Below are 576,716 nucleotides of genomic sequence, written 5' to 3' on the forward strand. Positions count from 1 at the left end.
CCTCTTGGGGCTCTTCCTCAGCACTGGTGAGAAAAATGTCACTTAGGTAATTGTTTTCATTTTCAATGGGCTACTTGATTAAACCATGACTTCCTCTTACAGGATAGGGGGTACATTGCAAGCTGCTTCCTTTTCCTTTCCCCTCCCCACTCATAGTCTTCTTTCCATTTTTATCACATCACCTTTCTTCATAGCACTCAGCACAGTGTTCACTTTTATTTATCTATCTGTGTGTTTATCCCTTTATCTCCTCCCTTTCTATAAGGATGCGAAGTGTAATCTGCTTCATCCATGCTGAGTCATCAGCAGGATCTGGCTGTGGTGAGCCATCCAAAATATGTTTCACATGAATAAATGAGCAAAGAAATGAATGAATAAACTTCTTATTTGGATTTCTCTTTTAGGGAAAGGAAAGTCTAAAAATAGAGGTGAAGGGAGTTTGGGATTCACATGTATACACTGCTATATTTATTTATATTTTTTAATGTATACACTGCTATATTTAAAATGGATAACCAACGAGGAGAAGATTCTTTCTTGAGACGTCCTTGAACTGCAAGGAGATCAAACCAGTCAATCCTAAAGGAAATCAACACTGAATATTCATTGGAAGGACTGATGCTGAAGTTCCAATACTTTGGCCACCAGATGTGAATAGTGGACTCATTGGAAAAGACCCTGAAACTGGGAAAGATAGAAGGCAGGAGAAGCGGATGACAGAGGATGAGATGGTTGGATGGCATCAGCGATTCAATGGACATGAGTTTGAGCAGACTCCGGGAGATAGTAAAGGACAGGGAAACCTGATGTGATGCAGTCCATGGGCTCGCAAAGAGTTGGACACGACTGAGTGACTGAACAACAACAAAGCAACAAGGACCTCCGGTATAGTACAGGGAACTCTGCTCAATGTTATATGGCAGCCAGGATGGGAAGGGAGTTTGGGGAAGAAGGCATAATGTATATATGTATGACTGAGTCCCTTTGCTGTCTGCCTGAAGCTATCACAGCATTGTTAGTCAGTTATATGCCAAAATTAAGTAAAAATTTTTAAATGCCAAAAAATAAACAATAATTAAAACATAAATAAAAATAGAGGTGAAAGGGTGAATTCCTTAAGAATGAAACAGTGATTTAGAAAAAGAAAATGACCATTTAGAGTATGGCATGAGTGTGGCAGGGCAAACCAAGCTCGATCTTATCTTTGGTTAATATTGCAAAAGATAGATGCTCTTAGACAAGGTGATCATATGTTCCTGTTCATTTGGGGCAGTCCTGGTTTACCCTTTGACCTGGCATCCTGTCTGATTTAGCATTTGTTTAGGGTAATGTGATTATATGTAAAATGCAATCTTTGGTGACCTCTCTCTCTTTCCCTGACTCCTTCCAGGCATAAGGATATTTACTCCTCCCTTTCAAGGAAAGCTTGCCCGGCGCTTGCTGATGACACCATGTGTGCTCAGACAGCCCCAGACCCCCTGATTCCCAGTGTCAGGAGGTGGTGGGAGAAGCACACTGTGTGACTGCCCATGATGACCACTTGGTGTGCGGCCAAATGTGCCATAGAGCCCAGCAGTCGCTTCAACATGCATCAAGCAGCAGCTGCAGTTGGGGGATCAGAGGGGGAAAAGGGGACAATTATAGATTAAGTGGGTGTGCAGTATCAATAAGAGATATATTCTTTTTCCCCAAAAATGGTACAGAGGAACCTATTTTCAGAAATAGAGACACAGACGTAGAGAACAAATATGTGGACACTAAGGGAGGAAAGAAAGATGGGATACATTGGGAGACTGGGATTGACATATATATATATGTATATTACTATAGATCTGACATATAGATATATATATATTACTATAGATAGCTAATGAGAACCTACTATATACAGCAGAGGTGGGAAAAAAAGAAAGAAGATACCTGTTTGTAGGACATATATTCAGTTCAGTTCAGTCGCTCAGTCATGTCCGACTCTTTGTGACCCCATGAATCACAGCACGCCAGGCCTCCCTGTCCATCACCAACTCCCGGAGTTCACTCAGACTCACATCCATCGAGTTGGTGATGCCATCCAGCCATCTCATCCTCTGTCGTCCCCTTCTCCTCCTGCCCCCAATCCCTCCCAGCATCAGAGTCTTTTCCAATGAGTCAACTCTTTGCATGAAGTGGCCAAAGTATTGGAGTTTCAGCTTTAGCATCATTCCTTCCAAAGAAATCCCAGGGTTGATCTCCTTCAGAATGGACTGTTTGGATCTCCTTGCAGTCCAAGGGACTCTCAACAGTCTTCTCCAACACTACAGTTCAAAAGCATCAATTCTTCAGTGCTCAGCCTTCTTCACAGTCCAACTCTCACATCCATACATGACCACTGGAAAAACCATAGCCTTGACTAGATGGACCTTTGTTGGAAAAGTAATGTCTCTGCTTTTCAATATGCTATCTAGGTTGGTCATAACTTTTCTTCCAAGGAGTAAGCGTCTTTTAATTTCATGGCTGCAGTCACCATCTGCAGTGATTTTGGAGCCCACAAAAATAAAGTCTGACACTGTTTCCACTGTTTCCTCATCTATTTGCCATGAAGTGATGGGACCAGATGCCATGATCTTAGTTTTCTGAATGTTGAGCTTGAACCTAAAAATGCATTCCAGGGCCTTTCCTGTGGCTCAGTGGTAAAGAATACACCTGGCATTGCAGAGGACACAGGTTCTATCCCTGATCCAGGAAGATCCCACTTGCCTCAGAGCAGCTAAGTTTACACACCACAGCTATTGAGCCTGTGCTCTAGAGGCCAGGAGCTGCAACTAATGAGTCCATGTGCCCTAACTAGAACCCATGCCCCACAACAGGAGAAGCCACCACATTGAGAAGCCTGGGTACTACACTTAGAGAATAGCTCCTGCTCTCTGCACCTAGAGAAAAGCCTGTGCAGCAATGGAGACCCAGCACAGTCATAAATAAATAAAATTATTAAAAAGTTCATCTCAGTATATTAATATACTCAGTTCAGTCACTCAGTCGTGTCCGACTCTTTGCGACCCCATGAACTGCAGCATGCCAGGCCTCCCTGTCCATCACCAAATCCTGGAGTTCACTCAGACTCACATCCATCGAGTTGGTGATGCCATCCAGCCATCTCATCCTCTGTCGTCCCCTTCTCCTCCTGCCCCCAATCCCTCCCAGCATCAGAGTCTTTTCCAATGAGTCAACTCTTTGCATGAAGTGGCCAAAATATTGGAGTTTCAGCTTTAGCACCATTCCTTCCAAAGAAATCCCAGGGCTGATCTCCTTCAGAATGGACTGGTTGGATCTCCTTGCAGTCCAAGGGATTCTCAAGAGTCTTCTCCAACACCACAGTCAAAAGCATCAATTCTTCGGTGCTCAGCTTTCTTCACAGTCCAACTCTCACATTCATACATGACCACTGGAAAAACCATAGCCTTGACTAGATGGACCTTTGTTGGAAAAGTAATGTCTCTGCTTTTCAATATGCTATCTAGGTTGGTCATAACTTTCCTTCCAAGGAGTAAGCGTTTTAATTTCATGGCTGCAATCACCATCTGCAGTGTTTTTGGAAAATAAAGTCTGACACTTTTTCCACTGTTTCCCCACCTATTTACCATGAAGTGATGGGACTAGATGCCATGATCTTAGTTTTCTGAATGTTGAGCTTTAAGCCAACTTTTTACTCTCCTCTTTCACTTTTATCAAGAGGCTTTTTAATTCCTCTTCACTTTCTGCCATAAGGGTGGTGTCATCTGCATATCTGAAGTTATTGATATTTCTCCCGGCAATCTTGATTCCAGCTTTTGCTTCTTCCAGCCCAGCATTTCTCATGATATACTCTGCATATAAGTTAAATAAGCAGGGTGACAATATACACCCTTGATGTACTCCTTTTCCTATTTGGAACCAGTCTGTTGTTCCATGTCCAGTTCTAACTGTTGCTTCCTGACCTGCATACAGGTTTCTCAAGAGCCAGGTCAGGTGTTCTGGTATTCCCATCTCTTTCAGAGATGTCATTTGCATATCTGAGGTTATTGATATTTACACAGTCAAAGGATTTGGCATAGTCAATAAAGCAGAAATAGAAGTTTTTCTGGAACTCTCTTCCTTTTTCCATGATTCAGTGGATGTTGGCAATTTGATCTCTGGTTTTTCTGCCTTTTCTAAAACCAGCTTTAACATCAGGAAGTTCACAGTTCACATACTGCTGAAGCCTGGCTTGGAGAATTTTGAGCATTACTTTACTAGCATGTGAGATGAGTGCAATTGTGCGGTAGTTTGAGCATTCTTTGGCATTGCCTTTCTTTGGGATTGGAATGAATGGTGCAGACAAATACTGTTTGCTTCCATTGCCATGAGGTACCTAGAATAGTCAAATTCATAGAGTAAGAAAGTACTCTTGTCAGTGCCAGGGGCCATAAAGGGGGTGGGCTGGGGAGTGGGGATGGGGAATTAGTGTTTAACAGGGACAGAGTTTCAGTTTAGAATGGTGAAAAACCCAGGAGATGGATGATGGTGAAAGCTGCACAACAATGTGAATGTACTTAGTGCCACTGAGCTGTGCAGTTAAACATGGTTTCCCTGCCTTGAAGATTGAGGGCAGGAGGAGAACATGATGACAGAGGATGAGATGGTTGGATGGCATCACTGCCTCAATGGATGTGAGTTTGAGCAAGCTCCAGGAGATGGTGAAGGACAGGGAAGCCTGGTATGCTACAGTCCATGCGGTCACAAAGACTCGGACAGGATCGAGCGACTGAACAACCACAGAATCTTTTCTATTTTTAATCTCATTTTCCCCTTATATGTTTTGTGCATATTTATGATTCTAAAAGTTTTGCTTGTAAATGAAACATCCAGATACCAGGACTCCCCTATAGGTACTGAAATTCGATAAACTCCAGGGGGAGCCCAGAAACCTGCATTTCAACAGGTTTGCTCCAAGATTCTGAGGCTATTGGCCTACAGAACAGCCTTGGGGAAAAGCACGTGTGTCCACAGAGGGGCAGTACTTCTCCAATGGCAAACTGTGGTGGTAACAAGAATCCTGGACCTGAGTGTGGATCCAGGGCCCTGGGAGAGAGAAAGGATGTGAATTTAGGAAGGAGGGAGCCAGAACCAGCTGCTCAAAGTCCTGCTTAAGCTACGTGAGTTTTACAGGATCTTTGAACAGAATTTTTTTAAATTAATGAATTCAGCTGCACTGGGTCTGTTTCTGCACTCAGGCTTTCTCTGGTTGTAGTAAGCAGGGGCTACTCTCTAGTTTGCAATGCGAGGGCTTCTCATTGTGGTGGCTTCTCTTGTTGCAGATCATGGGCTACAGGTTGCCAGGATTTCAGTACTTGTGGCAGATGGGCTCAGTAGTTGCAGTTCCCAGGCTCTAGAGCACACGCTCAGTAGTTGCAGTGCACAGGCTTAGTTCCCCAAGGCATGTGGGATCTTCCTGGACCAGGGATCAAACTAGTGTCCCCTGCACTGGCAGGAGGATTCTTAACCACTGGGCCACCAGGGAAGGAAGTCTCTGAGCAGGATATTGATATCATGTATCTAATGTGTACCATATATGGGACTTTACTTATATAACTATATATATGTGCCAAACACCAAGTACACACAGTGATTTTTTTCACTGGATGATTTGAGGACCTGATGTTTAGTCAGCTACCACTCATATTCCTTACCAACAGTGGACAGGGTTGGGTTGTTCGACTTGTGTGTGTGGTTCCTATGTGCAGGCACACAGGTGATGGCAGTTGAAGAGAATAATGTTGCCCTCAAACCCCAGGGATGATCCTGACACAGACTCCTTGCTTGACTAAACTTAAATCAAGCTCCATCACCTTTTCCTAGGGCCATCTGTGCACCTCTTTGTAAAAATATCGTTTTAGCAAGAGCCATGTTAACTCAATTTAGTGTGAGTTTGCCATCCTTCTTCCTCTTATGTCCCTTCAATATCTAATTGATTTCCTTATTCTCCATCATCCCTCAGGTCTGTCTTCAGCAAAGGTCCTGTTAGCCAGGTTCAGCCAGAACCCTTTCTACCCTTGATGCTTCTTCTTAGTAATTCTTCATCCACTGACCCCCAGGCTGCTTCTTGTCTGTAAATCCCTTCTTACTCTGCTGTATTCGGAGTTGAGCCCGGTTCTATACTGAGGTCTCTGTCCCTCTTTTGCAATAGTCTTGAATAAAATCTACTTTCCCTGCTTAACTTCCATCCAGCTCTGGTTTTCCTTTGCTCTGTTTTTTCTTTACTGGTACTGATATTTATATAGAAAATGGCCAGGATGGATGCATTTAATCTCAACAGGTTGGAAGTTAAAAATTTGACTGTATTTAATTACATAAATACATATTATAGTTTTTCTTTTAGAAGGCACAATTTTTTCTGAGATCTGAGAACATCCTGTTTTTTAAAAAAGTCAATCCATCTGCTGAATTTGCCATGCACAAAAGAAAACATTCCCAGTTGGGTTGATTTTTTGCTAGTTTCAAGCCATTGTATGTACTGAATTGGTTTTCAATAATAAAAGTTACAAAGATCTACTTTGTTCCTTTCCAAAAGCCTTGTTAATATTCTTCCTTGAATGCAGTGGTGCCCAGATGGTGCAAAAGTGAGGTGAGACACATGGTTCCTGGAGCTGGAACCACCTCTCCACGAGCTCATGGGTGTGCTGTCAGCATGGCCGGCCATGGGGCAGCAAGATAGGCACACGCCACCAGTGTCTGAGAACTCTGCAACACATTTCTGTATGAACAGAAAAGCAAAGCAAACCAACCAGTAGTATTTGTTAAATGTCATCACTTTAAAAGAACAACAAAGACTTCAGCAAATCTCAAAGTTCTGGCAGTAGCAGTAAGATTTGGCAGAAAGAGCCCTTTACTCAAAAGAAGAATATGGAGGTTGGAGTCCTGTCTCCTCCATGCACTGGGTGTGTGAAAATGTCAAATCTTTAAGGGGAAAAGATGAAGAATAAAATGATGTATTCTGCTTTGTTGTCTAATATTTCAGAGTTTTGTCACCAGTTGAGAATGATAATTTGAGGAGGGCATGGCAACCCACTCCACTATTCTTGCCCCAAAACTGCCATGGACAGAGGAGCCTGGCAGGCTACAGTCCATGGGGTTGCAAAGAGTCAGACACAACTGAAGCGACTTAGCATGAGGATGACAATAGCTATCGTATATTGTCATCCCAAGGGACAAATTAGACCCCATGGCAGACTGATCTGGGGTCCCTGAGTCCCTCCAAGATAGAAGAAAGTACAATGAGAAGAGAAGTAATTTGTATCTTGAAGATGCCTATGAACTCCTCCTGGGTGTCAGTCCTGGGGTCTGAATTCTTGCGTTTGTCTTTCTGGCTCTAGTAGGTTCTAGCTGGGTGACCTTAGGCAACAAATACAAAATCTCTGACCTGCTAAACCTCGGTACCTATGAAATGGAGAGGAACTGTAGTGTCTATTTCTGGTTACTGTTAGGATCTAGAAATAACATCCAAACATAGATGAATGCTGGGTGGACATAGCACTCAGCATGTACTAAATGCCACTATTATGATTCCCTTCAGTAAACACGATAATCAACAGCTTTGCATGAAGTTCATTAACTAGGAACTCTTTTGACTTGGCATATTCTGGAATTTTCTCTTTTGGTTTCAAAAGCTTTTAGATTTATGATTGAAATGCACACCAGTGACACCCTTAAAATCTTTTCTTTTTAATCCTTTGTTAAGAAAGTGGATTCAATGAACTTCTCTCTGCAGTAGATTTTCTTTTTCTAAAAAAAAATGAAATGAGAAGCATGGTTTTCCTAGATAAAGTTGTTGTGGAGGGCATAAAAAGGAGTGTGATGGAGTTAGGTGGGGCAGGGGTTTCCTTGGTCAAAGTTTGGGAAACTCCAGATTAACTTTTTTCCTGAAGAAACTTTCAGAGACCTTTGTTGTTCAATAAATGCACATATGCAAAATATGCACATATTCAGTGCATATTATGTGCCAGACATTTTTAAGTGCTTCATAAATATTAACATATTAATCACATGAAGTAGAAGGTATCTTCACTTCACCTCTAAGAAAACAGAAGTTAAGTATGTAAGTCTTACAGCAAAGGAATGAAGAGTGGATAGTGGTCCTTAGACTCTACTTTGAACCCCTTGCACAAGCTAATAAGCAGTTTTAAGATCCAAGAGGGAGTCTGGACCTTGGACTCTGATTCCCTATACTTATTTGACTGAAGGACCCACTTTTTGACAGAACAGATGGAAACAGAACTAAGGGACTAGTTTTCTCCATAATTCACAAATTCATTGATCTCAGTGGGGAAGGAAATTTACATTTATTGAACAGCTGCTCTATGCCAGGTATAGGGCTGGTGTTTCTCTTCCCAACGGTGATAGGTAGTCAGTACATACGCAAAGCTTTAACCTGAGAATGATGGATTGTCTTTGGATTTGATTAATAAAGCCGATATGCTATGCTATAGCTGGGTAGTTCATCCAGCTGCTGGATTTTCCTATCTACCAGACACAACTATTTATGCTATCAGCCAGGATGAAATAAACTAGGTGTTAGGATCATAAACAACAATCTCAAATTAGATCACAAATCATTTCCAAAACAGCCAAGCCCACCGTTAAGCTGAAGGTGTTTGCATTAATATACAGCCTGGGTTCCAACCTTCTCTAGGGAGCATCCATCTGGCTGCTCAGTTCCACTCAATCACTTCGGGGCTTTTTCCTCTGAAGCCCTCCTACCACTTGACAAAGCAATGCTGATTGTTCTGGAAGCCCCCTCTGTCTTTGCGAAGATACCTTTTTTTTTTTTTTTTAAGTCTTTAATGAATTTGTTACAATATTGCTTCTGTTTTATGTCTTGGTTTTTTAGCTGCAAGGCATATGGGATCTTAGTCCCCCAACCAGGGATCAAACCCAAACTCCCTGCATTGGAAGGCAATGTCTAAACCACCAGACTGCCAGGGAAGTTCGGTAAAGAGACCTTTTTAATCCGTTAGTTGGAAATTTTAATCGGAAGCCTAAGACAGAGTAAAATCACACTTTGGAAATAAACATGCTCTACTCACTAAATTTTTCAGAAAGTTAAAGGAAAAGGCACATACAGTTTAAATTTAATGAAATGTTCTTTTAGAGCTGCCTTGGCAACTGTAAAATATGACGGCATCTCTGAACTACAGGCTTGCTTGATTTAAGATATCCTAGGCTGAACACAGAGGCAGAAAAATGGAAAAATGATCAGTGCCTCTAGCTTTCATTATGCCTCCAAACCTTGATGACAAAAAGCCAACCTTCTTCTCTAAGCAAACACATTATCTTTATAACTAATTTGTGTTGTTCATCTTTGGTTTCATTCAAATGTGGTTGTTAATGACAACGCCCAGGTATATTTCCAACTCTTCCTAAATATATGAGCTAAATATATGTTTTTCTGTGTGTACTTTATTTATCTCTTTAAAAGTAATTCAGAGAGAACTTTTGCTTGTTTTATTGTTATATAAAATGAAGCAGGATAACTTTAAATGTGGTTGGATTGAACTGCTATCTTTCTCCAACAGTAGCTGGTGTTATCATATCAGCTTTTAAGGTAGTCCCAAGAAAATGAAGAAAACAAAACAAAACAAAGAAACAATAAATCAACAACAGCAGCAAGAAATCCTGGAGATTAAAAAAGAGAGAAAAGTTAAAGTGTGCTAGAAGGTTCAGTTTCTTGGAAAATTTTTCCCTTAAAAAAGTACTTTGGAATGTTTATATGTCAAGAATGAGTAAAGGCAAATTTTCCATAAAATTGTATAACTCCAGTAAAATGTTTTTATTAGAAAAATATAGTTATACAGAACCATGAGGGCTTTGATATTTGATACTAAATTTGATATTTACACTTATTTAGTTGAAAGAGTCCCATTCTTCCCTTTCTTTGAAAGCTCAGGGCCACTCACCAGGTAACTTTTTTTTTCTGGCTGTACCTCATTAGGAAAGAGGTGATCATCGTCTCCTGCTGCTGCTGCTAAGTCGCTTCAGTCGTGTCTGACTCTGTGCGACCCCATAGACAACAGCCCACCAAGCTCCCCCGTCCTTGGGATTCTTCAGGCAAGAACACTGGAGTGGGTTGCCATTTCCTTCTCCAGTGATCATCTGACCAAGCTAATAATAATGTATGTATATTTTATGAATTTGTCTGTTTTTTTCTTCTTGCTGTTCTGCCTTTTCGCTTTCCCTTCATTCACCAAATGTTCTGCTTCATGCTGATACCTCATGACCATGACGTGGCAGAGCAGAAAACCAAGTTAAGAGGTAAAATACTTTCCTCTCCAACTTTATTCTTGCAGAAGCCTAAGGACTTAGGGGCGTTTAGATGATTTCACACTGAGATGAAAAGCATAGAATTTCTGAATAGCCGAAGTATCTTGGCCAGAAACACTAGGAAAGCTTTTCACCAACCTTGACTGGGCATCAAGAGATGCCCTTGACTGAGTGGTGGGTAAGGTGGGAGATTCAGAGCTCGCCAGAGTCAGGAAGGCCAGGGTCAGGGACTGTACATCACATCCAGGACAAAGCCGACCATCCCCAAGTGCATCAGTGTGGGGACTGTTAGCAGCCTGCCAAATCATCTCCAGCAGTCCCTGACTTTTTGGCATCAGGAACCAGTTTCTTGGAAGGCAATTTTGTCCATGGAAAGGGTTGGGGGAGGGGAGGAGGTGTGTAGGAGGCAGGGGCGTGGTTTCAGGATGATTCAAGAGGGTTACCTTTATTGTGCACGTTATTTCTATTATTACTATTACATCAGCTCCAATTCAGATCATCAGGCATTTGATCCTGGAGGATGGGGACCCCTGAATTCTAGACCTTAGTATGTCAAGGGAAAGAGTCCTTCAAAAAGGACACCAGGAGTGCCCAGGACTGTGAGACTGTGGTCCACAGAATTGCTCCGTCCCCCACCCCTGGCCTTGCTTGAGCCGCTCTACCCCAGCCTCTCCCAGGGGCCCCGAAAATTCCTTCTTATCTCCATCAGTGATGATGATGATGACTCAACAGTAGACAGTTGCTCACCCAGTAAAAGCCGAACACTAGCTTCATTCATTCGTTAATCCATTTTAATTAATTCAACACATATTTATTGAACACTTCCTATTGCTGGGCCCCATGTAGGCAATGGACAGAGAGAGAAATGAGTCTCTCCCCTCACATGTCTTCCATTCCCTTGGGGAGCCCAGCCATCTAAAACACATCAGGTAGCCCCATGAAGAAAAATAGGGTTGAGGAGGAGAGAGAGAAAGTTCTAAATATTCTAGAGAAATGGGTCCGTCAGGGAAGGTGGCTGAGAGGATAGAACATCTGAGCAGAAACCTGCCTGCAGGGAAAGACGGTGGACTTAAAGACTGGAGGGGAAAGAACGAGAGGGGTCCTCGGTTCCTGAGAATGGGACGTCAGCGCTGCCTAAAGACGCTGAGCCTGAGTGGCTCATGGGGAGTCGGGGATGGGAAGCGGGGAGGAGGCTAGGGCAGCGGCTGGATGGTGAAGAGGAGCTGTCAGAGAGTTGGGATCAAAGAGATGACACTTAATGGATCAGTGCAGACTGCGACACAGACCCTCCTGGACAGGCATGTCACAGGCAACGTACACGACACATTCAGGTGACCGGGGCCGCGACGTAAAGTGGACCTTGAGTCCTACCAGGGTTGGGTTGAAGTCACATGGCCAGCAGGACTTGGACCCAGGCTCTCTGGGCCCCTGACCACTAGTCACCTGCTCTACTGTGCTACCTGCTTCTATACTAATGCCTGCAGGCACTCAAAATGGGACGTTGGTGGCTTCTCCCCATAGGAAAGGGAAACTAGTTTCCTGATTGTCAGGCATAAAACAGGTTTACTCAGCTTTAACCATCCTTCTCACCCAGTTATTTTAGCCCCATTTCATAGATAGCTCCATTCCGGCCCCCGCTGAACTGTTTTCTGTCCACTCGGGGGCTTTCGTGATTCTACTTTGGCTTATGTTGTGTTGTTCTCCACTTGGGCTGCTTTTTCCTTCTCTCTAACCCCCAGGACACAGTCAACGCCACCTTCTCTGTGAAGTTATTCTTCCTCACCTCTTTTTCAAACGTCACTCTTACAGTTCTTGTTACACACTCCTCTATTTCTGCCTTTGCGTGCCTGCTTGGTCACTTAGTTGTGTCTGACTCTGTGATCCCGTGGACTGCAGCCCACTAGGCTCCTCTGCCCATGGAATTTTGCAGAAAGAATACTGGAGTGGGCTGTCATTTCCTTCTCCAGAGGGATCTTCCTGACCCAGGGATTGAACCCATGTCTCTTGCAACTTCTGCAAGTGGCAGGCAGATTCTTCACACTGTTCCATTTCGCATGAGTGTGATATGCTTGCTTTCTCCTCCAGACAAACAGTTTCTCTGGAATAGGAGCTATAACGAGGCTGTGCATCTGCTCTTCCCAAGGGTCTCCTCTGACCATTCCAGGAACCAGAAGAGTGCCTGGGGTGTAGTAGTCGTATCATTGACTGCATTATTGAATATGCTAGGATGTGAATAAACTGATTTTTATCACAGGGAGAGCTCAAAAAGGGGGTAAAGCACTTAAAGAATTGGTTTGAAAAATAGGGGTTATAGAATAAAAGGAGAAAAGACTGTGTTCATAAATTAACCCTTGTCCTCAATAAAATAAAATTTCTAAAAATGTTTAACTCCTTCAGCCTTTTATATCACAGTGAATCAACTCAGCCACCAAAGGAGTAACAAAGGATCTGGCAGGGTTAGGGATGGTTTCTAAAGTTATCTTAATCTTTATAAGTGAGTAGTTAGACTTATGAAATTATAAGAAAATGACTTTTATATAAATGGGTAAACTAGTGCTTGCTTCTTCACTCCGTTTTCATTCTTATAATCTTTCTTTGGGAGAAACTCATGAACTCAAAGTTGCTCTGGATTCCATAGTAGGTGGCTGAAGCTGCTGCTTCTTCAACAATTTAAGATAATTAATTAATAAAGTTTTTGTCCATGGTGTGTGGCATATGGGATCTTAGTTCCCCAGCTAGGAATCGAGCCTGTGCCCCCTGCATTAGAAGTGTGGAATCTTAGCTGCTGGACCTCCAGGGAAGTCCCTGAAGGAGAATAGGAACTTATAGGAGATGCCATCAGATTTTCCTTGTGTGTGAGAGAGATCGCCATTAATATAATACATTAATATAATCAAGTAAACTATGACATAATCAGTTAACTTTTTGAGCCACTACTTTCTCATGATGCCTACTTGTTAGAATTAAAAGAACAAGGTATATGAATGACTAGCACAGTGCTTTTCACACAGTAGGTTTCCAATAAATGGTAAGTATCAGTTTTATTATTACTAAATGAAAGGACATTATCTTATTTTCCTCAATTAGTGCAGTAGCACGAGGGTTTCCTGTGTCATTAAATATACTTTCCAATCATCATTTTCCTGGACTACATTATGCATTTTATTTGGGACTTACACATTTTTGAATAATTTTCCTTGTCCAAAATGTAATTCCCCCCTACCTGTTCACTAATATAAATAACCCTGCAGAGAACATCTGTGAATATAAAACTTTAAGTTTCTGCTTATTTCTTCAGGGTGGATTCCAAGAAGAGGAAATGCTGAATTTTAGTATGTAGACTTTGCAATGAAATTGCTCTTATGTCATGTTAAATTGCTTTCCAGAAAGTTCAACCCAGTTATTTTCCCAATTAGGGTGTAAAATGGTGCAACCACTTCACAGTTCTCTTGACAACATAAAGTGCCCGTTTTTAAACTACCTCCTAATCTAGGGGCCAAAGTGGTATCATGTTGTTGTTTTAACACGTCTATCTGATGGCTGGCGATTTTGAATATCTCTGTGTCCATGCAATGCTCTGTTCCTGGGGCTCCCTAGAGGCCAGTTCACTGTTCTTCCTTCTGCTCCTCTATTTCTTCCCAGTTTTCTTTGCCCCTTTTCCTCAGTTCTTCATCTACATTCACTTCTTAGATGATCTCATGGGTCCCGTGGCCTTAAATACCATATTCACGTCAAGTGCGCTTGAATTTATATCTTCAGTTCAGACGTGTCTCTTGAACTTCAGACCCATAAATCCATTTTCTGTTCAACATCTTCACCGCGATGTCATCAAAATAAAATAAAAAGACATATCAAACACAAAATGTTCTACACTGAGCTTCTAATGTTTTCTTACAAACTTGTTCATTTTTCAGTCTTGCTTATCTTCATCAAGGGCAGTTCCAGTCCTCCAGACTCAGGCTCCCAACCCCAGAAATACTGTGGATGGATGCCGCTTTCTCTCACATCCCATATCTGACCCAATAAAGTAAAGTAAAGTAAATTAAAGTCACTCAGTTGTGTCCAACTTTTTGTGACCCCATGGACTGTAGCCTACCAGGCTCCTCTATCCACGGAATTTTCCAGGCGAGAGTACTGGAGTGGGTTGCCATTTCCTTCTCCAGGGGATCTTCCCGACCCAGGGATCAAACCTGGGTCTCCAGCATTGCAGACAGATATTTTACCATCTGAGCCACATAGCAAACCCTATTGCTTCTTCTGTCAAATAGAACCATGACCTGACCAATCCTGAACATCTTCATTGCTTCATTGTCATATAGTGTTTTTCTTTATAATGCTCTCATGACCCAGGTGTTTTTTTTTTTTTTTTGAGATTTTTTTTGATGTGGACCATGTTTAAAGTTTTTACTGAATGTGTCGCAGTATTGTTTCTGTTTTAAGTTCTTGTTCTTTTGGCCCTGAAACACCTGGGATCTTTGTTCCCCAACCAGGGATTAAACCTGCCCTCCCTGCATTGGAAGGCGAGGTCTTAACCATTGGACCACTAGGGAAGACCCATGACCTAGTTTTGAAGTCCTGGCTGATGGCTGGTCTGTTTCCTTCTCAAAGCAGATGATTAATCCACACCCCAACCCCTTGCCATACACTTGGGTTCACCATCCACTTGCCCTAATCACTTCAGGGCCAGGTGCCCAAAAACTAGCAACACTTCTTATGTTCTGGAGCCCCTCAAATTCTTCAAACTAGCCAATCCTCTAAGGCCCCCATGGAAACCTAGCTAACCCCACCCTGGGTGTCATACCTGGGCTGTCCCCCACAGCTCCAGCTTGCTGTTGCCTTGTCCCAAGATGCAAAGTCTGTGTGATTCTGCCTAGCAGAATCATGCATGCTGAAAGGATGAAAAACCCATTGTAGCGACTCTGAGTGTGCCTGCCCACCAGACACCTGATCGTGCAAGACCATCATTAAAGCCTCGCATCTTGCTGCACCTCAACCTCGTGTCTCCAAGTCCATTCCTTGGGTTTGGGCTGATGGCTTTATTTTCCACAGACCACACCAGCCTTCTGACATGCTCTTTCTGTTTCCACCCTGCCGCAGTCCCACCCAGAAGCCAGAGTCATCATTCCCAGTCGGAAGTCAGGTCGTGTCATCAGACAGCTCAGGACTCTCCGTTGGTTTCCATCTCACTTGGGATCACACCTGGCCTTGCCTTCTCTCTGACCTCCTTCTGTTTCTCTCCCTTGAATCATTCTGCATCAGACGCTCTGATGTCCTTGCTGTTCTTGAACCTGCCAGGAATGTTTCCTCTTCTGTGTGGCTTTGGACTTGCATTTTCCCTGGAAACGCTCAGGTCAATACTCCAAGGTTACCTTCTCTGATTGCCCTCTTAAAATTAGAAGCCCTCTTCTCCAAGTCTCCTGATTTCTCTTTTCTGTTTTATTTTTCTACATAGTGCCTATTTTATAACTTATTTTAATGGATATTATTTAGATAACTGTTTCATTTGTCTTTTTCACCTCGTTAGAATATGTATACAGAGGGCAAGGGATTTCTGTTATTTTGGTCACTGTTTTGTTTGAAAAGCAGCCCAGAGCAGTGACCACGAGCACAGCCCCAAGGCGTGCACCTGGTCTCTGCCTCTCACTGTCTAGGGGCCTGTGGACCAGTTGCTCAAGCACTGATTTCCTCCACTTCCTCTCCTGTGACCTGGGGTTTTCATTCAGGTTGCTATGGCAAAATACCATAGACTGGGTGGCTTTATAAGCCACAGAGCTTTATTTCTTATATTCTGGAGGCTGGGAAGTTCAAGGTGAAGGTTCTAGCAGATGTATGGTGAAAATCCATTCCTCCATAGATATCTTCTCACTGTGACCTAACTTAGAAAAAAGGGTCAGAGAGCTCTCTGGGTCTTTTTTTTTTTTTTTTTGGCCATGCCATGTGGTTTGTGAGATCTTAATTCCCCACCAGGAATTGAACCTGAGGCCATGGCAGGGAATTAGACTCCAGGGAATACTCACTGGGGTCTCTTATGTTGTTGTGTTTTTGTTTAGTCAATATGTTGTGTCCAGCTCTTTTGCCACCCCATGGACTGTAGCCCACCAGGCTCCTCTGTCCATGGGATTTCCCAGGTAAGAATACTGGAGTAAATTGCATTTCCTTCTCCAGGGTTTCTTCCCCTCCCAGGGATCAAACCTGCATCTCCTGCATTGACAGGTGGTTTCTTTACCACTGAGCCACCAGGGAAGTGCTGGGGTCTCTTTTATAACGGCACTGGTCACACTCAGAAGGCTTCATGCTCCAAAATAGTCCCTTCCACAAGGCCCCACCTCCTAATACCATCATAGTAGTGATTAAATTTCAACCTTAATTTTGGGGGGACACGAATTTTAGGGGGACATGAATTTTGGGGGGACATGAACATTCAGTCTATGGCACATGGAGATAGATAGAGCAGCTGTTAGGAGGGGGTAATAACAGAATTCAATAATTTCATATCAAATGTTAACATTAAAATTTAATATGTTTATTTCAGTGTCTGGCATAAGAAAAACAGTATTTATGAAAAAAATAAAGTGTTAAATTTCCAGCACATAAAACACTATTTGGCTCCTGGAAGATGATCAGCAAACATTCATAGAATGAATCCTCAAAAGAAAAAATGTACAGCAAAAGGAAAACCGGGACTTGAGTTGGGGGGTATGCTGATGATTTGTTTGCTGGATCCGGAGGAGCCTCCTGTTTCCTGGTGGCTCAGATGGCAAAGAATCTGCCTGCAAAGCAGGAGACTCAGGTTCAATCCCTGGGTCGGGAAGGTCCCTTGGAGAAGGTAATGGCAACCCACTCCAGTATTCTGGTCTGGAGAATCCCATGGACAGAGGAGCCTGGCAGACTATAGTCCATGAGGTCGCAAAGAGTTGGACATGACTGAGTGACTCACGTACACTCATATTTCAGAGGTGTCTCCTATGAGTTGCCTCCTCAGCAGTGGTGCTATTTGTACAGGTGAACTGCATTAAAATAACACTCAGAAGCCTTACTTGATTTTTCTGTGAATTCATAAACAAATGAACAAAGTCAAAAAAGAGTGGGGAGCTCTTTACATTCTATAACCAAACATTAATAACATATAGTGCTATCATTGTGTGTGTTTTTTTAATGTTATTTATTTATTTGGCTGTGCTGGGTCTTAATTGTGGCATATGGGACTAGTTCCCTGACCAGGGATCAAACCTGGGCCCCCTTCTTTGAGAGCATAGAGTCTTAGCCACTGGACTACCAAGGAAGGGCTTGTGTTTAATTTTTTATTTAATTAAATTATTTAAACTTTTTAAAATTTGATTTTTAAATTTTTCATCACTTAGGTTTAAAGCTCCCTCCTTTTCACTCTGATAAATCTCTCAGAAAGAGGAGAGGGTAAGACCAAGATATACAGTGGGGAGGAAAAGGAGACTTGCAGCGAGAATGAAAAACAGTTTCCAATTTGAGCTGCTTGTTTTCCTATCTGCTCTTGCAGATAATTGCTGCCGCCTGCTACTTTGCCTTACCTTTGTCTTCTTAAGGACTAAGAAAACACATTGATTTGTAGCCAAATCAATGCATCCTTCATAGGCAACACAATAACATAACTTTTATTGGACATTGTAAATTTAACACAATATTTTAGTTTATTTGTCATAATCATCCTAGGAAGGAGGTACTATTTGACGAGTGGGATTATAGATGATGAAATCGAGCTTTGAAAGGTCAGTTGGGCAATGTCACAGAGTTTGTACCCTTCAGTGCTACGTACATAGGGTATGTAGGTGTCAGATGGCCTAATAGCTCAAAGTATTGGGGGAGAGAGAAAACTGAGCTCAGGAAACTGATATATGTGAACTTGAGAGCCCATGCCTGCCCATAAGCCTTCGGCTTCTGGGGGATCCTGGTCTGACATTTATCAGAAGGGCAAAAAGCAATCACCAGTGGACCTTCCTTCCTGTTTTAGCATGAACTGTTGTTTTCAGTGCCTCTGAGCCATGACTGCCAGGTCAGTTATCAGTTGTCGTTTTCTATCAAGGAAATCAAACTGACTGCAGCAATCTGGCTGAAGTCAATGAACTCCCACCTCGATGCCTCAAATAAAACCTCATATCAGGGCATAAAGAAAAACAACAGGGAATCCACATGACTTCCCCTCTTCCTCATGCACTGCCCCTCTTCCAGCCTGGCTGCTGGGGACCCTCGTGTGATATTCATGCTCTGGTTTTCACTTCTTCTCTAACCATGTGCTCCTTTCCTATTGGCTTTGCTACTTTAACCCATTGAGATCTGGTCTTGTTCAAACATTCATTTCCTTGCTAAAATGACATCTAATTAAATCCCAAAGGACACCATTTTACAAAAGGGATTTTTTTATTTTTTAGCAAAGCACCTATCTCTTTCTGGCCATGCTTGATCTGTGTCTCACTTTGGGGAACCCTGAGGACAATTTGAAATGTTATACAAGGAAATAAGATGCAAGGTTCTATGGCATTTAGAGTAATTTATGCGTGCCATCCTCCAGGCTTAGAGCCAAACTGCAGCAAGAGAAATTCGCTTCACACTCTATCAAGGCTCACATCACAATGAATCCTTTTGGAAGGAAATCTAAATTGCAACTGTACAAAGAAATCTGGGAGAAAAATAGCCCAGTGTTACCCTGCAACCCCAAAATGTTTGTTAAAGTTCACCAAAAAAAAAAAAAAATGTCAGGAGACTGTCTGGGAGAAGTTCAAAGACACTGAGTAAAGTTTATTGCAGCCAATAAGAGGAATGCACATTAAAAAGGGGTCAATTAACATTTATCAAGAGGTGCTGGCATTTGTGAAGTGTATTTACTCGGGGAGGCCAAGTGCATTTCAGTGTGTCTTTAAAATGATAACAACTCACAGAAAATAATAAGTCCATCAATAGGTGGAGGCTGGGGTTACTGCATGACCTAGAGTTGCAAATGTGATGGGAGTCTCATTGATTTTCTCTCTTTGACACATTTTTGAAATTTCCAAAAACTATAATTGCCCTATGTTTAGACTTGGAGAAGCAGACGTGTGGATGACATTTCTTGCCACGCCATCTACTCGGATCAGGGAAAGAGGCAGTAATGTCCTGTCTGCAGTCATCTCTTTTCTCTATTTCCACACTCCCGTTGGCTCTGCCTAGAGACACGCTATACCCCAGAGGAGATGGAGGTGTAAGGAATGTCACAAAACTGTAGGTTTCCGTGCTTCTATTGGCTCCTTAGATCCTCAAGGCACAAGCTTTACTTCCTCATGAGAAAAGGCGGGGGGGAATAGGGAGATGAATTGGGAGATTGGGATTGACATAAATACACTGTAGATATGTATATCCCTGGTGGCTCAGTGGTAAAGAATCCGCCTGGAAATGCAGGAGACACAGGTTCGATCCTTGGGTTGGGAAGATCTCCTAGAAAGGGAAATAGCAACCCACTCCAGTATTCTTGCCTGGAAAATCCCATGGACAGAGGAGCCTGGTGGGCCAGAGTCCATGGGGTCGCAAAAGAGTCGGACTTGACTTAGCAACTAAACGACAACAACAACATAAATTAGATAATTAATGAGAACCTACTGTATAGCATAGGAAACTCTACTCAGTGCTCTGTGGTGACCTAAATGGGAAGGAAATCCAAAAGAGATGGGATATATGTATACATATAGCTGATTCACTATGCTGTAGAGTAGAAACTAACACAGCATTTTAAAGCAACTCTACACCAATGGGAAAAAAAGAACACACTTGACCTGCAAGGACATGCATGATCTTTAAAATCTTTAAACACAGAATCAGGTTCAGGGAGCCAACTGGCCTCACAACTGGCATCTCCTTGATTTCCCTGATGACTAACTCAGGAGTTTATCTGCTTCCTTGGAGAGCTCTGAAATACATCAATATACCCACAAACAATCCAGAGGTGGTTTGCATTGAAATCCTCTCACAACTGAGACCTGACACAGTCAAATAAATGAATAAAAATAAATGTTAAAAAAAGTCACGTCTATATTGACAGGGAAGAAATTGATGATATGTCTCATTTTCCTATTTTGTCCCCATCATGGAGGCAAGTCAGGAGGTCTTGATTGTCTGGGTTGTCCTGGGATTTTTAGGAGATGAATAAAGAGCTCTTGTAGAAGAAGTAGAAGAGATGGATAAACCTGGCCTGGTCTACCTGATTTCACTACACTCTGTCAGACTGTGTTGTGCTCTTACTTTGGGAAAAGGGAATGTATAATTTGCTGTAAGGGGTGCTTACAGAGGAGGAGGAATTTCTCCCATGCCATGGGGCTGTTACCCTAGAATCATGCCCCAACCTCTCCTTCAAGTGGACACTAACTGCCCTTATCTGAGTATCAGATTCAACTACAAAAGGAGGTAGCTGCCAGATGAAAAAGAAGAACTGCTTGGAAACAGTTGGGCCAAGATAGTGGAGGACCTGACCTCCCGTAGACCTTGAGACTCATTCTACACTCATTGTAATACGTTAACATGCTAAGTGACACACCCACCAGTGCCAAGATAGTTGATGGTTGCTACGACAACAACTGGAAGAACCCATTCTCTCTGCAAGTCTTATTTTCTCTCCATCATCTAAGTGGGTCTTATTCTCTTCCCATTGTGAGATATTTCTTAGTCCTGAAATGGAGCGTTGCCTCAATTTCTCATCCAAACCACACCCCTATCCTCGGATATGTCACAAACATTCATTCTTCCCTCTCTTTACTTAATTCTTTCTTTTTTACCTTGACTCTCCTATATATATTGCATCTCAGCCCCAATCTGGTTGAGAAGTTGGTTTGCAAACTGAGTTCCTACTTGTCTATTCGTTGACCACTGAATAAAGTTTGGGATGTTCCAGCGTCAGCTTCAGTTTCATTATTGAATGCGAGAATCCAAGCAGAAAAAGAACCTTCCTGGTGGAGACAAAGGGTCTCACTTGGCTAGGACCTTGGCATGCGTCCAGACAAGCAATTGATTGACATCAGATTTTATTAAAGGGACTGACCACATAGAGGCCAGATCTGAGAACTAAGAAGGAAGAGTAGTCATGGAACAGCAGCCAGACTAGAACAGTTATCTCCAGGTGGTCTCCAGATTTCTCCCCTGTGACTCATCCATTACTTGGCCTACCGGGTCATCTTTCTGAAATGGTCTTGTTTTTATGGCTCCTCTGCTTAACTTTCTAGTGTATCTACTGCTTTCAAGTTATACTCTGAAGGCCTGTCTGTGGATGTCATCAAGGCCTTTACCCTCCAGCCATCCTCTTGTTGTTTCTCCTCTTTGGCCAGTCCATTTGCTCCTAGCCACCTCATCCTGAAGTATTGGAGCTGAAGCTCCAGTTCTTTAGCCACCTGATGTGAAGAGCCGACTCACTGCAAAAGACCCTGATGCTGGGAAAGATTGAAGGCAGGAAGAGAAGGGGACGACGGAGGAGGAGATGGTTGGATGGCATCACTGACTCAATGGACATGAGTTTGAACAAGCTTCAGGAGATGGTGAAGATTAGTGAAGCCTGGTGTGCTGCAGTCCATGGGGTCGCAAAGAGCTGGACATGACTGAGCAACTGAACAACAACAACAACGATCCCATCCTTGGGCTGCCTCTGTTGTCCCCTGCTGAAGGCCTACTTGCCTGCCAAGATTACATTCAAATATCACTTTTTCCATGAAAGCTCTCCTGATGTCTTCTATATAGAATTGACTTTCCCCTCCTCTGCAACTTAACTGTATAACCGTGTTAATATTTCTATCCTGTGCCTGTTATCCTTGATCTGCTGTGTTTGTTTAAAGGTGTCTCTCATCTATTACACTACAGGCTAGTTGAAAACAAGGTTTCATCTTTCTTTGTGTAGCCCTGTAGTCAAGCACCCTGCATAGCACGGGGTATGTATGTATATAAAGGTGCTCAGTCATGTCTGACTCTTTGCAACCTCATGGATTATAGCCCGCCAGGCTCCTCTGTCTGTGGAATTCTCCAGGTCAGAATACTGGAGTGGGTAGTCATTCCTGTTTCCAGGGAATCTTCCCAACGTAGGGATCAAACCTGAGTTTCCTGCATTGTAAATAGATTTGTTACCATCCAAGCCACCAGTGTTAGCAGAGGTTAGACATTCAATAAATTTTAGTTAAAATAAACTGAGTGGGAAAAAAAAAAATTCCTGACTGCATGTCATAAAGCTCTGATTCTGAAAACAGTGGTTTGGAATAGAGGACCTGTGAGAAGACTTGAGTTTATAGGAGACAGATCTACAGCTAATTTAAAAGTTTTATGATTGTCATTACCATCTTTTCTTTAATATTTCCACTGCGTTATTAAAGAGATGGCACACATTAAATGATTTTTCAAAGCACTGGCCTTAATGTTTTTTACTGTTAGGGAAAGTTGCATGATTTACATTAATACATTTTCCCTTTAGGCATCAGGAAGCAATTTACACCATTTAAAATGGTAGTTCCAAATTTACTACGTGATTTCGAAGTTTAATCAACACTGTCCAAAAGATCCATACAGAGGTAAAGATTTAAAAAGAAAATCACTATTGAGTTGCACAGAATAATTTTTCAACCAGCGCCACTGACTGGAATTCTAGCTTCTGGCACTTGCTTCCTGGCCCAAGTTCAGGCTTGGGCATACTTGGTGTTGATATAAGAATAGCCTGAGAGTGATAGATCAAAAAAGAGAAAGGATATTTGGAACTCAAAGCATCTCACTTCAGACATTCTACTTTAATTAGCTAACAAAGGGGTAAGAACATTTCCAGTTAGGGAAAAGGGGATGGAATCAGGGAGAACCTTCAGTAATTTCTTTGGAAGGTCATGGGAGTTTGTGAACCAAACTAGTGTCAGAGGCAGGAGCTGAACTGCAGCCCCATGATTTATTCCAGTTTGAGGGTATTTTTATTTCATACTGGCTGCTCAGATCCTCCCACCCATCTGGTCCAGGAGGACTCAACCAAGTCTCCACCTAGACATTCCAGGTCCTCTGTTTTCTACAGTTCACTCTAGTTGGTATGAGTCCTACACTAGGGCTTGTTTAGAAACAAAAACTGGTCCAAAAGGACATACACACTCCAGTGTTCATTACAGCACTATTCACAATAGCTAAGACATGGAAGCAACCTAAATATCCATCGACAGAGGAATGGATAAATAAGATGTGGTCCATATATACACTGGAACATTACTCAGCCATTAAAAAGAATGATGTGAAGCCATTTGCAGCAATATGGATGGACCCAGAGATTGTCATACTGAGTGAAGTCAGATAAAGAAGGAGAAATGTTGTATGACATCTTTTATATATGGAATCTAAAAAAAAATGATACAAATGAACTTATGTACAAAACATAAGCAGACTCACAGACTTAGAGAATGAACTTATGGCTGCTGGTGGTGGGGGAAGGATGGGGGAAAGGGATAGTTAGGGAGTGGGGAATCCACATGTACACACTGCTATATCTAAAATGGATAACCAAGAAGCACCTACTGTATAGCACAGGGAACTCTACTCAATGTTGAGTTCAATGGCAGCCTGGATGGGAGGGCAGTCTGGGGGAGAATGGATGCATGTATATGAATGGCTGAATCCCCTTGCTGTCCACTGGAAGCTATCACAACAGTGTTAATGGGCTATACTCCAATATAAAATAAAATGTTAAAAAAAAAAGAAACAAAAGGATTTTCTATCCTTTCACTAGCCTACAGCTCTGGACACTGCACTCAGATTTTCTTCCACAATAGGGAAAATGTTTCAAAAGCTAATGGTGGAAAGGAACAAAAATACCTTGAAAGACAAGGGTAAACACATTTAAGAAATTAAAACAGGGCTTCCCTGGTGGCTCCACGGTAAAGAATCTGCCTGCCAATGTAAGATACACAGGTTTGATCCCTGGTGTGAGAAGATCCCATATGCCACGGAGCAACAAAGCCCGTGTACTGCAACTATTGAACCTGTGCTCTGCAACAACAGAAGCCACGGCACTAGGCCTGTGCACCCCACCTGGAGAGTGACCCCCACTCTGTGCAACTAGAGAAACGCCCTCACGGCAATGTAGAACCAGCGCAGTCAATAAATAAGTAAAACTATTTTAAGAAATTAAAACAAAATGATCATTTATTGTTTTTAATATGTAGTCAAATATGACAGCAGTATTACACAAATTGCTCCCTTCTCCCCCTTCTAAAAATTCCCAAATATGTTGACTCCAACTGAAAGTGAAAAATAAAAAATAAACGATTTAATTCCGACAATAGCAATTGACAGAGAGAAGACATATGGCGATTTGGTCACAACCAGCTTCCAGACCTTAAAAGATGAATTGGGTCACCATGGCAGTTGATACACTGCGCTTTCTTACAAAATGATTACTAGGAAAAACAAACAAATCAGATTTTCCACATACTGTAAGCAAAAGAAATGCAGAAAAATTGGTTTAAGAAGCTGAGGAAAACTTCAATGAATTATTGCAATCATAATGATCCCCAGGTAAGAGATAGATGGCAAATGAATAGACTGTAAGGAAATACATTCAAACTTAGGTAATTAATCTTACAGTGAAAATAATCAAGATTGCAGAAGTATGTAGCATCCAAATTACTGAATTTAAACAGGGGATTCCAGTAAGGTCTTCCGCTATCATATACCATCAGTGCAAATTCAGATACAATCATTTTTACATTTGCAGGTTCAGGTATGTCAAGCACGAGGTCATCGAGGAAGTATTTGAATATGATTTGACTATGAAAAAATGCGATCTCCAGTGTCTCATTGACATGGCAAAAGAAGTAGGAATGTTGCCTGGAGGATTGGAATAAATTCAAAATGCTCACTTTTCCAAGGATTAAATGAAGTTTTGGAAAAAACCTCAGCAAAATTAACCTTCACCTGACAGACATGTCCTTGATTTGAAGTCCAGGGCTGTGGAAAAGAGAAACAAACTCAAAAACTGTGACAGCCTTACCCATCACCTTTCCTTTTGTTGGGGCTTGACTGGGTGGTGGTATTTAATCACTAAGCTGTGTCTGACTCTTGGCGACCCCATAGACTATAGCCTGCCAGGCTTCTCTGTCCATGGGATTTCCCAGGCAAGAATACTGGAGTCGGTTGCCATTTCCTTCTCCAGGGATCTTCCCAACTCAGGGGTCGAACCTGTGTCTTCTGCATTGCCAGGCAGATTCTTTACCACTGAGCCACCAGGGCAACCCTGTGTGTAGAGGATCAGAATTTCTCCTCAGTGTTCTCAGCAGCTCCATAGTGAGCTTTGTGATTCTGACAAAGGCTACAATGATATCCACTTTGAAATGCATTTACAAATATCCTGTGTGCTGGTGCAACTGGCATGAAACACAGACAGTCCTCCTCTCCCGGGGTGCCCAGTTTCTCCTCCTTTCACGCTTCAACATTTCAGATGACTACAAGCCGAATTACCAGAAACAGTAGTAAATTCCTGGCATTGGAAGTTACCATGATCCCAGCTGGCATGCAAAAAAAAAAAAAAGCCTGTTTCTTTTTTCCCCTGAAAATAATGTTCTTCCCAGGCACTGTTCAAATGCCTCAAATGAGGCAAATGAGAGATTTGTTTTGACCGACCAATGAAAAGACTTCCCTCATCTCAGCTACAGCCCTGAGATTTAGTTCCAATAAACACAAAATGTTTGTGTCTCAAGAAACTTATTTCCCTAAAATGATCTTAACATTTTTTAGCAAAGGGAGCTCTGATTTCACTTGATGGTATTTTCAGAGTAGCCACTTACAGAGTAGCCAAAGAAGACACTTTGAATTTTTATTTCCCTCTAAAAATATGACACGGAGTATATTTTTGTTCAGACTAGTTTTACAATGGTTGCTTAGGCATGACCACAATGTCTAGACATGAGTATGGAGACTGGGTCCCAAGATGCTCAAACTTCACAGAGATCTAGATCTGGGTCTGTAGAATATTGTACCCTTTCCTCAGGAAAAGTATTTTTATTGTCTATGTGTGGTTGGATGTTGCATGTTCTTTGGTATAAGGGAATCAAAGTACATGGTTATGTCTTGTAAGTCAGAGGGCAATAAGTGAAAAGTGTCTTTTTGGTCATTACTTACTCAAGTAATCCCATTCCCTAGGGAAAAAGCCTTATGAATTTAGCATTGGTGCCATAGAAGAGGTACAGATGAGTTTTAGCTAAAATGGGGCCACCTCTGCCTTCTGGATGTCACGTGTTTCTTGGCATAACTGGCGGGATCTGTGACCCAGTGTCTCAAAGTCTGGATGCCTTAAATTTGAGCTGATCTTTACTGAATATGTATTTGCACATTGCTCTAAAGAAGTTGAAAATTACACTTGAAGGCATATTTTGATCTTTATTTTTCCATGAATCATCCCCCATCCACCCATTTCTAGACTTCTTCTCGTATAGGAAATGTCTAAAATTAGCTTCATGCTATGTATCTATTTGATAGGCACCAAAGGTTTACGATTGTATGAAAGTAAGTGATATTTGGTCATGAATAGTAATGCTAGGGATGGGAGAGACCACTTTTATAAAAAAAAAAAAGAAAACAACACTCCAGTGGCATTGACAGAAGTCACTGAGGTTTTTCAACTGAAATAAAAATGAATATATTACTATCTGCCAAGTTAAATCTTTTTACCTTATCTCCTTAGGAGAGGCTTTTTTAAAAAAGCAATTTTCAAATGTTAATAAATCTTAGAAATTAGAAAAAGATGAGCAAAAGCACATGTTTTGCATTAGTGAATCTTTTATCCTGGATTTAAAGTAACATAGACTCTTTCAGTGTGGACAGTGATCTGGAAATTAATAAGAATGAACACTGAGAAGCCAATGATGATGTGTTCTAAAAATCTGTTATGGAGAATTGATTCAAGAATTTAGGTAATTTTACTTGAGCAATTATCATCTTACTGCTTTGCAATAATCATTGTGAGAGCAATGGGCATTGGATGATTTAAAATACATGTCAGGCAGGCAATAATTAGGCACATGCACTGAAATTTAAGTTGAAACTGGAAAATCTTTGTCAAAACCTTAAGTATCACCATAGCGTCTGATATGACAGTGGTAAAGAAGGAATTCATACACACACTTGAGGATCTCCTAGGTTGGAGTTTTCTGATTTCTGTGATGGTCTTGGTTGGGAAAGGTCTCTCTGGGTGTTCTTGTCAATAGTCCATAGCCTTGGATATTATAATCAAAGCTTTCAATTATGAATGTAAATTAGCAACTTGTAGTAAACAATGAAGAATGCTTCCAAAGTCTGGGTTGGTCTTTTAGCAAAGGAGTAGAGGAAGACCTGATACTCCAGTTGGAGGTTTGTTGTTATTTGTAAGATATTCTTAAGGGGTTGTCTCATAACGCCACCAACTTTTCCAATCGGTGCAGCACAGATGCAAGTACGAACACAGGGTTGTTTACAGGAAATCACTGATCCTACAGGAAAACTGACATAAGGCACACTGAATCAGCAGGAACTTTGGCTTGATAGGTTTAGATAGTACAACTCAGACATCTCCAACTTGCAATTATTTGGGACAGTCCAATATTTTTTTTCCCCAAAGAGGGACAATAAAAAGAAATCAATATCAGAAATAGAAAACTTAAGACAAAAATAGTTCATGTAGATATACTTAAAATTGGACATACCAAACATCAACTTCTATGCACATTTTGAAAGCAAAGATGATGGAGCAAGATTTGCAGGTGTGTGAAATACCCAGAAGAAAACTCCTTGAAGTCTCTGAGATACTGAAGCTGTGTGACACCAACTCCCCCACTGAGGCAAACACCCCTGTGGCAGCTATTTCAGGGCAAAGCAAAACCACCAAACAGCCTTATCTCTTGCTATGAGAAAGTAAATCCCCAAGTTCCACAGATAAACAAAAAATCTTCGGATCTCTCAATATATCTGTAAAACTAGGAGATGATGAAATAGAAAAAGATGATGTTCGGTTGTGATTGAACTAGTGACTTTTACCTAGAGACTTTTACGGTCCCTTCTCATGCAAAGAGTTTACAATGCCAAGTCTTATTATTAATTGAAAAAAACCTATTTATAATGAAGATTAAGTGCCAAGAAAAAGAGAAACATTTCTTTTTTTCTCCTGATATATTTTGTTCATTAGATAATTCAGTAGTTTGCCCAATCTCATCCCAGGGGATACTTGGCAATGTCTGGAGACATCTTTCATTGTCACAGCTGAGATATGTGTGTGTGTGTGTATGTATGTGTGTGTGTGTGTGTGTGTGTGTGTGTGTGTGTGTGAGCTACCAGCATGTAGTCAATGGGAACTTGGTAAGCTGGCAAACACTCTGCAAGGCAAGTGCATCCCCAGCTGTGAATTATGGGACCCCAAATGTCAATAGGGCTGAGGTTGAGAAAACCTGAGACAACCTAATGAATGACAACCACCCACATATACCTAAAGTGCAAATGCTTCGTTGATCTACGGATACTTCTGGAAGCCCTTGAAAAGATGGCATTGATAAATCACAAAGCCACAGTAGAAATAGGAGAATAAGATAGTGAACTATTATTACATCTAATCAGGAAGAATTCAAATGAGCTAAAAAGACTTTTCTTCTCATAAGTGAAATTAACACATCTTTTGAAATTGAGCAAACAGCAGAGATGGGCAATGATGTATCATATTTCAGAAATGTTCCTCAGACAAGTACTTGAGAATTCCCTATCTTAGTAGAATAGAAATTAGAACTGGAAATTGGATAGAGTAATAGTGAGCCGATCAATTTGCAAAGCTGTGTTTGAAGATTTTACCCTATTACAATGATCAGTGGACATGTCTGATCTCTTATTGTTTGTATCTATCACTGTATATCACAAGACCTAGCACAGGAACTTGGTTCCAGTAGGTGCTCAATAACTATTTAAGTGAACTGGATGGTTGAATGAATGAACAAATGAAGAAATAAATCAAAGTGCCCTGTAAAATGTAAAGTGCTTTACGAACAAAACGAAATAGGAGTATGTAGTATGTAATGCCACTGCCCTCATAACATTTGCTCCAAAGAGCTTCTTAGGCTCCACTAGTTTAAAAGCAAATAAAAATTGTGATAATTCAGTAAGAAAATCTGCTATGAAAAACTAGATGACTAGTTTTCAGGTACCTCTGGGAAGAAATGAAGCAAAGGCAGAGCAATTTTAAGTGACACAAGATAGTATTGCCAACTTAGATGGCCATAGGTAGAGGCATGTAAAACCAGATAAGACCTCACAATAACCAGAACTGGAACTACTGGTACCATTCTTAGGACAACCACTTGATGGAGGAAGGTTGGTCCAATGTTCTCTATTCTAGGACAGAGGAGAGAGTCAGGATAGCAAATAAAAGTTGCTTTTAGGCAGACAGTGCCTTCTAAGGGCTTTCCTAATGGCTCAGAAGGTTAAGAATCTGCCTGCAATGCAGGGGACCTGGGTTCAATCTCTGGGTCGGGAAGATTCCCTGGAGAAGGGAATGGCAACCCACTCCAGTATTCTTGAAGCTGCATGACTGGCTTTAAATACTGCTGGAGAGGGTGTAGGCAAAGAGAATTGGAACAAAAATCAGTAGTCAGGAGTTTTAAGTTCAAGGCCCACTTCTGATGCTGGGCACATGACTATATCTCTCTGGGCCTCAATTTTCTGATCTGTAAATGAAGAGGTTGGATTAGATGACCTTCCATGATTCGGGCATATAGATGATAATGCCGAAAACTGGAGGCTGGGAAAGTAAAAGCAAGAGCAATCTCTGGAAATTAATAAAATACATCTTAATAAAATATCTAAAAAATGCCTGAAGAAATACAAAGCAAAATAACAATTCACAGGAGGAAAGAGCCTTAACCGCAGCATCTATTTTTCAGATAATCTTAAATATTAATTTCTTATCATGGAAGTGTCTTGAATCAAGGCATGAGTTCCAGAAAAACTTTTTCTTATTGCCCTGGGCAATAGACACTAGGGCATTGCCAAACTTGTACTCCCTCAGAATGAGGAAATAACATAAGAATTTTCCTTCTTGCCAAAACTAAGAAATCACACTAATCTGAGAATATGTATTACCTGACTATGACAAAATTTAATTTTATTCTTTTCATGTAGTTTGCATTTGCAAATTTTTACATTTAAAATTAAGTTCCACCTACTGTTATATTTTAATGTGTCAGGCCCTTACATTTGTGTTACAGGGAGAAAATGCATATTTGAAATTATTTGTTTGAGGTACTCTCTTCTAAAGAGAAGCCTGCTGGTCAGCTCCTGGGTTTCTCTTTGTTGTGAAGAGTTAACTGGGAAATCAGAAAAAACTGGAGAAGCTCAGGGACATTACACAATAAAGAACTGAGCCAGATGAAGGATGCGCCCAAGGACTTTGAGAGAAAGGATGGTTGTGGCTGATGTCATTCAGGGGGAACATAAGAGAGATTATTAATATGGGGAAAAGGAAGTGAAGCAATTCTTGAGTGTATGTTCCTTTGGCATTTCCTCAAGAACTGTACTGATTTGATTGTCTTTGAATGCTTTTAGGATGGATGGACTTTTTTCCCTCAGAATACAAGTTCGTGCTGGTACTGGGCCAAGAGATGTGCTTTATATGGGTTGTACATGAGTGCTTAGTTGTTCTGTTGTGTCCAACTCTGCAATCCCGTGGACTGTAGACCACCAGGCTCCTCTGTCCAAGGGATTTCCAAGGCAAGAGTACTGGAGTGTGTTGCCATTTCCTCCTCCACTGGATCTTCCTGACCCAGGGATCAAACCTAGGTCTTCTGCATTGCGGGTGGATTCTTTACTGTCTAGGCCACCAGGGAAGCCCCTTCTTTGGGCTCAGTTGACATAAGGTTTTAAAAGTCTGTATTTGGTCAATCTACATAATAATAATCTTGCAAGGAAGACAGGACAGAAATATTTTTATTTTCCCAACTTGCAAATGGAAACTTCTAGTGGTAAAAGTGATTTTCCTGAGGACATAGTGGAAACTCAAAACTGTGTCAGCGGGGATTCTTTTCATTATTTTAAGCTGCCTCTCTGAGAGAAAAACAGGCCCAGGAACTATCAAGTCTCTTTATTTCTCCTCCTCCTTTTCTCCAGGAAGAAAGTGAAAGTGTTAGTCATTCAATCGTGTCTGACTCTTTGTGATCCAATGGACTGTAGCCTGCCAGGCTCCTCTGTCCATGGAATTCTCCAGGCAAGAATATTGGAGTGGTGGGCAGCCATTCCCTTCTCCAGGGGCTCTTCCCAACCCAGGGATTGAACCTGGGTCTCCTGCATTGCAGGCAGATTCTTTACTGTTTGAGCCACCGAAAAGGAAAGACTTCTACAGCAGAGTTAATAGAATTTTCTGCAAAGACAGGAGTGTTCTGTACTGTCTAGTATGGAAGCCACAATCCCCACATGACTTTTGGGGCCTTGAAATATGGCTAGAGTGACTGAAGAACTGAATTTTTACTTAATTTTAGTTAATTTAAATCATTCAATTTGGCTAGTGTATATATTGGACAGCACATCCTAGAAGCTTCCTGTGAGACTGCCCCATCTGTATGTTCTCAGTTACTAAGTTGCTTCTGAATCTTTGGGACCACACAGACTATAGCCCACCAGGCTTCTCTGTCCGTGGAATTTCCCAGGCAAGCATACGGGAGTGAGTTGCCACTTCCTTCTTCAGGGAGTCTTTCTGACCCAAGGATTGAACCCTGTCTCCTGCACTGGCAGGTGGGTTCTTCACCAATGAGTTAGACATCCCAAATTAAAATAATAATTGGAGGTAAATTGCATTTTATTATTTAACTTTCTATTTGTTAGTACATGTTGAATTTCAAACTTTTCATAAACAAATCAACGCTATGGCCAGTTTCACCTCATTGGCTTAAGATATTTTTCTTGACTTTTAATACCTTTGACAAGCAAAAGTGTGCCCATCTCTGCAACCCCATGGACTGTAGCCTGCCAGGCTTCTCTGTCCATGGGATTCTCCAGGCAAGAATTCTGGAGTGGGTAGTCATTCTACTCCCAACCCAGGGATTGAACCTGGGTCTCCTGCACCACAGGCCACTTCTTACTGTCTGAGCCATCTGGGAATCCTTTATCTATTCACTAAATGTTTTCACAAATAATTAAGATGAAATAACTAACTTCCTCTATAGCACCATTTATCTGATTTCTTTAGAACTTTGTATACGTTCCTTTGCTTTTATTCTCCTTTTACCGAGTTCATAGTATATGAAATAACATGCAGATGCATCCTTTCTAATACATAACATATGAAAAGTTCAAAGCACCAGAGTACATTCTGAATTTCCAGAAACTCTGTGAATGTCTGCTCTTCCTTTGCAGTAAATGGGCACCAAGAACAAACCAGAGGTACAGAGTTGAATGAAAGTTTCATGAAAAAAAAAAAAAAAAGGATTCAGTCAGCCTTTTCCCTTACCTCTAAAAGATTCATCAACAACAGAAACATCTCACTACCTTTAACTCCTGATTTGGCTGGGAAGTTTTCCCATTCTTCAGCAGCCTTTTCACTTTCACTTACTGGGTGCTCTTGTACACTGGACAATTCAGAGAGTTTTAGGTTATTTTACAAAATTGGCATTTTTTTAAAAAATCAAAAGTGGAAGATGAACTTTGAAAGGGATAGAAATTACACCACTACTTCAAAGAATTGAGAAAGGTATTGGATATATGTTTGTATATATATGCAGGATTTATATAACTGTCAATCAGTGGTATTGGCAGCCACGCCTAACACAAAAGCAAGTGAAAGAAGCATCAACTTATCCTAGAAGGAATCGTCTATGTGTTCCTTATGCCTTTGTAGAATACCCGTTGCACCAGTTATATTGGCAAGTCATTTGGTAATTGCTAACCGACCAAACCTACTCCACAAGAAATAAATTGGTTTATTTCATAGCAACTGAACGTAGCTATAGCAGAGAGCTATAGCAGTCATCACACCCTTCAATCACCTTGCTTGTCAATTTTTTTGTTTTTGCAATTATTGTCTAAGCAGGTTAGGGGAAAAATTAATACCCTCATCCGGTACTTTAAAATGTAAAGCAAAATATACTTGATGGAAAATGGCACGAGTTTACATCAGACGGTTGTGAGGATAATATGTGATACGCTCTTAGTGGACTGATGTCATTTGATGTAGACACTGTGTACAGATGCTGAGTTGGTAGTAAAGTGCTACTTATGAGACAGCTCTGCTTCTTGATACCTGAATCTGCAAATGTTGGACATGGGTACCTTATGAGAACCAACAACTTCTTGGCACAAGATGTAAGTTTCATGGGTCGAGATGTTCATGAAATTGTACACATAGTACCTGAATTCAAACTTTAGGAGCTCAGTATATATATTAACCACTTTCCTCCTCTGGGGGTGGAGGGTGCCTTTCCTGTCTTCACTCACAGGGATGGTTCAAAATCTGGACTGTGATTTCAGGGCAAACAACAGATCCATCTAAGGAGCTTTTTGTATCTGCTTTATTTTGCCAGGAAGGGAAGGGGTTGATATGAATGGGAGAGCGGCTCCAACAGGCAGGAAAAACGATCGGTGCTGCAACCAGTTGAACCACTTCCGCTAAGTGACATAAAAATATTCTAATATTAAGGATTATTTTACAACTCTATGGAAGTATGCAGTAATGCATCTCGCATTTGTTTTGTCTCGATGACAAAATGCACTCTGAGTCACAAGAGCCTGCCTTGTGTTAGTTATAAACAAAAATATATTTATATATATATATTTATGTAACTACTATGTGCTTTAAAGAAAATTACTGTATGATTCAGCAGGGTTCTTTCGCTCTTTTTCTCACCAGGGATATGCTGACTCGAATGGCTTCTTAGATAGGAATCGACAATGAAATGGGCCTCTCAGACTGAAACAGCAAAAAGTTAAAAAAAAAACCAAAACACCAAAAAGCTCATATGCTTAGAATCCCTTAACATTTTTGCTTCAAAAACAATTAAGGAACTCATGGTACTGTGTCCTTCTGTTTCCTTCAGCCAAGAACAACTGTGGCTTCACAGGACTTCACAGTTGGGAGGTGGAGGCGATGCTTCTGAAAACCAATCAGATGTTTTACTCTGAGGTGGGGGGAACCAGAAGCCTCGTTTGTCCCTCCCTCTGTCCTCATGCTTAGCCAAAAGGCTACGATCCTGTCACTGCTTACACAGAAGGCATCCAGGAAGAGGGAGGCAAAGTCGGAACTGGAAAGATAAAAGATTCATCCTGTAAAGTAGCCAACTGGTTGGAACGGGTGGGTCTAGAGCAGCAAAACAAAATCCTTCAGCCATGTGTCTGGTGGGAAGACACAAAATCTCTTCTTTTGTGTTTGTTTGGGCCCCTGCATCAGCTACTTTTCTCAGCAAACTGGAAATATTTGTCACTGTTCTTTTGAGTGAATGGGTTCAGGCTTTGCAACACAGTTATCAGAGAAGAATATTTGAACCAAAGGTATAGATCCCTTGTGAACTAAAGCTTTATTATTATTATTTTTTTCTCGATCCCTTTGCACCCTGCACCTTAAGCCAACAGCATTGTAATCTTGTCATATTTCTGATAAGTCCACAGGAGATGTGCTGAGTGAACTATAGAGGTCATTCCACTAGGGAATTCTATGTTCAGTGGTAACTGGTATCCTCTATAAGTTTAAAAAAATTGTTTTAACCCTTTCTGGGCTGGGCTTGTCCAGAAATCTCCTTCTGGCTAGAGCAGCTTAGGGCTCCTGTGTGTGTGTGTGTGTGTGTGTGTGTGTGGGTGTGGGTGTGGGTGTGGGTGTGTGTTTGTCTTAAAGGTATAGGCAAATTTTTAGTCTTAACACCTGTAAGCCAGCACTGGTGCTGTTCTGTCCTAGAAATTTTAGCACTGCTCTGATACGATAAAACCTTCTTTCTCTCCAACTGGTTCAACTTCAGCATAGGCAGGATGGCCAGAACCTCTTCGGAACTTCATTGCTGGCCATCTGCTTGGGCGTCTCTGAAACAGAAAAAAGCAAAAGGAGTGAACAGCGTGATGATGGTCACATCATGAGAAAAGTATATTTGCCAACTATTTCAGATGAACTTCTGAATTAAACGTAGCAACATATTAAATGATCTCATTACCACCACAGTTGAAACTATACATGCCCAGAGCACCCTGTTTGCCTCTCTATTATAGCACTACTAGCACCTCCCAGGTAACAACAGTCCCTTGGCCAAAGCTACCCCCCAAAGGATTGAGAGTTTCTCAAAGACATGGTTTATGCTTTATGCATATTTATGTCTAAAAGACTCCATTAAGTGTCCAGATATAACTAAGCAAAAATGAACAGTCATGAAAAACAAATTTTCTTAATATATAACCATGGACACCTTCTCTTCTTTAGAAGTCAATAATGATATTACTTCATTTATTAATTCTCTCAAAAAACCTAAGACCATAAAATTCTACACAGTTATTAGAAGTGTGCTTCAAATTTGGTGCTTAGACTTCCTAGCAAAAACCAAACTAAAAGATCAATCACCTTAATATCTTAAGAATTAATTTAATTCTTAGATGGCTTTTTGTGTTTTAAAATGAACAGATGTCATGCCCTGAAAACTGAACCCAACATCAGAGGTTGTGAATAATCTCAAACCCATGTAAATAACTGCACATAAAGACAATGGTCTTAAAATACAGGTTACTTGTATTGACACTTCTCCCTAACCCTTTGTTCATCAAACAAACCTTTTGTGATTTACAAACAGAAGTGATGAAATGAATTATTAAGTTACAGCAGCAGAAGACACTAAAAGGCATTTCTCAGCCACAGTGTTACCAGAAACTACTATTCCATTTATCAGAGTACCTGTTATTTTGGAGTAAATAAACCAATAAATATTAAAGGAAGTTTATTTCTACCTAAGAATTTTAATGAGAAAAATGTTAAATATCAGTGTAGGTATATTGGCATTTGGCAGCTTTCTAGATTGGCCAATTACATTCTACTGTCATGATTAATGGCTGTAAGAGTTTTTCCATCAGGTAGGAATGAGTATTAGCTCTACCTTCTGGAAAAATACCAATCATGGTAATTGCATCTTGCCTGTTAATAATATTAGTACTGTCTCTATAACATTATGTGGTCAGAATGCTTTATATTTATTAGCTGGTTAAGTCCCATTATGTAAGTGAAACTGAATTATCTTTATTTTCCTAAAAAAGAAGGTAAAACTAAGAGGGCTAAATAGTAATTTAGTGTCTTTGTTGGAACTAAAAATCATCATCAATGGAAATATACTAAATGTTTCTAGAGAGATGGACACTGTAATTTATGGTCACTCCTGTTGTGGGAAAATGCCAATATTCTCATTCATTCTTTAAAAAAAAATCCCTGGTTGCACCTTTAAAAAAAAATTCCCAGAATGTGGGATCTTAGTTTCCTGACAAGAGATCAAACCCGAGCCCTCTGCACTAGAGGTGCAGAGTCTTAACCGCTGACCACCAGGGAAGTCCTCAGTGTGCTCAGCCTTTATAGCCCCCACTCTGGTTTCAGTTACTTCGCAGCTGGGCTCCTTAGCGCACAGCTGCCCTTGTGTTTCTTGGAGTCAAGCGGCACCACTAAGTCTGTTCTGAAGCTCTACCTTACAAGGCCCACTTGGCCCATGGGTCCAGCAGGCAAGTAGAGCCCTATGGCCTGAGTGATTTACCACTCAGGCCATAAAGACATTGTGTTACAGGTGACCATTAGAAAGGAGTGCTGATTATCATCAAGAAGACAAGAAATGGCAGGTATTGGTGAGAACGTGATGGAAAGGGAAACTTAGACACTATAGGTGGGAATGTAGATTGGTTCAAAGACTATGCAGAACAATCAGGAAATTCCTCAAAAACTTAAAAATGAATCTACTACATGATCCAGCAATTCCACTTCTGGTATATACCTAAAAGAAATGAAAACAGAAGTCTGATGAGATATCCATCTTCCTATGTTTATGGCAGCATTATTCACAATAGCCAAGATATGGAAGCATCCCAGGTGCACATCCATGGAGGAATGGATAAAAAAAGATGCAGTATGGATACACAATGGAATATTATTCTGTCATGAGAAAAGAGGATATCCTGCCATTTGTGACAGCATGGATGGACCTTGAACATATGATGCTAAGTGAGGTAAGTCAGACAGAGAGAGACCAGAACTGTGTGATATCACTTATCTGTGGAATCTAAAGAAGTCAGACCTAAGAAAAAAGCAAGCAGTGGTTACCAGGTAATAGAGGATGGGGAGATAAGATTGATGGTACTTAAGGGTATACACTTGTGATGAGTATTAAATAATATTGTACTATAAGCATGCAATGTAATAAAGATCATTACAACAGCAACCATATTACAATATATAAATGTATCAAAGTAACACGTTGTATGCCTTAAACCTACACAATGCCAAACTTATGTAATTAAAGAAATAAAAAGGAACACCACTGATGAAAATGTTGATGATGACGCCTGGGAAAGTTACATTTTATTAAACATAATTAATCATATTTCATGCTTTTAGAAGGTGATTTATATACATGATCTTATTTAATGTGTACAATTTACCTTGCACCCAAACCTAAAAAGCTGGTAAATGGCAGATCCAAGATTTAAAATGAGAGCTACCAACTTTCAAAGTTATTTCCCCTACTATAGAAATTAGCTCTTAAAATTCATTACTTTGTGTACAACCTATCTGAAATTTGTAAACATAGTTCTATTTTTATTTCAATCTTAAACTATGACATTACCAACAACTTCAGTATTCTAAGCATTACTAAGAATTCTAAGAATAACTAAGTTAATAATTAATTCTCTGTCTTAGGTGAAAAGGTTGCAGGATTATTAATAATGTTTATCATGTTCTTTGTGAGCTCATCACAGAGGTTCTCAAAATAGAAAGTACACTGAAGCTACCACTGTTAACACAGTACAAACTTATTTTCTGAATTAATTTCACGTCCTTAAAAAAATTTCTTTCACCTTACCACTACTCATTAGAGAAAAAAACACCCTAACAAGATTTAAAATCACTAGAGATTCCACCGCCCACACATAATTTGGTTCAAGTATCTGTGTATATTACTCATTTCTAGAAACACTAAATCACAGCAGATACTGTTTTATGAACTCCTTTATTTCCAATTAAGAACACAAAAAAATTTTATGAACTCTTCCTCTACAAAATTACTTTTAGTGAGTGCAAAAGCATACTACATATAACTCAATATGAGTTATACAGTCAATTTGATTTTGAGATTTTTTTCCAGATTGTTTGATAATATAAATAATGCTCCAGTGAATATTTTTGCTGCTAACCTCAAAGTAATATTTCTGATTAGTTCCTTTTATAAACTTACAGAAGTGAAATTATTGATCCAAAGAGAATGTGCAGATTATTTACTAAAAATGTCTGAAATGTCTAACATGGTGCTAGATGCTATTTTGAAGGGCATATGACCAAAGAAAAGTGTAAAACATGGTTTCCATATGGAAGATAAAAACTTCAGGGAAATAGGGGTAAGACTTAATTTAGGTTTTAAATAAGCATTCTAAAGATGAACAAGATAGAATAGGTGTTGCTTCTGCTGCCGCTGCCAAGTCACCCCAGTCATGTCCAACTCTGTGCGACCCCAGAGATGGCAGCCCACCAGGCTTCTCTGACCCTGAGATTCTCCAGGCAAGAACACTGGAGTGGGTTGCCATTTCCTTCTCCAATGCATGAAAGTGAAAAGTTAAAGTGAAGTCGCTCAGTCGTGCCCGGCTCTTAGCGACCCCATGGATTGCAGCCCACCAGGCTCCTCCGTCCATGGGATTTTCCAGGCAAGAGTACTGGAGTGGGTTACCATTGCCTTCTCTGGAATAGGTGTTATCTAACTACAAAATTATTCGCGACTCCTATTTTATATGTACAAAACTGAAAGATTTATACTTACTTCTACAGTTTTTGACTAGATGCAAAGAGAGGGCATTTCCCATAATATTATGTCAAAATTTACAATGAAATCTAGTAATTGTCATGCAACTGGTCTGATTTTACATTCTTTTACCAGTTCTTGATATCTTAATTTTAACCCTAAAAAAGCCACAGAGTAATAAGCTTATCAAAATCCTGCTTCCTTTCTAGAATGCTTCCATACATCACAAATCAATTAAATGATCCTAAATAAAACACTTGATTTCTCTGGGCTTTTGTTTCCTTATCTGTAAAATGATATTTGGGGATCTGTCCTCTAAAATTATAGGGTCCTTATACCTGCTTGCCTGAGATAACTGAACACTGGGGAGAAGTTACTTAAAGACTTCTCTGGGTCATGGTTCTTCTGATCGTTGTCCCTCCTACCTTCCCCCACTAGCTTTTAGGATCCCTAAACTGAAATCTATATAAATTAGTCCTAACTGAAGTTGTTTTCCTATCTGCAGTTGCTCAGAGAATTTCCTTACAAATGAAAACAAGGGGTCAGTTCTCTGACTTTCACGATTCAATGTTTAGTTCTCATAGAACAATCGTAAGGTTGGTGACTACCAACCTTATCTTTAAGCTTGGTAGATACCATGAGGCATCTATCCAGTAGACAAATGGGATCTAGAAACCTGGGCATCATGTCTGGCTCTGACATGAAATATGATGGATGGGTCACAATCCAGCATTTAATACTTCTTTCTTGAGGCTTAAACATGTCCCAGTCTGTGTTCTTTTAGAATGGCTAATTCAAATTGTTACAGAAACTGATGGGGGCCACAGGGTCACTTGTTAACAGAGCAGGATGTATGCTGAAAATTGAAAAATTCAAACCAGACTGTACTGTTAATTCATTACAGAGATGCAGGATGTCATGGCTTACAACATGACTGTGTGTAATGCGTGGGTGCTCTCTAATTTCATTTCTGAGAATTATTTATGCGATCCATCACATTCAGAAGTAAATGTTCATGCTGATATGTCTGCAACAGGGCGGGCCATGCAGGCAGGTATTCTCCCTAATTACTCCTTCAGAACTATTAACTGAACAGTCATTCAGATCTGTCTCAATGGTCTGTGGCGAGATAATTAGCTGAAATATCCACAAACAAACCTGCAGGGCACCCTCCGTTAGCAGTGTACACAAAACTGCAGCTGGAGACCTGTCTTCAAGCTCAGAGAGCAAAGCAGAGAGTGCTTTTTACGTGTTAGATGAACCCTTGAAAGGCAGTTACTAGATGTGAGTGTGAAAGACAAGGGGCTAATTCTGAACTTCCAGGCCCAGCTAGAAGACACCTGTGGTGTTTGATGGTGCTTGACAAGCAGTTGTTCTGAGATTTCTAGTATTTTGTGCTTTTTTCAGTAAACAGGAAGAAGTGGAAGGAGGCTGAGATTCTGAGGCATGGACGGCATCTTGGTCCTGTCACTTCCCAGCACAGGATTCAGGCACAGTCGAGTGTTTTGTTTCTTAGTTTCCCCATTTGGAAAATGAAATGAACTAGATGATCTTTTTTCAAAGAATTTTTTTCTTTTTTAATTAAAAAAAAAAAATTAAACCATGGACCCTTTGTTCCAATGAAATTTTACCTGAAGCCCAGACAGGATCGCAGAGTAAAGGTCTCTTTTCATTAGGATGGACCAAGCCCTGCTTACACACTTCCTGAGCTCTGGGGGATCTTGTGAGTTTTGGAAACTATCGAACCGGATCTGCATTCCTCACCTTGCAGACAATCGCCAGGCATCCTGTTAAAATGCAGATTCTGGTTCGGCAGACCCGGGAGAGGTCTGGGACTGCATTTCTAACAAGGTCCCAGATGATGCTGATGTTGCTGGTCCACAGCACGTTGGGAATTGCAAGGACAATGATTCGCTATGCTCTCTGCAATCAGCATTCTTTAAAGGTGAGTGGAAGAAAAAATATTGAACTCTGACTTTGCCCGGATCTCTGCAGACCTTCACGAGAACTCCAGTATGACTGGGTCAGCCTTTTCACATTTGGCTTTGATTACGTTTGACTGTCCAGAGGAAGGGAATCATTTCTCTCATCTCCTTATTTTGTGTTGCATATTAATTCAACACAGGTTATATTCACTTATAAATCTGGGCTGCCAGTTTTAGCAAATGGATCTATAGGCCATCGGTTAAATTTGAATGGCAGATAAACAATGAGTAATATTTTTAAATTATACTTCATGGGACATATACTAAAAATTACTCATTGTTTATTTGAAATTTAAATTTATCTAAGTGTCATGTATATGATTTGGCAACCCTAAATTCACAGGAAAACACAATATAATCTGTGGGCCCTGGACAGTCAAACTTGCAATCTAATTAAAATAAATGACTCCTATTTGTGGTTGTGTCTCTTTGCTTCAAAAATTGTAGGTTACTTTTTTCTTAAAAAGAGAACTCAAATGGATTTGTCTGCCTTCTGGTGTGACCAAGAATTCTAAGCAATAACTCTTGTGTGATACAAAACCTGGGTGTTTTGCTTTTTTTTTTTTTTTTTTGCAGTTTCTACTCATCCTATTTTAGTTGCTTTTCCTCATGTGAAAGTTGTTTTACTATCCTGCAGTTGTCTCTTTTCCAACCTAAAATTATGAATTGCCAGTGGTCTGTTCCCTTCATTTTAGAACTGTGTTATGGATGAATCCTGAAGAATTACTTACTATAACAATAGTTAACATATACCCCAAATGAAAATTGCCCCAAAGCATATGAAGAACAGCTATTTACTGGGAACAACAAAACCATCATAATACATGATTTTCTAAAAGATAAAGTACTCTTCAAGGGGTGATAGATAGTTAGGGAGTTTGGGATTGATAAGTACACACTGCTATATTTAAAATGGATAACCAATGAGGACTTACTATATAGCACAGGGAACTCTGCTCAATGTTATGTGGCAGCCTGGATGGGAGGGGAATTTGGGGGAGAATGGATACATATCCATGTATGGCTGAGTCCCTTTGCTGTCCACCTGAAACTATCACAATACTGTTAATTGGCTACATTCCAATATAAAATAAAAAGTTTTAAAAAGGAGGGAATAGATTGGGAGTTTGAGACTGACATGTACACACTAATATGTTTACAATAGGTTAGGACTTCCCTGGTGATCCAGTGGTTAAGAATCCACCTACCAATGCAGGAACACAGTTTTGATCCCCGGTCTGGGAAGATTCCACATGCCTAAGGGCATCTAAACCCATGCACCATAACTGCTGAGCCCATGCACTGCAACTAGAGGGGAGCCCCTGCTTGCCACAGCTAGAGAAAGCCTACGTGCAGCAATGAACACCCATCACAGCCAAAAATAAAATAAATAAAATAATAATAATAAAAATAAAAAGATAACTGGTAAGGACCTACTGTATAGCACAGGAAACTTTGCTCAATATTCCCTAATAAGCTAAATGGGAAAAGAATTTGAGAAAGAACAGATACATGCATAACTGAATCACTTTGTTGTGTACATAAAACTAATACAACATCGTTAATCAACTATACTCCAATAGAGAATAAAAATTTAAGAAACAAAGTAAAATGAAAATTAAGTGATTACTGGCTGCTAAATTAGGGGAAGAAATTTTTTAATATGGGAACAACAATCTTGCAAACATATATTTCAAACAATGTCCTTTTTTTTTTTTTTTTAATATAGCCCACTGGATCTCAGAAGGAACTAAAAATATCACTTGGGGAAATTAAAAAAAATTATTGAAGTCAAAGCCCACCTTGGCCAACTGATTTAGAATCTATTGCTGGGGCTCAGGCAGTGGATTTTTTTTTTTTTTTTTAAATTCTCCAGGTCAGTCAGATGCACAGTAAGGGTTGAGAACCACTTTCTATGTCTATATCCCATGCTCTCCTACTTCTGAGCCCTTGCCTGTGGTTTTCCTGACCTGGAATGCCACTCACTTCATCATTTTTACTTATGTAAACACTATCCATTTCATATTATTTCCCAGAAAGCTTTCTGGATTCCCACCTACAGATTAGAAGTTACTTTTCATCTTCCTGTGTTGTCACAGACATTTCCTGATTTTAGTTACATGTCTTATCATGGTTTAGCCCACATGGTTATTGCTTATGTGGTTGCCTACATGCACTGTATGTATCTGTCCTTCAGGTCAACGTCATATCTGTTCAACCCTGAACTAGCCATGGCAGTGGGTACTGAAAATACCTGACATCTGGAGTAGATCCCTTTCGTACGAAATATCTGTCTCTTCAGCAAGATGTTACTTTCAGTCATAATTGGAAAAGGAAATGAATAATAATAATGACCGGAAAAGAAGACAGTGAAAACCTTCCTGTTTTGAACTTCATAGATGTAATCATATCAGCAAAAAACAAATAAATAAACAAAACAAATATTACTGCACAAATGGTAAAATAGAATGACAATGTATTTTTGAAAAAAGGTGGAAAAGACACATGAGGGAATATTGCCAAATGGGTGAGTACCAGGTTCAGAGAATGATTTGCACTTTGTAAAAATAGAACTGATGTGACTCAAGTTCTTTTTCTTTGTCTTCACAAACACAATGCTGTCATTCTTTATTTTGAATCTATTGTTTTAACACAGATGCTTGAAGTACTGGTGGGTTGGAGACCTCTTGATCCCGAACACATAAAAAGACTAGATTTTTATGGAGTCATGATTCATAAGAATTCATTCATCCTCTAAATGAAACATACAACTGAATCTGTTGTTAGGTGCCAAGCATGCAACTGGGGGTTCTCTGAATTAACTTTCATGTAGAAGACAATATTTATTAAGGGAAAGTAAAAAAAAAAAAAAGTGCTAAGTTGAACTTTAAATATAAACTATGAGCCAGCCCTAAAGGATTAAGGCAGGAGATAGATGGGCCCCAGACTAAGCAGATAAAGTTCATTTCCTATGGATAGAAACGCCATAAAACAGGATAACTGGAGAGGCTGAGCCCTGCCCAGATAAAAGATAAGAGACCACATATTTCTCATTCTCAAAGTCAAGGAGACCTTCCCCATTAGAAAGCTCCTTGGAGGTCAAAAGGGTAGTGATGTCAATCTACCCATAGGCCTCTTTGTTGGAATCCATCTTGCTAAGAGATGTGCACATGGGAGAATCCTGAGATAAATGAAATACTGACTCAGAATCAGGCAAATAGACTGGCCAAAGGAAACCTGGAAGAAATGCCCCCATAAGTGATACAAACTGCCACCGGGGTGTGACTCCATTTCTGAGTCAGCCTGTGTGTCTCTCCACATTACTCTTTTCCTCCTAATAAACACTTTACTTGTTTCACTACTCTTTGTGGGAATTCTTTTCTGCAACAACGAAAGGCCAGGGCCTTGTCACTGACTACTGGTCTAGTGGCTACGATTCAACGCTCTTACTGCTGTAGCCCGACCTCACTCTCTGGCCAGGATCCGAAACCCTGCTTCAAGCTGCTACAGGCTGAGGCCAGCTGAGATCAGAATCACACTCTTTCAATTGTGAACTCAGTGATAAGTTCATTCTGCTCTTGTTAAATCCGTATGATGCACCCAAACTCCATCCAATTCCAATTCTCTCTCAATCATGTATTTTATCACCATTTTTATTGAGAAGATTAAGCCACTAACATGCTAACCCTTCCCCTTTTACACTAAAGACTTCATATCCACTGATCCTTTCTTCTTGTCTGAAATAAAAAGATAGTCTCTCTCCATGGCATTTCCTACTCAATGCTGTCTCTACGTCATCCTTCCCAAGCACCTTAAAAAAAAAAACAAAAAACAACACTTTTTTTTTCTTTACCTTATGCCTACACTCAACATCATAAAAACAAAGAACCACCTTTACTTGATTTATTTTTTTTTGGGGGGGCGCCTAAATCTCTCTTAAATATCTGACTGAATCCTCTGCCTTCACATTATACAACCATTTTCACCCCTTAAATCTGAGGTCCCCACCTTCCCTTGAAACTGCATCCTCACAGGTGACAAATAATCTCTTTGTCAAGTTAATACCTTTTATTGCTTCAAATTCTTTGGTGTCTCTAGAGCCCTTTATAATGATGGGTACTCTTCATTTCTGATATTCTCCATGTTGCTGGTTCTCTAAGATGGCATATATTCTTGCATCTTGGGTTTTTCCTTTTGTTTTCTTTTTTTTTTTTAATGCTTTTTACACTTGTCTCCTTTGCTGGTTTCTAAATGCTAAATACTAAGATGTCCTAAGAGAGCCACGAACTCTCTGATTCCTCTTCCCAGTGGCATTCTTTATTCTCTTGGAGTTCAATTCTCACTGTTGTAACTTTCATATTTTCTCACCAGACTGCTTTATCTTAATCCATTCCTTCCCTTCAGTTGCCTTTTTGAAGAGGCCCAACTGTGATTTGACCATCAGCTCAAAACAAACATGCTTAAAATCCACCCCTCTCACTTTCTTTCCTAAACTAACTTTGTCTTCTGATGTTTCTAATTCTAATAACCAGAAAATTTTATGTCCCTGTTTCTCAGATTTTGTACTTTGGAATTATCTTTGATTCTTTTTTTCTTCATCCCACACTTTCAATGCAAAGAATCAGGACACCCTCTACCATTACCATGAATTAGCTCTAGGAGTTTTGGAAATTGCTTAACTTCTTCAAGTTACCTTCTCTGTATAACAATGACTACATTTACGGACCTCACTGAGAACCAAAGAAAATTAACTGAAGGCACTTTCAGATATAAAGTATTAAGCAGGTGAAAATGGCTGAATTCTGTCTTCTGCCTTCACATGGCTCTTGAATTAGCTTCATTCCATTCCTTCTATTAATACCCTACTTCAGCTCCCAGTTCTCATGTCACACATGAACTACAAATAAAGCCTTCCAGCTCTCCTGTGTGGGTCCTTCCTTTCTTCTCCAGCTGTCTCCAGCCCATTTCCCTAATGCCTTTTCAATTTCTACTTCTTTATCCCATCACTGATTCTGACTGCCTGTAGAGCGAAGCCCAGATTTTGTAGTTAGTTCTTCAAAATCTGTCACATGTAATCTCCATCTGCATTAAAGCTACTCCCATACTTGCAATAGATACCAATATGTAGTTGAATAAACCAACCAATCTGAACCTTCCTTGATTTAACACTTTTGTAAAATCATAACAGACTCTACTTGCATGTGAATGCCATCTCCTTTTCCACAGCCTGGCACTCATTTGAGACTCTGCTCAAACACTATCTCTTTAATGAAACTCCCCCTGATTAAATTAATCTCTCTCTCTCTTTCCTAAGAATTTTTCAGTCCTTGACCACACTATTTTGCCAAAGAATGCTCAAACCATCGCACAATTGCACTCATCTCACATGCTGGCAAGGTAATGCTTAAAATTCTCCAAGCCAGGCTTCACGAGTATGTGAACTGTGAACTTCCAGATGTTCAAGGTGGTTTTATAAAAGGCAGAGGAACCAGAGATCAAATTGCCAACATCCACTGGATCACTGAAAAAGCAAGAGAGTTCCAGAAAAATATCTATTTCTGCTTTATTGACTATGCCAAAGCCTTTGACTGTGTGGATCACCACAAACTGTGGAAAATTCTTAAAGAGATGGAAACACCAGACCACTTGACCTGCCTCTTGGGAAACCTGTATGCAGGTCAGGAAGCAACAGTTAGAACTGGACATGGAACAACAGGCTGGTTCCAAATAGGAAAAGGGGTACGTCAAGGCTGTATGTTGTCACCCTGCTTATTTAACTTATATGCAGAGTACATCATAAGAAATGCTGGGCTGGAAGAAGCACAAGCTGGAATCAAGATTGCTGGGAGAAATATCAATAATCTCAGATATGCAGATAACAGCACCCTTATGGCAGAAAGTGAAGAAGAACTAAAGAGCCTCTTGATGAGAGTGAAAGACAAGAGTGAAAAGCTTGGCTTGAAGCTCAACATTCAGAAAACTAAGATTATGGCATCTGGTCCCATCACTTCAGGCAGATAGATGGGGAAACAGTGGAAACAGTGACAGACTTTATTTTTGAGGGCTCCAAAATCACTGCAGATGGTGATTGCAGCCATGAAATTAAAAGATGCTTGCTCCTTGGAAGAAAGGCTATGACCAACCTAGACAGCATATTAAAAAGGAGAGACATTATTTTGCCAACAAAGGTCTGTCTAGTCAAAGCTACAGTTTTTCCAGTAGTCATGTATGGATGTGAGAGTTGGACTATAAAGAAGGCTGAGTGCTGAAGAATTGATGCTTTTGAACTGTGGTGTTGGACAAGACTGTTGAGAGTCCCTTGGTCTGCAAGGAGATCCAACCAGCCCATCCTAAAGGAAATCAGTCCTGAATATTCTTTGGAAGGACTGATGTTAAGCTGAAACTCCAATACTTTGGCCACCTGATGGGAAGAACTGACTCAGTGGAATAGACCCTGATACACGTAAAGATTGAAGGCAGAAGGAGAAGGGGACAACAGGGGATGAGATGGTTGGATGGCATCACCGATTCAATGGACTTGAGTCTGAGCAAACTCCGGGAGTTGGTGATGGACAGAGAGGCCTGGCAAGCTGCAGTCTGTGTGGGGTTGCAAAGAGTCGGACATGACTGAGTGACTGATCTAAACTGAACTGAACTGACTGCACTATTCAGCATTGAATATACCTTTAATGTTCCTTGTATTATTATTAAATTCCTATGTGGCTATTTGGTCATTCAAGTTTTTATGTTCTACAATTTCACGTATATAATAAGCTGGCAAATGTGATTATACAGAGGATGACCATATGATATTGTCCAAATCTGGACACTTTGAGAGTGAGTGGGAGAACTATTAACAACTATATCAGACAATAGATATAAACTAGGAGTTACACCTCTGTGATATTAACAGCATCTACCAGATTGCATTTCACAAGAAGGAGCTTCAGTTTTGATTGATTTTCCATGATATAAGTTGTGAAGATTCCAGTCCTCCTTAGTCTTAGCTCATAATACCATATTGATAATGTAGCTGGCAGTATCTCTTAATTTTTTGAACCAAACAGCCACGAGTAGTTTTTGGCTACTAAAATAGAGTAATAATTTGCTGTTAGACAGGCAATTTACTCTGAGGAAAAGCAATTTGCACTGAGTGTGAAAACAAGCCAGCTCACTGGCACCTAGTGACTTGGTTAAAAGACGAGATAAAGCTTTGGTCATAAATGTTCTAATAAAAGTTGAATGTGAGTTAGTGCTGCTCTGAACAACAACAGGACTGGCTGCGGTCCCCAAGAGGCTGTTCTCATAAAGTAACTTGTATCTGGAGCATCACTGGGCTTCTCAGTGAGGTCAAAGAAAATCAGCAAGTTAAACTCTAATTAGCCATGACCTTAGAGATGGTAAATGGTGAACTATCTTCTGTCCTAAAGAGACTGCATGTTTTAATCCACATTCAATCAGGAAACAACCCAACTGACTGGTTTGTGGGCCAGTGGACCCCAGCCATTTTGGCACCAGAGGCTAGTTTCATGGAAGACAGTTTTTCCACAGACTGGGGTGGAGGAGTGGCTTCGGGATGATTCAATCACATTACATTTACTGTGTCTTTTATTTCTGTTATGATTGCATCAGCTCCAGTTCAGATCACCAGGCATTAGATCCTGGAGGTTGGGGACCCCTGCTTATGCCAGCAAATCCAAGGGTGAACCCTATTTACAATGACAATTTAGAATAATGCTTATCAATCAAGCCAGGACAAAAAGAGATCTATAGTATTTGACTGGTACTCATGACGTGCTTAATTTGTATATGTTTACATAAGATGAAAAGGTTTAGAAAAACTCTAAATGGCAGATGGCAAACTTTTTATCTTTTTAAGGTACTACAGAAAAAAAAAAAAAAATATATATATATATAGTATGCTGCTGCTGCTGCTGCTGCTAAGTCGCTTCAGTCGTGGCCGACTCTGTGCAACCCCATAGGTGGCAGTCCACCAGGCTCCTCTGTCCCAGGGATTCTCCAGGCAAGAACACTGGAGTGGGTTGCCATTTCCTCCAGGCAAGAACACTGGAGTGGGTTGCCATTTCCTTCTCCAATGCATGAAAGTGAAAAGTGAAAGGGAAGTCGCTCAGTCGTGTCTGACTCTTTGCGACCCCATGGACTGCAGCCTACCAGGCTCCTCCGTCCATGGGATTTTCCAATCAAGAGTACTGGAGTGGGTTGCAATTGCCTTCTCCAATATATATATATTTTTTTAAATTTGAGAAACTTGTCCTATTTATTTTGGAATTTTGGACACATCCTATCTCTTTTCAAGTCAATTCAGAGATTGAAATAAAAAATAATTATGATCCTATCCATAAAAAAGTGAATCACTATGTTGTACCACTGAAATTAATACAATGCTGTACATTAACTTTGTTGTTGTTTAGTCACTAAGATGTATCCAACTCTTTTGCGACTCTATGAATTATAGTCCACCAGTTTCCTCTGTCCATGGGATTCTCCAGGCAAGAATATTGGAGTGGGTTTCCATTTCCTTCTCCAGTGGATCTTTCTGACCCAGAGATCGAACTCAACTCTGCTACATTGGCAGGCATATTCTTTACCACTGAGTCACCTGAGAAGCCTGTCCTTCAACTGTACTTCAATTTTAAAAAATAAAAAAAGTAATTAAAATCCTAAGAAGGGGAACAATATAGCATTAGGATGGAAGGAAAATAAATGTTAAGCATATCTGCTATACAAGATCATTGGAAGGGGTATTAGAGATGCATTTATAGCTATTTTCATACAGTGTTGTAACTGACTAATATCAGTGTTTAATCATTCCCTACTTAGAGCCTCCAGTGATGTTCATTTCCATCTTTTACAAAGACTCATGTAATTTCTACAAAAGCTTAGTCGAAAGTGCAAGACATTCATCCTGTGATAAAGAAGTAATGATAGCCACTCTAATGATATTATATGAGCCAGGTTACAGTCCTGGAAGTAACTCCAAGATTCACAATGTTTTTAAAATGAAAGAAAGAAATAAAAAAAATCAAGATGTCTGAGACAGACCAATTAGAACCTATAAAAATGACTTTTATTGCATAATCAGTGGTATTAAATCCAGGGGTTGAGAACTTGGTTTGTGAATTATTTAGATCATTCTAAATCACTTTTTTCCTGCCTCTTCTCATTTGGATAACTCACTAGTGTTCACTTAAGAAAGGAGGGTGAGTATGGGAAACAAATGAAGCCCTCCAATAAATACAAGAAGGAAGCAATGGGAAAAAGATGAATGAGGTGAAGGGAAAGTTGCTCAGTCATGTCTGACTTTGCGACTCCATGACTGTAGCCTGCCAGGCTCCTCTGTCCATGGAATTCTCCAGGCAAGAATATTGGAGTGGGTAGCCGTTCCCTTCTCCAGGGGATCTTCCCAACCCAGGAATTGAACCGGGGTCTCCTTGAACCAGAATTGAACTGGTGGATTCTTTACCAGTTGAACTACCAGAGAAGCCCAAAAGGAAAAAAGATAAATACCTCCAATGAATTTTGGCATTTTTGGCTAAATACCAATTTTTGGCTAAAACTAATGATTATCTTTTTAAAAATAGTGCTTTTAACACAATGCTGATGAAGGCAACTTAGGAGGCAGCAAATGTGCTTTTAATTCCTGGTTGCATTACACAGAGAAGTTAAGGAATTGACCAAAAGTCACAAAGTTAGTAAATTAAAAGCTAGAATTTTTGCAAGGTCTGTCCTCTTTGCACTGATCTCTTTCTACTTACAGCACTTAGCTTGTTCCTGCTTCCATAACTGTCAAACACTAAGGTCTCAGGCAAATCACTTCCCATCTCTTATTATTCACGTTCTCATCTAAAAAGTGAGAAAATGGACAAACACTGGTTCTCTACTTACTATGAGCCTATACCCTCCAATTAGCCTTATAACTGTTACATATGTGCCAATGATTTTTTAAAAGGGCAATATTTTTATTTATTTTTAAAAGTTAAAAAAATATTTTGTCTGCATCAGATCTTAGTTATGGCAAGTGGGATCTAGTTTCCTGATCAGAGATCAAACCTGGACCCCCTGCATTGGGAGCTCAGAGTCTTAGCCACTGGCCAACAGGGAAGTCCTGAAAGGGCAATATTTTAAATCAACATTAATTTTATGCATTTAAAACTTACAGTGAAAGATTCAACTAAAATATTCTGATAAGATTTTCATTGAAAATGTCCGAATGCATCAAGTCTTATAACATCAATGTTGCAATTTCAAGAGTTATTTATAGTTCCAAGCACACAAAAGTTAATTCAGGGAAATGAAGTTTTAATTTCTCTTCAGGTGAGACATGTAATGCAAGAGTTGGGAACCACTGCATTTGATTCTTCCTTAAATTTCCTGTTGTCTCCAACTTTCTATCGTTTTATGATTCTGTTATTGACATTCTACTTGGATTATTTTAGATGAGACTACTTATTTAGCCAGGGAGTGCAGTGGTAAAGAATCCACCTGTCAGTGCAGGAGACACAGGAGATGTAGCTTTGATCCCTGGACCAGGAAGCTCCCCTAGTAAGAAATGGAACTTGGAATGGTCCATTTTCAGGATGAGGTAGCTGGCCTTGTGTGGAAAATTATCAACCAATGGTTTTCCAGAGTTAGCCATTTTTTGCTGGAAAATTATTGGCAAGTTAGTGTTGTCTAACAGCTTATACCTGGAGAGTCCCTAAGCTAACAGCATGTTTGGGAAGGGATAAACTAAAGTCCTTGTTGAGCAATGTGGACTTAGGATGGGAAGGGAGTAGAAAGAATACCCTATGAGACCTAGACGATGAAGTCCGGGAAGATTGTAACCCCATAGTACGAAGCCAGTGAGGAACTGGGAGGGGTCTGTGTGATAGGGAATAAAAGTGCTTGCTGAAACTGTCAGGGGTGTGCTTGCCCATGAGACACCTGATCTTTCAAGACCATCACTGAAAGTCTAGCTTTTGCTGTGCTTTGGGCCTCTGATTCCATTCCTGCATTGGTTTGAAGCTGGTGAGTGTATTTCTTACACCCTGGAGAAGGAAATGACAATCCACTCCAGTATTCTTGTCTGGGAAATTCCATGGACAGAGGAATCTGGTGGACTATAGCCCACGGGGTCTCAAAGAGTTGTACACGACTGAGCACATATGTGCTCATTTAGTCAGCAAATATTTACTAAGCATTGTGCTTGTCCTGGGGATACAAACAATGATGAGACAAATGTTCTGTCCCCTGGAGCTACCATATATTTATTAAAGTTCACTAAACAGCAAAATAAAATAATACAATGAGGGAAGTCATTCTGATTTTGTTTTAAACACAGTACCCTGAAAGGTCTGATCAGTTAATTCCACCTATTAACCAGAGTTAATAGAAAATAATTTCAAATCTCATAACCTCTGGTTATTCTTCCACTGAAATACCATAAATCATTTCATTTAAAAAATACATATAGTTTCCCCATTACACTAAATATATTCTGCTAAATAGCTTTTATAGTTGGTAAATAAAATTTTAAATCCCAAAACAAGATAATTACTTCGTTTTTAAAAAATATATTCTACTTTTCCTCTTCTGTACTCCTGAAATTTTTATAGTAATATATCTTCTTGCATTTTAATGTTATTTAGTTGTGTTCAACTCTTTGCCACCCCATGAACTGCAGCATGCCAGGCTTCCCTGTCCTTTACTATCTCCCAGAGTTTGCTCAAACTCATGTGCATTGAGTTGATGATGCCATCCAATCATCTCATTCTCTGTTGCCCCTTTCTCTTCCTGCCCTCAGTCTTTCCCAGCATCAGGGTCTCTTCCAATAAGTTGGCTGTTCACATCAAGTAGCCAAACTATTGGAGCTTCAGCTTCAGCATCATTCCTTTCAACAAATATTCAGGATTGATCTCCTTTAGGATTGACTGGTTTGATCTCATTCCTGTCTGAAGGACTCTCAACAGTCTTCTCCAGCACCACAATTCAAAAGCATCATTTCTTGAGCACTCAACCTTCTTTATGGTCCAACTCTCACATCTGTACATGACTACTGGAAAAACCACAGCTTTGTCTATGACTTTCTGTTACTATAGCTTTCTCCCCAATAATTCCATTTCTTTTACATTTGGATTTGTTGCTATCAATATATTTATCAGTTTGGTTTTCTTTTGACTTTGCTCGACATGTTCAGTGGTTTTTAGTTCATCTGGCCCATTTTTTATATACCTCTCTTTCTAAACAAATTCTAATCCAATTATGTTGTTTGTTAAGACATACCCAGTCCAATATTTCTCCTGATATGTCATTATCCTAGTGAATTTATTGGGCTTCCCTGGTAGGTCAGTGGTAAAGAATTGAACATGATTTAGTGACTAAACAACAACAGGAATGAATTTATTATGTCTTTCCATCCAAAGCATTGTTGTTTTTGTTCAGTCGCTCAGTTGTGTCCAACTATTTGTGACCCCCTGGACTGCAGCATGCCAGGCTTCCCTGTCCTTCACCATCTCCTGGAGTTTTCTCAAACTCATGTCCATTGAGTCAGTGATGCCATCCAACCATCTCGTCCTCTGTCGTCCCCTTTTCCTTCTGCCTTCAATCTTTCTCAGCATCAAGGTCTCTTCCAATGAGTTGGCTCTTCACAGCAGGGAGCCAAAGTATTGAAACTTCAGCCTCAGCAACAGTTCTTTCATTGAATATTCAGGGTTGATTTCCTTTAGGATGGACTGGTTTGATCTCCTTGTAGTCCAAGGGACTCTCAAGAGTCTTCTCCAACACCACAGTTCAAAAGCATCAATTCATGATAAATTATTTACTTTAGTTGTTTTATAATGCTGTCCTAAAAATCACACTATTTTGAATTGGTGGAAAAATAATCTATAGTTCAATTTATTATGATTGCAATGCAGTTATCATTGCTAAATTAAAGTTTATAGCCTCTGTCTCTACAAATAGACTTAAGTGTTTATTTTAACAAAAGTCAGCTACTAAAGTCAAAAAGAAGAAATTATTCAACTGTTGGTATTATAAGTAGAGCAACTTTCTTTTAAAGAGCTAACAGAAAGACTTGGAATACCTAAAACATATATTGTGTTCTTAAAGCAACATAATTCAGGTTTACAGACACCCAAGTAGACTGTAGTTCTGCGGGGTTTTATTTATTTATTCACTTGGGTCTTTCATCTTTTAAGGGTTTCCCTGTGGAATTTTATACACAAGTGTAAATTATATCTGTGTATGCGCTCGGTCCTTCAGCTGTGTCCAACTCTTTGTGACCCCTTAGCCTGTCAAGCTCCTTTGTCCATGGAATTTTCTCCATTTCCTCCTCCAGGTGATCTTCCCGACCCAGGGATCAAACTCACACCTCTTGCTTCTCCTGCATTGGCAGACAGATTCTTTACCACTGTACAACCTGAGAAGCCCCATAAAAAAAATATATATATATATATATACACATATAAATATGTATGATAAAAATACAATATGAATATATATAACATTTATTTCATGGCTTTACGTACCATTAAAAATAATGAGTTATGGTATGGTAATGAAGGGGCTTCCCTGGTGGCTCAGATGATAAAGAATCTGCCTGCAATGTGGGAGACCTGGGTTTGATCCCTGGGTTGGGAAGATGCCCTGGAAGAGGGCATGGCAACCCAATCCAATATTCTTGCCTGGAGAATCCCCATGGCTAGAGGAGCCTGGGGGGCTATAGTCCCTGGGGTCGCAGAGTTTGACATGACTGAGTGACTAAGCATAGCACATAGTAATTAAGAAGCAATTAGAGCAGAGAACTCAGTGAGATATTAAATATTTTACTCACTATATTTAATAATTTTTCCTGATGAAGTGAAGAAAATATTTTATTAATTTAAAAACACTATAGTCTTGCCTGGAGAATTTCATGGACAGAGGATCCTGGTGAGCTACAGTCCATAGGGTCGCAAAGAGTTTGACATGACTGAAGCAACTTAGCATACACACACACACACATGTTATCCAGAAGAGTAAATGAAAGATTATACTTATAAAGAGATCTTATTTTGGTAACTGCATAAATAAAAGAATCACCATAAACTTAAACTGATGTCACAGAAACATTCAGTGATGGACATGAATAAAATTCCAGCATTTTAGACAGATACACAAAAAGTTTTTTTTTAAAAAATGTAAACGATTTTCGCCTTTTTTCATATGGCTATATTTCTGGAAAGTTGCCATCTAATAAAACAACTTCTTTAAGGAGTGTCAAACCATTTCAGCTGGATTTTGCCTCATCTTTTCTTCTTCACAGTAGTTCATCAAAAGTGAATGCCCCCTTTTTGCCTCCTCTAAGAAATAAAAATAAATATTTTCTTTCAAGAACCTACTTTTTCCTGGAGTTTCCTTTAAGCCTGGAATAAGACTAAAGAATGCCTTAAGGGCAACACTCAGTTATGAAAAAAAAAGAAATGTGACTTCAAGATAAAAAAAGATCCATGGGTCTATGATGTGAATTCTCTGTTTACTACACAGGTTAGTCAATGTATCATGTCTTCTTGTCTTCCAAGTGCTATACATTAGGCAGCTGTAAAGCAAGATGCCAAACTTTTAGTAAACACTTTTTTTTCTCCCCAGCAGCAGCCTTTTGAATCCTTGCCTAGCTCCTTTTCTCAGTTTCTTTCCTGGCAGCACTCCTGATTGCCAGGAAAAGGTGAGGGCCACAGCTGCCCGTCTTTCTTTCATCTCACTCTCCATGGGTCCTTGTTATTCACAAATATTTCTTGGGGTGAGGAATTCCTTGAATGACAAACTGCTCAGGAGCCTGTGGTTATGTGGGTGCTGTAGCAGCACAGCCCACAGGCCAGATGAGTCCCGCGTTCAAGTCTTGGCTCTGAAACTGGCTGTCACATGCTCCAGATGAACTGTTTCACCATGCTGTGTTTCTGTCTCCACACTGGAGTTGCCTCCAAAAATGGTGGAGGGGAGAAAGGACACTTGCCACTTAGCTTTCAGGAATAGCGTGCATGTGCATGCTCAGGACTGCCTAACTCTTTGACCCCATGGACTGCAGCCTGCCATGCTCCTCTGTCCATGGAGTTTTCCAGGCAAGAATACTGGAGTAGGTTAAAATATTTAGGAACAGAGGGGCATTTTCAATAGTGATATATGATAGTATTTAACAGTGGGCAAACATTTATGTCTGAGAGTCGGACATGACTGAGCCACTTCCCTTTCACTTTTCACTTTCATGCATTGGAGAAGGAAATGGCAACCCATTCCAGTTCTTGCCTGGAGAATCCCAGGGACGGGGGAGCCTGGTGGGCTGCCGTCTATAGGGTCACATAGAGTCAGACATGACTGAAGTGACTTAGCAGCAGCAGCAAACATTTATGTCTACAACCCATATTCATTCTGTATTATAAATCACAGAATCTATGCCTAGAAATGTTCAGCAAACATTAAATTTCATGTAGAACCCAAGGTATTTTAATTCTTCCAAAGAAATAGTAGCTTCATGAAAATCTATTAAAAATTAAGGAATATGTACTTATCTGAACATTTGTTCTTTGCTATTTTATTTCAATATAATGATCCTGATTTCAAAAAAGGATTTTTAAGCATGTTATTCATTCATGTATAATGAGATAGGTTTTAGTCAAACTCAAGTATCTTTTTTGAAAATTACTGAGAGAAGCCAGATAGGCCAATGCAAACGAAAGCCATCTAGTAAAAAATCAAAAGAAAATGCTCAGTTTAAGACCTGAAGAGGATGATAGAGAAATATAACAGATAAGTTTATGAAAAATAGACTATTCTGCCAAATGAGTAAAGAGTGACTGTCTCAGGACAATGGAACTCTTAGCCCCGATCCTCTAAGACATGAGGTGTAAATAGTCAGCTCAATTATTATTTAATTACACAATATATGAAGTCATGATTTGGTTGATCATCAAGACTTTGTCATTCTCAACTACTTTTCTCTTGATTTCAATCACTTGAGCCATATTCACTGAGCATTCCATAGAACAATGAATTTCTAGAATTTAATCCTTGTTTTATCCCATTCTTTTTCTATAAGAAAAAGTTTAAAAGCTAAAGTCCAGGTAACATATGAAGAAGAGTGTTTTCATCCACAAAACGTATGTATAATAATTAGTGCATCTTTTCTGCAAGAACATAATACAAAGATAACAGCTACTGCCATTATTATCTTCACTAAAAAAAGACAATAGCAAGGACAGCTACATAAAGTGGTGTACACCTTTGGGCGATGATTTTGGCAATATTTGTTAAGTGCCTTTAAGATGTTTCTTTGTTTCATGAGATCACACTTTGGGGAATCTGTTCTAGGAACATAATGTATATCCTTAGACACACATCTTCCTGGGCTTCTCTACTGGTGGTAATGGTAAAGAGCCTGCCTGTCAAGGCAGGAGACGTAAGAGACATGGGTTTGAACTCTAAATTGGGAAGATCCCCTGGAGGAGGTCATGTCAACCCATTTCAGTAATCTAACTTAGAGAATCCCATGGACAGAGGAGCCTGGTGGGCTACAGTCCATAGGGTTGCAAGGAGTCAGACATGACTAAGCAACTTAGCACGCATGCACACATCTTCCTACATGGCTACCTACAGCGTGTAAAGCAAGCCCCTTTACACAGAGAGGCAGCACAGCCTAGAGGTTAAGGGCATGATTCTGGAGATCCTGGGCTGAAACTCTGACTCCACCACTGACTAAATACCTGATACTGAGCAAGCTGCTTAAGTTCTGTGCCTTATCACCCTCATCTGTGACATGGAGATCATTTTAGTGCCTCACAGTTCTCTGTGAGGACTAAATGAGGTACTAAATACAAGTCACTTTCACCAGTGAATTTAATAAGTGTTCACTGTTATCATTATCATGTTCATGTTCATTATCATGTTCATGGGGCCAATGATAGGAGCAAACAATGGTAAGAACCCCAAATGCACCAGAATACAATATGGCTGCATAAACTGTGGCCTATCCACTTAAGGGCCAAGTTATTAAATTGTCATATGGAGTGAAGTAAGTCAGACAGGGAAACAGAAATATCATATGACATCCTTTATATGTGGAATCTACAAAGAAATGATACAAATGAACTTATTAAAAAACAGAAAGAGACTCACAGACTTAGAAAACAAACTCATGGCTGCCAGTGGGGAATGGATAGTTAAGGACTTTGGGAAGGTTATGTACGTACTGCTGTGTTTAAAATGGATAACGAACAGAAAGCTATTGTATAGCACATGGAACCCTGCTCAATGTTATGTGCCAGCCTGGATGGGAAGGGGGTTTGATGGAGAATGGATACACGTGCATGTATGGCTGAGTCCCTTCACTGTTCATTTGAAACTATCACAAAATTGTTAATTGGCTATATCCCAATATAAACTGCTTCTGGTGTTAAAAAATAAATAAATAAAATAAATAAAATTTAAAAAAATTCATCACAGTATACACTTTTTTTTTTTAGCATGGAAACTAATTTCTATAAATGTTTAACGCAGTCTGGATTTCGTGGTGAAATACACAGTAAACATAGTGGGTCATATTTTAACATCATGGACATTGGGATGTGTCTTAAAGTCAAGGGCATGTCCCAGTTTAATGGGGAGTGTGTGATGCAGCTCACATTTGATTCAATCTGTGGTAGGCAGAATAATGGCCTCCCAATTATGTCCATGTCCTAACTGCAAAAACCAGTCAACTACAAGATAGGCAAAACAGACTTTGTAGGTGTGATTAAACTAATGCCTGTGACCTGGGGAGGTTATCTGGGATCACAAGGGGCCTTACGAGAAGGTGGTAGGGGTTGGAGTTAGTAATAGAAGATGTGATGACAGAAGCAGAGATGGAATGATGAGAAGAAGGGGCCAGGAGCCAAGAAATGCATGCAGCCTCTAACAATTGAAAATGGTAAGGAAATGATTCTTCCTGAAGCCTCTAGAAGGAGTCAGTTCTGCCAACACCTTGACTTTAGCCCAATGAGACTGAGTTTGGATTTCTGACCTTCAGAACTGTAAGAGACTGTGTGTTGTTTTAAGCTACCAGGTTCATGGTAATTTGTTACAGCAGCAATAGAAAACTAACGCACAGTCAAATTGGTTGGAATAAGGTTCTTTTTACTTCAAGGCATCATAAACAATGTTAGGCCCTTGGTGTTTCTGAACACCTCTTCAGAGCATATGGGGCAATCAACGTAAAGCTGTTGAATGAATGTTGAATGGAATAGCATACAGCCATCAGAACGATGTTTCAAAAATAAAAAGTATAAATTTGCATGTCAGTTAAATCACAAGTATACTAAATGGGCAGACACCAAGTTATGCATGTAAAAATTACAGAAAAACACAGAGTTACAGTGATTAGTTCTGTACATTAGGACTCTAAATGACTTCACTTTTTGCTTTTATGTTTCCACAGATTTTTTTTTTTTAATAATAAAGAGGTACAACTTTCTTAATGGGAAAAAGCACATCAAATTCACCTAAAAAGCAGACAGTAGTATAATATAGAAGATGAAAAGCAACTTAGACAATATTGATAAACACAATCTCTTCATGCACCAATAGCTCTAATTTAGTTAGTAATTCAAATCTTTGAATTCATAGGTCTGGCACGTCAGTAAAACTGGGCAGTCATCATGCATTTGTGTTTTGATTTTGCAGACATGGATCAGCTTTAATAATAGTACAGTTATGATGATTATCTTAAAAATCATCTGCCGACCAGCCGCTGTGAGCTGCATGAGGACGTTAGGGTGTCAAAGAGCCAGTGATGGAGGCAGAATTATTGGCAATTGACTCAATAGCAAGAAAAAAGGCAAAGAGAAGAGAAGCTGGGAACCTGAGGAATAGGTGTGGAAAGACGAGGATTCTTCCTAGAACTGTAGCTCTTTGATCTTGGGGAAGGCAATCCACCACTCTGGACCTCAGTCTCTTCCTTTGTGTTATGAGGGTGTAGGACACAGTATGTTAAAAGGCTTAAACACGTGAGGGTTACAGCAGCAGCTTGGTGTCTGGTTAGTCACTGAAGATTTACAGCTTATCACCTGTCAGCCCTTGGAGCAATGCAGTCATAACCTTGGGAAATGACCTTTCTTCCATCAGAATTAAGATGGAAGCACATTAACAAGACTTAATATGAATTTTCCAACTAAACACAATCTCTCATCATTACACAATTATTATGACTTTGGGCTTCCCTGGTGGCTCAGACGGTTAAGAATCTGCTCGCAATAAGGGAGACCTGGGTTTGATCCCTGGGTCAGGAAGATCGCCTGGAGAAGGCAATGGCTTTCCCACTTCAGTAAGTCATTAAATTATCACTTTAAATGAGACTATCAGTTTTGGAAGACATTGTGTGTGAAAATTTAGTGGAAGTTTGAAATGTCCTAGGATATTTATATTTTTTTCTAGAAAGTACTTATAGAATACCCTTATTTGAAAGAGATTTCAGTTATTTAATTGAAATCTCGAGGAAGTTAGAAGTCTTCAGGGTGGAATAAATCACCTATATATTTAACTCTAATGCAAAACAGAAAGGTAAATACCAGAGAAATATATATATGTATTACCATGGATAGAATTTCAGAGGAAAGAGAGAATATGTGCGGCTGTCCTGGCAGAGTGATGGTAAGGAATGCTTACAGGGTACACGGTGTTGAAGGCTACTGGGATCGAGAATTCAAAGACTGAGGTGAAAGAGGGGACTTTCTTGGTGGAAGGAACAGAAGGAGCAATGTCTTGGTGGCACAGAGAATTTGGGGTGTGTGTGGAGAAGAACATGGAGTGAACTGGATGGTACTGAACTCCATATTGAAGGTGGCTTAGACAGTAAAGAATCTGCCTGTGATGCAGGAGACCCAGGTGATCCCTGGGTCTGGAAGATCCCCTAGAGAATGGAATGGCAGGCCACTCCAGTAGTCTTGCCTGGAGAGTTCTATGGACAGAGGAGCCTGGTGGGTTACAGTCCATGGGTGGCAAAGAGTCAGACACGACTGAGCGACTAACACAGATTCCAAGTTGAGGAGCTATGGGATTAAAAATTGAACTGACAGACAAGATCTTGAAGGAGGTCTAAGAAGACTGCACTTCACTCCACAGACAGCTGAGAGCCATAGAGGACTTCTGAACAATTATTTAATTGATCTGCATTCACTTTCCACTGTTACAGAGGCCAAAGGTAAATTTGTAGTTTAAAGGTCATCACAATTTCTCACTTAACACGTGAATAAAATTCTAAGTAACTGTCTGTATATCACCTGGTGAACTGAAGAAGATTTAAACTTTTCAAGTTGGAAGCTCTGAGGGAGGTTTCCTTCACTCCTCTAGTATTTATGTTGTGTTGTGGAAAATTCTGAGAGAGATGGGAATACGAGACCACCTGACCTGCCTCTTGAGAAATCTGTATGCAGGTCAGGAAGCAACAGTTAGAACTGGACATGGAACAACAGACTGGTTCCAAATAGGAAAAGGAGTCCGTCAAGGCTGTATATTGTCACCTTGCTTATTTCACTTCTATGCAGAGTACATCATGAGAAACGCTGGACTGGAAGAAACACAAGCTGGAATCAAGATTGCCGGGAGAAATATCAATAACCTTAGATATGCAGATGACACTACCCTTATGGCAGAAAGTGAAGAGGAACTAAAAAGCCTCTTGATGAAAGTGAAAGAGGAGAGTGAAAAAGTTGGCCTTAAGCTCAACATTCAGAAAAGAAGATCATGGCATCTGGTCCCATCACTTCATGGGAAATAGATGGGGAAACAGGGGAAACAGTGGATACAGTGTCAGACTTTATCTTTTTGGGCTCCAAAATCACTGCAGATGGTGACTGCAGCCATGAAATTAAAAGGTGCTTACTCCTTGGAAGAAAAGTTATGACCAACCTAGATAGCATATTCAAAAGCAGAGACATTACTTTGCCGACTAAGGTCCGTCTAGTCAAGGCTATGGTTTTTCCAGTAGTCATGTATGGATGTGAGAGTTGGACTGTGAAGAAAGCTGAGCACCGAAGAATTGTTGCTTTTGAACTGTGGCGTTGGAGAAGACTGTTGAGAGTCCCTTGGACTGCAAGGAGATCCAACCAGTCCATTCTGAAGGAGATCAACCCTGGGATTTCTTTGGAAGGAATGATGCTAAAGCTGAAACTCCAATACGTTGGCCACCTCATGCGAAGAGTTGACTCATTGGAAAAGACTCTGATGCTGGGAGGGATTGGGGGCAGGAGGGGAAGGGACGACAGAGGATGAGATGGCTGGATGGCATCACTGACTCAATGGATGTTAATCTGAGTGAACTCCAGGAGTTGGTGATGGACAGGGAGGCCTGGCGTGCTGTGATTCATGGGGTTGCAAAGAGTCGGACACGACTGAGTGACTGAACTGAACTGAAGAGCAATGGCTCCGTGATGTTGGGATGAAAGCCATGCACACAGAGGGACCAGGAAGTCCAGTTGTCTGAGAGATAGAAGGTGACTTGGTCACATTGACCTTATCCTGTGACCCCCAGGCTTCGCAGTCTCAGGCCTTCTGGACACCAGGGCTTGGCTCTGGCCCTTCGTACACCGCCACTGTTCCTCGTACCTACTGCTCTTGGGCACTGGCATGTTGTACATGCAAACACAACACTCATTTGGCTCGGTGCTCTCATTGTGTTTGAATGAGTGTGTGTGCATGCATGTGCATTTATATGTATTGATAAACGTATAAAAACACACACGTTCACACAAAATGGCAATGGCACATACCATTATCTTATTGTGATAACTGTGATTTTGTAGCGAAATCTATATTTTTCCTAAATGTTTTGTGAGCATTTTAAGAGCAGGCCCACCACACTGTATTATGAACCCAGCTAATACTCAATTAATATTTATTGATTAGTTGATTTAAGCTAAGTCCTTCAGCCTGTGGCACATGGTGCATTCCTTTCAGGATCAGAAGAACAGCTGGTTCACATACTTGCTATAATGAGACAAAAAATATGGTTCCTATTTTCTTTTAGGTCTGGAAAAGGCAAGATGGCTTATTTCTTTAAAAGCTCCTGAGATAAGGTAACTGAACTCAGCACATGAAAGCCATCCATCAATACATGCGTGCGTGCGTGCGTGCGTGCGTGTGTATGTGAAACCAGCCAGCTCCCGAGTGCAAAGTGGAGAAAATGTGCTAAATATTAAATGCAGGTGGTGTTAGCAAATGGCTACAGTTCATCAGCTGGCGAGGTTTTCATGTACTCTACTTGACACTTACCTCGATAAAGAAGATGCTGGCTGCTGATGTCGGGTGGTGATACATATAGACTGTCACAAGGATGGCTGCGGCTATAATGAGGACCAGGATGAGAATCCCGACGATGAGACCGGCATGAAGGGCTCCTCCTTTCTTCTCAGCTGCACTGTCATCTGTAGAGGCTGGAAGAGCAGCACAGCTGTCAGACATTCATATGCATGAATGCATCTATGGGTGCACTCATAGATCTGCATTTTCATTGAGGGGGTTTTCATATTCTTAATTAAGCCATGGGGCAGTGAATTTTTTTTTTTTTTTTTTACTTTCTGAATGACTTTTCTTTTCCGCAACACCAATTTTAGAAGTTAGATGCTCTTTCCTTGGCAAATGAAAAACCCATACTCTTAATGATTAAAAGCACATTTATAACTGTGTTTTAATTTATGGTTCAATAGTCTTTATTCTGTTAAATAAGGCAAAATTAATAGCCTGTATTCTAAAAGTACTGGGGAAAAATCTAAAACTCTAATTAACTGTATAATAAATTTAACTTTGATCTTTTTCATTAAACCACTGGCACTCTTACCTATGGAAAAATTGATTACTTTTTGAAATCTCCTCTCTCATTTTCTTTTGGAAAATTTGAACTGAAGAGTACCAAACATCTTTTGGTGGGCTACACAGGCATTTTGAGAAAGTCTGTGCATGAGTTCAAAGGATAATTTTCAAAATCTGTTTTAAACTGAAATGCCCTATAAAAGTGTAACAGATGTATGCTAAATGACCCACAAATAGTTTATCACTATCTAAAGGGAACACACAGCATATGAAAATATTCTACTACGCCACAGACTAATATCATTTTTTGTAACTTTTACTAAGATGCTGTCCATTGTAATATCCATTTCAGAGAGTAATGAAAAAGGAGAAATTAAATTTTGAAAGCAATAATTAGCCAAGCCAAGCCAACCAACCAAATAAAGCCAATCTCTAAAGTCTTCTCTTGTTCTAAGATTCTATAATATTTGACGTCTACTCAGGCAAGTAGAGGAGATATTCTTAAATTATGTGCACCAGGAAATTGTACCTTATTACATAATATGATGGGTATTTTTGAATCATTAGAAAATTCTCTAAGACTCATAGAAGTTCTAGAACAGTGATTCCTAATCCTTTCATTAGCAATTTACATCTTTGTTATTTCCAACTTTTGCATCTGTGTTTTAAAAATTTTTAAACATTTAAACATTTATTAAACACTTAATAAGCACTGATTTATTTCTTCTATCATAATTTTCATTAGTAGAAAAAAACAGACATGACTACCTATCAGAATGTGTGGTAAATACAAGATAACAAAATTCCAAATAGAGAAGAGAAATATGAACTCCCAATTCTTCCCATCCATGCTTCCAAGTTTCGTTGCTATTATTTGTTTATTCTTTGCGTGAGACCCATAGTTGGTATTCAGTAACCCTTCTCCACGTCTGACGGGCTTCCCTGGTGGCTCAGATGGTCAAGAATCTACCTGCCATGTGGGAGACCTGGGTTCGATCCCTGGGTTGGGAAGATCCCCAGGAGAGCATGGCAACCCACCCCAGAATTCTTGCCTGGAGAACCCCCGTGGAGAGAGGAGACTGGCGGGCTACAGTCCACAGGGTCGCAAACAGTCGGACATGACTGAGCAACTAAGCACAGCACAGCACAGCACTCCACATCTAATAAAACTTAAATTCCTAAAGCTTTCCCTTAACATAACAGAAGTTCATTAGTCACATGTATAATTTAGAGTAATTCATTATGTAAAAGTTCATTTTCAGAGGATTCTGGGAAGATGGTAGGGGAAGAAGTATCAGGAATATGTCTTCTCACATTGACAACAATTCCACTGGCAGAATCTGACGACTCTGGACTCTATTGAAGGCTTGTAACTTCCAGGAAGAAGGCTCACACTGCACGTCGTGGTTAGTTCAAGCCAATTTCAGCACTTAGGACAGTAGTAGCTACCCATCCTTGGCTGCTCAGCCACGGGGCAGGCAGCTACACACCTGCTCCTGATGTAGCCTGTCTAGTCTTTGGTTAGGCCCTCCCTCCATGTCAATAACAGTAACTGTGTCATAGGGTTGCTGTGAAAATCAAACATTTCATACATATTAAATACATAAGAAAGCACCTGGCATACAATAAGTACTTAGCTAATGTGGTTATTATATTATTATACCTTATATGAGGCAGATTGAGGCAAATTACACTGTCAGATTCAGGACATTATGTTTTTGCCCTTAACATTTGTTACTTTTAAGAGTCTGGCTTCATTCTTAAGTATGCTTGTATTATTGCATTTTGTACACTTGGCTTTTTTTCTTATTTTTAAAAGAGGGTGACAGATTCCTTTCATGGAAAAGTAGGATTAATTTAAAATGTTGCTTTGGAGACTATGTGGCAAAAATAGCTGCTAGAGTTACGAAAGAAAGCCTTGAATGTTTATTCAAATCTCATTTATAATTCCATCCAACTACCCTTCCTTCCATCTATCCATCCATCCATTTATCCATCCACCCTTCCATCCATCCATCTATCCCTCTTTCCATCCATCTATTTCTTCTTCCATTCATGCATCCATGCATGCATTCATCCATCTAGCCCTCTTTTCATTCATGCATCCATCTATCCAAACAGCATCTGGTTCTATTTCTGGGATTAGTAATCTTTCAGAAGCATCATAAAGTCTAGTTTAATTTTGTGTGTGTGTGTGTGTGTGTGTGTATGTGAAGATGGGGAAGGGAAGGAAAAGACACCTGTGACTTGACCCTGGACTGTGATTTCTCAAATGGGCCGGAGACCCAGAGCCTGTTGAGAAGGCAGCAGGCAAGGGACAGTTGTCTCAGGAAGGAAGAGGAGAGCTAGGGACATGTTTCACTCAAGAACTCAGCAGTTCTTGTCAATAAAACTATCTATGACTTGCAGGTCATATGTTGCCAGTCTTTAGAATAAAAAATCATAATCATAACTGCATTTATTCCTTGAAATCCTCTCACTCTTTTTATTTAGGCATAAATGCTTACACTCACAATAATTATTAATCTATATTTCTAATAATGGCTACTTATAATATCCTCCTTTACAAATTCTTTGCAGTGCTGGTATGGATGTTAAGACACCATTTCATATCTAATGAAACCTGTACAGAATGTAGTTACAAGCCAATAAGCATTTTATAACATTTTTGGATGATGATGATTTTTAACAAAATAACTATTTTCATGGATTTTCAAAATATTACTAACCAGTAGACGGAAGAAATACTTAGGAATCCATGAATGTGCACATGACTTTAAGATGTGTCATAATCAGAACAAATCATTTCAGGAGAAATGTAGCAAATTTCAAAATATTACAGGGGTATCTTGGTGTCCCAAGCCCATGCTATTTCTAAATACTTCAGAAATAATCAAAATGAAGTGGCAAAAACTGTACTCATATTTCTGGAGAACTTACTCTTCTGCTCTTACTATTTAGCCAAGCTTTCTGCATCTCTATTCTACCTGCTTTCTTTATTAACAGATATCATGGTGGCACATTAAGGAACATTAAATCTGGAGATAAAGTGAATACATCATTGACGTGCTTTGATTTCAAATTATTTCACTATTTGGTTTTCAGTTTGATACCACTTTTCAATTAAAGGGAATAGGGTTTACACACTTATGGGAAACTTCAAACAACACAGAGAACCCTCTGTGATAAAAATCATGATCACCTCAAACCCAAGTTGAAATTTAAAATGCTTAAGCAGGTGCTAGTAATTTCCATAATTGAAATTTAGTTCATTCACCTCGAGGGCAGACTGCTCAAATAAATTGATTTCATTCCTCAGAAAAGACAATGAACAAAGATGTCATCTCTGACATTATTCATTCCTGAGGTACAACTGATTATTCTTGGAAATAGGCAGAAAGAAGTAGGTCGAAGAAGACTCTGAACCTGTTTCAGGTACAAAATTCTAAAGTTCGTCAGAGTCTATATGAGTTGGGGGAATATTCAAAGACGTCAGGAGGAATCTAGCCTGAAAAACCAAGTTCTTATTCTATTCTTAGAAATGGCTTATGCTATTTCATTTACATCCCAAAGTGAACAAAAGTTGAAGAATTACTCTTTCACACACACACACACACAGTAGCACACAGAGGACAATTCAAGTCTTTCGTTTGTTTACCTTTATACTGTATATTTAAATATGATGAGTTAATGATAAGAGACAATAAGACCCCCCAAAGGGAGCCTCAGAGCCAAAAATAAAAGAGGAAATATATAAATATATTTGAAAAGCCTGCCAAATCAAAGCCTTTTTTCTGTTCTCTTTTAGACATACTTTAAAACATAAATGAAGCACAGAAAATCAATAGTATCAAAGATAATATACTCCCATCTGATCCGCAGAGTGACCTACCAGTTCTTATGAGTTTCTAACTTTTAGTACTTTATAAAACACAGATCAATATTTAGACACAGAGAGGACTTTGAGAACTGTCAAATCAATCAAAGCATTATACTATCTTTTGGTAAGTTTTATAGCTACCATGATAGCAAAGATGATGGATTTTTAAAAGGCATTAAGCACATTCTGAAAAATATCCAGGACCTCATGTAAGCATGTTTAATTTTCTGCGCTCCAAGAAAAGTTCATAAATTATTGATAAAAGATAAGATGAAAAAAGTAGAAGAAAGATGATAGGAGGAAAGAAGGAAAAAAAATTGACCTTTTGTTTCCTTAAGGTGTAGCATTTAATTTTAGAACTCTATGTCTCCTCAGTCTTTCTATGTCTGTTATTATTTTTTCAGCATTATATGTATGTAGTATTGATAATGATATTTAGAAGTATAATTCTTGAATACATTAGAGGTTTTAATACACTGCTGAAATGATCACACCCATTTTTAAATCTTGTCAGTAACTAAAGTCCAGCAATAAAGTAAAACTAAAATAGAAACATTCCTTGTCCGAAATTTTATTCACTTTAAAGAGTTAGTACTAAATCTAACTATTCTCTTGGCTTTTAAAAAAACCTACAAATTCCACAACATATAATCTCTTTTGGGGGACCAAGAGGCTTTGGGCAAAGTCTTGCATGAATTTGTTCAAAAATCCATAAATCTTATACAGATGATGTCAAGTGTTCCTTTTTAACACTTCAGAATGAAGTTGAACTACAAAATGCTTAAAATGTTAGTGCTTGCATTTTTGGATTGAAAACACACAAGTTTCCCTGTGGAATATTATTGAATCCATTTATGAGCTACCAAATGTAACAGCAGAAAATCAAGTAAAAGTAAAAATTTTCACTAAATTGACTTTTCCTTTGGAAGTTTCCCTTGCAACTGATCTCATTTCATAGCTCACATAATTTCCTTCATGGCTCTTTTAATTGTCTACAAACATGATCATGACCTTGACTTCATTTAGAGTTTCTCTGGGTATTTTACATATCTTCTTATTTCTCATTATTCTCTTTGTTCTTTCATTTTCTTAATCATGGAGTCCCTATTTTTTCTTTTGGATGCTTACCAATCTGTCAATATTATTTGAGTATTAGGGTTCCTTGAAACCATTATACAAGCCGTACTTAATCCACAATACGAATCACTGTGACCCTGCATTCGTTCATAATTCACATGATGACATCTCCTTAGGAGGGATTTGAGTAAGTACTGTGAAAAGATATTAAAACAGTGCACAAAACACAGCTAAGTGCATTATGTGTGGTGAGAATAATATTCTGGCAGGGGCAGCTGGCCCAGCTTCTCGTCTGCAGCCTGTGCTACTACAGAGCAGCTGTGAAATTTCATTCAGGGAAACATATAAAATGTTCTGGCTTAAAAGAGCTTAGGGTATGACAATCCTTTTTAAATAATAATCCTCTACCTTTTATCTCAGGAAAATAAAGCTAAATAAAATTTCCGTGAAATCATATTAAAAGAAATGCTTGATTCCATCAAAATGAGGGAATTTGGAGAGTAGTCACCACCCATTCTGCTACTAGCCTTGTTATGTGATTAGTGCTTTTGTGCATGTGTGTGTGTGAGCATCAAGAACAGGGGATTCGCCACATTTATAGCTACCATAACACCAAAAGAAAATCCTTGTAATGATCCATCCTGGTTTTCATTTCTTATTTGTATGTGCTATGTTTTGTAATAATTGACCCGTGTCTCTAATATTTTCAGCAACCAAGCTCTTTATAAGATCTAACTTTTAAAGTTTCCCTAACATCAGCTTTCTATATCAAGTTGTCTTGCTTCTTCATCTAAAAGTATATTTAGAAATTGTTCTCTAAAAATGTCTCTACTTCTATAAAATAACTCACAGAAATCTTAGTACTTAAGTTTCCCATCTAAATAGTAAACATATATTAAATATATATGACAAATATATTCACAATTACAATGGAATACCAAAGAAGAGGTTGACAATGTACTTTCAAGATGTGGGGGTACAGAAGACAGTGACTCTTCATGCCATTTAATCCTGTCCATTTGAATTAAATCACTTATGAAACCAGTTCATTTATATACAAACATATGAATGAATATACAAATGCAATAAATGTTTGCTTCCCTATCAAATCCATCATGTTTTCTGATTATAGAGAAGGAACCTTTCCACCTCGCTCCCATCAGTGTGAAAAGATAGATGTGTGTCCAAACCACTTAGCTAATGTGAACCCTTGCTATTGCCATTTCTTTTAATCATGGCTGTCTTACCAAGTCAATATGAGGCTTTCTTGAAATTATTCATGGAAATGGGAAGCTTAAGTGCATGCTGGATAAAGCAAGGATGTCTCAGTGAATAGCTTTTCCAGTGGAAAGATCAAGATCAATCTCCATGTACCTTCACTGTCTACCCCTTTGAAGGAAAACAAACCACCAAGCTCCTTAAGAGTGAACCCGTCTCTCCCCAGACTCCAGCAGTAACTGGGACATGGCCACATCACATAGAATCTGCAGCCCAGCTGCTGTGGTTTGGTAGGCTGTCTAAACAAAATCAACCTTATGGAGAGCTTCTTTTGAAAACTGCTAAATATTAAGCCAGTCTCAAGTTCTTTGGCACCTGAGTTTATATTTACAATTAATGAGAATCTATGCGCTTCCTATGAAAGCATGGGTTAATTTAGTTACTGGAGATGTCAATTTGGCCCTTGTGGGTACCTCAGGATTGAACATTAGCCCTTGATGTTAACAACCATACAACTTTTTGCTATTTGTTGTGGTTGATGTATGAAATCTCCCAGGAGGGTAAATGGGCAGGACTATATGAATGTATCTCAAAAGACAGAATCGGAAATTGGAAAAAAATAAACTTGGGTAGAGCTTTGAACTGTATTTTGATTTGTGTTACCAGAGCTAATAAAACAGGCACATATATCAAGGGTGGAAAGAAAAAACTGAAACCACTTGAGGACCAGTTTCGAAGGGTATGTTTCACATCAGAACTGCCAAAACACGGCTCAGATAATGCCTTTAATGGGGGCAGATTCAGCTGGCCTGCTTGGGAAGAAGGATGCTAAAAAAGTGTGTTTGTCATGACTGTCTTCCCTTAGGTCCTGGAACATCAAGTTTCCTGGAATATAGAGCTCCACACGTTGAATGTGGGATAGAATATGATTAGTCCTGGAGGTGAGCACTAGTCTCAGTCTTACCTTTCCCACCAAATCAGCTTTGTGAACTGGCCCCACATGTGAGTATAAAGCACTACAATGAATCTTACAGTCACCTGGGCACTTAACCTGTCGAGGGATGGGCTCAGAGGACCCCCGGGGCTCACTCTGATCATGAACTGGCACCTGGTGCTGTCCTTGTTTGCTGAGATCCTGGATGGCTTTAGTAGAGGCGGAGTGGCAGGCAAATGACTACACAGTGTCCATGCTTTCATTCCACATGCATTCAAGCTTCAATGAGAAAAAGGATCCCATTTCCATGAACAATTTCAAGAAGGCTTCATACTGACCTGGTAGTACAGCTGTGACTGAGTGGCGTGCAGGTGCTAAGGCTCTAGATTAGCTTAGTGGTTTGGACACACATCTGTCTTCACTCTGATAGGTACAGGGTGAAGAGGCTTCTCCCCCGACATACAGTGCCACAGCTGGAGAAGCCCTCCCAGGCTGCAGGCCAGGATGGCTATGGGGAGCATAGCGTATGCTCCGACAGCAGAGTGTTTGGCATTGTAGCCAGTCTACATCCCTTACAGATGAGGGCCCCCAGACAGAATACTTAAATCCCTGTCCTTCTGATATTTCATGTGTAAAATAGGATTATAGTATGACTTTCTTCATGGGGTACTCTAAGGATTAAATGAGATCAACATGCAAAACCCTTAGATGAATGCCTGGTGTACAGTAACAGTCCAATAATTGCAAGATAATTTTATCACTATTAGCAACTACATGGGAGGATTCTAAGAATAATTTAAAGTAAACCACGAATCAAGTAATCAGAGGTGTTAAATTTTATGCTTATTAATTAGAAAAGCTTCTTTGCTAAGGATAAATCTATTTGCTCTCTTTTGTTGAGAATTTTAAGAAGCTTGAAAAAATTTACTCATGAGAGTTAAGAAAAAACTACCTAGTTCATGAGAAGCACATCAACATTTCTGTTTTCTTACTTTTTTTTTCCCCACTAAGGTAAAATTTGCATCCTTAAAATGCACAGATCTTATATACCAAAGGAATCATCAGCCAAACCAACATACAGACTATTTCCATGCCTTCGGAAAATTTTCAATCAATCAGTCGATTAATTTCATTCCCAACAATCCTGACCTTACCCTGCCATGGAAACCACTGTGCTGATTCCTCTTACTGTAGATTAGTTTCATCTATCCCAAATTTCACATAAATCAAATCATACTATATATACTCTTTCATACCTGGCTTCTTTTACCTAAACGAATGATTTAAAGTTTTATTTATATTATTGCATGTATCCGCAGTTTGTTATTTTTTTCTGCTGAGTGGTAGTCCATCTTATGAAATATTTAATTTGTTTATTCTATTGACAAACATCTGGATTGTTTCAGTTATTGGCAATTATGAATACAGTTGCTATGAATATTCTTGTACAATATTTTTATGGCTATTCTTTCTTTTGAATACATATAAGTAGAATTTCTGACTCATTTAGTAAAATTATTGGTATGCCTGAATTTGGTCTTTCATTTTGCTATTTGTTTCCTTTGTGTCCATCCATTATGTGGTCCATTTTTTCTTCTTCTCCTGCCTTTTTTAAGTTAAACAGATATTTCTTAGAATTCCATTTCAATTTAACTCTACATTAAAATTTTTTTTTCTTTAGTAGTTGCTGAGCATAATGTTAACACATGTTAAAATCACTTATTGAAATTTGATCCAATTAGTTGCTAATTCACTACTGTAACTGAAATAATAACATTTGGTCACAGTACTTACTGTTATAAAATAGTGTTAAATAATTAATGCTTGTCCTTGCTACCCAAGATACATTTTAAATCTTGCATGGTATTATTTGACCATGCAGAATAAAATTCAAGCAAAAATTAGTCTTAATGGAACAGTAAGTGAGTGAAAACCTAGCTGTTAAAAATATTAAACTAAATTTACCATCTAACAGGTTAAAATACTGTCTTTAAAGCTTTATGTCTTTTAAAAAATAACATTTTTTCTCTCAAAGAAAAAATTTTTTTTGCTTGCTTAAGCTGGATCAGCATATTTCATATTCCTTATGGATTCAGGGAATCCATATTCCATATTCCATGATTCCTTGATCAATAAACATTGATTCAAGCACACATGAAAACATTTAGTGTTGATGTCACCAAAGCACAAGGATGGTTACCATGGTCAGCAGGCTCCACATGCACATTGGCACACCCTTCATACATACATAAAGGCTCCTTTTTCCATTTCCTTCAGAAATGTTCTATGGGTTATTTCAACTCCTGGTCCCCCTACTCTGACCTCTCCCACTCACTCTTGCCATATGGCTGTCTCCTATTACATTGAGAAAACAACAAGCTCAAGAGGAATTCCCTAAACTTCTCCCTCTTACCCATCTCCTCTCATCCACGTGGACTGACCCCTCCCTGCTTGCACATATATCACTTCATTCTCAGTCATCTCTCAACTCCTTTCTTCATGTCTTTTTCTTCTTCTCAACACCTCTAACATATAAATACACTTCTAAAACAAAACAACAGAAATCCTACTTCCCTTCTCACCAAGCTTCTTTAAATAGCAGCGTGTCCCATTTGAGTTCAATTTTCTTATTGCTCATCAACGTCTCAGATTCTCTCTGGGGACTGTGCATCTGTGGACTATAGAACTATCAGGTCAAGATCAACAAATGTCAACTCACTATTTAATTCAATGGTTACTTTTCTATTTGTTTTTCATTTGTCTTTGGCATTGTTCACTACTTGCTTCCTGAAATTTTCTTCTTGTTTTCTGTGATTCCAAATTCTTCTGATTGTCTTGCTGTGTTTGAGTTTTCCTTCCCCGCCCCCACCCTGCCGACAAAATCTCAACTGCTGTGTTCCCTTATGGGCTTCCCAGGTGGTGCTAGTGGTAAAGAACCTGCCTGTCAATGCAGGTTAGCCATAAGAGATGTGAACTTGATCTCTGGGTCAGGACGATACCCACAGCAACCCACTCCAGTATTCTTGCCTGGAGAATCCCATGGACAGAGGAGTCCGGTGGACTGCAGTCCCTGGGGTCACACAGAGTTGGACACGACTAAAGTGACTTAGCATGCATGTACATTTTCCCTCATTAGTCCTTTGCCCTTTTCATTTTTACATTATTCTTCTGTGATCTCATTCACTCTGATAATTTCAACTATCATTATATGCTGATGATGCCTAAATTTATAGTTTGCTTGTATTTCTTAAGTGAATTTCAGATTTGCATAGATTCTATCTTTCCCTGATGACTCCAATGCTTCTTAATATTTATGAAGCATTGCCTCAGACCACCTGTTCTTGATGGAACTATATGTGGGAATTGCCTGAGGGCTTAAAAAGTATTGATGCCTGGATCCCAGATCCCGAGGCTCAGATTTAAGTGTTATGGAGAGCAGTCTGAGCCCTGGCGTTCTTAGGAGCTAGAATAATCAAACGAGAATAACCAGATGATTCTTATGTACATGAAAAGTTGAAAAATACTACTCTAAACACAATTTTAGAAGAGAATTTCTTAATCCATACGGGACATTCAAAATAATATTCTGAAGTGTAAGAAATGTTCATTATTATGGCACTTGTACACTTTCTTATACAGTTAGTGCTATCATGAAAAGTAGTCAAACAGAGCAAAAGATAAAACCAAATGCTGTTATTTTTACAGTTTTAGAAACAATAAGTGATAGATACTCAATAGTCTGTCAAAAGGTAATAACGGTTTCCCTTTGCTTACAAGACTGTGATCGCTGCTAAAGAAAAAGATGAAAAAAAATAGCAAGGGAAGGTAGAAGAAAAAAGTGAAAGATAGGTGACTTTGATGATTTATGTATTAAAGTCAAAAAATAATTTGACTGAATGATAAATGAAACACTAGATACTTGATCTGTCACTACACACTAGGTAATAAAAATATAACCTTAGAAGTAGTCTAGTGAAAAAGTCAGAATAATGTTCTAACATTTTATCTTTGGATAAAAAGCCTTATATGTTCAGAAGTAGGAGATTAAACACAACAGATTCAGAATTTAGACGGACCACTCCATAATTCATTCAAAGGAATATTTCTGTATTAACTCTTTAAAATTAATCATTTTGCAGATCTGTACTCCAGAATTAACTTGATCACATTCTGCAAACTGCTTAATGTAGTTACTTCAGCATCCTTTTGATGAAGACTCCACCTTCCAACTCAAGAACACAGCCTTTCAGAATCCAGGTTTAGCAGACTTCCTACCAATGAAAAGAAATGACGAACACAGTGCCACCTGCATGACACACCAGTGGTGTCTCTAGTGCTCATACTTTAAATATCACTAGTAATTAAGAACTTACATGCAAATATGTTTTTTAAAAAGAAATGTGACTTTATCAGAAGAAAGAATCTTTAGAGGAACCAAGAGAGAATGCAGCTTTTGGTATTATTATCATAGTACCAAATCTCAGTCAACAAATTTTAAATAATAAAATCAGTCATAGGATTTTAGAGCTTGATATAATTTTAACATCTGCATTGTAGCAGAATGGCACAACTCTGTTTGCTAAATTGAGCTGAATCTGGTTGAAGATTTCACTTCTCAGTTAAGAGACTTTGCCATTGATTCAACTCGCAGACCTGTTTCAGCCCTAAATATAATTTTTTCCAGTTTGCATCTTGAAAGCATTTACATTTCTATTTAGGTGGTGAGTGTTGAGAGTCATTTGGAAGCAACTAATTAAATGCCAAATAAGGCAGTCAATAGTTGCACCAGCTAAAAACATACAGCTAGGTAATTCCTGAAAAATGTGACTCTTCTAACAAGCTTTTGCCAGAATTCAAAAACCCAAGGGAGATGTAGTTTTAAATGCTTATAACCATTATCCACAGAAATGCATATTATTTAAAGAATACATCCTGGGAACCCCTTAAGAGAGAATTAAACGTGAATTTCTTGAGAAACCTAGAAGGCTGAAAGAATTTAGTCTTTGAACATTAACAAAGAATAGCCCTGCAGTTTGCAGAACACATGCCAGTGTTCCAGAAAGGACTCAGTTACACAGGGTGATCAAGGCATTGTGATTTCCAAAGAAAGGATAAAATGAAAAGTCAGGCATAATTACATGGCAAAAGGCAATTTCATTTCTAAATACTCATACGTATAATCAGTTGTTATAAAGAGGAAAAAGAATACTGGAGGTGTGAGCGAAACTCCTTAGGTTGGTGCCTCCCATGTGAAGTTTCTAAGAGGACTGCGCTACTCGGGAGCAGCCATACTGTGAGGCTGCCAGGGTCCTGGAATCCACATTAAGACTAAATAGACTCACATGGCAGCCCTGCCACGTACTAGCCAGGTAACCTCACCTTTCTGTACCTCCATTTCCTCAGCTAAAAAATGGAAATATGGGCAGGACCAGTCACAGGGATGTTGTGTGAATTAAATGAGTTAATACATGTACAGCCCTTAGAAGAGTGCTTGGAGCGTAGGAAACAGTAAGTGCCTTTCCTCTTGTTTTTCTTTGATTCTCCCCCTCCTCCTCCTCTTACCTCCTCCTCCTCTTACCTCCTCCTTCTTACCTGCCTTTCACATGGATAAGGAGCAGAAATGCTACTTAATTAGACATATATATTACTTGCAACTTAATACCATAAACACGCAAGTAGGAACATTTCAGTTGACAAAATAGTATCTGTATAATGGTTCCTCTGAGTTTTTGTATTCAGCCATTTATAATGGCCAATCAGTGCTAACTCACTAATGGGACCTGCATTCATTAGGAATCATTCTCTTTGTCTAGATATTTTTTCAGTCTCTTTTCTCCAACTTATTTAGAAAACTGAGGATTTTCACTCAATGCCGAAGACTAATAAAACGTCTCCAATCAAACAACTAACTGGAAATATGCAGAGGCTCTTCCTAGACCTGATCTAATTGTAGCAGGAAACACAATGCACAAGTGACGATTTATCAAGAGTGATTTTTGCAGACTGGAACTCAGTCTGGGTCCTGTGAATGAGAAGCCCTGTTGTGTGCCTCTGGTGTCCAGCTGCTCAGAAGTATTTTATGTTTTCATATCAAAGATGAAGGAAAATCTCCTGGAAAGTGAATATATAATCAGGTCAGCTGTGGATACCACTGAGAAAATCAACTACTTTAAGTCATAGAAATATTCCAGGAAGATTCAGAGCCAAGGTAATCCAATATCTAAAGAAGGTGATGTATGTATGTAAAGGGCAGAGTATAGCAACACATTGAGTACTTTGATAAACGTCATCCTCTTTTAGAAAAGTACAGATCTCTAAATTAAAATGGTTTTAAGAACAGCCAAGTAAATTAAAAGAAAATGTGCCGAATTTCTCTGCAATACACAGCAATTTATACAAATGTCTTAGCTTGCATTTAAAAAAATTCTCACTAAATGTGAGAAAGCATTTAAATTAGCATCCTTTTCCATTATTAAATCAATCTCAAAAAAAGAAAAAAATGTTAAGCTGGAGGAGAAGAACGATTCTGAATTCTGTTTTCAACATGTTTAATTAACTAATGAAGTTGGATTTAAATTGGCAATCCTTCCTACATTTCCATATTCCATAAAATAAAAAGCAGTGGTAGCATCTAACATAATAAAGTTGCTATAAAAAGGAATGTGCAATCTCAAGTACTCTTTGAAAGGAACATTTATCTTAGCACTGGTCAAGTTGGTCTGCTCTAACTGCACATTTAGGAAAAGTGCTTCATTAGCAAACCTAGCCATGAAGAGTTCCAGTGTGTAGACATATTAAGTCTTATTCTGATATTTTGGAACTCTGACGTGTACCTGATGTATGTTTGTGCTGAGTAGCTCAGTCATGTCTGACTCTTTGCAACCACATGGACTGTAGCCCGCCAGGCTTCTCTATCCTTGGAATTTTCCAGGCAAGAATATTGGAGTGGGTTGCCATTGCTTACTCCAGGGGATCTTCCTGCTCCAGGGATTGAACCCTCATCTCTGGTGTCTCTCTGCATTGGCAAGTGTATTCCTTATCATTGTGCCACCTGATGCATATCAGTGATCTAAAATAATCTGAAAATCCGATAGTCAATTTTTCTAGTATGATTGAAAAAGAAAAGACGCCCTCCATTTCAATCTTGGAATTTACTTAACTTGATTTCTCAGGGTCATAAGATAGTTTTAATGCACTGCATTAAAAAATTCTTCAGAGTTTTACTATTCCTTGCTGCATTAAACAAAACTAAGGATTTTCCTTGGGATAACTGGTAACATTCTAGAAAACTATTTCCCAAAGTGTATTCAAAACATTAAGTCAGTGAAAGCTATTTGTAAAAAGATTTTAAGACCAAATAGTGGAGAAATGCCAGATGCTAAATCTTTATCACCATCTTGAAGTTTCTTTAGAGTCTATGCTTTCTGAAAGCCAGGAACTTGTCTAAACCATTTTCACTACCATAGCTGCAAGCATATACAATCCCTGGCAATTATCAGGCACTTGGCAGGAATAAGCAAATGAATGAATGAACGGTAAAAGCTTTAAACAGTTTTCCAGAAAGTAAATTTCCTACATTTTTTTTCAACCAGAATATCTCATAGCTATTTGATAACAGGAATCGTTTGTTTTTTCTATTGTTGTTGGTTAGTTGCTAAGTCATGTCTGACTCTTGTGACCCCATGGACTGTAGCCCACCAGGCGCCTCTGTCCATGAGATTTCCTAGGCAAGAATACTGAAGTGGGTTGCCATTTCCTTCTCTAGTTTTTTTCTGTCAGCATTATAGAATATTTTAGTCATATTAAAGAAAAAAGAAGAGACAGAATCTAGAACAATATAACAAACACATATAACTACTACCTGTGTTAATAATTAAATATAGCAAATACAACAGAAGCTTCTGGGGACCCCTTCTCCATTCCCTTTATCTCTTTTTAACACCCTCCATCCAAAGAAGGTAACCCCAACATTAGGACTTAGGTTCACTAACAACCTGCTCTGAGAAATTTTGAATGGGGGAATTGCTATAGTCCTTTCAACACTAAGATTTTATTTCTAGCTAGTATATATGTGGTAAATGGCCACTTGTGAAGCTATCCACTTATTGCATTAATACAACAATAAGTAAATAAATGAAATAAAACATTGTGATACAGAAGCAAGACAATGGAAAACTGATGTGATAATGATATATATGAAGAAGCTAAGCAACTTTTCAAGTGGACTGATCTAAATATATAGATATATAGTAACCTAAGAAAAAACAGAAATATATTTTCTTGACTTAGACTGAGTAATTTAGAAACTATTCTCTACAAATACAGAGAGAAATATACCTAACACCATATATGTTGGATACTGACTTACTCAGGTTATCACCTGAGGCTGCAAAAGTGAGACTGTGTTGAGATCAATAATACAGTGAACCCACATTTACATAAAGGATGCTAAGAGGAAAGCCCCTTCCTGAGCTGAATAAACAGTTACTAATACAGTTACATCTCTTTTATGAAATCCAGCATTCTAGGATAGAGTTGCACATATGACCTAACATAATTTAAAAGGAAAAGAACTATTTGAAAAATTTTGGTCAATATCTTTTACAGACTCGTTTTGGTAAAGCCTTTCTTCCTCAAATTTTCAAGTACTATTGCATACATTCCTAAATTGTCTTAGAAAAACTCTAGTTATCTACTTATTAACTATTCTTCCTCAAGTTTCTTTTTGTCCTTTTCTTTGCATAAAAGGTAAAAACGCCTAGTAAAAGTATATTTCCATATTGCTCTATTTCTTAATTTTAATTATAAATGACGTTGAATAGCCAATGTAGTACAAAACAAGGTTGAACCCAATACCTGTAGATAGCCACATATGCAACCAATAAACCAAGGACTACAGCAACAAGAAACAGCAAGGAATGTGGATAAATTTTCACTTTACAATTGGTCAGTGACGTCCTGAAGTTTTATAGGCAAACACCGAGACACGACTGAGTGACTGAACTGAACTGAACTGAGATTAGAATTTCACTCTGCTATTGAAACAATTTTATATTTCAAGTCAACCATTGAATCCTTCCTGTGTTAAATACCATCAGGGAATAAAATATGACCTCACCCTACATTTAGAAGCCCATAAGTTCTTTCTCATGCTTAAATGAATGAAATAGATTAGTATCTAAGAATATTTATAAAAGAAAAATGTCAGTTCCTACCTCCATTATCTTTTAGATGTAGAGCTATCTTGGTATCATCTGGAAGAGAAAGTCAAAGTTACAACAAAAAAAATTTTAAGGTGCATAAATCAATTGTCTACTAATGCGTCAACTGTTTAACAGGAATGGATTTTGATACTTTACTGAGTAAATTTCTAGGTCAATGAGAGTTAGTCTTACCTTATAGGATGCAGTACTAAACTTCCTGAGTTTGTAAGATCAAGACTGTAAAACTTTAGTAAAGTTTTATACGACTCTTAAGAGCTATGAGAAAAGTACACTGTTATAACTTTGACTTAAAATACATTTATTTTAATTTTCTAGAATGATTTACTGTAATTAGACTCTAGAGTTCTTATTTATTTTAAAAGCTAAGATCAAGGAAATTCCAAGTTAATTGGAATAGTAAATATTTGTCAGTATTTACAAACTTAACTTCAAAAGTTAAATGCTTATTCATTGCTAATAAATATGACCAAAATAATATACAAAATATCTTGTCCTACAAAATGTAGAATGTGCTTTTAATTTCAATGGTATATTTCATTCTAAAGGGGAGGATTTGAATTACAGAAATATTTTTTTCTCCGGCTACATAACAGGATTTGAATTACAGAAATATTTTTTTCTCCGGCTACATCCCCAAATAAGATGGATTAAAATATAATATTGGTTTTAAAAGCAATAAAATGTACTTAGCAGCTGTTCTTCACCTCATTTTAACACTTTATTCCAGTTAACTTTAAATATCCAATTAAATTTCAATTAAGAGCAAAAGATTCAAGTTTAATATCCTATTCAAATTAAAGCAAGGCTTATGAAAATAAATAAGACCATGTTTTCCCTTTCAGGCTTACTCTTGGCTAACTGGTCTCACATTTCTCCCTAGTGGCACCATTCAGAGTAAATGACTAACAGATTTGGGCTAGTATACCATCTTTCCCCAATGAGCTGTGGGCATGCCTTCATGCTCTCTAGTACTTTTGCCTTTCCAGGCAAAGGAAATGCTTCTCTAGTACAATTTCTGTGTCATACACAGTGCTTCTCTATAAGGTTACAGACCAGCATATTTTATTGACTGTATTCAGGCAAATATAAGAATTGTGTATTAGTAGAATTACCTATTATTCAGAATACAAAATAAATGGACATTTTCTATGCATTTTGCCTTCTTATCCTGTGGTTAAAATGTTAAACACAGTTATTATAAAGTTTAGCAAGAAAGGAAGGAAGGAAAGGACATGAGAGGAAGTTTTTTCTTTCTTTTCTAGGGGCTCTAGTAGCCAAGATCACCATTAAAGACTAAATCTTAATAAAAGGCATCCATACATTCAAAAAAAAAAGCACATAGTTTTACTCCACCATAATTTTGTATTTTCCCTTTTAGACATTCCTAAGAAATCCAGTTTGCTGAAGAAACATTTTTCCCCTGGAGAACCTCTCCTGTACTTGTCAACAGTGAATTTTCCCTCCTTCAGTAGCAGAGAAAAAGTGTCTCCAGGGCACCTTCTGTGGGCAGGCTGGTGGGCAGCTGGGAAGTGGCTGCTCTTCTGGTGGTCGTCAAGACCCTGAATTGTGTGGTGGTGGCACGTATGGTGGTGCTCGTTCGAGTAGAACTTTCCACTGGCTCCGTGGGGTCACACATCTTCTCTTTTGACTAACAAGAGAAACAGAGGGGAAGACAATGGAAGAGTTACATTTTAAAATTGTATCAAGAAGAAAAATAATAAAAGAAACAAACAAACAAACAAATAAATAAAAAGAAGCTGGGCTGTAAAGCACAAAGGCCTCTCAAATCAAGATGAGAATACTTTTTGTACAGGACTACAGTTACAGATTTTACTGACTTATATATATATATATAAAAAATATATATATATTATATATATATATATTTAAAATTGGATGTTAGAAAGCATTTCCATGTTTAGATATTTGGATTCTGTCATTTCTGCATTTAACTTTTCATATTACTGTTGATCTTAACCTAAACTTTATATCAATATATTTTTAAAAGACATGATGTGAAACAGACTAGAAGAAAAATGTATATAAAGAGAAGGTTTAAGACATGGTTAAGTGTGTGAAGAAAGAATATATTCCATTCACGTCAAATTGCTAACGCTAAATTTGAAAAATGTAACTGCTCTATACTACTTCATTGTTTCAAAAATAATTTCCCACAGGTTGAATGGATATTTAAGATTAAAATTTTGCCTTCCTTTATGAAATATTCAGAGCCACCCACACAAAGGATTGAACAGCACTCAGGCAATCACTTAGAATATTTTCTCCCTAGCAGAGCTATACGAGGACAAGGTACATATTGTAGTTTTCCTTTATAGCCCTCAAGAATAAACAATATGACATTTACCAGTAACGATTTCCAACATGCAAACTTTTATGGTTTAGAAGTTGGTATTTCTCCCTACCTCTTTGTGCTTCACCCCTCTGGTGGGCCTTGACTATTAATAGAAGATAACTACATACATATGGATGGTACTTATCCCACGACTGAAAAGTTTTATTAGATAAACACCTTTTTGAAAGTTCTCTTGTCATTAGGAGCATCCAGTGCACTGTATTGCTGGTTCAGGAAGAACATCCAATACGGTTTCCTTGTCTCTAGTTAGATAAGATCCAGCTTCCTCTCTCCAACATCCTGGCAGCCCATTCAATCCCGCAGCCTTTTCTTCCTGCATCTTCTCAGCCCCAGTAATCAATCTCATGATCTCCTCCTTGACTCCACTTTAGTTATCATCCCCACATCCTGGACCTTCTCTGCGGCTGGGGATGCTTTAGTTCTGAAATCACACCTTCAGTTATCCTTTTTCCTGTCTATTCATGCAGCTGTTCATGAATGTAGCTACTCACATTCTTCTCCTCCTGTGATTCTGTAGAAAACCCAAGCACAATGATGCTCTCCCTTTAGTCTTGTTTTTTCCCCATCAGTTCAACCTCTCTATTCAATATCTTTAAGCCTCTAGCCCTGTTTTTTTTTTGTGTGTTTTGTTTTCCACATCACCTTTTTAGAAAATCTGCAGTACCAAATACAGTAAACACTGCCTTTCCTTGCCTGTGCCAAAGCTCAGAGAGAGAGAAAGAGAGAGAGAGAGCACGCGAGCTGGAGAACAACCACACATCCTCCCACTGCGTGCTCCACAAACTCACCTCCAGCATCCCCAGCAAGGGCTCCTATGCTGCCTGGCAATACTGCCCAGCTTTGCTGACCTCCTCTCTCATTACCCTCAGCATCAATTTCAAACCCTCTCCACTCTGCTTAGAACTGCCATTCCATAATGTGTCTCCCAATTTTACCCTTCATCTCACTTTTTATATCTTTGATAAGTGAGTCATTAGCAAAAATTTTAAAAACTTATTTACAGATCAGCACCCCTACTTGAATCTGTACTGATCTGTCCTTCTTCCTCCTGTTGGGATGGACAGGTCCACTGTTTACAGCTCTTCCCTCAGTGTCTGCTCTGGCCTAGCCCAGGCTACCTTCTCAGCTATTGTGAACCTGCTCACGTGACCCCCTCCCTTCTCTTCAGTATTTAATCTTAATTCCCTCTTGCCTTGTTATCATCAGCACTTAACCATACCCAAGCACATCCCAGCTTATTTTAAAACCTCCATCTTCCCTCTCCACATGCATCCTGTAATCATCCTGCTTTCCTTCCATTCAGAGCTGGAATTCAAGAGAGATGGACCAGCCTTGGGCTTTGCAGATGCCCAGAAGTTTGTTTTTGTTCAGCACAACTTAACTGAAACTTCTTATACCAAGGTTTCTAAATATCTCCTTATTTACCACACCTTCCATGCACACTCAATATTTCATTAGCATTTGGCACTGTGTGTCCATTTCCCAACCTTAGAGTCTGTGACACACACTCATCAATTTTCTGACACCCCTCTAACAACTGCTTCTCCATTTCTTTCTTTGCTTTAAGGGTTGGTAGTTCTTATGAATCTTTCCTGACCTGTCTTTTCTCTATAGTCATGGTCACTAATAATCTCCTCCATACCTATGACTTCAATTAACATCTTTATGTTAATTATGCATAAAGGTCTATCTCCAGTCCACATTTTCTCTTGAATTTTAGGCCCAAGTATTCATCTATTGAATTATATGCATGTGGATGTCACAGGCTTCTCAAGCTCAGTAAGTCTAAGATGGAATTTGTCACACATTTTTCTTCCCCTGTGGTTCTATTTACACACACACACACGCACATATCTGTATATCAGTATTCTTAATCACCCTAATGGTTAAGCTAAAATCCTGACATTTGTTTTGCTCATAGCAGTAAAGGCAGACTACAGCTCCTGAATGGTCCTCCTGCCATAATACAAGTGGATTCTGGATAAAACAAGAATTTTGAAGCATTATGAGGATTTTCAAGAAGTTGAGAAAAATCTCTGAAGGGGCTTTTCTTTTGTCTCTACCACCAAAACAAAATAAAGCAAAACCTGTGTGCTATAAAGACAGCAGGAGCAATAAGCATTAGGTAAAATAAAAGTGCAGGGTTTGCACTGAAGGTAAAAATGCCAAAAACTAATTATGTTCCAAGGAGATCAGCTTGGTACCAGCAGTAGATGGGGGAAATTAATCCAAACCTTTCCTCCCCATAGTAATGCAGGAACAGATGGCACCCCCTGAAGCCCTCAGGTTTCCATCATCAAAACCTCTTTAGTGGAAAACATCACCTATCTACATCCTAGAAATTCCCATGGAATAAGATCAAACAAATGCACTGCTAATTAAAGGACACAAAAAGAAACACAAAGAGAAAAAGAGTAGTCTGACAAAAACCCAGCAAAAACAGAGAACAACATAATTAGACAAGGGAAAAACTTTTCAATCCCAGATTGGGATCATCCAGTGTGAAACATATAAAAATTATACATGAAATATTTAAATAAACAAATAGGAAAATTTAAAAATAAACTAGTAGACAGGCTATAAAAATGACATGGCAGATTGAATAAAGATTGACACTAAAAAATGAAAAATACCATTGTTGAAATTACTACCTCAATGGATAGGTTAAAGAGCAGATTGAACAAGAGGAAGAGAGAATTAATAAACTGGCAAACAGATCTGAAAAAAATCCCCTGGGATTCAGCACAGAGAAATAAGAAAATAGATGATATAAAAGAGAGGTTATGCAAGGAAGTGATGAGCAGGTCCAGCCTACCTCCAAAGAGCCCAGAAGGTAAAGATGAAGAGAATGGAGAGAGTCTGACTGAATTTATCACATGCCCAGAATTTTTATCATAATCTTTTCTGCTGTAAATATCTTTGTCACATGCATTTTTGCTGAAAATACTCTTGCCATATAACTAACTGGCTGTAAGGCAATTTTGCTGTAAAAGATAAAATATCTGGCTGGTTGTTTGGTTGGATATACACAGTACAGAAATCATGACAGATGATGATGATTTGCCCAAGTTGGTTTCTTCTTCTGAAACACAAGACATGGCAGGAAAGAGGCCAAGGACCTTGAAGGCACAGAGGTGGATCTGCGTTTCCCATAAAACTTTGTAATGTCTATCAAAGGCATGTGACAAAATGCCAAGAACAAACAGCAGTGCAGAGGCTTTTATGACACAATAGAAAGCTCAGTCACAAACACGCCTCCTAGCATTTGGAATTGATACCTCTCTTCAAGAAGGAGGAAATTTTGCTGAAAATAACATTAGGATGTTGAACAAGCAGACAAATTAGTAGCAAAAAAAATGTATAATACTATGAACAAAAGACTTGGAAGGCAAGTGCTTAGGTTCAACCCACAGAATAAAGTTGCTTACTTGCAAAGTATTATTGTGGGTCTCCAAACACATTAAATGTATTCAGATACTTTGTATTTCTCAATAAAATCTTTTTAATTTTGTTATTCACTTTCATGTTTCATTATATCCTTTCTAATGTCCCTCTTTTATTTTCCTTATTGTATCTTTAGTGGCAAAATTATGACCTCATGGCCATTTACTTGGCAAAAATGTTTGTGGCCAAAATGTTTATGGTAAAGAAGCTTATGGTGAAAATACCTAGAACCCATTTATCCAACTTGATAACCAATCAATTAGAAAACAGACATCCTTCTCGAGCACATGTATATCTTTGCTACAAATGACTCATTGACTATTCCATTAAAAGCTCCAACTAATTTTAAAGCATCAGTGTCATATAGAATGTGCTGTCTGGCAATTCAATTAGGTAAGAAGTCAATACTGAAAAGATGAAATTGAAAATTTCCATAATTTGGAAATGCAGTATAATTCATAGTTCAATGTAACTTCAGTAAAAATGAGGGCCTTCCCTGGTGGCTCAGTGGTAAAGAATCTACCTGCTGAGCAGGAGATGTGGATTCAATCCCTGGGTTGGAAAGATCCCCTGGAGAAGGAGATGGCCTTCCTGCCTTGGAAATCCCATGGACAGAGGAGCCTGGTGGGTTATAGTCCGTGGGGTCACAAAGAGTTGGACACGACTGAGAAACAGAGTTTCAGTAAAAATACTGACAAGATTGACTGATTTTAAAATTTATATGAAGAACAAAAGTTCAAAAGTTGTCAAAACACCTGAGAAGATGAAAAAGGAAAGTTTGTTCTATAGCTAGTGATATTTCTTATAAAACTACAGTAATTAAGACAGGGTAATATACAATGTATTCATTCTTCCAAAAAGTCATTTGGATCATATCGTCCCCTTAATTAAAACCCTCCAGATAGCTTTGTCCTATCTTTAACATGAGGCTCAAACTGCTTCAGTGTTACTGGGCCCTGTTCTACTCAGCAGTGTTACCTCTCACCACTCTTATCTTCAGTTACCCCTCAGAAGTCATTAAATATCACCTCCTCAAACAAACGCTCCCTTATCCTACTGAACAAGACCATGCACCTCTTTGCCGGGGTCATTCTCTAAGTGTGGTTCTTTGTTCAGTGTGTGTTTCCCCTGCTACACACATTTCTCACACTTAAATTAGCAGTACTTAGAACAGTGAATAGTATGTTCTTATATTAGGATCTGCACTTATTGAATAAATTCATCTCACAAGATCAGAAGGAAAATTTAACCCTAGTTTTAGGTACAGAAAACAGACTGGAGTTGGTGACCCTGTTCACTTACCTGTAACAGAAGTCTAGGATTGCTCACAATAGAGCTAGTAATGTTGAAAATTTAGTTATGGAATAAAAAGAAAACACTGGATGTTATAGAATGTGCTAGAGTCTGAGCTTCTTGGGAAGAGGGAATAATTAAAAAAAAAATTAGTGCTTAGCACAGACCATAGGACATGGTGAATTCCCCACAAATATATTTAGGAGGGCTTAGAATGTGGTGGATTCTTCTCAATAGCTTCTGTTTCATGCTGGGCCCACACTGAAGCAAGAAAATTACGATGTCTCAATTATACTTTTGATATCCAATTTCAACATATTTAATTGAGGTAACTGTGGTTACCTGAAAGAAATATCAACCTTAAAACACAACAATGACTCTCATTAATAGATTTTCTTTTTCAAGTATCATTGTTAAATAAGTGAAATGAAATACTGTTGATAAATCAGTATACATTATTGTAATTCACCACCCCCTCAACCAAGTGTCAAAAAGTTGACTAAAGGTACATTGGCAGTAAGTTCAAGAATATCCTGAAAAATGCATTTCTCAAGATATTTATGAGACATCATAAATAAAAACTTAATTAAAAAAGGCTTTAGTAATCAGGATTCCCTAATAGTTTTTAAAACAGCTCTTTGACATGATATCACTGAATGAGAAAACTTGTAGAACTGTTAATGGTTTTTGTTAGAAATATATACCCGAAAACTTAACAAAGGGAGAAGGAACAAATACTACTTTTCTCTGTGAACTTTATGGGATATTTTTATGTGACTCTGAACTCACAGTGCAAATATAATTCACTAAAAAACTTTTAAACACATTAGAATCCCTTCTGCAATTTTATTTACTTGCTTAAATCACTTCTTTGCATCACTGTATCCATGATATTTGCCTGAGACTTACTGTTTCCATGTTAGACCACATCTACCTTCTTCTATTATGCTGATTTACTGCAATCAATCTTTTCCTCCATACCACTGATTTCATTATTTGAGTGAAGAAGATGAAAAAAAAAAAAGATCTCAAAAAAGCAGCAAATATTTAAGAGAGCTTCCCTTTGATCAAAGAGATTGAAATCCTGGTTCTACGATTCCTGAGTCACATATCTAACTCCAGTTTCTTTCTTTCCACCACTACCTCAATATCACCCTTCATCCTTTCCTCTTCCCCTCTTGGTACCATGGAGGCAATAACAGCTCTGATCTCATAGGATGGGTATGAGAATAAATTGAGATAATACATGTAGAGTTAAACCCAACATCTGGTACATATTAGGGCTCAATGACTGCTGGCTCTTTTTATTAAATTAGACTCCATTTTCATTAAGTTGCAGCAATGATATAGGTCAGCTTGGTCTTAGCAATCTCATCGTAATAAAGCACACCTGTACCTCTTCAGGGCATCCACTGTCCACCCAGTCCTGCCGATGGCGATCAAATCCACTGGAACATCTTCAGAGACAGCCATGTTGTAGATCAGAAAAGAAAGTATGGGGTACAGAGTGGAGGTAGAAATGAAAAAAGAAACACTGGTAAGTAGTTAATTTTCAAATGTGCACAACAAAAACTTTCTTCTATAGAACTGTTAGCTGGAGCAGTGGCTGAGCATTTATAGAATTCTGTGTAACCACCCATGCACACCTTAGGTAATGATGCCATTATGTTTGCACGTGACAACAGATCACTCTACTGAGGTTCACACACAAGACAGAGATCCCCATACAAAAGCGAGACAGTAGCCATTCTATGGAGCTGGTTTGTCTTTTCCTCATACGTATATAGTTTTTCACCATTACTACAAACAGATACAAATTTTTTTGCAGGCATTTTTCAGGATTTCAGATCTTGTCATTTGTTTTACTTACATTTTAAAACTTAAGATCCACAGTCACAAAAACTCTTTCCCTGTGGTATAGTAAAAGGTTAGTAAGTCAGGTTTGGGATGTTCAAACCCACACATTCCAAAGAGAGAACTGGCCCTTGTCCAGGGAGATCATGTCTAAGGCTTTGGAATATCCTGCCTGATAAAAGTGTCTTTGTATATCTTGGGTCTCGGGCTATGCTAGATATTTCACACCAACAACATGATTTACAGTGCATGTCTGTGTTTATTTCCTTGGAGCCCTGGGCCACGCTGTATCAGTTTGACCCTTGGGGAGCTGGAGAATAGAGATAAAGTTGGTCATGGAAAATTTCATATCTATATGATGGCCCTCAGTAAAAACCCTGGACACCAAGACTTGGATGAGTTTCCTTGAGTGGCAATACTTGGTGTGTGTTTTCACAAACAGTTGCTGGAAGAATTAAGTGTCGACTCCACTGAGGGAGAAAGACTGGAAGCTGTGCCTTGTCACTCTTGGATTCCCCATGTTCCTTCCCTTTGCTGATTTTAATCTGTGTCCTTTTGTTGTAATAAACAGCAACCTGGAGCACAGCTTTTTCTCCTTTCTGTCAGTTCTTCCAGTGAATCAGTGAAGCTGAGTGTGTTCCTGTGGATTCCTGCCTACATAATTCCTATGATTAAGTCACGTCTAAGAGGTCAGATTCACAAGGAACTCTACTTCATGCTCTGTGGTGACCTAAATGGGAAGGAAATCCAAAGAAGAGAGGATATATGTATATGCATAGCTGATTCACTTTGCTGTATAGCAGAAACTAACAGAACATTGTAAAGAAACTGTACTCCAATAAAAGTTAAGTAAAATAATAAAAATAAAAGGTCAAATTAAGCAAGCACTGGGTTGATGAGATTTTGCTCACTCCCACTTTCTTTCTTCTTTTTTAAAAGTTTTTGACTGGGCTGTGTGGATGTGGGATCTTAGTTCTCCAACCAGGGATTGAACTCACAACCCTTGCATTGGAAGCATGGAGTCTTAACCACTGGACCACCAGGGAAGTCCTCCACTCTCTTTCTTGGTTGAAATAATTTCTGCTCTCCTTACAGAAAATCCAACTACAGTTCGTTCACTTTTCAAGACTCAGAAATTACTACCCAGAGCCCATTCAGATAAAGCTTCATCATTGGTGTGCTCACATGTTACTTTACTATTTAACAATTCTCATTTATATAAAATTTCATGGCCTTATGTCTTATTTGGGCTTCCCTTGTGGCTCAGCTGGTAAAGAATCTGCCTGTAATGTGGGAGACCTGGGTTCAATCCCTGGTTGGGAGATCCCCTGGAGAAGGGAAAGGCTACCCACTCCAGTATATTGGCCTGGAGAATTCCATGGACTATACAGTCCACGGGGATGCAAAGAGTCAGATACTACTTATTTACCAAACTTGATTGTGAATACTTTAAAGTTAGGACCAGTGTTATATTTGAGCATTCCTAGTATATCTGAAACATGATTTTTTTTCCATATATTTACCTATGAAAAGTAAAGTGTCTGCTGTTACCCCGTTTGTTTATTCTATATGCTGAGCACATCATACGAAATGCCAGGCTAGATGAGTTATAAGCTGGAATCAAAATAGGTGGGAGAAACATCTACAAACTCAGATAATGCAGATGACACCACTCTAATGGCAGAAAGCAAAGAGGAACTAAAGAGCCTCTTGATGAGGGTGAAAGAGGAGAGTGAAAGAGCTGGCTTAAAACTAAATATTAAAAATCTAAGATCATAGCATGTGGCCCATTATTTCATGGCAAAAAGAAGGGGAAAAGGTGGAAGTAGTGACAGATTTCCTTTTCTTGGGCTCTAAAATCACTGCGAATGGTGACTGCAGCCACAAAATCAGAAGATGACTATTTCTTGGCAGGAAAGCTAAGACAAACCTAGACAGTGTATTGAAAAGCAGAGATATTACTCTACCAACAAAGGTCCCTATAGTCAAGGCTATGGTCTTTCCAGGGGTCACATACTGTTGTGAGAGCTGAACCACAAAGAAGGCAGAGCACCAAAGAATTGATGCCTTCGAACTGTGGTGCAAAAGAAGACTCCTGAAAGTCCCTTGGATAGCACGGAGATCAAACCAGTCAATCTTAAAGAAAACCAACCCTGAATACTCGTTGGAAGGAACGATGCTGAAGCTCCAGTGTTTTGGTTATCTGATGAGAACAGCTGACTCATTGGAAGAGTCCTTGATGCTAGGAAAGATTGAGGGCAGATGAAGAAGAGGCTGTCAGAGGATGAGATGGCTGGATGGCATTACCGATGCAATGGACGTGAACTTCGGGAGACAGTGAGGGACAGGGAGGTCTGGCATGCTGCAGTCCATGGGGCTGCAGAGTCAGACACAACTGGGTGACTGAACAAGTATATCTGACACATGAGTTATTTTTCAAATACTTATGAGTCTATGAAAAGCAAAGATTTACATTGATCCTGAATTTTAATATATAAATATATATACTTAATACATTATAAATATAAATCCATAATAATCTAAATAGATATTTATGTATTTTTCAAAATAAATGGAGGCTTTTTGTCTTCTATTCTTACAGGCTGTTCAATTTTAGTCTCATGTTTTCTTACACTGTTACTTCACAACTTCTTTTTTCACTTGTTTTGCAATGAGTCCACATGATTTTTTCCTAAGAATCCTTGCCAGAGATCATGTACCATAGCATGAATGAGCACAATTTAATTCAAGTGGAATGTGAAAACAGCTCGACTGTCAACAGAAAAGATCATATCTATCATTCTGCTTGGACATGATCCATTAGAGCTCAGCTATTTTATACCTACCATCTGTGCTGAACAAGCTCAAGTGTGAAATAAACATCAGTGTGTGATCTAGCATCCTGAGTTCAGAATCCCCAGTTGATCAAGGCCATCTCTGGTTACCCAAAGAGATTCTGACGTTTAGAGTCCAATTCCAGATGAATCAGATGGTTGTTGCCTGTTCTTTTCCTCCCCTTTCAAGTTTGCTTAAATATTGAAAAGTATACTGATATTCTCTTTTGCAAGATGGGAATCTATCAATTTTCTACAGAGAATTTATTCTGGGAATCCTCTGACAAGTAATTAAATGCAACAGATAATTTTAAAATGCAGTTTGTCTTTACTTACTCCATTCTAGACCTACTCAAAGCCAGTGGGAAATAGCAACTTTTACCTTACATTGTAAAAAGACAGTGCCAAATCTTAAATTTATGAGTCAATTTTATCTTAAGTAATTGGTCCCTTAAAATATTACATTAATCCCAGGGAAAAGTATAGAAACACTGCAATTTGCCTGAGTTATTAAATACTCTCTCAATTATTGTGTGTGAAATTAGGTTCTACTGAAAATATGTAATTCAATTAAGTAATTCATTCATTTATTTATTCACAATTGATTACCTATTAGTTGATCCACAGCTTACTATCTGCCAGGGTGGGAAGGATTGACAATGGAAAAACACAAAGTTTGGCTTGAAAAATTCATACATTTTTGTACCTTATGATGCCTTTACAAATTAACAAAACAGGACTTTGCCTTTTCATAATTTAATTTTAAAACCTAGTCATTTAAACAGCATCAAAACCCAATTATAAACAAGAAGATGTGTCTGTGTGTGTCTCTGTGTGTGTGTTGTACCAATCATCAAGAAAAGCTATCTTTCTATTATTTCAAAATTCTAAATAATGACCCTTATTCTGGGAAAGATTGAAGGCAGGAGAAGGGGCGACGATGATGAGATGGTCGGATGGCATCATCCACTCAGTGGACATGAGTTTGAGCAAACCCCGGGAGATGGTGAAGGACAAGGAAGCCTGGCGTGCTGCAGTCCATGGGGTCTGACATGAGCAAACAACAACAAATGAGTAAAAAAATCACTTCTGAAAACACCTTCCTCCTCCACTGAGCTGCTGTGTAGTTTCTCTAAAGCATGACGACATTAACCACGTTGTGCTTTAGCAGGCTGTTTTCCAGAGTTCTCAGAGAGGCTCTCCTGACCTGGAATCACCTGGTGTTCCTGCTGAAATGCAGATTCCTGGATCTGAGTAAGATTCTCCTACAACTTAGGTCCAGCAATTTCATTGGAAACAGGCATCCCTGGTGACTCTCACCACACTGAAGTGGGAAACCCACTGACTTCCCGTATGATGTCTACACAACAGGCCTCTTTCCACTCCACCAGCCCATCTCCTGTGCTTATTACCCCTCTCTGATTGTGTTTCTCTCTTTTTTGAGTCTCTGCCTTTGAACATGCCATTACATTTGTCTGGAGTACCTTCCTCATCTCTAATTAGTAAACCAAATATAATGCAAGCCTTATCTCCTCCCAGAAGCACCTCCTTTTCCTCTTACCCAGGAGATAGCACCCTGTTTTCAGTGTCCCTCAACACCAGTGCTAAGGTCTGTTATTCCACTACAATTGGTTGTTTTCAAGCTTCTCATACGCATAAGACTTTGCAGGGGAACATAATTCACATGAAAAGTTTAGGGTCAAACTGCTTGAGTTAGAAGTCTGGTTTGGCCACCAAATAGGTATGTGATCTTAGGCAAGCTATTTTTCCTATTTAAATTGGTTTCCTCATCTGTAAAATGATGGAGGGGGATTAGGTAAGAACTAAAAGTAGAGTGTTTGGTACACAGTCAACATTTAGTAAATGCCAGCTGTCTTTAACACCTAAGTAATGTCTTTGTAGTATGTACGTAACAAGGTCAAGAACTCTTGAAAATGAGTAAGTGAGATTTTCACTATATAGATAGAAGTTAGAAAATGTATAGAAATTAATGCTGTATACCATGGTAATATGAAATGTGTTTTATACTTAAAAGTTCTTTATCACCATATTTGGAAACTAATATTAAAGAATCTTATGAGAGAAAAATCTGAATTGCTCTCAAATATAGAGCACATATTTATTCAATATTTATAAATAGAAATTATGTGGTTTTGTAAATATTCCTTAAAAAATGATTTCAACAGTCTGAGTTCCTAACTGCAAAAGATTTCTAATGGTTTTATTTTCAAGCTATTACCTTCTTCTCACTATTCCCTAATACCGAAGCAGATTGTTGGAGAGTGACACTTCAAATTAAATGTACTGTTTTCCACTCAGCTTCAATGGGATGTTGATTTCAAAGCCCCCAGGAACCGTGTTAAGCGAACCCCATTTAATAAGGCAGCCGAGAAAGGAAACAATATTCTCCTAGTTTGCAGCATCTATTCAATCGTGAGATTAAAGAGTAAATCTCATCACATCTTTAACTGATCTCAGTTTGTGGAAAGGGCTTCACAAATACCACTTATTTTGCAAAGGTAGTATGTTCAGATAAAGAACACAGAGTAAATGTTAAAACACATACATAAGGATTAAAAATGAAGTCCATATCTTTCTACACAATTGAACATGTGTCATTTCACCCGGAGGATGAAACCAGTACAAAAGAAAATTCTGGAGAAAACCTTCACAGATCCCTGAGACCCAGTTAGGAATTAGTTTGGAGATTAGGAGTCAGATTAAGAGATTAGGAAAAAAAAAAAAGAAACAAAAACCAGGGTACTAAATATTTTAGGCTTTGCAGACTACACAGTTTCTGTCCTAATTATTAATACTTACCTCTGTGATAATTGAAAAAGCAAGAGAGTTTCAGAAAAGCATCTATTTCTGCTTTACGACTACGCCAAAGCCTTTGACTGTGTGGATCACAACAAACTAGAAAATTCTTCAAGAGATGGGAATACCAACCACCTGACCTGCCTCTTGAGAAATCTGTATGCAGGTCAGGAAGAAACAGTTAAAACTGGACATGGAACAACAGACTGGTTCCAAATAGGGAAGGAGTATGTCAAGGCTGTATACTGTCACCTTGCTTATTTAACTTATATGCAGAGTACATAATGAGAAATGCTGGGGTGGATGAAGCATAAACTGGAATCAAGATTGCCAGGAGAAATATCTATAACCTCAGATATGAAGATGTTACCACCCTTATGGCAGAAAGTGAAGAGGAACTAAAAAGCCTCTTGATGAAAGTGAAAGAGGAGAGTGAAAAGTTGGCTTAAAGCTCAACATTCAGAAAACGAAGATCATGGCATCTGGTCCCATCACTTCATGGCAAATAGATGGGGAAACAGTGGAAACAGTGTCAGACTTTATTTTGTTGGGCTCCAAAATCACTGCAGATAGTGACTGCAGTCAAAAGATGCTTGCTCCTTGGAAGAAAAGTTATGACCAACCTAGACAGCATATTAAAAGCAGAGACATTACTTTGCCAACAAAAGTCTGTCTAGTCAAGGCTATAGTTTTTCCAGTAATCATGTATGGATGTGAGAGTTGGACTATAAAGAAAGCTGAGTATGGAACAATTGATGATTTTGAACTGTGGTGTTGGAGAAGACTCTTGAGAGTCCCTTGGACTGCAAGGAGATCCAATCAGTCCATCCTAAAGGAAATCAGTCCTGAATATTCACTGGAAGGACTGATGTTGAAGCTGAAACTCTAATACTTTGGCCACCTGATGGGAAGAACTGATTCATTTGAAAAGACCTAATGCTGGGAAAGGTTCAAGGCAGGAGGGGAAGGGGATGACAGAGGAAGAGATGGTTGGATGGCATCACCAACTCAATGGACATGAGTTTGAGTGAGCTCTGGGTGTTGGTGATGGACAGGGTGGCCTGGTGTGCTGTGGACCATGGGGTCGCAAAGAGTCGGACACGATTGAGCAACTGAACTGAACTGAACCTCTGTGATTGTAGCTCAAAAACAGCCACGGACAAATGCATAACGAAATGGGTGTGGCTGTGTTTCAATAAAACTTTATTTACAAAGCCAGGAAGTGGGTCCAATTTGGTCCACTTGCTGCAGTTTCCTGATCTGTTATGTAAAAATAAAGATCTTTCAAAATTCTGAAGACTAGAATACCTCATCAAAGTGTCTGATTATTTAAATGGTCCTCGAGGCTCAGGTATATTTATTGGCATAGTATATTAATGGGAAAATCAATTGTACATTTGTTATGTTTTCTTACCGTAGTCTGCAAAAGTGTGATAAATGATCCTCTGGCATTAAAGAGATGGAAAATACTTTTTAAAAAAGTGTTTTAGATGAGAAACAAGTACAATGATAAACAGCTGTGACAAAAACTAACTCATATTTTGTTATGAGTATGGAGCTGTAAAATATGGGAAAATGATTTTGTTTTGAAATACTGAAAAAATTTCACTGGAAAGGTAGGTCATAAAATTTAAAATGTTGAGTACAATAATCATTATTGTCAATAAAAAGTTAGTAAAAAAATCATATCTCATTTCCCATATGGGGTATGTTTGTTCCTAACTGGCTTCAGGCATGAGATGGATGATATAATTTCTAAAAGCATTTCTCCTAAAATCAAGAAACTTGAGCTTAAAGTTTTTCAGAATCTTCATACCTGAACTCCTCATTACATAGAGCTCTGGGAATGATAGACGAATTTGAGTACACAGTAATCTATTATGGAGACAACACTATAGGACAAATTATGAAATTTTACATCATTATAATATCCAAGGATATGGAGCATGTTGCCTTCTAACAAAAGCTCTTGATATTAGTTGTAGCCCAGGATTGTAAGCCAGTGCCATTAAGAATAGTTATCTGCAGAACACGGGAACTTTGCAAGTGAAGATGAGTTTCAGATGGAAAATTGGGGTGAAATCATCTGGATATGATAAGCAGAACCTTGTCATATCAGATGTGGCATCATGCAGAGCTGCAGGCTTTATAAAATAAAGACTATTTCTTTAGTTTTCTAGAAGCTAGAGCACCCAAATATGTGTTTAAAAGCATAATATCAGGGCCTTTTACCCTTCCAATTCTTATATCTCATTAAAAATATTCACATCTTATTTCTTTTTCCTTCCAAACTATTGGTTATATATATATATATCCTAGGAAATATGTGATGCATAAAAAGTCAGTTATACCCTGGACAATCCAATAAACCCATTTTAGTGCAAAATAATTAGTGATAGTACAGAGCTTTCATCATGTTTTAATCAGGGAGATGGCAACTGTACCCAGACTATTAGATATCTGAGTATTTATTTTATATCTACATCAAAAAGTCTCCTAAGATACTACTTAGAAAGGGCAAGGGAATGAAGTATTCACCCATATGGAAACAGTTAAAAAGTATATGATTCAAAAGACTTGGACTTACTTGTTTGCAGTAAAATTCAATTTTTATCTTTGCTCTTCCTAACTTTTAAGTGCTTCTAGTGAACGCTGAAATATGCTGGCTCAGGGAATTTTAAATTATGCAAGTTTGGCTGTGTATTGACTTAAATTATCCTTCATTACAGAGCATCATATAATCTCTGTATTATTCACAAATTTAAGCCATATGTTTAGACATTATTATTATTATTATTTTAAACCAATAGTAGCTTAAATAGTTAAATCTGGATTCCCACCAGAAGTAGTTGAAATAATTAAATCTGAATTCCTCAGTGACTTCCAGCTTTGTCCTTATTCACCTGCACGAAGTAGATGTGGCTGCATTAGTAAATGAAGAATGCAATTTCAGAAATCTACAATCTATCAAAAACCAGATTACTCCAAGGTAGTCTTTGAAACTTTTTGAAATAAACCATACTAAGAAATAGTTAACATTGTTAAATCATTTATATATCTGGGTATGTGTTATGGTTGTATGTTTGTGTGTGCTGAAGCTACATATTTATTGTGATGTTTCTTTTTTCAAAACATCCAAATAAAGCACAGAGATAGTTTGTATTCTATTCTATTTCATTAACAAAAGTGCTGATTACAACCCACTGAGTAAATGATAGCATGACCCTCCTGAATTGCAACCCTCAGTTTGAATAATTCTATCCTTGTGGTTCAAAATTTTAATCATATTTATACTTTAAATAGCATTGCCTGGTTTATAAAATAATCATTTTAATAGAAAATTATAGAAAAGTATAGAAACAGAAATTAAAGTATATAATATCCCAGTGCTAAGATATTGCTAGTTTTATTTCCCAACCATTCTTTATTTAACATATAATTACATATACTTATGTATTAATCAAGGACTTCCTGGGTGGCTCAGATGGTAAAGCGTCTGTCTACAATGCGGGAGACCTGGGTTTGATTCCTGGGTCAGGAAGATCTGCTGGAGAAGGAAATGGCCATCCATTCCAGTACTATTGCCTGGAAAATCCCATGGACAGAGGAGCCTGGTAGGCTACAGTCCATGGGGTCGAAAGAGTTGGACATGACTGAGCGACTTTGCTTAACCTACGTATTAATCAAATTGGAATCATATCATGTAATAACTTGCTTTTTTACAATTAATATGATAATCTTGGCATTTTCTAAGTCTATAAATACCCCTCGAGAGTTAATTTTTAATGATAGCATATACTCCATTATATGGCTTTATAAACATTTTATTGTATGATACATAGGAAAGTTTTAAAAGAGTAAATTCTATGTGTTACTATGAAAGAAATTTTTTTTTCTTTTTCTTTTTTGCATCTATATGAGAAGATGGATTAGCTTAACCTATTTTGGTAATCATTTCACCATATATATTAATCAAACTATCATGATGAAAGCTTTAAAATTATACAGTGAAGTATGTCAATTATCTCTCAATAAAACTGGAAATAATTATTCAACCTATATATCAGCATATGGGCTTCCCTGGTGACAGAGTAGTAAAGAATCTGCATGCCAAAACAGGAGATGAGGGTTAGATCCTTGGTTCAGGAAGATCCATTGGAGGAGATGGTAAACCCACCTCAGTATACCTGCCTGGGGATTCCCATGGACAGAGGAGCCTAGTGGCTACAATCCAGGAAGTTGCAAAAGAGATAAGACTTAGCAACTAAACAACAATATTGTAAGCATGCATATGTCATTTTAACCCTTCTAAAAATACATACCATTATTCTTTTTGCAACTTGATGGATTAAAAGTGATAGTTATGTTTTATTTAGCATTTCTCTATTACAGGTGAGGTGGAACTTCACACCATATTTATCAACATTTCATGCACCTTTGAGTGTATATTCATTCATTTTCCTCATTCTATTCAATTGGGCTATTTTTTGCTTACAATTTTTCTATCATCTGTCTGTAATTTGCCATTTAATTCTAAATATGATTTTTTTTTACCATACAGTGGCGTGTATTTTCACACTGTGACATTTTTCAACCTTTTGTTCAAGATTTATTTTTTGCTTTTTTGCTCAGAAAGGCCTCCACTATGTTGGCATTATGTAAAACTTGCCATAGGCTCTACTAGTTAGCTCATTATTTCATTCTTTACTTTCAGTTCTCTAATCTGCTTTAAATTTATTGTAGTATGTGGCATGAAGTTAGAACCAAATCTAAAGAGACAAATTTTATTCAGATTGATAGCTAAGAGTCCTCAGCTACTTTGTTGAGTAAGATCATTTGTCCATTGTTTGGAACTGCAGGTTTTTATCACATATTACACGCATATGCTAAGGTCTAGTTCTGAAACTGTATAATCTTCCATTGATTGCCCTGTTCCATCTCAGTCAATTCCTATATGACTTCATTACTACAGTTTAATCTAATGATTTATTAAGACTTAGTATAGTCTGCTTTCATTGATCTTATTTTTAAATTTTTTCTCAAGTTGTCTCACTCTTTATGCTTCTCTGTGATTTTTCTTATTACATTCTGATGCCTCAAATAATAATGTTATTGATGGAACTGATGTGGAAATAATGCTATCTTAATCTATTCTGGCTTTCCATCCATTAACATGTTTATTCAGGTGTTCTTTTAAATGTCTCATCAAACTTTCATTACTTTCCTTATATGGAACCTACACATGATTAAGCTTGTTAGTAAGTATTTTATCTATTTTTGCAATTATTAAGGAACTTTAATCTTGCATTTTCTAAATGGTTATTTCTGACATGGAAAGCTGTGAACTTCTGTGTGTTTTGTATCTGGTTCCTTTATTTACAAAAAAACAGCTTCTGCTTTCCAATAGTTTTATCTCATTTGTTTCTTTTCTCTGTGTGTTACACAGAGTTATAGAGTTTTGGTACATAATAGTAGTAATCACACCCATGTCTTCTTCCTTGTTTTAGTGGGAATGTCTCTGGGGCATTAAAGTTTGGTATACTTTTCCATTGTTTGAAATAATATTTACTGTCATGTTAATATGTATCTATTTCAGCCTGTTAACATTTTTTTTTTTTTAACTTAGGGCTTCCCTGATGGCTCAGATGTAAAGAATCTGCCTGCAACGCAGGAGACTTGAGGTTTGATCCTTGGGTTGGGAAGATCCCCTGGAGAAGGGAATGGCTACCCATTCTAGTATTCTTGCCTGGAGAATACCATAGACAGAGAGGCCTGACAGACTCTGAACATTCTTACATAGAAAAAAGTTGAATTTTATTAAATATATTCCTATCTATTAATATGACTAAATTATTTTCATTACTAGTGCTATAAATGGCATGAATAGATTTCTTTAAACCAAACCATGTTTGTTTTCATGGGGTAAATTCATTATTTGGCAATATTTTAATTATTTTGACTTTGTTAACTATAATGCAAGAGCTCTATGAATAGTCTATAGCTAACATCGTACCTAATGATGAAAGACTGAATGTTTTTCTCCTAAAATTAGAAATGAGATAAAATGGCCACTCTGACTACTTCTAATCAAGATTGTACTGTTCAGTTTGAAGAGGCAAAGTTAGAACCCAAGAAAGTGAAGTTTCAGCAAAATAGTCAAATCATTAACTGCTTCCTGCTTTGCATCTTCCTTCTATGCTTCACATCTTCCTTCTACGAATGCAAAGTAAAATAAGAAGTCAATGCACAGCTTGATTAAGTGGCCAAAACAAGGTAGCCATAGTAGACTTCAGAAGAAGTACTGAACTGCTGAGATTCAGAACAACCCTTGATAGAGATATAAAGTAATATTTGTTATGATGTTGGAAAGCTGAAAAGCTAACAACTTCAATACTACAACGACTAAAATCAGCCAGAATCCGAAGTATATCTTAGGGTTAAATGTTCAGAGAAAAGTGGGTAAAGTTTTTGAGCAGGGTGGAAATTGTACACTACTGAGATGACAAAAATTGCACATACTCCTCTTTTTGAAACACTGGGATTTGTATGCATCACCAAACTAAACCAGACATTTCTGTTCACTGAGTCATATAGTCTGCTTAAGAAATGATCTACTCTAAGATTTTCAGAAGAGGGTAGCTGGTGGGGCATAGAGAAAACAGAGACTCAAATAACAACAGACTCAGCATTTTCATTTGCTTTCTACCAGCTCTTTTCCAAATCATTTCCCTCTAATCTCTAACATCTTTAGTTTGTTTGCCTTCTGTTTCATTGCAGTCCCTTTTCTCCTTCCATCTGACCCATCTCTTCTATGGATTGAACCCAGGCTGTGATCTGGGAAGGGTCCTTTGGTGAAGGATTTTCCTTCTCCCAGATGCAATCTGAATCAAGATTCAGTTCAGTTCATTTCAGTGCTCAGTCATGTCCGACTCTTTGCAACCCCATGAATTGCAGCTCTCCAGGCCTCCCTGTCCATCACCAACTCCCGGAGTTCACTCAAACTAATGTGCATCGAGTTGGTGATGCCATCCATCCATCTCATCCTCTGCCGTCCCCTTCTCCTCCTGCCCCCAATCCCTCCCAGCATCAGTCTTTTCCAACGCTTCACATGAGGTAGTCAAAGTATTGGAGTTTCAGCCTCAGCATCAGTCCTTCCAATGAACACCCAGGACTGATCTCCTTCAGAATGGACTGGTTGGATCTCCTTGCAGTCCAAGGGACTCTCAACAGTCTTCTCCAACACCACAGTTCAAAAGCATCAATTCTTCGGAGCTCAGCTTTCTTCACAGTCCAACTCTCACATCCACCACTGGAAAAACCATAGCCTTGACTAGATGGACCTTTGTTGGCAAAGTAATGTCTCTGCTTTTGAATATGCTGGTTAGATTACATGGCACCTATTTTTAGGACAGGAATAGTGATGCACATGTAGAGAACAGCCTTGTGGACACAGTGTGGAAAGAGAGGGTGGGGTGGATTGAGAGTATCACGGAAACATATACATACCATATGCAAAACAGATAGCTAGTGGAAGTTGCTGTATAATACAGGGAGCTCAGTGAGGTGCTCTGTGACAGCCTGGAGCGGGGAGATGGGGTTGGAGGTGGGGAGGAGTTCAACAGGGAGGGGACACGTGTATATATATGGCTGATTCACACTGTTGTATGGAAAAAGCCAACACAATATTATAAAAAAAATTATCTTCCAGTTAAAAATAAATTTAAAAAATTACAGCACCCAGCTTGAGAACAGGACATGTACTATCTGATAAAAGTTACCCAATTAGAGATGAATCCAAAATCTTCAGTTTACCAAAGGCTCAGTCATGTCTGACTCTTTGAGACCCCACAGACTGCAGCACACCAGGCTTCCCTGTCCTTCACCATCTCCCAGAGCTTGCCCAAACTCATGTCCATTGAGTTGGTGCTGCCATCCAACCATCTCATCCTCTGTCATGCCCTTCTCTTCCTGCCTTCAATATTTCCCAGCAGCAGGGTTTCCAGTGAGTCAGCTCTTCACATCAGGTGGCCAAAGTATTGGAGCTTCAGCTTCAGCACCAGTCCTTCCAATAAATATTCAGGGTTGATTTTCTTTAGGATTGACTGGTTTGGTCTCCATGCACCCAAGGGACACTCAAGAGTCTTCTCCAACACCACGGTCTGAAAGCATCTATTCTTCAGGACTCATCAGTTCTTCAGTGCTCACCCTTCTTTGTGGTCTAACTCTCACATCCATACATGACTACTGGAAAAACCACAGCTTTGACTATATGGATGTTTGTTGGCAAAGTAATGTCTCTGCTTTTTAACACTCTGTCTAGGTTTGTCATAGCTTTTCTTCCAAGGAGCAAGCGTCTTTTAATTTCATGGATGTAGTCATCATCTACAGTGATTTTGGAGCCCAAGAAAATAAAATCTGTCACTGTTTCCACTTTTTCTCCTTCTATTTTCCATGAAGTGATAAGACTGTATACCATGATCTTCGTTTTTTGAATGTTGAATTTTAAGCCAGTTTTTTTCTCTCTCCTCTTTCACCTCCAAGAGGCTCTTTAGTTTCTCTTCGTTTTCTGCCATTAGCCTTTCTACTAAAGGCTATTAACATTTAAAAACAAACTTGTTATCTCAACTTCAAGTATAATATTTCTTCCTTAACTGACCTTAAATATGGCTTTTGCAATTTGCCAAAATCTGACTGAAAACACATTTTAACAGTTTGGCTTTTTCATTATGAAAGATTGCAACTCCTTTAGTAACACTGCAACTCTTCAAAGAAGACATGGGCTAATCTGAGGCTGAGATATGGTATCTGAAGGTAGACTATTACAGTTACATAAGCAGACAGTTAATTTTGTTTTTTTAAATTCTAAATACATGAATAAGATGTTAGGTAGCTTTTGTTTTCGAAAAATGAAGACTATTTATTAATAATTATTTCTAACAACAAAATTAATCATTTTTGCAGCTTTTAGAATATGTGTATAAAGTGAGTATTCCATTTTAAAAACAATGTTCTTTTTCCACCTAACTAAATGTGCAACTTTTGGAGTCTTTAATATGGGCAGCATTCTAGCACATTCTCAAGAAGCTGGGGAGCACAGCACATTGTGTCACATTACAAAAGAGAATTCCCCTTAAACACTCAACTCTCCTTCTGAATTCAGGCACTAAGAGCAATGGAGTCTCTAAACTTAAAGTAATAACTAACCTGATTAATAACTTCAACATGCTACTGGGGCACTGACAGGAAAAAAACAACATTGCCTAATATATTATGGGTACAATGGGGAAAAGGAAAGGAAGGAAGTAGAGGTTATTGACGTCATCTGAGCATGTAGTAGTTGACATGTGTTTAATAACTGTCAGTTATGTAATTCTCATGCAAATCTGGCAGTATTCCTTACATTTATCCCCATTTGACTCTTGCAAAAACTTGTGACTGACTTATTTAGTGGGAAGAGCACGAGCTTCAGAACTGTATACATAAAATTAGGTGCAGGTCTCGACTCTGCCATTGATTGATTACGATCCATCTCCAAGTTATTATGGAGATTATTGGGTGGGATCTATGGTGAGCTATTACTGGAGATTCAGTTTCTGTAAACTGGAGACTGTAAAATATACATTCACTGGGTGAGGATAAATGAGATAATATAGATGAAGCACTCTTCTGGCATTTGACACAGTGAGTGCTCAATAAATATAAGTTATTTTATGCTTTCTTACCACCCATAGCACTTAGAACAGGTTGAAAAGTACTTGTTGGAAAAAAAAAAAAAAGACACTGCAACCTAACTGAAAATCTATAAAATAACCTTCAAGTACTGATCCAGTGTCTTCAGCCATAAAAGTTAGGGATATAAAACAAAGAACAGAAGAAATCTTATCTTTCTGATGAATTCTTCAAGAATCTAAAAATTCTTTGCCAGCATTCAGCTTTGCTGTGTTGATAGAACAGAAATGAGAATTGAATTCTCAGGGACATTAAAAAAAAAAGAAGATTCCTCCTTGTGGCTGTTAGCCATTGAAGCAAACACCATGCAATAAACAAAATTTCTGGACATTTCAGGATTCTGACTTTTGACACCCTTTCTTAGAATTTCTTGACTTCTTACCAAATATTATACTTGAAGGGCACTTTCAAATTCACAGAGGTGGACAGAAAGAGCAGTGACTTTTACTTTGATGTTGGCTCAGGAAAAGGAGCCTACAGTTTTGTTTATATAGGTGTGCCATACCTCTGGAAGATACTATCCATTTGCCAATAAATTTTTATTCCATGTTGCTCAAATGAATGACTCCTCGTCTTTCAGAGCTGTCTATCTTCCTCAGGAACATCAATGATGCATGCATCAACTCACCTCTGTTCTGCCAAGATAGCAGTTCTGGGCTTGGGTAAGGAACCAGAAATTCCTTTGAGGAGATGATTATCTCATCAAGGAAAGGTCTGTATTCTAATTTATTTATTTATTTTTTACTATGAAAAGTTTCAGAATTTTATTTGGAATGCTGAGATTTATAGAGAAACAGATAAAGATGGTACTTCTAGTTTCTCAGAGAACCCATAGGATGAAATTTTCTTTACCCACCTTCACTTACCATTTAGGAAAGGGCTATAAGGAATAAAAGAGACATTTATCATCATCTCTCCAGGAAGGGAGAGGACATGGTAACCTACTCCAGTGTTCTTGCCTGGAGAATCTCGTGGACATAGGAGCCTGGTGGGGTCGCAAAGAGTCGGACATGACTGAAGCGACTTAGCAGCAGCGGCTCCAGGAAGAGCTACCATTAAACAACCCCAGACAAGTCAGTCTCTTTCTCCTCCTCCCCACCCCTTCCTTAAGAGGTGTGTGTGTGTGTGTGTCTGTGTGTGTGTGTGTGTGTGTGCGTGCGTGTGTGCGCTTAGTCGTGTCTGACTCTTTGCCATCCTATGGACTGTAGCCTGCCAGGCTCATCTGTCCATGGGGATTCTCCAGGCAAGAATACTGGAGTGGGTTGCCATGTCCTCTCCCTTCCTGGAGAGATGATGATAAATGTCTCAAGGGGATCTACCCAACCCAGGGATCGAACCCAAGTTTCCCACACCACAGATGGTATCTTTATGAAAGTGTTTCTAATAACAGTACATTTGGGTCCCGGCAAATCATCTGCAGAAAGAACCAGTGAACTAGTAAAGTTAGTATTTTTAACTAGGACAACTTGCATTCATCATGGATTTTCAAGTTCTAATTTTAACTGATTTTTATTTGAGGTTTCATTTTTCAAAATGTTTTTCCTGCTTAAGATGAAGAATTTTGAAAACCATTTATTAAATCATTTGAATATCTCATTAATTAATTTAGGCTTGATATCATTATATTTTACAATGTAATTAAATCTTTTAGACAAGTACTATGAGCTTATTTAAATTATGATAATATAAACATTGACAGGGAACTCTAAGAAGAGAAGCAACTTTTTCTCTTTTTCTCTCTGTATATCTGTAGAGAAGCAACTTATGGCATTTTAATGCCAGAAAAAATGCATGAGTGAATCTTACAATGATGAGCAGAACCATGTCTTTTAAAAAATATTTGCTTAATGATTTTTGATAGTGCACTTCTATATCCTTCAAGAGATACTACATTGTGAGATAACTTTGCTAAGATCCTGAGTAACTGTAACTTTCAGTTGCTCAGCTGGATCGACTCTTCATGAATGCATTGACTGGAGCCTGCCAAGTTCCTCTCTCCATGGGATTCTCCAGGCAAGAATACTGGAGTGGCTTGCCATTTCCTTCTTCAGAAAAATTAGAACATCTCTTACATACATGTGGTCAGTCAGTCAGTTCAATTGCTCAGTTGTGTCTGACTCTTTGAGACTCCATGGACTGCAGCAAGCCAGGCCTCCCTGAGTCCATCACCAACTCCCGGAGTCTACTCAAACTCATGTCCATTGAGTCAGTGATGCCATCCAACCATCTCATCCTCTGTCATCCCCTTCTCCTACTGCCTTCAATCTTTCCCAGCATTAGGGTCTTCTCCAATGAGTCAGTTCTTTGCATCAGGTGGCTAAAGTATTAGAGCTTCAGCTTCAGCATCAGTCTTTCCAATGAATATTCAGGACTGACTTCCTTTAGGATGGACTGGTTGGATCTCCTTGCAGTCCAAGGGACTCTCAAGAGTCTTCTCCAACACCACAGTTCAGAAGCATCAATTCTTTGGTGCTCAGCTCTCTTTATAGTCCAACTCTCACATCCATACATGACTACTGGAAAAACCATAGCTTTGAGTAGATGGAACTTTGTTGGCAAAGGAATGTCTCTGCTTTTTAATATGCTGTCTAGGTCAGTTAACTTTTCTTTCAAGGAGAAGCATCTTTTAATTTCATGGCTGCAGTCACTTGCTGCAGTGATTTTGGAGCCACCCAAAATAAAGTCTGTCACTGTTTCCACTATTTCTCCATCGTTTTACCATGAAATGATGGGACCAGATGCCATGATCTTAGTTTTCTGAATGTTGAGCTTTAAGCCAACTTTTTCACTCTCCTCTTTCACTTTCATCCAGAGGCCCTTTAGTTCTTCGCTTTCTGCCATAAGGGTGGTGTTACTGGCGTATCTGAGGTTGTTGATATTTCTCCCGGCAATCTTGATTCCAGTTTGTGCTTCTTCCAGTCCAGCATTTCTCATGATGTACTCTGCGTATAAGTTAAATAAGCAGGGTGACAATATACAGCCTTGATGTATTCCTTTCCTCATTTGGAACCAGTCTGTTGCTCTATGTCCAGTTCTAACTGTTGCTTCCTGACCTGCATACAGATTTCTCAAGAGGCAGGTCAGGTGGTCTGGTATTCCCATCTCTTTCAGAATTTTCCACAATTTGTTCTGATCCACACAGTCAAAGGCTTTGGCATAATCAATAAAGCAGAAGTGTTATCTGGAACTCTCTTGCTTTTTCGATGATCCAACGGATGTTGGCAATTTGATCTCTGGTCCCTCTGCCTTTCTAAATCCAGCTTGAACATATGGAAGTTCACAGCTCATGTACTGTTGAAGCCTGGCTTGGAGAATTTTGAGTATTACTTAACTAGCATGTGAGATGAGTGCAATTGTGTGGTAGTTTGAACTTTCCTGGCATTACCTTTCTTTGGGATTGGAATGAAAACTGACATTTTCCAGTCATGTAGAAACTGCTGAATTTTCCAAATTTGCTGGCATTTGAGTGCAACACTTTCACAGCATCAAAATCTTTTAGGATTTGAAAGAGCTCAACTGGAATTCCAGCACCTCCACTAGCTTTGTTCGTAGTCATGCTTCCAAAGGCCCACTTGACTTCACATTCCAGAATGTCTGGCTCTAGGTGAATGATTACACCACTGTGATTATCTGGGTCTTGAAGATCTTTTTTGTATAGTTCTTCTGTGTATTTTTGCCACCTCTTCTTAAGATCTTCTGCTTCTGTTAGGTCCATACCGTTTCTGTCCTTTATTGTGCCCATCTTTGCATGAAATGTTCCCTTGGTATCTCTAATATTCTTGAAGAGATCTTTAGTCTTTCCCATTCTATTGCTTTCCTTTATGTCTTTGCACTGATCACTGAGGAAGGCTTTCTTATCTCTCCTTGCTATTCTTTGGATCTCTGCATTAAAATGGGTATATCTTTCCTTTTCTCCTTTGCCTTTCACTTCTCTTCTTTTCACAGTTATTTGTAAGGCCTCCTCAGCCAACCATTTTGCCTTTTTGCATTTCTTTTTCTTGGGGATGGTCTTGATCCCTGCCTCCTGTACAATGTCATGAACCTCCATCCATAGTTCATCAGGCACTCTATCAGATTGAATCCCTTGAATCTATTTTTCACTTCCACTGTATAATCATAAGGGATTTGATTTAGGTCATACCTAAATGAACTAGTGGCTTTCTCTGCTGCTGCTGCTGCTACTGCTAAGTCACTTGAGTCGTGTCCAACTCTGTGCAACCCCATAGAGGGCAGCCCACCAGGCTCCCCCATCCCTGGGATTCTCCAGGCAAGAACACTGGAGTGGGTTGCCATTTCCTTCTCCAATGCATGAAAGTGAAAAGTGAAAGTGAAGTTGCTCAGTCATGCCCGACCCTCAGTGACCCCATGGGCTGCAGCCTTCCAGGCTGCTCTGTCCATGGGATTTTCCAGGCAAGAGTACTGGAGTGGGGTAGTGGCTTTCTCTACTTTATTCAATTTAAGTCTGAATTTGGCAATAAAGATTTCATGATCTGAGCCACAGTCAGCTCCTGGTCTTATTTTTGTTGACTGTACAGAGCTTCTCCATCTTCCGCTGCAAAGAATATAATCTATCTGATTTTGGTTTTTACCATCTGGTGATGTCTGTAGAGTCTTCTCTTGTGTTGTTGGAAAAGGATGTTTGCTATGACAGTGAATTCTCTTGGCAAAGCTCTTTTAGCCTTTGCCCTGCTTCATTCTGTACTCCAAGGCCAAATCTGCCTGTTACTCCAGGTATTTCTTGACTTTCTACTTTTGCATTCCAGTCCCCTATTTGAAAAGCACATCTTTTTTGGGTGTGAAGAACTAGAAGGTCTTCTAGGTCTTCATAGAAATGTTAAACTTCAGCTTCTTTAGAATTACTAGTTGGGGCATACACTTGGATTACTGTGATATTGAATGGTTTGCCTTGGAAACGAACGGAGATCATTCTGTTGTTTTTGAGATTGCATCCAGGTACTGCATTTCAGGTATCCATATTTATTTACATTAATCATTCAAACTTGAAAACAGTCATTGCTCCATTTCATCAACTTATTTTGCTCAAGGAACCTATTTCTCCAGGCATGTCTTTAGCTCATGCTAAACTCAGCTTTTTCTTCTAAAGTCTTAAGAGTGAGTAAGAGGCAAATTTGGCCTTGGAGTACAGAATGAAGCAGGGCAAAGGCTAACAGAGTTTTGACAAGAGAACGCACTGGTCATAGCAAACACCCTCTTCCAACAACACAAGAGAAGACTCTACACATGGACTCATACACAGAAGAACTGTACAAAAAAGATCTTCATGACCAAGATAATCATGATGGTGTGATCACTCACCTAGAGCCAGACATCCTGGAATATGAAGTCAAGTGGCCTTAGAAAGCATCACTATGAACAAAGCTAGTAGAGGTGATGGAATTCTAGTGGAGCTATTTCAAATCCTGAAAGATGATGCTGTGAAAGTGCTGCACTCAATATGCCAGCAAATTTGGAAAACTCAGCAATGGCCACAGGACTGCAAAAGGTCAGTTTTCATTCCAGTCCCAAAGAAAGACAATGCCAATAGGATTATTCTAAGGATAAGTAAATTGATTTTGACTGAAAAACTTCTAAGATTTCTAGAGTTTGCTGCAATGTTAAACAAGAGTTCCTCATTACTTATAAACTGCATGTTTAAATATTTTGAAATATATCTCTGTCTATCTATCTACCTTCCTACCTACCTATCTACATTTGAGTTCAGTTTGCCTCTTGAAGTCTAGATTGTAATACCAATGCTTAAAAAAATAATATGTATAATTTTGTAGTGATTTTTCATACACATAAAGCTTTGTTTTCTTTTTAAATTTTTATTATTCTCTCTTCATATGAATCTGTGGACTCACCTGGAATGGTCTGTTTCTAAGACTATAGCAAGTCCAGGTCCTTATGTAGATTATAAACAATGTATTAGTAAATTCATTCCACTTTAACAAATGATTCTGGTTATAAAAGAGTGTTCTGCCTCCTTATTGCCTTGCTTTATTGTATATCAGATTTGTCAGGCATATAAAATATCAAATTACTAAATGCTAATTGTATTAGAGTTTTATGCAGCTCATGTGTACAAATGTTCTATGTCTTGTTAAAGACAGCAACAAGAAGGATTTTAAGAATTTGGATGTAAAGCAATTTTCTGCTTCATAAAATACAGTTAGTGTCATCTTATGTTAACAGAAGCATTTTTGGATATGTAGCTTTTTTTCTTCAACTTTTCTTTTAATGAAACTGACTTGGTATTCCAGAGCACTCCTTCAACACAGATTGAAAAATTATTTATAGTAAAAGCTATAGAAGCATATGGAGAATATCTATCTAGACCTGAATCTTCATGCTAATAGTTCAGAAGACCCATCAATTCAACATTCTCAAAATGAATTCTTTATTATTCATTTTCAAACACTAAGATATTAATTTGACCTTGTCCTTCATTTACTGTCTGCTGTTTCCTTAGGCGATAATTCTTAAAACCACCTCGTTTATCCCAGTGTCACTGTTTTCTTCAATAAACTTCGCAAAACCAGTCAAAATCTTCTTTCAAAATAACGTATTTGGAATACATGTTTTGCTTTTCTTCTTCTTAATCAACATATCTGTTACAGGGCCTCCATTTTTCTGGCAAAGTTTCCTATAAAGGGTCAGTTAGTATTTCAGGCCAGCTGGCCTTGTGGTCTCTGTCACAGGAATTCCTTTATGGAGAATAATTGAACTTAACCTAGGAATTCTACTCCTTGCCTTAGATCCTGAACACACAAATGTAGTTAAAACTTAGACAAGAGCAAAGATTTCCATAATGGTGTTAGGTAGGGTGATCATATAATTAATGTATAGTGGGAACATCTATTTCTGCTTTATTGACTATGCCAAATCTTTGACTGTGTGGATCACAATAAACTAGAAAATTCTGAAAGAGATGGGAATATCAGACCACCTGACCTGCCTCTTAAGAAACCTATATGCAGGTCAGGAAGCAACAGTTAGAACTGGACATGGAACAACAGACTGGTTCCAGATAGGAAAAGGAGTACGTCAAGGCTGTATATTGTCACCCTACTTATTTAACTTCTATGCAGAGTACCTCATGAGAAACGCTGGCCTGGAAGAAGCACAAGCTGGAATCAAGATTGCCGGGAGAAATATCAATAACCTCAGATATGCAGATGACACCACCGTTATGGCAGAAAGTGAAGAGGAACTCAAAAGCCTCTTGATGAAAGTCAAAGAGGAGAATGAAAAAGTTGGCTTAAAGCTCAACATTCAGAAAACGAAGATCATGGCATCTGGTCCCATCACTTCATGGGAAATAGATGGGGAAACAGAGGAAACAGTGTCAGACTTTATTTTGGGGGGCTCCAAAATCACTGCAGATGGTGATTGCAGCCATGAAATTAAAAGACGCTTACTCCTTAGAAGGAAAGTTATAACCAACCTAGATAGCATATTGAAAAGCAGGGACATTACTTTGCCAACAAAGGTCCGTCTAGTCAAGGTTATGGTTTTTCCAGTGGATATGTATGGATGTGAGAGTTGGACTGTGAAGAAAGCTGAGCACCGAAGAATTGATGCTTTTGAACTGTGGTGTTGGAGAAGACTCTTGAGAGTCCCTTGGACTGCAAGGAGATCCAACCAGTCCATTCTAAAGGAGATCAGTCCTGGGTGTTCTTTGGAAGGACTGATGCTAAAGCTGAAACTCCAGTACTCTGGCCACCTCGTGTGAAGAGTTGACTCATTGGAAAAGACTCTGATGCTGGGAGGGATTAGGGGCAGGAGGAAGAGGGGACAACAGAGGATGAGATGGCTGGATGGCATCATTGACTCGATGGACGTGAGTTTGAGTGAACTCTGGGAGATGGTGATGGACAGGGAGGCCTGGCATGCTGGGATTCATGGAGTTGCAAAGAGCTGGACATGACTGAGCGACTGAACTAAACTGGGAACCACTACACTTTGGAGAGATAAAGAAATGGTATATTGAGATAATAGGGTTAATGCAGGCTTGTACTGAGAAAACTGGGCACATGGCATTTAGAGCATGAATCTAATCCTCACACTTCACAGACATTTCTAGTAGACGAATTCTGTGCTCAATTTTGGTAAATCTTTTTAGTCAGGTTTTCTAGTATATTTATCTCCTACCACATTCACTTTATCTTAGACAATCTAGGTTTATGCTTGCATAAAAAATTTAAATCTGTGAAATATTTTATGCCACTTCCTCTGAAATATGGATGGCATCAAGGGTTATTCTCTATTTGCATAGACAATGCATGGACCCATTTTAACTCCATCTTCTGATATGAGTAGAAAATGTGACATACACAAGAAATGATACAGGACTAACTCTCCTATATGAAATAAACTGTCCATATGCCATTTTTACTGCATGCAATCTTAACAGATTATTTACAAATAATTTCCCTCATCTATGTGATGTTTTTACTTTCTGCAATTCCCAATTTTAATTTTTTTCTTAATGAGGACTCTAGCTTGCCATTTACTCACTTTGCATAGATATAACTTCAATTATTAAAGGAAACTTTACATGTATCTTTTATAACAAATCATTCAGATACATTTTGAATAGAGGTTAGTGTAAATATGCTATTAATAATAAACTCCTTTAAGTGGGCAAGAGGAGGCCTTCTTCTTTTTTGGGTTGCTCATCCAGTTTGTGAATGTTCTTAGCAAAGTCACATATACTAAGAGTAGGCATAGAAGGCTAATGGAGATACTTATTTATTTTCCCCTTCATCTCTCCAACCACCCATCTTTCAAAAATTTTTATTTTAGATCCTGGCTCCACTGGTTACTAATGTCAGGACCTTGGCTAAGCTTCTCAACCTTCCTAATTCTCATGTACTTAATCTATGAAACAGGGATCTTAAAAACCTCTTAATGTGATTGTAAAGACTGAATAAAATAATGAATTTAGAATTAAAAGATTAGTGAAAGTAAAGGCTTTCCTGTGATGCCTAGCCATGGTAATAAAGAATAAAAGGTAGGTACTATAATTATGTTAAGCATCTCCAAGGTAAGGCATTCTTCCCCTTAAAATAACCCCTTTGTCTTTCCTTTTCAAGCTCATGCAATTTAGTGGCAGCAGGAAATCTGGGCAAAGATGAAATAAACCTGTGTGCTAACAGAGTGCAGAGGAGAAAGAGATGAATTCTGATCAGGGCACAGTTCAATACAGAGGTCTTCTCTGGTGACTGAAAGACATTATTTTAGGAATATAATATCTGTGTATTTTTAGGAGAGCCTGTCATTAGAAACTGCTGCAGACAAGGTCATGATACATGGACAGAACAGTCCCCCCTTAAAATATGAATTGTCACTGAAGGGAAAATTTGAGATCTCGGATGAAGGAGAAAGTGGTTCTCTGGAAAGGAGAAAAAAAAAATGAGTGTCACTAATCCAGAATTTGCTGATCTATTTTATAATAATCCAGAAATGGAAAATTGGAATGCTAGTGTTTGTTCAGGCTTCCCTGGTAGCTCAGGTGGTAAAGGATCTGCCTGCAGTGCAGGAGATCCCGGTTCGATCCCTGGGTCGGGAAAATCCCCTGGAGAAGGGGTAGGCTACCCATGTCAATATTCTTGAGCTTCCCTGGTGGCTCAGTGAGTAAAGAATCTCCCTGTAATACAGGACACTTGGGTTTTATCCCTTGGTTGGGAAGATCCCCTAGAGGAGGGCAAGGCAACCCACTCTAGTATTGTTGCCTGGAGAATCCCCATGGACACAGGAACCTGGCTGGCTGCAGTCCAAGGGGTGGCAAGGAGTCGGACACGACTGAGTGACTAACTTAGCACAGTCTTTGTTCAACCAATAGATCACTTTTATCCTGAAATATCTTCTTTGTTTTTCCCTAATAAAGTGTTATCAGCTTGGTCAGAATGCCTTACAGTCATGTAGAAAGATACCTCTCTGGAAGAACACTATTTAGATGTTCGTAGAGCTAAAGAAATAACAGCATTGTTACATGCATTGTATCTCTGACTCAAGACTTGAGAGAAAATAAACTCCTTAGCATTTAGAAAATTTCCTAAAAGTCTTAAGTAGCATGTTCATATCAAGAAGTATAAAATAATATTTCAGCTTTTCTCGGAGAAAGATTTTCAGTTCAGTTCAGTCATTCAGTCATGTCCAACTCTTTGCAACACCATGAACTGCACAATGCCAGGCCTCCCTGTCCATCACCAACTCCTGGAGTTTACCCAAACTCATGTCCATTGAGTCAGTGATGCCATCCAACCATCTCATCCTCTGTCATCCACTTCTCCTCTTGCCCTCAATCCTTCCCAGCATCAGGGTCTTTTCAAATGAGTCAGCTCTTTGCATCAGCTGGCCAAAGTATTGGAGTTTCTGCTTCAACATCAATCCTTTCAATGAATACCCAGGACTGATCTCCTTTAGGATGGACTGGTTGGGTCTCCTTGCAGTCCATGGGACTCTCAAGAGTCTTCTCCAGCACCACAGTTCAAAAGTATCAATTCTTCTGCACTCAGGTTTCTTTATAGTCCAACTCTCACATCCCTACATGACTACTGGAAATACCATAGCCTTGACTAGACAGACTTTTGTTGACAAAGTAATGTCTCTGCTTTTTAATATGCTGTCTAGGTTGGTCATAGCTTTCATTCCAAGGAGTAAGGGTCTTTTAATTTCATGAGAAAGATTTTAGCAGAAAGCAAAATTTCAGAAACTATCTAATGATACTTTTATCATTTTCTTATGTAAGTGTTGAAAGAGCTGACTTGAATATGAATATATTGTATTTTGAACATTTTTCTACATCTTGACATAAGATTTCCAGCAAAACAAATACTTAAACCAACAGACTATTTTTTTACTAAATGTTCTCTTCTTACCACAATATATCTTTTCATTATAAGACTGTTAATCTAAGGTTCACCTAATATCAATAGTTATTTCTATTTTTTTAACATGGAAGCCAACTGTGAACTTTGGTTTTTACTTTTAAATGTTGGTTTCCTTGTAATTTAAGGAACTTTTTTCCTCAGAATAATTTAGAACCTACTGTTTTTAAATTGAAAAATTCAATTTCATTCTTGGACAATTAAATTTTAACTATTTCCAGGGGAACTCATTATTGCATTAGTACAAAACAGCTAAGGGAATGGAATATGTAATTTAGCACTAGAATGATCCCTTTTTAGCTACTCCATATATGTTTGTTAGATTGCATTTGTTGAAGTTTAGTTTTCTAAATTATAACCAAATAAAATGCAGCCACCACAGTTGGCTAACACATAAGCAAAACTTGAAAATCACTTGGATAATCTTGAAAAAGCAAGTATAAACAGATGTGATGCTAAATAATTCTACAGATTTTATCTCCAGTTTGCCAAATGGTGCTCAGATGAAATGCAAACACAGCATCATTACTGACTGGAAAATCAAAGACAACTTTAAAGATGCCTTGATATTTCAGGTGGGACTTCGTTACCAGGAGATTTGGCTCAAGCACCTGTTGCTTTAGATTTTGGAAAAAAGAAAGCTGGTTTCCAATCTGTATTCACAGTTATCCATCCAGAGAGATTGGCAGATGTCCAGTGGCAAAAAGGAGACAGAGACCAAAATGCAAAATATACGATAGATGAAAAATAAAGAGCTTTAGATTATAGGTAGATAAAATACATAGTTCAGTACATTTGTTTTTTTTCAAAAAGAATTAAATGCATTTTATATCCAAAAGGCTAATAAATCCAATGCATCTCTTCTGGAGAAAGAGATATTGCCCATACATTCAGCATTGATAATTTTCTGTTCCTGAAAGTCTCTTTAACTTTAGAATTTTCTGAAAGAGTATCCAAATTTTCTTAATACACTTTAACATATATTTCCTTTCTTTTAATATTTATTGATTGATTTGGTGTAGGTATTATGTACATATGTAAGTTCAAACTCTATGAAAGGGATTCTGATGAAATGATATTCTCTTTTTATGTCAATTTCCAATTCATGGCAGTTTTCCCAAAGGTGAACTCTGTTACTAGTATCTCACGTACCTTTTCAAAAGTACTCTCTATATCAGAATACACTGACATCACACCTCATTATACTATTAGAATTAATTCACACACAAAAATCTGTACACTATTTAAGCTGACCACGGAATCCTTAGAAGGAAATAAAAATAAAAAAGACAACTTTGTTTATGCTATATTTCAAGATAACCTAATTAATAGATGTACTAAGATTCTTTATTTAAATTTGAATGATTATAAAGGGCCTTACACTAAAATAAATTCAAAATTCAATTCACTGCTTATAAGCCCTGCATGTCAAAAACAATTATCTTGGATGTATAGTATTTCTAGAAGTATCTTTGCTCTTTCAGAACAGTGAATTTCTACTTTGGAAGCAGTAATTTAAAATTTAATTTAAAAATTCAGAAAGCAAACATGTTCCAACAGTTCTAACTAGCCAACAATGTTCGAAAATAATCTTATTTATTTATTATATATGCTATACTTGGCCAAAATTTTCTTGTTTTCTATTATTATCATCTATTTTGTTAACTCTTGATAGATTTTAACAACAAATATTTTTGCCTTCAGAACTGTTTTTCCGCAGCATTTCTCTATTCCAAGTGAAGAACAAGTATCTCCACGCTGTAGGATTACAGGATTCTCAGCCTACGTGTGAAAGAGCAGCATTCTCACTGTACCAGTCTCCCATTACCCAGGACCCCCTCAGGAGGGCTGTTAAAAAGCTAAATCCTTGGGCTTCACTCTGGACTTACTGAATATGAATCCCTTGGAGGGTTTCAGAGATATTTGCATATTAACAAGCTTTGGTAGCAATTCTTATCTTTTTTTAATTGGAAGATAATTGCTTTACAATATTGTGTTGGTTTCTGCTATACAACAACATGAATCAGTCATAAGTATATATATGTCCCCTCCCTGTTGAACCGCCCTACCATCTCCCACCCCTCTGGCTTGTCACAGAACACTGGGTTGAGTTCCCTGTGTCATACAGCAACTTCCCACTAGTTGTCTATTTTACATATGGTAATGTATATGTTTCAATGCTTTATTAGCAGTTCTTCACTGTACTTGTGTGTGAGAACTACTGAACTTACAGTTATTCAGATGCAAAGAACATAAGAAGCAAATATATCTAGATGAAATATTGATTTCACATTTTAGCATATACAGTCAAAGAGCTTTATTGATTTGTCCAAGATTAGTCAGTTAACTCTTGTCTGTGGCTCTAGGTGTTCAGACATCCATTCTGAATTTACTTTAGACAACAAAACGTGGCTTCCTCTCTAGTTTCAATTTTGGGAATTTTGATTCCTTTTGAATAACTCAGGAACACTTCCTCCATTTAGGGCTCCTCTTGAAGTTTGGCTGGTTAGTACTCCCTGACACAGAAAGTCCAATACACTTAATAAGTATACACTAAAGAGAAGGAATTTCATTTAGTTTAGATTTGTGCTACTGTGGTCACCAGTTTCAGATTTATGGGCAATTTACCCACTGTTGCTGAGTGTATATAATTAAAGCCTAATGTTTCCTTGATGCATTCAATTAGAAGTGACAGCAATTGTTTTCTTCTTGTCTATCAGGAAGAACAGTTAGAACTGCACATGGAACAACAGACTTTCCAAATAGGGAAAGGAGTACGTCAAGGCTGTATACTGTCACCATGCTTATCTAACTTATATGCAAAGTACTTCATGAGAAATACTGGACTGGATGAAGCACAAGCTGGAATCAAGATTGCCAGGAGAAATATCAATAACATCAAGTATGCAGATGACACCACCCTTATGGCAGAAAGTGAAGAGGAACTAAAAAGCCTCATGATGAAAGTGAAAGAGTAGAGTGAAAAAGTTGTCTTAAAGCTCAATATTCAGAAAACTAAGATCATGGCATCTGGTCCCATCACTTCATGGCAAAATGCTGCGTAAACAGTGGAAACAGTGACTGACTTTATTTTGCGGGGTTCCAAAATCACTACAGATGGTGACTGCAGTCATGAAATTATAAGATGCTTGCTCCTTAGAAGAAAAGTTATGACTGACCTAGACAGCATATTAAAAAGTAGAGACATTATTTTGCTGACAAAGGTCCGTCTAGTCAAAGCTATGATTTTTCCAGTAGTCATGTATGGATGTGAGAATTAGACTATAAAGAAAGCTGAGTGCCGAAGAATTGATGCTTTTGAACTGTGGTGTTGGAGAAGACTCTTGAGAGTCCCTTGGACTGCAAAGAGATCAAACAAGTCCATCCTAAAGGGAATTAGTCCTGAATATTCATTGGAAGGACTGATGCTGAAGTTGAAACTTCAATACTTTGGTCACCTGATGTGAAGAACTGACTCATTTGAAAAGACCCTGATGCTGGGAAAGATTGAAGGCAGGAGGAGAAAGGAATGACAGAGGATGAGGTGGTTGGATGGCATCACTGACTCAATGGACATGAGTTTGAGTAAACTCCAGGAGTTGGTTATGGACAGGGAGGCCTGGTATGCTGCAGTCCATGGGGTCACAAAAAGTCAGATAAGACTGAGCTACTGAACTGAACTGATCATAAGTAGGCAAAGTGACACAGCACTCCAATTAATTTTTTATCAATGAAAGAATTTTTTTGTATCTGATATAAGTGTATAAGTAAGGAGATACCTTCTATCAAAGTAGATTTTGCTATAGTTATGAATAATTTTCACATTTTGTATTTAAATCTGACATTCAATTTATATACTGAAAAGAATAACATTTTTGGCAATCAAGATATTACTAATCAGTAATTCTTTCAAGCAGATTGAAGAGATTTCAACTTGAAAGTCAGTTTATTGGAACACACATCAATAAAAGTTTATTTAAAAAATTTAAAACTCAGTGAGTTCTAAATCTCCACCTGAAACTAGGTGTATTTTCAAACAGAACTTTATTCTACCCCAATCCACTGAAATAAGTCTAATTATAATTAATTTTGGATCAGGGCTTCTAGATTTCTTAATGGCTTCTATTTGATTATTAGGTCTGGACTTCACATCGTATCACGAAAGTTAATAGGTTTCCTTCCTTATGTGAAAAAATCATATAAATGAATAATTTACAAGTAGCTTCCAATGTGAATTTATTAGACCATAATGTCAAAAGTGTTATAGACTAGAGCTTTGTCCAAGATATAAAAGGTGCATTTAAATAGGTAAAATTACACTCACTCTATCTACTGACCTATCTTAATTTTATAAATTTCAGACTTGACCATAATTTCAGAGTATATGGCTTGTCACTCAAGAATCATAGGTTCCTGATCCTCTCCTTCAATCTTAAAACCTTGGATTAAATTAAGCCTTACTATTAAATCATACCAACTTTACATGGCTTGGTATGGCCCTCTAGGGCTTCCCTTGTGGCTCAGCTGGTAAAGAATCCATCTGCAATGTGGAAGACCTAGGCTCGATCCCTGGGTTGGGAAGATCCCTTGGAGAAGGAAAAGGCTACCCACTCTGGTATTCTGGCCTGGAGAATTCCATGGACTCTATAGTCCATGGGGTCGCAAAGAGTTGGACACTACTGAGCGACTTTCATTCATTCATTCATTCATTCATTCATGGCCCTCTAAGGATTATAGTGGAGTTGCATGTTACTTCAGGGCTAGATATTGAGAGGGGTAAGTAAGTAAAAATCATACTCAGTCAAAATATGCTTGGAATTCCCTTAGTTACAGGCCTCTCAGGAGCCTGACATTCTGTTCTTCCTTCAATATCAGAGTGGGCTATGGAGTGTGAGGTTCTTGGTGATGAAGTTGTTAGCTTGCATCTTTGAACCATATGATAATTAAAAATACCCACTGTGTCTTTAAACACTAGAGTCCCACTCAATGCAGCAAAGGTGCCTGCGTTAAGGGGTACAAAGGACCAAGATCAAGGGACAAAGATATATTCAAATCACCCTGGTGCTGTTTTTTAGAAGCATAAGATTACTGACTGGTGAAAGGTGAGATCAGCTGCACAATTAAAATTTGTTCTCTCCAATTCCCTTTTTTCTCCCAAATGTAGGCAATTTAATTTCTGTAAGCTCAATGAAAATATGAGAAGAATTCTCTTTTAAAAAATTAGATGTGCTTTTATTTGTTGTTGCTGTTGTTGTTGAGTCGCTCAGCCATATCTGACTCTTTTGGGACTTCATGACTATAGCCCACGAGGCTCAGGTGTCCATGGGATTTCCCAGGCAAGAATACTGGAGTGGGTTACATTTCCTACTCCAGCGGATGTGCATTTATATCCTTAATTAATTTAGGTTGATAACATATTTCATATTGTTAATGAATTACTAGCCAATATTTCTGACATTATGCATTTTCAAAAGTTTTGAAATGTATTACATGTGATTCTTCCTATTTCTCTTTTTGTTACTGCAAAGAAATCCAGTTCATTTAGTGGAAAATAACAGGCAGTGCCAGAAGATGCTCAGGGAGATGCAGTAGAAATAACAGGTTAAAAAAAAATAGAGACGCGTTATTCAGAAACATCTCTCCCTCATCTCTATTTTTCCTTAAGTAAATATGTTATAGTTTTCTTCTGTAGATCCATGTCTCTACCATTAGGAGAGGTTTGCCTATTTTATTTATTCTTTTGATGGGTGGAATCATAGAATATATTTCTTACCAAATTTTTACCAGTACCAGTCTTATGACTTTGACTGGAACTAAGTAATTGTAAGTTGGAAAATTCTTTTAAAATGAGGCACCAATAGACTAACTCCTCAGTGTTCAGAATGCTTGATGATAAATGTTGGCATTTTATGCCGGGCATCCCCACAATTCTTTCTATAGCCATGTGGTTGACACTGATAAAGCCAATGGGGAGAAAGGGCCAAAGAGAGCAATTAGAATTCCCAGTAAAGTGGACATTTCTGGCCTCAGTTATCTCACAGTTCAGTCCAGCGTGTATGCATTGGAATCCTTTATTAGGTCCAGTGCTGTGTTGGGTGCTGTGGGAGACCTGAAAAGGAGTAAGAACAGATTACATTTCTACCCTTTAAAGAATTTATGTTCTTTTATGTCCCCTTTGTTGGTTCCTCCTTTTGTCATCAACTTCATGTGGCAAAATTCAAATCACAGGAAAGAGTATATAATGAAAAGCAATACTCATTCTCCTCCTGTCCCTGTTGATTATCTTTTCCCTAGAGACAAATGTGTTTATCAGTCTTTTAGATATTTTCTCTGAGATATTCTCTGTCTCAACAAACATACATGCATACAAATACTTTAAATAATTTTATGTAATGGAAAATCAGCATCATACCTCATTATGCCAAGCCATAGGCTGGTTCCTGGGATGTCTTCTATTTTCAGTTTATATTCTCTACACAGCTGATCTCATTCAGTCCACTGAATTTAAATGCTATCTATATGATAATAGCTCTCCAATCTAAGCTTCTAGCCATAACCTTTTCCTGGAATTTTTGGCTCATATATCCCTACCGAGCCAGTATTTCTACCTGGAAGTCTGACAGGCACCTTAAAGTCTTTATTTATTAAAGAGTTTACCTCAACCAAACTCTTTATTTCTCCCTACCCTAGCCTCTATCTCATATGCCATCTTGCCTATCTCAAAAAGTGAGCACCAGCATCCATCAAACTGGTCGAACAAGAATTTAGGAAGTATCCTGGGTTCATGTCATTTTCCTTGCCTTCATTTTTAGTCCATTACAAAGTAATCTGTCTCCCTAGGAAAGGCTCTTTGGTCTCACTTTGGTGTACCTCGTTCCCAATTACTTTGTTTTTGCTGTCCAGTCACTAAGTCGTGTCCGACTCTTTGTGACTCCATGGTCTGCAGCCTGCCAGGCTCCTCTGTCCTTCACTATTCCCTGGAGTTGGCTCAAATTCATGCCCATTGAGTCTGTGATCTGTCTAACCATCTCATCCTCTGCTGTGCCCTCCTCCTCCTGCCCTCAATCTTTCGCAGTTGTTTAGAGTTAAGTTTAACTATCACTTTTCCCAAGAAGCCTTACCTGGCCACTCAGTCCAGAACAAGTACCAGCTCTCTCAACTTGACAGACCACTCATCATCAACTGACTTTTTAATTTAATTATCAATTCATTTATTTTCTAGCTTAATACACTAAACTCTAAGGTGCATGAGAACTTTGCTTTGATTGATGCCTCACTAGTTTTCTAACTTCTTCAGTGCTTAGACTAACAGTTGCTGTTTAGATCAATGTGAAAAGAAGTCAATACATTTTTAAGGAAATGAATGAGTAAATAAGTACTTTAAGAGCCAAAATATATTGGCTTTGTCAAAATGTTTGTAATATCCATAACAGTGTATGGAAAACTTATAACAAACTTTTTGACCAACCAAATATTTTCAGTTAAAAATTAAACATTTGGAAGGTGATGGCTGATGAAACCAAGGTCTGTTCACAAAGACAATGGTTTGTACACTCCTGTTATTATTATCAGTTTTGCTATATTTTACCTTCTCATATCCTATTTATTTCTTTTGGCCTAGTACTCACACTACTAACTTTATTTCCTGCATATCTCTTTGCTTAAACTCTATCTTGCTTACTAAATATGTAAGCTCTATGAGAGAAGTAATTTTCTCTCATTTACTATTGACTTCACAATCTAGGATAGTAACTTAAACATGAGATACTAAATTTTTTTTGTTGAATAAGTGAAGATAAAAGGTATGGGTGAAAGTGGTTGATTCAGGTCCTCTCAGCTTTCAGTGAAGAAATAAAAACAGTCTTGTCTAGAAGTAATGACTACCTATTTCAAGAAAATTTTTTCAGTGGGCCATACTGAGTGGCTTACAGAATCTTAGTTGCCAGACCAGAGATTGAACCCAGGCCCAAGGCAGAGAAAGGATTGAGTTTTAACCACTGGGGGATTCTTCTGAGAAAACATTTTTGATCATCGATCTCATTAAATGTTCCTATAACTCAAATTCCTTTAGACCTTGGATGAGCCATTATAAACATTTTGGCTTGGTTTTGGTTTGTTGAAAAATGGGAGTTAAAGGAAATAAACAAACCAATTAAAATTATCTTATCTTTTTAGAGGAAGGCCAACTTGAGAATTCAGTAATTGCTACCAACTGATTATCATTCAGGGATAAGAAAGCACAAAGGGAAAGGTAAGAAGCATGGAAAAAAAGAGCTTGAGAGGCAATTTTCATGCTCCTTAGGATAAGATGTCTCTTGTTTTATTGAATTTGTTAACAAAAGCTCTAAAGTCTAGGGAAATGCTACTGGGCAGCAAAAGTGAAGTTTTGATGCTCACAGGCCTAAGGAGAAATTAATAAAATGCAGTGGGGAAATTAAGTTGAACAAAAGTGCAATGAGCCATAGTTAAACCAATTAATTAAGCAGGTCTTGATATGTATATAACCGAGTTGCTGATGAATTAAAAATAAATCCAAGATTTTAAGCCGGTGTTTGGTATGCAACCAAACACCAAATTGTAACATGCAGAAAACTTGAAGTTTTCTTTAATACTCTTCTTTGACAAATTCCTTCCTCATTCATATGCATTATCACCTTTCTTTTTCCGTTAATCTTAAAAAAAAAAAACCTATGTTTTCAGTAATATATAAAAGTCATGCTTTACTTGATTCTCTTCTACATTCTTTTCATGTCAACTTCAAAACCATGTATTTTTCTTGTACCCTCAGTAACTGAAATATTCATTTTCCCATAGTACGTCAATTGTTTATCAGGAAGTGTTTAACATTAAGAAGCTTAGTGCACCTGTGGCCTGATCTGTGTGAGGCAGAAGAGGTGAGACATCAAAATGGCAGGCTGGCGCCAATGCAACACTGTAAAACAATTATCCTTCAATTAAACAAACAAACAAAAAATCCCCAGAAGGCCAGAAGTCACAGAAATTGAGTTTCAATTCCAAACTCATCACTGAAGAGCTCTGAGATCATATACAAGTGACTTAGCTCCTGGAAGCCTCAGTTTCCTCAGCTATAAAAATGTTGTATGAATTAAATATCTTTGGAAATTCTTTGGAATGATATATGTCAGAGAAACTTCTCAATAAAATGGGAGCATTAATAGTATAAAGAAGTTTGTCATTTGTGGATGCATTTTGATTGTCAAAATTGCTTGCTTGGAACCCTAAACATATATTTGCATCAAAAATGTTTTTTAAAAATAATGAAATGGTTAGTGGAAGGTAGATTTCTAGACTAGTGTCCCAAACCTTCATTTATAATACCATTATTTCAGTCGAGAATTGTCCTAATAGTTCTCTAGGTGGCTAGTTCGTCCTGGTTTTCTGTCAATGTTCCTGGTTTTAGCACTAAACGTCCCTCATCCTGTGAGAGGTTTAATTCCCAGACACACTGACTCATGATTTCTTCATTTGGAACCTAACCATCAGTCATTCACTCATTCATGTTTCTGTAGTAGCAGGTACATCTTTGGCTGTGGAGATACGGAGACAATTCACTTTTAATAAACACAGAGCCTAGCAGAGGAGACCAATAAGAGACAAACATCCATAAGCCCTGAGCAAGATGCTAAACACAGAGGTTGGAGCAGAATGCCAGGAACCACAGGCTTCCCGGGTGGCTCAATGGTGAAGAATCCTCCTGCCACTGCAGAAGACTCAGGAGATAAAGGTTTGATCCTTGGGTTGGGAAGCTCCCCTTGGAGAAGGAAATGTCAACCCACTCCAGTATTCTTGCCTGGGAAATCCCATGGACAGAGGAGTCTGGTGGGGGGGGTCCGGCTACAGTCCATGGGATTGCAAAGAGTAGGACATGATTGAACGACTGAGCACACATGTACCCATGCCAGGAACCACAGCGTTTGGGCAACTCACACAGACTCAGATGAAGGAAGGTTGGTGAACACTAAACTGGAACTTGAATTAAGTTTGCACCCCAAATCAAAACCTTCTACTTCATTCTTCTGGGCATTTTTCATGTTTTAGTTCAGTATTACTTAAATATACATATTAAAATGCCATCTCTTTAGATTCATTTTGGTCATCATCTAAATGGATTTTGACTAAATTCTGATCTGCATGTAATTTGTATGCATTGTCAGCAATATCTGAATCTAAAGGATTATAAATCCTTCATTTTATAGCAGTTCTTCCCACTCTGGAGAGACAGCCAAGAATCTATTTTTAAGAACATAAATCGCCTGCTTGCTTTTGCATTATTTGCAATACATTGCACAAAAGAAATTATTGGAACAACATGTTATGTTGAAAATAAAGCAACAGTTACAGTAAATACTACTACTCTTTCTATCATATTATAGTGGTTGTCCTAAAGTCAGCAAGCTACACATGTTTCCAAAAGCTTGTTCTCAAGGAATTGGAATTCTATTCTTTAAGCTTCAGTAACTTCTAAAGTCTTCCTGAACATGCCTCTATCATCACAGCAAAGGCTGCAGTAAGATGATAAGACACCGGCTTCTTATAAAACGGAAAGCTCTGGTGGAGCATGTAGGAACCTGAAGACTCAGTTCTCCTTCTGGAGCAAGAAGCAGACTTCATGAACTCTGAAGGTGAGAGGGGCCTTATTTTCAGACACACTGGAATTTCCATGGTGGGCACTGAAGTGAAAGTCACTCAGTAGTGTCTGACCCTTGTGGCCTCATAGACTGTAGCCCACCTGACTCCTCTTCCTCTGTCCATGGAATTTTCCAGGCAAGAATACTGGAGTGGGTTGATCTATATGACCCACTTCTGCTCTCCCAGCACTTGGGATGTAACTGATGCACAAAATGGTTGAGCATATAAAACACATTTAAATGTCTTCACTCTGTATTTCCAACAAATGATCATCCAGTCTCTGAAAAACCCTACAGACTGAAAAATCCTCTTTGCATTCATGAAAATCAGTAAACCTCTTTGACACCAGCAAGTGATACAGCTTAAGTTTCAAAGTCAGTTAGTTACAACCCAGGCCCAAACCACACATTCTATTTATGTTGCACAGATCAGTTAGTATCATCACATTCCTCAGCCTCCGACTATACCTCTAATCCTGGTTGGTAACCTCTGAGATATTTATAGGAATTTGCTAAGAATGTTCATGTGATTAAGCATAAAACATCCTTGTTGCTGTGAAGATATATCATATCATGATTTCTGAAGACTATGAACCAATAGCATCAATTTATAGATTCATCCATCACCATCATCTATTTTAAGCCCCATCGTGATTAGAAGTAGGTCAGATAATTATCATATGGACTATAAAGATTTCTAGTCATTTTGGGCAAACATAGAAAAATATGACAATTCCATCATCTGAGCATTTTGGTGGTTTTGTTTTTTTTTAACACGTGTATATTTGTTCATGTATACCCAGTTAACACACCTTACACATTCAAAACTCAATGGAAGAGTACAAGCAACAAGTCTTCACAAAGTTTTTAAATGTTTTGCATTATTCTTTTACCTTTGAAGTTTGCTACACCAACTGCAGTTGAATCCAATCTGAGAGGATACACAGGGGCCGCAACCATTGAACTGGAGACACGCTAGGAAACAGGAGAGAATGGATGCATCAAGACTAATTGGCAGCATGAAGAGGAGAGGGAAAAAAAAGATACCGCCACTAAAATTGAAATCACCCATGCATCCCCATATGTATGCAGGATCCAGAGACCCACGCATAAATAGACCAGATTATCAAACTTGCAATTGTTTTCCCACTCAGTTTTGTTTACATGTTAACTTACTAGGCAATGGGGTCATCTCCACAGCTGAAATATTGGTGATTTTTGACATCTGTAGTTCCACTCGGTGGTATTCATAAATTGTTCTTCTTCGAACATCTGGAAAAACAAAAAATAGAAAAAAAAATCCCCTTTCAACATATTTTCACTTATAAAAAAACTGCACTTTAATAGTGAATGTAGTTACATGCTTTTCACCAGGTGGACCTTTAAAATAAAAAATTTAAATAATCAAAGCCTGTAAAACAATTGAGTATCAAAATCTGAAACTCAGTGCCCATGTACTAGGAGTCTTTTCATCAGGAAATTGAAAATGTTGATTAGAGTCTCAGATTTCTCACTTATTTAACAGGGTTCAAATATATTTTCAAACCCAGTGTATACTTAAGATAATTTCTTGATAGATTTATACATTTTGAAAGAACTTGACATATGAACTCAAGAAGGTAAGATAATCCCACTTCTCTGAAGCTAAAGTGAGTCCTTTAGGAATAGGTAGTAATCAAAAATTTTTCATAGCCTAAATACACCTGGTTTAGCTAGAATAAGAGTCTGTTTTAAAGGTTTAGGATAAGTTTCTTTAATAAAATTGAAGACAGAACTTAAATCATTAAAAAATTAATATTGCTATTTACTAAATATACAGTGTCATATCCAAGAAGGTTAATAATTAGCACTTATATTGCATGTAGGAATTTATAATAATTCATCAGCAAACCCAGCCATGTTCCTAAAGAATAGGTTAGATGAAAACTTTGAGAAGAACTTTAATAAGTAAAAGTCAGATAAATATAAGCAAGTGTATTTTATACCAAAACAAGACACTGATGATACATATTCAAAATCTACTTTAAAAAAAGACCTGAGCCTTATACTTATTAGCTTGCCTGACTTTGGTAAGTATAAATAGAAATGTAATATCATCAGCATTTTACCTAGCTCTTGGAATGCTTAGAATAACAGGAATGCATTTCTTGATACTATGATACCTATCAGGAATTATTTGACAAGCTATAAATTATATTTAAAACATTGATTTTAGGAAGTCATATGTCATAGTGTTAATTAAAAAATTCATGCATTTGAACAGTCTGGTTCAAATCCCAGTTTTGCTACTAGGTATGTCATGACCTTGGGCTCTTGTTATGCTTTCTGTCCTTCATTTTTCTCATCTATAAAATAGAGATAATAGTACCTATATCACAGAGTTGTTTTGAAGATTAAGATGATATAGTAAATGAAAGTTGCTTAGAATAATCCCTTTCACACAGTATGTGTTCAGAAAATGTCAGACATAAATTTGTCTAATTTCAATATAGCAAGCATAGATCATACTGCATGTAATGACCTAATTCCTATAGATTTAGGCCCTCAAATTAGGCTTGTAGGATTTTGTCTCCCATTTTATATTCGGAGAAGGCAATGGCACCCTATTCCAGTACTCTTGCCTGGAAAATCCCATGGGCGGAGGAGCCTGGTGGGCTGCAGTCCATGGGGTGATGAAGAGTCTGACACAACTGAGCGACTTCACTTTCATTTTTCACTTTCATGCATTGGAGAAGGAAATGGCAACCCATTAGAGAAGGTTAAATTTTGATTGAAGTCAACAGACCCAACAATGATGTCCTCTAGGACATGAAGGAGAAGTGTGGTAACTCAGAAGATAGAAAGCTGTCTGTTAGTAACCATGATCAGGAAATGTAGGTATCCACAGATCTGGGAGGGAAGTCAAATACTTACTCACAACCTACACGTACTTCCTTTTCTCTCCATGCATATTCTTTCACCCACTTCTGATTATTCTCCATGAAGGTCTACAGCAGAAGAGGAAGGGGGAGGGAGTGGCCCAAAATGAACTCTGTGGGGGCTGGGGATGCATCTAGAGCCCTTCACCAAATACATCTTCATCTTTCTCAGATTAGGAAACACTGCTTATCAATCCAGTTCACAATTTTTTGGCATAAACGAAAGACATACATATAATTTTCAAGTGAAATTTTATCCCACATTAGAGAAAATGCTAATTTCATGGTATTTAGTAAGGTGTCTTGGTGTACATGAATCATGTCTTCTCTCTCTCTTTTTAACTTTTAAGGCATATGAAACCATCACTCAGCTTCTGCCTAAATGGTATACATTCCTATATACTGGTTTCCTATACATTTTGCTAAACAATTTAGTTCTCAGAAATAAATAAATAACATGGACTTGCCCTGGGATCACTGTGATGGGGCTTTTTGAGCCTTCTTCATCCTAAAATTTGCATAGCATCTATCATATTAGTAGGTGCTTAAAACTAGTTTTCTTTTAATTTCATCCTATACTTTGAAAGGCTCAAACAATGGGCATGACAGTGAAGCCTCTGGGAGTTTATTATTGATGAAGCAGATGGGGTAAGGGGAAGGAGTGACCTTTTTTGCCATGCTAGTTCTATCACCTGCTCAGACACCTCCAACAATTGGGAGGAGATGAATTTAACAAAACCAAAATCAATAAGAATGAGTTTTGTTTGATGACCTGCCAATTAATGACAGCTTCCAAATGGTCATTTCTGTTGTATTTCAGACATCTCCCTGTCAAAAACAAGTAATTAGGAATGTATTTACTGGTGGCTCCTGCCAATGCTAGAAGCTTTCATTTGATTCCAGAAATGTATTTTACTCATGTGTCTTCTTAGGGAGCTAGCCAAAATAATGATGAACCAAACATTCCATCTTGTTGTGATGCAGCTTCAACCGTTTTATTATATCTTTACAAAACTAAGATCAACTATAATACCCATGAAGGGCTTTAAATTTTTTTTTAATGAAATGAAATAAATCTCTGAGCAGCTAACACACAGAGAATAAAATTCAATAATCAAAATCTTAAGGCAATATGATTCAAAGCATAACCGTTGAATTGCACTTTTTTAGATATTTTAAACAATATCAGCAGAAGGGACTGAGTGATCATATGGAAGCACCAGGAATTCTTTCCAATCAATATCCATTCTAGTTCAAATGGAAACAGTTTAATGAGTACCCTGTGGCATGATTAGTGATAATCTAGTTTATTTGTCTGCTTGAAAACTAACATTAACGGAGAGAATGTAGGAGTTATTTCCTAAATTGTCTGATTCTTATATTTATATAAATATTTTAATATCTTGTCTGAATGATAAAGTAAATGATTAGCTAACATGTGCTTATCTATGTGTTGCAATGCTTAATGACTGGTGCCTAATGATTAATTCTTATTTTCTTTTCTAGTTCTAACTGAACCTGGCAGATAGCACCATTTAGTGAGAGTACTCTTTAATGTAAATAGCATGTATTGCAAAACTCAATAACAAGTTCATTCCCAGCATAAAGACTCAGGAACAAAAGAGACTCTTGAGTAAAATAGTGCGCTGTTACAGAAGTCATAAGCTTCCCCCACAAAAATCCAAAGCATGAAAAGAATTAGCCAGTTGGAGCTGTGAAATAAAGCATCTACAATAGAAGATACTTCTGCCTCAAACATTTAAAAATATTCATTTATTCCTGTTTATTTAGCTGCACTAGGTCTTAGTTGTGGCATGTGCATACTTAGTTGCACCACTTGGATCTAGTTCCCTGACCAGAGATCGAACTCAGGCCCCTGGCACTGCGAGCACAGACTCCTAGTCGCTGGACCACCAGGGAAATCCCTGCCTCAAATGGTTTAAAATTCTCTCTATAGTTCTAATTCTATTAAACAATAATATAAGTTAGCACTGCAGAAGGCAACATAAAATTTAGGTGACCATGAGGTGCTAATCTGACCCTCTCAGATTTTCCTCTCATTATTCTTTTGTGTTCATAAAAATTCTAAAAAAAAAATTTCAATTATGTCAAAATTAATCAGTGATTTCTAATATCCAAAAATTCTTGTTTTTTGCTTCTTTTGAAAAATCAAGACCAATCAAATAGGGTATGTGAGAACCATATGTATTAAAGCAATAAAATATCACTTTGCGTAATGCTTTTTATCTTTGAAGAGTTTTATGAGCGGTGACTTGATGGGGAAAACGTCATGATTTCTATTTCTGCTTCCTTTTGTTGAGCCTGAAGTGAGCTAGTGTGTACTTGACAACAGAGTGCCTAATGAAGCTGTGCAGTAAAGAGAAGCAATTTTATCTTCTGTAGAATAATTTTGAAGTGTTTTTCATTTTAAGGAGAGACAAGGTAAGATAACACAATTTACTGAAGGGTTTGTAGATCGATCCGTCATTAAATGAATGAAAAAGTCCTGATAACTTTGAAAATAATAGATGAGGCTCAGTTCTTCTGAAAAAGCTTTAACGGGACTGTATAAAAATTAGGGAAAATATTGCCAACATGTTCTTTCATTTTAGTTACTAAGTAATTATAATAGATGTGTCCTACTACCAAGTCCAAAATTATACACATTTTTTTAATGGGCAAAATCAGTTAAAGTGGAATGCTTAAATTTGAAAATGTATCACTAAATCATTTCTAAAATCCTAAAGCCTTTCAAAAGGCAAAGAAGAAGTAAAAAGTAGGTTAATATAAATATTATACTTGAAATTTAATGTTTTATTTCAACATTTATGTATGGTTCATTGTCACTCTATTCAATATGGTGACCATGAGTCATACATAACTCTTACAATTGAAATTAATTTAATCCAATTAAAAATTCAGTTCCCCAGTCCCACGAGTCACATTTCAAGTGCATGGTAGTCATGAATGGCTAGCAAGTCCAAATTGGACAATTCAGGTGTAAAACATTTCAACAGCACAGAAAGTTCTATTGAACTGTATAGGTCTATGATACTTTTTTTTTTTTTTAAGAATTAAAGCTTAAGGTATTTTGTATAATAAAAGTGCATCTCTGTTTCTGTTTAAGTTACATTTTTTTTTAGTCTGTGCACATAATTTTAATCAAATTCTTTGAAAAGTTGCTGCTTATTCTGTAAGTTCATAAGGAAACCATGTATGGTAAACTATATACAATGTTCATTAAAGAGTTCCCTAAATCTCTAAGTATTTTTAAAATATATTTGCTTCCCAAATTATTTTTGAAAATGCTGTTTCTTATTGAGCTGTGAATAATAATAACCAACAAAGTGAAGGCACAAACAGTGTCGGTATATTTAAAATAGTAGATGATGATGAGAAAGGGACTTGTGTTAAGAAAGAGCCAGTTAATGTATGTTGGTGGGAAGAAAAAAGTGGAGTATTCTAAGGGATTGAGAAATTGTCATTATTTTAACTTGTAGTAGAACAATTTCAAGTTAGGTCAGCTGCTTTCCAGATTAATTTCTAGTACAGGAATTCTACAGGTGTAACTTTGACATTACTGAAATGACATAGCTTTGAATTTCTAAATAAGCCAACCATGGAGACATGAGTGGATTTTCCGCATTTCTTGCTGGAAATATTATGCTCATTAAGCTCAGAAGGTGAAGGAAAAGGTGAGGGATGATGGGGAAAGTCAGCACTCTGGAGACTGACAAATTCAAAATGTTAAATGGGAGGAGAGAAACAAACAAGTATGAAAGGTATCAGTGAGCACTGTCCATTTATCCGAGAAGACCTCTACACACTGTGTAAAAGAACCTGGAGGGACATAAGCTGAGATTGAGAAACAGTTATTCAGCAGAGCTACTTAGCAAGAACGTATGGCAATTATATATGATCTATGAATAGATAACAATGTTAGAACTTTCTGGTAATCACAAGAATATTAGAGCAACAATGAAATACCATATTCTGCATATCAAATCTGTGAAGTTCAAAAAATGATAATAGTGTCTGAGAGCATTTAGGGGAAAAGGGTATGTAATATGATGCTGCCAGAGGAGTAAATTGTTACAGCCTTTATAGAAAACAATTTGTCAATGTACATAAAAATCCATTAACATTTAAGGGTTGCATATTCACTTTTTATGAATTAGATATATGTAAACATTTAAAAAGAGGATGTTCAGTACTGTTGTTTTACTGATAATTAACATGAAAAGCAATCTACATGACAAACCAGTACAGAAACAAATTATATAAATTATGAAACAAAGGAATTTGTTGCAGCTATTGATGACCACATTTAGACAAGTATTTAGCAGTGTAGAAAAAAAAATGTATATAAGAAAAACAGGTGCTAAACATATTTACAGGATAATACCAATTTTCTGCCTGTGTGTGTTTGTATACACTATGAACAAAATACTGGATGAAGATACAAGGAAACATTGATTGTTATCTCTCTGTAGTAGATTTATGGGCACTTTAATTTCCTTCTTTGGGTTTTCTATATTTTAAGAATTCCCTTGAATTAATATAGACTGTGCTCATAATCCCAAGTATGTTTTTACCTCATATTTCTATAATTTATAAACAAGTTCATTACATGTAGACCTATTTTTCACATCTGTTCCTTTGGAGACTGAACTGACTTATCTCAGTGGTTTTTATTCTGTTTCTAGGTTCTATAAAATATTTTATGAAAAACAGAAGGTAATGCAGACATATACAACTGACAGACACAACAACAGGTTAACAAACAAATGATGTCATATTCAGAAAGAATGAGTTTCAGAGAGAGTATCAAAGTGTCCTTGAATGGAAATTTCCTGTGGCCTCACTCTCCAGGGCACTGTGTCTGGGTATGGACACCTCAGTAAGCACTATTGTCTTTTTAAAGTAACAACGTTGATTCTGATGAATAAACAATACATGCAAATATAAATACAGTGTTCCTTTGTGCCAGGTACCACATGCTATACACACACTGTATCTTTAGATACCAAGATGGTCATTTTGCATATAAAGAAAGATAGAAATTAAATAAAATGTTCAAGGTCTCATGACCAGTATTCACATGACAATATCCCTTAAACTTTCTGGACTTTTAATTAGATTTTATCTTTTACTTTTTTCAAATGTAAGGATTAATTTCATCATAGACATTTTTCTTTTCTTTTTTTGAAGGAGGAAAGGAATTTCTCTTGTAACCTCAGAGCTAACTTACTAACAATGCCTGAATTCCCTTTGATATTTTAAACTATCAGACCACCTAATCTTTTTTGAAAGGTAAATATTTTAATAAGCCATGCTGAAAGTAATAAGGAAAACATTTATTTGGAAGACTTTAAAAACTGAAAAAAAAAAAACTGTTTTGTTGTCGACTTTATGATGAAAGGGAGGTGAATCTTCATAAACAAATTCCATTTGCCTTATAGCTTTTTGAATGCTCTACCAAACCTTTACCAAATCAGATGAGAATGGTATACTAATTGTGGGTCCACTGGGAAGAATTATTCTCATGGTTGTCATACTTTCCCATGTTGTCATGGCTAGATTAAGCCAAGGATCTAGATTCTATAACCCATGTAACCAAAATGATTGTGTGTGAGTTAGTTGCTCAGTCGTGTCCGACTCTTTGCGACCCCATGGACTGTAGCCTACCAGGCTCTTCCATCCATGGTATTTTCCAGGCAGGAGTACTGGAGTGGGTTGCCATTTACTTCTCCAACCAAAATGATTAAAAGAACAGAAAATCGATCTTATGAGAATGAGGTCCTGTGTAATAATGCACCTTGGAATACAGAAGAAATAAAACCACTCATTACTGAAGATCATGATCAGTTTTCCCTAAATTCACTCAGGAGAAGAAAAAGGGGTAACAGAGATAAAAGATTTAAATTCCCTATAAGGATGACTCCTAATAAGGAAGGTTGCTAAGTAAGGGAACAGAATCTTGAAAAGGACTTGAATGTTTATCTAAATTCTGATTGTGCAAGTAAGTAGCACATTGATCTCCAGGAATCATCTAGTTCTTCAAAAAAATATTACTTGTGTAACTTGTATTATGGTATTCTTGGGTTAGCCTAATCTCTGGCATAAATAAGTAAGCTGGTTTTTTTTTTCCCCTGGCTGAGAATACAATGCAACCATGCAACCATGTCTTTTACACTGAACCTCCTAACAGATACTTTCACACTTTATAAACATGGGAACAGATTTTCAAGGACATTAAAATTTCTCTGTTTCCCCAAAGACTGTTAAGTAGAACACATCAATTCCAATGTTCTTGCTAAAATATGGTCCCATCTAATGGCAGGGATGAGTGGACTGGAAACTCAGGCCTTCTGTTCCTTCTTGGCAAAGTTTCTCAAGATGACACCGAGGTCAACAGGAAATGTGAACATCACTCTGGTGCAAAGTCTGCCTCAGAGAAGCTTCTCCCTGAACTCAAAGCTTGAGTTCTTCCTTTAGATGAATGCTGAGTCCCAAACTTCAGATGTAATCTGGTCTCAAAATTCAGATTAACTTTGCCAATTTATTCAATGAAATTTATACTTGAGAAGGATGTTTTCCCCTCCAAACATACGGGTCACCCTATTACAATGTCACAAGGGAGCAAAAATTGCATTTAGGGATGCTGCTGTCTGAGGACAATTTTGTCATGCGTCAGTTCTGACAGTTTTGTTTTCAATTTGTTACTTTTCCCATATATTTTTTAAGTTGATATGTCATATTTTCACTTTTATTCAATTCAATAAATTTTCTATTCCTTCTTTTTTTTTTTTGGCCTCATCTTATGCGGGATCTTAGTTTCCTAACCAGGGACTGAACTCGTGCTCCCTGCAGTAGAAGTGGGGAGTTGTAACCACTGGACTGCCAGGGAAGTCCCCTCTGACACAATAATTGAATATTAAAATACATTTGCAAAAAAAAAATTCTTTTACTTTGGTGGATCTTCTTGAAACAATAACATATCAGAATATCAATGTGTACCAGGATGTCTTTTGAGGAAGCTGCAAATAAAATTCTTTCTGGGATGAAAGAAGCCACAAATAAATTAAAACTAGCAATCCTTTTACTTGAGTGATAATTGACTCACGTCATGCTTGACTGAAAACCTCTGAAAGGAAAAATGTGAGAACATTCCTCCTTACACAGGAATCAACTTGGCCTCTCCCAGGGCTCAGCCTCTTGTCTAAGAATTCTGTCAGGATGTCTTTATGTTGCCTGCACATAAGGATATGTCGCCTGCACATAAGGATATGTCTCTGCTCTGTTCACAGTAAAGGTTTGTCTCTGGAAAATCTGCCTTGATTTAACAGTTGGCTGGAATATTACCTCCCGCAAATTCTCAGTGAACAAGGAGAAACAGCCGTGGAAGATTCACTGTCTTCACCAAACAGAACTGCCACAAATGAATGTCATTCTAAACTGTAATTATAAGATACCCCCTATAATGTTTCCAGCCACTCCACTGCTCTGAAAAGTCTAATGTGCACTGCATTTACTTTCTATATTCAAGAGATGACATAATTAAACAGATGTAGCACAAGTCAAGAACAAACAGCATACACATGTGATTAAATTAAGTCTACCACTATAAGGAAATAAAAGAGGAACAAGACCTTTGAACAAAAGGGAAAAGAATGATCTAATCTTGAGATGTATTATATTGTAACCTCTTGCTTTACATGAACACATCCAGGACACAAATAATAATCACCTTTGTTACTACCATACCCAAGCAACATTTAGGGCTATTCTTGAAATAGAGGGAGGTTTCTAAAAAACAGAAGCTTTCAAGAAATGGCTATTTACATGATCAGAACTATTACAAATGGCACTTACATTTTTGATTTTTAATATGATGACCAGCTGCCCAAGTAACATATATGTTTTTATTCTAAAAATATAAACTGTACTAGAAAGGCAAAAGTGATTTAAACCAAAAAATAAACTATATTATGTGGTAGGTATGGCTCCATCAATATTTTTTTAACCTCAATTTCTATACTTTTTAAAATAAATCTTCCTTTAGACTCTCAAAAAATTTTATAAGAACTTGCTAAATATAGAATGGCACAAAGCTGTTCTTTTGCTGAGAAACTTATGTAAACTAAACAAAGTCACACAGCTATCAATCATATAACTTGTCACTCTTTGGAGTTCTTCTTCCTATTAATAAAAGAAATATTTATTTCTGCACAACCAAACTATTCCAAAGAATCCAAGCTCTCTTGGCTTGGCTATTTAATTTCACTCCTCCTAAATTATTAGTTCAACACTACCAGAGAGATAGCAAATGCCAATTAGACTTATAAGCCAACCAATATAATTAAGAAGCAGCAATTAGCCTAAATCAACCTCCTTTCAATTTACCCCTACAGCAGTCAGACTCTGATTACCCTTCTTCTACATACTGGGAATTTGTTGGATCCTGTGGACAACAACAAATGCATCTGACAGGCCCACTTTCACTGGGTGATTGGTCGAACTTATCTGTGTGACCAAGACAGGAATCTGGAAAAGAAAAAGCATATTGTTATGAGTTAGATTTGCATTTCATTCAGGGGTAGGGGTGGGGAATGTGATCATCCTGTTTAATGGATAAAATTAGATGATGGAGATGAAGGGACAGAGAGAGCAGGAAATAGTAAAGAAAAAAGACATAAATATCTGAAAATAACATCTGGTTAGAGCTATTTGATGGGTTAAAGTGACAAGAGGGTTCCTAGTCCTACAGATGGGGTTATTTGATGATGAAAATAACAGATTCTCAGGGAATCAAATGAATGTTGAATGCTGAAAATTTATCACACATACAGGCACACCATGAATGCATGCTATCATTTCAGAAATACAGATTTTTTTTGGTATCATTTGTTTTTCCTAAAGACTCTATTATATATTCATTTTCATAGTTTAAAAAAATCCTTGTTTTCAAGTGGCCTTGTAGATATAAAATGTAGAGAAAGATAATAGTGTGCTCTTAACTATATATTATTAACATACATTTGATTATTACATGGATTAAAATTAATATTAATTAAAAATATTAATATAGTTTATTAATATACAGTGAAATCTGGCAATTGTTTGTTAATGGATGTCAAACTTCACTATCCTAGGTAAAACTCATATGGAAAACAATTTATTATGGGTCAGTTTAAGGTAATATCTCCTAAATTTAAATCTCAATAGAACCAAAATCTGAATATTATAGACATCTATAATGCATTCATTTTTAAAAATTAGGACACACTGAGAATATACTAAACATGATACAACAGTAGTAAGACAAATTCTTACTACTAGTCATTTTTTCTAGATGAAGAAAAGAATCATTAGAGGTAGGATTACTATTTTTACTACCAGTTTTATAGAGAAAAAAAGGGGAATGAAAAATTCCATTCACCATTACAACGGAAAGAATAAAATACTTAGGAATATATCTACCTAAAGAAACAAAAGACCTATATATAGAAAACTATAAAACACTGGTGAAAGAAATCAAAGAGAACACTAATAGATGGAGAAATATACCATGTTCATGGATCAGAAGAATCAATATAGTGAAAATGAGGATATTACTCAAAGCAATCTATAGATTTAATGCAATCCCTATCAAGCTACCAATGATATTTTTCAGAGAACTAGAACAAATAACTTCACAATTTGTATGGAAATACAAAAAACCTGAAATAGCCAAAGCAATTTTAGAAAGAAGAATGGAACTGGAGGAATCAACTTGCCTGACTTCAGTCTCTACTACAAAGCCACAGTCATCAAGACAGTATGGTACTGGCACAAAGACAGAAATATAGATCAATCGAACAAAATAGAAAGCCCAGAGATAAATCCATGCACCCATGGACACCTTATCTTTGACAAAGGAGGCAAGAATATACAATGGATTAAAGACAGTCTCTTTAACAAGTGGTGCTGGGAAAACTGGTCAACCACTTGTAAAAGAATGAAACTAGAACACTTTCTAAAACCATACACAAAAATAAACTCAAAATGGATTAAAGATCTAAATGTAAGACCAGAAACTATTAAACTCCTAGAGGAGAACATAGGCAAAACACTCTCTGACATAAACCACAGCAGGATCCTCTATGACCCACTTCCCAGAATATTGGAAATAAAAGCAAAAATAAACAAATGGTACCTAATTAAAATTAAAAGCTTCTGCACAACAAAGGAAACTATAAGCAAGGTGAAAAGAAAGCCTTCAGAATGTGAGAAAATAATAGCAAATGAAGCAACTGACAAAGAATTAATCTCAAAAATATACAAGCAACTCATGCAGCTCAATTCCAGAAAAATAAACGACCCAATCAAAAATGGGCCAAAGAACTGAACAGATATTTCTCCAAAGAAGACATACAGATGGCTAACAAACACATGAAAAGATGCTCAACATCACTCATTATCAGAGAAATGTAAATCAAAACCACAATGAGGTACCATTTCACATCAGTCAGAATGGCTGTGATCCAAAAGTCTACAAGCAATAAATGCTGGAAAAGGTGTGGAGAAAAGGGAACCCTCTTACGCTGTTGGTGGGAATGCAAACTAGTACAGCCACTATGGAGAACAGTGTGGAGATTCCTTAAAAAACTGGAAATAGAACTGCCTTATGACCCAGCAATTCCACTGCTGGGCATACACACTGAGGAAACCAGAATTGAAAGAGACACGTGTACCCCAATGTCCATTGCAGCACTGTTTATAATAGCCAGGACATGGAAGCAACCTAGAAGTCCATCAGCAGACAAATGGATAAGAAAGCAGTGGTACATATACACAATGGAATATTACTCAGCCATTAAAAAGAATACATTTGAATCAGTTCTAATGAGGTGGATGAAACTGGAGCCTATTATAGAGTGAAGTAAGCTAGAAAGAAAAACACTAATACAGTATACTAACACATATATATGGAATTTAGAAAGATGGTAACGATAACCCTGTATGCGAGACAGCAAAAGAGACACAGATGTATAGAACAGTTTTTTGGACTATGGGAGAGGGCAAGGGCAGGATGATATGGGAGAATGGCATTGAAACATGTAAACTATCACATGTGAAATGAATCGCCAGTCCAGGTTTGATGCATGATACAGGGTGCTTGGGGCTGTTGCACTGGGATGACCCAGAGGGATGGGATGGGGAGGGGTGTGGGAGGGGGGGTTCAGGATGGAGAACACATGTACACCCATGGCTGATTAATGTCAATGTATGGCAAAACCAATACAATATTGTAAAGTTAAAAAAAATTAATTAAAAACACAAAAAAGAAAAAATCTTCAATAAATAAAGGGATAAGAAACGAAAAGGAAGGGTAATGCATGAATAAATCTTTAAGTAGAAAAAGCAGCTTGTGGACCATCTATGGGAAAGTCATTAAAGAACATATTAGATCAGATATGGTTGTATAAACCATAATAAATAGCATACCAATAAAAAGGAAGGAAAATAACTTGGAGAGAAGATATAATAAGGGCTATAATGCTTATTTTTGCCTCAACATCATGAAATTATAAAAAGGCTTATTTCATTGAAACTGACCAACTAAGAGGATATTTTAATGTTTCTGAAATTTGTGGAATTATATCAAAACAAGTAAATGAAAGATGACTTTTTCTGTTTATGTACTAATCGGTATTCTCCTGAACAATGTTGTGGTATTGCCAATTTTATATCAGGGTGCCCAGTTCTTAATTAGCATTAAGAAGTATTCTGATATGTGGACAACAGAAACAAACAAAATCAAACCAAGATTTTTGTCCTTAAAAGTTTATTTACTAAATGAAACTCTGAGATAATTTACTTAGTAATTTCCAAGTCATACTTGGGCTTCCCAGGTTACTCAGTGGTAAAGAATCAGCCTGCCACTGAAGGAGACATAGGTTCAGTCCTCAGATCAAGAAGATTTCCTGGAGAAGGAAATGGCAACTCACTCTAGTATTCTTGCCTGGAAATCCCCTGAGCAGAAGAACCTGGTGGGCTACAGTCCACGGGGTTGCAAGAATCAGACATGTCATGGCAACTAAACAAGAACAAGTCATACTTAGTATCAATATATATGGCTTGAAGTATACTAGATTAGTGGTAACTATAGGAGCTGGAGTGGCAGGAAGATGATTCTCAGTGAACATGTCAAGGACTTAAGGAGAGGGAGAAGAAGAGAGTCACAGTCAACAGCATCATCAAGAATTTTGGTCTTCAGTTCAGTCAGTTCAGTCACTCAGTCGTGTCCGACTCTTTGCAACCCCACGAATCACAGTACACCAGGCCTCCCTGTCCATCACCATCTCCTGGAGTTCACTAAGACTTGCGTCCATCGAGTCCGTGATGCCATCCAGCAAACTCATCCTTGGTCGTCCCCTTCTCCTCCTGCCCCCAATCCCTCCCAGCATCAAAGTCTTTTCCAATGAGTCAACTCTTCGCATGAGGTGGCCAAAGTATTGGAGTTTCAGCTTTAGCATCATTCCTTCCAAAGAACACCCAGGACTGATCTCCTTCAGAATGGACTGGTTGGGTCTCTTTGCAGTCCAAGGGACTCTCAACAGTCTTCTCCAACACCACAGTTCAAAAGCATCAATTCTTCGGCGCTCAGCCTTCTTCACAGTCCAACTCTCACATCCATACATGACCAGAGGAAAAACCATAGCCTTGACTAGACGGACCTTAGTGGGCAAAGTAATGTCTCTGCTTTTGAATATGCTATCTAGGTTGGTCATAACTTTTCTTCCAAGGAGTAAGCGTCTTTTAATTTCATGGCTGCAGTCACCATCTGCAGTGATTTTGGAGCCCCCCAAAATAAAGTCTGACACTGTTTCCACTGTTTCTCCATCTATTTCCCATGGAGTGATGGGACCAGATGCCATGATCTTCATTTTCTGAATGTTGAGCTTTAAGCCAACTTTTTCACTCTCCTCTTTTACTTTCATCAAGAGGCTTTTGAGTTCCTCTTCACTTTCTGCCATAAGGGTGGTGTCATCTGCATATCTGAGGTGATTGATATTTCTCCCGGCAATCTTGATTCCAGCTTGTGTTTCTTCCAGTCCAGCGTTTCTCATGATGTACTTTGCAAAGAAGTGAAATAAGCTGGGTGACAATATACAGCCTTGAAGTACTCCTTTTCCTATTTGGAAACAGTCTGTTGTTCCATGTCCAGTTCTAACTGTTGCTTCCTGGCCTGCATACAGATTTCTCAAGAGACAGGTTAGGTGGCCTGTTATTCCCATCTCTTTCAGAATTTCCCACAGTTTATTGTGATCCACACAGTCAAAGGCTTTGGCATAGTCAATAAAGCAGAAATCGATGTTTTTCTGGAACTTTCTTGCTTTTTCCATGATATAGCAGATGTTGGCAATTTGATCTCTGGTTCCTCTGCCTTTTCGAAAACCAGCTTGAACATCAGGAAGTTCATGGTTCACGTATTGCTGAAGCCTAGCTTGGAGAATTTTGAGCATTACTTTTACTAGCATGTGAGATGAGTGCAATTATGCGGTAGTTTGAGCATTCTTTGGCATTGCCTTTCTTTGGGATTGCAATGAAAACTGACCTTTTCCAGTCCTGTGGCCACGGCTGAGTTTTCCAAATTTGCTGGCATATTGAGTGCAGCACTTTCACAGCATCAGGATTTGAAATAGCTCAAATGGAATGCCATCACCTCCACTAGCTTTGTTCATAATGATGCTTTCTAAGGCCCACTTGACTTCACATTCCAAGATGTCTGGTTCTAGATGAGTGATCACACCATTGTGATTATCTGGGTCATGAAGATCCTTTTTGTACAGTTCTTCTGTGTATTCTTGCCATCTCTTCTTAATATCTTCTGCTTCTGTTAGGTCCATACCATTTCTGTCCTTTATTGAGCACATTTTTGCATGAAATGTTCCCTTGATATCTCTAATTTTCTTGAAGAGATCTCTAGTCTTTCCCATTCTGTTGTTTTCCTCTATTTCTTTGCACTGATCACTGAAGAAGGCTTTCTTATCTCTTCTTGCTATTCTTTGGAACTCTGCATTCAGATGCTTACATCTTTCTTTTTCTCCTTGGCTTTTCACTTCTCTTATTTTCACAGCTATTTGTAAGGCTTCCCGAGACAGCCATTTTGCTTTTTTGCATTTCTTTTCCATGGGGATGGTCTTGATCCCTGTCTCCTGTACAATGTCAGGAACCTCCGTCCATAATTCATCAGGCACTCTATCTATCAGATCTAGGCCTTTAAATCTATTTCTCACTTCCACTGTATAATCATAAGGGATTTGAATTAGGTCATACCTGAATGGTCTAGCGGTTTTCCCTGCTTTCTTCAATTTAAGTCTGAATTTGGTAATAAGGAGTTCATGATCTGAGCCACAGTCAGCTCCTGGTCTTGTTTTTGTTGACTGTATAGAGCTTCTCCATCTTTTGCTGCAGAGAATATAATCAATCTGATTTCGGTGTTGACCATCTGGTGATGTCCATGTGTAGAGTCTTCTCTTGTGTTGTTGGAAGAGGGTGTTTGCTATGACCAGTGCATTATCTTGGCAAAACTCTATTAGTCCCTGCCCTGCTTCATTAGTAGCAAGAAAAATGGCATCATGCTTTTCATTGGAGCCAGTGTACTGCACACCTTCAGAGTTCATTCCCATTGCTGGCTATGAGCACAGTGTCCTCTGCTTGTGCAGAGAGGACAGCTGTGAGGAGCAGCATAGAAAAGTCCAGAGAAGGAGGAGACTAGGGGCAGTAAGCAATGGAAAAGGAAGAGGACTGCAATACCACTGGCCTTGAACGTTCTTCTTTCACATTTTATAGAGTGCATGAATAAAAGCATAGAATTTCTAAAACTCTGCTATTGTATCCTGATTAAATATTAACATGAAAATGTACAAGAAGCTTTTGACTCTCCACATTTTCCTAGAAGCCAGCCAAGTCTTTTAGGAAACGATTACATATCATGTTTAGAATAAAACCACTTTTATCAATTGAATGAAATGCTTAATTTGGGAAAAGATTAATGAGGCCAAGTGTAGGCTTTCTCTTAGATTTCTTTCAGGAACACGTCTGCCTCTCTTCACCGGATACCACCTTATCTTTTCCACTTTGCCTTCTTGGGCTGTTATCTTTTCACTTCAAAACCTCAAAGGCGTGGAGTTGTTCAGCATAAAGATGGTTCATCTACTCACTTACTGCAGCAAGTAATTGGGCCATGTGAGCTCCCTGTGAGCGAGTCAGGCCAGGCTTCACAGCTTATAATGAGAGGCCATTTGTTAAGCTAAATCAGGAGCACGGCTAAAACTACATTTAAAATGAACAATTTTTTTTTATTAACATCAACAAAGCAACTGTGTGTGTGCATATGTATACAAATAAGCTGTCTAGAATTAGAACTGAGAGTGCAAAAAATTAGCACAAGAAAGGACCTGTCATAGTGTCACAGTCCCCTACTCTATAGCAGACTAGGTATCGGATACAAAGTACGCAAGTCAGAGAAGCCATAGCCAAGGGTCATGTCCAAGAACAAAAACTCTGAAACTATACTTATGGAAGCTATCCTTTCTCCCAATTTATATTCATTCTTAAAATGTCTCCTAAGTTAGTTACTGGGGATATCAGTCAGGAAGCCAATCTACATACAATCTCTGAACCAGCTTTTTAAAAATGTGGCTTCATTATTTCAAGAGCCTGTAATACTCATCTTTTTATGATTAAAGCTAAGCTTAATTTTCACTTGACCTCTGTATGATTTGTAATGAATCATAAATTTCTAAGAACAGGTTTTACAATGATATTCATTCCACAGGACAGATACAGAAAAGGAGTGTTAACACCAGTTAAAATATGCTCCCATTTCGGCTTACACAAACATTTCTCAAGTCTTTTCTTTTAAGGTGTTTTAATTTTCCTTCCATTTCATAAGACACAGATAAGTTTGTTATTTAAGTAAGTATAATTTTTTTTTCTAGAAATGATACTGAAGCAAATGAAGTATGGAGGCAGAAAAGAGTTGGAATAACTAGGTGAAATTAAGGCAGGAAATGGTATCAGGCGTCAGCTTAGGGCAGAGCATGTGGGGCTTTGGCGGAAGATTCAAAGACAGAAGTTGTTCCCTTTTCTGTCTGTGGTATCATTCTCCAGGACACGAGGGCCAGACACAGTACTGAAAACGTGAACTTTTATGTCTGTCTCTATAACAGTTAGGTGGGTAACAGCATGCAAGGGAATAGAATTTTATTTTTCTCTGTGTTCTGCCCTGCAAACCTTGCCAAAACATTCATTTGTTTCCATTATGGCCCAGCTATCTATCTAATAGGCAGCACAGCATCTCAGCAAGGGTCTGATTGCAGAGCATGTGCTCCCAAGTATGAATCATATGCCTAGCAGAATGCAACTGGAGAAGAATTACTTTAAACTCCTTTTTGTTCGCTTGCTCATCAGCAATGTGATATCTAATAGCTTACACATGTACCTTAAGAAAACCCGAAAGCTTACAATTTTAATTACTCTTACCTTCGCTTAACCCTTAATTTCCTACCTCATCTTCCTTAAAAATCTAACTGGTTTTAAACCAATACAGAATTGTAAAGTAAAAATTAAAAATAAATAAATTAAAAAAAAAAATCTAACTGGGCTTCTCCTTATGCAGTAGGGCATCCAATTTTTAAAAGTCATGCTCTCTTTTATTACTATCAAAGCAACACATAAAGTCCTGAGTATTAGGGCTTAGTTGTCTGAAAACTACATTTGAACAGCAGGGCTTTCAGTTAAATTTGACAATACAAACATCCATTTGCTTTCCTGAATATCACTGCCAGTTCTCACAATTGTTTTAATCTGCTTCTGGCTTTCAGTTTCTGAATGCTTTTCATATGCCAGCTATTAAGCAATGCACTTAATGCCCTGAAAGCAAAGATGAGCCATAAGTTAAAGATATATTATTTTTAATATTATTATTAAAAATTATTAATTTACTTATTTGGCTACATCAAGCCTTAGTTGTGGCACTTGGGCTAGGTTGCCCTGCAGCATGTGGGATCTTAGTTCCTCAACACATCACCTGCATTGGAAGGCAGATTCTTAACCACTGGACCACAAGGAAGTCCCTAAAGCTATATTCTTAAAATGCTTCCTACTCTCATTTTCATGATTGTACCCCATAGAAAATCTGGAAGCAGACAACAGGATGAAATTGACAAGAACAGCTCTATATTAAAAGAGGGGCTTCCAACTTCATTTCTACATAAGTTAGAAATGGTCTAGGGTAGGAAAGAAGAAATTGATGAGGGAGACACTGGAGAGAGCACACCAAGAGTAAATTTTCTAGCCAATCGCCACTGAGTGGAAATGTAGGATGAGTGTTCCAGGGCTTCTGATTTCTCAAGAAAGGAGGCAAATCTATATTTTTATGTGAAATCTTCAAATATTTAGATGTGGGCAACATATCCATTGGATCAGGTGGTTGGATGGCATCACTGACTCAATGGACATGAATTTGAACAAGCTCCAGGAGCTGGTGATAGACAGGGAAGCCTGGTGTGCTTCAGTCCATGGGGTCTCAAAGAGTCAGACACGACAGAGTGAATGAACTGAACTTAACATATCCATGTTTTAAATACACATCACTGAGCCCTCTGACATAAAGACAACCCATTACTGAACTGACAAACTAGAGTTGGAACATCTTTTAAAAGAAGAGAGTGAGGCAGGTGCTCCTTGAAGAAGCCTGTACGGCTTGGCTCAGGATAATCAAAACCATAATGGGGAGTTTTTCTGATATGATAGCTGAATAAGGGAATTTGCCTAAACAGTTGGGAATAAAACACCAAGGGAAAGGAAATGGGATTAGGAAGCATACCCTGGATTTGGGGAGACCTGGGGAAGGTACAAGACCTTTTGCCTCAAGGACAAATTAGCTCTTAGGTTCTGGAATCCTCAGAGCAGAGAAATGGGATATGGCCTGATATGGACAGGAGCCCTGTGTGAAACAAACCTCTCCATGTCATCTCAAAGATTAAAGGGAAGTGGGGCTTGGAAGGAGAAAATGCACCTAGGAAGATCAAATATCTTGTCCAAGGACAACATAACCCACTAGTTGCAGGGCGGCATTAGAATAAACTTTCTATTCTAAATATAATTATTTCTTGTAGGTCATTGATTCTTACTTCCTTGCTACTTTATTTATTTTCACTCCTAATATTATAAAGGAAGAATGGTTCAATCTGTCATTTTTTTGTACTATGGGAAGTTTGAGAAAATGAAGACATTGGGGAGCTTTAGTATGTGAGATAACAAAAATGTATGCATGCAAATGATTAGATCCTAAATAAAGCCATGCAGATATAATTTTGCACTTTATGTATTTTAAAATAGAGGGAAGTGATATGATATGATATAAAAACATCAGTATCTACATTTTTTTGGAGTTATTTCTTCATAGTTTATAATTAGCATTTTATGGCATCTGGGTTTTCTGAACCCTGTATGATACATTTATCAAATAAATTTTATTTAAATATATATATATACACATCAGTTCAGTTCAGTTCAGTTGCTCAGTCGTGTCCAACTCTTTGCGACCCCATGAATCACAGCACGCCAGGCATCCCTGTCCATCACCAACTCCCGGAGTTCACTCAGACTCACGTCCATTGAGTCAGTGATGCCATCCAGCCATCTCATCCTCTGTTGTCCCCTCTTCCTCCTGCCCCCAATCCCTCCCATCATCAGAGCCTTTTCCAACGAGTCAACTCTTCTCATGAGGTGGCCAAATACTGGAGTTTCAGCTTTAGCATCATTCCTTCCAAAGAAATCCCAGGGCTGATCTCCTTCAGAATGGACTGGTTGGATCTCCTTGCAGTCCAAGGGACTCTCAAGAGTCTTCTCCAACACCACAGTTCAAAAGCATTAATTCTTCTGCACTCAGCTTTCTTCACAGTCCATCTCTCACATCCATACATGACCACCGGAAAAACCATAGCCTTGACTAGACGGACCTTTGTTGGCAAGGTAATGTCTCTGCTTTTGAATATGCTATCTAGGTTGGTCATAACTTTTCTTCCAAGGAGTAAGCGTCTTTTAATTTCATGGCTGCAGTCCATCATGGTCAACAAAAGAGTCTGAAATGCAGTACTTGGAGGCAATCTCAAAAATGACAGAATGATCTCTGTTCGTTTCCAAGGCAAACCATTCAATATCACAGTAATCCAAGTCTACGCCCCAACCAGTAATACTGAAGAAGCTGAAGTTGAATGATTCTATGAAGACCTACAAGACCTTTTAGAACTAACACCCAAAAAAGATGTCCTTTTCATTATAGGGGACTGGAATGCAAAAGTAGGAAGTCATAAAACACCTGGAGTAACAGGCAAATTTGGCCTTGGAATACAGAATGAAGCAGGGCAAAAACTAATAGAGTTTTGCCAAGAAAATGAACTGGTTATAGCAAACACCCCCTTCCAACAACACTAGAGAAGACTCTACACATGGACATCACCAGATGGTAAATACCAAAATCAGATTGATTATATTCTTTGCAGCCAAAGATGGAGAAGCTCTATACAGTCAACAAAAGCAAGACCAGGAGCTGACTGTGGCTCAGATCATGAACTCCTTATTGCCAAATTCAGACTTAAACTAAAGAAAGTGGGGAAAACCACTAGACCATTCAGGTATGACCTAAATCAAATCCCTTATGATTATATATATACACACACACACACATATATATATAGTTTCTGGGATGCATATACATTATATTAACACATGTTAAGCATTCTTGCATATACAGGAATAGCCATAACAGCAAATCACTTCATACCTAAATGGCAATTGTTTCACTGTTCGGTTCTTTTTGGCTTTCTCCTTTTCCCTTGAATTATTTATTTATTTTTCCTATAAATTTTACAAGCTCACTAAGTGTTCATCTTTTAATACTTTCAGCATGATTACCATGAATGAAGGATCATTACAGTTTAAGTAAGAGAAATAGTCCTCAAAGAAATTTTAAAAATGCATTTAGGTTGCCAGTTAAACCTACAACTAATTGGCAATGATTTATCAATTATGCATTCTGCCACAGAAACAGTAAATGTTACACTAAGGAACATTAGGATGAAATACTTATATGGTAGAAGAGATTAAAAAGTAATTTTACCTAATAAACAGTAAAGTTCCTCTATATATACTTCCACTAAAATTTGCTGCAGGATGAGATAATAAGTATTGGTATTCAACCATGAAAATGGATAAAGTAGACTGACTCTAAGGTGGGACATGTATTCCTCTATGGCCATGTAAAAAGACTGCATGACTTTTCTTTTTAATCGTATTGTCTGAAACTTCCCATGAACTGGTGAAAAAAAAATAATCAAATTTACAATAGTCACAAAATGGATCACTTCCTTTCCGAGTCTGTATCTGAAGTAACAATAAATTCAAAATATAATAGGAGAAGAAAGATGAAACAAGTTAGAGAAGTGCAACTTCTAAAATATGATAGTATACTAGGACAGGCAGCATAAAGAACTGTAAGAACTCTGGTTTCAAATCTGTAGTGTTTTTGGAAAATTTTTTTTGTGTGTGTGTGAACAGGCAGTTTCCTTGTTACATTATCAATAGACCAAGAATTTCAGGTCTGTACTACAATCAAGAGCTCTCCTGGTGGCTCAGTGGTAAAGAATCCACCTGCCAATGCAGAAGACCTGGCTTTCATCCCAGGGTTGGGAAGATCCCCTGGAAAAGGAAATGACAACCCACTCCAGTATCCTCACCTGGGAAATCCCGTCACTCAGAAGCCTGATGGGCTACAGTCCATGGGGTTGCAAATGAGCTGGACACAACTTAGTGACTAACAGGGCTTCGCTGGTGGCTCAGACGGTAAAGCGTCTGCCCTCAATGTGGGAGACCCGGGTTCGATCCCTGGGTTGGGAAGCTCCCCTGGAGAAGGAAATGGCAACCCACTCCAGTATTCTTGCCTGGAAAATCCCACGGATGGAGCCTGGTAGGCTACAGTCCATGGGGTCACAAAGAGTCGGACACAACTGAGCGACTTCACTTCACTTCTTAGCGACTAACAACAATAACTGTAATGCAAACAAATATCACTATTCAGTGATAACTTAAAAAAATATACTGAATCTGGGTTCTATTATGACAGCTAGTTATTCCTATTAACAGAACAGAAAATGGTAATTTGATTTTTCCAAATTCCATTTATCTGAGAAAGGATTTATGTTTTTATCATGATTTTCACGTATGTACAACTTCCTTTTCATTTTTAAAAAAATTAACAAAATAGGATCTTTCCTGGTGGCTCAGTGGTGAAGAATGCCTGCCAATGCAGGAGACACTGGTTCCATCCCTAATCCTGGAAGAGCCACTAATCTTGGGTGCCGCAACCATTGAGTCTGTGCTCTGGAGCCTGGGAGCCACAATTACTAGGTCCACGTGACAACTGCTGGAGCCTGCATGCCCCAGAGCAGGTCCTTGGCCACAAGAGAAGCTACCACAATCAGAAACCTGCACACCACAAGTAGAGAGTAGCCCCTGCTCTCCCCAGCTAGAGGAAAGCCCTCACAGCAACAAAGTCCTGGCACAGCAATAAATAAACTAACTAAATAAAATTATTTTAAAAGTTAGAAAAGAATTTTAGTTCTGGATATTTAATCAGAACAGGATTACAAAATTATACTCCTTTATATTCTTCCAATTTCATTAGCTCTGTAGCTTAACTCCTGACTTTATGGGACTATAATTGTGTAATATATTGGAGTCCGATGGAAAGATTATTAAAAAGCAAACATTAAAACATGTTTATTGAAATGAAAGAAATGAGAAATAGATTTGTGACTTGTTGTACATAATCTTCTTGGGAAAGAAAAAAATGTTGAGGTGTCCTAGGGTCACCACATTAAAGAATATTGTTCTGGATTGTCCATATGTAGCTCTGTAACCTCAGGCATATCAATTAACCTTTCTGTCTGCATAGCTATAAAATCAAGGTAATTGTGTATGACCTAACTCCATAATCAAGCCACACACATCTACTAAACACCTTCTATGTGCCAGTGCCTTTGTGAAAGGATAAGAATATAAGATATTGTTGAAGAATTGAAAACTATCATGTGTGTGAAAGCACTTTTCAAGGATAGTACATTAGGCAAACAACTATGTTACACTACCAAAATTATAAATGCTTTTCTAGAAAGGCCAGGAGCACCTAGCTGTCACCTCAAATGGGCAGGAGGATCTTTATTGTGGTAAATTTTACAAGCAGAACCTTGCCTTAGAAAAATAAAATACAAGACAGTTATCAGGAAGAAAAAAGTAGAATAGAAAATAAGTAACTGGTTTTTAATCAGGAAGGAGAAAGGACAGCAAGGCAAATGATAAAGCAATGACTACTTTTAGAACTCCAAATTCACAAGGACTGATAGTCTGGGAATATCAAGAAAGTGTTAAAATTGCCTCTCAGCTTAATATTCCCATGACACAATAGGAAAATCATAATGGAAAATTTCTCTTCAGTTAAATAAAGAAAAGAAAAGGACATTAAAAAAATATCAACCTCACTACAAAGAGAGAATAGGAAAAATAAACTGTTACTATGCAATGTGAGACACCCATCGAGAACAGTATAAATAAAGATGACAATTTTGATAATAAGGTTTAGAGAGAGAGAGAGACCACAATAAGAACACAAACCTCTGTTTTGACAAAGCCCACAGTTAGTGAGATTTCAGATTCTAGACTTTCTGACTCTTCATCGTTCCAGAAATTTTACCACTGTTAGTTACAATGTTGAAAATAACATTGCATTACTTGGCAGTTCCAGCAATACACTGGATTACAATGAAAGCTAGAAATGCATAAGTCCCTTTAAGCAATATTCTCTCAGATTCCAAGGAGCGTGATGTAAGCAGCAGGTAGGCTATGATATCAAAACAGCTTTGGGTGAGGATGCAACAAGCAGAGTAGATCTTCTCTTCTATTCTATGTTCACTATTGCCCCAAGTAAGTGATTAATGGGAGAATTCTTCAAAGGAATGGAAACATTTAACATGGTTATGAGCTTTCCAAAAGTTGGCCTATTTAACTGAAACATAACCATCCCTCACTTTATAGAAAAGATAGATTTCAGAAGACATGACCAAAGTGAATCCTTTTAAAATCATTGGCATCCTTTTTAGAGTCAGGGATTCATTTCCCAAGGGAAAAATAACCCTTCAGTTGGAAGTAATATGGTGAGTCCGTATTGCAGTATTATAAATACTCATTAAGACATGGTCAATAATGCCCATTATCAATTCACATTGTCAGAATTTCTCTCATGACTAGTGACTGCCTAAAACATCATTTCTGATACTTCTGAAACTTTATTCTTAAATTCTTTGCTGCCTTCTCCCAAAGTTTAGGTTGTCTAATAGATCTTAATTACATTGTCAACAGAGTTTTAAATCAAACATGCTATTATTCTAATTTAGACATTCTGTAAATTTAAGGTTACAATCTAGTCAATTTCTATTCTCTGTCAACTTGGGGAAATGAAACAAAGTTTAAATTTCCTTATTCATTCTTTCACTTAGATCTCTAATTAATCTTTCTTGCATGCATACTTAGTGCCTTCAGTTATATCCGACTCATCGGGACTTTATGCACTGTAGCCGACTAGGCTGCTCTGTCCATGGGATTCTCAGGCAAGAACGCTGGAATGGGTGGCCATGCCGTCTTCCAGGGGATCTTCCTGACCCAGGGATCGAACCTGTGTCTCCTGTGTCTCCTGCATTGCCAGCGGATTCTTTACCACTGTCACTGGGGAAGCCCTAATCTTTCCTATCAGGTAGCAGTAAACACTAGCCAAAGGACCTGTGGCCTCAGCTGTTCTGGAACGCTCTCAGTATTGGGTCATTGAGCCACACTAATCTTCATGTCTATTAACACTTTGAAATTAGAGTCAAAAGATGTCACAGAAGTTGATGAGGCAAAAACAAATAATATAAACATAAACAATCAGATTTAGATGAAAATCCTTCCAATTGGTAATATTTTATTTTCTCAGAGATATTTCATTATACTATCACAAGAATATAATTATTTAATAATTTTAATGAAATTCAATGGTCATAATGCCAAAGATATCAGAATACAAAAATAAAACCCCAAAATAACTAGTGTTATCCAGCAGATTTTTAAAATTGTATTTTTTTAATAAAGCAAAAGAAATCAAGTGGTGAGAAAATGACTTGAGGTTCATGAATGTTAAATGCCCTTTTTTGACACTTGGAGAAAATGATAGAGAGGTCAAAGGGGAAAGAACACATCAATATATTACTTACTTCTTTATATCCAAAGATGATGCGTCCATCCATGAGGAGGGTTGCTTGGAATGTGAAGCTTCCCAGGTTGTAATTATCCTGGAGATGTACATGGTCCCATTGGACAACAAGTGCTGTGCCTATAAACCCCATTGGAACAGAGAAATGCGATGAGAAAAATAATCAGTTCTGGTGGGAATCTTCACAAAAGCATGGATCTAACTTTCTCATCTAGTAGTTGTGCTACTTGAATTGTAGATAGTTAATTGGAATTCTGTTACTGAAATAGCATTTGGGATATTTATAAAGAATTGAGTATTCTCTAAATCTAACCTCATACTGAGGTTAATATTGAGCCCAGTATGGGGGAATTTTGCCTTAGGAAGTCCATTAATGTTAATGGGTTTACTGTCTGCTTAAATTTCCATGAGCCACTTTCAAAATGCAACCCAAGTGACTTGAATGAACTTCAAATACATTTGACAAATGCTGAGAGAGAAAGGAACACATTCAGGGAAGCTAGCATCACTTATAACAGACTTGAAGATGTCTCTTCCATATTTACAATTATACTCTTCCATGCTGAAGAAATTTCTTTAACACCAATCGGAATTTTCTTCTTTTATTCACAGTGCCTGCATTTCTGTCTTTGTAGTATTGCTTCTAGAAGGTTGCAAGGTAGCTTTAAGTGCCCCAGGCTAAGATTTCTGAAGCCCTCTTGAAGTACACTGGGATGAATCTTTAGTGCTATATACCACAGTCTGGTAAGTTAATCTGCCAATGTTTACTATAAAATTATTAACATGAAATATTAATTGAAACACAGCTTAATAGCCACCAATGAGACAACAAGGATGAATCTGGAGGGGCATTAAGCTAAGTGAAATAAGCCAAAAAGAGAAAGAGAAAAACTTCATGGTATCACGTTCATGTGAAATCTTAAAACAAAGCAGGGACTAGAGTCTGGGGCAAACAGAAACGCTAACAAAAAGATACCAACTTTCACTGATATAACAAATAAGGTCTGAGGATCTGATGTATAACACAGTGACTGCAGTGTCTGGCACTGGAGGTATGTGTGCTTGCTCAGTCGCTCCAGTCATGTCCAATGCTGCAACTCCATGGGCTGTAGCCTGCCAGGCTCCTCCATCCATGAGATTCAATTCTGGACAAGAATCCTGGAGTAGATAGCCATTCCCTTCTCCAGGGGAATCTTCCTGACCCATAGATCTAACCCATGTCTCCTGCATTGCAGGTGGATTTTTTACTGTTGAGCCACAGGGGAAGCCCAACACTGTATATATAATATAATCAAAATTTACTGAGAATAAAACCTAAAGAGTTCACATCAGAAAAACAAAAGGTACATATGTGAGGGGATGAATATGTTAGTTAATTTGATGGTAGAAATTCTTTTCCAGTGTATACATATATCAAATTATCACATTGTACACTTTAAATACAGAAAAATATTTGTTTCTTTGAGGTAAAACTTTATAAGTAAAAACATTATTTTTGACTTCTACCTTGGTATGTTTAAGCAGCACCTAAGACATAGCCCTGTTTTAAGTGAAAACCCATGTCTCTTCCTTTCATGGGCATCTCTGTATCTCTAGAGTTATTATTATTTTTTTTTTAAACTGGAAAAGGCAAGAGGACAATAATAGCCAGGAAATTTTCCATAACTGTAGAAGTAAAAGGGTCTTCTGATCATAAAATGCCTCTTAAAAACTGCTTCTTTTCCTTCACATGTGTCCACACCTTTCAACATCTGGTCTCCTCCTAATTCCTATCCTTGCTAATTTCTATCTACACTAATTTTAATCAGCACTTTGATGGTGCAGAGAAAACACCGAATTGGCAGGCAGATGATCTAGACTGGGGTCCTGCCTCTCAAACTTTTTGTGTGACCTTGGACACAATCTGCTTGAACCTGTATCTTCTGCAACATGGGAAGACTAATTTTCACTTTCTAGAGATTTCTGCATTCAGCTCCCAAATACATAGTTTCTGCAAATTCTCGTGCATAAAAGAGGTCTACCTCTTTTTGAGTAATTAAATGTTTTTAATGCAAATTCTGATGATGATATTCTCCATGTATTATTATAGCAGGCTTTTTAAAATAACACTAAAGTGTGGGAATAAGTTTCATATTGTGTCCTATCACAGCTCCTCCAACATTTGTTAATTTAAGTGGTTCTACTGGTAAGATTGCTGTTGTTTAGTTGCTAAATAGTGTCTGACTCTGTGACTCGATGGAACGTAGCCCACCAGGCTCCTCTGTCCATGGAATTCTCCAGGCAAGAATACTGGAGTGGCTTGCCATCTCCTCCTCCAGGCTATCTTTACAGCCTAGGAATCGAACCCCTGTCTGTTGCCTCCCCTGCATTGGTAGGTGGATTCTTTACTACTTAGCTACAAAAGAAGCCCACTAGTAAGATTAGTTGAGTGTAAATGTTATCCTTAAATTTTAAAATTACCTACATATCTCTATTTTGTTTTATGAAATAATCACTATTTCAAGTTTCACCTGTTATTAAATCTAATAGTCCACAGGTTAGGGAGAGCAACTTCTAGAGCTACAATCTTATATTTCTCTTAGCAGATAATGATCACATATTGCACTCTAGGTAGCACCTAACACAGGAAGCAACTAGATAAGTGAATCAAAAAACATTTTCTTTGGTCAGCTATGATGTAGGAGAATAATCTGTCAAGAGCAAACCTTGGACTCAAGCATGGAATTTACCAAAGAGCTGGGTTAGAGTGGTGCGTCTCTTGGCTTATGACTGACAATCATATGTTGTTTCTCTGATGATGGACACAAAATCTAATGGCACAGTTCCTCCTGGTGGAGCTGAAGTTGTTACTTAAGTTCATGTTACAGACTATATGAGCTGCTGCACCATCCTATGTGCTTAATGGAACTGAGCAGCTGGAACTTAGTATTGCTAGGGTGATCATACTTTCTGATCAGTAGTGGATGCCAATTTTTTAACCTCCAAAACTAAACAAGGCAAGTAGGCTGATCTAGGGGCATTTAAGGTCACTGTTAACTCTAAATTTTCTGATTCTATGTTTGATTAGGTTTATGATTTCAGTAAGAATTATGCTTCTAGTCTGCTATTTATGAGCCATCAAATTATTTTTCTAATAAAAGATTTAGTTTTATAACTTTTCTAGTTCTTGTGCATTAATATTCTGTGACTTCCTTACGCTCCAGTAGTTATCTAGGCTGGCTATCATATCTGGAAGCATCGTCTGATTTTTAAAACCTAGTGCTTTTATGGGAGAAGGCAATGGCACCCCACTCCAGTACTCTTGCCTGGAAAATCCCATGGACGGAGGAGCCTGGTAGGCTGCAGTCCATGGGGTCACTAAGAGTTGGACACGACTGAGTGACTTCACTTTCCCTTTTCACTTTCATGCATTGGAGAAGGAAATGGCAACCCACTCCAGCATTCTTGCCTGGAGAATCCCCGGGACGGGGGAGCCTGACGGGCTGCTGTCTATGGGGTCGCACAGAGTCAGACACGACTGAAGTGACTTAGCAGCAGCAGCAGCAGTGCTTTAATACTTGCAGAAATGTTATCTTAGAAGAAATGTTCTAAACTGCTGCTGTCTCCTTTAGAGAAGTTTTGCTTTCCTAAAATGTTGAGTTTCCCATCCTTAAGCACTCCTTCAATGATCCTAACCAATCAGAATTGGAAATATTTCAGTAAGTTGCTCTGGTATGAAAGGACTTTGTGAAGATCCTTACAATATTGAAAAGTGCTTCTATCATTTAATAAAACACAGAAATTACTAGCTTTTATTATTATATTATAAGAACTCAGTATTCCCATTGATTACTACACAGAAGATATTTCAATAAAGTAAAAATGCAATAGTTCTTGAGTATTTGTACTTTCACAAGTCTCAGAATTAAAAATCATTTTACATACTTAATTTTTTTCATTTATTCATTCATTGTATAATTACTGAGGACCTACTGTGTATTGAGTTCTTGTGCCAGGTATGCAAGAGAAAATCATTTCTTATAAATAGCCACTGCCCTTTAGAATCCAGTTGAAGTGGCATGTATCAATTTTTCAAAATCATTTTAATAAAGGTAAAATTTAACTATGGAGCTACTTAGGCACAAGATATGTGAGAGAGTGTATGAGGAAGGAGACAATATGTTTTATGATTTTTATGTTAATGATATAAAAACTTGATCATCAGAAGCTTGTCTCCATGACTAAAAGTCCCCAACATCATCTAGTAAGTGACAAAGCTTGGAAAATACTCAACTTTCTTAACTACATAAAATAGATTCCTTAGGTGATTCAGGAGATAAGCTTCAGATAAGTTGTTCACTGTAGCTCTGTCTAAAATATACTCAAAATCTTCTTATATATTTTTGACCCTTTGCACCTCAGTTACCTTTAAGTGGGAGGACAGAATATAATAGTTCTTAACATAAAATAAGGAAATAATTATTATGGTTAACATTTAGAGTTACCTTCATTTATTGGAGCACACTTTGGTATTATTCAAATTGTTTGAAATCTATTTCTCAAAGTGCACATCTGAATGTGTTTAGTTGTCTTTTTTGCTATTTTGACCTGTAAAATGACTTTATCACACTGGTCAGATCTCTTTCAGCAAAGTGATGTCATTTTCCCAAAGCTAAGGTCACCAGTAAGTCTATGCTACCCTACGGTTAATAGGGAGACCTTGGTCATTAAGGCAAGACAAGAGGAGAAATAACTCTGTTCAGGCCACATGCTTCTATTTTTTAAAAGATGATTCTCATCTGGGGAAATAAATAATATTTTTGTATTTTAAAGAGTACAGAAATTTCTATTTTTAAGTTTCCAAAACAAACTCTCTTTTCCTATAATTTCTTTTTCTATCATAGTTACAGCTTTCACTAAGATGTAGACATGAATATTCATTTATGTTTTCAGGAACATAAATTTCTTACTTAGGTTTGGGGACATTTAGTGACAACTGAACAGAACTGAAGTGACATAGTCTACATCTTCCTTGACTGTTTTATGTGTTCCCCTAAAGAAGTAGTAGGGTAGACTGTTGTCAGTATATATGATAAAAATAGCTCTATTTCCTATTTCAAAGTCAGGAAAACTTTTTCTTAAATGAATTTTGTTGTTTAATTGCTGAGTTGTATCTGACTCTTTTGCAATCCCAAGGACTGTAGCCACTAGGCTGCTCTGTCCATGGGATTTCTGTACTGGACTGGGTTGCCATTTCCTTCTCTAGAGGATCGTCCCTACCCAGGGATCAAACTCATACCAACTTGGCAGGTGGATTCTTTACCACTGAGCCATCTGGGAAGGCCAAGTGAATTTTAATTACTCACTATCCTATATTTTCTGGAGAAGGAAATGGCAACCCATTCCAGTACTCTTGGCTGTAAAATCCCAAGGACAGAGCAGCCTGATAGGCTACAGTCCATGGCATTGCAAAGAGTTGGACATGACTGAGTGACTTCACTACTACACTATACTATATTTTCAAAACATACAAACAGTTTATAAGTTTTAGAAATTTATTATCAATATATGATGCCACTTGTCTCTACCTAAAAATCAGAACTAAAAACTTTTCCTTATTTACTTCTGTTCAGTAGGAAGGACTTACTTCAAATAGCATCAAATAAATGTGTTTGCTTTGTTCAAAACAATGTTTGCTGCAACTCATTTATTATATTCCCTAATACACGTTAATAAATGTTTGTTAAATGAGCAAATGAATGAATGAATACATGAGTGACATTTAAGCTTATACTTTATCCACTTATTATAGTATTAATTGGTGCAGTATAACATTTGTTACCTCAGGCTATTTGCATCAAACAGTTAACAAATCCAGTCTAAACCCAAGATTACAAAAATATTAATATGAATCTGATGATCAGTGTTTATAAGTATACATTCAGTAAAATATAGGCTAACCAACACATACCATTATCAAAATATCTGACAGTTGAATTTCTGGATACACTGGGATCAAAATTTGCCATTAAAGGTGCTATGTACTGTGTGGCTGTTAGCATTCGGTGCACAACTTCACCAGTGTATATGAAACCTGTAATTAGAAAAATAGGAACTTGTTAAGAAAAAAACAGAATATTTTAATTAAAATATCCTGACTCAACTTCAGTTACATTTTGAAAAAAAAAATCACAGTAGCTAAAAAAAGAAACATAATTAATATCGTAATATCTGATCAGCAATAGTTGAGTCTGGATTAATATGGTAGCAGAATAGTATACAATATGGTAGCAGAATAGTAATCAGAAACCTATTATATGTACAATTTTAACTGTGGGAAAGTGACTACTATCCAGAGAGGTTATTAGGGTGAAAAGGCTAGTATAGTACTGTAAGTAATCCAAACGTTAAATCTGCCTTTAGTAACCCCTTGTTATTTTTATACTAGTCAAACAGGTAAGTTCAGTTTACAAATGAATGTATTCTCACGATGTTCAGTTACACATTCTTAACCTCAGTTTAGGGCATTTTAGAATTCACACATACATATATTTAATACTAAAATGCAGAAAGTATTTTGAACCATCTTTTCAAAGTTGAAAGGAGGCTAAGCACTCATGGATAAACTTCACATTTCTCAGATTGCTCAAGTAACACTGTATCGAGGAGTTAGTCTATATGTTTGCAGATAAGATGGTAAACCATTGATAATGCACAAATACCTCTCTATTTAGAGTTATCAAGGTCAGCCTATTCCAGCTATTGGATAATGAGAGGGAATTTACTATGGAGAACTTAATCTTGAATTAAATTTCAATAGCTCCCATGTTACAACTCTACCCACTTTCAATTATTCACACTGAGTTTATTTACTTTGTGGATTATCCATGACAAATTGTTAATCCTATACTGGCTTCTGGCCTCCAAGGTCTTTAGCTGCCTAAAAGGAGAGTCAGCTCAGGGAATACTAATTTCTAATATTAAACTAGGAAGTGCACAATTAAGAACATATAAAAACATACATATACACACATTATCACAAAATAAAATTCAAAGCAAGTTATTTGGGACAATGCAATTGTAATGTTTAGGTAATCATAAGTTAACTACATATCTGGGGTTACTATAGATCATTTTTCTATTAATATTTTCATAAGAATTAATTTTAGAAAAAGCAAAATTTAAAAAAACCCACAAAATTATGTTGAATTTAAACCCCTAAAAGTGTAAAACTTTTATCTCACTTCATGGTCTGAATAAAGCTTTCATTAGCATATCATGGCCCTCATTGTTTCTAATTCTCTATTGCAATTTCTAGCAAGTTATTGGAGAATTAAATCTGTAGTTTGTTATTGTTGTTTAGTTGCTAGGTCGTGTCCAACTCTTGTGAGACGCCATGGCCTGTAGCCCCCTGGGCTCCTCTGCCCATGGAATTTTGCAGGCAAGAATGCCACAGTGGGTTGCCATTTCCTTCTCCAGAGAATATTCCTGACCCAGTCTCCTGCATTGGCAGGCAGATTCTTTATCACTGAGCCACCAGGGAAGCCCTGAATCTGTAGTTATTTAGTTTGAAATCAATTTCCGTCTTTCCAGCAGTGTCTTCTTTCCTTTGACTTCCTTTTTATTTTTCACCAAAGGCATAATTTAATCATACCATTCAGCTTTTAAAAAGATACTTAAACTGGTAAAATCTTTAGCATGTTATAGTCATCAATTACTCTTTGTTCCTCACTTACCCCCCCCCCCCAAAAAAAAAATCTTTCAAAATAAATTCTCAGTGTCTTGAGCAGAACTTTGTAATTTGCAATGTCACATAGCTCAAGAGTACTAAAAGATGACAGTAGGGTGAAACAGTCATTGCTTTTATGTGATTTCCCTGTAGATTCTCAGAGTCACGCTCTCAGTGTTCAAAGTCCAACATCCTTAAAATTATAAAGATGAAGAGTGACTATTTTTCAGGGTCTGTGATTTTCTTCTCTTATCCTCACCAGTGTGCCTTTTACAATTTCACCATTAAAAGGAATACAACAATTCTATAAATGTAATCTTTTAAGGAAAATATTGATTTCCACTCTGAAAGTGTTCTTTCAGGGTCAATATCTCTGGATAGTTATTCCTTTACTTTAAATTTTCCATGTACTAATAAGAAAAACTGATTGATTTAAAGAATAAGGAGAGCAGTAATTCAAGGCAGTAAGATAATTTTAAATCAATACAATATTTATTCACTGAAACAACTGCAGTAAGAAATTACAGCAGCAATTCCTAAAAACAGAATTGAAAAATGCAGTCATAAAAGATTTCAGATACATAATTCTCACTACTAGTTTTTAAAATAAGTAAGATTACATTTATTTTATAGATTTTCCAAAATGTTATTCTCCATTCTATATAACCCAGTTTTCAGATCACAAGAATCGCTATCTCTTGCTTCCTCTCATCAGGAAAAAGTTTTCCAGGACTAGAATTTCTCAGATTTCAAAGGTGAAGTCTCAAACCATTCCCAAATAACTAAGTGAAAAGATGAAAGAATTTGCTAGTGTGTAAAAGCTATATTTACAATAACATTAAACTATAGGCGTATTACAATTGCTACAACTTCTACTAACAAGTAGAGAAGTGAAATTGCTCAGTCATGTGGGACTCTTTGCGATTCCAAGGACTTTAGCTTAGCAGGCTCCTCCATCCGTGGCATTTTCTAGGCAAGAGTACTGGAGTGGGTTGTCATTTCCTTCTCCAGGAGATCTTCTTGACCCAGGGATCAAACCAAGGTCTCCTGCATCGCAGGCAGACACTTCACCCTCTAAGCCACCAGGGTAGACCCACTAACAAGAAGCTGCTGCTATAATCACTAGCATATCTGCCACTATGATTAATCTGCTGCCACTATTACCGTTAATACCACTACCACCAAGAGTAATGTGAAAAACAATCCAAGAAAACAAAGATTCCACTACTCCACACGATGAGTTTAATTTTGCTAATTCAGAGAATATTTGTTTTCTTTAGCCATATGAAACCCAATTCCTCCATTATCTTAGGTTAGTTCTTAATGACAATAAAGTAAAATGCTTGAATGTAGCCATGGGCCCTACTGAGTTCTCCTTACACTCCTAAGTTTTAAAAATATCATTTCAGAAATGATTAATAACTAAGTGGAGAGAAACCTTCCAGGCCTGCTGAGAGCAGGGAGGAAAGTGTAATCAGGTGTTGAATAAGAACCAGCTATGCAAAGTAAAGCATCTTTATTTGAATAAATTTTTTCCAAATCTTCAAAAGCACTCATAGCTACCTATAATCCATTTAGACATTTGTCTCTTGTCTTTAGTTGTCTAGAGCATGTCCAGTTGTATGAAAAAATATTTCATTTTTCTGGTCCTTCACATTTTAAGGTAATTTAGGTAACATATATCTACTGTTTTTTAATTTTTTTTATTTTCAAGCTTGGTTGTAGCCACTTGAAAAGCTGATCACAAAATGTCTCTTTTACTCATTACATGCTTCTAGTTTAAATAGAATTTATCTACCTGGTCATAAGATTTGTAGAAAAGTGGTTATTACTGAGCAAATGTGTAACTCAGTGATACTTCCACTTAAAAAGTCCAAATAAGAGAAGCAAATGTGTTTTGATTTTTGAATTTCAACAGTTACACACTTCTCTTGCTTTCATTACTAACCCTAAAGTCAAGTTCTGAGCTCAGCTATAACTGACAGATTTTCTCTTGCAATTGAAGGATCTACTCGGCTATTTCTGTAGATGGTCTCTAGTCACTTGAATAATCTGTAGTTTTAAATTTGTACACCTCCTCAAGCCTTTGAGAATTCCTGTAAGTCCTGATATGAATAACCCCTACACAATAATTATATATTTACTAACCATGATTAAATATTTATTAACCACAAATATTATCGTGATAATTGTGAGATTAACCAATACCTATACGGTGCTAGTTTGCTTTAATCGTGTTCTACTCTTCGTGACCCCACAGACTGTAGCCTGTCCAGCTCCTCTGTCCACGGGATTTTCCAGGCCAGAATACTGGAGTAGGTTGCCATTTCCTTCTCCAAGGGATCTCTCTGACCCAGGGATTGAACCCACATCTCTTACATCTCCTGCATTGACAGGAGGGTTCTTTAGCACTAGCGCCACCCAGGTACCCCTTTCCAATAAAGTCTTGTGGTTTGTCAGTACATGTGTCTTCCTGGACAATTCATTTTAGAATGTTAAACAAGAGCTTGCTCTTGGGTCCTGGAAGGGGTCCCCTATCAGGTAACAGTTTCACTCAGAGGGTGGCACACACAGAAAGGGCCGGGAAGCTGCACACATACACCCTTCCCCTTCCCTTTGCCTTATGCATCTCTTCCATTCAGGTGTTCCTGAGTTGTATCCTTTAAAATAAACCAGTGTGAGTTTGAGTGAAAGTTGCTTACTTGTGTCTGACTTGGCAACCCCATGGACTGTAGCATGCCGGGCTCCTCTGTCCATGGAATTCTCCAGACAAGAATAGTGGAATGGGTAGCTGTTCCCTTCTCCTGGAGATCTTCCCAACCCAGGGATCGAAACCAGGTCTCCCGCATCACAGGCAGATTCTTTACATCTGAGCCACCAGGGAAGTCCAAGCATACTACAGTGGGTAGCCTATTCCTTCTCCGGGGATCTTCCCAACCCAGGAATCAACCTGGGGTTTTCTGCATTTCAGGTGAATTCTTTACCAGCTGAGCTACTAGGGCAGCTCTAACACCTATATGTATGCGTGCTAAGTTGCTTCAGTTGTGTTCGACTCTTTGCATCCCTATGGACTATAGCCTGCCAGGCTCCTCTGCCCATGGAGATGCTCCAGGCAAGAATACTGGAGTGGGTTGCCATGCCCTCTTCCAGGGGATCTTTCCAACCCAGGGATTGAACCCATGTATCCTACGTCTCCTGCAGTGAAGGCGGATTCTTTATCACTGAGCTACCAGGGAAGACCCCAATACCTATATGGGCCTTACCAATTACATCATTTTTATATATTCTCTTCACTGTATCCTTGTAATAACTTTCAATGGAATTACATTATTGATTTTGTTGTTGTTTGATCACTACATCATGTCTGACTCTTTGCGACCCCATAGAATGTAGACCACCAGTCCCCTCTGTCCATGGGATTCTCTAGGTAGGAGTGGGTTGCATTTCCTTCTCCAGGGGATCTCCCCCACCTGGGGATTGAACCTGCATTGCAGGTGGGTTCTCTACCTCTGAGACTCCAGGGATGTCCACATTATTAATATTAGTATTATTATTATTAGGCTTCCCAGGTGGCACTAGTGGTAATGTATCTACCTGCCAATGCAGGAGAAGCAAGTTTCCACTTATTAAACGAGGCATGTAATGAAGCTGGGTAATTTGCTTAAAGCCACATGGCTAGAACTGGTCTCCAAATTTTATGACCTCTTCACAACATACTTTAGAATTCATTATGTGTCTGTAATAGACACTCTCCCTCACTGGATTTCATTCTTAAACAAAGTTTGAGGAAGAAAAGACCTGTTGTCTCTGTGAAAGTTTCAACACCTCCACCTTAGAGCAGAGGGGCAGTCTTCTTAAGTCCTGCTACTTTTGCTGTACTGCTTCAGCCTCTATTCTTTTAACTGCAAATTGTATGAATAGATTTAAATTAGATTCCTCTAGTGAAAGTCAAAGTCGATCAGTCATATCCAACTCTTTGTGACCCCATGGACTATATAGTTCATGTGGACTCTACCAACTGAGCTAGGAGCAATGCCCTTTATTACAGTCCCCCAAATGACTCTTAAATTGGTAGGTGAATGACATATGAGTAGAGAATTTATTTAATGGTGAAATCAAATTATTTCTAATAATTTTACTTAAGTTCTTTGACTTTATTGTCTTAAGTTCCTCAGCCTTTCTGTGCCTCAGTTCTCTAATCCATTAAATGGAGGAAAAATCATATCAATATCATTGGATTGTTATGATGGTTGAATGAGTTAATAAATAAAAAACACCCAAAGACAGTGTTTAAAACAAAAATGTGCAAGAAAAAACAAATCAATTAAATTCTCTCTAGAGGGGATGGGAAAGAGACCCAAGAGTGAAGGGATATATGTATACTTATAGCTGATTCACATACTATATGGCAGAAACCAACATAATATTGTAAAGCAATCATCCTTCAATTAAAAAATAAATTTAAAGAAAATAAAATAAATTCTCTGTAATCTTCACCCCTTTGAAGACTTTTCTGCCTAACACCTACTAGTTGATATACCTACAGTAGGACACTTATGTAAATTCAAAGCTGTGCTTCAGACTCAAATGGTATGATATGTGTTTCCTTGCATTATTCTAGTTTGGGTTACGGTGTACCACTGGACCTAAGTCCAAGACAACAGGTAATGAAAAATCTTTAATGTCAAAAGTTCTGCATTTGTGTAGTTCTATATTTCCCTACATTCTAATGGAATAAGTACATTGTAAAAATATCAACTTCCTATTGGTTGCCAATTGTTGTTTCATTTAATAGGAAGTGTCACAGTAATGAAGGAAGCCTGAAGAGGCAGTCATCACCTGTGAAACATTCTATAAAGCTTTAGTGTGTAAAGGGCTACCTAAAATAATTCACTTCATCATTCAATTGACATTTTTGACCCCAGAGGAAAAGCTGAAGCTGATGGGTATGCCTGTAGGGGCATTGAACATTTACAGTTAAATGCTGCCTTTAGGGTACAAATGACAGTGGGATATGCCACTGTTGCTACCTTTATGAGATGTATACTATGACTGCTACACATTCTTCATCTGAAATTTATGACCTTTTATCCATGAAGACTTACAGAGTAGATTCCTCATACTGATCTTTCCTTAACCTTATACATGACCTGTCCCATTTCTATTCATGAAGAACTGAGTTGTTTAATAGGGTATTGTTTGTGGTTGTAGTTTTATCAGTTATGCCAAAGAACACTCAAACTACTGCACAATTGCACTCATCTCACACGCTAGTAAAGTAATGCTCAAAATCCTCCAAGCCAGGCTTCAGCAATATGTGAACAGTGAACTTCCAGATGTTCAAGCTGGTTTTAGAAAAGGCAGAGGAACCAGAGATCAAAATGCCAACATCCAGTGGATCATCAAAAAAGCAAGAGAGTTCCAGAAAACCATCTATTTCTGCTTTATTGACTATGCCAAAGCCTTTGACCGTGCAGATTGCCACAAACTGTGGAAAATTCTGAAAGAGATGGGAATACCAGATCACCTCACCTGCCTCTTGAGAAATCTGTATGCAGGTCAGGAAGCAACAGTTAGAACTGGACATGGAAAAACAGACTGGTTCTAAATAGGAAAAGGAGTACGTCAAGGCTGTATATTGTCATCCTACTTATTTAACTTATACGCAGAGTACACCATGAGAAACACTGAGCTGGATGAAGCACAAGCTGGAATCAAGATTGCTGGGAGAAATAGCCTCAAATATGCATTTGATACCACCCTTACAGCAGAAAGTGAAAAAGAACCAAAGAGCCTCTTGATGAAAGTGAAAGAGGAGAGTGAAAAAGTTGGCTTAAAGCTCAACATTCAGAAAACTAAGATCATGGCATCTGTTCCCATCACTTCATGGCAAATAGATGGGGAAACAGTGACAGACTTTATTTTTTGGGGCTCCAAGATCAATGCAGATGGTGACTGCAGCCATGAAATTAAAAGACGCTTACTCCTTGAGAAGAAAGTTATGACCGACCTAGACAGCATATTAAAAAGCAGAGACATTCCTTTGCCAAAAAAGGTCTGTCTAGTCAAGGCTATGGTTTTTCCAGTAGTCATGTATGGATGTGAGAGTTGGACTATAAAGAAAGCTGACCACTGAAGAACTGATCCTTTTGAACTGTGGTGCTGGAGAATACTCTTAAGAGTCCCTTGGACTGCAAGTCCATCCAACCAGTCCATCCTAAAGGAAATCAGTCCTGAATATTCATTGGAAGGACTGATGTTGAAGCTGAAACTCTAATACTTTGGCCACCTGATGCAAAGAACTGATTCATCTGAAAAGACCCTGATGCTGGGAAAGACTGAAGGCAGGAGGAGAAAAGGATGACAGAGGATGAGGTGGTTGGATGGCATTACTGACTCAATGGACATGAATTTGGGTAAACTCTGGGAGTTAGTGATGGACAGGGAGGCCTGGTGTGCTGCAGTCCATGGGGTCACAAAGAGTAGGACACGACTGAGCAACTGAATTGAACTGGTGTTTGTGGTAGACAGCTTGCTTGAAGCAAACAAATGAAGTTTGTGCATAATTCAACTTGCATTTTGCACAAATGCCATTTTATGAATCATAATACGTTATCCCATGCTATATAAGCCAACCTCTTTCAGACAAATACTTTCTTATAATTCAGTCAGCATTTTAAACAAAATCACATGTAGCAGCAACTGCTAATATGAAAATTAAGAGTTGTGGTAAGTTATCTGGTAAATGTCTGCCAGATGCAACTGTACAATGATGGGCTTCATGTGACTGGCTTCCTTGGGACAAAATTGTTGCTAGTAGACCATGCAGTTCACTCTGAGGATACTGGTGTGTACATGCAACTTCATTAAAGGAAAAAAGAAAGAACATTTCTGAAACTCATGTGAACTTACTAACCACAGGCACCTAGGAAGCAAATTATAGTCTTCTCAATTATCAAATACATTTCCTCTACAATTCCAACCACCTGTTAAGGTAAAATATGTCAATCATACTTTATTTAATGAAAACATATGCGTCAAACGGAGAAGGCAATGGCACCCCACTCAAGTACTGTTGCCTGGAAAATCCCATGGATGGAGGAGGCTGGTGGGCTGCAGTCCATGGGGTCACTAAGAGTCGGACATGACTGAGCGACTTCACTTTCACGCATTGGAGAAGGAAATGGCAACCCACTCCAGTGTTCTTGCCTGGAGAATCCCAGGGTCAGGGGAGCCCGGTGGGCTGCCGTCTATGGGGTCACACAGTTGGACATGACTGAAGTGACTTAGTAGCAGTAGCAGCATATATGTCAAAGTACATCAACTCTCATAGAGTCCTTTATTCTATTGGCTTAAAGCCACATTGGGGATTACAAATTATAAGTTATCCTCTGGGGAAGAAAAACAACCAGTGACAACTTGGTTATTGGCTGCAAATTATATACGTGAAATTACCAATATAAACATTTATGTTGAGGATATGAAGTGCCTCTCTCCAACCCCAGAAGGAAAGAACAGGAGCTAGAATTGTGTAGGTGAGTAAAGGAAGATAAACAAAAACTCAACTTCTTTTGTTTTTTTCATGTTTTCCAAGCTTTCTGAACCCAACTCATGTCAATACTTACTCTCATTGAGTTGCAATTTCTTCTGTAAATCAGGCTAAAATTAACCCCCTTTTAAACACACTGCTGTGTGCATTAGCTGGTGAAAAGGGACTCTACAAATGTGGGTGCAATTTTCCCACACAGAACATGTACATCGAGCATTTCATTGCTCTGACATATTTTTAAAGTCAGAGCCCTGGGAGGCCCATCTGCCACTGCCTTATTGATTCCTCTCCTCGTGAGCTCCTGATCACTGTGGTCCTGGTCAGGCTCGAACTTCTGTGATATTTCCACCCTCTTGGGACATGTGCCCTGTTTACAATCTCAGACTTGTGATCTTAATTCTGTTTTCTCAGATGTTTGGGTAGTTTGGTCCCTTAAGGTGACAAGTGTTCAATGAGAGGGACAAAATAGCTACAAAAGAGCACTGACCCAATTGTATATTCATACTACACATTTTGTGCTTTGTACTTTCAGTGTGCCCTCCAATTTGACCACTCTAAATGGTAAATGCTGAAAGAAAAACTCTATTTGGGAAAAGAAAGACATTTATAGCATATTTGGCTTTGTTTTTATACACATATGTGTGTGTTTTGTGTGCATACACAGCCCTGCTGCTGCTGCTGCTGCTAAGTCACTTCAGTCATGTCCGACTCTGTGCGACGCTATAGATGGCAGCCTACCAGGCTCCCCCGTCCCTGGGATTCTCCAGGCAAGAACACTGGAGTGGGTTGCCATTTCCTTCTCCAATGCATGAAACTGAAAAGTGAAAGGGAAGTCGCTCAGTTGTGTCCGACTCTGCGTGACCCCATGGACTGCAGCCTACCAGGCTCCTCCGTCCATGGGATTTTCCAGGCAAGAGTACTAGAGTGGGGTGCCATTGCCTTCTCCGATACACACCCCTATATACACACTTATGTATATGCATACATAGGTAGATACACACACGTGTATAGAGAGCACGTACATGCACATCTTACAGTACAGAGATTTTATAAATCAAGTCAAAACACATATTGAGTATCTCAAAATCTGAAGCACAATAAAATCCAATCAGCTTACTTCTTCTAAAAGCATTTTAAACATGATTTTACCCATTTTGCTGATTCCCTTTGCACAGCCCTTCAATATCTTGATTAATACCAACTAGATTGGGCTTTTAAAAAGAGCATTTATTTTAACGGATATAATGTATTCTTACATAAAATTTATCAACTCTATTTTGGGAAATACTGTAGTTACTGAGAGCAGTGAGATACTAAAAGAAGCCCTAAGACATTTTCGCATTTATAATAATTCTAAGAATTATCTCCCAACTCTTTCCCTCATACTACATGAAAAAATAAACAACCAAAAAAAATATCAAGTTTGTTTACTCAAGGTCATCTCTTCCTAGTGTTGCCTCAGGGGAGAGTTTATGAGGATGTATATTCTTCCACCAGAGAGTTACTACACAGAGCTACTCATATTCATTCAGGATATGGTCAAGAGGCAGAAGAAAATAGAATTTGGTTAGAATTACTATATATCTCACAAACTAGATCCTAATTCAAATGTTAGAGATTCTACTTCTTATAATCACTATGAAGAAATTGGATTGAATATATTTATTTTGATCAAAATGCCAATAAAGCATTTTTCCTTGACCTTGGGAGTCATTACAAAGATTGCTTAGATTCTAAAATGCTTAAGTACATATTCAAGCATTCATACACGTTCAACTAGGGATATTTTGTGATGTTCAATGAATTTCTGTTTGCTTTTATATGTGACCATGTATTTTATTTCTTTTTACTTTATACATACCTTAGACAGAAAGAGAATCTAAACCATGAATCCTTAGATATCTGAAAATGTTACTTTCTTTCCTACTCCATTAGGGATCTTATTTTTCCATTTCCTTCTCAACATTTTTACTTTAATTATACCTTAACATCTCGTTATCCAACTGAAGGAAAGCAGTAGCAAATGTTATTCACAAAAATGGCTCATTTACCTCTCCTTTTACTGAACCTTTGACCAGAATAATACTGGAATCAGGCAGAAATGGATACAGGTATGTGGCAAACAAAAGGCAGTATATAGAACCACAACTCTGGGACCACCCAGAGTGAATGAATAATGCTCCACCTGCTCTTAGGTTAACTGGTAAGACAAGTAGAAAAAGACCTTCCATGTGCAGTGGCAACACTTTATTGCCTCCCAGGGGAAATGAAAGAGATTTGTATATATATTTTTTCAACACCTTTACATTTACATCTGCCACAAAGGCTGGGGGAGCAAAGCTATCATCTTCTTGGGTTGAAAGAGGCACTTCTCAACAGGGACCTCAGGAAGGCACGGCCACTATTCTGTAATTGATAATCTGGTTCTCTAATATGTAGCTTTTGAGGCAGACCAGCAAAAACCCAAATCTTAAAAATGTGCTTTTGTGTAACTGATTCAGACTGATCAGAACTGAAGGGATGGCTTTTCTTTTATTTCACTTTGATGTTTGCTAAGGCAGAGCATGAAAATGCTCTCCATGCTGGGAAGAATTCTTTCCTGGACATCCACCTGCAGATCCTGATCAATGTGTGGATGGAGCAGTCAAGGTGGCTGCTGGTGAATTTGGCCTTGATGACATAACCCAGTCATGAGAGGGTTATGTGCCCAAAGCTCAACAAAGCCAGGGAAAGCCTATATTCAATCAGACCCCAGTGCCCAAGTTATACCCTTTAAATTCTTTAAAATAAAAATGAATGATGTTTTAACCTTTCTACAAATCTGGGGTACAGGAGGCCTGGGGAAAAATAGGCAAGATTTATTAGAGTTCACTGTTCAGGCTTCAACATTGCTATTGTCAGAAACCCTGCCGGGGTACAAAATGACTATCAGCTGTCTCCTTATTTAAATCTCTCAGGAAGAATCTGGTGAATTATTGTGTACTACAGTGTGAATGGCATATGATCTTTACCATGGTATCCTCTCTCAGGAGTATTTAAATGTTATTTCAGGAAGAGGACTCTCCTTAAGCTAAAAAAAAAAAAAAAAAAGATTCTCTCCTGTTTTACTAACAAGGGGTTGAAATTACCCCAGTAGGCGTCTACTCATTGCTGACCTTGGGTAGGAGGGTCAGCACAGATCTCCAACTAAACCCATACCATCCTGCAAAATGTGGAAGGCAAAGTCACGTGAATGTGGGTCACTACCCCCTTGAGGTGACCATTGCCATCGTCTGTAGGCTCTGCAATGCTGGAGATTTTTAAAGACTTGATACCACAACACAGTTCATCTCAAGTGTTAGAGTGACATGCCGGTCCCTCTGGCTTATGGCTGCTACCCAATGACTTTGAAAGTATACAAGACCTCAATTTCATTAGATATAGCCATTTCAGAGAGCCTTATATTGGAAGAGAAAGAGGTTTAAATGATTGAATTGTGGATTTATCTCCCTCTTGTGCTGTTCAGTCTCTCAGTTGTGTCTGACTCTTTATGACCCCAGGGACTGTGGCCCACCAGGCTCCTCTGTCCATGGAATTCTCCAGGCAAGAATACTGGAGTGGGTAGTTATTCCCTTCACAGGGGGATCTTCCTGACCCAGGGATCAAATCAGGGTCTCCCGCACTGCAAGCAGATTCTTTATGGTCTGAATCTCCTGGGAAGCCCATGGGCTACAGTCCATGGGGTTGAAAAGAGTCGAACATGACTAAGAGACTAACACTTTCACTTCCTCCTCCATATGTAACCTGGGCTTTGATACTCACAGCTCTCTGCGGGTGCCATGGATTTTATGCATTTTCACATGCTGCTTTTTCTGCTTGAAATACGCTTTCCTCCTTTTGTGTCCTAGAAAGTCCTATTCATTTTTCAAGCTTCAATTTAAATGTCTCCTTTTGTGCGAAGCCTTCTTTTATCCTCTCCAACCCCATAAGATCTGATTACACCCTTTGGAGTTCCAGCCCTATGCTCACCTGACTTCTATTATAGGTCTTACCACACTGAGTTACAATTGTTTATTTTCATATCCATCCCCTTGCCTCTCCTCTCATTTATCACCTGTTATAGACTCTAGAGGACGGAGACCATGACTTGTTCATATTTGTGTCTCAACACAAGTTCTGACAGTCATTGATGTCCACATCCATTTGCAGGTAATAGTTGAGTGCTTGGTATGTTGGAGAGATTACACTAGGCACTGAGGTTATGGTAGGGAGAGGACATTTTTTGGACTTTGCAGAGAATGGTGTGTGTGTGTGGTGAGGTTGGAGAACAACAGCCAGGGGTCAGTTCTGGGAGGTTGTGCCAACTATGGCAAAGGTGTGGGGACTTTTTTTTTTAAGCCACATGGTGTGGCTTGCAGGATGTTAGTTCCACAACTAGGGATCAAACCTGGGCCCTCTACAGTGGAAGTACAGAGTCCTAACCACTGAATCACCAGGCAATTCCTTGACCTTTTTTCAAAGGCTGCAGGAGCACACTGAAGGGCTGAATCCAAGACTTAACACAACCAGATCTACTTTACTGGAAAAGCACTTTGATAAACACCACATTCAGAAGAGTGTTTATTTCCAGTGAAGAACACATGGAGAAGGGTACATAGCAAAATTTCACTGTGCCCGTTTTACCCCCTTCAGTCAGTATTGGGTACACACATGTGTTCTGTATTATTCATATTTTTTATATGGCTGAAAGTTTTCTGTATGGAAATTTTTGATTACTGATTCAACTTTCTTACAATTTACAGATGTGCTCAAGATTCTCTGTTTCTTAAGGATTCAGTCTTGGTAGGGTTTATGTTTCTAGAAGTTTACCTATTTCTTCTAGCTTATCCATTTGTTGGTGGATAATTTTTCACAGTAATCTCTTATGATCCTTTACATTTCTCTGATATAACGTGTATCCTCTTTCATTTCTGATTTGAGTCAGTTCTCATTTTTCTTAGTCTAATGGTTTGTTATTTTTGCTAATCTTTTCAAAAACCGAGTCTTAGCGTTAATGATTTTTCTGTTGTTTTGCTGTTCTCTTTTTCATTCATTTCTTCTCTAATCTTTATTATTTCCTCCCTTCTGTTAACTTTGAGCTTAGTTTGTCCTTCTTCCTGTTTCTCGAGATGTAAAGTTCGGTTACTTGAAAACTTTCTTCTTTTTTTGTAGCTATAAACTTCTCTCTCAGTACTTCTGCTAATCCCATAAACTTTGGTATGCTATGGTTTTGTTTTGATTTGCTTAAATATATCATCTGGTTTCCTTTTGATCTCTTGTTTGACCCATTGGTTGTTCAAGGGTATGTTGTTTAATTTCCACATATTTGTGCATTTTCCAGTTTTCCTTCTGCTATTAACTTCTAATTTCATACCACTGTGGTTGGAAAATATGCTTGATAGGATTTCAGTCTTTTAAAATATGTTAAGATTGTCTTGTGGCCTAATATATGATCTATCCTGGAGAATGTTCCATGACTTGAGAAGAATGTGTGTTTTGCTACAGATGAGTGGAATGTTATGTATGAAATGTGAGGTTCATTTGGCCTACAGTGTTATTTTGGCCTAAGCCTGCCATTTCCTAATTGATTTCTGTTTGGATGTTGTTTCCATTATTGAAAGCAGAGTATTTAAGTCTCAAACTATTACTGATAACTTCTCGTTGCAGTCTGCCAATGTTTGCTTTATATTTATTTAGGTGCTCTGATGCTGGGTGCACATATATTTGTAACTGTTATAGCTTCCTGATGAATTAACTCTTTTATCATAATACAATATATTTTGTCTTTTGTAACAGTTTTTGACATAATGTCTATTTTATGTGATATAAGTATAGTTACCCTGTTCTCTTTTGGTGCCCATTTGCAAGAAATATGTTTTTCCAATCCACTCGAAATCTGTATATGTTCTTAAATCTAAAGTGATGGCAGATAGTTGGAGAGATATTTATACACACACACACACACACAGACACATCCATTCGGCTACTCGAAGTTTAATTGAGGAGTTTAATACAATTATATTTAAAACAATTATTATAAAGAAGGACTTACTATTGTCATTTTGTCAATTGCTTTCTGTCTTGTAGTAGTTCTTTTGTCCATCTTTTATTCTCTTGCTATTTTACCTTGCATTTCATTGATAATTTAGTAATGGCATGCTTTGTTTCCTCTCTCATGTAGCTTTTACGTGTTTTATTTTTCTGGTTACCATGGAGCTTACCTAAAACAGCTTATAATATTAACAATCTACTTTAAGCTGAGAACACCAATATTTGGTTATTCTTAACCAATTTTAAAATGGAGTAAATATGCTGCAATGACTACAGCATAATTTTTTATAATGTTTATTGACAAAGCAAACATTCCACTTTGACATTTTTGGTTTAAGCTTTTGAACTAAACAAAACCAAATGTTAGTTTATAAATATGTATATTTTGCTTGGAGAACATCTACAGTCCAAGTAAAATATATTTTTCCGAATCTCAAGACAAATGTTTTCAAAAAGTCTACCTCTGGATTAAAAGAATTACTTCTCTTTCAAATAATAAAATATCATCACCAGAGCTGTTGGTGTAGATTAAAAAAATATATATATATAAAACAATTCAGTTTTTAAAGTAAAAACCAATTCGGTTATTTTAAGGAATTCAGTTTTTTTTAAGTGTTTAAGTAACCGTAGCTGCTGGTGTAGATTTAAAAGACAATTCAGGAATTATTTTAAAAAGGTATGAAGAGTTTACCGTCAAGGTTAAAGTAAACAAGGTTATGTCAAAGTAATAGAAAATGATAGAAGAAATTTTAAGACATTGTATTACTTAATTTATTGAGTAACTAAGGTTTACCAGTCTGTGACCCACACTAAACTGAATGTCCCTACGGAGCAAGGAATGCATCTGTTACTGTAACCCCTTCTGCCTACTGCTCTGTGGAGCACGTAATGGGTTCTCAGTAAATGTTGGCTGATTTCTGTTGTGAAACTAAGCAGAGAAGGGAGAGTACTAAAGATATATTTTAGTTTAGTTTGGTAGAATTATATTTCTTTTTGAGGGAGTAGTGGTAGACGAGAAGCCCAGATTAGAAATAATTCAGGTGTGAGGTGACCTAACTGTTGGCAGTGAGAATGGAAAGGAAGAGATGGTCAAACAGAGTCTATGAGGGGGAAAAACAGAGAAAAGAGGATCAGAAGGGAAAAAAAAAAACAAACCACTTTAACTTTAGGATGTAGAAAAAAAGTGGAGAGATGGAGGAAATAGGGAGCAAGGTTTAGGAGGGGAGGTGATGATTATCCAAACCTGAAGTCCTCAGGGGTTGGCCACCTGGAAAAGCAGAGTGGAGGTGGGACAAGAGGCTGCACATCACAGTGGTCAGTCTACAGAGGCCGGCCAGAGGACAGGGATGCTGGAGCCAGCCTTCCTGATGGAGGAGAGTGAGCATGGAAGGAGACAGAGGAGGCCAGGAAAAGAGGGAATGAGCTAGGAAAGAGCATCACAGAAATCCAAAGGGGTGATTGATTTCAAAAGAAGGTGCGTCTACAACATAAATGCATTCAGTAAAAAAAATACAATAGAAATTTTCTGATCAGGGCATTCCTTGTTACTACTTACGATAAGAGAAAAAGGAAAGAGAACCCATTTACTATAAAAGGTGATAATAAAACAGCTCTAAGTGGCATGGTCTACCTTTTAATGCCCTCCTTGAGCAGCAATAAATGATCTATTCAGTTTTCTCCCCTGGACAGGCGATGGCAGGTCTTTTCCTTTCACTGTTTTTTCCATTCCTTTCTTCACACTCTCTTCTCTATTTTCCCCTTCCCAAAAGCCTTTCTTCCCAGCGAACTACTCCTGACAAAATCGCACCTTTTTCTTCAGCTTTATCTTTTTCCTGAGCCATTTTCCATCCCTACCAGGCAGATGTTCTTGTACTCCTTTGAACTTTCCCATCATCTTTCAACTTTCCCATGACATGGAGAATATTTTTGGAACTTCTACATATTTTGTGTATTTCTTGATTCTTTTGCTAGTCATATTAATTTCCCTTCGAAGATGGAAATGATCAGACTAAGCATTTACTACATCTCCATGAATGTTTGGAAAACTGTGCTTTACATATTTCATTTTTTCTTCCATTTATCAATCCGAGGGCTGACGCAGGCCAGATGTTATTTTGGGGGCTGAATATAGCACTGAAAGATAAAGAGGGTCTTACCTTCTGGGAGCTTACTTTCTATGCTTTGGATGTACATTGACTAGTTATATGTCTTTTTAATTCTAAAGATGTATTACTTTAAGAATCACTTCTTAATTATGGTGGTATTTTTAAAACATATCTATTCTCCACTGAGATAATCTTATAATTCTTTTCCATCTGAAAGGAGATATTAGAAAGACCATTTTAAAATAGATAATTACTGATTACAATCATCATTAAGAAGAGAAACATTTAGACAAGGAGATGTTTTCTCAGACAAAATAATCAAACTGATCTAATTCTTTACAGCTAAGCTTACAAACACTGGGGCAGAATATCCTAGAAGAAGAAAGATTTTGCTATAATTAGTTTTTAATGTTTTTAGTGCATCACTGGAAATACAATTTAATATATCAAGCTAAGAGAGAAGCTGCTTTTCCAATCAAGGAATAATAATATCTAATATGCTCAAGTTGCCAATTTGTATGGAAACATTTAAAACCACTACAAGCCAGTAATTCCCACTGGAGGCAGCAACATGGTATCTTAAAAAATAATGCATTATAAAAAATGATGACATATTTTATCATTTCAACAATACCCCAAACTCACAGCTGTTGCTAAATACATCTTGGAAACAGGGTGATGAAAACATATCATAATATGACGGTTAATTGGTATAAGCAGATATTTGGGAAAATATGATATTTTATTTCAAAAAATTAAAAAAATGTAAATATAAAACCTCCCTGAGTTATAGGTCAGCATTTCAAATCACAATAGTTGGAGTGCTTTCTCATTTTTTAAACCAGGCAATGTATTGTTCCACAATTAGAAAAAGTTCAAGTTTCTCATTTTCTCTTTCAGAAAAATGATCAAGATATTTGTTGATCTGATTTTTTTCATCCTTTATTTTATACATAAACAAATGGAACCTCCAATCAATATAACTTTTTCTTAATTGCATTCAGTTCAGTTCAGTTCAGTTCAGTTCAGTCATTTCTGACTCTTTGTGACCCCATGGATTGCAGCACGCCAGGCCTCCCTGTCCATCACCAACTCCCGGAGTTCACTCAAACTCACGTCCATTGAGTTGGTGATGCCATCCGGCCATCTCATCCTCTGTCGTCCCCTTCTCCTCCTACCCCCAATCCCTCCCAGCATCAGAGTCTTTTCCAATGAGTCAACTCTTCACATGAGGTGGCCGAAGTACTGGAGTTTCAGCTTTAGCATCATTCCTTCCAAAGAAATCCCAGGGCTGATCTCCTTTAGAATGGACTGGTTGGATCTCCCTGCAGTCCAAGGGACTCTCAAGAGTCTTCTCCAATACCACAGTTCAAAAGCATCAATTCTTCAGTGCTCAGCTTTCTTCACAGTCCAACTCTCACATCCATACATGACCACAGGAAAAACCATGGCCTTGACTAGATGGACATTTGTTGGCAAAGTAATGTCTCTGCTTTTGAATATGCTATCTAGGTTGGTTATAACTTTCCTTCCAAGGAGTAAGCGTCTTTTAATTTCATGGCTGCAATCACCATCTTCAGTGATTTTGGAGCCCCCCAAAATAAAGTCTGACACTGTTTCCACTGTTTCCCCATCTATCTCCCGTGAAGTGATGGGACCAGATCTTCATTTTCTGAATGTTGAGCTTTAAGCCAACTTTTTCACTCTCCTCTTTCATTTTCATCAAGAGGCATTACAAAATCTTTTTAAAAAATAAATTTTTTCTTATATTTAAATCCACTTTTGATCTAAACTTTGCATCTATTGCAAACTTGCTATTCACTGAATAATTCTAAAAAATAAAATATGCTCTGATGTGTATGCCCAGCAGTGGGATTGCTGGGTCATAAGGCAGCTCTATGTTCATCGCAGCACTGTTTATAATAGCCAGGACATGGAAACAACCTAGATGTCCATCAGCAGATGAATGGATAAGAAAGCTGTGGTACATATACACAATGGAGTATTACTCAGCCAATATAAAAGAATACATTTGAATCAGTTCTAATGAGATGGATGAAACTGGAGCCGATTATACAGAGTGAAGTAAGCCAGAAAGAAAAACACCAATACAGTATACTGACACATATATATGGAATTTAGAAAGATGGTAATGATGACCCTTTATGCAAGACAGCAAAAGAGACACAAATGTATAGAATGGATTTTTGACTCTGAGGGAGAGGGAGAGGGTAGGATGATTTGGGAGAATGGCTTTGAAACATGTATACTATCATGTAAGAAACGAAGTGCCAGTCTATGTTCGATACAGGATACAGGATGCTTGGGGCTGGTGCAGGGGGATGATCCAGAGAGATGATGTGGGGTGGGAGGTGGGAGGGGGATTCAGGATTGGGAGCTTGTATACAGCCGTGGGGGATTCATGTCAATGTATGGCAAAACCAATACAGTATTGTAAAGTAAAATAAAGTAAAAATAAAAATAAAAATAAAATAAAATAAAATATGCTCTGGAGATCTCCTCTATAACATAGGTCTTATAGTTTAAAATATACTTCAAATTTTATTAGGAGGGTAATGTCTTATCACAAAAGAAAAATCAATATAAAAATCAATCAATCAGTCATATGAGAGGAAACTGTGGGAGGTAATGGATTTATTTATGGGCTTCTCAGGTGGTGCTAGTGGTAAAGAACCCATCTGCCAATGCAAGATGTGGGTTCAACCCCTGGTTCGGGAAAATCCCCTGGAGGAGGGCATGGCAACCCACTCCAGTATTCTTGCCTGGAGAATCCCACAGACAGAGGAACCTAGCAGGCTACAGTCCATAGGGTCGCAATGAAGAGTACACGACTAAAGCGACTTGACATAAACACACGAACTTATTTATAGATTTGATTGTGGTGATGGTTACATGGGTAAATATTTATCTCCAAACTCATAAAGTTGTATACATTAAATATTTACAGGCTTTTGTATGTCCATAGTACCGCAATAAGGTGACTTTAAAATAACAATATAAAATAAGAAATTTTTAAAAACTAAGGCAAATCATATATTGGGTTGGCCAGAAACGGGCTAATGCAATACTTGGAAAATTCAAAAGACAAAAAAGTTAGAAGATTGGGGATGAATGGGGATTTGGAACAATAGCAAATGACATAACCTCTATCAGAAAGAGTTGATGATGAGATCTCCTTCAATTTAAATATTCATAATAGCCCCTGTCAATCCTTTTCAAATACTGGTGAATTGGCATCAGTCCATTTTTGCATCCGTATGATTTTACCTAACCTACAATGCACGGAACTTCTAATTGCCACTAACATCTTTCTCTTTTCTCTCACATAACATGTATTTATATCTACTGTGTACAAGACATTGGAGAGACAATAGGAGAAACTTAAGACTGCTATTGTATCTGTTCTCTGTGCCTTGATTTTTTTTTTCCTTAATGCTTTATTTGATCAGCGTAGAATATTATTTTTGAAAAATTTTAGAATACCTTAGAGTTTTCAACCTAATGTACATTTCCGAGAGGGATTTTTGGTATGTGGTAATCTACATTTATTTGAGCAGGATATACTGTTTTTTAAATATCTGCCAGCACTCAGCCCTACAGATACAACTTGAGAAACGTCACAGTAGAGTGAAAAGGGCAGAGCAGGAAGGTCCAGGAAGAGTCACTGCTAATGTTGACCTGCTGACCTGCGGTACTGACTCATTTTCCATTCAGGGGTTACTGGTAACAAGACATCATCTGTCTTTTTTGAGAAAGATCGACTAGAGCTTCTTGTTTAACAATCAGCCTTTGTCCTCAGAGATTTGTCTGTTCCCTGAATTATGCCCTCCCCTTGATTACGATACAAGATTCTGAATTAAATTTCTTGAGCAAATAGATGAAGAAAATGAAAGATGAAACTTTTCTTCAGGGAATTGCTAAAAATGTATTGAAGATTTATTTGAAATATTTCAAAGTCTGAGTAAGATACATAAGTGGAGAATAGGAATCCAGGAAGTCTGAGAGAGAGCTGCAATGTATTTAACTTTTACCTGGAACCATTTATAAAACCTAGGAAAAAGATTAATCTAAAAGAATTATTAAAGATAACTTCCTTAGGAGTAATATTCTAGATTAATTTGTTGACTTTTCCTCCTTTTGTTTATATTGCCTCTTGAAGTTGTTTTCTTTTAGATAAATATGCACATCCTTACCGCTAAGAGGTACATACTTTGAAATAATTTTCATTCTAAGGATATGAATCCAAACACTGAAGCTAAAATACCATAAACTGAATAAACTCTAACGTTCAAAACACCCAAAACTGAATAAATCTTTCTCTGCCTTAGCATCTGTTCATCAGGAAGACTTTTGAAAGTCACCTTTGCATAATAACTCTCCCAGAACAGTTTCAGAACCTTGACTGTGACAGTGAAGAAAGACCACTGCAAATCACTGTGCTGAGGACAGTGTCTTATAAAGGTAGGTTTAATCTTATAATTCATTAGAATAAAAAAAACCCAGAAGTTTACTTGTCACATGTTAGAAGCTTATTTCTGCTTTTATGTTTGCCCAAGCTCTTCCATTCTTCAGTCTTCCATCCATCCATACACTTTCCCTTCAGAAATTTCAAAATTAATCTCTTCTGGAAGAACATAATTCATTATCCAACCTTCAAAAAGCATTTATGGAGGCACTAAGTATACAATGGTAAACAGCAAAGGCATGGCTTCTAGCCTGGTAAATCTACTTATTGGAAAAAATATCTCAACAAATAGCCAGAAACATTAATATATACGATGGGATGGTGACAAATGCTATGCTAGGAAGAAAATATACTGTATGCAGCATAAAGTTATACATTATGTAGTGTATAGAAGATAGCATGTAGCACGCAGTGTGCAGTATATAGAATTTACCATGTACTAATAGTATTTAGCATAATATAGAGTGGACAGTTAGGTGAGTGCCCTGAAAGGCTGAACTGAAGGATGCTTAGGAATTAATAAGCATGCATTGGTGAGGGAGAGTTCCAGAAGAGGAAAAAGGCATGAACGGCCTTGACATGGTAAGGAGCATGGTTCCTTTGAAGACTGAAAGGAGGTCAGCATTGCTGGGCCACAGTCAACGTGAAGGAAAGAATACCTCCAAATTAAACTCCCAAGTTGTCATTCTACCTCTATCGAAACACTACCCACTCCTTGCTCCCTCCCCACCCTCCACACACACACACACACACACACACACACACACACACACACACACAGAGTCCACCTCCACGTGACCCAGCAAGGAGCTTGGTTGGGTCATGTGGAGAGAAGAGTCATTCATCTCAAAGGATCATCTGGAAGGACATCACTGAGCAAATTCTAGCACTGTGGCCACAGATAAGGGATGCTAGCATAGGTATTCTCTTTGCTACCATCCACAGATACTGGAATACATTAGGGAGTGCTGTGGGGGAGGAGGTGAGGAATGGAGGTGAGAATTTGAGCCAGTAGAGGAGCAGAGTCCTCTCTCACCTCCTTGCTCCCCACCCCTTCCCTGCCTGCCACACACCCCCCAACCCCCAACCACAAGTCTGTTCTGCAGTTAGCAAGCTCATGGTCTTAACAAAACCAGAGATGTATTTGGAAGGATGGGGGGAGAACGAGATGCGTCTAGTTCAGAGCGGGGATTACACGGCCTACAAGGAGACAGCAAGCTCTGCCACAGAAGGCAAGAGAAAACCCATGTGTTAACAAAGGAGACTGGCATCTAAGACCTTTGTGTCCACTGATCCACTGATGCATTCAAACCAAGAACAGTCGATATGGGACCTAGTTGCTGGCAGTGAAGATTTGGTAATTTCATTATGAAAACAATATATTCACACCGAAAACAGTTAAAATGACATAACAACATATAAAAAAGAGTACCATCACACACTGGAGATTGTCTCAGTGGAATTTCAACATGTAGCTGGATCTGATCCAGGAAAAATTCATATAGAAAATAAGAATCAAGGCAAGATACAAAGAATAGGAAGGCTGTTGGAGTTTTTAAAAATTTTTTTTAACAGTTTTATAAAGCATCAAAGGACTGCTGCTGAAGCTGACGCTCCAGTACTTTGGCCCCTGATGTGAAGCGCCGACTCATTCATAAAGACTCTGATGCTGGGAAAGATTGAAGTCAAAAGGAGAAGGGAGCGGCAGAATATGAGATGGTTAGATAGCATTAATGACTCAATGGACATAATTGGAGCAAACTCCAGAAGATAGTGAAAGACAGAGGAGCCTGCTGTGAAGTCTGTGGGTTCACAAAGAGTTGGACACAACTTAGTGACTGAACAACAAAGCGTCATGTTAAAACGTTGAAATGTAGTTCCATATAAAAAACGTTGAAAACCAAAATTATACAGAGTAAAACAAAAATCAAATTTGCTTCTGCTACCCAGAGATAACTACTGTTGTTAACCTTTTCAGTTATTTTACCTTCTTTCTCCCTCAACAATCTTCTTACATTTCCCTAGACAATCCATTCTCTCAATATAAAAGTGACTACTGAATATTTTGTCTTCTCCTCAAATCTCCCACACACTTCTGAGATGGCCTCACTCCCAGCTTATGATTTTATCTTTTATTTCACAGAGGAAGCAGGAGCCATGGGAAAAACTGTCTCCCATACAAGACTGACTCATCCCACTGGTCGTCTTTCCAACACCCTTCTACCCTGAAGGACTCTGCTCCTCCAAGTGTATCTTCTAAAACATACGGCTTCCTAGTTTCTCAAACACACACCCACATACCCACACATACACATCTCCTCTGGCTTCACCCTGAAGCCACACCTATCAGGTTTCTCTTCCCAGGACTCCTTCTACACTATTCTTATCAAGGTGAGCAGTGGCCCCCACTGCCCATCCAGTGCTCAGCAGAGCCACATTAAGACCTTCAAGGGGACTTTTTTCCATAAAAAGTACCTAAAAAGTATATAAGAAGTATTAAAATTATAATTTATGTGTATTGTTATAAAGAAATATAATATAGGCTGGATTCATTATTATATTTATTGTTATTATATCTTCTTTTTGAGGTTTCCCAGGTGGCACCCGTGGTAAAGAACCCGCCTGCCAATGTAGGAGACATAAGAGATGCGGGTTTGATTCCTGGGTCGGGAACCCACTCCAGTATTCTTGTCTGGAGAGTCCCATGGACAGAGGAGCCTGGTACACTGTGGTCCCTAAGACAGCAAAGAGCTGGACACAACTGAAGTGACTTAGCACGCGTGCAGCTGGTGGAAAACTTGGCTGTGACAGTCCTCATCTTACTCAGACTTTCAGGAGAATTCCACACAATTGATTATCCTCTTCTTGAAAGCTATTTAAGAATCCACCAGCAATGGATTCTTTACCATCTGAGCCACCAGGGAAGCCCTCTCATTCCTTATTACCTTGTAAATATTAATGTGCTCCAGGGCCGAGTCTAGGACCCTTTGCTGTCTGCTGCTGCTGCTGCTAAGTAGCTTCAGTCATGTCCAACTCTGTGTGACCCCCGTAGACGGCACCCCACCAGGCTTCCCCTTTCCTGGAATTCTCTAGGCAACTACCTACAGTCAATCCCTAGGTACTCTCAACTTGTCCTGTGGCTTTAAAAATTGATTACTCCTAAACTTAAATCTCCAATCTCCACTTCTTCCCTGAATTCCAGACTCAGAAACTGTAAAAGTTATTTTTTTAAAAAAATATCTTTATTTGAATATTTTATAGGAATCTCAAACTTAGCAGGCTGAAAATGGACTTCCTACTTCAATCCTGTTCTTCCCCTGTTCTGTACCACAATAAATAACACTGTCATTCATTCAGCTGTTCAAGACAAAATCCTTAAAGTGACACTAAACTTTCTCATGTTCTCACATGCCTTACCCAATTCATCAGCAAGTACTATCAGTAATACCTTTAAAATATATCCAAAAGACTTCCATTAATGGTGATGGAACAGGACCAGATATATAATCCATTTAATAAATATTAAAGAGCAGTTCAATTTATGGGTCAAAGAAGAGTAGGAATAAGTAACGACTATACCTTGGGATGAGGGCTGTATTACAGAGAGAAATAGGAAAGTTAGGGAAGAGTGTTTAGTTACTCTCAAAGAGGTGATGGTATTTATGTACTGTGTTGGAAGAAACACTGAGTTATCTGCCTGCAACGCAGGAGACCTGGGTTCAATCCTTGGGTTGGGAAGATCCCCTGGAGGAGGACATGGCAACCCACTCCAATATTCTTGCCTGGAGAATCCCCATGGACAGAGAAGCCTGGCAGGCTACAGTCCATGGAGTCACAAAGAGTCAAACACGACTGTGCTAATAAGCACAGCACACAGGGTTGTCTAAATCAAAGAAGAAATAGGACCCCACGTCCTGCAGCCAGTCAAATAAATTAATAAATAAAATATTTTTTAAAAAGAAAAGAAATAGTTATAGAATGATGCTTAAATATAATAACAATGTAGAATGTAGACTGTAGATTTGCATATATGGGAACATCTGAAATACAAAAATAAAGATGAGAAGCTGAGTGACATCTTGGAGCATGCTTGTATACACGAAATGGCAGAAGGAACAGTCAAGATCTCTTAGAGTTTGGTTAAAAAGGAAAATAAATATATACATACATATATATATATATATATATATGAATGACTTTGTTGTACTCCTGAAACTAACACAACATTGTAAATCAACCATACTCCAATAAAACAAAAATCACCAAAATACTGTTCTATTAGAATCTAAGGGGAGACAATATTTCATCAGGAACTGATGCCCAGCAGAGCCTAATGCCACAAAGAGGGCAAGGAGAATGAAGATCTGTCATCTGCCCTCAGATTGGTTATGGTGCTGGGCACTACTAAAGCAGGCCAGTGTTGTAATGACAAGCCTAAGGAAACCAAAGGAAGAGAATTAAGAACTTTTCAATGAAGGCAACAATCCAAGATATTTTTAGTAGAAGGAAAACATGGTAACAAAGGAGAAAATGGAGTGAAACAAAACTTTATCACAATTTGTAAGATAGGAAGTGTATAAAAGCTCAAGAGCTGCCTTATGACCCAGCAATCCCACTGCTGGGTATACACACTGAGGAAACCAGAATTAAAAGAGACACGTGTACCGCAATGTTCATCACTTCACTGTTTATAATAGCCAGGACATGGAAGCAACCTAGATGTCCATCAGATGAATGGATAAGAAAGCGGTGGTACATATACACAGTGGAGTATTACTCAGCCATTAAAAAGAATACATTTGAATCAGTTCTAATGAGGTGGATGAAACTGGAGCCGATTATACAGAGTGAAGTAAGCCAGAAAGAAAAACACCAATACAGTATACTAACGCATATGTATGGAATTTAGAAAGATGGTAACAATAACCCTGTATGTGAGATAGCAAAAGAGACACATATGTATAGAACAGTCTTTTGGACTCTGTGGGAGAGGGAGAGGGTGGGATGATTTGGGAGAATGGCATTGAAACATGTATAATACCACATAAGAAACGAATCGCCAGTCCAGGTTCAATGCAGGATACAGGATGCTTGGGGCTGGTGCACTGGGATGACCCAGAGAGATGGTACGGGGAGGGAGGTGGGAGGGGGGTTCAGGATGGGGAACACGTGTACACCCGTGGAGGATTCATGTTGATGTATGGCAAAACCAATACAATATTGTAAAGTAAAAAATAAATTAATAAATAAATCTGTTAAAAATAAATAAATAAATAAAAACATAGTAATCGATAAAAAAAAAGCCAAAGAGAAGGAAGTAGGAAGTATCAAGACACCAGGACAGAAAGGACTGATGCTGAGTGTAGCTTCCTCCGGAATCTAAAGAATAACATGATTGACGATGGTTGGCAAGAGTGTATTTTATTTAGGCTTATAATTAAATTTTCCTGTCTTGACTCAGAATTCACACAAACCTTCACTGAACTGAAATGAGAGCCATCCCGTTGTCCACTATGCCTTGGAAGAGTGTGGTGAGTAGATCGACATTATCCCACCCTCTGAGATCTTTAAACATAGTATATTATCTGCATACTCCATTTTCAGAAGTCATGGTGTCCCCAAGCCAGATGCCATTAATTATTTTATCTTTAATCATACGTTTTCTTCATCACTTATTTTCATCACTACATGGAGAAAATTTTTTGAAATAGATGAATGGCAGCCACTGGCCAATGAAAGCCTTGACATCTTAACAAATTCAAACTGAATTACTAACCTAGAAAGAGAGGACAACATAATATGATATGGTGATTATCTTGTAACTGCCAATACTGCTCACAATTAATTTCTTAGACTTTTTTCTTTTAACCTGTATGGATATCGTTTAAACTGCTGCTGCTGCTAAGTCGCTTCAGTCGTTTCCGACTCTGTGCAACCCCATAGACGGCAGCCTACCAGGCTCCCCTGTCCCTGAGATTCTCCAGGCAAGAACACTGGAGTGGGTTGCCATTTCCTTCTCCAATGCATGAAAGTGAAAAGTGAAAGTAAAGTTGCTCAGTTGTGTCCGACTCTTCGCGACCCTATGGACTACAGCCTACCAGACTCCTCCGTCCATGACTTAAACTGCTAATACCTAATAAGCAATTTTTATCTCAGTTTAGATGAGTGCCCAGCAAAAACTGTTTTAGTGAATATTTTTAAAATCAACTGATTGAACCACAAACCAAAATGTAAAATGCACCTAAAAAATTGGCAAAATTATTTAAATGACCAAAAGACTGCCCTTTCTTTCCTGTCACTTTTGTATCTCAAAGGAGATCAAGCCAGTCAATCCTAAAGGAAATCAGTTCTGAATATTCACTGGAAGGACTGATGCTGAAGCTGAAGCTCCAATACTTTGGCCACCTGATGCGAAGAACTGACTCATTGGAAAAGACCCTGATGCTGGGCAAAATTAAAAATTGAAGGCAGGAGGAGAAAGGGACGACAGAGGATGAGATGGATGGATGGCATCACCGACTCAATGGACATGAGTTTGAGCAAGCTCCGGGAGTTGGTGATGGACAGGGAAGCCTGGTGTGCTGCTGTCCATGGGATCACAAACAGTTGGACATGACTGTCTGACTGAGTTTCACGCACTCATTTACTCAAGGGGAGGAGAGAATAGCAACAGGTATGACACGACCTGATCGACTGAGTTACAGTCAATTCTCGATTACGTTGAATGCCTTCTGAACTACACAACATGTCTGCACTTGGGTGATAAATCCATCATGTTTATTGTACTTCCACCCTTCCCCTTGGGGGAAGAAGTTATTTATATCACATCACCTCCATGTTATGGATTTTCTGTTTTGCTGCTATGGAAACCTATTTTCTTTTTCTTTTCCTATCACACCTCTGCCCATATCTATATGGAATTACAAATGGAAACACAAGATGCATTACAAATTTATGAAAATATCATCACAAACTCCTACATGCAGACTAAGCAATTGGTAACTTGGTCTCAGTGAGAAAGAACAGGATTAGAGTTTCTCTATATGAATCATTGTTTTAACCAAAAACTCTTTAACACTTTCCCTCACTACTTCTCATGGTTTTCCACAGCTAGGAATACTTCCATGGAGAGTCAGCATTTGCTAGAATGACATTTTCTTACTCACTGTGCCCTTACTGTGTGTTTATCGCCAGCAACAAGATAGAGACGTGTATTTATCACCAGCAACAAGATAGAGACAAAGTTTGTTTTTTAGAAGCTAGTCTCTCAGTTTCCTCCTATAAATTCTGAGGCAGAATAAGTTGTTAGACTCATACTTTCCATGAATTTCTTTTCTGCATATGAGAAATGTTTTGTGTTCCTTGGGCACCAATATTATATATTGATTTTATATTTTAAGTCTCGTTAAATCACAATTATGCTGTATTTCCTCTTACATAAAGCTATTTTACATAAAAGTTGTTTAGAGAATGTATTACTAAAAGAAAATAGCAAAACAAATAAGATTTCTATCAAATATAATTAAGAGAAGCTCCTTAGCAACAAAATCATTTACTCAGTCAACTCAAACTACATTTTATCCTCCTGCAACTTTCTGTTAGATTTCGCAATGGGGAGAGGGAATACTGTGAAAACAAGGAAAATTTTCTTATGGCTCAGAGGTCCTCATTTAACCTAGTGCTTTTTCCTTTTTGCTGTTCATGTTCATTTCACATTTTATTGCTAAACCAAGAAACGCTTAAACAACAATGAAAAGCAACTCTTGAAACATTTGTTTGAAAGTCTGTGGGAAATAGACTGGAAAAGGAAGTACTTAAAATATTCAATTCTTAATTTTTAAATAAAAGTTCAGTAAAGATTATTTAATTATGGTTTATCAAAATGATGGATCACCATGGAGATATTAATTTTTTTTTCAAATTAGTATTTACTGACATGAGAACATAGTCCTAACATAATTAGATCAAAAAGAATGCTCTGAAAGATCCCTTTTGTATGGCTGGAAGAATATACTACAAAATGTTAACAGCGATAATTCCTGCGTGCTGATGTTAATAGTGATTTCTTTTTCTATTTTTGTGTTCCTCAGTATTTTTGAAATATTTCAGTATACATCAGTTAGGAATGCTTTTGGCTGCAGCAACTGAAAATCTGACTAAGTGCCTTCAACAAATATCAGTTTAATTAATTAATTATTCTTATATATCAAGAAGTTTGGAACAGGAAGTTGTTGACATTGCTTCAGCTGTTTAATAATGACCTTCTTTCAATTCTCCCATCTTTGGCTTTGTAACTTTTTTCCCCGCTTAAGGGCTTTTTTGCCTCATGATCACAAATTGTTACCTTAGTAACAGGTAATCATATTTGATTTCAAGGTAGAAAATGAGACCAGAAATAGCAGTAGTCACGCCTGTTCCATTTAGGTTCTTTACTGAAGCCTCTTTCTGAAAACTAACACCCAGACTCATTTTCTTTTCTTTCCTTTTTTTTTTTTTTTTCACATCTCACTTGCTGGAACTGGATTACAGGAGCATCCCCAGCTGCACAGCATGGAGAGACTGACTGCCAGAAGAGGTTTAGATTCACTGTGAGTCAATGACAATGTCTTACAGGAATACTGAACCTTGAACAAAATCAGGATTCCATTAGGAAGGAAGAAGGTGGGAATGTGTAATTAACAGTGTCTTAGAGTAAAACATCCACCACCTGCAAAGATATTCACATCCTAACCCCTGGAACATTTGAATGTTATATAATTCGGCAAAAAAAAAAAAAAAAAATCTCTGCCCATCCTTGGGTGTTAAGGATCATCCTGGATTGTCTGGATGGACAATGCAATCACATGTATCCTTGAAACAAGGAGGCACCAGGAGATTAGACATGAGTGTGGATGTGCACACGCACACTAACAAATACACAGGAGAATACGATGTGAGGATAGAGCGAGGAGAAATTGGAAGACATTGGCCTTGAAGAGATTCAGACTGGAAGAGGCAAGTGACACATTCCCCTCCAGAGCCTACAGAGGCAGTGCGACCCTGCTGACCCTGATGTCAGCCTGATACTTGCTTCAGACTTCTGGCCTCCAGAATTGAATACATTCTGGTTGTTAAGCCATCTAGTTTATGGAAATTTGTTACAGCCATCAAAAGTAACTAATACAGATGAAAAATTGACATGTTATGTCTGCCACATAGATTATATATATCTCACCTGGAAAATCCCATGGACGGAGGAGCCTGGTCGGCTGTAGTCCATGGGGTCGTGAAGAGTCAGACACGACTGAGCGACTTCACTTTCACTTTTCACTTTCATGCATTAAAGGAAATGGCAACCCACTCCAGTGCTCTTGCCTGGAGAATCCCAGGGACGGCGGAGCCTGGTGGGCTGCCGTCTATGGGGTCACACAGAGTCGGACACGACTGAAGCGACTTAGCAGCAGCAGGAGCATATATATATATGTGTATATATATGTGTGTATATATATATATATAGAGAGAGACCAAGTAATATAATACACTATTACTTTCCAAATCATGTATTTACTACTTTAGAAGAGTATTATTTTAAAAATGAAATAATTTGTAAAACAGAGAATTAATTCTTCCCATATTTCCATTGCAAGGAAATAATGTCTTTTCATCAAGGTGCTGCCCCCCAATTTAAACAAATCTTTATATGATCCACGGGCATCTATAACCAATTTCATTGACTTCTGTAGAAATTGCATGGCCATTTTCAAAACTGGATTTGGCTACAAAGGCTAAATTTTTTTCCATTCAATTATAACTTTAAGTTCAGAAAAAGAAATTTAGGAGTAAAAACAAATAGATTCATGGTAAATCTAAAAGTTATAACTGGAACAAGTTTCTAAGGAAGAAATTAAGGAAATGGGGAAAGAGCACTGCCTCACACTTTTCCTACAGAAACAAAGTGAAAATAGTAAGAGTATCTGTAATCTGCCATGGAAAATAAGTGAAGGATGACAGAATATTGGTATTCACTTCAAAGCTAGTTATTAAATTTTTCCCTTTTCCTCTCCAGAACTCAACATGACTCGGGCTATTTTCAGACTGTGATCTCTCTTTCATCAAAGTCAGCACTAGCTGTGAAGACCACCTGCTCCACATAATTACCTTAAACACACTCTCAGAGTCTCCTGATTCAAATAACCTATTTCTTGGTGAAATAAGATGTTGCTTAACTTGGGCTGTGTGAAGTACGGTCTCAACTCTAAATTACTTATTCACGGGAGACAAATGCCCTGGGATCAATTCAAGGTACTGATTTCTCCCATTGGGCTCATTGGAACTATATTCCCAAAGCACAACAAGAAGGCAATCTGCAGATTACTGGATAGAAATAACAACACAGGCTGAAAACCAGCCATTAGGAAAACCTGCAGAGCTGCTCTTCTAAAAATCTTATTCAGATAAATCTAAGAAGGGAATTAATTTTGATTTTATTCATGTGTTGTTGTTCAGTTGCTAAGTTTTGTCTGACTATTTATTCACATAGGAAACAAATATTCAGATCCTGCCTTTAGGAGAGAGAGCACGCTATTTGCCCAATGCTTGCCAAGAGTTATATTCACCAATGAACAGTTTTTTTTTCTGAATCCTTTTCCCAACACATACACCTACAAATTTAAATAAGTGGAGGAATACCTATACAAGTCTTGGGGCCAGGCATGGCTTCTGTGAAGAAGTGTATCAGCTGAGACCCAAAGGCCTGGCAGGGAGGATGCAGGTAATGAATATGCGAAGGAGGAGCATGTGAAGAGGCCTGGACCAGGGGATAAAGTAACTATAACCCTAAGGTATTTAAAGTGTGGCTGAAACTCAGTACAGAAGGGCTATTTTAGGAAGTTGGAAGCATGAACAGCCCACATTTCATGGAATTCCTGCTGACATAGAAAAGCTTTGCCTACTCCACCTTTAAAAGAATATTTTATCATAGGGAGAAGAGTTTGGAGGGACAAGATGAGAAGAACAGCAATAACTTAAGAGGGTACATGAGTTATCCAGGAGGGAGGGTAACGGGCAAAACACAAAGACAGAAAGTAGTTAGAAAAGTTGTTGCATTAGAGAAAGATTAAAAAGTACACTTGTTCTAGACTTGCTAACATGACAAGAGTTGGTGAGAAGGGTGAAATCATGACTGATAATGACAACAAGACCTCGGGTCTGGACAGGGCAGTGTGTGAGTTTCCATATAGGACAGTGGGGAACATGGGGGAAGGGTGAGGCCCCTGGTGGTGGGAGTGGGGCATGGGATGTTGAATTTGGTATTGCCTTTGAGGTGGGGCCTCGACACAGAGTTGTCCCGAATGCTGGTGATACCTATATGTCAGAATCCCCAGGAAGTCTGGGCTGGAGAGATCTGCACAGTGATGTTTTATTTGTTTTCAATTTTTATTTATTTTTACATATTTAATTATTTGGCTGTGTCAGGTCTTAGTTGTAGCACGTGGGATGTTTGTTGCATCATGCAAGATCTTTCGTTGTGGTTGTATCACGTGGGATTTCTAGTTGCAACACACAGGCTCCAGACTGCATGGGCTCTGTAATTGTGGCACACGGGCTTAGTTGCCCTGTGGCATGTGGGATCTTAGTTCCCCAATCAGGGATAGAACCTGTGTCCCCTGCACTGGTAGGCAGAATTCTTAACCACTGGACCACCAGGGAAGTCCTCACAGTGATGTTTTAAAACATGGGGAAGCTGGCAATGATCAAGTTCACAAGGCTATCTTTACCCTGGGTGCAACCCAGGTAGCAAAATGATTTATTACCTATTACCTCAGGATTCTGAGTCTTGAATTTGTTCATTCAGACATTTGATTGGATATTCCAGTAAAAATATCCAGGACTTCCCTGGTGACTCAGACAGTAAAGCGTCTACCTGCAATACGGGAGACCCAGGTTTGATCCCTAGGTCGGGAAGATCCCCTGGAGAAGGAAATGGCAATCCACTCCAGTACTATTGCCTGGAAAATCCCATGGACAGAGAAGCCTGGCAGGCTACAGTCCATGGGATTGCAGAGTTGGACACGACTGAGCGACTTCACTTTCACTTTTCCAGTAAAAAAAACTTTAATATTGGAAATTGCATGAATCAATATCATATTAATGATACTGCTAACACTGTTTAAAAGTATGCTTCTTTAGCTACTATTAACATGTGATAACCTCTGCCTTTTAGGATACAGGGGGAATTGTTTTCTGGGGCTTTCCATAAAAAAGGTAAGTAATGATGGTTTATATCAAGTCATTTTGTTTCTAATGTACAACTGTATGCAGTGATTATGGAATATTAATATATTATGCAGAAGAAACATCTTACAACTTCAGAATTTCAGAACTTTCTCTGAAAGTTTTTAACTTTAACTCTATTTAAGACAGTAACTGTAGCTTAAATATTACGCTTACAAGGCGCAAAATAAGAGAGGCTGAACCAGTGAGCAGAATGTATATCAATAGCAAAGCAAAGTTAAATATAAGCACGTCTCACTGCAAAAGCTTATGATTCTAGGAAAGATTGAGGGCAGAAGAAGGGGGCGGCAGAGGATGAGATGGTTGGATGGAATTACTGACTTAATGGACATGAGTTTGAGCAAACTCCAGGAGATAGGGAAGGACAGGAAAGCCTGGCGTGCCGCAGTCCATGGAGTGACAGAGTACCGCATGACATACTGACTGAACAGCAACATTGTTTCCAGGGCATGGATGCAGAACTCCACAGCCTATCTCCCTCCATGCTCCCCTTCTATCTAATTCATTCATTCTGCCCTCACCAGAGCTACTTCCTGTTTAGATTGTATAGTTTCCTGACCCTCCATTGTTATTTCAGATTTTGTTAATAAACCTAAGAATGATGTCAGTTTTACTTTTTCCTTTGTTTTTCTGTGGAAAATAGTTCCTACATGATTTTTGTGAAAATCATGCTTGAACTTTAAAAAATAACCTGCTATCCCAGAATACATATAGGCATTTCCCCCTGCTTACCATGTAATTCTCTTGCCATCTACAAAACAGAAAAAGTGGCAGAGGACTGGGGTATGAACCACCATTTACATCTGTGGGCACCGTGCACCCAGCAGTTAGGTCAGCTGGTTTACCCAGTGGTAAGGCTCAGCTCCATTTGTGGTGAGCCAACTTCCTTGACACTCAGCTGTGCCCAAGAAAATGCCACTACACAGGGTTTACCAGGGTGTGCAGGTCAGGGGAACTGTGAGATTTTCCCTCTTTGTTACTCTACTACAAAAAGGTCTTGAAAAAACATAAACATACACACACAACGGATATAGAATCCAATGCCCAGTTTCCTCTTTAGCTCACGTGACCATAAAGGTGGGACTGTCACTAAACGCCTCAGAGTGCTCTTTATCCTTTGTTTCTTGTATTGGTTCATGGTTATTCTCTCCTGGACTTCTTTTGCTCTTAATGAACCATCATGTGTAAGAGTTCTGTCGATGAACTATCACCACCTCTTTTAATCTCCTTTCTAGTCTTCTGTCTTGGGCCAATTTAGATCCTATAGTTTTTCAACCACATACTGGAAATGATGACCAGGATCCTGTATTTCATCCATCTTTCACAATGGAAACAAGAAGCAACCACAGTAATCTCCACAGTCTTCAACAGTCCCATCTTAGTGGTTATAAAATGAAGTTCAACCTTCTCCTAATATCAAGGACTTTTACATAATGTTTCTAACCCATTCCTTGACCTTCTCTCTTAGTAAATATCTCCATATCCCATGTACAAGTCTCTGGACCACTCACCACCTTCCACATGTGCTGAAAACAGTTCACTTAGACATCTTCCCCTGCCTGCAATTCCCTTCCCCAGCCTCTCAGCCTACCAAAACCCTACTCTTGCTTCAAGATTCAAGTCAAATGCTACTTCCACCATAAATCCATTCATGACACACGAAGTAGGAATCAATTTGCTTTTCTCAGCTTCCAATGCCGTTCACAATATCTCTACAACGTATGCCATGCCGCGCGGTCAAAGTCGCTTCAGTTGTGTCCAATTCTGTGTGACTCTATGGACTGTAGCCCACCAGCCTCCACTTCCACGGGATTCTCCAGTCAAGAATACTGGAGTGGGTTGCCATGCCCTCCTCTAGGGGATCTTACTGACCTCGGGATCTAACTCGGTTCTCTTAAGTCTCCTGCATTGGCAGGTGGGTTCTTTACCAGTAGTGCTACCTGGGAGTTGAGTTTAGTTCAGTCACTCAGTCGTGTCCAACTCTTTGTGACCCCATGGACTGCAGTACACCAGGCCTCCCTGTCCATCACCAACTCCCAGAGTTTACTCAAACTCATGTCCATTGAGTCGGTGATGCCATCCAACCATTTCATCCTCTGTCATGGCCTTCTCCTCCTGCCTTCAATCTTTCCCAGCATCAGGGTCTTTTCCAATGAGTCAGTTCTTCACATAAGGTGGCCCAAGTATTGGAGTTTCAGCTTTAGCATCAGTCCTTCCAATGAATATTCAGGACTGATTCCCTTTAGGATGGATTGGTTGGATCTCCTTGCTATCCAAGGGACTCTCAAAAGTCTTCTCCAACACCACAGTTCAAAAGCATCAATTCTTCCATGATCAGCTTTCTTTATAGCCTGACTCTCACACCCATACATGACTACTGGAAAAACCATAGCTTTGACTAGATGGACCTTTGTGGCAAAGGAATGTCTATGCTTTTTAATATGCTATCTAGTTTAGTCATAGCTTTTCTTGCAAGGAGCAAGCATATTTTAATTTCATGGCTGCAGTCACCATCTGCAGTGATTTTTGAGCCCGCCCCCCACAAAAAAAAAAAAAAACAAAGTCTGTTACTGTTTCCACTATTTCCTCATCTATTTTCCATGAAGTGATGGGACCAGATGCCATGATGTTAGTTTTCTGAATGTTGAGCTTTAAGCCAACTTTTCACTCTCCTCTTTCACTTTCATCAAGAGGCTTTTTAGTTCTTCGCTTTCTGCCATAAGTGTGGTGTCATCTGCATACCTGAGGTTATTGATATTTCTCCTGGCAATCTTGATTCCAGCGTGTGCTTCATCCAGCCCAGCATTTCTCATGATACACTCTGCATATAAGTTAAATAAGCAGGGTGACAATATACAGCCTTGATGTACTCCTTTCCTGATTTGGAACCAGTCTGTTTTTCCATGTCCAGTTCTAACTATTGCTTCTTGACCTGCATACAGATTTCTCAGGAAGCAAGTCAGGCAGTCTGGTATTCCCATCTCTTTCAGAATTTTCCACAGTTTGCTGTGATCCATACAGTCAAAGGCCTTGGCATAGTAAATAATGCAGAAGTAGATATTTTTCTGGAACTTTCTTGCTTTTTTGATGATCCAGTGGTTGTTGGCAATTTGATCTCTGGTTCCTCTGCCTTTTCTAAATCTAGCTTGAACATCTGGAAGTTCACGATTCATGTACTGTTGAAGCCTGGCTTGAAGAATTTTGAGCATTACTCTGCTAGCGTGTGAGATGAGTGCAATTGTGTGGCAGTTTAAACATTCTTGGCATTGCCTTTTTTGGAGATTGGAATGAAAACTGACCTTTTCCAATCCTGTGGCCACTGCTGAGTTTTCCAAATTTGCTGGCATATTGAGTGCAGCATTTTCACAGCATCATCTTTTAGGACTTGAAATAGCTCACCTGGAATTCCATCACCTCCACTACCTTTGTTCATAGTGATGCTTCCTAAGGCTTACTTGACTTTGCATTCCAGGATGCCTGGCTTTAGTTGAGTGATCACACCATCATGATTATCTGGGTCAGGAAGATCTTTTTTGTACATTTCTTCTGTGTATTCTTGGCATCATTTCTTAATATCTTCTGCTTCTGTTAGGTCCATACCTAACAGAATGGACAGTTTCTGTCCTTTATTGGTTTGGCTCCGTCTCTTTATTCTTTCTGCAGTTATTTCTCCACTGCTCTCCAGTGGCTTATTGAGACCTACCAACCTGGGGAGTTCATCTTTTAGTGTCCTATCTTTTTGATAGGCATATAAATGTGTGTGCACATGAGTGTGTGCCTCTAAATAAATATAACAGCAGATCTTTGAATTTAGCGAATTTAACATTTTCTATTTTGACTATTTGTGAGTGGTTCTAAATGACCATGACATGCATTATTTATGTTTTTACAGAAGCAATGACTGAATTACCCACTGTGGGGAGCACATATTAGAATGAATTCTTCAGCTAGCTGTAAGCCCAGCTTGTGCCCTGCAGCCCAGAAGCTCTGTTTCCCAGATAAGGTCAAATACAGTGGTGGTTGGGGGTTGGTGGTCAGGCACTAAATGCTGTAGCAATATTCCTAAATTGTGGAAGAATTATATTCCTCAGGGAATATGTAAAGTTTCTAATCTTTATTCAGTGTTAGCATTTGCCAAGGACTGTCCTATGCATTTCACACATATTGTAATATTTAATTGTCACAGCAATTTGTATGGCAGGGGCTATTGAAATACCCAATTTACAGATTAAAAAGCTAAGGAAAAGATGGCAAAAAGTATTCATTGCAAAGGCAGAGTATGAACCAAGGCCATATTGCTCTGCAGTTGGCACCTTTAGCCAACCCGCTCTGCGCTCTGTGTGTGTGCTCAGTGACTCAGACTCTTTTGTGGCTCCATGGACTGCAGCCTGCCAGGCTCCTCTGTCCATGGCATTTCCCAGGCAAGAATGTTGGAATGGGATGCCATTTCCTCCTTCAGAGAATCTTCCTGACCCAGGGATCGAACCAGTGTCTCCTGCATTGGCAGGCAAATTCTTTACCACTAAGTTACCCGGGAAGCCCACTCTGCTATCTGCTGCTGCTGCTAAGTCGCTTCAGTCGTGTCTGACTCTGTGCGACCCCATAGATGGCAGCCCACCAGGCTCCTCCATCCCTGGGATTCTCCAGGCAAGAATACTGGAGTGAGGTGCTATTTCCTTCTCCAATGCACGCATGCATGCTAAGTCGCTTCAGTCATGTCCGACTCTGTGTGAGCCTATGGACGGCAGCCCACTAGGCTCCTCTGTCCACAGGATTCTCCAGGCAAGAATACTAGAGTGGGTTGCCATTTCCTTCTCCAATGCATGCATGCATGCTAAGTTGCTTCAGTCGTGTCCGACTCTATGCGACCCTACTGACAGCAGCCCACCTCTGTCCATAGGATTCTCTAGGCAACAACACTGGAGTGGGCTGCCACTTCCTTCTCTGTTATCTACCAGGGGGTAAATATGAATGACCTACTATAGGTACAAAATAGTACACCTGTACAGGTATATTGTATCTCTACCTCTCTGCTGCTGCTGCTAAGTCGCTTCAGTCGTGTCCAACTCTGTGTGACTCCAGAGATGGCAGCCCACCAGGCTCCCCCATCCCTGGGATTCTTCAGGCAAGAACACTGGAGTGGGTTGCCATTTTCTTCTCCAGTGCATGAAAGTGAAAAGTGAAAGTGAAGTCGCTCAGTCGTGTCTGACTCCTAGTGACCCCATGGACTGCAGCCAGCCAGGCTCCTTCATCCATGGGATTTTCCAGGCAAGAGTACTGGAGTGGGGTGCCATTCTAGGGCACCAGTATCACGCCTTTTGGCTTGTTTCATTAACAGTGCCCAGCATGGTTACTTGTAAATAGCAGACTGTAAAACTAACAGTAGGTTCACTAAAATATTGAACCCCAATACTTCTTTCTAACACAGAAAAAATATTTCATTCACTTGTAATTCTTTTTTCTTAAATGCAAGGCTATAAATTCTCATTTGCCTTTAGGTTTTCCACTAAAAATTGACTTAATATATATTGGAAACATTTAGCTTCGTCACTGCAGCCATGTAAAGTAAGCATTGGCACACTTTGCATAGTAGCATTAGGAGAAATCCTTCATCTACACTTACAGACCCACTTGTCAGAAACAGAATTAAAGGAGATTTGAAACACCTCCAGGCAGCTTAGATCCCTAGTGCTGTAAAGTATTCAAAGTTTAACTCTTTGACCCATTGCTGTTTAGATAATTTTGATTTCATGAAAAAAGAAAAAGGAATAATGAGCCTGGACAGTGGGGATTTATATACTCTACTCCTCTCATTCTGTACAGTCTGACACGCATTTTATTAACATTCACATTAAAGCACAGGAAGGGTGTTGTGACCAAATGCCAGAACCAACATATGCTTGATTAAAACACTGGGGATGTTTAAGGATATGTCAGAAGTAGTAGAGAAATCATTAATAAAAAGACTCTAATGAAAGGGACACAGGATGTCGAAACTGCAGTCCACCAACAGAAATGCTGCTTTCAGATGTAGCCTCGCTTGTTTTTCCCTTTTAAAATGAACGGCTAATACATTGCTCCTAGTTTTTAAAAGATCAAGTTCATTAGGATGAGGAATTACTTTTTGACTGCTGCCACGGGGCTCTTCATCAGGGATAGTGTGTCTGACTGCCAAAATGTCAAGATCTAAATACTCAAACTGCATCTACTGGAAGAAGAAAAATCACTTAAGGTTAGAAGGTCCCCGTGGTTTTACTATTGCTCAGGATTTTACATATAGAGCTCGAGAAACAAATGTCTCACTGGACAACATCGATATGTATTGGCTTGAAGCTACTCTGTGTGTAAGGCAAATGCATGAAGGTGATGGATTGTGGTTTACTCCACGAAAATGGACAACTTGGAAAATTAAAAAAAAATTATTTAGCAAGCCAAACATTTTCATCCTGTGTTCAATGTTAATAAATTGTCTTAGGTAGTCTCTGAGTTACAGGTAGATTCTCAGTATCTTCAAGCTGAATGGCACACAAAGAAGACTTCCTCTTTTAGCCCAAACCTAGGTGTTACTGAAATCAACAATCCTGCTATGCAGTTCCCGGATATATTGCTGGGGTCAATGCTGGCCTGCAGGGGCCTAGAGGAAGCAAGCTGGACTCCCACAGGAAAGGCCGGGCAATGTGCATTGGAACAAACATTCCAGAATAGATGGATGGATCATAAAATCAAGATCATGTAATGATTGTTTTTGTTTTGAATTCTTAATTATGAATTTCTTAATTATGAATTTATTCTTCCTCCTTGAGAATTTTAAAGAAAACTTTTTATACATTCTTTGGCCTTCTATTTAGGATAAAAAGGCTTCTGTATAAGAGACTCTCATCATTCTATTTTTTTCATTGTTTTTAATACAAGCCAAGCAGAAGTGGCACAACATTTGTTCAGACTGGTGTTTACATCCCTTCTCTGAAGTTAAGTGCTCTATTGTACCCGCAGGCTCAATTTTTCAAGGAGCTACTACAAGTGCTGTTCACTTTGAGGATGGGTTATTTGAATGAGGTGCTTGTGACAGATACTGTTTCACTGAATCACTGAAGGGAAAAAAATAAAACTCTTCTCTTCTATCCCCCTTTTTGAATTCTCACTCAAATGGCACAGCACTGTAATGTTAACTGGAAGAGGCTGCCCAACATTTTGCATTTGGACCAACCTAGGAGGAGACTGTCAACTACACTTTGTGTTCTGGAATGTGATACGAATATACATAATGCTGTTATAACCCAAAGAAAATGGCATAACGAAGAATGGGGCAGGAGGGGATAAACCATATTATTTTGGGGAAAAGTTAATGAAAGTTATCAGGCACAAACTGTCTTTAAATACTGCCAGATGACAAAATTGTGAAAATAATGAGTCTGTGTTCCCGGTGGAAAGCTCTGGAAGACAGACACAAAGCAGAGGTGACATTCAGCCTTGTAAGAACAATCCTATGCTCTGCAGTCTAAATCTTGACCTGCCAGGCAAACTATTACAAGGAAGTAATTAGACCTGCAATCTGGGGATGAGTCGTGACTTTTTTTCCCTTTTACAGTTTATAGGCAGCTGCAGTTGAATTTATGCCTGAAAACTCTAATTGCTTTCTTGATGATGTAAGTAGAAAGATGTTTATAAGTTCCTTTTTTACTACAGTCTCCACTGACCAGATTTATATAAAAGTGCTGTGTTTCTCAAAATGTGTTTTGTTCCATTTTGTTGTTCAGTCGCTCAGTCATGTCTGACTCTTTGTGACCTGATGGACGGCAGCACACCAGGCTTCCCTGTCCTTCACCACCTCTCAGAGCTTGCTCAAACTCATGTCCATTAAGTCAGTAATGCCATCCAATCATCTCATCCTCTGCTGCCTCCTTCTCCTCCTGCCTTAGATCTTTCCCAGCATCGGGGTCTTTTCCAATGAGTCAGCTCTTCATATCAGGTGGCTAAAGTATTGGCGCTTCAGCTTCAGCATCAATTCTTCCAGTGAATATTCATGACTGATTTCCTTTAGGATTGACTGGTTTGAACTCCTTGCTGTCCAAGGGACTCTCAAGAGTCTGCTCCAACACCACAGTTCAAAACCATCAATTCTTCAGCATTCAACCTTCTTTATGGTCCAACTCTCACATCCATACATGACTACTGGAAAAACCATAGCTTTGACTATATGGACATTTATCAGCAAAGTAATGTCTCTGATTTTTAATACACTATCTAGGTTTGTTATAGCTTTCCTTCCAAGGAGCAAGCATCTGTTAATTTCATGGCTGCAGTCACCATCTGCAGTGATTTTGGAGCCCAAGAAAATTGCAAGCATAATAAACATGAGGATCACCTGGGGAATTGTTGAAAATCGGATTCTTGGGTTCTGCTACCAGGAAGTCCAATTGAGAAGAGGGTGGTGGTATCTAGAGGTGGTCTGTACTCCCCATTATCCACATCACTTTTCCATATCTCCCCAAATAAAATAACAATAATCAATTAAAAGTACAAATCTTACATGTACTTTGAACATGAAATATTAGAAAATTTTTCTATTAAAATGAAATAGAACTTGGGAAAAATAGAGTGTGTATGCTACACAAACTCAACTTAATGACCATTTGTCTAGGTTCATCCCTTGCCCTCATCTTCTAACCTGGTCCCTCATCTCTTGCCCCTTGAACATAGACATTCTACAGCAGTTGCTGTCTGCAGGTGTGGTGCAGGACCCTGATATTCACATTTTTAAAAAGCACTCCAGGGAATTCTGAGGCACAACTTGTTATTCATTCTAACATTTTATCAGTTCCATGGCAGCCACCTGCTAAGCATGAAGTGTTGAAACACAGTTGCAGTTTAGTTTATGAAAATAAGAGCTTTTAAACTGAATTAAATAGCAGCTCCACCCCCACCTCCCTCGCCTCCAGTAGGTGCAAGCCTAGTACTAAAATAGTGCCAAACCATAGGACAAATGCCATAGGATCAACCACTGCCCAAACAACCCATCGTCTCTAGAGGAAAAAGAAATGCATGCTTGTGTCCCTGACCTGAGTGGTATACCATTTATATATGTATCGAAAAGGCAAGTAATTTATATATTCTACAGGTTGAAGAGCCAACTCATTGGAAAACACTCTGATGCTGGGCAAGACTGAAGGCAAAAGGAGAAGGGGGTGGCAGAGATGAGATGGTTAGATAGTGTCACCGACTCAACAGACATGAATTCGAGAAAACTGAGAGACAGTGGAGGACACGGGAGCCTGGAATGCTGCAGTCCACGAGGTCGCAGAGTCGGACACAACTTATCTACTGAACAACAATGTATATAGAACAAACACAAAGGTTATGTAACACACAAGGAATACACTGAAATAAAGAAGCCTCCTGGACAACATTAATAAGACACAGATTTCTCAGTAGAGATATTCTTACAAACAGAGAGCTCATGTAATTCCTTACCTCCACCACCACCTTCATGCACACTTTCAGTGGCTGGTCCTGAAATCCTTCATTCTATACATTCTTGAACAAATATTCAACTGAGGTATTTGTGGGCTGTTCCCTTAAGTCATTCTTCTCTTTTATCCAATAGTAAATCCACTGGGGGCAGCCCACAGCTGTCTGTTGTCCTGTATAACTGTCCTTCTGGAGAATCCTGTGGTCTGGAAATCTTCCCTCTGGCTGGCACTAGTCCCTGGACCATGCACCTTCTCTGAGGAGTGGTCATCTGCTGCCTTCCGCAGGCTGTCTCTGTTATTCCTAATGATAATCTGCTTTGGCTCCACCCTTCTCATTCTGCCACCCTGGCCAGCCCTGAAGCCCAGCCTGGCTTCTGCTTCTCTGAGGCTGGCTCTGCCCCTTATAGCTTGGCCAAGGGACAGGTTACTTGGAATGAGGACATTGCCAAGAACTTAAGTATCATTTTGGTCCAGAAAATCTGAACTTCTGGAGTCTGTCTCCCACCTTGTTGAAAGTCCAAAGTCATTAAGCCCTTTGGACATCTGTATTAGTTGGCTCAAGCTGCCATAACCAAATACCATCGATGGGGTGCTTTAAACAATAGAAAGGTATTTTCTCACAGTTCTTGAGGCTAAAAAATCCAAGATCAAGGATCAGGCAAGGTTTGGCTTCTGATGAGGACACTTCTTGACTTGCAGATGCGGCCACCATGTCACTAAATCCTCACGTGGCCTTTCCCCTGAGTGCACACAGGGTGAGCGTGAGCTTGCTGTAGTCTCTTCTCTTAAGGACACCAATCCTACTGAATCAGGGCCCCTTCCCTATGAATTCATTAACCTCAGTTACAGTCTTAGAGGCCTCATCTCTACATAGGAGTTTAGGGCTTCAACATACGAACTTAGGGAGGGATACAGATATTCAGTTCATAACAATATCCTCATTAAACAATGTCTAGCACCACAGCATGGAGAAGGCAATGGCACCCCACTCCAGCACTTTTGCCTGGAAAATCCCACGGATGGAGGACCCTGGTAGGCTGTAGTCCATGGGGTCGCTAAGAGTTGGATATGACAGAGCAACTTCACTTTCACTTTTCACTTTCATGCATTGGAGAAGGAAATGGCAACCCACTCCAGCGTTCTTGCCTGCAGAATCCCAAGGACGGGGGAGCCTGGTGGGCTGCTGTCTATGGGGTCGCACAGAGTCAGACACGACTGAAGCGACTTAGCAGCAGCAGTAGTAGCACCACAGCAAGAGGAGCTCCACTGGTATGGCCTCATTCATTCCTGATTTAACTTTCCTTCCTCACGGGTCCACCCTTGAAGTGCTGCTATTTCTTGCTGCCAAATCTGCAGACTGATGATAATAGACACACTCCTTACATTTTCCTATTTCTCCTTAGAAAATACTCAGCTAATTGTTTTCAGTTTCTAATTATTGATACTATATTGTCAAATAAATTGTTTCTAATCATATCAAATATGTGTTGTTAATTAGATGGTGATATCTTCCCTTCTAATATGACCGATATAGTTAAACCATGAATCACCCAAATCTTTTTACTGCCCTTCTTTCAATGTCACATTTAGCAGTTTGATGTTAATTTGGGTTTATCCTCAAGAAATTTAGATATACCAATAAATGCTTCAATAAACAATTTAAATGAACACAATAAAAATGGCAACTTCGCTTACTACCTGAAACTCTAAAACATAAGAAATCTTTGCAAAAACTAATTGCGAAAGAACTTGATACCTTACACTCTGAAAATTCCATTGTTTTCAAATAACTATCTACTATAAAGATTATACAAAAAGAAAACAAATATATGTTCTTCAGGGATTTATTCCTTATGAGTTCTTGCCAATAAGAATGTTAAATCCTAATAGCATTGGGAGGGATAATACATGAACAAAGCAATCATTTGACGTACAGAAGACTGTGGAATTTGTCTCATTTTTCCCCATCTCCAGCAATCTACCAATTCTTCTCTTTAAGAGTAACCACTGTTAATAGTTTGCTGTATATCTTTCCAGCGATTTCTTTGTGAACTTAAAATCATATCTCTTTCAAACTATTTCAGAGAGAGTTTATGCATGTTTAAATATACCTGTCTGCAATCAGATACAGGCACACATATATGTGTGTAACGTTCTGCACCTTGATTTTTTTCACTAGATATATGGAGCTATTCATTTTGTTTAAAGGCTACATGGCATTCCATTCTGTGAGTCCATAGTTTATTTCATCTGTTCACAACTTGAACAACCTTATTAACAGGTTGTTTTCAATCTTGAGCAATGGATAGCCTTATACATTATTTCACACCTGTGTGAGTGCATCTAAAGGGTATATTTCTAGAAGTAGAAATGACAATTATACATTTTATATTTTAACAGATTATAATTAGACTATATTTTTCTCTATGTCCTAAAAAATTATTGTATTATGAAAATTATTGTTTAAACATCTTTACAAATCACAAGTGGAAAAAATATCTCATTGTTTTAATTTGTATCTCTTTTATTAGGAGTATGATTACACATTTTCCATATATTTAGCAGCCACTTGTATTTCCTTTTTTTTTTTAAGAAATGTTTTTTTAATTATTACTAGGTTTAAATTTAGTGAAAAGCTGCAAAGATAGAGCAGAATCTTTTCATATACTCCACATTTGGTTTCTCATACTAACACTTTATATTAGTATGTCATTAGTATGACCATATTGTGGACAAAATTAATGAAAAGATAATGATACAGAATTATTATCTGAATTATTAAGTAAACTTATTCAGATTCCCTAATTTTTGCATACTGTCCTTTTTATATTCCAGCATCCCAGCCAGACATCACAGCGTATTTAGTTATCATGTCTCCCCAGGCTCCTCTTGACTTCTCTTGTTTTTGATGACTTTGACGTTTTAAGGAGCACTGGTTGGGTATTTTGTAGGAAGATGTGATTTTCTCTGACTTCTTTCAAGAATTTCTCTTTGCATTCTTTCGTGTGTGTGTGTAGTTTGAAACTGATATGTCCAGCTGTGCTTTCTGCTATCATTCTTTTTTTTTTCCTGGTTAGTGTTCTCTGAGATTCCTGGTTTGGTGTCTGTCATTAATTTTGGAAAGTTCTTGGCTATTAATATTATTTCAAATATTTCTTCTGCTCTGCTCTTCTTTTCTCTCTGCTGACATTCCAATTATGTATGCATTACATCTTTTATTACTGACGAAGGTCCGTCTAGTCAAAGCCATGGTTTTTCCAGTAGTCATGTATGGATGTGAGATTTGGACTGTAAAGAAAGCTGAGTGCCAAAGAATTGATGCTTTTGAATTGTGGTGTTGGAAAAGACTCTTGAGAGTCCCTTGGACAGGAAGAAGATACAACCAGTCTATCCTAAAGGAAATCAGTCCTGAATATTCATTAGAAGGATTGATGCTGAAGCTGAAGCTCCAATACTTTGGCCACCTGATGCGAAGCATTGACTCATTGGAAAAGACCCTGATGCTGGGAAAGATCTAAGGCAGGAGGAGAAGGGGCCAACAGAGGATGAGATGGTTGGATGGCATCACTGACTCAATGGACATGAGTTTGAGCAAGCTCCAGGAGTTTGGTGAAGGACAGGGAAACCTGGTGTGCTGCAGTCCACGAGGTCACAAAAAGTCAGACAAGAGCAATTGAACTGAACTATATCTTTTATTATTGTCCCATAGTTCTTGGGTGTTCTATTTTTGCTTCTATTTTTTCTCTTTGGATTTCAGTTTTAGAAGTTTCTCAGCCTTTAGTGGTCCTGTGTCTTTGGACTGTGACCTTCACAAATGTTTCTCTAATGGAATAGGTTTTTCTCTCTGCCACCTACTAAGAACAGTAAACTTTGCTTACAAGAATGTACTGGTATAAAGTTTTGGGAAACAATTGTGTTTTGAAGGCATTTTGGAGGAAATTGATAAGTTATCTATGGAGATTACCACTTAAAAAAAGAATAATCAGGAGGAAAACTTATTTGGAGCAGAGCTCAATGGCTACACTTAATAAATATTATGGTAAATCTTTTGCTATGTATATTGACAACAATTTTTAAAACATTAGAAGACTTTTCTCTTTATCATTTATATAGAATTTTGTGGGCTTTTTTTTTTTTGGCAAAATCTAATTGTTCCAAATACTTTTACTTTTTCTATGAGTAATCTGAGTTCCCTGAGTAATCTAAAAGTGCTATTTTCTCCACAAGCTATTAACTAAAAGATGCTTGTTTTTTTAAAGGAGCTATGGAAATTGATAATAAAACAATTAAAAAAGCTTTTCCCCTACATTTTCTTTGCCTTCAGCAGAAACCTCTCATTTGAACCATAAGCAGATTAAATGAAAATCTCACTGTAGCCCTCTGGCTAGTCAGATCAACAAAGTAATCTAAATCTACCATAATCCCATTAGAAATAGCCAACAAAATATTTATTGTTTAATAATATGTCCCAGCTCCAGAGCTGTACCAGTTGAAATCAGAACACAATTTTGAGTTGTTTCCACATTATACCTACTGGTTTCCTGTGATGTAAAAAGGGGAAAATCCTGACAATAAAGGTTAGCACTGAAATAACTTTATGGTTCCCAAGTGGCTCAGTGGTAGAGAATCTGCCTGCAATGAAGGAGACGCAGGAGATGTGGGTTTGATGCCTGGGTCGCAAAGATCCCTTGGAGGAGAGCACAGTAACTCAGTCCAGTATTCTTGCCTGGAGACTCCCTACAGACAGAGGAGCCTGGCAGGGTACAGCCCATAGCGTTGCAGAGTTGGACACGACCGAAGCAACTGAGCACGAATAAAGAAATTTATTTCCTAATTCAAAGGCAAAACATCACACATAAATTTAACCAAATGAATGTTTAATTTTGCCTTTGGGGTTGGGTCTTCAGTATATTTTAGAGTTGGATTATTAGCAATTAATCAAATCTCATGTCTATGAAAGGCAACCTGGATGAGATGACACCAGGCAAGTGTCATCCCCACCCGCCCCCCCATCATCTTACCCATAATTAACTTTATGCTTTGATGACTTGTCCTTAAAGTTCATGTTTTACAAAGGGGAGGATAAGAAGCATCAAGATATAGATGGCTTGCTGTTGATAATAATGCCTGTTATCCAGTTATGACCCATAATATCACAATTAGAGCAACATTTCAAGATTCTTCTGCCATGTGTGAAATTTTGTAAGACTTTCAGAGTTGCAGCACTGGGAGGCCTTTAGAGGAGCTTCTGAGGTGTACTTAGAGATGACAGATATACCTACGCTGACAAAGAGGACATCCGAGTCATCTACACAGGCCTGTACTTCCCAGTCAGGAACAGATGAGCCAGACTTTAAAAGGAGATAATGAAAAGTTAAGTCCCGAAGCACCTCCTGAGCTATGGATCACGTTATCAAAGAAAACAATAGACAAACTAACAGGCAAACACAGCTTTACAGCAAACATATTTTGCAAAGGAATAGTAGAGAAAAAAATACGTATTAAAAAAGGACAGTAGTAACAATACAAGCTATTTTTGTAGCATTTTCTCTGAAATAATTATCACTAATACATGTTATGTCATTAACTCCTGACAAAAGTCCTTATGAACTAGGAGCTTTCATTATGCTATTGTACAGATTGGGAAACTGAGGCAGAAGAGATTAAGTAATTCACTGAAGGTTACAACAGCTATGACTGGTGTGATTTATGAAGACCCACATTCCAATACAAGAGTATTTATCTTAACCTAGGTATCAGACTGCTTCTTCAAGAAAATGAATTTCAATTGCTGTCTTGAGTAGAAACAGAACTCTTTTGAACTTATTCCTGAAATGTCCAGTGTATGTGTGCGTGTGTGCTCAATCAAGTCCAACTCTCTGGGATCCCATGGACTGTAGCCCACCAGGCTCCTCTTCTGTCCATGGAATTCTCCAGGCAAGAATACTGGAGTGGGTTGCTATTTCCTTCTTCAAGGGATCTTCCCAATAACCAGCGTCTCTTGTATCTCCTGCACTGGCAGGCAGATTCTTTACCACCATGCCACCTGGGAAGCCCAGAGTCTAAAGTTAATCCTGCTTCACTTAGTATTTTCTTCCTCTTTCTAGGACTGGACAAGGTTAGAGCAATTGTTGTACTTTGTTACTTTGTTAATTAGTCACCTAGACTCCTTTTGTTTTCAACTGGGTGATGTATCTGAGCATCTAGGTAATACTGTTATTTATCTGAACTAGGGAGGAAAGCAAATATTTGCCAATGTTTCAAACAAAGCCTGGATCCACAAGAGACTAAACGGTGCTTTCCATGTGCAAACATTCCTAAGTGAACAGTGAACATCCATTGATCTGTGGACTTCTCTATGGCTGCTATGGTGATGGAAGGGGCTAAGCCTGGAGAATCTGCTTCTTACCCAGACTTTCACTTTGATTAATCAACATTTCCCCATTCCTGTCACCAATCATCACTTATCCTCCATGGATCAATGATCCTCTCTTTTTTTAAACTGTGCTTATGTCTACCCACATTTCTGCCTCTGGTAATTTTCATATTGACTCTAGTCTATCCCCTGGGTGGCCCCTTTCTGCATCTCTTGTCACTCTGATCTCCAGTGACACCTTACCCCAATCCCAAGGAACCAGAGCTGATGAAATACAACGCATTGATACACAGGAGAAACAAAGGGGCTTGTGAACATGCAATTCATAAAGCCACAGGGAAAAGAAATCCAGTAATGTTGGTGAATCTGCTCAGTCTACTGAGGGACACTAGACAGTCTGGGGGAGTAAATTATCAAGAAGGACAATTGAGCTGGACTTTCAGGACATATATCCAGAGAATCACTCAGACACAGCAGAGCAGACATCACACAACTTTCCATCCAGGAATCTTTGAGACTTGAGTTTGTTACTTTAAATTAGTGAACCAAATTGGAATGGATTTTCTTTTGTCCAACATCTATCCCTTCAATATCTCCCTGCATGTATCAGATCTCTAGATACACATAATAACATAATGATAATAATAATGCAAAATAATGTCATTTACTTTTTCACTAAATTCACTAAATTTTTTCACTAGATTCAAAAAGCTAATGGATGCAATAAAGTTCTGTTATATCGAGGTTATATACTTGGAAGATTACAGGGTTGGTATTTAAAATCAATTATCCTGAGTAATAACTAACTCTCTTCTGCTGTTAAAAAGTCTTTTATAACTGTTATTAATCAAGTACTTCTAAAAACCATGAAGTATTATTTGAGACTACAATTAAATTATTGCTATTTGAAAGAAAGAATAAAATAGAAGCTGGAAGATTTGGTAATATACTTCCTGAAAACCCAATCAAAATAATATGCACTATTTTTTTAACCTCTCTTCTTAGGGACTTAAAGGGGAAAAAAACAAATGACTATTAACAAGATATAGAAAATTAGTTTAGATCTGAATTTCATACCATAACTCAAAGAGTGGGGCTTCCCTGGTGGCTCAGTGGTAAAGAACCTGCCTGCCAATGAGGGAGACACACATTCGATTCCTGGGTCAGGAAGATCCCCTGGAGAAGGAAATGGCAACCCACTCCAGTATTCTTGCTTTGGAAATCCAATGGACAGAGGAGCCTGGTGGGCTAGAGTCCATTAGGTCACAAAAGAGTCAGACACGACTTAGTGACTAAAGAATAAACAACAACAGTTAAAAACACACACACACACACACAGATTAATTTATTTTCATCTTGGGAGGTGTACTAATGGATTAGGAGGCATGGGAAGAAAGGAGATACAGTTGGTCCTCTGTCACCCAGACACAGCCCCGCTCCCATACCAAAATCCCCTGAAACTCAATTTGTGTACAACCAATACATATCCTCCCACATACTTTAAATTAACTCTAGGTTGTATAATATCTCATACAATGTAAATAATTGCTAATACAATGTAAATGCTATGTAAATAGTTGCCAGCTCACAGCAAATTCAAGTTTTGCTTCATGGAACTTTCCAAAAAATTTTTTTTCAAATATTTTTGATCCATAGTGGGTTGCATCCCAGGATACAAAACCTACAGATATGGAGGGCTGACTGTATACATTTTACTTTTCCTTGACTTTTTTTTAATGGGATTAACTTTCCAGATATTAAATACTGATTACTTAGTGGACATTTTACATTTTATTAGTTAGCATCTGGCAAACAAAAGAAAATAGAACTAAAATTGACATCTTATACAATGCTATATGTCAATTATATCACTAAACCAGAAAAAGAGATGTGTGTAAAACAGGTTTTACAATAAAACTGTTTTCATACCTTGACAAAAAAACCTGAACAACTATCTTCTTATATCGCCAACTAGAAATTCACAAAGAAAGGAAAGGAGGGTAAAACTTCACATAACCAAGGTTGCCTTTTAATTCATGTCCTCTTTGATTCCTAATCTCATGTGTGGCTTGCTTTCAATTCTACACACTCATTTTGAATCAGCCTATAACTACATACTCAAAATTTGGGGTCAGAATTGTCTGGATAATGTCAACTTTTCTTTTCACCATTATATAAGGCATCAATCACCATTCTTCCCACCTCTCACTTTCCTCTCATCTAGTTAAATGTAGTGCCCACAATGAACTCATGAAAAAGATATCATTACTAGTGATGGTTGCAAGAATTAAAAAATTATATCCTCAGATGTAAACCTGCTTTTTGAAGCCTTTAAAAGATCACCTTAGAAGCCTAAAATTTAAAAAGAACTTATTAAAGTATTCATCCTGTTGCTATTTAGCTGCTCACTCATATCTGACTCTTTGCGACTCCATGGACTGTAGCCCTCCAGGCTATTCTGTCCATGGAATTCTCAAGGCAAGAATCCTAGGGTGGGTTGCCATTTTCTTCTCCAGGGGATCTTCCTGCACCAGGGATTGAATCAATGTCCCTAGCATTGGCAGGCAGATTCTTTACCAGTGAGCTACCAGGAAGTCCATATATGAAAACAGGTCACAGTAATTTGTGGATACATTCAGGAAGTGGCAATCAATAGAATATCTTCTTTCATTTTGTTTCATAAAAATCAATGTATTCCTACTTAAAACTTTCAGTCCCTGGTCTATTTGCAACGGCCTTCAGTCTACTTTATTACTTCAGTCTAGCTGACTTGTGGTTTCTATTTTTCTTGTAAGTTTTTCATAGTTAATAATTAACTTTCTCTAGTTTTGCAAAATGATGAGCATTTGTCAGGTAGGTCTATCTGCTTATACCACCTATTTAATCAGAAGAGACTGATTGAAAATCTATGATTCAGAAGTTCTCTTCCAAGCTGTTCTTAGCTTTACTCACCTGTGTCTTAATGAATCCTATTGCCTGAAAACCTTTGCAAACACAATGATTAGACAACTCAAATGATGTGCCCTTCACTGGCTTCAGACACTAGAAGTACTGAAAAACCTGCTTCTTTCTTTGCCTTTAAACCCCTCACCTTATCCTATCCTCCATTATCAGATCAGGCCAGATCTGTTATTTACTCAAAGAAACCCAGTGCTTGCTGAATATCATCCAAATGTCTAAAGTTAAAAGTATCTTACATCACTCTTCCCAGTTCCCATTCACTGAACTCTTACTTTGAGTCTCCACTCAAGACAAACAGATTTACTTGATAGCTCTCCAAATATACTCAATATGGACTCAGCAAAGTCACTTAGCTTGGCATCCATTTGTCTAGAATATTTCTTCCCTCTTCACCTCTTTTCAACCTGCTTCTCTGCATACTAAAATTCCACCTTCCTTTAAGGCCAATGTCAAATGTTAGCTTTTTCTTTACAAACCTGTTTCTGATTTGCTCAATAAGGATGACCCTCTCTTGGAGCACCTTTCTGATCCTCCAACACTCACAGTCAACCTTGTCTTATTGCTTAGTCACATAATCCTTCCTCTTCTTAGATTCTAAGCTCCTGGAGGAACCACAGTTTATTCTCCTTTATACAAACCAAAGTATTAATGTTATGTACTATGTCTTTCACAGAGGGACTCAACCAAAGTTGACTGAAGAAATACACAATGGAGGTGTAGACAAGCTATTTATTTAGTTGAAAACTTTTACAAGAGATTCTGGTTCCATTTTGGAGAAGCCTAGGTCAGTGTCTAAACAGGGTATGGGTTTATATATGCAAGTGCCATACTAGCATTTCTTAAACAAAAAATAGAAAAAGGTTTTTTTACATTATTGTTTTCATCAAAGAAGATAGAAATCATTCAAGACACCAGATTCTTCACTTATTTTGAGGATCTTTGCAAAGAAAAAAGGTATTTTGAAAGCAATAAACATGACCTAGCCATCTGTTTGGGTTTTTTCCCACCAACTCAGCTAAGGGAAATCTTACTTCATACTGGCTAAATTGCTGACACGACTTTTAAAGATAAAATGATTTGAGAAGCTGAAAATGCAAAGCTGCCCATATTTTCACCACTGTGTGTACAGATTTTGAACAAACATAATTAATGATTCACTTTTAAAAATTCAGTAGAACACTGGTAACCTAAGTCTCAGAAAGCATGCTTAATGTTCATATTATGAGATAACCATGTTTATATCATACTTTAAAGATGTGAGTGGACATGAAGTAATTCATGATTTATAGGAGAAATCTTTTAATTTGCCTTTCTCCTTTTCATTCAGTCCTTCAACATATTAATTAAAATGTCTATTAAATGCCTGGCAATATACCAGCACAGAAATACACAGTGAACTCATTAAGACAGAATCTGTGTATAAATTTTACTTATATATAGTCCTTTTTTACACAAAATATAATAGCTTCTGGACTGAAGCCTTAAAACCAGTTCTTCTGCTTAGAGTTTGTAAATTTTGTTAATAGCATCATTTCTCTCCTATGGTTTGAAGCCACAGAATTACCAAGGTCCTCAATATTTGTCACACTTTCAACTATATGCACTAACTTCAGTCTTTTTATACTGTAAGGCATTACAAAGTATCTTGATTCTGCTTTGTGTTTTTATTTTTTTTAACACCAAAAACATTTTATATTGGATTATAGCCAATTAACAGTGTTGTTAATGTTTTTTCAGGTGAAAAGTGAAGGGTCTCAGCCATACATATACAGGTATCCATTCTTTCCCAAACACCCCTCCCATCCATGTTGACACATAACATTGAACATAATTCCATGTGTTATACAGTAGGTTTTTGTTGGTTATCCATTTTAAATATGGTAGTGTGTACATAACCGTCCCCAAATCCTTAACTATCCCTTCCCCTAGCTATCATGAGTGTGTTTTCTAAGTCTGTGAGTTTCTTTCTGTTTTGTCAGTAAGATCATTTGTCTCATTTTTTTTTTTTTTAGATTCCACTTATAATCTTGGTTCTGCTTCTTAAGTTTATCACTTATCTAATCAAGGACTTTCCCAAAGAAAGGCAATGCCAAAAAATGCTCAAACTACCACACAATTGCACTTATCTCAGTTCAGTTCAGTCGCTCAGTCATGTCTGACTCTTTGCGACCCCATGAATCGCAGCATGCCAGGCCTCCCTGTCCATCACCAACTCCCAGAGTTCACTAAGACTCACGTCCATCGAGTCAGTGATGCCATCCAGCCATCTCATCCTCTGTCATCCCATTCTCCCCTGCCCCCAATCCCTCCCAGCATCAGAGTCTTTTCCAATGAGTCAACTCTTTGCATGAGGTGGCCAAAGTACTGGAGTTTTAGCTGCATCATTCCTTCCAAAGAACACCCAGGACTGATCTCCTTTAGGATGGACTGGTTGGATCTTCTTGTAGTCTAAGAAACTCTCAAGAGTCTTCTAACACGCATCTCACATGCTAGTAAAGTAATGTTCAAAATTCTCCAAGCCAGGCTTCAGCAATATGTGAACCGGAAACTTCCAGATGTTCAAGTTGGTTTTAGAAAAGGCAGAGGAACCAGAGATCAAATTGCCAACATCTGCTGGATCATGGAAAAAGCAAGAGAGTTCCAGAAAAACATCAATTTCTGCTTTATTGACTATGCCAAAGCCTTTGACTGTGTGGATCACAATCAACTGTGGAAAATTCTGAAAGAGATGGGAATACCAGACCATCTGACCTGCCTCTTGAGAAACCTATATGCAGGTCAGGAAGCAACAGTTAGAACTGGACATGGAACAACAGACTGGCTCCAAATAGGAAAAGGAGTACGTCAAGGCTGTATATTGTCACCCTGCTTATTTAACTTCTATGCAGAGTACATCATGAGAAACGCTGGGCTGGAAGAAGCACAAACTGGAATCAAGATTGCCGGGAGAAATATCAATAACCTCAGATATGCAGATGACACCACCCTTATGGCAGAAAGTGAAGAGGAACTAAAAAGCCTCTTGATGAAAGTGAAAGAGGAGAGTGAAAAAGTTGGCTTAAAGCTCAACATTCAGAAAATGAAGATCATGGCATCTGTTCCCATCACTTCACGGGAAATAGATGGGGAAACAGTGGAAACAGTGTCAGACTTTATTTTTTGGGGTTTCAAAATCACTGCAGATAGTGACTGCAGCCATGAAATTAAAAGACGCTTACTCCTTGGAAGAAAAGTTATGACCAACCTAGATAACATTGAAAAGCAGAGACATTACTTTGCTGATAAAGGTCCGTCTAGTCAAGGCTAAGGTTTTTCCATAGGTCATGTATGGATGTGAGAGTTGGACTGTGAAGAAAGCTGAGCACCAAAGAATTGATGCTTTTGAACTGTGGTGTTGGAGAAGACTCTTGAGAGTCCCTTGGACTGCAAGGAGATCCAACCAGTCTATTCTGAAGGAGATCAGTCTTGGGTGTTCTTTGGAAGGAATGATGCTAAAGCTGAGGCTCCTGTACTTTGGCCACCTCATGCGAAGAGTTGACTCATTGGAAAAGACTCTGATGCTGGGAGGGATTGGGGGCAGGAGGAGAAGGGGACGACAGAGGATGAGATGGCTGGATGGCATCACGGACTCGATGGACGTGAGTCTGAGTGAACTCTGGGAGATGGTGATGGACAGGGAGGCCTGGCGTGCTGCGATTCATGGGGTCACAGAGTCGGACACGACTGAGCGACTGAACTGAACTGAACTGAATCAATGACTAGTGACTCTAACTGACTTTTGAGGCAGTATACAAAATTGTCCCAACCTGCTTTTCACATCTTAACATTTTTTTTTTTAAACCTACATACCCAGCTTCATTCAAATTCGGTTATTTACTATCTCAAAATACTCCACCAATTTTCTCTTCTGTATAGTATTTATTCAAGATATTCTTCCCTGTGACTTACTCTTCTTTCCCTGCACAATCACAGAAATTCTAACTTCCTTCAAGAAATATCTTAAATAATTTTTCTATTAAATCTTAAAGGATTCTTACGTTTGAGCTTTATCATCTCGGGAAACTCGTATTTCATCGTTTGTATTTTCTAAGCAACTCCCACATTCTGCTTCACCTTGTCCACTTGATTACATGATCCTAAGGCAGAGGTAGCTCTGAGAGTGCTGAGAGATGGTGCTTAAAATTTTTACTTGATTATTGGTATTCCTGATTACAAATCTTCCTCTGAATCCTATATAACTTCTAAGTCTTTTACTGAAATATGATGAGTGACCAACCTGGTTTCTATACCATCCAGAAGACCAAAACCCAGTGAAGGAAAGGGACTCTCTCTGGTGCTTTAGTATGAGCCATCCACAGACCTTTCATCCTATCTGTGTATTTCATTTATTAATAATTTGCTTCTTTACTTTTCCATTTTTATGTTTTTCTCTCTTTCTCCTACTTTCTCTACTGCTCCTTATTAGGCAAACAGTGATATTCTCTGGCATTTTGCTTATTTCTGCTAGTAGCATTCAAGGAATAAATATTTCTGACTCCTGGGATATGCTATAAAAACTGATAATTGCATTTCTAGGCTATTGCTAATCTCTAAACTAACCTCCAAAGTTTGTGGAGAAAAATAAAATGAAGAGAATTCAAACCGAGTTTCCGTGTTCATTTTTAAAATTCTCAGTCAACTTAGGTGGCATTAAATGGGGAGGAAACAACCAAATAACTAAAGCTAATAGAATGTGTGTGTGTGTGTGTTTGTGTGTGTATCTCAATCTACTACATAAGTTAAAAGAAAATGATACACTTCTATAGCTTCCTTAAGCACCTTTTCTTTATAATTCTGTTCCCTTTCATGTAGTCTTCCATATTATCAAGAATGAATGAAAACTTGAAAAGAAAGCAGAGATGAATCTATGCTGAAAATTATTATAAGTATCTTTTTTCTTTTCTGCAGAAAAGTTTTCCCAATGGCTATACTTTTCTTAGGTTTTATTTATACCCATGACTTTTTGATAGAAGACAATGGCTTTTCCAATAAATGTCCCTTTTGAAATATGGAGTAAATTAAAAATAATAACTGTAGTGAAACTGTAGATTATTTAGAGTGAATGGGTAGAAAACCACTTACCCCCAGTTGCCACAGTGATTTCACGTAGAAAATGGCCATAAAATGGAAAATCGAAGGACAGATTCACTCTCTGCAAGGAACAACAACCAGAAAAGAAAATCAATAATGTGCATAACAGTAAATGTAAAATGAAGAGCCTTCTACCTTAAAAAAAAAAAAAGCTTCTACTTTACACCAGTATTATTGTAGCTGACTTTTTGAATCTGAATATTGTATGGAAATAAAGAATTTTTTACCCTCTGATAATTAATTGTTTAAAATATGTGAAAAAATAAAGTTGGGCTGTTATGATCTGTTAATCTAGTCTTCACTTCCAAAGGGAATCTAATAGTTTCAGCTCTGAATCAAGCTATTCTCTTTAACATCACTACTACCTTTCAGTTGTCCACTACAAAGCAGGTCAACCATCATGATCAACAATTTATTTAGGGTTATTTTTTGTTTGACTAATCTTCTCCAAAATAGTAGAGCATGTTATCTGTTCAGTTTTACTGAATAAAAAGTAAAAATATTTTATTTTAGGCAATTATATAGTCAACTTATCTTCTGTATAGAACAAAAGGCAGTTTTATGGAATAAGATACTTTGCGCCTACAGATCTAAACCTGCAGGTATTTTTCCTTTTCAGATTGTGACAAACTCCCCTGATTCAGTATACAAATGACCCTTGAACATGGCTTTGAAATGTATTGGTCAGTTCTACTTATAATATGTTTTTGTTTTTTTTTCCCAATAATATAGTATCTGTGTTTTCATTAGAGAGATCTTTAAATTATTGCAGTGTTGAGAAAAGTTTGATTAGAGATCACAAAGTATGACATCAAAAGGACTAGGGTTTGAGTCCTGATTCTGTCCTGCCCTTGGGTGAGTCATTCGTTAATTCCTTTGTTTTTGAGGCAGAGGTATCACTGTCTGGATTTTCAACTGGGTAAGGACTGGCAGCCCTAGCCCCCAGTGTTGTTTGAGAGCAATTAGTTTATGTACACTTTTAAAAGCATGGGATACCAATAATTAAAAAAATGCTGGTTACTAGAAAGCTACTTTTACTTTGTAGGGAGGAAAACTGGAGAGACTGAGGAATAAAGTTCATAAATTTTGCCACTCTTTTTTTCTAAAAGAAGATCTGAAGCTTTGGATATATATATATATATATTATATATTGTTATATATATATTATATATATTGTTATATATTATATATATATAACTCCAGTGTGTGTATATATATATATAATATATAATAATATATAATATATATATATAACTCCAGTACTCCCCACTTCAGTACTCTTGCCTGGAAAATCCCATGGGTGGAGGAGCCTGGTGGGCTGCAGTCCATGGGGTCATGAGGAGTCAGACACGAGTGAGCGAATCACTTTCATGTTTCACTTTCATGCATTGGAGAAGGAAATGGCAACCCACTCCAGTGTTCTTGCCTGGAGAATCCCAGGGATGGGGGAGCCTGGTGGGCTGCCATCTATGGGATCGCACAGAGTTGGATACGACCGAAGCAACTTAGCAGCAGCAGTAGCATACATACATATGTATAGTAAGATAAAAAACAAGACACAAAAAGCAAAGCAAAGAAAAAGAAATCCTAGATTTTTCATATGTTTGAAATGATATGAATCAGATTCATTATTATTAGGAAGGAAACAAGAGAAAAAACAGTAAGCTATAACAAAGATGATCAACTGAAATAAAAGGATCTATAGGGAAATTAATTGGCTGATTTAGAGCCCAATAGAATGTACAAACCACCTATAATAAAAGGCTATTATGTTAAAATTCAACAATTTCAGTATTATATCTCTCCCAACATACAAGCTAAAAAAATAGAGCAGTATAGTTAGATTGAATTTGGCTCTTTCCAGTTATGCAAATGATTGCTTTTTATATCCATCAGAGATTCCTAATGACTTATTTGGCATGATATTAATCATTTAAAATTTACAGTGACTTTCAATTAGTTTTTTTTCCTTTTCCTTTTTAGTGAAAGCTGCATCTTCAGAAGGGTTTATTTTCATTTTTTATTTTCTGCTGACTAATGGGAACACCAAAACCTATTTTTACAGCCTATTTTATTTTGACTGAAATGAGTGGTTACTAATAACCATAAAATAAAAGCTTCAGTGGCAAAATCATATATCTCAAAGAAGACATCAGACACAGTTTTATAAAGGCACTTGCTCTAGTATATTGTTCTCCATCAGTCTAATTTTTTCCATGCCATGAGCAAATTGGTAAAATTTGGCATTCTCACTTCCAGAATAAGAGTTTGGTTTAAACATCTATCACTAACAAACTCTATCAATTACTACCAAAGATGAACCAGAAGAATATGACAATTTCTCAGCCATGACAAATATTTAAATATTTTTAGAATCAAACTGAGAAAAACAAATACATAAGTTAAAGACTATTTTTGATAGGAAGTTCTCACAGAAAAATTTGCTAATATATTATCCTGAAGCACAATATCAATGATTGAAATGTCTCCCTATTTACTGTCTAAATGACCAGCTTACCTTAGTTATCACCATGGCCTGCTTTGCACTAATAGCAATGACAATTAATAAAGGTGTTACCTTCTCAATAATTGTGAAATCTACCCCTTTCTCTCCAGGTACTACTGACACCCTTCCCTAAGCGTAGGTACTTTTATCTCAATAACTTGCTTACAGGTGTCTTGGTTCTATTTTCCTTGGAATTTTTTTTCTCTATACTATCTAGAATATCACTCCCCAATCCAAATCTTTCGATCTAGAATCCCATTGACCCTGGAATCACACAAAAACAGTGAAAACAAGTTTTAAGACCCACCACTAATTGGTCTCCGCTATCTTATGGTTCTCCCTTCACGTTCTCTACACTGGCCAGGCTTCTAGAACAACTGTTACTTCCTTGAAAATGCCACCCTTAATCCCAGGCTCCGGTTCTTCAACATGATGTCTCTTTTGACTGTAATGATCTCTCAACCTTGGCTGGCCATGGCTCCCACATTCTTCAAGCCTTGGCCTAGTTTCCTTGGTACCCTAAACCTGACATCAAGGACTTGGAGCAGGTAGTTTGTTTGGAAGGTGATCCTAGGAAGCATGTGCTAAGGAAAGGGGAAAAGTGAGACACGGAAAAGAGAAAAACCAGTAACAGTTACTGGATGTGTTACCACTATAGCCAGGTCTCCCTTGGAGACCTTCTGGGAAAGAGTAGGGAAAACATGACTCAGAATCATCTCATTGGTGGTTAGGAGGCTGGGATATTGATCCATCCACTCCGATCTCCTGTTGATTGACAGCGGGCAGATGATTCCCTCCTTCCCTAGGATTACTCTCAGGCAGAAAGAAGAGACACAGCACTTGAGTTGGGATGTTAGCTGGTATCCTAGAAACTGCCTCCCATAGTTTCAATTTTCAATGAGCTCGGGAGGCAGAAGGGATGTGAGGCAAAACATCAAGAGGGACCACAGAGTGTCATCCTCAGAGTCCTACTATTACTTCTTGCAAAGTTATACCTCCTACCGTATCTCATCAAACATTCTCTCTATATGCATGTACACATAAAACAATCACATGGGTTCAGATTTTAACTGCTTCAAAGTGAAACTAACTCAGCATCAGACTGGTTAAGAATGGCCCAAAGTGTCAGTCCCTTAGTCATGTCAGACTCTTTGCGATCCCATGGACTCTAAGCCTGCCGGGCTCCTCTGTCCATGGAATTCTCCAGGTAAGAATACTGGAGTGGGTAGCCATTTCCTTCTCCAGGGAAAAACGGCCCAAGTGGGACACCAAAACTTGAACCCAGATTTGAAAGACAATAAAGGCAATGCTGCTAATTACTGAAATATTGAAATAAGAAGTATCACACTTAATGGCAACTTCCTGAAAATCATCCCTCTTTACAACACATATACACACAGACACACAGAACAACACATCCACACAAATTATTAAAACAAACAGAAATTATTAAATGCTAGGATTTCATGGGACTCTTTGAAGCTAAATTATTATATATTCCATATAATTACCCCTGGGTAATTGGATCATTATTGTTTCCTTCCCTGGTAGCTCAGATGGTAAAGAATCTGCCTGCAATGCAGGAGAGCCAGGTTTGATCAGTGAGTTGGGAAGATCCCCTGTAGAAGGAAATGGCTACCCATTCTCGTATTCTTGCCTGGAGAAGTCCATGTACAGAGCAGCCTGATGGGCTACAGTCCATGGGGTTGCAAAGAGTCAGACATGACGTAGAAACTTTTACTTTCACTTTCTTTTCACGGTATATAAAACAGGTATTCGGTGAAGTTAAAGGAGAGTTTTATTTATTCATTCATCCATTCGTGCAGTCAAAAATCATTGATTCAACACCTTATATATACCAGGCACTAAATCCAAGGCTAAGCCTCAAAGAGTAAGGCCCAACCAGTTTCTCCCTTCAAGGAGTTAAGAAGGTGATGCAGGAGAGCAACACAGAAGGAGAAACTGATAGGACCAGGCAGGAGCAGAGTAAGGGCCTGAAGAGGACACCTAACCCAGAGGAGATGCACTGAAGCTCTTCAAAGGGGAACCAGACACTAGTCAGATGAGGCCTGAAAGCATGGGAGTGAAAGGGGTGGGTAAAAATATACGTAGAAAGAAAAACTGGAAGGATCATAATTAATTGAAATCATAATGAAAAGTTGGGCTTCCCAGGTGGCTTGAGTGGTAAAGAATCTGCCTGCCAATGGAGATATAGGAGACTCCAGTTTGATTCCTGGGTTGGGAAGATCCCCTGGAGAAGGAAATGGCAACCCATTCCAGTATTCTTGCCTGGAAAAGCTCGTGGATAGAGGAGCCTGGTGGGCTATATTCTGTGGGGTCACAAAGAGTCAGACACGACTGCGAACACACACACACACACCCAAGTTGGGAGTGAGGGAGAGAAGTCTAGAATAAAGGACAGGTTTCTAGCTAGGTGACTGGTGGACCATAATCCACTAACTGAGATGATGAATACAGGAAGAAGAGCTATTTTGGTTAGGTGTGAGAAGACCTGCTGTGTCACTAATTAATTACACTTCCCTGGTGGCTCAGACAGTAAAGCGTCTGTCTACAATGTGGCAGACCTGGGTTCAATCCCTGGGTCGGGAAGATCTGCTGGAGAAGGAAATGTCAATCCACTCCAGTACTATTGCCTGGAAAATCCAATGGACAGAGGAGCCTGGTAGGCTATAGTCCATGGGGTCGCAAAGAGTCGGACACGACTGAGCGACTTCACTTTTTTTCTTTCTTTCTTAACCACATCATTGAAATTTTTTAGAACTTGAATATGCAACAAAAACTCTTCTGCAACCATAAAGGTAAACAATCCTGGACAACATCACAAAAAGCCACTGCAAACAAGAAGAAGCATGACATTGAAATTTACTAGATTTAATTGATGAAGATGACACACATGGTGAACACTTTCCTATTTGGGATCTCATCCCGTAAGAAATATCTAAAGTAAAAGGAGGGCTTCACAGGTGGCTCAGTGGTAAAGAATCTGCCTGCCAATGCAGTAGATGCAGGTTCAATCCCTAGGTCAGGAAAATGCCCTGGAGGAGGAAAATGGCGACCTACTCTGCTGCTGCTGCTGCTGAGTCACTTCAGTCATGTCCGACTCTGTGCGACCCCATAGATGGCAGCCCACCAGGCTCCCCCATCCCTGGGATTCTCCAGGCAAGAACACTGGAGTGGGTTGCCATTTCCTTCTCCAATGCATGAAAGTGAAAAGTGAAAGTGAAGTCGCTCAGTCCTGTCTGACCCTCAGTGACCCCATGGACTGCAGCCCACCAGGCTCCTCCATCTGTGGGGTTTTCCAGGCAAGAGTACTGGAGTGGGGTGCCATCGGCTTCTCCGGCAACCTACTCTAGGATTCTTTATACATATTTTTCTTATGCTTGTTGCCATCTGGGTTCTAATTATTATGATCTCTGCTAATTCTTTTTTAATAACACAAGAATTATAATCCTATGTAGAGAATGATCCTGGAGAATCCCATGGACAGAGGAGCCTGGTGGGCTACAGTTCATGGAGTTGCAAAGAGTCAGATATGACTGAGCGACTGAGCATGCATACATACACACACAACATAAAAGGAAGAAGTGTTTAGAAAATTCTCGTGTGAAGACAATAAATCAAGTAATAGAGCAAAACGTAAAATAAAACCTCAAAAGTGAAACTTTTGACATGTGTGACATAAATAAAATCAACTGAATTTGCTAATTCCTTATACTTGGCAGAAAGTGAACTATTTGACAGGAGAGGTATCATAATTCTGAGACAGGCATAAGAAGTATCATATAGGAGAGAAGAAACTTGTGAAGCGTTCTTTGAAAGACTTGTAGAAGTAGGTAAATAGGTGCTAGGTGGTGTGCTGCAAATTTATAGCAGGTACAGCCACATATGACTGTGAGTTTTGAAACCGAATCATGCTCTTCTACAACTTGCCCCATGCAATCACTGTGGCGAATAGACTATCAGAGGAAATTAGGGCCATATTAATAGATTTCTTTTTTTTCAGCTATGCCATGCAGCTTGTAGAATATTAGTTCTTCCACCAGGGATGGAACTCCACCTCCTGCTTTGGAAGGAGGAGTCTTAACCACTAGAGCACCAGGGAAGCCCCTCTGATAGATTACTAAGCACGTCTACATCTCTTATTGCCTCTGTTACATATTTTTCTTATGCTTGTTGCCATCTGGGTTCTAATTATTATGATCTCTGCTAATTCTTTTTTAATAACACAAGAATTATAATCCTATGTAAACACTGCTCCAGTTTTACTTGTTTGCCTATTTCTCAGTGGTATTACAAAAATAAATTAATTAATCAATGCTTTCAAGACCTTGAAGACAGAAACCCCCTACTAAGAGTTAAAGAATCTGAAGTGGGTGCATTTATAATCCTAAAAACCATTGAGAAAGTCTCTTGTAAAAAATGCCTTTTGTTTTAAGACAGCTTCTTGTTTACAGGAGCCAAGTTACACTCCTATGGTTCCCTAGCCTCCATTTCATCTTTATAAGGTATAATCCTGATGGGGAAAAATCAGCAGCCTGTGGGGGAAAAAATTAGTAATAACTAATCTTTTAGTGGAGAAGGAAATGGTAACCCACTCCAGTATTCTTGCCTGGGAAATCCCATGAAGCCTGGCGGGCTACAGTCCATAGGATCACAGAAGAGTTGGACACAACTTAGCGACTAAACAACAATAACAAGCTTTTAGTAACTGCTGATCTCACAAGTTCATGACAGCCAATGAGTGCCGTGAATATAGGCGGTGTCCATTTATTTAAGAATAAATACGCCCGTGGCAGATTCATGTTTATGTGTGGCAGAACCAATACAATATTGTAAAGTAATTAGCCTCCAATTAAAATAAATAAATTTAAAAAATTAAAAAAATAAAAGAATAAATTCATGGGTTAATTGTTAATTTCTATACATGTATTTGAACATGCTATTTTTAATCATTCAAATAATTTCATGTTTGTAGGGCACGTGTTTGTATCTTGAAGCCATTAAATAGGCAAGATGATGATGGTGATGGTTGACAAAGTAAGATTTGTATTAATTTTTCCAAAAAATTAGGCTAAGTAAATTGGAGTCATAGCATTTTCAATTTGTTTATTGATGCCAAGTATTATTAATACTTGGTGCCAAATATTATTAAGTATTATATTAATAACTTTGGGAGGAGTTGAAAATTTAAAGAAAAAAATACATGTTGTTTTATTTACATGGCTATTTCTGATGATACTGGCTTTCATCCAAAATACCTGAATAAATGACCAAATGACACCTGGACCTGTATAAGCACTGAGTCAATGGAGTCAATGATGGTTAACATTGTATTATGTGCCTGAAGGGTTTAGCATAGCAAAAGTTCCTCAAAACTAGTTTCCTAAATAATAACAGCTCCTTATCTGATTTCTAATAAGGAAATGGAAAAGATTTGATATATGTTGTTTCTAATAGCAATGGAGGCAAATTGCTTTTGTAATAGAATCACATCACAATTAGATATTAGGTTTCACAGAAACATTATGATGGCTTCATTTTTGTTATATTGAAATGATCACTACTAGTGTGTTTACTGGTGTTTTAAGAATGGAATTAGCTTTTAATGTATCAGACATTATTCTAAGTATTTTGTCTGCATTAAGCAAGTATGAATGCTAAAACTAGGTGAGAGTATGACAAGAAAGAAGATGTTTTGTATGCACAGAGTATCTCCCCCAAAGATACTTAGTAATTAGAAAAGGAAAAATAGTAAGTTTATAGTAAAGAAACAAAATCTGGCAGACATCACTTTAAGCAGGTGATCAAAGTTAACATCGCTGGTAATGAGCCGTGATGACATCAGGTACCTCCTGATGTATGCATGATCATGGACAAAATACCATTCCCTGGGTATTCTTTTTTTTTTTTTTCTTCCACATTGTGTATCTTGTGGGATCTTAGTTCCCCACCAGAGATGGATCCCTGGTCCTTGGCAATGAAAGCCTGCATGTTAACCATGGGACTGCCAGGGAAGTCCCTCCCCTAGTATTCTTGCCAAAAATAGAGACCCATATTTAACCATAAAGAAGCAGTAGACAAACCTCAAATCAAGATCACTGTACAGCGACTGGTAAAGACTCTTCAAAATGTCAAGTTCATGAAAGATAAAAAAAGACAGAAAATGTGTCATAGATTGGAGGAGGTGCGACTAGGAGATTTGACAAATAAACGCAATGTGGGTCCTGTATTGAATTCCAGATAGGAATAAGGGTGGTTTGAGGACAGTTCACAAAAGGTGAATATAGCATATAGATTAGTTAAGAGTATCACACCAATGGTAATTTCTTGGTGTTGGAAATTGTACCATGAGTATATAAAGTGTTACTACTTGGGGCTGCTTATTGAAAGCTATATGGGAACTCTTCAATAATTTTTCCAAGTTTATTTATAAGCCTGAAATTGTTTCAAAATAAAACTTTACAAGTTGTTCAGTCGCTCAGTAATATGTGACTCTTTGTGACCCCATGGATTGCAGCACTCCAGGTTTCCCTTCACCATCTCTCAGAGCTTGCCCAAACTCATGACCATTGAGTTGGTGATACCATCCAACCCTCTCATCCTCTGTCATCCCCTTCTCCTCCTGCCTTCAGTCTTGCCCAGCATTAGGGTCGTTTCCAATGAGTCGGCTCTTCGCATCAGATGGGCAAAGTGTTGAAGCTTCAGAATCAATTTTTCCAATGAATATTCAAGATTGATTTCCTTTAGGACTAACTGATTTGATCTCCTTGATCAAACTTTATAAGAAAGGAAAACTAATAAGTTCAAAGCACCAGAAGCCGTAGAGCCAGGATTTCAATCCAAATGTGCTTGACTCCAAACTCCCAAATCTTGCCTACTACAGGACATCATTCTCTCTCCCTTATACTAGGTGATCCTTTTCCTTCCTATTATCACATTTCTATAGCCATTTTCTACCTGGCACTCTTAACATTGTCAGTGACTGATGTTTTTGTTCTCAGTAAACATAACTTAATTTTCTTTAAAATTTAATAACAGTGGAAATAGAAAGCCCCCAGATGCCTGAGGCTAAAGCCACACACACAAAAAGAAAATCTGAGAAAGGTACAGGGCAGTCTTTTCTAATGAAATCACAGGGACTAGACTAGCAGTGCTGGGCTGGATGGAGCCGTCGTGAGTTGCACACCATTGAGGTCTGATGGCAACATGGTAGTTTCTTCTCACTGGATGATGGGAACAGCCTGAACTACTCATTTTGCACATTTGAGGATTAGATGCTTCCATTTCTTATCTGCCAAGGATAGATCCAAGGGCCTGTTTTCTAAACTTACACAACATTTATTTATTTATTTTATAATTGTCAATGGTAATGACTTTCCACTGGTTTATTCACCTGTTTAACAAATATTCACTTATAAAAGTAACATAAACTGCAAGATATGAATATGAGTATATGGGCTTCCCTGGTGGCTCAGATGGTAAAGAATCTGCCTGCAATGCGGGAGATCCAGTTTGATCCCTGGATCTGGATGATCCTTGGAGAAGGGAATGGCTACCCACTCCAATATTCTTGCCTGGAGAATTCCATGGACAGAGGAGTATGGAGGACTAGAGTCTATGGGGTCACAAAGAGTCAGATATGACTGAGCAACTAACACTTTTCAAGTTGGTATACATGAATATGTATGTAGATACAGACAGAAAAATTTAAATTAACAAGTTTCTACAGCAGGTAACTACCAAAGAGAGAAAATGTACTATGGAGAGGCATTTCCATGTGGCATTGCGAAAGAAGCAATGCAAGCTTCTTTTGATATATTCTAAAGTAAGATCCTGCTTCTAGGCCATAAACGAGCTGAGTATTTGCCAGAAATAAAATAGCTGCAGTGGGCAGGATGCTTCACGCCACTTTTACCATGTGGAATTTTTACAAAATGGAATTTAAACAAACTCTCACTCTTGCAGGGGAGTGAACAGGATATGGGTCGTTAATCCAGTGACTGAAAACACTGGAAACCTAATTAAAAGATCAAATTGTTCAGGAAAAGGGGCTAATCAATATGCAAATATACAGGCAAGGGAGTGGCTCCTTTCAGAAATAAAGCCCATCAATCGAATTGATTTTCTGGGTTAGAAATTCTAACTGCTTCAGCACTTTTTTGTAACCGAGAACTTAATTAACCCTGCATATTGAATGACACTGCATAGGGCTACATGTAAATTAGAAAATAACATATAAACATTTTGCAGTTACCCATTGCTTGTTCATATGAACTTGAGATTAGGTGAACATCATATCTTTTGATCTCTTACACTTCATGGTTCCCAGGAACACTTGGCTTACGGTTGCCTGCCTATACTTGCACGTTTTGAGAATTATTCAAATTAATTATGTGACTGTTTACCATTCAGGGAGAGTGCAGAGCATAAGTCTGTTTAAGGGCACAGAGGGTAAGAAAAAACAGGATTTATAAAGGAGCCCTGGGAGGGTCGGTGGGGGAGGGGAGACCCAGAGGTCACATCTGGATTTTCCACACAGCTCTGAGAACAAGGCAGTAATTCTACCAGGCTTCTCCAACCTGAGTATGCAAGGCAATCACTTAGGATTCTTGTTAAAAATAGACTCTGCTGCAGATAGTCGGGGGTGGGGGGAGGGAAGTAAAATTCTGCATTTCTAACAAGCTCCCAGTGCTCCTGAGATTGCCCCACTTGGAAAGTCAAGACTTTGTGTCATATAAATGGTCTTTGAAACTCTAAAACAGTGCTGTAAGGAAGCTTTGACAAGCGTGAAATGGGTTAAAAGGATAAATAGACTTGATTCTGGATAACATCATCTCACTTTGCCTGTTAGCGCTCATCTGACCTGAAATTTTCCATTTAAGGCAGGAAAAGATAGGGATACCTCCTAGCGGAGCACCTTTAAAGTAATGATTTGCAAAAGCTCTTTGCAGCCTCAGTACACCTAAGGACAAGGACATGGTGGCTACTTCCTTGACCAGTGACCCTCAAACAGGGCAGGACAGGAAATGTATTCCTATGAGTTTATCCTGGACAGTTTGAAAGTGCCCTTGCTTGTCTCAGTGGAGCGTAATCCGTCCTCCCTTCTTTCCTGCCACTGGAAAATGATTGTTTTAGAGTTAAAATGTCTGTATGACAGTGATTAGTATCAATACTAATAGTCATCTAGAGCAGCCACGGATTAAGCATAGTACAAATGTTATTAATAACTCATTCCATTCTAGTGAAAATCTTAGAAAGTAGGTACTGTCATCATTCCCATTTTACAGGCGAGGGAAATGATTAACATAAAGTAAAAACACTTTAAGTTACCCAGCTTTTAGCTGACAGAAGTGGAGACTCTCATGTAGGCAGCCCGTTTCTAAGTCGACATGCTTATACACTCTATCAAGCTGAAACACTGACCAGCTGAAACTGGTTTTGCTCCCTAAAATCAGGCTGTTGAATAATCAAAACCTGGGTTACTTTACAGAAACAGCAGTGCACATGTGCAAGATAGGAACCGGCGTCTCCAGACTGACCCTGAACCAAGAAACGTCAATCTATGGATCTCAAAGAACCGATAAGTTGCCACTGGAGCCCTTTACAAAGTGAGAAGTCCGTCAGCTTCCAGCAGCACAGTAACTAGAGACTAGCCAATCAGCTTCCAAGTTTGAAATCACCCTGACCCCTTAAATTTCGCCCCAACCTTGAATCTGAGAGACAGATTTGAGCCTTGCCTGTCTCCGTGCAGGTCAACCTCGCAATAAAGCTCTTTTCTTTCTCAAACACCTGTGTCACAGTATTGGTTTCTATGCACATCAGGCAGGGTATTAGGATTTGGAATTCAGTGCAGGCAAATCTCAGCAGAAGGGTGACTAAATCATTCAAAACTTGACCCCAGGTTGAAATGAAACTTTAGGACAGGTCCAATTTTAACTCTTCATCCTCCTCCACTAATATCCCCTCTTTTATTTTATTTTTTTTTAACTTTTTATTTGGAAATAAATTCAAATGAAAGTTACAATAATCCAGAGTCTCCTATATCTTTTATGCAGATTCACTGTTTTTTAACATTTTGCCACAGTGGCCAACTATTGGATTTTTCAAAAGCTAAATAAGTAAATTGATGCCTCAGAACACAGCTTCCAAGAGCTGCTCCTTTATCTACCCTACCCATGTCTACAGCTGGTCCTGCAGGGATCAGGACTCAGGTAGCTAAACTCAGCCTGAGTATCAGGAGTGAACCTTACTTGACATTTTGTGTCAGACACTGGCTGCATAACAAGAAATTCCTTGCAATTTATCTCTCACTGAGGGTGACTAAAAGTGTTCTACTTCTGGTCCCATTGGCATAGGAACAGAATACCTTCAGTGAAGAAAGGATGAGACCTGCATTCTGGGGCTGGAATTTCAGGCACAACACATGTTCTGATGGGAGGCCAACTTATAAACAAACAATGTGAGATCTTGACTATTTCACCTAAAGTAATCATCCACCTAAGTCATAGGCTATAATTTAGTAAGAAGAAATGGACAAAAATAAAGTTACTGAAAACAGACACAAAAAATATTTTTAAAGGATACTAGAATATTAACTTGTTCAGAAAGTTTCAATTCCAAAATGTCTTAAGTCTTTTATCTTCTACAATTTAAGATTTTCCACAAGACTTATACTTATCTGCTTTTAGTTTTATTTACTCTTAGGGAACATTATATTCCATCTATATTTTGCTAACTTTTCTGTGCTACAAAATGTTTTCCTTGAAAAGAGTCCTGTGGAAACTTTATCATTTAATAACTTCAGGATGAGAATATGTTTTACACTCATGTTATCTAAAATTAATCCTTGTTAAGTCTTCACAGGGTCCTAGAGAGATCGGAAAGGATGATTAAAAATGGGTCTGATAAGACAATCTATGATGAAAAATAGGAGCAAATGGACTTATTTATTCCACCTGAGACACAGCTGCCTGACCGTGGGATCCCACTTTAGCAGTCCCTAATTATAGAAGATTAATGTGAAACCTCCAAGTATTTGCCTCACTTGTGACTTTAAAAAGTTGAGTAGATAGCTATTTATCTAGATTTAATTTACAGTCATCACTGGCAACAGCGAATGTATGATTACTTTCTATGACTCTAAATTTATGAAAAGAACGGCGCCTGTTCTCTACTAAAGACATAACATGGAGAAATGGGATGAAAATAAACTGAAATATGATGAACTCAGGGGTGAATTTTAAAAGGAAGGTATGTTCTTGCTTTGGAAAACAAAGGTTAGGAATATGCGTAAAAATTGGCCACTATCTCCAAGAATTTCCAAAGTCCCTTCCATGACTAAAATATTAGATGGGAATGTTTAACCGGAGTCATTAACACCATCTGTGGAAGAGGGACTAGATCCTTCCATGTCCACTGGCTTTGGGACAAGCAGACCAGCTCACCTGCATGGCATGCAGAGGAATTCAGTTACTTCGATCTTAGGTTGGTTTTGTGGAATGGGGGAAAAAACAGCCTTTCTTTTCCATAAAAGGCCCTCAAATAATACTTTCTTCAGGACAGATGATTATTCTCAAAATTTATAATTTTAATATGATGATATTAATAGTAAAGTGAATTAATTAAACAAAAATTAAGTTAGAGAAACAGTTGTACAGACACAGCTTATCTTAGTCTGTTATTAAACTAGAGAAAAACCCCAGGAATGAAGACAAGTAAGCACAGGTTGATGAACTGTGTCTTGTGTATGCGTGCTCAGTCGTGTTCGACTCTTTTGCAATGCCATGGACTGTAGCCTGCAAGGCTCCTCTGTCCATGGAATTTCCTAGACAAGAATACAGGAGTGGGTTGCCATTTTCTCCTCCAGATGTATGTCTTACTTGAAACAACTCACAAGAGAGAATGCAGCAAGTTTATTTAATAGTCAAAATAAAAATAAAAGCATCTTATTGTTAGACACTGTGAATAAGATGCAGACAAAAAATGTGTGGTCTAGATAATAGCCCGATAGAGATAGCAAATTAAGTTGCCTTTTGAGTTAATAATTTAGAAAAGTAATCACTTATCAACAGATTTTCTAATGCACAGGAAAAAAAAATTCTGCAGTATATGAAAACTAATGACTAAAGTCACCACAAGTATCCGAATGTAGTTCTCCCAACATCAACATTATGCAAATTTAAGACCAATGGAAATGCTAGTCAAAATGCTGTTATTTTTCTGGGGAAAAAGAAAATACCTCCAGAAAGCCTAATTTTTGTTTAGTGAAGGTTTCGGAATGTATTTGAGTAGTCTGAAGATCCCCACAGAGAACAATCTAATTTTTAAATTTTAAAACAGCCTACCATCAAAACTGTACCAGTCTCATCAAAAACTTTACCAGCTTTATGGTAGACAGGAGAGCAACAATTCATTTCATTTTGCTAGTGTTTCTTACATAAAGAATCAATCGTCTTACTAATACATAGAAAAATAGTTAAAAAATTTTTTTTAAGGCAGGATATGTTTATGTCTAACAAAAAGCACACTGGCAATTTCCTGGCCAAAAAAAAAATTATTTAAAGATATATAGATATAAATATATAGGTACATATCTATCTATAGAAAAAGATTCTGAGAGATTACCTAGGAATTAATGTATTTCGGGGTTAATCTGTTTTGTTGTGAAGAATTAGGACTCAAACAACAATGCTTCATTACTGCCTTGTTATTTGACGTTTTCAGTGTCCTTTCATAGTTATTTCACTTTCATTCTTGAAATAACACTGGAGGGGAGTCAAAGCAGGCACTTTCCCCTTTGTTCTAGGTTATAATATTGAGGTCCAAAGAGGCCTGAATCTAAGAAAATGAGTTTTGGAGTCAAGGTCTCATAACGTCTGTAACCCCAGACTCCTTCCACTGGTACAATCGTGCTTCTGTAGAAGTTGTGAATCAGAACTTCATAAACTGTGGTTTCAAAAGACGAATTCTAATTTGGTTGTTGAATCAAACTGTGTCCACCAATAAATTAAATTATATGGATTGAGAAGTACAGAAGAAAATCTCAAAATGGTGGCATTTGAAGGTCTCATAGAAATTTAAAAAAAAAAAGAAGAAGAAATTTCAACTGGTTCCCAGGTTTGTCGTCAGAAAGTTCTAGGTTTGCAACCTGATAACTATGGACTTTGAATTAAGGAACAAAAAACCCAAATAAGTACCACTGTTTGAAGGTAAGGTGCTTGACTCATTGCTTTGTTGTGTGTTAGGGACTTCTTCCAAGTTTTTGCTTTCCTTTAACTACTATTTGAAGATGTGTTTCTTCCTTTAATGTGTCCAACTGTAAAGCTAGGTTTTAACATCTGTTTTGACTGCAAATATGATTTAAGAAATGTTATTTAACTCAAAAAGGACAATGGGGATATTTAAACAAAAAAGGACAAAGGGGAAATTGAAGGAACACGTAATCAAATTACTACATATATATAGTATAAATACTAATCATTTTAGCTTACATTATTAAAGGAAAGAGAAAGCAGGGTGTTTTGGCATGTGAAGAATGTGAATAAAATGATAAGTTTTACTCTGATAGCATAATAGTATTGTGGATGGGAGAAAAGAGACAACTGTCACTCTATGTCCAACATTCCTCCTTTTCTAGAAAATTAACCCAAGATCCCAAAATACTGTTCAGACCACATTTATAAATGATAGTGGTGAAGGGGATAATATTCTTTGAAAAGTTATGTTTCCAGGTCAGACACTCCTGTGTCTTCCTGTGACCTACTGGGAGGAAGTTGGGAAGGACAGCCTTCCCAGTTTTCAGCTCTCTGACTTCCTTTCCCTTTGCCTAGGGCTGGTTAGTTAACCAGCTGGCCCTTGAGTCTCCCCTAGGGTAGATCTTTCTGTTCTCTTCTTTTGTCTAACTGGCTGACAGAAAGGATGCCCTGGGTATGCAAATTTCATCATTTGGTGTTAAGACTTAAGAAAGTCTCCTCCTCCCTTAGAGGTTAAACGTAAGTCCTGTTTCCAGCCAAACTACCAGAGGGGGCCTGCGTGCTATGTCGCTTCAGTTGTGCCCATCTTTGCGGCCCCCTGGGCTGTAGCCCGCCAGGCTCCGCTGTCCACAGGATCCTCCAGGCAAGAACACAGGAGTGGGATGCCATTCCCTTCTCCAGGGGAATCTTCCCCACCCCAGGATCGAACCTGCATCTCTTACTTCTCCTGCACTGGCAGGCAGGTTCTTTCCCACTAGCACCACTTGGGAAGTCCACCAGAAAGCTCTGCATCAAGGATTTTGATGATTATATCAGGAACCTAATCTATGAAGTGGATCAGTTTCGCATTTGCTGTTTTCCCTCAGAGTTAAGCCTCTCAATTATATCACAGAGGGCAGAGTAGCTGTGGCTGAGTGTCTGTGTTGTGTGTGTGGAGAGGGGTTGGGAAGAGGCTGTATGTGGGTATCGCTGAGTCCCTGGGCATAACACTACCTTAACACTGCAATTCTGTCATCACCTCTAAAACCTGGTTCTACTCCAAGGCTGGCATAATAGAGAGGGAGCGAAGAGAACAAGGCAGGATTGGAAAGATGAGCAGGCCAATGGAAGAAATAGTGAAACATGGATCACTTTCTACAATTTGGAAATCTTCAAACAGATATGTGACAATCATACTTCTGAAAGAAAGAATGTAGGGAACTTTTATAAAATATTCTAGTAAGAAAATTTGTAAGTTCCAAGACATTAAACTATTCAAATGAAAAAGTCCAAATGGCAAATTTTTCCTGAAAAAAAAGTAACTAAATGATATTATCAACTTTATTGTTATAAACTGAGTTTATTAATATGTACCTGGATGTGAATGCTTGTGTGTGTGTGTGTGTGTGTGTTCTGTTGGTGGTGATAGGGAAAGTGGATTCAGGACTAATTTCTAGCAGGAAGAAATTCTTGACAATGGTTTAGATTTTCATGGAAAACCAATGGCACAGGAACTAAAATAAAGGTTTCTATCAATGATATATATTTAAAAATCAATGCATGGAGCACCAGATAAGTTTCAAGCTCAAGCTCGAGTCCATTTGTGTTTTAGCCAATCTTTGGTGTTCAAACCAACAATGTCACTCTCACAATCACAGTAAGAAAAAAACAGATCTTTATATCATCATATTTTTTCTTGAAACTATCAGAAAGTTGTTACGAGGCAACCAAACTCTATTCCAAAGACAAAAAGAAATCTTCTTTAAGGAAAGACAGGACACACGAACTACCGCCCCAGTGGGAAAACATATGAGAAAGTCTAAGAAGAAATCAGCTAGCATTTTAACTGATGAACTTCTTCCTTTGCTTACAGACAAAGAACTAGGTCATATTTTGGAATCTCCATGAGGATATGCCAATGTTCAAACTCTTATAAAGTATATATTATATTATTAGGGACTGTGATAGTGGGAAGATTGTCAAATGCAATACATTCCTGAAAATCATGGTCTTAATCCAATCTTTCTCATTTTCTCTTCTTTTGAAGATCTGTTCTAAGCCAGACAGTGAATCATTTCTAAATCCGTCATCTTCTCTGAGACTGCTTGAATATGCAAAGGAAAAGGAATGATGTAATTCAGCAAGGGGAGGTAGCTACTTCATCTGCTTCTGAACTTCAGTGAAGCATCATGATACAATTAATTTCCATTTTAACTGTTAGAAGGTGATCTCCTGATATAGGAACATCTACATATACACAATGAATGCTGTTGGCCAACATTTTTGATATCTTATACTTATCATATCAATGCCTCTTTAAATCAGATCAGTCATTACTCTATTAGTTCTATCTTTGTGTCAATAATATCTGGCAATTACACTCGAAAAGCTAAAGTTATTTTGTTTTCACTGCACATCTTTCTAAACTGAACAGGACATTGCTTCACAATAGTAAGATCACCACTGTAATCAGTGGCAATGAAACTAAATAACTTTTGAAATGTTAAATCAGGAATCATTTTTGACAAAATGATTATCAAAGAATATTCTGAGAACCAAGAGTGGTAACTTTTACACATACATTTTGAACGAGGGACTGACTGCCTAGGTTCGTACCTGAGTCACACCACTTACTAGCATGAGAACCTTAGAGACGCTGGTTATTCCAAGGTTAAGTTCTCCTATCTGCAATACCTAGATGGTAAATGATATTTAAATTTAGAACTGTTGTGAAAACTGAAAAGCTGGGCTTCCTTGGTAGTTCAGTGGCTAAGAATCTGCCTGCCAAGACAGGGACATGAGTTTGATCCCTGGTCCAGGAAGATGCCCCATGCCACAAGGCATCAAAACCCGTGTGCCACAATTACTGAGCCCCCACTCAAGAGCCTGTGCTCTGCAACAAGAGAAGCCACTGCAATGAGAAGCCTTCACCCCACCCTCGGGAGTCTCCTCAGCTCTCCACAACTAGAGAAAAGCCCTTGTACAGAAACAAAAACCCAGCAGAGCCACAAATAAATAAAACTTTTTAAAAAAGCTAATCCATGTAAGCATTAAACCTGACACATAGAACACGGTATCAGTGACCATGTAAGCTAAGGGCTGCTGCTGCTGCTAAGTCGCTTCAGTCGTGTCCGACTCTGTGCAACCCCATAGACGGCAGCCCACCAGGCTCCCCATCCCTGGGATTCTCTAGGCAAGAACACTGGAGTGGGTTGCCATTGCCTTCTCCAATGCATGAAAGTGAAAAGGGAAAGTGAAGTCGCTCAGTCGTGTCTGACCCTCAGCGACCCCATGGACTGTAGCCCACCAGGCTCCTCCGTCCATGGGATTTTCCAGGCAAGAGTACTGGAGTGGGCTGCCATTGTCTTCTTCCCACTGTATAGATGCAGAAACTGTGCCTCAGAAGAATTAAATTACCTGTTTAAGGAACCACCACTGGTAAGTGATTTAAGCTTGGGCTTGAAGTATGTTTGGAGCCTTCTGCTGCTGCTGCTAAGTCGCTTCAGTCATGGCCGACTCTGTGCAACCCCATAGACAGCAGCCCACCAGGCTCCCCCGTCCCTGGGATTCTCCAGGCAAGAACACTGGAGTGGGTCGCCATTTCCTTCTCCAATGCATGAAAGTGAAAAGGGAAAGTGAAGTCGCTCAGTCGTGTCCAACTCTTTGCAACCCCATGGACTACAGCCTACCAGGCTCCTTCATCCATGGGATTTTCCAGGCCAGAGGACTGGAGTGGGTTGCCATCACCTTCTCCGTTGGAGCCTTCTAGATTTAATTAATTATTTTCTTTTATATTAAACTTCTCTGCTTACCACATGTAATTTAGTCTACATGTGTTATTTGAATCATGCATGTGTCTAGTTAAATCATCTTCAGACCAAGAGTAATAAACTCATATAAAATGTAAGATTGTGAATTAATGTAATTGTATTAAAAATGTTATCTAAATGCATGGATTATAAGAAAACTGAAAAGTATCAAGATAAACCTCAACTTTGAATGGAATATACAACTCATGCTACTTACTGGAGAAATCAGTGGACAATTAAATTAATTAACTAATGGTTAAATTAATACTGGCTTCTCAAAATAATTCTTTATCATATTCTACAACATCTTATCTGTAATTAGTAACCTAACTGCAAATGCAGAACTAAATATACTTGAAAAGTGATCACAACAAACAATGTCAATATGTCAGGTAAAGCAAAAATTTTTTCACAGCAGAAAAAAAAAAAGAAACTCAAAATGTCAAAGCACTTACTGCAGCCTGCCGATGAGTATTGGACAGTATTCCATGAATCTTCACTTTGTCCTTTTCCATTTGGTCTATGTTCACCCACAAATCCCGGCTGGCAGAATCAGATGGACCATATATCCGTGATATATAGTAATTATGATCTGTGTCCTCCTGTAATGATAGAAAATAAGGCATATCAAGAACACAGACAATATAGACAGACTTTGAGGGTACTGTACCAAGTGAAATGTCAGCAAGAGAAAGATAAATATCGAAGACCCTATGGTTTCACTTATATGTGGAATCTACAAAAGCCAAACTCATGGAAACAGATGAGAATAGTGGTGATGAGGGGCTGGAAGGGGGTAAAATGGGGAGATGTTGGTCAAACGGTACAAACTTCCAGTAATAACATGATTTGTTCTGAGGATCTAATGCATAGCATGGATGATTGTAGCTAAAAATACTGTAGTATAGAGTAACTATATGCAGGTCAAGAAGCAACAGTTAGAACTGGACATGGAACAACAGAGTGGTTCCAAATCGGGAAAGGAGTACGTCAAGGCTGTATATTGTCACCCTGTTTGTTTATCTTATATGCAGAGTACATCATGAGAAACGCTGGGCTGGAGGAAGCCCAAGCTGGAATCAAGATTGCTGGGAGAAATATCAATAACCTCAGATATGCAGATAATACCACCCTTCTGGCAGAAAGAAGAACTAAAAGCCTTTTGATGAAAGTGAAAGAGGAGAGTGAAAAAGTTGGCTTAAAGCTCAACATTCAGAAAATTAAGATTGTGGTATCCAGTCCCATCCCTTCATGGCAGATAGATGGGGAAACAGTGGAAACAGTGGCAGACTTTATTTTTTGGGGCTCCAAAATCACTGCAGATGGTGAATGCAGCCATGAAATTAAAAGACGCTTACTCCTTAGAAGAAAAGCTATGGCCAACCTAGATAGCATATTAAAAAGCAGAGACATCACTTAACCAACAAAGGTCCATCTAGTCAAGGCTATAGTTTTTCCAGTGGTCATGCATGGATGTGAGAGTTGGACTATAAAGAAAGCTGAGCGCAGAAGATTTGATGCTTTTGAACTGTGGTGTTGGAGAAGACTCTTGAGAGTCCCTTGAACTGCAAGGAGATCCAACCAGTCCATCCTAAAGGAAATCAGTCCTGAATATTCACTGGAAGGACTGATGTTGAAACTGAAACTCCAATACTTTGGCTACCTTATGTGAAGGATTGGCTCACTGGAAAAGACCCTGATGCTGAGAAAGATTGAAGGCAGGAGAAGAAGGGGACAACAGACGATGAGATGGTTGGATGGCACTGCTGACTCGATCGACATAAGTTTGACTTAACTCCGGGAGTTGGTGATGGACAGGGAGGCCTGGCGTCCTGCAGTCCATGGGGTCACAAAGAGTCAGACACAACTGAGTAACTGAACTGAACTGAATTGAGAGTAACTATATAGTAACTTTTCCAGTAGTCATGTATGGATGTGAGAGTTGGGCCATAAAGAAGGCTGAGTGCCTAAGGACTGATGCTTTTGAACTGTAGTGTTGGAGAAGACTCTAGAGAGTCCCATGGACTGAAAGGAGATCAAACCAGTTAATTCTTAAAGAAATCAATCTTGAATATTTATTGGAAGGACTGATGCTGAAGCTCCAATACTTTGGCCACCTGATGCAAAAAGCTGGCTTATCAGAAAAGACCCTGATACTGGGAAAGATTGAAGGCAGGAGGAGAAGGAGGATGAGATGGTGGGATGGCAAAACTGGCTCAATGGACATAAGATTAAGCAAGCTCCAGGTGATGGTGAAGGATAGAGAATCCAGGCGTGCTGCAGTCCATGTGGTTGCAAAGAGCTGGACACAGCTAACTGACTGAATAACAATATAGTAACTTGAAAGTTGCTAAGACTGTAGATCTTAGAAGTTATCACCACTAAAAAAGTAATGGTAATAGTATGACATGTTGGAGATGTTAGCATTAGCTATGATGCTAACAAATCAGCATGTTATACTCCTTAAGCTTACACCATATTACATATCAATTACATCTCAATAAAGGTAGGAAAAAAAGAGACACATTTATTTTTTTTCAGAACCTACTCAGTACTAGCTAAATTTGCCTAAAGCATTTTACTTTCTAATTTAGAATATAAAAAAGTATAGTTTACTTATGACCTTGGCCGCTTGAAATTTCATCAGTTTATTTTGCCCTTTACCTAGGGTTGTTTAAATACCATTTTTACTCTAAAATTGAGAGTGTGTCAGAACTGTGGCAAGCAAAGATAGAGGTAATCATGTTTGGTTCTTGTTATAAGCTTTGTGTTGATTCTGACTGCATTTTAAAATATTACCTCTAAGATGAATCTACTTGTAACAATTTGTTTTTTCTTTTCAGGTGAATTTAGTTCTACATTCAATGTTTTTTTCACATCAGTTAAATTTTTAATACTTTTATTGTCTTAGGATCAAAAAATATTTTTCTTTCTTCTGATTCCCTTTTAAAAAGAGAAACATTTAAATCATTTATACATCAAACTTACATAATTTAAAGAGTTACATATAGAGTTTTGGGCTTCCCAGGTGGTGGTAGGGGTAAAAAACCTGCCTGCCAATGCAGGAGACTCAAGTGACACGGGCTCAACCCATGGGTCGGGGAGATTGCCCTGGAGGAGAAAAGAGCAACCCACTCTAGTATTCTTGGCTGGGAAATCCCATGGACAAAGGAGCCTGGTGGGCTACAGTTCATGGGGTTGCAAAGAGTCGGACACAACTGAGCACACACACTCTGCCTGGAATACTTTATATAGAGTTTCATTATAAAGAAGAAAAAGTCAGCCCCCCCCAAAAAAACAAACAAAAAAATAGAAGAACAGAGGTATTCCTAAAATTCATAAAAGAACAAACAAAAATGATTCTATTGGAATTAGAAGTGTGAGTATATGAGTTAAATAATCTCTAAGGGAAGTGGGGCTTCCCTGTTGGCTCAAAGGATAAAGAATCTGCCTGCAATGCAAGAGACCTGGGTTTGATCCCTGGGTTGGGAAGATACCCTGGAGAAGGCAATGGCAAACCACTACAGTACTCTTGCCTGGAGAATCGCATGGATGGAGAAGCCTGGTAGGCTACAGTCTGTGGGGTCTCAAAAAGTCGGACACAACTGAGTGACTTCACTTTCACTTTCAAGGAAAGTGAATTAGATTTTTAAAACATAAAAGTAATAAGTCTCTTTAGAATAAACTGTTACATAAAAACAAAACACAAAGGCTAATGAGCAATCTGTGTACAATGGTCTTTACTAAACTAGTAATGTTAGGTTTCTATTTGCTGCTGCCTAAATAAAAAATGTCACTTTTGGAATTCAGTACAGTCTAGTCACACACACACACACTCTTTGTGACCCCATGGACTGCAGCACCCCATGCTTCCCTGTCCATCACCAACTCCCAGAGCCTCAAACTCATGTCCATCATGTCACTGATGCCATCCAACCATTTCATCCTCCGTTGTCCCCTTCTTCTCCCACTTTCAATTTTTCCCAGCATCATGGTCTTTTCCAATGAGTCAGTTCTTCACATCGGGGGGCCAAAGTATTGGAGTTTCAGCTTCAACATCAGTCCTTCCAATGAATATTCAGGACTGATTTCCTTTAGGATGGACTGGTTGGATCTCCTTGCAGTCCAAGGGACTCGCAAGAGTCTTCTCCAACACCACAGTTCAAAAGCATCAAATCTTCTGTGCTCAGCTTTCTTTATAGTCCAACTCTCACATCCATACATGACTACTGGAAAAGCCATAGCTTTCACTAGACAGACCTTTGTTGGTAAAGTAATGTCTCTGCTTTTCAATATGCTGTCTAGGTTGGTCATAGCTTTTCTTCCAAGGAGAAGCATCTTTTAATTTCTGTCTGCAGTCACCATCTGCAGTGATTTTGGAGCCCCCCAAAATAAAGTCTGTCATTGTTTCCATTGTTTCCCCATCTATTTGCCATGAAGTGATGGGACCAGATGCCATGATCTTAGTTTTCTGAATGTTGAGCTTTAAGCCAACATTTATACTCTCCTCTTTCACTTAAATCAAGAGGCTTTTTAGTTCTTCTTCGCTTTCTACCATAAGAGTGGTGTTATCTGCATATCTGAGGTTATTGATATTTCTCCTGGCAATCTTGATTCCAGCTTGGGCTTCACTTGGCCTGGCATTTTGCTTGATGTTCTCTGCATATAAGAAGAGTGACAATATACAGCCTTGAAGTACTCCTTTTCCTATTTGAAACCAGTCTGTTGTTCCATGTCCAGTTCTAACTGTTGCTTCCTGACCTGCATACAGATTTCTCAGGAGGTAGATCAGGTGGTCTGGTATTCCCATCTCTTTAAGAATTTTCCACAGTTTGTTGTGATCCACACAGTCAAAGGCTTTGGCGTAGTCAATAAAGAAAAATAGATGTTTTTCTGGAACTAGTCTTTTCTAATAATGTGAACTATAATTACTATTGAGTGACAACAAATTCAAACTTCTTTTAAATTAGGATTTGGCCCTGCTTTCATTGAATGGTCGTAGAAATTGAGTTTTCTAGACAGCATATTAAAAAATCTAGATAAGCATATTAAAGAGCAGAGATATTACTTTGCCAACAAAGTTCTGTCTAGTCAAAGCTATGGTTTTTCCAGTAGTCATGTATGGATGTGAGAGTTGGACCGTAAAGAAACCTGGGCAATGAAGTATTGATGGTTTTGAACTGTGGTGCTGGAGAAGACTCTTGAGAGTCCCTTGGACTGCAAGGAGAGTCAACCAGTCCATCCTAAAGGAGATCAGTCCTGGATATTCATTGGAAGGACTGATGCTGAAGCTGAAACTCCAATACTTTGGCCACCTGATGTGAAGAACTGACTCATTTGAAAAGACCCTGATGCTGAGAAAGACTGAAGGCAGGAGGAGAAGGGGAAGACAGAGGATAAGATGGTTGGATGGCATCACTGACTTAATGGACATGAGTTTGAGCAAGCTTTGGGAGTTGGTGATGGACAGGAAGGCCTGGCATGCTATAGTTCATAGAGTCACAAAGAGTTGGACACCATTGTGCAACAGAACTGAACTGAACTGACTGAAATTGAGATAATACATCTCTTGCCTATAATGTGGGTTGGTGAATTCCATTTTTACTTGAATTTTCACTATTGATATCAATATGGTACCTGTCACAAAACCTTTATTTTTCTTGTTTCTCATTCATTGAATATTTACATGCTTTAAAAGGCATTTTTGCTGAGGAACACTCAGTAAGCATATTATTCTTGACTAATTGGAAACACAATTAGGTTTTTTTGTGGTTTATTTTCTCATAAAATGTAATTTGAATTTGGCTTATCAATTTGAGGAGTCTCTAAACAGAACATATTTGAAAACACTCGGGTGTATGTAAGATTAATGGTTAGTGAATAGAGTGTCTATGATTTGAATAATAAATTTTGGGATATATTTTATCTAATGCATTTATTATTTAAGTGCTAATTATATAAAATATAATTATCCTTGAGATCCAGTCTAAATAAGAATCCCATGTACCTTTTCTTAAGTACCATGTATATGTTACTAACCCTAACCCTAATCCCTACATAAAGGAAAGGAATATAGTAAGCAATATTCTAAATAGATTTTGCTTCGTGACTAAAAGAAAAAATATGACCTCAAGTGTAAATCTTGAGAAATGTGATTAAATGTTAACAGTAAATTAAAAAAATAAATCCTGGGAAAATCTCCAATTAAACTCTAGATATCATATACAAATTACACGTATACCCACGATTAAAGATAAAGTGCAACAGAGAAGAATGAAAAAGGAAATACAAAGAAAGAAGTAGGAATAGGAGTCTGCAACTCAAAGGAGCTTCTATCTTAATGATTTTCTGGCCCTCCTTTCCAGAAGGTGATGACACAGACGGCCTGGGTTCTAGGAGAGTAACAAGCTTTGTGGTTGTGCTTCAGCTCCTTCCCATTGTCTGGGAAAGCTGTCAGTGGTGAGTACCTTTCTTGACTTTGGGCACAAGTCCTTCTACAAGTGTCATACTTCTGGCAACAATGGCTGATTGTTTAGGATGAGCCTATAACCTAAGAAAGGCCAATTAGTGAGACATCCAGGGAACTATGTAGAGAGGAGATAATTTCCCTGATTCTGATTGTTGAGATGTATAGCTGTGAGACCTGGAACTACTGCCACCAATTTCCCAAGGGGGAACCTTGCCTGAAGCCAAAGCAAACACGATAAGGACAGAACCATAAGCCCATACGTAATGCAAAGAAAGAGCCAGATCCCTAACCAGTATACCTAAGTGTGCCAGCTCCTAGACTTGTTCAACCACTTAGATGAATCATTAAATCTCCTGTATTGTTAAAACATCTTGAGTTGAGTTATTATCAACCAAAAGAATCCTGACAAACAAGTTTTCTTAACTTGCATGAAAAGAGACTTAAGCAGTGTTGAATAAGACAACCTTATCTACACATTTATAGATCTGGATAACAAACATCTCCCATTCATATCTAGTATTCCATCAAATCACATAGAAGGAATGAAAACTTTTATCTAATCTGCCAGAAATCATCAAGTCTGAATAGCAAATGCTAATGACTCATTTAATTTTTTCAACAAATGGTATAATAGAGTGGTTTTGAAGAAAATATTCAATGAGCTTAAATTAAAAAATTAATTTTTCTTCCTATTCCTAGTATTTTTACAGAGTTCAGCATCATTGAGGTCAGAGATATAATCTTTATATGAGTTATGTAACAGATTCTATGATAGTGCCAAATTCTTATATAATTGCCAAATAGATATTTTCTTTCATATTACAAACTTTCAGTATAGAGTTCAGTATAATTGTTGCAATCAACATATCTAAAATGACTTTGGTATTTCCTTTAACCTCTATGTCTTTGTAATGAATCAAGACATAGTCTTGAAGTTAACATAAAGAATAAGAGTATCGTTATGCTAAACAATGAACTTGCTGCAAAAATATACATATTTTGGTCTGTAATCAGTAATTATAATTACTGATATGGCTATGTGAACATACATTTACATTTTCACTTAAATCAGAGCTTCTCAAAACAATATTACATCTTTGAAAATACTGAAAGCTAAAGCCTTTTGACTTCTTGGTGTTTGCCTTCTATAGCCCAAGCTTGCCAGGTTGTCATGGAAACTTCTATTCAAAGAGGAAGACAATTTATTGTTTACCTAGGAATTTAGAGACAGAAGTTGTTAAATTCCTGGGAGAGGTGTTTGGCTCAGCTATTCAGGAACGCCATAAAGTAGATGTCTCAAAAATATAATATCTTAGCACTACTAAATTATTCAAACCACATCTTGTCCTTTATAGGAGTAATGGTACTTAAAGCTTTGCCAAAAGCCACTTCAGGCATAAAGATTTTCCTATTCTGCTCAAAAGTAAACTATTTCTAACATCATAGAAAATAAAACAAAACACCACTGTGATATGCCTACTTGCCAATTCATTTAGAAAACCAACTGTTACTGCAAGTGGATGGCACAGTAGGTAGCTATAAATCCTGTAAGTCCATGCTTTTCAGATACGTCTGGAAATGTGCAGCTGTAAACAGAGGACATACACCAAAAATACAGAGAAAACGTCTTCGTGACTATAGCCTGACCATTCGGCAACAATCAGTTCACTCAATTCCTAACCCACGTGTGATCTTCTCTTGTTTTCATAGGTATTAAGTTGATTTTATGTTAAATAATTTTTATGGATGCCTCATATTGCCTTATGTGGTAATAGCATTTGAACTCTAAATTCATTTCATGAGTATATTGTATGAACATCACTGTGCTAGTCATTTGAAATATACAGATACATAAAACATAGCCAAAGATCTTAGGTAAAGTTATTTAGCATTTAATGGATTGGTCACCTTTCAAAGATAGTTTCATAATAAATAAAGAAGTATTATAATTTGAATGGTTCTTGCCAGGTGTTAATCTACACCAAATATATCATATTCTTATGTTAATGATTTCACAAGGGTCATATAGTATATTTAAAGGTAAAGCCATTTAAAAATATTACTTGTGTATATAAACCTCCTCAAAAACAATAAGTAACAAATAGTGATATGAATAATCAATTTAAAAATCATGTTGATATAAGAAACCAAAAGGATATGAGCAAATTACAAAAGGAAGAAGAAAGTGAGCTGACAATTACAAAGGAAAAAATTACGAGATGAAATCATTAGTAGAAACAAGAGCAGAATGTGTGTGTGTGTGTGTGTGCGCGCGCGTGCACGTGTGCACCATCCCTCAGTTGTGTCCAACTCTTTGCAAACTCCATGGACTGTAGCCCACCAGGCTCCTCGGTCCATGGGATTTTCCCAGGCAAGAATATTGGAGTGGGTTTCTATTTCCTACTCCAGGAGACCTTCCTAACTCAGGGATCAAACCCACTTTTCCAGCATCTTCTGCATTGGCAGGTAGATTCTTTACCATTGAGCCATCTGGAAAGCCCAACAGCAGCAGAATAAATGTGATTAGTTACTAGTCAGGACATAGGGGAAAGTCTTGAGAAACATACACAAAATGAAATGGAAAAGAAGAATGAAGTATATATATATAAAAGAATGATAATGAAATTATTTTAAAATGACATACATTTTTACCAACTTTATATATTTTAAAATAACGATATACATACACACACGTATATATCCACACACTTAGTTGACTTAGACAAGTCTCTTTAATTATGTTAGAATAATTTTTTTCTGAGCTAAAGACTTGAATCATACACTATGTCCCAAGTAAATTTGCAATACAATTTTGAATATTAAGAAATCTTCTGGTGAAATTTCTCATAGGTTAACTAAAAAAGAATCAGAAATCTTGTACATATCTAGCAAGAAAAATTGAGTCATGTATAATAAGTAAAAAACCTTGGATAGGCTGATACTTCTCCATAATTTTCAGTGGAAACAATGGCTGTACCATGTGAGAGAAGGAAGTTGGGATTCAAGGAATTTTTGCCTGAGTTATAATGTAATTATAAAGGCAACACACATATTTGTAATACCCACAAATACAGAGGGATATTAAACAAGATTTTCACCTCTGGGCTCCTTGGTCCATGGGATTCCCTAGGCAAGCATACTGGAGTGGGTGGTCATGCCTTTCTCCAGGGGATCTTCCTGATCCAGGAATTGAACCCTCACCTCTTATGTCTCCTGAACTGGCAGGTGAGTTCTTTACCACTAGTGCCACGTGGGCAGCCCTTTCTTACAAATGGAACACCTAATTACACAACCATTTCAACTGAGGAGTGAATCAAACGTGGTCACAAGAACAGAGAAGCTGTTATATTGGTTTTTTCTAGATGATGGGATTTGGAGAGTGTTTTTCCCCCTTAATCTGTGTTACTGAATTATTGAATTTTTTAAATAAACATTACATGTAACCACTTTCTTTTCTTACATAAAATAATAACAAATCCTTGAAGATGCTTCAAAGTATTAATTGTTGATTATTTGGAATCAAATTACCACAATATATCAAGAGACACAAGACTACAATTTACACACAGATCATGTAGAATATCTATAATAAGTACCCTGCTTAAAGACTCCTTTAACACCCTATGAATTAGATAGTCATACTCAGTGAAGAGCTTCAAGGTCAATAAATTGAAATTGCTCTGTGAAAAAGCCAATATATAAATCTTAATTAAACCTTTTCTTTAAAATACTGGTTTTAACATTCTAATTGATATAGAGTGAAATTTTTTTCACTACTTAAGGGGAATGACATCAGTGTTAATAGAAACATGAAAATAGTCATTTCTACTAAATTTTTGAAGGAGAGGTTGCTTAGAGTTTGAATCTGTATAAAATGAATTGTTATTTTAAGCATTTTATACAAGTATTACTAAATTATCTCTCTTCATTCATTATGCAGAAATCATTTGTTTCATGTGTATAAGACACAATATATTTTATTGAGATACATTTTTGACAGAAAATACAGGAGGTAATGCTGAAGAATTCTTCAATGGTACAGCTTCATCTTGGCAATGGCTATAATTCTACCCAGGGACTTTTCTTTTTTTAAATTGGAATACAATTGCCTCTTGAGAAATCTGTATGCAGGTCAGGAAGCAGGAGTTAGAACTGGACATGGATCAACAGACTGGTTCCATATAGGAAAAGGAGTACGTCAAGGCTGTATATTGTCACCCTGCTTATTTAACTTCTATGCAGAGTACATCATGAGAAACGCTGAACTGGAAGAAACACAAGCTGGAATCAAGATTGCCGAGAGAAATATCAATAACCTCAGATATGCAGATGACACCACCCTTATGGCAGAAAGTGAAGAGGAACTAAAAAGCCTCTTGATGAAAGTGAAAGTGGAGAGTGAAAAAGTTGGCTTAAAGCTCAACATTCAGAAAACAAAGATCATGGCATCAAAATCACTGCAGATGGTGATTGCAGCCATGAAATTAAAAGACGCTTACTCCTTGGAAGAAAAGTTATAACCAACCTAGATAGCATATTCAAAAGCAGAGAGATTACTTTGCCAACTAAGGTCCATCTAGTGAAGGCTATGGTTTTTCCTGTGGTCATGTATGGATGTGAGAGTTGGACTGTGAAGAAGGCTGAGTGCTGAAGAATTGATGCTTTTGAAGTGTGATGTTGGAGAAGACTCTTGAAAGTCCCTTGGACTGCAAGGAGATCCAACCAGTCCATTCTGAAGGAGATCAGCCCTGGGATTTCTTTGGAAGGAATGATGCTAAAGCTGAGACTCCAGTACTTTGGCCACCTCATGTGAAGAGTTGACTCATTGGAAAAGACTCTGATGCTGGGAGGGATTGGGGGCAGGAGGAGAAGGGGACGACAGAGGATGAGATGGCTGGATGGCATCACTGACTCGATGGACATGAGTCTGAGTGAACTCTGGGAGTTGGTGATGGACAGGGAGGCCTGGTGTGCTGCGATTCACGGGGTCACAAAGAGTCGGACACGACTGAGCGACTGAACTGAACTGAACTGACAATTGCCTTACAATGTTGTGTTAGTCTCTGCTGTATGAAGTGACTCAGCCATATGCATACATATATCCCTGCCCTCTTGGACCTCTCTCCTCCATTTCCCCAGCCCACCCATCTGGGTCATCACAGGGCACAGAGCTGAGCTCCCTGGGCTATTATACAACAGCTTCCCACTAGCTATGTATTTTACACATAGCAGTGTATATAGGCCAACCCCTGTCCCCCAGTTGGTCCCACCCTTTCCTTCCCCTGCTGTGTCCACATGTGCATTCTCTAGGTCTGTGTCTCTGTTCATGCTTTGGAAGCAGGTTCATCTGTATCATTTTTCTAGATTCTGCATATATGTGTTAATATGTGATATTTGTTTTTTCTTTCTGACACTCCCAAATTCCTTGTCTGAGAGACTTTTAATGAGTTGCTTGTGCTTTGCTTTTAGTTATTATCCTAGTATAATCTCCTGGCTTGTTTCCAGGAATGTTATGAAGGATCTCAAAAAGAGGCAGTATGCTGAGATGCAGCTACATTCTGACAAAGTCGCGGGCAGAGGATGGAAGGCAGGGAGAGCTGCAGGGAGGGGAGCATGATGTGGACTACAGCATTGAACTTGAAGGCAGGTGATCTGCTCCATGGTTCTCACACGCTTGGTCACGAATATATTCTGTCAGTTCAGTGAAGTCTAGTTCATTTCAGTGGACTGAAAGTGTGAACGTCCCTGGGCTTATAATCCTTCTTTGGCCAGAAGTAAAATCACACAGAGGATGGCAGGGGTCCCAGAACTGCAGGTATCGCCCAGTTGATCTTCTGGGAGAATTGAAGACACCATTAGACATGGAAAGAGAGGTGGATGAAAATCCACGGTAACCTCCTCTTTTCCCAGCTACACTACAAGAAGGTGACCTACAGGGAAGGTAGTATAGGAAGATAGGTCACATGAGCGTCTCTATTAATAAGAAGCCAGTGAGAGGAGTTAGCTTTCTGTCACTGCGTTGCCAAAGAATGAAATTAGACCAACATATTTAAACACATTTGAAAAGCATATGGACAGAATATAAAGAATTATTAAATTAGCCCCATACAATTTTACCACGATAGGGACAATTCCATATTAGTGTCACATAGCCTTCAATATACATCAGCAAGTACGATAGCAATACCCTTTTTCAGACACTCTGAACAATTATGCAGGAAAAAGTTCAACTTAATGTTGTGGTGTCAGAAGAATTAAAATCAATTCTCTGTCTCCTGTTGATTATATCAGATCATTGTACCAGTTCTCATTATGCATATCTTTTATGCATTTTCAGTTTCTCACAGATTCCTTTACCATTTCTCTAAGGGTTTTTACCTACTTGATCTATTTGCAGTGTGGTCTATCTCCCTAGAAATCTTGTCTAGACTCTTTAATGTATCGGTTCTTCATAAGAGGTTAGTTAAATGACGATCCAAGAATGTAAGATTAGTTGGTGTGTATGTGTGTGCATGTGTGCTGTGTATGTGAATTTATTGTGAGGTCAGCTTATTATGTGACACAGTAAAATATGGGATCCCAGCAATATTTCCATTATAAAATATTTTTCATTTTCCCAGTAACAGTTTCTCTTAGATGAGATCATGTCTCCTGCTATGTAGAGAGAGGTAAAGTATATGGCCAAGCAAGCATAATATATTCATTTATGATCTTTCAAGATAATAACAAAACCAAAGCTCCATAATTCAATTAAGTGGCTGCCTAGCTCTCCAGGCATTTTGGAATGTGTTGGTATGTGTTTGTGTTGACTCATTTATTAAATGAAACAAATAGCAATTTCTATCTGGATATATTAATAACATACATTTATCTCCTCCTGGTAGAAACCTTTAATCTTTGGAAGAATAAACTTGAGAGAGCACTCCCTGTCTTAGAAGGGTGAGAAAGAATCCACAAGAGAGAGAATCTGGGGGTAGTTCTGAGTGAATTAACACCTCAATTTACCTTTTATAAATACAACCAAGTGAAACCAAATCAGACATTGGCCACTTAAGAGATGCATTGTCAACTTACAAAGAACCCCTGAAGGCTCAAAAAAAAAAAAAAAAAAAGAAAGAAAGAAAGAAAGAAAGAAAAACTACAGAAAAAACGTATGCATGAGAAAATTTTTTAAATATGTAGGAGATTTCTATTTAAAAAGCACAAAATTAGCATATCAGTAACATTGCTCAATGGAGATTTGGGTTGAAGTACAGTTTTTTTTCTCTTAAATAGCCACTGTAAGTTCTGGACTTCATTCTATGTAAGAAATTGAAGTAGGTGTCTCTTAAAATGCCTTTCAGGTCCCAAGATCCTAAAGCCACAAGAAAAATGGGAAGACACTGCCAGGGATGAATCAGAAGACTGGGGATACCCACCAAAAGAAATACAAGTGTGCAGTTTGAAGAGAAGGCACAGGTCTCTAGTTATAGTAATTGGATAGTATAGTACAATTTCAATAGGTCCCTAACTATCTTTGTTGGTAAGTTGTAGACTGGCCCCAAGATTGGAGGCAACTTAACAGACTTGTTGCAAGGAGTGTAGGAATCCCTGGGGACACTACGTTATCTGTGCAAACTGAAAAAAATCACAGGTCTTGTATTTGTATGCATTATGTTTAAATTTGTATTTGTCTGCATTTTTTAAATGCACAATATATCATGATGCATAAAATGTGTGATCATTTGATCGTATCACTGAATTTCTCTATAATTCTTGGTATATTTTTCTCATCAATTGCAAAAGACAATGGTGTAAGGGACCTCAAAATGTCCTGGTAATCATAAAAAACCATCATAATTTGAAATCATGAACACTTCTATTCTAGACGTAGCATTCATGCTAGGGCAGGAGCTGGGGCACCATAAACATGCTGTCTTAGTCTGCTCAAGCTGCTGTAACAAAAGACCATAGACTGGCTTAAACAACAAAAATTTAGTTTTCGCAGTTTCTGGCCTGCAAAAGCCTTCTGGGAAGCCTAAGATCAAAGTTCTGGCTGCTGTGGTTTTGTGAACACTGTCTTCCTGGCTTGTAGATGACTGCCTTCTTGTTGTGCTGTCAAACGGCTGAGAGGAAGCTCTTCAGTGCCTTCCTCTCCTCTTACAAGGGCAGCCCTGGTGGCTCAGATGGTAAAGAATCTGTCTGCAGTGCGGGAGACCCAGGTTCAACCCCCGGGCTGGGAAGATCCCCTGGAGAAGGAATGGCAACCTACTTCAGTATTCTTGCCTGGAGAATTCCATGGACAGAGGAGCCTGGGGGCTATAGTCCATGGGGTTGCAGAGAGACGGACGTGACTGACTATCACTTCACTTCACTTCTCCTCTTATAAGAACATCAATCCCATTGGATTAGGGCTGCACCCTTAATGACCTCATTTAATCTTTATCTTGTAATGGCCCTATTGCCAAATACTAGGTTGGCCATAAAGTTCATTCACGTTTGCCCATACGATGTGACAAGATAACCTGAATGAACTTTTTGGACAACCCAATATAACCACGTGGGGATTAGGGCTTCAACCTATGAATTTAGGGAAGACAAAATCCAGTTGATAGCACATACAGATAGTTCATTTATTAACTTTGGATTTGTAAAAAAAAGAAAAACCCTAAATTTAATACCTTTGAAAATTCATGTCATTCTCTAGTATTAATCAGAATTGCCACCCAAGCTTTCTAAAATAAGATGGCTTTTTGAAAATCCATACAGTTCCCTGTCTTGGCCTATTTCTTAGAAAAAAAATTGAGAAATAACTACTATTTATATTTTTACAAGAATTATGGAAAAATTTACCCTAGAGCAATTTCTAAAAATTATAACTCAGTTGACAGTTTTCACATAACCATTTGTGGAAAGGCTGGGTAATTTCCTCCTATGAATGGACCAATCTTTTCATTTCTAAGGTGACTGTTACAGTCCCCAAACTACCCAGTCTCGTATTTCAAGTGACAGGTATTAATATAATTATCCAGCTTTTTTTTCATATTATTACACCTTTAATGTCATAGAATAAAAATTTCCATGTCTTCTTTTCAACCTCTCATATCTTTAAAAAAAAAAAAACTTGAGACATTTTATATTTTTATGCTACTAACTCTTACTGAAGCATGAATTCTCCTCAAACATCAGAGATCACTGCAGTCCATAATAACAGAGTGAGCAGTGCTCTATAGCTGCTAATATTTGAGAACAATTTTCACAAATAGTGTCCACCCCTGAACAAAAAATCCACCTTTTCACCAAATTTCATGTAATTGCCTTGACATTTTTATTATCAAAATATTTCTCTAAAAGAAAAAGCATAGAAAGTATGCAAACAAAGAAAGTAATTTCATCATTAATAGAATATGTCACATTATGCTAGTAAAGAGAAGCACCAGCATATTTAACCTAACTATGTTTGTGAGAATATTGCTGGCTATTACGAAAATTTGGTATCCCGTTCTATCAGTTATCTAGCTACAGCGACTGACAATTACCTCGAAATAAAATTATTAATGTCATTGGAATTTTGGAATTATATTTGAAAACCTAACATTAGGACAGATAAAGAGGATATGTTGTTACTTGGGTAATTATTTCAAATTTCTAAATTTGGTGAAATAACAGATAATTCTTCACACTGTCTCCATTTATTTAAATATATTTTTAAGCCCTCTTCGTCACAATGTTCACATCTTTCACAATAAAATTTTTAAAAATTAATTGATAATATATCTCATATTATTTTAGTTTTTCTCACTTGCAAATTTTATAGTACTGGTTTGAGGCAAAATTAATATGTGGAAAAATTCTTAGAACAAGAATTAGGAGAAAATACAACTTGGAAGCAAACTGTATATGTATATTTAATCTGTGATAAACATACTTTACAAAACTGTTAAACCTGATAAACCATGAAGAGCTATGTTGTTGGTAAACTAGAAATAGATAAATATACTCTCATACTTGGAATGACAAAATGATGGAAAAAGAGTCACTTACTTTCTGTGTTTCAGCAGCCCCTTATTAACTGGCCTGAGCCAGCATCTAGTATCTAATATTGAATTAGAGTTCTATAGTCTCTACATATTGAATTCATTTGTTCTGTCTTTGCCATCTATTATTGGACTTTAGCTAGTAGGTCTTTGTTTTAGATCTTTTACTTTAAAACTAAGAAAATCACATATTTATGAGAGCTGGTTAATAAGTGTAGCTAACTCTCATGAGTACAAATTCTCACCCTGGCACATAATATGCATTATGCATATAATCTTTACAAGTCAATGAATTGTATGGATACTAAAGTTCAGACACACCAACTAAGTTGCTTGGCATCACATAAAACCCAGGGATATTTAAAAAAAAAGTCCTATATCTCTCCAATGTCTATGTTCTTTCCACTTCTAAAATGCCTGATAGGTATTAAATTCTCTTGGGACCTCAACAAATATTACCTTTGGTCACATTGCTTTCATGAGGCTAGTGCTCAGGCCTTCTGTAATAGCTCTCTCACAGGTCTCCCTGCTTCTCATCTCAGTTACCTTTAGTTTATTCTCTACAAAGTAGAGTAATCCTTTTAAAAGAAATCCTTTTAAAGCAGAAACCTGATCATATCCCTCTCCTGCTCTAAGGAGACTTCCCTTCACACTTTAGAAAAAAACTCAAAGTCCTGGGGGAGCCATCCCCTCCCCTTCATCTTCCTCAACACACGCCTCACCAGCTCTGCTGGCCCTCCTATTGCCCCATGAGCACGCAGTGCACCCCAACACCATACTGTGCACCTGGTCTTTTATGCACCTCTCCTAGCCTGTCATGCTTTATTTCTGAGTCTGCTTTAATTTCCTTTGTAAATTTTATCTTTGGACTTAAAAACTTTTTACTGTCCCCCTGTTTAAAATCTCTCTCTCTCTTTTATTGGGTTCACTGCTATACTCTAAATAGTAAACATCGGTACATCATACTCAGTATATGCAGGTTATAGACCTTCTTTATATTTTTCAAACCTAGTTACTTTTGCCTTATTACCTCCTAAGAAAAGATGTTACAGTGGTTAATTCTTCTTAATACCAAGGTACAAGTAAAAAATCATATACAAACCAATCTAATTTACTTATATATTTTATTCACTCAGTTCAGTTCAGTCGCTCATTCGTGTCTGACTCTTTGCGACCCCATGAATCGCAGCACGCCAGGCCTCCCTGTCCATCACCATCTCACGGAGTTCACTCAGACTCATGTCCATCGAGTCAGTGATGCCATCCAGCCATCTCATCCTCTGTCGTCCCCTTCTCCTCCTGCCCCCAATCCCTCCCAGCATCAGAGTCTTTTCCAATGAGTCAACTCTTCGCATGAGGTGGCCAAAGTACTGGAGCTTCAGCTTTAGCATCATTCCTTCCAAAGAAATCCCAGGGCTGATCTCCTTCAGAATGGACTGGTTGGATCTCCTTGCAGTCCAAGGGACTCTCAAGAGTCTTCTCCAACACCACACTTCAAAAGCATCAGTTCTTCGGCGCTCAGCCTTCTTCACAGTCCAACTCTCACATCCATACACGACCACAGGGAAAACCATAGCCTTGACTAGACCAACCTTAGTCGGCAAAGTAATGTCTCTGCTTTTGAATATGCTATCTAGGTTCGTCACAACTTTCCTTCCAAGGAGTAAGCGTCTTTTAATTTCATGGCTGCAGTCACCATCTGCAGTGATTTTGGAGCCCCCAAAAATAAAGTCTGACACTGTTTCCACTGTTTTGCCGTCTATTTGCCATGAAGTGATGGGACCAGATCCCATGATCTTTGTTTTCTGAATGTTGAGCTTTAAGCCAACTTTTTCACTCTCCTCTTTCACTTTCATCAAGAGGCTTTTTAGCGCCTCTTCACTTTCTGCCATAAGGGTGGTGTCATCTGCATATCTGAGGTTATTGATATTTCTCCCAGCAATCTTGATTCCAGGTTGTGCTTCTTCCAGCCCAGCGTTTCTCATGATACACTCTGCATAGAAGTTAAATAAGCAGGGTGACAATATACAGCCTTGAAGTACTCCTTTTCCTATTTGAAACCAGTCTGTTGATCCATGTCCAGTTCTAACTGTTGCTTCCTGACCTGCATACAGATTTCTCAACGGGCAGGTTAGGTGGTCTGGTATTCCCATCTCTTTCAGGATTTTCCACAGTTGATTGTGATCCACATAGTCAAAGGCTTTGGCATAGTCAATAAAGCAGAAATCGATGTTTTTCTGGAACTCTCTTGCTTTTTCCATGATCCAGCAGATGTTGGCAATTTGATCTCTGGTTCCTCTGCCTTTTCTAAAACCAGCTTGACTATCAGGAAGTTCACAGTTCACGTATTGCTGAAGCCTGGCTTGGAGAATTTTGAGCATTACTTTACTAGCATGTGAGATGAGTGCAACTGTGCGGTAGTTTGAGCATTCTTTGGCATTATCTTTCTTTGGGATTGGAATGAAAACTGACCTTTTCCAGTCCTGTGGCCACGGCTGAGTTTTCCAAACTTGCTGGCATATTGAGGGCAGCACTTTCATAGCATCATCTTTCAGGATTTGAAACAGCTCAACTGGAATTCCATCACCTCCACTAGCTTTGTTCGTAGTGATGCTTTCTAAGGCCCACTTGACTTCACATTCCAGGATGTCTGGCTCTAGATGAGTGATCACAGCATCGTGATTATCTGGGTGGTGAAAATCTTTTTGTACAGTTCTTCTGTATATTCTTGCCCCTTAATAGCTTCTGCTTCTGTTAGGTCCATACCATTTCTGTTCCTTATCGAGCGCATCTTTGCATGAAATATTCCCTTGGTGTCTTTAATTTTCTTGAAGAGATCTCTAGTCTTTCCCATTCTATTGTTTTCCTCTATTTCTTTGCATTGATCGCTGAGGAAGGCTTTCTTATCTCTCCTTGCTATTCTTTGGAACTCTGCATTCAGATGCTTATATCTTTCCTTTTCTCCTTTGTTTTTCGCTTCTCTTCTTTTCACAGCTATTTGTAAGGCCTCCCCAGATAGCCATTTTGCTTTTCTGCATTTCTTTTCCATGAGGATGGTCTTGATCCCTGTCTCCTCTACAATGTCACGAACCTCAGTCCATAGTTCATCAGGCACTCTATCTATCAGATCTAGGCCCTTAAATCTATTTTTCACTTCCACTGTATAATCATAAGGGATTTGATTTAGGTCATACCTGAACGATCTAGCTACTTTCCTCAATTTTATTCACTATTCAGTTTAGTATTCTTGAAATTTCCATGATCTATGACAACCTCCCCCACTCCCACCCCCCCACCACAAGCTACTTCTGTCAGGAGTTATTGCTGGATAACCAACAACCCCCAAGCTCAGTGGCTTGAAACAACCATTCTTTTGTTCAGGATTCAACTGAGGTGAGACTGGGTGCAGCTGGGCATTGCTTCTGTCCTACATGGTGTCAGCTGGGGTCACTGCTGGTCTGTGGCCAGTTCTTATGTTGGTTGGTTCCACATGGACTTGGCCACACATTTAGGGTCTCCATCTCATTGTGCCATCTCAAGCCCAAGGAGAGCAGACTGGGCTTATTCCTAAGCTGAGGGAATACAAGCAAGTAAGGGTGGAGGCTGCAAGCATCTGGAGGCATTGCTCAGAAGTTCAACATCACTTCCGCCTCATCATTTGATCAGAACAAGATATAAAGCTTGTCCGGGGTACCTCTTCATGGGATAAACTGCAGGAATTTGCAGTCCCATGGATGGAGGAGCCTGGTGGGCTACAGTCCATGGGGTCGCTAAGGGTTGGACACGACTGAGCGGCTGAGTGAATTCACTTTCACTTTTCACTTTCATGCATTGGAGAAGGAAATGGCAACCCACTCCAGTGTTCTTGCCTGGAGAACCCCAGGGACGGGGGAGCCTGGTGGGCTGCCGTCTATGGGGTCGCACAGAGTCGGACACGACTGAAGCAACTTAGGAGCAGCGGCAGCCGCCATGCAAATTTTCTGTGCCTGAATGGTTGAGCTGTTTTGCTATGTATACATAAAGTTATTCTGACTATACTATTTCCACTTTGCTGAGAAACCATTTTGACAATAACTGTGGGCAGCATTAATTAAAAAAATCTGTAGTTGCTTTTCATTTAGCATAGAGGAACTTTCAACAATATAAATCTTCCTACTGCTTTCTAAATACGAATTTTAAAAGCCCATTTGAAATTATAAATTCTTCCAGGATTCCATTGTAGAAGATGGAAAATCTTGGTGCAACTCACTTAACTCAAGGTAGCTGATGCACAGGTCAGAGAAGGGCAGAGCCAAGGCAGAGAGGCAGTCATTTCATGAGCCATTAAAAATAAAGAAGCAAGAAGAAAAACACAATCTGTTGAGGTTTTGTTTTAAAATTACCCATTCTAGAGTCAGACAAATATTTTCACAATATGATTTTTGCTGACTTTGCAGAGAGATTCCCTCTCAGATCTATAAAGCTGGTATTTATATCTTGCAATCAAATTTTAAGATAGTGAGGAGAGATTTTATTCCTGTACAGTCTGAGGAGCAGGCTCTCTTTTTTTGCTTCTGTCTTACAAAATCACACAGGGGAAAATCAGTGTTATGAGCTTCTCACTTTCCTAAGAACTAGCTGGAAAGACTGCCAGAGAAATGCATGGAGGTCAAATATTCAAGAGAACATAGTCTAATGTAGAAGGTGCTATAAAACGGCCTATTTATTTACAACCATTTCTTCTAGTTGTCACTCATACAAGCTAACAAGTATTTATGTTTATGTATGTGAGAGGCCTTGAGCTGGCTGCTGTGAAGGGCAAAAGATGCTTAGGACACAGTTTTTGCTCTCCAGAAACCTGCAACAGAGTGACTTAATGCAGATACTCAGATCTCCCTACTCCAGACCAGCAAAAGATAAGGGCTGTACTAATGGCAGAGTCAGTTCCATAAGCCTTCTCAGAAGGAGAAAATCTCACTTGGCTTTAGTGATAAAATATAGAGCTCATAGAAGGCATGATAATTAATCTGGGCTTTAAAACATGAATTGAGAGGGTAATTCTCCTCAGAAGGACTGGTCTGAGCCCAGGGGAATGAGCAAGAAAAAAAAAACTGATAAGAGTACAGAAACTAACTGGAACCACAGAGGAGTAATGTAAAGTGAGTGCAGTTAGATAGTAGAACTTTGATGGTATAAACCATTAAACATCAGTCTAGAAAGTCTGAACTTGATTCTGCATAAAATGAGAGCCTTGGAAGTTTTAAGTGTAGACTTAGAAGAAACAATCTAGAAAATAGGATGGGCTGGATAAGGGAGAGATCAGAATCATACATTGGTTGGAAGCTATTATAAGAATAAAGAATTTTAAAAATTAATGAATTAATTACTTTTAAAAAAAGAATAAAAGAATCAAGAACAAAATCTTAACAGCTCAACCAGATGACTAAGAGAAAGAACAAAAGGGAAGAGGCTGCTATGAGAAAGACTGAAGAAGCCAACAGACTGGCCGATATTTATGAGGGAAAAGAGCACTCAGAAATGACCTTGCTGAATTTAGTTAGGATAACTAGGACCGCCTGGACAGCTGAGAGGAACGGTGCCAGTTAACACGTCATTATAAATGCTAACAAACAAGTACAGAAAAATAAATATCACTGCTTCCCAGAAACAGTGCATATACCAATGGTCACAGAATAAGGCCTGAGGAGCAGGCAGATGCTAACTGAGAAGTTCTCCCAAATTCAAGACGGGCTTCCCAGATGGCTCAGTGGTAAAGAATCCACCCAACAATGCAGGAGAGGCGTTGGGGTTGGGAAGATCCCCTGGAGAAGAAAATGGCAACCCACTCCAGTATTCCTGCCTGGAAAATCCCACGGACAGAGGAGCCTGGTGGGCTACAGTCCATGGGGTCACAAAGTCAGACATGACTTAGTGACTAAACAACAACAACTTCAACAACAAACAACCTGTATTCAAGTAACAACTGTATTTCTTTCTCTCACTGAGTATTCAAATAAGTGCTCAAGGCAGAGGCAGGAGGAGTACAATGCCATGAGTTAATGAATGCCCTTGAACTGCAGCAGTAGTTCCCAAACTCGTCTGCACATTTGAATCAACTGGAGGTAATCTACAAATTTCACAGCCCAGATCATATTTCAGACCAGTTAAGTAAGAATCAGGGCTGACTGCAGTGTAATCCAACATGCAGACACAACTGGGAAACACTGAACAAGAGCAGACATCACTCTATTAGCTGAAATCCCCAATATGCAACTGAACATGTTCTATATCTATATGATCATACCAAAACCAAGACTTTAGAAATATATATAAAAAATTCAACTTTTCTCCAGTGAGTTTACCAGAATTTAAGAATTTCACTTCTTAAAACCTTGAGGTTAGCACTGTTCAAAGCACACACAGCAAGGTTTACATTCCAGAGAACCGTAGGAGTGATAAACAGCCCTTCATCTATTTTTGAAATGATGATCCTTAAAGTTCCCAATAAAGATGGCTGAGTCCAGATTTCTATTCCTTAGTGAATATGACATCTGGAGAACTTCTGATTTCTCAGATTTGGAGCTTTCTGAATGTTTCATAGGTTGCATCTGTACATGTCCCAAACAGTGTAAATTTGGAATCTTCATATCATGGCTTTGGATGAATTCATTAGACATACAATTTTATGTATTTTTTCCCTTCAGGTGTACTAGCTTTGAAACAAATGTAATGAATGTGCTGTATCGCTTTGAGATATCAACACAATTTTAAAGATTATTAGTCTTCAAGCATGATCATCAGACTTTGCATAAACATGCAGTGCAAAGAGTTAAGCTATGGTAAACTGAATGTGACTATTTGTTGTTGTTCAGTGGCCAAGCTGTATCTGACTCTTTGCAACCCCATGGATGTAGCCCTCCAGGCTCCTCTATCCATGGGATTTCCCAGGTAAGACTACTGGACTAGGTTGCCATTTCCTTCTCTAGGGGATATTTACCACCCAGGGATTGAACCTGTGTCTCCTACTTGGCTGGTGGATTCTTTACCACTGAACCACCTGGGAAGCCCTCCTGGATATAATGGAGACTTTATATAACATGATGACCTAGAGGTTTTTGGTTGCAAAAAACACCAACAACGGTTTGCAAAACATGCAGAGAGATAATAGTCGTAATTTTTAAAGCCAAGGAAGAAAAACGAAAAAGATTGCCTTGAAAACGGAAACTGATCATTTCCCCCAGAGTATTTCATGAAGCAATAAAATCATTTGCTGGTCAATCTTTTAAATGAAGGAGTTTTGGAAAGTAGCTACCTGAAAAATAACCTGTTTGCATACTTATCAAAGAATTTACGATAGAGACAAAAATATGAGATCCACAGTAATGAATTCATAATACAGTGGTTCTCAAAGAATAAAATGGGAGAAAATGACAATAACTTAATGAGTTTTTTAAAAGATACACTTGGTTATTCACTTATCATTACTCTAATATCATGTTCTATTTCTTGTTAATGCTTTCTTTTCCTGAAAAGATAGGTTTTATAGATAACACATATTTTAAAATGCCATTAGTTTGCAAATGAAAACGTTGAGTCTTTTTTTTTTTTCCACTTTGGTTTTATGATATCCAAGTTCCAGAGGCCACTGCCACGGTGCTTTTTCCCTTCCTCTTCAGAGGCAGATTACAACATCTTTAAAGAACCAAAATATTGGTCATAAAACTGGTGAGCTAAAGCCTAGAGAATTTCTCATACTCCTCATACTCTGACAAAGTTAACTCACAAAGCCTCTAGGAAAGTTACAAGGTTTCCATCTTCAAACTCAGACTCCCCCCTCACCTCTAAAGGTGACTATAAAGAATCTAGCATATGAGATTTTGCATGTATTTACACTTCCTCCTCTTGGTACGCAGCTCTAAAGGACTCCCAAGGTCACTCCGGTGCTTAAGAGTGGCTGAAGGGTTTTGTGCAGGCAGAGAGTGGCAGTCACCTCCTCAGAGCAGGGATGTGGGGGTGGCAGGGAGTATTTACATGGTACTGATCTTCTAAATCCTTTTTCCAGGAACCAGCCTCTGAGGGTCCTCTGAGGATCAAGCTGTTCCTAGTACAAATACTGCACAGGAAGTACATTACGCCCCCAAGATAGGCAGACTCCTTCACAGGGCTTTCAAAGATCTCTGGGCTTGGACTTGAATTTCAGGTTCTCTTCCTGAGCCAGTCTCTCCCCACCCACCTTGGAACCATGGTCTTCCTCCAGTTCCTGGAATATAGCCACCTCCTCCCTACTCACCGCCTTCTCAAAATGCCACTTTTCCCATCTGGAATATTCCATCCCTGTGGGTCCATCAGTTAAGTCTCAACAGATATTTCATTGATCGTATCTTAGAAACCCCTGGCATCCCCAGCTAATGACTCTTACTCCTCACCTGCTTTGTTTCTTCATCTTTATGATTCTAGATTTCTTTATTTACTTTTTATATCCACCCCCACTTAATTGTGGGGCTTCCCTGGTGGCTCAGATGGTAAAGAATACGCCTGCAATGCAGAAGACCAAAGTTCAGTCCTTGAGTCAGAAAGATCCCCTGGAGAAGCAATGGCTACCTACTCCAGTATTCCTGCCTGGAGAATCCCATGGACAGAAGAGCCTGGCAAGCTAGAGTCCTTGCGGTGTAAAGAGTTGGACAAGACTGAATGACTTTCACCTTTACCTTTACCTTACCACTTATCCATAGGCTCCAAGAAGGCCCAGTTCGTATCTGCTTTATTTATGGGAAAAAAAGCCACCTAGCAATAAATATTTGTTGAATGACTAAAATAAATGGATGAATGAAACCTAGGAACTTTGCTTTATTTTATTTAAAAAAATGTATTTTGAGTTCCTACATGTCAGTTTCTAAGTAAATTTATAGAGTCTAAACAAATTGATACTTCTTTCCCAATAGTAAGTTGAGGGACAGTTGCTAGTCTGCCCCATAATAGTTTCATGACAAATTCCTGCTCAGTACAATTTTGAGTTCAGCATTTTAATAACAAATGAAATAAAATGTGGGTAGAGGAGAAAGATCTAAATGGTTGAGGTTCTATAGGTCAAGTCATGTGAGAAATGAATGGGGAAGAGTCCACTGGATGACAGAGAGGAACTGGACTTACTTTACCCAAAGGTCAGAAGCACAATTCATCTGTGATTTTCTGGGGATGAAATATTCAGGCAAGGATAAGAAAACAGTTTAATAAATTAAGATGTCAAAACCAAAATTTTCTCTCTTACAAAAGAATAAATTCCCATTAGAAGACTTTGAGCAAAGGCTGTTGGGACTATTATGGGTAAAGTTTCATGTATTTGTATAAGAAATGCATTTTATACTACCTCAGATTATTTTGACTATCTTTAAGCATATTTAAACTATATTTAATTTACCTATAAAACTACTTCCAGAAGTAATTGGTGACTAAATAAATAATTTGCTATTTGGATAAGAAATAAGCTGAGATTAATCTGAATTTTCCCAAAAAAAGACTCAGATTATTTTTCATCTTCACCATCTTTCCCTTCCACATTGTATCTCTGGCTTGTACTTATTCACTGGCGTCAATGCTCTTAGGACACTCTTTACCTTATACGATGTCTCATTCTAAATAAACACGGCTATCTAGGGTACAAGAAGAAAAGTATCATTAATTGATATTTAATTTTCTCACCAGGCATTAATGATTATTGAACGATGTGTGCAACTCTGAGTGATTCTAGTCACATGCACAAACTTTGAAGGATTTAGTTAGATAATTCAGTTTCCAAAACACTGTAACCAAAACTTTCAGACCATTAAGGAAATACTGTTTACAAATAGGGAGTGTATATGAATAAAGAGAGAAAGTGTGCACACTGGTAAATTGACCTCGCTACTTTTCTTGAAGAGATAAATTATCATGGGTTCACTGGAAAATACACCATGAGGAAGTGGGGTGGAAAGAAGATACAATATGAAACTTCTATCGTGGGGAACCGTGCAGCCAGTCACAGGATTGAGGAAGAGTAGGATTCTCATTAAGAAAACAGTGCCTAAGTTCAGTAGTCATGTATGGATGTGAGAGTTGGACCACAAAGAAAGCTGAGCACAGCATAATTGATACTTTTGAACTGTGATGCTGGAGAAGACTCTTGAGAGTCCCTTGGACTGCAAGGAGATCAAACCAGTCAATCTGAAAGGAAATCAATCCTGAATATTCATTGGAAAGACTGACACTGAAGTGGAAGCTCCAATACTTTGGCCACCTTATGTGAAGAACTGACTCATTGGAAAAAATCCTGATTCTGGGAAGGATTGAAGGCAGGAGGATATGGGGATGACAGAGGATGAGATGGTTGGATGGCATCACTGACTCAATGGACATGAGTTTGAGCAAGCTCCTGGAGTTAGTGATGGACAGGGGAACCTGGTGTGCTGTAGTGCATGGGGTCACAGAGTCAGACAGGACTGAACTGACTGGCTGACTAAGTTCAGATTGGAAGGCTACATGTTCTAGTGTCAGAAGCTTCAAAGGACCCTTTTAAGAAAATGTCATGGAGTAACTGTCTCTTCACACTTCCCAGGTGTCTTAGTTCATTCAGGCTGCCATGACTAAACACCATAGACTGAATGGCTGTAACAATAGAAATTTATTCTCTCAGTTTTGGAGGCCAGAAGTTTCAGATTAGGGTGCTAATGCCTGCAGATCCTGGTTAAAACCCTCTTCCTGACTTGCACACAGCTGCCTTCTTACCATGTTGTCAGGCCTCCTGACCTTGTCTCAGTATGTATCTATGGAGAAAGAGCTCTGTCCCTCCTGCTCTTTGCCTGAGACCACTAACTGTATCAGATTAGGACCGCACCCTTAGGAACTCTTTTAACCTTAGTCGTTGGGTCATGTCCCGCTCTTTGCCACTCCATGGACTGTAGCCCTCCAGGCTCCTCTGTCCATGAGATTCTCCAGGCAAGAATACTGGAGTGGGTAGCCATCCCCTTCTCCAGGGGATCTTCCCAACCCGGGGATTGAATCCAGGTCTCCCACATTGCAGGGGGATTCTTTACCAGGTAGGCCACAAGGGAAGCTCATTAGGTTTAACCTTAATCAACTCCTAAATTTAACCTTAATCATTTAACCATTTAACTTTAACCTTACCATTAACCTAATCAACTCCTAAAAGCCCTACCTTCAATACAGTCAGATTTGGGATGAGGGCTTCAACATCTGACTTGGGGGAAGGATAAGATTCAGGCCAGGGCACCAAGTATCAGTTATCCTGGGGTCAAGGTAAAGAGCTACGGTGTAGTGGTGAGTGGGGAGGGGCTGGCTGACATCAGGGGCAGAAACAGGGGATGTCGGTCCTTATCCTGGCTCTGCCAGTGATCTGAGCTGAACGCAGTTACTCCATCAGACTTCTAAAGCAAGTGTGGTATGTAAGGGGCCACTTGTATCTGGTGCAACATCTATAAAATTGAAAAGAAAAAAAAGTCTCTATAAGTGTGCCCCTTAGTCAGTTTGAGTTTCAGTCTCATTTTCCTCCATATCTATCTGCAGATCAGAAAGGCTGTGGCTATTTTATACATACATAATACTACTGAATAAATGGTGATCGTACAGTCATACAGTTTAGTCCATTTGTTATTTAATTTTTTAGAAAGCTAGTTATAGACATCATGAAAAAGTAGTGAAAGTGTTAGTCGCTTCAGTCATGTCTGACTCTTTGCAACACCATGGACTGAAGGCTGCCAGGCTCCTCTGTCCATGGGATTGCAATATTTCTGAAGACCAAAAAATAATCTTAGAAACATTCTTGGAAATAACCAGTGAAGGTGAGACCTTTAAAACCATCTTTCACTTCTTGTTTTCAATATCAAGTCATGTTTACAAGGGACACAATATGGAAGCAGTTCATCAGGACTGTACTTACATAAAATAAGGGTAGAGGAAAAGTACGACAGAAGAGATCTGGGATAGATCTCCAAGAATCAGATTATATTCGACTGAATTTAACTCAACATAGAGTATGCTGCCTCTGGGGTACACATGAAGACAACAGGGAGGTTCCTCTCAGAACTTGGTCCTCTGGGATATGACCTAGAAAGTTTATATCAATTATTTTATTATTAATATATCAGTTATTTGTTTGGTATAGAGTAGCAATAGTATCTGTGTGGATCATTGGGTCATCGTATAGTCACTAAGTTGTGTCCAACTCTTGCAACCCCATGGACAGTGGCCTGCCAAGCTTCTCTCTCCATGGGATTCTCCAGGCAAGAATACTGGAGTGGGTTGTCATTTCCTTCTCCAGGGGATCTTCCTGACCCAGAAATCTGGGTCTGAACCCAGGTCTCCTGCATTGCAGGCAGATTCTTTACCGACTGAGCTATGAGGGAAGCCCTGGACCATTTGATAGATGGGCCTATGGACATGTTTTATTTTGCCATCATTGTATTGGTCCAGGTGTGATTATGAAAAAAAAAAAAAAAGAATGAATGAATGAACAATTTTAAAGTGTTTGGGTATCTCTTGAGAAACTAGAAACTCTGGCAATCTGTGCCCACACTCCCACATGGTTCCACTCTGTTTCAGTTGCCACAGTTCTATCCCCATGCCCCATCGCTCTCCTGTACCCGGGAATGCAGTAAATCATGCCACCTGTGATGAAATCTTTGTGTTTTGTTTTTTTTTTTTAAGTTTTTGGGATTTTGCCACCATGACCCCAAGGGCTCATATTTGCCAACCAATTGTAAATCCAGTGATTGTCTTCAAATACAGGACTGCAGAGTTTCAGATCACTCAGAACCCAATCAAGGCAATTATACTTAAATGTCATGACAACATATTTGGCATGTGCCAGTATAATAATTAGAAAGGGATTTAATGAACTAGATGGAATTGTGTTTGGAAGAAGTCTAAGCAAAAGGGAGTCATCAATCCAAAACAGTGGTTAATACAGCCATTTTAAAAAATGGAATTTGATTACTTCATGTTAGAAGCAGGCAGATACATAATCCCTCAAGAAAATGGGGGGAGAAATTCCAGATTGATCACGTCACAGGGGAACTTGAAAACAGGTCTCTCCTGATTCCTGATAGGAGGCTAACACATGGATTACTCTATTAAAAGAAGCCTTGCACCATGGATGACTCAAGGAGTGAGTGGGTGCACAACACTGTAAGGGTCCAATGTTATGCTGAACCTTTCCCTCCCTTTTCTACCTAGATGCCCGATGGCTGCTGCCCATCTGGAAGCATTGTAATATTGCTGTTATCAGGGAAAGGCTAATTAGCACCCAAGGCAGGTGGTCTAAGATTCCCAACAGTGGTGTGTTTCTCTGTTCTCTGTCTCTTTGCCTCTCTGTCTCCAGGCATGTGTGCTTTTGCAGCATTTCATTTCATTTCACTGCAACAGAGATGAAGCAGAAGGAAAGGCAGCAAAGGGGATAAGAACAGTCCCAGGAGAGGCAAACTGACTGAAGTAAGAGCAACAGCTTCAGCAGCTCGCCAGGGCCAAGGGGACACTTCTCTTGCTGGTGCACCCTTGCTTTTGCAAAGCATGGTGGTTTCACTGCTCTGCTCCAGAACACTGCGAGGATCTGATGCTGCAGATACCAGCACTGCTGTCGCCTCTTACTCCTACTTTGTATATGTGGACAGCTTTAAATATAATACTTCAAAAACACAGTTTATAGGGGGTGGGGGAGCAAGTTTGTGCAGGTAGCAGGAGCTTTAGTCAGTGCAAGTGGATGGACTTAGTCCAGTGGAAACAAGCCAGGGTTCCAGGTAGGCACTGAGGAGGCGTTACTATGCCTGAACCCAAGGGAAAGGGGTTTCTACACCACAACCATGAGACAAACACTTTCTCGGTAACCACTTATCCTCATTCTTCATCTCTTCTTTTGCAGAAGAAAATTGTATTCAGATCATTTGAGTATGAAGACGCACTTACTGTCATAGGAAGAATCCCAATAGACAAGCAATAATCACATACCCCACTTCACTACCCATACAAAGGTGGAAACAGCCAAGGACAATGTCAGGCTTTTGTTTGGTCATCTAGTTCTAGCCCTTGGCACATTCTACTTTATTTACGGTCCAAGCCACAAGTGAATCTCGGTTTTCTTGGTCGGAAAGGAAGTTGAGTCTCTCTACCCTTTCTGGGTTTTCCATCTAACCCTCAGCTAAATAACTACTCTCCGTGCTGCCAATAAAATTTACTTCAAGTCGATGAATGATTTATGAATGTCAACAAAGGATCCAGCATTGTTTCATCTCTCACGGAGGCTGTAATCTGAGTTAGATTTCCCTAGACTGGGTTTTTTGAAACAATCTGGTCATTTCTTGGCTATATGATTTAGGTGGATATTCACGGAGTTTCTCTTGCCAAACTATGCTTTAACTAAAGAGGCCTTTTCACTTACTCTAGAAGAGAATCTAGCTTGTATTTTTCATAGGAACTTGCAGGAACAGAGAGACAGGATAATGACTTCAGACTATAGGAGTCGTGAGTGGTAACATGAGCTTCCAATCAAGAGAAAGCCTGGCTTCTTCTTGGTTGAGAGGAAAGGCAAATTTGCCCCAAGGGAGAAGAGGGGCCACAGAGATTGAAACAGAACCAGGTGAACCAGGGGTTTGTGTGCATGTGCTGAAAGGGGCACAGAGAAGGAAGACAGGACTGGAGAACCCTAACTGCCCCACTGTCTTGAGCTCGTGGTCACATCTCCCTTCCAGTTTTCATGATTTCTGATTCCCATTATTTCAAAAAGCCCATTATGCTTTGATTTCCTTCACTGTGTCTCGTCCTTCCCTTCCAGAAGCATAGTCTAAAGAACACATTCAAAGCTTAAGCCATTCACTGAAGCAAAGGGAAGCTTAGCCATGTCTTCCAGGTTGCTGTTTAGTATTTATTGTCTCCATGAAAAAAAAAAATTCCTGGTTTTGGCTCAGAGAAATAAGTGTCTAAGTATAATGTAGAAGGGGCTATCCAGCCACTGTTTATTTTCCCCGACAGAGGTAATTTTTATTTCAATGATTATGAATAATGTAGACACACGTATATGTCCACAGACACACAAAAAGCATACACACCCAAACATATATAGATAACACATACATTTACAAATGACTAAAACTTCAATTTACAGGCTTTGAAAAAAAAATCTGTAGTTTATAGCAACCTTGCCTACACAAAAGGATTTTTAAAACCACTACCTACAATGCCAAATTCTTTGGTTTTTAATTTTGCAACTTCAGCCCAAAGGAAGACCAAGATACTTTGGTACAGAGGCTACTGGGCAGATGGAAGATCACTGGTGGAAAGCACTGCTAGAATAAAAAGGAGCAAAGGGAAAAAAATTAATGTTTGTCCCAGATTCTGCTTCAGTGCTGTCAACTGGCTTCTAGCTTTGTTTCAGGGACTGTTTCAAAGTTGGAAATCATTTTCTCTTACCAGAGTCTGTATTACCAACTCTTACAAAGTCAATAGAAAATCAGGAAGAACAGTTATTTACCACTTACTCTAATTTGCATTCAGAAGTAATCACCAACTGAAAAAAAAAGTTTCCTTTGAAGATGTTTAAACATTTTTCTTTCGCAAATTAAAATGCAGAGTTATTTTTTCTTTTGTCCTTTGATGCAAATGATTTAAATGCAGAAAATGTCACCATTCTCTTTTTAAGAATGAAGTTAGAAATACACCTTTACAAAGAGAAATTTAAAAAAAAAAAAAAATCCTTCAAGTGGCAGTTATGATGGTTCAGCAACTAAACTGCCTGAATAAAGCATATCAAATACATTTGAAATCTGCTCAGACCGTGGCAAACCTATTCGATGAGGCAAAATAACATTTCAACCATCGTGGCAAAAGTGATTTTGATTTCTATTTAAGTTCTTTGTGGAGCAATAAGTAACTGAACTGCAGCTGTTTTCTTCGTAAAGTCTTTTGCCTAAATACAGTCACATTGGCTGGACTTTTGGCAGAAGGAAAGAAGGGGGGCTTTTCAATGAACTGATCATTTTATTTTCTTAGGTTTATGGTAGAAAATATTACTTTCCACAGAGTTTCTGAGGAACAGTGACAATACAAAGATTTGTCTAAAATTTTTAACTTTAGAGGATAAATTTCTTATCACCAGGTCAAATCAGTAATATGAGAAAGTTTTCCAATGAATACTTATTTTAGCCTGCACATTTCTGTATTTATTCATAAAGTTGTTTTCTTACTCTTTGAATTACACTTTTCCCATCTGAATATGACATCCTTCTACTCTGGTAAAGATTGATCTCCTTCTTTGTAAAAATAAAATAAATGATTAACAAATAAATAATAAAACAAAATAATAAAAGATTAATCTGCTTCTTGTAAAAATAATCTGATTGCTCAATGGACAGAGAAAGTTGACAAGTCATTCTTTGTTCAATAAGAAGGAGAAAAATGATTGTTTATACTTGATTTTTAAGATAACAGATCATCTATAACACTATTTACAATGAATAAATAAACTGTTTTGAGTTCCTTGGAGACATTTTTTAGTGTTCCCTGTAAACATTTTAAGAAACTACAATTTTAAATCATCTTTTGCTCTATATTAGTTTTATATGACAGAAGTAGTAAAGATTTGCACTCACATATGAATACTGGGCAAAGCACTATAAATTAAGAAAATTGGAAAATATTATAACCTAAAATGTTCTCAGAAAAAAAAATCTGATGGTCATAAATCATAATATTCAACTTTGAAAATTACAAAAATTTATAGAGTAGAAATCATGAAAGCTTAAAAGGTAGGCAATATTATATTTAACTGGAAAAATCCTATCAGAAGAAGAAATATTTTTAGTTTGGCAAATATCTAAAAGACTTCTTTAATAAAAGGTGCTGTGACTAAGAGAAATGTTTAAACAGTAAAAAATTTGCTTGCTAGTTTTTCATTCAAATTCCTTTGGCCACAAGTGGGATCAGCATTGTGAATATAGAATTATATAGCTAGATAGATGATAGAGATACTATCTAAAAGATGAATGTTAGTGTTTTCCATAGCTTTGCTTTTTAAGCTAGAGATCATGTAAATTATGAAGTTTACAAAAAGAGCAAAGAATTACTTGTAAAAGAGAAATAGTTTCAGCAGTATTTAATCTGTTCATTCAATTCAGTGCCATGGATTCCAAACTATTTTTTCAACTTAATAGCTCAGGCTTGAAATACCATCAGAAAATAGCTCAAAACAACTGTTCCCAAGGGCTGCAAAGTTCAATTCTTTTCTCGTTTCTAGACAGATTCAGACATCTATGCATTGCTAGGGCATGAACAGAAAGGTTTTCTTTTGGACACACAAAAAGAAAATTAAGGCATTCTTTGTTCATTCCGAATGTTAACCACCCCTTCTTAAAAAGACCTTTGGATATTTGATGCCTTTCTGAATAGAGTACAGAGTGACATGTTGGAAAATGTCTTTACGACAAATGCAAAAAATAAAGAATATAAATATGCATATGAGTGCTTTTTTATAGAGAGACTTTATCTACATTGGACTTCTCTGGTGGCTCAAATGGTAAAGAATCTGCCTGCAATGCAGGAGACCCGGGTTTGATTCCTGAGTTGGGAAGATCCCCTGGAGAAGGGAACGGCTACCTACTTCAGTATTCTTGCCTGGAGAATTTCATGGACAGAGGATTCTGGTGGGCTACATGGGGTTGCAAAGAGTCAGACAGAACTAAGCAACTAACACACTTTCATTGTATCTACCTTAAAACTGCTTCAGAAATATACAAGGTGAGATAAAAGTCCGCTGAACACTTGTCAAAATATATTATACATCATTGTTTAAGAATAAAACTATATACTTTATCATACTGTAAGTTTAAAGCAGAAAATTTTAAATACTTCCTATATAAGCAATGGCCCACTTATGTGGAGACCTAATAATGTCTCCATCTAAGTCACAATATTTGGCAAAGACACATGAGACATCTTTGACAAAGATCCATAGAAACTTCTGGGTGCCATACAAAATGCCAGATCATCATTGTTCATCAGAGGCTTTGTCTTTATTTTTCCAAAGCATTGGTACTAAACCGCAGAGTGCACATTAATTTGTTAGATAAAATAAATGGCAAAGACTTGGTGTGATTTAGTGAGCTCAGTTGGTATTAGTATTTCTAAAATTAAATAAGTTAATTTCACTTAATAACATCATAGGGGCTGGCAGATTCACTATGCCAAAAATCTTCAGGTGATTAAGTAGTAGCCTCAATACTCTTCCAGATGTAGTAATAAAAATCATGTTATTGGCATACTTGTATCAATCCAGACTTATTGAGCCTTTGAGCTACAATTAAGGGCTTCCCTGGTACCTCAGCTGATAAAGAATCCACCTGCAATGCAGGAGACTCCGGTTTGATTCCTGGGTTGGGAAGATCTGCTAGAGAAGGGATAGGCTGCCCATTCCAGTATTCTTGGGCTTCCCTTGTGACTCAAGACAGTAAAGAATCTGCCTGAAATGTGAGAGACCTGAGTTCTATCCCTGGTTTGGGAAGATACCCTGGAGATGGGAATGGCTACTTACTCCAGTATTCTTGCCTGAAGAACTCCATGGACAGAGGAGCCTGGCAGGCTACAGTCGATGGGGTTGCAAAGAGTCAGACATGATTGAGTGATTTTCACTGAGCTACAATTACTTATATTATTCTGCTTCTGAAAGAGTCACATAAAAGACTAATCCTTAAGGCATAATCCATTAATAGAGAATAGGCTGCCAGTGAATGACCCCCAAAGCTGTCTCTTTGTTGCCCAAAAACTAGATAGCTGAGAAGATGAGCTATGTACCCAGCAAGGAAAAGGACTGAGCCTGAACCCAACTCTGCATGGAATCTGGCAAGACCAGCCCAAGGTACTGGCATTTCTAAATCATCGGTGGGTCAGTCTGGGCTGCTTGGCACTTGATCCAAAAGTGTGTATTTCCCCTGTACAATGCTCCTTTTAGATTTGTCCTATAAAGAGGAAAAGCAACAGGACACAGCCCTCCTGAGCCACTGTCCACTGGTAGACACCCCTCCATGAGATGCAGGGGAACAGAGGACTCTACTGGCTTTTCTGCTACCAATTTCTAGTCCCTCCTTAGTGATCACTCGTTCCTTTACCATAGCCCCTTCCTCAACATACAAAGACTGGACACATTCTGGACTATCAAACAATTAATCATTCAGCATGATTTTTAAAAAATCAGCTAGATAAATGATATAGACTGATAACATTGAGGTGCACTATAGTCTTGATAATGAAAATAATAATAATTTTCATGAAAGCATATTTTAAACATCCTGTTGGAAGTTAATCTAAGGAAAGACAAAAAAGAAGATTGCAAGATGACAAGACAGAAATTCAACTTGTTAACCTGCTGTTTCCTGTATTAGAAGTTCCCTATCCCTATCTAATTAACGTGAAGAAGGTAGATGATATGATACGGTCCTCATGAATAGCTAGGAAAGTGAGGTTGGAGAAACTCAGAGCAGGATTCTATTAATCTCAGGGTCCTGGTGAGGGGAGGTTAAATATGATATTTCTTTTCATATATGGAGAATGTAAGAATATTATTCCAAAATAAAATTCTTGTTCTAAAAATAAATCATATAACACACTTAATTTTCAGTTTAGTTCAGTCATGTCTGACTGCAACACCATGGACTGCAGCATGTCAGGCTTCCGTGTCCATCACCAACTCCCAGAGTTTACTCAAACTCATGTCCATTGAGTCAGTGATGCCACCCAACCATCTCATCCTCTGTCGTCCCCTTCTCCTTCCACTTTCAATTTTTCCCAGCATCGGGGTCTTTTCAGTTGAGTCAGTTCTCTGCATCAGGTGGCCAAAGTATTGGTGAAGATTCAGCTGAAATTTTACAACCTGTATATATCTTTCTAAAGACTATTTACATGCTCTTCCTGTAAGCAAACTCAATTAACTAACAGTGAAGCATCATAGAGATAATTCTGTTATTCTTTACGGAAATCTTTGAAGGACAGTTATGGATCTTTTTCCATTTTTGTTTCAATAAAGAGCTGACATGTCAAGCTCAGAATAATCTATAATTGAGCAAGATATATGACACTCTATTTTAATCCTCATTATCTTTTTAGAGGGTGAGCAATAATTGCAGATAAGTTCTGCCTGATTTACTATTTTCAGTGGATTTTCTTCCTTGAAAACTGAAAGTCATCATCATCAAGATTCTAAAAGAAAACGAATGGGATTAAATCATAAGTTTGAAACTGTGTGTTTTCGACAATTTCCCCCCAAAAAGGAAGTGAAACAGATTTTGTTGTCAGTTCACATAACCTTTGGCAATAGAGTTGAAGACATGAGTCCAATTCCCAAACCATATGAGATAGGTGCTCTCAAGGTTGTAGCTGGCCATCCTGCCAGGGAAGGAAATGACCAGGATCTGTAATTGCCCTCAAAATCAAGCAGACACCAGAAGTTTGGGTATAAACTTGATCATAGTGGTTAATATATGTTATTGATTAGAAATCTAAATATTCCTGAAATTCATATGCTCATTAGCAGCATTCCTCTAACTACTATTTCACTTTTCTTCACAGTAATTCTCATCTAAATTTAATCATCTTTCCATTCCTTAGATTTGTGTTTTCAGATCCACTTCTCTCTCAGCCCCACATAGTAATATTTTTGGAGCACCAGTACAGTCTCATCTTTCCCTATTTAAAACCTTTCAGTAGCTTCCAAGTACTTTCCTGATAAATCCCAAATACCTTAGCATAGTGATATGAACTGAACAGTTGTCTTTCTTCAAAATTCACATGTTGACACCTAACTCCTAATGCCATGGTATTAGAAGGGACCTTTAGGAGGTGACTAGGTCATGAGGGTGAAGCCTTCATCAGTGGGATTAGTGCCCTTATAAAAGAGATCCCTGAAGAGGCTTCTAGCACCTTTAGCCATGGGAAGACACAGCAGAAAGAGAGCCCCCTCTATGAACCAGAAAGTGGGGTCTCATCAGACACCAAATCTGCCAGCTCCTTGATTTTGGACTTCCAGCCTGCACTGTGAGAAACAAAAGTCTGTTGTTTAAGTCATCCAGTCTGTGGTATTTCTGTTGTAGCAACCTGAACAGACTAAGACACACAGTATATAAGGAAGTTTGGAATCCTGTTTGGAATCCTGCTTATCTGTGCAAAACTCTCTGGCTAGAAATACTTTGATACCTGGTTTCCTTCTAACTCTCTCTCCATGACTGGGTTCAGATGCTAACTTGTCTCTACACTAATCCTGGCTCTCTACAGAATAAGGGTCTTCCTCTCAGTACCGATTAATTTAGGCAGTATTTCTTCTTTTTAATCAGAGGCCCTCACAAAACTTTCTTTCTCATATTTTGTGGAAGCTGATCTGACATCCCCATGCATTTAGGAAATTTCAATTCACTCTTGAGTCAGAGAAGTGTGCTTCTTCAGGATTTATCTTAGTATTCCCTTTGCACAGCTTTCTGATTCTGCAACCACAGAGAGATACCTCCGCAAGTTTAAGATTCCCCTGAGATGGAAATGCTTCATTAAAAAATCTACACCAGCTTTTCACATTCATAATAAGCATAGTAACAGAAATTTCCAGTATCAGGCGAGACTTTTCTTTCTTTTGAAAAATGTCACAAATCTGTATTATAATCACATCCTTCTCATCTATAAGGACTGTCTTCCATAAGTTCCCTAAGCAGAACAGTGGCCTGAGGCAGAATCAGCATAGTAGTATTTTGCAAATTTCCATTATTTCTATGAAATGGGATGATGTGTCTTATTACTTCTACCTGATATTTCTATTTAGAACTGTTATTGTCAGATCCCTGAAATTAGAAAGCATATCTAGGCTTGAGACACACAAACAGTAGAATTTCATTATCTAAGAATATTCTGCATTCTCTATCCTGCAAACATACCAAGGAGATTATGCCCACATGAGACATTATGAAATTTGCCTTTGCTTGTAAAATGCCATTAAAGCAACCACACTTTCTTTTAGATCAAGGATTTGCCAGTGACTTCTTGGCAAACAGAGTATCTAGTTATGAACCACAATAATCAGAATGCATACAATAACCTGTGTGCAGCAATTAGCAACTGCTAGCTTTTTAAAGAAATACAGAATTTGTGACAATATGATACAGATACAATTGGCAATATGCCACAGCAGATGATCAAAAAAAGAGCTTTTATATACGCATTTGGGGAAAAACAGTTGATCTATAGTTGTTTTTTTTTTAATATTTATTTATTTGACTGTGCCTGGTCTCAGTTGCAGCACCCAGAATCTAGTGGAATGTGAACTCTTATGTGTGGCATATGGGATCTAGTTCCCTGACAAGGATGGAACCCAGGCCCCTGGAATTAGGAGCTCAGGGCCTTAGCCATTGAATTACCAGGGAAGTCTTTGATCTCTAGTTTTTAGCTACAACTACAGCACATTTTGGGGCTTCCCATGTGGCTTAGTGGTAAAAATAAATAAATATGCCTGCAAAGCAGGAGATGTGGGTTTTATCCTGGGTGGGGAAGATCTCCTGGAGAAGGAAATAGCAACCCACTCCTGTATTCTTGCCTGGGAAATCCCATGGACAGAGAAGCCTGGCGGGCTACAGTCCATGGGGTTGCAAAGAGTCGGACAGGACTTAGTGACTAAACAACAACATAGGGCGTATTTGCTAACCATTCCCCAGGATACTTTCCTTAAAGATAAGCTTTAATGTAAACAGAGGTGACACAATTGCTAGATGTGCCTGCAATTTTTAATTTGGTATAAGAATGGGAAATCCATGAGCGATATTGTTGGTAGTCAGTGCAGTTTAATCTAGGATTTTTCAGAAATTTACATCCTCAAAACCAACAGCTAAATCTGCTCTGTGCTCTAACTCCTTGCAAGGCCAGGTCTGGCCTATGGTTTGGCCATATCTGCATCACCGGAGAGGTGCTGGTCAAGTTCACAGTGCAGCAGTCAGTCTGGATCATGGAGTTGCACTTATATGATCCATAAATTCTATTTTTAATCTTCCCTTCTTCAAGTCATCCAGGTAATACGGAATCAAAGCCAAAAACAAAATCACACTTGACAAGCCTTTTCAGAAAAATATTCATTGTCACAAGAGAAGAAATATGAAGTTCCAAACACTGCATGTGAAAAAAGTGGTAAGAACCACATATTTGCTTCCTTGATTTGGAAAGGAATTTGTGACCGATTTCTGTAAAGTGATGAACTGTAAGTTACCAACAGTATTACACAGGAAGAAGCCCAAGAACCTTAGCTCTATAAAGACTGGCCATTCTCACCAAACACTGCTTAAGCCCCCTCTTTCTTATAAGGCCCCCTCAATGCTGTAAGGGCTCCACCCCAGAAAACAGAAGGGCAGTCAGCAGGGAGGAGAAGGTCCATGTGTTGCTCATCCATGCATGTGTCCCTGGGGGCATGGAATTCCCTGAAGACTGCTCAAACAAGGCCAAATCATGAATGGAATTCAGTCTCACCTGAAAGTCCTTGAAGCCCTTCTGTTCCCAAAGTAATTACAAAAAGCATGCTAGTGACTGCTTTAAATACCCGCTAATCAGAAGGAAGTATGCTTCTTTTGATCTGCCCAGGTAAGAAATGCTTCTTTTTGGATCCCCTCTGTTCAAGTGGTCATACGTCCACAGGAACAGAGAAGATACAAGAAGAAAGGTCTCGTGTAAATTAACATCCAGATCAACAGGGGCGCTTGTCAACTACTGAGTCCCCACTTATTCACCAGGCAATCAATACAAATAGTTTCAAAACATCTTTATATCTTCATGAAAAGAATGTTAAAAAAAAAAAAAAGAAACGATGACAACAACAACAACGAAACTTCCATTGGAAGCATTCTTTAACTGGGATACTAAGGTTTATAATCCCTCCATTATCTGTTCTCATGCAGAGCCAGAAAAAATACTGTCACCAATTTAAGAGAATAACAGCCTTTGTTTATTTCAGAATGAGCCTGTGCCAAAAGAGTAAATATACTATTGTCTTCTGTTTTCTGTCTTTGTTCAGTGAAAGTGGGATATAAAGTCTAGACGGTGGCAGAAGTTGGGGAGAACATGCACAGGAATGCCATTCTGGGTGGTTTAAATCTCACTGGGATACGTATCATTTTAACAGCCGCTGCTACAGTCAGGGCTCTTAGGCAAAATAATTCTGATTCCTGACATCGACTTTGGAAGCTTCTAAAAAGAAAAAGCATACAGAGTCTCTCATGCTCATTGCTTGTATTAAGCAACATAAATCAAAATGCTTATTCCTAAAAGATAAGAAAGATCTTGTCACAATGCCCAGGGCAGAGTAGTCACTCTCTAACCATTTGGTTCCTTTCTTTCTTATTCCCGTTTAACTCAATCAGGCAAAAGTATTCCGCCCCCAGCCCCCAAAGGGATGCAACAGCGTTCAAAAATACTATTTCGAGGGCCAGGATAAATAAACTTTGCTGAGAAGTTTCAGATGTAGGCTTTTGCTTCCAGAACTAGTGGTGGTGCCAGGAGTGACTTATGGAGCTTTAGATTCCCAATAATCTCAGTCTATCCCCAGAACCCCATAGAAACCAACTCAAAAGCAGTCCTCTTGTTAGTAAATCTAGCTTCAAGAAAAGTCCCCTTTCAAACAGTTTGAAATCCTGGAGTTTCTCTATCTATTTTCAGGTGCTGCCACTATCCAAAAAAATCACCCCTTATGTTAGAGGAAGTCAAGTAGTAAGGCTGTCTTGTGAGCTGGGCATTAATGAGAGACCTTAAGAAAAATACTAAACCTAAATCTGAAAGTCTCCTCATGTAAATCACTAAGATTAGCCCGTGAACCTGGGGATGCAAGTCCCGCCAGGTTGATGAGAGGACCAGGTGAGATGATTCCACAGGGCACCTGGCAGGTCTCAGCACCAAGAGAGTACTCAGCGAATAGCTCCCTCCATCACCCTTCCTGCTTTTTACTGGTTCAGAATCTCTGACATTATGTGGTCTCCCTCTATTAAGATAGAAAAAGAGATAAAGTGGCTGAATAATAAAATCATGACAATACTAACGACTAGGACTAATTTTGAGAAGTCTTCATACATCTCTGAGCAAAAGGACTTTTCTGTTTGATAAATGGTAAGAAAAATTCAGCATTCTGCATGGAGACCACAGAGTTTAGGAGTCCGTGTTCTCTTTTAATCTCTACAGGTTACTAGCTTAGTTCTAGGCAGAGAGTAAACAGCTCTGCTTCTGTTCTGCTCTCCTTGCTTTCTGCTGCACCCTGGCCAAAGAGCAGGTCAGAGAAGAACTGCATTGCCCACTCTGAGTTGCTCTAACTACATTGTTGACAAAATAGCAGACACTCTGCAGGAGTCGGAATAGCCTCTTGGAAGTACTATATGACTTCTGCTAATGGCACATCCTCTGTTGCCTGTTAAGGGGCTGACTTGGGACATCTGGGGGACCCCCCCCCCAAAGTCACACACTAGCTAAGGCGATGGAGAAGGGTTTTGAAAATCTCTGGGCCTCTCACATCCACAGAATCCCAATAGCTTGTGCTTCAGATCTGAAGATTGCTCTCACCCTGAGGGAACAAAACAAAGCCTTGATACTATCTGCAGAACTATGTCAGATCTACTTCATGAAGTTGAGTTCTCTTCCTAAATAATGAGTATTTCAGGTCACCAAAAAGAATGCTGCATGGTTCTTTAAAACATAAGTGCATTACCTAGAAGATGGTAGGAACTAAAACTTCAGATGGAGAGAATATACCAACGGACTGTGTCCACACCATGGATAAAAACAGAAGTCTGACATCAACTTCTAAAGCAACTAGTCCAGGAGCCAAAACTCAATCCTGGAAGCAATTGGTCCAGAATGGGCAGGACTCTATTGACAACTGATGGATTTTCTTTTTTTTTGTTTTGTTACTCTGCCCAACTCTGGACCAACCATGGAAAGCCAAACATCCCCCAGACCAATCCCACAAGATTCTTGGCTTCTGACTAGCCCAACTCTGGCTTCTCCATGCCAACCACCTCCAGTCAGAGCATAGCTGTAGCTTTCTTTTTTTTTTTTTTTAAACTGAGAAGGCTTCCCACTCTCCTGCCTTCTTTGAGTCTCTTCTGAAGGCCAGTGATGAAGGCTCACTCCCTTGCTGTAAAAAACTGAACAGTTCTGTTCTCGTTCCAGTGGTTTTCGCTTATTTCCGTAAGAGTTATTTGTTTCTTTTTGTTATGTCTAGTGTACTAACAAGATCATATTTTACCATTTGCAATGCAAAGGACCATGGAAACCAAATGCTTTTGAACAGTGGTGCTGAAGAAAACTCTTGAGAGTCCCTTGGACTGCAAGGAGATCAAACCAGTCAATCCTAAAGGAAATCAACCCTGAATATTCATTGGAAGGACTGATGATGAAATTGAAGTTCCAATACTTTGACCACCTGATGTGAAGAGTCGACTCATTGGAAAAGATCCTGATGCTGGGAAAGACTAAAGGCAGGAGGAAGAGGGCAGTAAGATGAGATGGTTGGATGGCGTCATGAACTCAGTGGACATGAGTTTGAACAGGTTCAGGGAGATGGTGAAGGATGGGGAAGCCTGGTGTGTTGCAGTCCATTGGGTCACAAAGAGTTAAACATGACTTAGTGACTGAATGACAACAACAATGGGAACATAAGCAATGCAAAACCTCCCTTGAGACCTCTGGGCAACCCCAAAATCTGCCTGGAATGTACCTTCAGCAGCCTTCCATACTCACCAAGCCTACCTGCAACCATCCTTTTCTTTACCACTTCATGGCTCCAATTATCATAGAGAATTACATACAGTAACAGAGTAACCAAAAAAGATATCCTTTTCATTATAGGGGACTGGAATGCAAAAGTAGGAAGTCAAGAAACACCTGGAGTAAGAGGCAAATTTGGCCTTGAGTACAGAATGAAGCAGGGCAAAAGCTAACAGAGTTCTGCCAAGAGAATGCACTGGTCATAGTAAACACCCTCTTCCAACAACAGGAGAAGATTCTACACATGGATATCACCAGATGGTCAACACCAAAATCAGATTGATTATATCCTTTGCAGCCAAAAATGGAGAAGCTCTATACAGTCAGAAAAAACAAGACCAAGAGCTGACTGTGGCTCAGATCATGAGCTCCTTATTGCCAAATTCAGACTTAAATTGAAGAAAGTGAAGAAACCACCAGACCATTCAGGTATGACCTAAATCAAATCCCTAATGACTATACAGTGTAAGTGAGAAATAGATTTAAGGGCCTAGATCTGATAGACAGAGTGCCTGATGAACTATGGAATGAGGTTCGTGACATTGTATAGGAGACAGGGATCAAGACCATCCCCAAGAAAAAGAAATGCAAAAAAGCAAAATGGCTGTCTGAGGAGGCCTTACAAATCGCTGTGAAAAGAAGAGAAGCGAAAAACAAAGGAGAAAAGGAAAGATATACCCATTTGAATGCAGAGTTCCAAAGAATAGCAAGAAGAGATAAAAACGCCTTCCTCAGAGATCAATGCAAAGACATAGAGGAAAACAATAGAATGGGAAAGACTAGAGATCTCTTCAAGAAAATTAGAGATACCAAGGGAACATTTCATGCAAAGATGGGCTCAATAAAGGACGGAAACGGTATGGACCTAACAGAAGCAGAAGATATTAAGAAGAGGTGGCAAGAATACACAGAAGAACTGTAGAAAAAAGATCTTCATGACCCAGATAATCATGAAGGTGTGATCACTCACACTCACCTAGAGCTGGACATCCTGGAATGTGAAGTCAGGTGGGCCTTAGAAAGCATCACTATGAACAAAGCTAGTGGAGGTGATGGAATTCCAGTTGAGCTATTTCAAATTCTAAAAGATGATGCTGTGAAAGTGCTGCACTCAGTGTGTCAGCAAATTCAGAAAACTCAGCAGTGGCCACAGGACAGGACAAGTCAGTTTTCATTCCAGTCCCAAAGAAAGATAATGCCAAAGAATGCTCAAACTACCACACAATTGAACTCATCTCACACGCTAGTAAAGTAATGCTCAAAATTCTCCACGCCAGGCTTTGGCAATTTGTGAACCGTGAACTTCCAGATGTTCAAGCAGGTTTTAGAAAAGGCAGAGGAACCAGAGATCAAATTGCCAACATCTGCTGGATCATCAAAAGAGCAAGACAGTTCCAGAGAAACATCTATTTCTGATTTATTGACTATGCCCAAGCCTTTGACTGTGTGGATCACAATAAACTGTGGAAGATTCTGAAAGAGATGGGAATACCAGACCACCTGACCTGCCTCTTGAGAAACCTATATGCAGGTCAGGAAGCAACAGTTAGAACTGGACATGGAACAACAGGCTGGTTCCAAATAGGACAAGGAGTATGTCAAGGCTGTATATTGTCACCCTGCTTATTTAAATTCTATGCAGAGTACATCATGAGAAACGCTGGGCTGGAAGAAGCACAACCTGGAATCAAGATTGCTGGGAGAAATATCAATAACCTCAGATATGCAGATGACACCACCCTTATGGCAGAAAGTGAAGAAGAACTTAAGAGCCTCTTGATGAAAGCGAAAGAAGAGAGTGAAAAAGTTGGCTTAAAACTCAACATTCAGAAAACAAAAATCATGGCATCCAGTCCCATCACTTCATGGGAAATAGATGGGGAAACAGATGAAACAGTGTCAGACTTTATTTTTGGGGGCTCCAAAATCACTGCAGATGGTGACTGCAGCCATGAAATTAAAAGACGCTTGCTCCTTGGAAGGAAAGTTATGACCAACCTAGACAGCATATTTAGAAGCAGAGATATTACTTTGTCAACAAAGGTCTGTCTAGTCAAGGCTATGGTGTTTTCAGTAGCCATGTATGGATGTGAGAGTTGGACTATAAAGAAAGCTGAGCACAGAAGAAGTGATGCTTTTAAACTGTGGTGTTGGAGAAGACTCTTGAGATTTTCCTGGACTGTGAGGAGGTCCAACCAGTCCATCCTAAAGGAGATCATCCCTGGGTGTTCATTGGAGGCACTGATGTTGAAGCTGAAACTCCAGTAGTTTGCCCACCTGATGTGGAGAGCTGACTCATTTGAAAGGACCCTGATGCTGGAAAAGATTGAGGGCAGGAGGAGAAGGGGATGACAGAGGATGAGATGATTGGATGGCATTACCGACACAATGGACATGGGTTTGGGTGGACTCCGGGAGTTGGTGATGGACAGGGAGGCCTGGGATGCTGTGGTTCATGGGGTCGCAAAGAGTTGGACACGACTGAGCAACTGAACTGAATTGAACTAAACAGAGTAACCAACCATACTAGCTTGCCCAGAACTTCCCCCTTTTAAGCACTGAAAGTCCTACCTCCCAGGAATCCCCTTAGTCCCAGGTAAACTGGGACAGCTGCTTGGTTACCACACGAGACTCCATGCCTGTCATCCTGACAGTCAGCCTTTGCAGGCGTAATTCATTCTGCCAGCAATCTTGTTTTACTATTAACAGATTATCAGCCTGCTGAGCTCCTCTCAATCAGTTGAGCCTGAGCTTACATGCCCACTCCTAAGCCTCTTCGTCAGCAGTCCATCCCCCAATTGCTAGCAGGTGATACCCCTCCTCTAAGCCATACTGGCCTGTACATACTTCTGTGCATATCACTTGGCTATGGCAGCTAGGCTTTCTGACCCTCTGACATACTGATCTCCCAGCGTGGAGGAGCTTTATTTTCTCCCCTCTCTGTTATCACCACACCAAGCCCCTGTTTGTCTGTTTCTTGAGTAAGTGACTCTGTGGATGATTAAATGGCTTAGCTATTTATTTATATTAATTAACTGATTACTTAATTAAATTATTATAAGTAATAATAATATTTATCATTGAGTTCCTGAATATCAACAAATTGCATAACACATAATTATTGTTATAGATTGTGATTATTGTTGTTATCATCATTAATCAATTATTAATTAATGAATTAAACTGATCCCTGCAAAAAGGTTCAAAAGTTACAAATTGAGCCAAAGAGACAGCATAATGTGGAATTTGGGTGCCTTCCAAGAAGCATACTCATTAATCCATCTCAATCACCCAGATTATTGACCCACCTCAATCTGGGTGGTGTTGTCCTGCCCATCGTCCAGGATCAGGTCTGTGAAGCCTCTGGGCTCCGGGGAGTCTTGGCCCAGGCTGGCTCGGTTCGAATCTACAGCCTTGATAGAATCCAAGTTCCTTTTCCACCGGTGGCTGAATGCATGCGTGTCCACCTCCACCTCCTCTTCTGTCTGTGGGAAGGCTTGAGCAACCTGATACTGCCCATCTGTTTGAAAACATAAAATAAAATAATGAGTTACCACCTGTTAGGCATCGTTCGCATGCTTTCTCATAGAGAAGAAAAATATCCTGCCACTCATGAAAAGAGGAAACTAACTCAAAACAGTGAAACCCATTTAACTGTAATATTTTGAGTTTGGTATGAACAACTGAGTAGAAGGCAATTTCAGGACATGCCGTAAGTCGTGACAATGCTTAATGTGCAGATCCAACAGGGTCCCTAAAACAGATGTGCTGCCTGAAAGCAATGCATTTTTATTCCCTTCCTTCCCTGCCCTCCACGCACACACTTCATAAACATTCTCTAGTTGTTCTGAGAAAACAAGCTGCAATCCAAACAAAGGAATGAAACCAAGTGACTCCCTGCACATTTGAAAATACAAATCCGACATCATTAACTTGCAAGTTTATATTGTTTCACATAAGTTATGCTGGGCAGCAGAGAGATAACAGAGCATTTGAACGGATTAAAAAATATATGGAATGATCTTCACGTCAATGTGATAACCTGCCTTGTAGCTCACAAGCCAGACTTGGTTCACTGCCGAATTCATTTAATAAGCAACGTCCCTGGGAGGCATCACAAATGCTTTGTTCATTTGGGCTGTTCTCACCTTGGAATCTTGTCAGAGTGGTTAAGGATGACAGTGATAGGCACTTAGAGAAACGCAAGGAGATCACATCACAGAGGTATTTTAAAGCCATCTGCAGGGACTAGCTTTGCTGACCCAGCTCATGCCACTTCTACAGGGGGGAAAACACTTCAGTGGGTCAGCAGGGGAAGGTGTTCCACAAGTGTGGGAAATTCAGCGCCGGACCAAGAACAGTTTTCCTCTAGGCAACGATTACCAAAAGATATGAATTGACAGCCTTTATAACTGGCAGGACATGGGTTCAAAAGGGCTAAGAGAATGGTGATTTAATTACAGCTGTGATGTTGCTATCAATACAAGAAGATTCCAAGAAACCAAACTGTATTTAATGAAACTTACACTTTGGCCACCTGATGCAAAGAGCCGACTCATTGGAAAAGACCCTGATACTGGGAAAGATTGAAGGCAAGAGGAGAAGGGGACGACAGAGGATGAAATGGTTAGATAGCATCATGGACTCAAAGGACATTAATCTAAGCAAATTCTGGGAGATAGTGAAGAACAGGGGAGCCTGGTGTGCTGCAGTTCATGGGGTTGCAGAGTCAGACATGACTTCCCAACTGAACAAAAATAACAACAAATAATACCATTAAATCCATTACTTTGAACTCTAATAACTACCACTACTAGTCGCATGCAAATGTCTAAAACATCTCCTTTTGAAGTCATGAAGGTGCTAATCATTTCTTCTTGAGGGGATGTCCTTTGATTTCACGGTGAATTTAAAAGATCTGACATTGTTTAATGCCTTAGTAGAACCTGGTGGACTGCCGTCTATGGGGTTGCACAGAGTTGGACACTACTGAAGCGACTTAGCAGCAGCAGAGACAGCCTAGAGTGAAACACTACCATAGTGCAGGCCATCTAGACCTTTCCATGGGCTTGGAGAATATTAGCATGTGAAAGAATGGAAACGACCAAACATTCCATAGAGAGGTAACTGAGAGCCAGACAACGCAGCACTGTGCTCAATTCACAGAACTGTTATAAGGCTAAAGAAAAAACTCAGGTACATGGAGGGTTGATCGCAGTGCCTCCCACCTGCCACGCAGTAAATTTCAGCAAGTATGTCTAAAGAGGATTTTACAGAAAATGTTTCTTTTTTAACGTATTATACCCACTGGCCATTGAACAGTGCTCAATAAATGTTTGTTGACTGACTGAATGAATAATAAATAAATTGTAGACAAAGATGATGAAAGCAGGCAGAATTAGGTAAGGGAAGAAAGGCAAGGATTCCGGAGAACTGGGGTGGAATTCTTTCTGTTAGGTTTGCTGAATAGGGGATGTTGCATAATTTACAAAACTCTCTGTGCTTTTGTTACCCCTTATTGCAAATGGGAATGAAAATATCTCACCTGCAAAAGCAGACTGCTTTTCTTGAGTAGATGTCAGGCTCTAAGACTTATGATTCTAGGTAAAGCTACATAAAGCAATTTTATTTGCTTTATTTAGATGTCCTGCCTCATTACTAAAAATATACGATGTAGCTTACAACAAAAGTACACAATAAAGTTTTATAACAACCAGGTAAGGCCTCATAGCACAACACTTAGACTAAACTTTAGAGCTATGCATTTACTTTGCCCTAGTTCTCCAGAATCCTTGACTTTCTTCCCTTACCTAATTCTGCCTGCTCTCATCATCTTTGTCTACAATTTATTTATTATTCATTCAGTACTCTTGCTGGGAAAATCCCATGGATGGAGGAGGCTGGTGGGCTGCAGCCCATGGGATCGCAAAGAGTCAGACATGACTGAGCAACTTCCCTTTCACTTTCACTTTCATGCATTGGGGAAGGAAATGGCAACCCACTCCAGTGTTCTTGCCTGAAGAATCCCAGGGATGGCAGAGCCTGGTGGGCTGCCATCTGTGGGGTTACACAGAGTCAGACACGACTGAAGCAACTTAGCAGCAGTAGCAACAGCAAGCTGAAATTTGGAATGTGTCAAACTCTTGTTTCTGTGATGAACATTCCACCTCATCCTTTAGCTAGATTACTGGGGAAGGTGAATTTAACAAACAGATAGGCTTTCCACATAAAACAGGCATAAATGCTTCCTCTGGATTTATTGGGTTGGCCAAAAATGTTCATTAGGGTTTTCCTGTACCATCTTATGAAAAACCTACCCAAACTTTTTGGCCAATCCCATATAAGGTTAAGTCCCCAGACCAATATAAGGTGTTTGTTTTTTACTTTTTAGTGGTGCATGCTTTTTTTTTTTTTTTTTTTGCTTTCTTTACTGTTGTATGAACACCTATTAGAGCTGTTGATTAGTTTGTTTCCAAGATGGACATGCTTGCTCCTCCTAGAATTTACCACCTTGAACTCTGTAAACCAACCGCTCAATCACTTGCTGGCTCAGACTGTGAAGAGTAAACAAAGGCTAAGGAAGGACCTATGGGGCTTCCCTGGTGGCTTAGCTGGTAAAGAGTCCACCTGCGACGAGGAAGACCTGGGTTTAGTCCCTGGGCTGGCAATATCCCCTGGAGAAGGGAACGACTACCCACTCCAGTACTCTTACCTGGAGCATTCCATGGACAGAGGAGCCTGGTGGCTACAGTCCATGGGGTTACAAAGAGTCAGACATGACTGAGTGACTTTCACTTTCACTTTTAAGAAAGGACGTAAGGGTTTTCCAATGACAAAATTTGTGAGTGTTAGAGCCTCGCCTCTGAATTTTCCTTGGGGTTGTTGCTTTACATGTAAGTCTTCTCTGCTTAGGTTATGGATAAGCAAAACTACCCAATCACACATAGAGGAAACATTCCCTATATGCTCATGACTCAGTAGTACATGGGTCATCAAGACGAAAGTTTGACATTGGCTTCGATTTTGACCCCTTTTCAGAATGATTTTTAGAGGAGATAAAACAAGTCAAAAATGGATGTTTTCCAGAAATAAAGATGGAGAAAAACTGGCAAAGCCACAGTCTGGTTATCTACATTGTAAATTATTCATATTCACTTCATGGGCTTTCCAACTCATAAAAATATTTCAAATAATTCTTTAAATCACCACCAAAACAGATCATTCTGAAGCAAGAGGAAAGGATATATGTAAAATAATCTTTCCCTTCCCAGCTGTAGTGAAAATGAAAGCAACAGGAGGGATCATTCAATAGTCTGGTTGAACAGATTGTTTGCTTTCTGTCTGCTGTATGTTAATTAAACCACTGATGGAAAACCTTCCAAGATAATTTCCATGAACACACTTTGCTATAGTTGTTAATCACAGAGTTCATGGAAACATTAAATATATCAAAGGACTCCCATTTGGATATAAGGAGAGAAAGCTAAAAGTCACATTTTTGTACATTTAATACATAAATTGACCTTAACACATTCTTGAGATATTTTATTTGATAAAAATTGCAGATAAAGTATTATTGAAAAAGGTTCTCACTACCTTTCAAATAGATCATCATTATGAAACCCAATAATGTCTAGTTAATCTGAGAGCAAAATAAGAAATTCATGTACCTCTTCATATTATTCTTTGCAAAACTTGCAAGTTTCTTTTATGTTATCATCTACTGTAAAATAAAATCATTTAAAATAAAAACAAAAGGGAAGAAAACTGTTCTGGGTTAGCTATGTTTATATTTGCATCTCATCCTAATGATTTTATTTAAATACCTTATATTCAGTTAATAGTTGAATGTATCTTTAACTGCATTTCTTTTTTTATTATAACTCCAGCATGTTTTTTTCTATTATTTATTTACTTTTAATTGGAGTATAATTGCTTTACAATGTTATGTTAGTTCTAGCTGTACTGTATTTCTTGAGTCTTACATACAATCATATACACAATATATGTGAAATGAGCAACGAGTAACTACATAAATTGACGTATATTTTATGTAGTGAGGACCCACCATGACTGTACCTTTTGGACACACACTTTGGTTTGCACTTCACAAGTGAATGAAATCACCCTTGTGGATCCTGTGCAAAGACTACAATTTTTCACTACAAATAGATTTACTGGCTTGATTCATCCAAGAATAGGCAAATTATTTAGCTAAGGTAGACGGCAATATGGTTTCACACATCTCAATTTATGGAACTGAAGGGGAAATTCCATACAAATGGTTATATTACTAGTTCTGTCCAATGATGAGCTTGCTATATAGTGGACTTGGAGGTTTTGACTGATAGCATTACAGAGAAGATAGCTACGGAAGAGAAAGCATACAGAATGTTTTGTTGAAAGGCAGTAGAGGGTTTGAGTGGGACCTGGACATCATTTTCTTGTTAAGCTTCACTCATGCTTCTTCATGTCTCCCAGCTGAGGACCACTGCTCCATGCTATCCTCTCACCACAGGTGCCTAAGGTCACGTCTTCATCATCTCTTGCCTCCTGCCTGGTCTTACTTTCTTCAAACTCTTCCTTCTCCAATCTTTTCTCCATCTGCTGTCAGAGATAGCTTTCAAATTTATTCACTTCTCCCTTTTTATTAAAACCTCTAAGGCTCCTTCCCCCCCAACAAAATGATAAAGCACTTCATGCTCTTGTTCTAACCACTCTTCCCTGACTCTGCCTCTTTTATCAGCTCTATGCTCCCACCACACAGAATCTCCCAATAACCTCTTTACCTGCAACAAATACCTTTGCATGGGGGGAAAGTCCTTCCTCACTCCAGGCTTTGGGAAATCTCACAGCTCCTTTAAGATCTAGTTCAAATATTGTCTTGGTAAATGGAGCATCCCTGGATTCCTTCAAGCAGAGCTGATTAAGTTTTCTTCTGCAGTCCAATGCCTCTTCTCATCTGATTCTGTAACCATTCTTCCACCTATCCTCACTTCAATATGGGACTGTGCAGAAAAGGGTTGAGACAGCAGGTCTGAGACTGCTATCCTTAGTAAATCTTGTTTGTAAGGTTGGCCCTTGGCTGACACCTGGGAACTGAGATTTGCAGGTGGTGGTGGGAGGGTCCTCACCTTTCCCTAACAGATAAGAGGGGCTTACTGTGGCTAAACTGCCTGGGCAAACAATATTGTTTATGCTGACCACTTGTCTTCCTTCCAGGAGTGTGGAATTTAGGTACATGGCAGACAGAAAGTGGTTATGTGAACAGTTCCCAGTACAAATCCTTGGGCACTGAGTTTCTTGTGAACTTCCCTGGCTGACCATATTTCACACAGTTGTTATCACAACTGGTTGCTGGAGGAAGTAGATGCTTCCACTGTGCTCCCACTGGAGAGGCTCTTGGAAACCTACCCTGCTTTTCCCAGACATCACCCCAAGTGCCTTTTCCCTCTGTGGATTTTGCTCTGTAGCCTTTTGCTGTAACAAAGCACAACTGAGTCTCGTGAGTCCTCCTATCACATCACCAAACTCGACAGTGGCCTTGAAGTCTCCGAACACAGATGTTTCAGAACAGGACTTCGATCTTATTTATACTTTTTGTCCCATCGGTACAAACATGGACGTTGACATATGATAAATACCCAAAGTTTTTTCTTTTTGAAAAGCAAATGAATGAATGAGTAAGTGAATGGTTGGCCAGGCTGCTGCTCATCTGAGACAGTGTCTTAAGGATTATGTATGTGATCTGTTGTCCGACTTCTTAAGACTTTAATTATGTCTGTTGCTCATTCAGATAAAAGGGTGGAAGGAGAAAACTATGGGAAAACAAAGCTATAGCAGCTTCTCCTTATCAGATATGAGTTTGACTCAACAAAAGCTCACTGGCCAGTTGGGTGATGTTCATCAGCACTCGTGGTTGCAGTTCTTTCTGGCTCATGAACTCGGTAAGAAATAGAACACGAGTCTTTGAAGAACGTGGGCATGGCCCAGTGAGGTTAAAGAGGTATGAAATACTTGAAACAAGGACATTTAGAATAAAATGTGGAAAATAAATGGAGACTACTCTACAAGTCTGAAGGATGAGTCCAGTCTCTGAGGCACAGAGTAGAAGAACCACAAAGGCCTAAGACAAGAGTAAGTGTCCAGCATACCCTGACTCTCCATTCTTCCCCTTCTCTGACTTCTGTGTCATCACAGGGTTCTTGGTTGCTCTGCAGTATTTTTCCAGAGAAGAACATTAGGTGGTACAAGAAAACACACACAGGAAATGAAAGAGAATGGGAAAATAGAACCAAATAGTCCAAAGTATGTACAGAAAAAATTTACATATTAAAAATTTAATAGTTTTCTAACCTTACTATTAAAAAGCAGATATCTTAATCTTATGTATAAAATGGTTAATTATCCTATGGAAAACATGATTAGCTTTATGAGCAAAGGTTAATAATATTTAAGACAGTGTTAAGGTATTGGTCTATACTTACTAAAATCTTAAAAATAAAAAGAAAATAAAACTGTGTTAACAGTTATAAATAGAGGTGATCTATATACTCTTTCTAATAATGGGTTAATAATAATAATATTAGTAATAATAACTGATCTTCATTTAGGATTGGCTGAATGCAACGCACTGTTCTAAACATTTGCATATGTTAATATATTTGGCATGTACTATTTGGCATTTCCTATTTTACATATGAGGAAACATGTATATGACAGGGTGAGTGATACACTAGGAAAATAACAAGAGCTGGACCCATAGGCTTGGTATTAACTGTTATCTAATCTACTTCAGATGAATCTTCCAGGGGTAGAATTAGACATCTGTCAGAAAGCCTAATGATATGACACAAAGAAAGCACCCTGATGCTGGGAAAGATTGAAGGTAAAAGGAGAAGAGGGTGGCAGAGGAGGAGATGGTTGGATAGCATCACCAACTCAATGGACATGAACTTGGCAAACTCTGGAAGACAGTGAGGTGCAGGGAGACCAGGCATGCTGCAGTCCATAGGGTCACAAACAGTCAGAATGACTTAGTGACTGAACAACGACAATAAGACACAAAGAATCTAAAAGAAAAAATGAATCAGACAAAATGCACTATTTGAAATGGCAAAAATATGTAAACAATCCAGCAGTGAAAGCAAATAAAGAATATAATATTTCATTTTCATCAAGTTGACTCTGCCAATGGGAAGAAATGAAACAATGTTGATGTAAAAACAGCAGAAAGTAAGAGCACTTTAATACCGATTATATTTTTTAATGTCTTGAAAAGTTTGGAAGTACTTTAAAACAGATAATTAATCTTGTTAACTGAGTATTTTCTATTAAAACTCCCTAGTAGAAATTTAAAAGAAGAACTGAATTCCTTCAAGTAGACTTCAGCACTTGTTTTACCATGATGATAGCCTCCTATTTTATTATAACAAAGATGACTGTCAGAGAACTCAGGCTATCCACTGACTTTTTTTCAATAAATCTGTCAGATTTGGAGAATAAACTCATTTCCACATTAGCCATAGCCTACAAATAACCTACGTATAGTGAAAACAGCATGTAATTAAATCTAAGGGTCTATCTTTTAATAAGGTTTTAGGCTTTTCTGCAGAAAACACAGCATCATAAAGCCAGAAAGCACATGGAATTTTTAGGTTACATGACCCTCAGTTCAGTTCAGTTCAGTTGCTCAGTCGTGTCCGACTCTTTGCGACCCTAGCCACGTATAAAATAAGGGGCAAATTTATAGCTTTTACAGTTTCTCCTATACAGAATTGTAAAGTAAAATAAAAAATAAATTAAAAAATAAAAAAAAGAAGAAGAAGGGAAAAAAAAAATTCTATCATCTACTCACTTTGGCCACCTGATGCAAAGAGTTGACTCATTGGAAAAGACTCTGATGCTGGGAGGGATTAGGGGCAGGAGGAGAAGGGGATGACAGAGGATGAGATGGCTGGATGGCATCACTGACTCGATGGACATGAGTTGGAGTGAACTCCAGGAGTTGGTGATGGACAGGGAGGCCTGGTGTGCTGCGATTCATGGGGTCGCAAAGAGTTGGACATGACTGAGCAACTGAACTGAACTGAACTTGCTAGCTAAATATCTCATTAACATACTTGAGGCTATTTGGAATCATATATTAAATATTCTATACATTTGTTTTCATGTTTACTATTTATGAGAATCCATGTATTATAAACCTTTTGAGTCTCCACAGCACAATAAAAAAGTAAAGCTATTTGATGAAATACCTCAATATTTCTCTTTATTATTGGCCATCCACAACTACTCTTATTTCTTGTATTCAGAATGTCTGATTTAAAAACAAAAGGTAGATCCAATGTATGAAAAGTGTGACTTTGCCAGCCAAGGAGATGGAAATTTCTGTAAACAAGGACCAGTCGTGGCCAATAGACTCTAAGGAAAGTTTAGTCTCCTGAGCCAAAATAGGGCAGATAGAATCAATTGTTATAATGGTGCCCCATGTCAAAGATGACACCCAGATGCCTGTGACCCAAATCACCAAGGGCCTTCTATCAGGTTATGGCTGCCAGATGTCTGATAGACTCAGTTTCACAGCATGTTGTCATCAGCCCATATTCAGTTTGTGAGGTCAGATCCATAAAGGAGGTGGCAACTAGTGGTAAAGCACCACTACCAGGTGGCGCTAGTGGGAAAGAAGCCACCTGCCAATGCGGGAGATGTAAGAGACATGGGTTCGCTCCCTGAGACAGGAAAACCCCTGGTGGAGGGCATGGCAACCCACTCCACTATTCTGGTCTGGAGAATTCCATGGAAGAGGAGCCTGGCAGGCTCCATAGGGTCACAAAGAATCAGTCGGCTACAACTGACGTGACTTAGCACATATGTGTCCATAAAGGAGCCCAGACTGACTTAGCCAGTGACCACAGATGACAGACAATTCATGTATTAAATGTATTAATATTTCTATCAGATTATGTTTTTGTAACTTTGATTTGAAAGTGAAGTCACTCAGTTGTGTTCAACTCTTTGTGACCCCATGGACTGTAGCCTACCAGGCTTCTCCACCCATGGGATTTTCCAGGCAAGAGTACTGGAGTGGGTTGCCATTTCCTTCTCCAGGGAATCTTCCTGACTCAGGGATCAAACCTGGGTCTCCCACATTGCAGGCAGATGCTTTACCATCTGAGCCACCAGGGAAGCCCAATATAAATCATACCATTATCAAAATATCCCCATATTTCTACAAATTAACATATTAACTGCACCCCACTCTCTACTTACCCCCAAAATAATGAGCAATGCCCTTCACATGATCCAACAACTAAGGAATTAAAGACCTGGTTTGGCAAGGTCAGGGCTCAGCCCTATAGCCTGCTCTGTTCCCATTATTATTAAACAGATAATATTAGTTGTTAATGTTGAATATCATTCTTGGATAAAGATGAAAGGTACAATCACAAAGTCTGGAATTTTTGACTTTCTACTATTGCCAGAGTTGATAATATAGGCTTAAAAAATACGCTTAAGATGCTCAAATTTGAGCATCAAACACACACACAAAGACATTAAAAAACAGTAAGTAGAAAATTAAAACAATCCCATTTCAGTTTTATATAAATTTAAAAGACCAGCAGGAAAAACATCAATAGCACACATTAAGATTAATACTATGTATATCTATTCAATTTTTTGATCTATAAAATTGCAATCATGTATATTTTCCTTAATCTACACAAGTATATCCTATCTAATAAATTTTTTTAAAAGACTGCTGCTAAGTCACTTCAGTCGTGTCCGACTCTATGTGACCCCAGAGATGACAGCCCAGCAGGCTTCCCCGTCCCTGGGATTCTCCAAGCAAGAACACTGGAGTGGGTTGCCATTTCCTTCTCTTAGTCCTCAAATTTTAAAAAATAGGCAAATTCCATAAATAGGTAATTCACAGCAAAGAAATATAAATACTAGCAAATATATTAGAATAGTTAACATTTTAAGAAGTCAGAGAAATACAATATATTGTAATTTTTATATAGTACACTCACAAAGATTTATGGTAAAATTGTACTTATCAGTATGTGATAAGGTTATTTTATGAAAATAGTACTGTTCTCTCTAACACTGGTAGGCAGATTTCAATTTTAATAAAAATTTCATATGTGCGTATTTTCCATCTGTAGTAAAAGTCTTCTAGGATTTGATGCTGTGGAAATATTAGATGTGCAAAATGATTTATGAATAAGTATAAAAAACTGAAATAGCATTATTTGAATTTATTAAAAGGAAAACCATACATATGCACACAAAATTAAAAAGAGAAAGAAATACATTATAATATTACTACTGATTTTTTTCCATGTTATGCAAGTTGGAAGCAGTCAATTTTATTTGTTTTGTTCTTCTGACATATCTTTATTTTGTACATTTTCTACAATGTGTTACTTCTATGGCAAGGGAAAAAATTCCCTAGGTCTCTACCTTTTGAAAGTCAAGTTCAAATATTCTGACTTGGTGAAGCCTTCCTTCATCACCAATAGATTTTCCTAGGCAGAGTATTTTAATGTGATCTCATAGAAATTTAATCAAACCCATTTCTGTGTTCTTCTCATGAAAGTGTAATTATTGATTAAATGCCATTCCTTCACAAACTACCATGAACTTATCCATGGGAGGTGTCATGCCTTTATTCATCTTTGTGCTCTTTTTTGTTATTATAATAGATGTTCACTAAAACTGCCCAGGCTATTTCCTTGAGATGTCCTGATACACTTGGGGTGGTGACCTGGCATTTTCTATCATAGCAGCTCTTACTTAAGGCACTCTCACTTCTCTGCTTAAAATTCTTAGCCTTGTATACATATAACTTTTGGTGTTATTTCTTGAGAAAATTAGATGTAGCCATATCAATTTCTGTGCAATTTCCTATATTTTATCATCTTTTTCTATACGTGTTTCATCAAGTAAAATATTAGTGTTACAACATTTTATCTGTAGCATCCTTTAAAATGTTCAGAGAGATTAATACAGCAATATAAAGTAATTTCCCCCCAAGTTATTCTATTTCTCACATTTAATTCATATATTTAATGCAATATATTTTCACACGAGCTGAGAACCACACAGCAATGGGCAAAATTATTCAGCTTTTATATCTCCAAATAACTTTACAAAAAGTTCTTTAAAAATCACAGGAAAGATTTATGCTTCTGAATATCAAAGGTATTGCTAGGCGAGGATTCATAAATAATATATTAGTTACAGTAGGAAGCATATAATTCTTTAAACAAAACTGACACTTTGCTATCTATATTTAAATAAGAAATACTTTATATACAAAGATGTGTTCACTTCATCAGAACTTCTTGAGTATTTATTAGCTGAAAACTTCTATGATTCATCTCCTTGCCTAATTCCCCTTAAGACTAACTCAAGATAGTACTGGGGTGAAATATCTGGACACAGAAGAAAATATTTCTTTACGTAGACCTATGATTTTCAATTAAAAAAAATCATGTTCCAAATAGCCTCTTTGATAAGGATAGAAATACTTCAAGTAAAAAACTGGGGCAATAATGAGGAATAGAACTGGGAATAAGAGGAATAATGCAAATTTAGTCACGAAATTTTGATGTTTTTACAAACTGTATCATAGTTATAATACTGTATTTTTACTCCATTGAATTCACTGTATTTTTCCCTTTTTTTGAAAAGAGAAATACTTAAATTTGAATATCAACTACCTTCAAATAGCAGTTTTAAAATACAGTTCCAAGAATTTCTAAAATGGTATGAATATCTGAATTCTGTAGCTACTTTCTTAAATAACATTGCCTAATTAAACTGCTTGATTGCATACATTTATGCTGATTACACAATTTAACTCACATTGTAAATAAACCACAATCAACAAAATTACATTAAAAAGAAATTAAAACAGTAAAACTGTACTAAAGTTAGATTTCAATTTCTCTGATATATCCTGAAATAGTCAAACCACCAGGTAAGAATTAAGCCACCAAAGCGAGATAAAAATCCGAAGCAACATTTCAACCATGTATATATCAGGAGAACGCTGAAACTTTTAGAATCTCTTGCTTCATTCTTCTTTTATCCTTGAATTATTTTTTATAAACATTTTTTGACTCATATAAACAAATTCCAGATAAACTGGAGTAGTCTCCACTTTAAGTACTTATTAAAATACATCTTAAAGTATGTAATTAGTCAGCAGTTGTTGAATTTTTAAGTTGATTGTAGAGGTTAACTTTTGTGAGCAGCCTCAATTCTTTTTCAGAAACAATTTATGAAAGAGGAATCTGTTCTCTATTGTATTTAAACTCCATCAGTCTACAAAATAACCAGAAGGACATGAAGCCAGATATCCCATATTTTCATCAATCATTTTATGGTATCTTAAAACATTTATTTTTGCCTATTTGTTCAATGAAATAACAGAATCTTACTAGTTTAATTGAACAATTTTACAATTTAATTTAACAATTTAAAAAATTAACAATTTTTGATTGTTAGTGAGTCAACATTTTTTAATGCTATTCCCTTGTTTCATTTTTTACTATTCTATTCAAGCCCTTTTGTGAGATAGGTAACTCATTTTTTAAATTTAAGGGATTGGTCAGCTTAGTAAAAACTCTATAAAATTTTTTCAGAAAGTCATTCACTATATAAATCTCAGACAAATTTATTGAAATCATGATATATTTTCCTAATATATGAGACTATTATGTTGTTTAGGTGCCTTTGCATGGTTATGACATAAAGGGAAGATACAGGGATATGTTTTCATATAAAGCTCAACAAACATGGTTTATATATTATGTATACATATATGTGTGTGTGTGTGTGTATGTGTATATAGAGAGATACATATTATTCAGCCATGAAAAGGAACAGAAATCTTATGTATAATACAACTTGGATAAACCTTGAAGAGTGTGCAAGCTGAAATAAACTAGACACAAAAGGACAAATATAATTCCATTTATCTGAAGCACATACAGTAGTCAAAACATTAGACACAGAAGTAGAGTAGAGGTTACCAGACACATAAAAGCAAAATAATGAGGAATTATTGCTTAATGAGTACAATCTGTGATGAAGAAAATGTTCTGGTGATTGAGAGTAGTGATGGCTGCAACACATGATGTGTGTAGTAATACCACTGAATTGCATAATTAAAAATTATTAAAATGGTGAATTTTCTCCTATGTGTATTTACCACATAAAAAAATGAACCCCCACCAAAGAGCCCCATTAATTAGATTTGCTCCTTTTTCTATAGTCTTATTATTTAAGCAATTATTTAATATTTGATGAATGAATGAATGAATAGAATTCATGAAAAACAGTAGGAAATCATTGGTTATAATTCTGGGAGGGTCCAAACTCTTATAAAATATTGGAATGTCCTCTTCTTTTCTGAAAGCTATCCACCCATCAGGTATTTTCCAGTTTTGAGTTTCCCTAGATATCAGGTAGACTTCCAGAGACTTTCAAAAACACTGAATCTTCAAAGCCCCAACAAATGAAGTGCAGTCTCATACAACAAACAACCTCAAGAGCAGATATACAAATGGCGAGTCTGGTTCCAAATCAAGGACAAAACACTAAACTCATTCATCATTTTAAAAAGGCCACAGGAAGAAAATGTGCAATTATTTTGGGGAAGGATTCCAAATTTTAAACAAGATAGAATGGGGTAAAGTAATTGAATATAAGTGAAAGTTATAATGCTGAACTTTTCCATTTTGTTAACAAAAATTTTAAAAAACAACATAAAAAGCTAGGAAGTTAACCTAGGGTAAAGAAGGATAGCAGGTATACACTAATATTTAAATTTTAATCAATTTAAATCCAGATATCTATTCACAACACCCTGGACACCTAAAGGAAGAAATTAAGGTAGTAAGGGGTGTAAGCTAAAGTACTGAATGGGTATAAAAACAAGTCATGGGGGAGGTGGGATGCACATTACATCAAAGAGCCAGACAAGCCTTTGGATGATCTAGAAAAAAGGAAAAAGGAAAGAAAAAGAAGTTTTAATTGACGTATTTAGAAGAAAAATGACAAAGTGACAAAATGACAAAAATTTACAAATTATTTAGGTAAAAATAATTTTGGGAGTTGATTAGAGTAGAGAGAACTCTTTTAGAGTGAGCAGCTGGGCTGTCATATGGTTACTCTATGCAGGTATGACCTGTTGTGGTTTGCTCTGTGTCTGGATCTGGGTCCATTGTTCTATGTTCTCCAGAAAAAAGGAATGAGCCTTGTTTGTCCTTTTATACCATATTGAAACCTGGGTAACGGTTGTACTCCATTTATAGCTTAGTTAATTTAACTTAAGAATGGCCACGCTAAGTTGTTTTGGTCTTACCCAACTCTTTGCAACCCTATGGATTGCAACCCTCCAGGCTGCTCTGTCCATGGGATTCTCCAGGCTAGAACACTGGAGTGGATTGCCATTCCTTTCTCCAGGGGATCTTCCCAACTCAGGGTTCAAACCAGCATCTCTTATGTCTAACCTGCATTGGCAGACAGGTTCTTTACCACTTAGTGCTACCTGGGAAGCCCTAAGAATGGCCATACTTGAAAAAAGAACACTGGGAAAGAGAGATATCAATAAATTAAACATATATGTACATTTTCACCCCTAACCAATTCACTCTTCAAAAACTGGTGATAACTGGCCGTGAACATTTCCCGTGTCCATACACAGAAATCACAATTTGAATTGAGCGCCAGTCCTACCCTCGGAGAAGGCGATGGCACCCCACTCCAGTGCTCTTGCCTGGAAAATCCCATGGACAGAGGAGCCTGGTGGGCTGCAGTCCATGGGGTCATGAAGAGTCAGACACGAGTGAGTGAATCACTTTCATGTTTCACTTTCATGCATTGGAGAAGGCAATGGCAACCCACTCCAGTGTTCTTGCCTGGAGAATCCCAGGGACGGGGGAGCCTGGTGGGCTGCCTTCTATGGGGTCGCACAGAGTCAGACACGACTGAAGCGACTTAGCAGTAGCAGCCCATCCTACTCCAACATAACCCTCTTCATCTCTTGTAGAATAAATTAACACACATTAATATGTTTTTATTTCTACACAGATAATTTTCTTTCACATTTCCCCAGAGGAAAACGCAAAATGCTCTGAGGCAAATTTTCAAACATATTGCTTATAAAGAATGGCATGTGAATAAAGAGAAGAAAACACGTCAGTTTGTTCTTGTTTCAACTTTATGTAATGTCTCACATCTCACAACACACTGCTCTACAGTGAAGTGTTTTAACCTGCCTTTTGTTATGAATTACTTGGCTGGGTAACAGACAGGCAGTCTAGGATCATTTATGTAAAGCCATCAATATCCTTCAGTGCTATTCAGAATGCCAAGAGAATGCTTTCTTCTTCTTTTTACTTATCCATCAAATACTTCATGAAGTTTAATTAAAATTAAGTCAAAAATATTCTGTGTGCTTGTATAAACCTTAAATTTGTTAACCTATTATTGGATTTTCAAAAATACCTGGTTAGAAAACTGATTTAATTTTCTATTTATATGTAAATTTGTTTCTAAGCTTAGATGCAGGTCTGCTCTGAGAATGCTAATCCTAACTTTACCATATTTAAACTCATTCTGGGGCCAATTAGAAAGGCCTCATGCCAATCCATAATACATTTACCAATATCAGACATTTGAAACATTTCAAAGCACTCCCCCAAAATGCCTATGTCACTTCCTGTTTAAGAAGAGAAATGCATTCTTCTCAACTTCCTGTACATCCGTTCACTCATTCATTTGCATGAATCACATCTTGTTCCAGGCCATCTTCAAACTTTCCAAAGGCTTCCCAGCCGTATGCAGAAGAAGCAACCAGAGCTGTGGCACAGGCAGGAAGGGACATTCTGCTGGAGAATCTGGAGGAAGAATAGTGTGTTTGGAAGAGAAGGAGCCTGGGCAGAGGGCATAAGAGTAGGCTGGGGAAGTGAGGAGGAACCAGACTACACAGGACACTAGCAGTGTGTAAGGAAGTGGGGTCTTACTCTGAGACAGTTGGAAAGTCAGTGGAAGGGTTTAACCAGGAAAGTGCTTGATCTGACACGTGTTTTCGAAAGATCACCTCCCCTACCAGGAATACAAGTTGTTTTTATCATTTTAGGCTCTACTGATAACACTAAGAAAGAAAACACTTTTATTCTGAAGATGTTCAGCCGTCATATAGAAAGACTAACATGTTCACTCAATAAGTGCTTGACCGATTCCAATGAGTTGTCAATTAGCATAAAAGAGTGGACTATGGTAAGAAAAATGAGTAATTAAGCCGACAGGTGACTAACAACTAGATGTCTAGGATCATTAATTCTCATTTCATGTATTTAATAAGACAATAAAATATCTGATTGTCAATTTTATACATGAAACATCATCGGCAATGTCTCTAAGTAAGAAAAGGAAAAAAACTAGTGTCCACTATAATCTACTCCTATAGTATCTCCACGATAGTAGAATATACATTTAAATTTCATGTATTAAGGTGTGGCACGGAAGAGCAAAGAACAAGATTTGTTCTGTCTTTGTTTAATTTTAATATCACAGTAGGTAGAGAGAATAGCAATTTTGTCTTAAAGTAAAAGAAAAGGCAATACAGTAGGGGAGCCCCTCAAAATTTAGGGTGGCTTATTGTTCACAAGCAGAGACTGTGTCCAAAGTTCACATTTCTCCCAAAAATCTAACCGAAGATCATTCTTAAGTATTTATTGCCCTGATAAATTAGGAATGCAAAACTTAATAATGAAGTGGTTTTCTTTGACAGATGATAAACTTTTAAAGTTAGATCCTTAATAAGTTTTTGTGGAAAGAATGAGTTAACATAATCTCAGGACAAAAAGCAGAAGTACAATTTCCTTCTAGAAGAGTAAATATGAAAGAGGAAATTACGAGTAGCTATTATAAAATATAAAGGCCTATGTGTTAAACTTTAATAAATTTTTCCTAAAACAGCAAAAACGCACTCAAATTAGTTTCTCAAGCTTTAGAATGCATCAGAATCACAGTGTTCCTGAAGATTCCTGAAGTCCACTCTCTTTAAGAAGCCCACAGGATATTCTGAGGCAGGTAGACCAGAGAACAATGTTTGGAGAAACACTGCCATAGTAAAACTCCAAAGAATTTTATCTCCTCTGTGTCCGGAATTAAACATCGTATGTTTATACCTTGGGGGCACCTTTCAAAATTATGGAATATGGAGGAACACAAAGGAAAACATTAAATAGTCTATGGATATTGGCTCTGATTTTATTCTGATATAGAAAAGACTTCTCTTCCAATATTTAGAACCTTATTTTAACTCCTTATCCACCATGCGAAGAGTTGACTCATTGGAAAAGACTTTGATGCTGGGAGGGATTGGGGGCAGGAGAAGAAGGGGATGACTGAGGATGAGATGGCTGGATGGCATCACTGACTTGATGGACGTGAGTCTGAGTGAACTCCAGGAGTTGGTGATGGACAGGGAGGCCTGCCGTGCTGCGATTCATGGGGTCACAAAGAGTCGGACACGACTAAGCGACTGAACTGAACTGAACTGATCTGCCTATACCACTTTGAAAAGTGCTTTCTAAACTATTATCTACTTTATTTTTCTCAATAGCCCTTGAATTATGAAAGGCACTATCATGGAAAATTGAAGAAAACAGTTTCTCTCCTCTCTTTCTGATTTTCACAAGAAAATGGCATTGTCTTCTGATTTGGCTAGATTCATTTAGAAAAAGGGATGGAATTAAGCAATTACCCACTGATTGTTATTGAATCTACTATTGATATTTATATCAATTGATTCACTAGTGAAGATTCAAGATTTAGAATTTTCTCATTACTGATTAAGTCAGGGTTACCTGAAGAGAGTTGCTGCTTAGATTTTTTTATCCACTAAATAAGATATGAATAATTTTAGATTTAAAAAATATACTAAAGCCCATATAAATGGAATAAAAAAGCATGTGCTGATATGAACTTTATATTATATATAAAGATATTTATATATATATGAAGATAACATATTTAAATTTTAGCAGATTCACTTCTCACAGAGATAAACTGACTTTTAAGAGCTGCTGTTCTTTGTTCAATAATACTGATCATAATAATATCATGCAATGATTCAGTATCCCTTCAACAATACAAATGATGTCCCTGTAGAATGAAGGTTACATTGTTTATTTCTGTACAATTCTGTTTTGCAATGAGCATCACTAACGAAGAAGCTGATTTTTATTGTTTGTTTTTTTAATGCAAAACCTGCCAACTAGATGCTGAATAGGCATCTCAAAAAAAAAAAAAAAAAAAAAAGATGTCCTTCAGGAGGTGAATGGATGAATTCATGGTAGTACACCCAGACAATGGAATATTATTCAGCATTAAAAAGAAATGAACTATCAAGCCCTGAAAAGACATGGAGAAAACTTAAGTGAATATTAGAAAGTAAAAGAAGCTAGTATAAAAAGGCTGCATACTGTGATTCCAACTATTTGACATTCTGGAAAAGGCACAATTACGGAGGCAGTAAAAAGATCGGTGGTTGCAGGGGGTTAGAGGATGAGGAAAGATGAAGAGGGAGAATGCAGGGAATTTTTAGGACAAAGAAATTACTTTAATATTATAATCAGGGACATATGTCATTATTTGTCCAAAGCCATAGAATATACAGCATTAACAGTGAATCTGAATGTAACCTATGTACTATGGATAATAACCATGTGTCAATATAGGTTCATAGATTGTAACAAATATGCTGCTCTGGTGAGGAATATTGATAGTGGGATAGGTTGTACATGTAAGTGGCACAGAATAAATGACACTTTTTTGTACCTTCTTCTCAGTTTTGCTGTAAACCTAAAAATGCTCTAAAAATAAAGCCTGTTTTTAAAAATCTCTTGCTGTTGCCCATAAAAAATTTAGCCAGTGACCATGATTTCCATATTTAAATGATGTAAGTACATTATCAACTTTAAATTAAAAAAAAAACAAACAGATTAATTTTGCTCCACTTAACAAAGAATCAAAGTAATAAATCAGACAGGTATTATTTTTGCTTGTACTGGATTGTATTCCAAATCCCATAGTTGAAATAAGCTCATGAGTCTATGATGGTCAAGAAGAAAAATGATTGTGAAGGTTATGACTAAATCAGGATAGTGAAAAGTGCTAACAGAATGCAGGGATGACTCTGACTGCATCCTTAGCAAATCAGACACAAATGACCAACAAAGAACTCCAGGATTAAAACAAGTCATGTGAAGTATTGTCATTTCTTCCTCAAGGAAAAAGATTCTAGTCACCTTTTACAAAAATCCAGCTTCAGAAAAATGAGTGCATATACTCTGTTGGGGGGAAAGTCCTTGTTATCTTTATCTAAAAGTCAAATGGCAGCATAATATGCAGAGGCCAAAGTCAGTTGAGAAGACTATGTATTTTGAGCTAATGATAACACCATTTGGGATTTCTCTTTTACTCTTTGTCAAAGAACTTCAGTGGTTTTCCCATGTATTATCCCATCTAAACCAGTAGTCACATATGGATGTGACAGCTAGATGATAAAGAAGGCTGAGTACCAAAGAATTGATGCTTTGAACTGTGGTTCCAGAGAAGACTCTTGAGAGCCCCTTGGACTGCAAGGAGATTAAGCCAGTCAATTCTAAAGAAATCAACCCTGAATATACACTGGAGGGACTTATGCTGAAGCTGAAGCTCCAATACGTTGGCCACCTGATGCAAAGAGCCAACTCATTAGAAAAGACCCTGATTCTGGGAAAGATTGAAGGCAGGGGGAGAAGGAGATGATAGAGGATGAGATGGTTGTATGGCATCACCAACTCAATGGACATGAGTTTGAGCAAGATTCGGGAGACAGAGAAGGACAGAGAAGCCTAGTGTACTGCAGTTCATGGGGTCACAAACAGACACGACTGAGCAACTGAACAACAACTGTATGGTGATGAATGAAAACTAAATTTTGGTGGTGAGCATGCTACAGTATATACAGAAGTAGAAATACAGTGTTGTACACATGAAACTTATAAACTAATGTTACTTCAATTCAAGAAAATCAAGAAAATAGAACACTCAGTGCTTTCTTTGAAAGCTTTGGAATGTAATCCTTAATACATTAATCAAGACCAACTCAAAATACATTTTAAAAAAGCCAATGTATGGCAAAACCAATACAATATTGTAAAGTAAAATAAAGTAAAAATAAATTAAAAAAAAAAAAAAGCCAGAGGTTATGGACTGAATTTTGTGTCGCTCCAAAATTCACAGGTTGAAGCCCTAACATTGAGTCTGGCTGTATTTCAGATTTGGCCTCTCAGGAAGTCATTAAGGTTAAATGAGTCCATAAGAGTGAGCCCTGACCTCACAGGATTAGTGATACAATAAGAAGAGACACCAGAGGAAAGGCTATGTGACGACATAGTGAGAAGGTGGCTGTGTACAAGCTAAGAAGAGACTCTTACTAGAAACTGAATTTGCCAGCAACTTGGATTTCCAGCCTCAAGAACTGTGAGAAAAAAAAAAAATTGTTAGACTGCTTAGTGTATAGTATTTTTTAATAGCAGTTTGAGCACAATAAGACACTAGATCATGCCATGGTACGGTTGCGCTCAGTTATGTCTAACTCTTTGTGACGCCGTGGACGGTAGCCTCCCGGGCTCTTCTGTCTGCAGAATTATCCAGGCAAGAATACTGGAGTGGGTAGCCATGTCCTCTTCCAGGGGATCTTCCCGACCTAGGGATCAAACCCGTGTCTCCTCCATGAGCAGGTGGATTGTTTACCACTGAGCCATCTGGGAAGGTGTAAGACACTAGACTTACCAACAAATGTTACCGGATCCTCTACTGTGTGTTTGGTGTTTAAGTAGCTTTGGGGAAGGACATACAAGAGTATCAGGCTCCCCACCCCACCCAAATACACCTTGATAAAATACACTGATACACTACGACCTTCAACTACATATATCCACCACAAAGATTTATTCATTTAAGCAAAAAATAAATATAAAAGAAATCATAACATTTTGTTATTTAAAAAAATGCAAAGACCTGCCATCAGATCGACATTCCTTCTCATCTTTCCTACATCTTGTATGTTCACAGTTTAGCAAAATATAATTGAAATAAGAAGCCTGAGGCACTACAAAAATCATCAAAGAGAATTTTAATAACACATAAGATACTTTGATATTACTTCAAATACACCCAGCATATATGACATTTGACTGACAAAAGAACCATTTTTTAAAGAGATTTTTAATGATATAGACTCAACTGGAAACTGAAGCAACTGCCAAGCTCTCAGATCAATCTGGATTGTTTAGGCTTAGCCATTTCTCCACTGTGGATATGTCAGAGGCAAAGTTTATTTCAGGAGATGGTTTAGAGGCAGCTCACATTATTACATGTGCAGGAACTTAACTAGCCCCTGGGTATAAGGCAAACCAGATCAGTTTTACCTTCAGAGAATCTAAGGTAGGGAGGAAAAAAAAAACCTCATACCAACTCAAATGATAATTTGAAGAACTTGCTTAATACATATTGATAAAAAAGTAGTTTATCCAAGTTGGCTCAGGTTATTTTGAAACTATTTATTAAGTATGTGCCGAATACTGAACGAAGTTCAGGAAACACAAAATTCGCCTTGTGCAGAGGTATCACAAAATAGTTTTACCATACGCCTTCCTATTCCAAGGTGGGAATGAGATTTCAGAGTCAGACATGACTGAGTGACTAACACTTTCTCACATCTATAGCTTTGGCTTCCCTGGTGGTTCAGGCAGTAAAATCTGCAGTAGAATCTGCCTGCAGTGCAGGAGACCTGGGTTCAATCCCTGGATAGGGAAGAAACCCCAGAGAAGGGACTAGCAAGCCACTCCAGCATTCTTGCCGGGAGAATCCCATGGACAGAGGAGCCTGGTGGGCTATGGGTTACAGCCCATGGGATTTCAAAGAGTAGGACATGACTGAGAGACTAACACTTTTCTATTCCAATGGGAGCATTTCTTAAAGTGCTGTACAAAAACAAAATAAGCAAAACTAACATGTTCTGCAGAAAACAAAGTTTTCAGGAAGGTTTGGTTAAAGCAAGTCAAATGTATTCAAAGGCTGAAGGACCACACATAGTCATTACTATGTTAAAGTGTAGCAAGATTCTCCAACCTGGAGATTTGGCAACTTGGAGAACTTTTGTCCAGAAGTATTTCATGTGATTCTTGTCCCGCCTGTATACACACATTCATAGACACACATACATATATGAGAAGATGTTCATAAGTAATTATAGTCAATATTACCAAGTTCTTGTTTAGTCATTTCCAAAGTTACAAGAAACAATAACTGAGCATTGTGTTGTAATCAATACTTTGCAGAGAGGTCAATAACCTGTGACTACAAAGCATCCAGTTTGCAGTATGTGTGTGTGTGTGCTTAGTTGCTCAGTTTTGTCCTATTCTTTGTGACCCCAGGGACTGTAGCCTGCCAGACACCTCTGTCCATGGGATTTTCCAGGCAATAAAAATGGTGTGGGTTGCCATTTTCTCCCCCAGGGGTTATTCCTGACTCAGGTATCAAATCTGGATCTCCTGCACTGCAAGCAGATTCTTTAACATCTGAGCCACCAGGGAAGCCCCCAGCTGCAATATTACTTACCAAATAGCAGGTCTGGTGATAATCAAAATGCTTAAAGTGGTTGGTCTTACATGGAATTATGATTGATTGATAGCACTTTATAATCTTGTTCAGATGCCAAGTAATTACTGAGGGGTGAAACTAGAAATAAGACACACATGATGTTTTTGTGGTTCTGCAACTCTTAACACCCCTAGACCTAACAATGAATTCTGATGGTGCTAATTACCTTTGACCTCAGAACTAGGTTGCAATTCAAACTTGAGCAATAAAATTTCTTTTTATTAAGATTTTTTTTTCAAAAAATGAGGTATGTAGAAAATTTCTACACAAATAAATCCTATTTAACACAGCACTATTTGTTGCTCACATAAAATAACTAGAAATGACAGAGCTCAGATTTTTAAACACTGGATAAAGACAAATTATAAAGAAGCAAGTAAATGTAAAATAAATAAGATATATTTATTCTATAAAGATAGCAAAGAAATTGAGACATAAATTTGAGAGTCAGTGGAATTTAAAAATTTAGTCTACTTCTGGTTAAGGTGGTAAACTACATCTACATATTTGCTCCTGATCTTACTTTAAAACCCAATAAATAAGAGTGCAGGAATATTTAAATACAAAAATCCATACAAAAATTAAATGGAAGAGAAAGAAACAACTACAAAAGTTTAGCTGTCAGAAAAACAGAAGGCTGATTTGCTCAGAATTTGGATCTACCAACTATATCAGAAAGGAGGCGCAGATGTGGGGCAGAAAATTGGGGAGGATTAAGAAGAAACTAGACCATCAGATTCTCTGTTCACCTTAGCAAAAAGTTGGAGGCATATTATCCAGAAAGGATAAAACAGAAGTAACACCAGATGCTATGTTTATGTTCCCCTAGGTTTTAAATGTTAAAGCCCCAATTTCTATGATGATGTTATTTAGAGGTAAGGTTTTGGGATGTATAATAATTAGGGCTAGATTGGGTTACGAGGCTGGAGACTTTACCAGTGAAATTATTGCCCTTATAAACTTTCCCCCATGAGAGGATACGGCAAGAAGGTGGTCATCTGCAAACCAGGACGTAAGACTTCACCAGATGCTCCACATGTCGGCACCTTGATCTTGGACTTCCAGCCTCCAAAATTGTGAGAAACAAATATTTATTATTTAAGCTACCTAGTGTATGGGATTTTATTAAGGAGCCTAGACAGACTAGGACTTCAGGCAATAATGAAAGCAGGGACACTGCCTTGTAATCAGGAAGATTACTTAAAAGGTTCTCATCTAAACGTGGAAACACCTGCCCTGTATGCCATCCCTCATTGGCCTCTTGGATCCTGGTGTCTGGGTTGAGGAACTCCAAGTAAATGAAGAAACTGTGCTCCGTGGGATCCTGATAAACAGTCGATTCTTATCAGAAGCTTTGCAGCAGCCAGCCAGCTGTTCTATTAATACATTTAACAAGCTTACAGGTGATATGGATGCTGTTGGTCACAGCCTATACTTTTAGTGGCAAGCCCTAGAATCTGACCAACATAAAAGAAAGATAGAGACTGATATTGAGATTTCTCAACAAATGAGACTCAGCCAGATCAACCTAGAGTAAATGCAGTTAGCTTTATAGCACTCCATTCTACAATAATGAGCGAAGAGCCAAGGACTTCCAGACATCTGAGGAATGTCTCTAATATAAAACAGTAAGACCAATCAGATAAAGACAATCTGAAGGGAAATGATGGTATGCAATGAGATAAACACTACCATAACTATCCTTAGAAATACCAGAGATAATATTTCATTCATGAAATAAGAACATGATTTTATTTCTTAAAAAAAACAGGGGAAAAGAACTCTAAGAAATTAATTTGATATTAGGAATAAAAGGAGGCTTAGAAGAGAACTTTGACAGAAAAATTGAGCAAAATTTTTAAACATGGGTGGAAAAATAAGAAGAAACAAAGTGGAAAAAAAGAAAGAGAATATTAACCTAGAAAGCCTCACTCTAAACTTAACCCAAATCTCACAACAGGAACTCCAGAAAGGGGAATGGGGGGACGGGTGAAATGGAGAAGAGTAAAACATTAATCAGCCAAGTAAGGAAATTTCCCAGAAATGATGAGTTTCCAAACCAATAGAAACCACTGGGTTTATACACACATACACTTGGCATGGCAGCATGAAATTTTTGAACACTGTGGATATGACAACCAAAATATATTGAAAGAGAGATGAAAAATAGATCACAGACCAAAAGGTGAAAATGGTTTAAGACTTCTCAAAAGTGTGACAGGAAACTAGAAGGGAAAAAAAAAACACCTTCAAAAATTGTGAAGGTAAATGAATTCCAACTTAAAAATTCTATGTGCAGTCAATTTTGCATGAAAGTATAACACTTTTATGCCAAGTCTCAAAAATCTATCTCTCAAGTATTCTTTTTCAGGAAACTACTGGAGTGTATACTCCTGTACCAAAATCACGTATTAAAGGAAATACGAGACCAAGAACTTATGAAGCTAGAAACCCAATTCAAAAGAGAGATGAAGGGAATCCTAATACATAGATAGCTCAGCACCAAAATGTGCTTTCACAGTCCTACTAATGTTAATGTTTGGAAGCTGGAAAGTTGGTGTGTAATAGAAGGTTGGGGTTAATACAAAGAGCTAAAATCTCATCTTACAATTGTGTCTTATGAGACGGTAAAGTTGAAAAACCAAAGCTAGCACCATAAGCATACTAGTTAGATATGTGTTAATAAATATCAAGAGGAATAGTTAAAAAGAAGTGAAAACAGCCACCACCGTCAAGTGGGAAATTGCAGGCCTGTGGATGTGGGCTGAGGATGGTTATTTGTGTTTTGTAATTTTTTTGTTGTGGACCATTTTGAAAGTCTTGATTGAATTCGTTACAGTATTACTTCTGTTTTCTGTTTTGTTTTTTTGCCCACAAGGCACGTGGAATCTTAGCTCCCTGACCAAGGACTGAACTTGCAACTCCTGTATCAGAAGGCAAAGTCTTAACCAGTGTACCACCAGGGAAGTCCCCTGATGATATTTATTCAACTCTTTAAACTATTTGACACACTACTGTCTATGAAAATGGAAAGAATAACAATGAATTAATCTAACACTCATTTTAATCATGAAGAACTGGAGAGACTCAGAATTATGACCTTTTCCTTGGTCCCTCAATAAGTGGCCTTTAAGAACCAGGACCAGAGCATTTCATTGTTTCATTATTTAACCTGGCATAATTATGTTCTTAAACATAACCACAGTCATAAAACTTTAGATACTTGTTCACTCAGTGATTTCACAAAAATCTACTGAGTGCAAACTAGTTCTTGGGGGTAAAACAGGGAGCAAAACTCGACCCAGTCTCTGTCCCCATGGAGTTTATGAGTTGCTCAGAGACATCTTATATGACATTTACTGTTAACTAAAAGACCATAAGATTTGGAAGTTAAGTCTCCTAATCGTACACTCATCTGTTTCTTTCCTACATTCCTTTCTACCCACATCCAGTCTAACTCTTGACTTCATTTACTGACACAGTAAGCACTGAGAAATTTATTTTTCCTTTCTTTCTCAGCGCCAAGGAAGGTCCAGCCACCACCAGCATTTCAAGTATGGCCTTTAAACGACTTCATGTTTCCATGTCAGTGCTGCTTTGTCGCCAACATTTCAGCCCACAGACTGGCTGACAGCCCCACCAGAGCCACAGAAACCACCAGCCGGTTGGGGAACTAACGATTTACATCTCGTGGTGCAATGAAGATTCTGTAATAAGTAGATTTTGTTGAGGATTGTGGAACTACGTGAGAAACTGGCCACTTTCTAACTTCCTGATAGAAATGTGACATAAGAAATTCTCTTAAAGGAACAGTACTACAATCTTGACAGACATGAGAACCATTCTCCAACCTTTCAAAAATAACTTCAAACGGGAAACTATTGATGTGCTCTGTCAGTCTTGCTCTCCTCTTATTTAGGCTCTCAAAATTCAAGTATCACATATTTTAAAGTTCAAAATATTATGCATAAAAATTGTGCATCTTAACTCCTTACAGTTACTCACCGTTAACTCTAAAGATTCCTTAGTTTCACTCATAAAACTCCCTTAAAAAATAAAATGTTCTAATTTTAGTTATTTATTCTTTATCTAAAATGAAGGCTTCTTCAGTCTGTTTTTGGAAGTTTTTTTATACTCTTTCATTCATTCTTTTACTGACTGTCCTGAATGTCAGATGGAGGCAGAATGGCGCTCTCCCAGCAAGCTCAGACCCCATAATGATAGGTGTTCAACCAAACAGTGCTTATTAATGGTTGTTCTTGGGCCTTTCTGGCTGATGGGCTACCATTCCCTTACCACTTCCTCTCAGACTGGTAACTCATCATCAGAGGGAAAATTCCATTATTATAACTTTATTCTGTAGCAGCAAAACGGGCATTCTCCTTTAAAGGTAAACCTGAAGCTTAAGCTTTTGACTCCATAGTTTCCACCAGAGCAACTTTGTCCTATATTTCTTCTTACTAATTTTAGGCTTTAAGTAGAAATTAGACATTTCTAACTAAAAACCGAGAGGCCAAAACATCCTTAGTGTTAGTTGCTCAGTTGTGCCTGACTCTTTGTGACCCCCATGGACTGTAGCCTGCCAGGCTCCTCTGTCCATGGAATTCTTCAGGCAAGAACACTGGAGCAGGTAGCCATTCCCTTCAAAGGGGATCTTCCCAACCCGGGGATCGAACCAGCGTTTCCTGAGTTGCAGGCAGACTCTTTACTATCCGAACCACCACAATATTCTTTTTTGCCTCTGAATCCCTTTATGATAATGAAAACATTGAGGTTATCTTGGCAGCACTGGCCAGAGTTCCTGCTAGAAAGCATCCTGTACATTCTCAAATCCCAGAGGATGTTAGACAGCTGAAAGAGCTGCATCAATGGCAAATGACAAAATTTCTCAAAAAATATAGAAATTAACTGAAGTTATAGCTTATTAAGAATTAAATAGCTAAACTTCAAAATTATGGATGCTAAGTTTGATCAGAGATCAAATTGCCAACATCCTTTGGATCATCAAAAAAGCACAGAGAGTTCCAGAAAAGCATCTATTTCTGCTTTATTGACTATGCCAAAGCCTTTGACTGTGTGGATCACAACAAACTGTGGAAAATTGTTAAAGAGATGGGAATACCAGACCACCTGACCTGCCTCTTGAGAAACCTGTATGCAGGTCAGGAAGCAACAGTTAGAACTGGACATGGAACAACACACTGGTTCCAAATCGGGAAAGGAGTACATCAGGGTTGTATATTATCACCCTGCTTATTTAACTTATATGCAGAGTACATCATGAGAAACACTGGGCTGGAGGAAGCACAAGCTGGAATCAGGATTGCCGGGAGAAATATCAATAATCTCAGATATGCAGATGACACCACTCTTATGGCAGAAAGTGAAGAGGAACTAAAAAGCCTCTTGATGAAAGTGAAAGAGAGTGAAAAAGTTGGCTTAAAACTCAACATTCAGAAGAACCAAGATCATGGTATTTGGTCCCATCACTTTATGGCAAACAGATGGGGAAACAGTGGAGATGGAAACAGACTTTATTTTTTTTTGGCTCCAAGATCACTGCAGATGGTGACTGCAGCCATGAAATTAAAAGATGCTTGTCCCTTGGAAGAAAAGTTATGACCGACCTAGACAGCATATTAAAAAGCAGAGACATTACTTTGCCAACAAAGGTCTGTCTAGTCAAAGCTATGGTTTTTTTCCAGTATGGATGTGAGAGTTGGACATCCAAAGCTGAGCGCCGAAGAAAGCTTAGCACCGAAGAATTGATGCTTTTGAACTGTGGTGCTGCAGAAGACTCTTGAGAGTCCCTTGGACCGCAAGGAGATCCAACCAGTCCATCCTAAAGGAAACCAGTCCTGAATATTCATTGGAAGGACTGATGTTGAAGCTGAAACTCCAAAACTTTGGCCACCTGATGTGAAGAATTGACTCATTGGAAAAGACTGAAAGCAGGAGGAGAAGGGGACGACAGAGGATAAGATGGTTGGATGGCATCACTGACTCAATGGACATGAGTTTCACTAAACTCCATGAGTTGGTGATGGACAGGGAGGCCTGGCATGCTGCAGTCCATGGGGACATGATTGAACAACTGCATTGAAGTTTGATAAAAATTTTTACATATGAATTGACAGAGTTGCCCATTCATAGGAGAGTTAATGAAATCTTATGGGTTTTTCCTTTAGCAAAAATAGTAATTTCTTTAACCCTTTCAATATTTTTCTAAATTCTCACTCTCCTTTCTGGGTAGATAGGGAGTAGGGATATTTGAAATTTATTGTCTCACCACTGCCAAAAAATTTTTTTAAGTACCTAAAGGACATTAATTTGTTCATATTCCTCCAACTGATCAATTAAATGCAACTTAGTTTTCATTTCAACTTTAACACCATAGTTCATCTGGTTATATTACTTCTGTATCCTGTTTTCTTAACCTGTATCCATTCTCTCCTCACTGAAATCTCCCTTGCTCACTGTTGCTAGATACATCATGATAAAGTCAAAAGACCCATTCAGAAAGTTCTACTGGCTCATAACTATTGACAGAATAAAGGCTAGACCTATTAATCTGATACTAAAAAGACCATTCCAAATGATGCCCCACCCCACTCTACAAACCTTCCAGCAAAAAGAAACTGCTCCTCCACTCCCAAATAATCCTTGGACATTCCTACCTCTATGCCTAGTTTATGCCACTCCCTTGTCTTAGATTGCTGACACTTGCCCCCGCCCCCCCCATCTGACTCCCATCTATTCTGTTCTTAAGCCATAGGTCATGGAACCTTTGGAGAAGAAAATGGCAACCCACCCCATTATTCCTGCCTGAAAAACCTGTGGACAGAGGAGCCTGGTGGGCTACAGCCCATGGGGTCAAAAAAGAGTTGGACAGGACTCAGTGACTAAACAACAACAACACGGCACCCGGCTTGATTACACACACACAAGACTTCTCCTCCTCATCATGGCAACTGACATATTCTGACTTACATCACTGGTAATCCCATCTTTTTACTCCATGATACCTGCCCTGGGCACTGCTGTGTTAAAAGGGTTTAATAAATGTTTGCTGAGAGGTGAATAAAGGAGAAAACCACATGCCAAGCAGAAGTCTGGGACAACGTAAGTTACCTAAGCAACCATTAAATGTAGAAAACCCAAAAGTGCTTTTTTGCCCAGGCATTGTTCATTTTCCTTCATCCTAGAATTCTGACCATAGCAATCTTTACCCTTGAGCATGACCCTTTTGCAGGCTACCAACTCACCAGGCTATGCAACTTGCCTCTCTTGCCTCAGAATATAATCCCCTCTTCTCAGGCCTTTTGTTTCTTCCTTACCTCTGATTTAGGGCATAGCAACCTTGACTGTCAAAGTCAAACATTAACTACTCTATAGTGGGCTTCCCTAATAGCTCAATTGGTAAAGAATCCACCTGCAATTCAGGACACCCGGGTTTGATTCCTGGGTTGGGAAGATCCTCTGGAAAAGGGATAGGCTACCCTTCCATAAAAAAATCTATAGTACTTTTCCATGTATTTATGATAAGAGGGAACTGAGATTGTGTGATAAACCCAAATACACAGGATTTTGCTTTGGTTTTAGTCCATAATTTTCACCTCTTAAACAATTCATTGATCATGTACTAATTAGCATATTCAAATATTCTCTCTCTAATAGCGTGCTGAAGTCCATGGGGTCACAAAGAGTTGGACACGACTGAGCGACTGAACTGAACTGATAGCTCCTTGAAAAATAGAAATAATTAAAAGGTAAGCAAGAGAATGCAACAATAATACATTTGCATAATTTAGCAACCTCAAAATGTACAAAATAATCACAAACTGGCTATGCTATAAATTAATCATATCTATTTTAAAATTATATGTAAACTCAAAAATCTTACTAAGGAAAAGAGAAAGGAGCAGTACAGGACCTGAAAGACACTGGGAACAGCTGCATAATTTAATCCCAACACATCTGAGGGATTTTACACTTGTTAGGTCCAAGCCAACTTCTGACAAATTACACTGTGATGTTGGAATGAAATTCAGGGCGAGACTCCCATGGTAGAACATGTTTAGTCTAGATTCCTTGGGACTTGTTCAGGACCACTCAGGGGTACCAGAGGGACACCAGCTTTGTCATCCACGACATTTTCACCACCCTAGTTCTTGGAGGTGCCAGCATGTTGCATCTTATTCCCCAGAAATCCCTTACTGAACTGTGGTGGTACGCTTGGGGGCTATGAAGCCATACCAGAGGATCTGAGTATCTTATAGTCAGGAAACTCTAAAAGATGTCTTATGTTTGCACAATGTAACCGCTGGAAAAATTCAACAACTGTCTCCAAAATAACAAGAGTACGCCAAGGTAATGTCTTCACAGGATGTAGAGGAAGTTACGACATGTGCTTCACAGTCAGAAACTGCTCAGAAATCTGAAGGATTATGTGAGGTAATCCAATAGAGTTTCCATTGGAAACAGAAGGCTTAAGTTCACATTACAGTTATACACAACATAAAGGCATTCGCTGTCTACTGCTTAATTCTATCTTTCTCACATGAACTGTCTTGGAAATGTCACTGTAGTCTGCCAAGCGACTGTTTCCAAATTTTAATTGTGATTAGTTGATGCTTAAAAGGTATGAGGACTGTCAAGAGCAAAAAGTTGCTCCCAAGCAATAAATCAGTCATTTATTACCGGAATAAACCAATAAAATACAAAGCAGGGGCTTGACAACAGACAGTAATGCAAAATGCTTCCTTCTTGTTAAATGATAGCTCAATGCCTACTAAGAAACAATGCAACCTGTGAAAATAAAAGATCTCCTGAGGTGGGGGAACCAGCTGGGGGACACAAGCTAATGTACAACTGTAGGATAAGATTTAAATTCCACCAAGTCTATCAATCACTCTTCACTTAAACTAAAAATGTAGCCTTTTTGTGAAGGAGATTTCTGCCTTATAGTTTCCCCTATTCCTATGGAGAAGACAGAAAATGTGACCTCTCTCTCTGAATCACATGTAGTGTATTGTTCTTTGACATTAAACAAAAGACTGTATTTTAAATTATTACATTGTTTTCCTTATATATATTTGTATCCTTTTTTATGGCTTGTCTCAATTGTTATAAGTACAGTATCTTACTGTTTCAACAAAGCAAAAGTTTTTCTGATGAGTTACCCAGGGTATGATAAGAAGAAAATTTATCTCATCGTATTAATGGAAATACTGGCCAATGGCATAAAGGCATCTACAAAAATGTTCCCATGACACGCTAAAAGATTTCTCTCCAAACTGAATAGCTTGGCCTTTCCACTAAATCCTCCCCCTCCCCTACATTTTCCAAAGATGCTTTGAAGTATAAGAACCCAAAAGTTGGAAAGTGCCGATTTTGGATAATGTTAGCAATTTAAGTCTTTATTTCTTTATCTATCAATTCCCCTGTGAATAAACTTTAATTTGCTCACACATCCATTGGGGAGGGGCAAGAGGGCAGTGGAATAAAATGTCAGAAAGGCTAGTAACATACTTTTAAAATGAGCATTTTCAGTTCAAACCTCCATTTGGTTTTTGTGGGATTTAATTTCCACTGAACAGAAACCAAGTACAGATGTATTTGATTTCTCCTTAAGGGTTGGTTATGGATGAATGCAAGAACCAGAAAATGCAACAGAGAAACACTGGCGCAGAGTGCATAGAGGAGTGTATCTTGCCTTCTATCGTGTGTTTATGAGCCTTTCACATTACAGAAATGAAATGTCTGGTACATTGCAACTTAGGTTAACAAAGTAGAAGAGAACGAAACACTTGTCAGAGGTGATCAGCTGCAATATATATCGTACATTACAATTCTAATTAAATAAAGCTGTGAGGTCCTTCAGCTATTAAAAATGTCATCAGCAATTAAACTAATTTGTGTCTGACCAAGGCTTTTACAGTAACTGATTACTTACAGATGCCAAGTGCCCCCAGAGAACTTTTGTCACCTGTTTTCAATCTTTGGGTTGGCAGCCTCACCCTGACAAAACTTACCGGTCTAACACTGGGTTGTGCCATCCGTTGCAAGGAATAATCATTCATATTTACAGGATCCCATCTACATTACCAAAGGACATTTTATTTTAGCTTTTCCCCTATATTCTAGCCACTATTGATAATATCTAAAAATAAAATGTCCCAAGTGAATGGCACTATTCAAATGTCACAATCTGACATAGTTGTTGAATGAATTCTAAGTGACATTCTTCCCCTAACCAAATATAGAATAGATATGAGGTCATCATACTTAATCTCTCACACAAAGTGGAAATTCCTTCCACTATAAACCTGAAAGATTGATCTCACCTTCTCTTTGTACAGGCCAGCATGGTTGTGCTGTGCTGTGCTTAGTTGCTCAGCCATGTCCGACTCTTTTCAATCCATGGACTGTAGCCTGCCAGGCTTCTCTGCCCATGGAATTCTCCAGGTAAGAATACTGGAGTGGGTTGCCATGCCCTCCTCCAGGGGAATCTTCCCAATCCAGGGATTGAACCCAGGTCTCCCACATTGCAGGTAGATTCCTTACCAATCTGAGCCACTAGGGAAGCCCAAGAATACTGGAGTGGGTAGCCTAGCCCTTCTCCAGGGGATCTTCCTGACCCAGGAATCAAACCAGGGATTCCTGCATTGCGGGCAGATTCTTTACCAGCTGAGCTACCAGGGAAGCCCGCAAACATGCTTACTGTCTCCCAAAGCAGTCCACTTCTACTTTAAAGAGCTGCAATCTTACAGGACCCGTCCTGACATTGAGTGGAGCCCGGTTTATTTGAAACTTCAACTTGCTGATTGTTCTGCTCATTAAATTGATGTCAGTGAAGCCCAAACCACCGTCTACATGACAGTCTTTCAAATATTTGAAATAGCTATCTTTCTCTTCAAGTCTTTTTTAAATGTTCCAAATTCTTTCACCTAATTCACATGATACTTGTGTTCTTGTCTTCTTAATGTTATTGTTACAAACAAAATCCATTCCGTTAATGGCAGTATAAAAACCTTTCTCTGAAAAAGTACACAATACTAAATAACAGTCTCATCAAGCATACAGTCTGATTTTTCCAGAAAAATTGTGACACATTGACACTAATGTGTCAATATTACCTAATACATTCACTTTTGAGGTATCAGGCTCCATTTTTTGAACACTGTGTTAGCATTTTTTTTTTTTTCATTTTAAAACAAGAAAGCAAGCAAGGTCTTCCTTCTCTTTAAGTTGTACCATAAATATTGTACCACCTATCTACTCAAAATTGTTCCAGATTACAGACACAAATGAGTAAGGTGTTCCTTGCAATTATTTCAGTGCACTGAAATGTGTCTCCTTTGTACCTGAAATCTTAAACTAATTTTAAGCAGTGAAGTATGATTTTAACATAGGTTATTCCTTCTTCACATGTTTTTAAAAATTATTACTATTAGTACCATTGCTGTTATTATTATTTTAGTTGTTTCATCTTCATATGCTTACTTTACCTTTTCTAGTTTGGGTATAGTATATCTTAACAGTAAAAAATGAAGTAGGAAATAAATTAAGTGGTTTTCCTAGGTCTAAGCCCAAATATTGAAATCATACAGTGTTTTGAGCTCATTTTATTCACTTACATCATCTTTCCAAACTCCCTTATTTTTCTGAGTTCATCCAGACATAGATAAAATCTTTCTTCCCCCTTGTCTTTGATACTACTATCATATTTTCATCTCCTGGGACATATTTTTTAAAATCTAGCCCCAAATGGGTGTCTTGATGAACACACCATATGGGTTCCCCATGTTGTTGTTTTTGCTGCACAAGCCCATTTGTGATTTTATGTCAACAAAGGTTAGGAATAAGCAGTTAATAGGAAAACGTGGTGCTCTATGCATTGTACTGAAACATGTATATTAAAAAAAAAAAAGTTTTGCTTTTTAGAGGTAAGGAATGTGACGGTGTCATGATGGTCACATTTTACAGGAGGTTGGGTGCTCCAAGTGCACATAAAATTTGCACCGTAAAACAAGTCTCGCCATGAGGTTGCCATCTGTTAGCGCAGACAAAGACAGGCTGGATTTATGTCCGGACAGGCCATTCAGAGCTCCGGAACGTGGCTGTGGACACAGCGACCCCAGCACCAGCTGCCGCAGTCGCATTGCTAGATCCTCAGAGCCATTTCCCCAGCATTTACCCTGCCTCCACATTCCAGGCCGGCCTACCTTGGAAAAAATGTTAATAGCAATCGTTCTCTTCTCTGGGAGGTCTCACCAATTAAGGGCTTCAGCACAGTTGGGAAAATCTCAGGTCCAGTGTGGCTGGACTTGAGTGCTAAGGTCTTGCCTTTTTGTTTATCATAATTAAAAAGACAAAGGGGAAGGGAGGAGAGGGAAGGGAAGGGAAGTCATATTATTATGACTGATAATAGAATGCAAAACTGTACATTCTACTCATGAAGCAAAAGAATACAATAATATAAGCTCATATTTCTCCTATTTGAGTATAAATGTAACACATAAACAGCAAAGATTTCTACTTTCTGTTATTTCCTTCTATCCAAAATGATAAATAGATATGCTGAGTAATTACTGACATTTCACTTCTAGATTTACAGTGGTGGCACCATTTAAAAAGGTAACCCACATTATAATATTATCTATTTCAGTATCAATATCATACACCCATATAGACCTATCTATCAATATACATACAGAGAAAGAGATAGCCACATAGCTGTGGTTCAATGTTTGTGTCATTCTTTAGTACCTGCAGTTCTATAATTACATATTTCTCTGATTTATAATCATGGTGATCACAAATGTGGTTATAATAGTCCATCCTGCTGCTGCTGCTACTGCTGCTAAGTCGCTTCAGTCGTGTCCGACTCTGTGCAACCCCATAGACAGCAGCCCACCAGGCTCCCTCATCCCTGGGATTCTTCAGGCAAGAACACTGGAGTGGGTTGCCATTTCCTTCTCCAATGCATGAAAGTGAAAAGTGAAAGTGAAGTTGCTCAGTCGTGTCCGACTCTTAGCGACCCCATGGACTGCAGCCTACCAGGCTCCTCCGTCCGTGGGATTTTCCAGGCAAGAGTACTGGAGTGGGGTACCATTGCCTTCTCCTCCCTAATTTAGGACAGGAGTTGAAGGTCTACTTGTCCCATTTAACTGACAGCTAAAAGAAGCATCTTCTACAATTGAGAATGGGATCCTATTAGTAAGAAGAACATTGTAAACCCATTTGAGGACTACTGGGATATAATTAAGTAGGAACTTCATTCTAAAACTAGGGCACGCAAGCCCAGGGTTAATAATAGCTGTTCTGGGGCATGCTGTAGAATCTAAACTTAATCATCCTCATAACTGAGATTCATACATTTAGACGATGTCATTTCATCGTGTAACAACAACAACAAAAAAACCCAAAAAATACGTTTTGCAAGGAAATCTACTGTGCTCTTGAGGATCTGTGGGTCCAAACACACACAGTCATAGGTTTTCTCACTGGCTCTGCTTCACCTAAGCCTGGGGATTTGCTGCTGCCATAGACAGAGCTCTGTTATTCCAGATGCAGACATCACGTTCTCGTGGCCACATGATACACAAAAGACATGGGAATGGATTGTCCTAGGAATCCCAGGTGATTCTAAGGAATTAAGATGATAAAAAGGTCAGTTCAGTATGTCTCACTCCATGAGACCAAAGGCACATATTTACATTTTCACTGGGACTAGGGAGAAAAAAAAAGTTGACCCATAGTCCATGCCAATTCTACAGAATTTTCTAAGAGGCTTTCTGACTGCGGTAGAACTCCTTCTCAAAAGAGTTTATAATCTATCTCGAGATTTTGCTGCACTAATAACAGCTAAGCCAGGTCATTCTAATGTAGAGTGGCAGAGAAATTTTTAAGAAGTTAAGGAATTTAATGGATTATCTAGTTTAATAGCAGCCTCAGCAAAATGATGCATGCTGCTTTTTAATAAATGCAAATTATTTCATGTTGCTCTGAAGTGCGCTGCTGTAGAAAAGTGGCCAAATATTTCACTATGCAATATTCAAAGCCCCGTATATTAACTATTGTCTTTGAAATGGAGATCTGCATGCAAGAGGTCTGTTGTAGCATGCCCTCAGCTTGTTAAGGGAAGCAGGATTAGGCAGAGGGAAAACTTTAACTGTAATGTAGTTACAGCAGAAAGTGAAAGTGATAGTCATTCAGTTGTGTCCGGCTCTTTGCGACCTCATGGACTGTAGCCCGCCAGGCTCCTCTGTCCATGAAGCTCTCCAGGCAAGAATACTGGAGTGGGTTGCCATTCCCTTCTCCAGGAAATCTTCCCAACCAAGGAGCTGAACCTAGGTGTCCTTCATTGCAGGCATATTCTTTACCACTTGAACCCCAGGAGGAGCTCTGGACTAATGTGGCCCTTCAGTGTTGCCTCTACAGAGGCACAGAACCCATGCAAGCACGTGTTGTTAAAAAAGAGCTATGCTAAGGTTCAGCAATAAGGATAAAAAAAATGGTGCCTGACCTCAAGGATCTCAGGGTCTAGTGGAGCAGAGAGCAGGTAAAGAAGGACACAAGGCAGGCTGATAGGTCTGGAATAACGGTGTGAGGCACTGTGCCAGTGGAAGTGCCTGGCACACAACCCACAGCTCAGAGGCCTTACTACAAAGACATTGCTAGGATGCTGTGAGCTTATTTTCCCTTTAGTGATGAGTTTTCTTTAGTGTATTGCTTCTTTTGAATTTCTGAGTTATTTCTACAGTGATGAGAGATGGTGTGTCTTTTATTACATTATGTGGAAGCGGGAAGCTAGTAGTTGGAAAAAGTCCAACCCTGAAACATTTTTGCTCACATAAAGGAACAATATTGAAAATCTGAGGGTCATCTTCCAATTGTTCAGCTCTCTCACCTGAAAGAAAACAAACAATAAAGCTGTAAGCTTCTTGTGGTGTGAAGCCAGCTTTCAGGAGTCAAATGTGCACATCTCTTGCACATGCCATTTTCAGTGATATCTGGTTGGTAGCATAAAAGTGGTCTTGGTGGCAGTATCTACACCAAGGAAATTGGCAAGTGCTACAAGTCAGACCTATTTTCTTTCCTCAAAGAGTCAGTTTTTAAACATTTACTGGCATGCTGTTGCTTGTAACTAATGCTATTATTTTGGCAATAGAATTTTCCTAGTTGCCATATTCTTGACAATGAATTGACAATTTTTGCATTTACAGGAATCTACTTATCAATGTTGGCAGAAGGTGAAAAATCACTGCTTCTCCTTCCCAAAGAAGACCTTTCCCAGTGGTCAAACTCATTTTCTGACTGCAGACATGACCTAAAACCTAAAGAAAGAAGGTTGGCTCTAATCAGCGATAATCAAAAGGGCTCTCCAGATATTTCCCATCATGTCTCCTGAAATCTGTATCCTTGAGTTTAGTATATCAAATGTCAGATGAAAACAACCAGTAATGAAAAATGATCATACCCTTGAGGGTGCAACAGAGTGTGTCACTTCTGATTTCAGGGGACAAGAGTATGGCATGGAATACCTGCCCTCTAAAGTTTATTTCTGAAATACTGTTAAGCCTGCTGTGTCGAGTGAGTTACTAACAGAGTACAGAAGAACCAGGACAAAGGTGTATCCCAGAGAGAGTGAGAGGAGGGCTCTGCGCCATAATCCATTATAAATTGGGAGAGGGGAATAAAAATCAATTCACAGAGAAAGGTGGCTGCAGACACTTCAGTACAAATGACAAGAAAAAGTCAAAATGGCTCCCCTAAAATACAAATATCATGTAATCAAATGCTTATTAACAGTTCATCAGGATCAAGTAGATAAATTAGGTGCTAGGCTTCTCAATATTTAAATCCAGATTCTTAATCTATAGCTTGTGTTCCTTTCATTCACCAAAAAACATTTTTGAATGTCTTATCAAAAACCGCCCAATTTGGTGAGCTCTTTAAGAGGAAGAATACATTATAAAAAACAGAATTTAAAATGTAAAAGGGTTTTCTTTTCATTGTGTGACATTGGACACACAATGACACAGTCACACTGGACACACAAAAGCATAACACACATCACATTTTACTAAAACTATGATTCTTCTGGGATAGCATTTACTCACTGAATTATAAGAATGATTGGTTAATATTCACATCTATCCTCACTCACATTTAAGCAGTGTCTGACCTTTATTTAGACCAGTGGTTCTTGAAGTGTGATCCCAGACTAGAAGCATCATCCAGACATACCAGTTAGATATACAAATTCTTGGGCTTCACCCTAGACCTACTGAATCTAACTATAACTGACAACACTGTATTGTATAATGGAAATTTGCTGAGAGTAGAACATAAATGTTCTTAAAAAAAGGGGGGGGGAGGTAAATATGAAGGTGATGAGTGTATTAAATAACTCGATTCAAAATGTATACTTATATCAAGTTCCAAGATGTATACTTTAGAGACTTCCCTTGTAGCTCAGCTGGCAAAGAATCTGCCTGCCATGCAGAAGACCCGGGTTCAATTCCTTGGTCAAGCAGATCTCCTGGAGAAGGAAATGGCAACCCACTCCAGTATTCTTGCCTGGAGAATCCCATGGACAGAGGAGCCTGGCAGGCTATGGTCCATGGGGTTGCAAGAGTCAGATGCAACTTAGCAATTAAACCACCACCAAGATGTATACTTTAAATATCTAATAATTTCATTTGTCAATCATACCTCAGTGAAGCTGGAAAAACAAAAAAATAATTTTTTTTTAAAAAAGGAAGAAAATGGGTAGCGTTCAAAGATCTACACTTTGAAGAACCCTGCAAGTGATTCTGATCTCAAAGTTTGAGAACCCCTGGTTTAGAAGTAAAAGATAAATCAGGGAATATTCTAATTCACACAAAGATGGACTGATAGATGACACATGTGAAGGCACAGATTATGTGTATCCTGTATCATTATTACCTTCCACAGTGTCTGCCCATGGTCAAGGTCACTAAACACTTCCTAAAAGAACAGCCTTCCTTTGCTCTCTTATCCATTAAAGAAATGATGCTAACTGAATACATCAAAAAATCCTCAGGCTCCATTGCCTTCAGTAAAATTCAGTTTGGGGTCCTGCCTCAAAATTCCTTTTGATTGTGTTTTATCATATTACTATTTTAGATAGAATCTTGTTTCAAGTAAATGGTCCAGAATCTATTACCTTTCACTGTCAGTTCTCCAGGGGAAAATGGTCAGGCATGAGAACACCCAAGTGCTCTAAATTCAATATGATTTGACCTGTAAGGCTCATCTTTTTATTTTCTGAAACAAGTCTTTCCAATACAAAAATGTTTACTAAATTTCATGTTTATTGAATGGTTACTAAATGTTTGCCGGTAAAGAACATCTTGATTTATTTCTTTCCATCTTTAAACATACAAAAAGATACCTAGTCACCAAAAGACACCTCATTTTCATTCTAAAAATGACAGTGTGTTCAGTATCATTTGCTCTGGAAAAAGGAAATCCCAGGGACAGAGGAGCCTGGCACGCTACAGCCCATTGGATTGCAAAGAGCTGGTCACCACTTAGTGACTAAACAACACAATAGGAGAGGAGGCAATGAGAGCAAGTTACTCTGTTCAAGTACACAGCAACTGTCACAATAGAAAATGGACCCATTAAGGTTGTAGGAAACTGCTTCTCAGCAAGGGCATGACACAAAAGACAAAGTATCATCATTTTGAGGGGCTTTCTACCATGGTAAAGGCATCAGGGTAGAGCAGTCCAGTTTCAATTCAGAAATCAATGCAGGCTGTGATGAAGCCGGTCAGACTCCTTTCACAGGTCACAGAAGTGCTTCTCTGAGCAAACGTTCCGCCACGACCTCTTTCTGTTTAATGTGCCACCCAAACATCTCTGCACATCAACACCATTTGACTCATATACACAACACCCAAATTAACAGAGTTCACTTTGAAACCTCTGTAACTTGATGGAAATTAACATGGCTCATCTCAAGACATGATTGGTGATCATAAGACAAAAGATTCCTGCTGAGCTTTCCTTGTGCTTCTGATCTTAGTGTAATCTTTGTCACTTTGAGTATATGAGATTTTGCTAATATTTCTTCTCTCCTAATGGCATCCAGTCCCATCACTTCATGGGAAATAGATGGGGAAACAGTGGAAACAGTATCAGACTTTAGTTGTTTGGGCTCCAAAATCACTGCAGATGGTGACTGCAGCCATGAAATTAAAAGATGCTTACTCCTTGGAAGAAAAGTTATGACCAACCTAGATAGCATCTTCAAAAGCAGAGACATTACTTTGCCGACTAAGGTCCGTCTAGTCAAGGCTATGGTTTTTCCAGTAGTCATGTATGGATGTGAGAGTTGGACTGTGAAGAAGGCTGAGTGCCAAAGAATTGATGCTTTTGAACTGTGGTGTTGGATAAGACTCTTGAGAGTCCCTTGGACTGCAAGGAGATCCAACCAGTCCATTCTGAAGGAGATCAGCCCTGGGATTTCTTTGGAAGGATTGATGCTAAAGTTGAAACTCCAGTACTTTGGCCACCTCATGCGAAGAGTTGACTCATTGGAAAAGACTCTGATGCTGGGAGGGATTGGGGGCAGGAGGAGAAGGGGACAACAGAGGATGAGATGGTTGGATGGCATCACCGACTTGATGGACGCGAGTCTGAGTGAACTCCGGGAGTTGGTGATGGACAGGGAGGCCTGGCATGCTGCGATTCATGGGGTCGCAAAGAGTCGGACATGACTGAGCAACTGAGCTGAACTGAACTGAAGGTTTCTTTAATGCCACACCTGCATCAAAAACGTAACTGAATGCTAAGTACAAGGGGGTTCAAGTTACACATATTCAAATGTGCTTAGAGCTCCATACAAGTTCACCTGTGGCCTGACACTGAACGTCAGTGCATCACTATCCTATCTGGTTAGACTTCCATAATCTTTGTTGATGCATTCGGTGAAAATCAATGGCTAGTATTTTGATCCTGAAAATAATGAGTCGGCACATATACATTGCTGCTGTTGAGTTATAGCCACATCCATGATCCCAACAAAGTAATCATCTAACTTGAGGTTCTTCAACAGTGTGCAAGAAAATATAGAAAGTACTATCCATAAACCCTGCAGGAAACTGTTGTGAAAACAAGCAGGGAATATTCTGCTAACAACAGCTAAGTGAATGCAAACATGATTCCATGCTGTACAGTTAAAACCAGCAGTTTCCAGAACTGCCTAGATATTACAGGTATACAATGTAAAATGAGGTCTCATGGCTCAAGGTAAGTAACTGACTGCTGCTCTGCTTTCTAATGCACTAAAATAACGGCTACACTTATGCCTTCATAGATGTTATATTTTTTAGTCTGCAGGTCAGTGAGCTATGTACATTGATGACTTGTACTCCAATTGATTATGCAAAATGACAGCTGAGGGGTAATAAGTTATTCATGGCCTCTGCAAACTGACCTTGTGGGCTGTCACAGTTTATTATAAATTTTTTATTGTAACGTGGTGGGGGAAAAAAGGTGTACCCTGGCACCATGGTTCCTTGGCTGAAGGGTGGAAGGGAACTTACTTTGCTTGGGAAAATTTCTCAACAAGCTTTTGATGGTACAAGTGCAAGTTCATGGGATCTGGATACCATTTAGTTTCAGAGTATCAAGAGAGAAGTTTTCTATCTCCATGGAGAACAGAGCAGAAGAGACCAGAGGAGAGAACAGAGTGGAAAAGGAAAGAGGAGCTATGAAGAGCATGAAGAGCATGAAGCTCTCTCCTAACAAAGACTATGACACTGGAGTGTGCAAAAGACACTGCAAAAATGGAGATAATCCCTGTTCCATTTTTCCAGTTTTCTTTTTTTTTTTAAATAACATTTTATGGAAAAACGCAAGCAAACTTTTTGGCCAACCCAAGAGTAGAAAAAAATCTTTAGTGTCTGTGTAAGTAGTCTTTGTGGGGACTCAAAGATGGTGATGATTTTCACATCTATGCTACATAGCACAGTATGGAGAAAATATGTAAGAAGTGAAACCCTAAAAGCTAGAGACAGAGAAAATGTCCTAGAAATTTCCAGAAATCCTGACAATAGCTCTGTATTTCTATAGGGCATAGAATTGGAGGTGAAGCTGTTGAACCAACTTCTGAGATATTCAAGATATGCAGGTCCCTAAGGTTCTATTTAGCTTACTGAATATTTTATATTCTAAAGAAATATGGCATCCCTAAGGAGAGGATGTTAAAAAACAGACACATAGATTCCAGGTTTAGAATGACTGATTTAAATAAAGACCTTTGCAAATCACTCTACAGTGCAGTATATTCAGATAAGAATGCTTCTAAATTTAAGTGGCAAAGTACAAACTTTTTCAAGTTTTGTAAATTAAGATACGAACCTTCAACTCACACTGAGCATATATTTAATGAAAACCGGGACAAAGTCCTTGCCAAGAAAGGAACCATATAAACTCATGGCTATAAAGATACCCCTTTGAGGCGAGTTGTTTTCCTCTCAGAGGTGAAATGTTCTCTAGCAGCTTTTTATCAAAAGGTAAAGTTGGATAAGACTTCCTTTCAATTATTTCTAGTAACACGATCTTTGATTTTATTTTCCTTTTTTTATTAGCAATGTGTTTCTCAGAAACACCAAGATTATCATTGCAGGTCCCTTTATGACCCCTTTAAAAAAACATTCAATCCCCATTTTGAAAGATAAAAGGAGTTCATTGGCTGGAGAGTTGGATGATTTTTTATCAAGAGATGGTAATCCTTAAATTGTGTGACTTCTTAGGACTACTTTCTTCATTTGAAAAATAAGCATTCAATGGGATAACAGCAAAGGTTCAAACTTAGGTTCATTATTTTCCCTCTGTTCAGATAACAGAAAGTAAAGTAACTGCTTTCTATTTCTACTTCAGTCAGAAGCCTGTCTGCAACAGGCCACAGAAACGAGTTCAAAATTTCCTTTGTTGACCACAAGATGATATGCCTTGACAGTCTGGCTAACTGCTCTACTTACTTTTCTGGGAACGAGGTCTATGCCTGCATGGGAATTTAATTTGAGGAAAAACAACAATAGCCAAAAAAAAAAAAAAAAAACCTTACATGAGGCTTATCTAATCTAGGATTAAACACAATTTTTTTAGATGATCTATTCTCTCCTTGTACCTCATTAGAAAAAAAAAAAAATCTCCCCAAATTAATTCTGAACAACATCAATGAAGGCAGCTATGGAATGGACTTCAAGAATTGGGGTTCATCACGGCCTTGGAGAAGATGTGCTAAATCCCAAATGCCCTGGCCAATTATATTTCATAGACAATTAATTTTAGAAAGACAGAACTGCTTACGGAGATACTTGGCTTTATCAGACTTTACTGAACAGACAGAGATGTTGGTTTTTCAATTCTAGCTCATGTGTTTAAATGTCATAGAACAGTATAGCTAATAGGTTACAATGATTTGTTTTAGATCTGTAGGTTTTATCAGTTATTGAATCAAGCACATAAAGAGTGACCCAGAACTTTATCTTGGTTCAGAAAAGGGTCAAACATTTACTTTCCACAACAGTGTAAGTATAAACAAAGTCATGAAATTAGTCATTTGCGTCTCTCTTAGATAGTAATTGTACAACAAGAATCTTATCACTATAAAATCAAGCTTGATTATAGTCTGAGATAGTAAAAAAATAGATGATTAAGTTCATCTGGTCTTTCTCCTATGAAATAGCAGCAAATGTACACAGAAAAATAATTTTCATTTAGGAACATGTGTTAACCCAAGAAGATATTAGATCTAAACAAAAACAAGTTAAGTCTCTAGTTAAGAGCTGAATTTATAAGAACATGCTGATCTAAGTCAGATAAGTTCAAAGGAACAGGCTAAATATTTGATCACCAGGAAATCACAATGAGAAAACAGTATGCATATCTACTAGCCTTTCTGGTATCACCCAATATAAAAATAGGTACCAATATATATAACTTGAACTTGAAAAAATAAACCTTATTGTCCCAATAACTAGATTTGCAAAAATTAGATTTGTATTGCTAGAGAAAATGAAAACAGAATATAAACAGGCACAACTTTTCTGAAGACAATTCGGCAACATGTATTAATATCTATATACCCTTGTTCCACCAAGGTCATATGTAGAAATGTTACTGAAGAACCAATCAGATCAGGGCACAAAGACAAGTGTGCCAGAAACTTCACTTTAGTGTCACTCAGATCAAAAATTGGGAAACATGGACACGTTCATCATTAGGGGCTTGGTTACATATATTATGAGGCAATAACTTCATGCAACACTATGCGGCCATAAAAGACGTAATTCCACGTGCTAACACAGAAAGAAGATATTTCCGGCGTACTATTGAATTACTTATGTAATTGATGCAAGCTTCTTGTAATATTATATACATGTAATCTAAATGTATGTAAGAATGAAAAGCTGCTGGAAATCTGTGTATGAAAATATTAAAGTGGCTAACACTCTATCAAATACACAACACTTTTTATTTGTGTGTCAAACTTTCTATATTTCACATTCTTACGGTGAGCATTTACCATGCCTATAGTCCACAAAAGAAACTGTAAAGAGATCAATATGCCTTTTAAAATGTGACACACATCAGCAGAATACTCTATCTGCTCTAAAATTAATTTCCACACCGTACTAGTTTGAGGACTAGAATTAGAGATAGAACTAAATTGGTGTGAGCTTGCTTGCAAACTCCTTAAGCACCAGTTTTTCAGTAAGCATATATATCTTTGTCACAACTTGTCAAATTTCCAGATTGTTCATTTTCACAAATTGAGTTGCTTTGTAAGAAATGAGACACATTTACGTTGACATTTTACAAATTATACAAGTGTCCAAAAAGTAGGTATCTAAAATTACCCTTTAATTAAATAGAGGTTCCCAGAAGCACTTCCTAATTGCTAATATTTCTGAAGTTTTCAGTATTTATACTATAAAATAGGGATAAAGGTAAACTTTTAACAAAAATCTGAAAATCTGACTTCTAATGAAATCATATGTCAGTCTGTGTATGTGCATGCTAAGTCGCTTCAGTCCTGTCTGACTCTTTGTGACCCCATGGACTATAGCCTGCTAGGCCCCTCTGTCTATGAGATTCTGCAGGCTAGAATACTGGAGTGAGTTGCCATGCCCTCCTCCAGGGGATCTTCCCGACCCAGGGATTGAACCCATGTCTCCTATGTCTCCTGCATTAGCAGGCAGGTTCTTTACACTAATGCCACCTGGGAAGCCCATGTTGATCTAGATATCCTCAAAATGTGCATGAAACAGAATCTTGCCATTACCCTGAAGTGTCACCGCTTGTACCACACATGTGCTGCTTTCATTAGGCATGATAAATCTTTTTATCATTTTCATGACGGTAGAGTCCCTGGATTTTGAGTATTCTTCAAATGTACACTTTCTTCTAGTATATACTGTGAGCTCTGTTATCAAAATATCCTTAGAATAAATTCTGGATTTGAAAGACAACCCAGAAGACCTACACACTCCATTTATCTTTCAAACAATTATGATGGAGAGAAAGAACGCAAACTTTTACCCTTTCATAGCAATGTGACTTGGCCTTTTTAGAGAGAGGGCATTTCCACAGCAGAGAAGAATTCATTACTAAGGAGAGAAGACAGAAAAGTCAAGAAGAAAACTGCTGAAGGATACTTAGAATTGATGAAGACGTTCATATTAGGAAGACTGAGTGGCATATAATGGAGTGCAAGCAGAAGCCGTGCAGAATGCATGTTTGTTTCATCTGGTTTTCTTTTTGAGACTTCAGGGAGGATTCACCGAGTCCTTTAAGACAGAAGGGACCTAGGAACTGCTGATGGGCTACTTTAATTTAATCACCTGAAAGCATGGCTTACCAAACAATCTACTGATTTTATGTGCAAACGGGAACAGCGAATGCTCTTCAGAACAGCCAGAAAGTCATCTTTCTGCATCTGGGGCAAGTAAATTTCCCAATTCCCTTTATCAGAATCCACTGTTTCTTCATTGCATGAAGTCTATTCTCAGTTCAGTTCAGTTCAGTCACTCAGTCGTGTCCGACTCTTTGCGACCCCATGAATCACAGCACACCAGGCCTCCCTGTCCATCACCATCTCCCGGAGTTCACTCAGACTCATGTCCATCGAGTCCGTGATGCCATCCAGCCATCTCATCCTCTGTCGTACCCTTTTCCTCCTGCCCCCAATCCCTCCCAGCATCAGAGACTTTTCCAATGAGTCAACTCTTCGTATCAGGTGGCCAAAGTACTGGAGCTTTAGCTTTAGCATCAGTCCTTCCAATGAACACCCAGGACTGATCTCCTTCAAAATGGACTGGTTGTATCTCCTTGCAGTCCAAGGGATTCTCAAGAGTCTTCTCCAACACCACACTTCAAAAGCAACAGTTCTTCAGCACTCAGTTTTCTTCACAGTCCAACTTTCACATCCATACGTGACCACAGGAAAAACCATAGCCTTGACTAGACAGACCTTTATTGGCAAAGTAATGTCTCTGCTTTTTAATATGCTATCTAGGTTGGTAATAACTTTCCTTCCATGAAGTAAGTGTCTTTTAATTTCATGGCTGCAGTCACCATCTGCAGTGATTTTGGAGCCCCAAAAAATAAAGTCTGACACTGTTTCCACTGTTTCCCCATCTATATCCCATGAAGTGATGGGACCAGATGCCATGATCTTCGTTTTCTGAATGTTGAGCTTTAAGCCAACTTTTTCACTCTCCTCTTTCACTTTCATTAAGAGGCTTTTTAGGTCCTCTTCAATTTCTGCCATAAGGGTGGTGTCATCTTCATATCTGAGGTTATTGATATTTCTCCCAGCACAATCTTGATTCCAGCTTGTGCTTCTTCCAGCCCAGTATTTTTCACGATGGACTCTGCACATAAGTTAAATAAGCAGGGTGACAATATACAGTCTTGACGTACTCCTTCTCCTATTTGGAACTAGTCTGTTGTTCCATGTCCAGTTCTAACTGTTGCTTCCTGACCTGCATATAAGTTTCTCAACAGGCAGGTCAGGTGGTCTGGTATTCCCATCACTTTCAGAATTGTGCACAGTTTAATGTGATCCACACAGTCAAAGGCTTTGGCATAGTCAATAAAGCAGAAAGAGATGTTTTTCTGGAACTCTCTTGCTTTTTCCATGATCCAGCGGATGTTGGCAATTTGATCTCTGGTTCCTCTGCCTTTTCTAAAACCAGCTTGAACATCTGGAATTTCATGGTTCACATATTGCTGAGGCCTGGCTTAGAGGATTTTGAGCATTACTTTACTAGCATGTGAGATGAGTGCAATTGTGTGGTAGTTTGAGCATTCTTTGGCATTGCCTTTCTTTGGGATTGGAATGAAAACTGACCTTCTCCAGTCCTGTGGCCACTGCTGAGTTTTCCAAATTTGCTCTCATTTTGAGTGCAGCACTTTCACAGCATCATCTTTCAGGATTTGAAATAGGTCCACTGGAATTCCATCACCTCCACTAGCTTTGTTCGTAGTGATGCTTTCTAAGGCCCACTTGACTTCACATTCCAGGATGTCTGGCTCTAGGTGAGTGATCACACCATCATGATTATCTGGGTTGTAAAGATCTTTTTTGTACACTTCTTCTGTGTATTCTTGCCACCTCTTCTTAATATCTTCTGCTTCTGTTAGGTTCATACCATTTCTGTCCTTTATTGAGCCCATTTTTGCCCTTTATTGAGCCCATTTTTGCATGAAATGTTCCCTTGGTATCTCTAATTTTCTTGAAGAGATCTCTGTTTTTTCTGTTGTTTTCCTCTATTTCTTTGCATTGATCGCTGAGGAAGGCTTTCTTATCTTTCCTTGCTATTCTTTGGATCTCTGCATTCAGATGCTTATATCTTTACTTTTCTCCTTTGCTTTTCACTTCTCTTCTTTTCACAGCTATTTGGAAGGCCTCCTTAGACAGCCATTTTGCTTTTTTGCATTTCTTTTCCATGGGGATGGTCTTGACCCCTGTCTCCTGTACAATGTCACAAACCTCCGTCCATAGTTCATCAGGCACTCTGTCAATCAGATCTAGTCCCTTAAATCTATTTCTCAACTCCACTGTATAATCATAAGGGATTTAATTTAGGTCATACCTGAGTGGTCTAGTGGTTTTCCCTACTTTCTTCAATTTAAGTCTGAATTTGGCAATAAGGATTTCACGATCTGACCCACAGTCAGCTCCCAGGCTTGTTTTTGCTGATTGTATAGAGCTTCTCCATCTTTGGCTGCAAAGAATATAATCAATCTGATTTCCATCTATTTTAGATAGACATTATAAAATTAAGGTAGTTCTATATATTAGGACTAAATCAATAAAAATTTGGAGGTGATTCTATACTAGTATGTAAGACACGTGTATAAAGGACTCGTAATTGGCAGAGAATGTGCTAGATAAGATGGATAGATAAGTGTGAGACAAACACAACCTGTATTGTCATTCATCTTTTAGACTTTTGGTCCATAAAGTTTATTCATTTACCCATTTACTTATGAATCTAGGTAATAAGCTAGCTGTTATCAGTCAGCAATTAGTAAATTCTCAAGTCAGTGGGTTTGACAGCTGATGTCTTCATTGAGCAATGTTGATACAGATTCCAGAAAAGAAACATATACAGAACTAAATAATATTGAAACCAATAGATATAGAAATAAATAATGAAGTGGGAGCTATATGTGCAATTATGTATCTTCTAAAAATACATTTAAAGGTAAAAGAAATGAGATAAATTATTTTATATATCTTATTAATCACAGTGTATACAAAATGGGGCTTGCCAGGTGACTCTGTGGTAAAGAACCCATCTGCCAATGCAGGAGATGAGGGTTCAATCCCTGCAGTAAGAATATCTCCTGGAGAAGGAAATGGCACCCCCTTCCAGTATTCTTGCCTGGGAAATTCCATGGACAGAGGAGCCTGGCAGGATATAGTCCATGGGTTGCAAAAGAGTCGGACCCAACTCAGTGACGAAACAACAACCTTGGATCCCAGTGGTGGGAGAAGCAAGGTGTGTACTGCAAGATGGAAAGTATCTATGACTTTCCTGAGGATGGGGTAGAGAATGTTTTGGGGGAAGGGGGAAGTACATTGACCCTTGCAGGGTTGGAGGTACCAACCCTCCACACAGTGGAAAATCCTCATAATTTATAGCTGGTCTTCGCTATACATGGTCCCTTCATACTGCATGTCTGAATCCATGGATTCAAGCAACCACTGATCACTACTGAAAAAAATCCACATACAAGTGGAACCACGCTGTTCAAGCCTGTGTTGTTCAAGGGTAAACTGTAGTTCCGTTTGGTAGGAGATCAAGGAAGGACAGAACAAGAAACAATTATAGAAGATTAGTATGGAGAAGGCCACTTGTAGTCCCCATCTGGGTTTGTTAGGGTAGAGAGTTTTGAGCTAAAACATAATTCACACATCCACTTTAGGAGAAGGGTCCTGAAGGAAGTGTAAAGGACAGGGATGGAGCTGTTGCCATTCTATTGCTCAATTGTGTCTAATTCTTTGCAATCCCTTGGACTGCAGCATGCCAGTCTTCCCTATCCTTCACCATCTCCCAGAGTTTGCTCAAATTCATGTCCATCGAGTCAGTGATGCCATCCAACCATCTCATTCTCTGTCATCCTCCTCTCCTCCCACCTTCAATCTTTCCCAGCATCAGGGTCTTTTCCAACAAGTTGGCTCTTCACATCATTTGGCCAAAGTATTGGAGCTTCAGCATCAGTCCTTCCAGTGAATCATCAGGGTTGATTTCCTTTAGGACTGACTGGTTGGATCTCCTTGCTATTCAAGAGACTCTCAAGAGTCTTCTCTAGCACCACAGTTTAAAAGCATCAATTCTTTGGCACTCAACCTTTATGGCCCAACTCTCACATCCATATATGACTACTGGGAAAACAATAGTTTTGACTATATGGACCTTTGTCAGTAAAGTGATGTCTCTGTTTTTTAATATGCTGTCTAGGTTTGCCATAGCTTTTCTTCCAATGAGCAAATGTCTTTTAATTTCCTCCTCTTAAGATATCCCTTAGGTGACTGGCCCTTAAGCAGACCAAAAACCATCCTAAGAGTTTTCTGACTGCTTAAGTTATGACAGAAAAAATATTTTTCAAACTTATATCCATTTTTCAATATGAACAGCTTATACCTTTATGCCTACTTGTTCACTATGAAAGCAATCTGCATTAAATAGCATGTTAACTCAGAAAAATCAATATATCAACATGCAAATTACCTGAGGATTCCCAGGCAATAGTTTTCTAATCATTCTACATTAATTTAATTGAAGTAAAAATAAAATAAATTGAAGTAAAAATAAAATAAATTCAAGTAAATGAGGTTATACTGTGAAAATGGAATCAAAGCTGTATTTTTGTTCTCTCCAATGAAGTCCTAAATAGATAAGACAGAATACATAGGTATCAGCAAAAATCAAAAGTCAGATGTAGATAATAAATTATTCCATTCTACGAAATGTAAATCCTGTGAAATATCTGAATGGATATAGAATGCTAGGCACTTTCTCCTGAGTTTTCCCTTCAGATGGCATGTACAATGATTACTTTAGCTGTCTATTGGTAAAGATTGGCTTAGAGGAGATTTTCATTCAAAATGTTAGTAAGAATAATAAAGGATAAAAATTTTGTCCTCAGGAAATAGTGTGAAATGGGCTGACAGAGAAAGTCAGTCAATATGCAAGGCTTGATCTACTTTTTCTAAGTACCTTCAAAGAAATTGCTTTAAAAGATAAGCCCATATATTTTGCTTAACTAAGTCAATTGTGCTTTTTTTACATTATTATTTTCATAACCTCTGCCTGTTCCAATGCCTACATATCCTGTTGATTTTTCATCAGTTTCAGCTCACTGTATATCATTTACTATAAATTACTAAACTTCTAACAGCTCAAGTCAAGCTTTTAACATGATTTAAATGCATGCTTCTGTCACCCCTCTCATACTTCCAAAAGTTAACAGCTGTCACTTTCTTTTCTGGACTCTTTGAAATTAAAAGACAATCACCAAGGCTTGGAAAAACATCATTTCATCAGTGAAACAGAATATTCGCTGTCACATTTAAAAGAAAAGAAATAGGTCACTTTCTTTTCATTCTATATCAAGGATGATTTATAGTAAAAAAAAATTATAAATCATTCCTAGCAATCACTGAAAGCATGGTGATTATCAACCTATTTAAGGAAAACAATTTTAGTGTTCAAGAAAGATACAAGCTTGAGGGCTCTGAAACAGAAATTTTCTCTTCCCCCTTCCAATCTTTCTATTTTAAACCAAATCCAAAAGAATCCATTTTGATGCCAACACTTTTCAACCTGCTGTAAGTCGGAACTGTTTTTCCAAATTGTAAACAAGAATTGTATTTTTGATAGACCTGTTGTTCTGTTTTACTGTTCAAACCAAGAAACAGAAGTTCTCCCCGATTTCCCCTGCTGCTTCATCTTCCATTTCTCTACATGTTCTTCACCCATAACTACCCAGGGTGTATGTATTTTCTCTTCCACACACAAACACACACACACACTCACACTCACAGACACATACATGGAATGCTTTATCAAGTTCTAATGCTTTTGCCCCCAGATAAAACCTCAAATGCTTCTAATCCTCCCCCTCCCCACTCAGCAGCCCTCGTCCACATCACCATCACCCGGGCCTGAGCTTCTGTAACAATTGCAATGGTCTCTGTTCTCACTGCTATATTCCTAAAATTCATTGTCTACACAGCAGTCTAAATATTTAAAACTGTAAATCTGATCTTGATGTTATCTCACATCCTTGACATTTTTCAGTGGCTCCCCTTGGTTTCCAAGCTCCTAAAGAAGCTGAACACTGGCTTTGATATCAACAAAGATCAGTCTCATCCTCCTATTAATAAAAGCTTCAGTGACATTTCTCTTCAGAGTACAGAAAGCTTTACCTGCCTTAGATCCTCTTCTTCTAGCTAAAGCTGGAACTTTCATATTGTCAGGTTTAGGCTCTAATGCTCTTCCCTGAAGGAACCTTCCTTAACCATCTTATGAAATGGAGATCTCCCCCATGACAGTTATGACACCTAAGCTTGTCAATTTCCTTCAGACCATTTTAACATTTGATAATATGGTTTACTTCACTGCTTGCTTACCCCTATCTCCCACTAGAACACAAGCCTCATAAAGCGGAAACTTTCACTGTCCATTCTACTGCTGGATATTAAATGCCTAGTATTACGTGCTTGACATGTAGTAGATGCTCAATAAATATGTATTAAATCAGCTCAATAAATAATGCATAAATATTGCATTTGACATAGTTTTTATGCATCATTCCTATTAAAATCATTTACTCTTTTCCCAAATATTGGGTTGCCAAAAGAGTTCATTTGGGTGGAACTTTTTGGCCAACCCAATACTATAGGAAATATACACTGCAAAATTAACTAGTAGCATAAAATAAGGTCTAAAAATGATGACTACAACATCTGGAGTTCTCAATTTTAAAACAATATACAGAAACTACAGAATTCTGTGTTATACATGTAAAGTCAACTAAAAAGAGATAAGATTAAACCCCCACCCCCACCCAAATCAAACAACAAAAGAAAACCTGCCTTTAAGCCCACTGCCATTAGGCCAGACAAGAATAAATTAGTCTGTTTAAAATATGTCCCTATGTCACAGAAACTTAAAGAAAGTGACAACTAGCCAATTTCTCTGTAGAATTTACTGACAGGTCAATATATTTCCAAGATTGCTGCTTTTCTAATATGTACACAGGCAAACAGGTCCTTTCATCCCAAGCAACCATAACAGTATGTCATATATTTAACATATTTTTCCCTGTATATTCTCTGAACCAACCATGGAGGCAATGCTCTGATTAAGTCTGGAATTGTCTAGGGGTCTTGACTGCTAAATGGAACTTCCTGCATTTCAACTCCTATTAGTTTCATACAGTCAAAGGTTGTTTAATTTTAGGTGAACAACTTTGGGTTTGGTTTTGAGATCCTGTGGGAGAATCCACACTATTTATTCAATTAAAGTTGAATGAATCGAGGAGGTTGACTATCATTACTTATGTGAGGGTCATAAAAATCAGTGTCATTTCCTGAGAAATAGCAGCCAGTCAGCTGGTGGAAAGGCTGACTTAATATATAATTCACTGTATGGTCTAAATAACAGCTGCTGTTAAGTACTCGAGTAGCTCAAGAGAGATCTTTTGGACACTTGAGTTCTTAGATAAGTCCATTTGTAACTCAGAAATTCTTCTATTTGAGTCAGAATCTGATACTGAAGAGAAATCAAACAAACCAGTCTACAATACCCGGAAAAGCTGACTATGAGGCAGAGGCTACCTGAAGTCATAACAGCAACGTAGAGTGTGACTTCGGCAAAGACAGAAAAAAAATATGATTTTTTAAAATATCAAAATCTATATTATTGATGAATTTAAAATCACATGAATTTTAAAATAAGATATAAATCTTCAAAGAAACTTCTAGCTTATTAGTCAGACCTTATATTCAGATTTCTTAAGAGTGTCAGCTCAACTTCCTTAATTAGGCTCAACTTTCTCTTTTGTTAGGGGTATTTTAATGGAGAAAAAAATCCAGGGAAGTACAATTTTTGGAGTACTTTCAGTACTGACTTCAAAGTTCCCTGAATTAGATGAATCAATAAGAACTTGTTTTTGTTTCTTTTCAATTTCAGTTTAACAACAGTAGACTGTAGAAGGAACATAAATGACCACTCATCTCTCATATGACTAAAATTGGCCAAATTTGGTCAGTTCTAAATTTGCAGAAAACAAATACTAATAAATATTTTAAATCATGACCTCTGAAGCATTTGTGTGCAGGATAAAATATCCTGCATCAGCAAATTCAGTAGACTAACTCCTTAAGTCCAAACTATAAGAAGTTATCACTGTAAGTTGCATAAGTCTCTAAGGAATCATGAAAGCTTGTTTTAAAAGGACAGTAATATGGAGACAAAGACTCCTATTTTACTGTAAAGATTGACAGTCTTGTTAATGAATCAATCTCTCAACAAATATTTATGCCAACAAAGGTCCATCTAGTCAAAGCTATGGTTTTTCCAGTAATCATGTATGGATGTGAGAGTTGGACTATAAAAAAAGCTGAGCACCAAAGAACTGATGCTTTGGAACTGTGGTGTTGGAGAAGACTTTTCAGAGTCCCTTGGACTGCAAGGAGATCAAATCAGTCAATCCTCAAGGAAATCAGTCCTGAATATTCATTGGAAGGACTGATGCTGAAGCTGAAACTCCAATACTTTGACCACCCAGTGTAAACAACTGACTCATTGGAAAAGACCCTGATGCTGGGAAGGATTGAAGGCAGGAAGAGAAGGGGATAACAGAGGATGAGATGCTTGGATGGCATCACTGACTTGATGGACATGAGTTTGAGCAAGCTCCAGAAGTTGGTGATGGACAGCAAAGCCTGGCGTCCTGCAGTCCATGGGGTCATAAAGAGTCAGACAAGACTGAGTGACTGAACTGAATTAAACTGAATATTTTGCTCTGAAAGGGATATTTCAAAGGAACTAGTTACAGAGTTACAGGTTTTGTTCTTAATGAATCCAGGTGACTATAAGCATGAATTAATCTACAAGCCAAGTTGCTGGTACAGGTCAAGATTGTTTGGCTAAAAACTACCAAACCAAGCTTCAGGTTCATATACTGATTTTACATTCAGGATTCACTCATGTATATTCAGTACTGAAGCAACCGTTTTATAGTCTGGATATAGTAAAAATCTTCTACAAGCCACTAGTGTGTGGTATTCCAATAGAGACTTTACTGGGAGTATGCCACAGCAACTAGATCTTGGGTTTGTGAGATGTTTTCAATTATTTTCAAAACTATTTATTCATTAGCTTAAGTAAAGACTCCATTTCATTTTCCAGATTCATAATGAAAATGTCAGAATGGCCTTACACCCAATTTTCCTGTTTGGGAGTATCTGAATAAGTAAAGACAATACAAAAAATTGAGTTCCATAACTTCAGACCAAGGTTGTTCATAGGGAGGCATAGAATTGTAGTTATCTGGGGATAAGAGGTTAAATTCAAGATATTACTAATATCCAGACAAAAGGATTGAGAAATCTGATATGTTGAGATGGGAAAGAAGTTGTACTTGGGGTGGAAGGTGGAAATTTTAGATAAAATGGCTAGGGAAAAAATGGCTTTTGAAGATCCGAGGAAAAAGCTCAGATGATGCAGGAGATTGATTTCAGAGACATATCACTCCCTGACATACTATTTATCTTATTTGTCTTGTTTATTATCTGTCTCTTACTTGTCTAATTTATTATCTTATAAAGTAAGCTGCATGAGGTTGAGAATTTTTGCCTGTTTGATCACTGTTCTTCCCCACTGCCTAACATATAGGGGGCATTCAACAAATATTTCTTAGAAAAGAAGGAGGGGAGGAATGAAGGGAGGGAGAAAATACCACATTAAAGAGCATTTGTCCTTCAATAAGTCACTTTGGTTCCCAAAAGTTGGGCTATAACAACAAGCCTGCCTATTAAATATGGGTAAAATCATCAATATGTCTTCTACAACTCCGTTTTTCTAAAATAATGTTATTAGGTTATGACCAACAGGCCACATATGCACACACATACATACACACATATGCTAACTACTTTTTTTTTCAAGTTTCTACTTTGTAGTCCAATGTGTAAGTAGTCCCACTGACAGAAAATTCTCCATTATCAAATTAAATTATAATTTTCTATTAGATAGTCATGCACAAATCAGTTTACATTGAGAAATGATATTCTTTTTACATCCTCATATAAGCACCATGGGCTTCCTTTGTGGCTCAAGCTGGTAAACAATCCGCCTGCAATGCTGGAGACCTGGGTTCAATCCCTGGGCTAGGAAGATCCCCTGAAGAAGGGAAAGGCTACCCACTCCAGTATTCTGGCCTGCAGAATTCTATGGACTGTATAGTCCATGGGGTCACAAAGAGTTGGATACGACTGAACAACTTTCATAAGCACCATTCCTATTATTTTGGGCTTCCCAGGTGGCTCAGTGGTAAAGAATCTGCCTGCCGATGCAGGAGACACAGGTTCAGTCTCTGGGTCAGAAAGACCCCCTGGAGAAGGAAATGGCAACCCACTCCAGTATTATCGCCTGGGAAATCCTTTGGACACAGGAGTCTGGCAGGTTATAGTCCACGGAGATGAAAAAGAGTTAGACACAGCTGAGCAGGAGCACCTATTATTTTAGCCCCCTAATAGCACTCTGAAACATCAATTTCATTTATCACATTTCAATTGAGGTTAAAGGTGAGTCTCTGATTTTCCCCTATTGTTCCTATTAATTGTTTTCCTCTGCGTCTAACCTCATGTGCTCCCAGGGGATATTCAGGTACTTATATTCTGACAAGCACTGGAAAAATGACCATGTCAGTATAGCTGTTAATTCTTTCATTTCTGCATATCAGAATTTTTTTCCCACTTGAATATTAAAGGTCAAATTTTCAACTAGCCTTCAAACACACAAAGAATTAGTATTTTGACATGGACAATGCTCCTGCCCAAATCAGGCTCTTCACAAATGAATAAAGGAGCATCTATTCTGTACATTAAACTAGCTTTGCTATCTAAGTATATCCTGTATGTGTGTTCTCATTTATTAAATAATAATATGACACTTTATTCTTTAAAATATAAAAGATATACAAAGCAGAATTTTTGAAAGAGTAATAACTGTTATGTTTAAAGTAGGTTCTTTTATTATTAATAGCTTTACATAAGAAAAGAGAAGTTTGGACAAGCGAAGCTTGGCTCAAAGCCACAAAAGTCCCAAGTGACAAGGGTGGAATCCACATTAAGCTGTCTCTTTCTCCAGAACTCAGAGCATTAATTGAACTAGCACACAAGGACAGAATTTCCTGATCGCAACCACAATTTTCCGTTGAAACTATCAAGCATAATTTATAGAGAAAACTTCCAGCCATTAATGGAGAAGTGGGAACCACTGGTCACGGTGTATGAAATAGAATAGAATACCAAAATCAGTCTTAACTGAGGGCATTGTGTTCTCTCTTTTCCTCCAGACACAGAGAAAATCATTCTGCAATGCCATCCTCTGTTTGCTTGCGCTAAGACCCTTGTTTATTTTCTCCATTTTCCCTTTATTAGAGTTTGAGACTGGATACCAGCAGAGGGCTGGGGCAGGAAGAAAGAGAACACATCTCTGTCAATTTTCACCCTTACTCGAGGCCCTGATACTAATACTTTGAGCATTTGAACCCTGCAAAGGATACCTCTGGGTGCTACTTTTAATATTTAAAAAATGTATTATAAATTGTCAGTTGTGAACTTAAAAATTCATTTTACTGGAATTGCTTGAATAAGTTTATTTAGCCATTTCATCCTTGAACATTTTAAAACCCTTCCTGGGGACATGATTTCATTTATTTATTAAAATGGGTAGTATAGCCTCCAACAACATCTTATGGAACCCTTAATTTTATAAGACTCAGGTTTCTCTGGCGGCCTAGTCATAAAGAATCTGCCTGCCAATGCTGGAGCTGTGGGCTCAGTGCCATGTTGGGGAAGATCCCCTGGAGAAGGAAAAGGCAACCTGCTCACTGATTCCACAGAGATTTAGGGACATCTTTAACAAGCATTGTACTTTCCAAATCCTTAGGGGTGGGAGATTCAAATGTGAACAAAACCTGTCCATATTTTAAAGGAGTTTAAATAAAGTAAATGCAATGCCTGACTACAGCAAAATTTGCAACTTGATAAAAATAAAAATGTTAGAGTTGCACCAAGAAAAAAACAGAGGAAGACATAAATTACCCTGATGGGATCACAAAAATTTTTGAGGAGAGAACATTAGTGCAGGATTCAATAAAATAAGTACATTTTTTCCCAAGTAGAATTATGGGCATAACATTAGCAAACTATGATAGCAGTGAAGCACAAGATGTTTTTTTGGAGAAAACAGTTATCTAGTTATCTGAAACTTCAGTGAGTAGGGGAAGAAAGCCAAGTTGCAGAAAACTTCAAGTAACTTGCCCAGGGACACAAACCTCGTGTTGGTGTCAGGATTCAAGCCTGGCTGTCTGGGTTCAGAGTCTGTTTTCATAACTACTACACTATACAACATTGTACGGGTTTCTTTTTACTGTTGCAACAATTTAGCATTAATTTAGGAGCTGATATAACACAAATTTATTAACAGTGATGGAGGTTCGAAATTCAAAATGGTCCCACTGGGCTAAAAATTAAGACTTCCCCAGAGTTGCATTCCTCTTGGAAGCTCTTGGGGATTGTTTGTTTCTCTGCACTTTCCAGCTTCTGGAGGTCCCATCACTTCCCTTTCTTGCCTCATGACCCCCTTCCTCATCTTCCAAGCCAGAAGTCTAATTAGTATCTTCCAGTCTCTCAGGCTTCTGACTCTCTCACTTATAAGACCCTTGAGATGACACCAAACACACCCTATTAATCCAGGATAAGCTTCCCACCTCAAGGTGGCTGATTAGCAAACTTAATGCCTTCATGAGCTATAGCATAGTCATAGGTTCAGGGGAGTAGGAGGTGGACACCTCAGGAGAGGCTTTACCCTGCCTACCACAAATAGGATATTATATTTGGTTAGTGCAAAGGAATGCAGTGGAAGCTGAAGATGGAAAGAAAGGTTATGGAGCTCAGTGAATACTAATGAATCTAGGGTTCAAAGTCCGTATAGTCAAAGCTAAGGTTTTTCCAGTAGTCATGCATGGTTTCGAGAGTTGGACCATAAAGAAGGCTGAGTGCTGAAGAATTGATGCTTTTGAATTGTGGTGCTACAGAAGACTCTTGAGAGTCCCTTGGACTGCAAGATCAAACCAGTCCATCCTAAAGGAAATCAGTCCTGAATATTCATTGGAAGGGCTGATGCTGAAGCTGAAGCTCCACTACTTTGACCACCTGATGAGAAGAGCTGACTCATTGGAAAAGACCTGATGCTGGGAAAGATTGAGGGCAGGAGAAGGGGACGACAGAGGATGAGATGGTTAGCTGGCATCACCGATTCAATGGACATACATTTGAGCAAACTTCAGGAGATAGTGAAGGACAGGGAAGGGAAGCCTGACCTGCTACAGCCCGTGAGGTCTCAAAGAGTCTGACAGGACTTAGCGACTGAACAACAACGAGCAATGAGAGGCTCCTCCATCCCCTCTCCCACATTACTAGAGCTGCACTCTAGAAGTTAACTCATTCAGGAAGCGGTGTGTAGAATTAATTAAAGGACAAGAGAGTTGGAGTCAGGGGATTCAGCTGAGTTGCTTTGAGAAAACTCTCTAATATACCAGGACCGATTCATGATGATATTGATGATGTTTTCAAAGTTGGAAGCAGTCTGCCTGAGCCATCCGCATCCTTAATCAGTGGGTGGAATAAATTTGAGTGGCACATCATATCAGGTCCAACGTGAATGAAGATTCTCTTCTGTGGTCTTGTCCAAAATTATAACAAAGGATTTTGGAAGCTGGTGTGAAAATACATTTCCAGTCCTCTGGAAAGTCTTTTCAACTCAACAGGGTAGAGGATGATATAAATCTTTCATATCTGATTGGAGTGAATTTTAGGCTCTGTCACATCAACTGAAAGTGCTTTGTTGGGGTTAGATGTAGGCTTTTTTCCCTCCACAAGAGAGTTAATTCACCAATATCAAGAGGCAATTGAGGGGGAGAGTGGGGCGAACGGACAAAGTAGCATCAACATATATACTATTAGATGTAAGATGGATTAGCTGGTGAGAAGTTGCTGTGTAGCAGGGGGGGCCCAGTCTGGAGCTCTTGATGGCCTGAAGGGGTGGGGTAGGGGGTGGGGAGGGAGGCTAGAGAGGGAGGGGATATTTGTATAATCATGGCTGATTCATATTGGTGCAGGGCAGAAATCAACATAACAATGTAAAATTTTAAATATATATATATTCAAGATAGAAGAAAAATAAAAATAAAACAAACCAAAGAAAAAGGCAACTGAATTTACTTGAAGCATCTAAGTGCACTTACGAAGGACAGGTAAGATGACATGAAAAGACTGTGGAGTCCTTTGCAGGTCAGATGAACCTGAAGACAATTCAAGTCACATACAAACTGCTCACAGCTAAGGATTTCACTAGTGCTTCAAGGCTAAAAGCTATCCCCCAGCTCCATCAGGACTGCACAGGGAAAAATAAGACACCCAGGCCAAGAGAACTGAATCCAGGCCAGTGTGGCCTTGGCAAGGATGATGGTTGGTGAGTGTTGCCAACATGGCATTCATTTCCAAACAAATTGAAGGTTTACAGGATGGGGATAATGCCTAATCACCAGCATGGCCACGTGACTTTGCTCTGCTACAAACACAGCAAGATTTTTTAAATAGTTTCATCAGACTCTCTTTCTGGCCACATGGACACTGACAGAAAGACAATCTCCTTAATGATGAGCCTCTCAGTACAGTCAGTAAGCAGCAGAGGAAACCCTAAAAGGACAGATAAGACCACAGGCATTCATGTATCTGAGCAGCAATATTAATATAAATTTCATTATGATATGCACCGATCTGAATGTTTTTTTCCAAGAAAAATTACTGAATGCAGAAGTTAACAAGTAAAGAAATACATATTTCAAATCTATGATATGTGGTATATCCATGCAAATTAATATATATTCTAAAGGCTTTCATGTCAGAAGTTGGAGAAAAAAACAGCTTCTTATTCTGGACCTTATTTCCATGTCTTTAAAATACATCAGCCAACGAGATGTGACAGCTTCTTAGTCGAAATATACCATCATTTCTCTATTTCTATATTTATTATTACCAGGCTACAAGAAAATCCCTTTAAAACAATTGTAACTAAAAAAAAAGAAATGCTATACCTCTGAGAAAGTATATCAGACCAATTCCTGGTTTATAAGGATGTTACAGATATTTATCTTGCAATTATAATCTAAAATCCTTCAATCATTATCAAATTTACCATGTAGCTACTTCTGTATAACAGCTACCAGAAAGTTAAAAATAGCCCACAACCTTTTAGATGAAAGTGGCAAGAGTTGATAGCCAGCTACTTTAAGGTACAAAGACCACATTCTATCAAATGTGGCAAATGATCTTTCCAGTGAACAATGCACAGCAGAAGTCTATCTCCTCCATAAAGAAACACAAATCACCTTTATGACCATCTGCTCTTCCAAGTAAACAAGTCCCTGAAATAATTCATTTTCTTCGGATGGGTCGATTGGGTTTCCTAGGTCTAAACGGACAAGAGAATACTTCTCCTATTTAAAGAATTTCTTCAGATGACTGGTACTGTACAAGGGAGACAGGAAAATAGGGAAGAATAGGAAGAAAGCCCAGTGGCACAGGGAGCTTTGCTTGGTCTAATATTTTACAAAGTACAGCAACTTTTTTTTTTTGCTTTAATAGATCTTGACCAGCAAAGCTATGCCCATAGCATATGGCAATGCTTATGTGCTCAACTACTCTGTGAAATAGATCTTACATAATGGCTGCCCCATTAAAATACTTTCACCCTGGCAGAGGGCAGAAGTGAGAGCTCTGTTGTCTACCTCGTTTCTGAAAGAAAGATGGCAAAGACAGAGAAATCCTTAGCGTTAGAAGCTGAGAATATTCTCGGAGACCTAAAGAGATTGTACAGAACAACAGAAAAACACTTAGACTCAGCAGCAATTAGGGTAAAGATACATGCTTAAATCAATGTCCTGTTGTTATAAAACTCCTATAGCAAGAAAAATGCCCCATTACATAAGCAAGCAGCCAAGCAGGGTTAAATCCAGATTATCCAGTGGCTAAATATATAACTTGTAGGGGGGACTTCATTCTCTGGCTGCTGCTTCCTTCTCTTTTGAAAAGTTCTCAAGCTACACCCTGAATTTTAGCCATTGTTCTATAAAATACATGGGCTTCCCTGGTGGCTCAGTGGGTAAAGAACCCGCATGTCAGTACATGAGGTGTGGGTTCAGTTCCTAGTTGGAAAGCTCCCCTGAAGAAGGCAATAGTAATCCACTCCAGTATTTCTTGCCTGGGAAAACCCATGGACAGAGGAGCCTGGCCGGCTACAGTCCATGGGGTCCCAAAGAGTGGAACATGACTTAGCGACTGTACATCTATCAAATATGTACAGATAGAAAGTAAGCCTTACTTAAAACCAAAATAGCATCTGTAAGTAATAGCATGGAAAAAGAAGCTTTTTTTTAAGGTAGATAAATTATAATTAATGGCTAAAATACTGATTTTGAACAAACTGGGGTTGTCACTATTCATTATAAGCATCTCCTATTACCAATAAGCACTGGTTGCCTTGAGTTTTTCCCCATAAATATTTAAATTACAATTTGGTCAACTGAAAATGAAACTATATATTTTGGACTGGATCTGAGAAGAAAAGATTAGACTTCTCTTTGCAGTATTTTTGGAGAATCCAATTAGGATTCATGAAAAATCATGAAAAATGTTTGAGCCATGTAAAATAGTATATAAAAAGTTACAAAATTTGCCTAACATAGAGGACATTTATGAAATCTGTTAATGGAACCTCCATAAGATAGTACTCAAAGTTATTAGGGAAAACAACTACAAAAATCAGACAACGAAAATCTTGCTATTTCAGGCACAGCGGACGGTGTTGTATAATGCTACTCAGCTCGCCACATGATATTCAACAGCTTTTACCATCTGGACAATCTTTTCTTCTCAACAGCATTTCTTTTCAATAGCATTTCCAATATTTCAACTTAAGTCCATTTATTCTTTCTCTGGCCTTTGGAAAAGATACAGAATGGTTGCAAAATTACTCCCATCTTTACAAAAGAGCAACCAGGGCTAGTTATGAAACCTCGCCCCTCAATCAAGATAAATAGCACCGGGGTCTTTTGCCTTTTGTGCACAACTCTTCCATCACTGTGGAAAGTTGACTCTAAAATTAAAGTTCTTAACTTTCAAAATTTCAAACACAATCTTAAAAAAAAAAAAAGGCTTGACTGAAGAAGTGTACTTCATCTCATGAAAGGCAAAAATATATATTTGGCTGAAAGGAAATAAGAAGACCTATATGGAACACAGTACATGCCACATAACAGGAATTCCAGTAAATGAGAGTTTGGAATTCAAAGATATAAACTGGAGGGGGCGGGAGGGACAAAGACAGACAAAAGGAGATGAACCTTGGGTGTCCTTGTGCATTTCCGTGAATGAAGTATAGAGTTCTTTGCAATGTTCATAGTCACAAAAGGCATTCTTCTTTCTCCCATAAAGATATTTAAAAGGATAAACATGGATTAGGCATCATTTCGAGTAAGACTTCTATTTGACCTAGCTTTAGAGAAGATTTAAAAAAAAAAATTAAAAAGGAATTTCTAACAAAGATTCACAGGAGACATAACAGATGCAGGTTTGATCCCTGGGTGGGGAAGATCCGCTGGAGGAGGGCATGACACCCACCCCAGTATTCTTGCCTGAAGAATCCCCATGGACAGAGGAGCCTGGTGGGCTACAGTCCATGGGGTCACGAAGTGTCAGACATGACTGAAGCAACTTAGCATGCAGTGTGCTATGACGTAACCCAGTACAGCTGGCTCCCTGGAATGACTAGAACCCAGAACTGGAAAACCAGTCAGGCTCCAGCAAAATTCTCTGCCTATCATTTTCCACAGAGCAGTTTCCTCTGCTCCCAGAGCTATGCAATGCCACCTATTGGTGCCAGCATTCACTGAGACAGTCCAGGAATCGGAGGTTAACTTTCTGTCACAGTTCTCAGTTCCAGGGGGAGTGGCACCGACTGGCTCATCTCCATTCAGACTTCCACACTTGGTCTGTGCAGCAGCTCAGGGGCCCACCAGTCATCACAGCTACAGTTCAGGGGCAGATACTGGGGTTGACCATCAGAGCACACACGTAACACCTGAGAGGGACACATTATCTCCCCAAAGCGAGAATACAGAGCAGACGTGTGCAGTGCTGCCTTTATAAATTCCAATTACTTTGAAACTTATATTTTCAGGGAAGTGTCTTTGAAAGCTCCCATATCTAGGGATCAAGAGCATTTATTCTTGAAATAAAATGAAACAGAGGCATGAGGAATCCTGTTAGGGATTAAGAGCCCTGTTCTTCCATGGCATAGCTTTGTCAGTTGGATCAAACCCAATCTGAATTCTGCTTTTATTAGTTTATTTACCTGTAGAAGTAGAGCACTGAATTTCTTGCTCTGAAATTCTTTAGGTCTAGAAATAAATGATTCTAGCACTCTATTTCATAATGTAATCCAGATCCTGAATCCACAAGATAACTTTTGAACTGTTAACCACCCCACAACCCAGACAGATCTCAGATTAGAAATATTCAATGATTACAATTTGAGAATTTGAAGTTATTAACAACTGCTCTTTGAGAGAATTTCTTCAAGTATTTAATTATACTGCCTCAAAAATTCTTGTTAAATTTCAAAAGTACTGAAATGTCTCATTCTTTTATTAAGCTATAAGGGCAACAGGTGATTGGGATGTGCTTTTTATCTGTTGTTCAAGGAGGCAATAATGTTTTTTTTCCCCCCATATTTCAATTGAAGAGCTCAAAGTGAAAGTAAAATTGTTAGTTGCTTAGTCATTTCCTACTCTTTGCAATCCCATGGACTGTAGCCCACCAGGCACCTATGTCCATGGAATTCTCCAGGCAAGAATACTGGAGTGGGTAGCCATTTCCTTCTCCAGGGAATCTTCTTGACCCAAGGATCGATTCTGGGTTTCCTGCACTGCAGGCAACTTCTTTACCATCTGAGTAACCAGGGAAGCCCATAGAACTCAGGCGCTTCACAACTCTTGACTAAAGGTACTATTATCCTCTCTCTGCAGATGATAAAACACAATGAAGCTAATCAGAGAATCAAAAAAGCCAAGCAATTCTGAGAACCAATTTAATCTGTCTGCTCTTAACAAAAGCAACTATTGGGCAGAGAAATGGGGTGAAGGAGGAAACCCAACCAACAGAGATGCTCTTTCCTTCTTCCACACGTTTAAACACTAGTAAGATCTTAAATTCAACTCTATTGACTGAAGAAAATTAAAATGCTATAAAAATTTAATTATTTCCAGAAAGCTACCTTAGAAATGGTTGAGCATCCAAAAAACATCAAGTTTTTTTTTTTTACACAATTAAATAAACTTTTATAGTAAAGAAATGTATTTGTACCCTACCCAACAGGTCTTCCCTGTAGCTCAAATGGTAAAGAATCTGCCTACAATGTGGGAGACCCAGGTTCAATTCCTGGGTCGAGAAGATTCCTTGAAGAAGGGAATGGTAATCCACTCTGGTATTCTTGCCTGGAGAATCCCATGGACAGAGGAGCCTGGGGAGCTACTGACCGTGGGGTCGCAAAGAGTCGGACATTACAACTACTGAGTGACTTACATTACAACTACTAAGGGATATTCAGTGAGTATACCTGTCTTGTAAAATTCAAGTAAGAAAAAAAAATCTTATTCTATTACTATTCAGTTAATTGAGGCCAAAATTTAGATTCATTTTAAAGGGATAAATCATACAGATGATTTCTTAATTCTATATATCATTTTGAAAATTAGTGTGTATTTAAAACTCATGACTTCCTAGCACTTTATTTTTACTATAAAATATATTTCCAAATTCTAGGCTTCTTGATACAAATAAGTTTATAACATTCAAATTCCTTGCTTTATTCTAAATGAAGTAAATCCTCCCAGAATGTAGTATTAGTATGACATTAAACCATGTTATTTTGCCACATTCTATTTCCAGAATATAAGTTTGTTTAATGATAAATCTTTCTGGTTTTGAGATTCTTTCACATACCTGCATTAAATCACCTAAATTCTTTTCAATATTTGAAAATTACCTAAATCTGAATTGATTACAGTGACCACCTTGAATGCACGTATGCATCTGCGCTCAGTCATGTCCGACTCTTTTTCAACCTTGTGGACTGTGGTCTGCCAGGCTCCTCTGTCCATGGGATTTCCCAGGCAAGAATACCTTCTCGAGGGGATCTTCCTGACCCAGGCGTTAAACCCGCATCCCCTTCATTGGCAGGCAGGTTCGTTACCACTGAGCCACCAGGAAAGCCCATGTATAAACAAACATATTACATAAAACATCAACCATATCAATATGATAATTCAATCACTGCTTTGACGTCCCCAAGTCCAAATAAGCATCTCTCAGATTTTAGAAGTGATAGTTGGAAAAGTAAATTTCCCCTCATAGCTCAAAATCATCCACATTTTCTGCCTTTTATGCCGTTTGTCACATTTTACCCAATAGAATGTTTTACTAAAATCTATAAATACTACATCTTTTTCAGTTACTGTATCGTTTTCTTCTTACCACATATCACCATGTAACAGTTCTGTAAAGAAAAAAAAAAACGGAGAGGAGAAAAATTTCAGCCTCTTTAAACCTAACTTTCCTGAGCTTTCATAATTATAAAATCTCACATGCAAGTAGGAAATAGAAGCTTAACAGTGTCACTCGATAAATCCTGGAGTCACAACACATTTTGTTGTTATGTTGGAAAAACCATGTCCCGCAAGCTAATTTGATGAAATTTAACTTCAGGGAGAAACTCTGACCTGGGGTTGACCTTGATTGACAGGAACGGATGTTTTGTCTCATTAATTTATACAGTTCCCAAACAGATATCCCAGAGGGGACATTCAAATGTGTTAATTGGTTAATTTGTTTTATTCAACAGACTGGTACCTGAGTCTCTTGGGTTTCCTGCATTGGCAGGTGGATTCTTTACCACTGTGCCACCTGGAAGCCCGTGTGTGTGTGTGTGTGTGTCTGTGTGTGTGTCTGTGTGTGTGTCTGTGTCTGTGTGTGTCTGTGTCTGTGTCTGTGTGTGTCTGTGTCTGTGTGTGTCTGTGTCTGTGTGTGTCTGTGTGTGTGTGTTTGTGTGTGTGTATAACAATCTTACTGCCACTACCATAGTTAGAAACTTCGCTACTTCCTGTGAGCCTACATCATTACTTACAATACCAGACTATTGTAACAGACTTCTCACAGGATGTCTGCACTTTGTTTCTTCCTACTCTAATTTATGCTAAGAACACACACCAGTTGAACCCTCCCATAACCTGAGAGTCAAGCTTCAGTTACTTCTGGTTGCCTACCAAGCTCAGGTCCATCTCTGCAGTTCTATTTTCAGGTCATCCACAACTTGGTCTCCCTATATTTCTATCTCCCTGCAGTACCAGGTAACTGGAGAGATCAGACTCCTGCCCTAGGAACTATTTAATGCTTTTGCCTGAGTTAGAGCCTTGAGCTTCCCAGCTGTGCAACTGGCATATGGCAATGTAAGATAAGCTACATCTGCTGTATTTAATGTATTGCAATGTTGTAAGAATAGGTATGGCATTTGCAAATCAGGAAGGCTAGTACTACCACCAGATGAACAGAGGTTTTGATTTTTTATAACCATTGGGAAATCAAATGCAAAAGCCATCCAGGGCAAAGAGAAATGTGTTAGCCACTGCTTACGCTGGGCCGAAAGCCGCAATTACAATCTGTGTCCCACAAAGCCAATGCCACCCCCATAGAAGTGTGTTAAACACTCTCCCAAAGGTGTTCTGGAGATAATCAGTTCAAAGAACTAGTTCCTGGCTTTTTCTCAAATGTCAATTTAACCAGGAGCCCTTCCTCATCCAGAAAGAAATTCTTGTTAGACGTGCCTACTCAGGGATGGCAGATCCTGCTATGAGGCATGACGATAAGCCCACGTTATTACCTTCTTGGGTTTCCCTGTTTCTCTGGCTTACATTCCAGCCACCTGTTTGTATCCCAGCAGAGTTATGGTGAGATGGTATGAAGAAGCCTCTGTCCTCATGAAACTCACAACTCAATAAGAGAGGCAGATAAACCAGCAACCAATTAAAACACAATGGGATATGCATTATAACAAATGTTAAGCTCAAATGACCATAGGGACATAGATGAGGGTACAATTCATTCTGCTGTGGGTGCGATAGGAAGGAGGGTTGGAAAAAAGTCGAGGGTGAGGAGGTATCATGGAAACTGGCCCTTACAGATTAGGTGGAAATGACTTGAGAAGATGCAGCAGCATGACCAGAGGCCCTGGAGTATGCTGAGCAGATAATGGAGATGAGGGATTGGGACAATACATGACCTGGTGAAAGGGATGATGCCCAGCTTGTGGGCACTGGGAACCATTAACATTAGCAAAAACATTCCAGTATTCTGGGAACTATTAACAAATAGATACGTGTCACACTTTGGAAAAGGCAAACTTTAATGACAGTTGTGGAGGACGGGCTACATGTGCAGAGGACCAGAGGGCATTTCTAGGTATAGAAATGTCAGAGGCAATTCTAGGTATAAAAAGCTGAGTCAGGTGTACATCTCAGTGTAACTGGAGACTGGGGCGGGGGGCAAGTGTCAGAGATGTTTCCAACGTCATTAAGAGCATCAAAGATCCAAAATTAGAACGTAGAAAGTGCTAAGATGAACTCTCACAATCTGCTAATATCCAGAAATATTCCAGAATATGATCATCAGCTTGGGATGAAACAGGTAATAGCAACACATTGTGGACAGAGGAGCCTGGTGGGCTGCTGTCCATAGGGTCGCATACAGTTGGACACGACTGAAGCGACTTAGCGTGCATGCACGCATTGGAGAAGGAAATGGCAACCCACTCCAGTATCCTTGCCTGGAGAATCACAGGGATGGGGGAGCCTGGTGGGCTGCTGTCTATGGGGCCGCAGAGTCAGACACAACGGAAGTGACTTAGCAGCAGCATGAAAGACACTAAGTACGTTATATACATTATTTCTGGGTGTTTCCACAACCTCATTACAAATGAAGACACAAAAACTAGGAGACATGAAGTGAATTGTCACTAACACCCTATTCTTTCACATTCCAAAGCAAATGGGGAATAGGGGATGGCATGGTTTGTAGCATTTGCCAGTTTCCATGGTGTAAATATTCCACTGAAGTCACTGATCGTTGAGCTGGGAAGAGATGCGCACAGCTGGTCCTCAGGAGCTAGTGTGAGCTGGCCCCATTGCACCACTGGATTGATCTCACAAACATACCAGCAGGCATTTATGTAAAGCAGAGGCTGGCAAACTGCAGCCACATGCAAATTCAGTCAACATCTGTTTTTGTAAATAAAGCTTTATTGGAACACAGCCATCCCCAAATGTCTATGTATTGCCCGTGGCTATTTTCACATTGCAATGGCAGAGCTGCATAGTTGCAGTGGAGACTTGATGCCCCCCAAGCCTAAAATATTTATCTGGCTCATTAGAGAAAATACTTGCCAACTAATGATATAAGTGTAAAACAGGCAAAACCAATTTATACGATGACAAGTCAGAGTAAAGGAGACCTCAAGAGAGATGAAGTGGGGAAAAGTGATCAAAAAAAGCACACAGTACTTCTAGGGTACTAGGAATGTTCTATTTTATCATCAGGGTGCTGGTTCCCTAGTAAGAAGATATCATGCTTACAATTAGAATATGTGCATTTTTATATATGCAAATTATACTTCCATACATAAAACTGTTTTTTTAAAAAAAGAGCAAGATGTTCTGAGAACAAATTTTAAAATTTTGTTTTAAACTTCTTTATTTATATCAGAAGAGAATTAACACATACTTGTCTGTTTCATTTACAACAGATTCTGATGAATTCTATATGTATCCATAATAGCAATAAAGACATCTATCTATTGGGTGTTATCCTGCCAAAACTTTCCTTTTGATAGTTGACACTAGTTTTTTTCCATCTCTACTGCCCTGGCAGAGTTCTCATGGTTCTCTCCCCACATTTAGTGCTTTCAGAATGCAAATTCGTTTGAATGGCACTCACATCAAAAGGCTGTCTATGGGCTCAGTGCACATTCTTGGGGAGTGACTCTTCACTGCTTTGATTATCATGAACTGGACTCAAAAAAAGCGAGAGGCAGATCAATCATGTCAATGCTAACCGCCTGTAAGGTGGCTGGGCTAAGAGAAAGAGATGCCTGGCTACAGCCGATCATCAGTGGGAACAGCCCAGGTGTGTGCACTGGAGCCCGAGGAGCAGCCATGGCCAAGTCTGGGCTCCCACGGGAGATTCTTGAACATGTGCACCTCCTCTGACCAACCCAGAGAGCCCACATCTCCCTCTGAGATGAAATGAGAGGAGCCGCAGCTCTCGCTGCCTTGGCTCTTCCTCCTGCCAGGTGCCAGCTAGGCCACCTTCCAGATGGGAGAGGATACTCCTCCAGCGCCAGGCCACACCACCTGTCAGCTGTTGGGGCATTGTGTGCCCTGGCTGCAGCAGCCAGCCAGCCTGTTACCTGATGGTGATCATGCACAGAGGCACCGGGTGCTGGTGAAGCCTGCAGGGAGACCATCAAGACAGCCAAAGCGCCGTAGGTTCCCCTGCCAGCATCTACCACCCGTGAACTCAGAGGCCAGCCCCAATCACAAAGAAGTATGTGTTGAAGATGCTGTTGTTTAGTGGCTAAGTTGTGTCTGACTCTTTTACGACCCCATGGACTGTAGCCTGCCAGGCTTCTCTGTCCATGGGATTTCCCAGGCAAAAATACTGGAGTGGGTTGCCATTTCCTTCTTCCAAGGGATACTCCTGACCCAGGGATCAAACTCCTGTCTCCTGCATTGGCAGGGGGATTCTTTACCACTGAAGATAAGAAGAGGCCAAAAACCCTAACAGTGGCTTGTTTACTTCATCATGATTTTTTTCAAAACTTTCTCTACTAAATCTTCAGTGGGGCCCTATTTCCTCTTTCTGGAAATGGAGCAGCCCTGAGGCATTACTGAGGCCAACACTGATGCTGAAATACTCTTGACTTTATGAGTCAACACACCTCCTTGGAAATATGAGAGAGGCTTTTCTTTGGAAATTTTTCTTTAAAAGAAACCATTGATCAGGATGGAGGGCACATATGTATACCTATGGCTGATTCATACTGATGTAGCGCAAAAACCATCACAATATTGTGAAGTTATTATTTTCCAACTAAAATAACTAAATAAATTTAAAAATAAAATACACCCTAGGCAACAAGAGTTTACTGTATAGCACAGGAAACTATAGTCAATTTCTTGTAATAACCTATAATGGAAAGTAATTTAAAAAATAATATAGGTGTATATGTATAACTGAATCACCTTGCTGTGTACCTAAAACATTGTAAGCCAACTATACTTCAATAAAATATTAATAAAAAAATAAAATAAACCATTGAAAAGTCTGCTTCACTTTAGTGAGTGAATCACGGAAGGAGCCGAATATCACTTAGGTCTGGATGCTGTACTGTGCTCAGTTGTCTAACTCTTTGCTACCCTACAGAGTGTAACCATCAGTCGCCTCTGTCCACAGGATTTCCCGTGCAAGAATACTGGAGTGGGTTGTCATTTCCTTCTCCAGGGGGTCTTTCCAACCCAGGGATAGAACCCACTTTTGACTTGACCCAAAGTCATGGACTTGATTACTTAAGCAGAGCATGATGAGTTCAGGAGAATATCTAATTTGGAAAGGATGGTACTCAACCATGCTCAACAGGAAGGTGTTTTTTTGTGTTTTTTTCCCCATAACATTCTGACTTTGGGCTTTGCAACCAAGACCTCCAATGTGAGATATGAGGGTAATCTATCAAAACATTACAATTTACTTAAAAGTCATTTCATGTGGAAAGCTATCTTTTGTGTTCCTTCAATTGACTGCACATGTGGGTGGTGTCTCACTGTGCAGAAGAAAACATAATCCTAAAGCAGAAAATCAAAAATAAAAGGAAATCAGAAAATGCCATAGAGTGTGCCAAACAAATAAAAATAAATGAAAGAAGCTGAAAAGTCTTGGAAAGTACATGTTTATTTTAATATCTGTCAAAAGAGATTTGGAACCCTGTCAGAAGAGCCTCTCTGATAACTTCAGTTGACTGCACGATCTGGGCATAAATAGAAAGGCTAGAAGGTAAGATGATCAAGATCAGGAAAGACACATATTGTATTCATACCAAGAGGAAAGAAAATAAAGAAATTGAGAAGAAAGACAAGAGAAATGGAAAAATTTGACCTTTGGAAAAATCTAGAAGATAAGTAAATCAGAAGTAAGAATAATACCAGGAATTGAGCTGGTATCTGTTACTTTGTCAAATTTGTAATGCAAATTGCAAAAGCTATGTTCCATGACACAAGCAGGAAGAGACATTGACCCAAGACCCACTGGGATGGGTAGCATATTGAAAACAGCACGTGATGTGATGCACGCTCGCAAAAATCTGTTTGCACAGACATGCAAGTCCTTCAGGCAGGAAGTTTTTATTAGATTTCATTATTTAATTTAAATACACACATGTACCCAAACTTCCCAAATTAGAAGGTATTTCCTGTTTTGAAGCTAAACACATTAGGTATTGTTTCCCAAATTTGTCATCCTTGAGGATCTAGTTATTTATGCGAGTGTGTGAGTTTTCATTAAGGTTCATGTACAGAAATAGGGAACTTGCAGGAAAGCCTGAAAGGACACTGCAAAGCAGGAAAAGAGAGGTATTGTAGACAATTTGCCTCCCTCCTACCAAACCATCTGACCCTCCTGTGAGGCACGCAGCAACAAAATTGATAAGGGACTCTATCTGTTGGGGGAGAAAGGAGACAGTGGGATATATGGAGAGAGTAACATGGAAACATACATTACCATATGTTAAATAGATAGCCAATGGGAGTTTGTGGTACAACTCAGGGGCTCTGTAATAACCTAGAGGGGTAGGATGGGGAAGGAGTTGGGAGGGAGGAGACATATATATACCTATGGCTGATTCATGTTGATATTTGGCAGAAACCAACACAATACTTTAAAGCAATTATCCTCATTATCCTCCAATTAAAAATAAATAAATATATTATAAAAATTGATAAGGGAGCTGGTGAAGCTGAATTTGGACCTCTGCAGAGGGTAACAGCCTGAAAATAAAGCTCTACCCTGCTTTCAATCCATCAAATATATACAAGGCCAAACCTAGGGGCTGCTGATAGTTGCTGACATCATAAAGAGATCCTTCTCCTTTCAAGAAAGATTTGCTGTAGGGCTCCTTTAATGAGAAAGCCCACCAGAACAAATATTTCAAATACATTTTTAAATGATTTACGGGCACCTTTTAAATAATGTATTAACTGTGAATTGCCCAACAATGTGCACCTGTAAAACATCTGTTTGGCTGAAGCTTAAGGATAGTCATTAAAATAAGCTTGGCTCACAGCCTGGTGCCCTGGGCAAATCAGAGGCTGCTCACAACATTGAGAGATGAGAGCAGAAGGGAAGGAGGCAGCGGTGGGTGCTGGAAAGGAGAGGAATGTGCCAGCTGGAGCCTGCTCCTGCTTCTGAAGAACTTGAGTTCAATTCCCAGGGGGAATGGGCTCACTGACACCCTCTTCCTGTACCGCATTTACACTGAGTCAACAAGGGTATCTGAAGAACCAGACAAGCTTTCCTCCCCCTGGTTCTTGACATTTGAGGAGGTAACATGTGCTGATACCTATCCCATCTTTCAGCATCTGGAACACCTGTGCTTTTTCTTTGTAAAATCTGTTTTCTCTTGTTTAGCTATCTTCCCAAACGTAGCTGACACATTTTACAAAATTAGCCTACACTTCTGCTTATCATGGTATGCTATTTTTTTTTTCAGTTTTCCTATGTATTTGGAGTAAGTCCAGTGTGCTTGAAATTTTTAAAATCTGACTGTAAATACCAGCCTGACTGCATTTCATTGATAAGAGTTAACATATCCTCTAAGTCGGCAAATATTCCTCTCGACAACCATGAATTATGCTGAGATCACACAGCTAAAGACCTTATTAGTGGTTTTCAGTGAGCTCAAGTGGAAAAAAATCCCAGCTGTTTTTTTTTTTTTTTTAAGAAAGATCTTTCTTTAAACCAGTAAATGTTTGCTCCTGAAGTTCCATTTCCAATTGAGATATATAGCATCTCCACTTTAAAAATTGATTTCAGTCATCTTAATGAAATAATCTCCCAGGTTGGAATTTTCAAATTGGGGGCCTAGAAAGAGTATAATATTTCATACTGAAATGGTAGTAGGGAATTTGGGGAACTTAAAATATACCAAAAAGGAAAGAAAAAAAAATGTGCTGGGAAATGAAATCCTTGGGGCAAAAAGAGAAATGAGAATGTGCTCTTTCAAGAGCATGAACTGATGGCTGAAGGACCTTTCTCAGGACACTGGAGAAACTGTCCTTATGGAATCTCTAAGCAGACTGATCACCCAAGAAAACTCAATTCTACAGTGATTTCAGAATAACAATTGTTAGAAAAGTTCTAGCTTTAGGGTAATTTTCAACAATTAAATATGAATATCCCAGAGAATGAAATGAGTTTTCAGAACACTAACATAAAGTGGCAATGAAAATTATTCTTTCTTCCCTTTTCTCAGGAGGTGTAACCAATCCACAGGTTCTGGTATCAGGGGCTATATTTCAGAGTACATGCGTGCTCGACTGTGTTCGACTCTTTGCAACCCAATGGACTGTAGCCTGCCCGGCGCCTCTGTCCAGGGGATTTCCCAGGCAAGACTATTGGAGTGGGTTGCCTCTGCCTCCCCCGGGGAGATCTTCCCATCCCAGAGATTGAACCCGTGTCTCCTGCAGCTTCTGCAGACTGGGGGGTTCTTTACCACTGAGCCACCTGAGCAGTCCATAAGTGTCTGGATAAAAAAGCAGATTTGTCTTTTTTTTTCTCTTCCTGACCCATAGCTTTGTGTTAGCCATTGCTTATACTCTGATTCTGGCCAGGAGAAGAAAAGCTAATCTCAAGTCTATATTTGTGTACAAATAACTTCAAAGCCAGAAGTAAATTGACTTAGGCACACTTTAGAACATGATTTTTTAAAAGATTACTGTTTAAAAATGTATCAGTCAGTTGTTAAAAGGTGAGAACAAATTTCCACAAAGAAATATAGATTCCCTTGACAGTCTATTTCACATTTCATATTGCTGAAGAAGAATCATATGATTCCATGTACAGAGGCATTTCTAGAATCACTTTAGGCTTTAGGCTAACTCTCCAAGATGGAAATCTGAGAGCTGGGTATACATCCATGGTTTAAGCCCCACTGAAGCTTTCCTGTAGAAAACCAACCCCCTCAGTCTTCCTTGATGGTCCAGGGGTTAGGAGTCTGACTGACAAGACAGGGGACATGGGTTTGATCCCTGGTCCAGGAAGATTCCACAAGTCATGGGGCAACTAAGCCCACAAGCCCCAAGTACTGAGTCCATGTGCCTAAAGTCCATGCTCCACAACAAGAGAAGCCACCACAATAAAAAGCCTGCACACAGCGACTAGAGCGTAATCCCCATTTGATGCACTTAGAGAAGGCTGTGGCTGCAACAAAGACCCAGTGCACCCGAAGATAAAATTAAAACATAGATTAAAAGATTAAACAAAACTGACACCCTCTAGAGAATGGGTCCATTATTAAAGGACAAAAAGCCTTTATCTCCCTATGGGTCACTCTAGGATGGAAGAAAGGATGAGGGTCCTGTCTACAATAAAGCCCACCCAGACCAGACTGCTCTTCAGGCTCCCTGTCACAGGAAGTTCAGCTAAGCCCCACCCAAGGGTGACCCTTGGTTCTGACACACTTTATCACCAGATGGACTCCCCAGTGTCCCCACCCTGTCAGTGGGATGTGAGTGCTCTTTATCTTCTGCTCACTTGTTTTTCTAAATTTTGCAATAAATATGGTCTGTTAGCATAAAAAAAAATTAGGTTATTTCTATAAAAGCCTTAACATACTTGTTCATTTCCAGATGCCTAAGGCAAAAATCTTATAAAAGGGTGAACAAGGTCCAGCATAACATTGTACTTACTTCCTCCTCCAGACTTCAAGTCCTTCACAGCCTATCATGAACTTAAGATTTAGTGCCATTGAACCTATTATTATTCTACGAAGATACTACACCTTTTCACGATTCTCTGCTATTGTAAATTTGTCTCTTTACCTGAATTGCCCTTTATTCTGCCTTTATCAGAAAAATGTCATCTCATCTTTTGAAAGCCAAGCCAAATACCAATTTCCTCTGGGAAGCTCTCCCACACTCTGCCAGCCCTCCCTACCCGGCCATGGTGCATCCAAGGCACGCGCTCCATCACCTAGCATGTTTCACTGGGCTTCACTGCTTTGCACGCTAGTTTCTCAATGTGGGGTTTACCTCTCATCTTTTTTATTCTCAGAATTCTAGCAGAGCGACTGGAATGTGTTAAACACTCACAATAAATTAGATGGATGAATGAAAGAGTAAATTTTGTCAGGAACATCAGTTTTATGGTGAGTTGGACAGCAGTTGAATAAGGCCAGAGAAGGGAAAGAAATCTGGGACTTGAGCACTAGAAATGAGAAAGAGAAAAAAAAATGTCATGTATTAATGCATACATGCAGAGTCTAGAAAAATGGTACAGATGAATCTATTTGCAGAGCAGGAAGAAAGATGCAGACACAGAGAATGAGTGTGTGGACACAGGGTAAGGGAGGATGGGACAAATTGGGAGAGTAGCATTGATATATATACACTGCCATGTTTAAAGCAGATAGCTGGTGGGAAGTTGCTGCTTAGCACAGGGAGCTCAGCCTGGCGCTCTGTGATGACCTGTAGGGGTGGGATGGGGCAGGGAGGGAGGCTCAGCAGGGAGGGGACACTTGTATAGTTGATTGACTTTGTTGTACAGCAGGAACTAATGCAACAATGTGTACTGATTATACTACAATAAAAAAGAAAGAAAGAAAGATGAGAAAAGAAATGGAAAGAGTTGGGACATAATAATCATTATCCAAACTGCAGAACCCTCTACATCAGGAGGTACCAACTTCTCAAGTCTATCTTAGTAGACAATGCAGTGATCAAACTTTCAAGGGCTGCCATTCACTTCGTGTCAATAGATACTGCAATCACCATCCTGTCTCACTGAAATGCCACAGGACATGTCTCTTTTCAGCAGTTCTGCACAACTCCCCACACTACATGCTTTCTCATTTCTTCCCACGAGGCCACTTTTCTCGAAGGCAGTGTTGGGAACGGGGGAGGACATACTTTAAGCAAGACTGACATTCAAGAGTCCACTCTGATTATAATATGACAATATGACATACATCCTCCACAATATGACGACATCCATAGGAAACCATGGAGATAAAGTCGGCTTTGGTCCACTTCCCCCCATCTTAGATCCTGGAGAAAGTGATTCCACCATCCTTTCCCTGTAGCACCTGGTACATTTCCCAGCCACAGTGGGCTCAGTGCTTTAGTCCTGTGGATTTCCGCCCGTAAGATGCTTCCCATAAACAGACAATCCCTTCTCTACTCCTTTTGGTGATTTTCAGACAAAATAATCCAACAGACAAAAAAACAAAAACAAAAACACCCTCATGTAGGTTGTTGACTCTTTTCAAACTTAACTCTTTTTACAGTTTAAAAGGCCATTATAACCATGAATTAATTTTTCATTTGAGTCCACCTACTCAGTGCAAAACTGTAATGCCCATTAAATTAAGCCAGAATGGCAACAGTGTCCATTCATATGGGGACATAATCTCACCTGGATCCTTGACTAAGCATGAGTAGACATTACTATTTTTCTCACTTTTATTTGCTTCCACGGGATTGGTATAAAGCCGCAGATTCAGACACTGTGGAGACTGTTGTGCAAGAGACTGGCAATTATGCTTTTCTAAATTTGCTTCTGGTACAAATCTGTCAGATAGAATTGTATTTTGTGTCACCTCTTTTAGGCTCAAAAATTTCCTCATTTACTCCTGTTTGTCCTTTATTGAAAAATAAGGGAAAATACCAACCCTCTCTCCCTGATACTACAGTTCTCTTGTTCTGCTTAACACACACATGTGGATGCACTACGTGTCCATACGTGGGAACTCTTCTTTCAGTGGGTAGGTGTAATGAATGTACTGCTTAGCTGGTAAACCCTGGCACAGAACAGTCAATGAAAAACTTCTCAGGCTGCATGCTTTCTCATTTCACTGTGTGGGAAACAGCAGGCAATTCCAGCTCAATGAATGCTACTTACTCCTCACTGAAGTACCACCCCACAGGGGCTGATGAAAGCCTATTTTAGGGATGGGTAGATCCGGAGCAGAAAAGCCGACTCAAACACCCGTGACTTCAACTACTGCCCCGTTGCACTTCGTACAAAGTGCAGGTGAGCTAAGTAGCATATAATTTGGCATAAAATTCCATGATCAAACACTTAGATATTGTCCTTTTTTATTTTCAAGGATATTCATGCAGATGTTATTTACTTAAAAACAACAGCAATAATAAAAGACCAAGGCTTCCACATGCCCTTCTGACATGGAATAGAAATGAATCAACACTCCTAGCAACTCCCTTACTGTTTTGCAAGTCTGTTATACCTACCAGACTGTCCACACACAAGGCCCATTCAGCACAAAATTGCCTGAGTGCTATCATGTACCACCAGTGGGCAGAGGCTGCTAAGCTCTCCACGCTTTCAGCTTCCTCGGGATGCCAGCTGAGCTGAAATAAGTTTGACAGACTTTCCTGTGGGACCTGGGTGACCTTCTCTGGTGCTTTGATGTTAAATACAGCTCACTGGTGTCACGGCTGGAAGTTAAGTGAGTTAACTGTGCTGTCTGGAGCAGGCCCACAAATTTATATTCTCTGCACTTGCAGTTTGCAGACCTTCAACTTCACCCTGATTTTGAATTCTTTTCCTGCCAATCTCTGCTCCCCCGCAAAGCATGGAGAGGTAATAGATAAGAAATACAACTTCATTGTCATATGGAACAAGCCATTATAGTATCTCTATGGATGGCAATAAAGCGGGCCCTAGGAGACAACATCTGCCATCTGGGAAGTATAGTAGGTTTTACTCATGCTCACTCGTCACCTGAATTGCAAGAGAACCCGTAAGCACCAATACCTACGCTATAAATGCAGGAATTGAACCATCGAGAAGCTGAATGTCTTTACCAAAATTTATCCCTTGGTAGGAAAAAACTGGACACATGTTAGGTCATCTTTCCAGATCTCCTCCAAATGATTTACACAGACTGCCTGAGGGTTAAGTACAAGTGTGGGGATGGAAAGCCTTTTTTCAAAAAAGTTTTATTCAGAACCCTATTAATTCCTTCGCTGCTCTGAAAAATCATTTTCTACTTCTGTGTCAATGTTTTCACTATGAATGGATAAAGACATTATAAGCCCTGTTATATACCCTTGCTAAGGAAATAGGGTCCTCCACTCAGCAGGAATGTCAACATAATTGCTAGCTCTATATCAAATCTGAGAGAAGTGGATAAATTGTATATTAATAACTAAAAATGGGAGAATCAGTTGAAGATGCTCAATTTTATTTATACAAACATAGAGCAGCATTCACACCTCAGTTTTGGCTAGAAAAAAAGTCAATCAACCTTTTCAAGTGGAAGTACCAATGGAGCTTGCTAAGTTCTCCCCTCCCAACCCCACCTTCTATTGACTGGCATGAATTTTTTACAAGTTATCTTTACTTGCCTCGGTGTGGTGGTGATGGTTTAGTCAGTAAGTTATGTCCTACTCTTGTGACCCTGTGAACTGTAGCCTGCCAGGCTCCTCTGTCTGTAGGATTTCACACGGCAGGAATACTGGCATGGGTTGTGATTTCCTTTTCCAGTACCTCAGTGTAACACTTGGATAAACCATTTTTTCTGCCTACACTGAATAACAAGTATTTAGTTTAATGAGTATGTACACCAATACCAAACCCTCAGAAGAACACGGCACAACACCAAGAAAGATAAGTCCTTGGATTGATTTTTACTCCTGTGGGAGTCTTTCATAAACTTTTCTCTTCTATTGTGTTGAACATAAACGTATTTATATTTTGTTAAAATGATAATTGTTGTTTTAATTAGGGGAGACTTTTCTGACAGTATAGCTAATGCTAAGAGAAATTTCAACTGTTACGTGATGTTTGGAGTGGACGGTCAGGGAAATAAATCTGTTCACAAACACACAAAACCTCATTCTTTCTAAATAAAGCTAAAACTCAGTAACATACTTTCTGCTTAATGCTGGCAACTGCAACTTCCTGGCTGAAAGAAATAGAGTGCCCAACAGTTTATAAAATGACTCAAAAGATTTCTCAAATATAATAAGTGTCTTTGGCCAAATAGCATTTGGATGAGTTAAAGATAAACAACAACAAAATTCAGTATGTATATTGATACACTGTGATCAGATTTCCTTTGAAATCCCCAAAGTCTCAAGATTAAGAGGTTAAGAGAGCTTTGTAGTTAAGAGACTCACAGGGTTTGAACAACAGCTCATTTCTTCAATCCTCAAAAATGTTTGGTACCACATCTGTTAATAAGGAAACAGTTCGATGAGTCAGTGTCTGAGCTCTCATCGCCTTGAAGGCAGTCCAAAATGGGGATTTCTGGCACTTTGGGCCAATTTTATGAGCTTTAAAAAATATGCTGTAGTTTTAGAATCACTGAGCTATATTTTGCCATTCAAATCACCAAGTCTCAGATATGCTCCCTAAAGTGTCATGGTTGATCCTCTCTTCCCAAGGAAGGCTCATCCCAGCCAATTAACCATAAAGGAGAAGCAGCAGGACCAATCCAGAGTAGGTCCTCAAGCCATCCTCAATAGATGAAAAGAATGACTTCCCACCAGCAACAGGTCATTCCCACTGATCACAGAACAAGGGCTTTGACAAAACATCAAGCACACAATGTTGGTTTGTGTTTAATTACTCTCCACTCCTTCCCTGATAGCTTCCTGATGAGCTTCCCTGATAGCCCAGTTGGTAAAGAATCCAGCTGCAATCCAGGAGACCCCAGCTCAGTTCCTGGGTTGGGAAGATCTGCTGATGAAGGGATAGGCTACCCACTCCAGTATTCTTGGGCTTCCCTGGTGGCTCAGCTCATAAAGATCTGCCTGCAGTGTGGGAGACCTGGGTTCGATTCCTAGGTTGGGAAGATCCCCTGGAGAAGGGAAAGGCAACCCACTCCAGTATTCCGGCCTGGAGAATTCCATGCCAGAACTTTTCAGTTTCATACTTTAAAAAGCATAATTTGTGATGTAGCCTCTTACAAAATCATCTTAACTTTTACGAGCTAAAATGGACAAAATAGTTTCACATACATCAATTAAGAGGGACTATAGTCCATGGCTGGATGGCATCACTGACTCGATGGACGTGAGTCTGAGTGGACTCTGGGAGTTGGTGATGGACAGGGAGGCCTGGCGTGCTGCGATTCATGGGGTCACAAAGAGTCGGACACGAATGAGCGACTGAGCGACTGAACTGAACTGAACTGAACTGAATAGTCCATGGGGTCAAAAAGAGTCAGAGATACTGAGCGACTTTCACTTTCACTTCACTTTCACCCTCCACTCCAACACACGGATATAATTCTACTCTCAAGGAATAGCCCCACAAAGGATAAGTTATGTTACGCTTTTAGCATACTGGCAAACTGTCCCTCAGTCCACAGTGAGTAAGCAGAGACACAAACCAGAACATTAGAGTCGAGTGTCCCTGTGTTGGGCACTTAGGCAGAGCTGTCCAACGGGCCCCAGGGCACTGGGCTTGGTGAGCAGAATGCAGACTGGCTTTCAGCCCCTCACCTCCTGGGGCCAGAGCCTCAAATGCAGGGCACAGACCTCACAATAGTTACACAACAGCCCTGTCTAGCCCCATTGACCCCATTCAGCTAAAGCCAGAGCCTTAAAGAAGAGAAGAAAATAATAAGTATAATTGAGAGTTCAGTGAGAAAAAAATGAAGCTAAAATTTACATGTTGTGCTTTGGCCTTTTCCAATTACATATGATACATGGCTAAAGTCAATTAACCATCTCAGAATCATGTGTTATTGGAATTCTCTCCAAATCCCTGGGTGAGTGTCATACCCACCCAGAGGAAGGAAGGTTCTCAGTATTTAGTGATGAGAAGAATGGTCAGCAGAGATGAAACTGCCCCTCTGAAACGTCCACAAGGGAGTAGCACTCTGTGCTTAACTGGCTGTCTCTTAATTGATGTATGTGAAACTATTTTGTCCATTTTAGCTCATAAAAGTTAAGATGATTTTGTAGAAGGCTACATCACAAACTATGCTTTTTAAATTATGAAACTGAAAAGTTCCATTTTTCAAAAAATCATACAAATTGAAGTTGAGTAAAATGTTCACTTAACCAGAATAAGTGAACTTCCCTGGTGGCTCAGACAGTAAAGAAACTGCCTGCAATAGATTGCAGTAGACCCAGTATTTCAATCCCTGGGTGGGGAAGAACCCTGAAGAATGGACTGGCTATCCACTCCAGTATTCTTGCCTGGAGAATTCCATGGACAGAGGAGCCTGGAGGGCTGCTGCCCATGTGGTTGCAAAGAATCAGACATGATTGAGTGCCTTTCACTTTCAAACAGAATAAAAATCAACAGAATATAGCCCATCATTTTGAACCATTAAGTATCACAGTCAAGGATACAAAAAACAAAAAACTCAGGTGTCAGGAGACAAAACTCAAATGTCTGGAGGTTTAACGAGTACCATTAGCATGATAGATGGCCATGTTTAATGAAACCAAGGTGCAGCACAATGATAAACAACTACTGGTGTTGGGTCTCAGTGCTGGGGATCAGCACCAGGTAGAGAGAGCAGGAGATATTTGTTTAATTTGTTGTGGACGGAGTACTTGTGTCCCCCAAATGCATATGTCAAAACCCTCATCCCAATGTGATGGTCTTCAGAAATGGGGCCTTTGGGAGGTAAAGTCATGAGGGTGAAGCCTTCGTGAATGGGATTAGTGCCCTTATTTTAAAAAAAAAGGGGGGGGGGCAGACAGCTAGTTAGCTCTCTTTTTGTCACCTGGAGACACAAGAGTACAGTCGTCCTCTCTGAACAAATGAGCAGGATCTCACCAGACACTGAATCTGCCAGCACCTTGAACTTGGACTTCCCAGCCTCCCACACTGTGAGAAATAAATGTTTGCTGTTTAAGCCAGCAACTTACTGTATATTTGTTAGAGCAGCTCAAATGGACTCAGACAGCTTCAAAAAGTGGTAAAATGGTAGCAATCAAGCTGCAGTCATGTATTGCTATGCAGGAATTTTATAAAATTATTTGGGTGTATGTTTGGGGTTGATAAACATGGCAATTGGTTTTCTTTTAATCCATTGGACCTAAATCAACTTCCTGAAACTAGGCAACACATGTATCTCTAGCTTTTAAAACACAGCCTTTCAAATTCTAGTAGGTGGTTTAGGATGTCTTGGCCTAATCTTTCTTCTGCAGACTAAACATCGCTGCAATTTACAATCACGTACTTTCCCACTCTAGTTGCCCCTGTCCAGTTTGTTTAATGTCAGTATTAAAGTATGGTGTCTAGAATGGAGTACCAGATTGAGTTTCAATACCCAATAGCAAAAGTGAAGGTTTAAGTAACAAACAGCAGGGCAAAAAAAGGTAAAATAAACTAGGTCTTAGGGGTCAAAGTATATTGCAGCAGGTATATTTTAAAAGAAAATGTGAAAAACTGACCATCTCCACTAGAAACAACCGCGGCCACTAGAAACAACCGCGGATACAATATACATTGCTTCCTTTTTCTGAATTCTTTTGGCTTCCTGTTTTTAATCGGTTAGATTAAGCATCAGCTCAATTTGCTAATTGCTTTCCTTAAAACAATTAACTATTAATTATAGTCACTGTTATTAGCTGTCTCCAGTTCTTCCAAGCTGCAGATGTTTTTACAGCAGGCTCCCATCTAGATTGGCAGTGTAAAATATTTTCTGCCAGCAAATTGCCGTCCTTTTAGCAAGAGCCTAGGCTCAGTGGTAAAGAATCTACCTGTCAGAGCAGGAGATGCGCAGGAAACGCAGGTTCGCTCCCTGGGTCGGGAAGATTCCCTGCAGAAGGAATGGCAGCCCACTCCAGTATTCTTGCCTGGGAAATCCCATGGACACAGGAGCCTGGCAGGCTACAGTCCATGTGGTTAAAAGAGTCAGAAATGACTGAGCACACACACATACCTTGTATATATGTAATTGCAAAGACTGTCCTTTTAAAAATAAGGTTTTGGTGCAAAGGAAAATGAGCACCACCATGTAAATGCACATATAATAGCAATTAAAGCTAAAGGGTCTATTATATGAATTTTTATTGCCACTTTTTTGGGATAAAAATCCTACATGGCATTGACTAAAAAACAATTTTCAAACAACACATTGTTAGGAATAATCAGAAGCCACTTACAGAGAGTGAGACCCTCTTCTGTTGACATTTCTCCATAATTTATAGTCCCTGTGGAATATAGTAAACATCGCATATTTACAAATGCAAGGTCTAAGTTAACGTGATTGACACTTCACAAGGTGTATACACTTCCGTAGTGTATACTAATACATCAGCTGTCTTCAGTAACTGCCCAGGTTGTTTCCTGTGAGAAAACTCCAAGGCACTCAACAAAGAGATGCATATTTATACTTGAGTTAATGGTTCTCTCTATGTCCTGTAACTCCTGCATGATGCAGTAAGTTCTTAATAATTTAGAAACACTTAACAGTCTGTTACCTGCCATCAAAAGGAAGTCATCCTTACAGATTCCCTTTAAGAAAGCTGTATTTGCTCTCTGAGCTAAGAAGAGCATATAATCATCAACTTGCTCTGTACTTATCTTCCAGGAGTGTCCATAGTAGAGTACAGAAAAGCAGTGCCTGCCTTAATTTCTTACTTTTCTTTAGTAAGCACTTTCCCACAATTTTCAACCCTCCCAATCCCTACTCAAGCCAAGGCAAGCCTTTATTTTTTGTTGTCTTAAAACAGGTATTAGTTCAAATTTTTAATCAATTAAAAAACAGCTGCATCAATTTGCTCAGCTTGTGTTTAATATACTTGATGTTGGAAAATATCAGCATGCTGATAGTCTTCCAGACCCATCTATGTTTTTCATCATTTTCACAGACCTTTTACAGAATTTTCTTTCTACAGAAACTGTGGGGATGCTGAACTCTACCTACTCACATGCTTCTAATTACCTAGACTGTTAGAAGCTCCACTTCCTCTGCAAAGATTTTTTTCAACCATTGCACCCCAGGTTAATTACATTCTATTCTGAGAAGGAAGGGTGGGACTTCCTGGCTCTGCCATGAACCAGCTGAATGTCTTCAAGCAACGCTTTCTTGATGTCTCACCGCCTAATCTCCTCTCTTGTAAAATGAAGGACTAGATGAAAGTGGCATTGCAGAGTGTAGCAATCTAAACTCAGGGTTTAACCGGCTTAGCATTTCTGGCAAGAACAGAGTGTTTATCTAGTAAGGATGCACAAATTAACCAATGGCTAAATGGAGTGTAAGAACTCAGTTCATAGATTGAAATCCAAAAAGGCTGACTCCAGGAATGGGGCACCTGCAAAGAAATGGTGAAAGCATTTCCCTAGCTCATTCAAGCCAGAGGAGAAACGTGGTGTGCCCAATTTCGTATCATTCACCAGGAGAGTATGTGCTGTGAACTTTGCAAATCAGGTTCACTGCTTTAGTCTGAGGAGAAAACTGTGTGTTTCCTTTGTTTCCCAGATCTCCAGTTCATGAGCTATTCAGAGGAAGCTGAAGCATAATATAGGCCTTTAATTTATTGTATTATAATGCATTCAGATGAGTAGGTTATAAATACCCATTAAAAGGTTTACTCAGCTGTTGACACAGATCAGAGACTTTGGAGAATTAAAAGTTAAATTAAAGGTTAAATTGTTGTCGTTCATTTCTAAGTCATGTCTGACTGCTTGCGACCCCATGGACTGCAGCATGCCAGGCTTCCCTGTCCTTCACCATCTCCCAGAGTTTGCTCAAACTCATGTCCACTGAGTCGGTGATGCCATCCAACCATTTCATCCTCTGTAGCCACCTTCTCCTCCTGCCCTCAATCCTTCCCAACATCAGAGTCTTTTCCAGTGAGTTGACTCTTTGTATCAGGTGGCCAAAGAACTAGAGCTTCAGCTTCAGCATCAGTCCTTCCAATGAATATTCAGAGTTGATTTCCTTTAGAATTGACTGGTTTGATCTCCTTGCTGTCTAAGGGACTCTCAAGAGTCTTCTCCAGCAATCTCTAATAAGACACCCACATTGTCTGAATCCCTTACTGATGTGAGAAAACACAAAACAGCCTAAATCTAAAAGGATAGTTATTGAAATTCAAATTGAACATAAGCATTTAACAACTAGAAACTGCATTCACTTCTCATTGCTAAAAGGATTGGAGTTTAATTGAGTCAGACATTCTAAAGAACTGCAAAACCATCTGGGAGAATTTATGTCCAAAAGTTAAAGGAGAGTCATAGAATTTGATGAGTATGAAGCATGATTTAAGTTTCTGTAATAGTTTTGAAGATCAGCTGCAGGGTGAATCGAAGGTATCATGGAAGGACACTGTAGTTTATAAGAAGGGCTGGCGCAGCTTAAATCGCAGCCCACCAAGGACAGAAAAGATCCTTCATTTGGTTACAGAAGTACGTGAAGCCCAGTGCCACGCTGCTCCTGTGGCCACATCCAGAGCAATGCACCAGGTTCTGTGAGAGTGCTCCTTGCTCAAACGGCACGGCTGGAACCAAAGCTCTGTGCGACTCTGAGTAACACAAAGCAGGGGTCAGAACTGAGCCAAGCCCTGACTAAACAAACTCCACAATTTTCTAAGAAGAGTTGAGACCTTTTAATACCAGCCTTCTAACTTAAATGATGAAAATCAGTCGACTCCTGCAAGTGAGCATTTTATCAAGAAGAAAGGTCTTCAGGTTCTTTTGGCAATGCATTTATCATGGCTAAATATTGCCTCTTTTCAATGGCTTTCTTTAGCTAGAAAATTTTCCTGTGTTCCGCTCTTGAACTTTACTGCTGGAGAACCAGGAATACAGTCAGATCAAATGAACCTTTAAACTACAAAAAAATCATAATTATGCTGTATCTTCTATTTTGGAACATCAGCTGTATGCCAGGTACTTCATGTATTTATTTCTAACACACTAATATTTGAGGGGAAATTTGAGTTCATGGAAGCACCACTACTGTGGAGCTCTATGAGACTTGTCTCTGAGCTTCAATTTTGAAGCCTGTTAAATAGAAATAAGAATAACGGTCACTTCATAGAGCACTATGCAATTTAAAATAGTAAAAAGATTAGCAGAGGGCCTGCAAATACTGTTAGCAGTTACTGCTTTAAGATTTACCTGAGTGTTTTCCCAACTTCAGTTCCTCATCCATCTATAAGTATTTTGAGAAGAAGAAAGCAAAGGAAAAACTTATTCCACATAATTTCCTCATCGGCATTTTATCTACTTTCCTGCAGCTCACTATATTCTTCCCCACAGTGTTTACAAGTCACATGCACTCTGTACTAATGAGGTGAATACTTAAAGCTGGCTGTTAGACCCTAGACTCTGAGACAGAGAAAAGGGGAAAGTGAGCTCTCTGTTCCTATGCATGTTTTTGATGTTAGGTAGCTGTACTTAAATGAGTAGGGGTGGTGGGGACTTTAGTTCTGGAAGGATGGAGTAAGCACATCTCCTCTTTATCACACCTAAAACCCTGGTTAAAATGAATAAAACCACCAGCAGAAAACTCTAAAAGGTAGAGACCAAAAGGCAGACTTTCTAGGGAACCTTGCTATGCAAAGAATGACTAATTGACTTGTGTTGAAAGAACTGATGAAAATAGAGAGGGAATGACAACAGAAAAAACTTGGAATATCAGAGCAATCAACAGAACAGGTAAGAATATTGGTAAATAAAATATACTACTTATTCTTTATTCAGTTTAAAAAATTCTGTTATAGATATTTGAAAGCAAAAGTATAATAGTTTCCAATGTGCTTTTCAATATACATAAAGAAGTTAAACACTTAACACGCTGTCAATTATTTCATTTAGTATGAGTGTTCTAAACAGGCCATTGAAGGACAGAGATTGACAGTGGATTTTTAAAAAATGCTCCAATTATGTGATGTCTTCAAGGAACTCATTTCTAATATAATGATATAGGTAGGATGAAAGTAAAGACATACTATGAAAATACTAATCAAGGGCTTCCCTGGTGCCTAAGTGGTAAAGAATCTTCCTGCCAATCCATGAGACATGGGTTTGACCAGTGATCCAGGAAGATCCCACCTGCCCCAGAGCAAAGAAGTCCATGCACCACAGCTACTGAGCCTGTGCTCTGGAACCCAGGAGCCGTAACAACTACTGAGACAAGCGCTGGCAACTACTGCAGCCTGTGTGCCCTAGAGCCCCTACTCTGCAACAAGAGAAGTCGACGCAATGAGAAGCCCATGCACTGCAACTAGAGAGCAGCCCCTGCTCGCTGCAATTAGAGAAAAGCCCACGCAGCAAGTAAGATCCAGCAAAGCGAAAATAAATAAACAAACATATGCACAATGGAGTATCACTCAGCCATTAAAAAGAATACATTTGAATCAGTTCTAATGAGGTGGATGAAACTGGAGCCTATTATACAGAGTGAAGTAAGCCAGAAAGAAAAACACCAATATAGTATACTAACGCATATATATGGAATTTAGAAAGATGGTAACGATAACCCTGTATGCGAGACAGCAAAAGAGACACAGATGTATAGAACAGTCTTTTGGGCTCTGTGGGAGATGGAGAGGGTGGGATGATTTGGGAGAATGGCATTGAAACATGTATAATATCATATAAGAAACGAATCGCCAGTCCAGGTTTGATGCATGATACTGGATGCTTGGGGCTGGTGCACCGGGACAACCCAGAGGGATGCTACAGGGAGGGAAGAGGGAGGAGGGTTCAGGATGGGGAACACGTGTATACCTGTGGCGGATTCTTGTTGATGTGTGGCAAAACCAATACAATATTGTAAAGTAGTTAACCTCCAATTAAAATAAATAAATTTATTTTAAAAATAAATAAATTTATTTTAAAAATAAATAAACAAAATTATATTTAAAAATATCAATCAAAAGAAATGTGTAATATCACATAAAGTAGACTTCAGACCAAAGAAAGTTACTGAACATGGAAAGGAACATTATATACTGATAGATGTGTCAATGTACCAAGATGAAGAGTGTTATGGTTTCAAGTATAAGGATATGAGGATAGACCTTGATTATAATACTGATAACCTTGGACTTCAGTTTTTTGTACGTTTCTCTAAGATTCAGTGTTCCCATCTCAAAAAATATAGGAATAATAATGGCCATGCCTTGGGTTGTTCAAATGTATAAGTGAGGTCAATACATAAAAGTACCATGTTATTGTTTGTATCTCCACTACCATATAAATGCTTTGGTCTGAAAATGGACACAAGAAATCCTCAAAGTAACCTTGACTATCCAATTTTTGACATATCGCTTCTCATGAATAATAAGCTTTATTTGCAGAGCACAGTGTTTTGCTCTAAAACATAAGGGGAAAAATGTGCTGGTAAATTAATAAAGATCTTGGAAATATAGAATTCCAATTAATTTCAGAAATTACTATGTAATTACAGATAAATAAATGAAAACTCTGTTGACATAGAATATAATAATTACACATGGCAATAGAGTAGAATCCAGATCCTTATATATTTTCACCTGTCTCTTCTTTTCAGATTTAAAATAGGAAGGAAAGGTAAGGAATAAGAGAAATAAACTAGACCATGCAATCATTTAGTGGCTCAGCTGGTAAAGAATCCACCTGCAATGTGGGAGACCTGGGTTCAATCCCTGGGCTGGGAAGATCCCATGAAGAAGGGAAAGGCTACCCACTCCAGTATTCTGGCCTGGAGAATTTCATGGAGTATATAGTCCATGGGGTCACAAAGAGTTGGACACAGCTGAGAGACTCTTACTTCACATGCAGTTATTTAATATTCCACAAAACAAGAAGAATCGCAAAAAAGAAAGGACAAAAAATTATTACTCAAGTAATCATATTTAATATTTCCTTCCGTCTTTTCTTCCTTCTTTATTTCTATTTTTCTTTTAATTTTCAGTGTGTACTTCTCATCTTCTTATTTTGTGTATGTGAGTAAATGTACATGTTTTAACTATTGTAACTCAAGTGATTCAGGTAGAATTAAGGTAACAAGCTTCAGTAGAAATAAACTTTTCTATTTGCAGACTTACAGGTCTAGGCCAAAATTTACCATTCCAAAAGACACTAGAAAAGATTAAAAAGAAATGAAAAAGAAAAAAAAAAAATGTTCCTCTCCAAAAGGTATACTACTGTTTGCTCTTGATAGTTGACAGCATAGCATCCCAAATAGTAGGTATCATTATTTTCATCCATCATGTCCGATGCGGGATATGGCACGCTTGGGGCTGGTGCGCGGGGATGACCCAGGGAGATGTGGGGAGGGGGGTGGGAGGGGGGTTCAGGTTTGGGAGCGCATGTACACCCGTGGTGGATTCATGTCAATGTATGGCAAAACCAATACAGAATTGTAAAGTAAAATAAAAAATTAATTAATTAAAAAAAAAAAGAATAGAGTGAAGCACAGGGATTTACTAATTTATACTAACTAAATTTTAATTTTCAGAAATGACTTAGCTACCAAACGAGTTACTAAATGAATAATTGAAAATAAATGAACTGAAACATAAAATTTCAAATAATCTAATATTAAGTTTGAAGTTATAATTTATTAATAGAAAAAACTGATGCTCACAGACTTTTTATGAGAATTCAATTTATCGCATGTTGTTGCCTTCAGAAACATTCAGATACTCTAAAAACTTGGGAGATCTCAAACATGAGAGCTTATTAAAAGTCAAGCTGTCCCAGGTCAAAGCTGAAGAAACCAGTCTTTAAAGCTTCATTTTAGACAATTAAACTGCCTTAGGAAACAGTTCCAGATTAAAATAACTCCAGTTTCTGGTTTTCTCGACTATATACAGTTAGAAGAACTAGTTATTTGAAAATACAATTTGAGCTTTGAATGCTTATCAAAAGAAAAATTTTACTGTCTAGCTAGATATAGAGCTAACTAGTACATACATTTCTCATATTTAAATGCTGTCATGTCTCTATTTTCATGTTCTTAGATTTTTTTTTTTCCACCAACTTCTGAAAGAATTTGTGACAGCTTAAAAACTGTGTTAAATGTTACCTGTGTGTGCGTGTGTGTGTACTCAGGTGTCCAATTCCTTAAGACCACATGGACTGCAGCCTGCCAGGCTCCTCTGTCCATGGGATACCCCAGGCAAAAATACTGGAGTGGGTTGCCTTTTCCTTCTCCAGGGGATCTTCCTGACCAAGGTTCGAGCCCAGTCTTCTGCATTGCAGGCAGATTCTTTACCATCTGAGCCACTAGGGAAATATGAATGTTACCTATGTTTCTTTAAAACAAATACAATATAGACCTTTAGAGGAGTAAGGAAAATAGCTGTTACCAGTATCTATTTTATGAAGATATTACTAATATTTTTCCTACTGGCCATGGCCACTGAATTTGACTCTGGAAAAAAAAGTTATGATATTAAAGTCAACCATACAAGTAATCATGTATGAATGTGAGAGTTGGACCATAAAGAAAGCTGAGCACCAAAGAATTGATGCTTTTGAACTGTGGTGTTGGAGAAGACTCTTGAGAATCCCTCGGACTGCAGGAAGATCAGACCAGTCAATCCTAAAGGAATCAGTCCTGAATATTCATTGGAAGGACTGATGCTGAGGCTGAAGCTCCAATTCTGTGCTCACCTGATGAGAAGAACTGACTCATTGGAAAAGACCCTGATGCTGGGAAAGATTGAAGACAGGAGGAAAAGGGGACAACAGAGGATGAGATGGTTGGATGGCATCACTGACTCGATGGACATGAGTTTGAGCAAGCTCTGGGAGTTGGCAATGGACAGGGAAGCCTGGTGTGCTGCAGTCCATGGGGTCGCAGAGCCAGACACAACTGAGAGACTGAACTGAACTGTACCGTAAAGAAATTAAAGCAGTAATTAGTGCTTTACTTACATACACCAGAGATGTTTGATAAATAGTTTTTCTATTCACCTCCCAATGTCTCCTCCTCTTCAGGGTATGGCAAAATTCCAGCTATTATAAGGTTAGACAACCTACTAGAATGTTCAAAAGAAAAAAATTCGGATTGATTTCTGTTCATTTGGTTACCCTGACTTTAAAAGGAGTTTGTAAAAGACTAAATTATAGACAAAGAATAAAATAAGTTTTTGTTTGCTTTTAAATCTCAACTGGTTTATGGAAGGACAGGCAATACGAAGACAAAGTATTTCACATCTCAGCTCTAGTGCCTCTGTATACTCAGACTGAAATCCTTGCAGAATGCCAAGCCAGGGAAAGGCTTCAGGGCCATTTATCCAAAGTCTTGAGATGCTGTGATTGAAAGTAGCATGTGGAATCAGTTTGAGAAAAATAAACCAAGTCGGAGGAAAATGACATGAGTAATAAACTAAGATAGAGTGGAGACTATTAAAAAATGGAAATTGCTTCAGGGAAATATTTTGAGATGCAGCAGACAGAAATTTCAAAGCTGGAGAAACAGAATTTGCTTACACAGAACATACACTCTGAAATATTATGTGTCTATTCACTATCTGTATTTGCAGGAAATTGCTTTAAATACTCATCTGTAACCCAAAATATATTGTAATAAATCCCACTGATAAAATACTTTTGTTCTTTAATGAACTGAAAATAGAAAAAGGTGTTTCTTGGCATGGTAGGAAAAGCTGTAAACTATAGGCAAGAGAACAGGATTCTACCTGGCTTAACCACACATATCATACTGGCTTCAATGTGGATGTCATTTGGCTTCTCTTCTAACTATAAGGTGAAATGAGGTGACTTCAATGATCCCCCTTCCTCTGCCTGTGAATCCATGTCTAACACTTCCCAATGCTTTTGGTATTTAACAAAGGTTTGTTTGGCTAACATTACAGTTTTTACTATCACAAGAATATTGACTCAAATATAGGGTAAACTATTCAGGAAATTTTGTAGGGCAAAACAATAACCTTAGGAAATTTGAATGAGACAGGTACAAAGGGCTTTTTTAAAATGATCCCAGAGCAAATTTTGAAAAAATATTTAGAGTTAAAGAGAGGCATCGAGTATTTAAAGTTAAATAAGAATGGTGTTGAGAATATATACCTTAAAATACATAGACATGAAACAGATGCAGAAAGGTAACCTTTAAATCTTTATTCCATTCAGCAGAACAATTTCAATTTTCCCTACTATTCAGAATGATCAAAAAGCTCACTGGTTACAGAAGTCCTATTTGGAAATGTCCTCTGCTTGGTGCTTACGAAGTTTTAACACTCCTAAGAAATGCATCATAGTAAGATTCTGATGAATTAAAAAGAGATCGGTTATAAGGAATAGTAAGTATTGAAGTTTATGATCAAGATGGTAAGCATTTGTATTCCATATGGGTACACAATAACCCGATTTGAAGAATACTGGTACAGAGTAACTACTAATTACCTGGTGATATATCTTACATATATTTTCTCATTTATTCCTCACCAAACCCTTTAAGACTGCTTTGGGATACTGACCATAGTTTTCCCCACATTTCCAGGGAAGGAGGTATTCAAGAGAGAGGACACTGAGAGCTCTGTTCTAATGATGGGGAAGATAAGTCTTCTTTGTTGAGCGTTGTTACTATTAAGATCAGCTAATTTGTCTTAGTTTTGATCACTAAACAAGTTTTGATTATAATTTTACCACCATATAAAGTTCCTTTTGAAGAAAGAATGCACGGACAAAGCCATCTTTACAACTGTTCGCTGTGGTATGTGTAACATAACTGTTGGCCTTCTATTTTGTATGTCAACCTCTCAGGAATTTGCATGGTGTGTTATTGTGTGATAACCCACATTCTATGGGTAAGAACTGAAACTCGGAAAGGACTTATGAATAAGGCAGTAGCCTCAGCAAGGCTGACAATTCCTGAATCAAAATCTCAGAAATCTTGGTAACTGTTGTGGCAGAATTTTATACACACACACACACGCACACACATACACACACACTTGAGATCATGAAGCAATCACATTTCTTTGTTTAGATTCATTTTTCTCTTGCCCAGACTAGTTTTTACTTCTGGTTCACTGGAAAAATAGAGTACATCCCAGAGTCTTACCACCTCAGCATTCTAGAATCCAAACTCAACTTAGCAAGAAGAAAGAGATTAATAAAGCTTGTAGAAGCCAGCATATATTTTACCGAAGTCACAAATCAAAGTTGACAGCAGCTTGGCAAGAGACTAGAGGAATGATCGGATGGCCAGGGCAGAATAGAATATGACCAGCAAATTTATTTGCTCTTATTTACTCACTCTCAATTATTTGATTATTCATTCATTTATGTATTCAGTTACTCACTTATTAATAAACACTTATGGGGTCGAGCAGTATTCAGTGTACTAGAGGTATCAAGAAGACTAAATCACGATCCCTGCTTTGGGAAGATTGCTCTCTGATGGCGAGAGGGAAAAGATAGGTATAAGTCATTACAAAGATGAAGACAATGATGAAAGCTCCTTTCATCAGCCTGACTAGAAGTCAGGTGCTATTCTGAGTTCTAAAACTCAGATGCTCTAAGTGCTATAAAATGTGGTTAAGGGACTTCCCTGGAGGTGCAGTGGTTAAGACTCCATGCTTCCAGTGCAAGAGGAACAGGTTTGATCCCTGGTCGGGGAACTAAGATCCTGGGTGCTGCACTCGATGAAGCCAAAAAATTAAAAAAAAAAAGACTTGGCAATTCCCCGGTGGTTTAGAACTCTGAGCTTTCACTGCCATGGAACTGGGTCAAAAAAAGGAATATAAAATAGAGTCTGTGAATAAAACAAACCAAATGTATTTTAAAATGTAGTTAAAATGTACAGATCTATTGAACCTGCAGGCAAATAGAGTATAGTTTACTAATTCTTTCATGCTTTTGTCCCTGGAGTTCTGTGCTGTCTAAGATGTTACCATTCCACAATGATGATCACAGGGATGGCAACACCACCCTGTACCACTCAGGCCCTTTGAGCGTGTGTGGCTGATTAACACAGACACAAATACTTTGTTCTCCACAAAATATTTCCTTTAAAAGATGGGATTAGAATTCCAGGGTCACTGGGGGCTGGGGCAGATAATTTAGTAGGAGTATGGCATTAATAGATACACACTACTAAGACAGGTAAGCAACAAATATTTACAGTATGGCACAGGGAATTATTTCAATATCTTATAATAATATATAATGGAAAAAGAATCAAATGATAATAATATATATACATATATATATTATTCAGTCATTTTGCTGCTGTATACTTGAAACTAACACATTGTAAATCAACTATACTTCAGTTTAAAAAAAAAAGAGAATTCCAGGGCCCCAACTACAAACGCACCATAATATGTCATCCTAATGAATGTGTCTGTGTCTGACCCACCAACACTCCCCAACATTGACCCCTTCCCTTTCTTTTAGAGGTATATTTCCAATATTTTTGCTTTGTATGTTTAAGAACTATTTGTCATAAGATATAGTATACTTGGGCTTCCCAGGTTGCTTAGTGGTAAAAAATCTACCTGCCAATGCAGGAGACGTGGGCTCGAACCCTGGGTCAGGAAGACCCCTTGGAGAAGAGACTAGCAATGCAGTCCAGTGTTCTTGCCTGGGAAATTCCATGGACAGAGGAGCCTGGCAGACTACATACAGTCCATGGGTTTGCAAAGAGTCGGACATGACTCAATGACTAAACAACAACTCAGTGGAACTAGAGACATCTAGATCCTTACAAGAAATGAGAATGTGGAGTTACCACTATCATCTAGCCTCAGAACTTCAGGCTCTCAGCTCCCACGAAAATAAAATCCTAGTATCTAAAAATCAAAGGAAAATTTAATAAACACATTTCCATGAGAAAAAAGGTTCATATGCTACTGTAAACTTTCTAGTAGTTATGTTGCCATCTCTTTGAAGTTGACCAACTTTGATTACGTATGAGTTGAATGCATGCTCCCTTAATGCAGGTGGGGAGCAGGGGAAAGCAGAGAAAATATATGAATCCTCTAACCAGTGACAAATATACTTGGGTAAGCGGCTCAAGTGAGGGACTGAAACCCAACTCATGCACTTGCCATCAAACTACAATCTCCAGAGCTATAAGGTCCAAGAGGGAGCATCTTTTCCTTGTTCGTACAAAGGTACAAATAAAGCTAATAGTGGCCTGCTTTTTATCTGACTCTGACTTCTCACTGTCATCTAATCTTCAGAAAATCATATTGGCTCTACCTTCAGAACAGACCCAGAATCTGATCAGTTTTCACAAACTTCAATGTACTAGCTGGGCCCAAGCCCAGCTTGCCTAGATTGTTGTAATAGCCTCTTAACTCAGGCCCCCTGCTACCACCTTATTCCTCCTGTAGTTTATTCTCAGCATAGCAACCAGAATGATCCTACTAAAGCATAAGCTGGGTTGTGTGGCTCCTCTGCTTAAAACACTCCAGTGTCCCATTCCAGTCAGAGCAAATGCCAAGTCCTGACAGTCCCCACCAGGCCTCTGTGATTTCCCCTTTTGCCCTAGATCTCTGAACTCGTCTCTTACTTTTCAATTCACTGATTGTGTTGCAGACACACAGGTCTCTGTATTGTTCCCTTAAACATCATGCATGCCCTTGCCTGAAGACATTTGCATACACTCTTCTGTTTGCCTAGAGTCCAGACATCTGCTTACACCGAAACACTCTAACATAGGAAGCCCCGAGGTACTTGTTATTTCCAAAACTATAGGGACTTTGTAGAGGATTTTACCTGAATACATGGCACACAACTTTTTTCTGTATTGAAGAAAAGTTTTTGCTTCTTTTAAAGAAAGGGCATGCATTTTCCTAGAGGACAATTGTGAATCATGTAACTGCTTCTTTCTCTTTTGGCTTTAGTCATCAGGAAGGTCACAACCAAAATTTCAACTAAATGATTGCTGAGAGACATGTAGCTTAAAAATTATCGTTACAAAGTGCCACTTCCAACCATACTCCGCTTAGTCCTAATTTAACCTTTTGGTCCCTGTATTCTTTCTATTTCTCATTTGCATCTATTTGTATTTTAACCTCATTGCTTTTCAAGCCCTTCATTAAGTGATATTTTCAAATTAAGTAGGGAAATGAAATCACATTTGTTATGTGGCTTTGCAAACAATCAGTAGGACAGGGAACAACAATTTTATTGGGGCCAAATCGAAATCCCCAGGAAGTGTGATGTATTTCCTAGCTTCATGTCTGTATCTTTTTTCCCATCATGATGTATCTAAAAGATTATGAGTAAAATCATGCTCTAACCATGTAAGAAAATATGACAAAAATTTAATAATCAGAAGTGTTTTTTTTTAATTTTTATTTATTTGGCTGTACCAAGTCTTAGTTGCGACATGCGAGATCTTTTTGCCACTTTATTTATTTTTTAATTGAAGGATAATTGCTTTTCAGAATCTTGTGGTTTTCTGTCAAAAACTGATTCAAGAGATATAAGGATTTGAAATTAAAATCAGAACAGGTGAGCCAGAAATTTTCATTAAAGTACTGTAGTTTTATTATGCTATTTTTGGGGAAGATCCCCTGGAGGAAGAAATAGCAACCCACTCCAGTATTCTTGCCTGAAAAAATCCCATGGACAGAGTAGCCTGGTGGGCTACAGTTCAAAAGGCCAGAAAGAGTCAGACACAACTGAAGTGACTTAGCATATCATAAGGGCAAGTTTTAAAGAAATATGAAATAACACTGTATTCTCATACAATGAACTCAGGATCCTATCATCTTCTCACCTTTGGCAACTATGTGATATTTAATTTGGGAAAATTTTTTAAAATTTGACTTCTTTCCCCAATAATAAGAGTTTAGTGATACTTTCAGATCAAACACATCCATCTGAGGTACATCTACTAGCAAAATACTGCTCCTTTCTGTACTTTGATTGTAGTGATTTGGCCTTACAAGGTTCTTTTTGAAGCTACTTGATATGGTTCGTGAGTATTTATTCTCATATTAATAGGTGCAATCAATAATCCTGCAATAATTTTGCAGAAATGATGTTTTAATTAGGCAGCAGTTGGCACCTTAAAGGCCAGAATGTTTAACCACCACAATATCATCAGCTCAAGCAGCAGATGGAGGGCAAGAAGGTTGATCTATATAAATGATCTAGTTGGGAAGGAAATTGGCCATCATGCTTACTTATTATTATCCCTAAGTATTTAATGTTTCAGCGAAGTGTGCAAATCTTCCACAAGCAGGATGCAAAAAATATGAGAAACAACTTTAAGAACAAACTGGAGAGAAACAACTGGTAGGAGAGGTCCCAGAGGAGACTGGGGATGATGTTCTGTGATGAAAGGAAAGGCAGATGTGAGAGGTAAGGACAGTAGGAGGAGAGAGCAGAAGTGCAAGTTGGCTTCCTCTCCGCAGAGTCGAAGAGAACTCTGCGTGTGATTAACAGGTTATCTTTTGAGTTTTCAGTTTCTGTTTTGTAGTACCAGACAAGATGCTAAGGAAAAGAGGGTTGAACTCCTGAGGGCAAGAACTGTGTATACGGAACTTAGCCTAGTGGCAATACTTCAGGTGCTAAGTGTATACTGATTTATCTCAATCATTCATTCTTTAACATACGGGATGAATACCTGCCGTGTGCAAGGAACTGTTCTAGGTCGAATGTTCAAAACCACAGGAACAAATACTTGTGGTTTGACAATTGCGGTCATCTGACTGTGGAACATTCCTCAGCCTAGACTGATAAGGAAACTTTCTCATTCCCTCTTGTTCCAGGCAAGAGTTAGGACCTCAGAGGCAAAGAAAAGAAGGGATATAGGTTTGCAATCTATGTGTCCTAATCCTCAAATTAAAGTCACCTTCTCTTGTTGCTGTTAAAGTTAACTTTTGTTGTTGCTGTTAATTTTCTATTGCTTGTGCATGACCGACTAATCTAAAATCAGTTTTGGGGGTTGTTGATAATTAAAGCTAATTTTTGTGGTTGCTATTAATTTTCTACCGGTTCTGCTTCCAAGATTATAAATTAAGATTAAGACCTGTTTCAATAGTTCCAGATATGATGGAGCGGTAAAATTCTTAAGTAAGAGAAGTGGTTACATATGCATAACCAGAACAAAAGGTGATAATTTTATTATATCTAAACTCTTTGATGTCAAGTTGGAACTGTCTTCCCTATTCTTAGTATTTATTGAGTGAATGATTCAAGGCTAAGATTTTAGCCATCTGAAATATGAAAATAATGTTACTTATTTTTATATCTAAAAAAATGAATCCTAAATGGAACTTCCAGAGTATGGTAGCCAAGATAAAATATATTTTTTTATGAGTTGATGTTATAGGTAGAGGGTATTCTTCAGTTTTGATGACTGCACAAGAGAAAATGCATGGTAGCTGATAGCATAATTTCTGATGTTGCAAAAGCAAAGTTCTTAGCCAGTCCTGCTACTTGAAAATCACATTATTACATTATTATTTGTTAATGAACTACCTATTGCAAGTGTAGTATTATATACGAAGATTTATCATATATAATCATATACACTCCAGTTAGGGAAATCTAATATCAATTCCTAGCTCTGCTACTAACTAGCTGTATAATTTTGACCAAGCATTTAATTTCTTAGGCTTTGGTACTTCCAACTGAAAAACTGACAATGGGGTGGATAGCCACGAAAAAAAATATCCCGCTATGCATAGTTGAGAAAATAAACATGTTAAAAATTTTAAATATAATAAAAAGCATAAAGCATATTTTCTATTTTCTGTTTCTGAAAACACTTTCCACATTTTTTTGATAACACTAAAGAAAAGAGTCATGAAGAGATGTAACAAAAAGAAAAGTATTCTAATGTATTTCTGGAATACGGAAGAATCCTAAACAAGACAAGTCTTGAACTTATCCACAGAAGGAGATCTATCATTGTCCCCCTGCAGAAGACCATGATTCCCCAGGCTCATGAATTTTGTTGTTGTTGTTGTTAAGAAAAGTAATCCAGTTAAGAGGATCTACAAGGAGATATGGGCTTCCCCGGGTGGCTCAGTGATAAAGAATCTGCCTACAAGGCAGGAGCCTCAGGAGATGCAGCTTCAATCCCTGGGTTGGGAAGATCCCTGGAGGAGGGCACAGCAACCCATTCCAGTGTTCTTGCCTGGAGAATCCCATGGATAGAGGAGCCTGGCAGGCTACAGTCCATGGGATCGCAAAGAGTGGGAAATGACTGAAGCAACTTAGCACTCATGCACAAGGAGATGTATGAACCAATGACTATTCCCCCTCACCTCACTTTGACCTCTAAGGAACATATGAAAGGCAGAAACTGGAAAGTGGTTAATGCAAACACATCGCTGACTCATGGGACTATGACACATAGGGGAATTATGCCATGGAAAACTTAGGGGAACAAATTAACTTCTTAGACTGTGATGGAAAGTGGAAAGTACCGATCCTTTGGTTTTCCAGGGATTCCTGTGATTTCAAACTCCAAGGACACCTTGGAAATTTCTTTTTTCATTAACATCTACCTTTATCTTCCTCCAGAAGATTTCTCACAGCCCTGGCTCCTGATGTACCTCCAGCTTGGGGAGGAGTGCCCAGGCTAGTTTTTCCTTCTAAAAATTGGGCTTTGACTCCCTCTGCGATCTCAGGACCAGTGTGTTTCTTTGACTTTATACCATTTCAGGAATGGAACTCCATCAGGTCCAACCCCTGGACACTGGAGTGGGTTCCCTGTTAGCGTGGTTGACTCCCCAACCATTCAAGTCATTTACTGAATCCTACTCTTGAATATTCAGGTTTCCTCTTCAAAGTTCACTTATGCTGCTTCAAGAAAGGAATCACTTCTGAAAGGACTGTGTTACTAGCAGACCCCCGGCTGCCATGTGCTTTTGTGACGTGCTGATGGAATGGTGAAGGGACCCTGGAGAATTGTTTTATTAATCACAAAATTTCACTTCCTTGGGTTTTGTCTCTAAGATTATTTTCAACTGTTTATTAGATACACTCTCAATGCACTGCTGTGATTTCAGAAGGATTGCTTCTTTGCAGAGGAAACATTATTATTATGTTGGACCCAGACACATCTTCTGTAAAACAAGCCTTAGAATATTCAGATGGATTTGATGGCCATTCTTGAATAAAGGAATACTTCCCCCAATTATTTATGTTACGTGACTTTCTAAAGGAATTTAGGACTTTGAGGATGAGCATTATAAAAATGCATGTATAAACAGTCATTATGTAAAAATTAAGTAGCCCATAGAACACCTTATTCTAAGCTCTCAACTATCTCAACTGATGAAGTATCAGAATATGGTACTTTTTATTCCACCAAATGTTGTTTAATGCTTCCTGCAACAAACATGACAACTGTTATACACTTAAGATGTATATTCAGCCTTGGAAATAGGCAGTAAGACTTAATATTCAAAATAACAATATTTTATATGGATACATTTGCAATTTTTTCATCGTGAACACAGAAAACTCTGAGCAAACACTCATGTGTTTATCATAGCCACAACCATTGTAAGTCCTGCATCAAATCAATTCCCCACACCCAGGAGTCCCCTGATGGGCTGTATAAACTGATTAGTAAAATATGATTATGCATGTCAGCCCCACTGAAACAGGAGTATTACCCTTCATGGATGACAGTTGGAGCCAAGCCCTGAGAACAAAAGTTAGATCTCTAAATAGCTATCCAATTGACCTGCCTTGGAGAAGGCAATGGCACCCCACTCCAGTACTCTTGCCTGGAAAATCCCATGGATGGAGGAGCCTGGTGGGCTGCAGTCCATGGGGTCTCAAAGAGTCGGACACGACTGAGCGACTTCACTTTCACTTTTCCCTTTCATGCATTGGAGAAGGAAATGGCAACCCACTCCAGTGTTCTTGCCTGGAGAATCCCAGGGATGGGGGAGCCTGGTGGGCTGCCGTCTATGGGGTCGCGCAGAGTCGGTCACGACTGAAGCGACTTAGCAGCAGCAGCAGCAGATGAAGCTACCCCTTGTGAAAACAATGATGAATCATTACTGTGGCAAAGGGCACTCACGGCATCTAAGGCAACAGTCAGGAAGAAAGTTTCCTCCTGTTGTCTAACTTGGGCCTTAGTCTGTTCTGCACACCAAGGGTTTTATTTGGAGATAAACAAATCCATATTGAGACTTACTGCTGTTGTTGGCACACCAGAGAACATCGAAACCTGTTGCTGTATGAAGTGACCATCAAAGGCGGAGGCAGTTTTGGGGAGGGAGTGGAAGGAATTTCAAAGTATAAGGAGTCAATGTTTATTTATAGAAAGTATTGTTTCCTTTAAATAACATTCTGACCAAAGGATTGAGCTTTAATGACCAAAGATGAAGTAACAGGAATAGTCTGAATTAGGAAATCTTAGCAATCAATATTCCTGTATAGGATTATTGATTTTGTGTACATAGCAGCCAGCAATTTTGACTGCAGTCACAGTTGTAAGTTTACATCTGAAGTTTTCATGAGTAGAATTATTTCATCAGGTACCTTTGGTATACAATGTCATGAACAAGCCTGGTCTTTATACATGGGATGGCAGTATACACAGTGGATGTAGGAGCAAGCCTCTGGAGTCAGGGTTTGAATCCCCACTTAGCTCCTTACTGGCTAAGAGACCTTGAACAAGTTTAAGTCATTTAACCTTAGTGTACCCTAGAGCTAAACCTGTAACGCAAGAACAAGAATAGAACATACCTCTTTAAGTGGCTGTAAGGATTAACTAAGAATCCTTGCACGGTGGCTGGCACATAAAAGAAATATTTCAGTACTAGCTGTTACCATTGCTCAATAAATATGGATCAAGTCCCTACTAAGCACCAGGAGCATATGACTCTTCTATAGGAAATATTAATGTGGCCTGAAATTTCTTTGCACTGTAAATATTAATATTCTCTATTACTAAAAGTCCTTGTTTTCTTCTAAAATAGGGAAGTGTCTCTTCACATGAGTTCTTCTTTTTTCACCATAAACAAGAAAACTGATTAAAAGAGAACAATCCAACATGAGAATGAAGCTATGCTACCTTTTGTTTCAGTAAGGGTCTCTTATCCTATTAAAATGAAAAATCCAATTTTTATTTTTAAATCAAAGGAGTAATTTCCCATGTAATATCATTTGGCATTTACTCTGTTCAGACTTGGAAGGTAAAACCAATTCTTTGGGTCACTGGACTTGAATTTCACTTCAAAAATAAGTTAAAACGGGTAAATGGAATTAGTGCAGAAGTAAAAGAGAGATTTCCTTAATCACGCCTAGCATTAAAATCACCCCAGAGGTGACCAACCTCCCAAAGGCAGTAGGTCTAAAATTAGGCCTAATTTCTGTGTAGGGAAGAGGCAAGGAGCTTTTAAGCAGGAGGCAGAGGTGGGGACCCCGTGGCTTTCATTTGACAAAGCCCGCAGCAGGCCCTGGAGGAGAAGGGAGCAGAGCTCAGAAAATAGGATTTCCCACCTTAGAGTCTGTGGCTATGCTGGTCAAAAGCCTGTAAGGCAATTTAACAGATGTGAAAGGTAATTACAGGAGACTGGGCAAGAGAAACGGGACAAAAGAGAAAGCGGGGATGGGGCGGGGAAGTGCAGGAAGAAGCGAATGAAGAACCAGGTGCGAGGATTCTTTAAGTCAGAAACACTGAAAGCCGATAAACAACAAACTTTTATCCAGAGTAAGTGACACACAGAGCACCATAATGTACTTTTGTATTACCACAAAGGGAAGAGAAATACTAACTACCCAGTATTTTTAAACAAAGAGAACAGGGTGTATTGGGTTATCTCCTCAGTGCTTTAGTTGTGTAATTCTATTTTCTGGTGGCTCGGAGAAAAGAGAGAAAAACCAGCCTTTGAGAGAGAAACCAGTGAACTTGTGGAGAGAACAGCACAAGCAGGAGAATGCACGGCAGAATAGTTAGGACCGAGGGCAATGGTTGAAGCTACACCTGCTGCAGGACCAGTAGGGGAGTCGAAGATTCAGAAAGAAAGGAGTTAAGTCGGGGAGAAGGTTGGGGGTGGGTTGGGGGAATCTAAATCCAATGGCCCAGAGCAGAATATTTCCAGAGGTGGCATATTTTTTAGACTTCTACACACAGGGCATATATATGTTAGAGACGATCAGCATAAAAGGGAGATACACTCATGTTAGCTACACATACATGCATATACATTCATGTGTCACAGCAGCAAGAACATTAAACTGGGTTAGGTAAACAGATGCTATATGCTTATGCATAACCTGAATTTAAAGGCTGGGACTCCGCAACTCTTGCCAAGAGTTGGTTCTCCATCATGACTATAAAGTTTAAAGGAATTGGATGAAGCTCAGAGCTGTCCCAAAATTCAGAATAATAGACTCCCCACCCTTCACTCTCAGTAAGCTGTCAAATTTGTCACAGAGAGAGCATCAGTGATTGCAAGAGGAATGAATGAATAACAAAGTTCCCTGAAATGTGGAGATGGAAGGGCCACTGACTTCGCTAGGATTCCAACGCTACCATTTGCCTGGGACTACTCTAAGCTTCAGTTACTTCATCTGTGAAATCTAGGTGAATATAAAAACCTACAGCCCATAGTTGGGGAGAATTCAATGAAAACACTGAAATAGAGATTTAGTCCAGTGCCTATACGTAACACTTTGCATTATACGGGGTACCTGCTGGCACTGTTATGGAGCCCATCTCAGAGTGCAAGACGTAAGATCTGTCTTGGTCATTGATTTTCTGGTCTGTGGATGCCTAAAATTAAGGTTGAGTAATGTGTTAGCTCTTGAAATTGCAAAACTGCAAGCTTTTATGATATTAATATATATTTGCAGTTGATACCTCAGCAAGATATCGGGAAGGCCACAGACAGACAAAAGATAAGAAAGGAACTCAGAAAAGCAACACAGTTTGCTTCCCAACTCTAGCATAATTGTGGTCACTTAACAAATTCCCTTTTCAGGAGTGACTGAGACATTAAATGAGGATACATTCTGGGGGCACTGGGACACTACTTAATTGCAGGCTCCAGCAAGTTATTAAGTTAGGCCCTAGTGATTTGAAAACAATTAATGCGTCATTTAATGAATCGAACACTCGTATATTGGGAGGAGCCCAAGTGGCTTGAATGAGTTAATGCATGAGCCTAAATGCACAGTTAATAACAGGAGTGTCATGGGCATTAGGAGAAATAAAAGTAACTGACAATGAAAAGAATCAACAGTTTGTCACCATATAATTTTAAAGAGTGTGCCCCAAAAAGAGGGAGTATACCACTTCCAAAAGATTTCAAAGGGCTCTTAAGCATTTCATAAATAAATCCTAACATAAAAGAAAAATGAACACTAGCATTGAACTGAACCATCTTCCAAAAAAAAAAACAAAAATGGGTCTCTATTGTATTATCATAAAAATGTTTCCCAGAGGTAAATGGTATTTTTTTTTTCTCAACTAAATCCTGTAGAATGTAAAATCAAACCACAGGCTAAACTCAGAAAAGAAATTTTGTATCGAATTAGCCGAAACTATTTAATCAACACACACACAGCCGAAATTCATTTGGAGATGGCCTCCAAAGAATGCCTGTTGGCACCATCAAAACTGCCACTCTTGCTCTACATGCTCTGCTGATACAGGATTGTGCCTGATTTGCAGCAGGTGTCTCTCTTTAATGACACTTTTAATAACTGAGCTTTTTGTTGATTTTACTCCCCCTCCCTCTCCACCCTGGATCTTCCCTGTAGCTCAGACGGTAAAGAATCTGCCTGTAATGCAGGACACCTGGGTTCAATCCCTGGGTCGGGAAGATCCTTTGGAGAAGGGAATGGCAATCCACTCCAGATTTTTGCCTGGAGAATCCCATGGACAGAGGAGCCTGGCAGACCACAGTCCATGGGATCATGAAGAGTCGGACACGACTGAGCGACTACTACCCCTCCATCCCAGGTATGGCCAGACCCATCCCAAACGCCTGCTGTCAGACCCATTTCTCAGATGCCTGTTGCTTGGCCATCTCCCTCTGTGCAGGAATGGGCTGTGTCTCTGTTCCATCTGTCTGCTGTGACGTGTCATCTGTCTCCATATTGAACCTCCCTGATGGGGACTGTTTGCCTGTGGCCTGCTGCCTTGCTCTGGTTATAATATTGTCACCCGGCCTGCTCCTCTTCTAGTCTCCTCAGGCTACTTCCCTGTCTCTTAGAAACCAATCTAATAATATGTCTAATTCACCCCAGTCCATTGCACCCTGCTGTAGGGAATCTACTCCTGAGCATTTTTTTTTAAATCATAATTTTGAAGGCTGCCCAACACCCTGCTGGAGATCAATAACCAAAATAATTTTTTTAAAAAAAGGACTTGGCCTAAAAATAAAATATATCATTTATGCCCAATCCCATACACAGGTAAATGATTTCCCAGTAATTTTAATACTCCCAGAATTCTCAGGGAGCAAAATTCATATCACCTTCAGTCAGATAAATCTTTAATGATACTTGCTTATCATTCTCTTGGCAAAGCTGACAACTCAGTTGCTAGTTTATTTTTTAAATCTCAAATAAAATGAAAATATGAAAGGAAAGCTCTTCCAGTAGTGAATGCTTTAATTATGGCAAATCCATTAATATTTCCCCACAGATGGACACCGAAGCGTGTTGCACTGCTAGAAGCAGAATGATGTGTGTTCTTCTCCCCAGGACTGCATCTCAAAATGAAATTAAACAGTTATAGATGACAGAATGTGGGCTGTGTAGATAACTCAAAATCTTGTTTCCTTCCCTGTTTTAGCTGGCTCAGGACTAAAGTCATCTTTAAATGACTTACAGCCTGCTGATGTTGTCTATGTAATTGTAAAAAAAACTGTCCATCCTATTTCAAGCAAAAAAAAATCTATTTTATTTTTACCTTTGTGTCAAATAACCTGAATAAGTCTTAACACTTTTACGTTCAAGACAGGGGCAAATACTGTCTTTGATACCATTGCTATTTTTTTGAGTGATCCGTATTGCTTCATTCTCTACTGATCTACAAGAAACACATTCATATTTAAAATGTAAAGTATACACCTGTAAGCACGCATATGCCCACACATACACTGTTTATATTTAGCCTCTTCACTCTTGAGCCAAACTCTTGCTTAGATAAAGCCCAAGTTTTAATCATTAGTTTCTCTGATGAGAAGAGTATCACTGAATGCCAGTGATCCAGAGTACAATGAACACATTATTTTTAACCACCAGAGACAGAATTAGAAGATTAAAAAATATACAGAATATCCAGTGCTCTTCAGAGTATTGTGTTCTGGGGACGCATAGGTGTTCCTGAGACCTTTTCAAGGGGCCAGAGGTCAAAACTATTTTCATAATATCACTGAGACATTTCAGTTGATACTTGAACAATAGGAAGTTTAGGGGGACTGACACCCACTCAGCTGAAAATTCTCACATGACTCTTGAACCTTCAAAAATTTAACTAGGAACAGCCTACTGTTGACTGGAAGCCTTACCAAAAGCATAATTGATTAACACATAGTTTGTATCTTATATGTATGACATACCTTTTTCTTAATGTTTTTCAACATTTCTAGGCTGCATGGTTAATATGTCAGGTTTTTCAAATTGCCAAAAATCTCCAATATATTTATTTTTTTAAATCCACACATAAGTGGACCTGTGCTTTTCAAATCTGTGTTGGTCAAAGGGCAAATGTATTTGTCCATTTCACTCTCATTCTATCATGAGTCTATGGTGGAATTTTCTAGAGTTTGTGTGCATGCTCAGTTGCATCCAACTCTTTGCAACCCCATGAACTGTACTCTGCCAGGCTACTCTGTCCATGGGATTTCCCAAACAAGAATACTAGAGTAGGCTGTCATTTCCTCCAGGGATCTTCCTGACCCAGGGGTTGAACCCATGTCTCCTGTATCTCCAGCAGGGGCAGGCAGATTCTTAACCACTGTTCCACCTAGACTGATGTGTAACATAACATAAGAGACGGGATGCTGAAGCATATGGATGAATATAGCCATCTTCCATTAAGCTGAATTGGAGAAATGTACAAACATGGAAAATATATTGCCAATCTTCTTACTGTTTTGACTTCAGGAATATATTATTTTTTTCATAAAATGGCATTTATCTAAACCTAAAATGGGTTTGCTATTTTTAAATGAACTATTAGGTAAATATTTTAATTCACTTTTCATTTCTAGTATAGTAAATACAGAGATATAACTCACAATAGACAAGTTACTGGAAATTTTTAAAGCTTCAAGGGATCCTGAGATAAAATCAAACATTTGAGCATCACTGATCTAAATAAAGATGAGCTTCTGTGACACTGACTTGTTTGTAGAGGGAGAAGCTAGATGATGGAGATGTATATAGAATTTGAGGCCAGAGAATTGAACTGAGTTTTGATTTTCACTATCTTCTCTTGATTCCTATGATTGTTTTCAAGTCTAGGAAAAAAAAAACTTTTTTAGAAGAAAGAAAAAATATCATAGGAAAAGAGAGATCAAAATATTGATCTTCAGTTCAGTTCAGTCGCTCAGTCGTGTCCGACTCTTTGCAACCCTATGAATTGCAGCACGCCAGGCCTCCCTGTTCGTCACCATCTCCTGGAGTTCACTCAGACTCATGTCCATCGAGTCCGTGATGCCATCCAGCCATTTCATCCTTGGTTGTCCCCTTCTCCTCCTGCCCCCAATCCCTCCCAGCATCAGAGTCTTTTCCAATGAGTCAACTCTTCACATGAGGTGGCCAAAGTACTGGAGTTTCAGCTTCAGCATCATTCCCTCCAAAGAAATCCCAGGGTTGATCTCCTTGCAGTCCAAGGGACTCTCAAGAGTCTTCTCCAACACCACAGTTCAAAAGCATCAATCCAACTCTCACATCTGTACATGACCACTGGGAAAACCATAGCCTTGACTAGACGGACCTTAGCACTATTTAAACTATTGCAATATTCCAGAGGGGGAAAAAAGTGACAAAAGTGAATTCTCAGCATTCGTTTGTTCTTCCTCATAGTAAAAGACCAGCCTTTTGAGATAAACCATTATACACTCATGTAGGACATACAGTGACTTATAGAGAAGTAATAACAGGTAGAACATGATACTTTTGAGTTTTGAGTTTCATGCTGTGGATTTTAAATCTTAACAAAATACATCGATATATTGAAAAGAAGAAGGTCAAATTTTGAGGACATCTATCATGACCAGCTAGGCTTTCTAACAGTGACTAAACAAACACCTTCCACGTTTTTTAATCATTCCTTATAAGCCAAGCATTTTTAATTTCTACTGCTTTTATTTTCTAAATAAATTTTCATTAACTTGAAGTGTAAGATGAACAAAGAAACCATGACTCAAGTCCAAGCAAACAATATAAAATAGGACTCTCATCTTATTTGTTCTTAATTTTGTGCTTCTTTTAACACTAGTCAAGGGGTCTTGGCTGGCTTTGTCAGAGTGTTGACTAATATTGAATTTACATTAAGCAAATGTTTTTTACATATGTTCCTATTTATCCAAAACTCATCTATTTGATCACAGTAGTATCTTTGAATCCAGTGCAGAATTTGATATTTGGTTTTATAAGCCTTTCACACTATTATATCCAATTCATTGACTTACCTCTACAACATGGCTTCATGACACCTATTTATGGAAGCAGGACAACAGCTGCCTGTTGTTCTGCTGCCTGACTTTGGAGTCAGACAGAACTGGGTTTTAGTCCTAGATCTGCTGGCTGACTATCTGATTTCTCCAAAGCCTGACTAACCTCTTCCTCCATCCTTCCATTATTAGCCTAAACAGAAGGTCCTGATATTGACCTTCTGGACTTCTTGTTCTCTTTGATTAAAGGAAATAAATTCTCTGATCCCTTAGTCCTTATTGCTATATTCAGGTGAACATTCCTACTTCAGAATAATGAATTGATGTCTAATATGTAAAGTTGTAGCAAAAATAAATGTAAATGAAAATTTTAAGATCTTGTGATGATAAGCAAGCAAATCTGAATTTGTATTACCCTGAATTTTATTATAAACATTCAAATTGCTTCAGTACTAGCCAGAGGTCCATAATGAGGAATACATCAAAAGTCCACTGATCACTTAACTATTCACTTAGAAATTATTCAAAAGCAACTTTAATTGAAACATGTTGAATTTTATACATGAACTTGAGCTGGAATCAGCAGTCAAAAGCTTTCCAAAATAGATGTTTACCAGCACAAGATAATTGTATGAAGAAATAACGAACATTAAGTTAAGCTAAGCTAAGTATTCTTTCAGTTACATCAGAAAGACAACATTGATAATTTGTAGAGGGTAAATAGTTAAATATGGACTCTGTATAATAATAAGATATATCAAATTTAAAACTACTAACTGCAATGCCCTCCACAACATAACAATAGTGAAGTTATCTACATTTAATTGCAGTTTTAATAATTGAGAAATTTATCATTTCATTTAGCCCTTTAATTGACCACTAAAGTTCTTTAACCTTTTTCCACTTATCAATAATATAATAGATCTTTAAGTTTTTGCTGTCACATCTGCCTTTTCAAGCAACTGAGAGCAGCTTTGTAAAACTTTGTATATGGGATGTTAAAACAAGTTGTGGAAAAGTAGAAAAACTGTTAGAAACTCTGCCACCATATAGTTGATATCAGCAAGTATAATAGCTATTTCAGAAAATTACAAAGTTACTTCACAGTTACTACTTCAGTCAAACTAGTTTTGTAATTAGCCTCAGCTGTAGGGGTTAAAAAGGCTCACAATGTAAAGGACACATTGGGGGGAAAATCTCAAGACTCCATTTTTGAAGGAAATGTACATCTTATACACAAAGTTCGTTCAGAGACAAGAGAAGTGGGAGGTATCTAAGACACCAGTTGTGGGGTGGAGGGGGTGGGGAAACAACTCTTTATAAGACTTAAAAAAGTTCAAAGCTCATTTGAGCACAACTTCACTTTAAATTATTCTTCTGTAAACATAATATTCAAAATCAGATTATTATAAAAATAAAGTCTAAAAAATTTTAATTATAAAAATTAAATTTTTGAGATAATAATAGGAAAATGTTTTGAAAACTCCTAAGAACTGTAAATACATGAGGCTATTTTAAAAATTATCTAGCTATATTGTATTTTAAACGATCCTGAAAGAAACAGAAATTGAGATGCCAAAGAATATTCCAGGGGTAACAACAGTTTGAAATAAGGGAGAAGCATTAAAGTACAAATATAGTGTAAGTTGACTGGGGCATAAGCTCTAGACAGAGAATGAGTTCAAGCAAAAGAAGTCAAAAGATAGACAATTTATGAAAAGCTTTGGATGCTTTATTTCATCAGTTCAGTTCAGTCACTCAGTTGTGTCCGACTCTTTGCGACCCCATGGACTGTAGCACTCCAGGCTTCTTTGTCCATCACCAACTCCCAGAGCTTGCCGAAACTCATGTCCATCGAGTCGGTGATGCCATCCAACCATCTCATCCTCTGTCGTCCTGTTCTTCTCCTGCCTTCAATCTATCCCAGCATCAGGGTCTTTTCCAAGGAGACAGTTCTTCACATCAGGTGGCCAAAGTAGTAGAGTTTAAGCTTCAGCATCAGTCCTTCTATGAATATTCAGGACTGATCTCCTTCAGGGTGGACTAACTTGATCTCCTTGCAGTCCAAGGGATTCTCAAGAGTCTTCTCCAACACCACAGTTCAAAGCATCGATTCTTCGGCAGTCAGCTTTCTTGATAGTCCAACTCTCACATCCATACATGACTACTGGAAAAACCATAGCTTTGACTAGACAAAGTTGGCAAAGTAATGTCTCTCCTTTTTAATATGCTGTCTAGGTTGGTCATAGCTTTTCTTCCAAGGAACAAGCATCTTTTAATTGCATGCCTGCAGTCACCATCTGCAGTGATTCTGGAGCCCCAAAAATAGAGTCCCTCACTGTTTCCATTGTTTTCCCATCTATTTGCCACAAAGTGATGGGACCGGTCCCATCACTTCACAGCTTTATTTCACAGAGAATTCAAAAATATCCCCTCTGCCTAACACACTACATATGACATTACTAATATTCATAATGTTTTTTTTTATGTTGTGGTTTTCTGGGGCTCTTAGCTTCCTAACCAGGGATGAAAACCATGAGCCTTGCATTGGAAGGTGAAGTCTTAACCACTTGACCACCAGGGAAGTTCCAGTAATGTGTTTTTAAGAGTAAATGTAATTGACAGTAATTTTCTCACTGATTTCAAATAGGAAAGAATTTTAAAAATCATTATTCAAGTTGGCCTGTCCTGTAATAGATACAAAGAAAGTGAAAGTGAAAGCCACTCAGCCATGTCTAGCTCTTTGCGACCCCATGGACTATACAGTCCATGGAATTCTCCAGGCCAAAATACTGGAGTGGGTAGCCTTTCCCTTCTCCAGGGCATCTTCCCAACCTAGGGATTGAACCCAGGTCTCCTGCATTGCGGGCAGATTCTTTACCAGCTGAGCCACAAGGGAAGCCCAATAGACACCATAGAACACCAAAAAATAATCCATTAGCATACTTCAAAAAAGTGGCACCCAAGCTTTAAAGTGCTGATTATCACATTGTGTTGTTAATGTTTTGAAACCATGCCTATACATTTTATCCTTAAGGATGGTCAAAAGTGTTATCTTGTATTGTAATTTCTTAAGCAGAATGCTTCTACTGCGTGTGTGTGCATTTAAGTTGCTCAGTTATGCCCGACTCTTTGGGACCCCATGGACTGTAGCCCCCTAGTCTTCTCTGTACATAGGATTCTCCAGACAAGAATACTGGAGTGGGTTGCCATTCCCCTCTCCAGGGGATCTTCCCAACCCAGGGAATGAAGCTGGGTCTCCTGAATTGCAGGCAGAGTCTCCACCGTCTGAGCCACTAGGGAAGCCCAAATGCTTCTACTATTCCAGAATAATGTCACATGAGTCATACCAACTGAGAATTTGTTTCAAAACTCCCCCATAGTAAGATTTTTATTTTTCAATTGCACAATAGAAGGAAAGAAAAAATTTCCTAGATCAAGGGTTTCTAAACATTCATTATGGTCAAGGTTCCTAAATCAACTTACCACCAGTGAAAATCACAAGTAGGTCAGCCAAAGTCTTGCACTGTCTACATGTCACCTCTATTACCCCCAGAAGGTTCCAAACTGGTGTCCCACCATCACTTCCTTCATATTTAAACCCAACTTAGAGAACACAGCTAAAGTAATCCTTCTAAACACACTTTCACAGCATGTTTGCAATATGATGTGTTCAGTGGATTCTCAACTTCCTACTGAAGTAAGTTTAACCTCCTCAGCTGGAAATGCAAGGCCTTCTACAATATGGTCATGGAGTGGTTCATCTCCTGAGTCCCTCATCTTACCCCTATGTCTACATGATAGTCCAAAATTCTGAATTAATTCTTATTTGTCAAATATGCCTATGATTTCCCAGAAGTGTACCTCTGATATGCTCTCCCTTCCCACAAAATAGGCACTGCCTGCTTACTGCACTTAACAGCATTAGTCACCCCCCGCCCCCACCCTTTTTTTACACTTCTACTGGTTCCATGTGCCTTCTTTGTCTGGGCAACAGATATCGTTCTAGGGTGATCCTTCACTTGGCAACTCAACCACGCAGATGCTGTAATTTCTTTGACAAGATGTGCTGGCTTCAATCTCTGAATTTCTAGAGTACACTTCAGCTTCTAAACTGTTTGCTCACTTGCTCTGTGTCCAGTTCTATTTGTTCTGTCCTTCATCCTCTCCCTCACCTGCATCCACAGACCAGTCTGACTGCTCTGCCCTAAATATCTTTTGGAAGGTAGAAAGTCATAATTAATTCAATAAATGCACAATTTGGTTATAGTCTCTTTAAGGCAAAAGACAATGTTTGCTCACAATTGAGTGAGTGTCCTTTGGTGCTTAAAAATAACATGGTATCAAAACTACTTTCATTGCAGCTACAGTTTTTTCAGGACCTAACAGACTTATTTGCTCTGTTGTGTCCAACTCTTTGCAAGCCCCTGGACTACAGCCTGCCAGGCTCCTCTGTCCATGGGGTTTCTCCAGGCAAGAATAGTGGAATGGGTTGCCCTGTCCTCCTCTAGAGGATCTTCCCAACCCAGGGATAGAACCCAGGTCTCCCACATTGCAGGCAGATTCTTTACTGACTGAGCCACCAGGAAAGCCCAACCTATCCCTTCTCCAGAAGATCTTCCCGACCCAGAAATTGAACCAGGGTCTCCCACATTGCAGGCATATTCCTTACCACCTGAGCTACCTAGGAAGCCCATAGACCTCCCCTATGCAATACTAACATAGCTGAATGGAAAAAGAAAATTTCAAGAAAGTTATACACAAACAAGTTTTGTATATAAATCACTAAACATCTATATTTGTTAAAATACAAGCACCTGGTAAAGTGTCCTAGTCTATAATGGGTATTTCAAATTTAATAATAGAATAATTTGATATAATATATATTCATACATAGAGATACAAAACCCATGGACTGCCTGAATTCATGAAACATGGCATCTGGATGTTCTAGATAAATAAGAACTTGCATTTTAAACAGCAAACCTCAGCTGAATGCATTTCATAAGCCCAGCACTGTGCTACCCGTGCAATATTTTATAGGTCGTCAATGCTAATGAGAGCCTAAAAATTTGTAGTGTAATCAGGCCTATAACTTGCATTTTCTTCTTAATGGTGTTCTGCAAAGTTGCAATTCTCAGAGTTCTAATTAGTTGTCCTTGTATTATTTTATTCCTCTAAATGAAGTATTTTTCTTTGCAGGTGACTAAGAAATTTGGATCCCCAGATTCTGCAATGATTCTCTGGCTGATACTATTGGCAGAGATAAGAATAGCTCACTGACTTTAAAGACTGGTCAGGGTCGCATGGGTGGTTCAGTGGTAGAATTCTCGCCTGCCTAAAGACTGGTCAGTATACCAAAGACAGTGGTATCAATGAAAACTAAAGAAGTTTAGAAGACAGTATAATACAAAGGAATCATTCTCTACATATGTTGGAGAGAATCCTTATGTTCTAGCTTCCCCATGCTGTGACTCAAGTTTGCCATCAATTCTCAAAGAAAATTAAAATACCTATTGAGAGTTATTTCAAAATAGCATGACACCCAGAAAAAGCCAGAGTTCATTTGATAGTCCTTGCTAATATGTCAAAGAGGACAGGGTGATTTGAAACTGAAAAATATTAGCAGAAAAAAAAAAAACTCAAAAAAATTTGCTTGAGCAATAAAAACAAATTGAGCTGTGAAAACTATGCAGTGTGATTAATAAATCAGAAAGACTTTCCACTTTAGCTTCAATTAAATATTGCAGGTCAGGCTAGCTCATTGATGGATTAAATTATCCAAATGCCAATGAGCATGTTATATATTATAGGTGTTTGCCTAGAATTGAGCACTGTAGTTATCCAAAGATTCTTCTTTGGGAATTCCATCATTCCCCCCAAAATTATTCTACTTAAGCTTGACTCAACCCAGTATTTATTTATGCAGTGTGCAACTTCCAAGTTTTTTAAATGTTTATTCCTTTTTCAAAAACTATATATATTTTTAAAAAATCTAAGAAGTGGGAAAGAGCATTTATAAAGATAACATTCTAGATGTGTATTTTTTAAAATTCTTTAACTTAAGATGTAAATCAAAATTCATAAACATTTTTAAAGTGGAAAAATAATATAATTCCAGTCTTCAGTTTTTATATAAGATCATGAATAATAAAATGTCAAGTCTGATGAAAAGTGTAAGTGATGGTCATGTGATATTTTCCACGTATTTATATTTAAACATATCTAATAGTTGATATTTTGTAGGAAATACAAAATTTCTAATTTACTAAGTGGTATTTCTGACATTTTTATTCCTTCGCCAAATTCTTTCTTGCTCAACCCCATTCTAGGTATCTTCACTTATCCATAATATATTCTCCAATGCATCTTCCCAAAAAAGCAAGGTTGATTCAGGTAATATCTGCTACAGCAATGTTACCTGAGGCTGCTTTAAGCTCCTCCCATCCTAAGGTACTTGGCATTAGGTTAAGGAGCACATATTCTTCCACTTATGTTAACCCCTGCTGAAGACCAAGGAAGAGGAAGGAAAACATATCAATGTTTTATAGAACGTATTTTAACCACTATAATAGAGGGAGACAGAAATTAAGGGGGAGTGAGTGGTTTTGCTCCATGAAGTTATCTAGTGACCCAGCTCCCTTGGACTTTATTCTCTGCTATGGCATTGTCCTTGAATTCCTCGTTGAAGCTGGGTTATCAGCCCTCCATCCTAACCCCCTTGGATGGGAAGCAGTATTTCTAGGCAATGATGCAGGCACTGCAAACATCATTTCTATATGATTGGCATAAACTTAGTCACATGGTCATACCTGGATGAATAGGTAGGTGAGAAAAAAAAAAAAATCATTGCTCTCCAGGTGGCCATATGCCCAACTAAACACTATATAACCCTGAAAGAAATGGAGAATGAATTTTGTGGGCAAAGAGCAAACTAGAGGGTTGCATTTGAATACAATGTATAGAAATAATGATAATACAGGAAAGCTTGATGTAGTCCCAGTTCTGATGATACTTATCTGCATGGATTGGAAAAATCATTTAGTCTCCCTCTTTCTCTGCCTTACTTTGTGTGTGTGCATTAGTCACCCAGTTGTGTCCAACTCCTTGCAACCCCATGGATTATATAGCTCGCCAGGCTCCTCTGTCCGTGGAATTCTCCAGGCAAGAATACAGGAGTGGGTTGCCATTCCTTTCTCCAGAGGATCTTCCAGACCCCTGGATTGAACCCCGGTCTCCCACATGCAGACATATTGTTTACCATCTGAGCCACTAGGGAAGCCCCCTGCCATATTTTGGTCATCTAAAAATTAAAGAGTTTTAACCAGAATATTGCTATTCTCATTTTCTCTCCACAGAATTCAATCTTTTTGTATTCAGTGGGATACAAAGAACTTTTATATAGTTCTTCATAGAGAACTTTTGAGGTCATTTGCACATCCCTGTACTCTTGCCTGGAAAATCCCATGGATGGAGGAGCCTGGTGGACTGCAGTCCATGGGGTCGCTGAGGGTTAGACATGACTGAGCGACTTCCCTTTCACTTTTGACTTTCCTGCATTGGAGAAAGAAATGGCAACTCACTCCAGTGTTCTTGCCTGGAGACTCCCAGGGTTGGGGGAGCCTGGTTGTCTGCCGTCTATGGGTTCGCACAGAGTCGGACACGACTGAATCGGCTTAGTAGTAGTAGTAGCACATCCCTGAATTTGCAATATAAATTAAATCGTTTGTTTTCTAGGTTTCAATTAGGCAACCTATAGCTAATGTTAATTTAATTAACAAAAGATGAAATATGTTTTGTATGACATTTCTTAAGAACCCAATATAATATCACTGATGAAAAATTCAACTTTCATAACTGTAACCTAGCCAAAAGATAATATTTAACCTGACAACAGTGAACAGTTATTAAGAGGCAGAAATGCTTCCATCTGCCAAGAGATTCGGAGAAGGCAATGGCACCCCACTCCAGTACTCTTGCCTGGAAAATCCCATGGATGGAGGAGCCTGGTAGGCTGCAGTCCATGGGGTCACTAAGAGTCGGACACGGCTGAGCGCCTTCACTTTCACTTTTCACTTTCATGTTTTGGAGAAGGAAATGGCAACCCACTCCAGTGTTCTTGTTTGGAGAACCCCAGGGATGGGGGAGCCTGGTAGGCTGCCGTCTATGGGGTTGCACAGAGTCAGACACAACTGAAGTGATTTATCAGCAGCAGCAGCAGCAGTCATAATCAGGAATCTGAGAAACTGTGAAATTAAATGAAAAAAAAAAAACAATATATTGTGGTTGCTATAACTAGACACGCTCAGGAGTGATTCTGTCACAACGATTCACATTTACTGATGTTTTGTTTCCTCTTGAAGGAAAATCTGTTTTTTAAATTTTTAAAAATCTTTTCTTATTATGAGGAAACTAGACCAACAGCATAATGTTGGTTGAGAAACCAGACGTTACAGTTTTGTATACATTTCACCACAGTCAAGCAGGAGAATATAATCTAGTTTCTACAAAGATTTTTCAATCCTGATACACAAGTTTTTCTTATTGGTTTCAAAATAATCATCTGAAGTTAGCAAAACTCATTCTACCACAAAAGGAAAAGATCTCTTACTCTGTAATCCTAAATCCCTCCCACATAACCTATTTTTTCCCCACTTCCAGTTCCTTTTGCACTCTCCCAGAACCATAGTGCAAATAAGACTTGAAAATAAGAAATGGGGAAGGATCAATTATGGACCATATTTTGGACTCATAATCTCTACCACTGATTACCATCTAACTTTGTGGAGTACATTGGAACAAAAAGCTCCAAACAAATGCTAAGATTTTTTTGTTGTTGTCAAAAGGCAAACAGTTACCAGAACTTTCAGGAGTAAATCTGCATTGAGTGCTTGTGCCTATATCAAGAGAATCAACATGCTGAGCTTTGCTCTCAATTAAAATGCCCCATATTTTATATGACTGAATGAGAGATTATAAAATCTCTCTGATTCTCAGACAAACTCAAATTTTACCTTTAAGGAAATCTTACAGTTCAAGGAAACAGAAGTTTTGCTGTTGATTCCTTGGAAAAGTTGAACTAATTACATTAATTCATATTTCCATATCCACTGTAAGACACAAATTCTCAGCAAGAACTTTAAATCCCATATGTATTTAGCTGAGCATTCTGGAAGAAATGGAACAGCAATTAGCTTGTGTGCCCACACACCCATGCACGTGCATACACACAAACACACACACACACACAAACACGTTAGAGAAAATCTTTATTTATATTGCAGCTATTCTAGCAACTGTCCCAGAAAATGCCACTCATTCTTCAGACCATTGGTAAGAATATTCTTTTCACTGAGTTCACTGGCTGCCGTAAGCAATGATAGACACCTGCAATCATAAGTGTGTTTAACTGTGCAAACCAGCTATTTATTGGGGTAAGTTTATCTTCAGTAAGAAAAGCTGTAGTTACATGTTCTACCACCTGCTTTTCCTTGGCTACCCACAGGTAGGTCTGAAATTTTAAGAACATGGATACCTGGTTCCATGATTAAAAAAACAAACAACTCTCCAGATCTTTTATCATATAGCCTCATAAGAACTGCAAGTTTGTTCCAAGGATTGACTCTCAAACCTCTCCTGACTCCAGATCATTTAAGGCAGTACAAAATACCACAATAGTGCCCCCACACCCACCTAATCCCATTTTGTAGTGGAAATAGATCTTTGTAATACCAAAGAAGTAATGTTTAATGAAAGAACAAATTTTATACATTGTTTACATTATGATTTTTTTAAAATAAACTTTTGGGATCAATTCCAGAATCACTGTAAGTATTGAAAAACACTGGATTAAAGAAGTGATTCTCCCCTAGTAGAAAGCCATGTTAGATCCATATTACCTATAAGTTTTACACAGAGCTTCTACAAAAGAGAAAACAAACAAGCATACAGCTCTGCTAGGTCTGTAATACAATAAGCATAGACCTGGCACTTTCCACGAGCAAAGCTGTCCTGTTCCCAGTGCTCCTCTGGGCACCCCTCCCACATCCTAACCTCTGCAGCAAAGAACTCGGGGAATTCCGAGGGCAAGCATCAGCTCTGAACCACAGTGCACTTTGGCACACGTGATAAAAACACTGCATGAACACCCTTGTTTTGAACCAGCAAAGACCCTTTTGCAGTATTAGGAGGTTTTCTGTCAAAACAATTCTTTGTGTAAACAGCCAAAAATGTTCTGTGAGGAGTTTGTGCAATCATTTGAATCAGCATAAAGATCAGACAAGTGGAAAAGCGGAGTTAACAAAACAGTCCCAGACTCCTCCTCGCATCCTGGTGACCTTCAAGCAGATCCAGAGAAACTTTAAAAGCATTTCTCAGGGTGCAACAAAATGCAGTGCTCTACATTTGGGTTGACTTAGCCCAGAGAAAAATCTATGTCCCGTGACCACAGGGCCTCATGGCTGGAGAATACCCTGGAGGGAGGTCATGGGCATTTACCCAACCTCAACTACCCCCACCTTGATCCTAAGTCTCCGCCCTGCAGCCCCTCACTCCACCCTGTTGCCCAACTCAACAGCTGCCGCCCTCTCCCTCTGGAACATTCCAAGGCTCCAAACCACATTTGTCTAGGTGTGGCTGAGACGCTTCTCTACTGAGTTGAGCTAAGCCAATGTCGAAATTTTTCAGAGAATTTTACTAGGCATTTAAGGGCAAAACTACAAAAACACAGAAATAACTACAGGGTGTTCTTAGGATAAAAGAACTAAAGATTGACACCATCTCTGCTGGGCTGATTCTCTTCAAGAAGCCACAGATTCATCCCCTGTCCTGATTTTCATTCCTGCCAGGTTCCGATGTTTTTCTGGCCTATCGCATTCTCTAACAGGGCTGTCACCACTGTCCAGTTAGTGATATTTTGTGATCTCCCCAAACCTAATCTCAGTATTTTCTTGACATCCAGGAACTCAACATTATAGGATTGAACTTCACCACAAGGGTGAATTTGCCTTGGCCATAGCCTGCGATTTTTTTCTCTACTTCAAGTCAGTTGCCTTGACAGACACCGTCCTTCACTTTCAGGACTCTTTTATGGCCAATAGTCTCAGAAATTCCTGATTTTCTTCAGAAAATCACCAATTCCTCCTAAAGAAAAATAACTCAGTCATTATTCTAAATGAGCATTTCAGCCTAATGATCCCTGGAAAGGTGCTCCTTCAACAAATATCTATTAAATTATTATTTATTAATTAATATTTATTATGCTTAATATGTACTAGGCAGGCATCTAAGCACTGTCGATTTAGGAGTGAATAAAACAGACCTGCTGTCTCTCTCATTTGAAATCCCTCACTACGAGAAAGCATGAAGTCAGATCATGAAGTCAGATCCCAGTGGTGGTTAATATCCGGTTTGCCTGGGTTCAAATGCTAGCTCTCATCTTGGGCAATTCAGACTAAGTCTCAGTTTGTTCTATCTCTATTTAAAGGAGACAGTGATGGACCCAACCTCACAGGATTGCTGTGTCTATTACATGAGCTAATGCATAAAAAGCATTTAACACACAATCTAGTACACAGTGAGCAGTCAATAAAATAAGACACACTTTCCCTCCTTATCAGAGCAACCAAACATCACAGTAATAACAGAAGTAGAAGATGCAAAGGAGTAGCAGTAACATTTCTCATCTTCACTGAGTACTCCTTCACACCAGGAAAGGACCTAAGCATTTTACATACAATACTTCAGTTAATTTATCACCTTCAACTATGTGTGCTTGCCAAGTGGCTTCTGTCCTGTCCAGTTCTTTGTGACCCTGTAGGCTGTCGCCCACCAGGCTCCTCTGTCCATGAGATTCTCCAGGCTGGAGTGGGTTGTCATGCCCTCCTCCAGAGGATCTTTTCGACCCAGGGATCAAACCCATGTCTCATGTGGCTCCTGCACTGGCAGGCAGGTTCTTTATCACTAGCCGTATTTAGAGAAAAATAACACACACCACGACTGAAGTGACTTAGCAGCAGCAGCAGCAACAGACATCACATTTTCCACTTTCAATTTACTGAAATGCCCTAGTAGTTTCAACCTTTTCCTTAGGAAGTGCATATCTTCTCCTTCCTGTCATTTCTTAATTGTGCTCATATTCCATAGCATCTCATTAATTTAAATAATTTTATAATCAGCATTTGGAATAAAACCCCCCAAAAAACTGTTTTCTTGGCTACATGTGTGCAAAAACATGTTAAGCAATGCTTACTCTGTCTTAACGAGCCTCCTGGCTTTTTCTTTCAGCATTCCTCTGGTGGTAAGGTTTCACCAGAAATCACCTTTACTTTAAAATCATGTGCATTTCATTTACCTTTGATCTCTCAGTGTTTCAAGAGATGCTCAAAACCGCTAGGAGTGCTTTTATAAAACAACACCCAATGGCATACTCACTGCTGCTGTTGCTGCTGCTGCTAAGTTGCTTCAGTCGTGTCCGACTCTGTGCGACTCCATAGACGGCAGCCCACCAAGCTCCCCCAACCCTGGGATTCTCCAAGCAAGAACACTGGAGTGGGTTGCCATTTCCTTCTCCAGTGCATCAAAGTGAAAAATGAAAATGAAGTTGTGTCTGACTCTTAGCAACCCCATGGATTGCAGCTCACCAGGCTCCTCCATCCATGTGATTTTCCAGGCAAGAGTACTGGAGTGGGGTGCCATTTGCCTTCTCCAGGCATACTCACTAGGGCTTATTAAAAGTTTTGATGACCACTGCCTTTCATATTCCTCCACTGTGAATTTTAAAATATATTTTCATGTGTTTTCTTCACAAAAACACAGACATGTTTCTAGCATAATCAGGATGTTCAGAAATACAATGCATTGCTATTACACTAAGTAAAGTAAAAATTAAACATTATAGATAAACACAATCAAACACTGCTCTATAATAAAAGTTATAAAATATTAATTACACATTTCAACTTATATTAAACATTAAAAAGTAACATAGCAATAACTATACTGTTTATTCTCATTTAATCCTCTCAAGAATTCTGTGATATAATAATATTTTATACAAATAAGAAGAATGTTTAGACAAAGAAAGTTTAGAGAAATTAAATTATCTTGTTCATAATTACTAAGAGTAGACATAGCAAAATCTTAGGCCTGAAGTTGTCTGACTCAAAACACCTGTATGGATTTATTCAAATCTATCTGCAATAATCTATAGGACAGGCTAGAAGGTGCTAATAGTTATAAAATTAAAAATCACCAAAGGATATAATCAGGTGGTGACAGGAAAAAAAATCAGAAGAAACAAAAATATCTTACATGTTTTTACATAAGATTTGCAGTTTCTCATTAAAACTTTTGAATTAATCATAAATATGTTTCATCCTGGTGGTTCCTATACAACCACTATGCACTGAAATAATATTTGAATTATAGTGTGAAGGTTAAAAAAGAAAAAGTGGGCTGTAACAACACTACAAAAATTATTTTTAGGATAACAAAGGTGATTCAGTAAGCAAAAGGGATGCTTTTTCAAAAATCAACAGATTTTTTTTCTGCTATTTGGGTAACTATTTAACTAAATAAAAATAAAACAATTATGGTTGCATATGTCCTTTTAATAGTGTAGCTTTGAACTTCCTTTTTAAGCAAATTTTTGTGGCTCATCTGGTAAAGAATCCACCTGTAATGCTGGAGACCCAGGTTCAATCCCTGGGTTGGGAAGATCCCCCGGAGAAGGGAACGGCTACCCACTCCAGTGTTCTGGCCTGGAAAATTCCATGGACTGTATAGCCCACGGGGTCACAAAGAGTCAGACATGACTGAGCGACTTTCACTTTATAGTCAGAAAATAGACGGCACTGAATTCAGAGCCTGTACAACCAGTGTTGTACACTGGTTTTCATTTATCCTCAAAGTACAACACTGGTTTTTATTTTTAAGAGTGTGTCAATAATTTGGAAAACTTGTGAGGAAATCCTCAGTACCATGCATCTCCTTTATTTGTATGCACTTGAAGACAACTTGAATAAGATTTTGTAATCTATGTTTTTGTTGGTTAGGCTCTAAGTCGTGTCTGACTCTTTGCAACTCTGTGAACTGAAGCCTGCCAGTCTCTGTCTATGGGACTTCCCAAGCAAGAATACTGGAGTGGGCTGCCATTTACTTCTCCAGAGGAATCTTTCTGACCCAGGGATCAAAACCCTGTCTCCTGCATTAGCAGGTGGATTCTTTTTTTTTTTTAATTTATTTATTTAATTGGAGGCTAATTACTTCACAATATTGCAGTGGTTTTTGCTATACATTGATATGAATAAGCCATGGGTGTACATGTGTTCCCCATCCTGAACCCCTGTCCCACATCCCTTCCTAGCCCATCCCTCAGGGTCATCCCAGTGCACCAGCCCTGAGCACTCTGTCTCATGCATTGAACCTGGACTGGCAATCTGTTTCAAATATGATAATATACATATTTCAATGCTATTCTCTCAAATCATCCCACCCTCACTTTCTCCCACAGAGTCCAAAAGACTGTTCTATACATCTTTGTCTTCTTTTGCTGTCTCGCATGTAGGGTCATCATTACCATCTTTCTAAATTCCATATACATGTGTTAGTATACTGTATTGGTGTTTTCCTTTCTGACTTACTTCACTCTGTTTAATAGTCTTCAGTTTCATCCACCTCATTAGAACTGATTCAAATGTATTCTTTTTAATGGCTGAGTAATACTCCATTGTGTATATGTACCACAGCTTTCTTATCCATTCATCTGCTGATGGACATCTAGGTTGTTTCCATGTCCTGGCTATTGTACACAGTGCTGCGATGAACATTGGGTACACGTGTCTCTTTCAATTCTAGTTTCCTTGGTATGTATGCCCAGCAGTGGGATTGCTGGGTCATATGACAGTTCTATTTCCAGTTTTTTAAGGAATCTTCACACTGTTCTCCATAGTGGCTGTACTAGTTTGCTTTCCCACCAACAGTGTAAGAGGGTTCCCTTTTCTCCACACCCTCTCCAGCATTTATTGCTTGTAGACTTTTGGATAGCAGCCATTCTGACTGGTGTGAAATGGTACCTCATTGTGGTTTAGATTTGCATTTCTCTGATAATGAGTGATGTTGAGCATCTTTTCATGTGTTTGTTAGCCATCTGTATGTCTTCTTTGGAGAAATGTCTATTTAGTTCTTTGGCCCATTTTTGATTGGGTTGTTTATTTTTCTGGAATTGAGCTGCAGGAGCTGCTTGTATATTTTTGAGATTAGTTGTTTGTCAGTTGCTTTGTTCGCTATTATTTTCTCCCATTTTGAAGGCTGTCTTTCCACCTTGCTTATAGTTTCTTTTGTTGTGCAAAAGCTTTTAAGTTTAATTAGGTCCCATTTGTTTATTTTTGCTTTTATTTCCATTACTCTGGGAGGTGGGTCATAGAGGATCCTGCTGTAATTTATCTCAGAGAATGTTTTGCCTATGTTTTCCTCTAGGAGTTTTATAGTTTCTGGTCTTAGGTTTAGATCTTTAATCCATTTTGAGTTTATTTTTGTGTATGGTGTTAGAGAGTGTTCTAGTTTCATTCTTTTATAAGTGGTTGACCAGTTATCCCAGCACCATTTGTTAAATTCTTTTACTGTTGAGGCATCAGGGAAGCCAACCTGTGTATAAAAACATCAATTATATTTGAACAGATTCTAAAACTGTAAATAACAGCTTTAATTTCTAAATGCAGTACACTTACAGATAAGTTTAAACCTAGCTGAGATCCTCTATTAGTTTTTAATATTGATGTTTATAGATTTCATGAGAATTCTATTTATGAATATTGACAGCAATCAAATTTTATAGGGTCACTCTTTTTGGATTTTCAAAGATAGATTTGTAGACACTAAGTATATTCTTCTTTACTGGATTTTCTTCAATGGAATTACCTCCACCCTGGTTGTTATTCTCACATTTCAGAATTCTAAAATGAGAGACTGCATATGATTATCTTTCTACTCAGTTTATTCAGGAAATTACACCTCATTTCCTCTTGTGTTAATCACCTAAGAGCCAAGAAAACTACAAAGCTCAGCAACATGATTTTTACCATAAGTCCATTCCAATAATCCTTTTTTTCAGTGCCAATAAAGTATAAACAAGGATGAAGGTGTGACTCCCGGAGCTGACAGGAGAGTACAAAAATTTTTGGTATGGCTGAAATAACAATAACCAGTGGGGCGGTAACAGAATCTGTATGTCTGCCAGGAAATAGAGGGAGGAGGGTGTAAGGGCATCCATGTGTAGGTGTTTATCCTGTGCCCATAGATGGAAGTTAAAGCTGTACATTTCCTAGAGATGCCTTAAAAGGATGTGTTAAACAATTGTGAAAACCTGCCTTAGTCTTATTACTGTCACAGGAGTTTGTTCTTTCTAAATGGTCCATTAAAAAAAGAAAAAAAAAACTTCAGTTCTGTATAGAGTTTCCTGAGATGAACAAGGCTGAAACAGAAAGTAAAAATCTTCAACTAGAACTTCCATGGGAATATTCAGGAACTTGGAGGTATTTTAGAGGGTTTGTTTTTTTTTTTTTTTCCCTCTCCCTATTGTATTTTGGAATAGTAAAATGTGGAGAAGCAGTGAAGTAAATGATAATGATGTAAGAAAGCCTTAAAAACACAAAGCCAAACAGGGTATCTTTTGATCCATTCATTCTAGTAATGAGAAGGCAGGACCTTCAGAGCATATAAAAGCTTTTTTCTTTTTTTCTAAATTTGCAAAGTGAAGCACAGCTCAATTCTCTGGGAAAATACATTTCATAAGAATAAAAAAAGTGCTAAGTTTTTCCACCAACCTTCTTAATTCTTATGCACAGAAAAAAAGCAAAAGAATTTAACCCAGAGGGTAGACAAGTTGGGCTTCCCAGGATTCATATCTGCCTGCCAATGCAGGAGACAAAGAAGATGTGGGTTTGATCCATGGGTGGGGAAGATCTTGTAGAAAGGAATATGGCAACCCACTCCAGTATTCTTGCCTGGGAAATCCCATAGACAGAGGAGCCTTGAGAGTTATAGTCGATGGCGTTGCGAAGAATCAGACACGACTTAGTGACTGAATACTCACTAAACAAGTTCCCTATGGCTCAGAGTGTCCAGAAAGGGAATCTTTCCATCATGCAGATTTAACTTTGAACACAGGTAAAGTGCCCCTGAGGTTTCCAGAGCTGTTCCAACCTTCATGGCAGTCTGTAACTAGATCTACTTCCCTCCCCATTTTTTTTTTTTTAATCGACATTGCATCTATGAGGAATACAACATTGAGAGACTATCTAAAAACATTGAGAGACGATCTAAAAACTACTCCTCTGCTGGTAAAAAACCTAAAGCGTAACGAGTCTTCTCTCTGCTCCCTCTTCTGTCTCCTGTAGCCACACTGAACCATGATCTTTTTCCCAAGCGTCATCTTCTCTGTCTCCACAGGGCATTGATCAGGGCATTGATTAAACTGACCTCCACTGCCAGGAAAACCTCTTGTCCAGGCTTCCCCAGCTCTCATTTACCCTTTTGAACTCAGGAGTGCTGTCACCTCTTCCAGGAAGTCCCTCTTGACTCACTCTTTAAATCTACACTAGATATCTCTCATCCCCTTCTCCTCCTGCAGGATGAGAGGATAAGATGGTTGGATGGCATCACAGACTCGATGAACTTCAGTTTGAGCAAGCTCCGGGAGTTGGCGATGGACAGAGAAGCCTGGTGTGCTGCAGTCCATGGGGTTGCAAAGAGTTGGACACAACTCAGAAACTGAACTCTAATGTCTCTCATATGTGACTAAAGCCCAATGTGCATTCCTTCCTGAGTTCTTTTCCTACTCTCCTGAGAATGCTACTGCTACTGCTAAGTCACTTCAGTCGTGTCCGACTCTGTGCAACCCCATAGATGGCAGCCCACCAGGCTCCCCCATCCCTGGGATTCTCCAGGCAAGAACACTGGAGTGGGTTGCCATTTCCTTCTCCAATGCATGAAAGTGAAAAGGGAAAGTGAAGTCGCTCAGTCGTGTCTGACTCTTTGCGACCCCATGGACTGCAGCCTACTAGGCTCTTCTGTCCATGGGATTTTCCAGGCAAGAGTACTGGAGTGGGCTGCCATTGCCTTCTCCGGACTCCTGAGAATATATTTACATATTTATCCAATCTATTTTGCTACACTCTCTTTGAAGGATTTGTATCCTATGCATCATTGCATCTTCATTGCCTAGCACAATGCATATAATGATTGCCAGTGAATACTCATTGCAAGTATAATATGATTAGTTAATTCTCATCCAATGTCCATTTTCTCCTTTTCCAAAACATCAGCATCTCATCAGCACTTTCACTATAATCTTTAGAATTAGCAAAAAGGCACATTATTTTAATAAAATACACTTCTTCAAATTATTCTATTTTTTAATTTTCAAATCATTTATACTTTAGTTTCAGGAAGAATATGAAGCTTAAGAAAAAATGGCATTTGGTATATATAAGAATGTTAAAGCAAAACTGTAATTGATTTTTGAGGAAAATGCTACCAAATCTAGTTGTAATATAATTTCCTGTTAAACTATAAGGCAAAGCATGTGAGGAAATCTAATTTTGAGCACAACCACATTACTAGTCAAGAGGATGTTAAACATAAAGTCATATGACAAAATTTATCATTATAAAATTAAAAACAGTATATCCAATCAAATGTATAATATATCCATAAATAAAACTTTACAGCAAATGATACCAACCAAAATATATGTGGGAATATTTTCTTCAAATGCTCTTAAAGGAAGTACATTTAAATCAGTAGACAAAATCCAATCAAAATCAGGATACTAAAAAGGCTTTGCAAGTGCTACTTTCAGATTTTACCTAAAATGGTGTTAGGTGCTTATTTTAGCTTAAAACATAATATGATTAATCAGCAGGAAAGCATGCTTTCTCATATTCAAATTAAAAATTTTCCTGGATTTATCACAAGTGGCATTTCGTTTCAATTCATTCACTTGGTCCCTCTCTGAAGAAAGCAATGTGTTCTTTGTGTCTGAATAATTAGTGTGAATTGGTCAGAGCCCCAACACATAATTTCATGAATTACCATATTTAAATCACATTTCTAGCAGGACCAATATTCTTTTCCTCTGGTATTTAAATAACATTTTGAAAAGTATGTTTGGTTTATACCTTCCATTAAAAAAAAGACCAAAAAAATTGATTTTTGCTTTCTCTCAGCTAATATATGGCCAATTATCTCAAACCAATAAAAAATGTTTATTTGTTTTTAATATAAAACCTATAGACATTTGGACTCTGTTTTCTTAAAAATACTGAAACAGCAATCCTTTGCAAAGAGACATGACAATAAGTAAAAAATTATACTGAATTAAACTAAGGGATATATTAATAGTTCTTGCTCCCTAAAGGTACTGAATCATTAACTCATTCATTCTTTGAAAAGAAACATGAAGACAGTAATTCCATTCTTGGAGTTATCTGTACAAAACAGCATACAAATAAGGAATTGCTGCAGGACAAACCTAGGGCTGTTTGCGTAGGGCAGTAATGCTCATCTGTATCCTAGGAAGTCCTGCTCGATATACTGTTCCTCACAACAATTATATTTAATATAATTTCTAAGCAGCCCAGCTGTCAGTTCATAAGTGGCAAATTTAAAATGCTACATGCAGTGTATCAGCCCTGCAAACGCTTCTATAATGTAATGTCAGCTGGCAGCTGTTTCACAACAATTCCCAAAACCAAAATATTGTTCCGAACTGGGATCTGCACAGATGTCTTTGTCAGCACAACTTCTGCAAGAACATCTATCCGAGGTCCAAGATTCATCTAAACAAGACTGCAGGGAAAAAGGAACCCAAAACATCATAGCCCAATGTTCACTTCCTTAGCCATCTCACGTGCTGTCAAAAATGGACATACACCATGAAGACTCAAGTAAGAGAGAGGTGGGATCCGTTTTAGACCTTAAAGATTAAAACCACTTCCTCTTAGCCTTTAAAAACACAACTGGGGGAAAAAAGGTTCCCATTTGTTAACTTTGTTTATGTTTCTTAAAAAGAAAACTAGAAAAGAGTTCATGCAGAACGGGAACCACTCCAGCAGCTTATAGGAGGCTCTTCCCAGCTTATTTCTGCTATTCCTCAAAGCAGATTTAGAGTTGGGGCGCCAGACAGCTTCCATCTCTCACTTCTAGATTCTGAAGGAATAGGAGATCAGGCCCCAGGGACTAATGGCAATTAAAAGAAAGCGGATGCAAACCTACAATAAGTCTAAGAAGCTTGGCTAACTCTTGGCAGGGTGTAAATAGATCTTAACACCATTTGCTTCTATTTTCCCTGATTGGAAATTTCAGTGTTAAAAAGAAAAGAAAAATGAGTTGCTGTAGGGTAGGTGTTGTGTAGCGTAGGTATTATAAAATGCCTTTAATAGCAAAACATAAAGCAAGTAAACTTTCTCATTCACGACTAATGAGCCAATTCAAATTCGTAAACTTGAAGAAGACACAAAGAGAAAAGAACTCTCTTTGTTCCCTCTTCCCATGATTCTATCTTTACTGCAACTCTTTAGTTAACTACTGAATTTCTATTGACTGGAAAACAGTAAACATTTAATAAATACCATGACTCAACTAATACTGGCTGCATAAAATCTTTGCTTCTGGACTGAATGGGGTTACTTATGTAATCTCATATTTTACACAAAAGTAATACATCTGAGTTGAACAACATATAAATACTATCTATTACTATGCTGTATAATTATATATAGATATCTAAATCCAATCTATTTATGCACACTCTATGTTTACATATATAAATACTAGATAAATACCATGCAAGTGCTAGGCAAAAGGGTATCCCAAGCTTAGCAGAGAAGACAAATAATTAAAGCTATTTAATCAAAACTAGTTGGATTATGACACTTTTTTTTAAATTTCCTTAAGTCAGATTATGCTATGTATTAATTATTATAGTCATTATTAATATCATACCACTATAAGTTCTACAAAGAAATACATGTTTGGAACATATCTAATATCATTTCCTGTATTTAGACCTGAGGATCTTTACTTTCTTTGAGGTGTTTTTAACTTCTCCTTTTAAAAATAGTGTTCTGATACCACATTATGTGGTAGTGGCATTCTTTTTCTTTTTGACCATACTGCACAGCACGTGGGATTTTAACTCCCCAGCCAGGGACTGAACCTGTGCCTGCTGCACTGAAAAATGAGGTCTTAACCACTGGACCAGCAGGGAAGTCCCTAGACCTGAGTATCTTTAAATATCACCATATAATATACTGATGGTCCCCAACTAATAACACTTCAACTTAATGATTTTTTGACTTTATGACTGTGTAAAAACAATATGCATTCAGTATACAATGTTCTAATTTTGAATTTTGATCTTTTCCTGGGCTGGCAACATACTGCATAGTACTCTCTCATTCTGATGGGCAGAGGTTGTGAGCTGCAACTCCCATTCAGTCATGTGGTCAGAAGGGTGAACAACTAATACACTTACAACTATTTTGGATTCAAACAACCATTCTGTTTTTCACTTTCAGTATAGCATTCAATAAATTACATAACATATTCAACACTTTATCATAAAATAGAGTTCGTTTTAAATGACTGTGCCAATTTGGGCTAATGTAAGTGTTCCAAGCACATTTAAGGTAGTTTAGGCTAAGATATGATCTTAGGTGCATTAAATGTGCTTTCTACTTAAGGATATTTTCAGCTTTAATGGGTTTGTGGGGGCATAACCCCACTGCAAGTCAAGGAATTTCTGAATCTCCTCTATTTAGAGTTTAAGACTCTAGCATTTCCCTAGGAGTTTTAAATTAACACCACTTACTAATCCATATGAATAATCCACAAAAAAACCCTTCTCTGTTTGAAAGACCAGACTCTTGATGTAGCTTCCAGGTAAGTAAGGAAGCCTCTCTCCCACCAAGTGCATGGTCCAACAGAGACACTAGTGGGAAGCCAATTACATTAGAATTCAGAAGAGTTATAAAAGACGTGCTCCAACTCTAACTGAGGTGGAGCTGGAGGTCAAGAGAACTATAGGGAAGGTCAAAAATTGGACATTTGAACTGTGGCTTCAAAGATGAGTAAGAAATTGCAAAGCTAAAAGGAGGGGCAGAAGGGCACCAGAGACTAGATGAACAGGGAATGAATATGAGAGAGGATAGTGCGTTTAAGCAGATGCAGTTTGTTAGTTTAGGGGAAGCTGAGAATAGAGTGGCATGAAAGGAAGCTAAAATGGTAACTTGAATGCTGTGCTAATTAAGGGGGTCAGAGACTAGGGAGACATTAACATTTTAAGCCAGGAGGTGGTAAAGTGAGATTTCTTCACTTTGGAAAAGACCAATCAGGCAAGAAGAGGAAGAAGCAGGAAGACAGTGACCAAAAGGAGCTGAGCTGCTGAGCTGTTGTTGTTTGGTTACTAAGTCGTGTCCAACTCTTTGCAATCCCATGGACTGTAGCCTGCCAGCCTCCTCTGTCCTCCACTATCTCCTGGAGTTTACTTACTGAGTCGGTGATGCCATCTAACCAACTCATCCTCTGCCATCCCCTTCAGCTTTTGCCTCAAGGGCGACTCCAAAAAAACAAGTGGCCCAGGAAAGAAACACGAAGGCACCACACTTCAGGGGGTAACTTAGGAGCCAGAAAGAATTGAACACATTCAAGAAATACTGAGATGGTAAAATTATCAGACTTTGACAACTGTGTGGTCGCAGAAGGGAAGCAAAGGAGATTAGATAAAACTGACTCTCAGATATATTCTGGCAATGAAGAGTGTGTACATAATGATCCAATACCAGAAACACTGAAGGAAATGGGTGTAGTTTGGAGCACATTCATTACCCAGTTAAATCATACAGATGGAGGGATCCAGTAAACTGTGTATTCGACAAATACGTATTGAGCATCTGGTTTGTCCCGCACACTGTTAGGCACTGGGCCTAGTATGTATCGATGGTGAACAAAACACCCATGCTCCCTGCCCTCATGGAAAGAGGGTTTCTCACAGTGGAAAGAGAGAGCCTGACTAGCGAGAAAGATGTCTTCAGAAAACGATGAAGCGTCACTTCTGATAAGTTCTCTGTTGGCTTTTTTCCCCCAAGTATAGGCAACTCTCAAGCATTTTTCAAAAGGAGCCAGGACACCACATACTTGGATACCTATTTAACCTTGTGTTCAGAGCTCATTCATTCACTCTTTTCACTCCTTGCACCACCTCTATTATTTATGAAGTGTCTGTTCTGCATCAGACACTGTGTTAGATACTGTGCCAGATGCTCTTACTTGCCAGGGAATTTTGGTGGCGGGGCAAGCACACAGCAGTGGTGACCAGACTTGGCCTGCTCTTGACTTGTTTTGCCAAGTTTCTAAATGTCATTGGATTTCTTTCACCGGTAAACAAGTGTAAGTGTTTAGATCACTGACTGCAAACTGCACTGCAGAGCCAGACCTCTCCACAGAGGCCAGACCACCTGCGGAGAGGTAGGGAGGGAGAAGAGGAAGGCAGGCTAAATAGGTAGGGCGACCACCCCAATTTGCATCTGTGTCACACCTCGCAAGGCAAAGTAAGATCTTCCTTTTTAAAAAGAGATTTCTGGGGGCGGTCCTAAGATGGCGGAGGAATAGGAAGGGAAGACCACTTTCTCCCTCACAAATTCCTCAAAAGATCATTTCAATGCGGAGCAAACTCCACAAAACAACCTCTGAATGCAGGCAGAGGACATCAGGCAACCAGAAAAGCAGATCATTGTCTTCAAAAACAGTGAACCTCTCTGAGTGCCCCTCAATGTGGAGAAACCTTTCATCTTTAGCCTAGATGCTATATCATTGGTGCTGTATAGATGGAGAAGTCTAGAGACCACCGTAAAAATAAAACCGAAAACCAGAAGCAGGAGGCTTAAGTCCAAAGCTTGAGAACATCAGAGAACTCCTGGATTCAGGGAACATTAAGCAATAGGAGCTCATCAAATGCCTCCAAACCTACACTGAAACAAAGCTCCACCCAAGGGCCAACAAGTTCCAGAGCAAGACATATCACACAAATTCTCCAGCTACACAGGAACACACCCCTGAGCTTCAATATACAGGCAGTTCAAAGTTACTCCAAAACTTTAGACGTCTCATAACCCATTACTGGTCACTCCACTGCACTCCAGAGAGAAGAAACCCAGCTCCACCCACCAGACCTCCAACACAAGCCTCCCTAACCAGGAAACCTTGACAAGCCACTGATACAACCCCACCCACAGTGAGGAAGCTCCACAATAAAGAGAACTCCACAAATTACCAGAATATAAAAAGGCCATTCCAAACGCAGCAATATAACCAAGATGAAGAGACAGAGGAATACCCAACAGGTAAAGGAGCAGGAGAATTGCCCACCAAACCAGACAAAAGAGGAAGAGATAGGGAATCTACCTGAGAAAGAATTCCGAATATTGATAGTGAAAATGATCCAAAATCTTGAAGTCAAAATGGAATCACAGATAAATACCCTAGAGACAAAGATTGAGAAGATGCAAGAAAGGTTCAACAAGGACCTAGAAGAAATAAAAAAGAGTCAATATACAATGAATAATGCAATAAATGAGATCAGAAAAACTCTGGAGGCAACAAATAATAGAATAACGGAGGCAGAAGATAGGATTAGTGAAATAGAAGATAGGATGGTAGAAATAAATGAATCAGAGAGGAAAAAAGAAAAACGAATTAAAAGAAATGAGGACAATCTCAGAGACCTCCAGGACAATATGAAACGCTCCAACATTCGAATTATAGGAGTCCCAGAAGAAGAAGACAAAAAGAAAGACCATGAGAAAATCCTTGAGGAGATAATAGTTGAAAACTTCCCTAAAATGGGGAAGGAAATAATCACCCAAGTCCAAGAAACACAGAGAGTCCCAAATAGGATAAACCCAAGGCGAAACACCCCAAGACACATATTAATCAAATTAACAAAGATCAAACACAAAGAACAACTATTAAAAGCAGCAAGGGAAAAACAACAAATAACACACAAGGGGATTCCCATAAGGATAACAGCTGATCTCTCAATAGAAACTCTTCAGGCCAGGAGGGAATGGCAAGACATACTTAAAGTGATGAAAGAAAATAACCTACAGCCCAGATTACTATACCCAGCAAGGATCTCATTCAAATACGAAGGAGAAATCAAAAGCTTTACAGACAAGCAAAAGCTGAGAGAATTCAGCACCACCAAACCAGCTCTCCAACAAGTTCTAAAGGATATTCTCTAGACAGGAAACACAAAAAGGGAGTATAAACCCGAACCCAAAATAATAAAACAAATGGCAATGGGATCATACTTATCAATAATTACCTTAAACGTAAATGGATTGAATGCCCCAACCAAAAGGCAAAGACTGGCCGATTGGATACAAAAACAAAAACCCTCTATATGCTGCTTACAAGAGACCCACCTCAAAACAAGGGACACATACAGACTGAAAGTGAAGGGTTGGAAAAAGATATTCCATGCAAATAGAGACCAAAAGAAAGCAGGAATGGCAATACTCATATCCGATAAAATAGACTTTAAAACAAAGGCTGTGAAAAGAGACAAAGAAGGCCACTACATAATGATCAAAGGATCAATCCAAGAAGAAGATATAACAATTATAAATATATATGCACCCAATATAGGAGCACCGCAATATGTAGGACAAATGCTAACAAGTATGAAAGTGGAAATTAACAACAACACAATAATAGTGGGAGACTTTAATACCCCACTCACACATATGGACAGATCAACTAAACAGAAAATTAACAAAGAAATGCAAACTTTAAATGATACATTAGACCAGTTAGACCTAATTGATATCTATAGGACATTTCACCCCAAAACAATGAATTTCACCTTTTTCTCAAGTGCTCATGGAACCTTCTCGAGGATAGATCACATCCTGGGCCATAAATATAACCTTGATAAATTCAAAAAAATCGAAATCATTCCAAGCATCTTTTCTGACCATAATGCACTAAGATTAGATCTCAATTACAGGAGGAAACCTATTAAAAATTCCAACATATGGAGGCTGAACAACACGCTTCTGAATAACCAACAAATTACAGAAGAAATCAAAAAAGAAATCAAAATATGCATAGAAACTAATGAAAATGAAAACACAACAACCCAAAACCTGTGGGACACTATAAAAGCAGTGCTAAGAGGAAAGTTCATAGCAATACAGGCATACCTCAAGAAACAAGAAAAAAGTCAAATAAATAACCTAACTCTACACCTAAAGCAACTAGAAAAGGAAGAATTAGAGAACCCCAGAGTTAGCAGAAGGAAAGAAATCTTAAAAATTAGGGCAGAAATAAATGCAAAAGAAACAAAAGAGACCATAGCAAAAATCAACAAAGCCAAAAGCTGGTTCTTTGAAAGGATAAATAAAATTGACAGACCATTAGCCAGACTCATCAAGAAGCAAAGAGAGAAAAATCAAATCAATAAAATTAGAAATGAAAATGGAGAGATCACAACAGACAACACAGAAATACAAAGGATCATAAGAGACTACTATCAGCAATTATATGCCAATAAAATGGACAACCTGGAAGAAATGGACAAATTCTTAGAAAAATACAATTCTCCAAAACTAAACCAGGAAGAAATAGACAATCTTAACAGACCCATCACAAGCACGGAAATTGAAACTGTAATCAGAAATCTCCTAGCAAACAAAAGCCCAGGTCCAGACGGCTTCACAGCTGAATTCTACCAAAAATTTAGAGAAGAGTTAACACCTATCCTACTCAAACTCTTCCAGAAAATTGCAGAGGAAGGGAAACTTCCAAACTCATTCTATGAGGCCACCATCACCCTAATACCAAAACCTGACAAAGATACTACAAAAAAAGAAAACTACAGGCCAATATTACTGATGAACATAGATGCAAAAATCCTCAACAAAATACTAGCAATCAGAATCCAACAACACATTAAAAAGATCGTACACCATGACCAAGTGGGCTTTATCCCAGGGATGCAAGGATTCTTCAACATCCGCAAATCAATCAATGTAATTCACCACATTAACAAATTGAAAAATAAAAACCATATGATTATCTCAATAGATGCAGAGAAGGCCTTTGACAAAATTCAACATCCATTTATGATAAAAACTCTCCAGAAAGCAGTAATAGAAGGAACATACCTCAATATAATAAAAGCTATATATGACAAACCCACAGCAAACATTATCCTCAATGGTGAAAAATTGAAAGCATTTCCCCTTAAGTCAGGAACAAGACAAGGGTGCCCACTTTCACCACTACTATTCAACATAGTTCTGGAAGTTTTAGCCACAGCAATCAGAGCAGAAAAAGAAATAAAAGGAATCCAAATTGGAAAAGAAGAAGTAAAACTCTCACTGTTTGCAGATGACATGATCCTCTACATAGAAAACACTAAAGACTCTACCAGAAAATTACTAGAGCTAATTAATGCATATAGTAAAGTTGCAGGATATAAAATCAACACACAGAAATCCCTTGCATTCCTATACACTAATAATGAGAAAGTAGAAGAAGAAATTAAGGAAACAATTCCATTCACCATTGCAACAAAAAGAATAAAATACTTAGGAATATATCTACCTAAAGAAACTAAAGACCTATATACAGAAAACTATAAAACACTGATGAAAGAAATCAAAGAGGACACTAATAGATGGAGAAATATACCATGCTCATGGATCGGAAGAATCAATATAGTGAAAATGAGTATATTACCCAAAGCAATTTACAAATTCAATGCAATCCCTATCAAGATACCGGCGATATTTTTCACAGAACTAGAACAAATAATTTCAAGATTTGTATGGAAATACAAAAAACCACGAATAGCCAAAGCAATCTTGAGAAAGAAGAATGGAACTGGAGGAATCAATTTGCCTGACTTCAGGCTCTACTACAAAGCCACAGTCATCAAGACAGTATGGTATTGGCACAAAGACAGACATATAGATCAATGGAACAAAACAGAAAGCCCAGAGATAAATCCACATACGTATGGACACCTTATCTTTGACAAAGGAGGCAAGAATATACAATGGAGTAAAGACAATCTCTTTAACAAGTGGTGCTGGGAAAACTGGTCAACCACTTGTAAAAGAATGAAACTAGATCACTTTCTAACACCGCACACAAAGATAAACTCAAAATGGATTAAAGATCTAAATGTAAGACCAGAAACTATAAAACTCTTAGAGGAGAACATAGGCAAAACACTCTCCGACATAAACCACAGCAGGATCCTCTATGATCCACCTCCCAGAATTCTGGAAATAAAAGCAAAAATAAACAAATGGGATCTAATTAAAATTAAAAGCTTCTGCACAACAAAGGAAAACATAAGCAAAATGAAAAGACAGCCTTCTGAATGGGAGAAAATAATAGCAAATGAAGCAACTGACAAACAACTAATCTCAAAAATATACAAGCAACTCCTGCAGCTCAATTCCAGAAAAATAAACGACCCAATCAAAAAATGGGCCAAAGAACTAAATAGACATTTCTCCAAAGAAGACATACGGATGGATAACAAACACATGAAAAGATGCTCAACATCACTCATTATTAGAGAAATGCAAATCAAAACCACAATGAGGTACCACTTCACACCAGTCAGAATGTCTGCGATCCAAAAATCTGCAAGCAATAAATGCTGGAGAGGGTGTGGAGAGAAGGGAACCCTCCTACACTGTTGGTGGGAATGCAAACTAGTACAGCCACTATGGAGAACAGTGTGGAGATTCCTTACAAAATTGCAAATAGAAATGCCTTATGACCCAGCAATCCCACTGTTGGGCATACACAGAGGAAACCAGAATTGAAAGAGACACATGTACCCCAATGTTCATTGCAGCACTGTTTATAATAGCCAGGACATGGAAACAACCTAGATGTCCATCAGTAGATGAATGGATAAGAAAGCTGTGGTACATATACACAATGGAGTATTACTCAGCCATTAAAAAGAATACATTTGAATCAGTTCTGATGAGATGGATGAAACTGGAGCCGATTATACAGAGTGAAGTGAGCCAGAAAGAAAAACACCAATACAGTATACTAACATATATATATGGAATTTAGGAAGATGGCAATGATGACCCTGTATGCAGGACAGCAAAAAAGACACAGATGTGTATAGCGGAATTTTGGACTCAGAGGGAGAGGGAGAGGGTGTGATGATTTGGGAGAATGGCATTGAAACATGTATAATATCATGTAAGAATCGAAATGCCAGTCTATGTCTGATGCAGGATATGACACGCTTGGGGCTGACGCGCGGGGATGACCCAGAGAGATGTTGTGGGGAGGGGGGTGGGAGGGGGGTTCATGTTTGGGAACGCAGGTACACCTGTGGTGGATTCATGTCAATCTATGCCAAAACCAATACAGAATTGTAAAGTAAAAATTAAAAATAAATAAATTAATTAATTAAAAAAAAAAGAGATTTCTGAAGCTAAGTTAAAAACCCACTGAGTTGGAAGATTTCTAAGATTTCTCAAAATTCTACAATGTTATCCTCTGCATTTTCCCCATAGAAAGACTTTAATGAATGGTGATAGGCTCCTGTGTCAACTCGCTACAACTTACTTCACCCATAATATAATACTATTTTATATAATATAATACAATGTAATATAAAAGTCTGAAATGCAATACTAATGATATGGCCTGAAATATAAGCCTTGGGAACAGGAAAAAAATTTAGCAAAGAAAGGAAGGGAAAGATTTGAGGCGTTTTAGGAGAAGGCAATGGCAACCCACTCCAATACTCTTGTTTGGAACATCCGATGGATGGAGGAGCCTGGTAGGCTGCAGTCCATGGGGTCGCTAGGAGTTGGACACGACTGAGCGACTTCTCTTTCACTTTTCATTTTCATGCATTGGAGAAGGCAATGGCAACCCACTCCAGGGATCTTGCCTGGAGACTCCCAGGGACGGGGGAGCCTGGTGGGCTGCCGTCTATGGGGTTGCACAGAGTCAGACATGACTGAAGCGACTTAGCAGCAGCAGGCTAACTCCTGGGTACCCTTGTCATTTCTCCTGCATCTTGAGACTTCTAATTTACCCACCTCTCTTCCTTTCCAGAGCTCCTATTGCCATGGCAATGCTTGTTGTTCTCTCCTCCTCCAGTGGACCACTCTTCAACCCAAAGTCCCTTCCATAGCCCAATCTACTCACTTTCCTTATTTCCAAACTCTCCCCCACCCTCAATTTAAATTCACCTGGTGGCTCAGATGGTAAAGAATCTCCCTGCAAGGCCTGAGACCTAAGTTTGATCCCTGGGTTGGGAAGATTCCCTGGAGAAGAAAATGGCTACTCACTCCAGTATTCTTGCCTGGAGAATTTCAAGGACAGAGGAGCCTGGCAGGTTACAGTCCACGGGGTCACAAAGAGTCAGACATGACTGAGTGACTTCCTCTTCTTCAGTGAAGCTAATCCCAATTACATGTTGAGAAAAGGGACACCTAAATGTCATTCCCATTAACCTGAGAGCTCATCTTATCAAAAATATTTATATTTTTTACAAGGCCAGGGTTGATAATTCAAATGAATGACTGATTTGATGGACTGTATCTGCAGTCCTAAAGTTAAAATGAGACTGGCTTTGAGAAATCATTCTTTCACTTATTCAGCAAGTATTTATTGAGACTCTTGTTTTGTGCTTGATACTGCATCAACTGTTGTGGATTTCTCTTTGGAAAGGGGGACTTCCCTGGCGGTCCAGGAGCATAGGTTCAATCTCTGGTGGCGGAAGTAAGATTCCACATGCCACACAACCAAAAAAAAAAAAAAAGGAAGTAAATAGTCCACCCTCAGGAGCCATGCAGTTCCGTTGGGAGATAGAAATGAGCTGCATGGTACAAGTTGCTGGCAGATGACACACCACAGGAGAAGTGAGTGACGAAGGAAGGTAACGCTGGGGGCCAAAGCCAACTCTGGGGAGTTTTCTGCCTGAAAATTTGCCCTCAGAGATCAGAAGCTCAAAACTGTACTTGTTATTCCTGTCTCTCATCTTTCTCCACTTCCGCATTGGTTCCTCCAAGAAGCCAGCTGGCTGGCTGACCGAGTGTCTGCATGTTGCTCCCAAAACAATAGGAATAAAGGCAAACCAGAAGAAGGGGAGATAATAGTTTATAATTTCAAGGCCATGTTTAAGCAAGCCAAAAAACAAGCAAGTCCAATGAGGAAATGCCCTTCAACAGCTGACATCCCCCCAACAAATTTATTGAAAATACCCAACTTCTGGAGGAAAACATAGGCAAATTAAAATACTCTAATAATGACCCACTGGCCAAGGGCTCATTGATTCAAATTGAGTAAATACTGCCTTTGCATGTCTATTCCTGTGGCTATTGTTTGGCTGACATACTTCTTTAGAACTTAAGCTTCCCCAGCCCTTGAAAGGAATGAAGAAGAGGCATATATCTAAAGTACAACATCTCTGATGTCTTTGTCAATTTCCTATGTGAAGCCTGAATTATGATATAGTATGTCTTGAGCCACAGATAAAAACTTTCCAAATCAGAAAAAGAGCCTTCTAACAATTGCCACTAGAGATGATTATTCCCTAATCAACACTGAAGGAAATGAGAACTGCCCCTCTGTATTATTCCCAGATATCTTCTGGAAGTGTTGAGAAGAATATTTAAGTGAATGATTCTTAGCCAAAAGAAAAAAAAAAAAAAGGACACAAAAATGAGTGATTAATTCCTCTTAAGTTCTAATTAGGAGCATGAATTATCTGATCCCTTAAATTGACTGTTTGCAGGCGATAACTTGTAATATTAATACAGGCTTTAAAAACTGGATAGGTTATGATTCTAAAGTTAAGAGAGATAGATTTAGTTCTAGCCAATCTTTGCTTTCTCCTGACACTGAAATATAAGAACTGCATGATTTTAATTACACTCTGAAAAATGAAATAAATAAGTGACTCCCTATTCTGGTAAAGGTCTGCCGGCTCTGTAACTCGCTAGCTGTAGGACTTTGGGCAAGTAACTTAATATGTGAATTCTTTATCTCACCTAATGCAAATGCCTGGAAAATCCCATGGGTGGAAGAGCTGGGTGGGCTGTAGTCCATGGGGTCACTAAGAGTCAGACACGACTGAGCGTCTTCACTTTCACGCATTGGAGAAGACATGGCAACCCACTCCAGTGTTCTTGCCTGGAGAATCCCAGGGACGGGAGAGCCTGGTGGGCTGCCGTCTATGGGGTCGCACAGAGTCAGACACAACTGAAGCGACTTAGCAGCAGCAGCAGCAGCATAGTTAGTAGTAAGTCTAATGAAATGATCCATGTAAAATGAATGCCCTAATGTGTGGCATATAGTAAATACTTAATAAAGTATGTTTTAAAATATGTTAGCCACAGTAGAAATCCAATTTGCATAGTCCTAGTTATTTTGTACATGTCTATTTTTCCTGATTGATTTTCCATGAGGAAATGATTCAGCAATAATTTTTTTATCTTCATCACTGCAGTGACATATATATCTTGAAGAAGGCAATTAAATGTATTTAAGAATAATAATGAAATAAGAAGTAAGGGAAAATTAAACATTTTCAAAACTGTCAGAATTTCAGTACACACTGTTTGCATTTCCCTTCTTCGTGTATGCCTGAAATCATGAACTGTGTTCCCTTCTTCGTGTATGCCTGAAATCATGAACTGAGGAGGAAAGCAGACAAAGAGGGTGAAATGCCAGAGCAGAGTTGTCAGGCCCAGAAGAGACAAGGATGCAAGAGACGGACGATCACTAACACCGCATGAAGCCCGAGCCCTCCCTCAGCTCCCGGTGACTGACCAGCAGTTCTTGAGCTTCACGTGGATGCTCAGCAGAGTTTTCAGTGCTCAACTCTGCTTCCAAGTTCATCACAGATCATCAAGCTGGCAGATAACGATGTTTGTCAAACCTGATTTCACTTCAAGGAGATACTGACACATGGGTGGGTGGGTGTGTGCATGTGATACTGACACATGGGGTGTGTGTGTGTGTGAAGTTTCAATTATTGGGTATCTTTAATAAAAATGATAGTATTTTTACTATAATTTTCTCATGCTAAAGTCTAAAGACCCCAAAGTAAGATTCTGGTTAAAAGTATGATTAAAAAAAAAAAGACATTTCTGATAAAGAAAAAAATCACTAAATGATGTGTAACCCTTGAGAGAAATACACAGTTCACAGAAAAGACTGGGCTACTAGCAGCAAACATAGTGACCTGACAAAATAGCTTCGAATAATAAAATCTGATAATGTCCAACTTTTAAATGGCATGCGATACTGAGTGGCATTTTTAAACTGATTCTTTTTAATCTATTTATGTCCTAACTGAAGGATAATTCCTCTATAGAATTTTGTTGTTTGTGATCAACAAGAATCAGTCATAGGTACATCCATGTCCCCTCCCTTCTGAACCTCCCTCCCGTCTCCCTCCCCATCCCACCGTTCTAGATTGTTACAGAGCCCCTGTTTGAGTTCCCTGAGTCATAGAGCAAACTCCCATTGGCTATCTATTTTACATATGGAGTTGTAAGTTTCCATGTTACTCTCCATATATTTCACCCTCTCCCTCCTCCCCTCCTCCATGTCCATAAGTTTGTCTTCTACGTCTGTTTCTCCATTGCTACCCTGAAAATAAATTCATCAGTACCACCTTTCTAGATTCCATATACATGCGTTAGTATACAATATTTATCTTTCTCTTACTGACTTACTTCACTCTGTATAATAGGCTCTAGGTTCTTCCACCTCATTAGAACTGACTCAGATGTGTTCCTTTTTATGACTGAGTAATACTTCATTGTATACATATGTACCATGGCTTCTTTATCCATTCATCTGTTGATAGACATCTAGGTTGCTTCCATGTTCTAGCTATTATAAATAGTGCGGCAATGAATATCAGGGTTCTGTGTCTTTTTCAATTTTGGTTTCCTCAGGGTATATGCCTAGTAATGAAATTGCTGGGTGCTTTTATTCCTGGTTTTTTAAGGAATCTCCATACCGTCTTTCATAGTGGCTGTATCAATTTACATTCCCACCAACAATGCAAGAGGGTTCCCTTTTCTTCACACCCTCGCCAGCATTTATTGTTTGTAGACTTTTTGATGATGGCCATTCTGACTGATGTGAGGTGGTATCTCACTGTAGTTTTGACTTGCATTTCTCTAATAATGAGTAATGTTGAACATCTTTCCATGTGTTTGTCAGCCATCTGTATATCCTCTTTGGAGAAATGTCTGTTTAGGTCTTTTCCCCACTTTTTGATTGGGTTCTCTGGTATTGAGCTGTATGAGTTGCTTATACATCTTGGAAATTAATTCTTTGCCCATTTTTCCTTTGCTATTATTTTCTCCCATTCTGAAGGCTGTCTTTTCACCTTATTTGTAGTTTCCTTTGCTGTGAGAAGTGACATTTTTGAGCACTTGCTTTATTATAGGCACTAAACCAAAACCATTCAATTAACTCATTTAATACTGCACGTTTTATAAAAGAAGAAACTATGACTTAAAAAGTTCAAGAAAATTTCTTAAAGTTGTATGAGGCAGAATAAGGACTCAGATCTGGGTCTGTTTGATTCCATAAATATAAATATCTAACGAGACTTAGTAAAGAATATTCTTTTCAAGAACTTCAAGGGCCGATAGTTGATAATAATTTGAAATGACATCAGACATTTCATTGGCCTGATGAGTCTGTTATATCAGTTAACTCAGACCAAAAACATAAAATGGTATTTGAGCTTTAATTATGTGTGTATTTGTCCATTGCTGTCAGAAACATCATTTCTACTAATACAGATGAAAAATTATACTCAACAAATTTTACAGGGTATTTGCCCAGTAGTGAGGTTGCTGGATCATATGGTATTTTTATTCCTAATTTTTTAAGGAATCTCCATACTGTTCTCCCTAGCAGGTATATCAATTTACATCCCCACCAACAGTGCAAGAGGGTTCCCTTTTCTCCACACCCTCTCCAGCTCTATAATACAGAGAGCCCAGCCTGGCACTCTATGGTGACCTAGAGGGGTGAGAAGAGGGAGGGGAGGGAGGCTCACAAGGGAGGGGATATATGTATAATTATGACTGATTCACACTGTTGTATGGCAGAAACCAACACAACATTGTAAAGCAATTTTCCTCCAATTAAAAAATAAATTAAAAAAAAAAACACAAACGTTTACTATATGAACTAGGCACATTTTAAAGCTTATTGGATACGTTCATGAATAAAACCAAGATCCCTGCCCTTACAGATTTGCATTTTAGTTCCATTACAGTTTAATCTATCTATAGGAATAACAAAACACCCAAGGAGATGCCTGATCCTGCGGGTGCTTCTAGGAGGGGGCGAAATACAGAGGAGTCAAAGCCCTTTAGAGTGAGTTTTGATCAAAGAGAAACAAAAGATGGGAGAATTCAGGAAACAAACTGATCCAGATAAAAATCTGTTTCAAGACATTATAGTTTCAGACAACCGCTCAGGCACAACTTGTGGGACTAAGCACCCAGCTGTGTGTTCTTGTGAAATTGTGGCCACTTCAGCAACACTGTTTATTGGCCTGTCTGCTTTCATTTCTCACTTTGCTTCGTCCCACTCCAGCTTTCTAGGGATTGCACATCCTTCAAAAACGCAGTAACAAAACACTTCGCAAGCTCAGTATTCTACACACCCCACACTAAGAAACTAAAAAGAAAAAGGGGAAGGGAGAGGAACAAAAACAGAAGAAGATAAAATTGTTACAGCAAAGTAGCAAAATCTAGTCACACAATGGCCACTTCTCAAAAGTTCTTGGAGTTCAGATAACAAAGGACTCTGCATTGAATACCTTGTCCAATCTTTTAGACTTTAAAATGGAGCTCTTATTTTCTGACTTTTCTGTATCTGTTGCCTTTATGGAACATTTGAAAACACACACACATCACAGAGTAGTCAAATAAATGGCTTTTTTGAATGGGGTCCAAGATTCAAATTACTGTGATTAGTTCACATCTATAAAATTAATAAAAAGTCTTTTCACTCTCAGCCTGGTGATGATTACATTGTTTGCTTTATTGTGCCAGCCTAAGACTACGATTGAGTTAGAAACTATCACAACAATATGAGGAGATCAAAAAATATTCTTATTAATCCAGACTCTTTTGCTTAATAATTGACTCATGGTAATTCACTCACCTTAGAAGCGCCTTTTGATAAGGACTATTCTGCGGTCTAAACAAAATAAAAAACACATTCATAAAAATGCAGGTTTTCATTATCTGGCAGGTACAAGTAGTGCCCATTTACTGAATATATCTTTCGAGGTCTGGATTCTCCTTCATTTCCATTTTATAATTCCACAGACTTTAGATGAATTATAAAATGTAACAACATTACCATGGCTAAAAATCTTTGATCTCTAAAATTCACTTTTATTTCTTACTTTTCAATGATTTATCCTATTTTTCACTGGCTCTAGTCTAGATCTCCTTAAAGTTTAATGAATGAACCACGTAGGAATCTTTTTCCAAAGTAGATTCTGTTTTAGTAGGCCCTAGGGAGATTTCAAATTTCTAAAAATCTCTCAAGTGAGCCTGATGCTCCTTAAAAATATCCTAAAAATTCCAAGTAGAAATACTTTGATTCAGGTCAGCTAAGCAACTCTGTGTTGCACTTTTATTATGGGAGAGGCCCTAAGTTGTGATGTTACATGATTCTTAATGGTTGATGACAAGGGAATAAGAGAAAATCAGTCCTTTGTTTGGAACATGACCATCCCTGGCAAGGATAATAGTTCTCCACTGATGTCCCAAAACACAGCACTATAAAATACCATTACTTATAACAATTATCAATGTCATAAAATATTTTGTTTATGTGTCTATTTTTGTCAATTGTGAAATCCTTTATTTTTTAAAACTTGCAAAAACAAGAAATAGGTCTTATTATTCTTTGACTCTTCTAGGGTTACATACCTGAATGCTTCATATATTGCAAGCACTAATCAGATGTTTGTTAAATCAAATTGAAGGCAACCTGCTCCAGTGTTCCTGCCTGGAGAAGTCAATGGATAGAGGAACCTGGTGGGCTATGGGACCCACGGGATCCCGAAAGAATCAGCCGCAACTGAGCAACTAAACAAGAGGGTTGGCTATCCCAGAACAAGATACAACAGCAAAGCACTTGAACTTTAAGCAGAATTCACTTGTCATTTAGCTCTAGGGTCTAGGTTTGCCATTCAGTCAAAAATTCTGAGTAAGACACAATTTGCTTTCTGGTCAGTTGCTCAAAAATTCATTAAAATTCATGTCTCTCCTAAACTGCAGTATATAGAATATTGTTAAATGCATATTTTGGTGCCCTGATAAAGAATTTAACAGATAGTAATTCAAATGCAGATTGTTTGCTTTAGAATCTCTCAGGATGGGGTGGGTAAGTAGTGGTCTTGTAGGAACTGATTAGACTGGTCTTTCATGATTAAACATCCATGAGATATTAATCTTTTAAGCAAATTTGCTTTCTACTTTGCCGTTTAATTATAATACCCCATAAAAGAGAAGAGGTTCAAACGTTTTAGGACACAGCATCTATAAACAACTCAGCTGACTTCTCACTGAAAATTTTTAAGTAGGGAGACTTTTACTAAAGGAAAAATTAGTACTTACGTACTCTAAATTACTGTGTGGGAAAATACATATTCAATTTTTTTTTCCTTATTCAAAGAGTGTGTGTGTGTCTGAGGAAATCTGTCAGTCAGGCAGGTGCAGTTTTCTGCTAGGCAAGATAAGGGGTATTTCTAATTCAACCACCCAGAGCAGGAAAATTGACAAGGAAAGCAGTTATTGCCCATGCTTAGTGAGGTTAGCACTAAGCATAATACTCCTCCTCTGTGCTCAAAATTAATGAAAGTTGCTGACGTGGGACGTCAATTATTGATACTACTTTAGGTCTATCAGATTAACATAATTTAGGGAGAAAGTACAAGTAACTTAGAGAAGTATGCTTAATACTCCCAAAGACTGCTTGGCCTGGGCTGTCCCCGCTGCCCAATTCTCCAGGCAAAGCAGCCCTCACAGAAATCTGGTAAACTATTTTCTCTGTACTGTCTCCTGCTCCTAGGTGCTTATTTCATGTCAGACTTCTTGAACATCAGAATAATCTATCCCACACACTGGGAAAGGATAACACATATAATATGTAATATTATATCAGACTTCATTTTGTAGAATTGTTGCTGTTTAGCTGCTAAGTTATGTCCAACTCTTTGCAACCCTGTGGATTGTAGCCCGACAGGCTCCTCTGTCCATAAAGTTTCCCAGGTAAGAACAGTGGTGTGGGTTGCCATGCCCTCCTCCAGGGGATCTTCCCAACCCAGGGATCAAACCCACATCTCTAGCATCTCCTGCATTGGCAGGTGGGTGGGTTCTTTACCACTGAGCCACCATTGTAGAATTAGGTTTTTGTTAAAAATGTTTATGACTCTGTGTGTGTGTGTGTGTGTGTGTGTGTGTGTATGAGAGTATTTGTTTATATACATGTATACTAATTTATATCAGTAAGTCTATCACATGGGAAAGAAAAATGCATTTGGATTATTTTATTGTGTTTATATTTGTTTATTTCCTTTATCTACAATAAACATGTTTCTATTGTAATAAGACTATTTTTCACTTAAAATATTATACATGTGTGTATATGCATTGAAAAACTTAGAAATTCCACAAATCACTATATTTAAATAAAAATACATGGACTTCTAAGGATCATAAAGGAAATGATAATCTGCATAAATGCATGTGATGAGATATCGTAGGAATTCCTTCTTCATATGATAAAAATCTTAATTACCACTTAGAGTTTAAAACTTTTGTCCCATTACTTAGACTAAAACTACAAAGTGAAAGTCTTTTCTGAAAGCTTCGTTTCATGGGATGGAGAGTGAGTTCATTAAAAACTCTGCCATCCTCTTCTTCCCTTCAAAACTCTTTGAGGCAAACAGAATCATTTCAATAAATTCAGGTGCAGCCAAAAAGAACAGCCCGTGGGTACAACAAGTAGAGGAAAGACTATGCAATCCTAGTGGGTACTTCATGGAAACATTTGAAATTCATCTTAATCTGCATTAAAGGTGTTTGGAAATTCAAATTAAAAAACAACAGTTATCTCTCCTTTCGGTACTTTGACTAAGCGCTTCTAATTCATTTTTGCTATTTCACAGCAGTGTTTCAGGTGGGTTCCTCCTTAACCTAACCTAAAACAGTTTTCAAGGACTAGGAAGAGAGTTTATAAACATCCTTGTTAGACAACAAGCCTTGTTGGAAGCCTACCAGGTACAGAACCCTGCTGGGAAACTGAGAGAAGTCACCAATAAAAGATGTAGTTCCTCTCTTGGAAGAATTTGCAATTCACTTGAGGGATTCGATGTAGGAGGCATGCAAATAGTGCAAACCCACCAACCTGCAGGAACAGAAGGAAACAAAAATTGACAGCAAACGCCTACAGAAATGATCCATTGCACAGAGAAAATCTGAGAAAGCTTCCAGGAGTCAGGTGCGTTTTGAGACTGATTTTAACAGCAGCCACAGAACTGGATTAAGGAAGAACAAAAGCAATATTTTCTAGGTGAGTCAGTACACACAGAGGAAGTTGGCGAAGACAGATTAATTTCCCACATAAAATGGGATCCCACTGGGTCTGAGACAATTTTATTCTAACCCAAGTATTCAACGACTTTGCATTTGATAAATATATCAGAGATATAGTTCTGTTGGTTAGGTGCACAGATTTAATTGTGAAACAGTCTGGATCCCAGTCACTGCTGCTCACTAATTGTGTAACCTTGGGAAAATTTCTCTCCATAAGCATCCATTACTTCATCATTAAAATGAAGCTAATTATAGACTTTCTGTTACAGGGTTGTTCTGAGAACAGGATAATACATGTAAAGTGCTTGGCACACACTATGATACAATTTAGAGCACAGTGAATGTTAGCTATAGTTAGAGTTGTTGTTGTTTAGTCGTTAAGTCATGTCTGACTCTTTGCAACCCCATGGACTGTAGCCCACCAGACTCCTCTGTCCATGATATTTCCTAGGCAAGAATATTGGAGTGGGTTGCCATTTCCTTCTCCAGTTGATTTTCCCAACTCAAGGACTGAACCCTCATCTCCTGCTTTGGAGGTGAGTTCTTTACCACTGAGCCACCTGGGACGTGTTAGTTAGACTGAAATAAATTAAGTTCAGGACTCAGGAAATGAAAGGGGGGTTTCCTAAAGGAAATATAAGTTTAGGCAGTGATTCTCAAACTTGAGTATCTATCAGAATTGCCTGGAGGGCTTGTTAAGTCACAGCTTGCTGGTGCCTACTCAAGTTTCCAATCCAGTAGACCTAGGGTGGGAGGAAAGTGAGACTCCACACTTCTAGTAAGTTCTCAGGTGATGCTATGCTCCTCACTTTGGGAACCACTGAGTTAAGACATGTACACCAGGCAGGCATTTTTCACCTGAGAAAACCACTTGCCTGTGTGATTCTCCTGTGTGTTCTATAGGTCTGCATGAAGACCAAAGTGGTACTTCTGAATCTCTGGGATGTGTGCTCCATTTATTTATAACGGTTACTCAGAAAAATTTTTTTTGCCATGTATGAAAATCTGCTATTTGAAATAACCTGAACTTGACCTGGGCTTCCCTGGTGGCTCAGAGGTAAAGAATCTACCTGTGATACAGAAGACACAGGAGACCTGGGTTTGATCCTTGGGTGGGAAAGATCCCTTGGAGAAAGGCCTGGCAACCCACTCCAGTATTCTTGCCTGGAGAATCCCATGGACAAAGGAACCTGGTGGGCTATAGTCCATAGGATCGCAGAGAGTCAGACACGACTGAAGCAACTGAGCAGGAACTCTACCTGGGGCCAAAAAGAAAGCATGTACATTCAAATATTTGGCGCAAGAAGCTGTAAAACATCTTATTATTTTCAGCAAGGACTTGAACTAGAATGGAACAAGCAGTGTTAGTTGCTGAGTTGTGTCCGACTCTTTGTGACCCCACCGACTGTAGAATGGAACAAAATGACCCCTAAATTCTTTTTGTGGGGATATTTGTCACACTTCTCAAATGACCACTGGATACCAAGTCAGTGATGTGCCTAAGAATGTTGCCTCAGAGACTCTTCTCTCTTCTTCCCTTTTTCCACATCGTGTGTGTTGACATTGTTTCCCTGAAGACTAACTGATTGTTGTTGTTGTTTAGTCACTAAATTATGTCCGACTCTTTTGTGACCCCATGGACTGTAGCCCGGCATCCTCCTCTGTCCATGGGATTTTCCTAGCAAGTATACTGGAGTGAGGAAGGAGAAGGTGGGACAAATGGGGAGAGTAGCATGGAAATATATACACTGCCATATATAAAATAGATAGCCAGTGAGAATGTGCTGAATGACTCAGGGAACTCAAACAGAGGCTCTGTAACAACTGAGAGGGGTGGGATGGGGTAGGAGGTGGGAGAGGAGTTCAAGAGGGAGAGGACATAGCCTTACCTATGGTTCCTCCATGTTGATGTATGGCAGAAACCAACACAATATTTGCATCAATTAACCTTTAATTAAAAATAAATAAATTTTAAAAAGAAAAGAGAAGGAATACTGGAGCAGGCTGCCATTTCCTTCTCCTGGGGATCTTCCCCACCCAGGGATCAAACCCATGTCTCTTGTGTTGCGAACTAGATTCTTTACTGCTGAGCTACCAGGGAAGCCTCTCTCTGAAGACGTTTTGGGAGATGAAGGAATCCTTCCATTCAGGGCTTATTATGAACACAACCAAAAACCTCAATTATATTTTTGTGGACAAAAACTGTTCCCAGTAAGGTTTATTCCTATAAAGAGAGCTATTATATATGAAGAAAAGATGATTAGAGTGTTTCATATCACTAACACTGTTTTTCAAAAGCTAAAAGGCTCAAGGAGAAGCTAACGCAGTAAGACTTATTTTTTGCCCTGGATCTGGATTCAAACACTTCACAAAGCTGCCATTTCCCCCTTCCACTTGTGTCTTCTAAGGCAAAAATATTGAGTCACAAGAAAATAAAGAAGAAAGATAATTAATGCTTTTTTCCCTTTCATTTTCTCCTCCTCCTCCCCTAAAAATAGCTTTCCTGCTACTACCAGATCCAAATTACTCACCTTTGGCACAAGCACCAGGTTTATATTTACTCGTTAGGGTGGTTGCCATGGCTACATTGGAGGTACCTAGCAAGAAGTGAGAGGTCTGACTCGTAAAATCTAGTGCAGCTTGGTAAAATGTTGGTGCGGTCAGAATATTATGGAAACAAGAGAAATGACTTAAAAGAATTAAATAAATGGCCTTCGGAGATGGGGCCCTCTTGGTTTGGTAAGTACCGACCTAGTGTTACTTACTGAGGAGAGCTGTTTACTGCAGGGCCTGGCTCTATGATTGACAAGCAGGAGAAGAGTTCCCACAGGTTCCAGCAAACACCTGTTCTCCTCTTGGCAAGGGTTTAAAATTACACTTTACTGCCTGCTGACAATAAATTGCCCCGATTCTACACAGCTTGGCTTAACATTTCATCTGACAAGAAGTCACCATAATTGCCTCTCCAAAGGTGTAGCAAAAAATAAATCCTACACATTCTATCGGGCACCTGTGAGAGCCGTGTGTTATGGCACACCTGGTGAGAGATCCAGAACTGGCACGAGGGCCTTCTTTGACAGAGAAAGTGAAAAAGAGAGGTGAAGTGACTTGGCCCCATGTGAAGGGTGGAAGGCTCACCAAAGAGAAGTATGTCCAGGACCAGTGGTCTCGCTAAGCGAGAACTTGCAAGTTATGTCCCAGTAAGTTCCTATCAGACGTAAGAGATGAATAACCAGAATAAATCAAAGCGAGACATTTCCTGGCGCAATTAGATTCCGAAAATATTGAAAGAAAACAAATCTGGGCTTATATTTGTAGTTCCAATGACCAGAACTTTGAATTTTGGAGATAATAAATGACCTTGCACGTGACCTTACAACAATATAGTAAATCTCACATTTCTATAATCTTTGGGAAGGAAGATCCTTCTCTATCTGTGAGTATTGGTAATTAATAGTTGGTCATTTGACTGAGTGAGTCAAAGCTAGTTGTGCATAGCCTTCAATAGCACCTATGAAAATAATTCCCCTTCCTCCTTCATCTTCTAAGGCAAGATGTTAGCAATTTTGACTGGAAGTCTCTATTCACATGGCTAGAAAACCTTGTTTCGAGAATACATTTTCCAGATAAGCTTGCTGTTAATCCTGTTTCACCACTAAGTATCAGATTTATTTCTAAACAAACTGTGCTTTTGCTCTTCACAATCATGTAAAACACCCTAGAAGGGAGAAACTCAGGCAGCTGATGCTGAGACCTCTGTCCCCTATGTAGACAAAGGCGTCTTCCTGCAATTATTTGTTCTTTGTTCGCTTGCTCCTCACCCTTGTTTCCCACTTCTTTGTTTTCTAACATATCTTTCTCTCCTAGAAAATATCTTAAGAAGTCCTCAGCAGTATCCATGTTCTTATGAAGACACTCTGGACATAGCAGTAGTTGATGCTTTAAAATTCACAAGAAATTTTTCAAATATAAAAGAATAAAGTATTGACTAATTACCAATCAGGTCATCTCTAAGGTCTAGATTTCAGTCCATTTGATTTGAAGCCAACATGTACGTGACTTGAGGGCTTCCCTGGTGGCACAGGGGTAAAGAATCCACGGGCCAATGCCAAGACACAGTTTGACCCCTGGGTTGGAAAGATCCCCTGGAGAAGAAAACGGCAAACACCCTCCAGGACTCTTGCCTGGGAAATCTCACGGACAGAGGAACCTGGTAGGCTACAGTCTGCAGGGGTGCAGAGAGTCAAACACAATTTAGCAACTAAACAACAACAACAACAAAAGCACATTATTTAGTAAAGATGTTCATTATGCCATGATGTACACAGGTGGAAAAATAAAGCAGCTAAATGGTCAAGTTCAAGTAGGTAGAACAGAAGAGAAATCAACAGAGAACAAGGCTGTTGGGGGCTGTAATTATCAGGAAACTATTATGATGGAGGAGGGGTGGGATACAGGTAAATTTAGCTGAACTCTGAAAAATAATCCCAGCATGTAAAGCTGCTACTATAGGCCTGTGGTTATTTCAGAGGCTTCAAACTAAAGCATCATAAGATGCCCTTAAGTCACATCTCCTTTCGGTAAGAATATATAAATTATTGTTAGAGAGTACCAAGTTTTCAAAATGATTTTGGAATCCTATCCCAAATCTGAAATTTCAAAGTAAATATGGTCATCTGAAGACAGTCATCTGAAGATATTGATAAATATTGTCATTTATCTTTCCTGCAAACACCCAATGTCCTATGCCAAGTGGTCTCCAATGTGGGGTATGGCAGACCCCATCCATTGGGGTGTCTTGTTCCTTTTAATTTCTATTTTGTTTCTCTTTTATAATGTATCTACTACTATAACAGGACAGGCAAATAAGATATAAATAAGAAATGAGGAATACAAATCACCAGCATTTGCTGAGAATTTACTATGTGTCAGGCCCTCTGCTAATCACTTTACATGAAGTAATTTATTTTATCCTCAAAGTCACCCTATGAGGTAGGATTTTGCTACTGTTCCCATTTTATAAAGGAGAAACATAAGGCACAGACCTCTGTCTGAGTCTAAGGTTAGCAAGTGGTGGAGCCAGAATGGAGCTTCCCAGGTGCTAGGGGTAAAGAATCTGCCTGCCAGTACAGGAGACACAAGAGACTCGGGTTCAATCCTGGTTCAATCTCTGGGCCTGGAAGATCCCCTAGAGAAGAGAATGGCAACCCACTCTAGTATCCTTGCCTGGAGAATCCCATAGACAGAGGGGCCTGGCAAGCTACAGTTTATGGGGTCATAAAGAATCAGATGTGGCTGAGCACTGTATTGCACTACAGCCAGAATAGATGGAAGCAAGATGATGATACATAAGAAATTTTTTAAAAAGAGAGAAACACATCAAATTCTAATATTGGTCATTTTGGACCATTGAGTGATGGGCAAGATTTTTCCTCTGTGTACTGCTTTGTATTTTCTAAAATATCTATAATAGAGATTGCTTTTATAACTTGGAAGAAGAAAAAGCACAAAATATTAAAACACTGTAATTTGGTGAGTCAAGGTGAAAAAACAAAAAGAGAACACTGAGAAACAAGGTAGAAACTTATGTAACCTGGAAAATAAAGAATGATCATGATATATTCTGTCATAATGCACACAATTCAAACTGTGATGGTTAAATACATGCAAACAATTTTTTAAAAAACAAACAAAACCCTCCATCTGTAAAAGTATGCTTTGGAAAAATAATTACATTACTTTGAAAAAGATCTGATATTTTAGAGAAGCGTTGGATAGCTGATGCTGTTTGATTGATACATCGAATCAAAAATGTTTTAATGCACATTTTCTTTGAAATTGTGAGGAGAGAGGGAAAGAGATCAGTGCCTACTCTATACAGCTGAGGAAAATTATTTGCTTCATAAGGATTCCAGGCAGGTTTCTAGAATTAAATTGGTGGCAGTAATCATGTTGTTATTAGTGTAATTGCTTTCTGACATCTGTTTCCCTGTCATAATCATTTCTTTGATAATAGCAATGACATGGATGGTATATATCTAATCAGTAATGCTCAATGCTTCACCAAAATAAAAATGAAATTATATGCGCTCCTTGTCAAATTCTCTTTGACCATAGATATTCAATATATATGAGATATAGTATAGTTATGAGAATAGGATAGCTCTTTCTCTCCTCTCAAAGTAATTATAGTCAATAATTTTATGATGCCATATAAGTAAGAAGATCCTTTATGAAAGACTGGTGGGGCTGAGTTCGAATCAAGATCTGCCTTGTCTTGACTACAAATCACCACTCATGGCTTCCCCTTGTGACCCAGACCAGCACGTGGTGGAGGAGGCCTGTCTGCCCACTACGGGAGTGCCCACAGGCAGGACAGGAGAAGGAACTAGCAGCAAGCAAACCAATAGTCAGCTCTGCAGGGCACTCTTTCCCCCCAAAGCGCTACTGTTGAAAATGGAAGAACATACAGTCCCTTAACCTCCAGGGTTAAAAGTAAATCATTTCACAAGTATTGATGAAACTCAATGCCCATATCCCTCCTTGCAAGACAGAGAGTAGTTGTCGGAGAAACAAGATTTACACAGGGAGCAAGTGAACTGTGAGATGTAAAACTGATGAGCAGATTAACAGGTGTACGCAATACAAGCAGGAACTCAGGAAAAAAAGGCAAGGGAATGTGAGAAGATGGAAGCTATGAGTTGAGTTGCTTTATCATTCTCATATTTCAGTCTTTGCTCTGTAGTAATTGACTTAAGGCATCTGAACTTAGAGATTTCAGAATTGTTTCAAGACCTTCATTAGGTTAAGGAGTCTAACAAGCCAATTTGTCTTTTTTATTGGGACTTAAATGTACTTGATTACAAATTTCCAGTGCTGTATTACTAGGGCTTCCCTGATAGCTCACTTGGTAAAGAATCTGCCTGCAATGCAGGAGACCTGGGTTTGATCCCTGGGTTGAGAAGATCCCCTGGAGAAGGGAAAGGCTAAATAAACTTGATTACAAATTTCCAATGCTGTATTTATTATTACATGTTGGAAAACACTACAAGGTTAACAAAAATATGTAAAATATGAAAAAAATGTGTTTTCATTATTTTATACATTAACAAAGCATTATATCATCTATTCTAGACACATTAGTGTATATTTAGAGCCTGTAAGTTTTACTAAGAAAAAGTGACATAAATTCACTGAATTATAACTATTTTTTCTTCAAATACAAGTGCTAGAATGGTTTTATGCTAGTTTACCTCTCACTAATATATCATCAGAATAAGTGAACAAGAAATGAAAAAACACAAAAAGTTAAAAGGAGAGGCCTGTGTTTCTGATTTACAGGGAAGTGTATGACAAAGCCAGTAACGTGGACAATGATAAATGACCTAACAAGTTCAGTTACAAGCTGAAGGATCACTGTGGATAGAGGCATATTTATAATCACATTAGCATTTCTGCATGTCTGATGAAACAAAAATTTAATTAATTCTGCATTTTATCGTTTTGGTCATTGCAATGCATTTCAAAGTTAAAATAGGATAGATATAATTTAAGAAAGCACAAACTAAGGAACTTTATGTATATATCCAGAAATACCATTAGATTATCAGAATCCAACCAAAGGCCATGTCATTTTTCATCTTTTACTTTCTTCCTCACTCATCACTTCCCAACCCCCTCCCTCAACCCCACTCCCAACCCCAAACACACACACACACACTTTCTCTCTCTCTCTCTGAAGGCATGGAGCAATGTTCCAATTACAAAGAAAAACAAATTTACAATCCCAGGTGCTGTGGTGGTAAAGAATACACCTGCCAAGCAGGAGATGCGGTTCCATCCCTGGGTTGGGAAGGAGGAGGAAATGGCAACCCACTCCAGTATTCTTGCCTGGGAAATTCCATGGACAGAGGAGCCTGGTGGGCGACAGTCCATGGGGTCACAAAGAGTCAGACATGACTGAGTGCCTGAGCACGAAATCTACAGCTAAGAGGGTTTTATTGCTCGTAACTTGTGTTCCTGTTTTTAATCAGGCTTTAATTAAGGCTGATTATTTTTTTCTTAACTTCAAGCTGGTCAGGAATGCCTTGCTGGGTAGCATGTTACAGATGATAACAATCAGTCCTTTTAAAGTTATCTAACAATTTTATAAAACAACTGTTGATAAAACTCCAACTCACCTTGAAGGCAATATTGGAAGAAAATAAACATCTCTTTTATAAGAGTTTACTGTTTCCTAGGAGAGAGATCCAAAGTTTTTATGAAAAAGTATTTTGGTCTTATTTCCTTGATTGCTTATATACAAATAAAGGTTAGAAAACTTATAGTTCACAATTATTTCCTGAGTATGTACTATGTACTGGGCACTATTTTAATCACTATAAATATTCATCCATAAACAGCCATAAAAATGAACTACAGCAGGTAAAACAACTGCTTTTTCATAACTTATTATTTTAATACTGGTCCCTATTGATAAAAGAACAATGAAGTCATTACTCCCATTTCCTTCAGGGTGTGATGCTGGCTTAAAAAAAATGCACAAAAACTAAACAAGTTATATTTTAAATGCCCTTTTCTCTCATGTAATTTATTTCAGTTTAGTTCAGTTCAGTCGCTCAGTCATGTCCGACTCTTTGCGACCCCATGAATCGCAGCACACCAGGCCTCCCTGTCCATCACCATCTCCCGGAGTTCACTCAGACTCACGTCCATCGAGTCCGTGATACCATCCAGCCATCTCATCCTCGGTCGTCCCCTTCTCCTCCTGCCCCCAATCCCTCCCAGCATCAGAGTCTTTTCCAATGAGTCAGCTCTTCACATGAGGTGGCCAAAATACTGGAGTTTCAGCTTTAGCATCATTCCTTCCAAAGAAATCCCAGGGCTGATCTCCTTCAGACTGGACTGGTTGGATCTCCTTGCAGTCCAAGGGACTCTCAAGAGCCTTCTCCAACACCACAGTTCAAACGCATCAATTCTTCGGCTCTCAGCCTTCTTCACAGTCCAACTCTCACATCCATACACGACCACAGGAAAAACCATAGCCTTGACTAGACGGACCTTAGTCGGCAAAGTAATGTCTCTGCTTTTGAATATGCTATCTAGGTTGGTCATAACTTTTCTTCCAAAGAGTAAGTGTCTTTTAATTTCATGGCTGCAGTCACCATCTGCAGTGATTTTGGAGCCCCCCAAAATAAAGTCTGACACTGTTTCCCCTCTTTCTCCATCTATTTCCCATGAAGTGATGGGACCGGATGCCATGATATTCGTTTTCTGAATGTTGAGCTTTAAGCCAACTTTTTCACTCTCCTCTTTCACTTTCATTAAGAGGCTTTTTAGTTCTTCACTTTCTGCCATACGGGTGGTGTCATCTGCATATCTGAGGTTATTGATATTTCTCCCGGCAATCTTGATTCCAGCTTGTGTTTCTTCCAGTTCAGCATTTCTCATGATGTTAATAAATGAAACTGATAAAATAAATGAAACATTCATTTTTCTTGCTGCTACTTCTTAAGGTGAAATTCTCTTTCCAACAAACTTTATTTCTAAGTTTTCATGGATTTGATGACTTCAGGGTCCACAAATGTGATATCATCCAGCCTTAATTAAATTTTTATTAGATGTCCCAGCAATTTTCTTACATGTAACATAATAAAGGATTCCATGAGTCAAGCTGCATTTTGGGAGAGCTGTGATCATTCTTCCAGAAACAACATAGTTTATTATATTTATAGAATATTATATTTATATAGTTTATTATATTTATATTCTCAATCTGCCCAGCTATCTATTGGCTGCTTCCACATACCTATGTGTATGTGAGTGTGTGTTCAGTGGTGTCCAACCCTTTGAGACCCCATGGGCTGTAGTCCACCAGGCTCCTCTGTCCGTGGGATTTTCCAAGCAAGAATACCAGCGTGGGTTGTCATTTCCTCCTCTAGGGGATCTTCCCGACCCAGGGATCAAACCCACAGCTCCTGCGTCTCCTGCCTCAGCAGGCAGATTCTTTACCACTGAGTCACCTGGGAAGCCCTGTAAACAAGGTCAAATTTCCCATCCTGGCAAAACCCTCTCTTGACAGTAAGTACTTCCTCCCCTTCAGTTCTTTCCCAGACATCCTTTTATTTTCTCTAAAGATTGTAGTTTCATCCAGATCACTAACTTCTCTTACTTTTATCACTTATGAAATCTGGCAAAAGTGGACCTCTCCTTCCTCCGCCCAAGCTAAATTCTGACTGAATTCCCAGATGCCACTCCTTGCCAGTTCTAATGACCTGCTTTTCCTCAGCCAGGTTGGCTTCCCTCTTCAGGTAATTCCTCCTCCTTCTCCTTCCTGAGCACCCTCCTCCATACAGCCTTCCCAAACCACTTCTCTAAGACTCTGACCTTGACCCTCTGTTCTTCTCCATCTTGTCATGCTTCTTCGCTGGTTTTCACTATCACTTATATGTTGATGATTCGACATCTCAATCTCATCCCAGACCACCACCTGGTAGAGTTGGCATCTATCTCCCCAGGAATGTCCCTTTACCATCTCAGTAATCCACGTCTAAAGCTGAATGCATCTGCCCCTTCCCTAAAGCGCCTGGAATATCTGGGAACTGGCTTAGACACTCTCCTGTTATTGGAAGTCTTCGTCACCTTACATCCTTATTAATTCAATCATTTCTAAATCTGGTCTGTCTCCAGGTCTGCCCCTTCAATACCAATACTACTTTTCTGAGAGGCCCATCCGAGTTTATCTCTCAGCTGACAAAAATCTGTCATGGCCAGCTGTCACCTGCAGGCAAGAATTCAACACCTTTCTATGACAGAGGAGACCTTTCTTGGTCTTTCAACTGTCTCTCCCCACAGGTAATGGCAGTTGCCAAAAAGCCTGCAATGGCACCCCACTCCAGCACTCTTTCCTGGAAAATCCCATGGATGGAGGAGCCTGGTAGGCTGCAGTCCATGGGGTCACTGAGAGTCAGACACGACTGAGCCACTTCCCTTTCACTTTTCACTTTCATGCATTGGGGAAGGAAATGGCAACCCACTCCAGTGTTCTTGCCTGGAGAATCCCAGGGATGGGGGAGCCTGGTGGGCTGCCATCTATGGGGTTGCACAGAGTCGGACACGACTGAAGCGACTTAGCAGCAGCAGCAGCAAAAAGCCTGCTATTTCCTGGCTCCAGGCCATTCTCTGTGTTGGGAACATATTTCCATCTTCTCCGCGCTCCTAAATCTTACTCTTGCTTCAAATCAAGACTGAAATAGTTCCTCAAGGAAGTCTTCCTTGACCCTTTAACCTAAATTGTGTGGTCTTTTTTTTTCCTAATTCACAGTGCTTGATCAGAAAATCATGGGATCCCCTCTCTTCCTCTCACCCATTTTCTTAGAATTATCTCTTTACCTTCCTATTTCTAATACTGCCCTGTAACCTCTACCTGGCAGGGACTATATTTTTTCCCTCTTTACAACACAATACTTGGCACCTAGACTATAGCTAACAAATGTTTGTTGAATGAATAAATAATTCTGAGAAATAAACTTCATCAACACCAACTTAATGGCCTATTAATTTCAATGTAATTGATAATGTAAAACACATATATGTGGCTATGTGAGAGGGATGGAACAATTCCTGTTCATACTGATCATCATATAATTAAGCCAATTTCTTCCAGTTAATGGGCTAATCCAACTGGATAATTTGGATATATTGAGAAGTTATTACTTTTGATTATGTGAGCGAACAATGTAATAGTAGTCGTATATTAAAATGGGACCCTAGGCACTATACCCTACAGTGCCACACATGGAGACATCGTATACGGGTTTGGTCCTCCAAGCCCACCCAGCTCTCTGGTGCAATTCTCTACCAGCCCCTCAACTCTGGCATTTCCTGTTCCATACACACCTACACACCTACATACCTACGCACACCTACACACACACACACACACACACACACACTCACATCAGCATGCACATGCCCACACATGCTCTTAGTGACTTCTTCCTGTTCTTGGTCTAACCGGGGGCCTGCCTGCCTAGTCTGTTTAAACCTGGATGCTATCTCTTTACCATACCTGTTTTGCAAGGTTTCAAACAGAAAGCCTGTGGATGACTATTGCTTCTCCTTTTAATACTGACATTTTCCACAACATATTACCTCAACCCAAAACACCATTCTCTGAAGTTAGCAGCCACAGACACAGTAGTGTAGGTGACAGAAGCTGGAAGCTTTTCCATGGCTCTCAAATAGAGCCATAAGTGTATTCACCTCTTCCACCCATGTACGTAGGGCTGGTCTAACTAAAGCACCGCAGGCCTTCTGTAGTTCTGCAGGAAAAATGATAAATAGGAACTGCTCAGAGAACTCTGGATGTGTAAAGAGTTTTTATTCATTTCTTATTTTGACATTTCTCATCTTCCATTAACTGATGAAATCTCAGGATAGCTGTCAGGCTCTTACATATATACTGCTTACCTTTTCTGATAAATTCACTAAGACACATGTAGCATTTTGGATCTCTTTATACACAGAACATCACTATAAAATCCAACAAAGTTACCTGATCACCCAAGGGAGTTGTGTAATCTTATTCAGCAGTTTATTTACCCCAGAAGCAAGTATGTTATTAATAATAAGGTCAAAGAATTCTTTTCTTCCTTCAAAGCAGATGACGCAGCAGAATTTTATTTTGTGTCCTCAACGCAGGCCAAAAAAAGAAAACTGTTTCTGGGAGCTTCATCTCATTTTACACATGAGTCTGTTAAAAATAAATTATTTGAGTGTTCTTTTAATGTACATTTTACTGGAATAATGTTCTTCAGATCCAAAGCTTGCCCTAGGCTATGGCTGAGTGAGGGCGAGGATTCTGAAAATGAGCAGTGTTTTGATTCTGGGACCTTGTCATGCAAGTCAGAGCCTGTTGGCAGGGCCTCTGCATGCCATTTGATGCTCACGTGGCCATCAAAAGCACTCACTGGCCTTAATTCTTCCTGCACCTGCAACAGTACCACTGCCTGTGATTATTACTACCCCAAAGATGATGGTTTAATCTCAGACAGTCTGAAATGGATACCACGGTAGTTAATATCTTAAATTATTACTGAAAGCCTTTTCAGTTGGCTCACCATTCTGTGGAGCACTCCTTCCTTGGTTCTGCCCTACTTTTTCCCTCTTGTTTAGTTTTTCCCTTCACTTACTGCTTCCACACTTCCTTATACTAATATTTCTATGGCAACCTCAGCAAACCTGCAGAGAACAGAAATGTTCAGCGCAGATAAGTAATTTTGTTCCCACATTCCAGATGAAGAAATGGAGGCTCCAGGAGTTAACATTATTGCTCATGGTCACTCAACTGGTAAATTGTGAGCCAAGGTGGTCTGGCACCAGAAACTTCCTTTAACAACCATACAGCAATCAAATGCTGTCTTCCCAAAAGGCCTTCTTCCAACCCCACCCCTGCCAAACCCTGGACGTGGTTCTTCTATGAGATTCATACTATGTCTGTGCTTGTCTTTCCCTGTGGGTCACATTCCTCAAGAATAGAAACTAGTTTTTATTTATCCAAGACAAAAAAATATGAAATTAAATTGATTGAACAAACACATCTTCCAACTGTTGGGTAGTTAGCATAGGAAACAGGAGTCCAGGATGGTGGTGGCTAAAAGACAAGGAAGAGAAAAGTCTGCAAAAACAGAACAAAGGAAAGTCTGAGGACCAGAGTGAGGACCTCAGGCAGAACAAACAGCACTCCTGGCTAGCCCAGTTTACATGGGGCAAGCCCAGGGGGAGAAAAAACATATAAAAAGAGGGGCCAAAGGGCCGGAGGTCTCTTTCTCCCCCTCTCTCCCGGGCTGGGGCGCTCTTCTTTTCACATCTTTGAGTCGACATGCCCTCATGCCTCAAGGATGGCTTTTCCTGCTATTATCTAAATAAAATAGAGCTATAACATGGAGCTGTAACACTGATTTGTCAGAGAGCTATCACATGGTCTGTTCGAGACCTGAGAGCTATAACAGTCTGTCCAAGACCCAAGAGCTGTGACACGCCAAGGGCTTTAATGTCCATCACTCCAAATCTTTCTTGTGATGAGACAGAACCGAGGGGAATACACCTGCCTGACACAACTAAAATTATCCCATTGGAGGAACAGCTGAACTAATATACGAAAACTGGGTGAACAGAACTTTTAAGTGGATTTCAATCATACCATGAAAATGTCATATATTTTAAGCACTCATCACACATATATGTGTAGCATATGGCAGACCTCAAATTACACATAAGTTACTTACTTATATCTTACGTATGTGAGATAGAACAGCTAGGTTTCCAATTAACCTACAAGAGCCTATTTCACTTTTTAAAAAGGCATCGATTTATTCCTCCATTTCTTTTTTTTAAATTGATTACTTGTTGAATGAGTGAATAAATAGAGGAATGAGTCAATGCATTTTAAAATCAGAAGTGAAACAGGCTTTTGTTGGTCTTTATTTAATATGTAAGTCAACCAAGTTTAAACTGAGAAGTTACTATGTGTTGGGTGCTATGTTAGCATGTAATCTTACTATTTTTGTTTTCTTTTTAGATTTTTTTAATGGTCTGGAAAATCCCAATAAAAAAGAATTAAGCAAATAAAATGAATAAGCACTGGCTATGGATCAACTATTTTCTGCTTGATGTTTGTTTGCCTCTTAATCCTGGGTACAGATTAATGGCCTAAGAAAAGCTATGATGTATCATCCATTGAAGAGTTCAGATCTTCTTTCTACTGCCTGGAATATCTATCTAGACCCATAAGAAAAAATAAAAGAATAGGAATTGCAGGGAAAGTAAAAGGAAAACACCAAATTAAACATGAAGAAAGATTAGAAAAATAAGACTCAGGTAAGAGAATTTAATTTGTAGAATGAGAAAGGGACAAAGAATTACTTAAGAAAATCAACAGGGAAAAATCTATTGCAGTTGCAACTTTGAACTCATCTGATAAATCTCACCTGATGTCTGAGCACTGAATTATTTTACCAGTCACTGAGAGAATATTTCCCAAATGAACTTATTCGAAACTTCCATTTAACAAATATTTATCGAGTACTTTCTATATTCCAAACACTATGAAATGTGCTAAAAAACAAAACAAAACAGAAAACATATGTGGTTCCTACTCTCATGGAGTTTACAGTCTAGTGGGGGAAACAGTTCTCAATCAAGTAATTACTCAAATAACAATATAACTGAAAACTTTGATGTATTTACTAAGACTCAGATGCAAGCAATACATCTCAAGTAAAAACTGAAATTTCCTGACTTATGCTATCAAGAAGTCTAAAAGTCACAGGGATCAGTTGTGTCCAACTCTTTGCCATAGCCCATCAGTCTCCTCTGTCCACGAAATTCTCTAGACAAGAATACCAGAGTGGTTAGCCTTTCCCTTCTCCAGAGGATCTTCCTGACCCAGCCATCAAACCCTTATCTCCTGCATTGCAGGAGGATCCTTTACCATCTGAGCCACCAAGGAAACCCGTCAGGAAGTCTATCTATAGATGGCTTTAGATGTATCTTCTCCCAATGCAGCAATCCCCAAAATAACTTTTATAAAAAAGACTCTCTCTTCCAGAATATGCATGTAACATTTAAGCAAGGACTAATAGGCCTGAAGTCCAAGACAAAAGGTTATTATGAGTATCCACCTTCGGGACATATGCTGAACTATCTGGGGAAGCACAACAAAATGACAAAGACCCAAGTGAACAACACAGAGTCAGCAAGATGACCTTCCTAAATGGTGGTGACATGCTGTTTCCAAGACTGAACATCCCCAAATAATGAGAAGGTACTGTTACAAGAAGGGGGTAAGAGCACATATCAGATGTTCACTCCATAAAATTAGTGTGACATATTGGAAGGACTTTGGAGGATGTTTCTAGAAAAGTAATAAATAGAAAGATATGGTGAAAAAAATATGCTTGTAGAATCACAAATACAAGTTGTTAAATACATGAAGGATGCTGACCAAAACTTCAGCAAGTGAATCACACTGAAAAACCTTGGAAAGATTTTAACTCACATCAGTGAGGTCCCATTCTGGGTACAGACTGATGGCCTAGCAAAAGCTAAGATGTATGAAGCATTAAGAAATCTTTTAGGATCTTGTTGAAAAAATGTCTAATAAGTTGCCCAATGATTTGTATCTGGAACTCTTGTAAGTATATCATCTTAGAGCACATTTTCCAGTTTGCATCTTTAGCTTTGAAATACCTGGAAAGCTCTTCATGCAGATTTCATGGTTCAATCTCTAATTTCTAGTTCATTCACTGTTTATCCATCTATGCTTTTTAACCATGGCATTCTCTCAAGAGAAACAAATGAACCAATTTTAACATTTTACCAGACAATTCAAATTGTTGGATTATAAATCACTAAAGTATTGCTTTCTCTATCTTCTTAGCTTACTGAGTGACTTGATTGTTCTTAAACCATCATTTGTGAATGAATTCTCAGTTCTTCACAAACATATATGACAAATTCCTTAACTCTGATGTCAATCTCTGGTTTGTCTACAGATTGTAATCATGGGTATTTAAATCCAAGGTGTCATGTGAAAGAAATTATGAGTGAAAGAAATTCTGCCCAAAGAAATATGTAGAAATAAGCTACAAACAAAACCCTTTGTCTGAGTGGTAAATCTAAACAAATGAACTGGCTCAGACAGTAAAGAATCCGTCTGCAATATGGGAGACCTGAGTTTGATCCCTGGGTTAGGAAGATCCCCTGAAGGAGGGCATGGCAACCCACTCCCATATTCTTGCCTGGAGAATCCCCATGGACAGAGGAGCCTGGCATGGTGTGGTTGATGGGGTCACAAAGAGCTGGGCACGACTGAGCAACTAAGCACCCATTAATAGTACTATCACACAAAGTAGAAGACATAACAAGACCCCTCCATTCTACAAATGTTCAATGGGGCTTCCTGTACTTGGAGCTGGTGAGGCAGTGGTGATCAGTCACAAACAGCCTCTCACCTTGGGCAGCTCACAGTCAAGTGCAGGCACGGCCTGTTACTCCACTGATGATAAGTGACACCATGAGGGTGTGCGGAATACACTTTGGTGAGGGACTCATCTCAGTCTTGGAGCTGGCAGAGAAAGACTGAGGAATGAGTCATTGATGCTGAAAATCAAGATGAAGCTGGGACCTGAAAGACAAATAGACAGGAAGAGAAGGAAAGGATGCTTCAAAGAGAGGGAATGGCATATGTAGCTTCATGGGGGAAGAAAGTGTGGGAAAGCTGGGAGAGCAGGAGGAAGGAAGTGATGAACTTGAGCCTGAAGAAGTAAACCAGGATCAGGTAATCAGGGCCTCTGACCTCTAGAGTGAGAGCCTGAGGAAGACTTGGAGGCATTTTCAGCAGAAGGGTGACACAGATTTGCATTTCATAAAGATCTTTCCAGCTGTGGAATGAAGAAAGAAGTCCAGCAGGATGATGTTGGAGGAAAAGTGGGACACTACTGAAATGAACAAGGCTAGAAAGGATGGTGCCTGCCAGAGCTGGGATAAGGGAACTGGGGATACGGAAAGGCAGTCTCAAGTCAAACATCAGTGCTTGGTTTGTAAAAAATCAGTGTCTCATTGGTTGTGCCTATTTTACAAAACACTCTTCTAAAAACAGCTTGACCAAAACTAAGATTGCACAAATCTGGCTTCCTGTGTAAAGCTGTTTTGCAATGTGTAGACAATGAGACTATCATCCGCAAGTGATGTTGAATCATGTTTTTAAAAATATCTGAAATGAACAACAGATGTTAAAAAGATAATGAAGGCTAAATAACAAAGAAATAAAACAGCCTGCCCAGCTTGTCCATTTACTCCCTATTAAAAAATATCCAGATCAGCAGGCAGGGTTCAGAGCAATGGCCAGACATAAACTGGGCTGAGAAGGAGGTACAATTAGGATTTTCAAATTAAGCAAACTATAAACCTTTAATTTATTGTCTTACAGTCTAAATAAAATCATAAATTTACTATCTTTAAATAGAAGCAATTTATAAAGTGTACTCTCTTTCAATGTAAATCTGCCACGGAATTGATATTAGTTAAAGAGCAAACATTAAGGAGAATCCTAAATCTAGAGGATTTTACCATTCTCATCAGAAATGATGCTTACAAAGCAGCAAATTTAAAGTCTTGCTTGGAACTGCTATGCTAATCAAGAGATAGGTTACTAAAATGACACTGTAAAAACATCATTTCCATGTATTATTTGCCTGGCAGCCACCTCTCATTTGTGGTAGTTCCTAAAAAGTTAGGAATTAACATTTTTTCTTTAGTTGAATTATTCATTTTAATCAACCTATGGTTTCCCCCTGCTATTTCCCAAGAAACAATTAGATGCATGTCTAGTACCATGATGTGATCAGGAAAATAGCACTAACATTCAATCTAAGGACATTGTTTCAACTAAAAAAAGGTCACTTGTCAAATAGCTACTATTTACAATTTGTTATGAAGCACAGTGGTAATTGTTGTGGGTTTAGCTGTTGTAGAAAATAAATTACATCGTTTCCAAGTTGTTTTGAAATTGAAATCTTTACCAAATGACCCTAAGATATAAAGTGATTTCCATCAAAACTTCAATACAGTTTTTAAAGAAATCTGAAAGTTTACTCTAAAATAGATATGAAAAAGCAAAGAGCCTTCCTTTGTTGTTAGACTAAGTTGTGTCTGACTCTTTGCAACCCCATAGACTGTAGCCTGCCAGGCTCTTCTGTCCATGGGATTTCCCAGGCAAGAATACTGGAATGGGTTGACATTTCCTTCTCCAGGGGATCTTCCTGACCCAGGGATTGAACCTGCAGGTAGATTTTTTACCACTGAGCCACCTGGGAAGTCCAAAAAGCCTTTAGGATAGCCAAGGTGCTCCTGAAGATCAAGAACAAGGAGGACAGCTTTGCCCCATCAAACAAAGACTTGTTAAAAGCTAAAGTAATTAAGAGTGTGGTATCTGCACAGGGATACTCTTCAGGGTACCATGCACCTTTATCTTTGAAGCATTATTATCTTTGGAACAGACCTTTGGAAAGTCTATCAGGGTTTGTCCCAGGTTTTATCTTTTATGGTAGAACATTCACAACCCCAATAACCCATGAATTCTACCTCTACGTAGAAGTCCTACATATGAACATGAGGAGACGTATGCAAGGCTATACCCAGTACCAGTGTTCAAAACAGCACTGACAGGCCAGGGAGATTCAGAGGTACAAGCTTGCAGTTAATAAAATGAGTAACAGGGATAAAATGTACAGCTTGGGGAATGCAGTCAATGACTATGCCAAAGCCTTTGACTGTTGTGGATCACAATAAACTGTGGAAAATCCTGAAAGAAATGGGAATACCAGACCACCTGACCTGCCTCTTGAGAAACCTGTATGCAGGTCAGGAAGCAACAGTTAGAACTGGACATGGAACAACAGACCGGTTCCAAATTGGGACAGGAGTATGTCAAGGCTATATATTGTCACTCTGCTTATTTAACTTATATGCAGAGTACCTCATGAGAAATGCTGGGCTGGATGAAGCACAAGCTGGAATCAAGATTGCCGGGAGAAATATCAATAACCTCAGATATGCCGATGACACCACCCTTATGGCAGAAAGTGAAGAACCAAAGGGCCTCTTGATGAAAGTGAAAGAGGATAGTGAAAAAGTTAGCTTAAAGCTCAACATTCAGAAAACTAAGATCATGGCATCTGTTCCCATCACTTCATGGGAAATAGATGGGGAAACAGCAGAAACAGCAGCTCACTTTATTTTGGGGGGCTCCAAAATCACTGCAGATGGTGATTGCAGCCATGAAATTAAAAAATGCATACTCCTTGGAAGGAAAGTTATGACCAACCTAGACAGCATATAAAAAGCAGAGACATTACTTTGCCAACAAAGGTCTGTCAAAGCTATGGTTTTTCCAGTAGTCATATATGGATGTGAGAGTTGGACTATAAAGAAAGATGAGCACCAAAGATTTGATGCTTTTGAACTGTGGTGTTGGAGAAGACTTGTGCCTTGGACTGCAAGGAGATCCAACCAGTCCATCCTAAAGGAGATCAGTCCTGATTGTTCACTGGAAGGACTGATATTGAAGTTTGGCCACCTGATGTGAAGAGATGACTCACTGGAAAAGACCCTGATGCTGGAAAAGATTGAGGGCAGGAGGAGAAAGGGATGACAGAGGATGAGATGGCTGGATGGCATCACCGACTCAATGGACATGTGTTTGAGTAAACTCCAGGAGTTGGTGATGGACAGGGAGGCCTGGCGTGCTGCAGTTCATGGGGTTGCAAAGAGTCAGACACGACTGAGCAACTGAACTGATAACATCTTTATATGGTGACAAAGGCAGTTAAAAGGTACAAACTTCCAGTTATAAGATAAGTACTAGGAATGTAATACACAACATGATAAATGTAATTAACATTACTATACATTATATATCAAAGCTCTTAAGAGAGTAAATCTTGAATTCTCATCACAAGGCACAAAAATTTTTCCTTTGTCTTTTATTTTGTACCTATATGAGATGATGGATGTTCATTCAACTTATTGTAGTAATCATTTCATGATGTATGGACGTCAAATCATTTGCTGTCTACCTTAAACCTGGGTTCTATTCCTGGATCAGGAAGATCCACTGGAGAAGAAAATGGCAATTCACTCTGGTATTAGTGCCTGGGAAATCCCATGGAGAGAGGAGCCTGGTGGGCAAGAGTCCATGGAGTCACACAGAGTCAGACATGACTCAGCACGCACATGCACCTTAAACCTACACTGTGTTATATATCAATTACATCTCAATAAAATGGAAATAAAACATGCCATGCCACTGTTCCATTTTAAGAAAAGTACTGATTTTTTGTTGACGGAAGATTGGATACACCCCTTATAGAAAAATAACTGGAAGACTATATAAATCCATTGGGGGATAAATCAACTGGGAAAGTTAGGACCAACACAATTACATGTGATACATATTTACAAAATTCAGCCTCAATCAAAATTGTTTCATAACATATAAAAATTTTATAGTTCCTGCCATATTTATAAATGTCACTATAGTGTTTTGATATAGGAAATATTATTACATATACTTCAATTAAAGCTTTCATAAAATCCATTTAAGTTGAATAAAATAAATAAGCATTTAGAAAACTACATACAATTTAAAAATTCAAATTATGAATCCAAACAGGTAAAAATATATACTATGCAAGATATACAATACCCTATGATGTTATATCAACATATGAAAATAAAACATTGAGCAATACCTTTATAATGTAGCAAGAACATTTTCAAACTAAAATGTGAAATGGCTTTTTTTTTAACCTTACAAGTCAACTTTACTTGTAAAGTTGGGCATTCAGAGTTTTCAAATAGGTGTTAAAATATTCTTTAAACTTTTGTTGCATGACAATAAACTCAATGACTCTATCCCTACTGCAAAAAAATAAGAACCAAAGATGCAAATACATAGCAATATGCCTTTTAGTTCAATTCTTGGAATACAGAAAATGGTAAATAATTGAAATGAAAATAGTTTTTAAATATGTAAATTAGAAATTAGTGATATAAAATTTAAAACAAGTTGACTGTCTACTAAAAGGGCTAAGTTACCCTTACCCTTAAAAGGAAAAAGTAATTATAGGTGTATATTCCCAAGAAATATATAAATACTAAAAGTCACAATTAAACTAACTAATATCAATCAATCATACTTCAATTAAAGTCAATAATAAGACAGCTAACATCAGATGATATAATATTTGAAAGAAGTATGGATATTAGTGCCCTATAGCTAATTTTAAACACAAAACTATGGTCTAACAAAATAATTGAGGGTTGTTTTTTTTTTTTTTAATCAAAAGTTCAGGACAGGATTCCTTTAAATATCAAGAACCCATAAGCATTGAAAATATGAGTTAGTATAGCAAAAATTATTTCTTGTACACTTTTCCAGGACTATTTTGCAATGTAGATTATATTGATGTAATTTCTTCATAGACCCTTTTGAATGTATTGAAGGAAATGGATAACAGATGGAAAAGGGGTGGGTGCACGCAAAAGAAGTCAGATACTGCTACATCTGCAGTAAGGTCAATAGGTTCTTTTAACCAAACAAAAATATACCAACTGAATAATCAGGTTCATTGGGTCAGTAGTAGCTGCTGTCTAAGCTGTATCTTGGAGAGAATTATGCAAATACGTATGTACTGTATGTATACAGACTCAGAAAGAGCAGTGCCTTAAATGCACCTACAGGACTACTTTACATTTTGAACATCATTATTGTTTATGAATTTCACATTGTAAAATAATAAATTCCACCTAGCTTACTTCCCTTTCAGGGTTTAGGGAAATAAATATTTAATAGGATGTCCAAATTACGATTTCAGAGAGAAAGAGTTGGGAGCTACTGCTACAAACAGATACCTATAAACACAGGAGTATATTACTACTATCTAAAAATCATCACTGCACATTGAATGTTCCATATTCCCAACTGCACCAAAGAACACATTAGCCTGATCTAAATAAACCAGGGTGTACTTACCAAGCAGCAAGCTTAGAGAGAATTTATTGGCTTTATGTAGACTTCTCCTATCACTGAACACTCCAAGGAGTCTGTACAAACTTGACTTTTAAACATTCTGATTCTTATGCAGTTTACCCACAGGGCAAATTCCCATCAGGCTCTCTATAGTCCTATAGCCACAGTCAGATAAGCACCTTACCTAGAGGATCACACCTTGAACAATACGTATTCAAGGGAAAATTTCCAATTAATGAGTGAAAAATAATAGGTGAGGGAAAGAGGAACTAAGTCATCAGTTCAGTTCAGTCACTCAGTCGTGTCCAACTCTTTGCGACCCCATGAATCGCAGCACGCCAGGCCTCCCTGTCCATCACCATCTCCCGGAGTTCACTCAGACTCACGTCCATCGAGTCCGTGATGCCATCCAGCCATCTCATCCTCGGTCGTCCCCTTCTCCTCCTGCCCCCAATCCCTCCCAGCATCAGAGTCTTTTCCAATGAGTCAACTCTTCGCATGAGGTGGCCAAAGTACTGGAGCTTCAGCTTTAGCATCATTCCTTCCAAAGAAATCCCAGGACTGATCTCCTTCAGAATGGACTGGTTGGATCTCCTTGCAGTCCAAGGGACTCTCAACAGTCTTCTCCAACACCACAGTTCAAAAGCATCAAATTTTCGGTGCTCAGCCTTCTTCACAGTCCAACTCTCACATCCATATATGACCACAGGAAAAACCATAAGATTCCAGAAAAGTAAAGTGGAAGTCATTTTGCATCCCTGCCTTCTTGACTCTCTCTTGACAACATCACAGGCCACTGTCTACTGTAATGCCCGAAGCAGAGAGGACAGCTGACTTTAATTTGGAGGGGAAAGGCGAGTTACTAGTGCTCAGATGTGTTTGGATGGCCTCTGGAGGAAGAGATGGCAAGTTTGTGTTTCAAGGAAGGTCACACAGTTTCTGACCCTGTGTTCAGATCTACAATCCTTAACAGGCTATCCTAATTGCAAACAGGCTCCTGACAAGACCTCTAATTCTATTTAAATACCCAAATCTGTGCCATCAATCCATATCTTATCACCTTTTTAATTAAAGAGGGCAAAAGAGAAACAAAGAAAAAACACGCAATGAGTTCAAAGTCTGGTTACAATACAATGTAGAATATTTTGTATTCTCTTCTTTCCTCCGATAGAATTCTTTTGGCCAGGCAATATATGACACAATAAATAGTGGGGAAAAGTGTCCTAGAAAAAGCATCGATACAGTACTGTCTGTACTTCTTAGTCTGTCATTCTGCAGCAACTTCCTCAGCTGAACAGAATCATAGTCTGGGGGATAGTGAGAGAAGACCTCCTGTGTAAACCTCAGGGAAGAAGAAAAATTTCTCAGAGTGGGATACTGGAAAGAGATAATCAGAGCTTCATTAAGCTTCATGAAATATGTGCTCAGAATAAAGGCAAAGGACTGAAATTAGATTAAAAGAAAGCAGAAAAGCAACTCTGTAATATACAACCTTATGTATTAGGGTGATTGCTTTTTATTTACTTATTTCCCCTCTCTAAAACTAATACAAGATTTTAAGTGAGAAAAGCTGGACACAGCTAAATGAAAGTAGGGAAAGACAAGATGAAGACCTAGGTAAACCAGTACAAGAAACGCACACCAGAAGGTTCATATACTTGTCGGACTCGGGCCACAAATTGTGCTCTGAGCTTTCAAAAAACCTTGTGTTTTTAAAGTAATATTTCTGGTCATTATTCATAATGTCCAAAAGATACAAACAAACCAGTTCACAAGAACTGTATCATTGTTAAGACACAGTGTCTTTCTTTCCCTCCCTCTCTCTCTTACTTGAGGAACAATGACTGTGCAAAGCATTGCACCACACCCCCAACCACCTTCCCCAGTAACAGCTACCATAACGAGTTTTGTGCTTAGTTGTGTCCAACTCTTTGTGACCCCATGGACTACAGCCTGCCAAGCTCCTCTGTCCATGGAATTTTCCAGGCAAGAATACTGGAGTAAGTTGCCATTTCCTACTCCAAGTGATCTTCCTCACCAGGAATCAAACCTGCATCTCCTATGTCTCCTTCATTGGCAGGTGGATTCTCCACTACTCCACCACTTGGGAAATCCCATAATGAGTTTTAGGAGACTGTTTTGAAAGCCACCTTCAGTGTAAGTTCATGGAATGAGGCCTAAGCACAATTCAGTTCAAAAGTAATTTCGAAAAGAACTAAACTTATTTAATAGTGTTCATCTCCACTGAAAATAGAGCACCACCACTATATACACATATTATGTATACACACACATATATACATACATATATATACACACACACAGAGTATACACTGTACTTTAAGGTATTAGATTAAGAACATGAGAGAAAAATATAGTCAGAACTCAGAAGTGTAGTAGAATAGTGCAATGAACTTTTTGAAAGTTCTATTAACAGAAGGTTTAAGGCCATTATGACAGACCTTTGGATTCTCTTCTCTCATTTTAAACTATTGTTCTGAGGCCTACTGTACATTATTTCCATCTTACTAATGGCCATCTGAAGAGCCTGTTTTTTTGTTTTGTTTTATTTTGTTGTTTTTTAATCAAAGAAAGGTAGTTATTGGCTCATATAACTGAAAAAAGTCCAGGGGATATAATAGCTTCAGGCATGGTTGGATCCAGGGGCACAAACATTGTCAACAGGACTCAAGCTTCTCCATCATGTGGCTGCTTTCCTCTGTACTGACTGGCTTCATTCAGAGGCTGTGATTCATGTAGTGGGAAACTGACTTAAGATTTTAAATCTGATAATTTGATCAATTCGTTCATCTCTATGAACATATTGTTTCTACAAGGGAAGATACATTTTAGGAAGCAACAAATGAGACCAAAACTGTTGAAAAGAATCCACAGTACCGACATCTCTGCATGAAAGTATCTGATTCGCGCAGACAAGAAATCTGTGGGGAGTGAATTAGTATTTTCCACTCCTAAGTTTTACTCAAGCACATTCTCCTTGATAAGAACCTCTTTCTAAAGATCAAACTTCAGAAATGCATAAATGGTCCTAACTGTAATGATTCTGAATCTCTCTGCAAATATCCATGAATTTCAAACCTTACTTCTGAAATGAATATTCAAGATTAGTTATGTCTCATTCCAAACTTACCCAGCCTCAGGCTTCAACTTCTATCTATCCTTTAAAGAAAAAAGACTCTCACATTCTATATTTTAAAAATGTTTTATTTGCAATCTGGAGTCATTGATAAAAAAATATTTTAAAAATTTTTCTAATAATCTGATACATGCCCATTTTATAGAGAATATTCACTTGAATTAACCCTGTCATAATCTTTTGCCCCAGATATGTCTATATATAGTGACAGTACATCTCAACAGAAATGCTCTCATAGCAAACTCCACAAATTAGTGGTATTTCAAACTAAGTTTTTCAACTCTAATGAAAGCAGAAAATAATAGAAAAACATCCAACTAGAGAAACAACTAAATGTAAATGATCTGCTAAAAATAAACTACTTGTCTCTACAACATTAGAAAGTTTAAAAACTGAAAATTCCTTGGAGTCCTAAATTATCATTGCTCTCTCTATAGTGGTAATGAACTTATTTGTTGCATTAAATCATGTTTAAGAGCAACATGAGGCCAAAATATAACTACATATTTTTAGACCATTTTTCCTGATTTAAACTTTTGAATTTTTTAAGATAAATGCATCTATCTCCTTTGACATTGTTACTAAACCTTTACAATCAGTTCAGGATATAAAGATGAATGTATAACAATACGGAAATGATTTGAGACTTATAAAATTTACCATTATTCTAAGCTTATTTTTCTCTAAATATTGGTTGAGGTGTACTATTTAGTATGAGGAAATACTTTTCAGATGTAAGTATTAATACAACACATTCAATCTTTTAAAAAGTTCACTATACAATAATGAACTTTTAATCATAAGAGAGATGTTTTCAAATATATTCTTGAGAATCCCACAGTAATGTGGTAATAATTGTCAACAGTGATGAAGAAGAGAGCATTTGGGGTTTCCCACTACTTATTATACAACAAGAATGTATTCAAAGTATAAGTCTACATGTAGGAAGTACTATATAAATGTTAAATGAATATTTAATTTCAATGAAAAATGGGAAATAAAATAAACTCTCATTAAGTTGCCATTCATTTTTAAATGTCAAGTTGAAATATCAACAAACACTGCACATAGGAAAAACAAAATATTGAGGATCATTAATTCAAGGTTTGGGAAAGAATGGGAAGTAAATTAGCAGTTTCTTTGCCCTCTGGTGGCAACAAAATCAACTGCAGCATTTCTAAAGTAATGTATAATAAAAATGTTTCTGTTATGAAATCAGGTTTCTCCCCCCTGTGTCAAAATGTCTGTAATAAAAATCCTGATTACTACATGCCAAATTCCAAGACTGTTGGACTTTTTAAAAATTTCTTGTTTTGAACTTTTGGCTAGTCTATTTTACAAAGGAAACTATTTTTTTTTTCTTCCATTTCATTGCTACACTTTATATTTTACAGTATGCTATTTAATTCCAAGATGATTTCATGAAAGTAATGGAGATTGATACCTGGGAAAGAAGCTACTTCAGTTTGTAATATATCTTTAAAAAAACTGCCAAGAAATTTAAACTATTCCTTTTTACTCAAGCCTATAAATACATGGGCTTCTAGAGTAGTTTTCCATAAGAAATATTGGTTTACAACACCTGCAGATTTATGCTGAGCAATATATATATTTTATAATTCCCGAAGTAAAAGCTTTTAATTATATGACCAATTTTAGAGTGGAATGGATTTTACCCTCAATTTGAGAACTTAGTAAACTTACATATATATATTATTCTTTCCTTAGTAATATATTATTAATGAAAAAGGTTCAGGAAAAAATAAACATTTGTTGACTTTTTTTTTTTTTTTTTTACTGTAAATGCATTATTTACTTTCAATGCCAAAGAAGTTTTCAAATAATCAACTTAGAATGCATTCTGGCACACCTACCTCTCTAATCTCCTTTGGGATATAATAAATTGCTTTCTTTAAGCATTTATTTCATGAATATGCCCATGAAAACTACTGTTGCCCTTTTTAAAATAAATGTGCTGCTTCCCAGACGAGTAACAGTTTTTTTTTTTTTAACCAATGAAATGTATCAGAGAAATAAACAGAAGGTATGATGTATTGATATAAATAACACCTTGTCAAGAACAACCTATGTCCTTCTATGCAGAACAAACCGACATCCAGAAAATTTGCGTTTTATTCACAGCTTTAAAAGTGGTATCTTGTTGCCCACTCCTATCCCCAACACACACCCCTCTGATGATAAACCGGAGCACAGTCAGAATCGGTTTTCTCTGTAATGTTTTCAGCAGGAGCAGACACAGTGTTTCGGCTGTCTCAGGTTGGTAAAATTTCATTTAAGGACTTCCTTCTACAGTCACCTCACCTGGAATCCCCAGGTGCTCTCCCTAGCCTTCCCTCTGCGACTTAAAGTTTGACATTTGTGGACGCCAGAATACTTTCCGAAGAATCACTCATTTCCCCTCCTCAGAATTAAAAGAACAAAACAAACCTTGATTATCCTAACCAGCTAGCGTTTATTTCTCAAGTGTTTTTTCCTCATTCACCTCCTCTCAAAGTCTATGCATTTCTTGGGGAGGGGGAGGGATGGGGGGAGCGGGGGCGCGGCGAAATGGGAAGCAGATATTCGGTTCACGGTGGACAGGGTCCTGGAAGGCAGCTGGACCTTCCGCTCCGCAGAACCTGGCCGGGAGAAGCCGCCGGGCCCCCGGCGCAGGGCTGCATCGCCGGCTCAGCGCTCGACCCCGGGGGCGCGGTCCTGGGCCGGACGCGCACCTGGCTGGCGCAGCCGCCGGAGCAGGGGGCGCCGCTTCTGGGCTGTGCGGGGCTCCCGGGCTCCGCGCGGGGGCAAAGCCAGGCCACTCGCAGGAACCCCTGCCCGTTCAGGCCTGTCCGCGAAGCCGGCCGGCGGAGGACAATGGGGCGGGTGGTTGGTCTCCAGAGGCGCGTCCACCCCATCTCTGCCACCTCCTCCCCTCCCCGGTGTCCCGCCGCACCCACCCCGCCCCACTTCCAGCGCCGGCTCAGCCCCAGATAGCAAGAGCGAGCAGAGGTTGGGACCGCCTGAGGGAGGAAGGTGCGGCCACAGGGAATTTTCTCCAGCAGAGGGGAGCGCTGCAATCCCCGGCTGCCACCACATCCGCCACAATGCACCCCCTTAGTTTATCTCGGCAGGAGGCAAAGAGGAGGGAAGGAGGAGGAGCCCGGGAGGACGCAGACCAGGATGCCAGTTCCTGGGGAGGTATCCGCGGGAAGGTTTGCTCTAACACCTGAGCCCTCTCAGGACGCCTCGGGGGAAGACAGTACCATCCCCTGCTTACCGCTCAGGTGAAGCAAGTGGTAAATCCTTAAGAAAAACCCTCAGTCCCTACCACCCTACTCATCCAGCCAACCTTCTGCTCATCTGAGAAGCCCCAGTTTACTTGAAATGCAATTGCAATAACTTTACCAAGGGCAGATAGATGGAGTGGAGGTGGGTGAACTGGGTACCAGAGAGGTCTTCGACTGGGCAGGAAAGCAACAAGCGAAACTGCATCTTACCATTGACTTGATTTCCAGGCTTCCCTTCAGCGAACTGAAACCGGTCCATTAAAAAGTGGCAAAGTAACACAACTCCTGCAGCAGCCAGGTCGGCCCTCCGGAACCTCGCCATGCCGCCGCCGCGATCTCCCGCTGCCCGCCAGTCCTTCCCCGGCGCCCTGTGCTGCTCCGGGGCTCCCTTTGGAAATGGGGACAACGGGGCTCAATGCTGCGGACCGGTCTCGGAGGGACGCAGAGGCCTTTGTAAATTTCTCTGGGGTTGCACACCCAGGAGCCTGGACGAGGACGAAGGGAGTGCAAGCGGAGCGCAGTCCTCTCCGGACCTCCAGGTCTCCCTTCACAACTTGCCACAACACTCGCAGTCCTCACCCCAGACACAGAACAACAACTGCGGAGACGAGAGGCCACTTGCAGCTGGGGCTGGCAAACTCTCTGTTCCGCACAGGCAGCGCCACCCCGGTGCCCGCAAACGGTGACTTCCGAGCCCCAGCGATGCGCTCCACTGGGTTCAAAACAGATCTAATTCCACAGCCAGCGCGGGTGCCTCCTCCAAATCCAAGAGGGCTGTCGGCTCGGAAGGAACTTTCCCCAGTCTTGGGATGGCCCCCCCTAGGGAGGCTTAGGTTTTCGGGAAGGGGGTTAACAGCGGGCTGGCGAAAGCCCTCCGACAAGTTTTTCTTCTTTTCTTCGCCCGACGCAGGGCGCGCGTCCTCGCCCGCAGCCGGAGGGATGAGAAATCCCTAAGAACTGAGCCTTGGAAAGGCTCAGGCTGCAGCAGTCTGAGGTCCGAAGGCAGAAAAATGTATTGGGAAAGGGGGTGGGGTGGTGGGGAGAAACCGGGAGGAAAAAGTCAGGCTGAAACCTATTGGGATAGGGTTCCTCCTGGCGAAGGAGGAGGTGGCCCCGAGCCCCGGAGTTTGGTGGCGGAGGAGGCGCTGCCGCCGCCGCCGCCGCGCTCCCCCGCGCTCCTGCTCCACACTTTGGGGAGGGAAGGCGGCTCGCAATTTGCTAGATCCGCCGCTGCACCCTCCTCCCGCCTCCCCCTTCCCTCCCCCTTGCTCCTCCCGGCGTCTCCCACCTTCCTCCCCGAACCCGGCAGCTAGCACCGACCTGTCCAATGGCTGCACTTTTCCTGGGGCTGGCAGAGGAGTCACCGAGAGATTAAACCCGCGGAGGAAAGCAAGGGGGAGTGAGAGGGCAACTCCAGCCCGGCGTGCCCCTGGCAGCTCGGCGGCCAGGAGCTCCGGGAGAGGAGGCGAGAAAGGCGAACGAGGAGGGGAGTGCCGGACGGCACCTCGGCGCCGCTCGGGCGCCATCCCCGCACTCGGCTCGCCCGCACCCGCGGCGAGCCAGCAGCGCCCGCACCCACCTGACCCTGGGCAGCCCTCGCGCCCGTCTGCGGGGCTTCTGCGGCCCAGCAGCCGACCCAGGGGCCACTCGCCGCCGACGGGGTCTTCCTGGGCCCTAAAGGGTTAATTACAGCTCGCCATTCCTGGGAGGGCGTGTGCGGCGGAGGTGGGGGGTGCGGAGAAAGCAAACTCAAGCCAATTCGGTTACTGACCCAGCGAAGCCCTTTCGGACCCCAGACCCGCGGGGCCCGGGCAGCGTGCGGCGGCTCGGACCCCCCGCGGCGGCTTTGTTATAAAGTGTCAGCGGGAGCGAAAGCGAGAGTTTCAAGAAACAGGAGGCCCACAGAATTTCCTACGGGGGCTTTAACTGGCTTTCTCTAGCTCGTTTGTTTTTGTTTTTTCAGCTCGCGGAAGTGCTTCAGCGTTAACCCTTTCCAGCCCTCTCAATAGTCTACGTCTTGTTTTGAATAGTTAACTTTATTTTAATTGGGGTAAAGATTTACAAAGAAAGAAAGGGAAGCAGCACATCGGTTAAAATTGTAGAACCAGACTTAGTTAGGATTCCACCTCCCCTACTGATTAGCTAAATGGCTTTGTTTTTCTTAGAGTCTCAGTTCCCCATCCGTCAAATGGGGAGAATTGTAGTTATACCCTTAAAAGGTGGTTGCATTGGATTAAATGCGTTAATACGGAATAATTAAAGAGTTGAGAACAGTGCCTAGCACGACGTACATGACTTTATGCTTCTTAAAGGGAAGAGAGGGAAGGAAGAGGAGAGAAGGCGTTCTAAATCAAATGGAGAAGTCGCTTCAGTGTTATAAAGGCAAACGGTCCTTAGTCTTTTCCATGCTCTGAAAAATTGAGGGGTGCCATCCATAACCACCTTAATTTTGTCTCAATACCCACTGGAAGTGGAGCCCGATAATTAAACTACTCTTCCAATTTGATGCCCAAAGAATGCCTCTCTCATGGTTACTTGGCTGGTGAGCAGAAGAGAAACAAAAAGTGTACCATGTTGTTCTCGACCCCATACTCAACTTGCTATTTTGCAAATGTTATGCGCACACACTTTTTTATGCTCTTTGCTCTCTCCGGAGTTTTCTTCCAACCAGTTGATTGTCCCGCCTCACCTTATTTACAAAACCTGGTTCTTTTACTTCTGCCCAGCCAAGCGTTTTTAAGTTCTGGGTACCCTTACACCCAAAGCTGAGTACCTGAGATACTTACCTATTTAACATTAAGTTGAAAAACGTAATCTTCCTATCAAAATCTGATTGTCATTTCATTAACATTGATTTTTCCCCCCCTCTGTATCCTTGGTGACCTCACTACTTCATGAATCCCTGAACAAATAAAACATTTAGCGCAGCTCCATGTCCCATTTATCTGCAAAATCATGGGCACCTAGCAGGGAGCCATTTCAAGAGCATCTCTTCCTTAGGCTGGAGTGTTTCCCATCCCCTTCCACCGTAGAAAAATGGGTGTTTCCTGCTTTTCAAAGAAGAAACAAGTCCCTGCCTCCCCCCCCCCCCGTATCATTTTCTTTCTTTTTTTCCCTTTATTATTATATGTGCAAATTAGCAGTCCTTATTTTTGTTTGTTGTCAGCAATGCTTTGCCCTTCTGATGGAAGGTATATACCCTAAGAGGAGATCTGATGCCAAAGATTGAAAGGGAGCCAAGTGGTAATTCAGAGGGACTCTGGAGAGGCTTCTGTGTGTTCTACCTATCTCACTGGTGCTGTTTCATTTTACTCATATCTTACGAATAAGTAAGTCTTATTCTGAAGAGCAGCCCACACAGAAAATGCTTAAGTATGGGAGAGAAGATGCAGGTAAGCAAAATTCAAGCATGCGTGGTGATTTAGTGCTCAGAACTAAGAAAGAAGTGCACCATCATAATAAAGTTAGGCTTTGGTACATTGCCTTAAATGTCAACCAATGATTATTTGGTAAAAATTATTTTTCCTTTACATCATAGCAGGTGACAAAGAACTAAGATGTATGTAGGATGGTATGTTCAGGGTGAAATGGAAAGTTCATTACTCATATAAAATCCTCTTAATTAAAAGTAGTATACTTTGTGGCCTAAATGATCTAAGTCTGCCATACATATTTCACCACAGAATAATCTATTTCACTTTGAGGGAAACAAATTAAGATGTCTCTAAGGAAAAAGTTTCATCTTCCATCTTACTAGAAAGAGAAGAGTTACAGTGAGTGAGGTTTGTTTCTATTTACTGTAGTTATAAGAACTGAATTGCTGGGATTTTTTTTGTTTGTTTGTTTTTTACTCACTAGCTTAATTTTAACTAACCTCTCAAGGAACAAATGAATCAGCAATCTTCATGGAGCGGTACTTGACTTCCTTGTCCATGACAAAAGATCTGAAATTCACTGAACACCCTCCTTTTAAGATCTTAAAATTGTATGTGAGAATCACTCTCACCAACAGAGAACTTTGGGTGTTCATTAGCACCTGAGGTAATGTCTATACAGATTTCAGTCCTGTTCACAGCCCCTTTTGTATACTGACCTTCAGAGCCATTTCTGCACATTCCAAGTGCAATACTATCTATCTGAAGGTAATTACAATTACCCATCTCATCCCACCTCCAACTTTGTCATCTCTCCTCAGTTGAAACTTGGCTAACAGGATACTCAAGAAACCATCATGCTCACTTAGAAAAGAATTGAGATGTAATACAGGCTGTGGGGGGTACTCACTATTTATTGTAACCTATTTTTTGTTATTTCAGGAAATAGTTTTTGTCTATTTTAATAGGATTTGTTAAAACTTTATACAATTGCTGTCATGGACAGCAAGGAGATCAAACCAGTTAATCCTAAAGGAAATCAACCCTGAATATTCATTGGAAGGACTGATGCTGAAGCTGAAGCTCCAGTACTTTGGCCACCTGATGCAAAGAGCCGACTCACTGTAAAAGATCCTGATGCTGGGAAAGATGGAAGGCAGGAGAAGAAGGGACCAACAGAGGATAAGATGGTTGGGTGGCATCATCAAATCAACAGGCATGAATTTGAGCAAACTCTGAGATGGTGAGGGACAGGGAAGCCCTGCATGCTTCAGTCCATGGGGTCACAGAGAATCAGACATGACTGAGTGAGTGAACAACAACAACAAAAGGGAAATTACTATTAGTGGATTCCTTTTATTCAGTCCTAATCTAATATTACCACCTTTTCCTCCAGGTCTAAGGCGTTTCCTCTCCCTCACCATTTGATAAAACTAATCTTTTTATCTTTAGCACACAATTACAAGAGTCCTTTCTTCATCTTGGCTGATTTCTTTTTTCAATTCATCCCAGCCTCTCTTTCCCCCACCCTCTCCACCTCCACCGTGTCCACAAGTCTATTTTCTGTCTGTATATCCATTGCTGCCCTGCAAATAAGTTCTTCAGTTCCATCTTTTTAAATTCCATATATTTATGTTAATATACAATATTTTTTCCTCTTTCTGACTTACTTCACTCTTTATAATAGGCGCTAGGTTCCTCCACCTCACTAGAGCTGACTCAAATGCATTCCTTTTTATGGGTGAGTAATATTCCATTGTATTCCATTGTATACATGAAATATACATATATGAATATTCCATTGTACAATATTCCATTGTACCACAACTTTTTAATCCATTCATCTGTTAATAGACATCTAGATTGCTTCCATGTCCTAGCCTATTGTAAATAGTGCTGCAATGAATATTGGGGTACATGTGTCTTTTTCAGTTATGGTTTCCTCAGGGTATATGCCCAGTAGTAGGATTGTTGGGTCAATAGGGTAGTTCCTTGTTGTTTATTCACCTTGTTTGACTTCTGCTCTCAGAATCAACTGAGAATTCATTATACTATTTCTGGATATTTCAGCTTTTTGCTCTTTTATAATCTTAAGTAAAATTTTTATGAATAGAGTATTTTGAATGAAATAAGCATTTAAAAAATTACATGACAGCTAGTAGCACTCTTTTTTTTTTCAGGGACATTAAGTATGCAAGAGTACTTAATGCCTTTTATCCTCATGTCAATAGTACATTTACTATTTAGATGAAATTAAAATATAATTATATTTGGCTCACTCGTAATGAAATAACATACTGCATTAAAATGGCATACATGTTTTACTGTCTTCTGAATCTTAATAAGCTAAAGTTTTTTGACCAGTAAATTGCAAAGTACAAAAATGTGCAATTCAAAATAGTAGAAAACAAATTATTAAAATAGACTGCTTGCTGCTGCTGCTGCTAAGTCACTTCAGTCGTGTCCAACTCTGTGCAGCCCCATAGATGGCAGTCCACCAGGCTCCCCTATCCCTGGGATTCTCCAGACAAGAACACTGGAGTGGGTTGCCATTTCCTTCTCAAATGCATGAAAGTAAAAAGTCACGGTGAAGTCGCTCAGCCGTGTCCGATTCTTAGCAACCCCATGGACTGCAGCCTATCAGGCTCCTCCATCCATGGGATTTTCCAGGCAAGAGTACTGGAGTGGGGTGCCATTGCCTGCTCCATCCTTTTTGTACAGCCCCTGCTAAACCAGTCCCTGCTTCACCTACACCCTACTCAGGCAAAAGTGCCTGCCCCCTGCCCCAGCTAGTGATTGTTCTAATCCTTAGGCCAGAAAGGCTCCACCTGCTAATTTATTAGAAGAAAACATTTGCCCTCCTGATGCTCATTAACCTCAGGGGCTGTAAGGGGCAGGCACAGGCTGCTGGTTTCCCTGGTAACTGACAGTCAGTATAAGGGCCATGCCCCCCTATAAATAGCTGCCATCTTCCCCAAGTAGTAAAGATGGTGTCCATGTCGCTTGCCTGTAGTACCTTGTCGGGCATCACACCAGGACCCTTTATTTCAGACAGGTGAGCCCCCTTATCCAGTATTATTGATGTCTCTGTCACTGCTTGGGGGGCTCTTTCTTCAGTGTCCAGGCTGCTGAACTACAAGGCTTGCGGACTTGCCTGGTGTGACTCAGCAGCTGGTGAGCTAGTTGGGATGCCAGGGAAAATCCCTTGAGTACAAAGATGTCAGGAAAAAATAACAGGGAATGGAAGATTGTGGGCTTAGTCCCAAGGTGGCCATCCACCCAGCCTGCGGGACTCTCTGGCAGCTATCTACCATGAGAGATATCTTTCTCTTCCATTATGTTGATAATATCCTGTTAATCCCAGAGTCTTTCAAGTTTAAGCGTAGCAGTCTTGTGTTGGTGGTTCATCTTGACTACACAGGGATGACTGGTGAATACAGACAGAACAAGGTCATAGATTATTCACAAAATGCAAGCACACCCCTGACCCACTGCCCCTAAACTATTACAGACACAAGTTTTAAGGATACTAACTTGGGAATAGACTTGTGAGTTAGACCTGGGCAGTTACCTAGGTTTGGCTAGGGGCTGTGACAATAGCAAAATGAGTGTACCTTTCTTGTCACAGCTATGCAAAGTGGCAAAGCAATGATACAGTGTGAAGGAACCACGGCTACATGCAGTATGCAGTGCATTACAACAGGTGGAAGGAATTGCAGAATGCCTACGTGAGTCCTCGAGTAATGCAGAAACCCCCTATTCAGGGTATAGAAGAGCTGTGCACAACGTATGGGACCCCATGGACATAGTGACCAAGGAACTCACTTCACCTGCCACAAAGTTCAGGAACAGGTCTATGAAAATGACATGCTGGCGAACATTCCAGGAGCAATCATCTCAGAGCCTACGTCACGCTAAGTGAGAGGCTACTAGTCAACATCTTCAGAATTCAGCTGTTGGCACCAAAAGATGACTGCCAGTTACAGGTCAGGACAGTAACTCGCTTTTGCCCTCACCATAGGATCTACACCCCCGAGGAATGTAAAAAGGTGACCCTGGGACTAACAGGTAAATCCTCAATATTCTGGGTTTGCCACCCTGTGTGTGGAATAGAACTAGAAAGATACTTGCGATTTTCACCTGCCTTTTCCCTGGACTCACTGAAGACTACCAAGGTAAGTAATCTGGCCCCCCTAGTGGAGAAGAGCACCATTATATTAACCTATGGTCTGTTATTCTATCTCTCCAGTCTATTTGACATTGGCTATGGGTACTACAGGCCAGGGCGAAAACTACAGGTAGGAATGATATGATCTCAGAATGCTGTTTTCTGCTTGTGTTCTGCTTAATGGTCATGATCTTCCCTGTATTGTACCTATTAAATATCTTATATCTTGTCCCTTGCCTAAGTAGAGGGAATCTGTTTGTGGGCTGTTTGTGGGCTGGGCAACAGCAGTGACCTCACTCACTGCCAAATGAATTTGATTGCAGGCTTTCTGGCCAGATGCCATTGTTGTCCTCCTGAGTTCAGTTCAGTTCAGTCACTCAGTCATGTCCAACTCTTTACGACCCCATGAATTGCAGCACGCCAGACCTCCCTGTCCATCACCAACTCCCAGAGTTCACTCAGACTCACGTCCATCGAGTCAGTATGCCATCCAGCCATCTCATCCTTGGTCGTCCCCTTCTCCTCCTGCCCCCAATCCCTCCCAGCATCAGAGTCTTTTCCAATGAGTCAACTCTTCACATGAGGTGGCCAAAGTACTGGAGTTTCAGCTTTAGCATCATTCCTTCCAAAGAAATCCCAGGGCTGATCTCCTTCAGACTGGACTGGTTGGATCTCCTTGCAGTCCAAGGGACTCTCAAGAGCCTTCTCCAACACCACAGTTCAAAAGCATCAGTTCTTCAGTGCTCAGCCTTCTTCACAGTCCAACTCTCACATCCATACATGACTACTGGAAAAACCATAGCCTTGACTAGATGGACCTCAGTTGGCAAAGTAATGTCTCTGCTTTTGAATATGCTGTCTAGCTAGGTTTGTCATAACTTTCCTTCCAAGGAGTAAGCGTCTTTGAATTTCATGGCTGTAGTCACCATCTGCAGTGATTTTGGAGCCCCAAAAAATAAAGTCTGACGCTGTTTCCCCATCTATTTCCCATGAAGTGATGGGACTGGATGCCATGATCTTCGTTTTCTGAATGTTGAGCTTTAAGCCAACTTTTTCACTCTCCTCTTTCACTTTCATTAAGAGCCTTTTTAGTTCCTCTTCACTTTCTGCCATAAGGGTGGTGTCATCTGCATATCTGAGGTTATTGATATTTCTCCTGGCAATCTTGATTCCAGCTTGAGTTTCTTCCAGTCCAGCGTTTCTCATGACGTACTCTGCATAGAAGTTAAATAAGCAGGATGACAATATACAGCCTTGACGCACTCCTTTTTCTATTTGGAACCAGTCTGTTGTTCCATGTCCAGTTCTAACTGTTGCTTCCTGACCTGCATACAGATTTCTCAAGAGGCAGGTCAGGTGGTCTGGTATTCCCATCTCTTTCATAATTTTCCACAGTTTATTGTGATCCACACAGTCAAAGGCTTGGGCATAGTCAATAAAGCAGAAATAGATGTTTTTCTGGAACTCTCTCGCTTTTTCCATGATCCAGCAGATGTTGGCCATTTGATCTCTGGTTCCTCTGCCTTTTCTAAAACCAGCTTGAACATCAGGAAGTTCATGGTTCACGTATTGTTGAATCCTGGCTTGGAGAATTTTGAGCATTACTTTACTAGCGTGTGAGATGAATGCAATTGTACGGTAGTTTGAGCATTCTTTGGCATTGCCTTTCTTTGGGATTGGAATGAAAACTGACCTTTTCCAGTCCTGTGGCCACTGCTGAGGAGATACCCTTTGTCCAAAGTAAGGAGCAGCGGCTGTACTTTGCTGGAGCAGCCATGAAGAGATACCCCACGCCCAAGGTAAGAGAAACCTAAGTAAGATGGTAGGTGTTGCAAGAGGGCATCAGAGGGCAGACACACTGAAACCATACTCACAGAAAACTAGTCAATCTAATCACACTAGGACCACAGCCTTGTCTAACTCAATGTCCTCCTGAGGACGTCCATAAAAAGTTGACCCGATAAGAACCTGTCTCCAAAGTTTGCCCACTTCTTAGACTCTGTATTCTATGTGTGGTATCTGGTTGCAGTATGCCTCTACATACCTAAGCTAGGTATATCGCAGAAGAGGGGTGGACCAAGATTATAAGGGTGGTGCAGGGTGTGTAGGGGTGTGATGTACGGTCAAGCCACTTAAGATGGCTGTTCTCTTGCTCTCTGTACATCCCCTGGTTGACCAGTCCCTGCTTCAAGTATAGCCTACTTATATGAACTTGCTTGTCTCCTGCCCAAGCTAGTGATTGTTCTCATCCTTAGGCCAGAATGGCTCCACCTGCTAGTTTATTAAAGAGAAACACTTGCCCTTGTGATGTTCTTTAAACTGAAGGGCTATAAAGGACATGCCCAGGCTGCTGGTTTCCCTGGTAACTGATGAACCAACCTGATGTCAATTCCCCCTATAAACGGTAGCTGCCTTTTCTACCGAGTAGTGAATATGGCTGCCATGTCCTGTCTGCTATACACAGTGGGGTGTTGCTCCAGGACTCTTTGTTTCAGACATATAAGATCCCCTATCCAGTGTCATTAACTCTGGTGCCATTTTCAGGTTCTTTTTTCATCTTTGGGGCTGGGTCACTGCAAGGCTTATAGGCCTGCAGGGTGCTACCCAGCAACCCCTAAAAAGGGTAAGGGCATTACCTGGCATTTCTTTTCATGTAGCAACAGTCAGTACTAGCAACATAGACCTTATTCCTTGGTTATTTGCAAAGATAAATTCAACTCCTGCATTTTGCTAAAAAGGAAAATGGGCAAGTACTCAGCAAGCACTTAGTGAATTAATAAATGAAATATGTTAAGGAATATGCTGCATAAGGCCTAATATGGAACACTCAGAAAAGTTCTGAAAATGCTGATTTGTTGTGGACATTGTCAACCCAGGCTTTTCTGAACTGATTAATATGTCTGAACCTCAAGGAATATGTTTTCTAAGTGTGGGACCCAGCAGAAGTTGTGCTTCTGCAAATGCCGGGTGGAGACTCTGAACTCCTAGCACAGATCGTGGGCCTTGTGTTCACTGCTGAAGTGCTCTGCACACAAACCACCTCATGACCAATATTCAGCCTTGAAGGCTTCTCCTGCATTTTGTTTTCTCACCTTGAATTCTCTTGTTTTCCTTTTCTCTAAATTTCCTCCTTTGCATCTTCATCACTTTGAGTTTTTTATTGATGTATAATTTAATTAGCACACATAGCTCTAGACTTATTCGTTTAAAGTGTACAGTGGATTTTCTACTTCCAGAACCATATCCATCACTCCGAAAACTTCATACTAATAGTTACTTCCCATTGTCCTCCCCTGGCCCAGCATCTGGTAACCACTAATCTACTTTCTGACTGTATGTATTTGCCTGTTCTTTATCCTTCACATGAACAAAATCAGACAATATGTGATTCTGGGTCTGACTTCTTTCGTTTACTGTGTTTTCAAAGTTCATCCATGCTATTGCATGTATCAATATTGTATTCCTTTTTATTGCCAAATAATATTCCATTGAGTGGATATACTACATTATATATATTCACCTGATGGACATTTGAATAGTTCCCACTTTGTTGCTGTTATGACTAATGATGCTGTGACATCACGTACAATATATGTGGATACATGGATGATACGTTGAGTCTTTTTAACTTTGTGAGGAAATGACCAACTGTCTTCCATAGTGGCTACATCTTTTAAAATTCTCAGCAATGTATGAGGGTCCCAAATTCTTGTCCTCTTCACTGACACTTGTTATTTCCCATTAAAAAAAATTCTTATATAGCCATCTTGGTTGGTATGAAGTTGTATCCCATTATGGTTTTGATTTATATTTCCCTTCCCTTGTAGCTCATTCTGTAAAGAATCTCCCTACAGTGCGGGTTCAATCCCTGGGTTGGGAAGATCCCCTGGAGAAGGAAATAGCAACCCACTCCAGTATCCTTGCCTGGAAAAAATCTCACGGACAGAGGAGCCTGGTGGGCTGCAGTCCTTGGGGTTGCAAAGAGTCTGACATGACTGAGTGACTAACACTTACTTACTGACTGACTGACTGACTGACTGACTGACTGACTATTGATATTAAACATCTTTTCAGTTGCCTACTGGGCATTAGTATATCTTCTCTGAAGAACTGTCTGTCCAAACTCTTGCTCTTTTTTAGTTGGTGGTTTAGTTGCTAAGTTGTGTCCAACTCTTGCGACCCCATGAACTGTAGCCCACCAGGCTCCTCTGTCCATGGGCTTTCCCAGGCAAGACTACTGGAGTGCGTTACCATTTCCTTCTCTAGGGGATCTTCCCAACCCAGGGATCGAATCTGGGTTTCCTGCATTGCAGGTGGGTTCTTTACCAACTGAGCTACAAGGGAGCTCCTTTTTAATTGGGTTGGTGTTTCTCATTATTGAGATGTAAATGCTCTTCATATATTCTGAACACTAGGCTCTTGTCAAGATATATGAATTGCAAACATTTTCTCCCATTGTGTGGACTGCCTTTTCACTTTCTTGATAGTGTCTTTATATGCACAACTTTAAAAAAATCTAATTTAAAATCAATTTAAATCTATTTCATTGTTTCTGCTTTAGGTACCATATATATGAAACCCAAGTCTATTTCTAAGTCACAAAGATTTATACCTCTGTTTTCTAAGAGTTTTATAATTCTAGCTATTTTTTTTAAGGTTTCTAATTCATCTTGTTTCAATATTTGTATTCAGTATGAGGGAAGGGACTGAAATTATTTCTTTGTATATGGCTATACAACTGTCTTGGTAATTGTTGACAAAATAATTTTCTCACTGAATGAACTGGCATCATTTTTGAAAATTAGTTGGTCATAGACTGGTTTATTTTTGAACTCTAAATTCTATCCATTAATCTATATGTGCATCCTAGTACTAGTACCAAGCTATTCTGGTTACTAGGCAAAAATAGTAGTTGGAATTTTGATAGGGATTAAACTTACTCTGTAGATTAACTTGGGAGACTTTTGCCATGGTAACAATAAGAAATCTTGCAATCAATTTATATGGAATGTCTTTCCATTTATCGAGGTCTTTAATTTCTTTCAAGATGGGAGTTTTCAATGTACTAGACTTGTACTTCTGTTATATTTATTCATAAATGCTTTTTTATGCTATTATAAATGGAATTTTCTTAGTCTCATTTCTGAATTGTTCATGGCTAGCATATTATTTTGCTATGGCTGCCAAAACAATACCATGCTCTGAGTAGCTTAACATAAATTTTCTCAGTTTTGGAAACCTGATCAAGGTGTCAGCAGGTTTGGTTTCTTCTGAGGCCTCTCTCCTTGGTTTGCAGACAACTACCTTCTCTAAGTGTCCTCACATAATCTTGGCTCTGTGCAAGAGCTTCCCTGATGTCTCATTGTATAAGTCTTTATGTCCACACTTCCTCTTCTAAGGACACCATTCAGACTGGATTAGTGCCTTCACTGACAGCCTCATGGTAATATAATACCCTCTTTAAAGAACTGACCTCCAAATTCTGAGGTGCTGTGTATTAGAATTTCAGCATATGAATTTGGAGGGCATACAGTTTATCCAGTAACAACTGGTATAGAGAAATACAAATGATTTTTTTGCTTTTAGTCATGTACTCTGCAACCTTGCAGAGTACAACTCATTCTGAAAGTTTCTTCATATTTGTGGATTCTATAGTTTTCTATATATAAGATCATGCTTTCTGCAAATACAGCTCAATATCTTTCTTTTGAATATAACTGGGCATTTTTCTTTTTCTATTTGCCTGATTACCCTGGCTGGAACCTCCAGTGCAATGATGATTAGAAGTTTTGAGAGTGGTTGTCTTGTTTTTAGAGGGAAACCTTTAGTTCTTTGATCACTAAGTATAATGTTAGCTATGGGTTTATCACTGATTCCCTCTACTAGGCTAAGCAAGATACAGTCTGTTCCTGGTTTGAGTGTTTTGTTTTCGTTTTTATCATGAATGGATGTTGGATCAAGTTTCTTTTTCTACATCTGCCAATAAGACTGTGCATTTGTTCCCTTGGTGTGTGCTCAGTTGTGTCCAACTCTTTGAGACCCCATAGACTGTAGCCTGCCAGGCTCCTCTGTCCATGGAACTCCCCAACAATAATACTGTCATGGGTTGCCATTTCCTACTCCAGGGTATCTTCCCGACCCAGGGATCTAACCTGCATCTCCTGAATTGTAGGCAGATTCTTTATCTCCGAGCAACCGGGGGAAGCCCCAAACAGGATACTGGCCCCAGATAGCTGAGGTGGATATCAAAGGAATGATTTCAATGAACTCAGACTCTAGCATCTTCCCATACATAGAAAAGCACTAAATTCAACAACTTGAGATGTCTGTTTTTCTTCATGTGTGTTTAGTCAGTCCTGCCCTACAGTTTGTGACCCTTCAGACTATGGTCTGCCAGGCTTCTCTGTCCATGGGAGTTTTCAACCGAGAATACTGGAGTGAGTTGCCATGTCCTCCTGCAGTGGATGCTCCTGACCCAGGGCTCGGACCCGTATCTCTTGTATCCCTTTATTCTATTGGTATAGTGTATTGATAAGCAAATCTTGCAGTCATGATATAAATTCCATTTGGTAATGGGTTATAATCCTTTTACTAAGCTTCTGAATTGAATTTTCTAGTATTTCTTGAGGTTTATAGCAGCCATCTTGGTAAGAGATACTGATCTGGATTTCTTCTGATACTTTGTCTAATTCTGGCATCAGGATAAAACTAGCCTCTTAAGTTGGTAAGTGTACCCTCTTCTATTTCTTGAATAGTTTGAAGAATTAGTATTCTTTAATAAACATTTGGTAGAACATTCCAATGAAGCCACTTGGATATGGGATATTCTTTGTGGAAAGCTGTCTTGATCACTAATCAGCGTTTTTAACTTTTTATTAGACTGTTGAGATTTCATTTTTGAATCTGTTTTGGTATTTTGTATCTTGTTCACAATGTGTCCATTTGTTATCTAATTTGTTGGCATACAATTGGTCATAATATCCCTCTAAATTTGGTTTTCATTGAGGAACTCTGGTAGTAATGTCCACTTTCATTCCTGATAGTAGAAACTAAAGTCTTCTCTTTTATTTTTGGTCAGTTAAACTAAAGGTCTGTCAAGTTTGATCATTCAAAAAAAAAAAAAAGAAAGAAACTATTTGTCTTGCTTTTCTGTATTTTTCAATTCTCTGTTTCCCTCTAATCTTTATCATTTACTTCATTCTGCATGCTTTGGATTTAGCTTGCTTTCTTTTTTAATTTCTTAAGGTGGGAAGTTTACATTGTTTTAGACATTTTTTCCCCAGCTTGGCTAAGATAAAATTGACATAACACTGTAAGCTGAAGGTGTACCATGTGATTCAAGTATATATTGAGAAATCTTGACCATAATGTTGGCTATCACGTTCATCTTCTCACATAATGATGACTTTGTGGTGGTGGTGGTGAGAATGTCTAAGATCTACTCTATTAGCAACTTTCAATATGAAATACAGTAGTGTTAGCTATATTCACTATGCTGCACGTTACATCATCAGAATTTATTCCTCTTGAAACTGAAAATTTGTAGTTACAATTAATATCTCATATCCTCCCACCCCTCAGTCCTGGACAACAGCTAATCTATTCTCAGTTTCTATGAATTCAACTTTTCTACATTGCACATAAGTGGAATCATTCAGTGTTTCTTTTTCTGACTCATTTCACTTAACATAATGCCTTCAAGGTAAATCTATGTTATCGCAAATGAACAGATTTACTTTTTTTTTTAACAGCAGGATAATATTCCATTTTATGATATATATTTATCTCTTCATCCATTGATGGATATTTAGATTGTTTCCATATTGGCTATTGTGAATATTTCTGTAATGAACACAGGGGTGTGTTATCCACTTTGTTATCCATTTGATGATAGTGATTTCATCTCCTTTGGATAAATATCCAGAGTATAATTGCTTTATATACTTTATTGCTTTAAATAAACAGCTTTATTTAATTTTTTGAGGAACCTCCATATTATTTTTTCATAGTAGTTGAGCCAATTAACATTCCCACCAACAGTTCACAAGAGTTCCCTTTGCTCCACATCTTCACAACCCCTTATCACTTGCCTTTTTGGTAACAGGAGGTGATATCTCCAAGAAGGCAATAGCAACCCACCCCAGTACTCTTGTCTAGAAAATCCCATAGACGGAGGAGCCTGGTGGGCTGCAGTCCATGGGGTCGCCAAGAGTCGGACCGACTGAGCGACTTCACTTTCACTTTTCACTTTCATGTTTTGGAGAAGGAAATGGCAACCTACTCCAGTGTTCTTGCCTGGAGAATCCCAGGGATGGGGGAGCCTGGTGGGCTGCCATCTATGGGGTCACACAGAGTTGGACACAACTGAAGCGACTAAGCAGCAGCTGAAGCAGCAGCAGGAGGTGATATCTAGTGGTTATGGTTTGTATTAGTGATATTAAGCACTGTTGACCATTTTTATGTCTTCTTTGAGAAAATGACTATTCAAGTTCTTTGGCCATTTAAAAATCAGATTATTAGTATTGGGGCTTTTTGCTAATAAATTTAGGTCCCTTATATTTGAATATTAGCCCCTTATCTGGAGATATGGCTTCCAAGTATTATCTCCCATTCCATAGGTTGCTCCATTTACTTTTTTGACTGTTACTTTTGTGTAGAAGCTTTTTAGTTTATAGTTCAGTTATTTAATTTTTGTTTTTGCTTGCATTTTTGGTATCAGATCAAAAAAAAAAAATCACTGCCAAGATAAAACTCAAGAAGTTTTTCCCTTGAACTAGGTAGGAGTTTTATGGTTTCAGATATTACATTTAATCCTTCATCTGTTTCAAGTAAATTTTCATGAGTGTCATAAAATATCTGTCCAGTTTCAACCTTTGGAATATGAATATCAATTTTCCCAACATCATTTTTAAAGAGACCATCCTTTCCTCATTTAGTATTCAAATATTAACTGTGTATGGTAGGTTTATTTCTGGATACTTGATGCTGTCCATGGATCTATGTCTTTTTATGGTTTGGTTACTAGCTTTGTAATACAGTTTGAAGTGTGGTACTTACTGCTTAAGAAGAAATTGCTTTCATTATCTGGGCTCTTTTGTGGTTCCATATGAATCTTAGGATTATAAACCATCTACATGACTGTCTTAAGATTATTTAGATAATCACATGTTTTTTGTTTCTATTAATGTGGTATATTGCATTTATTGACTTACATTTGACAACCATCCTTGACTTCCAGGGATAAGTTTCACTTGATCATGGTGTATGATCCTTTAAATGTGTTTAATTCTGTTTCTTAATACGTATTGAGTACTTTTGCAACTATATTCATCTGAGATATTGGCTTGCCATTTTCTTTTTATACTAGAGTTTCCCTTGTGGTTCAGCTGGTAAAGAATCCACCTGCAATGCGGGAGATCTGGGTTCAATCCCTGGGTCGGGAAGGGAAAGTCTACCCACTTCAGTATTCTGGCCTGGAGAATTCCATGGATGGTATAGTTCATGGGGTAGCAAAGAGTCGGACATGGCTAAGTGACTTTCACTTTAAATACTATCCTTATCTTTTGTATCAGAATAGTGCTACCCTAGAGCTTCCCTGGTGGCTCAGATGGTAAAGCGTCTGCCTGCAATGTGGGAGACCTGGGTTCGATCTCTGGGTTGGGAAGATCTCCTGGAGAAGGAAATGGCAACCCACTCCAGTATTCTTGCCTGGAGAATCCCACAGATGGAGGAGCATGGTAGGCTACAGTCCATGGGGTCGCAAAGAGTCGGACACGACTGAGCGACTCGACTTCACTTTAGTGCTACCCTCTTAAAATGGTTTTGGAATGTTTTCTCCTACAGTATTCAATTTTTCACTTTTTTAGAGCTTGAGAATTGCTATTTAAGTCTGTAAATATTCAGCAGAAGTCACCTATGAAAACATCTGATTAGACATTTTAGACATTTCTGGTCATGAGGCTTTTGATAAATGATATGGTCTCTTGGTCTGTTCAGATTTTGATCATGATTCAAATTTGGTAGGTTGTATATGTGTCTAGTAATTTACCATTTCTTCTAGACTGTCTAATTTGCTGGTATATAGTTTCTCATATTATCTCTCATGATCTGCTGTATTTCTGTGGTATCAATTTCAGTGTCTCCCTCTTGATTTATAAAATTGAGTCATCTTTCTTGATAAGTCTAGCTAAAAGTTTGTTTTCAAAAAGTCTTATTTTCATTGATTTTTTTCTATTTTTCTATTTACTTCATTAATTTTTGCTCTGATCTTTGTTACTTCCTTCCTTTATACTAAGTGGACTTTGTTCTTTTTCTAGTTCCTTGAGGTATAAAGTTGGGTGGCTTATTTTAGATCTTGTTAATAGAGCCTTTATAAACTTCCTCCTTGGAACTGCTTTTCCCACATCCCATAGATTTTGGTGTATTGTGTTTCCATTTTCATTTTAAGATATATTTAGATTTCTCCTGATTACTTCTTTGATCCGTTGGTTAGTCAGGAGTGTGTTAACATCTATGTTTTGTTAATTTGCCAATTTGCCTCCAGTTACTGATATATATCATCATAGTCAGAAAAAAAATTTCACTATTTTTAAGTTTATTGAGAATTGTTTGAACCCCTCTAGTAAATTTTTCCATTGCTTATTATACTTTTCAACTACATAATTTTTATTTGGTTTATCTTTATAATTTCTATTTCCTTATCAACTTTCTCTATTTGAGATACCATTTTCATAATTTTTAAAAACTCATCTGGACATAGTTTCCTTTAGCTCTTGTGAACATTACTTAAAACAGCTGATTTAACGTTTTGCTTTCTTCTAGTAGAACATGTGACCTTCCTCAGATTATTTCTACTAATTGCTTTTTCTTCATGCATGAGCTATTCCTTTGTGCTTCTTTGCAAACTTTTTTTTTTTTTTGTAAACTGAACATTTTAAATAATGTGACAACTCTGTACATCAGACTATACCCTCTCCCCAGGGTTTGTTGTTGCTGTTCTCTATCGTATTGCTATTTGTTTAGTGATAGTTCCTGTACTAATCGGGAGGAATCTTTACAGGCCATGTGTGGCCATTTGAGTCTATTTGGTTGGTCTAGCCGTTGTTGATCAGATTTCCTGAAAGGACTGGAACCAATTTTTCTGTCTTTGCTGAGGGGCTTGTGTGCATGTTGTATGCCTTCAACTTTCAGCCAGCTAATTTTCGGCTCTACCTTAAGTCTCCACTTTGTGCTGGCCATGGCCTTATGGTCAGCCACAGAGGAGCCACTGTGGTCTTCTATGGTCTTTCTCAGCAGGCACGCATGCATGTGGCCTTCTAGATTCCTTGCAATACTTCCGAGGTCTTTCAGAGCCACTACAGGCATCTCATTCTCCAGGTTTTCCTTTTTAAGATTGTTTTGGTCAATCTGTTTTCTCCAAAAGTTATGTGTTCTTCAGTAGTTATAAATCTCCCCAGGCAGCTGCAAAGATAGAGCACTTGGTTCTAAATGTTTTTACCGTGCTGTAAGAGAAGAAGGCTTTTAGTATAGCATATACTCCAAGCTGAAAGTAGATCTTCCAGGAACCCTTCAGACAGGTAAAATAATGACCATACTATGAAAATAAGGCTTTGAAAGAGATCTTGTTCTATTTGCTCACTATAATGAATGCCATGCTATACCAGAAATGCAGACTATTACCTATTACTGCCACCACTGAGCTGCATAGGGCTAGTGTATGAAAAAATACCCCAAACCTCACTGTTGTTCAGAGTTAACTATTTTTCTTGCATAATACTCATTGTGTTGCTACGATACTTTGGTTAATTTCCAGAATTCTGAGAAGATTTTTCTGATAATTTTGCCAATTGGTTTTATGGAAGAACATGTTTTTGGAGATCCTGCCTGTACTATTTTTACTGACCTGTACCCCCACTTTTTGTAAAACAGTTTGAAAACTGGGGATTAAAGAGGGTAATAAATCTGAAAGCACTGAAGAATCACAGGAAGAAAAATATGTAAAGCATAAAATATCTGATCTAAGTTAATTCTTTGAAAATGTAGAAGAGAATAGCATGTGTGCTTAGTCGTTCAGTCGTGTCCGACTCTTTTCGACCCCATGGACTGTAGCCCGCCAGACTCCTCTGTCCGTGGGGATTCTCCAGGCAAGAGTGCTGAAGTGGGTTGCCATGCCCTCCTCCAGGGGATCTTCCCAACCCAGGGATTGAACCCAGGTCTCCCGCAGTACAGGCTGATTCTTTACCATCTGAGCCACCAGGGACATAACATTTATATGTTTTATTTAAAAAAGTTTAAGATTTACAAAATACATTAGTTTTCTTACCTTTAATATACATCATTTGCATGTCAGTATAAAATATTCAGATTTTAAACTCATTAACCTCATGAAGCCTGCTCCTACCTAAAGCAACTTTGTCATCTATTGCTCATCACCCCCTTGTATAATTTTTTAAGTAGTTATTCACTTTTCATCTTTAAAATAGAAATAACATACATGGAAACTGACTTGTGTTGTTAGGAATCTCAGTATATAATTCAACCAACTTATTTTCTCACTTGACTTTTTCTGAAGTTCTTTGTAAACAAATTTGTTTCAACTGATTCATATCCAATTTTAACAAGGAAACAGATAAAGAATGTAGTATAATATCTGAATGCTTCTTAAAAACAAGTCGAAGTTTCCTTAAATGTCTTCATATGCAAAGATTGACTAAAATGAGTCATTAAAATTATAAATTGCATTAGATAACAGCTATTTTAATGCTAATTTATAGTGCTCTTAAGCCCATTACAGTGTGCTTCTCCACATCCTTTCTAGTTGGATTTCACTGTGTCCCTAAAGTGACACTAAGATCCCAAATGGACTCAAGATATTTCAATCTGTGTTTTGTAAAAACTGTGGTGTAATATACATAAAATTTTTCTATCATTTTTAGGTATACAAGTCATTAGCACTAAAAATACATTGTTGAACAGCCAACATGACTAACCATATTCAAAACTTTTTCATCAAAAATTGGAAGTCTGTATCTTTGGAAGAAAAGTCCTCATTTCTCCTCCTCCACGCCCACTACACCCCAAGCCTCAAGCGACTACTGTTCTACTATCTGAATTTGACTATTGTAGGTAATTCATAAGTAGAATCATACCACATTCGTCCTTGTTTCTGACTTATTAGCTTACTTATCATAATGTCTTAAAGGTTTATGTGAATTATATGTATCAGAATTTGATTCATTTTTAAGGCTAAAATTATCAATATAACTTTCCACCAACAGACATTTGAAACCATTTCAACAAGGACAATAATAACCCATTTGAACAAATAAGAACTGAGTTGGAAGAAAATGTCAGCAAGTGAAAAAAATTAAATATAAATCTCAGAATACATGCATGCATTATGCCACATTTACACGACTAGTATGCAGATAAAACTGACATCTGTTTACTTGGACATAGATAAAAACCAAATTCTGGATGAAATGTAACTTTTGCCTTTTTTGTTTCTTTCATGTTAATATACTGTATAAAGTCTCTATTCACACACACAAAAATCTATCAACAACATTATTTCTAGTTTCTTTTATTTTCCAATAAGAAAATACCATAGAGTGGATTAACTCTAAACATATTACTGCTAGGAGGAAAACTAATAATCAACATAATTATAGATATGTACTATTTAAACTTGAGAAATGTTGATAGGTTATATCACAAGTACAACAACCTTTACTAAGGAATGAAGGACAACCCTCACATGGGATGTGGATAATTAAAATCAATGTATACAGGAGGCAGGATGGCTCATGCAATGTGATGCAAAAGCTTAAAGTGAAAGGGTGTGGTGAAAACTCAGCCTTACAGTCAACTGAAACTTGATGGCTCCAGCAAGTTTCTACACGCCCACATAAACAGGCTAATGTCAACCACAGTCATCTTAGGGATTCAAAACTGTGCCTCTTCTCTGGTCAGAATAAAAAGATAAACCCAAAATTCAGGAAATCAGAATCACTTCACATGCAGCCTTGGCAGATCTGGACTCAAATTTTTTAAGATTATTTTGTTGTTGTTTCTCAGTTGCTAAATTGTGTTCAACTCTCTGTGACCCCATGGTTCTATTACTTGTTAAATTCTGTATAAAGTCTATTATACTAGAAGGGTTAGTAGGCAGATACATAGGAAACTAGCTCAGAGCAATCTAATGGGCAATCTTCATTTTGAGGAGAGTGAAAAAGTTGACTTAAAACTCACATTCAAAAAACTAAGATCATGGCATCTGGTGCCATCACTTCATGGCAAATAGATGGGGAAACAATGGAAACAGTGACAGGCTTTATTTTCTTGGGCTCCAAAATTATTGCAGATGGTGATTGCAGCCATGAAATTAAAGACACTTGCTCCTTGGAAGAAAAGCTATGACCAAGCTAGACAGCATATTTAAAAGCAGAGACATTACTTTGCCAGCAAATGTCTGTCTAGTCAAAGCTGTGGTTTTTCCAGTAGTCCTGTATGGATGTGAGAGTTGGACCATGAAGGCTGAGTGCTGAAGAATTGATGCTTTTGAACTGTGGTATTGGGAAGACTCTTGAGAGTCCTTTGGGCTGCAAGGAGATCAAACTGATCAATCCTAAAGGAAATCAATTCTGAATATTTATTGGAGGGACTGATGCTGAGGCTGAAGCTCCAGTAGTTTGGCCACCTGATGTGAAGAGCCGACTCTAGAAAAGGTCTCGGCGCTGGGAAAGATTGAGGACAGGAGAAGGAGATGACAGAGGATAAGATGGTTGGATGGCATCACTGACTGGATGGACATGAGTTTGAGCAGGCTCTGGGAGATGATGAAGGACAGGGAAGCCTGGTGTGCTGCAGTCCATTGGGTCGCAAAGAGTCAGATGACTGAGTGGCTGAACAACATTTTGATATAAAATTAGTTTAAAGAAGCTATCAAACAGTTAATAGAAGTGGTATGGCAAGTTAGATGTGATTCCCTTCACAAGACTCTTGGACAACAAAGAGATCAAAGCTGTCAATCCTAAAGGAAATCAGCCTTGAGAATTCATTGTAAAGACTGATGCTGAAGTTCCAGTACTTTGGCCACCTGATGCCAAGAGCCACCTCATTGGAAACGACCCTGATGCTGGGAAAGATTGAGGGTAAGAGGAGAAGGGAACAACAGAGGATGAGATAGTTGGTTGTCACCATCTAATCAATGGACATGAGTTTGCACAAACTCGGGGAGATAGTGGGGGACAGGGAAGCCTGGTGTGTTGCAGTCCATGGAGCTGCAAAGAGTTGGACACAACTTAGTGACTGGACAACAACAATGTTTTAAAACCAAGTGTATCTAGACAGCATCTTTAAAGCAAGGAAGATGCAAATAACCTGTGTTACAAAGGACAAACTGCCATTCTAAATTTTAAACCTAAAACATTTCTATAGCAAACATGATATTAACACATCACAGTAAGTTGCCAGGATAGTCTAAATGAACTGTTTAATTCATGATACAGAAAGTTTATTCATTTCAGAAAAAGATTGTCAAAAGAAACATAATCATCATTATTAAATATTAAATGTATACCTAAAATATCCTATTAATTAAACTGTGCAGGATGTAACATGGAAATACATGTGATAATATTATATTGACCTAATTACTAATAAGCAATAAACAAGGGCAACTAAAGTAATCTTCAAGTAATACTGCCCACTTTTAGATTCCATACATACACCTATTGAGGATGCTTGGGGTTGGTGCACTGGGATAACCCAGAGGGATGGTATGGGGAGGGAGTTGGAAGGGGGGTTCAGGAGTGGGAACTTATGTACACCCATGGCAGATTGATGTTGATGTATGGCAAAACCAATACAGTATTGTAAAGTAAAAAAAAAAAACAACCTTTCAAATTTCTACAACTTTGTTGTCATTGTCCTTTTGTAGTAGAACCTCAGTATTGTGGCTGATTTATTGAAATACACAATATCTATTAAAATTCTGCAGGAAAAGGAAGGAACATTTAAATTGAGGTATTCTATGACCTACTTAAAATGACAGAGAAATCACAGGATAATTTGTGTTAAAAAGCAAATGAAAACTTTAAAATCTTCTAGAGCATCAAAAAATTTAAATAAATGCTAATATGCTATTGTTAATGAATGCCTTTAACTGGAAAAGTCTATTAGTTTCTTTTGCTACTTAGAGGATTTCATTTATATTAAAGAATTCAATAACCTATTTTTTCCTAGCTCTACAGAATTTGGTCTGACATATTTTACTACCTGTGTGCATTTTCTCCTTCAGATTAACTTCCAGTTTTCTTGATTAAATCATCCATCATTTTTAGGAAGATTTTTCTCCTTTTGGCTTTTTGGTACTACCTCAATTATTTTAGCTATTTGCTACTTTCTCTTCTTGATATGTCACTTCGAAAAAATTTCTGTGGCTTTTGTATATTAAATTTTCTAGTAGCATATTAATTTTCATTTTAGTTGCAGTTCATTTTGCTATTTTTTATCCTTCATGCTTTTCATGTCTCTGGATTTCTGTATCTACCTGGGACCTTCAATAAAATAAGCAGCTCCTTCAGAGAAGAAATCTTACCCCTATGTTGTCATTATATGGCTAGCAAATATTCCATAAGCCCTAAATCCTGTGACACCTAGAAGTAAATGTTTTCTAATGTATTAGATTTAAATAATTAGCCACTACTTATTTTATGAGCTATGAAATGTTTTGTATTAATCCTGAAAAGACCAATTAAACTTTCTATTTTGTGAAAAATGAAACATAAAAGAGATACACTTTACAGGGATTGAGCTTACCTGATGATGGCCAGTGAATAGAAAAGTTCAGACAATGAAATGTCTGCATTACAAGATAGAAGACAGACATGATTGATTCCTTAGTATTATCTACACCATGGAGGTAGAAAATGTGTAGAGGTAGGAGGAGCAGTTTCCATGCCTGTGTGCAGGAAAGTGTGTTGAAAGATAATCAAGAGCTTGCATTTAAGAAAAAAAAAAAACTCAGAAGATACTTGAGAAGCTGTGAGGATGGAGCATGGTCTGAATAGAAGTATGTATTAGCAAATGATGACTGTGGAAAACTGAGATATAAAATAATATTAATACACAGAGTATCTGGAGACACCACCAAAGAATGATTTCAGATAGAGGACAGAGAGATACAGAGAAAACATAGTCAAATGACAGTTGTGGAGTCACACCCACATGATGACCTTTCTTCCATTCAAGGGATAACTCAGAGTCCTGGCATCATGGACTGACCTCATGACTTGTGGGGTCTAAAGGCTGTTAGGTTGGATCTTACATTAATGATGGCAACTTGAATCAACATCTTAATTTTCAATCAAAACATGATAGCAGTTAATAGAAGTGTGATTCTCAACAGGATGAGCATATTCCTATTTCTTATAAGGCTGTGGGGGATGTTTGGGGAAAAAAGGCTGTTTAGGAAAAAAAAACCAAACCTGACATTATAATTTTGTATATGGGAAACAGTAGTCTTCTTTTTAAAACGCAAACTACAGAACAACATCTCAACTAATTGGAATATAAAAAAGATCATGATCCTTAACTGGGGTGGGGTGCAGAGGGCACACACTGGCAGGAGTCATGACAGAATATTCGTGAGAAGTGAGAGTTTTATGTTATGGAAGACAGGAAACAAAGCTGGAGATACTAGTGTCGTAGAATGACTAATTAGTGTCACTCAAGTGTGTGCTCAAGTCAAGATCTGAGTAGCTTTGGACTACTATCAAAGCAGGAATTAGACTAATTTAGTGGTATTTAAAAATCTATATTATTGCCATCATTATCAGAAATTCCACAAATGGCCAATCATCCATTTAAAAAAGAGTCTCACAAAAAATGCACAACAGATGCATACTTGCCATTAAAGTGTACTCTACAGAAGCTGGGTAGAAAGCATCTTAGATGAGGCAATAGCCTCTGAAGCAGGGACACTTTAAGGTCACACCTTCAACTAGCTCTATCAGTATCACCAACTATGCTTGTTTTGTATGCATTTCTGATCCACATGCCTGCCTGGTGAGTCTGATTCAGTGAGTCTGAGTTGGGATGGAACGTGGGAAACAAATTTTTAGGCAAGCTCTTTAGGTGATTAAATGGCTCAAGTCATCCTAACACCACACTTTGAAAACACTGTCCTAGAGTAAAGGAATGACAAAAGGGACGTTTCATCACACATGTATATATAAATGCATTTTATTTTTATTATCAATTTTCATGATAGTAAAATTAAAAGGAAATAAACCTCTATAAGATAATATGTGCTTTAAAAAAGACTTCTCTACCATATAAGTTTCTACAGTTTTATTAGATTAGAAAGTGAGACATAGTAATTAAACATTATAAAGCACATCCCTCTATGATTAAATCAATTTACATAATGAGGTGTTGTAATTCAGAATGTAGAAAGTAGTAGTCGAGGACAAGCCACCTCATTAAATAGCTCCTCCTCAATTGTGACTTAATAATTACTCAGAGCTTGATTCTAAAATAAGTTTCACTCATAAGGCCTTTAGAGAGATTTGTGAGAACACTTCTTGTTTCATTAATCAGAATAAGTTAAAAATATATGAGGCAGTTCATTTTTCACATTTTTTTATTATTATAGAGATGAAATTTCTATCTGGGAAAATGAGCCCTTCAATAACCAATACCACCTCTCATTGAGTGTGTGTACTGTATAGACAGACATCTATTTATTGCTCATTTCTATTCTAAAACATTATCACTGAAATTAATTAGCCATGTTTGTAGCTTTATCTGAGAACGTAGTTCTCTTGTGAAGTGTAAGAAATAAAACATTTTATTTCTAGTATTGCATATATACTGGTATTTAGCCTTATAGAGTTTTGCTTATTTAAAATATAGGAATTCAAAGTTACTACCTTTTAATGGCAGTAATTCATATTATATGATTCTTACACATATTATCTAAAAATTTGTGTTGAAATATTCAGATTGCCCAGAGTAAAGGATTTGTGCTTTGAAATGAATCAAACTGATTGTTTCAATAAAAACTGGTAATGTCCTATATGCAATTTAGAATGTAAAAGGTATTAAAAATTTACAGACCTTTAGAAAATTTTATAGTTGAAAAATCTTATTTGGTGAGTCCATTAAGTCAGACTTCTAGATTTTTGATATCCTACAAAAAGGGAAGAATCTTCATGCTCATAACTGTGTTATTCTCTGCTTAAGTAGAGGGTTTGCCCAAATTACGATCAAGCTTGACAAAGGGATCTATTCTCAAAACTAGATTGGAAAGTTGCCACTGTGACACTCTAGTAAAACAGTAGAATTACAGTAAAAGTAACAATACCCTTTTCTTTCCAGTTCATGACATGGGTCAATCTGGATAATTTGGGAACTGTGACAAAATTAGAAATGGGTTACAAGTGCATAATTTTGAGATTTCATATGTTTATTGGTTTGAATGTGAGATAAATGCATATCTAGAAAAAAACTATAATCAGTTCATTAATCACTTCAGCCTTTCTTATTCTTCTTGGATTTTTTAATTGAGGCATACCTGACATACATTTTATTAAAGTGGATGATATATTGATTCAATTATTTGCATAGTGAACACCATAAAAAGTTTAGTTAATCCAACAATGATTAAAAGTTTAGTTAAATCCAACATAATGATTCAATTATTTGCATAGTGAACACCATAAATAGTTTAGTTAATCCAACAATACATAAAGGTTTTTTCCTCTTGATAAGAATTTTTAGGATTTACTCTCCTACTAACTTTTGAATGCAAAACAGTATCAAAAAGTGTAGTCATCATGCTGTATGTTACACTGCCATGACTCACTAACTTTTTAACTAGAAGTTTGTATTTTTTTTTATTCCTTTCACCCACTTTGCCCAACTGTGATCCTCTGCTTATGGTAACCAAAAACATGTTATCTCTATCTATGATGTTGGTTGGTTGGTTGGTTTTATTTTTACATTCTACATGTAAGTGAAATCCTATGGTATTTGGCTTTCTCTGTCTGATTGATTTCACTTAGCATAATGCCCTCAAGATGTATGCATGATATCGCAAACATGCAGATCTCATTATTCTTTGTGACTGAATAATAATCCAGTGCATGTATGTATATGTTCCAGTGTGTGTATGTATGTATTTTCTTTATCCATTTGTACATCAATGAACACATGTCATTTCTATATCTTGCCTGTTGTAATTCTGCAATGAACATGATGGTGCATGTATCTTTTTGTGGTAGTGCTTTCATTTTCTTTGGATAATATTTTAGATATGGAGTTTCTAGGCCATATGATAATTTCATTTTTAATTTTTTCAGAAACCTCCATGCTGTTTTTCATAGAGGCTGCACCAATTTACGATCCTACCAATAGGGCACAGGGGTCCCCTTTTCTCCATATCCTTGGGAACATTTATTTCTTCTTGTTGATGATGACCATTCTAACAAATGTACAGTTATAATCATTGCAGTTTTGATTGGTATTTCCCTGATTAGTAATGTTGAACATGTTTTCATATATCTGTTAGCCATCTGCATGTTGCCTTTGGAAAAATGTCTCTTCATATCCTCTGCCCACTTTTAATTTAATTATTTGGGAGTATTTTTGCAAGTGATATTTTATTTTTTTTTAATTTTTATTTTTTAATTTATTTATTTTTTATTTTACTTTACAATTCTGTATTGGTTTTGCCATACATTGACATGAATCCCCACGGGTGTACATGCGTTCCCAAACCTGAACCCCCCTCCCACCCCCCTCCCCACAACATCTCTCTGGGTCATCCCCGCATACCAGCCCCAAGCGTGCCATATCCTGCATCGGACATAGACTGGCAATTCGATTCTTACATGATATTATACATGTTTCAGTACCATTCTCCCAAGTCATCTCACCCTCTCCCTCTCCCACTGAGTCCAAAAGTCCGTTATACACATCTGTGTCTTTTTTGCTGTCCTGCATACAGGGTCATCATTGCCATCTTTCTAAATTCCATATATATGTGTTAGTATACTGTATTGGTGTTTTTCTTTCTGGCTTACTTCACTCTGTATAATTGGCTCCAGTTTCATCCATCTCATCAGAACTGATTCAAATGTATTCTTTTTAACGGCTGAGTAATACTCCATTGTGTATATGTACCACAGCTTTCTTATCCATTCATCTGCTGATGGACATCTAGGTTGTTTCCATGTCCTGGCTATTATAAGTCATTTTATGTGACCTGATTTGACAATATTTCCTCCCATTTCATAGGTTTTCTTTTCATCTGTTGATGGTTTCTTTTGCTATGCAGTAGCTTTTCAGTTTGTACTCCAACTTCTTTATCTTTTATTGTCAAATCCAAAATATGACTGCCACAACTGAAGTTAAGGAGCTTACTGCCTATGTTTCCTTCCAAAAGTTTGATTTCAGGTCATACATTCAATCCATTTAAATTCTGTATGTGGTGTAAGATAGTGGTCCAATTTCATTCTTTTGCACATGACTGTACAGTTTTTCCAACATCATTTACTAGACTGTCTTTTCTACACTGTATATTCTTTGCTAATTTGTCATAAGATCAGTTCAGTCACTCAGTCATGTCTGACTCTGCAACACCATGGACTGCAGCACATCAGGCCTCCCTGTCCATCACCAACTCCCAGACCTTGCTCAAATTCATATGCATTGAGTTGATGATACCATCCAACCATTTCATCCTCTGTTGTCCCCTTCTCCTCCTGTCTTCAATCTTTCTCAGCGTCAGGGTCTTTTCCAATGAGATAGTTCTCTGCATCAGGTCACCAAAGTATTGGAGTTTCAGCTTCAATACTTCCAACGAATATTCAGGACTGATTTCTTTTGGATTGTCATAAGATAATTGACCAGATATGTGTGTGTTTATTTCATGGGCTTTCTATTCTGTTTCATGGACCTATGTGTCTCTTTATATGATGGTAGCATATTGTTCTGATTACCATAGCTTTGTAATATAGTTTGAAATTACAGAGAACAATGTCTCCAGCTTTTTTTTTCTTTGAAAAGGTTGCTTTGGCTATTCAGGATCTTTTGTGGTTTCATGCAAATTAAAAAATTGTTTATTTCTGTAAAAAAAAATACCATAGGAATTTTAAGACAAACTACACTGAATCTCTAGATTGCTTTGGGTAGTATGGAAATTTTAACACTTTTAATTCTTTATAATCCAGAAGCACAAAATATATATTTAATGTGTCTCCTTCAAATTCTTTACCAATGGCTTACAAGTTTTCAGTATGTAGGTCTTTTACTGCCTTGATAAAAGTTATTCATAGATGTCTTCCTTGTATTATGAAGTGGTAAATGAGACTGTTTTCTTAATTTCTGATAGTAATCTTTGTTATTAGCATACAGGAATATAACAGATTTCTATATGTTGATTTTTTCATCCTGTGTCTTTATTGAAATCATTTACTAGGATTTAGGTGGAGTCAGTAGGATCTTGGCTATATAGTACCATATCATTTGCACGGTTTTATTTCTTCTGTCCCAATTTTGTTGTTATTCAGTCACTCAGTCATGTCCAACTCTTTGCGACCTCATGGACTGTAGAACACAAGGCTTCCCTGTCCTTCACTGTCTCCTGGAGTTTGCCTAAACTCATGTCCATTGAGTCGGTGATGCCATCCAACCATCTCATCCTCTGTCATCCCCTTCTCCTGCCTTCAGCCTTTCCCAGTATCAGGTCTTTCCTAATGAGTCGGCTCTTTGTGTCAGGTGGCCAAAGTATTGGAGATTTAACATCAGTCTTTCCAATGAATATTCAGAGTTGATTTCCTTTATGATTGACTCGTTTGATATCCTTGCAGTCCAAGGGCCTCTCAAGAGTCATCTCCAGCACCACAGTTCAAAGGCATCAGTTCTTCAGTGCTCAGCCGTTTTTATTGTCCAGCTCTCACATCCATACATGACTACTGGAAAAATCATAGCTTCAACCATATGGACTTTTGTAGGCAAAGTAATGTTTCTGCTTTTTAATATGCTGTTTAGGTTTGTCACAGCTTTTCTTCCAAGGAGCAAGTATCTTTTAATTTCATGGCTGCAGTTACTGTCCACAGTGATTTTGGAGCCCAAGAATATAAAGTCTGTCACTGTTTCCATTGTTTCCCTGTCTATCTTCCTGATTTGCATGCCTTTATTTCTTATTCTTGTTAATTACTTTGGCTAGGATTACCAATATTACATTGAATAAAAGTGGAAAAAGTAAGCATACTTGTCTTGTCCCTGATCTTAAAGGAATTGTGTTCAGCTTTTCCTAATGTGTATGATGTTAGCTGTGGGCTTGTCATATATTAGTTACTAAGTTGTGTCTGACTCTTTGTGACCCCATGAACTGTAGCCTGCCAGGCTTCTCTGTCCATGCAATTCTTTAGGCAAGAATACTGGAGTGGGTTGCCATTCCCTTCCCCAGGAGATCTTCTTAACCCAGGGATCGAACCATGGCCTCCTGTGTTGCAGGCAGATTCTGAGCCACCAGGAAAGCCCAGGCTTATCATATATGCCTTTATTATATTGAGGCACATTCCCTCTATACCCACACTGATAAGAGTTTTTATTGTAAGTAGATGGTTCACTTTTATCAAATGTTCTTACTGTATTGATCAAGATAATCAGGGATTTTCTTTACTTACTTATTTGGCTATGCTGGGTCTTTTTAGATCTTGCATGCTGGGTCCTTTTTTTTTTTTTAAGCTGCAACATGTGCGATCTAGTTCCCTGACCAGAGACTGAGCCCAGAGAGAGAGAGTGAAAGTCACTCTGTTGTGTCTGACTCTGCTACCCTATGAACTATACAGTTCACAGAATTCTCTAGGCCAGAATATTGGAGTGGGTAGCCTTTCCCTTCTCCAGGGGATTTCCCCAACCCAGGGATCAAACCCAGTTCTCCTGCATTGCAGGTGGATTCTTTACCAACTGAGCCACCAGGAAAGCATTGAGCCCAGGGGCCCCTGCATTGGCAGCATGAAGCCTTAGCCATTGAACCACCAGGAAAATCCCATGAAGTTATTTAATTTTTACAGGAAGTTTTAAAACTACTGATCAATCTCTTCACTAGTAATCAGTCTATTGAGATTTTCTATTTTTTCCTGACTTAGTCTTGGAAGTCTATGTGTTCTTAGGAATTAATCCATTTATTTTAAGTTGTCAAATTTGTCATTTAATTATTTGAAGTCTCCTATGATCTTTTGTATTTCTGTGGTTTCTCTTGTAATATCTTCCCTTTCATTTCTGATTTTGGGTCCTCTCTTTTGATTACTTGGAAAGTCAAGCTAAAGGATTGTCAATATTGTTTATCATTTCAAAGGATAAGTTTTTGGTTTCATTGATCTTTCCATTGTCTTTTTGTCTGTATTTCATTTATTTTTGTTCTGACCTACTTCCATGGGCTTCCCTGGTGGCTCAGATGGTAAAGCGTCTGCCTGCAATGCAGGAGACCTGGGTTCGATTTCTGGGTCAGGAAGATACCCTGGAGAAGGAAATGGCAATCCACTCCAGCACTCTTGCCTGGAAAATCCCATGGACGAAGGAGCCTGATAGGCTACAGTCCAGGGGGTTGCAAAGAGTCGGACACAACTGAGTGACTTCACTTTCACTTTACTTCCATACTACTACTAGGACTTCATTTGTAATTATTTCTCTAGTTCCTTTGAGGTGTAAGTTTAGGCTGAGATTTTTCTTCTTTCTTTAAGTAAGCATTGATTCCACCTTAGCATTGTTTTGCTGCATCCCACTGCATCCTACAAGTTTTTGTATGTTATATTTACATTTCCTTTTGTCAAAAGGAGTTTTTTGATTTTGCTTTTGATTTCCTCACTGAACATTGTTCAGCAGCATGTTGTTTACTCTTCACATATTTGTGAATTTTACACTTTTCTTTTTATAGTTGATTTCTACTTTTATACCATAGTGGTCAGAAAAGATTTATATCATTTCTTTTTTTGCTGAAGTACATTTGATATGCAATATTGTATAAGTAACAAGTGTACAATTTAGTAATTCACAAACATTTATAGTTCTTATAAAATATCGGCTATATTCCCCATGTTGTACAGAATATTCTTGTAGCTCGTTTCATGCATAATACTTTATACTTCTTGATCCTCTACCACTATTTTGTCCTGCCTCGTTTCCTCTTCACAGTGATACCTGCTAGTTTGTTCTATATGTTTGTGAGTCTGTTTCTTTTTTGTTAAATGCACTGTTTTGTACTTTTTAAGATTCTACACTTAAGTAATATCATATAGTGTTTGGCTTTCTGTGTCTTATTTCACATAGTGTAATGCCTCCAAGTCCACCCATGTTGTTGCAAATGGCAAAATGAATGTATACACACACCCCCCACAAACAGACAGTGTGTTATAAAGCAAAGCCATCATTTAGCTGACAAAGGTCCATCTAGTCAAAGCTATGGTTTTCCCAGTAGTCATGTACGGATGTGAGAGTTGGACCATAAAGAAGGCTGAGTGCTGAAGAACTGATGCTCTTGGACTGTCATGTTGGAAATGAATCTGGAGAAACCCTTGGACTGCAAGGAGCTCAAACCAGTCAATCCTAAAGAAAATCAATCCTGAAGATCCATTGGAAGGACTGATGCTGAAGCTCCAATATTTTGACCACATGATACAAACCTAGCTGACTCACTGGAAAAGACCCTGATGCTAAAAAAGATTGAAGGCAGAAGGACGACAGATGAGATGGCTGGATGGCATCATCGATTCAATGGACATATACTTGGGTAAACTCCTAGAGATGGTGAGGGAGAGGGAAGCCTGGCGTGCCGCAGTGCATAGGGTCACAAAGAGTCAGACATGACTTGGTGACTGAAAAACAACAACAACAACATACACCACAACTTCTTAGTACATTCACCTGTTGATGGGTACTTAGGTTGCTTTCACATCCTGGCAATTGTAAATAATGCTTCTATTAATAGTGGAGTATATGTATCATTTTAGTTGATATTTTGGGGTCTTTTTGGATATAAACCCAGGAGTGAAACTGCTGGGTGATAAGTAGGGCTACTTTTAGTTTTCTGAGAAACCTCCATACTATTTATCACAGTGAGTGTACACATTTACATTTCCACCAGTAGTGAACCAGAGTTCTTTCTTCTTCATATCCATGGTAACATTTCTCTGTTACTTTTGATGATAGTCATTCTGATATGTGTGAAGTGATATCTCACTGTGTTTTTGATTTGCATTTCCCTGACTGTTAGTTAATGTTGAGTCTGTTTTCATGTGCCTGTTGGCCATCTGCAAGTCCTCTTTGGAAAAATGTCTATTGAGCTCTTCTGCCCCCTTGTTTTTTTCTTTTTTATGTTGAGTTATATGATCTATTTATATATTTTAAATATTAACCCTTTATATCATTTGCAAATATTTTTTGCCATTCAATAGGTTGCCTTTTCATTGTATCAGTGATTTCCTTTGCTGTGCAAAAGCTTTACGTTTAATTAGGTCCCATTTGTTTATTTTTGCTTTTGTTTCTTTTGCCTTGAGAGATCCAAAAAAATTACTGTTAGGATTGCTGTCAAATAGTCTTTTCCTATGTTCTCTTCTAGGAGCTTTTATAGTCTTACCTTCAGCTCTTTAATAAATTCTGAGTTTAATTTTGTATATGGAATTAGAGAATGTTCTAATTTATTGTTTTAAATCTACCACTCCAGTTTTCCCAGCATCACTTGTTAAAGAGGCTGTCTTTTCTTCATTGTATATTCTTGTTTCCTTTGTCATATATTAATTAATGATAAATGCATGTGTTTATTTCTAGGCTTTTAATTCTGTTCCATTGATTTATGTATCTGTTTTTGTGCCAGTACTATATTTTTGATTACTATAGCTTTGTAGTGTACTCTAAAGTCAGAGAATGTGATTCCTCAAGCTCTGTTCTCTTTCTCAAGATCGTTTCGACTGTTCAGCATCTTTTGTATTTCCGTACATAACTATGGGGAAAACCATAGTTTTGATTATATAGACCTTTGTTGGCAAAGTGATGTCTCTGCTTTTTAATATGCTGCCTAGGTGTCAGCTGGGCCTTCCCTTGTGGCTCAGCTGGTAAAGAATCCACCTGCAATAAGGAAGACCTGGGTTCGATCCCTGGGTTGGGAAGATCCCCTGGAGAAGGGAAAGGCTACCCCCTCGAGTATTCTGGCCTAGAAAAATCCATGGACGTAGAGAAGTCCATGGCGTCACAAAGAGTTGGATACAACTGAGCAACTTTCATTTTCTTTCAGGTGTAAACTGTAACTTTCTCTTTTTCAGTTCTGATTTTATTGCTTTGGTCACTCCTCTTTTTATCTTCATGTGTCTAGCTAACGGCTTATCGATTTCATTTCTTTTCAAAGAAACAGCTTTTAGTTTAATTCATCTTTTTTGTCTTAATTTCTGCTCTGATAAGTATGACTTCAAGGCTGTATATTGTCACCCTGCTTATTTAACTTACATGCATGAGAAACACTGGGCTGGATGAAGCACAAGCTGGAATCAAGATTACCCGGAGAAATAACTTCAGATATGCATATGACACCACCTTTTTGGCAGAAAGTGAAGAACTAAAGAGCCTCCTGATGAAAGTGAAAGAGAGTGAAAAAGTTGGCTTAAAACTCAATATTCAGAAAACTAAGATCATGGCATCTGGTCCCATCACTTCATGGGAAATAGATGGGGAAACAGTGGAAACAGTGACAGACTAGTTTTGGGGGGCTCCAAAATCACTGCAGATGGTGACTGCAGCCATGAAATTAAAAGATGCGTACTCCTTGGAAGGAAAGTTATGACCAACCTAGACAGCATATTAAAAAGCAGAGACGTTACTTTGCCAACAAAGGTCCGTCTAGTCAAAGCTAAGGTTTTTCCAGTGGTCATGTATGGATGTGAGAGTTGGACTATAAAGAAAGCTGAGCACAGAAGAATTGACGCTTTTGAACTGTGGTGTTGCGGAAGACTCTTGAGAGTCCCTTGGACTGCAAGGAGATTAAACCAGCACATCCTAAAGGAGATCAACAATGTAATTTTAAATCTAATTGGAACTTTTTGTATCTTTATTGATGTACAGTTGACAAATAAAATTGGATGTATGCTTAAAAAAAAAATCCTGAATATTTATTGGAAGGACTGATGTTGAAGCTGAAACTCCAATACTTTGGCCACCTGATGTGAAGAATTGACTCGTTGGAAAAGACCATGCTGGGAAAGACTGAAGGCAGGAGGAGAAGGGGACAACAGAGAATGAGATGCTTGAATGGCATCACTGACTCAATGGACGTGACTTTGAGTAAACTCTGGGAGTTGGTGATAGACAGGTAGGCCTGGTGTGCTACAGTCCATGGGGTCACAAAGAGTCAGACACAACTGAGCAACTGAACTGAATTGACTTCTTTCCTTCTACTATCTTCAGGTTTTGTGTGTTCCTATAATTTCTTTAGGTGTAAGGTTATATTGCTAGTGATTTTTTCTTGTTTTCTGAGGTAAGCTTTTGTTGCTGTAAACTTCCTTCTGAGAACTGTTTTGCTGCAGTCCATAGGTTTTGAATCATTCTCTTGAATCTGGTGTCTACCCACTGGTGGATAAGGCTGGTTCAGGGCCTACAGCAGACTTCCTGGAGGGAAAGGCAGGGACCCAGAGGATGATGGGCAAAGCTGGGTCCTAGGACCTCTGGTGGACAGGACTGTGTCTAGACTCCTGTTGAGAGGTGGCAATAGGCTCAGGGGGTCTTCAGGCAGCCTGTCTACTAGTTAGTTGCATGGTCTGAAACTGTGCCCATCCAGTTAGTAGCCTGGCCTGAGGCATACCAGCACTGTACTTACAGGCTATTGAGCGGGGCCAGATCTTGGTGCCAATAAGCTAAAGGGAGGATTCTACTATGGTGCTGGTCAGCACCAGCATCCACACAACAGAAGGATCTCCCAAGAATGACTTTTTCCACTGAGTGTCCCTAGGGAGAGCTGCAACCACTCCCCACCCCTCTAGGAAACTAAGATCAGCAGGAAGGTCTGGCCCAGGTTACTATCAGGTTACGGCTTTTTCACTGGGTGCCACAGCATGGCAGGTTTCGTGTACTCTAGTTCCTGAATCTTATAGGACAAGTCTTCAGAGTTAAATGCTCTTGGAGCTCATCTTCCCAGGACAGGACCCCTGAGGTTGCAGAACCTGACACAGGGCTCAGAACTCTCACTGCTGTGGAAGAATTTCTGCAATATAATTACTGAAAAATGTGTGGGTCATCCACCACTCCCAGGGGTATAGACTTGACGGTATCATGACTGCACCTCTCCTAAATGGCTCATTGTGGTTCCTTCTTTATGTCTTTAGTTGTAGGTCTTTTCTGGTAGTTTCCAGTCATTTTCATTGATGGTTATTCAGAAGCTGTCATTTTGCTCTGTTTGTGAAAGGAGGTGAACTTTTAAGGTCTTTCTATTCTGCCATCTTGGAAAGATCTCTTGGCTGATATGACTTCATATTTTAAATTTGTTAAGATTGTTTTTTGCTAACATGATCTATCCTGGATAATGTTTCATGTGCACTTGAAAAATTTCTATTCTATTGCTTATGAATATAACATTCTGTATTATTTTTCTCTCAATGCTTTTGACTTTTCCTTTCTATGAAGATTTGTGTTTTTCAGTCCAAGTGTTGTTGAAATAAAGAAAGAATAACTTATATAACCTTGGCTATGTTTCAAGTTTTTTTAAGATTAAAAGTAAACTCTGGTGCTTACTTGGTCAACATGTATACTGAAATTGGAACAGCACAGAGAAGATAAACATAGTTAATGTGCAATGATGGTTCACACATTTGTGAGTCATTCCATAGCTGTCAGTCTTTGTCTTGGAAGAAATAGGGTAGGGGAAGCGGGATGGCAAAGGAAAATTAAAGGGTACTGGACCTCTACCAATTATATTTTATTTAACATATTTTATTATATAAAACACTGGTCTTAATACAGTAAATTTTGGTGTGTGAGTGCAGTGATTGTGTAGTTCTGATTTTTGTATTTTAAAGTAGAGAAAGAAATCACTATAGCAGTCATTCCATTTCAAAACCTATAAAATTTATCAGAAGTGCATTCCAAGATTTATCCATAAAGATGTTCTCTTCAGCATTATTTATAATTTATAATAGGGTAAAAATAACAATAATATAAAATTTTAACAATATAAGAATGTCACATAAATTAGTCATGTGATTGTTTTATATACTAGCTTACAGTTCTGGAGGTCAGAGTCTAAAATGAGTCTAAATTAAAAAATCAGGATGTTGGTAGGGCTGTGTTTCTTCTGGAAGATTCCTTTTTTCTTGCATTTTTTTTTTAGCTTGTGGAGATTTCTACATATAATGGTTCTTGATCTTTTCCTTACCTCACACCAGCCTTTTGTTTCCATCTTCATTCACATCTTTCTACCACTGACTCTGACCCTCTGACCCCCTTATAAAGATCCTTGTGATTATAACATGCCCATCAGAAAAATCCAGTGAAATTTACTCATCCCCACATGATTAATCATATCTGCAAAGCCTGTTTTACCATATAAAGTAATATATTCTCAGGTCTATGGACATCTTTGGGGGACCATTATCCAGCTACCATAATACATAAACAAGTAAATGCATATTTAGTGAATATTTAAAGTGTTTAGAATAGCACCTGAGGGAGTTTCTTGGTGGCCTAATGGTTAGGATTCTGGGCTTTTGTGGCCTGGGTTCAATCCCTGGTCAGGGAACTGAGATCTTGCAAGCTGCACAGCTTAGCCAAAAAAAAAAGAAGAAGAAAAATGCTTGACACAAAACACCATCAACTGTGACTTGTAAAATGAATGGGTAGACAGGCATACTCCTCACTGCTTTCACAGTCTTATCTAAACCACCAACATCTATCTGATAACTTCAATAGTCTTCTCATGGGCTTCCCTGTTTCTACCCTTGCCCCCATCTATTCTCAGCATAGCAATCCGAGTGATGTTTAAAACCCAAATCAGATTGTATTTCTCTTCCATTTAAAACCCTACACTGTCTCATCTTCCCATTTCACTCAAAATACAGTTCAAAATCTTTGGCCTCTCTACACTATGTGCTTCCCCTAATGTGACCTATTTAAAGAAACCTTCTGTATTTCTATTTTGCCCCACCCATGCTGGCCCCTTATTATTCCTTAAAAACACTAGTCTTGCTACGACCTCAGCACGTTTTCAGCTGCAGTTGTCTCTGCCTGGAACAGTGTTCTCCTACATAGCCATGCGTCTCATATCTCCCTTTCTTCAAATCTTTGCTCTTCTATCACCTCATTGAGGCCTACCATATGCACTCCATTTAAAATGCCAAAATGATGTTCCATCATTTCTGTATTCCAGATCCTTTTTACTCATCTTTGTTATTTTTATATAGCATATTACCTTTTAGTATTACAAATACTTTATTAATTATGCTTATATTTTCTCACCCCCTACTGAAATATAGATTACAAAGGACAGCTATGTTACATGTTTTACTAAATGATGTATTTTCACTCCTTGAATAGTGCCTGGCAAACAGAAATCACTCAATAGCTACTGAACAAGTGGCTGATAAAATCCTACTATGTGCCGGGTTATATCCTAGGTACTAAGATCACATCAGTAAATCTGAGTTTCTCCTTTATTGGTGCTTGCTTTCAAGTCCTCCAGTCTATCAAAATCTACTCCACCCAAGTCCCCATGTTGATGAAATAGAAATCACTACAATGAGAAGTAGTAAGACTGGAATTATTAATTAGCCTTGTTTCTTTACACACCATCCCCACCCTTACCACTCCTATACTTCTGTCCCAGTTACTGGGACTGATGTTTTGGAGATTAATTCAAATAAATGTAGCTGTTAATTGTGCATGCTGCAAAACAAAACATGGAATTTGTTTTAAGGGTCATAGAATAAGCCAGTGAGAAACTAAAATATCTAAACATTACACCATTTTATAAATATACAGAGAACATATACACATATTCTCATTGAATTCATTCAAAACTAATTAGCCTTTTTCAAAAATTATTTTCTTGTTGACTGTAATTTTTAAACTGCATTGAGGATAAATTTTTGTCTTAAATGCATCCTTCAGCATATTATATGGAATCCTGACATAGTCTGGTTGAGATTTTTCCATTTATTTGCAGGACAACACATTACTACCTTCAGAAATTAAGCAAAGCAGGGAAATCAGTTATTCATAAGCAAATATTTTAATCTGGCTAATTTATACTTTGATGTTTCCTTTCTATTTATAAAATACTCTTAAAGTTTAGAACAAACAGGCTGATGCTCCATCATCCCAAACTATTTTTTTTATCAGAGAATGCAGAGCCAGAACACACCAAATAGTTGATATGCAACTTTCTGACCTCCATTGTCAGGCTTCCAACAGATGAGATTAACTAGATAATTCAATGTACTATCCTACTCTACTTTTCTATATTAGAATGAATTTTTATTGCAATTTACAAGTGTAAATATCTTAAAGCAGTATATTTTAAAAGATTAATTTTAAAGTAAAATTTTTAAAAATTCGACTACTTGGGTACCATAGCCAATCATATCCTTTTGGTATTTTAAAACATTCACCAAGACTTTCTTTCACATTTTATGAGAAAATAGACTCAAGTTCAATTTCTCCTCAAATACTTTTCAACTACTTGAAAACAATGTAGTATTTCAAAAGGCATCCATTATTTTATGATTTTTTCTCTGTGACTATCTATTAATCTTTTTTTTTTTTTTTCATTATTTGGAGGACCTTCTAAAAATAGGATTTGGGAAGACATTTTGATTTTTGAAGTGTTAGTAAACTCTGGCTCATTTGGTCATCAACTACAATTTTAGTGTTTTCAGATATAGATAATTTGTTATACTCCCAACTCAATTACACCAATATTATCAAGGTACAATTAACTACTCATTGGACTAATGTGTATGTTTTTACATAGCAATATTTTATAAGTTTACATGAAAAGTGGATCTTGCTTCAAGACAGAAATGTTAAAACTGCACAGAACTTTATTTACTAATACCACTAAATAGATGATAGTGATTGTGTTTGCTTGTTTCTTGTTTCTAGTTTCAATCAAAAGACCTAATTGTAACTGTTAGTTATATGCTCTAGAGCAACTGCTCAGTACCTCTGAGCATCACTTCATCTTTTATATGGTGATAAAAATTCCAGCTCAACCTTACAGAAAGGTTATAAAAATGACATAATCTGGAGGCATGTTGTAAACTCTAAAGCAGCTAGAGATACAATATTAGATTTATTAAGTGCTTATATAAGTCTCCTCAGCTTAACTAAAATGTTCTCTCCTCTACTTTTTCTCCCATATGGTATTTCTCCTTAGAAAATAATAGGCTGTGTGAACAAGTATTGCATGGTTCCACTTACATGAGTTATCTGAAATAGTCAAACTCAAAACAAAGACGAGAAGGGTGGTTACCAAGATCCAGGCCAAGGGAGAAATGGGCAGTTATTAATCAACAGGAGTGAAGTTTCAGTTAAGTAAGCTAATTATCATCCCTAAGCTGTTCCTTCTGCTTTTCTATTTCTGTTAACACCAGTACCATTTTCTGAAGCCCTAGCTTGAGAAGTTTTTGTATTTCTGACCTATTTTATTTCTTCTTGTTTCCATTGTATCACTCTATGGTTCCCCACTTCAAAAACTTCACATTTCAGGCACTGACAATCTTGGGGCTGGATTTTTTAAAATAATTACTAGTAAACTACACTTCTTTGTTACTTCTTATCCACTCAGTTGCTAGAATAATTTCTTGAAGACGTTATGTTCATTCTCTTCTCAGAAGTCTTCACTAGCATTCAGCCTCCTTAGAACATCATTTAAAATGAACCTTATTGTCCAACTTTGTTCTTTGAGTAGCCTTGAAACTTGATGACTTATTCTACGTGCTAAAACCTCTTTTTTCTGACTCCATTTGCTCATGTCATTAAGTTCACCCAAAATGTACAGCCAACTCCATATTCTATCTTCATTTCTTATCCTATCCATTACTGAAGACCTAACCAATTACCTTTATGAGAGACACCCTAGCAGGCAATGTGAACTTTCTTTATATTCACACTACTTTTCAAAAAGACTAACAGATTGTGTGCCCATAATTTGCTTTTACAGAGTTCATATTTCATCTGTTTAGCAATGTTGGTACTATGCTCAGCATATTCATAAATTGTCCTTTTATCTTATAGTGTAGAATCAACACATTGACAACAAATGAAAAGAATCATGAGGGAGAATAAAAGAGTGGAAAGAAGAGTTTTGAGATTCTGGGAAAAGCAGTTACTAAATAGGATAGTGGAGGAAAAATAATGATTTGGGGAGGAGGAAAGGAAATATATTAAAACAATAAGTGTATTAAAGAAACAAAATGATTCATGTTCTTCTCTTGGCTGTTGGTTTTGATAGTTTTAATGGCATCTCTGTGTGATCCTTAGAGTATTTAAAGGCCTACACACTGTTAGATAAGTGAAAAGAAACAGATATGCAACATTGCTTCATTTTAAGTATAAATTCTTTGAATTTTTCTTTCTTGGTAGTTTTCTTGTTTCAATAAGTAAGGATTTGAGGGTGGTCATCATTCAGGACCATTCTGGTTTCTCTGTTATAAGAAAATCTATACATTGATCTTTTTTTTTTTTTTTAAGAGATCTTTAAAATGGCTTCCCTTTTTATATATATTTTTTAAAAAATTTATTGGCGTATAGTTGATTAACAATGTTTTGTTAGTTTCAGGTATGCAGTAAAGTGAACCAGTTATACAAATATGTATATCCACTTTTTTTTTTTTAAGATTCTTTCCCAATATAGGCCATTACAGAGTACTGAGTGGAGTTCCCTGTACCATTCAATAGGTTCTTATTAGTTCTTATTATTTGATATATAGTTGTGTATATGTCAGTCCCAATCTCCCAATTTATCACCCACATCCCCTGGTAACCAATAGTTTATTTTTTACATCTATGACTTTACTTCATATTTTGGAAGTAAGTTCATTTTTTGTTGTTGCTGTTCAGTCTCTCAATTGTGTCTTGACCCCTTGCAACCATATGGACTGAAACACCAGGCTTCCCTGTCATTCACCATCTCCTGGAATTTGCTCAAACTCATGTTAATTGAGTATCTAATGGTGCCATCCAACCATCTCATCCTCTGTCATCCCCTTCTCCTCCTGCCCTCAATCTTTCCTAGCATCAGGGTCTTTTCCAGTAATTTGGCTCTTCACATCAGGTGGTAAAAGTATTGGAGCTTCAGCTTTAGCATCAATCCTTCCAATCAATATTCAGGACTGATTTCCTTTAGGACTGACTGGTTTGATTTCCTTGCTGTCCAAGGGACTCTCAGGCATCTTCTCCAATGCCACAGTTCAAAAGCATTAATTCTTCAGTTCTCAGCCTTCTTTATGATCCAACTCTCACATCCATACATGATTACTGGAAAAACCATAGTTTTGACTATATAGACCTTTATTGGCATACTGAGCAGCACTTTAACAGCACCATCTATGAGAATTTGAAACAGCTCAGGTGGAATTCCATCACCTCCACTAGCTTCGTTTGTAGTGATGCTTCCTAAGGCCCACTTGACTTTACACTCCAGGATAGTTCTAGTTCTTGGTGAGTGATCACACCATTGTGGTTATCTGGGTCATTAAGATCTTTCTTGGACAGTTCTTCTGTGTATTCTTGCCACTTCTTCTTAATATCTTCTGCAAATCCATACCATTTCTTTCCTTAATTTTCATCCAATCTTTGCATGAAATGTTCCCTAATTTCTTGAAGAGATCTTTCCCATCATATTGTTTTCTTCAATTTTTTTGCACTGTTCACTCAAGAAGGTTTTCTTATCTCTCCTTGCTATTCTTTGGAATTCTGCATTCAAATTGATATATTTTTCCTTTTCTTCTTTGCCTTTTGCTTCTCTTTTCTCAGCTATTTATAAGGCCTCCTCAGACAACCATTTTGCCTTTTTGTATTTCTTCTTCTTGAGGACAGTTTTGATCACTGCCTCTGAATAATGTTATGAACCTCTGTCCATAGTTCTTCAGGCACTCTATTAGATCTGATCTCTTGAATCTATTTGTCACTTCTACTGTATAATCATAAAGGATGTGATTTAGCTCATATATGAATGGCCTAGTGGTTTTCCCTGCTTTCTTCAAGTTGTTAGAATTTTGCAGTAAGTTATAGTCAGTTCCCAGTCTTGTTTTTGCTGACTGTGTAGAGATTCTCTATCTTCAGCTGCAAAGAATATAATCATTCTGATTTCAGTATTGACCATACAGTGAGGTCCATGTGTCCATGTATAGTTATCTCTCAGAGAAGGCAATAGCACCCCACTCCAGTACTCTTGCCTGGAAAATCCCATGGATGGAGGAGCCTGGTGGGCTGCAGTCCATGGGGTCGCAAAGAGTCAGACACGATTGAGCGACTTCACTTTCACTTTTCACTTTCATGCATTGGAAAAGGAAATGGCAACCCACTCCAGTGTTCTTGCCTGGAGAATCCCAGGGATGGGGGATTCTCTGGTGGGCTGCTGTCTGTGGGGTCGCACAGAGTCGGACACGACTGAAGCGATTTAGCAGCAGCAGCAGCAGTCATCTCTTGTGTGGTCGGAAGAGGGTGTTTGCTATGACTAGCATGTTCTCTTGGCAAAACTCTGTTAGCCTTTGCTCTGCTTCATTTTGTACTCCAAGACCAAACTTGCTTGTTATTCCAGGCATCTATTAACTTCCTACTTTTGCATTCCAGTCTTTTATGATGAAAAAGACATCTTTTTTTTGGTGTTAGTTCTAAAAGGTCTTTTAGGTCTTCATAGAACTGTTCAATTTCTTCGGCATTAATGGTTTTGACACAGACTTGGATTATTGTGATATTGAATGTTTTGTCTTGGAAACGAAACAAGATCATTCCGTTGTTTTTACATCCAACTACTGCATTTCAAACTCTTTTGTTGACTGTGAGGGCTGCTCTATTTCCTCTGAGGGATTCTTGCCCAGAGTAGTAGATATAATGGTTATCTGAACTAAATTTGCCTATTCCTGTTCATTTTAGTTCAATGAATCCTAAAATGTCAATGTTCATTTTTGCCATCTCCTGTTTGACCACTTCCAGTTTACCTTGATTCATGGACCTGACATTCCATGTTCCTATGCAATAGCGTTCTTTACTTTCACCACCAGATACATCCACAACTGGGCATTTGTTTCCGCTTTGGCTCAGCCTCTTCATCCCTTATGGAGCTATTTCTCCTCTCTTCTCCTGTAGCATTTTGGACACCTACTGAACTCTTGGGGGTTCATCTTTCAGTGTCATATTTTTTGACACTGAAAGTGTCACTTTTGCCTTTTCATACTGTTCATGGGGTTCTCAAGGCAAGAATGCTGAAGTGGTTTGCCATTCCCTTCTCCAGTGGACCACATTTTGTCAAATCTCTCCACCATGACCAGTCCGTCATGAGTGGCCCTACGGGGCATGGCTCATAGCCTCATTAAGTTACACAAATCTGTGATCCATGTGATTATTTTGGTTCGTTTTCATAGATTGTGGTTTTCATTTTGTCTGCCCACTGATGGATGAGGATAAGAGGTGTATGCAAGCATCCTGATAGGAGGGCTGGCTGTGGGAAAAACTAGGTCTTGTTCTGGTGGGCAAGGCCATGCTCAGCAAATCTTTAATCCAATTTTCTGCTGATGGGTGGCAGGGGTAATGGTGGGTGGGGGTAATGGTGACTCCCTCCAAAAGGACTTATTCCAGCACACTGTGCCTCCCAGGACTGCTGCTGTCAGTGCTCCTGATTCCGTGGCAGGCCACTGTCAACCCACGCCTCCGCTGGAGACCCCAAACACTCATAGACAATTCTGGCTCAGTGTCTTTTGGGCTCACTGCTCCTTTCTCCTGGGTCCTAGAGCACATAAGGAAAGTCTTTTCCTTCCAAGAGGCTGTTTCCCCAGTCCTGTGGAAGTTCTGGAATCAATTCCCGCTGACCTTCAAAGTCACATTCTCTGAGGATTCTGTTTCTTTGCTAGATCCTCAGGTTGGGAAGTCTGTTGTGGGGCCTAGAATTTTCACAACAGTGAAAGAACTTCTTTGGTACAACTGTTTTCCAGTTTATGGATAACCCACCTGGCAGCTCTACAGTAGGGCTTATGGAAATCTCCAAGTGGACTTATGCCACATGCATTGTCTCCCAAAACTGCTGTGGCCAGAGCCACTGTCCCCACGACAGGCCACTGCTGACCCATGCCTCTCCAGACCCTCAAACATTCACAGGCAGCTCTGACTCTCTTGTTGGGGTCACTGCTCCTTTCCCTGGGTCCTGGTGCACACAAGATTTTGTTTATGCCCTCCAAGTGTCACTGGCGGGTATGAGGTTGGATTTTAAATGTGATTGTGACCCTTCTACTGCCTTCTTGAAGCTTCTCCTTTGCCTTTGGATGTGTGGTATCATTTTCTGGTGGGTTCCAACATTTTCTTGTTGATAGTTGTTCAGCTGCTGGTTGCAATTTTGGTGCTCTTGCAAAAGATGAGGGCACTTGTTCATTTGTACCCTCTTTAGACTCCATATGTAAACCATATCCTGTGATATTTGTCTTTCTCTTAGTTTACTCAGTATGACAATTTCTAGGTCCATCCATTTTGCTACAAATGGCATTTTTAAATGGTTATATTCCATATTTAATGTTTATGTGTACCACATCTTCTTTATCCATTCCTCTGTTGATGGACATTTGGGTTGCTTCCATGTCCTAGATACTCTAAATAGTGATATAATGAATATTGGGATGCCTGAATCTTTTTGAAGTATGATTTTCTCTGGGTATATGCCCAAGAATGGGTTTGCTGGGTCATGTGGTAGTTCTACTTTTGTTTCTTTAAGGAGCCTTTAGATAGTAGTCTGCATAGTGGCTGTACCAATTTATATTCCCACCAAAAGTGGAGGAGGGTTCCCGTTTCTCCACATCCTCTCAAGCATTTATTGTTTGTAGATTTCTTATTAACTTATTCATTGTCTTAATTATTTTAGTATTTGTCACCCATACCTAACACTCCACTGTTGAAAATTTAGGAATTAACACTTTGAGGATCAGATAAAAATCTGGGAAGAAAGTCAGTTTTGCTTTTCACTTAAAAAAAAAGGGAATTTAAAAAATTGAGGCATATTTGATTTACAATATTGTGTTAGTTTCAGGTGTACAGCAAAGTGATTCAGTTATATATATTGTTTCAGGGAGTTTTCCATTATAGGTTATTATAAGATATTAAATATTCCTTGTTATACATTAAGTCCATGTTGTTTATCTATTTTACATACAGTAGTCTATATCTGTTAATCCCATACTGCTAATTTATCCCTCCCACCTTCCCTTTCTCCTTTGGTTACCCTAATTTTGTTTTCTGTGTCTGTGTTTGTTTTGTAAACAGGTAAATTTATATTGTTCTTTTAAATTCCACATAGAAGTGATAACATATTTATCTTTCTCTCACTTGACTTAGTATTTTATAGGTCCATCCATATTGCTACAAAAGGCATTATTTCATTTTTTTTTTTATGGCTAAGTAGTTTTCCATTGTGTATACATACCATGTCTTTATTAATGCATTTATTAATGCAACTGGTGATGGACACTTAGGTTGTCTCCATGTCTTGAGTACTGTTAACAGTGCTGCTGTGGGGTGTATGTACCTTTTCAAATTGGAGTTTTCATCTTTTCTGGATATATAGACAGGAGTGAGATGGCTATTTCATATGGTAACACTATTTTTAATTTTTTAAAGAATCTCTACACTGTTTTCTATAGTGGTTGCACCAAGTTACATCCCCACCAACAGTGAAGGAGGGTTCCCTTTTTTCTGCAACCCCTCCATTGTTTATTATCTGTAGACTTTATGATGACAGTCATCCTGACCAGTGTGAGATACCTCATTATGATTTTTTCACTTATCTAATAATTAATAATGTTGAGCATCTTTTCATGTGCCTGTTAGTCATCCATGTGTCTTCTTTACAGAAATCTCTATTTAGATCTTCTGCCCATTGTTTGATTGGGTTGTCTGTTTTATTTATTTTTTTACATGGAGTTGTATTAGTTGTTTGCATATTTTGGAAATTAATCCCTTGTTGGTTATTGAAATATATTCAATATATTCACATTCACTATATTGAATATATTGAAAAATATTTGAAAATATTTTCAGTTTAACCATAGGTCTTTTTGTCTTTTTGATTTGTTGATGGCTTCCTTTGCAGTGCAAAAGCTTTTAAGTTTGATTAGACCTCATTTGTTTATTTTTGCTTTTATTTCTTTTGCCTTGGGAGATACATCTAAGAAAAATTGCTACAATTTATGTCAGAATGTGCTTCCTATGTTCTCTTCTAAGAGTTTCATGGTGTTGTCTTATTTTTAGGTTTATAGGCCATTTGACATTTAGTTTTGTATGTGGTGTGAAGGGGTGTTCTAATTTCATTGATTTTCATGACACTGTCCAGCTTCCTCAAAACCCTTGAGGACATTGTCTTTCCTTCACTGTGTACTTTTGTCTCCTTTGTTTATGATTGATCCATAGTTATCTAGGTTTATTTTTGAGCTCTCTATTCTGTTCCATTGATCTATATGTCTGTTTCTTGCCAATATGATACTGTTTTGATCACTGAAGCTTTACAGTATTGTGTGGACTTTGGGAGGGTAATGCTTCTAGGTTTGTACTTTTTCTTCAGGATTGTTATGGCAATTTTGGGTCTTCTGTAATACCATATAGAAGTTTTACAATTGTTTTGTGTAGTTCTGTGAAAAATGTCACTAGTAATTTGACAGGAATCATAATAAATTGAAAGACTGCTTTGGGAAGTATGACCATTATATTAATACTTTATATCCACAAGCATAAAGTATCTTTCCATTCCTTTGAATCATCTTCAATTGCCTTGGTCAGGGTTTTAACTTCTTACTGTATTGGTCTTTTCACCTCCTACATAGATTTATTCCAGGCACTTAATTTTTTTCTTTTACTTTCTAATATTGCATTGTTAATATAATGAAAAGAAACAGATTTCTGTATATTAACTTGTGCTCTGCTAACTGGCTGAATCAGTTTATTAGTTCAAATAGCTTTCTTTGCGTGAAGTCTTTAGGGACCCCTACACAGAGTATTGTTCAGTTCAATCCAGTCACTCAGTCATGTCTGACTCTCTGCGACCCCATGGACTGAAGCATGCCAGGCTTTCCTGTCCATCACCAACTCCTGGGCCTGCTCAAACTCATGTCCATTGAGTTGGCAATGCCATCCAACCATTTTGTCCTCTGTTGTCACCTTCTTCCCTTGCCTTCAATCTTTCCCAGCATCAGGGTCTTTTCCAGTAAGTCAGTTCTTTACATCAGGTGGCCAAAGTATTGGAGCTTCAGCATCAGTCCTTCCAATGAGTATCATGCCATCTACATATGACAGGTTTACCTCTTTCCTTTCAAATTGGACACCTTTTATTTCTTGTCTTCTTGAAATGGCTAGGAATGTCAATACTATGTTGAACAGAAGCAGTGACACTGGGCATCTTTGTCTTGTTCCAGAATCAGTGGGAAGGCTTTCAGCATTTCACTCTTGAGTTTTCTGTTGGCTGTGAAATGGCACTATCCTGTTGAGATATATTCCCACTTTGGTGAGTTTTTTTTTTTTTTAATAATGAATGTATACTGAAAGCTATCCAATGCTTTCTCTGCATATATTCAGATGACCGTGTAGTTTTTGTCTTTTCTTGTTAATATGGTGTATCATATTGATTGATTTGTATGTTAAATTACCCTTGCAACCTTGTAATGAATCCAACGTCATCATGATGTGCCATTCTTTTTATGTATTCTTGGTGTAAGTTGCTAAAACTTTGAAGAGTTTTGCATCTATATTCATCAAAGATATTGGCCTTTTTTTTTTTTTGGTAGTGTCTTTTTTTATCTTCCTCTAAATATCAATTAAGTCCAAATATACTACTGTGTATTTTAGGATTTCTGTTGCCTTTTTGATTTTCTGACTGGATGATCTGTCCACTGGTGTTAGTGGGGTATTAAAGTTTCCTACTATTATTGTATTTCTGTCAATCTCTCACTTTTATCAGCACTTGTTTAATATATTTAGGTGCTTTTATATTGGGTTCATATATGTTAACAAGTATAATGCCCTCTTCTTGTGTTGATCCTTTTACAATTATATAGTATCCTTTTTTGCCTTTCTTTATGGACTTCGTTATGAAATCTACTTTATCCAGTATCAGAAAGCTGCCTCAGTTTTATCATCATCTCCGTTTGAATGAAATACCTTTTCTATCCTTGTTGTTTAATCTATGTCTTTGCCAAAAAGTTAGTCTCATATGCAGCATACTGTAGTTTCTTTTATTATCCACTCTGCTGCTTTATATCTTTTGATCACAGCATTTAGTCTACTGACACTTAAAGTAATGGTAAGTGTGTAGTTATTGTCATTTTAAATCCTTTTTTTTTTTTTTCCAGCTGGCTTCAGCTTGTTTTGGCAGGCTTCAACGATGGCTCAGATGGTAAAGAGTCTGCCTGCAATGAAGGAGACCCAGGTTCAATCCCTGGGTCAGGAAGATCCTCTGGAGAAGGAAATGGCAACCCAGCCCAGTATTCTTGCATGGAAAATCCCATAGACAGTGGAATCTGGTGGGCTAGTCCATGGAGTCACAAAAAAGTCGGACACAATTGAGCTACTAACACTTTCATATAATTATGGTCATTTTAAACCTTTTCAGTTGGATTCTGTACTTCTTCTGTTTATTCTTTTGTCCACATTGCTACAAATGGCATTATTTCATTTTTATTTATTTAAACAATTTTTGTTGTAGTTGCTTTACAATGTTGTTAGTTTCTGCTAAACAGCAAAATGCATTAGCTATACATTTGCATATATCCCTTCTTTGTCACCACCAGGCATTGAGTAGTTTCCTACACAGTAGGCTCTCATCAGTTATCAATTTTATACATAAAAGTTCATATGTGTGGATCCAATTTTCCAATTGATCCCACTCCCCTTTTCCCATCTTGGTGTCCATATATCTGTCTGTGTCTCTATTTCTGCTTTTCAATGGATTCATTTGTAGTATTTTTCTAGATTCTACATATATACATTTGTATATGATATTTGTTTTCCTCATTCTGACATACCTCACTCTGCTCTGCATGACAGCCACTAGGTCTAGCCACATCTCTACAATTTGCACTATTTCATTTCTTGTTATATATATTCCATATATATATGCTACAATGCCACATCATCTTTATCCATTTCTCTGATGATGGGCATTTAGCATGCTTACATGTCCCAGCTATTGTAAATACTGCTACAGTGCATGTATCTTTTGAAATTATGGTTTTCTCTGAGTACTTGCCCAGAAGTAAGTTTGCTGAGTCATATGTTAACTCTGTTGTTAGCTTTTTTTAAAATATAAATTTATTTATTTTAATTGGAGGCTGATTACTTTATAATATTGTATTGGTTATGCCATACATTGACATGAATCTGCCACGGGTGTACATGTGTTCCCCATTCTGAATCCCCCTCCCACCTCCTTCCCCATCTCATCCCTCTGGGTCATCCCAGTGCATCAGCCCGGAGCATCCTGTATCATGCATCAAACCTGGACTGGTGATTCATTTCACTTATGATATTGTACATATTTCAATGTCATTCTCCCAAATCATCCCACCCTCTCCCTCTCCCACAGAGTCCAAAAGACTATTCTACATCTTTGTCTCTTTTGCTGTCTCGCATACAGGGTTATAGTTACCATTGTTCTAAATTCCATATATATGCGTTAGTATACTGTATTGGTGTTTTTCTTTGGGCTTACTTCACTCTGTATAATCGGCTCCAGTTTCATCCACTTCATTAGAACTGATTCAAATGTATTCTTTTTAATGGCTGAGTAATACTCCATTGTGTATATGTACCACAGCTTTCTTATCCATTCATCTGCTGATGGACATCTAGGTTGTTTCCATGTCCTGGCTATTATAAACAGTGCTGCAATGAACATTAGGTACACGTGTCTCTTTCAATTCTGGTTTCCTTGGTGTGTATGCCCAGCAGTGGGATTGCTGGGTCATATGGCAGTTCTATTTCCAGTTTTTTAAGGAATCTCCACACTGTTCTCCATAGTGGCTGTACTAGTTTGCATTCCTACCAACCAACAGTATAAGAGGGTTCCCTTTTCTCCACACCCTTTCCAGCATTTATTGCTTGTAGACTTGGATAGCAGCCATTCTGACTGGCATAAAATGGTACCTCATTGTGGTCTTGATTTGCATTTCTCTGATAATGAGTGATGTTGACCATCTTTTCATGTGTTTGTTAGCCATCTGTATGTCTTCTTTGGAAAAATGTCTGTTTAGTTCTTTGGCCCATTTTTTGATTGAGTCGTTTATTTTTCTGGAATTGAGCTGCAGAAGTTGCTTGTATAGTTTTTAGATTTATTCTTTGTCAGTTACTTCATTTGCTATTATTTTCTCCCATTCTGAAGGCTGTCTTTTCTCCTTGCTTATAGTTTCCTTTGTTGTGCAGAAGCTTCTAATTTTAATTAGGTCTCATTTGTTTATTTTTCCTTTTATTTCCAATATTCTGGGGGGTGAGTCATAGAGGATTCTGCTGTGATTTATGTCGGAGAGTGTTTTGCCCATGTTCTCCTCTAGGAGTTTTATAGTTTCTAGTCTTATGTTTAGATCTTTAATCCATTTTGAGTTTATTTTTGTGTATGGTGTTTGAGAGTGTTCTAGTTTCATTCTTTCACAAGTGGTTGACCAGTTTTCCCAGCACCACTTGTTAAAGAGATTGTCTTTTCTCTATTGTATATTCTTGCCTCCTTGGTCAAAGATAAAGTGTTCAGAGGTGTGTGGATTTGTCTCTGGGCTTTCTATTTTGTTCCATTGGTCTATATTTCTGTCTTTGTGTCAGTACCATACTGTCTTGATGCTGTTTTTCATAGTGGCTTCACCAAGTTACATTCCCACCAATAGTGCAAGTGGGTTTCCTTTTCTCCACACCCTCTCCAGCATTTACTGTCTTTAGATTTTTTGATGATGGCCATTCTGACTGGTGTGAGGTGACACGTCATTGTAATTTTGATTTTCACTTCTCTAATTATTAGTGATGTTAGGCATCATTTCACATGCTTTGTGCCCATTGTATCTTGTTTTGGGAGAAATGTCTAATTAGGTCTTCCACCCATTTTCTGATTGGTATTGAGTTGCACGAACTGTGTGTATATTTTAGAGATTAATTTCTTGTCAGTTGCTACATTTGCAAATATTTCGCCCCCTTCTGAGGGCTGTGTTCTCATGTTCTTTATAGTTTTCATTGCTGTGCAAAAAGCTTTAAATAGGTTCCATTTGTTTATTTTTGTTATTCTCACAACTCTAGGAGTTGGGCCAAAGAATCCCTTCCTTTAATTTATGTCAAAGAGTGAACGTCTGGCCTTACATTCAGGTCTTTAATTCATTTAACGTTTATTTTTAGGTATGGTGTTATGGAGTGTTCTAATTTCATTCTTTTACATGTGGCTGTCCAGTTTTCCCAGCACCAATTATTGAAGAAACTGTCTTTCCAACATTGTGTATTCTTGTCACCGTTTTCATAGGTGACCATAGTCCATCGGTTTCTCTGGGATTCCTGCCCTGTTCCTTGGTCTATATTTCTGTTTTTGTGCCAATACCATACTGTCTCCATTACTGTAGATTATGTAGTACAGTCTTAAGTCAGGAAGCCTGATTCCTCCAGCTTCTCCCTCCCCCACCTCAGGATTGCTTTGGTTATTTGAGGTGTATTTTAAATTTTTCCTTACAAATTGTAAAAACTTTTTGTTCTGAATCTGTGAAAAATACTATTAGTAATTTGATAGGAAAATAGATGGTGAAACAGTGGCTGAATTTATTTTGGGGGGCTCCAAAACCACTGCAGATGGTGAATTTAGCCATGAAATTAAAAGATGCTTACTCCTTGGAAGGAAAGTTATGACCAACTTAGCATATTAAAAAGCAGAGACATTCCTTTGTCCACAAAGGTTCATCTAGTCAAGGCCATGGTTTTTCCCATAGTAGTGGTTTTTCCCAGTAGTCGTGTCTGAGTGTGAGAGCTGGACTATAAAGAAAGCTGAGCACTAAAAAAATTGATGCTTTTGAACTGTGGTGTTGGAAAAGACTCTTGCGAGTCCCTTGGACTGCAAAGACTGCAACCAGTCCATCCTAAAGGAGATCAGTCCTGGGTGTTCATTAGAAGGATTGATGTTGAAGCTGAAACTCCAATACTTTGGCCACCTGATGTGAAGAGCTGACTCATTGGAAAAGACCCTGATGCTGGGAAAGATTGAGGTCAGGAGAAGGGGATGACAGAGGATGAGATGGTTGGATGGCATCATGGACTCAATGGACATGAGTTTGGGTAAACTCCGGGAGTTGGTGATGGACAGGGAGGCCTCGCATGCTGTGGTTCATGGGGTTGCAGAGTCGGACAAGACTGAGCGACTGAATTGAACTGAACTGAATTTGATAGGGATTGCATTGAATCTGTAGATTGCTTTGCATAGTAATTTTCACAATATTGATTATTCCAATCCAAGAACATGGTATCTTTCCATTTGTTTGTGTGTTTTTTGATATATCTTATCAGTATCTTATAGTTTTCTGCATATCAATCTTTTACCTCCTTAGATAGATTTATTCCTAGGCATTTGTTGTTGTTATTGTCATTGCAATGATAAAGGGGATTGTTAATTTCTCTGATTGTTCAATGTTAGTTTATAGGAATGCAAGAGATTTTTGCATATTTTTGCATTGTGCAACTTTGCCAGATTCAGTGACTAGCGCTAGTAGTTTTCTGTTAGCATCTTTATGATTTTCTATGTAAAGTATCATGTCATCTGCAAACAGTGACAGTTTTATTTCTCTTCCAGTTTGGATTCCCTTTATTTTTCTTCTCTGTCATAACTAGGACTTTCAAAACTGTTGAATAATAGTGTCAAGAGTGGTCATCATCTTATTCCTTATCTCAGAGGAAACATTTCAGTTTTTCACCACACAGAATGTTTGCTGTGGGTATGTCATATGTGGGTTTATTGTGTTGAATTAGCTTCTCTGTATATCCATTTTCTGGAGTTTTAATCATAAATGGGTGTTGAATTTTTTCAAAAGCTTTTCTGCATCTATAGAGATGATCATATGGTTATTAATTCTTCAACTTGTTAATATGGTGTATCACATTGATTTTCATATGCTATTTTCATCACTGGGATAAATCTCACTATCACAGTGAATGATACTATTAATGGGCTGTTGAATTCTGTTTACTAGTTTTTAATAATTATTGAGTCTATTTTCTTCAGTGATATTGGCCTATATTTTCTTTTTTGTGCATGTGATTTATTTGTCTGGTTTTGTTGTCACAGTGATGATGGCCCTGTAGAATGAGCTTGAGAGTATTTCTTCCTCTTCAATTTTTTTTTGTAAGAGTTTGAGGCTGATAGGTAATAGTTATTCTCTAAATATTTGATGGAGTTTCCTTCTGAAGCTGTCTGGTCTTAGACTTTAGCATGTTGGAAGATTTTAAAATACAGTTTCAATTTCATTGCTTGTGATTGGTCTGTTCAGTTCAGTTGCTCAGTCGTATCCGACTCTTTGCGCCCCCATGAACCACAGCATGCGAGGCCTCCCTGTCCATCACCAAATCCCGGAGTCCACCCAAACCCACGTCCATTGAGTTGGTGATGTCATCCAACCATCTCATCCTCTGTCATGCCCTTCTCCTCCTGCCTTCAATCTTTTCCAGCATCAGGGTCTTTTCATATGAGTCAGCTCTTCACATAAGGTGGCCAGAGTATTGGAGTTTCAGCTTCAACATCAGTGCTTCCAATGAACACCCAGGACTGATCTCCTTTAGGATGGACTGGTTGGATCTCCTTGCAGTCCAAGGGACTCTGAAGAGTCTTCTCCAACACCACAGTTCAAAAGCATCAATTCTTCTGCACTCAGATTTCTTTATAGTCCAACTCTCACATCTGTACATGACCACTGGAAAAACCAGAGCCTTGACTAGATGGACCTTTGTTGGCAAAGTAATGTCTCTGCTTTTTAAAATGCTGTCTAGGTTGGTCATAACTTTCCTTCCAAGGAGTAAGCCTCTTTTAATTTCATGGCTGCAATCACCATCTGCAGTGACTTGCTGCTTCTGCTAAGTTGCTTCAGTGGTGTCTGACTCTGCGCGACCCCATAGATGGCAGCCCACCAGGCACCCCCGTTCCTGGGTTTCTCCAGGCAAGAACACTGGAGTGGGTTGCCATTTCCTTCTCCAGTGCATAAAAGTGAAAAGTGAAAGTGAAGTTGCTCAGTCATGTCCGACTCCTAGCGACCCCATGGACTGCAGCCTACCAGGCTCCTCCATCCATGGGATTTTCCAGGCAAGAGTACTGGAGCGGGTTGCCATTGCCTTCTCCGTGATTTGGCAGCCCAGAAAAATAAAGTCAGCCACTGTTTCCACTGTTTCCCCATCTATTTGCCATGAAGTGATGGGACCAGATGCCATGATCTTAGTTTTCTGAATGTTGAGCTTTAAGCCAACTTTGTCACTCTCCTCTTTCACTTTCATCAAGAGGCTCTTTAGTTCTTTTTCACTTTCTGCCATAAGGGTGGTGTCATCTGTGTATCTGAGGTTATTGATATTTCTCCCAGCAATCTTGATTCCAGCTTGCACTTCCTCCAGCCCAGTGTTTCTCATGATGTGCTCTGCATATAAGTTAAATAAGCAGGGTAACAATATACAGTCTTGACGTACTCCTTTTCCAATTTGGAACCACTCTGTTGTTCCATGTCCAGTTCTAACTATTGCTTCTTGACTTGCATACAGGTTTCTCAAGAGGCAGGTCAGGTAGTCTGGTATTCCCATCTCTTTCATAATTTTCCACAGTTTATTGTGATCCACACAGTCAAAGGCTTTGGCATAGTCAATAAAGCAGAAAGAGATGTTTTTCTGGAACTCTCTTCCTTTTTCCATGATCCAGTGGCTGTTTGCAATTTGATCTCTGGGTCTTCTGCTGTTTCTAAAACCAGCTTGAACATCTGGAAGTTCAAGGTTCACGTATTGCTGAAGCCTAGTTTGGAGAATTTTGAACTTTACTTTACTAGTGTGTGAGATGAGTGCAATTGTGCGGTAGTTTGAGCATTCTTTGGCATTGCCTTTCTTTGGGATTAGAATGAAAACTGACCTTTTCCAGTCCTGTGACCACTGCTGAGTTTTCCAAATTTGCTGGCATATTAAGCGCAGCACTTTCACAGCATTATCTTCCAGGATTAGAAATAGCTCACCTGGAATTCCATCACCTCCACTAGCTTTTTTCGTAGTGATGCTTTCTAAGGCCCACTTGACTTCACATTCCAGGATGTCTGGCTCTAGGTGAGTGATCATACCATCGTGATTATCTGGGTTTGGAAGATCTTTTTTGTACAGTTGTTCTGTGTATTCTTGCCACCTCTTCTTAATATCTTCTGCTTCTGTTAGGTCCATACCATTTCTGTCCTTTATCAAGCCCATCTTTGCATGAAATGTTGCCTTGGTATCTCTCATTTCTTGAAGTGATCTCTAGTCTTTCCCATTCTGTTGTTTTCCTCTATTTCTTTGCATTGATCACTGAGGAAGGCTTTCTTATATCTCCTTGCTATTCTTTGGAACTCTGCATTCAAATGGGTATATCTTTCCTTTTCTCCTTTGCTTTTCACTTCTTTTCTTTTCACAGCTATTTGTAAGGCCTCCTTAGACAGCCATTTTGCTTTTTTGCATTTCTTTTTCTTAGGGATGGTCTTGATTCCTGTCTCCTGTACAATGTCATGAACCTCCATCCAAAGTTCATCAGGCACTCTGTCTATCAGATCTAGTCCCTTAAATCTATTTCTCACTTCCACTGTATAGTCATAGGGGATTTTATTTAGGTCATTCCTGAATGGTCTAGTGGTTTTCTCCACTCTCTTCAATTTAAGTCTGAATTTGACAATAAGGAGTTCATGATCCGAGCCACAGTCAATATCTGGTCTTGTATAGCTGACTCTATAGAGCTTCTCCACCTTCAGCTGCAAAGAATATAATCAATCTGATTTCAGTGTCAACCATCTGGTGATGTCCATGTGTAGATCTTCTCTTGTGTTGTTTTAAGAGGGTGTTTGCTATGACCAGTGCGTTCTCTTGGCAGAACTCTATTAGCCTTTGCTCTGCTCACTTTTACTTTTCACTTTCATGTATTGGAGAAGGAAATGGCAACTCACTCCAGTGTTCTTGCCTGGAGAATCCGGGACAGGGGAGCCTGGTGGGCTGCCATCTATGGGGTGGCACATAGTCGGACAAGACTGAAGTGACTTAGCAGAAGCAGCAGCCAGGTGTTTCTTGACTTCCTACTTTTGCATTCCAGTCCCCTATAATGAAAAAGACATCTATTTTGGGTGTTAGTTCTAGAAGGTCTTGTGAGTCTTCATAGAACTGTTCTACTTCTGCTTCTTCAGTGTTACCCGTCAGGGCATAGACTTGGATTACTGTGATATTGAATGATTTGCCTTGGAAATGAACAGAGATCATTTTGTCATTTTTGAGATTGCATCAAGTACTGCATTTCGGACTCTTTTGTTGACTATGATGGCTACTCCATTTCTTCTCAGTGATCCCTGCCCACAGTAGTAGATATAATGGTCACATGAGTTAAATTCACCCATTCCAGTCCATCTTAGTTCACTGATTCCTAGAATGTCAATGTTCACTCTTGCCATCTCCTGTTTGACCACTTCCAATTTGCCTTGATTCATGGACCTGACATTCCAGGTTCCTATGCAATATTGCTCTTTACAGCATTGAACCCTGCTTCCATCACCAGTCCCATTCACAACTGGGTGTTGTTTTTGCTTTGGCTTCATCCCTTCATTTTTTCTGGAGTTATTTCTCCACTGATCTCCAGTAGCATATTGGGCTCCCACCGACCTGGGGAGTTCCTCTTTCAGTATCCTATCTTTTTGCCTTTTCATACTGTTCATGGGGTTCTCAAGGCAAGAATACTGAAGTGGTTTGCCATTCCCTTCTTCAGTGGACCACATTCTGTCAGACCTCTCCACCATGACCCGGCCATCTTGGGTGGCCCCACACGACATGGCTTAGTTTCACTGAGTTAGACAAGGCTGTGGTTGGTGTGATCAGTTTGGCTAGTTTTCTGTGATGGTAGTTTCAGTCTGTCTGCCCTCTGATCCACTCTCTCAGTGCCTACCATTTTACTTGGGTTTCTCTTACCTTGGATGTGGGGTCTGTCTTCAAGACTGCTTCAGCCAAGTGCAGCTACTGCTCCTTACCTCTGATGCGGGGTAGCTCCTCTCAGCTGCCGCCCCTGTCTTCAGGCACGGGGTACATCCTCTCGGCCGTGCTCGTGTGCCTTCGCAGCCGCTGCAACGTGCTGTTCATTTTCTATTTTTTTTCCTGGTTCAGTCTTGGAATATTGTACCTTTGGAAGAATTTGTCCATTTCTTCCACGTTGTCCACTTTATTGGCATATAGTTGCTTATAGCAGTCTCCTATGGTACTTTGTATTTTTATGGTATCAGTTGTAATTTTTCCTTTTCATTTCTAATTTTATTGAGTCCTTCCTCTTTTTTTCTTGATGAGTCTGGCTAAAGGTTTATCAATTATGTCTATCTTCTCAAAGAACCAGTTTTAGATTCATTATCTTTGCTACTGTTTTCATCATTTCTACTTCTTTTATTTCTCTTGTGATTTTTATGATTTCTTCTACTAACTTTGGGTATTCTTATTCTTTTCTCTGGTTGGTTTAGGTGTAAGGTTAGGCTGGAGATTTTTCTTCTTTCTTGAGATAGGAATGTATTCCTATAAACCACTTTTGCTGCATCCCATAGGTTTTAGGTTGTTGTGGTTTCATGGTTCTTTATTTCTATTTATCTTTTTATTTCTTCTGTGATGTCCTTGTTATTTAGTAGCACATTGTTTAGCCTCCAGGTGTTTGTGTTTTTTAATTTTCTCCCCTCTAATTGATTTCTAATCTCATAGTGTTAAAAAGATGCTAGAAACAATTTCAAATTTCTTAAATTTACCAAGGCTGGATTTGTGTCCTATGATGTGATATATCCTACAGAATGTTCCTTGTGCACTTGAGAAGAAAATGTATTCTGATTCTACTGCTTTCATATGCAATGTCCTGTAAATATCAATTAAGTCTATCTGGTCTAATGTGTTGTTTAAAGCTTGTATTTCCTTATTAATTTTCTTCCTGGATGACCTGTGTATTGGTGTAAATGATGTATTAAACTCACCTACTATTATTGTATTACTGTCAATTTCCCCTTTTATGGTTGGTATTTGCCTTATATTTTGAGGTGCTCCTCTTCTAGGTGTGTAAATATTTATAATTGTTATAGCTTTCTTCTTGGAATGACCCCTTGATCATTATATAGTATCTTTATGTAGTGTCCAAATGATAGACGTCTATCTTGTCTGATATGAATATTGCTCCTCCAGCTTTGATTTCCACTTACATGGAACACCTTTTCCCACCCACTTCCAGTCTGTGTGTGTTCCTAGGTCTAAACTAGATCTCTTTTGTGAACAGAATGTGTATAGGGGTGTATAGGTCTTCTTCTCGTATCCATTCAGCCAATCTGTCTCTCATTTGAAGCATTTAATCAACTTACACTTAAGGTAAGTGTTGATATGTATGTTCCTATCACCATTTTCTTAACTGCTTTGGGTTTGCTTTTGCAGGTTTTTTCTTCTCTTGTGTTTCCTGACAAAAGATGTTCCTTTAGCATTCATTGTAAAGCTGGGGTGGTGGTGCTGAACTCTCTCAGCTTTTGCTCATCTGTAAAGTTTTTGAAGTCTATTTTGAATCTGAATGGTATCCTTGCTGGGGACATTAATCTTGATGTAGGTTTTTTCCTTTTATCACTTTAATTATATCCTGCTACTTCCTTCTTACCTGCAGGGTTTCTACTGAAGAATCAGCTAATAGTCTTATGGGGATTCCCTTGTTTGTTATTTGTTGCCTTTCCTTTGCTACTTTTAATATTTTTCTTTGAATTTCAGTTTTGTCATTTTGATTAATACATTATTGACTGGGGGAGTTTTTGCAGAAAACTTATGCCTGTGGCTTGAAATTTGTAAGTGAATACTGAAACACCCATGTTGGACTAAAATCAACAAGATTTCTTTGCACTTAATGTACCTATTTGAAACCTGCAAGATGGTGAAGAACAGAGAAGCCTGGTGTGCTGCCATCCATGGGTTGGACACGACTTAGTGACTGAACAATAACATGTCTTATAGAAGCATTCTAATATTTCATTGAGAGTGTAATAAGCAGTATAGCAGGCACCTCTGTAGAGGGAACAGAACATATATTACAAATATACCATATACCATCTGTACTTTTTCCTGGAAGAGCAGATGCTACACTTTCTGGCAGCAATTTTTTTTTTGGGGGGTCCTGTGGGTATTATTTCCTCTAGAATATGTTATTGTACTGTACCTGATACTCAACAAGGTGTATATTTTCTTTCAGAAATGCCACAAGAAGGACCAGGTATGGGACTACCACTACATTCACCAGAATGGTCAGTGGCTACTGCTAACAAAAATTGCTTGTGCATCATTTTATTCTATGTGTTAAGGCTACAAAAAATTTAAATGCATTGGATAAACCACAATTACTAAAATAGAAACCTGCTTTCTTATACCATTTTTGAGCTTGCAAGAGGATAATGAAGTTTGCCAGGTATTAATCAGATCTATTTACTCCTAATTATACTCTAAAATACAAATGGACTTAGCTATCTGATGGCCAGGTCTCCTGTTTTCTTTTCCTAGTGATGCAATTGAGGTGTTGTGAATAGTTGTCACCATGTGGACTAGCCACTTGTCTTTTCATTTAAGAAGAATCACTTCTCCCATCTATAAGAATGTCATTTCTTCCCTCTATAGATTTTCATTTCTCCTTTAATTGATTCGGTAGAACACGATTCTCTGTTACAGTCCCAGAAATGCTGGCTTTATTTTTCAATAATATTTTAGATGTAGACATACTGTTGTAATAACTGTCTTAGTAACTATGGTGTCATGAACCAAGATAAGGTTGTAGGACTGATAATATTGTTTCTTGCAGTTTCCTTTCTTCACCTGTATGAATCTCAAGGTTACATATATAACCAATTTCACTTTCACTAACCATCCTGATCAGAATTCATTCTATATTTTTTGTAAGTTTTCTAGGATTATACATTTTTGAATCTGAGTCATCCTCTCCACTTTTTGGTACAAAATAATCCAAAACAAGTTTAACTTTTCAGATTCTGTCTGGAGGAAGTGGAGTTTCTGAGTTAAAGTGAAGAAATGTCATTATTTGTTTGAGCCTTTTTCTTGTAATACTCTTTGGAAAGTTAGGTGTTTCAAGTAAGGGACCAGTCAACCAATACTCTTTTCACTGTGACTTATTCTTCCTATCAAAATGATTAATTCAAGAAACATCTTCGGGCCACTACTGGTTACATCAGTCCATTTTAAATCCTTATCATATGTTTTATATGATTTTTCATTCTGTTGGTAATAACAAGTTTGAGAAGTGACCAACTCAAAACAGTCATTATCAAAAATTATTTTACTAACTTTGTGGGTTATTATATTCAATAGTTACACCTGACATAGCTATAAAGTCTTCTAATATTCATGAAATGTTGTCTTCAATCCACTCTTCTCTAGAGGCAATGAAGCATTCTCCAGCACATGAGTTTCATTTTCACTTTCTGTATCAGAATCAGTCATTAACTTTTTTGTCTTTTTGTTAGTCTGTCATTCACATTGTCTGAATCTGAACTATATTCTGAAGAACTATCATCTTTTTAAACACTAAAATATACATTGTTTGGACAATCAGAGAAAATATCTACATAAAATTCACTGAAAAATTCTTCCCTCAAAATTTAACAATACATCATTTTAAAAACTTTTTTTAAGCTTTAGGGTAATAAACTTGTATTTATAATATATACAAGGTTGGAATAAAACCTAACAAAGCAAAATGTGAATGATAATGACAACCATCACCCTCATTCAGTTTCAAGCTCTAACAGCTCTTCATGTTGATGTTTATTGTATCCCTCTCTAAAAACGTATTTATATCTCCAGGCAACACTGTGTTTAATGTGTCTTGGCATGTTTCTCCTTTGGTTTATCCTGTATGGGACTCTGTGCACTTTCTGGACTTGGGTAGCTATTTCCTTTATCATGTTAGCAAAGTTTTTGACTATAATCTCTTGAAATATTTTTTCAGATCTTTCTCTTCTTCTTCTGGGATTCTTAAAATTTGAATGTTAGTGTGTTTACTGTTCCAGAGGTCTCTAAGACCATCTTCATTTCTTTTCATTCTGTTTTCTTTATTCTGCTCCCTGGCAGTTATCTAGCTCACTTATTTTCTACCTCAGTTATTCTGCTATTGATTCTTTCCAGTGTATTTTTCATTCATTCTGTTGTTCATCACTGTTTGTTCTTTAGTTTTTTGATGTCCTTATTAAACACTTCTTGTATTTTCTCAATCCATGCTTCCATCCTGTTTCCAAGATTTTGGGATCATCTTTACTATTATTGCTCTGAATTCTTCTTTCAGGTAAATTACCTATTTCCTCTAAATTTCTCTGGTCTTATAGGTTTTTACCTTGCTGCTTCATCTGTAATGTAATTCTATCATTTCATTTATGTTGATGGGTGGGGCTGTGTTCCTGTTTGGCTTGAGGCATCCAGCTTTGGAGCCTGTGGGCAGCTGGGTGGAGTGAGGTCTTGGTGCGAAGAGGAGGACCTCTGGGAGAGCTCACAATGATGAGTATTCCCTGGAGTCCAAAGTTCTCTAGTAGTCCAGTGGCCCAGATTTTATGTTCCCACCACAGGGGCTTAGGTCCAACCCCTGGCCTGGGAAATCAGACCTTGCAAGCCACACTGTGGCAAAGAAAAGAAAAAAGTATAAATAATAATGTTAAAAGTAAAATATAAAATAAAATAATAAAAGTTGAAAAAATTTTTTAAAGATTAAAAACTACAACAACTAAAAATTCCCAGGTGCCTCTATTAGTGTCCTTGCCCCTGCAGGCTGACTGGAGTACAGTCCACAGGCATGTCTACAAAGCCTAGCACAACTTGAAGAGGCTTTGCAGACATGCAGCATTCAGATCACCAGGACCCATGCAGCCCACAGAGATTTTGAGGGAAACAGTGCTTGGGTCTGGTAGGACCTGTGTGGATAGAGGAGGTGCTGGAGGGTTCAAGCCCAGGACCCACGTGACCCTGAGACTGGCAGGGGTGAGGATCAGGCCTGGGATACAAGCAGTTTCGCTGGGGCCTGAGCAGGAGGCCCTGAGAGGGAGACCCTGGCTTGAGAGCTAGGTGAGCCTGCACAGGCATGCGCTGCTCCCATTGCCCAAAGAGGCTGAGCCCAGGTGTGGAAGGGTCTTGCAATGGCAACCATGCCCTTTTGTGTGCCAATTAACAATGGCACCTTGCTTCCACAGTGGCCAAGGCTTCCCCTGCTAACCTTCCTGGCTGATTGTGGAGGCCTTCCCTCCTGTTGCCTCAGCCTGTCTCCTCACCAACAGCTGTCCCCTCCCTGGGTCCACTTGGCAAACCTCACTCTCTAGCACCTAGACCGCCTCCTCTCCAGGAGACACATAACTCAGGCTGGGATGTGCAGGGTTGCAACACAGTGTACATAGATCTTTCTCTATCTTGCCATCCACAGACCAGTTCCTGCATTTCCCTCTGATTCCCTGAAGGTCTCTCTTAGTCCCCACTGATTCCCTCACCATGAGTGGGCTTTTCTGAGTGAGGACATTCTCTTCTCCTTCAGCTTCCCCTCAAGGGCACCAGTCCCATCCCACCTCAACTTTTATGCCCCCATTCCTTTCCAATGTTCTATCTGGTTTCATGGGAATTTTTCTTGTCCCATTAGATGGCTGAGGTCCTCCACTAGTGTCCAGTAGGTGCTCTGTGAGAATTGTTATGATGTATTCTTGATGTACTTGTGAGGAGATGGGAACTTCACAACCTTCTGCCATCTTTACTCTGTCCCACCCTTTCTTTGGGCTTCACCTGTGGCTCAGCTGGTAAAGAATCAGCCTGCAATGTGGGAGACCTGGGTTTGATCCCTGGGTTGGGAAGATCCCCTGGAGAAGGGAAAGGCTACCCACTCCAGTATTCTGGCCTAGAGAATTCCATGGATTGTATAGTCCATGGGGTCACAAAGAATTGGACACAACTGAGCAAATTTCACACACACACACACACACACACACACCCTTTATTTTTAATGACTATACAGAGTTATATTCCATTATATATATATATACCACATCTTTATCCATTCATCTGTCAATGAATGGATATTCAAGTTATTCACATTTCTTGTCCATTGTACACAATGCTGCAATGAACACTAGAGTCCATGAATCATTTGGAAACATGATTTTCTCTGAATATATGCCCAGGAGTGAGATTGTTGGATCATTAGTTCAGTTCAGTTCAGACACTCAGTCGTGTCTGACTCTGCGACCTCATGGACCGCAGCACGCCAGGCCTCCCTGTCCATCACCAACCCCCAGAGTTTACTCAAACTCATGTCCATTGAGTTAGTGATGCCATCCAACCATCTCATCCTCTGTTGTCCCCTTCTCCTCCTGCCCTCAATCTTTCCCAGCATCAGGGTCTTTTCCAATGAGTCAGCTCTTTGCATCAGGTGGCCAAAGTATTGCAGTTTCAGCTTCAGCATCAATCTTTCCAATGAATATTCAGGACTGATTTCCTTTAGGATGGACTGGTTGGATCTCCTTGCAGTTCAAAGGACTCTCAAGAGTGTTCTCCAACAGGACAGTTCAAAAGCATCAATTTTTTGGTGCTCAGCTTTATAGTCCAACTCTCACATCCATACATGACTACTGAAAAAACCATAGCTTTGAGTAGACAGACCTTTGTTGGCAAAGTAATGTCTGTGTTTTTCAATATTCTCTCTGCTGCTGCTGCTGCTGAGTCGCTTCAGTCATGTCCGACTCTCTGTGACCCCATAGACGGCAGCCCACCAGGCTCCCCCGCCCCTGGGAGTCTCCAGGCAAGAACACTGGAGTGGGTTGCCATTTCCTTCTCCAATGCATGAAAGTGAAAAGTGAAAACAAAGCCGCTCAGTCGTGTCCGACTCGCAGCGACCCCATGGACTGCAGCCTACCAGGCTCCTCCGTCCATGGGATTTTCCAGGCAAGAGTGCTGGAGTGGGTTGCCACTGCCTTCTCCAATATGCTGTCTAGGTTGGCCATAATTCTTCTTCCAAGGAGTAAGCTTCTTTTAATTTCATGGCTGCAGTCACCATCTGCAGTGATTTTGGAGCCCCACCCCCACCCCCAGAATAAAATCTCACACTGTTTGCACTGTTTCCCCGTCTGCCATGAAGTGCTGGGACCAGATGCCATGATCTTAGTTTTCTGAATGTTGATCTTTAAGCCAACATTTTCACTCTCCTCTTTCACTTTCATCAGGAGGCTCTTTAGTTCTTCTTTGCTTTCTGCCATAAGGGTGGTGTCATCTGCATATCTGAGGTTACTGTTGTTTCTCCCAGCAGTCTTGATTCCAGCTTGTGCTTCTTCCAGCCCAGTGTTTCTCATGATGTACTCTGCATATAAGTTAAATAAGCAGGATGACAATATACAGTCTCATACTCCTTTTCCTATTTGGAACCCGTCTGTTGTTCCATGTCCAGTTCTAACAGTTGCTTCTTGATCTGCATACAGATTTCTCAAAAGGCAGGTCAAGTGGTCTGGTATTCCATTTTCCACAGCTTCCTATGATCCACATAAAGGCTTTGGCATAGTCAACAAAGCAGAAGGATGTTTTTCTGGAACTCTCTTCCTTTTTCAATGATCCAGCAGATGTTGGCAATGTGATCTCTGGTTCCTCTGCCTTTTCTAAATCCAGCTTGAACATCAGGAAGTTCATGGTTCATGTACTGTTGAAGACTAGCTTGGATAATTTTGAGCATTACTTTACTAGCATGTGAGATGAGTGCAATTGTGTGGTAGTTTGAGCATTCTTTGGCATTGCCTTTCTTTGGGATTGGAATGAAAACTGACCTTTTCCAGTCCTGTGGCCACTGGTGAGTTTTCCAAATTTGCTGGCATATTGAGTGCAGCACTTTCACAGCATCATCTTTCAGGATTTGAAATAGCTCAACTGGAATTCCATCACCTCCACTTGCTTTGATCATAATGATGCTTCTTAAGGCCCAGTTGACTTTGCATTCCAGGATGTTTGCTCTAGGTGAGTGATCATACCACCGTGATTATCTAGATCATGAAGATCTTTTTTGTGTAGTTCTTCAGTGTATTTTTGCCACCTCTTAGCATCTTATGCTTCTATTAGGTTCATACCATTTCTGTCCTTTATCAAGCCCATCTTTGCATGAAATGTTCCCTGGTTATCTCTAATTTTCTTGAAGCTGTCTCTAGTCTTTCCCATTCTATTGTTTTCCTCTATTTCTTTGCACTGATCACTGAGAAAGGCTTTCTTATCTCTCCTTACTATTCTTTGGAACTCTGCACTCCAATGGGTATATATTTCCTTTTCTCCTTTGTCTTTAGCTTCTCTTCTTTTCACAACTATTTGTAAGGCCTCCTCAGACAGCCATTTTGCTTTCTTGCATTTCTTTTTCTTGGGGATGGCCTTGATCCCTGTCTCCTGTACAGTGTCACAAACCTCCGTCCATATTTCTTCAGGAAGTCTATCAGATCTAATCCCTTGAATCTATTTCTCACTTCCACTGTATTGATTTAGGTCATACCTGAATAGCCTAGTTATTTTCCCTACTTCCGTCAATTTAAGTCTGAATTTGGCAATAAGGAGTTCAGGATCTGAGCCACAGTCAGCTCCTGGTCTTGTTTTTGTTGACTGTATAGCGCTTCTCCATCTTTGGCTGCAAAAAATATAACCAATCTGATTTTGGTGTTGACCATCTGGTGATGTCCGTGTGTAGCGTCTTCTCTTGTGTTGTTGGAAGAGAGTGTTTGCTATGACCAGTGCATTCTCTTGGCAAAATTCTATTAGCCTTTGCCCTGCTTCATTCTTTACTCCAAGGCCAAATTTGCCTGTTACTCCAGGTATTTCTTAACTCCCTACTTTCGCATTCCAGTCCCCTATAATGAAAATGACATCTTTTTCGGGTGTTAGTTCTAGAAGGTCTTGTAGGTCTTTATAGAACTATTCAACTTCAGCTTCTTCATTACTGGTTGGGACATATACTTGGACTACTGTGATATTGAATGGTTTGCCTGGGAAATGAACAGAGATCATTTTGTCATTTTTGAGATTGCATCCAAATACTGCATTTTGGATTCTTCTGTTGACTATGAGGGCTATACCATTTCTTCTAAGGGATTCTTGCCCACAGTAGTAGATATAATGGTCATCAAAGTTAAATTCAACCATTCCAGTCCATTTTACTTCACTGATTCCTAAAATGTTGATGATGTTCACTCTTGCCATCTCCTATTTGACCACTTTCAATTTACCTTGATTTATGGATCCAACATTCCAGGTTTCTATGCAATATTGCTCTTTACAGCATTGGACTTTGCTTCTATCACCAGTTACATCCACAACTGGATGTTGTTTTTGCTTTGGCTTCATCCCTTCATTCTTTCTGGAGTTATTTCTCCACTGATCTCCAGTAGCATACTGGGCACCTACCAACCTGGGGAGTTCCTCTTTCAGTGTTCCTTTTGCCTTTTCATACTGTTTATAGGGTTCTCAAGGCAAGAATGCTGAAGTGCGTTGCTATTCTCTTCTCCAGTGGACCACATTCTGTCAGAACTCTCCACCATGACACATCTGTCTTGGTGGCCCTACACAGCTTGGCCCATAGTCTCATAGCTCATATGCTGGATCATATGGTAGCTCTATTTTTAGTTTTTTTTTTTTTTTTTAAAGAAACATCCATACTCCTCCAGAAGGGCTGTACAAATTTATATCCCCCCCAAGAGTATAACAGGGCTCCCTTTTCTCAAAACCCTCTCCAGCATTTGTTATTCATAGACTTTTTGGTGGTAGGCATTTTCATTGGTGTGAAGTGATATCCCCTTGTAGTTTTGATATGCATTTCTCTAATAACTAGCAATGTTAAACATATTTTCATGTGCCTCTTTGCCATATATATGCCTTCTTTGGAGAAATATCTATTTAAATCTTCTGCCCATTTTTGATTGGGTTGTTGTTTTTGATATTCAGCTGCATGAGCTGATATTCAGCTGTTTGTAGATTCTGGAGAATAATCCTTTTTTGGTTGCTTCATTTAGAAACATGCTCTCCCATTCTATGGGTTCTCTTTTTAACTTGTTTATGGTTTCCTTTGCTGTGCTAAAGCTTTTGAGTTTACTTAGGTACCATTTTTAGTCTTTATATCCACTCCTCTAGGAGACAGAGCAAAAAGACATTGCTGTAATTTATATCAGAGTATTATGCCTACATTTCCCTCTAAGATTTTTATAGTATCAGGTCTTACAGTGAGGTCTTACAGTTAACACAGTGAGTTTACTTTTGTGTATAAAGGATGTTCTAATTTGATTGCTTTACATGCAGCTGTCCAGTTTTACCAATACCATTTATTGAAGAGACTGTCTTTTCTCCATTGTAGTTTTGCCTCACTTGTCATAAATTTATTGATCATATGTGCTTGGGTTTATCTCTGTGCTTTCTATCTTGTTCCATTGCTCTCTATTTCTGTGTCAGTACCATACAGTTTTGATGACTATAGTACAGTTTGAAGTATAGGAAGCCTGATTCCTCCAGCTGTTTTTATTTCTTAAGACTATTTTGGCTATTATGGGTCTTTTGTTTCTCCATACAAATTTTAATATTTTCCTTATTGTTCTGTGGAAAATGTCATTGGTAATTTGACAGGAATTTCATTTAATCTATAGATTAACTTGGGAAGTATAGTTATTTTGACAATATTGATTCTTTCAATCTAACAACATGGTATATCTTTCCATCTGTGTCATCTTTTTATTTCTTTCATCAGTGTCTTACAGTTTTCTGCATACAGGTCTTCTGCCTTCATAGGTAGGTTTATTTCTAGGTATTTTATTCTTTTTGATACAATGGTAAATGGAATTGTTTTTAAATTTTCTCTTTCTAATCTGTTAGTGTACAGAAATGCAACAGATTTCTGTGTATTAATTTTGTAAGCTGAAACTTTACCAAATTCATTGATGGCCTCTAGTAGTTTTCTGGTAGCATCTTAAATATTTTTTTTATGTATATCATCATGTCATCTGCAAACGATGACAATTTTCTTTCCCAATTTGGATTCCTTTTCTTTTTTTCTGATTGCTGTAGCTAGGGCTTCTAACCCTATGCTGGATAATAGTAGTGAATGTCTTATTCTTGATCTTCGAGAAGAAAGAAAAAGCTTTCAGCTTTTTACCATTTAGTATGACGTTTGCTGTAGGTTTTTCATAGATGGTCTTTGTTATGTTGAAGTATGTTCCCTCTATGCCCAGTTTCTGGATAGTTTTTTTTTTTTTAATCATAAATGGTTGTTGAATTTTATCAAAAGGTATTTCTCCATCTTTTATATAATCATATGATTTTTATTTAATTTGTTGACCCGTTATATCACACTGACAGATACTGAAAAATCCTTCCATCCTTGGGATAAATCCCACCTGATCATGATTATGATCCTTTTAACATATTGTTGAATTCTGCTTAGTTGCTCAGTTGTGTCTGACTCTTTGCAACCCCATGGACCCCACCAGGCACCCTTGTCCATAGGGATTCTCCAGGCAGGAATACTAAAGTGGGTTGTCATGCCCTCCTCCAGGGGATCTTCCCAACCCAGGGATCGAACCCAGGTCTCCTGCATTGCAGGCAGATTCTTTACCATTTGAGGCACCAGGGAAGCCCATATTATTGATTTTGGTTTGCTAGTATTTTGTTGAGGATGATAAACATCTGTGTTCATTAGTGATATTGGCTTGTAAACGTTTTTGTGGTATCTTTGCCTGGCTTTGGTACCAGTATAATGTTGGCCTCACAGAATGAGTTTGGGAATATTCCTTCCTCTACATTAAAAAAAAAAAAAAAGTTTCAGAAGGACAGGTATTAACTCTTCTCTAAATGTTTGATCAAATTTGCTTGTGAGGCCATCTGGTCCTAGAATGTCATTTCTTGGAAGTTTTAAAATCAGTTTCTATTTCAGTACTTGTGACTGCTCTGTTAATATCTTCTCTTTCTTCCTGGTTCAGTCTTTTTTTTTAAAAAAAATTTATTTTTACTTTATTTTACTTTACAATACTGTATTGGTTTTGCCATACATTGACATGAATCCACCATGGGTGTACATGAGTTCCCAATCATGAAACCCCCTCCCACCTCCCACCCATATCATCTCTCTGGATTCTCCCCGTGCACCAGCCCCAAACATCCTGTATCCTGTATCGAACATAGACTGGCGATTCGTTTCTTACATGATAGTATACATGTTTCAATACCATTCTCCCAAATCATCCCACCCTCTCCGTCTCCCTCAGAGTCCAAAAGTCCATTCTATACATCTGTGTCTCTTTTGCTGTCTCACATACAGGGCTATCATTACCATCTTTCTAAATTCCATATATATGTGTCAGTATACTGTATTGGTGTTTTTCTTTCTGGCTTACTTCACTCTGTATAATCAGCTCCAGTTTCATCCACCTCATTAGAACTGATTCAAATGTATTCTTTTTAATGGCTGAGTAATACTCCGTTTTGTATATGTACCACAGCTTTCTTATCCATTCATCTGCTGATGGACATCTAGGTTGTTTCCATGTCCTGGCTATTATAAACAGTGCCGCAATGAACATTGGGGTACACGTGTCTCTTTCAATTCTGGTTTCCTTGGTGTGTATGTCCAGCAGTGGGATTGCTGGGTCATAAGGCAGTTCTATTTGCAACTTTTTAAGGAATCTCCACACTGTTCTCCATAGTGGCTGTACTAGTTTGCATTCCCACCAACAGTGTAAGAGGGTTCCCTTTTCTCCACACCCTCTCCAGCATTTATTGCTTGTAGACTTTGGCCACAGCAATCAGAGCAGAAAAATAAAAGGAATCCAAATTGGAAAAGAAGAAGTAAAACTCTCACTGTTTGCAGATGTCATGATCCTCTACATAGAAAACCCTAAAGATGCCGCCAGAAAATTACTAGAGCTAATCAATGAATATAGTAAAGTTGCAGGATATAAAATCAACACACAGAAATCCCTTGCATTCCTATACACTAATAATGAGAAAGTAGAAAAAGAAATTAAGGAAACAATTCCATTCACCATTGCAATGAAAAGAATAAAATACTTAGGAATATATCTACCTAAAGAAACTAAAGACCTATATATATAGAAAACTATAAAACACCGATGAAAGAAATCAAAGAGAACACTAATAGATGGAGAAATATACCATGTTCATGGATCAGAAGAATCAATATAGTGAAAATGAGTATACTACCCAAAGCAATCTACAGATTCAATGCAATCCCTATCAAGCTACCAATGGTATTTTTCACAGAGCTAGAACAAATAATTTCACAATTTGTATGGCTCAGTCTTCTGTCCATTTTATTGGTATGTAGGTGCTTAATATTAGTGTTTCATAGGTGTTTGTTTCAACAATGTCCACTGTAATTTGTCCTTTCTCATTTCTAATTTTACTGACTTGAGCTCTCTCTCATTTTTTCTTGAAAAAGCTTTATCAATTTTATTTTTTCAAAGAACCAGCTTTTAGTTTCTACATCTTTTCTACTGTTTTCTTTATCTGCTTTTCATTTATTTCTGCTAAGATCTTTAAGATTTCTTTCCTTCTACTAGCTGTGGATTTTGTTCTCTTTTCTCCAGTTCCTTTAGGTGTAAGGTTGGGTTGTTTGAGATTTTTCTTTTTCCTGAGGTAAGACTATAAACCTCCCTGTTAGAACTGCTTCTGCTGCATCCCATAGGTTTTGGATCACCATGCTTCTCTTTCATTTGTCTCCAGGTATTTTATTTCCTTTTTGTTTTTCTCTGCAATCCACTGGTTGTTTAGTAGCACATTGTTTAGCCTCCACACATTTGGCTTTTTTTTAAACAGTTTTTTTTTTTTTTTTCATTTCTAATCTCATAGTGTTGTGGTCAGAAAACATGCTTGATATGATTTCAATTTTCTTAAATTTTGTGAGGCTAACTTTGTGACCCAGCATGTGAACAGTCCTGGTAAATGTTCCATGTGGACTTGAAAATGTGTATTCTCCTGCTGTCAGATGGAATGTCCTATAAATATCAAGTTTATCTGCTTATAATGGGTGTGTTAAGGCCTGTGTTTCTTATTTTTTGTCCAGATCTGTCCATTGATGAAATTGGGGATTAAGGCCCCCCACTATTACTGTATTACTGTCAGTTTCTTTTATGAATATTAGCACTTGCCTTATATATTGAGGTGCTACTATGTTGAGTGTATATACTTACAATGGTTATATTTTCTTAGACATTATGTAGTGTCCTTCTTTGTCTCTTGTAAGTCTTTAAAATCTGTTTTGTCTTAGTATTCTTACTCCAGCTTTCCTCTGAATTCCATTTGCATGGAATATGTTTTTCCATCCTCTCACTTTCAGTCTGTTTGTATCCCTAGATCTGGAGTGGGAGGTCTCTTATAGATAGCATACATACAGGTTTTGCTTTTTAATCCATTAACCAGTTATGCCCTTTGCTTGAAACATTTAATCTGTATACATTTATGGTTAAGTATTGATAGAAACATATATATCACCATTTTCTTAATTGTTCTGGGTGTTAGGGGAGTCTTCAAATATTGATAATCTTTAATTCCTTTACCAGTTTTATTACCAACTTTTTGAACTTGGGGCCTAGCAGACGAGAAAGGCCTGTTTCATTGTTTCTTCTTTCATGGGATTTCTCCTGTCCTTTTAGTTGTAAATCGTTCCTCCACTTTTACTTTTTCTCAAATTTCTCTGTCTCTGTAAATTCAGGAGAAACAGTTAACTACTGTGGTCCTAAAGGTCTGTTTTTATGTGCGACCATCCCTGTGCAGACTGTGTGAGTCCAATATTTTGGGTGCAAGCACTGTTTACAAGTCATGACAGGCATACATCCAAAGGGTATGCTGGCTGTCATCCTTTTGATAGGGGATGTGGCTGGTGTTGTGATGACAAAAGCCTTGTCTGGAAGTTGCGTCAGACCTCTTTGATGTGTGGCTGTCACAGACCTGTCAGGGATGGGGTCTGCTTCCCAGCTGTTTGAGTAGAGGCCCTGAGGGTCAGGTTTGATAAGGGCCTGTTGCTTGTGTGTGTGTTCTGTCCCCAGGAAGGTGAGCACGAATGCAAGTGAGGCCTGTGTGGTCACAGAGAGCCTGTGCACTGAGTGACCTTGCAGGGGTCCTCAGTTCTACCCAGAAACAGCCCAAATGCTGCACCCCATTCTCCATTTTGTTTATACAAGACATAATGCCAGGCTGGTGCTAGGGCCTGAGGTGTGGCTATGGGGATTGAGGTGATTGTGCTGCCTCTTAGAAACTGGGCTGCCTATATGGCAGGACTCTCCCAGGACCTATCTGCTCAGATCCAGCTCCAAGCTGTGGTGTGAGGTAGGCAGGACTGGAATACTCCATTTGGAATGGGATCCCAGCATGCTTCACCCTAGGGGCTGTCTGCAGAGTACATGGGATTTTGTGATACAGCCCACCACCCAGTGTGTTCACCAACAAAGTGGCTGCTGCTGGACCCACCCCCATGGTGGGAACACTGATAACGGGCTTACATACCAACCACAGCCACACCATGTGCTCACTCACAAAGCCTGCAACCAGAGTTGCTCCCTGCTGAGAGCAAGCCTACAGTGAGGCTCCTATGACAGAGCGAAGCCACCTTGTGCATGTGCTAACAATGGCAGCCAAAACCACACTCCAGACCCTACAGGCTGCCTGCACAGCTAGACCAAGTCCTCTCTCAGAGTCCTTCCAATGAATCCTGAGGGCCACTGAAGCCTGTTTCAGTGCTTAGCTTCTGCATATAACTAGCAGCCCTACCCAGCATGTGTTTCAGAGTAGCAGTGCAGCAAAGTGGCAGCTGTCAACACCTGTCTCTCTCTTTCCTGACTGCTAGCAAGTCAGCATGCACACACTCCTCCCAAGCAGAGAGTAGAGACCAGACCCCTTCAGCTCCCAATCTGTTCCCGGAGACCTCCCAGCTGCTGAAGGGTTCCCAGGGCAAAGGAATCTTTCCTTTTTCACGACTCCCTTCCCAGTTTGTCAGTCCTGTCCTTATGCCTTGTATTTTCTTGTCCTACGTGGTTACATGGGGATCTTTCTTGCAGCTTCATTTGCTTAAGAGGTCTTCTGCAAGAACTGTTCCACATGTAGGTATATTTCTGGTGTGTTTGTGGGAGGAGGTGAGCTCCACATCCTTCTTTTCTGCTATCTTGATCTCTGCCTCACTTTAAAGGTTTTCTTAAAAAAAGAGAACCTTACTTTCATTAAATTGTATCCATGTTTTAAACATAAAAGAATTTATTCCAATATAATAGAAAAATAATTACTATAATTAGTATCATGACAATAATAGATTGAATGTCTACTATATGCAGATGCTTCATATACATCTATACCTAATATTCACAATAATCTCAAGTGATTAGTATTTTAATACAAATTTTATAAATGAAAAAACTTTCTAAGTATATAAGTAACTAGTTCAGGCATATGTAGCTTATTAATGATAGAGCTAAGTTTTTAATCCAGTGTTAATACACAAACACATTTTCCACTGTGCTGTGCTATCAAGCATTTCTAAGGTTAACAAGTCTCCTTAAACTCTCTACACCAAAATGAGAGAAAAAGCGCACAGGTTCTAAACCTTCCAAATATTTGAAATTCATATAAGTCCACTTACTCAAGCTTCCCTTACTCTACCATGAGGTCTGCAGTGCTTGTGGGTCCCTTTAGGTGTCACTAACAGGCCTAATGCAGAAGCAGAGAAAATGCACATAGGAACAATAAAGGTGATACTAATAGAAGAAAAGAGAAAAAAAAGGAGAAATGAATGGAAAGGATACTTTTGGTGAGGAGTGGGAATATCACCACCAATTGGCTACCAGACACCACCATTTGTGGGTTCACTTTAACACTTAATGTATTTCTGATAATGTGTGAAAGTCTCATGTATAGCAGTCAAATATTAGACAAATATAGGAAGAGTTCTTCTGCTCATAGTTTAAAGAATAAAGGTTTTTTTTTTTTTCTGTTATACCTAAAAATCAATGATTAAATTCCAACATTCCATACATGTTCTTAAACATTTTTGCTTTGACAATCAAATGAATAGATTTCTTCAAATATTTTCCAGTGTTATTAGAAACACATTAGGTTTATGAGAGTCATACTTCTTGTCCTCTTTGGAGTGTTTATCATAAAATGATAAGGACAAATTGTAGTAAGATATTAAAATAATGACAAAAACTGGTAGATACAAGTGATGTTACTGAATTATAGCTTGAGAAAGTTCTTTTTGTCACAGCTCGAAATGTTTGTCGGCTAATCATAAAGGTCTAAATTCAGAGCAGTGAAGGTTTTTTAGGGACATTGATGGATAATTTGTCAAAATGAAACTGCTATGGAAGCTGAACACAAACAGAAGTGCCTTTAATTACTTACGTTTTGTCTCTTTAGTTCAATCTCTCTGAGGCTATCCAATATTTCTTTAATTACACTTCATCAAGGACAGAATTGCTCTTTCAAACCTGAAGAGGTCAAAAGTTCACTCATTCTTTCTTCTCTACATTCACTGGCTTTTCCCTTGAAGTACTAACAGAATAAATGTTCTCTTCTATGCAACATGGAGGAACATATGAATGAACAGTTCGTCTTCCCTCAAGGAAGACAAACTCTAAACTCCATGAGAATGCAAAGACTTGGTTATTCACTGCTGAATCCCATTAAGTGGAGCACCAGCTGGTACTTTATCAGTAGGCATTCAACATACATTTATGATTGGATGACTATATCTAAAGCTGGGAAAGTTCATTAACCCAGGAAGGAAGGAAACTAGGAAAAATTTTAGCAGTTATATAGTCTATGAAAAACTAGCAAGGGTATTTCATTTAATAAGTGATGGTTAATAATATTTTCATTTATAATTCCCACTACATTATTTTCTCAACATTAAGTACTTAAGATGAACCCAGCCAAGTTTAGGCTTTATAAAAATATAGGAAAAATAACATTAAATATCTCTTAATCTTTGCAAAGTATGCTGTTTACACAATAAATGGTGTATATATTATTACTAAGTAGTTTATATTTAGACTTTTGAGGATGCCTCATGTTAATAAAACTATAAGTACAAATACCTCTCAAGACTTACCTGGGAAAATAAAAGATAAAGGAATCAAAGTGAATTTTAAATTGCACCATAACATTCTAAATTTCACAATACTTAATATATTAGTCTTGGTTCTTATAAATAAACAACTTAGTGAACATCTCTCAATGTCCTGTCATTTATTCTTTAGGATAAACTAAGGTTATTAAATGTTTCCCTTTTTAACACATGTATACCTTATCTCTAGAGCTCTTTGGAGGCCTTAAAGTTTTTCTCCTGTGATTCCCTAATGGTGCCTTTTCCTGAAGCTATTATCCAATAAAAAAGAAGATTAATCAGCATATTCAGTTTGCTGCTCACTTTTTCTGAAGTAAACTAAATAGCATCTCTAAGGTAGGCAAAATCCTGGAAAGGAACTACCCCAAAGCGCATAGCAATGGCAAGTATACTCAGAAACCTGCTTGTGGTACCTTTTTTTTGGGGGGGGAGGGGCAGTAAATATGTTCTAAGATTTTTTTAAATTGGAGGATAATTACTTTACAATATTGTGATGGTTTTTGCTATACAGCAACATTTATTATTTGTTTTTTGTTGTTTTTGTTTTGCTTTTGGTGTAAATAATAACCAAAGTGTGAATCAGTATGCAAGAAACTTTTGCTGTAAGAACAAGTGAAAACTTGAATCTGTCTATATAACAGCTGCATGGGAGGCCACATCTATACAGTATAGTATACTACCTACACCAGTTGGGGGTGGGGCAGTATATAGCAGTAACTCACAATCACTTTATGTATCTTGCTTGATACTTACCAAAGTCTGTTTTAGAATATAAATTACTTATTTCTGAGATTTCATTTCTGAATTGTAAGCTTCTTGAAGTTACAATGAGTGCCTGGTTTATTTTTTCCCTGTTGTTCCTAGTCCACATCTTACATATTGTAAGTGCAGCTCTAAAATATTAGGTGTAACTAGTTAACGTCAGATTTAATGCTTATACACTACAAATTATACACTATAAGGTATTTAATGTTACTGAAATAAACCATTTAAACACTCAAAAGCAATTCGTATTTTTGTTATGGAATACCCCAAATATAGTGTAAGCCAAAATAAATAAAACTTTTATACAGCCCACAAATGAGGCATATTTGTTCATTCGATAATACTAAGCACCACCAGGAGTTAGGCAAATCTTGCTCCAGGTGTGGGTAAGATGCCTGAAAAGTTTTGGAAAGCTACTGACTTTACAAAGCCTATGTTCTACAGACAGACAAGCAAAATTACTAACACCAAAGTCCTAAAGAAGCAAGAACTTGATGTGCATGAAGATTCTGTGCCTGGAAAAGGAGAGCAAAGGGTGAAATGTTACACATAGATACTCATGCAGGCCACTGTTAAGAAGCTGAGTTTTTTTTTTAAATTTTTACAATATTGTATTGGTTTTGTCATACATTGACATGAATCTGCCATGGGTATATACGTGTTCCCCATCCTGAACCCCCCTCCTACCTCCCTCCACATACCATCCCTCTGGGTCATCCCAGTGCACCGTCCCGAGCATCTTGTATCATGCATCAAACCTGGACTGGTGATTTGTTTCACATATGATACTGTACATGTTTCAATGCCATTCTCCCAAATCAACCCACCCTCACCCTCTCCCAGAGTCCAAAAGACTGTTCTATACATCTATGTCTTTTTTGATGTCTCTCATACAGAGTTATTGTTACCATCTTTCTAAATTTCATATATATGCATTAGTATACTGTATTGGTGTTTTTCTTTCTGGCTTACTTCACTCTGTATAATAGGCTCGTTTCATCCACCTCATTAGAACTGATTCAAATGTATTCTTTTTAATGGCTGAGTAATACTCCATTGTGTGTATGTACCACAGCTTTCTTATCCATTCATCTGCTGATGGACATCTAGGTTGCTTCCATGTCCTGGCTATTATATATAGAAAACCCTAGAGAGTCCACCAGAAAATTACTAGAGCTAATCAATGAATATAGTAAAGTTTCAGGATATAAAATCAACACACAGAAATCCCTTGCATTCCTATACACTAATAATGAGAAAATAGAGAGATTAAGGAAACAATTCCATTCACCATTGCAACGAAAATAATAAAATACTTAGGAATATATCTACCTAAGTACACCTGTGGTGGATTCATGTCAATCTATGCCAAAACCAATACAGAATTGTAAAGTAAAAATTAAAAATAAATAAATAAAGAAAGAAAGAAAGAAAGAAACTATAGACCTATATATAGAAAACTATAAAATCCAGGTGAAAGAAATCAAAGAGGACACTAATAGATGGAGAAATATACCATGTTCATGGATCACAAGAATCAATATAGTGAAAATGAGTATACTACCCAAAGCAATCTATAGATTCAATGCAATCCCTATCAAGCTACCAACGGTATTTTTCACAGAGCTAGAACAAATAATTTCACAATTTGTATGGAAATACAAAAAACCTCAAATAGCCAAAGCAATCTTGAGAAAGAAGAATGGAACTGGAGGAATCAACCTGCCTGACTTCAGGCTCTACTACAAAGCCACAGTCATCAAGACAGTATGGTACTGGCACAAAGACAGAAATATAGATCAATGGAACAAAATAGAAAGCCCAGAGACAAATCCATGTACCTATGGACACCTTATCTTTGACAAAGGAGGCAAGAATATACAATGGAGAAGAGACAATCTTTTTAACAAGTGGTGCTGGGAAAACTGGTCAACCACTTGTAAAAGAATGAAACTAGAACACTCTCGAACACCATACACAAAAATAAACTCAAAATGGATTAAAGATCTAAATGTAAGACTAGAAACTATAAAACTCCTAGAGGAGAACACAGGCAAAACACTCTCCGACATAAACCACAGCAGGATTCTCTATGAAAATATTCCTCCTAGAATATACCTCCCAGAATATTGGAAATAGAAGAAAAAATAAATGGGACCTAATTAAAATTAGAAGCTTCTGCACAACAAAGGAAACTATAAGCAAGGTGAAAAGACAGCCTTCAGAATGGGAGAAAATAATAGCAAACAAAGCAACTGACAAAGAATTAATCTAAAAAATATACAAGCAACTCCTGCAGCTCAATTCCAGAAAAATAAATGACTCAATCAAAAAATGGGCCAAAGAACTAAACAGACATTTCTCCAAAGAAGACATACAGATGGCTAACAAACACATGAAAAGATGGTCAACATCACTCCTTATCAGAGAAATGCAAATCAAGACCACAATGAGGTACCATTTTACACCAGTCAGAATGGCTGCTATCCACAAGTCAACAAGCAATAAATGCTGGAGAGGGTGTGGAGAAAGGGAACCCTCTTACACTGTTGGTGGGAATGCAAACTAGTACAGCCACTATGGAGAACAGTGTGGAGATTCCTTAAAAAACTGGAAATAGAACTGCCTTATGACCCAGCAATCCCACTGCTGGGCATACACACGAAGGAAACCAGAACTGAAAGAGACACATGTACCCCAATGTTCATCGCAGCACTGTTTATAAGAAGCTGAGTTTTAAAACTCTATGTACAATAGGAAGCCACTGAAAACTCTTAAATAAAGCCACATGGGCTTCCTACCTAAGAAAAAAACAAATATACATAAAGTTAAAACCAAAGCAAACCACACTGGCTGTTGTAAAGAGGATGGGTGATGAAAGCTGGAAGGAGAGAGACTTGATATGAGGTCACTGCAATAATACAGCTACATACAGCTACCAGGAGATGACGATAGCTTTTACTAAAGGGACAGCAGAGGAGAAGAAAAGAAAGTGATAGTTTTGTTTCCAAAGTACATTTTGAACCTATGAGGACTGGCTGATGGATTAGATATAGGGAAGAATTAAGGACTCTAGAATTTTTAATTTGAATCACTAGAGAGACAATAGTTCTTTTACTTTGATTGCAAGAATGGAAGGAGAAAGTGTGAAAGAGATCTCTACCCGCCACAGAGTTCCAATTCTCTCCTTCTTCGGTAACAACAAGGTTTATATTAAAGATGGAAATGGGTCCAGCTGAAAGATTTTTGCTTTCCTTTCCTTAATTCTAGGTGTGTGCCCACTGGCTGGGTTCTGGCTAACAAAACATAATTGGAAATAACATGGGAGATTTTTGTAAAGGTTGTTTCAAGCTAAGTGATGTTCCCTTTTCACATTTTTATCTTTTTCTGTCTTCCTTCTGAAACCTGAACATGATGGGTGGTATGCCAAGACCACCATCGATAATGAAATGATTTGAAACAGAAGCAGCTGCCAAGATAGTGAATCAGAAACAAAAACATACCTGATGAACAAGGAGCCTTCACAGCAGCTTTGAATGAAGACCTTCAGACCTCTTTCACATAAGAGAAATAAAATTTATATTTTAAGTCACTTTTATTGATAGTTTCATTTGCAGCTGAATTCAGTTTCCACTGATACCAACTTGTTTGAGGAGAGTTGTGAAAAGTCAAGAACTATTCCTGAAACATTAATGTGAGGTGTCTTAGATATCCAAATGAAATGTCTAATAAACAACAGAATATAGAAATCTTGTCCTAAAGAGACCAGCACTGGGAGATATCCATTTGGGAGCTATTGGTGAGTTAAAGCCATGGGACTGATAAAGTTTGTATAGACAGAAAAGAAAAAACAAGTCCAGTGAGGTAGTAATAAAATTCAAAGATTTTGGTTTCAGAGTAGCAAAGGAAGGAAATAATACCAAGATATAGGTAGATTTCAATTGTTCTGAATGCATTCAGTAGAGAACTGAATTTAATGAACTCTTTAGAGAAAAAGTCTGTAGAACTGGGAAATGTGGAAAACATTTTGTCTTGGACAAAAACAGTTTCAACAGGATGAGGAAGAACTGGAGCCTGGATTGGAGAGAAGTAGGAGGAGTGCATGGGAGAGCTTTAGTTTCAGATTCCTGCCATGTGGAAAAATACATATCTTGGAAAGCCTCCCAACAGAAAACTTAGAAACACTGGGCAAAGTATAACAAACACCTTCCTAAATATGCAGCTAAGCTACAAGAAACTAAGAATTGTAAAGGGTAGACAATGAAGAGGGACTTAGAGAAATAAGCTGAAACTAAAACTGGTTGCCCTGGGTTAATTTGCCAATCACCATTTAAATTTTTATTAAAAACTGGATACATAAATATTGAATATTTGCAATGTATGAAAACAATCATAACAAAATGAACACTTGCAAGTGCCTTCCAAATCCCCTTTGAGCCTCTTATTATACCACCCTTTCAGCTCCTTGCTAAGGGTTAAATCCTTTCCCAAATGTTATTACTACCTTAACTTCACAGACTCATCAAAGCTGTGTACCCTCCAAAAAATGTTATATTGGTAACATTTTCATAGCAAGTTTTAATGTATGTTTAAATGAATTCTGTCTTTGTTATCCTGCAACTTGTTTCATAATTGTACTTTTTCAGTGTTTATCAGTGTTGTTACATAAAGCCATAATTTAGTAACTGATGATGAAAATAACACTTCAGAGCTGTGGGGAAAAGAAGGTTTTGTCAATAAATTTGCAGACCAACTGGATAATATAGATGAAACTTACCCCCTACCTAGCCCAACTCTTAACTCAAATCACAAAAAAATAAAATGGTGGGTTTGAAAGCTAAATGTGAAAGTTAAAACAATCAAGGTCTAGAAGGTAACACAGGAGAAAATCTTCACGACATCAGAGTACGAATATATTTCTTAAATTAGATACAAAAGTCACTGGTCATTAAAGAGAACTGCATTGAAAGTAGGAATTTTTGTTGATCAAAAGATTACTAAGAGAGTAGAGAAAGTATTTGCAACATGTATAACCAACAATGAGTTTGTAATAAAGACTATTCAAACAATTTTTACAAATTGGTAAGTCTGACAATCCAATAGAAAAATTAGCAACAAATCTGATTAAGAATTTCATTAAATTACCAAAAATTATAAGGAAAGATTTGGCCTCATTAAACATGCTGCTGCTGCTGCTGCTAAGTCACTTCAGTCGTGTCTGACTCTGTGCGACCCCAGAGACGGCAGCCCACCAGGCTCCCCCATCCCTGGGATTCTCCAGGCAAGAACACTGGAGTGGGTTGCCATTTCTTTCTCCAGTGCATGAAAGTGAAAAGTGAAAGTGAAGTTGCTCAGTTGTGTCTGACTCCTAGCGACCCCATGGACTGAAAATGCAAATTAAAACCTCACATGGTACACAATAATGACTGCTGTTTAAAAATGACAATTTCAAATGTTGGAAAAGATGTGGAGTAACAGAATCTGTCCTGCAGGTGGGATAATAAATTTATACAGAAACTTTGGAAAACTGGCAGCTTGTATTAAAACTAAGCATTCATATATCCTCATGCATGTTTCTATTCTTAGGTACTTGCCTAGAAAAAGCATCTATATGTTCGTTTACCAAGAGGCACGTCCAAGAATGTCCATAGCAGCATAATTCAACATATTCAAACTAGAAACAGACCAAAATGTCCATTAACAGTAAAATGGATAGATTATTGGAATATTTGTATAGCTAATACTTAACAATAGCAAAATGCAAAAAAATGAATTTCACAAATACAATTTTGAACAAAATTGAACAAAAACAAAAGACACAAAAGAACACATACTTATTATTCATTTTTAAAAATATAACAACTCACATATGGTGTGAGATATGCAGAGTAGTTACTTACCTTTGAGAAGGGAGAAGTAACGATTGGGAGAATCATGGGAAACTATGAGGGAGGTTTCTGGAGGGCTGGTGATGTTCTGTATCTTGATCTGAGTGCTGTTTACATAGTTGGTTTTACTTTTGCAGTCTTGGCAAATGAGAATGGGGTTAAATATTAAAGGTTTTCATTAAATGTTGAATAAGTTTTGTTGAATTTAAGATGAGAGGGAGAAGCCTTATAAATGAGATCATAACTATTATTTCAGTACTCCATAACATGTATCTCTACTGAAACCAAGAAACCAAAAGTGGTTAACCTGTGTCAACTATACATACTTCTATACTTTTAAAATATTTAAATTAGTAATTCCTAGAAATTTTTTTGGCTGCATCACATGGCTTACAGGATCTTAGTTCCCCAAATAGGGATGGAACCTGTGCACCCCTGCAGCTGAAGCATGGTGTCCTAACCACTGGATAGCCATGAAATTCCCTGAAAATTTTCTTATTCAGATTCTTTTTACCCCTGACAATTACAAATAAATTAGATAATGAAAGTGAAAACATGTCACTAAATAGGTTTCTAGTGGGGATAACCAAATCCTAAGTGACTTTCCCTGAATTTCAGGAATACAATGTTAAAGTTTAACTCTGAAAGTTTTAGAAGGTATCAGGAGAGAAAAATGGGCAACATTTAAAATGTCCCTAAAATAATAAGGCTTCCAACTTCACACGAACCAGAAGACCTAAAGAATAAACTGTAGTACTTATAAACTGTTACAACATAAAGAAAGGAGAGTTAAAGGATTTCCTTCTTCTAAATGCTCTCAGAAAAATAAACACTTCCTCAAGAACTACTAGGCCAATCCTCAACAAAATACTAGCAAAAAGAATCCAACACATTAAAAGGAACATACACTATGATCAACTGGGATTTATCCCAAGGATGCAAGGATTCTTCAATATAAACAAATGAATCAATGTAATACACCATATTAACAAGCTGAAGAATTAAAACCATATGATCATCACAACAGATGCAGGAAAAGCTTTTGAAAAAATTCAATACCCATTTATGATTAAAAAAAAAACCCTCCAGAAAGTGGGAATATAGGGACCCTGCTGCTGCTGCTGCTAAGTTGCTTCAGTTGTGTCCGACTCTGTGCGACCCCATAGACGGCAGCCCACCAGGCTCCCCCGTCCCTGGGATTCTCCAGGCAAGAACACTGGAGTGGGTTGTCATTTCCTTTTCCAATGCATGAAAGTAAAAAGTGAAAGGGAAATAGCTCAGTCGTGTCCGACTCTTTGCGACCCCATGGACTGCAGCTCACCAGGCTCCTCCATCCATGGGATTTTCCAGGCAAGAGTACTGGAGTGGGGTGCCATTGCCTTACCTCAACTTAATAAAGGCCATATATGACAAACCCACAGGAAACATTCTCAATAGTGAAAAACTGAAAGCATTTCCTTAAGATCAGGAATAAGACAAGGGTGTCCACTCTCGCCACTATTATTCAACATAATTTCAGAAGCCCTAGCCACAGCAATCAGAGGAAAAAAGAAATAAAAAGAATCCAAACTGGAAAAGAACTAAAATTGTCCCTGTTTGCAGATAACATGATACTATATATAGAAAATCATAAAAGATGCCACCAGAAAACTACTAGAGCTTATCGATTAATTTAACTCACAGGATACAAAATTAATACACAGAAATCTCTTGCATTCCTGTACATTAACAACAAAAGACTGAAAGAGAAATTAAACAATCCCATTTACCACTGCAAGGAACAAAAATAGGAAGAAACCAACCTAAGGAGGCAAAAGACCGATATGCAGAAAACTGTAAGATACTGGTGAAAGAAATCAAAGATGACACAAACAGATGGAGAAAGACACCATGTTCTTGGATTGGGAGAATCAATATTGTGAAAATGACTCCACTACCCAAAGCAATCTACAGATTCAATGCAATTCCTATTAAATTACCAACAGCATTTTTCACAGAACTAGAACAAAAATTTTACAATCTGTATGGAAACACAAAAGACCCCAAATAGCCAAAGCAGTGTTGAGAAAGAAAAACAACTGGGGAAATCCGACTCTCTAATTTCAGATTATACTACACAGCTAGAGTAAAGAGAAGAGCATGGTACTGGCACAAAAACAGAAATATAGATCAATGAAAGGGGGTAGAAAGCCCCAAGATAAACACATGCATCTATGACAAAGGAGGCAAGAATATACAACAGAAAGAAGAAGATAGTCTTTTCAATAAGTGGTCCTAGGAAAACTGGTCAGCTACATGTACAAGAATGAAATTAGAACACCATAGTGGTGTTCTACACCTCACAGAGCAGAATGGCCATCATCAAAAAATCTACAAACAATAAATACTGGAGAGGGTGTGAAGAAAGGGGAATCAGCCTTTACTGATGGTGGGACTGTAACTTGCTGCATTCACTTTGGACAACAGTATGTAAGTTCCTTAAAAAACTAAAAATAGAATCACCATATGACCCAGTAATCCCACTCCTGGGCATATTCCTTGAGAAAACCATAATTCAGGAAGACACCTGTACCCCAATATACACTGCAGCCCTACACAATAGACAGGACATAGAAGCAACCTAAATGTCCATCAACAGAGGAATGGGTAAAGAAGATGTGGTATACATATATAACAGAGTATCACTCAGCCATAAAAAGGGAGAAATTTAGTCATCTAGAGAGACAAGGATGGACTCAGAGACTGTCACAGAGTGAAGTCAGTCAGAAAGAAAACAAACATTGTATATTAACACATATATGTGGGACCTAGAAAAATGGCGTAGATGATCTTACTTACGAAGCAGAAATAGATAGACGGAGAGGTCAAACATATGGACACTAAGGGGAGCGATGTGGGTTGAGTAAACTGGGAGACTGGGATTGACATATATACACTATTGATACACTGGTGGCGCAGAGGTTAAAGCGTCTGCCTGCAATGCAGGAGACCTGGGTTCGGTCTCTGGGTCAGGAAGATCCCCTGGAGAAGAAAATGGCAACCCACTCCAGTATTCTTGCCTGGAGAATCCCATGGATGGAGGAACTTGGTAGGCTACAGTCCATAGGTCACAGAGAGTCGGACATGACTGAGTGACTTTACTTTCACTTTCTTTCACACATATAAAACAGATAACTAATGAGATGTATAGCACAGGAAACTCGGTGTTCTGTGGTGACCTAAATGAAAAGGAAATCCAAGAAAGTGGGGATATGTGTATACATATAGCTGATTCATTTGGCTGTACAGCAGAAACTAACATTTAAAGTAACTATAAGCCAATAAGAATTAATTAAAAATCTACTAAGCTATAATAAAAATTCAAAACATTTGTAATTTATAAAATGTTAGCCAGGGAATATTGCACATGAGAAAGAGTTTTCTAATAATCTTTTGTCTCCCTAGTAAAGGAAGGAGGTGAGTTTCAAAGGGGAAAATGAAAAAAAAGTTGGTGCTATGTTCTCCTTTCCTATAATAAATAATAATTAAATTTCAGTTATTCTATTTTCAGGTAAAGATTCTCTTCATTATGACAAGGTTGACAAAGAAAGAAATCATCTGTATCTTCAGTAATACTTTGAAGCCAACTCAGACTGCAGTAGTACTCTAAAAACATTCAACATCTAAAGAGGCTATTAAATAACTGCCTGAGATTTAACAACAAAAATAACAACAAAACCCAATTGCTCCAGAGCTACAGATGACTCCTCCAGCTCCAGGATTAGCTACCTCCATGAGTGTACTGCTGCAGAGGAACCAGCAAACAGTGAAAGGATTTAGCTCAGTGTAACCATTTGACTCACTGAAAAATAATTCAGAGCACAAGCCTTATCAATGAGTATCTATACTGTCATTTGCTGTTGTCAGTATTACAATGGAACATGACTTGAGAGGTAGCTAAAACCTTAGAGTTTAGAAGACAAGTTCTAAAGCCAGGTTGTGTATGAATCCTGCTCCCACCATTTACAAGCTCTGACTCTGAGCAAGTTGTTCAACCACTCTGGACCATAAAACCATTAACTGTGAAAGGGACTGATGTATCTACATTAATGTATCTACGTCAGAGATCTCTAGGGACTTCGATGGTTAATTTTGTGTGTCAACTTCACTTGCCTCGGGGGGCCAAGATTAAACATTCTTTCTGGGTATGCTGTGAGGGTGTTTCTGGATGAGATTAGCATTTGGAATGGTAGACTCAGTGAAGTAGATGGTCCTCCCCAATGTGGGTGGCCATCAGCCAACCCACAGAGGGCCTGAGTAGAACAAAAGGCAGAGGAAAGGGGAATTCATCTTTCCTCTTGCCTCATTATTTTAGCTGGAACATCACCTTTCATCTTCTCCTGCCCTTGCAATGGGATTTATATCATCAGTTCCCCTATTTCTCAGGCCTTCATACTCAAACTATATTATACCACCACTTTTCCTGAGTTTCTAGCTTGCAGAAAGCAAATCATGGGATTTCTTAGACTCCATAGTTGCATGATCAAATTCCTAATAATATATATCCTATGAAACGAACCAATAGGAGATATATACCCGGAGAACCCTGACTAATATAGGGGCTAATGAGTTAATGAGACTTCCCTGATGGCTCAGAAGTAAAGGATCTGCCTACAAATGCAGGAGATGTGGGTTTGATCCTTGTGTTGGGAAGATCTCCTGGAAAAGGAAATGGAAACCCACTCCAGTAATCTTGTCTGGACAACTCCATGGACAAAGGAGCATGGTGGGTTACAGTCCACGGAATCGCAAGGAGCTGGACGTAATAGAGCACACACAGCAAGTGTGTGTATCCAGCTTTTTTCCTGAGTTGAGGTCGAAAGGCTAGGCATGGGGTAAAAACAATACATCTTTCTTTAAAAAATTGTAAATTTTTTAAGTTTCCTCCCCCTCTTTTCTGTTTGTAGTAACACCGAACTTGTTTAGCCAAAGGAATTGGTTGTAATGAGATTGTCAAATGTATGAATAGACTCTTGTCAAATAGCCTTGAAAAAAGCAAGTATCTGTTCACCATACGAAAGTACATTCACATAAACATCTCTCTATCAAATCTCTGGGCAAATATTCTTAAATCTGTAGTGGGATGGACGTCCTATATTAACTTTATAACACAATAACAACAAGCCCAAAATGTATTATACATGAGGCACCGTGCATAGCATTCATGTGGGCACAAAGATATACAAAGACCTGTACTGTCTACGTATGCAATAAAGTTGTGAATTTGGGCCCTTAATCCCTCCTGGTGGGGTGAGCAAAGGAACTGACCTGACATACCTGTGGTTGCATGTACCCTTAAAATCAACCTAACCAGAATGCTCAAATGTATACACAGGAACTTCAGCTGATAACGTCAAAAAGAACGTTAAGTGTGTGATAAATGTTATTGCTTCTAGACGAGTTCGGAGGAAAGGATTCACTGCAGGCTGTGTGTTGCAGGGAAGGCTTCCTGGAGGAGGGATGGCCTTAGCTGGATCAAGACAGAGCAGCCACTGGATGGCCATAAAAGCCGGACAAGGAGTTTGAACATGTAAAGTGGCAGTGTGATTTTAGGTGATAAAGACTGGATGTGATAACATGAAAAGGAAATTGTAATAAGAGTTAGCACAAAGTAAGTTTGATTCAGTGTATGATTCATCCATTCTCCACTTCTGCATGAAAAATCTCAAACTAAGAAACATGCAGTGTTTTATGGGACAGAATCATTCTGGCAATGCTATTAATTGCTTATTTTTGTAATTTTCTAATTGCATTGTGTATTTAAGAGAATACAAAACTGAAAAATCAGCTTTTGTAACATTTATCATTTTGGATTATTTTCATACATGAGGGACCAAATATGAAATGGTGCCTAGCTAGCTTTATTTTAATAAACCATCTTAAGGTACTAGACAATACTAAATGTCAAATGAAAAATAACTAATAATTTTGTAAAGTATCATTAGTCTGCCAATCAACAAATGTTCATTTGGCACCGAGTATGCACCAGGCTCTGTGATAGGTGCTAGGGCAGATACAAATAAATGCATTCTGGCTGGAATGGGAAACATTGATTTGAAATGCTGGAGAGGGTGTGGAGCCAAGGGAAACCTCCTTCACTGCTGGTGGGAATATAAGTTGATGCAGCCCCTATGAAATACACTATGGCGGTTCCTCAGAAAACTAAAAATAGAATTACCACATGATGCAGGAGTTCCACTCCTGGGCACACATCAGAGAAAACTGCAGTTCAGAAAGATACATGCAACCCGATGTTCATAGCAGCACTAGCTACAAATAGCCAAGACATGGAAGGAACCTAAATGTCCATCAACAGATGCATGGATATGGAAGATGTGGCACATATAGGCAATGGAATACTCCTTAGCTATAAAAAGAATGAAATGCCATTTGCAGCAACATGGATGCAACTAGAGATTATCATACTAAGTGAAGTAAGTCAGAGAAAGACAGATACCATGATACCATTTATATGTGGAATTTAAAAATAGGACACATCTATGAAAAGGAAAAAGAATCAAGGACACAGAGAACAACTGGTGACTGCCAAGGGAGAGGGGGTGGAAGAGGGATGGATTCATAGTGCGGGATTAGCGGAGTAAACCTGTATATACAGAATAAATAAACAACAAGGTCCTACTTGTTATAGCACAGGGAACTAGATTCAGTATCCTATGATAAACCATAATGGAAAAGAATATGAAAAAGAATGTATACACATGTATAACTCAGCTTGCTGTACAGCAGTAATTAACATTGTAAATCAACTATACTTCAATAAGTAAAATAAAATAAGGTGTACATAACAAAATCTGGTGCTCTGAATGTGACCCCTTGCATTTCCTCTAGGGGAGGGCTGCAGGGGTGATGTGATCTTATATATTAATATAATGGATCTTGGATATTTATATTCTAACACATACATGTTTTTTACTCGTGGGACATAATGGCTGTATAAGAATGTTTATCTTTGAATATATTTCCACTTTTATGATGCAAACTTTAATGTGATATTTCATAAAGTTGCTGCCTTCTCAAATTTCAAGGGATAGCTTCTCAATCACATATGCCAGAATTTGATGAAAGTTAATTATTTCTCTATAGCCATCTGTTTCATGTCATTATACATCTCAAAAAATAGTAATAAATAAAGAAACACTGATTTGAAATGCTGGAGAGGTTGTGGAGAAAAGGGAACCCTCTCTTTGGCAGGAATGTAACTTGGTGCACCCACTACAGAAAATAGTATGGAGCTTCCTTAAAAAACTAAAATTAGAGCTACCATATGAACCTGCAATCCAAATCCTGGGCATGTATCAAGGAAAGATTAAAAAAAAAACAAAACCGAATTCAAAAAGACACATGCACCACAAGTTCATACTAGCATTAGTCACAATAGCCAAGATATGGAAACCTAAATGTCCATCAACAGATGAATGGATAAAAAAGATGTGGTATATGTATACACCGGAATAGTACTCAGCCACAAAAATGAATGAAATTGTGCCATTTGCAGCAACATGGCTGGACCTAGAGATTACCATCCTAAGTTAGTCAGAGAAAGACCTATGATACCACTTACACGTGGAATCTAAAATGACACAAATGAACTTATTCTCTAAAGATAAACAGACTCAGGCAGAAAACAAATTTACCAAAGGGTAAAAGGGGTGGGGAAGGGGTAAATTAGGAGTTTGAGATTAGCAAATACAAACTACTATATAAAATAAACAACAAGGTCCTACTATATACCACAGGGAACTATATTCAATATCTCATAATAAACCATAATGGAGAAGAATATGAAAAAGAATTTATATACATGTATATTAATCACTTTGCTGTATATCAGAAACACAACATTGTAAATCAACTATACTTCAACAACAACAAAACAACTGGTTTTGAATAATTCCATCAATAAAAGTTTAAATAGGTCTTTCTAATAACTAAAAAGTGCTGCAGCTTCCCTAGTGGCTCAGATGGTAAAGCGTCTGTCTGCAATGCAGGAGACCCAGGTTTGATCCCTGGGTTGCGAAGATCCCCTGGAGAAGGAAATGGCAGCCCACTCCAGTATTCTTGACTGGAAAATCCCACGGATCACAGAGCCTGGTAGGCTACTGTCCATGGGGTCCCAAAGAGTGGGACATGACTGAGTGACTTCACTTTCACTTTCACTATCCCAAAGAAACCAAATAATATTTTTACCTTGATATTAATACTGAATCTGTCTTGATACATAACTGTTAATCTCACTAAACCAATATATTTTCATACTTGTCAATGCAAGATAATCATGTTAATTTTTCCTAACTTACAGAGGTGACCAAACTTATCATGCTATTTCCAAATTTCCACTGATTGGAAAGAAAGGAATAAAAGCCTCATAAATATCTATGTGCTCCTTCTCCCTCCTATACAAAACAAAAAGGTAGTGAGAGAATTCTGACATTACACCCTGTGAGAAAATTTTGTATCATAAATTTCACAAGGTATAAACCAATCCCATCAATTTTCAGAGTGTTTTTGGGTCTTCCTTGTAAAAACAAAAACTATGGCCATGGGCACACACAAGGCTAACAGAAATAGTCCTCCAAATTCTCCCAAGTTCTGTCTCAGAGGAGTATTTGTTAAGGTAATAGATTCTAATGAAAGCATGGTCCTTCTGCTTGTTCCCTACATCCATTTCCTCCCTCACTCTCAGGGACTTTTCTTCTGCAATTATTTTTTCTCAGTTGACAAAAATGTGTACCAGGTTTCTCCTAGATGTGACTAAAGGTTCAAATTCTAATTATTTAACCAAAGTCTTTAATGTCACATTAATAATGGTGTCTACTTGGGTGGGTGGGTAAGCGTGTGTGTGTGGCAGAAGTAGGGATGGCTTGGAAAGATGGGATAGGGGTGCAGACTTTACAGCTGGAGGACATAGATAGGAGAGGACTACATATCTTTTAAATGCTTTTCGGTCTTTGAAGCACATAACTATATAATTGATCACACCTAATAACAGCAACAATAACAACATAACGAAATTAAAAAAAAAAAAAGTTCTCCAACCTCTGTAGGATTACTAGAGCAGAGCTATAAAGAGCTGTTAACACCGGGCACAAGTTGCTGATTAAATCTATGTAAATTAAGACACCATACTTCAATTGTGGAATTTTTCCATAAAATATTTAGTATATGCATTTAAAATTTTTTTAGCTTATGTTTTTAAATATTTACCAATCTGCCAGGTTAATATCAGCCATCTTTCCCCACGTGAAATATAAAGAGCACCAACCCAACTCCTAACAGCTTCAACTATGAAGGCTACTGCATTAGCTCAGTCCATGGGGTCACTAAAAGTCGGACACGACTGAGCAACTTCACTTTCACTTTTCACTTTCATGCATTGGAAAAGGAAATGGCAACCCACCCCAGTGTTCTTCCCTGGAGAATCCCAGGGACAGGGAAGCCTGGTGGGCTGCCGTCTATGGGGTTGCACAGAGTCAGACACGACTGAAGTGACTTAGCAGCAGCAGCATTAGCTCAAGCATTGCAATACTGCATTGTGATGCAGGCTTACCCAGGTCTGGACGCAGGAGGAAGAGTCAGAGCATTGCTAGGGACCAGTTGCAGCCAGAGGGGACCCTGATGAGAAGAGTGCCCTGCGTGGGCAACTGGCTAGGCCGTGTGGGTCAGGCTACTGGGACCATGGGCATCAGGCCTTGAAAACATGAGGTTCCCTGTGTCTGCAAGGAAAAGCAACTGCTCCGGCAGCCCTGTTTTCCAAGGTCCCAGAGGCCAAGAGCCTCAGGCCACCCAGGATGTGCCGCTGTTGGCTTCTAGGGGTGGCTTGCTCCTCTCAGCCAGCATCCACGCCTTTAACATGCAAAGCAATTGGCCCTTCAGTGGATCTGCCAGGAGGGAGCGAATTGGGAGAGCTTGGGGTCTCTCCAGGAGAAGGCAATGGCACCTCACTCCAGTACTCTTGCCTGGAAAATCCCATGGACGGAGGAGCCTGGTAGGCTGCAGTCCATGGGGTCGCTAGGAGCCGGACACGACTGAGCAACTTCACTTTCACTTTTCACTTTCATGCACTGGAGAAGCAAATGGCAACCCACTCCAGTGTTCTTGCCTGGAGAATCCCAGGGACGGGGGAGCCTGGTGGGCTGCCGTCAATGGGGTCGCACAGAGTCGGACACGACTGAAGCGACTCAGCAGCAGCAGCAGCAGCGGTCTCTCCACAGGCTGCGCAGGCCCACTAGGCTCGGTTCAGGAGAGCTGTCTGGAGAGGTGGTTTACCCCGCCCACCACCAGCTATTGCGGGCTGTGTCACGTGGACTTTGTGGCGGAGAAGTAGCTCAGCTCTTCAGAAACAGGCTGAAGGCCCCAGGGCCTCATACAGAGGAGCAGATGCTCTGCAGAGTCAGGAACGCTTCCAGGCCTTCACGTCCCTCCTGGTCGTCTCCATCTTAGCTGGCCGGGCCGACGCCAAGGCGCAGGGCTACTTCCAGCTCTACACCTGCCTCCAGGCCTGGGGCTCACGCCTCGCCCTAGGTCTCCTCACCACCTACCTCCTCTGATGCCGGTCTGCTTCCACGCCTACAGCCAGCTGTGCTCTGAGTGCAGAAAGTACCCCTAAGAGCCTGGATGTCCGTGGCTTCAAGGCACTCAGCTTCGCTTGCTAGCGGGTGGACTCCTGAAGAAGGTCATGATGGAGACGCTGTGTGAAGGTTAGGCTGGCAGGGCCTGAGGCAGCTGGCGATGCCTGGGCTTTTGGAAAGACCGAAACTGCTCAACCCTTCATTTGTGGCCAGAACACCTCTTAGGCCAAAAGATACCGTGCAGCGCCTATTCTGAGACACTTTGTGAAGATAATTTCAAATGTATTTGAGCACCATTATGTCACCCTGCTTATTTAACTTATATGCAGATTACATCATGAGAAACGCTGGGCTGGAGGAAGCACAAGCTGGAAGCAAGATTGCCAGGAGAGATATCAATAACCTCAGATATGCAGATGACCCCACCCTTATGGCAGAAAGTGAGAGTGAAAATGTTGGCTTAAAGCTCAACATTCAGAAAACTAAGATCATGGCATCTGGTCCCATCACTTCATGGCAAATAGATGGGAAACAGTGGAAACAGTGGCTGACTTTATTTTTCTGGGCTCCCAAATCACTGCAGATGGTGATTGCAGCCATGAAATTAAAAGACGCTTACTCCTTGGAAGGAAAGTTATGACCAACCTAGACAGCATATTAAAAAGCAGAGACGTTACTTTGCCAACAAAGGTCCGGCTAGTCAAGGCTATGGTTTTTCCAGTGGTCATGTATGGATGCGAGAGTTGGACTATAAAGAAAGCTGAGTGCCGAAGAATTGATACTTTTGAACTGTGGTGTTGGAGAAGACTCTTGAGAGTCACTTGGACTGCAAGGAGATCCAACCAGTCCATCCTAAAGGAGATCAGTCCTGGGTGTTCATTGGTAGGACTGATGTTGAAGCTGAAACTCCAATACTTTGGCTACCTGATGTGAAGAGCTGACTCATTTGAAAAGATCCTGATGCTGGGAAAGATTGAGGGCAGGAGGAGAAGGGGACAACAGAGGATGAGATGGTTGGATGGCATCACTGACTCAATGGACATGGGTTTGGGTGGACTCCAGGAGCTGGTGATGGTACAGGGGGGCCTGGCATGTTGCGGTTCATGGGGTCGCAAAGAGTCAAACACGACTGAGCGACTGAACTGAACTGAACTGATACACAAGGAAGGCAGATCAAGAGTTCCTGGGTTTCCAATGAAGCTGGTACCCAGATCTCATTCTGAGGTCCACTTGGCCCCTTCTGGGCCAACAGATGTGACCCTAGGGAGATGACGGTACCCAGTGGGTGGGGAGGCTCCACAAGCATCTTGCCCTTCTCTGCACAGATCAGGCTTACTTTCCTGGCATCGCATTTCAAAAACCCACCTGATGAATAAAAGGAGACCTTGCTGGGAGGGGGAGGAGGGTGGGGGAGGGAGTGTGGAGGGGAGCGTTCAAGCAACTGACTGATGTTCTAGAGCATTCATACGTTAGTCAGGCATGACTTTGCATATGATAATTCACAAAAATCAACATTTTTCAAGTGTTTTCTGTTTTAGAAAAGCTCTGTTTCAATGCTTTCATAAAGAAGAATTCTTATTACATACTGTTTTTCTAGTGAAGAAAATATTTTAAGAATTTTTGCCATTTCTGAAGTAGAAGAAAAGTGCTGGCTAGAAAGCACTGGGTTACTTATTGTGGCTACTACAATGTCTCACATCTCTAGAAATCTTCTAGATGAAACTTCAAATACATCACATTTATAGTACTATAGTATATCTTTATGAAATGAGTGGGGAGGGGGGAGGAAGAGGCTGAGGAGGCTAAGGGACTTGTCCAGGATCACAGAGTCAGCATGGAAATGAATTCTCAGAGTGAGTCTTTACTGATGCACTTTGCTGATGACATCTGACTGCAAGGCAGAGAGAATGGCTTCTCCAAGTATGGAAATAAGTTCATGTATAAAAGGTTAATCAATGATCTTACTATCGGGGAGGCTTTCCTACTCAAAATACATCTTTCCAAAGTCTCTGTTCAAACTGAATTGAATCTTGTAACTTCTCTGCCTTCTCCCTAGTCATCATTTTCCATTAGGCACCACAGAAACAGTGCTTGGAGACTACAAGTTTTCCAAGAGTCTAAGAAAATGTCAATGGGAAAAATAAATTATACTAAATATATGAAAAAATAATCACAAAATTGAATTAAACATTTCATTCATTGTCTACAAAATGTGGCCTTATATCATCTTCAAATACAGTCCAACTAACGTGATTAGGTATAAAGTACACTTTAATGTCTGAGAGAATCCCATGGACAGAGGAGCCTGGCAGGCTACAGTCCATGGGTTTGCGAAGAGACACGACAATGTACATGCACGTGGGCATGTTTTAAAAGTGTTTGATATAACATGAAACACTTCAGAGAGTATCTAGAATTTACAGAGAACCTCTTCCCCAGGCCTACCTGGAGAGAACTACTCGTCTGTCAAACGTCAGCATCAAGTGCCACTTTCTCTGAGAGGCTGTTTATTATTCTGCATTTCGGCTTCCTCTAGGCTAAAGAGGTAAGCACTTATTTCTCTATGTCCTGGTGATAATTTGTTCATATTATTACTAGTTTACTATAGCTTTTGATGGTTGGTTGGTTGGTGTGCCTGGATTCAGGGACCAGGAATTATTCATCTCTATTCCCAGTTACCAGGAACTGTGTGAGGGTGTGGTAGGTGCCCCATTGTTCTTGATTGATTTATATTCCTTTTCTGTGAAGATGCTAGAGCATCTGAAATGCTACCATTACAGTTATGCTTTTGGGGAGGGCACATATGCTTATAAAATGCACATAATCTTGGGACTTATATTGGAGTGTTTTCCTCAGATCTTTTTGTATACCTAATAGTTTTTCCTAGGACTGGGTAGACAAAATGCTAGAATATATTTGATCATTTAACTTTTCCTTAAAGGATGACAGCTAGCCTGAAATTTCCCCCAAATGCTCTTTGCCTCCATTTTCTTTCTCTGTTTCTTCTATCCATCATAATTTTTTCCCTCTTTACTCTTTCCATTTTGGAGCTATCAATACAAGTTTTAGCTGAAATCAATTATCTTAAAGGTTATTTTTATAACAACTCTGAAAACTTCAAGCTTCTCTTCTATATAAATCTTCTCTTAATTTACTGATATTTCCAGGATGTTTGTTTTATCTTTTAGTAGAAGCGGGGGAGGGGGGGAAGAAACAGAGCGTGCTTATCCTCATACTTAATATTTTTTACTCTTACCCATTCTTGATTAATTACAATAATACACTGCAGAAGTCCAGCATAAACTGGATCATTTAATGCATAATTATACCTTTTAGATGACTCTCAGATCTATTGCTGTTATTTTCCATGGGCTGTAACTGTTATGTACCTGAACAGAATTAAGTTCCCATCATCTTGTGTCATGGAATATTATCTTATGGAAGATGAGAGTGAAAAAGGAAACTAGTTTGAGGAGAAATTGTTCTTATAATAGTAGAAGTAGCACTTTGGGAATGCTTTGAGTTTCCTGAAAGACAGAAAACTGTCAGATGCCACTATTAATTCATGTAAAAAATAAACTCCACTCTACAGACGATGAAACTGTTTACATAGTAGTGAATCATGCCACTTGAAGAGTAGGTTTTCAAGAAATGTATCATACACTTGGTAACAAAATACTGTTCCTATGCTTAACTTTCTTCATATAACAGGGATAATGGATAAAAGGGTAAAAACAAAACATCAAAGCAGTGCTTCATTTTAAACTTTATCATATGGCATATAGTTAATGAGATGTGTGTTTTTCTGTAAGAGTAACTGCTATTCAAGACAGCACTGAATTTGTGTGGCTGAATTTTTAGAAATAACAGTAACTTAAAATTGTGATTGGTTTAACTCCAAATAGTATCAGAATTTCAACACAGAGCCTGAAAAAAAAAAATCAACATCACCTGTATCTCCAAAATATTTAATTGAACTGTACACTTGACAGCTTAATTCAGTTATAGATTATGAACTTTTGCCTCCCTTTTAGATTTTCTTTTTTTTTTAATAGTGGTGATAAACTACTGATGTGCTTTCAAGATCAAAAAGCTTGTTTATCAGAGCTGCCTTCCAACAAAAGTATTTCATGGAGCTATTTTATTGAATCCAGGGGAAGACTCAGAATAAGAGAATGAATGTTGAGCCACTGAGTGACTGATCTGATATGGCAGAGATTTAGGCCAATAGTCAGAAGCCAAGCATGCAAGATCAGTTTCATAACTATACCTTGTGCCTGATCTTAGATAGGTTAAATCATAAGCCTTATAAAATTAAGATGATATTACCTACTTCAAAGAATGAATTTACAAGTTGATGCTACATGGGAAGGCACTTTTAAAGTGCAAAATTACACAAATTTTAAATTCTAGATTTTCCCTTAACTCCAGTGAATGATTTCTGTTGATCCAAATAACTTAAAAAATGAATAGCAACAGAACTGTCATTTATTGAGGCACCATGTATATCTTATTTAATTGCCTACTAAAGATTTTATGAGGTAACTAGTATTGAGTAAGTGAGTAAGTGAAGCCGCTTAGTTGTGTCCAACTCTTTGCAACCCTGTGGACTGTAGCCTACCAGGCTTCTCCATCCATGGGATTCTCCAGGCAAGAATACTGGAGTGGGTTACCATTTCCTTCTCCAGGAAATCTTCCTGACCCAGGGATCGAACCTGGGTCTCCCTCATTGGAGGCAGACACTTTAACCTCTGAGCCACCAGGGAAAATAAAGTGAAAGTGAAGTTGCTCAGTCATGTCTGACTCTTTGTGACCCCATGGACTGTAGCCTGCCAGGCTCCTCCATCCATAGGATTTTCCAGGCAAGAGTATTGGAGTGGATTGCCATCTCCTTTTCCAGGGGATCTTCCTGACCCAGGGATCAAACCCAGGTCTCCCACATTGTAGGCAGACGTTTTACTGTCTGAGCTACCAGGGAACTTCCAACTAGTATTATCTGCATTTAAAAAATGAAATCTAAATAACTCATTAAAAAAATGGCACTTGAATTTTCTCTTTTCATTTTCTCATTGTCCTGGAGCTAGAAACCCCTATTACCTACTGTTTATTAAGCTCTTTACTGGGATATCTAGGTTATTCAAATTTAATATGTTTAAATCTAAACTCATTATTGTCCTTCCCAGGTCAGGTTCTTTATCTTGCATTCCTAATTTACTTAATTATATCAGTGTCTACTTAGTTCTAAATTGGGAAAGGAGTACATCAAAGCTTTATACTGTCACCCTGCTTATTTAACTTATATGTAGAGTTCAGTTCAGATCAGTCGCTCAGTCATGTCCAACTCATTGCCACCCATGGACTGCAGCACACCAGGCTTCCCTGCCCATCACCAATTCCCAGAACTTACTCAAATTCATGTCCATCAAGTCAGTGATGCTATCCAACCATCTCTCCTTATTTCTTGAAAAACATTATACACATTTAGAAGGTCAGTGACTCTAAGACTCTCTCTCTCAAAGAGAGCCAGAAATAGACATGTAATAGTAAAAATGATGAAAGTTGAAGACAATGAGACAGTCTTGGAAGTAGCAAGAGAAAAACTGCTCATTATATTAAAAGGACCCTCAAGAAGATTAAAAACAGACTCTGGTATGGTATGGTAGAAACAAGGGAAACCAAAATGCATTGTTTGGTATAACAGTCAAAGTCCTGAAAGAAAAAAACTGTCAACTAAGAATCTTTTATCCAGAAAAACTATCTTTCAGAAATGAAGTCCAAATAAAGACTTTACCAGAAAATTGAGAGAATCTATTTCTGGCAAATCTATTTCTAAGTTTTTCCAGAAAGAAATCCTAATTACTTTTTCAAGTGAAAAGCTGGTGACTTCAGATGGTAATTTGAATACATGAGGAAAAAAAGAGTACCAGAAGACATAATTATGTAGTTGTAAAAAAGAAAATAGATGTAGTTATTTTTTATTTCCTTATTTTAAATGATTTAAAAAGCAGTTATATAAAATATATACAAAATCTACTCTTGGACTTATAAAGAAATGTGCCAATAACAGCATAAAAGAGGTGAGTGGATGTAAAGGTATTTTGGGTTAAAAAAAGGACTAGATTGTAGAATAATAATTGTAGCAATGTATTTTGGGGTCTGTAATATTAATAGACACAATGAGTATAAAAATAATACTTCAATAAAAAGAAAAGAGAACAGAGCTGTATAGGAATAATATTTAGATATAGATGGTAAACTCTGAGCAACTGTCAGAAAAACAACCAACTAAAAAAAATATAGTGAAAAAAATCATTAGAGAACTTAAAATTAGATAAGTGAGATGAAATGAAAAAATTTCTAAAAGTATATGAACTACTGATGTTGACTCCAAAAAATAAAAGGCAACCTGACTGGACCTATAATATAAAGAGACTGAGGAAATAGTTTCTTTAAAAATCTGCACAAAAAAAGTCCAGACCCAGATGACTTTACCACTAAATTGCTAACAAACACTTAAAAGGAAAACAACCATTCACAAATTCTGAAAATTAGAAGAGGAAAGAACACTTTCCAACTCCTTCTATGAGGCCAGTATTACCCTGACAACAAAGTCAGACAATATCATTATAAGAAAAGAAAAATACAGACCAATATCTCTTATGAACATAGGTTCAAAAACCTTCAACAAACTACTGCTGCTGCTGCTGCTCTGTGTGACCCCGTAGATGGCAGCCCACCAGGCTTCCCCGTCCCTGGGATTCTCCAGGCAAGAACACTGCTAGCAAACCAAATCTAGCAACATAAAAAAGTATACACTATGACCAAATGAAATTTATCCCAGGAATGCAGGGCAGATTCATCATTTTGAAAACAGTACATTATATCAATGTAATAAAAAATGAAAGTTACATAGTCATCCCATTAGATGCAGAAACTGCATTTGACAGACCTAATAACTTTTCATAAAAAAGGGATTCAACAAGTTAGGAATAGAAGGGATCACGCTCAACTTGACAAAGGCCACAAAAAACATAGCTAATATCATAGTTACTAATTAAAAATCTGGATACCTCCAAGAACAGATAAACAAAAAAATACCCTTCCTCACTATTTCTATTCAACATTGTACTGGAGGTTTTAGTAAGGACAATTAGGCAGGCAAAAGAAATAAAAGCCATCCAGATTGGAAAAGTAAAACTATTTCTATTTGCAGATGACATAACTTTATTTATAGAAAATCCTAAATAATTCACTAAAAAGAATTAGACCCAATAAATAAAAAAATAAATAAATGAACTAAAAGAAACAATCAGAACTAATAGACAACTTGTTGTTCAGTCACTAAGTCATGTCTGACTCTTTGTGACCCCATGGACTGCAGCATGCCAGGCTTCCCTGTCCTCCATTTGCATAATACATGATCAATATACAAACATCAATTTTATTTATATTGCAGTGAACAATTCAAAATGAAAATTTAAAAATCCTTTCATGATAGTGTCAGAAAGACTAAAATACTTAGGAATTAATTTAATAAAAGAAGTATAAATCTTATACTCTGAAAACTATAAAGCAACGGTAAAACAAAGAAAATGTAATAATTGGAAAAGTTCCTTATTCATGGGTCATAATATTTTTATATGGCAAAACTTCCCAAACTTATCTATAGATGCAACACAATCACCATCAAAATTGCAGCTAACTTCCTTATAGAATTTAACAAGCTAACTCCAAAATTCATATGGAATTTCTGGATACCCAGTTTAGCCAAAATAATTTTGAAAATACCAAAAATAGAAGATGCATACTTTCCTATTTCAGAAGTTGTGGCAAAATTTGAGTAAGTGACACATTGTGGTATTGGCCCAAGGATAGACAGATCAATGGAATAAAATTCAGAGTTCAGGTACAAACCTATGGTTTATAGCTTTATAAACCCATATACGGTCAACTGCTTTTCAACAAGGGTGTCAACACTGTTCAATGGGAAAACAATCATGTTGTCAATAAAAATGGCTAGGACAACTAAATATCCATTTGCAAATGGGATTGGGTCCCCTTCCTCACACCCTATATGATAATTTACACAAAGTGGATTAATTGAAATACAAAAACTAAAGCTATAAAAGTTTTGGAAGAAAACAGATAAACTGTCGATTTGGCAATAGATTATCAGATATTGACTGCTCCAAAAGCAGGAACAAGACAAAAAATAAATGAATTGAATTTTATCAAAATTAAAAAAAAAAAACTGTGCTTCTAATGATGCCATCTGAAAAGTGAAAAGGCAACCACTAAAATGGCAAGAAATACTAGCAAATCATGCCAATATTGTTGACCATGAGAATGGAACAAGAATACTGAGAAAGAGTTTCTGGCACCTTCATGCCCATTCTAAGCATGAGGTAATGATAACTAACTGCTATATGCCTTCGAAGTCTGCTGGGAGGGGTGGGTAGGTGGGGGGAAGAAAGGTTAGGAGGGCAGCAAACAAGCCGAAGTCCTGATTAGAATAAAAACCCAACACAACAGAAGCATGGCAAAAGAAGAGGAATGCTCATTTTCAGGCATAAATAATATTTACTTTAGTCTCTGCTAGTCTACATGTGATATCCAGCATTCTATACAAAATTATCAGACAAAAAGCAAAAAGAGCTAATCCATAATTGAGGTAATCAGAAAATCCAGTTTCAAAATGACCAAGATGTTACAATAATCTGAAAATAGAATTTAAAATAATGATAATAAGAATCTTGCAGAAAATGTTAATATATGAACAAATGAAAGATTCAGCAGGCTGAAAGTAATCAAATGAGAATACTAAAAATAAAATATACAATGACAGACATGGAGAATTCCTTCAATGGGATCATCAGCAGACCAAGCACAACTGAGAAAATAAATTTGCAGGGACAACAATATAAATTGGCTTCTCTGGTAGCTTTACCTGCAATGCAGGAGACCCAGGTTCAATCCCTGGGTCAGGAAGATCCCCTGGAGAAGGAAATGGCAATCCACTCCAGTAGTCTTGCCTGAGAAATTCCATGGACAGAGTACATGCTACAGTTTATGCGGTTGCAAAGAGTCAGACATGACTGAGAAACTAACACACACAATAGAAGTTATCCAAAGAGAAACTCAGAGATAAAAACTGGGGCAAAAACCCAAAACAGAATAGAGCATGCACAAACTTCAGGATATTATCAAATGATCTAACATATATGAAATTTGAGTCTTAGAAGAAGAGAGAAAAAATGAGATAGAATAAGAAGATGAAGAATAATGGCCAGAAAATTTTCTAAAATTTATGGAAAAAAAAGACACAAATCTATGAATCTCAAAGAACCTCTAAAAGAATAAATTCCCCCAAACACACCCACACATATTAGAGTCAAACAGCTAAAACTCAATGATAAAGAAAAAATCTGGAAGCAAACAGAAAAAATAAACAAAAGATATATTACACAGAGAGGAACAAAGATGATAATTTTATTTCAAGGTTGACATGCCTTCTAAGCTCTACATAGTAATCGCTTGAAAATGTCAATGTATGGCAAAACCAATACAGAATTGTAAAGTAAAATAAAAAATAAATTAAAAAAAAGAAAATAATCATTTAAATTCTCCTAAATATAATACAAAAATTATATAATCTCTGGAATAAAAAGTGCCCCATATTTTAAAAAAATCTTAATTAATGAAGACTGATGCTCTCTTCTTATAAAACATTTGTTCTAAATTTAAAGAATATATTTTAATATAAATGTTTAATCCTAAGGTCAGTAAACTTCATCTGTTTTCTCTCTACAAATTCAAATATAAAATAACTGGGATTAATCTAGTAAAGACAAGGACAAAGTGGACAATATTTTGTGCTATATATGCTCTCAGCACCATGAAACATAGTAGTAAAAGTTTAAAAGTATTTTATTCTAAGCAACAAGCAATAAGATGAAATCTTTCACTTTCTATTCCTTAACGATGGTAAGAAAGATAATAAACTTGCATTATAAAATCACCTTCCAGGGTATCATGTTTCAAAATAAATCAGACAGAGTGAAGAGCCCAAGGTAATAAACAGGAATTTTAAATTTGGAACTTTTAATGGTAAGAAATAACACTGTTTATTTGTTCGTAATATGTTTTACTTTGTTTTCATTTACTCTGATATTTTGGATCCAAAACCATTGGTAAAATAGAATATTTGTATTTTTAATTGGCATAAAACATATGCCATTTGAACAAAACAAAACCAAAAACAGTTGAGTTTTTAATCCTAATATAAGCCTTCTTATTTTTTCAACTTCCAAATTACATTCATGCTGTAATATGATTGATAGAAACACATCAAGCACTGGCCGTTTTCTTGCATTAATTGAACTACGTTCATTTTAATCTTTGGCTTGGTAATGGTTTATGCACTGCATGCGAATGAGCAGCCACTGGGTTGGTTTTCTGACATCTCCTCCCATCCCCCTTTCTTTCTTTTCAGATCGGCCTCTAGCTGCTGCAGTAGATGAAAGCTTTTCAGAAGCAGCAACATGCTCATTGTCTTTCTAGTCATGGTATGATAGAGAGTGACGAAGAGGAACAAGAGTGTTTGGAACAGCTACAATAGTATCTATTATGCATCAGTCATAGAAGGACGAGCTGAATTGTACGGAATTGATATGTGCCTATTGTGGAAGCTTTTTCTGTAACATCAGATAGAAATAATCATTCTGAGGCAGGCTTTCCTGGGAAAGACATCCTCTCTCTTTTGGACGTGCTTTTTCAGTATGGTAGGTGGTGCTGCGGTTAATGTAAAGCACATCAAGTGAGTAATCCAGTTTCAAAGAATTGGTTTTAATTGCTGTGGCAATACTAAATGATCAGCCATTGGGATGTATAATACCAAGCATGGAACTGGCACTCTTTTGAATTAGAAATTATCTGTTTTCATATTTATATCTGGCAAGCACCTTAAGTGTGAAGAAATGCAAACGATTCAGGGAACTGCAAATGGGTATCTGCCAAATAGGTACCCATGAAGAGCAAAATGTCTAGTGCTCTTGAGAATCTTGAAATTCATTTTCAGAAATCTCTAGGTCATGAAAATCCTACTTGGCACAGGCATAATTTTCTTGTCTTTATACTTCAAGGCACCAGACACTTTGTACCATTTTCTCCTGCTAACATAATTTTAATTGAAAAATGTTAAATATTTTATTATATTTTACCTTATAATATCTCTGGTTATGATTTACTTCATCAAATGTCCTTCAAAAAGTGAAATTCCAAGGTCTTTTTCTAATAAAAAATTGCCAGGATATTCATTTTGTAGAAAGATGTAGAAATTTATTTAAAAAATAGGAGGATCTTATAGGCAATACAAAGACCTATAAATTTTTTAATAGGCACATTATTAAGAATGTAAATCAACCAGTTTTAAATTTATAGTTTCTCTATAAGTTCCATCTGTTTTTCACATGGAAGGGAAAAATCTGCCTCTAGTCTGTCCTCAAGTGGGTTTTCTTGAGGAACAGAACTGTTCAGACAGAGTTTGAACCCAAGAACTGTGCAGACAGAGAGGAGGTCCTTAAGAATTTGACCGCTAGAAGCACCCCCTGTCTTGGCTCAGGTGGGTGGGGGTGGGGAGAGAGAAATTCTCTGCATGATGGCCATGCTAAAGCTGTCTTAGATTTGGATAGACTAGCGAGGTTAGCAAAAGAAAGGATGAGGGTCTCCATCTTATGAAGGCGACAGCACCCCACTCCAGTACTCTTGCCTGGAAAATCCCATGAATGGAGGAGCCTGGGTAGGCTGCGGTCCATGGGCTTTCAAAGAGTCGGACACGACTGAGCGACTTCACTTTCACTTATGATTTAACATAAACCAGAATTATGTGATCTCTCACTGTCTCTTTTTTTCTCTCTCTCTCTCTACACACACACACACACACACACACACACACACACACACCTATATACACCCATCTATATCTATATCTATAGCTATATAAATATAGCTATAGCCATCTACATCCATATATCTCTATCTCTACATTGTTCTTAAGACCCTAACTTGCATCAAAGGTTTCTTCGTTCCATCATTGCAAAGTTTTGCATTCAATTGCATGTTGTCTGACATGAGGACTTCCCTTTCTCTCCATACAATGTAACTTCTATGTGTAGACATAGGATAAAATTATACCTGAGTATGGGTATGCTACTTTCCTACCTGAACAGAATTCATGTTACTTAAATGGATACATTTCTTCCTTATTACAGCTGGGAAATCATTATACTAATTTGTGGCACACTGATATAAATTATCATTCTTCATATTAATGCCATTATAATGTCTAGTTCTATCATAAGTCTTTTAATTTGGCACTAAGTACTTCTTGAAAATTGTAATCATGAATAATATTAAGACATTTATTTATTGTGTTTCCAAATTTAATACAATTTAGTACTTAAAATGTTTACATCTGAAACAAAAGTAAGGCCATGTAAAATGATTTCTAAGGAATAATATATTTCCAAATCTTCACCATGAAATGTTTATTAGGGAAGTCAGAGTTAAGTGAAATTGTGTTCACTGGGAACAAACACAATTTGGTAAAGAGGACTTGTGTTCTTCTAGATTAAATCTATGCAAAATTTGGCAAATATATATTTTTTGTGATTCTTTATTTTAAGAAATTTCAATAACTTCATTCAGTGTTAATTAACCGTCTGTGAGTTTCATTTTTAAAAGTTGCTAAAACTAAAGTTTCTAAAAGTTATCCAAGCTGCTCTTACAGTCTGTTCTCATAGTACAGAATGCTTTCTGAAAATCTATAAAATAATATTTTATATGACTTTAATGATATTTGTTAAAAACTTTACTTTTATTGATATTTTCAACCCCTAATAATGGACAGTATACAGAATGCATTTGTAAACAAGAATGAAGGAATTACTAGAAAGCAGAAAGGATAGATTTTCTAATCCATTCTTGGTCTGTAATCACACGTCACTGTCTAAATCAGGATCTGAACTTTACATTCTTATTCTATTATATTCTTAGCCAATTTTTAATGTATTTCCCACACCTATGATCTATGAAAAATGTAACAAAAAACCCTTGCAGATCCCATGTAACAACAGCACTGTTATGGACTGAAAGTTTGTATTCTCCAAAATTTACATGTCAAAGCACTAACTATAATGTGATGGTGTTTGGAGATAAGACTTTGGCAAAGAAGTCATGAGGTGTGGGGCCTTGAAAAGGAGAGGTTACTTTCACTCTTCTCTTCCCTAACACAGGAAGAAGTTACGAGAGCACACAGGAAAGGGAGCTACCCAGTATCCAAGAGAAGAGGCCTCAGAATGAAACCTACTTTGCTGGCACATAGATCTTAGACCTCCAGCCTCCAGAAATAAATAAGAAATAACGTTTTTTTTGTTTAAGCAACTCAGTCTAAGGCATTTTTGTTACAGCTGCTCAAGCTAAGTTGGTTTTCTTTGGTTGTTTGTAATAGAAACAGCCTGACCAACTTAAGCAAGATAAAGGGATATATTGGAAGGATACTAGGGAGCTCTCAAAACTGAACAAAAGAACAGTCAGAACCTGTGAAGGATCTGAGGCAGCATTGCTTTGAAAATTGAACTAAGGGCAACATTTTTGTAGGCATTTCCAAAAGGTGCCTCAGCTTCTATTGCCTTCAGTCCAACTATCTTACATTTTCATATGTCTGCTTAATAGGCAAATTCCCATCAGGGAGAAATTAATTGGCCTGCCTGAGAGTTGGTAAGATTTATTATTCTAGTATATCTATTTTAAATTTATCATAATAGTTTCATTTAAAAATTTTGTTTGTTCAAGACATATATTCAGTTAGCCTTATATATTATTCTTATATCTAACAAACTTGTTTTACTATTTATAATGACAATTTTTTCCTCTTCCAATACTCATGTATATATATTTTTCTTTTTCATGTCTTATTTTCTCTTTAGGATCACTAGAAAACAGCTACAAAACAAAACAAAACAAAACAAAACAAAACTGGAAGGTGAAGTCAAGTGGGCTTTAGAAAGCATTACTGTGAACAAAGCTAGCAGAGGTGATGGAATTCCAGCTTAGCTATTTCAAATCCTAAAAGATAATGCTGTGAAAATGCTGCACTCAATATGCCAGCAAATTTGGAAAACTCAGCAGTGGCCATAATCCTGGAAAAGGTCAGTTTTCATTCCAAACCCAAAGAAGGGCAATGCCAAAGAATGTTTAGACTACCACACAACTGCACTCATTTCACATGCTAGCAACATAATGCTCAAAATTCTTCAAGCTAGACTTCAGAAGTACATGAATTGAGAATTTCCAGATGTACAAGCTGGGTTTGGAAAAGGCAGAGGAACTAGAGATCAAATTGCCAACATTCATTGGATCCTAGAGAAAGCAAGGGAATTTCAGAAAAACATCTACTGCTTCCTTGACTACGCTAAACCCTTTGACTGTGTGGATCACAGCAAACTGTGGAAAATTCTTAAAGAGATGAGGATACCAGATCCCCTTACCTCTCTCCTAAGTAACTTGTATGCAGGTTAGAACCGGACAGTTAGAACCGGACATGGAACAACGTACTGTTTTGAAACTGGGAAAGGAGTATGACAAAGCTGTATATTGTCACCCTGCTTATTTAACTTATATACAGAGTACATCATACGAAATGTAGAGCTGGATGAAGCACAAGCTGGTATAAAGATTACCTGGAGAAATACCAATAATCTCAGATATGCAGATAATACCACTCTAATGGCAGAAAGTGAATAGGAACTAAAGAGGTTCTTGATGAGCGTTAAAGAGGAGAGTGAAAAAGCTGACATAAAACTCAACATTCAAAAAACTAAGATTATGGCATCCAGTTCCATCACTTCATGGCAAATAGAAGGGGGGAAAGTGGAAATAGTGATAGATTTTCTTTTCTTGGGCTCCACAATCACTGTGGATGGTGACTGCAGCCATGAAATTAAAAGATGCTTGCTCCTTGGAAGGAAAGCTATAACAAACCTAGACAGCATATTCAAAAGCAGAGATATCACTTGCCAACAAATGTCTGTATAGTCAAAGCTATAGTTTCTTCAGTAGTCATGTACAGATGTGAGAGATGAACCATAAAGAAGGCTGAGCACTGAAGAATTGATGCTTTCCAATTGTGATGCTGGAAAAGACTCTTGAGAGTCCCTTGGACTGCAAGATCAAAGCAGTCACTCTTAAAGGAAATCAACTCTGATTACTCCTTGGAATCACTGATGCTGAAACTGAAGCTCCAGTACTACCTGATGCAAAGAGCTGACTCACTGAAACAGACCCTGATGCTGGGAAAGATGAAGTCAAAAGGAAAAGGGGCGACAGTGGATGAGATGATTAGATAGCATCACTGACATGAGTTTGAGCAAGCTCCAGGAAATAGTGAAGAACAGGAAAATCTGGTGTGCTGCAGTACATGGGGTTGCAAAGAGTAGGATACACTTTAGCAACTAACCACCAACAACCTCTTATTTTCCCACTGCGATCACTAGTAAACAGAGAAAAAAAAAAAAGCTAGAGAGAGAAACAAAGTTTCCTATTCTTGATCTTTTATGCTGGCATTTTTTCATCGGCTCCAAATTATATATTGACTGCAGAGATAATGCTAATTTCCTCAGCTGATTTCTTAGTAACACAGCTTTAGGCAAATATTATATAACTCTAAGGAAGCTGTCTTGAAAGTGGCTAAAACCAGGCCTATAGAAATAAATGTTTTTAAATTTAGAAAAATAAAAACCTCTCTATTATTGCTTCTACATTCTAGAGAAGAAAATGTGTTCTTTACTCTCTCAGAATGTTTAATGACATGTATCTGTGAATTTTTGAGTGGATCCTTAAGTATCATAATCATTCATTTATGCTTTTATTTATTTGCATACTTAACTGATTCATAGTTATAGAGTTCTTTAATTCAAGATATGGCATGTAACCAGTTTCACTGAAATTTCACAAAGTGGGTGCTTGTAGAAAGTGGTGCTTTTTCACTTCTAATTAAAGAGCAAGTTCTTGAATTTAATGATTACTTATTTTAGAGATTGAACCCTTGTGTTGGTTTTCTAGACACATCAGCAATGACACTCCAAGCATTTTGAAGGTTGATACAAAAAAAAGTAGAATAACATTAAGACTCACAAAGCAAGACTTCCCTGGTAGTCCAGCAGCTCCCAATGCAAGGGGCCCGAGTTCAATCCCTAGTCAGAGAAATAGAAGCCACGTGATACAACCAAGAGTCTGCATACCGCATGTAAATGATCTCTCGAGCCACAACTAAAACCCGCTGCAGCCAGAGAAAAGACTCACAAAGCTTTCATTGTTCACAGTGAAATATATACTTGAAATCTTATTTTTTAAAAGACATTTGGAAAACAAACTCAAAGTCCTTTTATGGATTTTCCCTGGTGTTTATTTTTAAGAATAAAGTTTAAGACTGCTTGTTGCAGAAGACATTGCCATGAATATTGTAGTTGGTTTACCTAAAGTACATGCCCTTAAATGAAAAATACAAGGCAGTTATTATTTAAAGGATTCATGAATCTTCAGTTCTCAGTGTGACAAATGTGAAAAATGACTGACAGTCAAGAAGATGAAAAGGGAAAAGCAAATTCTTACATGATTTTTTCAAAATGCCATCTAAATGTAGAAAAAATAGGCAAAGATGATATGAGTATAATATGTTATATGCCAAGAAAGCACTGTTAAAATATGCTACTTTATCACACATATTTGGTAGTTTGCTTACAGCTAAACATGCTTTGTCTTATTTAAAACTTATCATTATGCTAAAATTTGGCTGCTTCTAGTTAAAATACATATACCAGTAAATATTTTCAGTGCTTAGTAGATTTATAGAGATTACTGCTGTGCTATTTATAGGGAAATATTTCAAAGTTGTTCTAAGCCACTGCTGCTGGAGAGAACTTCATGGGATGATGGAAATGTACTCTGTTGACCAAAACAATTGTCACAAGCCACATGTGGCTATTGAGCATTTGGAACATGGTTAGTACAACAAAAGACACACATTTGCATTTAATTTTGGCTAATTTAAATTTCATATTAAATATCCACATGTGGCTAATATAATATACAAATATTTCCACGTTTGTGATTTTAAAACACAGAAAATAAGAACAGTATTTGGCAGATGATTAGTATTTATCAGTTTGTTATTAATGTTGCTGTGGGCTTAAAGTATATTTTGGGAAAGAGCAGGTTGGTCACATGAGTCCAATTAACAATAAGATGTTGTCTTAAATGTGTGTGCACTCAAAACCGTAAGAATCTATTAGCACTACTCATTGGTATCCATTCTCCTGACATCTACCAGCTTAAAAAAAAAATACTTTCAACAGATTCTCTTTCCTTTGTGAAATTTTAGATGATTTAAAGCTGAGTTATGTTATTTGTGGGCTCTCTATACTTCCTGTTGTCCCTCTGGTTTTTCTTTTTCTTTTTTTTTGCTTCCTTTGTTTCTTCTAAAAATCACAATGATGCAAATTTGGACTTATATCAGAAAGTTTTCAGACAAAGAAGTATTCAAATAAAAATAAAATTTTTATTTCTAAATCTTGCATTAAATTATGAAAACAACATAAACATTTCTACGTCTTCTACTTACTGGATAAGAAAAATCAGTTTCATTCTTTTAGTTCCACAGAACTGCATATGTATTCGTTGCTGCTGTTGCTGTTAAGTCGTTTTAGTCGTGTCCGACTCTGTGCGACCCCACAAACGGCAGCCCACCAGCCACCCCTGTCCCTGGGATTCTCCAGGCAAGAACACTTGAGTGGGTTCCCATTTCCTTCTCCAATGCATGAAAGTAAAAAGTGAAAGTAAAGTTGCTCAGTCGTGTCCGACTTTTCCTGACCCCATGGACTGTAGCCCACCAGGCTCCTCCATCGGTGGGATTTTCCAAGCAAGAGTACTGGAGTGGGTTGCCATTTCCTTCTCCAGGTATTTGTTAAGATTTCACAAATATTTGACTTATACATTTTAAAGTGTGTTTGACTTGCTCCTGAAGAAAGTTTTAAATACTTTTAAGAATATCTTAACTTCTAGTCTCTGTAGATTTTCTAGTCTCTGTCATTAGTCTCAGTCAGAAGCTACATATATGTCAGGAGTTTCCTCGATACTCCAAAGAAACAAGCCAATTTAAATTGGACAGTCATTTTTATTATCTCTTTTGCACTTTTGCTATATTTTTCATGTAGTAGCTTTGAGACCTTTACTAAAACTATACCTGAATTTTA

General features: G+C 38.5%; 1 protein-coding gene across 2 annotated transcripts; it reads right to left on the reverse strand.

Moving 5' to 3' along the window:
- Positions 1 to 24,425: 24,425 nt before the first annotated feature.
- On the reverse strand, positions 24,426 to 465,155 carry PLXDC2 (plexin domain containing 2). 2 transcript variants are annotated; one of them, XM_040248599.1, is made up of 14 exons: positions 464,204 to 465,155; positions 284,044 to 284,255; positions 237,925 to 238,071; positions 217,674 to 217,743; positions 159,506 to 159,628; positions 153,557 to 153,675; positions 137,645 to 137,744; positions 127,456 to 127,551; positions 127,173 to 127,254; positions 88,898 to 88,958; positions 81,888 to 82,038; positions 80,382 to 80,420; positions 63,521 to 63,681; positions 24,426 to 35,316 (listed from the first exon to the last, which is right to left on the reverse strand). In XM_040248599.1, exons 1-14 carry the CDS (start codon positions 464,313 to 464,315, stop codon positions 35,200 to 35,202), a joined length of 1,590 nt encoding a protein of 529 aa, XP_040104533.1. In that variant the 5' UTR covers positions 464,316 to 465,155; the 3' UTR covers positions 24,426 to 35,199. The 2 variants fall into 2 exon arrangements, with proteins under 2 accessions (XP_040104533.1, XP_040104532.1); XM_040248598.1 differs by having other exon boundaries at positions 88,892 to 88,958; positions 464,204 to 465,061.
- Positions 465,156 to 576,716: the final 111,561 nt, after the last annotated feature.

This window comes from Oryx dammah, unplaced genomic scaffold (assembly GCF_014754425.2).
Source record: "Oryx dammah isolate SB20612 unplaced genomic scaffold, SCBI_Odam_1.1 HiC_scaffold_10, whole genome shotgun sequence".
In the NCBI taxonomy this organism is placed as follows: Eukaryota; Metazoa; Chordata; class Mammalia; order Artiodactyla; family Bovidae; genus Oryx; species Oryx dammah.

Bases quoted from the DNA above. Each gene is read 5' to 3' on its own strand.
- PLXDC2 (XM_040248598.1), bottom strand. From the start codon at position 464,315: ATGGCGAGGTTCCGGAGGGCCGACCTGGCTGCTGCAGGAGTTGTGTTA. The intron at 159,629-217,673 runs GTAAGTGGTTTT...TTCTAATTACAG, and splicing joins AATCACTGTGGCAACTGGGG to GTTTCATATACACTGGTGAA. The intron at 82,039-88,891 runs GTGTGCTTTATT...TTCTCTTGTTAG, and splicing joins GATGCCCTGAAGAGGTACAG to TCAAAAGAGAAGATGTGTGA.